At 42.5% G+C, this 576,716-nt stretch overlaps 6 protein-coding genes and 1 pseudogene across 12 annotated transcripts; 4 read left to right on the top strand and 3 right to left on the bottom strand.

Annotated features, from left to right (window-relative positions):
- The window catches only part of LOC144692702 (large ribosomal subunit protein eL22 pseudogene), a 6,576-nt pseudogene extending 313 nt beyond the window's left edge, over positions 1-6,263 (bottom strand).
- Positions 6,264-32,815: 26,552 nt separating this feature from the next.
- On the bottom strand, positions 32,816-73,569 carry itpa (inosine triphosphatase (nucleoside triphosphate pyrophosphatase)). The gene is made up of 8 exons (XM_078561582.1): positions 73,467-73,569; positions 69,853-69,910; positions 69,696-69,760; positions 68,252-68,325; positions 46,638-46,669; positions 39,537-39,652; positions 33,144-33,220; positions 32,816-33,013 (listed from the first exon to the last, which is right to left on the bottom strand). The coding sequence occupies exons 1-8, from the start codon at positions 73,527-73,529 to the stop codon at positions 32,881-32,883; spliced, it is 618 nt and encodes a 205-aa protein (XP_078417708.1). The 5' UTR covers positions 73,530-73,569; the 3' UTR covers positions 32,816-32,880.
- Positions 73,570-73,712: 143 nt separating this feature from the next.
- On the top strand, positions 73,713-100,680 carry mettl13 (methyltransferase 13, eEF1A lysine and N-terminal methyltransferase). Of its 3 annotated transcripts, none has more exons than XM_078561580.1 (9): positions 73,713-74,062; positions 76,120-76,280; positions 77,642-78,392; positions 83,602-83,801; positions 90,056-90,251; positions 91,628-91,807; positions 93,980-94,192; positions 97,445-97,576; positions 99,091-100,680. In XM_078561580.1, the coding sequence occupies exons 2-9, from the start codon at positions 76,128-76,130 to the stop codon at positions 99,363-99,365; spliced, it is 2,100 nt and encodes a 699-aa protein (XP_078417706.1). In that variant the 5' UTR covers positions 73,713-74,062; positions 76,120-76,127; the 3' UTR covers positions 99,366-100,680. The 3 variants fall into 3 exon arrangements, with proteins under 3 accessions (XP_078417706.1, XP_078417705.1, XP_078417707.1); XM_078561579.1 differs by having other exon boundaries at positions 73,737-73,905; XM_078561581.1 differs by lacking the exon at positions 93,980-94,192 and having other exon boundaries at positions 73,737-73,905.
- A 10,478-nt stretch (positions 100,681-111,158) lies between these two features.
- Positions 111,159-381,584, top strand: dnm3a (dynamin 3a). 3 transcript variants are annotated; one of them, XM_078561576.1, is made up of 21 exons: positions 111,159-111,406; positions 160,839-160,912; positions 162,491-162,640; positions 193,695-193,898; positions 196,858-196,956; positions 199,539-199,699; positions 203,292-203,434; positions 208,323-208,458; positions 209,572-209,639; positions 224,648-224,786; positions 238,131-238,217; positions 243,198-243,268; positions 257,770-257,821; positions 258,685-258,714; positions 280,483-280,596; positions 318,819-318,928; positions 337,356-337,467; positions 341,166-341,330; positions 350,833-351,059; positions 353,622-353,849; positions 381,422-381,584. In XM_078561576.1, exons 1-21 carry the CDS (start codon positions 111,246-111,248, stop codon positions 381,459-381,461), a joined length of 2,571 nt encoding a protein of 856 aa, XP_078417702.1. In that variant the 5' UTR covers positions 111,159-111,245; the 3' UTR covers positions 381,462-381,584. The 3 variants fall into 3 exon arrangements, with proteins under 3 accessions (XP_078417702.1, XP_078417704.1, XP_078417703.1); XM_078561578.1 differs by lacking the exon at positions 162,491-162,640; XM_078561577.1 differs by lacking the exon at positions 258,685-258,714.
- A 17,222-nt stretch (positions 381,585-398,806) lies between these two features.
- LOC144692781 (uncharacterized) lies at positions 398,807-422,978 on the top strand. 2 transcript variants are annotated; one of them, XM_078561861.1, is made up of 6 exons: positions 398,807-399,032; positions 401,555-401,700; positions 410,902-411,052; positions 415,239-415,369; positions 416,901-416,968; positions 421,832-422,978. In XM_078561861.1, exons 1-6 carry the CDS (start codon positions 398,955-398,957, stop codon positions 421,987-421,989), a joined length of 732 nt encoding a protein of 243 aa, XP_078417987.1. In that variant the 5' UTR covers positions 398,807-398,954; the 3' UTR covers positions 421,990-422,978. The 2 variants fall into 2 exon arrangements, with proteins under 2 accessions (XP_078417987.1, XP_078417988.1); XM_078561862.1 differs by lacking the exon at positions 421,832-422,978 and adding an exon at positions 418,513-418,602.
- Positions 422,979-442,227: 19,249 nt separating this feature from the next.
- On the bottom strand, positions 442,228-466,495 carry tmed5 (transmembrane p24 trafficking protein 5). The gene is made up of 4 exons (XM_078561574.1): positions 466,254-466,495; positions 454,869-454,966; positions 452,861-453,041; positions 442,228-445,612 (listed from the first exon to the last, which is right to left on the bottom strand). Exons 1-4 carry the CDS (start codon positions 466,422-466,424, stop codon positions 445,394-445,396), a joined length of 669 nt encoding a protein of 222 aa, XP_078417700.1. The 5' UTR covers positions 466,425-466,495; the 3' UTR covers positions 442,228-445,393.
- A 665-nt stretch (positions 466,496-467,160) lies between these two features.
- On the top strand, positions 467,161-540,858 carry suco (SUN domain containing ossification factor). Of its 2 annotated transcripts, XM_078561572.1 has the most exons (24): positions 467,161-467,316; positions 493,337-493,427; positions 493,768-493,869; positions 502,584-502,729; positions 503,392-503,523; positions 503,710-503,887; positions 505,468-505,594; positions 506,148-506,269; positions 507,954-508,021; positions 508,245-508,352; positions 508,659-508,764; positions 510,679-510,699; positions 512,716-512,771; positions 514,091-514,182; positions 518,545-518,610; positions 523,784-523,864; positions 524,312-524,402; positions 525,944-527,212; positions 532,978-533,065; positions 534,622-534,726; positions 535,129-535,283; positions 536,880-536,971; positions 538,915-538,973; positions 539,142-540,858. In XM_078561572.1, exons 1-24 carry the CDS (start codon positions 467,264-467,266, stop codon positions 539,583-539,585), a joined length of 3,852 nt encoding a protein of 1,283 aa, XP_078417698.1. In that variant the 5' UTR covers positions 467,161-467,263; the 3' UTR covers positions 539,586-540,858. The 2 variants fall into 2 exon arrangements, with proteins under 2 accessions (XP_078417698.1, XP_078417699.1); XM_078561573.1 differs by lacking the exon at positions 510,679-510,699.
- Positions 540,859-576,716: the final 35,858 nt, after the last annotated feature.

The raw sequence follows: 576,716 nt of genomic DNA, 5'->3' as shown, positions 1-576,716 counted from the left end.
GTGTTAGTCCCATTGTGGTGCAAAAGAAAACCCCCTCAAGAAATTGGTGATGTGTTGATCGGGAACAGAATGTTATGTTAATCAATTTTCAGGGTGCTACCATCCCATTCCCTCTAAATGCGAGCCGTGGCATTAATAATCAGGGAAACCACTGATGTAAAGGTGGTAGGAATGGGTGCAAGAGACACCTGCATATGCTTCTGGAGTAAGAAGGTAATGGGATGTGAGGCTAAAAATGACTAAAAAGGAGACCCTTTTTTTTTTGCTCCTGAAAGGTATTTTATCTGTAAAGAGAACAGCGATGTTTCTGGAAAGGGTCAGTAAAATCAAGGCCATCAAAATGACACATTGCTGTTTGATTCATGACTGGAATTAATTAACTTTCCAAGTTAATCATTCTTCACTTTCCAATATGATTGTCTAAGCACACAGGCAAAATATCAGGCTAAGTATTGCAAATGGAAACATGTCAAGAATGGTTCTCATCTACATAAATCACGGCAGAAACCGCAGCACCCTGCCCAAGAACCCTTGTACTGACCAATGTCCAAAAGGCTTTGCTCCAGTTACCTTACAAATCTTGTAGCTACTTTGTTGTTTGTTTCAGTTATGATGGGTTCTCCAGTGAGTGCAGGGAGTACAAAATATCTTGTGATGTTTTACACAGAATGCAAGTATATAAAACAGACAGCTTGGCAACTAAGTTGCTTAATTTTGATAAATGCATTTGGACAGAAGAGCAGGAAAAATATCATTACGCTGCAGTCTTTTCCAAACCTCCTTTTCCAATGTTTCACTGCTCCAGCTGCTTAAGCTTATGTAACAGTCTTTTGTAGTTTCATTCTAGAAGTTTACTTTGTTGACATATTGAAGGATATTTTTCTTCCTTTCTTTTGTTTTTCTCTGTTCTTCACACATTTACTTTCCTACCCTCCTTCTGTCCTGAATGGGGTTGACTTGCCTGGTTCCATTCCTACCTATCCAATCTAGCCATTAAATCATCTACAATGGCTTCTCTTCCCCCTCCCACACCATTATCTCTGGTGTCCCCCCAAGAATCTGTGACCACCTCCTATTTCTCATTTACATGCTGCCGTTGGGCAACACCATTCAAATTCACGTCAGTTTCCACATGTACACTGATGACACCCAGCTCTACTTCACCACCATGTTTCCCAACTCCTCCACTGTTTCCAAATTATCAGACTGCTTGTCCGACGTCCAGTATCAGATGAGTAGAAATTTTCTCCAACCAAATATTGGGAAGATTGAAGCCATTGGGCAGAGTTTTAACTGCCAACGATTTGATGGAGGAAGATGTGGGTTTGGGTACGGGCTGGGGCGAGGTTAAAGCCCCAAAAAGCGGGTTTGGGTTGAAAACGTCACTTCAAGTTTTCACCCAGGTGGGTTTGGAGGTGAGCAGGGAGCCCCTCCTCCCCACCAGCCACACCACCCCCCCAAACCCCCCACCACCACCCTTCCCCACCACAACCACCGTGCAGCTGTCAGGAAACTAATTAAAATATTTGAGAACATTAAGTCTTACTTTATCCCTGCATTCTGGCTTTAACAGCCAGTGCATGGATTCCCTAAGCTCTCTGCATGTCACTAGGGTCCATAAAGTGAGAGCACAGCATGAGTGATTAGCAACTTAAATTGACAGGCTGGGAAAATTTTAAAAACTGAAATTGGCAAGCTTATGTTTAACCACGGTAATAGCCTTGTGCTTGCAAGATTACTTCTGTCAGCCTCAAATCACTACTTTCAGTGATATTTGCAATTGTTTGGAGTTACTTCCAGGTGCCTTGGAGTATATTCTCCTGCATCTCAACTTGCATTTTATATCACCACAAGGGGGAAAGGTAGGACAAAAAAAAAGCCAGGGCTCCCTGGATGACGGAAGTGATAGAGAGTAAGATGAAGCAGAAAAAGTGTGCATACAACAAATGTCAGGTTGATAATACAAGCGAAAATCAGGTTGAATATAGAAAGTTCAGAGGGGAAGTGAAAAAAGAAATAGCAGAAGCAAAAAGAGAGTATGAGAAGAGACTGCAGATAATATAAAAGGCAATTTGAAAGTCTTCTATGGGCGTGTTAGCAGTAAAAGGATGGTAATAGGAGGACGGGGGCCAATTAGGGACCAAATAGGGGATCTATACATGAAGGCAGAGGACATTGCTGAGATATAAAATGAGTACTTTGCATCTTTCTTTATCAAGGAAGTAAATGCTGCCAAAGTCATAGTGAATGAGGAGGTACAGTAGTTGAAACACTAGTTGGGCTAAAAATTGATAAAGTGGAGGTATTAGAAAGTATGAGAAGTGGGCTGAGGATGGAATGAAAACATTTGAGGAAGGTAACAATGAGGGATGGGTGCGAGAGGACAATAAGATGAAGGTAAGTATGAGCGTTGTCTTTTCAGATGGAAATTGATGAGGTGGCTGAAAAGAAAAAAATGTTTAATAGAGCATAGTGTGTCAGTCAGAGGAATGCTGTGCAGGAGAATGTTAGGGAGGTCAGAGAGCAATGGATGCCACCTAGTGGTATGACAATCTGCTGGAGTTAATGAGGCCATTAAACCTTTTGCAGCACTGTCCTGAGCACCATACTTTGTATAGCCAGGACAAACAATACATCACAAAGAGGTTTTTAATATTTTTGAATTTGTATCATCACATTGTACAGAACTCATTCAATTATAGACAGCTCTAAAAATATACTTCTTGGGACCATAATTATAGAAAGGCTGTTTCATGGAGGAGCAGCTAGTTACACATAACAGGTTTACTGGATCCCTCCCATAAATGACTTTTTAGTGGTCAAACACCAATAGATAATCACGCTTTCTGTGTTTAACTTTGTTGACAGTGTTGGTAGGTGGTATAATTAATTTATTTTATAATGTGTTAAAATAGGAAGCACAAATGAATCAAATCAATGCCCCAGGTTCCCTCCAAGGTCTGACCACAGACATGGCCTTCAGTGTGGTTAATGGTGCTGAGGCGGGCTGGTTAGAAGGCCTACCTCAGAGCTCTGGGACTTTTTCCCAGTTGTAAAATAGGTAATAGACCCCAAGACAGTCCTCAATCCCTAACCACTCGCATCCCCTCACCCCCCCACACACTGCCCATGCCCCTCACTCACCATAGCCTCTCATGTCCCCCATGCCATCTCATGTCCCCCACCACCCCCATGGCTCTTCATATCCTCCATGATACCTCATACCTTCCACCCACTGCCATGTCCTCCCCCCACCTCCCTGGCCCCTAATAGCCTTCATGCCACCTCATGTCCCCCCACCCACCCCCATGACCCTTTATAGCTCCTGTGAAAACTTAGTACCAACTCATACCAACCCAAGTCCCCCACCATACTTACAAACTCCATGCTAACTCACCCAGTATCTACCATGGGCAGACCTCAGGAACCATGGCGAGATGAAATAAAATAAAGTTCTTTACTATTTAAAAAAGAACACTCTCATTCATAAGACACCATTCAATACATTTAAATTCATTTAAACACTCAATCCTTTATTTTAAAAAAAACCATTTCCTTCAAGTACTTAATCTCATATGAAAACAAATATTCATAGCCCAGATCTAAGACAGCTAATCTCTTTATAAGCACTTGGAGCTGTCAATCAAACTGAATTTACAGCAGCCCCTGCCTCCTCTCCCCCCTCAACATACAATAATAACGGGCTGTGGAAGCAGAGAAACAGCATTAATCCTATAATGATAACTCAGAATTTTGTCAACAAACATCTAATGAAATTGCAAGCAGAGTCACAACAGGCTGTTATTTTTTCAATATTTTAAAGGACTTGGGGATTTAAATAACTTAGCTTGACAGTTCCCTGAGCTTATCCACTTTTTATGCAGATTCATGTCTGCTCTTAACAATCCCAAAGGGGCACCTTACCTCTCCTGTTCTAAAGGGTACCTGAACCTCTCCAAAAGGGTACCTTACCTCCCCGAATAACTCTGGTAGCTGTAGAGCTTTTTTTCAAATGCCTAATGCCCACAAGTCATTTGGAAATCCCAGTAACAAAAATTGCAACTGTTTGAAGGCAGCTACACTTTTACATGTGCAACTGCCTCCATGAACCATGGATATGCAAACTACAACATGACCCAGTTCCCTCCCAAGGCAAAAATTGTGGGTGTTAGGTTCAGAGACTTCAGGAATTGGGACTTTGGCACCATTTTGGTTCTGGTGCTGCCCTTATGGCTTTGTAAAAATTTAGGCCCATCTCACCAGACAGATTTTCTTTCCTCTTTAAAGGTTGATGCCAGTACAAGAGTGACTAGATTGGATGAATTACTCAGCCCAGTGGCAAGAAAGAAATGAATTGCTACATATAGATGAAATTACATGACTATAGAATCATAATTTTAATGACTGTAGCCTGGAACTTGGCAATCAGTATGAATAGCTGAGCACTCAATTTCTGTCCCTGTGATTTTAAGGAAGGTATTTAACTGTTATGACCGGGATGGGAGGAATGTGCGTACTACCTAGCCCCACTACTCCTCAGGCTATACCGTTAATTTAAAAGTTTAATTTTCTCACCAAAATGGCCGATCATTCATTCTCAATCAAAATGGCTTCACTACTGATACCCAGAATAAAAGAGATTTTAACCAGGCTTCTTTCAGTAAACTCAGAATGATTGTTTATTATAAAACAAAACTTCTTTTAACAAGTTGCAAGAACCGGTTAACACACAATTGTACTCTGGAACTATAACTATCTAACTCTTCTTTAAAAAAATCCCCCAGTGCGCACACACTCACACACACAAACAAACAAAGGACAAACTGATCGAGTCTCTCTCTACAGAGACGGGCTTAGGTCACACTCCAAGTGCACCCAATACAAAGATACAGGTATATACTCCTCGCCAATATCATTTATTAAAACTTTGGCTTTTATTGCGCTTTCTGGTGGAAAAATTATGCCTTTCCTCAGCAAAAGTGTTTAGAGTGTCTCTTGACATAATTATAGGTTTAGCTGTCTCATTTAAGGGATAAGGAGTTATTTTTTTCCCCTTGTTAAAAATTCTTTATAACTCTCTTGTATCTCATTCACCTCTCCTGAAATCACAGCAATGTTCACAGCTGCGGTTAACACTACAATTCATCTGTTGTATTTAAATTTAGGGATCCTTTTCCTGAATCACCCTCACGTAACCCAATAAGTCCTACGCAACATCCAGCAATCTGCACAAACATGTCCCACCTTGTTACAATGGAAACACTTAGGCCTTTGAATAACACTTCCACCCTCAGCACCTTCCTTTCTGGTCTGAGGAGGAGTTCCCGGGCATTCCCAGCTGTTACTTCTCTTCCCTGGCTACCTGCCTTCCTTTCACCCTCCCACCTTCTATCCGTCTCAGGTTTGTGAGTGTGACAGAGAAAGGGTTTGGGTTTATGAACCAGCTCATAATTGTCAGCCATCTCTGTTGTCTATCTAGCGGTTTTTACCCTCTTCAACATGGGTTCTAACTACTGGAGGAAATGAATTTTTAAATTATTCCAAAATTATTTCCCTAAAAGCTTCATACGTTGTCTCTACCTTTAATGTTCATATCCAACAGTCAAAATAACTTCGCGATCCCCTCTCAAATTCAATATAGGTCTGCCCAGGCTGTTTCCTCATGTTTCAAAATTTCTGCCTGTACACCTTCAGGACCAACTCATATGCACTAAGAATAGCCCTTTTTACTGCATCATATTCCACAGACACCTCTTCTGGAAGTGATGCAGAAACATCTTAAGCTCTACTTACCAACCTACTCTGCAAGAGCAATGTCCAGTTTTCCTTTGGCCACTTCATTTGCTTAGTTACCTTTTCAAATGAAATAAAGAATGCTTCTACATCCCTTTCCTCAAACTTTGGGAGGGTTTGTACAAATTTAAACATTCCCCACTGGGCTTTGGGTTGGAGGTGGTTTTTATACCATCAGAGCCTTTCTCAGCACCTGAGGCCTCTCTTTTAAATTCCAGCCTTCTAAACTGGTATTCCCCTTCTCGTTCCTTCTCTCTTGCCTGAAATTCCAGTTCCAGCTTCTTAAATGCTCTTTCTCTTTCTTTTTCATCTAATTCAAGCTTTTTCATTTACAACTGAATTTTAGCCAATTCTATTAACTCACCCTCTGGAGAACATGGTCTCTCTGGTAACCCTTCCACTTTCAAATGCTGTGCTATTACCTCAACTATGTACACTTTCCTCGCCCCTTTGGTTAATTCTAACTCCATATTATTTGCCAATTCCAGTAGCTTAGTCTTGGTTACTTTTTGTAAACCAATCAGGGATAAATCTTCCATCTTTAGAAAAGTCTTAGCAACTTCCAATGCCATTTTGGTTTGTACAAGAAACCTGGTATCCATGTTGTTATTCTTTACCAATTATTATAATTCAGTGTCCAATCACCCATTGTCCGCATTTCGGATCCCACACGAGCCCCAAATTTATGTTACAATCGGGATGAGAGGAGTGCATGTATTATCTAGCTCCACTACTCCGCAGGCCATACCATTAATGTAAAACTTTAATTTTCTCACCAAAATGGCCAATTATTTACCTTCATTACTGGTACCCAGAATAAAAGAGACTTTAACCAGGCTTCTTTCAATAAACTCAGAACGATTGTTTATTATAAAACAAAAACTTTTTTAACAAGTGGCAAGAACTGGTTAACACACAGTTGTACTCTGGAAGTATAACTATCTATCTCTTCTTAAAATAAGTTCTATTGGTGAGGACCTCCGCGTATGCATACACACAAACAAACAAAGGACGAACAGATAAAGTCTCTCTCTGCAGATTTGGGCTTTAAAGGACAGGCGTTATAAAATAAAGGATAAAGTTCACAGGGTCTCGAAGTTGTTAATCTGGGATTCCCTCACGTGAAGACGTCCCAGTGGACACCTGGAGGTTCTCACCAACAGAACTTCAGCATGGAGAAGAATGAAGATGGCTGGATCAACTCTTCCTGTCTCAGTTTTGCAGGTCCAGAAATGCAAATACGGGACATTCAGATGAGGATTATCTGGCTACATAACCACACACACTTTCAAGTAAGGCAGAGAGAGAGAGAACCAGTTAGAGTAACCTTCCTTTCTCAGCTTATTCCCCAACAAGACTGAGTTCAAACCCACAGGTTCAAATCTTAAAGCTTGCTTCTGCCATGTGATTTCCAGTAAAAATCTCCAAGCTTTGTCATCCAGTTCCCCCTCTACCCCCAACCATCCCAAATATTTAAAGTGATTGCAGCTCAAAACAACCAGTCCTTCCTCAAGTACCATGCTGGTCAGGTGATTTCTTGGAAGAGGCCTGTTTGTTGACAGTTCCAAGGTGAACTTAGGATCCTTTTAAAAAACCTCCAGGTCAGCATCCAAACGTCCAGATAATACTTCCGTATTTTAAAATAAAAATTTAGTCTTGAAAGATATGATTCTAACATAACCCAGTCGAAATAGATGTTAAAAAAACAGAAATATGCTAATTTTTCATGTGCTAATATCACCACGACTAATTTCTCAGTTTATAAATATGCTTGTATTAATTCTGCTATTTCACATTGTTCATCTCAATAACTATTAAAGCCAGTTCTCCTGACATATTTTTCAAAACTCAAAAATTCCTCAAAATCAACAGGAAGGCAAGAACCAAGAAAGTCATTTGAGGGAATTAATCATTTTAGAATTAGAAAAAGTCAGCAGGAAACCAAGATGGAAATGTTCAATGCTACAGACAAAGGAGGCTTTCCTTGGTGAAATTGTAATAATCACTGTAAATCTGCTTTAATTCCAAATCTAACGTACTGGTTTTCTTTGGGAGTGTGACAAAGGAGCTTGATAGGGGTAATGTAATGGATGTGGCAAGGGAATTGATGTGGTACAAGTAAGGCCTTTTACAGCTTCCCTGGAACAACTGATACTGAAAATAAAGAAAGCAGAAATCAGTGAAAATATTTCAAGGGATACATAATTGGTTGACCGAAAGAGAGGGTGGGGGTACAGGGATTGTCATCAACCTGGGAGAATGCTTCCAATGCGGTTCCACAAAGGGATCTGCTTCATTTAATATCTATAAATGATCTGGCGCAAGGAGTCACAAGCGACATTTGCAACTGATACAAAGCTAATAAAAGTGGTAGATTCCAAAGCTGAACATGATAAGCTACAAGATAATTTGACTATACTCGGAAATTGGACAGCCAAGCGATCAAATTCAATGTATTGAAATACAAAACGCTTGACGTGGGGGTCACAAAATCCAGGCAGGCACTTAAATGAAAAGAAAATAAAGTACATGGAAAATGAAGGTGATCTGGGGATTTTGACTGACAAGTAGAAGCTATCGCAACAATGTTTGCTGATATGGAGTAAAGCAAGTCAGATTTTGATATGTTACAAAAGTTCAATGTAGAGCCAAGACAGTGAGGTAATCCTGCCACCGATGGTCTCATCGCACATAAAATACTGGGTTCTGTTCTGATAGCCATTGTACAAAAAGGATATTAGAGCTCTTGAAAGAATACAGAAGAGAATAACCAGAATGATTGAGGGAATGGAGGGTTTGGAATATGAGGAGCGATTATATATGTTCCCATTGGAGAAGAGATGGCTGAGAGGTAATATAATTGCTATTTTTAGGGCTCTAAAGGGACGGATTGATATGGACTATGCTGTTCCACCTTGATCAGAACTGTTGAACCAGAGGACATAGCCTGCACTTAGAGGAGAATAATTTCAACACTAATCTGTGCAAACAATATTTCAGTGAATAATTGGTCAATCTATGAATCATACTGCCTAGCTAGAATCAGGGGAATCTATTAGCATTCCACCCTAGGGTGAAAGAATTGAGTATATAAAATTGTCAACAAAAAGGGCTTCAACTCGATGAATGTCCAGATAGCTTGTGACCACAATACGCAGATTCTGCAAGTTTGTGCAAGGTACCCTGGCAGCTCCCATGACACTTACATCCTCAGACACTCACAGGTGCCAAGGCTGTTCACTGCTCCAGCTCGACTGGATGGATGGCTGCTGGGTGACAAGGGCTATCCGTTGAAAAGTTGGCTTATAACGACTGCCACCCAAGAACAGAGGCAGAGCAGCATTATAATACGTCATGCCTCCACAAGGGCAGTGATAGAGAAGACCATAGGTCTTCTGAAGATGCGTTTCTGATGCCTGGAACGTTCAGGGGGTGCACTACAATACCCCCTAGCACGGGTGTCATCGATAGTGGTTTCATGCTGCCCTCTCCACAATCTGGCTCTGGCAAAGGGGGACCCACTGGAGGAAGAGGATCTTGAGGCAGCTCCACAGGCCACAGAGGATGAATCCAGTGGTGAGTCAGAAGAGGAGAACAGTGAGGATGTGGAGGCAGGCCTCTGGATCCTTCAGGGAGGCAGGGACACCAGGGACGCCTTGTTCCAACTCTCCTTCAGCTAGGCTGCCAAAGATCTGCTTCCACCTCATGCCAGGGGTGCTGACTCCATCCCGGACGTTTGAAATGACCCTTCCCTTTGAACCCAAAGTCCACTCAGTGCCTGTGCAATAAAGTTTAGAGCCACTCACATCCAGCATTAGATACTGGCGTGCCCTGCACCTACAAAACAAGTGAAACATACTCAGGTCATGAAGACGAAAGCAAAATTTATATCATGTTGGCACTCACATCAAATAAACATAACTATATATGGTGTTAATGGTCACACCAGTAAACATATTAAAAAAACCTAGCAGAACAGAAGGTCACATGTGCTCATGGTGCCTTAAACCTACGATTGTGAGTGCTGCGTTTTGGTGCCCCCCCCACCCTGCACCAACACCTCCTCCGGAACTGCAGCCGTCATCCAGAGGGCCCTGAGAGGAGCCCGCAGAGATGACAATCAGCTCATGCACCAGCGTGAGGTCTCTCTGCACCTCTCTGCTTGACATTGATGGACAGGCATCTAGCTGGGGTACTGGGTGCCTCATCCATCTCCCACACTGGTACTGACCTCCTGAGGTCATTGCCTGTGTGAGGGCTTGCAGGTCCGAGCACAACCCTAGAGAGCAGACAGAATGGACAACAAAATAATAGATGTCTGCAGGAAATATTCCGAGTAGGGAGATCATGATATCAATGAGTGTGTAATGCAAATTTCACACTCAAACATTCCAACTAACACTCTCACAAGGTTAGCAATGGCTAGGTGCTATGGTAATGAGCAGATAGCAAAAAGATGGTGTGCAGCGTACATCACATTGAACGCACACGGGATAATTGTGCATCATGAGCCCTATATCGATTTTCGAGGCTGTCCAACATAGCCCCTGAGAGTCAAGCCTTGAAATGGATTTAAATAGTAGCTTCAACGCTCATTGTGACTGTTAGAAATTTTATGTCTACACGTGATATTCTTTTGATTTTGGTGTCACTGGTCTCTTCTATAATCACATGTCCCTTACATTCGGGGACTTTATTGCTCAAAGGCTACTCACACAGTAAATTGATCTAGGAATTAGAGCAATAAAGCCCCTTGTTAAATGTACTGAATATTATAATTCATACAGGCACTTCTCCTGTCTTGGGAACAGCAGAACAGATGAAATACTCTAAATGCGATGGGACCAAGAAGCTGGTTTCATTTACAGGTTACACATCTTCTCCCTGCTAGCTCCAGGGGACAGCTTCTCACTGTTCTTTTAAATTCTTCCACTGCATAGGAAGCCAGCAGTCTCTGTTCCGGTCAGAATTGGTCAGTAGTGCATCCAGTTAAATTGACTACATGTTGGAGGGCTGTGAAAAACCATCTTCTGCTGTTAATAAATAAATCGGATATTCCAATCCTTAAGGTATGAATGTTTTTCTGAATGTTAATGAGCTTTCCATGTCTCAAGTTATCTGAATCACAGAGTGCAGAAGAGGCCCTTCGGCTCATCGAGTCTGCACCAACACGAGAGAGACACCTGACCTACCTACCTAATCCCATTTACCAGCACTTGGTCCATAACCTTGAATGTTATGACGTGCCGAGTGCTCATCCAGGTACTTTTTAAAGGATGTGAGGCAACCCGCCTCCACCACCCTCCCAGGCAGTGCATTCCAGACCGTCACCACCCTCTGGGTAAAAAAGTTTTTCCTCACACCCCCCCTAAACCTCCTGCCCCTCACCTTGAACTTATGTCCCCTTGTGACTGACCCTTCAACTAAGGGGAACAGTTGCTCCCTATCCACCCTGTCCATGCCCCTCATAATCTTGTACACCCCAATCAGGTCGCCTCTCAGTCTTCTCTGCTCCAACAAAAACAACCCAAGTCTATCCAACCTCTCTTCATAACTTAAATGTTTCATCCCAGACAACATCCTGGTAAATCTCTGCACCCCCTCCAGTGCAATCACATCCTTCCTATAATGTGGCGACCAGAACTGCACACAGTACTCCAGCTGTGGCCTCACCAAGGTTCTATACAACTCCAACATGACCTCCCTACTTTTATAATCTATGCCTTGATTGATAAAGGCAAGTGTCCCATATGCCTTTTTCATCACCCTACTAACATGCCCCTCTGCCTTCAGAGATCTATTGTCACACACGCCAAGGTCCCTTTGTTCCTCAGAACTTCTTAGTGTCATGCCGTTCATTGAATATTTCCTTGTCAAATTACTCCTTCTAAAGTGTATCACCTCACACTTTTCAGGGTTTAATTCCATCTGCCACTTATCTGCCCATTTGACCATCCCGTCTATATCTTTCTGTAGCCCAAGACGTTCAACCTCACTGTTAACCACCCAGCCAATCTTTATGTCATCCGCAAACTTACTAATCCTAACCCCCACATAGTCATCCATGTCATTTATATAAATGATGAATAATAGGAGACCCAGCACAGATCCCTGTGGTACACCACTGGACACTGGCTTCCAGTCACTAAAGCATCCTTCACTAAAGGCATATGGGACATTAAATCATCAAACCTTAATTCCCCACCGTCACATTTTATTATTTCACGGGATGTAGGTATCATTGACTAGTCCAGCATTTGTTGCCCATCCTTAATTGCCCTTGAGAAGGCGGTGGTGAGCTGCCTTCTTGAACCGCTGCATTCCATTATAGGTACATGCACAATGCTGTTAGGAAGGGAAACATAGTCTGCTTTGGGGGATTTTATGGGTATGGTAGTGTAGTGGATGTCTTGAATTAATAATCCAGAAGACACAGATTCACATCCCACTATGGCAGTCTGAGAATTTGAATTCAGTCTTAAAAGAAAATCTGGTTAAAAAAAAGTTGATATCAGCAAAATTGTCTTTAAAGTTACTGGGTTTTTACAATAAACACAGCTGACTCACTAATGTCCTGTACCCAATCCTTACTTGGTCATGCTGGTATGTGACCCCAATCTCACACCAAGGTGGTTGACTCTTAACTGTCCTCTGAAATGGCCAAGCAAGCTACTCATTTGTATCACGGCCTAATCAGGGCATCGTGATTTGGCAAAAAAAATGCCAGCCTCACACTGAACAATCCAAAAAAAAAATTCTGTGTGAGCCTAATCTAACTTAATAGTGACTTGTTAAATCACACCTGGATCCTAGATTGGTAAAATAGTCAGAAACTCTGAAACTTGACAATGGCATTGTGAACTCGTGATGCATATTGGATTATAAGAAAGTAAGAAATAGGAGCAGGCCATTTGGCCCCTCGAACTTGCTCTGCCATTCAATAAGCTCATGACTGATCTGATTGTGGCTTTAAAGTCCACTTTCCTGCCTGCTCTCATAACCCTTGACTCCCTTGTAGATCAAAGATTTGGCCCCAGGCAATATATTTCATACTCACCAAAGGTTACCTTGCTGGAGTTGGTAAATTCAGAGAAATAATGGATTTAGTGTTGCATTTAAACCACAAAATTAAATATGTCATTAAGGGCAGCGATGAAAGATCCTGTGGCAATTTTCAAAAAAGAGCAATAATTTTCTCTTCATGTCCTCGCTAACATTTACTTCTTAACCAATAACATTAAAGCAGGTTATCTGATCATAATCTCATTACGGTTGGTGGGAGCTTGCTGTGCACGGATTGGTTGCTGTCTTTCCCACTTTGCAACAGTGACTATGCTTCAAAAGCACCTAATTGGCTGGAAATCACTTTGGGGCATCCTTAGGTCATGAAAGGCGTTATATAAATGCAAGCTCTCATTCATGTAAAACAAAAACATAAGACCCTGTTGTGGTGAAAAAATTATCACTCTTGAGTCTTCTGAGATTCAGGCAAGCAAGGACCTTATTCCAAGCATATGCTGGGAGGACACAGCCTGATTCTACAGGGTGTCTCTCCCTGATACAAAGGCTGTGTAACATATTTATATCTTTTAGCTATCACATTTCACTATACTGCCTAGTACAACCTGCAGTTACATACCTAATTATTCAGGCTGCCAATGTCCTCTGTTGTCTCACTGGGAGGCTGGGAATGCCTCGGATCTAATGCCTCCCTGTCTGTGCTCTTATCACCCTAACATTTGTTTACCCATCCTGTGAAGGTATTAAGTTTTATGGCTTGTGATTGTTAGTTGGGTTCCCACAATACTGGCTATGTACCCATCATGCCTATATTTCCCGTCAAGTCTAGAAAGAGGTTTCATAACTACATTTGTCTATGCTAAAGCTATTAATACACGTCTGTCTTAATCAGTTACCCTACTTGTACATTTCTGTTTGTTGTACTTTTATTTTTGCTCAGATGTTGTTTGAATAATGCGAGCTGGTGAATTCAGCAGTGGAATTGGTTGAAAGGCAGTATCAAACCTGAAAGCATGAATATGGCAAATTAATATCAGCAGCAATACCATTATCAATCTGGCGTGCTTCAGTTATTCTACAATTTCACTCTCTTGCTTTAGCAATAACTTCAATATGTGCTGTAAAGACACTTGCCTCTGTCTGCACAACCTGTTACCAAATTTTGCCCAGTATATTTGAGAAATCCTATTGTTTTTTAAGTAAAATGCAGACCTTGCTACATGGTTCACTGTTATATCAGTACAGATGGAATTTCTGAACTAAATATTAAATAAGCAGGAAAGAATGAAAGCAAGAAATAGGCAGTAGCACAAACAGGAGGAACATACGTGGCCAATTTTATTCTCAGCCTGTAGTTATCTTGATTTCAGAGCAAACCATTTATTTTTTGATCGGAGCTGAGTCAGCTTTGGCAGCCGCTGAATTTGCATACTTTGGAGAATTTTCTGTTGTAGATGTTAGTCATCAACTGAACACTTGAAATGTGACCAGTCCTGCAAACAACTGTAGAAACATTTTTGATTGTTTTTTATTGTTGGTGGATGCTGGAGGGAATGACAGAAATTCAGACAAAGCTGGGGGGTCCACTGTTGTGTTTGCACATTTGAAAAAGAAAGGCTTTGCAAGTCACATCACACTCACAAGTGTACAACTTTTATATATTGATGTGTAAGCGAGAAAAAAGGTTTCAATGCTAAATGTGTTGACCTTAAAGAAAATATAGGGTGGAGGTGGGAATTTAAAACTGTCTTCAATCGCTGCAAGGGAGCCCCCATCAATCAAGCAGCACTGTAGCTTGAACCAGTACGACTGAAGGAGAAAACATGGTGTTTTTTACAGGGCAAATTAAATAATGATTAGTCCTTTAACACTGTAGGAATTTTAAAAGATTAGGGGTAGAATTGGGTATTTATTCTGCATATTTTCTGGGTCCAAGATGGGAACCATAATGTTGAATTCCTGCACGGGGCATTCTGCACCAGAACAGGGCTAGAAGTGCCCCTGATGTCTTGTTGGCTTGCGCACTCGATAGGCAGCAAGGAAGGCAGCAAAGATCTGCATAGACTGCAGGAAGAGGATGCAGGAGGCATTACAGCATGCAGGCATTCAGGAATGGAACATCTTACCTGAATCACGCTGTGTGAGAGGTAACTACATTTCAACTGGGAAACAGTCTGGGTAAACTGTTGAAGAATGACGATCCAGTTATGCAGAAATTACTGGCCAACACCATGGCTGCACGGTCCATATGGCAGTGAGTGTCACTGGTTCCTTCCAAACTCCTTCTGGGTTCAACAGCACCATCCGTCATTGTGCTGTGAGTCCGAGATCACTGATGCTCTCTTGGAGAGGTGACCATAGTTCATTAGCTTCCCCCCCTACTTTCCTCATGGAGGCTGAAAAGCAGGAAGAAAGAATTTCAAGATTTGCCCACAATTCTGGATTCTTGCAGGTGCAGGCCACTACTGACTGCATACACGAAGCTCTACGTGCTCCTCATCATGAATCTGTTTCTCAACAGGAAGTGCTTCCATACGCTTGTTCAACTTTTTTGTGACCATAGGCCACCACAGCAAATCACGCAGGCCTGGGCCCTGTTTCTGCAGTACTCATGATGCTTTAAGATTGAACCAGTCCTCAATACCCACTCCGTTCTATGCAGATCATCAGATGGTGCTAGGAAGTGCTCTCCCCTCCACAACTGGCTCCTGACTCCTCTCGTCGACCTGGGCACAGGTATGGATAGTGAAAAACATGCAGCATCAAGGGTTCTGAGTGAGCAAACCATTGGTGTCCTGAAACAACAGTTCTGCTGTCTGAACAGCTTGGGAGGGATCCTTCACTGCAGCCCAGAGTGAGTGTCAAGACTCACTGTTGTTTGTTGTTTGTTGCTTCTTCCACCATCTTGCAACACAAAGAGGAGTTGCTTTGGAGGAGGAAGCAGGAAGTTGAAGGAAAGCATGAGGACCTGGAAGCTGTGAAGGAAAAGCATGGCCCCACAGTTCTGTGAACTGTCAGAGCTGTAAGACAGCAAATAATTGAGGACAGATTCACTTAAACCATCCCTCCACCACCCAGAATACCAACCTTCCACCCTTCCATCAGATTTAGTCCTGACAGCCATCATCTCAATGCCTCAAACTCATGGGTGTTCCGGTCACAGCACTAAGGTTATGAAGCCCAACAGCTATTCCAAAACAAAACTTTCACGTTGTTACTCAAATCTTGATTTGACTAATGGTTACATGACTGATGCCTATCTACAAATTACCTCTGTGCAAAATCCCTAGTTCTTGTCTTGTGTCCTCAGTTGCTTATTCTAGTGCTCCTACAAGGTGCTTTCCTAATGGCTACAGCCCTGGAGGTGGGAGGCTGCTGAACCTCAGCTGAGGGCATGTGTTGGCCACAGTGGGTGAGCTCGGGGCACACTGTTCATTGTGAAGCCAGCTGCAGACAAGGCTTCAGCTGGGGCAGCGTTGCCTAGCTGGCTGGTGGCACCAACAAGGGCAGTGATTGAGAGGCTGGCTGGAGAGCAAGCATGCTGTTATCCTGACAACAGTTGCTTCTCCCATGGAGCCAATGCCACTCTGAGGGGGCTGAATGTCAGCACTCCCACAGAGGGTGGGAAACTGGTAGTTAGGATTGGGAGTGAGGGTAGTAGCAATCACCAGGAAGGGTGGTGGCAGTGGTCAAGGGAAGGTGTTGAGGGCACAATGAAGGTTGGTGGCTGCCAGCAGCCCGTATGATTTTAATATGAGGTGGGGAAGAGTAAGATTTGGGTAAACAGATTTCACAATGATGTCTTTTTGGTAGAGAACTGAAGCGGTCCCATTGAGGCCCCCTTTTCCTGAGTGTAGCCAGCATCCAACTTTCTCATAAACTTGACTAAAGTTTCGTCTTACATTTCTCAGCTACAACCCATTCCAAGTATTAATCACTGCTTGGATAAAGAACTTCCTGACAACAGCCCAAAATGTGCCTTTCACCAGTTTTAACCTGTGTTGTCCTGTTCTTCATTCATGGCATATCATGAAGTATTGAAGCGAATGAACCTTCTCTATGTAGTTTAATACCATGTACAAATCTATAAAGCACCATCTAAGTTGCTTCCTTTTAAGGCTGACAAGACCAAAGTTCTACATTCTTTCCTCTTACCTCAATCACCTGATTGTAAGAGCAGCCCTATGTGGTGTCTGCAGCGCTGGAATGTTTTCTTTGTGCATGTATTGGTGAGGATAACCTTCTATAACTAAATTCTATAATTATGATTATAAATGAGAAACTGAATGCTGAAAATCTGAGATTAGGGTAGGATATGTCCAGCAGGTCAGTCAGCAACAAAAAGAGTAAAGACAGGTTAACATTTTCAGGTGAGACACTTCAACTTAGACATCAACAATTCCCTGTTGTTTTCCCTTCACAATTAGGTTATTTTCATTTGAAGGCCATTCAGCCCTTCGAACCTGCTCTCTCATTCAATATCATGGCTGATCTTCCAACTCAAATCCACCTGCCTGCACTATCCCCTTAATTCCCTTAGCATCCAAGAACCTATCGATCTTTGTCTTGAATACAGTAAATCCTTAACTTAAAATTGTGTTTGTGTTCTTGAAATTCACAACCTTAAGTGAAACAACTTTAAATGACACATGGGTCCCCATAGGAATCAATGTTAAAGCCAGAGTTAGGCTCCTTCAGCCATTTCTTGCTCGGAAAAGACAATGTACAAGTTGGAATACTGTATAGAACATGTGCAACACTGTGCATTCCTAGCTGGAAAAACTTGCAAACTAAAATAAATCATTGAATATAACAGAAATACTAAATACATTGAAATTAGATAACATTAAATCTCCCAAACAAGTTCTGAGTTGCATAGTCTCTGTGTCTCACCCACAGCACTCCTGAAATTCAGCTCAACTTTTTGCTTGCTTTCCTTTTCCTCTTTCTCTCTGTACCTCTCCTCTCCAGCTCTGTCTCTCTCTCTCTCTTTTCCAATTCTGCCTTTGTCACACTCTCTCACTTGCCTTTCCCGCTCTGTTTCTCTCTCTTTCTCTCTCCTTTCCCACTTTGTCTCTGTCTGTCTCTCTTCTTTCCTACTCTGTCTCTGTCTGTCTCTCTCTCCTTTCTCCCCTTCTCTCTCTCTATCTCTCTTCTTTCCCACTCTCTCTCTCCTTTTCCACACCATCTCCCTCTTTTTCTCCTTTCGCACTTTGTCTCTGTCTGTCTGTCTGTCTCTCCTTTCCCACTCTGTCTCCCTCTCCTTTCCCACTTTGTCTGTTTGTCTCTCCCACTCTCTCCTTTCCCACGCTGTCTCTCTCCTATTCCCACGCTACCTTTTTCACTCTCTCCTTTCCCAGGGGCCGAGTACCCATCCCAGGCCATTGAACCTGGAAGTGGGTGGGGGCGGGGTGAGGGGAACTGTGGATGACGCTGGGGGGCCAAGGAAGGAGCTGGGCTGGTGGGGACGGGGGTGTGTGGGGGGTGGGTGTGGAGGCGGTGGGGTGGGCTGAGGAAGGAGCTCGGGGAGGGGAGGGGGGGCATGGATGGAGTTGTTTGGGGCCGTGGAAGAAAGGGGTTGCAGAAGGAGCCAGGGGGCTCTGTGGAAGGAGACAGAGGGGCCGTGGATGGAGCCGGAGCAGGGTGGGGGTGCTGCGGATGGAGCTGGGAGGCCTTAGATAGAGCTAGGGGCCCGCTCCATCCCCTCTCCTGCCCTGGGTTTTTCCTACTTCACACCCAATCAGCAGCCAACAGCTTCCCATCCCTGACCTGCACACCTGTTCCTGGGTCTCGAATTTCACTCTCTCCCTGCAGCTTCAGCCTCTGGTCAGTTGCAGCATCAAAGCATGGCAGTGGCTGGCCCAGAGTGCAGCGCATGGGGGTGGTGGAGCCAGAGTGCAGACGATGTAAAACCAAAAATGGTGGCATAAATTGGAAAAACAGACCCAAAAGAATAAATGACATTAAACCAAAACAACGTTAATTGGGATGACTTAAAATGAGGACTTACAGTATGCTCAACAAATGAGCACCCACATCCCTCTGGGTTAGAGAATTCCAAAGACTCACAACCCTTTGAGTGATAAAATATATCCTCACCTCAGTCCTAAATGGGCAACCCCTTATTCCGAGGCTATGATCCTTAGTTATAGACTCCTGAGAAAGGGGAAACATCCTCCTAGCATCCACCCTGTCAAGCCCCTTAAGGATTATATATAGAATTTAGAAGAATGCGATCACCTCTCATTCTTCTAAATTTTAGGGAATATGGGATTCGTCTGCTCAAACCTCTCCTCAATTCCTCTCAACCCAGGAAGCAGTCTTGTTAACCATTGATGCCCCTGTAAGGCAAGTGTATTATTCCTTAAGTAAGGAGACCCAAGCTGTACACAGTGCTCCAGGAGTGGTCTCACCAAATCCACATATAACTGCAGTGAGACATTGGCCCAGATCTTCTGGTGTATGGATGGTCAGAGACCTGGAGTATAAGGGGGTGAGCAAAAATTCAGTTCTAAGGTTGGACTAGCCTTTAAAAGTCTTCAGGCTATTTATCAGTCAGAGCAGCCTGCATCATTAATCTCCGTGGCCAGTCCGGGTTCAGAGTTGGTGCCGAGCTCCGTTGAAAAAATACAAAGTTTTAAAAAGTCAAAGATGAAAATTGCCTTTTAATTGCCCGAACGTACTCCAAAAATGCCATAGATGGCCCAAATCTTTGATTAGAAAATTTGCCGCAACCTCAATCCCTTTGAGGTTGGGTCTGTGATCATTACCTGCCAAAACCTAACAAGCACGGGAAGAAGCATTGAGAAAACAGTGACTGTGGTGCCATCTTTAAAAGTGAAGCAGCATTTAACGCTGAAGTGAAACAAATGAAGACTTCACTGGAGACAGACCTGACCAACAGTGAAACCAAAATGAAGGACAAGGACAAGGCTTTGCTCCAGGCAAAGAAAGAAAAGTCAGAAATAAGATCAGAAAATGTAAATCTGAAGCTGAAAATCAAGGAATTAGAAAAAGAAAAAGCACTGGATGCCTCAAACTTTACTGAGAACCATTGAGTTGTAAGATGAAATGGCTGAAATGAAAATCAATAACCTAGAATGTCAAGAAAAATTTGAACAGTTGCACGAGAAAGTAGAAGTTCTCAAAAAGGAGCACAAAGAGTCTCAGAAGCAATTAGCAAAAGTAAAATTACAGAATGTGAGCTTGAATGAATTGCTGATGGATCAGGACAGTTGGTTGAATGTGGAATTAACAGCCAAAACTGATGAAATTCTTGAACTTCAATCCAATCTGAAGAACATGGATGATAAAGTATGAAAGAGCACATCCAAATTTTACAATTAGATATGGAAAATTCTAAGAAACACATTGAGGATCTAATGAGTGAATTGAAAGAGTCTAAGGAGCAGTCAGTGACTATGGAAGGAAGACTCCAAAAGGAACTGAATGCCCAGGTGAAGTTGTTAAGCTTGTGTAAGGATCCCACAGATAACCCTGAAACAAAGACAACTGAACTTCTCAGAATAGTGGCTGAGCTGAATGAAAAGATTAATCGGCTTGAAAAAGAACTGGCAAATAAGAGAGTAAACAAATATTTGGCTAAAATTATGAAACAAGTGGAAATGAAGGTTCCATTTTTGAAACATCAACTTCTAGGAAGAACATGGCTGACCTCATGGAAAAAGAAAATCTGAATCCACTCTATGAATGAACAGAGCGAACATTCCCTCCAGAAAGAATGGGGCAAGCCTATGGTGTCGGAACAAAGCAGATGGTTTGTTGATAAGAAAAATTTCAACTCTAAGGAGCACAAAAAGTGAATCAGATGGAGACAACAAAGTGCCAGAAACACAGAATACTACGATTTCAATTCCAAGCCAACAAAGCCTGTCCAAATCAACTGAGCCTACCACTCCTCAATATGTGACCAAAATGAGATCTGGAAGAATTATCAAAGCCTCCTGACCATCTGAATTTATAAAGTTAAAAACTTGGGATGGGGGATTGAGAGGGGAGCCATGGGAGGGGCGGGGCAGAGAAGGGGTAACACGGAAAGAAAGATTGTGCTCTAAATATGTTGTGCAAAGACTTGAGGGGAGGTGTAGTATAACAGTATTCAGCGTTGCAAGGGTTAATGTGGGACTGAAAACCAGTACTGCCCACAGTATGATAAAGGGAGATACGTGACAGTAAACAGGAGACAGAGCTGCATGGACAAACTCGAATAGAAGTCAGCATGAAGTTAGCTCCTAGTATGGGCTATGTGTTACCAATAAACACTACTGTTCAACCTTACAAGCCTCTAAACCTCTTTGTGAGAAGTACTGAACAAACCCTTACAAAAACTTGGAAGATGCACTACAGGATCCATCGGATGTCCCAACACAACTTTCAGCTTCTGACGGGCAATTCCCCTGTTCCCCCAGACCCTCTGAAAAAGTCTCCAATTCTGAGTTAGAGTTGGAAACTTCGGTGGGTTCTGACCCACTTACCTGGATAATTACCTTGGAGATGTTAGACTGAAAAAAGTCATGTCTAAACCCTGGCTAACTGTACAACTGACCCACTGACTACCCTCCGACTCCCCTAACCCTCTGACTCCCTTCCCAAACCCTCAGACCCATCTTCAGCCCTCCGACACCCCTGACTCTCCGACTCGCCCGGACCTTCGACTCCCCTCTGAACCTCCAATGCCCACCCCTTCTGAATGCCCAATCCTCAGGTTCCCCCCACCCCTTTGACTCTGTCAGACCCCAGACACCCCCCAACTCCTCCCCCCCTCGACCCCTCCACTGACCTAACATGACCCAACCTCATGCCCTTACCCAATTGGCACCCTAAACACTCTGCCACCTACCATACTGCCAGCCTATCCACCCTGCTACCTATCACCTACCAGCCTACCACCCTACCCAGCTGACACCCCACCCACTTACCTCACTCACACTCATTAATTAACACACTGAAAACCTATTTATATGCCCAAAGCTTTTCAGTGTGTCACTGAATGAAGACTTAACAGAATATGGAAGCTAGTGCCGTAAAAAGGGGCTGTGGCTTGCTTTCCCTTGATGATCCTGAACTATAAGGAAGGACTCCAAGAACAGATACACTCTGCATTTCTGAAGAGGCCCAGTTCAGAAGTCGGGCCAGAAATATAGAGCTCTGGTTACGGGTAAGAAAATAGGTGGGGAGTGGCAATCTGACTAGTGATTGCCACTCCTCAGATGATTTGGCCCATCTTTACTCTTATACTCCAATTCCTTTGTAACAAAGGCTAACATACCATTTGCTTTTTTAATTGCTTGCTGTCCCTGCATGTTAACTTTCTGTTATTCATGTACAAGGACAATGAGGTTCCTCTGAATACTAGCATTTCCCACTCTTTCACCATTTCAAAAATATTCTTCCCCACATTATGCTCTACCTGCCATGTTCTTAACCATTCACATAACATTTCTATATCTCTTTGCAGTTTCTATGAAGTCCCTCAGAGCTTCCTTTCCCACCTTGCTTTGTATCATCAGCAAACATGGATACATTACATTCGGTCATCTCATCTAAGTCATTGATATAGATTGTAAATAGCTGAGGCCCAAGGACTGATCCTTGCAGTACTCCATTAGTTACAGCTTGCCAACACAAAAATGTTTTTACTTTTATTCCTGCCCTGTGAACCATATTATTTTTTATGACAATCCAGCAGTTTCATGGTCGCCATGACTGATAACTGTTCTATAAAAAATCCCAGATTTATTAATTAACTGAATTTAAAATCTTCAGCTGCCATGGTGGGATTTGAACACATACCTCTAGACCATTAGTAAAAGTTTCTGTACTAATAAATAATCAGTACACTGCCATTCCATGTATCAAAAGTTATGCGTGTTTACAATTCAAATCAGCTCAATAATTTTTTTTGAAAAATCCAGTGAGACTTTTTAGAGAATCATTTTAACCTAACCTACCCATTAGGAAGCTAATGGGATTGGGTGCAATGCTGATTTTATGCCTTGTCCAATATTACTCTACATTAAATTTAAGTGAGGGTAAAATTATCTGGGTAACACCAGTGTTATCACTGATCCCGAAGGTCCAGTTAGTTTTAAATTGCCCTGATTTAACAAGCAAGTTGTCACTGTGATCTATATGCCTTGCAGCAGTTTTACGCAATGGAATGTTGGAGACGGCAGTCAGAGGATGTGAGTGAGGTTGGGGAGGAGGGGAGATACGGGAAATAGGCGGATGGATGAAAACACTTGAGGCATTTTTTGGCCAATTGGAGAGCGAATTACCTGGCATGTTACACTGAGAATTTACAGTCAGTCGCTCAAATATTGGTAATCATGCCAAGAACTGCACAATGACATTGCGTAAATCACTGAAACTTTACTCCAACCTTCTTTGGATCAGATCCAGAGGATTCTTAATGGCAGCAGAGAAGAAGATAAAAGCAGAAAAACGATAGGTTGTGCATAAGTATTGAGAAAGCGCTCTCAGAATATTTTGATAAAGAAGGAAATTCCTTACAAGTTTCCCAAAAAATATTATGTAAAACAAAACAGCTGCACCTCGTCTTAAGATTCTCTTTAAAGTTTTACGGCCTGGCAGCAGAGGGAATAACAGAGGGCTACGGACTGCCTGACTCACACTTCCCACACAGCCCTGCCAACAAATGTCAGGTAATTGTTTACATGAACAGTATGCCTCGTGATGAATTTTATTGTGTTCTGGACCAAGGAAATATTTGGCCCTACGAATGTAGCAAAGTAATTTGCATGATGGTGCAAATAATGGGCATTTGTGCAACAGGTATGTACCTCAAATACATAGTGCCTGCGTGAAAGGAAGAAAGAGAGACTTACATTTCCATAGCACCCTCCATGATTTCAGAACGTCCCAAGACACTTTATGGACAATTAGGTACTTTTTGAAGTGTGGGCATGATAATAGAGGAAACACTATCAGGTGGACAACAGAACACAATGGGACCTACCGCCAGATTCTTCCCCAAAATGCTAATGGTGCCATTTTCTTCTGTCCTACTGATGACAACTAGCAATACCCACTCCATTCTTGGGCTATCACTTACAAATGATGATTGTTGGTCAGGGTTTGCTGTAGGACTCCATTCCTTGCTCCTCAAACCTAGCGGTAAAGGGTGTCTGCAAAACAATCTGCTTGTTTGTGTTGGGCCACAGAAGAGAGATTGAAGGCTGAAAGGTGCTCCAGAATTGACCTCCACTTGACCCTTCATAAAGATGCAACTGTTGGATACCTTTAACTGAGGTTTCATATCTGGAGGGAAGTAAAACATGCAGTTCCATGGTTCAAACTTCTCAAGATTCAACCAAGGAGGAAGAGGAGGAGGAATAGGAGTGGTGACCACTGTAAAAAGGCCAGGATATTGTAACACTAGGCAGTTACTGATCCCTACCTGCTGATGCCCATATATCCCTGCCTGAAGACCCATCTGCAGCCACTTTATCATCACCACTTGGTAATGCCCACACTTCCCTCAGGAGGCAAGAACTGAATTGTGCCAGCTACCAGACAGCTGCAGGCACAGCTCATAAGGGAGACCTTCAGCTGAACTGAAATGCGAACCCATTGCAAAGTACATCCTGCCATATCGAGGTGCCCTTTTGCTTTTCCAGATATATAGTTCTCCTCCTCATCGACCAAGTATTTCCAACTAAAACCGTTAACTTGGTTTAATGGTAACACTCTCGCTTCAGAGCCAGCAGGCTGGGGGTTGAGCTGAACATCAAGTTGATCATACAATCCAGACTGACCCTTTAGTGCAGTACTGAGAAGTAGAGGAGTTGTGAAGAGTGTTGTGGAAATTCCTGCAGAGCAACTGGTAAATTTCAGATGATGTGCCATGCAGTGAGGGAAACATGGCTGAATTAAGCATTCATCACAATATATTACTGCAGGGTATGATTGCTTCCTGTTATTTTGCTTCTATGGAGATGTCTTTGAACTTCATCCAGCACTGAGTAACTAACTGCAAGGCAGTTGCTGAAGGTGACCTCCTTCCACTTGGCCTGGAATATGTCCTTTGTGTGGTTCATGTTCCTTTGGGCCAAAAAAGATGGATCCTCCTTTAATGGGTTACAGGCACTCACATTTCAACTGAAAAATCTTCAAATTTGTGAGGTTAATGCTTTGGGGAACCATCAGCCTCAGATTTAATATTTGGCAAAAGTGTTAAAGACAGAAAATGATTTTAATTGTCTTTCCGACAGCTGTAGCAGCTCCAGATTTTGCTGTCTCCCAGAGGTGTACTTGCTGTAGAGGTTGCCAATAGTACCGGATGCCCAGCGTAAAAATTTAGTGAAGGTGGGTAAACTAGGTAGGGAGGAAAATGAAACCCCACGTATAATTATATAAATACTCCATAACTGATTTTCTTCTGGTTAGTAGTTGTGAAATGAATGCCAGCATCAATGTCAAATGTGTTTCCCAGGTTTTACATTTTCACTCATCTACCACCATAAACATTCAGTATCTCCACCATTGATGCACAGTGGCAGCAATGTGTACCATCTACAAAATGCACTGCATCAAACCACCAAAGCTACTTCGACAGCACCTTCCAAGCCCACGACTTCTACCACTAGGAAGGACAAGGGTAACAGATGCACGGAAACACCACTATTTGCAAGTCCCCCTCCAAGCCACATACCATCCTGACTTGGAAATATATTGCCGTTCCTTCACTGTCACTGGGTCAAAACCCTGGAACTCCCTTCCTAACAGCACATTGTATGTACCTACACACATGCACTGCTGCGGTTTAAGAAGGTGGCTCACCACCACTTTGTCAATTAGGGATGACCAATAAATGCTGGCCTAGGCAGCGATGCCCACATCCCCTGAAAGAATAAATAAAAGAAAACTCATAGGAAGGGACTTCAGTCTGGTTTCTGCCCTGGCCAACGTTATGACATTCTCTGTCATTCTGACTGTGGTGTATTGTCTCTCCTCAGCCTCCTCAACCTCTCTGTACTGTTTGCTAAGGTCAACCATATCATCCTCTAGCACTTCCTTTTGCTCTTTGGCTCTGTGGGACTGGTCAAGTGCACCTTCACTCCTACCTGTCCAATCACAATAAATGCATCTCCAGTAATGGCTTCTCTACCCAATTTCACACACTCTGGAGGCTCTCCAAGGATTTATCCTTAACCCCACCCACTCCTTCATTATCTACATGCTATCTGTCAGCAACTTCATTGGTAGGCAGCATGGCCAATTTCTGTATGGATGCTAATGATAACCTGCTCAGCCTCTTCACCACTTACTGTTTGTGTGTTCTCAGACTGCCTATCTATTGTGTTTATGGTGAGGACTGAAACAACAACATCAAGCTTCCTGATGTTCAGTTGGAAAAATTTCCATTCACAGGCTTCTCCATCCATATTGCTTCAGCTGCCTGTTACCCACTTCTTGCAATTTTACATGCACTTCAGTGGAAGGGATGTACAATGGGCGGTGGTCAGAATTATACCCAGGCAGTCTCATAACACAGAGGCAGGAGGAAGAGGTGAGCAGGAAGAGCGTAAAAAAAAAGTAAGGTTACATTTACAAAAAGAAAATTATCAGCCAAATCTAGCTAGAAAGATAATGGCATTTTAATTGCTAAACTAGCTAGCCAGCAAATTCAGGGAATTAAATATGCTGAGAGTTGTGAATCTCCAAAACTTCCTGTTGATTTACACTGCTGCACCACTTTGTATGCATAAACAACATGTCACACTTAGCCTTGTTATTTTCCAGAACTTGCTGGATTTATGTGATAATTGTACATTAAACTTGTTGCAGAACGTTAAATCTGGCAACTAACAGTGTCCATTTAACAACATGATGAATGCCAATTAACCTCTCTGGCTCAGAAAGTCAACATTTTAAACTGTGGTGTTTCATTCCTGCATGTCGTCAATCTGCATTTTTTTTCTATAGTCAATCTCTCTTTCCCTCTTAATTTTTCTTAATGTACCTGATTTGATTCTAATTCATCTTCCTTCTTCATTGTTCTCCTGTCTTTCTCAATCCCCAAGTCTAATTGATTAAGCAGATAGACTGCTGGTCCCACCATTCACTGAGGTCTCAGATGCTCCATCGCCCTCATCATGTTGTCATCACCTTAAACTATCAGCGAGTTAACATTTTTCAAGTTGAAGGGCACAGGAAAATATCAAACTGTGGGATGCCCCAATCCAGCAAGATTTGGCTCATTGGTTACTGTTAGAGAACTATTAGAGTACTGCGTACAGCTGCAGGTTTCCCATTATATAAAGGAGGTTAATGCAATGGGGAGTGTACAGCATAGATTCTCCAGTTGTGAGAGTATAATATAATTTTGGGACTATTTCTACTGGAGCAGAGAAGGCTAAGAGGAGATTTAGTAGAGACTCTAAAAATCATGAAAGTTTTTGTTAAGAGTGAATGTGGAAAGACTATTTCCACTTAGTAGTAACAAGAGGTTATAAATATTATGGGAATGAGAAGAGCTAGGAGAAATTTCTTTACACAGAAGAATGTTGAAGCATGGAATGCTTTACCACAGAGTGAATCAGGCAGACAGCATAGTGTCTTTTAAGGGAAAGTTGGATAAATATTTGAATCAGATGATGATACAGGCATAAAGTATGGAGGACTGTGTTGTTAACGATTGCCCTAGCATTGAGCAGGCACAGATGTAGTGGCCCGGTAGCCGCCTTCTGAGCTGCAAACATTCATCTTTCTCAGAAATAATTGCTAAATTACACATTTAATAAATTAAAAACACATCTATTGCAATGAACCCAGTTTTTAAATGGAATGTGGAAATACAAAATAGAAGGTTCTCAAAATAATGAAGGGTTTTGACAGAGTAAATAGGGAGAAATGGTTCCATTAGCAGGCAGATCAGTAACCAAAGGACACAGATTTAAGGTAATTATCGAAAGAACCCAGGAGGTGATGAGTTATTTTTCAATGTAAACGCAGCAAGTTGCTATGATCTGGAATGCATTGTCTGGAAGAGTGGTGGAAGCACATTCAATAGTAACTTTCAAAAGGGAATTGGATAAATATTTGAAAAGTAGAGAATTGTAGGTCTATAGTGAAAGAGGAGGGGAGTGGACTAATTGGATTGCTCTTTCAAAGAGCTGACACAGGTACAATGTACAATAGGCCTTCTGTTATGTTGTAAGATTTTATGTTAAGAGAAAAAAAAACTTTAATGGTAGTCTTCATCTGACAGGAAATGAAAGGGAGGAGAGTCCCTTAGGGAAAGATCATAACCCAAAATATTTTCAAAGAAAAGTGAATTATCATGCATTTCCAGCATCTTCCGTTTTTTTCCTGCACCTGTAATTTTTGTTTATTCTATCTAATTTGTAAAAGAAAATCATGAAGGTCAGAAACTCACTTAAAAAAAGGATAGCTTGTAGAAGTAGTAGGGGAATTTAAACCAGTGCAGCAGGGATGATTAAGGGGGGAGGATCTGGCATATTGTGGGGCAGAATACAGAGCTTGATTCTAGATTTGGTTATGCTGCATTTGACCTGGGGACACAATGCTGGCAAAGGATGTAAAACATGGTAATGTGGGAGATAGTGTACCATTCACAGCATGATTACCTCGACACATTAAGAAATAAAATCAAAAATGTAAATCAAGGGAAGTACCTCCCTCTTCAACAGATTACAATTGTGACAATACTTCAAAAATACTTAATTGGCTATAAAGCTGTGAAAGACCATATCATTTTGTTTCTTGATACTTTTCAAAGTGTACCTCTTCCATCCCTGATTTTCCACAGAACTATTTTTTAATTACTATTTTATGGGCAGGCTCCTCCATTTATTTGCCTCAATGGATATGTGGAATGGTTACAGGCAGGGTAACATATTGCCTCTATGGACTGAAGAGTTAGTAGCAACATAAAGATTGATTAGGTTGCGTCTACTGGGTTTTTCTCTACAATACTCTACTCATTAGAAAATTCCCAGTGATTCAAAAGCAAAACATAGGCGATAACGTTGCTATAAATCCTCATGGTTAACAACTTTCTGGCAGCCTGAACAAGCAATTATGAGGATGTATATTAATGGTGTAAGGAAGAACCTGACTTTTAGTATGTATGTATCTAACAAGCAACCTATAGCTCTTTATCACAAAGCTGAATCTTTACTGAGGAAAATGGACAAGTTATTCCATTACATTTAAATGCGTGAAAGCAATTATAAATTTATAATTCCTAATTAGATGAATTTAAGAGCCAGCAATGTTTCCAATATAAGAAAACCTCTGCCTTCAATACATGGAATATATATTTATTTAGTCCCCAAAGAGCAACCTTGGTCCGAAAGCTAACAATTAGCAAGACTAGTGGCATATAAAATTGTGCATCATTGGACTACTTTGGCTTTCTAACAGAGTTAACAGAAGTGGTAACTGCCAGTTCCCCATTAGAGCACAACCAGGGCAACACTGCTAAATTACCCCTTCCCTCCCATCCATTGGTGTTTGCAACATTAGTGAAATATAATTTATTTTAAAGTCAGTATGGTGGATGAAAACAGGGATAGTCAAAACTAAGGCTTTCCATTCGCTATTAAATATGTTGGTAATTTTCACAGGGTGCATCCAAATTGATACATTTGGAATAAATGTATGTTTTGTTCAATTTACACATTTTCAAATACTTCTGAAACAAATTTATCCAAGAACGTAGAGTGCCGCCACTTTAGTGTAAGGTTGGCTATTTTAAAAATCAGGCAGCGGATGTTTAGCTATTGCTTGAACACACTAATGCATCCCAAGAGAGCCTCTCTGCTAATCTCTTTTGGTGTTTGAACGCATTACCCAGACCTGGGATGTCAGGGCATGAAGGGCAGCAAGTCAAAGCCACAGAGGCACCTGCAATTCTGCTAAATCCTTACAGGAAAAGCAATGGGATCATCAAGTAAAACAGGTGCTCAGACTCAATCACTTTTATATAATATGAAACTTTCCCATTGTTATACCAGGTATAGTTGCTGTAAATTTGGGATGCAGGACTAATTTAAAATGTCGAGGTTTTGTTAAACACCTTATCAACTATTTAGATAATCTATTGATGGCACCATGGAAGCTTTCCACAAAAATTGTGTCATTAGATTTTATTTTGAAAACATTCTGACCAAGGTACAACATGGTTAGATTAACCATCACCTCTCCTGTTTGGGTAAGAAAGTACAGACATCATTTCTGCACCCAAAAAAATCTACACAATCAAAATCTGTAAAATGCATTGTAGCATCTAAACTTATGCATCATTTCAAGGCGTTGAAGTGTTTCAATTCTTCCAACAATCAAATAGCCCCAGTAGTTTTGTTTTTTCACCTTCTGTTAAGCTTTGTTTCAAATCAAGTCTTTTGGTCTGACAAAAGTTTCAGATCAATGACACTAGTTTCCAAGGTGTTCTTATGAAAGCTTTGATCATTTATGTTAGCATCAATATTCCATGATCTGCAACCAGTGATTTCTGGTAAAGTTTAACCAAAGAAAATGGAAAATGATTAAGACAAAATAATCAAATGGGATGAGTAGCTCTTTCATTCAGTGGCTCTGTGGAAAGTTTACTGCATGGGAGTGTGTGGAGCTACCTGAATCAGGAATGTTCTAGTTTGATTCCTGAGGCAGGATTTTTTGGATGGCAGGGTTTCCTGCCATGCCACCTGAAGAGTCAGCAGGTATGCCAGCTGCTTCACAGCCAGGCTGGAGGAGGGACTTCCACCCCTCACTCAGTGGAAGTCCCACCTCAGAGAGCTGCCAGCCATCTGATTGGCCGACAGCTCTGTAGTGCTTTTGAGAGCAGTGGCCACCCCTGGGACTACAAGCAGTCCCACCACTAAGTGCTGGATCCCACAGGACCAGGTAGGCGCAGGGTGTCGTGACATGGGTGGGAGGGGATGGCCAGAGGATAAGGGAAGGGGTGGGAATTGTGATGAAAAAGCCAGGTGGGGTGGGAGCACCCAACATCAGCGGCAGACCTTTAGGGAGGGGAGGGGGGTGCAGGAGGTGGGCACTCCATCTGGAAAGGGGGCCAGTGATGGAGATGCCCCCCACCTTTGTCCTGACCAATAACTGGCCACTTAAGGGCCTCAATTGGGCGAGGGCATGCCTCAACTGCACCCCCCCATTGGGAGCGGAAGGAGAGGGTGACAGGAAGGCCGTCTGGGAAAATTTTACAGCCCCCCCACTGCCTGCAAACCCGCCAGCAGGGAATCGTAAAATTCTGCCCTTGATCTGAGCACTGAGCTGGTCATAACTAGGGTAGTGTTGGCAATTACACAACGGTCTTTGGTATTCCTGACATTTGGTACAGAGGAGGAGAAAGTCTAACTCAGTGAAGATTCCCAAGCCTCATGGAAACATGACTGTAATCCATTGGCTGTGAAGCACTGTGGTACAACCAGAGGACATGAAAGGTGCCATAGAAATGCAAGTTCTTCCCTTTGAAATAGAACAGAAACAGATGAGGCTTGGCTATGACGACTTTCAACAGTAAAATACTCTATTGGCGTTCAGATGAATGGCCACTGGGGAAAGGCACTGGGAGGACTCAGTGAGTAGCCTCCTTCATTGGAGATTTTAAAGGGATAAACAAAAAGTGAAACAAGTTCCAAAGTTCTTTTTCCAGAAAATGCTTAAAGGATTGCAAAATATGTTTTGAATTCAGCCTTATTTATAAGAACTTAAAGATTTTACAAGCATAGCTGGTGGGGTGGTTGGAAGAAAATGTTGAAAAAAATGCCATGCTTTAGGTGCCAGTAATAGTTCTTCAGTCTAGGTATCAACTCATATCACAATAAGGCAATGTCCACAACCCCAAACAGGAACAAGCATTCTTTCATAATGAGTGCAATATTATACATTTCAAAAGTTTTTCAATTTAAGAGGTCCCATCTGTCTTATAAAAGTGTTTTTCCAGCATACAGAATTTCATTACCATGTGGTAGGTAAGAATTTAGGGCAAACAAACTATAAAATTTATTGTTCAAAAAGAAAAGGGCTCTTTTGTAAAGTGGATTAAAAAATTGGTTGCATGTTACGCAGGAATTTTGTGCCTTTGTTAATTATTTGAATGCTTGTTTATATTACTGAACTCTAACTGCAGCTGCATTTCTCTTACCACAACAAAAAATGGGATAGAAATTTGATGGTGCCATGGCTGTTTTTAGGCACTAAACAGGCACTTAAATTCAATATGAAGGGCAAGAATTGACCGCTCATTATGAGCTGGAAATGCACCCCCCCGCCCACCTCAATTCTTTATAAGCAAGAAAATAGGTGGCCAGGGTTGATCCTGAACACCGAGAACAGGTTTGGGGCCTGAGACCTACTTGAGGCCCTGTGTAAGATTGCATTGCTCTGAATGAGGTTGACATGAAAGGAACCCCACTGCAGGTGTCCACCAGGAAACAACAGATTTAAAATACAAAGATTTCTACCTGATTATGTTTTCTCATAAGCAAAGACCCATAAGCAGATTGGGTTCTGTATTGCTAATTCATAACCAAAAAGGGACATTTTTCCCCCACTCTAAATTGTGAAATATAGTATGTTTACTTATTCCAAAAATACACTCATAACAAAATGGAAGACCAACTGGAATCCGGATTTTGAATGACAAATGCTTGAGTGTTACCCAGAGGGCAAACTTGACCTGCATTAACTGGGGCATCTAGGAGAAAGTGATGTAAACCATTCAGGGGCATCTCCTGTGAAAATACTAAAGAATGGTTTTAGCGAGCTGACCAAGTGATGTAGCAGAAGAAAATACCTGGATTTCTCTGTGAGGATGTGCACATGGGTGATCCAACTTGATTTGTCCTCAGAACTTCCCATCCTATCAGGCTTAGCCAAGACTTGTTTAACATAGATGAGGGTACAAAGATGGAACTGCTTTGCTAATCCATCAAAACCCAGTAAGTTTTGCAAAATAGTACCACATTTTAAAATATTTGTCACCTGATACAAATTACATGAGCACATTTTTATTTTTATAAAAGATTAAACATGCAGACATTAATGGCTTTCCTCTTCTAGCCTGGCCTTTTTTGAGGAATCATTCTTCTCAATGAAATAATCTGCCAATTCGCGAAGTGCTTTGTAACGGTGGGAGATTGAATTCTTTGTGGCTTTGGGCATTTCTGCATATCTGGAGAGATTCAATGAAAGACACAGATCATCATGATGTTATCGGCAAAACAAATCAGGTAAAATATCCATCCTCAAAATTGAAAAAAATGCTGGCGTTCCAGCAACTTGAAAAATGTTTCAGCACTTACGTCTGATCGAAGCCATCTGGCTGGAAACAAGGATCCCAACCAAAGTTTCTGGGTCCCCGAGGATCGACTATTTTGCCCTACGTGATGGAAAAGATGGAGTCATACAAGTTAAAAAAAAAATCACTCATTTCAATCCATGTACTCCCCTCCCATTGACAAATCTCCAGTGCACTTCATTGCCACCCGCAAACTTGCGTCCATCACCATGGTTATGACTTTTCTTTATTCTTTCATGGGCGTCACTGGCTAGGCCAGCATTTATTGCCCATCCCTAGTTGCCCTTGAGAAGGTGGTGGTGAGCTGCCTTCTTGAACCACTGCAGCCCATGTGGTGTAGGTACACCCACAGTGCTGTTGGGGGGGAAATTCCAGGATTTTGACCCAATGACAATGAAAGAACGGTGATATAGCTCCAAGCCAGCACTGTATGTGACTTGGAGGAGAACTAGTAGGTGGTGGTGTTCACACGCATCTGCTGTCCTTGTCCTTCTAAGTGGTAGAGGTTGGAGGTTTGGAAGGTGCAGTTGAAGGAGCCTTGGTGAGTTGCTGCAGTGCATCTCGTAGATGGTACACACTGCTGCCACTGTGCGTCGGTGGTGCAGGGAGTGAATGTTGAAGGTGGTAGATGGGGTGCCCATCAAGAGGGCTGCTTTGTTCTGTATGGTGTTGAGCTTCTTGAGTGTAGTTGGAGCTGCACCCATCCAGGCACCAAGAGCATTGCCACTATCTCATCAATTTATTCCTTTCTTCTCTGTAGAGATGACACCTTCTAAACTTGGATTTGTAAATCTGCTCCCAAGCTGGGCTGGGCAGTCCTGCCATCAGAATCCATATTTTGTTAAGTGAAAGGTCAAAAACAATAAATTACTCTGCAATTTTAAAATCCCCACCCGCTCCCTCCCTCTCGCCTGAAGCCAGTAATTCAAGATAGGATTTAGGTCTGTATGTGGCAGTAGCACCTCACCTATTAATTAGTTGTAAATATAGTTGGACCCATCTGCAGCCATGACCCACAAATGTACACTTCCAGCTGGTATCATTTGATAGTGATCAGAAGCGAGAAAACTTTCCACTGTCACCCCGCCCCTCCCTAGACAAGGAATGCCAAGGCTATTTATTGTATATCCTGATTCCCAACCACAGCTTAGAATAGTCATCAGTCAACTCAGCCTGTGGGTGTTTTTGAATACCACTCCACAAATTGCATTTACCTATAAAGATCCCGACTGCTTTCACTCTTTCCTTTTCAGACAGTTTCACAAACAGAGGGATTAGCACAAGAAATTGACCAGGTAGGCAGAGCAGGCAGGGCCTCAAATTATTCAACAAAAACTGGCTGCCACATTGGAGACACTGTCAGGTCTTTTATGAATGGGTGAACTAAAGCACTGAATGGTTGTCATCCAGACTTACCTTGAGATACCCACAAAAGCTAATGTGGCCTATCATTCTCAAGTTCAATAAGCTGCAGCTCTTGAGCAGTGCAAGATGTGACCACAGACCTTCATTATAACTCAGCAACAGGAATAGGCCATTCAGCCCCTTGAGCCTTCAATTAATTCATGGCAGATTTGTACCCCTAATCCATTTACCAACATCGGTTCCATTGCTTAATGTCCTTGCTTAACAAACATCTAACAATCTCAGTTTTGAAATTTTCAATTTATAAAGACTCAACAGCTTTTTGGGGGAGAGAGAGAGTTCCAGATGACAGATAGAATGCTGACCATGGCACCTTGGAACTGGAGGCTGTTCAGAGGAGGGGGAAAGAGGAGAGGGGGAAGAAAGCACAGTCTATTAGTTGCAGGAGATTCAATTATTAGATGGATGGATAGCATCATTTGTAGGCAGGATTGACAATCCCAAATGGTATACAGACTACCTGGTGCCAGGGTGAGGAACATCTTGAACCAGCTTCAAAAGGTATTGCGAAGGCACGGAGGGTGGCACTGGGTGGTGAGGATCCAGTCAGTCATTGTGATTCACTTTGGGACCAGCAACATAGGGAGGACAAGGCAAGAGATTTTGTTCAATGAGTGCCAGGTGCAAGGAGCTAAATTAAAGAACAGGATCTCAAGGGTTATAGTCTCTGAATTTGGAAGGGGATAAGTCGGTTAGGGAGGTGAACATGTGGCTGAAGAAGCAGTATGGGGAAAGAGGGGTTCCATTTCACGTAACACCAACACCCGTACTGGGACATGAAGAACCTGCACTGTTGGGACAAGCTTCACCTGAATGGGGCTGGAACCAGGGTTTTGGTGGAAAGGATAGCTGGGCAGTTGCAAGGACTTTAAGCTAGTAAATGGTGGGTGGTGGTGTTGGGGAGGGCTCAAGTGGAGCAGGTAGCATAAATAACAATTCTAAAACAAACGAAACAAAGAGTCAGGAACCAACAGTCAGGAATTGTGCTTTATACACGACAAAGGGAAAAATGAGAAGACGTGAAGTAATTTTTTAAAAATTATTTTTTCATGGGATGTGGGTGTCACAAGCAAGGCCAGCATTTGTTGCCCATCCCTAATTGCCCTTGAACTGAGTGACTTGCTGGCTTGCTTGCTGTTACGAGTCACATGTAGGCCAGACCAGGTAAGGATGGCATATTTCCTTATTAATGAACTATATGCGTTTTTCCAATCATGGCCACCATCACTGACACTAGCTTTCAATTCCAGATTTATTAATTATGTGAATTTTAATTCCACCAGCTGCCATTTTGGGATTTGAACCATGTCACCAAAACATTAGTCTGGGCCTCTGGATTACTAGTCCAGTGAATTATCATCACGCCACCTCCAAATTAAATCAGGAGAGAGAAATAAGAAATGTGTGAGCAAGACGTTAGAACAGAAGGACAAGTTAGTGTGTGTGGCCCAAGTAAAATCTTTTTATACAAATTCACATAGTACAAGGAACAAATTGAATAAATTGCAGGTGCAACTTTAACTTGGAGGGTAATTACATGGTGGCCATTACTAAGACATGTCTGCAGGAAGGTCAGGACTGGGAACTAAATAAACAAGGTTATAAGGTCTTCGGGAAATATAGGGGAAATTATAGAGGAAGAGAAGTTACCTTAGTGATTAACAATTAAATCACTTCAATGAAAGGAGAGGACATAATGAGTGGCAGTGGAGACTTTAGGGGTAGAATAAAGAAGTAGAAAAGGATTTAAGACTGTAGTCGGAATTGTACATTGGCACCCCTGCTAGCAGCTACGAAGTGCCGGATTGCATAAATGCAGAGATTAGACATGCAAGTTGCATAGGCAGAATGGTTTTAACGTGGGATTTTAAATTGCATATAGATTGAGATAAGAGAACAAGCTTATGTTAGAAAGGTAGTGAATTTCTTGTGTATGTTCAGGATAGTTTTTCTGCAACAATATATCCTCAAACCAACAGACATGCCACATTAGATTTAGCAATAAGTAATGAGCCAGATTTAATTAACAGGCTAATGGTGCATGAACATTTATCATAACATGCTCGAGTTCAAAATTGTGTTTGGAAGGGAGAAATGCAAAATAGCTCCCTGAGATTTTAGACTTAAACAAGGCTGACTTCAATGTGGTGAGACAGAGAAAGACACCCGCAAGCTGGGCAAATCTGTCAATGGGTAAAATGGCAGATCATTTGTAGGTGTTAAGAAAAGAATGTGAGATACACAACCAGTTTATACCCTAAGGGGCAAGAACTCAAATTACCAAAAAGAAAAACTGCCATTGACGACTAAAGAGGTCAAGGGACAACACTAAACAAAGAAAAAGCACATAAAAATGCAAAAACGAGCACAGATCCTGGTGACTGCTAGAGATATGAAGAACAAAGGTGATAAATCACATCGTTAAAAATAGGGAGCATGAAAATAAACCTGATCGGAAGATCAGAAATTGATCCTTATTAAAATATTAGGAAAAAAAGGGTTGTCAGGAGAAATGTGGGCCCCCTTGAAAACTGATAAAAGTGATATTGTAAATGAAAATACAGAAATGGGAGACATGTTGAATAATTACTTTGCGTCAGTACAGTGGAGCACACCACAAGGAAACTAATATTGAATCAATGATGGGAATCCACCAAAAATAATATTAGTAAAATCAGAATTGAAGAAAATAATGTCACTAAAGAGTGACAACTCCCCAGGATCAGATGGCTTTCATCTCAGAGGTTAAAGGAAGCAGGTGAGAACACTGCAGATGCCCTAACTTTGATCTTTCAAAATTCTCTCAATTTGGGAACTGTTTCTCTAGCCTGGAAAACTGTGCATATGACATCACTGTTTAAGAAAAGTGAGGTGGGGAAACCAGGGTATTATAGACCAGTTAGCTTGACATCTGTTGTCAGGAAATTACTAGAGTCTACATTTAAGGATAGAGTGGCTGAAAAGATCCAAGCTTTCAGTTGACCAGAGAGAGCCAGCGTGGATTTGTAAAGGGTGCGTCATGTCTGACGAGCCTGAAGAGGTGACCAAAATCATGGGTTGGGAAACATTCATGGACATTATTTATATTAAATATCTTCCAGAAGGTATTTGTTAAAGTTCCTCATAAGAGACTGCTAGCCAAAGTTGAAGCTCATGGAATTAAAAACAAATGATTGATCAGGTTAGCAAATTGGCTGAGCATTAGCAGATAGAATAGATATAATGGGCACGCACTCTAACTGGCAAGGTGTGATAAGCGGTGTCCCGCAATGATCTGTGCTGGGGCCTCAACTGTTCACCATATTTATTAACAACTTAGATAATGGGATAGAAAGTCACAGATCCAAATTTGGCAGCGATACAAAGATAGGTGACATTGCTAGCTGTGTAGAGGAAGCATAACACGATAAAGAGATATTAAATGATTAAGTTAAGGGGCAAAACTGTGGCAAATGGATTTTAATGTAGGCAACTGAGAGGTAATCCACTTTGGGCCGAAAAGGATAGAACAGAGTACTCCATAAAAGCTGAAAAGCTAGAAAAAGTGGAGCTTCAAAAAGACTTGTAGGTCCATTGATGATTAAAGTGTCCTGGACAGGTATAAAAAAAATCAAAAAGTCATGCCAGCAGATTAGAATACAAAGGGGTAGAAATTATGCTATAGCTATACAAAGCCTTAGTTAGATCATATTTGAAGTACTTGGAGCAGTTTTAGGCATCATACCATAGGAAGGATAAATTGGCCTTGGAGGGAGTGCAGTGTAGATTTACCAAAATTATGCCTGGACTCCAAAGATTAAATTATGAGAGGTTACAAACTGGGGTTGTATTCCTTGGAATTTAGAAGGCAAAGGCACAATTTAATTGAAATTTTTAAGATGTTAAGTAGAACTGATGAGGGTAGGTAGATAGAAACTATTTCTGGTTTAGGGAGTATATGACTGAGGGCCATAGTCTAAATATTAGAGCCAGACCTTTCATGAGCAAAATTAGGAAACACTTCTATGGCAATTGGTGCTAGATCAATTATTAATTTTAAATCTGAGACCAAGATTTTTGTTACCCAAAGGTATTAAGAGAGATGTGCAATGGAGTTAGGTCACAAATCAGCCTTGATCAGATTGAATGGTGGAACAGGCTCGGGGCCTAAACTCATGTTCCTATGTTCCTCTGATGCCTAGCTGCCAAGAAGCAAGGTTTACATTTATATTAGCACCTTTCATGGCCTTAGGATGTCCCAAAGCAATTTACAGCTAATGAAATACTTTTGAAGTGTATTCAACGTTGTTGGAAATGCAGTCAATTTGCGCAGCTAATAAGAAAATTTGCCCAAATGTCATCCAACTGCAGGTACTTACGACATGGACAAAAATCCACAGGTTTATGAACAGTTGCTGGCAGCCAAGGTTCAGCTGGTAGTCCTTGTTTCTGAGTCACACGGTTCTGAGTTCAAGTCCCACTCCAAGACTTGAGCACAAAAATCAAAGCTGATACATAGCACAGTACTGAGGGAGTCCTGCACTGTCAGAGGGCTCCTCAAAGGCTTTGGCTGAGACATTAAACTGAGGCCCCACCTGCCTCCTTGGGTGAATGGAAACGATCCCATGGCACTATTTCAAAGAAGAGCAAGGGAGTTATCTCCAGTGTCCTGGTCAATAGTTAACCTTCAATCGACATCACAAAAACATATTACCTGGTCATTATCACATTGCTTTTGGCAGGAGCTTTCTGTGCACAAATAGGTTGCCATACTTGCTACATTACAACAACTATGACACTTCACAAGTACTTTATTGGCTACAAAGTGCTTTGGAAAGTCCTGTGGTCATGTCACATTCTATAAAAATTCAAGTTCCTTGTTATTCACTCAATACTGACCAATAAGCATCCCAATTTTGCAAGTAGCTGTTGTTGTGGGAAGAGGAATGGGGGCACTCAGACATGTGAGCATGGCTTCTTTATAAATACATACCGGAGTTTTCCCTCGAAATAGCTTCACTGGGTCTTTTGGGTTTCCTGTGCTGTACGCAAAGGTACAGAGTGCATACGCTGATTTGTCTTCAAAGCCTGCTAACATCTTATACAAACCTGGAAAGAGAAACACAAGAGTGGTGCAAATTAACAACAGGTGTATTTTTGTGTTACCTCAGTAAAACCTGGATGTCCTGATGCGTCAATACTAATGACCTGCATTCTTCCTACAGCTGGAGGGTAGAATATCCTCTGCTACAAGATTTATTTATGATTTGGATTAATGTTGCTGTTTGACTGAATGAAAGGTGGTGTCTTTCCGTCTTTCTATTTTTAATATTTAATAGGCATTTTCAACATTATGAGGGGTTTTGATAGAGGAGATACGGAGAAACTGCACTCGTAGAAGAATCAGTAACCAGAAAACACGCATTAAACATAATGGGCAAAAAATCCAAGGGAAAGTAAGAAGTTTTAGTTACGCAGTCAGTTATGATGATCTTGAATGCACTGCCTAAAAGGGTTGCAGAAGCAGATTCTTTAACAACTTTCAAAAGGGAAATGGATATATTCATATATGTGAATGAATGGGGAGATGTGGGATTTGAACCCATGTCCCCAAAGCATTAGCCATTAGCCAAAGCTAATGCTTTGGGACATGGATTTAAATCCCACACAGCAGCTGCTGGAATTCGAATTCAATTAGTAAATGGAATATAAAGTTAGACTCTGTAATGGTGACCATAAAACTATCATTGATTGTCACAGTAACCCATCTGGTTCACTAACATCCTTTAGGGAAGGAGATTTACCATCCTCACCTGGTCTGGCCTACATTTGACTCCAGACCCACAGCAATGTGATTGACGTTTAACTGCCTTCTGAACTGACCTAGCAAGCCACTCAGTTCAAGGGCAACTAGGGATGGGCAACAAATACTGGCCTCGCCAGTGACAACCATATCCCATGAAAGAATAAATAAAAACATTTTATAGACATTAATCATGCACACACACACATCTTGCAGATCTAAGGGGAAAGAGTGTGGGAGTAGAATTAATTTGTAGCTCTTTCGGTGTGCTGGCACAGGCACAGTGGCCTGAATAGCTCCTCCTGTGCTGTATGATTCTATTTTTTTGTCTTCTCTAGCTCTCATGCACAGTACTCACTCCAGAGGGTGGGCTGGCAACCTGTACCCAAGTTCTTATATGTCCATCAGTAGTCTCCCTTCCCCATCTCTTTGCACTATTACAGTCAGTTAAAATGAGAGAATCATTGAAATCCACAGCACAGAGGGAGGACATTTGGTTGCCTGTGCCAACCGAGAAAGAACGATCCAGAATAATCCCACTTCCCAGCTTTCAGTCCGTAACCTGTAGGTTGTGGCACTTAAATGCAGATCCAAGTACTTTTTTCTAAAATGTAATGAGAGTTTCTATCTGTACCACCCTTTCAGGTAGCGAGTTCCAACCCCCAACCACCCTCTGGTGAAACAATTAATCCTCAATTTCCCTGCTACCAATCACTTTAAACCTGGTTATTGAACTTGCTCCTAATGGAAATAGGTCCTTCCTAGGCCCCTCATAATCCGATACACCTGAATTAAATCTCCCCTCAGCCTCCTATATTCTAAAAGAAAACAACCCCAGCGTATCCAATCCTTCCCCTCATAGCTACAATTCTCGACTCCTGGTAAATTCCTTGTAAATCTCCTCTGTACCCTCTCCAGTGCAATCATATTCTTCCAGTAATGCAGGGACCAGAAATGTACACAGTACTCTAGCTGTGGTCCAGCTAGTGTTTTACACAGTTCTAGCATAACCTGCCTCCTATTTTCCTTTATCAGCTGAGACATAGAATTCATCACATATGCTCTTTTGACCACCTTATCCACCTGTCCTGCTACCTTCAAGAATCTACAGACATGCACGCCAAGGCTTCTTGATTCCTTGAATTCCGAGGTTCCTACCAGTTATTGTATGTTCCCTTGCCATTCCTGAGCCTGTTCCACTGTTCAATGAGGTCAAGGCTGATCTGTGACCTAACTCCACATCCCCACCTTTGCACCATGTCCCTTAATAAGTTTGGATAACAAAAATCTCAGTCTTAGATTTAAAATTGATAACTGATCTAGCACCAATTGCCATTTGCAGAAGAGAGTTCCAAACTGCCACCAGTCTTAGCATGTAGAAATGTTTCCTAATTTTGTTCCTGAAAGGTCTGGCTCTAATACTTAGACTATGTCCCTCAATTATGTTTGACCTATTTAAATGCATTACTTCACATTTCTATGGATTGAATTCCATTTGTCACTTTTCTGCCCACCTGACCAGTCCATTGATATCTTCCTGCAATCTACAGCTTTCTCACTGTAACTGATTTTGGTGCTCACTGCAAGCCTTTTAATCGTGCCCCACACAGTTTAGGCTAAATCACAAGCGATAACATGAAAAGCAATTTGGCATATCCCTCAACATCACAGCACAGAAACCACCTCCTTTCTATTCCATAAAGCAGCACTCTGGATCAGCACTGTGTCACCACATTGTGGTCACAGTGGAATCACTGCTCCGAGACACAACTTGCTTTGCATCCCCCCCATCACCACCCCCTCTATTTTCTCACTGCACACCGCCCGCCAACCTCCCACTATGGGGGGAATTGTTTCATTTAGTAGTAGCTTGGGGAAAAACTCTCACAATGAAGACAAGCTGACAACCAATACTGGGAATCAAACTCACCATCTTGACAACAAGAGTAGAGTTATATTACTAAACCTATTGGCCTGCAGGTAACATTTCTGAATAAATTAATAAAACCTGAAAGTCAAAGGAAAGTTTAATGCAAATTTAATTTACTGATTTATTTTTATGCCACACCAACACATCATGCGACAATTTTTCTTTCCCTAGTTTTCTCCCAAATGGCAGTGGCTGATTCTGGCAGTTCCCCTTGTACCTTGCCACCCTTCATTAACAATCCTGGACAATGAACATCAGCAGTCCATTCAACTGTGAGAGCATTGTTGTAAAGTTTGGCTCTGCCCACATTAACACATTAGAGAGCATTCAAGATCGTGAATCTCAGCTGATTTTATTTTTCCTGGTGCTTTCTAACCCAGGGATCTGGAGGCCAGCTAACTCAGTCAGCATTAGCTCAGCGAAACCAGCTGTTATCAGGGATTGAATCAGGTGGCTTTCTTAGTCTGTGCTGCTGATTATCACAATGCAATTGGTGGGGGGTACGGGGGGCAGGGAGGTGGGGGGGTGGCGCACAGGAGTTATTATTCAGCTAAGCTGTAGGGCATACACTTTTTGATGCATGAGTTTGACAGCAACGAACTGTTGAGTCTTCATCAATTGAACAAGTCAAAACTGAGTTTGATAGATATTTGTTTGATAAGGCTATTGAGGGATATGGAACCAAGTTGGGTAAATGGACTCAAGCTACAGGCCAGCCATGACCCACTTAATTGGTGGAACAGGCTTGAGGGCTGAGTAGCTTACTCCTGCTTCTCACAAAGCTCAATCAAGCTTATGATCCACTGCATTAAAACAGAACCATGAAGCACAAGAGTTTAACCATTGTATTCTTTATAAGCTTGAGACCAGAAGGTCATGGCTTCTCATACCAACAGTCAGTCATCCAAATCCACTTCAATTACTCCTCCATCAGTACGTGGGAATTATGCCAATCTATTGAGGAATTATTCAGAGTAGCTGGCATACTTGACTTGAATCACACCTCTTGTAAGCTGTTACGGAGTGACATGGCTGGCCATTATGGAACAGACCATCTCGCATCTGGTAGGAGGAGGAAGTGTGCTGGCAATTTGTCTGGAAAAATATACAGGGGAGAGAGAAAGGAGAAACTCAAAAACAAACCACTATTCCTCAATATATTTTAGCCATATACTGCCCAGTACAGGAGTACACAGACTCTCTTTAGTCCAAAATCCCATTGCAGACAACATACAATGTAAACTTTTAAGCTACAGCTCTCAAACGATTGGTTATTTTATATATAAATCCCTCAATGAGATCTCAACCTGCTTGTCACTCCCAGATGTCAATTATCTACCATACAAGTGGCCAAAGGTTTTTCATTTATATCTTCTACTCACCATTTTTATGGTACTTTGCCATTTTTATGACTGTTAACTTCCTACTGCCCTATGCCACAGTGCTCATCCTAAATGCAGCACTGCCCACAGAATACCTCTAGCAATCGACAAAAAACTTGACATTCAATGTGACACACACACACGATTACAAATTGAAATGGAATTGGGGTAGTATATTGGCATGGATTAAGGGCTGGATAACAGACAGAAAACAATAGTGATAAATGGGCCATTTTTGGATCAACAGGATGGAATTAGTGGAGCGCTGCAAGCATCAGCTATTTACAGTCTATATGAATGAACCAGATGAGGGGATTGAGCATGTGTATCCAATTTTGCTGACAATACAGAGCTGGGTGGGAAAGTGAGCTTTGAGGAGGACACAAAAAGGCTCCAAAGGGATATAGACTGTTTAAGGTGATTGGGCAAGAAGATGGAAGATGGAGCATGATGTGGGGAGGAGTGAAATTATACACTTTGGTGGCGAAAATGGAAAAGTAGATCTTTTTAAAAAAAAGGGTTAGACTAGTAAATGTTGGTACTCAATGATTAGTGTACAAGCACTCCCAAATCTAAGTTAATATGCAGATATAGCAAGCAAATGGTATGTTAGCCTTTATTGCAAAGGGGTTGAAGTTTAAGAATAAAGAGGTATTGCTGCAATTGTTTGGTGAGACCACATCTGTAGTAGTGTGTACAGATTGAGACTCCATGCTCAAGGAGGGATGGGATGTGACAAAGGTTTGCTGGATTGATTCCAGGGATGATAGCATTGACTTTTGAGGACAGACTAGAGTAGAATTGGCTCATATTCTCTGGAGTTTAGAACGATAAGTTCCTTTTTGAGGAGATTTCACAGTGTAGACGCCGAGGAGCTTTTTTGCCTGGTTCGATTGTCTAGAACTAGAGGTCATAGTCACTGGATAAGGGGTCAGCCATTTAGGACTGTTATTGAAGAAATTTCTTCACTCAGTGGGTTGTGGATCGTTGGAATTCTCTACCTCAGAGGGCTGAGGGTACTCAGTTGTTCAGTATATTCAAGACTCCGATCAATTGATTTTTGGGTATTAAGGTAATCAAGAAATTTGGAGATAAGGCAGCAAAGTGGAATTATGTAGAAGCTCATTCATAATCTCACTGTATGGTGGAGCAGGAGAGAATGCCCACTCCTCCTATCTATGTTCCTATTTTTCGTCATACCTATAAAGGTTCTCTAGCTTCGAATCTATTGTGCTTGAATTAGTATCACTTTTCAGCATGTAACACTTGCTTGCACTTGGAATTTTCATACAGAAGGTTGAAAAACTGTTTGCAAAGAATTAAACAACCCTTCATTATGAGGAAGATCATCACCCCTCCACACCCTCAAAGTATTGAATCCTGCAGGGTTTACTGGATAAAGAACAGAGCAGGAATGCTGGCTAGTCCTGTTCTCTCTAGACCAAGGGGCCAAGGACAATTAACCATGAAATTCTGTGGGCTTAAAATTGCTGAAAAAAATAAATGGTGTGAACAAGACATAGCATTATTGTGAAAAATCAGTCAGCAGTGAGTGACAAGGAAGAGATACTCCATGAATTGCCACAGGCTCCTGGACCATTTGCGCTGCTCTGCCATTAGCTCTACAAAAACAGTATCTTGCCCTCACCCGTTCTGTGAATTTCCTGTAGTTGCTGCATTTGCATATTAATTGCCCATCAATCTCGCCTGAGAAAATGAAGGCTAGTAGTTAACAGTGTAAATACCTTTCAACAATGATAATTGTTAATGACTGCCAACCAACCACTTCTCCAGAAAGTGAACAATTAGATGTGAGGTTTCATTCTTTCATGTTGCCATTTTGAATTTTACGTCAACTTACGTCACTGATGTGCCTCTGATCCCTGAGGCACTCCCGACATACGCACATCTGTGATACTTACATGGGAAGTTTAAAAGTTTAGATTGCCGGTTTTACCCTGCCAGGACTGCTCTGTTATTCCAATGAGAGTGGGATCAAATGGCCAGAACCAGAGACTTGAGTTGTTTGCGTTATACTTACCCTAGTTTTAAACAACTTTACGGAAGAGATTTTCATAACAGGTATAAAACCAGCGTAACTCTAAGCCAAACAGCTGGAGTGCCAAAAGTACTCTAGAATCCACAGCAATATTCAACATTCCCTCCCTTTCACCCCCGACAATGTTAACACCCCCAACCCCTTCTCACCCGGCAACGGTCACCAGCCCCCACCTGGACAGTGCTCACCCCCTCCCGCATCCCTTCTCCTGACACACTTCCCGGAATCCCTGGCTCTTATCCGGCCAATGTTGGGAGAGTTGGGGGGGCGGGGGGTGATGGGCAGTAAGCATTTTCATGTTTCCTTGGGGCAAGGGAGATTGGAGAACACCGTGAGGGGTGAGAAAGGTGGGGGTGAACACTGTCGGTGGGTGGGGTGAGGAGGGGGTTAGCACTGTCAGCGGGGTGAGGCTATGCAGTTTGAGGTTGACAGCTCCACTCAAAACACTACGTCAATAAACTGCAGACAGACCTTAAGGGGTAGGTCTTCAGGTCATGATGAGAAAAGGGGGTGTGGCTGCACCACAATTACATCTGACAATTTGCCTCCTGACTTCGCTGAACCGCCATTGGAAGGCGCAAAGGCTCCAGTGTAAAATGGTAAGTGGACAGATTAAAATCGGAGTCCACATTGGACGCATCCTCTGCAACACCGACCGAAAGATCTGGGCCTACAGTTTTCCTCTCTTGTTTCTCTCTCAATCTAATTTTTCTTTCCCTCTCTATTTTCCTTTCTGTACCTGATTGACATTGAGTACACTTACCCTAATTCACCTTAGTCCTTCCTCAAATCTCTCATCTCATTGGTTAAGGGGAGAGACGATTGAACCCATCCTAATCGCCATGGGTAATAATTTCAATGTGTCATCATCTCATATTGCCACCCCAACCTTGCACTTTTAAAGTGTTAAAATCACTAACCTTCAGGATGCAACTTTTCCAGGAACCATTTTCTAGAAGGGAATAGAAAAATAAAATTTAGAAACTATATGTCACAGGCACCTGCACTGACATAACCTGCGTGAAGTCAGGGGCCCCAAGCCATCAAATATCAGAACCGTTTCAAGCTTTCCCCATTCTAAACCCCACAGCTTTCACAAAGAAAATGGAATCTGTTCTCCTTTTGGAGGACCGCTTCCCCATTTTGCATGCATTAGTGTGTAGTCATCTCCTTGTTCCCACTCACGGGCAATCTGGGTCTGTTCCCTTAAAGAACTTGAGCCTTTGAGATCAATAGATTTCTGTTTGCAAAGGGAGACATGATGCTAATGTGGTAAACAGAGCAGAGGTACAGGTCAGCAATGATCAAAATGATTAAAAAAAACCTGCACACACTCAAATCTGTAGAGACACAGGAATCAGTAGATGCATCAGGCCCATTTTTCCATCACTGCTGCCTTATGTATCCAGTATTTCCAGCTTTCTTTTTGTTTTTTCTTCCAACCCTCTTGTGAGTTAACAGGTCTCAGTCAGGTAGTACAATTGGTCACAGTGGTCTGAGGTTAGAGATTGAAACCTTCCCCCATTCACCACCACACCCCCACCCCTTCATAAAAAGTGTTCTTGCTCTCGATCATTACACAGTGACCTATGCTAGAAAGGGCACACACATGGACAAACCAGGCTCAGAGTTCATCACGATATCACCTACAAAGCAAATTGGCATAGAGCAAATAAGATTAGGGAGTTGAATGCATGACTTAAAAGATTGTGTGGGAAGAATGGGTTTTGACTCATGGGGCACTGGCACCAGTACTGGGGAAAATGGTAGCTATACCGTTAGGATGGTCTTCACCTGAACCATACTGGGCCCAATGTTCTGGCATGGTTCTAGGATGGTAGAGAGGGCTTTAATCTAAATAGTGGTGGTGGGGTGGGCAAAAGGATTATTTGAAGGAGGTTTGGTAAATTAAAGGGAAAGGAGAAGGCAATGGAGCAAGGTAGCATTATGGGCAATGATAATTAGAATGTGGCAGGAAGGAACAGGCGTACGGTGCACCAGCAGATAAGGCCAGTGTTTGCAAAAATAATAAAAAGACAGAATTAAAGGCTCTATATCTGAACACAAGTGGCATTCATAACAAATCTGTTGAATTATCAACACAAATAGAAATAAATATCTATGACTTAAAAGCCATTACAGAGATGTGGCTGTAAGATGATCAGGCTGGGACCTGAATATTTGAGGATACTTGACATTTCGGAAGGATAGGAAGCTAGGAAAAGGTGGTGGGGTAGCTCTGTTAATTAAGGATGACATTAGTACAATAGTGCAAGATGACTTCAGTTTTAAACATCAAGATGTAGAATCAGTTTGGGTAGAGATCAGAATATCAAAGGAACAAAGTCACTGGTGGGAGTAGTTTATAGCTCCCCTAATAATTGCTATACTGTAGGACAGAGTATAAGGGAAGAAACAATGGGAGCTTGTAAGAAAGGTACCACAATAATCATGGGTGATTTGAATCTACATGTAGACTGGACAAACCAGATTGGCAAAGGTAGCCTGGAAGATGAATTCATAGAGTGAGTTTTGGACAATTTCTTAGAGCAGCACATTCTAGAGCCAACCAGAGAGCAGACTTTTCTAGACCTGGTAATGTGCAATCAGACAGGATTAATAAATGACCTCATAGTAAAGGAATCTCTAGGTAGCAGTGATCATAACACGATGGAATTTTGCATTCATGTGAGGTTGAGTAGTCCAGGGCTAAGACTAGTGTTTATGAAATTAAATAAAGGCAATTACAAGGGTATGAAGACAGAGCTGGCTAAAGTGAACTGTGAAATTAGGTTAAAGGGTGGCAGTCATTTAAGGAGATATTTCATAACTCTCAGCAAAGATACATACCAGTGAGTAAGCAAGAGTCTAGGAGAAGGATGCACCATCGTGGCTAACTAAGGTAGTTAAAGATAGTAACAAATTGAAAGAAAAAGCATATAATTCTGAGAAGATTAGTGGTACGGTCAGAAGATTGGACAGAATTTAAAAAACAGCAAAGAATGACTGAAAAGAAAAGAGGGAGAACTTAGAGTATGAGAGAAAGGTAGCTAGAAATATGAAAACAGATAGTAAGAGTTTCTACAAGTATTTAAAAAGGAAAAGATTAACTAAAGTGAGCACTGATCCTCTAGAAAGTCTGGGGAATTAATAATGGGAAATAAGGAAATGGCAGAAGTGTTGATCAGATATTTTGTGTCTGTCTTCACTGTGGAAGACAACTAACATCCTAGAAATACTTGTAAATCAAGAGATGAAAGGAAGGGAAAAACTTAAAACAATTGCAATCACCAGGGTAAGGGTACTGAGAAAGCTATTAGAACTAAAGGCTGACAAGTCCCCAGGACCAGGTGGCCTGCATCCTGAGGTTTTAAAAGAAGTGACAGCTGAGATAGTAGATGCACTAGTTGTAATTTTCCAAATTTCTCTAGATTCTGTAAAGATTGCATTAGATTGAAAAATAGCAAAGAGGACTCCTCTATTCAGGAAAGGAGGGAAACAGGAAGTGGGACGCTACAGATCAGTTAGCCTTACATCTGTCATAGGATAATGCTAGAATCTTATTAAAGAGGTTGTAGCAGGGCACTTAGATAATCTTCATGTGATCCGGCAAAGTCAACATGGTTTTGTGAAAGGGAAACCGTGTTGACTAATTTAATAGAGTTCTTTGAGGAAATAACAAGCAACATGGATAAAAGAGGACCTATAGATGTGGTGTACTTGGATTTCAAAAAGGCATTTGATGAGGTGTCACATCTACTACATTACTACTACATTAAATAAAAGCTCATGGTGTAGAGGGTAGGATATTAGCATTGAGAGGAGTTGGTTAGCTAACAGGAAGCAGAGAGTAGGAATAAATGGGTCATTTTTGATTTGGCAAGCTGTAAGCAGTCGAGTGCCACAGGGATCAGTGCTGGGGTCTCAACTATTTACAATCTACATCAATGACAGATGGAGGGACAAAATGCATGGTTATTACATTTATGATACAAAGATAAGCAGAAAAGTAAGTTGTCAATGGAACATAAGGAGTCTGTAAAGGGACATAGATAGTTTAAATGAGTGGCCAAAATTTGACAGATGGAGCATGATGTGGGAAATTGTGAACTTGTCCACTTTGGCAGGAAGAATAGAAAAGCAGCATATTATTTAAATGGAGAGAGACTGCAAAACTCTTGAGGTACAAAGGGGTCTGGGTGTTCTGGTACATGAATCACAAAAAGTTGGTATGCTGGTACAGCTAGTGATTAGGAAGGCAAATAAAATGTTGGTGTCTATTGCAAGGGGGATGGAATATAAAAGTAGGGAAGTTCTGCTACAGTTGTACAGAGTATTGGTGAGACCACATCTGCAACACTGTATACAGTTTCAGTCTCCTTACTTAAGAAAAGATATAATTGCGTTAGAAGCGGTTCAGAGAAGGTTACTTGACTGATTCCTGGGATGGGCGGGTTAACTTATGAGAAAAGGTGGGACAGATTGGGTCCGTATCCATTGAAGTTTAGAAGAATGAGAGTGATCTTATTGAAATATAAGATCCCGAGGGGGCTTGTCAGGTTGGATGCTGAGAGGATGTCTCCCCTTGTGGGGGAAATCTAGAACTAGGGGACACAGTTTAAAAATACGGGGTCTCCTATTTAAGATGGAGATGAGGAGAATTTTTTTCTCTCAGTGGGTTGTTAGTCTTTGGAATTTTCTTCCCCACAGAGCAATGGAGTCAGGGTCATTGAATACTCTTAAGGCTGAGTTAGGTAAATTCTTGATTAACAGGAAAGTCAAAGGTCATAGGGGGTAGACAGGACAGTAGAGTTGAGGCCACAATCAAATCAGCTATGATATCATTAAATGGCAGAGCAGGCTTGATGGGCCAAATGGCCTACTCTGCTCCTAGTTCATATTCATGTACGTACGTCTGCCAACACTTATCAAGGTTTGTGTGTGAAGATTTATTGTTTGGGTGAGATACTGAAAGACAATCATGGAATCATATCACACTGAGAATCAACATCTCCAGGATCGAACTCAGGAAAACTGGCACATGTAAACTGTGGATCATAGTCCTTTGCATCAGAAACCTGGATCTACTTAAAAGAGGATTACAAGGGTTTTGAGTGTCGACAATGTTTTATCATTAAGTGATATCACCTCAAGCAATCTTAAATTCGTTCTTCTGTAACTAGCATCAGTAAAAGTGACCATGGAGCTGTTTGATTGTCATAAAACCCAAATTGTTCACCAGTTCATCAATGCCCATTCTCTTAGGGAAGGAAGGTCTGGGTTCAACTCCACTCCCCCTCCCCCTGCTTTCGGGACTTGGGTACATAATCCAGGCTAATGCTCCAGTGCAGTACTGATGTGCACTGCCATGATGTGGTCTTTCAGGTGAGATGGTAAACCAAGGTCTCACCCAATACTTCAGGTGGGCATGAAAGATCCTAAGACATTATTCAGAGTAGAGAAATTCCCCAATGCACTGGCCAAGATTAAGTCTCCCAAATCACCTCCAAAACACATCATAACTGGCATTTACTTCATTTTTGTTTGTGATTGCTGTGCTTTTCTACAGAACAGAGACTGCACTTTGAGGGCTACGCAGCGATTCAAGACCTCTTGAAGCATCTATAACAGTACTTTATAAATACAATTGGCCTCCATTCTAAACTATTCTTGGCCCTGAGATTTCTCAACCTATACCTGTGTTCCTAAAGTTGACTATAGATTGCTGTACATGAGGATTCAGTGGCCATTTAATTTAAATCTTGAGTGGCAGGTTCAGGAAATTTACTTCCAAACAATTGGGAATTAGGTTTTGCGATATAAAGGAAAAGCATAATGAGATTAATACAATAACACCACTGATCTTATTTAAAAAACAATCAACGTTTTAAGCAAAATGTTCAAAATAACAGACTACAATTGACTTTATAGGGAAACCAGCAGATCTCAAAATAAAATCAGAAAATCTAGAAAATACACAGTAGGTATGTCAGTGTGCGAAGACAGAAGACAAGTTCTGATATTGTGGATGCTTACTACAGCTTTGAGCTGAAGTCCACACATGTTACCTGACATGCTGGTTTGTTTACAGTTTATCCTCTAGGAAGAACACAATCCTTTCACCTGGGATTAAATTCTACCAACCAGACAGCAGGAACTGCTCTTGCTTTTAGACTGTCAGCAACAGTTTCAAGTGACATGTGTTTGACGATCTTAAATTCTTATCCAAAGGTTGAACCAAAGAAGTTTAGAGTGCAGAAGGAAGCCATTTGGCCCACTGGGTCAGACAGCAATCGAAAGCTGGCCCTACTGCCCTGCTCTCTCCATGTGGCTTTGTATCCGCTTCCAATTTTTATCCATTTTTTCCCTTAAAAGATGGAACAATCTCAGCCCTCAACTATTTTGTGACAAAGCTTTCCATGCTCCACAATCTGGACAAAAAAAGGAATCTCAATTTCTCTCCTCATTGAGAATCATTTTAATTTGGTGACCTTCCTCATCACTGACCCTCCAAAACACAGGAAATTGTCCTTGTCGTTTGACCATTTCCAAACCCTTCATGATTTTAAATCTCTTTAATCTTCAGTGCTCAGGCTGAATAGTCCCTGTATCTCATGTTTCTGCTCATAAGTCACAACACTCAGTTTTCCATCTGTGATCTTATCCTGGAGAATTTGTATGCTGACTGTGACTTCAATGTCCTTTGTGCAACAGGGCAACTGAAACTGCATTCTGAACACCAACTGCAACATTGCCCTGCACAAGTTTACCATTATCCTCAATTATATAATCTAAACTCTGTGGCTCCTTTTATGGCTTTATGCCCTACACTGGTTACCGTCAAGGGTTCTTTATATTCATATGCAACCTTCAAAATTTAAGTTGCATACTTCCATTCCATTTTTTCCTATCAAATTACATTACCTCACATGCCTTGTATTAAATTGCCAATGGCACTTTTGAGTCTATTCTACTAACTCAAAGCCAGGGCAACATTTCCTGCTCAGTTCAGATTAGATTTAAACCCACAACTTTTGTGCTGTCAGTAAATGCGCACCCAGCAGCATGCTCTGGGTATACCACTCCCAACCGAATCAGAGTAATATCCACCAGTCAGAACTCTGCCCACTACTCAACTTTCTATCCACAACCACATCTCATTATACTTGAGATTTTGTAACAAATTTCATAAAAATTCATTGAAAAACTTTTGAAAATCCATATACACGCCCATTGCATTGACTATCTAGCCAATCACCTCAAAAAAAATTCAAAAATTCTCTCGAGTGTGACTTTAACTTAACATTCCTATTGGCTGTCCTTGATGAGCCCTGGCATCTCTTCATGCTTAATTTTGAATTATGGATTCCAAGAGTTTGCCCACAATTGATGTTAGACTAATTGGTCTGGAGTTGCACGATTATCCTTCTTGAACAGAGCATTGGCTGCTCTCCCACTTCACAGCATAATTTGCCTGTTCATAGAGGGTTAAAAAATTTCAGCCAAAGCCTCTGCTATGCCCCTTTCTCACTGCTTTTTTCAGCCTCGGTTGGGTACCATCACGACTGAGTGATTACTTACTTTGAATTCAGCCCTGTTCCAGAGCCACTTCCTTGTCTATAGTCACCTCCAACAATTGCACCACATTGCCCGGTAGTACGCTTAGTGTCAATTCAACCATTTTTAAAACTGATGCAAATATTTAATATCTCTGTTGTAACTTCATCCTCTATAACTACATTTTCCCCCCATGTCCTCAAGGTAGTCCCACCCTCTCCAATTGTTTTGATAAAAACTCTGACCTATATTAGTGACTTAAGCAAAGAGATAAAGAGTAAAGTATCTAAGTTTGCTGACAATACAAAGCCAGCTGGGAGTGGAAGCTGTGAGGAGGACACAAAGAGGCTGCAAAGGAATATAGACAGGTTAAGTGAGTGGGCAACAAGGTGGCAGATGGAGGATAATGTGGGGAATTGTGAGGTTATTCACTTTGGTCAAAAGAATAGAAAAGCAGAATATTTTTCAAAAGGTATGAAACTTGCAAATGTTATGTTCAGACGTGCTTGGGAGTGCTCATACAAGGAACACTGAAAGTTCTGTTGCAGGTATAACACGCAATTAGGAAGGCAAATGGCATCCTGGCCTTTTTTGCAAGGGGATTGGAGTACAAGAATAAAAGTTTGTTTTACAATTGTACAGGGCTTTGATGAAACCACACCAGGAATACACTGTGCCGTTTTGGTCTCCTTTTTGTATACTTGCATTGAAGGCAGTACACCGAAGATTCATTAGAGATTGGACCTGGGACAGGAGAGTTGTCCTATGGTAAGAGGCTGAGTAGATTGGGTCTATATTCCCTGGAGTTTAGAAGAGTGAGAGGTGATCTCATCGAAACATACAAGATTCTGAAGGGGCTTGATAGGGTAGACACAGAGGTTGTTTTCCCTGGTTGGGGAATTTGGAACATGGGGGCACAGTCGTAGGATATGGGAACTGAGATGAAGAGAAATTTCCTTAAAGGGTTGAGAGTTTTTGGAAGTCTCTAACCCAGAGGGTCGCTGAATATATTTAAGGCAGAGTTAGACAGATTTTGGTCTCTTAGGGAATCAAGGGATATGGGAAGTGGGAGGAAAGTGACGTTGAATCCTGAAGATCAGTCACAATTGCATTGAATGACAAATCAGGATCGACAGACTGACTGAGTTCCTGCTCCTCTCTCTTTTGTTCTTATGACCATTTTCTTCTTAGTTTACCTAATCTCCTCTTTCACTACTCAGTACATTCCTCATGATTTTCTTTTGCTAGCCTTGGATTATCCCTTTCTTTTAGCTCAAAACAAATTGTGCTAAACGATTACTTCCACTTTAAAACAAAAACCAACCTCAGGTGATGAGGATAATGGAAAAGTCACATTGGTGGTGATTGTTAAGTGAGGTAGAGCAGAAGGTGCTTTACTCAGTAAATAATACCTGACTCAATGATGCTGAATGCAAGAAATGAAAGAGTGTTACAATCAATAACTGGCTCTCAAGCATATAAAATACACCAAAAGGTTTTATTGAAAAGAAAAGAACAAACTCTTAAAATATTCATTTGTGGGATGTGGGCTACAGATTGCTCATCACTAATTATAAAACTGCTATTGCTGTTTTATGGCTTTATCCACCTGCACACATTACTTTCAAGGGTTTTCTTATATTTATCCACAGTCTCAAAATTTTCGAATGACTGTATACTTCTATTCCTTGTTTTTTTCCCTACCAAACTATATTACCTCTCAGTTTTCTGCATTAAATTGCCTACGCCACTTTTGAGTCTATTTTGCTACATCTATAGCCAGAAGAGCTTTTCCTGTCAGTTCAAATTGGAGTTTATATTCTTTCATGTTATAGCCAGCCCAGCATTTGTTGCACATCCCCAACTGCACTCAAGGTGGTAGTGGTGGTGAGACGTCTTCTTGATATGCTGCAGTCCTTCTGGGACAGGTACACCCAAGTGCTGTTAGGGAGTTCCAGGATTTTGATCCAGTGACAGTGAAAAAACTGCGATATCGTTCCAAGTCAGGATGGTGAGTGGCTTGGAGGGGAACTTGCAGGAGGCTTGGCGAGTTACTGCAGTGCATCTTGTACATGGTACACACTGCTGTCACTGTGCAGTGGTGGTGGAGGAAGTGAATGTTTAAGGTAGCGGATGGGGCACTGATCAAGCAGGCTTCTTTGTTTGGGATGATGTTGAGCTTCTCAAGTGTTGTTCGCACTGTACTAAACCAGGCAAGTGGACAGTATTCCATCACACTTCTGTCTTGTGCTTTGCAGATGGTGGACAGGCTTGGGGAGACAGCAGGTGAGTTACTTGCCACAAAATTCTTGGCCTCTGACACGCTCTAATAGCAACAGTACTTTATATGGCTACTCCAGTTCAGTTTCTGGTCAATGGTAACTCCGGGATGTTGATAGTGGGGATTCAGCGATAGTAATGCAATTGAATGCCAAGGGGAATGGTTAGATTCAGTCTTGTTGGAGGTGGTCACTGATGCCACACAAGTACAGGCAATGTAATTTGCCAAACATCAGCCCAAGCCTGAATGTTGTCCAGGTCTTGCTGAATATGGACATGGACTCTTCAGTATTTAAGGAGTCTCGAATGGTACTGAACATTGAGCAATCATCAGCGAACATCCCCACTTCTGAACATGTGTTGACGAGAAGGCCGTTATGAAGCAGCTGAAGATGGTTGGGTCCAGATACTACCCTGAGGAACTCCTGCAGCGACGTCCTAGGACTGAGATGATTGAGCTCCAACAATCACAATCATCTTCCTTTGAGCTAGGTATGACTCCAACCAGTGGAGGGTTTCTCCCCTAACAATTCTCACTGACTTAAATTTTGCTGGGGCCCCTTGATGCCACACTCGGTCAAATGCTGCATTGTTGTCAATGGCAGTCACTCTCATCTTCCCTTGAGTTTAGCTCTTCTGCCCATGTTTGGACCAAGGTTGAATGAGGTCAGGAGCAGAGTGACCCTGGCAGAACAAAAGCTGAGCATTAGTGATATTGCTGTGTAAGTGCCACTGTTGATGATACCTTTCAACACTTTGCTGGTGATCAAGAATTGACTGAGCACTAATTGGCCAGATTGGATTTATCCACTTCTGCTGTTTGGCATACAAGTAGTCCTGTGTTCTAGCTTCACCAGATTGATAACCCATTTTTAGGTTTGCCTGGTGCTGCTCCTGACATGTCCTCCTGCACTCTTCATTGAACTAGGATTGATCGCCCCTTGACATTCAACGGCATTACCATCACTGAATTCCCCACTATCAATATCCTGGGGGTTACTATTGCTAGAACCTGAACTGGACTAGCCATATAAATACTGTGGCTACATGAGCAGGTCAGAGGCTAGGAATCCTGAATAACTCACTTCCTGACTCCCCAAAACCTGTACAGGGCACAAGTCAGGAGTGTGATGGAGTACTCTCCACTTGCCTGGATGAGTGCAGCTCCCACAACACTCAAGAAGTTCAACACCATTCAGACAAAGCAGCCCGCTTGATTGGCACCCCATCCACAAACATTCACTCCCTCCACCACCGACGCACAGCAGTGTGTACCATCTACAAGAGCACTGCAGGAACTCAGCAAGACTCCTCAGACAGCACCTTCCACTACCACCTAGGGCAGTAGATAGTTGGGAACACCACCACCTGGAAGTTCCCCTCCAAGCTTCACTGTCGCTAGGTCAAAATCCTGGACTCCCCCCACCCCCCCCCACAACAGCACTGTGGGTGTACCTACACCACATGGACTGCAACGTTCAAAAAGGCAGCTCACCACCACCTTCTCAAAGGCAATTAGGGATGAGCAATAAATGCTGGCCTAGCCAGCAATGCCCACATCCCATGAATGAAATTGAAATTAAATTAAAAAACGAATTAAAATGAAATTTTAAAAATCCCTTGGTTTGATGGTAATGGTAGAGTGGGGGATAAGCTGGGCCATGAGGTTACAGATCGTAATGAATAAAATTCTGCTGCTGATGGCCTCATGGAAACTCAGTTTTGATTTGTGTCATGACCTGTACAGGTATGAAGAAATTACAAATTCTACAGCGGTATCTTGTTTTAACAATGGACACCAAAAGCTTTTTAAAGATGGTTGTAGCATATCATGTGACTTCGGCAGTATTAACTTGGGCAAATATCTAATTACAGATGGGAAATCACAGCCACTTGTGAACTTCACACATCGCATTGTTAAGAATAAACCGTCTACAAACAGGACTATGATACATCAGCCGATTTGTCTTTCGGCTTCACCAAGGACAATAGCGACTTTGAAACTCAGTGGGTGTTAGCCAATATTAAATGGATCTCATCGACATTTCATTGTATTGTGGTGGCTCCTCATCCCAAACCCAAAGATCTTGGCTGTCTGAAATTCTCAGGTTATGAAAAACCACAACACAGGATTTAGTGTTTAGAATGTTTAGTGGCCTAACATCCCAACTTATTTGGGAAAGCACTTTGGACTCATATCAGGTCACATGGATAAGAAAGCTATGTTTGTTACCTGCTTTTAAAAATAACAGCAGAAGCTGTTCAGTCAGAATCATGACATATACCATCAGAACACCATCTAAGACAACAAGCCAGCTGCAGTCAACTGAGGAGCCAGGATGATAAACAGCAATACCTCAAAATTGGGAGATGGACTCTCTCCAACCTGTTCCACCTTCAGGCTCACCTGACAGCAGACCTCCTGGCAATTCAACTACAAGAACCCTCACAGCTGACTGAAAATCCACTCCAGCTAAAGCATCAATTCATCCAAGAAACTACAGGCCTGCTACGAAAGAGACTGAAATAATTCCAGATTGTAATCATATTGTTTCTTTTCTTCATCTGTATCTACTTCCTGTGTGCATGTGATGGTGTACAAGACCTTGCATTTAAACCTCCGGGGCAAGTGTGTGCGAATAAATAATTTTCATTTTTAAATTCACAGCTGCTGGAATAATTTAAACCGAGACAAAGGGAACACACTAACCCCACACATTATTACACTACGATCACGGGCAACAATAAAACAAACTCTGTCTGTGACAGTCGCTAGATCTGTTCTGAATCTATCCCATTTAGCATGGTGGTGGTGCCACACAATGTGATGGATGATATCCCCATTGAGATGGGGCTTCATCTTCACAAGGACTTGTGCGGTGGTTCCGCCTACCAATTATGTCACGGACAGGTGCATCTGTAACAGGTAGATTGGTGAGGGGGCAAAATCAAGTAGGTTTTTTCCCTCTTGTTGGTTCTCTCACCGCCAGGTGCAGGTCCAATCTGGAAGATATGTTCTTCAGGGTTCACCCAGCTCGGTCAGCAATGGTGCTACTGGGGCACTCTTGGTGGTGGACATTGAAGTCCGCCACCAGAGTACATTCTGTCCCCTTTCTGCCCTCAGTGCTTCTTCCAAGTGGTTTTCAACTTGGGAGGAGTACGGTTATCATTTCTGGTGCCTAGGACGGTGCCAGGTGGTCAGTCCCGTTTTACTCCTTTTGACTTTTCTGTAGCGGTTTGGTACAACTGAATGGCTTGCTGGGCCAGTTCAGAGGACAGTTAAGAGTCGACCACATTGCTGTGGGTCTGGAGTAACATGTAGGCCAGAGCGGGTAAGGGGCAGTTTCCTTCCCTAAATGACATTGGTGTACAAGGTAGGTTTTTACAACAATCGATGGTAATTTCGCAGCACCATTTTTGAGACTAGCCTTCAATTCCAGTTCTTTATTACTTAATTGAATTTAAATTACACCAGTTGCCATGGTGGAACCCACATCCCAGTTTGCTAACCTGGGCCCACTCGTCCAGTGACATTATCACTGTGTTACTGTCTTCCCACCAAGTGCCCTTTAAGATGTTGGTGGGTCACCTCCTTGAATCATTGCAGTCCGTGTTGTGAAGGCACTTGCATGGTGCTACCTGGTAGGGAGTTCAAGGAAATCCCAAACATACCAGAATGAAAAAAACTTAGAGAACCTACATTTGTATAGCACCTTTCATAATCTCAGTATGTCGCAAACTGTTGTAATGTGGCAAATGCAGCAGCCCATTTGCACACAGCAAGCTCCCACAAACAGCAACGTGTCAATGCCCAGATAATCTGCTTTTCCACGATGCTGATTACGGGACAGATACTGGCCAGGACTCCGAGGAGAACCCTCTTGTTCAGATAGCATTATAGGAGAGTTTATGTCTGTGAGGGGAGACGAGGCCTTGGTTTAACTCCTGATGTGAAAGATGGCACCTCCGACAGTGCAACACCCCTACAGTCAGCCTGGATTGTGCTGACATGTCTGGAGTGGGACTTGAACCCACAACCTTCTAACTCAGAGGTGAGTGTGCTACCATTGGACCATGGCTGACACACCTCAGCCTTCAAACTACACGACGTGTGTGTGAAAGTTAGCTTAGAAATTGCTGTCAAACTGAAGTAAACTTAAAACATTTAAGAATTTCATTAAATATTTTTTAAAAGTCCTCAATTCCTATACAATAAACATGGGATGGAAACTGTGATCTTGGTGATTTAGTCAGCCCAGACAGATGCCCATCTAGCCTAACAGTAGATCACAGTCTCGGTCAGTGCCACCTGATAGATTGACAGGCTTAGAACAGAGGTGGGGATGGAGTTGGTTTCCTGATCATCATAAACTACAAGTTTCTGACCCACATTCTGTGTGTGTGAACACCCTATTTATTTTGGAAACACGGTGATAAGATAATTCCGGGATGGATGAACATATTTCCATCATTGCACAGCTGCAAGTCAGAGCAGCAATACAACTAAAATCCTGATTTTAAAAATGCGAACGACAGATGCCACTTTATAGACTTTTTTTTTTACACAAGCACAAACAAAAGTATAAACCCAAGTAGTACTCCCCAGGTGCTCAGCCTGTACAGTGATCCAGATACTTTACAGAATGTTTGGAATGGTTCACTGTTGCTAGCCGTAAATTTGAACAATGGAAAATGGTCTTTGAATGAAATCAGCCTTAATACTTCCAACGCCACAGGAGATTCCAAATGGCTGCGAGAGCAGGAAATTCAAGGCACCAGCACAGAAAATGTGAAGATCATTCATTTTAAAGGGCCTGGGTATCATTTATTTTACTTCTGGGATGTACATGTGAATCCAGAGCGGTTTCAAAGGATGGAGTTTTCCTCTCTCAGAAGCTAAAGTTCCTATTGGGCACTGATCTACATTATAAAATGGTCAACAACCCAACATTAATTTGGGAAATTCAGATGTTGCAAACGGATGGGCAACACTAATACAGTGGGATAGGGGATGCCCTTTTGAAATTGGAAAGAGAACGCAGATGCACCCTACATTATATTTGATTGGGAGGTAGATATAGCAGACACTTGATGGAAACAGATGTGATACAAGATAACAAAGCATTCTTAAGGCTTTCCTTATTCCGTGAAAGTTTAACTCTCACATACAATTAGAATTGATGATATATAAGATTGGAGAGGAAGTGTGATTAATTATAGGACATTCTCTGTGTTTTGCCATATTAGTCAGGTGACCCTCCTCATTGAAGGCTCCAGTGTCAACTCCACTAAGACCCCCATCAGGTGCACGCACATCAAAAGTAAACTACTTTAAAAACAATTTCATTAAAAAAAAGCAAGCACAGAAATTGTTCCAAGAAGAATTCTTAAACGTAGCTGCCACTGGAATGATCTGCATTGGCTTACGAGAGATGAGCTGAATAGATTGTGACCTTTTCTGCTCAGTCTGCTACTCTGTTCAAGAACAGGTGGGAGATGCGCTCCGCTGTCCAATTCACTGCTTAAGGATGGGCTTATCCACAGAATGCCTGGTTCAGTTTCATTGCTGATGGACACAGGCACGATGCAGTTACACTGGGTGAGGAAACCTCTTCCATTTGGTGTTGAAAGCTTTTGCAGTAGAGGTCCTCTCATTGTTTTAAACATTGAGATTCATGCACCCTATTGAAAGCTCTGTGGGTGACTATAATGTGTCTGTCCCTCGCTGGATGTAAATAAATCCATCAGACACTGCTGTCTGAGAATTGCTGAAATTATTGGAAGGAAATTGGTGGAACTTCAAGACCTCTGGACAGGGAGACTAAAATTGAGTTTATCAGGTCTAATGACACTCGATCTGTACTGTTCACCAGTGCCCTCTACAGTTCAGTAGCCACCAGCTTGTGCGTTGTACATATTATCGCCAGAAAACCACTGAATTTTGGAGGGTTCAGTTTTCCCCAAACAGATTCTCTTAACCATGTGCCATGAAACGATACCCTCAGTGACTTGGATATTTTCAAATCAATTCCCTAAGTGAATTTTGAACCAATAAAAAAGGCTCTAGAGTCACTGCTGAGTGTTGAAGCGAGCACACACAGCAGTGTTCTTCTTAGCTCTGGCCTCTTACGATACTTGGACTGGACTGTCTGAATCATTTCCATACCAAAAGGACACATGTTGGCCATAAAAGCAGCCAAGGAAGTACGCTTGACTTGGAAGAGTAGCAGCCATGACCAGCATAGCTGTCAGGATGCTTTTCAAAATCTTCCAAAGTGACTCGACGCCAAGGCAAGTTCCCAGAATCTTGTCTCAGAAGACAGATTGGAACCTGGAGACGTTCAGCCATGGATAACCGGACAATTGCATAGCAGGATGGCTTGGGGCAGAGTCCCATTGGCTTGGGGCAGAGTCCCATGCTAGTCGTCCCATTGACTTGTTTGTATTTTACAGCAGTGATTACACCAAGACGCTCTTCAGAATTTTTCCACCTCAATTTTGCTCAACCGACTCTGCCCGTGGCACTGCTTCATACTGAGTTTCTAAAAATACTAGTCACTCTTCAGCGCCTTGCCAAGGAGACATTCTTTATGTGCTTCTGGTCCAAATGTTCCAATAAGCTGTTAAGCCCCAGGAGAAGAATAGGAAGGTGAGTTGGTTATTCTGCCCCTCAAGCCTGCTACCCCATTCAATTACATTATGATTGGTCTGTACCTTAATTCTATTTATCCACCTTAGCACCATATTCCTCAATACCCTTATCTAGCAACCTCCAGTCCTGAAGCTCCAGCTGACCCAGCATCTGCATCCTTTTGGAGGAGAGAGTTCCATATTCCTTCTATCCTGTATGAGAAGTGTTTCCTGATTTCTCTCCCTTGAACGGCCCGACACTAATTTTAAGCTTATGTTCCCTCATTCTCTCACCAGAGGAAATACTTTGCACCTAACCTATCCAACCCTTTTAATATCTTAAATATCTCTGTCAGATCACCTCTCAATCTTCTACTCACCAGGGGTAAGCCTGATCTTATGCTGGCTAGGGGTGCACACAAATTCTGGCTGGCACCCCTGGATTATGATCCCAGGAGCATACTCCTCTTCCAAAGTTCAGGGATGGTAAGGCTACGATGGAGACCAGTAAACTCAGCATAACTATAAATCCAGCCCAGAGCCTCTCCATCTACAGAAGCCAGTTCCTTGACAAGCATGCACTTTACTGACCGAGTTTTTGAGATACTTTCTCTAAGGTATATTTAAACACAACAGAGACAAATCCTTACCTAACATTGTTATTTTAACCCTCTTAAGTCAACTCATCTTTGTTACTGAAGATACTCCAGTATGGGACACAACTCTGTTCTTTATTGCCATTTATGATGCAACAGTGTCTTCCGGACTTTGCCAACAGAACTTAACTATTTTTAGTGTCCTTATGATTGAAAGTCACATTTTTACCTGTGTATAAAATATAAAGAGAGCTCTGTTTCTCCTCTCCCCAACCTGGTATTAGCAGAATATGCAGTTCAGGACAGATAAAATAATTTATTTCACTCAAAACTCACCTGCAACCTACAAGGCATTCCTTATGTGTGCATTACTATGTAATATTTTTGGCTTATTAGTAGGGTTGGCAAATTCTTTCAAAGTTCCTGTCAAATGAAGTTGCAGCAGGGACATGTGGTATGGCATGAGTTTTCTGCCATCTGGTGGTGATGTGCAGTACTGTGCACATTTAGTGAGGAGCTCCACCAATAGCAAGCATCTGATGCCCTGTTCAGATTCGACCTTGTCCAGCACAACTCAAGGGTTATGAATGTTAACAAGCTACACTCACATACACTGCACTTAAATCTTATTTAGGTGCTACTTTCCAGTGACTCCAAATGTCAGCTAGATGCAGTGCAGTTCTGATTTTACTGAATGCAAAATGCATTCGGTACTGCATCGTACCTAATGGTTAAAGCAGAAGTCAATTGATTGATTAATAAAGCGGAGAGGGTGGGGTAAAGAACGTAATTTTTTTTTCATACTTCTCTCAAAAATAACTTGATATTCCTAGTTGTACAAATATCCTCACAGAAAGCCCCAGAAAAAAATAATAGCTTATAATTCATGTTTCTAGCAAGTCTCCAGCCTGCTACCACCAAGTGAACAGGGATGGGATTCCCCCCTCCACCCCCACTTCTGGGTGTTAATTTCAGTATTTGTCGGCGTGATTCCCCTATTTATTTTCCTGACGCACAAGACTTCCCTGGTCTTCCAATTCAGTTCACACGGCTCCACCACAGATACAGGTTATCCCTGAGGTGTGAAAGGTTCAGCATAATAATATGTGCTTAAAGGTGTCTGCAGTGGCTCATCTCCCCCAAGTCAGAGGTTTGTGGTTTCAAGTCCCACTCCAGAGACTTGAGCACAAAATCTAGGTTGACACTGAGGGAGTGCTGCTCTGTCGGCGGTGCTGTCTTTCAGACAAGATATCAAATTGAGGCTGTTATCTCAGGTGGGCTGTAAAGGTCCCATAGCAGTATTGTAAGAGCAAAGGAGTTCTTTGCGTATCCTGCCCAATATTTAACATTCAACCAAACTCACTGAAAGTGCCTGGTCATAATCACATTGCTGTGTTTGTTGACACTACAACAGTGGCTACACTTCAAAAGTACTTCATTGGCTGTATAGCACTTTGGGGTGCCTGAAGGTCATGAAAGGTACTATGTAAAAACCAGTCTCTCTCTTTCTTCGAGTGCTTTAAGTTGTTGCTTTTTTTAATCTGCTGAGTTATTCTCACTTCTGTATACCTTTCAACCGATGATTTGATAGTTTTTAGCCTGAGTTGTGTGGATTGTCAAGAGTGGTGCTTTATCACCATCTTGGACAGATCCCCAGGATGGGTAGTATTTCTGGTGTACATCTCAATAGTAAAAGGCTTCACTCTTGAGGCAATGCTATTCCAGATGTTGTGTTTGCTGGGCAAGTCCTGGTTCATAGGAAGCTTGGGCTTGCTTATGGCGGCTAACTTGAGCTGCACAGCAGTAAATGCACTGGTGCAAAGCTCAAATTATAACACACAGTACAACCTATGAAGAATAAGAGGTAATCTCAATGAAACAGACAAGATTCTGAAGGGGGTTGACAGGGTAAACATTGAGAGGTTGTTTCCCCTGGTTGGGGAAATCTAGAACATGGCTGCATAGTTTCAGGGTAAGGGGTCCATCATTTAGGATAGAGATGCAGAGAAATTCCTTCAGAGGGTTGAGAGGCTTTGGAACTCTCTACCCCAGAGAATTATGGATGCTCCATTGTTGAGCCCATTTAGGACTGGGAAAGGCAATTTTTTTTTCTCTGAGGGAATCAAAGGGAGTGGGTGGGAACATGGAGTTGAGGCAGAAGATCAGCCATGATTGTATTGAGTTGCAGAGGTCACAAGGTGCCATATGGTCTATTCTGCTCTTATTTTTTATGTTCTTATATGATCTGCAATTCTGTTTATGCAAGCTGAACTGGTCAATAAACAAGAAAAATGACAAGTAATACTATGTGCCTTCAAACTCCAGCAGCTTCTTAATTTTTCACATGAGTCAGAAGTCAAACTCTTAAAAATGATGCATTACATTAGCCAAGGCCACAGTGGTCTCATGGACTGGATTTGATCACCTAAATGGGGTCGGAGAGGAAAGTTTCCCCACCCACCCTCCACCATTTGGCCTTGGTTTTTAATCTAGTTCCTTACCTCTCCCAGGAGATTCTATGGCTTCCAGGTGGGATGGGGAGCTGTGTGGGATAGGCTAGGGATCGCTCTCTGTCAGTCATTGCTGTACATGTTTGTGTGGCAATACATTGTCCGTTTGATCAATTAAGTTTGCAGAACTTGCAGAAACAGTGAGTACTGTTTGGGTGGGAGAGTGGGGAGATCAACTGTTTTCCGTCAGAAGCTTTACTCAAGAGATGGTTGTCGCAGAGAGTTTGCCTTTCATCATCCATCATTTTTTAAAATCAGCATATCCTCCAACTCACCTCAGCAATCTCACAGGAGTTTCACTACTACATGAAAACACCAGTACAAAGAATCCAGCATCATCTCATCAGGCTTCCACAGAGGAACAGTGTGGGCCTTTCAGCCCCTTAAGTCATTCAATTAGATCATGCCAGATTTGTACCTTAATTCCATCTATCCACCTTGGTCCCATACTCCTTAATATCTTTGCCCATCAAAATCTATCCATCGAAGTTTGGAAATTTTCAATTGACCTAGAATCAAAAACTTTTTGGGGTAGGGATGACCAGATTTCCACCTCCCTCTGTATAATGAAGTACTTCCTGACATCATCCCTGAAAGGCCTAGTTTTAATTTTAAGGTCTATGCCCTCATATTCTGGACTCCTCCACCAGGGGAAGTCGCTTCTCATTCTATCTATCCTGTCAAATTTTTAAAATCATCTTAAACAAACATTTTAATTATGCACCCCCTAATCTTCTATTGATAGGGGCATATAAGTCTAGTCTCTACAACCTGTTCTCATAATTTAAACCCTTTTTTGCCTCAGTATCATTCTAATTAACCTGTGCTGCACTCCCACCAAGGCCAATATATCCTTCCTGAGGTCTGGTGCCAGAACTGAATGTGGTACTCCAGTTGGGGTTTAACCAGAGCTGTAACATAACTTCCAATACTTTGTATTTCATCCCATGAGATAAAGGCCAACATTCCATTAGCCTTTAACTACTTTTTGTACCTGACCACTAGCTTTCAGTGATTTCCATACTCACAGCAAGTCTCATTTCCCCTATGACCTGTGTGCTCACTGACCTACACTTGCTCCCAGTCAAGCAAGGTCTTGATTTAAAAAAAAACTCATCCTTGTTTTCAAATCCCCCCATTGCCTTGCCCCTCCCTATCGCTATAAAATCAGCCAATGTCACAGTCCCTCCCTATCGCTATAAAATCAGCCAATGTCACAGTCCCTCCCTATCGCTATAAAATCAGCCAATGTCACAGTCCCTCCCTATCGTTATAAAATCAGCCAATGTCACAGCCCCTCCCTATCGCTATAAAATCAGCCAATGTCACTGCCCCTCCCTATCGCTATAAAATCAGCCAATGTCACAGCCCCTCCCTATCGCTATAAAATCAGCCAATGTCACAGCCCCTCCCTATCGCTATAAAATCAGCCAATGTCACAGTCCTCTGAGGTATCTGCACTCCTCTAATTCTCTTCTCTGATACATTCCCAATCATAACTGCCCCACCATTGGTGGCCCTACCTTCAGTTGCCTAGGCCCCAAGCTTTGGAATTCCCTCCCTACACCTCTCTACCTCACTTTCCTACTTTAACAGGCTTCTTAAAACATACGTCTTTGGCCAAACTTTTGGTCATTTGACCTAAAATCTCTAATATGGTTCAATGTCACACTTTGTTTCATAATGCTCCTGTGAAGCACCTTGGGACACGTCATTACCTTCAAGATGCCATATAAGTTGTTGTTGTTCTAGATTCTCAAATCTCTCTGCTCCTCCACAGTTCCTAGCTTCTCACACTTTAGAAAATATCTGAACTATCTTTAAGTCCAAAAGTGGATGACCTCACATTTCCCCGTATTGAGCACCATCTGCCACAGTTTTATTCACTCAATGAATTCATCAGTGTCGTCTTGCAACTTTCAGCTATCATCATTTACACTATTTACTGAGCCATCTAATGTGGTGTCATCAGCAAACCTGAATATACAGCTCTCTATTATTCATCTGAGTCATTTATAAATATATAGTGAAAAGCTGTGGCCCCAGTAAAAGATCTCTGGGGGACACCACTAGTCTCATCCTGCCAATTAGAGTACACATCCATTAGCCAAGGGGAGATGGTGGCCTAGTGGTAACTACTAATCCAGAGACCCAGGCTAATGCTCCGGGGACATGGGTTCAAAGCTCACCAAGGCAGCAGGGGGAATTTGAATTCAATTAATAAATTCGGGATATAAAACCAGCCTCAGTAATGGTGACCGTGAAACTATCACTGATCGTCAGGAACAACCCAATTGATTGACTAATGCCTTTCAGGGAAGGAAATCTGCTGTACTTACCTGGTCTGGCCGACATGTGACTCCAGACCCACAGCAATGTGGTTGACTCTTAATTGCCCTCTGAAATGGCCAGCAAGCCATTCAGTTCAAGGGCAATTAGGGATGGGCTACAAATGCTGGCCTTGTTAGTGATGCTAAAGAGTAAAAACCTTATTCTGTCTCCCACCTCGTAATCAATTTGCTAAGGAGGTTTAAGTTAAATGTGGTAATTTAGTACAGGGGCCCTTTCTCCTTGATTCATATTGTGACATTGGTCCAGTTGTCCAGTGTCCATCCTTCATATGCAACTGTTGTCAAGCTAATCAGCTATGGAGGTCATCACAGTAGAGCTCAATCCTGTCCTCACCCAATACCCACTTTTTTTTTTTTATGAACACACCTCCCAGGAATAGACATTGTATATTGGGCTGGAACACTGGGTGATTCGGCGCAGGGGGTACTGAAACCCAACTGCAACAACTGCCCTGTCACTACTCCAGTTGAGGTCAAATGCCTTAGCACAGACTAGACATTAAATCTGGAATCTGTGATATGCATGGCTCAGTGCAAAGTAATAAATGTTATTCCAAAAAAAGTAAATAGGGAAGAGCAGTGACTGAAAATACAGCAATATTCTACTTACATATATGGACCAGGGAGTCCGCCAAGGGCACTAAAACATAAGCACGTGTCTTCCACTATAACAGGACCCTGAATCTAAAGAAATAAAGTTGAATCTGTTAAATTCCCCAAGGAAGAAACTATACTCCAACACAAGTTAAGTTTAATTTAGAATCCACAGCTGAATGTTCGTTGTTGGCTGTTCAGTTTAGAGACCAACAGCAGTTTGGCCCACATCATACATGCTAAATACCAGAAAATAACGTATCATGATCTGTCCCCAAAGACTTAGTGAACAAAGGCAATGCTCAGGGTAGCACAGAGCCACACTGATCAGAAAGCCAGTTAGTTAAATGATTGGCAGCCAAGCCATCAACTTGCTCGTGAGAAGAAAATCTGTTCCTGCTGCTAATGGCTACACCTGTTGGAAAATAATTGCAGGGATTTGCAGTGCGGCCGGGATTGGGTTTGGCTACGATACAGCCTGTGGTTGAATAGCCCACTGATGTTCACCGTTTAGGAAGTGGAGCTGGAGGGCTGCACATGCCCCCCGGAAAGTGCATCTCAGAAACACTAAGTGACTTTGAGAAGGAAGGCAAAAAACAACATTTCACACACACATAACTATTAGTTAATTAAATGCATCTAAAGAAAATGCAATTTCAGAAGAATTCTCAAATTATCTATAAATAGATCACTGATCATTTGCCAAAGCTGCATCAGAAATTACAATGGGTGCAGTAACATGACAGGGTGAGGGGGCAGAGATGGCTGGCATGATTTGGTTGTGACAAAAGTGAAGCATTTTGTGTCCCTATCATGGTTTTGGTTTCTTTCTTCCTATCACGGTATATGTGGGGTTTAAAAAAAACTAGGCTCACTCACAGAAAAACACCTACAGCTTGTTTTGATATGCAAATTCCCAGAATATATACAGCATGTTTGGCTAGGTATACAAGGAAAGACGTTCGATTCAAATACAAATATCCTGTAGGTTTTGTCTGAATACACATTTGACTTACATATTTATGAGTCACCAGTGAATGTTCACTTGGATGCAGTGTCACTAGTCACTTCCGTAAGTGGACCTATTATCTCAGAGGGCCCCTTCTCTATCCAGTATCCAATTAAATGATAGCATGACTCACAGATCATGAAACCTCTTATTGTGTGCACTAGATACTATGAATTTGCACATGCCGCCACATATATGCCTACGTTATAAGTGATTACAATTGAAAAGTACTGATTGGCTGTAAAACACTTTGGGATGTCCTGAGGTTGCGAAAGGTGCAATATAATTGCAGCCTTTCTTATCTAAAAGCATTAGATAAGCATCATTCAAAGAACATGAACTGATAAATAGAACTGAAGGCTGTAGTACAGTTTCTTTGTACAATTACATGACAATTTACTAGCAAACATATTAAGACCAAATGAGAAGAGTGCTGATAACTGACACTTACTTGTAAGGCTGCTTCCTGACATTTCTTTATTGAGATTTCATCAGGCTCACCCTGGTACTCTGGTACTGGAAAAGAATTAATAATCAACTTACAGAAAGTTTCATCATCTAATTTGTAAATATTATGACCAGAGCAAATTAGAATGAATTGTACTTACAGTCAATCTTTTTGGAAATGAGTGTCAAAGGAAACTTGTCACCCAGAATTTGAACAACCTGTTTTGCAAAGAGAGAGAGCAAGATTTATTCCAAGTGATAACTAAAGGCTTTTTATGGTTCTCAATTAATTTGCTTGATTAAGGTTAAAGGAGAACACCTTATTTAGCCACCCCAATTGGTATTTTGTTCTATTAGCTATTAAACAATGCCCTGCAGCGACACACCAAGTCTTCAACAGCACCTCTCAGACCCATGCCAACTACCACCTGGAAGGTCAAGGACAGCACATGGGAACACCAGCAGGTCTTAAGTTCCCCTCCATGTCACACACCAATCTTGGCTAGAACATAGATCACTGTTCCTTCTTTCAGAGTCAAATTTCTGGAACTCTGAACCAAACAGCACTGTGTGAGTACTGATACAGACTGCAAGAGTGCAGTTTTGGTCTCCTTATCTGAGGAAGGATGTACTTGCTATAGAGGGAGTGCGGCGAAGGTTTACCCGACTGATTCCTGGGATGGCAGGACTGACATATGAGGATTGATTGAGTCGATTAGGATTATATTCGCTGGAGTTCAGAAGAATGACGGGGGATCTCATAGAAACCTATAAAATTCTAACAGGACTAGACAGGGTAGATGCAGTAAGGATGTTCCCAATGGTGGGGGAGTCCAGAACCAGGGGTCACACTCTGAGGATATGGGGTAGACCATTTAGTACTGAGTTGAGAAGAAATTTCTTCACCCAGAGAGTGGTGAGCCTGTGGAATTCGTTACCACAGAAAGTAGTTGAGACCAAAACATTGTATGTTTTCAAGAAGGAGTTAGATATAGCTCTTGGGGCGAAAGGGATCAAAGGGTATGAGGAGAAAGCGGGAGCAGGCTATTAAGTTGGATGATCAGCCATGATCATAATGAATGGCGGAGCAGGCTCGAAGGGCTGAATGGCCTACTCCTGCTCCTATTTTCTATGTTTCTATTAAGGCAGCCTAGCACCATCTTCTCAAGGACAACTAGGGAAGAACAACAACAAATGTTCCTAACAATGCCCATTTTGCCAAGAACAACTTTTAAAAAATTAAAAATGCCACTAAACCAAATGGTCCTTCGCAAACTCAGTAATGGCAGCCTCCTATTTCATGGTGTACCCACATTACTGTTCTCAGCGATTATGTTGGTAGAGGTTATGAGGCTGGACATGTTGTTGAAAGCGACTCACCAAGATTATCCCAACAGTATTTCACTTCCACCCTTCCCCCAACCCTGACATAGGCTAGTGAGGGAAAAGGGACAAAGACAGACAAAACAGCCATACATCGATTCATAGTAAAGTAAAATATGAACATGAATTGCATAAATGGCCCAGAAATTGCTGGTGCATGTCCTGTTCATTAAACCTTTTTCTGCATCCGTCAGCTTAAAACATATTCCCCAGAAAGCTGCTGAGTGTGCAGCACAGCAAGAGAAAACGTGCCTTTGGGAACTTGATGAATGTCGGGACTTTCAGTCTATCTCTTTAACCAATAGGATTTTAAGGACTCAGAGTGAAGGTGAAGGAGAAGTGGCTGCATCATGTCAGATACAGAAAGAGAGAAAGTGGGAAAGAAACATTGGATTGAGAAAAAAAATGAAAAGGAATGAAAGAGGAGGTAATTAATACCCTTGAAGGGTTTAAAATTGAACAGGAATGGTATTGGATAGGCTGTCTATACTTAAAGTTAATAAGGCACCCCCAGGGCCAGATGAGATGAATCCAAATAATACTGAAGGAAGTGAGAGTGGAAATTGCAGTGGCACCGGCCATAATTTTTCAGTCTTCCTTGGACTCAGGGGTGCTGCCTGAGGACTGGAGAATTGCAAATGGTACACCCTGTTCAAAAAGGGTAAACTATAAGCCAATCAATTTAACTTTGGTGGTGGGGAAACTTCTAGAAACAATATTTCGGGACAAAATTAATTGTCACGTGGACAAATGCTGGTTAATTAAAGAAAGCCAGCATGGATTTATTAAGAGAAAATCATCCTTACCTAATTTGCTGGAGTTTTTAAAGAGGTAATAGAGAGGGTTGACGAGGGCAATGTTGTTGATATGGTGTATGCGGACTTCCAAAAGGCATTTGACACAGTGCTTGTGAGCAAGTTATAGCTCATGGAATAAAAGGGACAGTAGCAACATGGATATCAAATTGACTGAGTGACAGGAAACAAAGTATTGTTAACGGATGTTTTTCGGGCTGGAGGAAGATTTGTAGTGGAGTTCCCTAGAGGTGAGTTTTGGGACCCCTGTTCTTCCCGATATATATTACTTATCTCAACCATGGCAGACAGGGCACAATTTCAACATTTTTGGATGATACAAAACTTGGGAACATTATGAACTATGAGGATAACATAGAACCTCAAAAGGGTATAGACAAGTTGGTGGAACGGGCAGACAAATGGCAAGGTCAATGTGAAAAATGTGAAGTGATTCAATTTGGTATGAAGAACATGAGAGACAATATAAAATACAGGGCCAACTCTACAGGGGGTGCAGGAGCAGAGGTGCCTGGGTGTATATGTGCATAAGTCATTGAAGGTGGCAGGTTGATAGAGCAGTTAGAAATGTGTACAATATCCCAGGCTTTATTAATAAGGGCATAAAGTACAAGAACAAGGAGGTTAAGTTGAACTTATATAAGACAATAGTTCAGCCTCAGCTGGAGTATTGCATCCAGTCTGGGTGCCGTATTTTAGGAAAGATGCAAAGGAATTGGAGAGGGAGCAGAAGATTCATGATAATAGTTCCAGGGATGAGGAACTTCAGTTATGAAGACAGATTGGAGAAGTTAATACCGTTTTCCTGGGCAAAGAGAAGATTGAGAGGAGTTTTGATAGAAATATTCAAAATCATGAGGGATGTGGACAGAGTAGATAGGGAGAAATCATTCCTATTTGTGAAAGGATTGAGAATGAGGGGGGCACCGATTTAAAGTAATTGGCAAAAGAAGCAAAAGCGACATGAGGAAAAACGTTTTCATGCAGCCAGTGGTTAAGGTTTGGAATGCACTACCTGAGTGTGGTGGAAGCAGGCTCAATCAAGGCATTTAAAAAAGGAAGAATGTGCAGGATTACAGGGAGAAGGCAGAAAAATTACACTAGGTGAATTGCTCATTTGGAGATCCAGTGCAGAGACGATGGAGGGGATGGCCACCTGCGCTGTAACAATCTGTTACACAATGCACCAACAGCAATTTGAAGTTAAACAAATCTTTAATTACTGCTACTCAGATATATGTTGTTACCTGAAAGTAATGGTACCATCCTGCTCAGGATACAGCCTATTTAGATGAATAGCAGTTCACTGAGAAGATTAAACACTTAAATAGATTGCAACTCGTAAAACCTCAAAGCGAACATTCCCTGAATTACAGAATTTTAACGGCACAGGAGGCCATTCGACTGCACCGGCTCTCCAAATGAGCATTATGACCCAGTGCCATTGCCCTGCCTTTTCCCCATACCCCTTGCATGTTGGCAGCCCAGGATGATAATATAGTGCAGCTGGAAACCCATCAGTAAAGGGAGAGTGGGAGGAAGCAGTGACAATATCACCGCCGTATACCCTGACCTACCTCCTCTAGTTTCCTCGCATTGCCGGTAACGAAGACTACATTACGAGCCGGATTCACCGCCATCGCAGACACCCTGGAGCGTGGAATAGAGAAAGAGGCCAAAGCTTCCGGGTAAGGATCCGGGAGGCGCCTGTGATTGGCCCAAACCTTGCAACTCCAGGATACGTCACTCCAATGGAGCGGTGGTACAAGAGATCAGCCAATGGTTGCATTCGGGGAGCAGCGGGCGGTCCAATCAGCTCCTTCACCCGGAAACTGATGGGAGTTATTGTCATTGCACATGTTATGGGCTGAGAAGGGAGCAGGTCGTGCAGTTCAAAACGCAATAGAGCTGCTTTTCTTGTTTCACTCTCCAAAAAAAAATCAATTTGTGCACTCTCACATTGAAAAGCATTTCGCGAGAAAATCAGGAAAATGCTGAAAAATTCACAGCAGGCCGGTCAGTATCTGCAGATCAGAAGTTAACGTATCCAGTTTGTGCTCTTCATTAGAATGAAATGACTGTCACGGTTTGCTAGACCCGGGGTTAGTCGTGGGACAGAATCTACCTGCAGTGTGGTTGTACACTTTATACCAAGGAAGGTGCTACGAATAAGGTGCGCTTCGTAACATTTCAATTGTGTATAGCTTTCACCGTGGACTTATTTAAAGCGTAAACAAAAACAGAATTACCTGGAAAAACTCAGCAGGTCTGGCAGCATCGGTGGAGAAGAAAAGAGCTGACGTTTCGGGTCCACATGACCCTTCAACAGAACTGAAGTATAGTTAGGAGAGAGGTGAAATATAAGCTGGTTTAAGGTGGGGGGTGGGGGGGGGGAGAGAGAAGTTGAGGGTGGGGTGGTTGTGGGGACAAGCAAGCAGTGATAGGAGCAGATAATCAAAAGATGTCACAGACAAAAGGAACAAAGAGGTGTTGAAGGTGGTGATATTATCTAAGAAAAGTGCTAATTAAGAATGGATGGCAGGACACTCAAGGTACAGCTCTAGTGGGGGTGGGGTGGAAAGACTAACAAGGTATTAGTTGTAGATTTAAAAATAATGGAAATAGGTGGGAACAGAAGAATCTATATAAATTATTTAAAAAAAAACAAAAGGGAGGGGGAAGAAACGGGGTGGGGATGGGGGGAGGGGGAGTTTAAGATCTAAAGTTGTTGAATTCAATATGCAGCCCGGAAGGCTGTAAAGTGCCTAGTCGGAAGATGAGGTGCTGTTCCTCCAGATTGCGTTGGGCTTCACTGGAACAATGCAGCAAGCCGAGGACAGACATGTGGGCAAGAGAGCAGGGTGGAGTGTTAAAATGGCAAGCGACAGGGAGGTTTGGGTTTTTCTTGCAGACAGACCGCAGGTGTTCTGCAAAGCGGTCGCCCAGTTTGTGTTTGGTCTCTCCAATGTAGAGAAGACTGCATTGGGAGCAACGAATACAGTAGACTAAGTTAGGGGAAATGCAAGTGAAATGCTGCTTCACTTGAAAGGAGTGTTTGGGCCCTTGGACGGTGAAGAGAGAGGAAGTGAAGGGGCAGGTGTTGCATCTTCTGCGTGGGCATGGGGAGGTGCCATAGGTGGGGGTTAAGGAGTAGGGGGTGATGGAGGAGTGGACCAGGGTGTCCCGAAGGGAATGATCCCTACGGAATGCTGCCGGGGGTGGTGAAGGGAAGATGTGTTTGGTGGTGGCATCATGCTGGAGTTTAAAGCGTATTGGGAGTTGCTTATTTTTTAAGATATTTACCTAGAAATCACATTTTGGATCCAATGAGTGAGTGTTAGTCCAAATAAATGAGACTTGATAGGTGTGGTTATGGTGGGAGGACTATTGCTTGTGGAATTGCAGCCTTGGGAAATTAGAGCTACTGATGTACATGCATTGGAATAGCCACATGGTGAAAGAGTGGGATGTTGTGATTAAAAAGATAGAAATGAAAGACCAACCAACCAGCACAGCTATCATATTCCTGCTTTTTATGTTCCAAATGTGCTAGCTTCTCTTTCAAAAGTCAAAGCTTTTGAAAAATAAGGTTCTAATCAATTCTTTGCCTCACTCTGGCAAAAGAACACCTATTAATCTCAGTGAGGTGAATCAGGACCATTTTATATCTGGGACTAATATTGATCACCTAAGGAAGTTGTAGAGGAATTTTCCAGTTATTTATAATTACGAGTGAAAACCTGTTCTCATGTCTCTTAAAACAATTCATTTGTAGTGTTTCATGTGGTATTATCCCTTTCATGTGAATTTTTAGGTGGAGATGGGCTGAATTTGTCATTCAGAGCTGGCAAGTCTTAGTGGTATGTTTTTTGGGAAGCAGAAAAAGTAAACCGAGTGGCAAAACTCTAGTTGCTTTAGATGTTCTTCGCACAGGGTGGCAGTTAGTTTCACCAACCCAACTCAAGGTATCCAAAATCTCACTTCTCCAGACCCCCAAAAATAAATCTTATGCTTATCTGAAATTTCTACGCTACACTTTTAAATAGCTCTGCATTTTACTGCAAAAATCAGCGCACTCTTATTTATAACATTGATCTTGGCAGCCTTGAAAATTTAATTTATTTTGACTTGTTCTACTGTTTTACTGAAATGTGAATGCCTGAACCCTTTTAAAGTTCTGAATATAATAATTTATAAAATTTTAACAAGCCATTTTCAATCTTTACCAAGGTTTGAAAATGAATTTACTGCCAAAGAGCTCAAAAGAGTTCAGTTCTGCTGAATATTGGGAGACATTCTTCAAAAAACGAGGTGCAAGTGCCTTTGAGTGGTATGGGTCCTACGTGGATCACTGTGCCGTGCTGCACAAATACATCAAACTTAAAGATAAGGTACAGTCATAATCTTTTTTTAATTGTGCCTGGTAAAAGCCCATTTCTTAAAGCAAAATTGGTCCTTTTAGTTGTATTTTAGCAGTAAATTAACTGCATGTTGAATTACATTTTCAGCCTTGTTTTGGCCACCAATATGCGCGTTTAAAAAAAATCTTAATTGTTGAACGAGATGCAAAGCTTTTGCACCACAGCTTTGTCCTATTATGAATAAAGCAGTTTGATTACTTCTTTAGTTCCTAAGTAAGAAACCTCGGATTTTTGTTTCTAAAGAAGAAACTGGTTATAGTTTCCAAGTGGATGCTTTGTACAATAACGTAGCACTGTTTGCTTGTGTATATGTCCTATTTTGGTTTAAATTACTCCATTAAAACAGCCATGTTTGTTTGAGCTACAGACATTGTAAAAGTTGTTATTTTTCTTGGTGTTTTCTGTTAGTACGGTGCTGTGATCAACTAACCTGATTTAATAAGATCATGGGTTCAAGTCACACTCCAGAAACTTGAGCACAAGACCTAGAGTGCTACCCAGTTGGTGGCATCTTTTGGACAAGACGAAGACCCGGTCTGCCCCTTTGGATGGACATGTAGATCCCATGGCATTGTTTCAAAGCATGTCCTGGCCAATATTTATCCCTTAAAGTGACATCAGTAAAATAGGCGATTTGATTAGTTATCTCATTGCAGTTTGTGAGACCTTGCTGTGTGCAAATTGGCTGCCACATTTCTTGCGTTACAACAGTGACCGCATTTCAGGAGTACTTCCTTGCCTGTAACGTACTTTGGGACATCGTCGGGTCATGAGAGGCGCTCATTAATTGCGAGCTCTTTCTTTTGCTCTTTAACCTCTTTCAGGGAAGGGAGCTGCCGTTTGAATTTGAAGGTGAAATGCATGGGAGATGTAGTGAGTGGCTTTATTTTTATATGTCTTATAATTCGGTGACCCAAACGTTGATTCTGTAAGGAGGTCAGAAATCTTTACGCAGCTGCAGTAGGGTTTGAGCTCACAGAACAAAACTGCTTATAATTGGACAGTTAAGATTGGGGGTTTTAGACTACAGGGACAGTTGGGAGGGGGGGTGGGGAGGAGAGGGGGCGGGTGGGTGGGATTGAAAGAATTTGTGCCTGTGCTGTAGAAGGTGTTTAGCTGAAATAATAAAGGGCACGTTTTTGGGTGGAGCCTAAGCATGTCTTTCTTGGGCCTGAGGCATGCTCGATGCTAGTGGTGACCATATTACGTTCCATTCCCCACTCTGTCATTCCTTCTTCTTTTTAATAAATAATCACACACATAACAAAATATATTGAAGAAATTTCAACAAAGTAATTCAGGTTCCCCCTCTTTCCAACTTTGATCTTTAGGTTCTCGTTGTTGGCTGTGGTAACTCCGAACTAAGCGAGCAAATGTATGACGTGGGTTACCAGGGGATCACGAACATTGACATAAGTGAAGTGGTGATAGACCAGATGAAGGAACGCAACGCCACTTGCCGACCGACAATGGCCTTCATGAAAATGGACATGGTGCAGATGGAGTTTGGTGACTCCCAATTTCAGGTGGTACTGGACAAGGGGACCTTGGATGCCGTAATGACAGATGAGAGTGACGAGACGCTACTCAACGTTGACAAGATGTTTGCGGAGATCGGGCGGGTCCTGCAGGTCGGCGGGCGCTTTGTATGCATCTCGCTGGCTCAGGAGCACATTGCAAAGAAAGCCGTGAGCTACTTCTCGCAGCAGGGCTGGCCAGTAAGAATACACACAGTCGAGGAACAGAGCACGGCCAACAGGCAGTTCATGATGCCAGTGTTCATCTTCATCTTCACCAAGTTCAAGAAGATTCCTGGAGCTGGCCACAAGATCCTGGAGATGTGCTCAGAGGAGCAGGACAAGCCCCTGCGACTGGACAGCGTGGGACAGCTGCTGGAGGCGGTGAAGGGAAGGCAGCAGTATGCACTACTCCGAAACCACTTGAGCAAGAACTCCACCAGCGGAGAAAATGTGTCCCTCACTCTTTGCAACAGCGTGTCTGGGAAACCTCGCTACACCTTTTACATTGTTGATCTGCTCTCTATGAAAGCTTCTCGCACCAACCACTTCGCAATTTTCATAGGTGAGTGTCCTCCTGATGTGCAGCTGGAGGGGGTATGTGATGCGTATCTGTTCTAATTTTGTATTGGCATTAAATCGCTATGGTCTTGCTTAAAAAGGTTGTTGGGTGAGGAAATATTGGGGTAGATTTTGTGGTGGTAACGATGGCAAAATTGTCAGCTTTCACAAGCATTGTTCTAGTGAAACTGACAATAACTTTGGGAGCTTAGACAGCCGCAGAATAAGATGGCAAGCAGTGATCCTACACTTCTCTATAAGATGGCTATAGCAGTTCCCACAGACTCCCACAATCTCCCTTGCACTATTGGTCTCGCTCTAAAAGCCCTTGAAAAAGTTATAGGTTGTTGAATGAGGTATAACTTTTTTTACAGTATACTCCTCCAGGCACCATGCCCTAAGAGCACACTGCCACCATGGACTTCTATTGGATTGGTCCATGATTATGCTGGGCAAAGTACTGCAGTGGTTTGCCATTGCCTTCTGCAGTTAGGCTAACAAGGAAACTCTTGCGCTCTTACTGCCATCAGGCGCATTGGAAGGATTTACAGGCTGATAATCAGCCTGTTTGGCCACACTATGAAGGCACCTTCCATGGCCATCAAGTCCCGAGCTTGAACTCTGAACTTCTGGCCCAGAGGCAGGGACACTGCTCCATGCGCCACAAGACATCCACAGGATACTAACTTCACAATTACTGCTAAACACCCTTACTGGTCCTAATTTTATATTTTTGGAATGTCACATTTCTCCACAATGATAATCAATACACAAAAATTTAAAAAAGCTATTTATTTTCTTAAAAGTCTGTTTAACCGTGTTAAGATAGAGGCTAAAACATTTATTTATATCGCTAGCTGAAATTTTAAAAGTGAAGGATTTTAAGTACTTTTAACTTCCTGGTTTGCTGTGTATAAGACAAAAAGATTTCCACATGATTGGCTGCTTACCTGCTTGCCGAAATCACTGCTGTTGCACACCAGGACATCACCCTGACTTGGTGCTGGATGTAAACTGCCACCAGGAAAGGGAAAATTCACACCGCAGAGATGCTTGTGGACAGTTTTCTTTGTCTGTGGACAGATTAGCTTCGCCACCGACTATAAAATCTAGGCTCAGAATTTGCTGGGAAAGTAACAGTAAGTTCGTGGCCTTCACTGCTTTAGAATATTCAAAAAGAAATTGCAGCAATTTGTGGCGAGGGAGAGAGACGCCATGACTTCTGAATCACCACAAATTGCTGGAGGATTTGTGCCGTTCTGCCTCGCAAAAATGGAATCTTGTCAGGAAAGTCCCAGAGCGCATGTCACTCAAGAACAGTTTTTCTGTGTTGGGAAACGGTGAGAGTGATGATTCCTCTGGAGAGTGCAGCCAGAGCCCAGCCGCACAAGGGAGGAGGAGAGAGAGAAGAAGAGCAAAAGTGGTAGGAGACTCAATAGCGAGGGGTACAGTCAGGCGTTTCTGTGGCCGCTGATGTGACTCCAGGATGGTGTGTTGCCTTCCTGGGGCCAGGATCAAGGATGTCACTAAACAGCTGCAGGGCATTCTGAAGGGGGAGGGTGAACAGTCCGAGATCGTTGTTCACATTGGTACCAACGAATTAGGTAGAAAGAGGGATGAGGTCTTGCAACAAGAATTTAGGGAGCTAGGTAGCAGATCGAAAAGCAAGACCTCAAAGGTTGTACCGGTGCCATGTGCTAGTGAATATAGGAATAAGCGAATAGAGCAGATGAATGCGTGGCTGAAGAGTTGGTGCAGGAGGGAGGGCTTTAGATTCCTGGATCACTGACTCCATTCCTGGGGAAGGTGGAACAAGTCCGACAGTTTGCACCTGAACCGGGACGGGATCAACATCCTTGCGGAGGGGTTTGCTAGTGCTGTCGCTGGGGCTTAAACTAATTTGGCAGGGGGATGAGTTATGGCGTGAAGGTATAGTAGGGGGTGATGCACAGACAAGTATAGAAGAAAAAGCAAGTCAGTCTGGAAGGCAGAGCATCTATAGTCAAGTTAAGGCACAAGGGAGCATGGTAAGACTGGATGGCAGTCCTGGATGGGAGTGGGGGGTGTAAAAGAAAAGGTAGGGTCACAATATTGATCAAGGAGTCAATTACTGCAATAAGGAGGGATGAACCTCTTAGAAGGTTCCTCAAATGAGCTATATGGGTAGAATTTAAAAACAAAAAGGGGGCAATCACATTGCTGGGAGTGTCCTATAGACCCCCAAACAGTCAGGGAGAGATAGAAGGGCAGATATGTAGGCAATTCTCAGAGAAGTGTAAAAATAATAGGGTAATAATAGTAGGGGTTTTCAACTTCCAATATTAACTGGAATAGACAAAGTGTGAAAGGCTTAGAGGGAGCGGAATTCGTAAAATATATCCAGGAGAGCTTTTTAAGCCAGCACATAGAAAGTCCTACAAGAGAGGGGGCGATGCTGGACCTAATCTTAGGGAACAAAGCCGGGTAAGTGGTAGAAGTGTCAGTGGGGGAGCATTTCCGTGATAGTGACCATAACTCAGTAAGATTTAAGGTAGTTATGGAAAAGGACAAAGTTGGACTGGAAATAAAGGTTCTGAATTAGGGGAAGGCCAATTTTAGCATGATAAGACAGGATATGGCCAAAGTGGACTGGGAGCAGCTACTTGTAGGAAAATCTACATCAGAGCAATGTGAGTCATTCAAAAAGGAAATATTGAGAGTGCTGGGCCAACATGTTCCCGTAAAGGTGAAGAGTGGGACCAACAAGTCCAGAGAACCCTGGATGCCGAGGAATGTACATGATTGGATTAGGAAAAAAAGGGAAGCTTATGATAGATACCAAGGGCTCAAAACAGCGGAAGCTCTAGAGGAGTATAGAAAATGCAGGGGATTACTTAAAAAAGAAATTAGGAGAGTGAAGAGGGGGCATGAGAAAACACTGGTGGGTAAAATAAAGGAAAATTTTATAAGTATGTTAGAGGCAAGAGGATAACCAGGGAAAGAGTAGGGCCCATTAAGGGCCAAAGTGGCAATTTGTGAGAGGAGCCGGAAGACGTAGATGAGGTTTTAAATGAGAACTTTGCATCTGTATTCATTATAGAGAAAGATGTAGGTATAGAAATCAGGGAGGTGGACTGTGATATACTTGAACAAATTAGCATTGAGAGAGAGGCCTAGATGAGATGTATCCCAGTCTGTTGTGGGAGGTAAGAGAGGAGATTGCATGGGGCCTGACATTAATTTTCAAATCTTCTCTGGCCACAGGAGAGGTGCCAGAGGAGTGGAGGACAGCTAATGTGGTAGCATTATTCAAGAAGGGTGATAGGAATAAACCAGGAAGCTATAGGCCAATGAGTCTAACTTCAGTGGAAAAAGTTCTGAGGGACAGAATTAATTTTCACTTGGAGAGGCAAGGATTCATCAAGGAGAGTCAGCATGGCTTTGTCAAGGGGAGATCATGTCCAACAAATTTGATTGAGTTTTTAAGGAGGTAACTAGGCCTGTAGATGAGGGTAGTGTAGTTGATGTAGTCTACATGGACTTCAGTAAGGCTTTTGCCAAGGTCTTGCATGGGAGAATGGTCAAGAAGGTAAGAGCCCATGGGATCCAGGGCAATTTGGCAAATTGGATCCAAAATTGGCTGAGTGGCAGGAGGCAGAGGTTGATGGTCAAAGGTTGTTTTTGTAGTCTGGAAGCTTGTGTTCAGTGGTGTATCACAGGGTTCAGTGCTGGGTCCCCTGCTGTTTGTAGTGTACATTAATGATCTAGGCATGAATGTAGGAGGCATGATCAGTAAATTCGCAGATGACACGAAAATTGGTGGCGTAGTAAATATCGAGGAGGAAAGCCTTAGACCACAGGATGAAATAGACGGGCTGGTCAGATGGGCAGAACCGTGGCAAATGGAATTCGGTCCTGAAAAGTGTGAGGTGATGCATTTTGGGAGGACTAACAAAGCAAGGGGGTGCACGATGAATGGTAGGACCCTAGAAAGTACAGAGGATCAGAGGGACTTTGGTGTGCATGTCCATAGATCCTTGAAGGCTGTAGGACAGGTGGATAAGGTGGTTAAGAAGGCATATGGGATACTTGCCTTTATTAGTCAAGGCATTGAATACAAGAGCAGGGAGGTTATGATGGGGCTGTATAAACATTAGTTGGCCACATCTGGAGTACTGTGTGCAGTTCTGGTCACCACACTAGGAGGGATGTGATTGCACTAGAGAGGGTGCAGAGGAGATTCACTAGGATGTTGCCTGGGCTTGAGCGTTTCAGCTGTGAAGAGAGACTAGATAGGCTGGGGTTGTTTTCCTTAGAGCAGAGAAGGATCAGGGGGGACCTGATTGAGGTGTATAAAATTGAGGGGCTTAGATAGGGTAGATAGGAAGAAACTTTTCCCCTTAGTAGAGGGGTCAGTAACCAGGGGGCATAGAGTTAAGGTAAGAGGCAGGAGGTTTAGAGGGGATTTGAGGAAAAATATTTTCACCCAGAGGGTGGGTGGTATCTCGAACTCACTGCTTGAAAGGGTGGTAGAGGCAGGAACCCTCACAACATTTAAGAAGTACTTAGATGAACACTTGAAACACCATAACATACAAGGCTATGGGCCAAGTGCTGGAAAATGGGATTAGAGTAGATAGGAGCTTGATGACCAGCATGGACATGATGGGCCGAAGGGCCTCTTTCCATGCTGTAAAACTTTATGGCTCAATGACTGTTGTCCTTGGCCTCTGAGTCTCAAGAAATTGCTAGATTTACACCATAAATATGAATTAAACTTGCATTGAAAGTAAGGGCTGGCATTTCACAGGTTAAGAGCCCTTTTAATGAAAAGACTTATGTTCCTGCAAAGCCACTCAATCTCTCAACCCAGGAAGGGAACAATTAAGAACACAAGAAACACTGGAAGCTCAATCACGCAGTTAGAAAATTGGTCACAAATTTGAGTTCTGAGGTTGCAAACCTCAACACTGACAGCAGTGGTCAACTAAGCCTGTGACATGGTCAGAAGGGGCATGGCACCTCATGAAACACTGACTGTGCCTACTTAAAGATCATCTTCAGGCAGCAATTCAATGGTGGCTCTGACGGATCTTGTAGATAAGTCAGTCACTTGTGGGGTGTTTCCCATTTGCACTGGAGAAGGTTTTGTGCTGGAAGGCGAGAGATCAACACAAGCATGGGAAAGTAGCTCAGAGCACCTTCTACAGTAATTTGATGCAGTTTGATGGCAGTTCCACAGGGCAGGGAGACGGAATGGCTGTTTGGAACTGATGAAGGCCGGAGGCAGCTTGGCAAAAGTGCAGAATTCAAGCGCTTGCTGGTGGTGGTGTTACACCGAGACCAACTCTACGAGAGTATGGAAGCCATTCAGTCAGAGCTGTCGGGGAAGGTGATGGAGTTAGCTCCTCCTGGACTTCCACCAAACCAACAGGTAAGTTTTTGCTTACATTATATAATACACAAATATAAGATATATTTTATGTGTGTGTGCGTGTGTGTGCGTGCTATTATACTCCAACTATCTCTTCTTCAAAAAAAGGATTCTCTTTGTCCTCTTGACTGCCAAACCTGTCTTTGGTCTCTAGCATCAGGGGCAAAGGAGCAGGTTGAACTTTTTTGTTTCAAATGTGGTCAGCTATTTGTATGTTCACCTTTACTCTATTGGTTTTCCTGAGTGCGGGCTGGCTTAATTCATCCTGTCGTGAAAAACTAATTGTGGTATATGTAATTTCTGACTTTGGAGCCCAAACATCACCAGTTTGTTCCCCTTGTACAGCTTGGGGACAGCAAAGATTTAAGAAGTTGTAATGCCCCACAATTTTTCACTTTGAATCGTTTTCTCCCCGACTGCCCCCTCCACCCTGACAAAAATACTCAGGATGAGGGTGTCACTGGCTATGTCGATTATGTATTGCCCCATCCTTAGTTGGCGTTGACAAGATGGTTGTGGGCCTTCTTCCTGAATCACTGTAGTCCATCTGATGAAGGGGCTTCCACAGTGCTGTCAGCTAGGGAGTTCTAGATTTTGACTCCGTGATATATGTTTCAGGATATTGTGTGACTTGGTGTATGTATTTGCCAAGTCTTTGGGAATTTTGTTTGGGTTAAAATGACTTTGAAGATGCACATGACTATAAAATATTTTCTTCATGCACCAGGCAAGTGATAAATGAATAGAAAATTTAAGTCAAACTTTTCTTCGGCTTTCCTTTTGCCTCTTGGGGATTATGCTCATTCATGGACATGTTTACAGTTATGAGGGTGGGACAGTCTGTGCTGGGGACTTCTTTGGCTGCCGTAAATTGTGGTTTATGTCATTAACATGGCTCTGTCCAACTGAAAACTAAATTTGTTGCTTGTAGTTAATGAGGACTAGGACACAAACTTAACCTTCTGATTGTGAGTTAGTTCACCAAAGCAGGATAAAAACAGTGCTTCATAATGTTGGAATTAGGGGCCACAACTATGGCCTGAAATTTTCTGACCACATGCACTAGTTTGCTTGCCTTTGCCAGGAATGCGGCCACAGGATAGAGTGTTAATCCTTTTGTCCCACTTTAATTGCAAGGATCTGAAAATTGAGTAACCTTGTAGGGCAGTGTCAGCGAAATGTAGTTATTACTCGAGGGAAATCCTTCACTGGGATCGCACGTGGTAAAGAAGGATTGTGTTGTGGCATTTGTAACTCTTCTTTATAATGTCCAGGTGGAATGTTATCTGCTCCCTTGGCTGGATATTAAGTTAAGCATGGTTGTGACAGCGGTATCTTGAGTGTTTGCTTTATATCTGTGCCATAAATATCTCCTTTACTGTCTATGCATGAAGAATGTTTTGATGCAACATAAATAAGCTCATGCACTTGAGGACAGGTAGAAATAATGTGTTATATTTTCTACTGTTTTCTGATTAATTCAGTCTGTTTGCAACCTTGGTGTCACATTTGATCCCAAGACAAGCTCCCGAAATCATATCCCTGCCATCACTGTGACCACCTATTTCCACCTCTGTAACATCACCTGATGTCACCCCTGTGTCAGCTCATCTGCTGCAGAAGCTCTCAATCATATCTTTGTTACCTCTAGATTTGAGTATCCTAATGCCCTCCTGGATAGTATCCCACATTCTACCCCACTATAAGCTTTAAGTCATCCAAAATTCCACAACTCATGGCAAGTCCTGTTCCACTATCATTCGTGTGCTTGCTGACTTACATTGGCTCCTGTGCAAGCAACATCTTGATTTTTAAAATTCTCATTCTTGTTTTCTAACCTCCCTGTGGCCTCGCCCCTCCCTATCTCCGTTATGTCCTTCTGCCCACAACCCTCCCAGATATCTGCACTCTTATAATTCTGGCCTCTTGTGCATCCACAATTTTAATCATTCTATCCTACACCTCTCTGTCTCTCTCAAAGAAAAGAAAGACTTGCATTTATATAGCACTTTTCACAACCACTAGATGTCCCAAAGCACTTTACAGCTATTGAAGCACTTTTTGAAGTGTAGTCATTGTTGTAATGCAGGAAATGTGGTGGTTAATCTGTGCTCAGCAAACTCCCACACACAGCAATGTATTTTTGTGATATTGATCGAGGGATGCCATCTATGCTTGTGTAAAAGTCGAATTTTTGAGACCAATTTTTTAGGCCAGATGTCAGGGAGTTGACTTTTACACGGGTAATCTTTTTGAGGGATTGACATATTTGCTTGATTTGGGACCAAAATGACCGTCGCAATGGGACAAAGTTAAAAACCAACAACACTAAAGAATTCATATTAATTTTCTAACATTTAGTTCTGTATGTAATTTGTAATGTTACAAAATTTCATCTTACTCAACATAAATATATACCATAACGAATTAACTAGAATATTTCACATTGAAATCCTTCGAAATCACTGATCACCGTCTGAATCACCAAACAATTTGTCCCAATAACTCTGTTGTGCAACATCATCATAAGGATCTTCCTTGTCTTCGTCATCATCATTATCATCATTGGTAGTACCAGTAACTTCAGCGGCATCATTCCACAAGTAATTGTCCTCGGTACCACCCAGCGCATTGGATATTCCACCGTCCCAGACGAGCAAACCTTTTTCTTTCCATAGTCTTACTGGTCTCAATTTCCACACTTATTTTACCCATTTCTTGCAACCACCTTCGTCCAGCCTTTCTCGTGAACGTGGATGGCAAAGCCTTTCAGAATTTTCTTTGGCGAGTGGTTTGCACTTGATTATCGCTGTTGGCTTTAATTTTGTGCAATTCACCATACGGGTTGGAGCCACTGTGAGCTGGATTTTCTGGTGGCCAGTCATCCTTATAAGGAGGAGTTTTGCACCAATCTTGGCAATGGCTTTGTTTGCTGGCATGTCGAATTTCAACGGTGTTTCATCCATAATTCCATGGCAAGCCAGTCAATTCGCATTGTTCTCTTGATGTCGGATGGCAAATTGACGGAATTTGATGATTTTATCATCAAGTTTAGGTGGCAGACACTGTGAAATTTCAGTTTCCTGATGGAATACTGAATTGCGTCTTTTTATGAATCTTGTGTACCACCTGGCGCTGGCCTTGAATTCTGGAATACCATCTTTTTTTTTGCTTCTCTGAGGGCATTTAGTCAGAAGGCTCTGCAGGTGATTATGACCATTTTGCTGATGCTTGTTAATTCATTCTACCATTTTTTCCTTCAAAGGGAGGGCACTTGCTCCGTTTTCCTCTGCCGATGCATTTATGTTTTGGCATCTGATCTAGTTTTTTTGGATATCCTTTTCCAGTTTCCAACTATTTTCTCAGAAACGTTAAACTCTCTTCCTGCTGCACAATTATTAGCGTTCTTGGTGAGTGCTACAACTTTCATTTTAAATTGATCTGCCTACATGTTATTCTTTCATGAAGAAGTTGTGATGAATCATGTGGTACACATTAGTCTTGTCGATTGGCTGGGAAATTGCCACTAGGATTGGCAGAAGGAAAATCTAAAGGTTCCTGCGTGTACCTTCGAATTAATGAACCTCAGTAATTACCTGTAAGTAATAATGCAGTTTGATTCCTGAAAAACTAGGATAGAATTTTACACAGGGTATATGAAAAATTCTGTTTTATTTGATCAAAAGTCTTGGGGTCAACTTTTACATGAAGTTGACATTTACGTGAGTAAATATGGTAAATATTGGTCAGAACACCGGGGATTTTTCCTATACTTTTCTTTGGAAGGTGCCTTTGGATCTTTTACATCCATCCAAGGAGGCAGATGGGGCCTTGGGTTAACATCGCATCTGAAAGACAGCACCTCTGACAGTACAGTGCTCAGGATTGCATTAGAGTGTCAGCCTTGCTTTTAGTGTTCAAGAGCTGGAGTGGGACTTGAACCCAGATCCCTGTGACTCAAGAGGTGAGTATGGTGTCAACTGAACCAAGGCTGACATCTCATTTTCCTTCTTTAAGTCACCCCTCAAAACATACCTTTGACCTAGCTTTTGGTCAACTGACCTAATATCTCCTTATGTGTCTCGGTGTCATGTCTTGTTTTATGATGCTCCTGTGAAGCGCCTTGGGACATTTCATTACATTAAAGGCACTATATAAATATAAGTTGTTATTGTTCAAAGCGCTAGAGCCCTAAATTGTGTAATCAGAATTACAGAATTGTTACAGCATAGAAGGAGGCCATTTGGTCCGTTGTGTATGCACCGGATCTCTGAAGGAGAAAGTTACCTAGTGCCACTGCCCCGCCTTCTCCCTGTGGCCCAGGATGTTCTTCCTTTTCAGATCATAATCCAATTCCCTCTTGAATGCCTTGATTGAACCTCTCTCCCCGACACTCTGAGGCAGCACATTAGAGCAATAGTAGGGAAAATGCTAGAGCCTTTTATAAGGGATGTGATAACAAGGCACTTAGAAAATATCAGTGGGATTAGACAAAGTCAGTATGGATTTATGAAAGGGAGATCATGTTTGACAAACCTGCTGGAATTTTTTGAGGACATAACTTGTAAAATAGATAAGGGAGAACCAGTGGATGTGGTGTATTTGGATTTTCAAAAAACTTTCGATAAAGTCCCACATAAGAGCTTGTGTGCAAAATTAAAGTACATGGAGTTGGGGGTAATATATTGGCATGGATTGAGAATTGGTTAGCAGACAGGAAACAGAATAGGAATAAATGGGTCTTTTTTGGAGTGGCAGGCAGTAACTAGTGGGGTACCACAGGGATCAGTGCTTGGGCCCCAGCTATTCACAATATATATCAATGATTTAGATGAGGGAACCAAATATAATATTTCCAAGTTTGCTGACGACACAAAGCTAGGTGGGAATGTGAGTGATGAGGAGGATGTAATGAGGCTTCAAGACGATTTAGACAGTTTGAGTGAGTGGGCAAATATATGGCAGATGCAGTATAATGTAGATAAGTGTGAATTTATCCATTTTGGTAGGAAAAACAGAATGGCAGAGTATTATTTAAATGGCGATAGATTGGGAAATGTACTTGTACAAAGGGACTTGGGTGTCCTTGCACACCAGTCACTGAAAGCAAGCATGCAGGTGCAGTAAGCAGTTAGGAAGGCAAATGGTATGTTAGCCTTTATTGCAAGAGGACCTGAGTACGCGAGCAAGGATGTCTTACTGCAGCTGTACAGGGCCTTGGTGAGACCATGCCTGGAGCATTGTGTGCAGTTTTGGTTTCCTTACCTCAAAAAGGATATACTTGCCATAGAGGGAGTGCAGCGAAGGTTCACCAGACTGATTCCTGGGATGGCAGGATTGTCGTATGAGGAGAGTATAAAATTCTGACAGGGCTGGACAAACTGGATGCAGGGATGATGTTTCCTCTGGCTGAGGGCTCTAGAACAAGGGGTCACAGTCTCAGGATATGGGGCAGGCCATTTAGGACTGAGATGAGGGGAAATTTCTTCACTCAGAGTGTGATGAACCTGTGGAATTCTCTACCACAGAGGGCTGTGGAGGCCAAATCACTGAATATATGTAAGAAGGAAATAGATGGTTTTCTAGACACTAAAGGCATCAAGGGATATGGGGCGAGACTGGGAATATGAGATAGAGGATCAGCCATGAGCATATTGAATGACAGAGCAGGCCCGAAGGGCCGAATGACCCACTCCTGCTCCTATTTTCTATGTTTGTAAGTTTCTATTCCAGATCCCAACCACTCGCTGTGTGAAAAAGTCTCCTTTGCTTCTTTTGCCAATTACCATAAATCTGTGCCCTCTTTTCCTTGATCCTTCCACCAACGGGAAGGATTTTTCTCTATCTACTCTGCCCAGATTACTCATGATTTTGATTACCTCGATTGAACTCCTCCCAGCCTTCACTTCTCCAAGGAAAACTGTCCCACCTCCTCCAATCTATCTACGTAACTGAAGTTCCTCATCCTCGGAACTGCCTTTCCTTTCACAGTGCACTGTTGTTTGGAGGCTTGGAAGATTTCTAGATGTTTTGTCTTTAATTGCCCTTTTGACATGTCAGAAATGATTACTGAGTGCAATTTAACAAATTGATGGATCGCAGTCTCTTTTGCTTTGCCCTTTATATTTGACATAAAAAAATGTTCCCCGATTTATAATAACGAGGTTGGTTTTTTTTGCATTTCTCCTTTTGGAAATGAGCAGCTCGAACAGTCAATGTTTCTCTTAAACGGTAATGATTCTGTTATTGTGCAGGTTCCATTTCTATCAGTTGGAGGAGACATAGGGGTTCGCACAGTTCAGTATCGTGGTGCGAGTGATATGAGTGGGGAATATGTCATTGAAGACGTCAAGGGAGAAGATGGCAACTATTTTCGGCACCTCATATTCCTCAGCAACGTCAATGTGGTGCAGTCGGAGGCTAAGCTATTGCACACCGTCTCAAAGTCAGGTATTATTTGAAAGTTTAGCTGTGGCTTGAGAAAAGACTAGTGCAATGCTTCTGAGCAATTGAAAAACTGATACTTGTACTAGAACGGAACAACGGCGAGCAGATAGTGACCAATGAGATGTAACCTAACTGTTTTGGATAATCCCTCGCTGAAAGAATTCTTATGTTTAGTGTTTCAATTTCTGGAGCGTCTGCTAAGCCCAGCTGTATGCCAACAGCCAAAGTCCATTCTTGGAGTTATTTGGGTTACAAAAAATTGCCTATATTGTACTTGCAGATATATGGTATGCTACACCCGCAAACTGAACGCATGATGGATATTGCGTTTGTGATGCTGCTGTACGTTCAGTGCTCTGTAATCTCAACTTGTCTTAAAGTTTACATGTACTTTCTGCATGCTGATGTAGTGAATGGAAAGGGCATTAAGTTTACGGTAAATTTTCACCCAAACCCACTTAAAGCCATGATTTGCAGGAAGGAAGAAAATAATATTTTTTAGATCAATATTGATACCTGCTTAATGGAAGCTGGACTGGCTTAATGGCCAGCTCTCCTGCCTCAGAGCCAGAAGGCCCCGGGTTTAAGTCCTACTCCAGAACTTGTGTTGGTGCTGGTCCCAAGCCTGGATAAATGGGGAGGGTTCGTGGCAGAGGGGTGTATCTGACTGTAAAACCACCTGCCGAATCCAAAGATGATGCTTGATCAGGAGGTGATCAGCCAGCATTGTGGTGACCCCATGTAACATGGGCAAAGCCAGAAGAGAAACCATTAATACCTGCGTAATATGCATCCCAACTCCCCAAACCACCTTTCGAGCTTTTTGGGTAAAAATTACCTGCATTGCATTACAGATATATGGTATGATATGAAGTTAATTCACTTCCCTCTTTTTACTGGATTTTTAATTTATATGTTGCGTGGAAATGCAATGCAATTGACTGCTGATAATCACATGACTGTTCTGAACATGTAATGACGGATCGAGAATTTTATAAATTATACCTAAAATACCTAAAATTCCTAAAGTGGTTATCGGGTTGGAGCGGGTTTTGCAGGAGTTGCTTCATTTTGAACTCTGTTTTCTCCTCCCAGTTTGTGGAGGAATGCTAGAATTTTTCTCTGATTGAAAAGAGGAATCTTGCCCTGCTGGGGTTGGAGGTGAGTGGGATGGAGGTGGGTACTCTCTGATGCCGGCATACATCATTTTTCTCAGCAGCATAGCAGGTTGAAGTACCAACGCACCCCCTGCCCAGCACCACACGTTGCCCCAGCATTGGTGTCTCATGGTAAGTAATAACCTACAAGCAGAACCTTGTGTTCAGTTTAACTTTCAGAGCACAGATGTTTTTCCTTTTTTTTTCCTTCCCCCAAAATAGTTCCATCACAAAGAAAGAAAAAGAAAGACAAGAGGAGAGGGCGGCCATGCTCAGAAGCTGAGAAGACTTCAAATCTCAAACCTGGTCAGGCTGTCGACAAAAGCTACCTGTGCTGTGACCATCATCGAGCCATGATAGCTGGCTTGGCTCTCCTCAGTAAAAAAGATGGTTTATTTGCAGGTAAGGAGCAGAGAAAAAAAGAACAAGGTTAAAGTAAAATGTACAAAAACTTTCATTGATCAATTACATTTTAAGGTAGCAATACATCCCAAGGTGCTTCATGACCAGACAGAAATTGACATTGAGCCAAAGAAGGAAACATTAAGACAGATGATAAGGATAGTTTGAAGGAGGAAGACCTACATGGTTGAACTAGTGGCTGCTAATAGCCGGGTGAAGGAAGTGGGAGCGTGGTGGAGCTGATGGCTGGGCTGCAGGGCAAGGCAAGAGGTCAGAGTTCAAGGAGTGCAAAGTTCTCAGATGGTTGTAGGGCTGGAGGAGTTTAGAGATAGGAAGGGATGAGGGCCTAGAGAGTTTTGAACTCAAGAATGAGAATTTTAAAATTGAGGCGTTGGTCAGCTGGGAGCCAATGTAGGTCAGTGAGCACAGGGGTGATGGCTAACTGCAATCCTACTGATTTGCAGTTGTACTCCTGTTTTTAGATAAACATGTTTAGTGTTTGCTTTTAGACTACGAATGCCACAATTCAGAATCCCCTGGACGCCATTTTCTCAAAGAGGAAGAAGGAGCTTGTTTGAGAGGCCATTATCATCATGTGAGTGAATTCGAGGCTGACATTTTATCTTGCCCATTTACAGCTAAAATTTTAAATCTGAAACCTGGTTACTTAAGACATTTTTCACCGAGGGAAGTAGGTGGGAAAACAAAAATTAGTCAAGGAAATGAACTTGCTTGTTTCCCATTTTGTTGAGGCTGGGTGCTGAGTATTACTTTAATATTTCAATATTGTATTGAGTACAAGTATAAGTTGTTAGTTTTACAAGATGGCCTCTTTATTGGAGAATTATCTTTTATGCACATGAAGAGGTGATGTTCAGAAACATCTATACTTAGGTTGTGCTTTAACTTGCAGAGAAGCAAAGAGAGAGTGTGTGAGTATTTTGCTTTAATATTAAAGGAGGGAAGCAAAATTCATGAGTGGAATTGCTGAACATTTACTGTTTAATTGTTGCAGTGATGTGGATTATAGCTAGGATGAAACATTTTCACCATTATCTGAAAGAAACTTCCCTTTTCCCCCTCGTGTTCAGTGGCATGGTAATTATGTGACTGGACTAGTAACCCAGAGGCCTGGATTAATAACCAATAATGGCTGGAAGCCTTAATAGCATAGAGAGTTGAGATAATGTGACATTAATATGGGAAGAGCTATATTCCCAGAATGTGGGTGATGTTGCTAAGGCTATAATTAGTTACCCTGAGAAGGTGGTAGTGGTGTGAAGTTACGTTGAACCTTTGCAGTCTTGATGATGAGGTGCCTGCAATGACGCTCGGTAGGGAATTCTCAAATTCTGCCCACATCAGAATGAACAATATCGCATTCAAATTTAATGCAAAATTCTATCATATTATGGTCATATTATGCAGTATATTCTGTAGATTATATGATGTGTATCTACAGTGCACCCAGTGGCAATGGAGATGGATATTGAGTTTAGTGGCATGGGCCACCAGTCAAGCAAATTGCTATGACTTGGACACTGCTGAATTTCTTGAGAGTTGTTATGGGTGCATACTGCCACTAACCTTCTATCCTTAATTCTTCATAAGCCCCACCTTGTCTAAGGCTATACTGGATGCATCCTGTACTGCAATAAGTTGTGCTTGGCAAACATGCCTGACCTTGCTGAGATTTAAAATCTAAAATGCTTCAAATCCCTCCATGGCCTTGTCCCATTCTTACTTGATAACTTCATCCAGTTCTAAATCACCCTCCCGCAAAATTGCATTTCTCTGACCTTTTCTGCATTTCGCCTGATCACTTGGCAGCAAAGCTACCCCCGCCCTGGAATTTCCTTGGTAAGCTCTCAATTTCTCTCTCCCCCTTCAAAAAAAAATCAATTTATATCTTTTCTAAGATTTTGGTTGTCCTTCCATCCTAACTTGGGCTCATTATTTTCCTTGTGTAATGTCTGTGAAGTGCCTTTTAGGTCATCTGAGTGCAAGCTGTTTTGGTTGTGCCTAGGATATATATATATATTGAAGACTGAAATGCAAAAGTGCAATTTCCATTTTGAGTGAAATGTTACAGATCTTGACCCAAATGTTTTAGCTGATCGCATAAAGCTGAATGGGGGTGACCAAGCTTTGCTTTTCTTGTATTGCCCATAGACACTCCCTTTTCTCTGCTGGTAGTTGGCCTCGGTGGCGGCAGCCTTCCATCGTTTATTCATGATTATTTCTCCCAATCGACTGTTGATGCAATTGAAATTGACCCTGTGGTGTTGGAGGTGGCAACCACGTGGTTTGAGTTTTCCCAAGACGATCGAATGAAGGTGATTCTGGCAGATGGATTGAACTATATCCGTACAGTCGCAGACAGTGGTAAGAAACCCAGAAGATCAATGCTTGTAAGAGCATTGTGCACTCCCTTCCTCAAGCTCCTTGCTCTGCTCCTTGCTAATGACCAGATTTGGCCAGTAGTCATTCTTAGAAAAAAAACCACACACACACACACATTCTTCTGACTAGCAAAGAATTTGGATTTTATTAATTGACACAGTTCAGCACCATCTGATCATCTCAGGTTAGCATGGCGTGGCACCCTTTATCATGTGGCTAAGTGTTGGTAGAAAAGATAAGGGTACCACCAACACTAATCAGCAATGGAAACAGATTAAGAGACTCTGTTAAGGAAGGAGGGGTAAACAACATAGGGATTTTAAGAGCAGAAAAAAATCAAGAAAACAGGGGTTATAACTGCAGTGTTGTAAAGGATGGAAGAAAGGAGAAAATGTAAGAATATCAATACCGAAGAAGGCTGATTTACTGACACTTGAATAACGAGTTAAGAAGAAAAACAAAAAAAGGCACGAGAGCAATGGTTAAAAGAGCAGTGTGATATATTCGAAGAATTTGATCGACTAGGAAGGGTAGGCCTTATATGCAAAAGCAAAGAAGGTCCATGCTACTTAAAGAACTGAAAACAACAGTAACAGAGAGTAAGGAAAGTGTTTTATTAACAAATACTGATGAATAAGAAATAAGGATCATATTGAAGAACTATATGCAAAAAATGAAAAATCTGAAATGATTGAGCTAGAAGAAGGCAGTAATGTTGACATCCATTTCATTGAGCCAAAAGTACTAGAGAGTGAGCTAAGAGCAGCAATAAATGAGATTAAAAGCTGGAAAAGCAGTTGGACTAGACGAAATACCTATCGAGTTGATTAAAAACATGGGAAAAAATTTAACATCGATGTTTACTAAGCTGTGCAAAGATATTTACTTATTGAGTGAATGGTGAGAGGACATCATGCAGCCAATAATGATCACCCTAAGAAGAAGCCAAAGACACGTTCTGATTTACATACAATAAGTCTGATTACCCATATATTGAAAGTTGTGTTGAGAATTATAACAGAGAGAGTGGGTGTGAAGATGTGGAACTACATTGGAGATGACCAGTTTGGATTTCAGGGAGAAAGAGGGACAAGAGAAGCAATTGGCATTATAAGATTAATGAGTGAACGCAGTTTAGAGTTTGGACAGGAATTATGGCCGGGATTTTCAGGCCGGACTGGAAATTCCTACCAAAAGTCAATGGACTTTTGACTGCCTCTCCACATTTTCCACCCTGTTCCTGCCATGGGCAGGACTGGAAAATCCTGGCCCATATGTTTGTTTTGTAAATTTTGAAAAATCGTTCGATCGGGTTGACTAGATTAAACTCTTGACAGTGCTGAAAGACATTGGAGTAGACTGGAGAGATAGACGACACATAAGAAATCTGTACATGGGACAAACAGCAACAGTGAGAGTAGCCAACGGGGAGTTGGAACAATGTGTACTTGGAAGAGGAGTTCAACAAGGGTGTTACTTATCACCAGTCCTCTTCAGTGTCTATGCAGAAGTAATGATCAAAGAAGCATTTGAAGACACAGAAACTTGTGATTGGGAGGAGGGGCGAATTATAACATCAGTTAGATTTGCAGATGACAAAACACTTGTAATCCTTCTACTGTGCTTGTTACAAGAAAAAGTAACAAATGACGAAGTGATGTGGAGAGTAAATGAACAAAGAAATTTGTTGAACGCAATTGGGAAAAGGCGGAGAGACTGTGTGGGGCACATTTTAAGAGGAAACGGACTTGTTAGAGACATTATGGATGGAAGATTTCAAGGAAGAACAGGGAGAGGAAGAGAATATCAATGCTGGATGGCTTGAAAATTGAAGGCAGTTATAGGCAAATGGAAAGAATGGCACAGGATAGAGAAATATGAAAAGATTACTATGTGCCTTTGGGCAGAGCATACATGATGAAATTGAGTTGTCTTGTTTATCTTATTGTAGGAAATTTTTTATTCCTGGGATTATATCGATGACTCAGTTGCTGGAGAGATCAGCTGAATCCCTTGTGTGGTTTCTAGGGTTTCTACAATGCCTAATTTGTTCGTCCATGGGGACATTTGCTTTAGCATTCATCATTTGCCTCTAGCTCTCTTTCTTTCCCTGACTCCTCCCCCACCGAATTAAAGACTAACTCTGAACTTTTGCTTAATTCCTGTTTCAACTTTTCTGGCTGAACACTTGCTTATTTTGTTTTATGTGATAGCCTGAAGAGCTCAGGGGGTTTTAGAATCTTGGACTTGAATCAGCATTTGACATCTGCTTAATTTTTTCATTAACAGCACAATCCTTGTCAAAAGCATCTGCATTTGCTGTCATCCTTGTAAACTTGCATGGGAGAGTATCCGAGGTTAGAGTTGTTTTTCTACCGGCTCAGTTCCATTTTATTTCGTTCAGTGTTGCTCTACTTGCAGTGTGATCCATTTTGCATATTTTAAAATTCCGTGATGTTTTTCTTTTGTTTGAAGATCCTTATGGAGGAGGGTGGGCATATAGTGCACTGAATGCTCCTGCTTTTTGCTGACTTCCTTTTCAGACATGCACAGATTGTGACCACTTTTATCCAAGTCAGAGACATATTTAAAAGTAACGAAATCTACTGATTAACTAAATGTTCTTCTGTTCTAACTAATCCCTTTATATCTGTCATATTTTCCTAAGTGAAAAACATTGCTCGTTTCTGTCCTGCAAAGCTCATCCTTCTCTTTGTCTTCTTCAGCTGGCATGCTGTGCCAAGCATAAATTTCTCATGTCTATTGCATCAGCAAATCTAGGACATAAATAGGACATTCCTGGGCTTATTTTTATCATATGTTTTCACTGGCAGAAAACGTGTGTGCCTATTGTAGTTTCCCTTTTCTCTACTTCAAAGTTCAGTACTAAATACGTACTTAAAAAACCAAACTGCAAATGGATAAACCTGCTAAGTGCATTAAAATTTTAACATCTGCTGTTTTGCCTGTTGGTGCACTTTCTAAATTCACATGCAAAATAATCTGCAGCAACACTTTATCTCTTTGGTTTAATTGTTACTGCCCTGGCCTCAAACCTAGAAGTTCTATTTTAAACATCTGGAACTTTGAGCAATAAAGCCAAAAGTTCTTATTTTTTCTGATGGGTGACTGTACTTACTATTTTCCATTAATCCAAAGCCTGTAGCCACCGTCAATGAGTTCATAGAGAAAAAAGCTGATTAAAATCAAAATGTGTTTCTTTCATTGCTGCAGGGAATGCCTCCTATGATGTCATTATGTTCGATGTGGATAGCAAAGACACAACCCTGGGAATGAGCTGTCCTCCTCTAGCTTTTGTAGATGACGTATTCCTACTAAAAGTACGAAATCTTCTGGCACCCCAAGGTGATTGATCTATACCTTCGAATACTTAATAAATCTGTGTTGCGATCAACTATACCTATGTATGACAGGTACATTGTGTACCTTTTCGCCAGAAAACAGGTCATGTAGTACACATGAAAACTCAGGGCCTGCACCTTTTTCTATGAAGTTTTTATTTGTGAACCCCTTTTATGATTGCGAGGTTCTGTTGCTTGGTTTTAAAGGAGCAGTACAACCTGTGCGCTGTTTACATTGTTTTGCTCATGTGGATGAACATCCCAACAGATCAGGTTTTTACAGGTTGGAGTTAAAATGTTGTGCTTGCTTGAACCAGCTTTTGCCTCAGTGGGAGCACGTTCGTCTCTGAGCCAGATTTTCGTGTGTTCAAACCCATACCAGGATATGATCACTGAATCTTGACTGACATTTCAGTGTAGTGCCAAGGGAGCGCCGCAGTGACTGAGGTGCGATCTTTCAGTTGAAACGTTAAATATAGATTGATGTATAAGATCTGGTGGCACTATTCAAAGAAGAGCAAGGATGTCCTGGCTAACACATCTCCATTAAACAATATGAGTGAAGCATTATCCATCCATATTTAATGTCTCAACTGAAAGACCGCACCTCAGTCAGTGCAGTGCTCCCTCAGTACTTTCCCTGCCTCCCTGCCCCACCCACTCTCTAACCTACATAGTATCCCTTGATGACATCATCTGCAGACATGGGGTCAGCTTCCACATGTACGCTGATACTTCTCTGGTCTACCTCTCCACCACCTCTGCACAGCTTGTCCAGTGCCTAGTCCTGGATGAGCTGCAGTTTCCTTCAAATAAACGATGATCAACCTGAAGCCATCGTCTTTGGCCCCTGCCACAAAATCTTGCCACTAATTCTGTTTTCCATCCTGGAAGTAGCTCCCAGTCACCCAAAGGTTCATATTTAAAATTCTCGTTCTAATCTTTAAATCCCTTCATGGACTCTTCCGTCCCAATCTCCAACCACCCCCAGCTCTCCACCTTATCACTCTAGTTGCTTTAACTATCTGACCCCTTGTATATTGCCATCATTGGCAGCAATACCTTCAGAAACCTGGATCTTGCACTCTAGAATTCCATATTTAAATCCCCCTGCCTCTTCATGCTCCTTTCCACATTCAAAATCCTTCTCAAAACTAATTTATTTGCCCGAGGGAGAATGCTTTCCACATTGAAATTTGAATGACAGAGAGGAACTATATTTGATTTTGAGGAGGGGTGGATAGGGGTGGTGGTGGGGTGGAAGTGTTGTAAGGCTCAGGTTGAGGAACTTTTTCAAAGAGAATTTTATTCTGCATCTGGCTTATGCTATACTTACTTTCAGGGAAGTTATGTATGAAGTTATGTGCTGTGTCAGACTTGGAATAGTGTCCTCCTCTCAATGTGAACCTAGTTTGTCACCATGATGAATTTGAGAAGTGAAATAAAACCTCAGGAAGTGTCTGTTAGAGAGAGAATCCATGTATGCATTTTAATGTACATTCATTTTCAACGTTTCAGGACTCTTCATTCTGAATCTGGTCTGCAGAGACCATATACTGAAAGAGAAGGTTATGGTAACGCTCAAAGGGGTATTCCCTCTTATTTATCTCCAGAAGATTGAGGGTGAGGTAAATGAAATTTTGTACTGCCAGTTGACCATGGAACTTAAAGCTAGATCGAAAGACCTTCTTGAAGCAGGTCAGAATCTGGAAAATACTCTGAAGAAACATGGCAAACATTGGGACCAAACCTACAATCTTGCAGAAATGTTGAAGACAGTTACAATTGTGTGAAGGTTCCTACACTTTTAGACTAGATGTATGTAGGGTACCATTTCTGTTAACTATTTGCAGTGACTTTTGATGCCATTCACTGAGAATGTGGACCTATTTCTTAAAATGTTCATCACGATATTCTCAACCAAACTAAATGGGTGTGCCTTAATATATTGCTCCAGGTATCTATGAAGTGCTGTGAAAGTTTCCAGTTCTCTTTAAGAACAAAACATTTACTCCAAAATTCCTTTTAATATAGTACATATAAGTGATTGGTTGGAAAAATTATACACTCATTTTGAAATGGTGTACATTTTGGTTCTTTGTGTCTAACACATTACTCCAATTTCCCAGTATCACCAGGAATCTGGTGGCAGTGAGGGTATTATATACTCTTGATGATTTATTGGCTCTAAGTGGTGCTATATACATACAGAGTCACTCAGACCACAAAGTCCAAATCAGTAACAGAAATACCTGGAAAAACTCAGCGGGTCTGGCAGCATCGGCGGAGAAGAGCACTTTTGACATTTCGAGTCCTCATGAGCCTTCAACAGAAGTTCTGTTGAAGGGTCATGAGGTCTCGAAACGTCAACTGTGCTCTTCTCCGCCGATGCTGCCAGACCTGTTGAGTTTTTCTAGGTATTTCTGTTTCTGTTTTTGTTTTGGATTTCCAGCATCCGCAGTTTTTTGTTTTTAAGTCCAAATCAGTGCCCAGTTTGCTGATTTTTGCTTTAGTGATGGTTGCAGCATTACAAGTGATCTCAAATGGTTATGATAAAATCATATTTTAAGACCTATGTACTGTAAATATTTTTTATATTTAAAGTACAAACCTGAAATTAGTACTGTAGCTCCTAATGTTTTACAAGCTTTTATTTAAAGGTATTGTAGATTTACATGACAGAACAGTGTATCTCTAACGATTATATCCCCGTTACAATGGTGATGGACTTGGTGATCATTTTAAGGCTCCACAGTGGAATTTACAATGTGTAAATTTGCTTTTGCTTTAAGTCAATCCTGTAAGTTAGTTTCAGTATTCTTTAGGGAAATTTCAATTAAATGTTCTTTCTTCGGTAATAGGACAGACATGTCTTTAGGTTTTTCCAATTGCATCACAAGTGACAGCTTTTGTTTCAGGAGGAACTGATTTTGGGTTTATTTTGTTTGCTCTATTCTGAATAAATTATATCGTGAAAATATGTAATTTGAGCATTTTTTTTTCCTCTCTCATGTTTGGTTTACATTGTCTTGCAAGTAAACATTTTGACGCTAACAAGATTGTTTAAAGTGGTGAGTTTTTGTTAATAAAATGTAATTTTCCTGTGATGATGGAGGTGATGAAGTGTTGAATAAATGCACATCATTAAGGTGGGCAGGGAGATGAGGAGTTGGCTGAGAGTGACAGAAGGTCCCGATGTAACTAAAAGTACACCAATAGAAGATTTTATTTCCAAGGTAATGTATCTCACTGGTGCACTCCATTGGCTGATTGCAGATCAATTCTTTTGCACCACTCATGAGTGAGTATAAAATGCTATGTTTAGCAGTTGATAACGCAGCAGGAACACCAATAGTTAATGCAAACACATGATACTTGAATGGTAGCAATGGGAAAAAATGTAGTGTTTTGTCTGACTTTTTTTGTGTTCTGCCTCTTTATTAGGGTGCATGTTCGGACTAAAGTCAGGTTTACATACAAGAAGGAATAATTGTCAAGGAAGCACTGGCCCAGGCTTTACAATTTTGTTTGCGGTGACTCCGGTGGAATGTGATGACTGTTTAACCTAGAGGCATTTCACAGAATCTCTCAGTGCAGAAGAGGCCCTTCGGCCCATCAAGTCTGCACTGACACATGATAAACACCTGACCTACCTATCTAATCCCATTTACCAGCACTTGGCCCATAGCCTTGAATGTTATGACGTGCCAAGTGCTCACCCAGGTACTTTTTTAAAGGATGTGAGGCAACCCGCCTCCACCACCCTCCCAGGCAGCGCCTTCCAGACCGTCACCACCCTCTGGGTAAAAAAGTTTTTCCTCACATCCCCCCCCTAAACCTCCTGCCCCTCACCTTGAATTTGTGTCCCCTCGTGACTGAACCTTCAACTAAGGCGTACAGCTGCTCTCTATCCACCCTGTCCATGCCCCTCATAATCTTGTACACCGTGATCAGGTTGTCCCTCAGTCTTCTCTGCTCCAGCGAAAACAACCCAAGTCTATCCAACCTCTCTTCATAACTTAAATGTTTCATCCCAGGCAACATCCTGGTGAATCTCCTCCACACCCTCTCCAGTGCAATCACATCCTTCCTATAATGTGGCGACCAGAACTGCACACAGTACTCCAGCTGTGGCCTCACCAAGGTTCTGTACAACTCCAACATGACCTCCCTACTTTTGTAATCTATGCCTTGATTGATAAAGGCAAGTGTCCCATATGCCTTTTTCACCACCCCACTAACATGCCCCTCTACCTTCTGAGATCTATGGACACACATGCCAAGGTCCCTTTGTTCCTCAGAACTTCCTAGTGTCATGCCGTTCATTGAATACTTCCTTGTCAAATTACTCCTTCCAAAGTGTATCACCTCACACTTTTCAGGGTTAAATTCCATCTGCCACTTATCTGCCCATTTGACCATCCTGTCTATATCTTCCTGAAGCCCAAGACACTCAACCTCACTGTTAACCACCCGGCCAATCTTTGTGTCATCTGCAAACTTACTAATCCTACCCCCCGCATAGTCATCCATGTCGTTTATATAAATGACGAATAATAGGGGACCCAGCACAGATCCCTGTGGTACGCCACTGGACACTGGCTTCCAATCACTAAAACAGTCTTCTGTCATCACCCTCTGTCTCTTAGAACAAAGCCAATTTTGAATCCACCTTATCAAATTACCCTGTATCCCATGTGCATTTGCATTCTTTATAAGTCTCCCATGTGGGACCTTGTCAAAGGCTTTGCTGAAATCCATATAAACTCCATCAACTGCACTACCCTCATCTACATACCTGGTCACCTCCTCAAAAAATTCAACCAAATTTGTTCGGCATGACCTCCCTCTGACAAAGCCATGCTGACTATCCCTGATCAAACCTTGCCTCTCCAAGTGGAGATAGATTCTCTCCTTCAGAATTTTCTCCAATAGTTTCCCTACCACTGACGTGAAACTCACTAGTCTATAGTTCCCTCACTTATCTCTACAACCCTTCTTAAATAACGGAATCACCTTAGCTGTTCTCCAGTCCTCTGGCACCTCCCCCGTGGCCAGAGAGGAATTAAAAATTTGGGTCAGAGTCCCTGCGATCTCTTCCCTTGCCTCCCTCAGCACTCTGGAACACAAATCATGCAGAACTGGAGATTTGTCCACTTTTAAGCCTGCCAACTCCTCCAATACCTTGTCAGTCCCTATATCAATTTGCTCAAGAACCTCGCAGTCTCTCTCCCTGAGTTCCATACCTTCATCCTCATTCTCTTGGGTGAAGACGGATGTGAAGTATTTGTTCAACACTCTACCGATGTCCTCTGGCTCCACCCATAGATTGCCCCCTTGGTCGCTCATGGGCTCTACTCTTTCCCTGGTTATCCTCTTCCCATTGATATACTTATAGCATATCTTGGGATTTTCCCTACTTTTACCAGCCAGAGCTTTGTCATATCCCCTCTTTGCTCTCCGAATTGCTTTCTTAAGCTCTGCCCTGCACTCTCTGTACTCCACTAATGCCTCCGCTGATTTGCTTCCCTTGTACTTGCTAATAGCCTCTCTTTTCCTTCTCATCGTATCCTGAATATCTCTGGTCATCCATGGTTCTCTGGGCTTGATACTCCTTCCTATCACTCGAGAGGGAACATAGGGAGCCTGTACCCTCCCCATTTCCTTTCTGAACACCCCCCACTGCTCTTCTGTAGATTTCCCCACAAGTAGCTGTTTCCAGTCTACCTTGGCCAGATCCTGCCTTATTTTCCTATAATCCGCTCTCCCCCAATCCAAAACATTTTCTTGCAACTTGTTTATTTCTTTGTTCATACAAGCTTAAATTGTACCATGTTGTGGTTGCTATCACTAAAATGCTCCCCCACCACCACCTCAGCCACCTGTCTGGCTTCATTCCCCAGAATTAGGTCCAGCACTGCGCCGTCCCTTGTTGGACCCTCTACATATTGACCTAAAAAGCTCTCCTGTACACATTTCAAGAAATCCACTCCACCCAAGCCCTTAACACTATGTCTATCCCAATTAATGTTGGGAAAGTTGAAATCACCTAATATAATTATCCTATTGTTATTGTTTTTACACACCTTCGTGAATTGTGCACATATTTGCTCCTCAATTTCCTGCTGACTATCTGGGGGCATGGAATAAACACCTAACAATGTGGCTGCCCCTTTTTTATTCCTAAGCTCTACCCACAAAGCTTCATTCGAAGCCCCCTCCAAGATATCATTTCTCCTTACTGCAGTAACTGACTTCTTAACTAAAAATGCAATGCCTCCTCCTCTTTTACCCCCTCCCCTGAAGATTCTATATCCCGGAATGTTGAGCTGCCAATCCTGCCCCTCCCTCAACCACGTCTCTGTGTGGCTACTATATCACAATTCCACGTGTCAATCCTCACCCTTAACTCATCCGTTTTACCTGTAATACTCCTGGCATTAAAATAGAGGCCATCCAGCCTTCCCTTACTCCCTTGAAACTTAATGCAGCTGTACACCCTCTGACTTGATTGTTTTACTGTATTATGGTGTGTCCTTATTCTGCTAACATTCTGTGTCCCCTCCCCCTGCTGAATTAGTTTAAACTCTTCTCAACAGCACTAGCAAACCTGCCCGCAAGGATGTTAGTCCTGCTCTGGTTCAGACGTAGACCGTCCCGCTTGTACAGGTCCCACCTTCCCCAGAAATGGTCCCAGTGATCCAGGAATCTAAAACCCTCCATCCTGCACCAACTCTTAAGCCACGTATTCGTCTGCGCTATTCTCCTATTTCTGTGCTCGGTAGCACATGGCACTGGGAGTAATCCAGAGATTACAACCTGAGAGGTCCTGCTTTTCAGTCTACTGCCTAACTCCCTGAATTCTTGATGCAAGACCTCATCCCTCTTTCTACCTATGTCATTGGTACCAACATGTACCATGACCTCTGCCTTATCACCCTCCCCTTCAGGATGCCCTGCAGCCATTCAGTGACATCCCGGACCCTGGCACCAGGGAGGCAACACACCATCCTGGAGTCACACTGACGGCCACAGTAGCGCCTATTTGTTCCCCTGACTATAGAATCCTCTATTACAATTGCTGCTCCTCTCTTCCTCCCCTCCTGTACAGACAGGCTGCTTGTGGTGCCAGAAGCTTGGCTCTGTCTGCACTCCCTGGAGGAACCAGCCTCCAAAATGGAATACCGATTTGCGAGCGAGACCCCAGAAGACTCCTGAACTACCTGCCTGTTTCTCTTGGACTGCCTGGTGGTCACCCATTCCCTTCCTTCCTGAAATCCCTTCAGCTGCGGTGTGACCACCTCTCTAAACATGCTATCTACGATGCTCTCAGATTCGCGGATGCTCCACAGTGTCCCCAGCCGCCGTTCCGGCTCTGAAACCCGAGCTTCCAGGAGCTGCAGTTGGACACATTTCCTGCACACATGCTGGTCCCGGGCACTGGAAATGTTCCCGGCTTCCCACATGGAGCACAAGGAGCACACCACAGCTTTGAGCTCTCCTGCCATGACTTATCCCTTTAAATTAAACCTTTTAAATCAATTACTCTAGGGCCCTTCTTTCCTGATCCTAGTTACTGCAGAATATCCAAACTATAAACCACAAAAAAGACCTTAAACTATAAGCGATAAAAGTAGTAAATACTTACCCGACCTTACCCACTACTTACCAGTCATCTCTCTCCCTAGTAGCCTCTACTGCTGCAGCAGGGCAAGACGACTCTCTGAAGATTTAAGAAGTTGGATAGCAAAGAAAAATGCAAAGAGCACCTCTTCCCCTCTGCACTGAATTCCTATTGTGCATCAAATTGCCAATACCCACATTCAGTCTGGCTGTGTCTCACTCAGGATGAGGTCTCTCCCCTGCTCGTGTACAAGCTCACTGATCTTGAATCTGCCTGTATTTTGAGATTTTTACCCATTTGTCACATTTTATGATGCCAGGATTGGGGACATGGCAGAGACAGGGACATAGCGAAGCATGGCCCTGCACATATTCCTGGCCTGCCTGGCCTAGATTAGCTAGAAAACTGGTGGAATGGGGCCAGAAGGCCTAAGCCAATGTGTCTTGTTGAAAATATCTTGGAGATATTTGTGTGAAAATAGCCTAAATTGCCTTCTGGTTTACCTTGATCTGTTGGGTCAAAGTGGAACTGTTACTATAAATTGAAGATTAGACTGTTCCAGTAACCGTTTCGTGGCCAGTGGTTAATCCTGGCTTTTTGATTGGTCGCTGTTATAAATTTTGGATCTGCTTTTAGATGTTGACTTGGGTCAGTTTTACTGGTATCTCATGATTCTGCATTTACTTTCACTACCTGATATCCGGATAGCTTAACTTGAAGGTTATTACGATTAAACCTTTTTGTTAAATTATGTGGAGGTTGTAATCCTTGTATGGCTTCGCCAGTCTTTTGAAAGACAGATTAATTAACAGTTTAATGGGACAATGCTGGGTACAATACATTACTCATTGTAAAATAAAGCAGCTTAATGAATCAAGTAACAATTTTAGCAATTCGCATCTAATCATAAACAACAAAAAAATTGTCACACTAACCCTTTTATTAGGGAGGAAAAATTATTTGGATTGCCCTGTTCCACGAAACCTAATCAGTTATTTAAGCCTAGTGTTACAATCCCTGCAGAGACCAATGACTTTTAAAAAGAGATGTGAATTTCCTGATGCAAATAATCACATAAGAGTTCATGTTTTAAGAATTTTACTGTAATAAACAAACTAAAATCAATATTATCTAAACATTACTTAGTAGGCAACCAATACACTAAACTACAGAGAAGGTGCTCCTCGTTGACTTCTTAACTCAACCAAAAACTCAACGCCGCATTGAAACATTGAAATCCCAAACTCCTCCCAGCTTCAACAGGATCTCTTCTTCCTGACCCACCAGGATGAATCTTGCAGTGCCCCTTTTTAAAAACTGCCATCACTCAGTTTTCTGAGCATAATCAAGTGGACTTCCAGTAGCAAGGCATCCTCTGATGACTCCTTCGTCTTTAATTTTGCACAAGCCTCGTCTCTTCAAACAGGGAGTCCACGGTGATTAACACAAAAACAATCCTTTTCTTCTGCTTGGCAAAGCCACACCTGTTTTCAAACTTCTTCCAAATCTCTCTGTCTGACTGACTGAGAATCTGAGAGTCTGCGTGCAACTAGACCAGCTGTCTCCTCCTTTTGTGTTCATGTGTTAAAACTTGCACTTTACTTTAAATAAGTTTTGAACTGAGCCTCTCCCAACTGCTCCATTTTACCTTATTGAAGGAGACAGTTTAAAACATCACCATCTGATGTACAGCGGTCGTAACACTAGGTTGACTTGCCCTGCCTTGATGGCAGCCTTTGTTGATGATGACCCTGAATATGTTTCATCTATTTGTTCCTGTTTCTCAGCAATAGGAGTAGGCCATACAGCTCTTTGAACCTGTTAAATCATTGGCTGATCTGTGCCTCAACTCCATTTATCCGTCATGTCCCTCGATACCCTTACCTGATAATTAAAAAAATCAAATTTGGTTGTTAGAGAGTTAGCCTTGACTCCGGGCTGGTCAATGGTGCTGCAAATTAAATTGGTTACAACCCACTTCTCCAGATATTGTGTAGATAAAGGTATGCTGTGGCTTATGGGTAAACATACCAGAAGTAATTGTTAGCTAGTTTAGATGTGTAAAAATGGGCCCTTTACAAATGATGGGGCTGATTATTGGGATACTGGAGATGTAGTTGTTTGCAATGACAGGAGTTTGGGGTAGTTTTGAAAGTGGAGGGGATAGTACGTGAGGAGGGGGAATTATTTAGTCAGGTGGCAGTTAAGATAGACTACCAGGGTTGCCTACTGTCGTGCATAGAATGCTTAGTTTGTGGTTTGGACTTTGGAGTACTAAAATCCCATTAACTTTGTTGAAGATCTGCTATTGAAATGAATTGAAACACAAAACTGGGAAATATTAGTCAACTGAAGTGCCTTTTCTTGGAAGGAAAACAAATGGATGCTTTATAGGAATACTTCGTCTAAATTCAAGCATTGCGTGTGAGCAAGAGAGCTGAGTATAAATTTAATGTTCTGAAATTGGTGGTTGAAAGTTTCTTTTCAATGATTTGAACATACAAAGTCATACTGTGCCCTGTGTTAGTCATCAAATTAGTATCTCTCATGACTAGTTTCACATGATCCTCCTCAAAAACACTTAATCTTTGATCTTAAAATTGTTTGCCCTCCAAAGTCTTCATGGAATCTCCAATCCAGGGTCATAATCGAATCATGAAAAAAAAATTGTATCCTCGTTCCTAAAGGGACTGGGTCAGCCTCCTCCTACTCGGGATCCAGATGCAGGCCAGTGGGGAATGTAAAACTTGCCTTGTACGAGGGGCATCTCTGGCCAAGACAATGAGCGGCCGGGAATGTTACCAGTAAATAAGAGCTGGCTATTGCATGTCACTTCCAGCCAGGAATACCAATATGGTAGACCTCCTGGTGCTTTCTTAAGAGAAAACATTGGAAGAGAAGTGCTCCCTACATTGATTTTGGATTAAAAGTCCGCTTTTAGAAACAAATTTATGTTGTAAGCCTAAAGGATTCTTCGAAGCACTTTACTGTCATGTACTAACGCCGTTTGAAGATAAACTGCGGTGTTGCACTATTCTTTCGAAATAGTTTCTCCTGTATCAGGGAAAAGTGTGGAAAGCTTACAGAATGTGCCGCACCACTTTAGAGTAATTAGAAGGCATTCGGTTCATTGAAGGGCTTTTGGGGCGGGGGGGGGGGGGGGGGGGGGATCGTAAACTGCTGCAATTTCATAACCGTCTCCGCATTTTTTGGGCAATTTCTTTATATACAGAATAGATGTTATTTCAGATTAATGCAACACATCGTCAGTTTCAAAGCTAACAATGAGTGTATGCAGTTAACTTCATGGCGACCAATGCATTTGCTATAACCCTAACACTCCAATACTTTAACACGGGGCACAATTGAAATGTTCCAAACAACCATCCTCCTGGGCCTGTAATAACAGATAAGGTGGCATTTCTTACAGGTGAGGCATGCGTTTACTCTTAATCCGACAACTTCGTTTTAAGTGTATATGCCACGAGGAAAGCATCTGATCTTTCTGGGGGAACAAGGGGGCATTTTAAAATAACGGAGAAAAAGTCTGCTGAGACCCTGGAAACGAAATGATATCTCAGGCAAGCATTTTTTTAAAAATTAAAATAATCTTTACCTTGACTATGAAATGAATGGGATGATCTTGTGCACTTTGGGAGATAGGTATGCGCCACTCTTGATCATCGTTGCACTGATGGGTTGACCACTTTCAATCAGACACTGGAACTTTGTCGAGGAGTTAAGTCTCAGAATATTGAAATCTGTATCAGTCGTGTCACTGTCGCATTGTGCAAATGAAATATTCATAACCCACAAAATTGCTGACTTCTACGATAGATGGGAATGCAATTACTACACTTTTTAAAGAACTGGTCAATTGTTTAATATTTTGTTTATATATCATATAAGATAATCATTGTGGTTATAGTGTGCAAAGTAATTGCGGTCACATTATGCAAAATAACTGCTTTACAGTGTGTAGAATAAGTTGGATTGTACAAAATAACTTTGCCTTACAGTGTGCAGAATAAATTAGATTGTAAAGCACAGTTCTTTTGCACAATCTAACTTATTCTGCACGCTGTAAAGCACAGTTCTTTTGCACAATCTAATTTATTCTGCACGCTGTAAAGCAGTTCTTTTGCACAATCTAATTTATTCTGCACGCTGTAAAGTACAATTATTTTGCACAATCTAACTTATTCTGCACGCTGTAAAGCACAATTATTTTGCACAATCTAACTTATTCTGCACGCTGTAAAGTACAATTATTTTGCACAATCTAACTTATTCTGCACGCTGTAAAGCACAATTATTTTGCACAATCTAACTTATTCTGCACTGTAAAGTACAATTATTTTGCACAATCTAACTTATTCTGCACGCTGTAAAGCACAATTATTTTGCACAATCTAACTTATTCTGCACTGTAAAGCACAATTATTTTGCACAATCTAACTTATTCTGCACGCTGTAAAGCACAATTATTTTGCACAATCTAACTTATTCTGCACGCTGTAAAGCAATTATTTTGCACAATCTAACTTATTCTGCACTGTAAAGTACAATTATTTTGCACAATCTAACTTATTCTGCACGCTGTAAAGCACAATTATTTTGCACAATCTAACTTATTCTGCACGCTGTAAAGCACAATTATTTTGCACAATCTAACTTATTCTGCACTGTAAAGTACAATTATTTTGCACAATCTAACTTATTCTGCACGCTGTAAAGCACAATTATTTTGCACAATCTAACTTATTCTGCACGCTGTAAAGCACAATTATTTTGCACAATAAGTTAGTGTGCAAAATAGTGTCCATTGTGATTTTTGGTGTGTGAAATAGCTGCCCACGTCTTCCCATTGCTCCTGCCTGCAGAGGGGAGGCTGCAGTATGGGCGCACTGCGGCTGCGCGGAGTCGGACCGTTAGGGGTTGCCCAAAGAAGGGAGAGAAAACAAACTGGAAAGAGGAAAGTGTGAGAAAGAGAAGGGGAGAGAGGGAGGGCGTGGGAGAAAAAGCAAAGAGGGAGAGGGATAGTGTGGGAAGGAGGAGAGAGTGTGGGAGGGGGAGTGTGTGGGAGGGAGAGTGTGGGAGGGAGAGGGAGAGTGTGGGAGGGAGAGGGAGAGTGTGGGAGGGAGAGGGAGAGTGTGGGAGGGAGAGGGAGAGTGTGGGAGGGAAAGGAGAGAGGGAGAGTGTGGGAGGGAGAGGGAGAGTGTGGGAGGGAAAGGAGAGAGGGAGAGTGTGGGAGGGGGAGAGGGAGAGTGTGGGAGGGAAAGGAGAGAGTGTGGGAGGGGGAGAGAGTGTGGGAGGGAGAAAGAGTGTGGGAGGGAGAGGAAAGAGGGAGAGGGAGAGAGTGTGGGAGGGGGAGGGAGAGTGTGGGAGGGGGAGAGAGTGTGGGAGGGAGAGGAAAGAGGGAGAGGGAGAGAGTGTGGGAGGGGGAGAGAGTGTGGGAGGGGGAGAGAGTGTGGGAGGGAGAGGAAAGAGGGAGAGGGAGAGAGTGTGGGAGGGGGAGAGAGTGTGGGAGGGAGAGGGGAGAGGGAGAGAGTGTGGGAGGGGGAGAGAGTGTGGGAGGGGGAGAGAGTGTGGGAGGGGGAGGGAGGGGGAGAGAGTGTGGGAGGGGGAGGGAGGGGGAGAGAGTGTGGGAGGGGGAGGGAGGGGGAGAGAGTGTGGGAGGGGGAGGGAGAGGGAGAGTGTGGGAGGGGGATAGTGTGGGAGGGGGAGAGTGTGGGAGGGGGAGGGAGAGGGAGAGTGTGGGAGGGGGAGAGTGTGGGAGGGGGAGAGTGTGGGAGGGGGAGGGAGAGGGAGAGTGTGGGAGGGGGAGAGTGTGGGAGGGGGAGGGAGAGTGTGGGAGGGGGATAGTGGGGGAGGGAGAGGGAGAGTGTGGGAGGGGGATAGTGTGGGAGGGGGAGGGAGAGTGTGGGAGGGGGATAGTGTGGGAGGAGGCGGGTAAGGGAGGGTGTGGGAGGAGGCGGGCCCGGTGGACAGGCACCGCCTGCTCTCTCGCTCCGGCTCTAAGTGTCGGGTTGAGCGGATCCCGGTCGCCATGGGTAACCGCGGGATGGAGGATCTGATCCCGCTGGTTAACCGCCTTCAGGACGCCTTCTCCGCCATCGGCCAGAGCTGCAACCTGGACCTGCCGCAGATCGCAGTGGTGGGCGGCCAGAGCGCCGGCAAGAGCTCTGTCCTGGAGAACTTCGTGGGCAGGTAAAAGTGGCAGAGGGCTAGGGGCTGATGGTGAGCATCCATTACCGACATTGGGATCTTGCTGTGCGCATTTTGTCTGGCCCTCAGTTTCACACCTGACTACACTTTTTAGTAACACTTATTTGGCTGAACGTCACTTTGGGACGTCCTGAAAGATGCTAGAGAAGTGCATTTGGGGGAAAAATGGATTGTCCAGTACCTTTAACTGACTTCAAATTGACTCTGTATGTTTGTGCCCTGTTTATTTTCTCGAGATGTATTAACCCTCCAATTTGTGTTGTGAGCAGCTGCCAGCCCTCTAGACATGTCTTGTTGCCGTTGAAACTTTTCTAATTGAAGGTTGATGTTTCTTCCATTCCAACTATAACCCATGTTGACTGTGGTGCTATTTCGAATGTTTAATTTGTAAATTGTTGTCCTTGGTCAGTGTGTAACTGTTCAAAAAACAAAGCTTGCAATTTGTCTGGTTATGCTGATCTCAAAATTGGCCTGATAATGAGCCAGTTTAGTAAAGCAGATTGTGTATGTTAACCTTTCAGCATAAACTGCTATGGAGCTACAGGGAGGAACAGTAAATGATATCGCTAAGATTGTTATCCCTGGAGTTTGGGCTTTACTGAGAGTGCTAAAGAGATTCTCCAGGGTAATACCAGCCAAGTGGGATTTTAGTTCTGAGGAGAGTGATTCTTTTCATTCGAGCAGAGAAGTTTGAGACCTCCTGGGAAAATGTCGAAGGCTATTATAAATGATGTAAAAGCAGAGCATTTGGAAATATATAATCTAATCAAGCAAAGTCAGCATGGCTTCATGAAGGGGAAATCATGCCTAACAAATTTATTAGAATCCTTTGAGGAGGTAACAAGCAGGATAGATAAAGGGGAACCAGTAGACGTAATATTTCCAAAAGGCGTTCAATAAGTTACCGCACATAAGGCTACTTAATTAGATAAGAGCCCATGGTGTTGGGAGTAGTATATTAGCATGGATAGAGGATTGGCTAACTAATAGGAGACAGAGAGTTGGGATAATGGGGGCATTTTTGGGATGGCAACCTGTAACTAGTGGAATGCCACAGAGATCAGTGCTGGGGCCCTCAATTATTTACAATATATCTTAATGACTTAGATGAGGGAAGTGAATGTACTATCGCCAAGTTTGCGGGTGACACAAAAATAGATGAGAGGGCCAGTGGTGAGGATGACACAAAGAGTCTACAGAGGGATATAGACAGGTTAAGTGAGTGGGTAAAAACTTGGCGGATGGAATATAATGTGGGAAAATGTGAGGTTATGCATTTTGGCAGGAAGAATAGAGGAGCTGAATATTATTTAAATGGAGAAATACTGAAGAAGGCTACAGCACAGAGGCATTTGGAAGTCCTAGTGCATGAATCCCAAAAAGCTAACATACAAGTTCAACAAGTAATAGGGAAGGCAAATGGAATGTTGGCCTTTATTTCAAAGGGAATGGAGTATAAAAATAAGGAAGTCTTGCTAAAACTATACAAGGCACAAGTTAGACCACACCTAGAATACTGTGAACAATTTTGGTCCTCTTATCTAAGGAAAGATATACTGGCATTAGAGGCAGTCCAGAGAAAGTTCACCAGGTTGATCCTGAGTATGAAGTGATTTTTTTATGAGAAGATGTTGAGTAGGTTGGGCCTGTACTCATTGGAGTTTAGAAGAATGAGAAGAGACCTTATTGAAACATATAAGATTCTTAGGTGACTTGACAGGGTAGATGCTGAGAGGTTGTTTCCCCTTGTGGAGAGTCTAGGACCAGAGGGCATAATCTCAAAGGGGGTGCCCATTTAAGACAGAAATGAGGAGGAATTTCTTCTCTCAGAGGGTAGTCAATCTGTGGAGTTGTTTACCACAGAGGGCTGTAGAGGCTGAGTCCTTAAGTATATTCAAGACTGAAATTGACAGGTTTTTAACCAGTAAGGGAATCAAGGGTTATGGGGAAAAGGCAGGAAAGCGGAGTTGAGGATTATAATATCAGCCATAATCTCATTGAATGGTGGAGCAGACTTGATGGTCCAAATGGCCTACTTCTGCTCCTACGTCTTATGGCCTGGCTAAGTTCACAATCATATAGGGTTTTCTTAAGGTAAATAGAGAGAGACTATTTCCACTAGTCAGTGACGTAGCAATGAGATGGTATGAGATTATCAAAAAAACGAAGGGGGAGGTTAGGATTTTTTTTAATGCAGAGAGTTGTTATGGAATGCCTAACCAGAAAGAGTGGTGGAAGCAGAATCTGCTATACATTTTGAAAGGGAAATTGAAAAGTATTTGGAGAAGAAAAGGTAAGTTTCAGGGAAAGGGAAGAGGACTGCATGGTTGGTTAGCTCTTGTAGAGCCAGCAGGATGGATCAAATGACCATGATTTATGAGCGCTACATCAAATGTTATGATTCAAAATTTAACTGTTTTAGACTTTCTTGTGCGTGCTTCCTGCCAAAAGGTGCAAAAATGTTTTTAGTTTTCATTCTCATCCTTGTAGCTATTTGCACTGCAAATTCTCATTAGAAGAATAAAAACATAGGTGAAGCCCAAGCTTAAGGTAATCCTGTAGATCTGTTCCATTCTGTGCTCTGACCTTTCCAGAAACTGGTGATGCAGCAGCGAGATATCAAAGTGCTAGTTGGAAGAGGATTAAATTGTTGAGTATGAAATTATTGCTCCTGAAGCCGCATTTCTAATTGTGTCGGTTGCAGTTGGTGGAATGCCATTGTTGTGCAAAGTGAAACAGGTTTGGAATTATTTCAGTGATATTGTGCATAAGATACCTCAAAACTGACAGGTTAGCATTATATTTTGTAATTATTTTGCTTGGAACACATTAGTTGTGCAGGGAATTAGCAACAGAAATACAGTTCTCTAGCCTACATTAGCATATAAAATACCTGATGCTTATTTGCACATTTAGTGCCCAGCTTTCTGCTGTCGGAGGATTATTGTTAAAGTTTAATAACTGAGCTCATGATGTCTGCAAAGTGCCAATGAATTTTGCCACATTGCATAGGATTTGCTGATGTCATTTCACACACAAAAGGAATTACATTGCAGGCAGATAAATAAAAGCAATTTAGAGAATGTGTTTTACTTTTTATGTGCACTCCGTGGCTGACAGAGTATGAATTAATAGTGGTCTTGTTTATGGGCTCCACTTAGCACTTTCCCACACCATCGTAGCAGAGATTGGGAACTGTCCTCCATGCGATTGTAAAATAGTGCCTTGTGACTTACTGGTAAAGTATTTTGGAACTCAGATATGCTCAATCATTGTCTATTTTTGATTTTGATCAGTTACAAGATTTTTACATTGTGCCTAAAATGCTACCCTTCTTATATCAAAGCTGTGAACCAGCATAATTGTTTTCAAAAATTCAGCAGTGCTTTTCACTGCCAGTTTCCTATTCCAACAAAATGTACTTGGGAACCATTTTACCTTTACATTTTATTTGCTAACCACAGCTGTAATGCCACACTTGTGGCTATAGCATGCTGATAGAATGCACTTTTTAAAAGTAGTCATCCATTATTTATGCACAATGAAGAGCCAAGTTAAGAACGCCTGCAGTTTTCAGATGTCTGGATCTGAAGACAATCAAAGATGTTGACTGAAGCTGAATATGTTTTTCATTTCGGCTTTGGCAAAAATGAGTGAAGTTGAGCAAGTTGGGTACAGTTCAGTTTATTGTTATGGTAAACAGTCCCCATCTGTTAATCAGATATTGCAGGAGCAATATATTTAAATAGTTGGAAGTAAAATCTGTATGGGCACATTTCATATACAAATCCATACACTTGAAAGTTAGAACAATTCTTTTAACCTACCAGGGCAATTAAAAGAAACACTAGTTTGATTTATGCTCCTTTATGCAGTCTGATGTTTGCTTGCTAGCACCATGGATAGGCACAAACTTCTTATTGGTGCATTTATTAATATCATTGGCCAGACAGATGCAAGGCTATGTTGGTTAGGAACAATAATAGGCCATTCAACCCCTCAGACCTGTTCCACCATTCAGTTATATCATGCCTTGTCTGCATCTCAATTCCACGTTCCTGCAGTTGCTGTATATCCCTAACAATCTATATTTCTCTGTCTTGAAAGCCCCAATTGTCTTACCATCCACAGCCTTTTGGCAGAGATAATTCTAGATTTCTGTTACCTTTTGTGTGGCAAAAACTGCTTCCTGATATCGCTCCTGAATGGTCTAGCTCCAATTTAATGTTGTCTTGAGTCCTCTGTTTTTCAAACATTATAGGTCGCCCTGAATTCCATGTGAAATTATTTAAACAGCTCCATAGAGCCTTAATCCTCTGGAACGTTTGCTTTTTATAAAGACATCTTGCAGCGTCGAACATTTATACATGATCTTGCACATGCTACTGTGCAGCGTCATAGTGTCCCTTACACGGTTACAGATCCATCTGACCAGACATCATCCTCTTTGCCCTTATGCTCAATTATTTAATTGTGATGGCCTGGAATTTGCAGGGTTTTGATGTTGCACTGTCTGTGTTTGCTGTCATTAACCCTCTTCAGGATTTAGTGCAGCATATGATAAAATCTACTGGTGAGTTTGAGAGATGTGGTAACAGGGTGTGTCCTAGACTCTGCCAATGTATCAATCATTGCCACTAGCATTTTCTTACCACTCTTAGTTTGGATTAATTTTGGACACAATGTCATTAGTTGATATCATGCCACATAATAAGATTAATGTTTTATTGTGCAACCTTTGACCTCTGCAGAAAATATTTGGGCTTGCTCCCAGTGGTTGCTCTCAATGCAATTAGTAAGAGGGTTGTATTAGAGAAATTAATGGGACTGAAGGCTGATAAGTTCCCGGGTCCTGATATTCTACATCCCAGAGTGTTGAAAGAGATAGTGGATGCATTGATGATCATCTTCCAAAATTCTATAGATTCTGGAGCGGTTCCTGCAGATTGGGAGGTAGCAAATGTCACCCCACTATTTGAGAGAGAACAGGGAACTACAGACCTGTTAATCGTACATCAGTAGCAGGGAAAATGCTAGAATCCATTATGAAGGATCCGATAAATGGACATTTGAATAATAATGATTTGATTGGGCATAGTCAAAATGATTTATGAATAAAAAATCATGTTTGACGAACCTGTTGGAGATTTTTGAGGATGTTACTAACAGAATTGATAAAGAGGAGTAGGTGGACGTAATGTGCTTGGATTTTCAGAAGGCTTTTTGATAAAGATACAGGAGGATGGTTAGCAAAATTAAAACATATGGCCCAGAATTTTGCCGTGGGCGGGCCCAACACGCTGACGCACAAAATGATTTGAGATGATGTCGTGCGTCCAGACGTCATCAGGCGTCATTTAGATCTTTCATTCGGCGGGCACGTGCTGGCCAAACTGTCAACAGCCTATTAAGGCCATTAAAAAAGAAATCAAGCTCATTAATGACGCTGCCTGTCCAACCTTAAGGTTGGCGGCAGGTGAAGAGTCCAAGCCTTGTGTTTTTCAGGAAACATCATCCATGGGCGCATGAGGGGACATGTTTAGATAACTTTTTAAATGCTTTATTTAATTATTTTAATATCAACTTAATCTCCCTGAGGCACAGAGCTGCCTCAGGGAGATTGCTGCACTCTTTTGTGTGCGAGTCCCGACTCTCCCTCCTTACCTCTCCCCCCCCCTGCATAGGAAGCGCTGAGCACTACTGGCTGTGCGTCATGCTCGGCGGGCATTAACTGGCCCGCCCATGTAAAATGGCGGTGCGCAGCCGATGCAGATGCGCTGGGGAATCCCCCTGAGAAGTTCCCAGGTAAGGGTTTACACAGAGTGTAAGCACACACTTCCTCTGGACAATTGCACTGCGTTGGGAACCATCTGAAAATGAAGATAAATTGCAAACTTCAGATAGTTCCGCTAGGGTTATACCAGTAGTTACCTGGAAAAAGTTAGAAGAATTATAACCTCTTCTAACTCCTGGGTAACTATTGTAAAGACCCAGACTGAACCCAAAGGACTCACCCCACCCCTCTGACCTCTGACACATCCACAGCCCTCCTGGACCTCCGGCTGACCTCTACCCTTGACAACAACCCCCACCTGCTCACCTGGGACCCCCCCCACCCCACGACTGCCCGACCCCTCTGACGAACCTCTGCCTCTTGCCCCCTGGACCTCCACCAACATCTGCCCTTGCCCCTCTCCGGCTGCCTGGACTTCGTACCAACCCCCCACCCAACCCCCCCACCACACCGGACCTGCAGCCCATCCCCCTAGTCCACCCCCGGATACCCCCACCTCCCCCAAAACTATCTACTTACCTTAGACGCATACCTTCTCATTAGCCTGTCACTGTCCCTGGCCCTTTAAACTTACCTGCTTTACGGCAGCAAGTGCTGTAAAAAAAAAAGGGAGCGTGGCCTCCTTGAATATGCTGGAGGTACACTTTGCTGGGTCTGTGAGGAGTCTTTCGGTGCAGGCGCAAGCAGCTCTGGTGAATGGATTCATTTTCAAGACCAGGTAAGCAGGTATTTATTTCTTCTAACTCCTTCCACTAGTTGGAAGTTACAGCCCAATATTTCCAAGTTCACGGATAACACAAAGCTAGGTGGGAATGTGTATTGTGAGGAAGATGCAAAGTGGCCTAAAGGGGACTTAGTGACGTGGGCAAGAATATGGCAGATGGAATATAACGTGGAAAAATGTGAGGTTATCCACTTTGGTAGGAGGAATAGTTGTGCAGGATATTTCTTAAATGGTAAGAGATTAGAAAATTGGATGTACAAAGGGACCTGGGTGTCCTCGTCCATAAGTCACTGAAAGCTAAGATGTGAGTGCAGCAGGCAATCAGGTGGGCTAATGGTGTGTTAGCCTTTTTTGCAAGAGGATCTGAGTGCAGGAGTAGCAAAGTCTTGCTTCAATTGTGTAGAACCTTGGTTAGACCGCACCTGAAGTAATGGTCTCCTTACCTTAGGAAAGATATAATTGCCATAGAGGGAGTGCAGCAAAGGTTCACCAGACTTGTTCCTGGGATGGCGGGGCTATCCTATGAAGAGAGATTGGGGAAACTGAGCCTGTATTCTCTAGAGTTTTGAAGAATGAGAGGTGATCTCATTGAAACCTACAAAATACTCAAAGGGATAGACAGTAAATGCAGGTAAGATGTTTCCCCCTGTTTGCGGAGTCTAGAACCAGGGGACACTATTTCAAAATAAGAGGAAGCCACTTAGAACTGAGATGAGGAGAAATATTTTTACTCAGAGGGTTGTGAATCTTTGGAACTCTCTATGCCAGAGGACAGTGGAAGCTCAGTCATTGAGTAAGTTTAAAGTAGAGATTGACTAGATTTAGATTTAGATTTCTAAATACCAATGACATAAAGGGATATAGGGATAGAGTGGGAAAAAGGCATTGAAGTGGATGATCAGCCATGATCGTATTGAATGGGTTAGCAGGCTTGATGGGCTGAATGGCTTACTCCTCCTATCTCCGAAGAAGCCTTTTCTATCAATAAGCCCACATTCCCTACAATTTGTAACTTGACCATATGTATAACATGCTGCAGAGCAAACATTTCTCTTTCAGAAAGAACATAAATCAGAGCAGGAGGAGGCCATACGGCACATTGAGTCTGCTCTGCCTTTCCATAAGGTTATGGCTACAACTCTACTTTTCTGCCATATTTCTTAGTGCCCAAATAAATCTAACAATTTCCACCTTGAATACGTTTATCAATCCACAGCACTCTGGAGTAGAGAATTTCAAAGATTCCTTATCCTGAGTGGAGAAATTTCTCATCTCCCATTGGCTTCGGATAATGAGCCCCAGTACTAGACTGTCCAACCTTGAGAAGCAAAATTTCAGCACCTACCCAGTCAAACCCTCTCAGAACCTTATGCGTTTCAATGCGATCACCTCTCATTATTCTAAACTGCATAGAATATAGGCCCATTCTACTCAATCTCTCCTCGTAAGATACCCCTTTCATCACAGGAATCAATCTAGTGAACATTTGTTGCACCTCGTCTAAGACAAGTTTGTCCTTCCTATGGTAAGCATGTCCCACATCACTTCAGGAGATAGATAATATCACTCATGCAGGTCAGTACATAACAGGCTAAATTATCAAACAAATTCAGGTGTAGAAGGAATCAGTTACAGAAGCAAGCAGTATAGTCAAGGTATTGAACAGTAAGATACAGGAGCAGGAGTTTCTGTTTCAGCTCTTGGATCAGTTTCCAATCAAATGATGCTGACAATAAGAACCACTTGTTCCCTTAATGTAATGAATGACCCAAAGCTTCACTAATAAGTTTAAGGAAGATGAATACTGCCAGAACAGTAGCAATGAGCAAAAGCTTGGACAAAGAGAAGGATTCTGACGGAAGAAAGGGTTAGAGAGGGGGTTTTAAAGAGCAGGATAAAGCTACTAAAGGTTTTGTCGCTGGTTGAAGGGAGGAGGGGGTATTTAGAAGGCCAGAATCAAAGATTTGCAATGTTTGGCATGTATGCAGATATTAAGTCAGGCAAGGCCAAGAAAAGATTTAAAGATAAGGACAAGGATTTTTAATTTATTACATTATGACTGCAGTATTATGTAGATTAGTGAGGATGGAGCTGATGAACAAACATGAGTGCATTGCAGAACAGGATACATGCAGCAGAGGTTTGGACACATTGGGGAGAATTTTCTCCCCATCGTGCGGGCTGGGCAGGAGCGGGTGTGGGTGGGTGCGCAGCCGATTGTCGCCTGTGATTGGCTGCGCGCCGCCATTTTAAGTGGGTGGGCCAATTAAGGCCAGCCCAGCGTGACACGTTCCCGGAAGCACTCAGCGTTACCTGCGCGGGAGGAGGGAGCATCGGGGCCTGCGCTCTTTCACGCGCATGCGCACGAAAGACCACAGGAATCTCCCTGAGGCACGGAGCTGCCTCAGGGAGTTTAATTTCTTTGTGAAAAACTGAAAAGATTTTTTAAAATTATTCAGACATGTCCCCTCATGTGACAGTGTCACATGAGCTGGGACATGTCTATGAATTTTATTAAAAATTTTTATTAACGTTATAAAACCTTCATGAAACCTCATCCCGTCCATGTATGAGGTTCCATGAAAGATGCAAAGGCTGCCTGGGTTCTTCGCCTGCCCGCTAACCTTAAGGTTGGATGGGCAGCCCTGTTAAAAAGTTCAATTGGTATTTAAATGGCCTTAATAGGCCTTTGACAGTTCGGCGGGCACACAGCTGACTCTGGTGCGTGCCGGCCAAACTGAAGATCGGAATGACGCGTGGTGATGTTGGGACACACGCCCGACGTCACCGTGCATCATTTAACGCGTTGGTGAGCAGGGCCCACCTCCGCACACCGACGAGAAGATTCAGGCCATTGGAATTTATGGAAGGTTGAGGATGGAAGACTGAAAGTGATAAATGCATTTGTAAAGGTTTAATCAATAGAGGGACTGAGATAGGCAGCAGGTGTTTATAACTTTGGACTGAGGCTTTATTGAAGCTGTATATTGTTGTGCTTTATGTGAATACCATTGAAGTGACTGTTTCATTCATGGAGGATGAGTGTTCAATGTAACAGTGAAAATATGTTAGACTTGGAATTATACAATCATGGATTTATGGGGACTGAAAATCGGTTACTCAAAGAGTCTACGTCAGGTTGAGCTGTTCTGACTAAAAGAATATTAATTGGCAAAAATAAAGAAGGCTTGTAATAGTTTGTCATGACAGGGTAAAAAAAATCAGATCTGACTTGCTCCCTTTATGGAACAGTTCCTTTTTCTTGTGCACCCTGTTTTTTTTCATTTCCTTGACTTACATTACATTGTTTGTGAACCTGCAGGTAACCTGCTTGTAATTGTTTGCAAAATTACTCCAGAAAATGTAATTGGGCAATGCAGGAATGGCTTGGAGAAACTCTCATGAGCTGAGCTTTTCCCCCATGGAAGGAATTGTAACCTTTACTAAGTAGAAGCTCCTGATATCAAGGCTGAGATCACAAGCTTTTAATATGAGAATGTAAATATAAACAAACTTTTTAAACTTGAGTTGTAATCATAATCTGATATGTGGGAGTACAGGAGCAAACCTCAAAAGAGACCAGAGTTCAGAAGAAATATTTTTTTCTGAAGTAATGGATGTCTTCAGAGTAATTGATATGTACGATTACATATAATTACATAACTGGTGGGCAACTGGTCAAAGTTTTAAAAAGTGGCTTCTAAGGTTGGAATATTCTAAAGCACTTTTCACTTGCTTTTAAGAGTCCTGGAGAAATTTGATAGATTTTTTTTTAATTTTAGAGGTTTATGTGTGCTTGGTTACCTCCTTTGAGATTCAGGGGTTGAAATGGAGCAGATTGGATAAGTAGAAAAAGTTATTTCTTTTCCATACATGAAGTGTATAGCTTACCTTTTGGGGATAGCACCATATAAAGACAGGTCCTTTATTTTCAACTTTCATTAGGTGGACATCAATTTTAATTTATATAACCTGTATAATATAGCAAAATGCCCCATGATACTTTATAGTGGGGGTGGGGCGGGTGGGGGTGGGGTGGGGGTGGTTGGGGTGGGAACTGAGAAGCATTGGAAATTTTGGAAACCTCAGAGGAGGCCGTTACAATCTTGTTAGAAGCCATTAATGTTTAAAAAGAAATTCAAACATCCTGTGAATAACTGACAGAACTATGCCACAAGATGTCATGTTCTTTATACAAAAAACTGGACTGTACGAAAAAAGAATTAAGCAAAGCTAACACTATATAACTACTTATCCTATGAACTCAGTTTTACTTTTTACTTCTCCATCCCCCGCTCAAGAGCTCCCTTATACATTACAAGAATCTTGAAGGTTCATTCAATTCTTTTGGGACCAACCCAAAGGTGTGCCACACCCCTCTGGAATTCACTTTAATTCTTCTCAGTATTCCAGCTTTCTCCAAGGTACAAGATTTATGGGGATCCTTCCATTAGCTTTTGGCTAAACGACCCTTCAAAAGACCTCATGACTGTAGACTCCTCAGCCCCTTGCCCTGGCTGTGAGCAGATATACAACGGCCTCTCACCGCCATCCAAACTGATTCTGCTGACTGCTTTCTGCCACAAGGCTCTGTGAGGATCACTGTAGATTTCTTCCCCCAATTGCAAGCTAAGCAAATCTTCCACCTGCTTTTCCCCTTGTGAAATCCAAACTGAGCTTGAATCCCTGTATTCTGCATGGTGAACGATAAAGTTATTATTTCCTCTGCTTTAACTGCAGACTGGACTAACATTTATTTCTTTTGGCTCTCCCAACTCAGTGAGATGCAGCCTACACAAGACCAAATCTGCAACTGCCTTCTGTAAGAAAAGCCCAGATAAATTAAACAAAGGAGCCTTCTAACCTCCACAGCCTATCTCGATGACAACATGGCATACTTTGGAATATTCAATTAGAAATGCAAACTAATTTTACTGTCAACACAAATTTGATTCTAGCAACCCATATGAAGAATGTCTATCTCTATTGGAGTCTTCTGACCCTCTTTTCCAGAATTTCGAGCTTTTAGCATCTTTTATGGAGATAACAATAGATATCCTAGCTTTACTAAGAGGTCTAGAAATGGGTCATCCATTGACCCAACTATCCATTTGCTTCCAACTGTGACCTTGTAAAATGAACACAGGCTAGTTTTCCATTTATCTTACATTTAACACTTTAATTCCTAAAACTAAAAGTTATACTCTAAAGCACATGAATTATGAACTAGAGTTTCCTAACATGATTGAAGGAAGGTAGGTTTTCAGGAGGCTTTTGACGGTGAAAATCGTTGAGCAAGAGGGAAAGCTTTAAGACAGAATTCCAAAGTGCAGAGTGTGATGACTGAAGTCTGTTCTACCATTGAAAGCGGGGATGCACATGAAATCATTCTAGAATGCATGCTGGAATAAAAGACTGGAAGAAGTGCAGAAGTATGATGAAATGAAGATATTGTGGTGTTCAAAGCCAAAGATTTTGAAATTGATGCATTCAAGCGTGAGGAATGGATGGAGGATAGCAGTAATAGGTAAGCCTAATAAGTAATATGGGACAGGATGCAAGTGTCAGAATTCTGGATGAGTTGCTGTTTATTCAAGAAGGAATTTGGAAGTTGGTGGGCAGCAAGTTCGAGAAATAAGTCTTGAGACAGTGAAGGTGATGAGGGGGAGTCAGCAACAGAAGTGAGCAATGTTGTGAAGGTGGATGTAGGCAGTTGGATCGACTGGTTGTGGGGTTTTAGCTTAGCTCAGGGTTGAGCAGGACAGAAACATGGTCAGGTTTAGGTTGAGTGAATAGGCAGGCAGAAGTATGGAATCAGTGAGCAGTTTCTGGGGAGATTTGAACAGAATGTTTTGGCTTTGTCAGTGTTTAGTCAGAGGAAGTTCCTTCTCCTCCAGGACTCTCAGGTGTGCGTTCAGGTAGAATTACACAAACCGTGGAGTTGAGGACGGTGCTGGGAGAGTTAAGTTGTGTGTTGAAATATATGTGGAAATTAACATCATGGTTATGAGATGACCCACGTTTCAAGGAACTAATGTTCAGAATGATAGTTTAGTTTCAATTGAGAGCACTATAATGTTGGAGAAATTTAAAGGGTTACCCCTTGTTAAAAGGGGAAGTGGAATATAAATCTTTATGTAAGCTTCCTCACCATTGTCTAAGAGTGTCAACAGTTTTAAAATTATGAGTATAGTGCAAAAGGAAAATGACTTTATAATCATGTTCTGGAATTCAGACCAATATGGATGCATCTGAAATTTGATACCTAAATTAATTGAAGCAATGCTGTGTCTTTCTAGACTGCAAGTGAACAAATAAATATTCAACAAGAGTAATATTAAATTTAGGCCTAAATAAATTGTGAATGCTTTTTTTTAAAAAGAAGAGTGTAGTGTGGTAATGGTAGCTTTTACTGTAGCCTAAGTGTGTAATTAAGCTAGAGTAATTCTATGGAAGTTCTCTTATATTAGATCAAAAGATTTTTGAAAAAGACGGATATATTTTTAAATGGAATACATCAAAGAAAATATAAATAATAGTGTTGTGCGGTAATCAAAGTCTACATTAACAATGCAGTCTCAATATGTTGTTAGAGTACAAGACAAAGATGTAACTGTCGGCATTAATTGAGACCATTCATCTCAACGAATTTCATTCACCCTGCTTTGGATGCTTTTTATGGTAATTTCTGTTAGATGACTGTTGCCTGTGATGTGATATTTGATTATAGTTGCAGAATATTGGAGAGAATATCTGCATTCAAAATGTGCAGAACCATACAGTTTGCCAGTCATGAAGTTTTCCGAGGATAGACAGAAATAGCAGCAGAAGATAATCAGAGAGGGAAATGAAGGGAAAATTATTGTAATAATGTATATTGAGAGTGGAGGAGGAATTCAGGAAGCTGGTGAGCAGCAAGTTCGAGAAATAAGTCTTGAGGCAGTTAAGGTGATGAGGGGGAGGCAGAGACAGGTGAATAACGTTGTGAAGGTGGATGTAGGCAATTGGAGCGACTGGTTGTGGGGTTTTAGCTCAGCTCATTGTTGAGCAGGACAGAAACATGATCAGGTTTAAGTTGAGCGAATAGTTGGGTAGAAGTATGGAATCAGAGTGAGCTTTTTCTGGCAAGATTTGAACAGAGTATTTTGGCCTTGTCAGTGTTCAGTCAGTGGAAGTTCCTTCTTTTCCAGGACTGTTGTCAGGTGTGCAGTCAGGTAGAGTTGCACAAACCCTGGAGTCAAACATCACATCACAGACAACAGTTATCTAACAGAAAGTACCGTAAAAAGGGGAGAACGAAGAAGGGGAAGAACAGACTGATGTGTGCCCTTATTTTTGACGGACAGAGTTCATTTGCCATGTTAAACCTTTGTTTAGCACAAGCTTTGATTCTGTTCAAGGTAATACTTGTACAGATGGGACAAATAAACAGTGCATAGAAAAGATTAAGAAGTATATTGTAAAACTAACAGCAGTTATGAAGCCGTGTGTAGGATACATACTATAATATGCAGCTGTGGTGTAATTCAAATTATCCTAGAAAGACTCTAAAATATAAAGAAATGCACTTCTTCAAAAGCAGCACACTACAGAAGTTAAATTTACCATTTCTTAAAGGAGCCTTTTAATTGAGTGAGGATTACTAAACTGTGCAAGTAATCTAGATGATTAAAAGTTTTTTTTTAAAAATCAGCAAGTCATCTCCCTGATCCTTAATGCCAAGGGTGTAAGACATACGCATCCTTAGCTTGTACCTTTCTTCCCTGCAGACCCACCATAGCAAAGTGAGGTGTGAGGAGGTGCATGACGATGCATAGGAGGAACAGCAGGGCATAACCTTGTTCCTTGTTGACTATGACGATCATGATGAGGATTAGTCAGCACAGGAGTTCACAGAGTCAGAGTCATTATTGCGCCAAAGGAGGCCTTTCAGCCCTTTGAGTTCATGCCAGCTCTCTGTAGAACCCTGCCCTATGTCCCACTGTTCCAACCCATGATGCATCGCCTACTTTCTAACTCTCTCACACCATAGAAAACCATAGAACCATAGAAAAATTACAGCACAGAAGGAGGCCATTCGGCCCATCTTGTCCATGCCAGCCCGAGGACACCCAGGCGCCCTTTCTAATCCCACCTTCCTGCACCCGGTCCATAGCCCTGCAGCTTATACAGCACTTTAGGTACGGATCCAGGTTCTTTTTAAAAGAGTTTAAAGTTTCTGCCTCTACCACCAACTTGGGCAGCGAATTCCAGACACCCATTACCCTCTGCGTAAAAAAGGTCTTCCTCATGTCCCCCCTACACCTCCTGCCACTTATCTTGAATCTATGTCCCCTGGTTCTAGAATTCTCTGTCAAGGGAAACAATTTTATCCTGTCCACTCTATCCATTCCCCTCATAATTTTATACACCTCAATCAAGTCACCTCTCAGCCTTCTTTGCTCTAAGGAAAATAACCCCAACCTATCCACTCTCTCTTCGTAGCTACTCTTTTCTAACCCTCGCAACATTCTTGTAAACCTCCTCTGCACTCTCTCCAGAGCTATTAAGTCCTCCCTGTAATGTGACCAGAACTGCGCACAGTACTCCAGTTGTGGCCTCACCAGTGTTTTATACCTGGTAGATTTAAATAGAAATAGAATACAAGAGGGGGCAGACACTTGGTAAATTTAAAGAGTGTTAGTGAGGCTGTGAGCATAAGAGCACCAGAGGAGTGTGCAGTATGCGAGGATGCTCCACCTTCCCAGAAGAGGCTGAGGGCAAGGCAGTCTATGGCTTTATAATTGTGGGACCAAGAACTCAAGCTAAGGATGGGTACTTGTCTGAAAAGAACATGATGGCCCTGAAGTCAGTCTCCAAGGATGTGTGGCAATTGACAGGAGTAACTCTTGAAACTACAGCTCTCATTTGTGGCAACAACTGGAAAGCTTTTTCTTAATTACAGACATTAATGAAGTGTGTAGTAGCTTGGTTGCAATCTGCAACAGATGCCCACCTCAAAAGTGGCTAAGGATCAGTCGATGCCTTCACCTGTATGGAAGCACAGACTCTGGTATTAGTGAGAACAGATGATATCTGGCATATTGGCTTCCTGACCATAACAGCCATGAAGTAAGCTGCTGCCTATTGGGGGCTTTCAGAATCTGTCAGCTGCCATTAAACCAATTATCCCATTGATCAACAACAACCTTTATCCAGAGCCCAATAGAATAGTAACATCTGGACCCAGGTAGGTGTTGGCTACTACTGTTTCTTAGCAGCAGCATGTACATGGCCTCTGGTCTTTGCCCTCAGAGCTCAGCACCATAGGAAAACGGAACAGAAGTAATTGTTCTTCAAGCCTGTACTGCCATTCAGTGAGGTTGTGATCTAACTTTTCCTCATGTCCCTTAGTACCTTTAGTTAACAAAAATCTATCTATCTCAGATTTAAAATTAACAGTTGATATATCATAAATTGCCGTTTGTGGAAGAGTTCCAAACCTCTACCACCCTTTGTGTGTAGAAGTGTTTGTTAATTTCACTCCTGAAAGGTTCAGCTCTAATGGACTCCCTAACCATCAGATATAGTTTCTCTTTCTGTAATCTTTCTGCTCCCACTAATATCTTGAAAACTTTGATCAAATCACCCATTAATCTGCTAAATTCCAGGGAATACAGCCTAGTAATCTTGCCTCGTAATTTAACCCTTAAATCCAGCTGCCAAGGCCAGTATATGCTTCCTGTTGTGTGGTGACCAGACCGCTCTCGGTACTCCAGGCGTAGTCTGACCAGGGCTTTGATTACCTAAAGCATGACTTTTTCCCCCTTTGTACTCTATTGCATTCTATTAGCCATTTTGATAATTTTCTGTACCCATTCATGACATTTTAATGAATATACCTAGGCCCAAGTCTCTTCATACCTCCACTCTTTCTAGCTTTTCAACATTTCAGCATTCTAGCTGTTCTGTACTTCATAGGTCAAAATCAATCTAGTTTAAATATTGCAATAAAATGTGGAACAATGTCATAATTGCCTCCATTGAAATCCGTTTGCTGCAATTTTGCTCTTTCACTTAAAATTACTAAGTGATATTAATAGATTATGCCCCCACTTCAAGAGCAATTAGAGATGGGGAACAAATCCTGGCCTTGCCAGGCCCCCCTCATCCCATGAAAGAATAAAAAAAATCTACACTGCTTACAATACCACCTAACTTTATCTCATTGGCAACCTTGAATATTGGCTTTCTATCCCTTCATCTAAATTGTTAATAATTATGGTGAATAGTTGAGGCCCCAACACAGATCCTCACGGGATAGTACCAGTCACCCACTCTGCCAGTTAGAGTACCTGTCCATTATCCCTACTCCCTGTCTCCTGCTGCTCAGCCAATTTCCTAACCAGGTCAATAATTTGCCTTCATTTCCTTTAGCTTCAACTTTAGCGAGCAGTATCTTGAGGGATTTTATCAAATGTGTTCTGGAGTTCTGTAAATACCATCTGTAGACATTCCCTTGTCCATCACCTCAGTCATTTCTTCAAAAAATTCAATCAAATTCAACAGGCATGACCTACCCTTTACAAGTCAATGCTCTCTCTGATCAGCTGAAAGTTTTCAAGATATTCATTCATCCTATTCTTAATGACAGACTCTATAAATTTCCTGACAATAGATGGTAAGCCAACTGGTCAATAAATTCCTCCTTTATCCCCCTCTTGCCTTTTTAAATGATGGAGTGACATGCATAGTTTCCCAGCCTAAATGAATGGTTCCCGAATCAAGAGAACTTTGGAAGATTATGGTTTGGACGTCGGCAATGTCTCACCTTCTTCCGTTAAAACTTAGGATGGAAACCATCTGGTCCACGAAGCTTGTCACTCTTTCATACCAATATTTTCTTCATTACTGTTACTTTGCTTACATTATTGCCCCGGATCTTCCGAGCAACGGCAATGATCGTTGAATTTTCGTTGCGATCGAAAAGTCCCCTGATTCAATGCTACTACACATTTCTTTTGAGGACCATCTGAGCCCAGGTTTCCCAGAAACACGCAGCGCAGCGTCCCTCACGGAACTGCATTGAAGTGGAGTCAAGGAAGACAGGACAGTGCCCCCTTTTTACAGTACTAGCTGCTGTATGGTAAGTTTAAAGGTATGGTTTGAATGTTCATGAGTGAGTAAAAGGGTAGGTATGTGACATGGGTAGGTGGTTAAGGGATGTAAGTGGGTGAGGAGGTAAGTAGGTAAGGGTTATTGGGTGAGGTGGGTAGGGGCTAGACAATTGGGTGAGGAAAATATGGGGGTGAGTGGGTAAGGGGTGAGGTGGATTGGTTGGTGAGGTGGGTGAGATGGGTAAGGGTTGAGGTGGGTAGGTTGGTGTGTGTAGTGTAAGGTGGATGAGATAGGTTGTTGAAGTGGGTAGGTGGCTAAGTGGGTGAGGAGGGTAAGTGGGTAGGTTGGTGAGATGCGTAAGCGGATGGGGGTAGGTTAATGAGGTGATTAGGAGAGTAAGTTGGGTAGTTGGGTTGAGTTGGTAGCTGGGTCTAGGGGATAGTCAGGTCGGGCTGGATGGTTGGGTCTGGTTGGAGCTGTGGTCAGGTAAGGGGGTGGGGGTTAGTCGGGTGGTCAGGGGGTGTCGTTGGGTGATCAGGGTTATGATGGGTGGGTCGTTGGGAGGTGATTAAGTTGTGTACTTACCCAGATATTAGACTAGATTTTAATCTGTCTAACATTTTCTGGGTAACTATCCAGGTAAGTACCATGGGACTGTTGAAGAGGCGGAGACATTCGCAGAGGGTCACAGGATACGGGTTGGACCGTTTAGGACTGAGATGAGGAGAAACCTCTTCACTCAGAGGGTGGTGAACTTATGGAATTCTCTACAACACAAGGCTGTGCAGGCCAAGTCACAATATATTTAAGAAGGAAATAGATAGATTTCTGGACTCTAAAGGCATCGAGTGGTATGGAAAGAGCGCGGGAGTACGATGTTGAGATAGAGGATCAGCCATGATCATATTGAATGGCAGAGCAGGCTCAAAGGGCTGAATGACCTACTCCTGCTCCTATTTTCTATGTTTCTATGTTAAGGGTTTTTCAACTGTCTGCCATTTCCTTATTCTCATTGTTAATATCAGTTTTGTTAATAGCAGCTTTCAAGAGGCCCACATTGCTCCTGACCTCCCTCTTTCCTAATATAACTCCCTTGCAATTTCCTCTCTCACTTCTTTTTTGTAGCTATTACTGTGTTCTGTCACCCTTTGCTATTCTTTATATCTTTTCCAGTTGCCAGGATCTGTGCAATTTTTTTTGCATTTTTTAATGCTTTTTCTTTTAGTTTCATTTTGTCTCTTACATCTTTAGTTATCGATGAATGTCTTCTTTTTGCAAACTAGGCTCCTGCCCCTTTGTGGCATAAACTAGCACATTAAATTCTTTCTTGAACACCTTCCACTGATCTTTTCGTTTTACCTGATAACAGATTTGCCCAGCTTGCTGTTGTCAGTCTCTGTCTTATTGCATTTAAGTCAGCTTTACCTGAATCTAGAATCCCAGTAGCTGTTTTGCATTTATCCCTTTCAAACACTGCATTGAATCATATGATTGTTATGAGATAAATGTTCTCATGCCATTAGGCTGTTAATTAAATTTGGCTCATTACTCATTACTAAATCACAAAATCTGTTATGGCATGCCCCCTTGCTGGGGGGCGGTGGGGTGGGGGGGGGGGGGGCGGGGGTGGGGGGGCTGCTATACACAATTCTCACCCCAGTCTTAAATTCTTTTCTTTTTCTTAATTCTACCTGTAAAATCTCCATTGCCAGCTTACCTCTTGCTATATCTTTTGTTATCATTATAGTGATTTCATCCTTAATTACGAAGGCTACTCCTGCCTCTCTACCATTTTCCCTATCTTTCCTGAATACCTTATAACCTGGCATATTTAGTTCCCAGTACTGACTGTCTTATAGCCATGGGCGGAATCATCCTAGATTTACACTAAGTGCAGAAGCGGGCGGGTGAAACAGCGTTTTACCTGCCGGCCGCAGTGGTGGCTTTTCACAACATATCGCCCCAAACCCGCCGCATTAATTAAGCATTCCTGAGAAACACACCATTTCCATGGCAAGCGGGCTCTCATTCGCCTACCATGCCATCACCTTGCCGCTTCACACGGTGTGCCATATTTAAAGTCCAGCCACATGCGCACATCTCACTGCTTCCAGCCCAAGACTACTGCAAAGAAGATATGGCCCTGTAAGGTAAAAAGACTGCAGCCCCCAGGTTCAATGACGCCTCCCTCGAGCACCTTTTAGACGCAGTGGAGTTCCGCCATGATGTCCTCTACCCCCGCTCTGGCTGCAGGATGATCAGCAACATCATTAATCTGGCTTGGTAGGCAGTGGCAGTGGTGGTCAATGCCAATGCCCTTCAAAAGAGGACAGCCATCCAGTGCTGCAAGAGGATGAATGATCTCCTCCGTTCTGCCAGGGTAAGTCACTCTTCTCATCACTCTCAATTCACACACTCTCAAACCCATCACTCATCCACTCACTCACTGCCGGCATGGAACATAACCATTCACTTTCTCTCACACACTTTCATTGTCCTCATCCCATCCATGGGACCACTCAACACCCACACATGTCAGTCATACTTATCACCTGGCTTGGCAGACATCCTGCTTACACTCTCTCCATCTCTGTTCATGCAGGACAAGCTGGCACACAAGAGGGAGAAGTCGCAGACTGGTGGAGGAATGCCTGAAATCATGGTCCTCGCAGTGTTTGAAAACAGAGCCATCCAGCTGGCCGTTGAGGATCTGGACCATTCCTGTGCTGACGGTGAGGTCAGCGGTGCTGTACCAAGTGAGGGCTCAGCAGCGCAACATCCATCAGGCAACCATGCTGTGAGTGATGTGTCCTGTTTCACAGGCCACTGCCATGCACTAATTATCTCCCTCTGCTTTTGCAGGCACATCTGGGAAACAGCTGACGGAATCTAAGACCCAGGGCCTCCAATCAAGCCCTGAAGAAACCTCTGAAGAGGAATCTGGAGGCAGCCTTGAATTCCCATCACATCGCTCACCCACACCCTCCACCAGTGCAGAGGCACACACCTCGCTGGGACCTAGCTTTACAATAGCCTTGGGATCACAATATGGTGCGCAGGTTGCACTGTCTGATCCACAGCAGGCGACGGCAGGTACTCCCCAGGCGTCTGGCACTGGGAGGACTGCTGGAGGCCAGAAACTTTGAGTCCGAGTCAGATGACGAGCCTCTGGATTTGGTCATGTCACAGTTGCTGGAGCTTCAAAGGCAAGCTCATGTACATCAAGAAGGGATGTCCGCTGCACCCCTCAGATTGCGGAGGAGCCCCTCCGCCTTCGGGCTGAGGCGATAGCTCTGGCATGCCAACCCACTGAGGTCGACACTGGTAGGATGGTGGCTGCAATGGAGACTTGGTCCAGGACGTCGTTCCTGCACTGCTGCGTGGGCTCAACTCTATTGCTGACGCCATAGTTGGCTTCCAACAGTGTGTACGTGAGAGGGATGTGGGGCAGCTCGATCTCACTGCAACTACCCCTTTTCCTCAAGGAGTCAGCCAGGGGCCCTTGGCCACCCATAGCGAGGAAGATCAGCAGGTGTACCCCCTGGGGCTATCCAAGCAGGTGACTCCAGGAGTGTCCTGCCCATCCAAATCCCCTCTTCCTGTGACCTCAGCAGCTCCAGCTCCACAGGCTAAGGAGAGTGTCACTGCCACACAGCAGGACCCTGAAAGCAGGCCAGTGCCCTCTAGGTCTTGCTCCTCCAGAGGTCGCCGCCAAGGCCATCACAAACGGGGCGTAGCAGCCAACAGGCTGCCTCCACCTCCACTGTGGATGTCCGGGGAGCATCAAGACATAACGGTAGGGTTAGGAAAGTTAAGATGTAACTCTTTTGAGTTATCAACAGTCACAGATTGCAACTCTTTTGAGTACAATCACAGTTCTTGGTTTCTGGGAGTGGGACATGAACCCACAACCCTCTGATTCAAAGGCGAGGGTGCTATGGACTGAGCCACAGCTGACACCTCTTTTAAAACTGAGCTGGAAAATCGGAAGCGATGACTTTCATCATGGTTTTGAAATTCATCATTTCGACAGAATCCAGACACAATGAACTTTGTGCTCGGACCAAAGCCTCAGGTACAGCGAAGAGCCATGAGCCTGACGTTGCACAGCCTGGGTATGGGTATTAATCACTTGTACATACTGTTCACTATTGTCAATTAACTCCCAAGAATGTCTCCCTGCCTATGGCTCCTTGTTCTGATGAGCAGTGTTCGTGTCACTCAGCTATGCACAAGGTAAAAGCAGGTGTCTCAGCCCAGGGCCTCTTTCCTGTGCTTTGAGGGCCTCCTTCAGACACAGTGATGGTCCGGCCTCACACTCCCTGGACGCATTACTGATGCGGACAGATTACTGATGCCTGCACCTCAACAGTGCTTGTCATTGCTGCCAGAATGTTGTGGGCAGGCGTCACAGAGTACCGTCATTCTCTCTGTGTGCTCTCAGCACCTTTAAAGTGGGGCTGGCTCCCATCTCTTCAGCATCTGTGATCACTGACGCTGTGCTCCTGAAGGGGTCAGGTGCTGAAGGTAGTCAAAGGATCAAATGCTTTTAAAGTTTCATGGCTGCGTCTCTATGATATGACCCTGATCACAGAGTGCAAGTGAGCTGCCCTCGGCCAGATAGGAGTCAGACATTCTCAGAGGCTATGTGAAATCTATGGAGTGTCCTCACTGCATGTCGTCATTATCCTCCTGCAACTATTAGGGCCTCCACTGTGTCTCCATGGCAGGAGCATTATCACAGAGGGTATTTGTGCTGCCATAAGCCAGACTGGAGTCAAACGTTCACAATGTGAGGATCTATGGTGTCTCCTCGCTGCATGCCATCATCATCCTCTACAAATCTAGTAGCTTTGAGGGCCTCCCGAGCATGCCTGCCTCACCTGGCCAGGTCAAGGGTCTCATCCCCATCATCGTTGCCTTGGAGCATCTCATCACCCTCTTTCCTGCAGCATGGTCCTTATTGGAGGAGACCTCAGGCTCCTCCATCTTGTCTTCAGCCAGTTATTCTCCCTGCAGCAGACGACGACGATGTGTGACACCCCCTGTGGACTATATTGCAGGGCTCCACCAGACCGGTCCAGGCACTGGAACCTTATTTTCAGCATCCCAATGGTCTGCCTCACGTTGCAACATGAGCCTCATTATTGCTTTTTCTCTGCTGCAGTCTGAGGCTGCTGCACGGGTGTCATCAGCCATGTCCTCTGCGGGTAGCCCTTGTCCCAGAGGAGCCATCCCTGTAGCTCTGTGGACCTGGGACGACTCCAGGAATCTGTGACCGACTGAGAATGTAGGATTCATTTGTGGTGCACCAGCTGCACATTCAGCAAATGGAAGCCCTTGCGGTTGACGTTGTTGACCATGGGTTGTGACGGAGATCTGAGCACCACGTGACTGCAGTCAATTGCACCCTGCACCTGTGGGAAACCCGAGATCTGGGCAAATCCAATCACTCTTGCAACCTGGCTCTCCTGGTCCCAGGTGAAATGCACTAAGTTGTGTGCCCTCACAAAGATAGCATCCATGACCTCATTCATGCATTTGTGGGTGGAGGCTTGTGATATCCCAAATAGGTCACCTTGTGGGGCCCTGAAAGGAGCCACTGGCGTAGAAATTGAGCACCACAGTCACTTTCATAAGTGACAGTTACATCCACTGGCAGTGGATGCCCTCCATGTCCCCAAATCCTGCAGGAGCTGGCAGATGTGACTGATGAGTTCCCGAGACATGCGCAGTCTTTGGCAACAGTGGTTCTTGGTCATCTGCAGGAATGAAAGGCGGCGCCTATAGACCCTGGGCCTAGCTAGGTGCCGACCAGCGACAGCTCACTGTGGCTTTTCAGTGGCATGTGCGGGAGCCCCAGCCGCCCCTTCTTCCAGAGAGTGCTGCTCCACCCTCTACGCAGCCAGGCACCTCAGTCGCTCTCTTAGTCGTGTCCGCTCTCTGTATGGCACGAGGCATGCAGCTAGGTCACAGCCTCCATGACCCTGATGTTGTACTCCTGCAGGATGAAAGAGAGAGACGCTTGGGTTAGCATGAGTGTACTAAGAACCTGATTTGGTTAAACCTGAAGGCCTCTTAATGCATCCCGGAGAGTGCCGGCCACCACTTGGATGGCCAGAGATTAGTGCGCTGCATGGCTGCCCAAAACCCTACCCACCTCCGCCCTACTCCACCCGAGCGATTGGCGGCAGTTTTGCCTATTGGACTGCATGCTGTGCTCTCAGCTCAGGCACGGGCATTCTCCTAACCTGCGCTGCAAGGCTGCACTGTTAGCTTGAACCATGGGGGAGACTGGTCCAAACCAGGATGATGACAATGCAAAGGGCTGTGAGCGCCTCCACCAGTGACTGCGCCATGGCCAGCTTTAGTAAGGAGATTGTACAACATGCCCAGTCGCCTAACTGTTCTGCAGTCCACTAAAACACTCATTACTTTGCAGTCTGTGCCGGAGGGGTGAAAAGCTCTGGAGCACTTGGTGGTACTTTGATGCCTCTGCGGTGCTTGAGTGGGTAGAGAAGCTTGAGGCCCAACTCCAAGTATATCAATGTGGCTGCACCTGAACTGTCTCAGCTGCAGAAGAATTGTCACTTTATCCAATGTTTCCTTAATGTGTGGCCGCTTCCCTCGCCCAACTCCCCGCCCCCCCAACCCATCCCACACCACCCATCCCACACCCTGCACGTGCTTGTGTGCTACCTTCAACCGCAGGGCAGCCCTTGCCCCCTTCCCTCCTCCCCCACGTTGCTTCAGCTGCAGGGCAGCCCTTGCCTCCCCCTACAACACGCCTCAACCTTGAAGTCCAACAAGCGACCAGGGCGAGTGCTCCACATGTTACTATGTACTCACCTCCGAGTTCCCCTCAAAATGCAGCCTGCCAAATGCTCCCCTTTTATATGTAGTTATGAAACACATCGGCATGATTGTATGTTGATATGGGCAGACAATCCAGCTGGGGCGGGAGGGTGGGGAGGGCACAATTCCGGCGGGCTGGGTTTATAATGATATACAGATGTATTACAATGAGGTTGCTATTGTCCAATAGTGGGAAATGTGGCCCACCATTGGCAGGTGGAGCAGACAATCGTAAACTGATTTCACGACATTGTGAAACTGGCTTTTGGTCTTCTTGCCATATTGTCCGCTCACGCCAACGAACATGCCCGACGTCAGCAGGCACGGACAATTCTGCCACATGTTTCAGTAATGACTACCATATCATACCCTCCAAATTGAATTTGTACCTGCAATTCATTCAGTTTGTTCCATATGCTCCCTGCATTTGTAGAAATCTTACTTATTTAGGCTGCATACCCTGTCCTGTCCTTCTCTCCTAATGCTTTACTCACAAGTTTCTTATTTCTCTCTCCTGGTTTAATTGCAGTTTTTAGTTTTCCTTTTACCTGCAGTACATAAAGCAGAATTTCTGATGGTTACTCTACTCTCTTCCATTTTACTTGTTTTCAAACTATTATTTATAATTCATTTTTTTTAACCTATGAACCCATCTCCATTTTTCCCCCACCCCCCAAAACCCCATATTCAAGTTTAAAATCCTGATGACTGCTCTGTTTATCCTGCCTACTAGGCCCACATTTCCAGCCTGATTCAGATGGAGCCCGTGACAACAGTACAGTTCCTTCCTGTCCCAGTTCTGGCACTAGTATCCCATGAAGTAGAGCACTGGAACTCCTCTTTCCCACACTGCTCCTTCAACAATGTGTTTATCTCCACAGTATGTTTACCCTAGTTTACCTGTGGCTTGGATAATAATCCAGAGATTATAACCCTTGAGGCCCTGCGCTTCAATTTAGTTTAATTATTATAGTTTAATTTACTACTATGAAGACGATGAGGTATTGGTCTCTGGAACACACAGCTCCATTTTGATGTCAACATGTTAGATGCCTTTAACACCCAAGTGAGGTTGAGTTCTAAATAATCAATACCTTGAACAGAAGAACTGTTTTCAACTGTTTGCTGCACTTGCTCTTCTGTTGGAAATAAAATATAGACAATTTTTAAATTAATGCAGTAGCACATGAAAGAGTTAGACAAAAAATTTAATTTGTAGAATCATAGAATTTAAGGCACTGCTCCTGGAAAGAGCTTAAAAGAAAGAAAGAAAGACTTGTATTTATATAGCGCTTTTCATGATCACCAGATATCCCAAAGCACTTTACAGCTATTAAGGTATTTTTGCAGTGTAGTCATTGTTGTAATTTAGGTAACGTGACAGCAAGGTCTCACCAATAGAAATGTGATAATCACCAGATGATCTGTTTTTGTGAGGTTGATTAATGAATAAATATTGGCCAGGACATCAGGGATAACTTCCTTGCTCGTCTTTGAAATAATGTCATGGGCTGTATTACATCCAACTCAAAGGGCAAAAAGGGGCCTTGATATATCGTCTCACCTGAAAGATGGCACCTCTGACAGTGCAACATGCTCTCAGTACTGCACGGGAGTGCCTTGGTTTTTGTGCTCAAGTCCTGAAGTGGGACTTGAACCCACAACCTTATGGCTCAGAAGCGAGTGCTACCAACAGAGCCATGCCCTGATGAAACTCTGCATTTATTAAAAAAAACATCCTTATAACCTCTCACGTCTTCCTTTTGGGGTGACACTCTTAAATTTATGTTTCTAGTTATCAGTGCACTGACCAGAGTAAGTTGTTTGTGACATTTACCTGACCAAAACTTTTCATAACTTTGATCACCTCTATCAGTAGTAGCATAGATACAAAATTGGCTAAGTCACAGGAAACAGAGTAATGGTGGATGATTGTTTTCCAGACTGAAGGAAGGCATACCGTGGCGTACCCCAGGGCATCAATCATTAAAAGTGGTAGGGCAGGTTGAGAAAGTGGTTAAAAAGGCATATGGGATCCTGGACTTTATAAATAGAGACATAATGTACAGAAGCAAGGAAGCTATGATGAACTTATGATAAAACGCTAGTTCAGCCTCAATTGGAGTATTCTGTCCAGTCTGAGCACCCCAATTTAGGAAGGATGTGGAGGCTTTGGAGAGGGTCCAGAAAAGATTTGCAAATGGTTCCAGGGATGCGGAGCTTCAGTGAAATGGATAGATTGGAGAAGCTGGGTTTGTTTTCCAATGAAAGGAGATTTGAAAGAGGTGCTCATAATCATGAAGTGTCTAGACAGAGTACATAGATAGAAACTGTGAGCCTAGCACTATGGAGCACCTTGTTGTTTGTGATTTTGACCTGTCAAATTCTCATGATGGACCTCAGGTGTCTTTAGTGGAAATGTTCCAGAGCTTTGATATGGCACTTAAAGCAGACCCAGGATTCTGGGCCTGACAGCAGGTTGGTAAGGACAATGGCCTGGTAGAGTTTGATTTTAGTCTTCAGATTAATGGCATGCTGCTTCCAGACACAATCATGGAATCAGCCTTAGGCAGAATTTGCTTTCTGGATTATTATTAGATAAATAGAGACATAATGTACAAAAGTGAGGAAGTTATGATGAACTTATGATAAAACACTGGTTTAGCCTCAATTGGAGTATTCTGTCCAGCCTGAGCACCCCAATTTAGGAAGGATGTGGAGGCTTTGGAGAGGGTCCAGAAAAGATTTGCAAATGGTTCCTGGGATGATAATATGTATTATTTTCATCAATAGTGGTATCCCTAGAAAGCATCGTACCAAGGTATGAGAACAATAGCATGGAGATCACCCTCCAGAAAATTTAACTGAGATGGGCAGTCCATTTCTCTGTGATGGATGGTTACAGAATCCTCATTGGATCTTCAATGGGGATCTCACAGCAAATGACATCAAGGTGCTCAGTAAAAATGATATAAGGGCACAGTAAAAAAGAGCCTCAGAAACTTCTGTATTGCAGACCAACTCTCTTGGGAAAACACTGCAGCCAGCCAGCACATGTGGAGGGAAGCACTGAAATTTTGTATAGTATGTTTTGAGGACCAAATCATTAGGGCAAGTTGCCAAACCTGTAACCTCTGATGTGCCCAGAGGTGGCGTAACTGCAGAAGTTCCCCCAAGCACCAACAATGACAACATGAACTGCCACTTTTGTGGACGTCCATGCCAATCCCATTTTGGACCCTTCAGTCATGAGGGAACCCACAGAAGACGATGAAATTATTTACAGCATGACCATACGGGAACAACAAGGAGTCTACTGCGAAATTGAAACTGTACTCATTGGTTGAAGGGTCAAGAACCAGAGGGCATAGATCTAAAGTGATGGACAAGAGAACCAAAGGTGACCTGAGGGAAAACTGTTCTAGGCAGTGAATGGTTATGAACTGGAGTGCACTGCCTGAAAGAGTAGGGGAGGAGGATGCAATTGAGGCTTTCAAAAGGGATTTAGATAAGTACCCTAAGTGGAAAAATTTGCAAGGCTATAGGGCAAGAGGAGGGAGTGTCCTCCTGTGCTGTAACCATTTTATGATGTTATCAGATCATTTTTTAACCATAATTCATCGTGAAAAGAGACTAATTTTCTCATAACTAAATCCTCTTACCTTGAGTCAACTTTGCAGATTTCTTTGTAGCCTTAATACTGTTGCTAAAGTAGTGATCTAACCATTGTTTGTATAGTTTTAGTGTTATATCTTTACTTTTGTATCGATACCCTCTTTATAAAGCCAAGGACCCCTTATGCTTTACTAAAACATCGTTATCACTTATCCTTGCACTGTTTAAAGATATGTAAATGTGCGCCCTAATTTGGTTTGATTGCATCAACGCCATGACAGAAACATGCCTGAAGGGTGCTGACACCTTCCCCCTTAATGAAGTTTCCCTACTTGGCTATACCTTTTACCATTTTTGCCCCTCCCAAACAGCCACAGTAGCCATGTAGTTCTTATCACCAAATAATAACTTTTAGTCCCCCTACTCCCTGGCACAGTCTCCTCCTTTGAGCTTCTCACCTTGTTCCAACCTTCTTGCCTGTCACTTAAAATCCTCATTCTCCACAGCCCACCAAAGAAGCAAACCAAGTTTCACATCAAGAAATCTTCTCTGGTTTCCTCCTTCAGCCACTGCAAGGAGCAACTTCTCACCCTTGGTGAATTCAACCTCCATCTTAACTTATCACGTTCTCTCTCCTGAATTCACTGCTCTCCTATGCTACCTAAATTAACCCCCTCCATATTAACTCCTTAGACACATTTCATGGTCGTCCGCTCGACCTCATGTGGACTTGATACTTTCATTGTGTCAATCATGGATAAGGCCACATCTGATCAATTTCTTATATCCCTTTTCTCCTACATATTCCTTTCTCCTCCCAACCCCACTTCATTCTGTCTTTGTCCCTGGAAAAAAATGACTCCAAGTCATTTACAACTGCACTTTCAAATTCCCAAACCTCTAGCTTTTGACCCTGCATTTACCACAAAATTTCTGCAGCTACCAATCTGTTCAGTCACACCATTGACTCCACCTTTGGTATCCTTGTTCCCATTAAAAACGCTACTTTCTTATACCATAGTCATTTCCCCTGGTATGGCCATCATCTCCATTATCTCAAGTTCAAGGGATGCAGACTTGAATGTCTATGCTATTCATCACCTAATCTGGCTGGACCACACAAAGCGGAAAAACTGCTTACTATTCCAGAATCATTCTGGAACACAAAAGATAAATGTCAGCTTCTCTACCATCTTCTTAAATCCCTCTCCCCTGCCTCCTCCATCCATATCTACAAAAAGAAGTGTGGGGCGCTCATGGACCTCTTTGTCATTAAAATTGAGACCATCCGTTCATTGGCCTCTGTCCCTAACACCCGCTCCCCTGTCCAGCTTCGAACTCGCATCTTCCTCTAGTTTCTCTCCCATCTCACCTCGTGCCCTCTCTGAGCCCACCTTGTCCTTTAGACCTACCTCCAGCTCCCTTGACCCTAATCCTACCAAACTGCTGACCACCCAACTTCCTTCCCTGTCCCACAAGTTAGATGATATTGCTAATGATTCCCTTTCCTTAGTACTGTCTTTACCCTCTTCAAATATGCCTTTGTCACCCCTCCTCAAAAAAAACCACCCTTGACCCCTGCTATTCTTACACACTACCATCCCATCTCAGTTTCTGAACATGTGGTCTCCTAAATCCATGCTTATCCTTCCCATGCCCTCTAACTTACATTGGCTCCCAGCCCAGCAAAGCTTCAATTTTAAAGTTCTCCATCCTTGTTTCAAATCCCTCCATGGCCTTACTTCTCTCTGTCTCTGTGCTCCAATTCTGGCCTCTTGTGCATCCCCAATTTTAATCACTCCACCATTGGCGGCCGAGCCAGCTGCTAACTGGGCCTTAAACTCAGAATTCCCTCCCTAAACCTCTCTCCTCCCTTAAGATGCTCATTAAAGCCCACCTCTTCGTCCAAACTTTTGGCCATCTACCCTAATATCTCCCCCTGCGGCTCACATATTTGTCCCTGTGAAGCTCCTTGGGACTTTTCATTAGGCTGTAAAAACGCTATATAAATGCAAATTGTTGTTATTTTCAAGTTTATATCACTTTTTCTTTTGTTACGAAATAGAGACAGTTTAAGTAGGTTATATTGGTATTTGTAGGTGTTAGGAATAAGTTTTAGCTTTAAAGTTTAAGTTTGATTTGTATTTCTGTATCTGTGTGTTAAGAAAGGTCAAATTGAGTTTTAGTTTCACTTTAAAAAGGTGCTTGCACTTCTAATGAGAGTTTATGACTTAAGCAAACAAGTTTAGAAGAATTGGGCTGTTGCCTAGCAACAGGGGCCCAGAGAGGCAGGTCCATCCCACAGACACACACAAAAGCTAGAAACAGTAGTTTGTTTTGTAAGCTGTTGGCGTTCAGTTGGTTTTGAAGATAGCTGCCAGGCAGGAGCAGCCTAAAAGATAGCCAGTCCCAAGCTAAGGAAAATACCCAAAAATCCAGGGGAGTGGAACTAGAGAAAGCCCCAAGCAGACCTTCTAGTCAAAGAAAGGACAGGAACCTGGAAAAGGTCCTGTTCACTGAAGTTAAGAGTGAGGGGCTGGGAGAAAGGCTCCAAGCTTCAGTTTAAAATTGCAAAAGCAGATTTAAAGTGAGAACAGCTTGCAAGAGGCAAGAAGGTCCAAAGAGACAATTGAAGATCTGTAACTCTTCGCTATGGGCATGTGAAGCAGTAATGTACTATTGACGGCTGAGTAGGTGAGAGAGAGTGCGTGGAAGACAGCTTGACTCAGTGACTCAGGGAAGAGGAACATGGGAAGGGGAGTTTGAAACCCTGGAGGTGAACTTTTCCAGAAGGAGTCTGGGAGAAAGCATCAGTTTGGGAGAAGATTCCAAAGTGAGTTCTTGGAGAGCGGAGATTGGAAACCCTCGAGTGAAAGACGGAGTTCAGTGAGACTGGTTGGCTCACGGTGTGACAAGCGTCTGGGGGGAGTTGAAGAGAGATCCATAGCATCTGGTTGAGGTGGCATCTGTCACTTGGTTTCAGAGTGTGGTGTGTCTGACCACAGGGTGTCTGTTGGTACATGGACTGTGTGTTTACTGTGGACATTAAAGTATAAGATAGCTTTTGTAACTTGTGTTATCCTTACAAATCTGTATATATCTGTAAAGGTATATTTGTGGGTGAAGGAGTATTGTAGTATAATTCATCTTTTCTTGTTGAATAAATGTTTTATTCTTTTGTTAAAAGTTCATCAGCTGACTCCTGCAACTCTGTTCAGTGGCTACTCTCCACGTATTTAAACAAACAAATCAAAGTTAGGATCCATATCAAGCTGGATTCCACCTTGGGATCAGACTTGTCCAGGGGTAATCTCAGCTAGGATCATAACACTTTCAAAATGTATTGCTTCACATTTTTGTGTATTAACTTTCGTGTGATTTCAATCTGCTTAATTTGTTAACATGCCATTGTACTCCTGCTCCTCTTAGTTCTTTTTATAATTAACCATGCTCATGATGAGCCAGTTTCCTTTAAACACTGAAAGGATCAAAGCCATCATCTTGCGCAGCCAAGAACCCCTGCATACTTGCCACATATTCCAGCGCACTCCCCAAAAATTGTCTCAGGTTTGCAACATACCTCTGTTCTCCACTTTCATTCCTATTACATATCCATCACTGGGATTGCCAGCTTCTAATGCTGTCATTTTGCCAGCCTCGTCCCCTAGCTCAGCCAATCTGGAGTTGTATAGAACCTTGATGAGGCCACAGCTGGAGTACTGTGTGCAGTTTTGGTCGCCACATAGGAAGGATGTGATTGCACTGGAGGGGGTGCAGAGGAGATTCACCAGGATGTTGCCTGGGATGAAACATTTAAGTTATGAAGAGAGGTTGGATAGACTTGGGTTGTTTTTGTTGGAGCAGAGAAGACTGAGGAGCGACCTGATCGATGTGTACAAGATTTTGAGGGGCATGGACAGGGTGGATAGGGAGCAGCTGTTCCCTTTAGTTGAAGGGTCAGTCACAAGGGGGCACAAGTTCAAGGTGAGGGGCAGGAGGTTTAAGGGGGAAAAACTTTTTTACCCAGAGGGTGGTGACGGTCTGGAATGCACTGCCTGGGAGGGTGGTGGAGGCGGGTTGCCTCACATCCTTTAAAAAGTACCTGGATGAGCACTTGGCATGTCATAACATTCAAGGCTATGGGCCAAGTGCTGGTAAATGGGATTAGGTAGGTAGGTCAGGTGTTTCTCACGTGTCGGTGCAGACTCGATGGTCCAAAGGGCCTCTTCTGCACTGTGATTCTGTGATCTGCTGCTCTAACCCTCCTCCATGCCTCTGTTCCCTTTAGACTCCATTATTCTAATGCTCTGCTGGACTCCTAACACTCACCATCTATAAACCAGTTCATTCAAAACAATGTTGCCAGAATCTTGTCCCACACAAAGTCTTGTTCACCTTTCATCCCTATCCTTGCTGACCAAAATTGGCTCCTTGTATCTGAACATATCAAATTTAAAACCTCCTGAGCAGACAGGCTGTCAATAAGCACCTTGGGAGAAGGTGTAAACCTTGGGGTTTAAATTATTAATGTAATCTCCCTAGATCAAAGAAACGTTTTGAAGGCACCTGGTAAACAAAGGAAGGTTTAAAAGTATGCATGTAATTTTCAGATCAAAGGGCAGACTTAGAGGTAAAGATAATTAATTTGTGTTTCTATCTGAGAACAGGCCATGCGTGTCGCATTGCCATGGAGATGGGGTGGGGGGGTTAAGAAGTTTTTTTCTTGTTTTGGTTTATCAGGCTATATTGGTCTGCGCCCAGAACAGCTTGAAGAAGGCAGAGAGAGAATCTGCCAGCAGCCAGAACAAGAAACAGAGGGCTATCAGGAACCAGGAGTGTTTCTGATTTTGAGTCACTATGCAAGGATGTGAGCTATGCCCTTGCTCAGGCTGGGTGGAATCCAAATTCGTGAGGTGTTGAAGTAGGGCTGGAGGATTCGCCTAGCTGGATGCTAGTGGGAGAATCATCAAGAAGCTCCTCACTTCAGAAGGTAACTGTAACAGTAAATCCTTGGGAGCTAAGATACGCATCGGTTTGATTCCAGGAGATTTGAATGGGCAGTCAAGAAACTAATGTAAAAAGGAGTTCTCCGTTGAAATTTGAAGTAGAATGGGAAGAGTTCAGTTTGGAATTTTGGTTTAAAGTATAAGCGCTTATGAGATCTAGTGCTAAGTTAATAGTGCTTGTTCATTTACTTTTGTTAGTAAAAGTTCTTACCTTTTAAAATGTGAAATCTTGTTGCACGGTCTTTTCAGATAATAGCTAGGAATTTTAATGTTTTTTAAAGTTACTAGTCTGTACCGAGATCATAACACTTGCCAATGTAAATGTTGTAAGAACCACCAAGAGAAAAACAGTAAAGAAAAGAGAAAGAAAATGTGGAGAGACTAAAAGGCATCTCAGAGGCGCTCACCACACCTTGTGGAGAGTACATTGATCTTTATCCTCTCTCTATCTCTCATTCCCAGAGCTGGGATTTAGTAACCTCATGGCACACTTTAAAAGAGATGCTACCAAGTGCATTTATAATCTGTTCCATACCTGTTAGGGAACACGATCCTAATTTTCAACTTTCTCAAAACACAAAACCCTAATCTAAAATCTCACACCCTTTACTTTCTATTATATTTATCATCCTTCTTCAAGTTTATATCACTTATTCTTTCCTTCAAAATTTGATAGTGGGGACTTCAGCGATGGTAAAGCCATTGATTGTCAAGGGCAGATGATTAGATTCTCTGTTATTGGAGTTGAGCATTACCTGGCACTTGTGTGGTACAAATATTATCTGCCACTTATCAGCCCAAGCCTGAATGTTGTGCAGATCTTGCTGCGTGTGGGCACGAACTGCTTCAGTATCCGAGGAGTTGTGAACCTGGTCCTGAATATTGTGCAATCATCAGCGGTCATCCCCACTTCCGACCTTATAATGGAGGGGAGGTCATTGATGAAGCAGCTGAAGATGGTTGGCCCAGGACACTACCCTGATGTTCTTGGGCTGAGATGATTGGTTGCCAACAACGACAACCATCTTCTTTGTGTTAGGATATTCACTTCTGTCTAAGCTGATAGATCTGTTCTGAATTCATCCCTTTTAGCATGGTGTTGGTGTCATACAACATGATGGATTGTATCCTCATTGTGAAAACAGGACTTCGTCTTTACAAGGACTATGTGGTGGTCACTCTTAGCAATACTGTTATGGATGGATGCATCTGTGACCGGTAATTGGTGAGGTCAAGTAGATTTTCCCACTTGTTGGTTTCCTCACCACCTACTGCCAGTGCAGTCTGGCAGATATATCCTTCATGACTTGGCCAGCTTGGTCAGTAGTGGTGCTACCAAGCCACTATTGGTGATGGACATTGAAGTTTCCAACCCAGAGTACATTCTGTATCCTTACTACACTTCTTCCAAGTGGTATTCAACCGTCCAACATGGTAGAATACTGATCCATCAGCGGGGCTGGGCAGGTGCGGTGGGTGGGGGGGTGTGGAGTGGTAAGTGGTAATCAGCAGGAGGTTTCCTAGCCTATGCTTGACCTGATACCATGGGACTTCATGGGGTTGAGAGTCCATGTAGACTCCCAGGGCTACGGCCTCCTGACTGTTTACAATGTGTCGCCACCTCTGTTGGGTCTGTCCTGTTGGTGGGATAGGACATACCCAGGGATGGAGATGAAGGTGTTTGGATTCTGTGAGATAAAATGAGAATAGCTGTATGAAATGGCTGACCAACTAAATACATACTTTGGTTCTGTCTTCACAAAGGAGGACACTAATAACATACCAGAAATGTTGAGGAACACAGGGTTTAGTGAGAGGGAGGGACTGAAAGAAATCAGTATTAGTAGGGAAATGTTGTTGGGGAAATTGATGAGATTGAAGGCTGATAAATCCCCAGGGCCTGATAATCTGCATCCCAGAGTACTTAAGGTAGTGGCCCTACAAATAGTGGATGCATTGGTGGTCATCTTCCGAGATTCTATAGACTCTGTGACAGTTCCTACAGATTGGAGGGTAGCTAATGTAACCCCACTATTTAAAAAGGGAGGCAGAGAGAAAACAGGGAATTATAGACCAGTCAGCCTGACATTGGTAGTGGGAAAATTCTAGAGTCCATTATAAAAGATTTAATAGCTGAGCACATAGAGAACAGTGGCAGAATCGGACAGAGTCAGCATGGATTTATGAAAGAGAAATCATGCTTGTCAAATCTACTGGAATTTTTTGAGGATGTAACTAGTAGAGTTGATGAGGGGGAGCCAGTGGATGTGGTTTATTTGGACTTTCAGAAGGCTTTCAACAAACTCCCGCATGAGAGATTGGCGTGTAAAATTAAAGTGCATGGGATTGGGGGTAGTGTATTGAGATGGATAGAAAACTGGTTGGCAGACAGGGAACAAAGAGTAGGAATAAATGGGTCTTTTTCCGAATGGCAGGCAGTGACTAGTCGGATACCGCAGGGATCGGTGCTTGGACCCCAGCTATTCACAATATATATTAATGATTTAGATGAGGGAATTAAATGTAATATCTCCAAATTTGCAGATGACACAAAGCTGGGTGGGAGGGTGAGCTGTGAGGAGGATGCAGAGATGCTTCAGTATGATTTGGACAAGCTGAGTGAGTGGGCAAATGCATGGCAGATGCAGTATAATGTGGATAAATGTCAGGTTATCCATTTTCGTAGCAAAAACAGGAAGGCAGATTATTATCTGAATGGCTATAAATTGAGAGAGAGGAATGTGCATCGAGACCTTGTAGACCAGTGGCTGAAGATAAGCATGCACATGCAGCAGGTGGTAAAGAAGGCAAATGGTATGTTGGCCTTCATAGCCAGAGGATTCAAGTACAGGAACAGGGATGCCTTGCTGCAATTGTACAGGGCCTTGGTGAGATCACACCTGGAATATTGTGTGCAGTTTTGGTCTCCTTATCTGAGGAAGGATGTACTTGCTATAGAGGGAGTGCAGCGAAGGTTTACCCGACTGATTCCTGGGATGGCGGGGCTGATATATGAGGAAAGATTGAGTCGATTAGGATTATATTCGCTGGAGTTCAGAAGAATGAGGAGGGATCTCATAGAAACCTATAAAATTCTAACAGGACTTGACAGGATAGATGCCGGAAGGATGTTCCCAATGGTGGGGGAGTCCAGAACCGGGGTCACAGTTTGAGGATATGGGGTAGACCATTTAGGACTGAGATGAGGAGAAATTTCTTCACCCAGAGAGTGGTGAGCCTGTGGAATTCGTTACCACAGAAAGTAATTGAGACCAAAACATTGTATGTTTTCAAGAAGGAGTTAAATATAGCTCTTGGGGCGAAAGGGATCAAAGGGTATGAGGAGAAAGCGGGAGCAGGCTATTGAGTTGGATGATCAGCCATGATCACAATGAATGGTGGAGCAGGCTCGAAGGGCCGAATGGCCTACTCCTGCTCCTTGTTTCTATGTTATTGTCCATCTCTAGTTGTATCCAGAAGCTGGTGGTGGTGGACCTTTTCCCTTGAACTGTTGTAATCCTTTTTGGGTTAGAAAATTCCAGGATTCTGATTGAGTGATGATGAAGGTATGGTGACGTGTGCCCTAATCAGTATGATGCGTGACCTGGAATGGAAGTTGGAGGTGATGGTTCTCCCACAACGTTGCTGCTCTTGGTGGAAGAAGTTGTAGAAGAGGCAGGTGCTGTTGATATTTGGTGAGCTATTGCTGTATATTCTGTAGATCATATATAACTGCAATCAAGGTGCACTCTCAGTGGTAGGAGTTCAGTGGCAGCCAAACTAACTGCTTTGAGATTGTTGAATAGTTTGAGGATTGTGGATAAATCTGTCTAGGCATATGGTGAATATTGCATCATCCCCCTTACTTAAGTGACTTTAGTTGGGAGAGCTGCTTTGAGGGGTCAGGAGGTAAATTACTGATCAGAATACCAAGTCTCGCTCCTACTTTTGTAGCCATTGTGTTGATCAGGTCGATCCAGTTCAGTTTCTGTTTAAGGTGATGATCCCCTTAAGCTATTGATGGTAAGAACGTAGCAGTGGTAATCCATTCAAGGTCAAGGGAGGTAGCTGGGCTTTTTCTTGTTTGAGATGGTCGTTAGCTATGACTGTTACCTGCCCCTTGCAGCCCAAGCCTAGATATAATCCAGGTTCTGTTGTAGGTTAGTGTGGATTGTAACATTATCAGAGGAGTTGTGAATGGATTTGGGCACTATGGATTAGTCAGGAAACAGCATCACTGCTAATCTTATACTGTTGGAAACATCATTAATGAAGCAGCTGAAAATGGTTACACCAAGGATGCTTCCCTAAGGAACTGCTGCTGTGATGTCCTGGGCTATGATGACTGACCTCCAACAACTTCGCCCATCTTGCTTTACATCAGGTATGACTTCAGGCTTTGGTGCATTTTCTTTTAAACCTCTGTTGACTTCAGTTTGCTAAGGCTCTTGTTTGAATGCGGCATTGATGTTGAGGGCAGCTACTTTCACCTTTTCACTGGCATTCAGGTCCAGTATCTGGACCAACACTGTGATGACACTGGGAGGTGAATGATTCTCATGGAACTTAGCTTTGGAGTTTTCCTTGAATCTCTGTTGCAGCCATTTTCGTTGTTTCTAAGAGTACACGCCATATATAAAGAAAATGCCACAAAGTTTTCCGACCAATTTAATAATCTCTGGAAATAATGTCAACAGATAGGTATAATCATGTTTTTTTTCTTGTTTTAATATTCAGTTTCTTGAGGTGTTTTGATGGCGGACTTCTGTCTTATAAGAAAATAGTTTGCATCATGGGGTCAACTTTGTGTTAAGCATCGCCTGGTATAGCTCAGGAGCCCCACTCTGGCATGGCAGTTTTCTGACACATTTTCCACAGAGGGAGACAGTGAGCTGAGAAGGTGCAGGGTTTGCTGGCCTCTGTTTTCTCTGGGTCCTCTTCTCGGCCAGCTGAGCTTCACCATTTCTACTTGCCGCTTCCAATGCCCTTCCAGTCAGCCTCCAGAAGTCATGGCCGTCAGCAACTGTCTCCCAGTTGTCAGTGTCAATGTCCGCCATCTTCATATCTCGCTTGCAGGTCGGTGGTGTGTTGGTGTACACGGGTAGTCACGACTGCACAGTGTTTTCAGATCTAACTGATGGGGGAATAATTGGTAGCGAGAAGAGACAATGGTGAAGATGAAGAAGGGGAAAAGGTGTAGTAGAGCAGAGCAAGTGGAGGAAGGGAGAGAAGGAGGGGTTGGAGGATGTGGATAAAATATCTGGTGGAAGAAGGAGGGGATAAAAATGCCTCAGTGGGAGTGAAAGGGTAGGTAAAGTACCTCCATGTGGAGAAACTACCTCAAAAAGGATGGGGCGGTTGAAACGGTACTTCAGCAGCTGAGGAGGCCCTGATTTTTTTTTCTCAACAATGCAGAGGTACTTACACTCTAGAAGCTACACAGATCTTATTACTTTTTATTAGCCTTAGTTGTATTTTTTTCAACCAGTGCAGAGGTTCTGAATTTTAAAGTTTAAAGAGATCTCTCATTTTTTTGAAAGAACAAACAGAATGATGGCTACCTGTAGTGTCAAAATTTCATTTCTCAACGAACATTAATTTATCCAAGATCTTATGGTGCAAAATGTTATGCGCTTTACATTGAAATGCTCCACCATAGCACCACCTAAAGGTGGAACAGATAATGCAGAGAAATATGGACACTGTTGTAAGCCACTGCAAAAGACTCACCATCCTGACTTGGAAATATATCGCCATTCCTTCACTGTTACTGGGGCAAAATCCTGGAACTCCCTCCCTAACAGCACTGCGGATATACCTACACCACATGGACTCAGCAGTTCAAGAAGGCAGCTCACCACCACCTTTTCAAGGGCAACTAAGGATGGGCAATAAATGCTGGCCTAGCCAGCAAAGCCCAATCCCGTATTTATTGCCCATCCCTAGAATGAATTTAAAAAAAAACACTTTTCATAGTAACACAGTGAAGTGTGATTTGAAATATGATTGAAAAATCTGGGAGCCTCCAAAGGAAGAATATAATCCAAATGTTTTCCACTTAGTTGTCATTAGCCAGGATAGTTTCTGTTAAGATAATGAGTCATTTCCTGATTCAGAGTTTGTGTGTAAGTACGTTGTATAGCAGTACCTCTATTTTAAAATTCACATCCTTGTTTTCAAATCCCTCCAAAGCCTCACCTATTTCTGTATTTTTCTCTCATCAACAGCCCGCCAAGACCTTTGCGCTCTTCCAGTTCTGGCCTCTTGCGAATGCCCGATTTATTTTGTACCTTTGGCAGCCTCTGCTTTCACTGCCTTAACTCTAAGCTCTGGAATCCCTTCCTAAACCTCTTGCTTTGCTTTAAGATGCTCTTTAAAACTTCCCTCTTTGGCCAAGCTTTTGATTACCTGCCCTAATACCTCTCTGTGGCTTGGTGCCAGATCTTGTTTAATAATTGCTTCTGTGAAGCTTCATGGATTAAAGCATTAAAGGCACTAAATCAGTGAAAGGTTGGTTGTTGTAGGGCTGCATTGGATATAACAATGGCACTTGAAAGGCAAACATTAACTGTACCTGAAAAAGTGTAATGTCCTTGGGAGGACTTGAACTCCAGAAATAAAGTGAACAGATTTAAAAACAAAAAACTACTGCGGATGCTGGAAATCTGTTGAAGGGTCATGTGGACCCGAAACGTCGACTCTTTTCTTCTCCACCGATGCTGCCAGACCTGCTGAATTTTTCCAGGTAATTCTGTTTTTGAACAGATTTAGGTTTGGACTGCTGGGACTTTTGACTCTGGAAATGTATAGACTTTGAGTTGATTTAATTGAGCCTTTAAAGTAATGGAAGGGTTGGACTTGGTCCATATGGATATTCTGTTTGAGCTAGATGATTGTTGGAGTAATAGGGGACTTAAATACAAGTTATTTAAGGAGAGCTGGGTTAAATGTGGTACTTGGTGCAGAGTTATAACATCTGGAATAACTTGTTGGCACGTGCCATAAGCATGGATTCACTAAGCATCCAAAAGAGAGCTGGACAAGTTCCTGAGTAGTCAGCATAACTGCATGCAATAGTAAGTCGGTATTGAGGAATATCTCTCTTGGTCTCCTGCAACTTGTTTGATTGCTTTTGAGAGTCGGAGAGGCATCCTCTGGAGTTTGGACCTAAAATTAGGCTAAAGATTTCTTTCTCTAATTTTTGCTTCCATGAGGAAATTGTGTGGCTGGTGAGTAGGTGGCGGGCAGGGATGGTGGCGATGGTGTAGAAGTTGCACCATGACACGATAGCACAGGCTTAATTTGTAGGTCTGGGATAACGGCGAAAGAAGTGTAACCGTAATAAGCGATTAATTTGCTTCTTAAGACAGGCTAAATATCAGACAGCCACAAGTAATACAAAAACAAAAATACCTGGAAAAACTCAGCAGGTCTGGCAGCATCTGCGGAGAGGAACACAGTTAACGTTTCGAGTCCGAATGACCCTTCAACAGAACTAAGTCAAAATAGAAGAGAGGTGAAATATAAGCTGGTTTAAGGGGGTTAGGACAAGTAGAGCTGGATTAGAGGGCCAGTGATAGGTTGAGATAACCAACAGATGTCACAGACAAAAGGACAAAGAGGTGTTGGAGGTGGTGATATTATCTAAGGAATGTGCTAATTAAGGGTAGAAAGCAGGACAAGCAAGGTACAGATAGCCCTAGTGGGGGTGGGGTGGGGTGAAGGGAAGGGTTCGAAATAGGCTAAAAGGTAGAGATAAAACAATGGATGGAAATACATTTAAAAATAATGGAAATAGGTGGGAAAAGAAAAATCTATATAAATTATTGGAAAAATAAGGGAGGGGGTCGGAAAGGGACTGGGGATGGAGGAGAGAGTTCATGATCTAAAATTGTTGAACTCAATATTCAGTCCGGAAGGCTGTAAAGTGCCTAGTTGGAAGATGAGGTGCTGTTCCTCCAGTTTGCGTTGAGCTTCACTGGAACAATGCAGCGGGCCAAAGACGGGCATGTAGGCATGAGAGCAGGTGGAGTGTTGAAATGGCAAGTGACAGGGAGGTCTGGGTAATGCTTGCGGACAGACTGAAGGTGTTCTGCAAAGTGGTCACCCAGTCTGCGTTTGGTCTCTCCAATGTAGAGGAAACTACATTGGGAGCAACGAATGCAGTAGACTAAATTGAGGGAAGTGCAAGTGAAATGCTGCTTTACTTGAAAGGAGTGTTTGGGCCCTTGGACAATGAGGAGAGGGGATGTAAAGGGGCAGGTGTTGCACCTTCTGCGGTTGCATGGGAAGGTGCCGTGGGAGGGGGTTGAGGTGTAGGGGGTGATGGAGGAGTGCACCAGGGTGTCCCGGAGGGAACGATCCCTGCGGAATGCCGCCGGGGGGGGGTGAAGGGAAGATGTGTTTGGTGGTGGCATCATGCTGGAGTTGGGGGAAATGATGGAGGATGATCCATTGAATGCGGAGGCTGGTGGGGTGATAAGTGAGGACAAGGGGGACCCTATCATGTTTCTGGGAGGGAGAGGAAGGTGTGAGGGCGGATGCGCGGGAGATGGGCCGGACACGTTTGAGGGCCCTGTCAACCACCGTGGGTGGAAAACCTCGGTTAAGGAAGAAGGAAGACATGTCAGAGGAACTGTTTTTGAAAGTGGCATCATCAGAACAGATGCGACGGAGGCGAAGGAACTGAGAGAATGGGATGGAGTCCTTACAGGAAGCGGGGTGTGAGGAGCTGTAGTCGAGGTAGCTGTGGGAGTCGGTAGGCTTGTAATGGATATTGGTGGACAGTCTATCGCCAGAAATTGAGACAGAGGTCAAGGAAGGGAAGGGAAGTGTCAGAGATGGACCATGTGAAAATGATGGAGGGGTGGAAATTGGAAGCAAAATTGATAAATTTTTCCAGGTCCAGACGAGAGCATGAAGCAGCACCGAAGTAATCATCGATGTACCGGAGAAAGAGTTGTGGGAGGGGGCCGGATTAGGACTGGAACACGGAATGTTCCACATACCCCATAAAGAGACGGGCAAAGCTGGGGCCCACGCGGGTACCCATAGCCACACCTTTTATTTGGAGAAAGTGAGAGGAGTTAAAGGAGAAGTTGTTCAGTGTGAGAACAAGTTCAGCCAGACGGAGGAGAGTAGTGGTGGATGGGTATTGTTCGGGCCTCTGTTCAAGGAAGAAGCGGAGAGCCAACAGACCGTCCCTGTGGGAGATGGAGGTGTAGAGGGATTGGATGTCCATGGTGAAGAGGAGGCGGTTGGGGCCAGGGAACTGGAAATTGTTGATATGATATAGGGTGTCAGAAGAATCATGGATGTAGGTGGGAAGGGACTGGACAAGGGGAGAGAGAATGGAGTCAAGATAGCAAGAAATGAGTTCCGTGGGGCAGAAACAGGCTGACACGATCGGTCTGCCGGGACAGTCCCGTTTGTGGATTTTGGGTAGGAGGTAGAAGCGGGCCGTCTAAGGTTGCGAGACTATCAGGTTGGAAGCTGTGGAAGGAAGACCTCCAGAGGAGATGAGGTCAGTAACAGTCCTGGAAACAATGGCTTGATGTTCAGTGGTGGGGTCATGGTCCAGGGGGAGGTAGGAACTGGAAGTGCTTTAGCAGTCCTTAAACTGCTAATTTGATATAATTCTAACTAAAGTCAAAAAGAACAATATAAATTTGCAAAAGTTTAGAAAGGCTTTGGATTATATAGAATATGTTAATAAGGATAGGTGGAAGCAAACACTGGAAAATTACAATTTTAATTTTCTGAGAACTGAAAATTGGAGGAAAAAGTTATATAGAATGATTAGGTTTGTTTGGCTTAAAGGAAGGGAGATTGTGGTACCTATTTTTGGAATGCTTGTAACTTTATTGTTAAATTGTCACTGCGGAAAATGCCAATTTTTGAAACGTTTGTTTTGGAGGTTTTAAAACATAACACTTTGTGATGTAAATTTAACAGCTGTAAATACTTACAACTGGACTGAAAATCCAAATAATTCAATAGAGTGGATCTATTTAACTCGTGTAAGTCTGCTACCTCCTACAACAATAAAAACATTATGACTGTTACAATACCAGTCTCAGTGGGACTTAATTTTAATATTGCCATCAGGCTGTCAGCTTGCTGGGCAGAAGAGAAATGACTTTGATCTTATTAGCAGCTCCTTTTGCACTATTATGATATGATGGAGAGGAGGAAGGGAGCCAGGAGAAAATCTGACCCTGGAAAGGATGTGGTGTCTGACTAAATATCAATTTTACATATATTTCATAAGAACGGTGTATTTAGATGTTAATGCTCACTAAGGTCATTTTGTAACTGGAGGTGTTCTCAGACTCCATTGTTCTTTACATGCTCTAAGTCTAAAGTCACATCAGTTGTTTCTAACCACAGGTTTGTTTCGGGTAGCCAGCTTTCTTCTAGTACTGGAGCATGACATTTGTCTGTATTCAGGAGAAGCACTATCATAAAAGTTGGCAGAGACCTGAAACGTTAATTGTTTCTGTCTCTGCAGATGCTGCCAGTTGCTGAGTATTTCCATCCATTTTGGTTTTTATTTATGTACATATTGTATTCTGGGTGGAGAACTTGAACGCCCATCACCAAGAGTAGCTCAGTAGCACCACTGCTAATGGAGTCCTGAGGAACATATCTGCCAGATTGGGTCTATGGCAGGGCATTAGAGAACCAAAAAGAGGGACAAACTTACTTCACTCATCCTCATCATTCTGCCTGTTGCTGATGCAACTGTCTGTCCACTGTCCTTGTAGGCAAAGTCCCATCTTCTCACTGTGCACTACCACCGTGCTAAATGGGATTGATTCAGAACAGATCTAGCAGCTCAAAAATGGGCACCCAGGAGGCACTGTAGACCATCAGCAGCGGCAGAATTGTATTCAACCACAATCTGTAACCTCATGACCCGGCAAATCTTTCACTCTAGCATTATCATCAAGTTAGGGGACTAACCTTGGTTCAGAGAGGAGTGTAGAAGAACACGACAGGGCAAATGTCCATTAATAATTAAATAAACTTTAGCTATTGTAACATGAAGATTCTTCTGATGAGGAACCTGGTGGCGAGTGTGTTTATTGAATTGTAACTGCCTCCTTTTTGTGTTCGTACCTGCTGTCCACAGTTTCAAGGTAAAGCTCTGTACAGAATGATTAACCTCATACACTGGAGCATCTCAAAACTTGAGTGCAGCTTTGGCTTGAAGATGAGCAGCCATGCAATGCCTTCTTCTCCAGTTGCATATTTTTCTCAAAAGTGCAGAGTTTGTAAATTTAAAAAACTGCTTGTTTATTACAAGTCAAAGTATGATCTTAGCCTAGGTTGGGGAGGGAAAATAACAAACTAATAAAATCCTGGAACTCCCTCCTGAACAGTACTGTGAGAGCTCCTTTATCACATGGACTTCAGAGATCCAATGGTTTAAGAAGGGGGCTCACCACTACCTTCCCAAGGTCAATTAGGGCTGGACGATAAATGCCAGCAACTCCCCTGAATGAATTTTTAAAAAAAATTCCATTGATCCATCACTGCTGCGCTCGCTGATCTACTTTAGCTCCTGGTTGAGCAATGTCTTGATTTTAAAATTTTCACCCATGTTCACAACCTCCTTCATGGTCTCACCGCTCTATTGCTGTAACCTCTTCCAGCTCTACAACTGTCTGGGATATCTGTGTGCCTCCATTTCTGGACCTTTTGTGCATCCCAGATTTTAATCACTTCACCATTGGTGGCCATGCCTTCAGCTGCCTCAGCTCTACTTTCCGGAATCCCCCCTCCCACCCCCAAAACCTCTCTACCTCTCTTTTATCCTTTAACATTTCCTAAAAACTTACCTCTTTAACTAAACATTTGGTCATCTGCCCTTATTTTGTTTGGTAATGCTCCTGTGAAGTACGTTTTTTTTGTCAGTTTTACTACGCCAAAGGTGCTATATAAATGCAAGTTGTTGTAATAGAAATGTAACCGTTGAATATGTGTGGAAGGCTGAAATTAAAAGTGAATGAAGACAATGTACAGTATACTATTAATTGTAGTTTTAAAGTTAATACATCAACCGCTTTCATAAGAAAAAAGCATTAAATCCCCTTTTTGCGCTTTCCGTGCTAATTTATGCCATCCAGCATTCTTTGTTTTAAAAGAAATAAAGATTGCCACATGAGGGCAGCATACATGCAAGGTAAATGGTTGTGAGCAAAACATATCTTCGATTGACTGATGCTTTCTAATATTTATTTTGCTGAACTTACCTGTTTGCTTATTGAGGATGAACTTGTTTGAAGAATGATAATGACTCCATTTAAAGAAAAGTCTTTTTCTGGAATATATTTATTCAAAAGACAGAAGCACCATACTGTAATCTAGCATGAATATGCAATATTTTATTTACGAAGTGTGTCTCATTACTTTGACCAGCTTGTTATGAATCCTGTCTCTTGTTTATAGAAGCTGCAAGTTATATGTTAGATGTAGGAGTTTCCAGCATTGTGATTTGTTTCATTCTTTTTCTTCGCTGTATGTGTTGAACCTATTAAAGTCACTGATTTGTTCTGATTGTGGTGTATTCTAAATTATCAACTTAAATTATCAAATCAATTACTTGCAAACTTTTTAAAGTCAATTTTGCAATGTGCTGGTAATCAAACACTATTGATATTGTTATGTAACCTTAAAGCAGCTGTTTTGGTAATGTTCAAAGCTGTGCTAGGAGTCGGACAAGATCATTTGTGTCAGGTGTTCTGTTTCCTTGCCAGATTACCCAGATGCCCAATGTTACATTTCAGCAGTTGGATCATAGACACAAGCTCACGAAATAAATACAGATGAGGAAGGCAATTTGATCCATTCAGACCCCACAAGCTCCCCCATTCCATATGAGATATCCAGTTATTTCTTAAATAATTCCAGGGTATCGCCTCAGCTTCTCTATTCAGAAGTCTATCCCATTTGTTGATCACTTCTTTGTGAGAAAGAACTTACTAGTATTAGTCCTAAATTTGACTTTTACTAATTTAAACTCGTGTCTTTTTTGTCCTATTCTCAAAATTTAGTTTGAGGTCACTTTCTAGGATTACCTTGGCTGTATTGTTCTTATCATTGTGGCTGCTTTCTGAATTGCGTACATCACACTACAGTGTTCCAGTGACCTGAACTAGACACATTGCTTGTGGTAAGGCCTGGCCAGGACGGCATACAATTTGAGCATGCCATAGGGCAGCACTCTGTTTACTTTGTTGATTGCTGCTCTGCAGTGTTGGATATGTTAAATGTTGAGTTTACTAAGACTCTGAGGTCTCTTCTTTCTTAGCAGTTTTGATAATATTCAGTGACCTGCATTAAATTACATCTGCCATTGTGCTGCCCAGTTGACATTTTTCCCAACTCTTTTTGTGGTTTTTTGAGCTGCCTCATCAGAATTAACCACACTCATTTATTTGCTTGCCTGCATGAGGCCTGTTTGCATTGAGTTTCTGAATCCGAGTCATTGATGTAAAATAGAAACAGCTAGTGATCCTAATACTGATAGAAATGTTTACTGGGGAGCCTAGTTACATTAGTTCTCTTTCTCGTTACTCCATTCTTCTACACCTCCCCCCCCCCACCACCATCCCACCACAGACTTAACTCTTTTACCTAGTACTTCCCTAAAATTTAATAAAAATTCGACTAAAACTGCTTTAGCTTTTTATGCTCTGGAAGAAATAATCCACTTATCTCGTGCCTTTCTTCATGACTGTGGTTTTCAGTCCCTGGTGTTATCCTGATGTATCTGCACTGTATTTTCTCAATGGGTTTAATGTCCCTCCTATAATGATGTGCTCAAAATTGCACACACTACTCTAAACTGGGTCACTTGGTGTTTTCATCATAATGATGAATAACTTCATTATTATTTCTTTTCTCGTCTACTCGCTGTTCCTATTTATAAAAATACAAAATTATATTGGCTTTTCTTATTACTTTATTTACTTGCATTTGCACTTTCAGGGAATTATGTATTTGAACCCCGTCAAGTTGTTTGCCCACGCCATTTAATGTCTTTCCATTAAGTGTACAGTTCAATTCCTTACTTTTTCTTCCAAAATATTACTTTTATGCTTTTAGAATCAGAGAATAGTACACCACAGAATGTGGGCATTCAGCCCATTAAGTCTGTGCCAGCTCTTTCAAAGAGCGATTCATTGTCCCACACCCTTGCTCCTTCCCCATATCTCTGTAACTTAGTCTCCTTCAAATATTTACCAGATTCCCTTTTCAAAACTACTTTTGGATCTCTTTCCACCACCCTATTGGCAGTGCATTCCAAATCCTAAGTACTAGTTGTGTAAAAAAAAAAGTTTTCCTCATGTCACTCTGGTCCTTTTGCCAATAATCCCACATCTCTACTCATTGGTTAGTGATCTACAGCTATTATTATTATTGAGCTTACCTGCTTTTAAATGCAACTGCCATGAGTTTTCTCTGTCTATGAATCTATGCCTTCCAGAAGTATTTTGCTTTGCTGTTTACCAAACCACCACCTCTTGTATTGTAAGCAAAGGTTCAGATTGTGTTCCCTGTACTCTGGCACAAAATTCTCTCTTTCATATTACATAGATATTATGTACTATACATATCTATACACAGAACAAAAATAGGCCCATCACTGATATTTGGGGTACATCATTGCCATACCTTTTCTAGACCAAGCAACATTTACCCTAAATATTCGTTTCCTTTAGTACCGTATGCTTGAATATTTTCTTCAGGCCTCTTGTGAGACACCATACCCAATGGCTTTTGAAAATGTCAGCCACGATGCCATGATGGCGTTCTCACCTCTGAATCAGAAGATTTGTTAGTTGGGGGTACTGCATTGTTGAAATCTTTTGGATGAGGTATTAAACCAAGGCACCATCTGCCTGTTTAGACAAATGCAACAGACCCCAAGACATTCTTCAAAGAGAAGCAGGAGAATTCTCCCATTGTTTTGCCAATATTCATTCCTTAACCGTTATCACCAAAACATAGATTATCTAGGCGTTGATCTTATTTATTGTTCATAAGTTGCTGCTGTGCACAAATTGGCTGCTGCATTTGCAAATAAAGCAGCACAGTTCAAAAGTAATTCATTGTCTGGAGAGTTGAATGTCCTGAGTTCCCTATTTTCTTTCATCTTGCTGACCTGCTTTCCCTTCCTCCTTTCCTATCCCTTTACATCTATTGCATTTCCTTTACCTTATAACTGTTTTCATCAAAATCTCAATTAACTCTGGCAAATTCATGTAAATGTTCAAACATTGCAGTTCGAATTACAGATTCTAAGAATTTGTCATCAATTGACATTGGACAACACAGAAGTCACAGATTTAAAGTGATTGGCAAAAGAACCAAAGGCGACATGAAGAAAAAGTGTCTTTACCCATTGAGTGGTTAGGATCTGCCTGATGTGGTAGAGGCAGATTCAATCGTGGTTCTCAAAAGGTAGTTGGATAGACGCTTGAAGGGAAAAAAATTGCACGGCAAAGGAGAAAGGGCTGGGGAGTGGGCCTAACTAAATTAAATTTGAAGATTGCTAGCACAGGATCAATGGGCTGAACAGCTTCCTGTGTTGTACCAATATTATGATTCTATGTACATAGCATCAGAAAATTTGCATACTACAGCTATAGCTGCCCCAGTTGTGAATTTAAGAGATTAGGTTTCAGAAATTTTAGACAAACTTTTGAAAATAAATATCTGGACTCTTGAGGAAGCTAGGAAGAAAACCTAGCTGCCAAGCGCAGCCTGTCATTATTGGCATTTCTAACAGTCTCCGAGGAAAATGAAAATGAGGTTGTAGGGAGGCGAAATAGATTATCATTTCTTTATCTGAACAGTCCTGTCATGTAAACTTATTGACTAATGCTGCTAACGGATTGATTTTCTCAGCTATTTTGATAGTTTTTTTTTGAAACACTTCATGTTCTGCCACACTGGAGTTTTTCCTGATGATTAATTGTTTCACATTACATTTCAAAGAATATTATATTTCCTTATCTTAAGCTGCCTGCTTTTAATTTGGCAAAAATTGCAAGAGCACTTTAAATGTTGTGGCATGGAAATTTTATTTTACCAGATCTTGTATTGCAACTTCTGTGACTATTGTTGGCATTGACCTGTACCTCTCAACCTTGCAGTTCTGAATTCTGAAAAATGAAGTCAGTGTGCCCCAAATGCAAAGCAAATCTTATTGTTGATATTAAAGTTGTCACAAACCTCTACTTGAGCCAAGATATCGATGCTTTAATAAAAACACATCCTTAATTTGGTTTTATTTTCCTCTTCCTACAATAGAGATTTCCTTCCTCGAGGATCAGGCGTTGTTACCAGACGACCTCTGGTTTTGCAGCTGGTTAATTCCAACACTGGTACTATATTCTACTGATTATTTATTTTATATGTTGTGGAGTTCTTAATTATCCTGGTGTGTGTGACTTGAATTTAAGAATAGGATTTTGACACTCATTACATTCATCAAGGTGAGAAATGTTAGCTGCAGATGATTTGAGTCTTTAAATTATTCACTTGGGTAAGTCTTAGCTTGTTGTGTTCTGGAATATCTTTACTGGCCCTGATAGCTAGACATGTTTCTGGAAATGAGCACAGGGAGCAAATAGAAAACCTTGCTATAAATTGTTTCAACTGTTATGCACTGCCACTAGAAATTCCTTCCATTTTCAAAGAACAGAAGTGCATCACAACATTAGACCTTGTTTTACACTTAAGTCAGTAAGTGAATTCAAAAATGATAAACATACGACTATATAACAGATATATATTACATTTTACAGTAGATGTTAAACCAACCAACAATAATCACTAAGCTATTACCCTGTAGTTAACTTTTACCTTTGTAATATTCAGTTATTATTGTCTTTCCAATTGTGGGAGCTAACTGGCCTTATCTATATCTAATGAAGATTGCAACCAGTTTGTTTCAACTCAATTTCGCTTGAATGCTTCAGTTGCTCAAATACCACTGACACAGTTGCTTCCTACTTGTGAATAACTGCCAGCTACAGCTCTACACATAGCTGAACAAATTATACACTACCTGTCTTTGTACCTGGCTAAGTTCCTCAATGCCCAAATTTGGGAACAGATGATTTGTATTGATTAAGGCTGGGGATATAATTTTGACTGAAGGCTGGTTTTATGTCTTGCGACTGAGTTAAAGGAGCAGCTCGAAATCTAAAGTAGACAAATGTGCTTCGTTATTGCCATAGTCTCTTTTTGATCTTTTGGTGATTGTTAAAGGTCTTGAACCACAAGTTGTAGAGGAGCAGGGAGGCCTTCAAAGCATAGATTATTCTTCGTGTATAAAGTAGCCACACAGACAAGTAAATCTTTGGAATGCCTATCCTTTTGACAGATTTTGCATTGAACCATGCCACTTCTTCTTCCTAAACCATTATTAAGAATATCCTTTTGTGACCTGATTTTCACTTCTTTGCTCCCCAAACCTGGCAGCAGACTATTCAACTCAACTCAGTCAAGTCTGATCCAATCCAGCCCATCTCCAAATCTTCATTTGTCAACCCTATCCGGTTGCATTCCTCAGATGTAATTCCTTGATTATAGCAGCAGAGGAACCATCATGTTCCTTGGAAATATTGACCATATCCTGAGACTTTACAGTTGACAGTGCCATTCCTAAATTGTCTTTCTGTTTTTGAAGGAGCTAATTGACATAACGTTAACTGCTTTTGCTTGGAGTTAAAGAGGGAAAAATTATCTTAACTCTCTCTTAAGACTTGGTAATTTCATGTATGTTGTCCAATTCTATGGCCACTAACAGGTCATTGTGCCAAAAAATGTTTTTCTAATCAAAATATTTGGATTATTCTGTTATTTACTTGAGAAGCAATTCAAACAGTATATAAAATTTAAGTGCTCCCAAAATTATTCTTAATTTTGTTTAGTTACCCTATTTTCCTTTGTTCTAGAATATGCTGAATTCCTACATTGTAAAGGAAAGAAGTTTACTGATTTTGAAGAAATGCGTCATGAGATTGAAGTAGAAACAGACAGGGTAACAGGAACAAACAAAGGGATTTCATCAATACCCATCAACCTGAGAATTTATTCGCCAAATGGTGTGTAAAAACAAGATGAAACAGGACTTTGCTTCCATGTATTGTCTGAAAGATGTATCCTGAATCCATATGACACTTGATGCCAGTCAGGAAAGAGATCTTGCCATTTGCAAGGGAAGCAGTACATGCAAGTAGCTAAACTGGTGTAATTAGTTTGTCCTAGTTTTAAAAAAGGTTGTTTTAGAACTGGAAACAAATGCTGTATCTGAGATTGTCCATTATATGATTCAAGGAGGGTTAGTGCTACTTGTCTCACCTGAAGGAGTGTTGGTTACAAAGCTGCTGGACTATTAACTGATGAAAATTGTTCAGCTTTAAAGAACCACAGAGTTGGTGGGTATTGAAGAACTGCAGAAAGAAATGGAAATTTGGGGTAGGCAAACCTTGACAAAATTGTTCAACGTAGTGAAACTAATAGTACTCAGTAGACATGCAGTTCATTGGCAATACCTTTCTAAATGCATGTTAAATGTGTACCTAAGGTAAAGGATGTAGGCCACTGCTGCAGAGCTGTAACCAAACAAATGATAGGCTCCATAGTGCCTATAAGGAGGTCTGACAGCACAGCCTTGGAGTTGCATAGGCAAAATGTTTATCATCGGTAATTGGATGTTGAATGTTTTTTGGAATGCAGTGGTGCAAATAACGGTGCGTTGCCACAATTGTTCTTCTCAAAATTCAATTTAGGTTTGGGTCTGGGTAGTAGAATATTTAAATTTGCAGTCAACTCAAAAATAGGGATCATGTCTAACACAGACTTTGAGTACATAGATATCAGACAATTATAAAATGCAGCAAAGTTTAAAGTGTTAAATGTTGGGAAGTATTGAGTGGAAATGTACATTTAATGGTAAAACTTTAAAGGGAGTGGAGGAGCAGAGCAACTGGGAGCTCAGCTACACCAATCTTTTAAAGTTGTAAAAGAGCAAATTGAATCTAAGGTTTTATAAACTAGGAGCACAGTACAAACACGTAGATAATGTGAAGCCAATACCAATTATTGATTAAGTTACAGTTAGAACGGTCTGTCTAGCTTTTCTCACCCTACTTTAATAAGTATGTCAAGGCCATGGATTTGGCGCTGATGACATTCATTATGATACCAGGAATGAGAGACTTTAGTTATGAGTTAAACTACAGTACTTTTCATCAGAGCAAGGAAATTTTAAGAGATTTAATAGAGGTGTTCAGAATTATGAAAGGTTTTAATAAGGTAAATAGGGGACAAACTGTTTCCACTGGTTGGTGTGCCATCAGTTCAAGACATCAATTTAAAAGCATCAAAAAAAAAACAAGAAAGGTTAGGACACTCACTTTTATACAAAGGGCTGCTAGGACAATCCACATCCCATCTGAAACACTGGTGGAAGCAGAATCCAAAACAGCTTTATAAAGAGAATTACATAAATATTTTAGAATAGCAAAATTTAAAGATGATTAGAGAGGGCAAGGATATAGAATTAAGAGGTTGTTTGCAGTTAAACAGCTATTTCCATAAATAGACTAGGGTGTTTACTTTACTCACAACCAAGTGCGAGATAACGTACCTAGATATAACAATTAACTCCCAATCCCAGTGAAATATTTAGTGGAAAATATGTAGGATGCCCACTACGGTTTCCTGTCCCTTTTTTGAAGGTGAAAAATAATACCTCACTATGCAAATGTACAAAGACTGAAATTAATGGATCACAGTTATTGGGGAAATAATACGTCATGACAGCGGGTCATAGATCCAAGTTACTTACGGGCATATTGAACTTTTACGTAAGACGTATATTTTTTTTTTAAAAAGGACATATAAGCAAAAGCTGGTTGAGACTGTAAAGTAACCACTTGCTGGAAAATTCCTATGTGGATTACACCAGACCAACTAGTCCAGGGAATGGAATGCGGCACCAAAAAAGGTGTCAAGGCCACAGTTACTGAACTGTAATCTCTTGTGGTTGTGGAGATAATGAAGGCTGATTACCAACTCAGCTGAAACCATATCCTGTGAGTTATGTCCCAGACTGTGGACATGATGTGAGTTGAAAAGGAAGAGGAGTTCTGGGCGAAAGAAATGTTTGTTTTTCCCTTCCAGGAATACACAAGAAAAGGGGCTAAAACCCAACTGTAACCCTGGTCTCCGTGTGCTAGATTTGGTGTTCAGGCCTGGGGCATGACGCTGTGCTGTGAAGGTCACAATTGAAGAAAATCAACTAGGCATCCCTGCACTTGCAGGTAAAAAAGTCCCCTCTCTTTGATTGCTAGAGGTGAGTCACGTCAGCAAAGCCACAGTTAAAAAGGAAGCAGGACAACTCCTTTCAGCTAACCTGCAGAACCAAGAATGTCCAAACTCACTGCTGAACCACCCGAAGTCAGCTCTATAGGAATCACCCAACTTAACGGCCACAACATTTCATCATCTACTCCTCATGGACCAGCCAAAGACTGATTCGTATATCTTTTTAACTTTTATTTCTGGACTCACTTCTCATTTCTAATCTGTGTGTATGTGTGTTGTGTTTTTTTTCTTGCGTTTTAGTAACTAATAAACTCTTTCTTTAACTCAAGAAAGCCCGGTTAAATTGGTTCCTTTTAAAACATAAGTACATTTGGACTGGGAAAAGGTATCCATGAGGGAAGGGATCCTTTTTAAATTAACCTTGTTGCGATCAACTGAGGGGTTGAATAAAGAAAGGGAGCCCTTCCATTCCTCCTCACCCAGGAGCATAACAAATTGGGGGAACCTCGCCCGGGGACCAGTCGTAACAAATTGGGGACTTGGTGCTGGAATTGTTTCCCCAGATGAAACAAAAGCATTGGAGTAGGGAAAGTAAATGTTCCTTTGAAACCAATTTTAATAACTGCAAAAGGCTCTCTTGCCTACATTTGATGCCAGTGCTTTTCTAGGAGAATTAGGGGAAGTTACCTTTATGAATTTAAAAGCTCTGTCCCTTGAACAGTTAAAAGATTTAATGAGGCACTTAGGATTAAAATTTTACCCGAAAACCAGAAAACCCAAAATTTTTAAAGAGGTGGAAATTGAGGATGTTGAAACATATAGAGTAGTAGTAGAGAGATCAAAACTGAAGCAGTGGAAATTAGAATTTCGGGAAAGAGATAAAGAGGAAAGGGCGCAGAGAAAAGAGAGAGAATTTCAGGACAGAGAGAAGTAAATGGAATTTAAACTAAAACAGCTCGAGCTGAGGGGCAGAAGCCCTACTGTGTCCCTTGAAGACACCACTAACTCAGACTTAAGGACTGAGGCAATCCGGTTTGCTAATTTAATAGCTAAATTTGATGAAGCAGAACTGGAACCCTTTTTTATCTCTTTTGAGCAGTTAGCACATTAGTTAAAGTGACCAGTCCAACATTGGCCCTTGTTACTGCAAAGTTAACTTTCGGGGAGAGCTCATGAGGTTTACTTCCTCTTGCCTGAGGAAAGTGCCACTGACTATGAGACAGCAAAAAAGGCTAGTTTAAATGCGTACCAGTTACTGCTGGAGGCGTACCGTCAGAAATTCTGTACCCTCATGAAACGGCCTGACCAGACATACCTAGAATTTGAAAGGCTTAAGCAACTTGCTTTTGATGAATGGGTGCAGGCACTTAAAACAGAAGCCACTTACGAAAACCTCCGTGAAATAAATCTCCTTGAGTTTAAAAACGCCATACCCTTCCCAATAAGAACACCTAGAGGAACAGAGGGTAACAGGGGCCAGGCAGGCAGCCAACTGGCTGATGATTATGAGCTAATCCACAAACCCTTGTCCTAGAAGACACCCGTAGTCACCCCCAACCAACTGGAAAAGATAGAGGTGGAGAGAGTGATGGGAAACTGAGCATCTATGGGAGAGAGGGAAATGTTGGAGGCTCTCCCCAGCACAGAAAGAGCGGTGCTGAGATGAAAAGTGAGGCCAAGAAGCCCATGTGTTTTAACTGCCGAAAGGTATGGCACATCCGGGCCAGCTGCTGGAGGTTACGGGAAAACCAGTGGGATTTATCAGGGCATGTACTCCCTGTGCAGAGAATGGGAGTCAGTCAGAGAATATAGCAGACCAGGCTGTGACTCTAACTGCGGCTGCAAGTCCTGGTAGAAGCACTCCTTAGAGTGTGGATGAGGTTAAACAAATCCATGAGAGTTATAAGAATTTTGTATTCGAAGGGAGGGTGGCCATATTTCCCCAGAGTGAGGCAAGTAAGTCTAGTTATACTGAGGGATACAGGGGCCAGCCAAACTCTACTGCTGGGAAAAGGCAGTAAGTGCCAATGTGTTGGAAAAGGGAATTGAAGGAGGGTACATGTCCATTCCCTTATACTGGGTGCCCTTGGATTGCAACCTTGTGTCAGAACAAATGACAGTGGGAGTCGTCCCCAGTTTGCCTGTGGACGGGGTTGACTTGGTCCTCGGCAATGACCTGGCAGGATCAAAGTAGTAGTATCCCCAGTGGTCTCAGAGAAGCCCACTGAGGCCAGGGAGACAGAACAGCTGCAGAAGAAAGTGCCTGGCATTTTCCCTGACTGTGTGTTAATGCGGTCTATGGCCAGGCAAGCTCAGTCAGTGGAGGCTGAAGTGGCACTGCAGACAGAAGACCCTGTGGTCTGGTTATCTGAAACCTTTTTCGTGTGTCTAGAAAACCCTAAGGAGGTAATAAATGGATCTTCCTTGATAGCGGCCCAGCAAGCTGACTCACTGTTAAAAACATTAGCTCAGATTGTGCACACAGGCTGAGGCAGAAGCAGTCCCTGAACGTTACTACATTAAAAATGAGGTGCTGATGAGGAAATGGAGGCTCCCTCACAGACCTGCAAATGAGGAGCGGACAGTGATTCACCAGGTAGCGGTGCCATCGAGGTACCACAGGGAAATATTGCGGCTATCTCACACAATTCCGATGGCTGGGCATGTTGGTATATGCAAAACCCAAGCCGCATCAGCCAACATTTTTACTGGCCACACCACCACAGGGGTGTAGTAAGGTTTTGCACAACCTACCAGGTTGTGGAAAAATCCCAGCCTGCAATAAAACCTGTACCTATGATTCCCATGCTGGCTTTTGGGGAACCATTCAGCAAATTGTTAGCGGACTGTGTGGGGCCCTTTCCCAAAACAAAAGGGGGCTATCTGTATATTCTTACCATCATGGACGTGGCTTCCCACTTCCCAGAGGCTGTTCCACTGAGAACTATATTTGCCAAAACAGTGGTGAGGGAATTGACCCAATTCTTTACCAGGTATGGTCTGCCTACCGAGATCCAGTCCGATCAGGGCTCAAATTTCATGTTCAGAATATTCCAGGAAGTTATGGGAAACCTGGGTTTGACCTAGCTGAAGTCTTCAGCGTATCACCTGCAGTGTAGGGGGTGCTAGAATGGTACCACCAGGCCTCAAAAACAATGTTCAGGGCATACTGCCACAAGTACCCCCATGACTGGCATAAAGGGCTAGGTTTTCTTCTGTTTGCAACCAGGGACTTGCCCAATGAGTCCACCGGCTTTACTCCATTTGGTTTTGTTTACGGGCACCAAGTGTGAGGGCCTCTGAAACTAATCAAGGAGAGTTTTTAGAACAGAAGGAGGAAGTCGCCATGTTAGACTACGTAACAGTGTTTTGTGAGCAACTCATGAGAGCCTGTGATGTGGCCTGAGAACACTTGAAAAATCTCCCAGACAGCTATGAATAAACAGGCAAACGTGCCAGGGCCCGAACCTTTCAGCCAGGAGACTGTTAGTGCTCCTCATAATACTGGGTGAACCCTTAAAAGCCCGGTTCAGTGACCCTTACAGAGTAGCAAAGAAACTCGGGGAAGTAAACTGTCTAATTGAGACCCCAGATCAGGGGAAAAAGCAAAGGCTGTGTCATGTCAACACGATAACGCAATATCACAGCTGAGAAGGGGACAGGCAGGTTACAGTCTGTCCCATTTCCACTGACCTAGAGGATGAGGGTAACAGTGGGGATGAATTGGAGGGAGACGTGGGTGAGGCCCACATTGAACCCCCTACTACCCAGCGAACCAACACCGAGATATTAGCGAACTTAGACTCCTTATTCACCCACCTATGTGCAGAACAGCGATCAGACTTGAAGAGGCTGCTCACTGCACTTAAAGGCTTATGGACAAGCCAGGCTGTACCACACTACATGATGTAGATGTGGGAGAGGGCTCCCCATTAGACAACATCCCTGTTGTCAAGGCCCAAAGCTGGCCCAGGTTCAGGAGGAGATTAATTACATGCTGGAGCACCGGCTAATAGAGCCTAGCAACAGTAGCTTGAGCTTCCCAGTTATGTGCATGCCCAAGCTGGATGGCTCCACTAGGTTCTGCATTGACTACCGAAAAGTTAATGCAGTGACCCGGCTGACTCCTACCCGATATCCTGGCTGGAAGACTGCATAGATAGGGAAGGTAGAGCAGTGTACATTACAAAGATAGATTTACTCAAACACTGGCAGGTTCCCTTGACTGCCCGTGTGAAGGAAATCTCGGCCTGTGTAACTCTGGATGGGCTATGCCAGTGTCAAGTCATGCCATTTGGACTCCAAAATGCCCCAGCTACCTGTCAAAGGCTGATGAACCAGGTAGTGACAGGCATATCCAATTGCGTAGTGTACTTAGATGACCGTCTAGTGTACAGCAACACCTGGGAAAGTCACTTAGAGCAACTGGAAGCCCTCGTACAGTCTGCTGACCTAGTGGCCAATCTCGCAAAGAGCGAGTTCGCCAAGGCTCAAATGACCTATCTAGGACACGTAGTGGATCAAGGACAAGCAATGCCCAGGGCTGCAAAGATACAAGCAGCAGCACAGTCCTCCATTCCCACAACGAAATGGGAAATTAAGGTTCTTGGGTATGTGTGGGTTCTGTCGCAAGTTCGTCACAAACTACAGCACAGTAGCCACCCCGCTGACAGACCTACTACAGAAAAAAGCAAAGGTAGCATGGACTGAGAAATGCCAGACAGCTTTCGAAAGGCTGAAAGCTATTTTAATAGGTGAGCCTGTGCTTGTAGCTCCGAACTTTAGCCAAGTGCCTGTTTAGAAAAGTAGCCATCAATGCAAGTGATATCCGGGTAAGGACTGTCCTTCTCCAGGAAGATGAATCAGGAATAGAGAGACCAATCGTGTACTTCTCCAAAAAACTAAACAAGTATCAGAAACGGTACTGCACAGTAGAGAAGGAAAACCTTGGTTTATTACCGGCTCTCAAACGCTTTGCGGTATATGTTCGAAATGGATGCAGAGAGACCACAGTCTATACTGACCACAACCCATTAAACTTTGTGGAAAAGTTTAAGACACAGAATACCTGGTTATTTTGTTGGAATTTGTTTCTCCAACCATATTACCTACAAATCACCCAGATTGCCGGGAAATCAAATGTGATTGCAGACACCATGTCCAAAGCTTAGAGACCCAGTTAGAACTGAAGAGATAATATTGACCAAGGCTAGGAGAATGTGTGTGTATGTGTTTATTTTTTTATATTTAATTTTTTTTTCACTCTCCTTTTGTAATGAAATGAGACTTAATCTCATTTTATTCGTCATGTGGGAGAAGTATCATGATAGTGGGTCATAGCTCCGAGTTATTTCCGAACATATTAAACTTCTAAGTAAAAATTTTGTTTTTAAAAGAAGGACAAAAAGCAAAAGCTGTCTGAGACTGTAAAGTAACCACTTACTGGAAAATTCCTACGTGGATTACACTTGACCGACTAGCCCAGAGAACGGAATGTCGCATCTAAAAAGGTGTCAAGGCTTACTTCAGACAGAGACACTTCCAAGGAAGAGATACAATCCAAAAGCTGAACTGTAATCTTCTGTGGTTGTGGAGATAAGGAAGGCTGATTACCATCTTAGCAGAAATCTTCTCCCGGGAGTTATATCCCAGACTGTGGACATGATGTGAGTTGAAAAGAAAGCAGTTCTGGGCGAAAGACATGTTTGATTTTCCCTTCCAGGAATGCATATGGAAAGGGGTTAAAAGTCAACTGCAACACTGGTCTCTGTGTGCTGGTTTTGGTGTTCCAGACCTGGTGTGCGACGGGGTGTTGTGAAGGTTACAGCTGAAAAACATCAACTAGGTATCCCTGCACTTGCAGGTAAAAAAGTCCTCTCTTTTTGATTCCGGGAGGCAAGTCGCAAAGCAAAGCTAACCCACAGAATCAAGAATCTCCAAACCCACTGCTCAACTGCCCAAAGTCAGCTCTACTGGAATCACACAACTTAATGGCCGCAACATTTTATCATCTACTCCTCATGGACCAGCCAAAGACTGATTCGTATATCTTTTTAATTTATACTTCAGAACTCACTTCTCATTTCTAATCTTTGTGTATGTGTGTTGCGTTTTTATTATTTTTTAATTATGTTTTAGTAACTAATAAATTCACTCTTCCTTTAACTCAAGAAAGCCTGGTTAAATTGGCTCCTTTTAAAACATAAATATATTTGGACTGTGAAAAGGTATGCACGAGGAATGGGATCTGTTATAAATTAAAGAACTAAAGGACTAAAGAAGAGGAGCCAGTTCATTCCTCCTCACCAGGGAGCATAACAAATTGGGGGAACCTTACTTGGGGATCGGTCGAAACAAATACAAGGAAGAAAAAATGACACAAGAAAATACTAAATAGCACAATGTTTAAAAACTACATGCTTAAAATCAATAGGACTGGATCCGTGTACAAGGAGTTAATATAGTAAGTCTCCTTGAATGTTGCTTCGTCAAAAATTGTTTTGCCTAAACTTCAGGGCCTGTATCCTCGTTTAGCATTGCGAGATTTGTTTTAAAGTCGTTTTTTGCCAATCTGATGTAGAGCCAAGTGACCCGATTGGTACCACTTTGGAGTAGCCTCCCTGCTCCCTGACCCACCCTCCACAGCCGATCCGCAGATTGTGGTCTCTGGCACTGCCCGACTCACCATCTCACTTCCCACCCTCCAGCTCATGGCTTCTGCTGCTTCCTGACCCACCCTCTCACTGCTGACCCATTGGCTTGTGGCATCTGCCGCTCCCTGACCCACTCTCTCACTTTTTTGAATGTTCCCACTCACCACTTCCCTCTCCTGAACCCTCGATGTGAGTGAGGGGTTCTGGTGATGAGATGTGAGAGGCAGGAGGAGCAGCTTCAGGAGAAGGAACCGGTGAGTGGGAGAATCGTGGAGTAGGAGGTTTGGCGCCAGGAAGGATCAGTGTGAGAGTGAGTTGGAGCGGATGGGCCCGAGTAGGAAGGTTGACAGCAAGGGGGTGGGTGAGGCAGCAGGAGAGACCCCAAACCAGAGGGTCGATGGGAGGAAAGGCCAGAGAGCGGGATGTGTGGTGTGTAGAATGTTCAGGAAGCAGGATCGGCAGCAAGGTAGAAAGTTACCATGTTTATTTTATATATTTAAATTTATTTTAGTTAAAAAAATATTATCAAAATAGGAATTTAACAGTGTAAAGTATTTCAACTTATAGGGTATAATGTTTTAATGTTTTTTTTCTGATGAAGAATGTCTTACAGAACCATACAGCTTTTACATTGAATTTAATGGGAAAACACAACTTTAAATGAGGATTTACTGTATACCCTTTTCAGCATTTTTTCAACATTCTCTGGCAAGCAAGACCGTTTAGACAAATTGAGATACTAAGTGTTATACTGGGGGTAAGGTGTTATTGCTTGAATTTGCAGCAGCTTCAATATGTTTCTTCCCAGCGTTGGTATTACACCTTACTGAACAAAAATGGATTTTCACAGTGGCTAAGTAATCAGAGTATACAATCATGTATGTCACTGCCTTAATTCTCATATGCCCATATTTGAAATAAGCCTTTCTTTCCACTCATCAAAATAACTTAACTGTAATTCACTTATGATCACAGGCATTTGCCATTTTCCTATAGACAATCTGTGGCCCACTATTTTGAAATGTAGTGAGGGAGGACAGCTTCCCATTTTAATTCAAGCAATTTAAAAATAAATAAAAACATCAAAACCAATCCTTGGCACATCTAGCCATAGTAGATAGAATATTTACTTTTACAAAAAGTTAAAATTCGGGTTAAGTAAATGTTGGAAGAAGGATTGGAAAACTTGTTTCACTAACTCAAAGTCTGGGACACCAGATACCAGTGTTTGTGCAGCGGCAACATCAGTGTGCAACATGAGTCACTCATAGCTATGAGTCGGACTAAATATCCATGTTAGTTATGATGTCAAATAGTTATTTTAATCTGTTCAGGAAATGCATGTGCACAGAAGGTAACATTACTCAGAGAAAATGCCGCCTTTTGCTGACAAATCATCTGAAATTTTCAAATGAAATATTCTGTACAGAATCTTCAACTGTGATCCTTGCTAAAGAAAATTGCCAGGAACCCCCCTTTTAGGCAAACAGTATTACTGGCAATTTCCTGTTTAAATACAGAACAATTCTCCTTTGGATAAGCAACAGTTCCAGTCCACTGATGCCATGGATAAATAAAAAGGTGAGAACAGAATTGAATCTAAAGAAAAAGTCAACTACAAAGTACATGAACAGTAAAGGAGATAAGGTCAAAAAGGGAGAGGATTATGGCGAGGAATACTGTATAATGATTTCAGGAATGAGATTAAAAAGACAATTTGGAATACAAAGTGGAAATCTTCAATTAAAATAGCAAATATATAAAAGAAATTGATGACAAAAGAACAAGGCTCATTTAGTTTGCCATCAACCATTATGATATAATGTTGCTAATGAAATATAGCAATCAGTTTAGATCAAATTCGTCTCCAAGACACCTAGAAATGACATAGAAAAATCCCAGTGGTGGAAAACTTTGGAACCAAAGGCTCAAAGTCACCTTTTGCTTCCAAGAGTGCTATACTTGCCATTTTTCAAGCTGCTTATATACTATTCCCCAAAATGTTCTTGTCCAAAAGAAATGGATCTAACTTGCATTTGAATGAATCAATATTAATAGCTTCCTGCATCTTCCTAGGCACCCTGTTCCATATGTTGACCGATTGCTTGCTGAAATATTGGGCAGAATTTTAATGCAATCAACCCACTCACAGTCTGGGGGCTGGCAACGTGTTGGGAAACCGATTATTAGTGGGGCAGGTTTTTCCATGGCTGTTTAACTCAGCTAGGGAATTCGCATCGGCTTCCGGATTTCCTGACCAATCACGAGTGGGGGTGTGATAACAGCTTGCACCTGTCAATGAAAGGATCTCTATCTAAAGGGATTTCAGCATGGCTCAGAATGGCTCCATTGTAGGTCTCTCACGAAGAATGCAACAACCAGAAGAATGACAGCGCAATGTGGAAAGGCAGTTCTTCTATGCATCCCTGGAGGTCATGCTGTGGGCTGTGAGCGCAGGATGGGAGGAAGTGAGCAGTCTCGCAACCAAACAGGCATGGATGGAATTAGCTGAGGAAGTAAGCAGCAGGAGCATAGTTCCTCGCAGTTGGATTCAGTGGTGCAAAAGGTTCATTTACTTAATTAGGATAGGAAAAGTGAGTGGCATCCCTCATTGAAATGCCAAGTTCCACATTCCGACATCTCCAGTATTCTCCTTCACAGACTCCTTGGACCAACAGACCTTGTAGCCCCACTCTTTCCTCTCAAAGCATCTTCTCATTCCCTTTTGAACAGCCAACACTGATACTCACCCTTGTCTTGTTGCTATCTCATACACATCCCTCACAATGACCCTCCACAAATGTTGGCATTCCAACCTCTCCACACAATCCATTACTCACATTGGAACTCTCTGCTTTCTGTGCTTGCGGAAGGAAAGGGTGCAGAACTCCAGGGAGAGGCAGAGAACTGGGGTGGCCTTCTAGTGATGATCGCCTTGATCACTGAAGGAGGAGAACATGTAGATTAGGAGGGTGGCGAAGTGCATGGAAAGATCAGAGTCTCCCAGATATCTGGTGACAGAATTGGATATCACACTGCCACATGGCATGTAACATTCACTCATGTTGAATTGCTGTCACCACTAACTGAAGTATGAATAATTGTACAATGCTGACTTTGAACCTTTCCCCATGTCAGTTCTAATTCACATCTTTCATGTTCCACAGGTCCAAGCGTGACACCGAAGATGATGTAGAGTAAGGCCATGGAGTTCTCAGAGCAGGTTTCTCTCCTTGAAGAAGCACTGTCACATGACTCATGCACACCTTCCATCAGTGCAGATACACACTCCTCAGTGGTTTGTTGGACAGTGAGATGCGCATCATAAGTGTGCAGGAGCAGGTATTGGAGACAGGTACAGCAGCAGAAGGTCCCCATTAGAGGGTGTAAGACACTCCAAGCGCTGCTCAAGCAGATGCAGATGGTGAGCCTCTGGGCTTAAGCACAAAAAGAACAATTTTGGAATAGCAAAATAAAATGTGTGTGGTTCTGCCAGAATTCCCAGAGATATTGTGCACCCTTGCAGAGAGATTTTAGGGTTGTCTCTACCATGGGTGCCATGATGTCTCAAGTCTTTGTGCTGATGTCCATCTCCTTGAAGGAGTGGCCACCTGCATGGAGCATCAGACATGGCTGGCAACCAAGTACATGCTTGCTATGAATAATGGCCTGCACACTCAGTTTGTCACTTTAAATAGGATGGAGGAAAGCCTTGGGGGGAGTGGGGGTCAGTGAGTTTAGCATTGTTGTGTCATAAGGCTTCAAACGCTCAGGTTACCTAAACCATGCTTGTCGCGGGCATTTCTGGCAGCTTGTGAATGACTGGAGGCATCCTGGTTACATCTGACTTCTCCTCATCCTGATGCTGCTGTTGTTTTTTTATTTGTTCATGGGTTGTGAGAGCTGGCAAGGCCAGCATTTATTGGCCCTGCCTAATTGTCCTTGAGAACCTTCTTGAACTGTTGCAGTCCATGTGGTGTAAGTACCCCACAGTTCTGTTGAGTGGGGTGAGGGGGTGGGGCCAGGAAGGAGCCCTTGTGCAGAAAGTGCCAGAACCCCTGATTCGACTGCTGCTTCTCCAATCTGTAGCTCAATGCCCTAACTGGGAGTCATTTTGATATTTGCCAGCAACTGATTTTTAATGCCATGTGAGCAAATTTTTATGCAGAACTTCTATTTCCAGCAGTGAGAATTCTGACTCAATTGCAAATGAAAAACAAAAAGGTAAAAAATGTATTTGTGAATACAATGAGGCTTTCCTTGAACATGGGTTCATGAGCATTTTTGCCAAATCCAACGGAAAGCTAAAATTCTTCATTTGTCTCTGCCAAATCCAACGGAAAGCTAAAATTCTTCATTTGTCTCTAAGTGCTGTCAAGCGAAAGCATGAAGCTAAATAAGCTTAAGCAACACTTGGCGACCTTTCACAAGGAATAAGTCAGGAAACCACAATCAACTTTCCAATGTCCAAAAGAGGAGCTTTCATAGCAACAAGTTCAGTTTAAGAGGGCCTTAACCATCTCCGAACAAGCTCAAACAGCAACTTTTGAGGTGAACTATCAGATTGCACAAGCAAAGAAACCTTACATGATTGCAGAAACTTGGATTTTATTACCGGCTCCAGTCATTATGGTTAAAATAACATTTGTGGAGGCAGAGGCAAATAGACTTGCAGCTGTGACCCTCTCAAACAACACCACAAAGTCAAGCAAGAATTGAGTCAATTACAGCTGATCAAGAATCCATGCTGGTGAATCCATGCCTGAAATGCAGCCCTGCTTTTGCTCTTCAAATTGATGCACACACATTGGTCTTGTGCACCATGTGTGGGAGAATTGTATTCTTAAAGACATTCTGTTCTGCTTGCAGCTTCCTGACCACAGGAGGGCATAGGGAATATTTACAGGGGTACATGGAGGACAAAAGTATTCCCTGGGATTCCTTTGGATTTTGTATTGATAGTGCTCCATTTATGGCATGCCACAAGTTAGGTCGGTGTGCCTTGGTGAAGACATTCTGCTATTTGGACTCACTGCGTGATTCACAGAGAACAACTAGCAACTAAAGAACTGCACAGATTAGGTGAAGTATTGCAGGAAGGTCACACCAATCGTGAACTGCTTTAAGCCTCATCCACTTTGTACGCATCTGTTTCCATCCCTGTGTGAAGACATGTGGTCTGAACATGATGGGTGGAATTGTCCCAGATTTGCACCAAATGTGGTAGTGGGCAGGAAAAAGGACATTTTATGCGCTGGCCGCAATGGCAGCTTTTCACGCCGTATCGTCCCAAACCCACCTCATTAATCATGCATTCCCAGGAAACACAGCTTCAATTGTGGGCAGCCTCCGTTTCACCCGCCATGCCATCAATTTGCTGCTTCCTCATGCCAGGCACCATATTTAAAGTGCAGCCAAGTGCTGCAAAGAACACATGGCCCCAAAAGGCAAAAAGACTGCAGGCCCCCAGTTGAATGACGCTGCCCTCGAGTGCCTTTTGGATGCAGTGGAGGCCCGCTATAATGCCCTTTACCCCAGTTCTGGCTGCAAGAGGGGCAGCAACATCACTAATGCAGCATGGGAGGTGGTGACAGCAGTGGTTAGTGCCAATGCCCTGCAAAAGAGGACAGCCACCCAATGCTGCAACTGGATGAATGATCTCATCCATTCTGCCAGGGTAAATCACTCTTCTAATCACTCTCAACTCACACACTCTCAAACTCATCACACATCCACAGGGATCTCACACCTCAAGGAACAACACCACAAACTTACACACACTCTCACATCTCCATCATATCCTCTCAAGCTCGCGTCCTCATCCCGTCCATGTCTCCACTCACCACACAAACATTCCATGCAGTGCCATGTATCCTGCTCACACACACTCCATCTGTTTTCATGCAGGATGCTCAAAGTAGCAGGGAGAGGTCCCAGACCGGGGGTGGAATGGCTCACATTAGGCCCCTCATTCACTTTGAGGAGTGTGCCATCGCACTGACTGGTGAGGATGTGGACCCTGCCTGCAGCGACGGTGAGGTCAGCAGTGAACACTCTCGTAAGGATTCTGCACCACTTCACCCCTCTCTCAACGCAAATCTGAGTGCTCCCAATCCTGCTTTTGACTGTGCTGCCATGCACTAATTATCTTTACTTTGGTTCACAGGGAGCTCTGCCAAGTGACCGACACCCTCAGCCAGCCAATCCCTCAGCTCCATCCATGTCCTCACTTCCAGCCAAGAGGACACCTCCATTGATGAGTTGGAAATAAACAGCCTGGAAGACCCGTCACAGCGATTACCCACACCCTCCACCAGCACAGAGACATACACCTTAGTGGGACCTAGATCTAGAGCAGCCTTGGGTTCACAGTCTGGTAGTCACCGTATGGACACATGTCCACAGCAGGAGGAGGCAGGTTCAGCCGAGCTCCCTGGCAGTCAGAGGACTGCTGGGGAGAGACACCTGTTGAGGTCCGAGTCAGATGACGAGCCTCTGGATTCGGCCTTCCAACTCATCCTGGAGAGTCAGCAGAAGATGGGAACGTCATGCAGAGCTGTTGGAAACCCTCAACAGAGTGGCACGCGAGTCGTAAGAGTGCGTCCACTTGCTCTCTGATGAAGTGGTGCCCACATGTGCGTGTATGGAGGTCTCCATGGGGAGGATGGCAGACGTCATGGAGACCCTAATCCAGCAGAATATGGAGATGTATGCAGACCTGCACTCCATCACAGTAGCCATGGGTGGGTTCCTGCAGTGATGATGTGAGAGAGAAACGGTGCACCTTGACGTTCTTCTAGGTGCTCCTTGTCCTCAAGGAATCAGATCGGGGCCTTCGGACACCCGAAGGGAGGAGGAGCGACAGCTGGACACCCTGGGTCATCCACTCAGGAATATCAGAGGATGTCTGCTCCCCCTGAGTCCCCTTTGCCTGTGACCCCCCCCCCCTTAACCTTTCCTCTGTCGCCACAGAGGGAACAGCTGGACCACAGCCAAAGCAATCCGGGGCCCCCCAAGGCCTCGGCTCTCCAGAGGAGCCACACCAAAGTCATCAGAGGCAACAGGGTCAACCATTGCACAGGTTTCCTCCACCCTTGCTGCAGATGTCAGCACAGCCACTAGAAGTCTAAGGCGTTCAAAAGTTAAGAAATTCTGATTACAGTTGGTTGCATGGGTAAGCAATCTGGAAATATATTGACTTTCATTGAATAATGTGTAATGGTGCCTTTCAGCTTCATTGACAGGCTTCACGAGTCCTCCCACTGTATCACCCGCTCTCACTAGCAATTCAGCTGCACGTAGCCAGCCCACAAGTGATTCTAGAGGGAGAAGTGTGTGTGGCTGGGCCTTTCAGAGCCTCGTGCAAGCTCTTTCCCACACACGCGGATTCTTCCTGCATCACACTCATCTCATTGTCCTGCACATTTTCAATGCTGCCTGCTGGGGTTCACTTTCAGTTGACCACTTGAGCTCACCTGCCTCTCCGCCCACCCGCTTATCACAACCCCATGCAGCACCTGATCTCGCCCACCACAACTCTCATTTCACTTTCAATTTAGCCAGCATGGTAGTGTTACAGTTTTTCTTACGCTCCCCCGTCCTTTCCCCTTCTCGCAGTCACCATTTCCTTTTCCCATCCCTGTCAACCCCTGGCATCACCTTCTACCTCCCCTCCGTGACCTACCAGCCACAACCCTTTCCTTTCGGGGTGTCCAGGTGAGCGTACATGTTCCCTTACTTCCTGAAAATCCCACCCTTAGCCATATTAACCTCTCCGACCTCCAGCTTCCCACCCCAAGAGTCAGTGTCTGCTTTCGAGTCGCCACCAACCTCCCTCACCATGTGCCGTCACCATCCTTTCTACTGATACCGTCACATCTCCACTCTCCCACCATGCCGACTCACTATACCTTCAGTCACTCTCACCATTCCCTTGTACCATGCCTCAGTTCGCTCCCCAGGAGGCAGTCATGAGCTCTTCAGAGCCCTCCCTTGCACGTTCACCTGGCCATCCCGCCTCCAGGCTTCTTCCCCACTTGGAACTCCTTCCCCCCTTGGAACTCCGCCTCCCCATCCCTGAACTCCATCCCCACCCCCACCCCCAACCATCCTTCCCCCATGCCGGACCCCCACCAGCCCCCACTCCCCAACCCCTTTAGCCCTTCCCCTTCCTGACTCCTTCAGACACCTTTACTTCTCCTGCAGCCCTTACTCCTTCCCCTCTCCAGACTCCTTCAGACACTCTTACATCTTCCTCCACCCTTACTCCTCCCCCCTTCCTGATTACTTCAGACATCCTTACTTCTTCCTCCATCCTTACTCCTTCCTCCACCTTTACTCCGTCCTCCCCTCGGACTCCTTCCCCTCTCTGCACCTCTTCCACCTCCCAGACTCCTTCCTCCTGTCTTAATTCTTCCTCCTCCCGGACTCCTTCCTCCCCCTGGATTCCTTTCCCTCTCCTCACTCCTTCCTTCCCCTGGACTCCTTCCTCCCCCCGGACTCCGTCCCCTCTCTGGACACCTTCCCCCCTCTGATCTCCTTCCCTTACACCTTCCATCCCTCCTTACCCCTACTTCCCCAGTTGCCATCTTCTCCCCCATTAACTCTTCCTCCCCCCTTAGTCCCTCCCCCCTTCAACCTCCCCCACCGATATCTTCGTTCCCCCACTCCCAACCTCACCCTTTGACACCATCATTCCCCCCCCGCAAACCTCACCCCCCACAACACCTTTGTTCCCCCCCTCTCAACCTCAATCCCGCCGACACCTTCAATCCTTTCCCCTTCCCAACCTCACCCGCCCCCCCCGCCGACACCTTTGTTCCCCCCACTCCATAACTTACCCACCCCTGACAGCTCTTCCACTCCCAGTCGATCGTGAACCTTCCTCTCCCACCTCCCGGTGCATCTTCCTCTCCCAGACAAAACTGGACTCTCCTTTCCACCCCCTCGACGATCATCAGAGACCCTCAATGGTGACTTTCTACCTTCTGTGAGCTGCTTCACGGTGGAGCTATGTCCATGACAATCCACCCAGCATGCCATGTACGTTCCTCTAGGTCCCTTGCTGTTGGGCTCCTGCAACTTCTCTTCTATGTCCGCGATGTGAGCAAGGCCCTGGCAGTAAGTCCCGACCTCTGCACGTCACACTAGCCAAGACGTGTTCTGCACTGACACGTTTTCTCACTGACATGGGCCAAAGATCCAGCATGGGAAGATGATTCCGGCGGGCTGGGTTTATAATGATGTACAGATGTATTACACTGAGATTCCCGATGTCCGACGGTGGGAAACGCGGCCCGCCATCGATGGGCAGAGTGGACGATTGGAAACTGGTGTCACGACGTTGTGAAACCAACTTTTGACCTTCTCACTATATTGTCCGCTCACGCCACCAAACACGCCCGACGCCAGCAGGCACAGAAAATTCCGCCCAATGTGTTGTTTCACACAGGTCCACTGGCTGTTAAGAAGAAGGGGACAGCAAAGGTTTTTTGAACTGAGGGATCAGATACTTGCATTTGCAATGGACTGCAAAAAAACAGAATCCATTGATTTTCTCTATTATCAAAACTAGATTTGCCTCCCAGCTTATGTCATAGACATACTTGGGGAACTAAATGAATTGAATGCAAATATGCAAGGAAAAAACAGAAACATTCTTTAGTTGGGTGATCGAATCTTTGAGGAAGAAAATTGCATTTTGGAAGAGCACTGTGCTGAAGTTAAGCTGTGACTCTTTCTCCAAGTTTCTAACTGACAATGGAATCAAACAGTGCCCTATTCGTAACAAAAATAAAAATACCTGGAAAAACTCAGCAGGTCTGACAGCATCTGCGGAGAGGTGCCCTATTCATGATGACTGACCATGTCAGCTGTCTGGAGGTGCACAATCTGACAAAGTTCAGTTGGGTCAAAAATCCTTTTCAGTGTCAGCTGAAGAATTGGATTTGCCTGCTGCTGAAATTGAGCAGTTTTTTGAGATTTCATGCGATTGATTTTTGCAAAAGACAGAATTCTGGTTTAGTGTGAAGGCTAACTATCCTGACATGGCACTATATGAATTGAAAGTGATGGTTCCTTTTACCAGCACGTTTTTGTGAGAAGTTGGATTTAAAGCACTTGTCTGCATCAAATCTCTATATCAGTCAATCCTGGATGTCACATCAGAGATTAGATGTGCAGTGTCAACCACACTGCCAGCTTTTGAGAGACTATGGGCAGAATCATCCCAGATTTGCACTAAGTGCGGTAGCGGACGGGAAAAAGAACGTTTTACCCGCTGACCACAATGGCAGCTTTTCAATCCCACCTCATTAATCACGCATTCCCAGGAAACACGCCATTTCAATGGTGGATGGGCTCCCATTTGCCCGCCACACTGTCATCTCGCCCCATCCTCATGCCGAGTGCCATATTTAAAGTGCAGCCGTGCGCACACCTCTCAGTTCTTCTAGCCCAGGACTGCTGCACAGAAGGCATGGCCCCGAAAGGCAAGAAGACTGCAGCGCCTGATTCAGTGAAATGTCCTATGCCTTTTGGACGCCGTGATGTCCTTTAACCCCCGCTCTGGCCACAGGAGGGGCAGCAATCTCAGCACTCTGGCTTGGTAGGCAATGGCAGTGGTGATGAGTGCCAATGCTGCACAAAAGAGGTTGGCCATCTGTGGTAATCTGAGGTGCAATACACCTTTAAGAGAATGTGAGCAGATTGACCACGTGACTGTATGTTAGTGCTCTGTTATTTGTGTAAATAAACAGCATGTGCTTCATCTAATAATGGTCTCTGCGTCTGCAGTATATTGTTGCCAACTCACCAGCTGTTAGATAGGTATGCAACCGCGTTCACAAGCAAAGCAACCCAACAGTAGAACATAACAACTGGCGATGAGGCAAAACACGACCAGTCGACGGCACCAAGGAAAGCTGCGAAAACTCAATTGAAGTTAATCAGCCGTGCCTTGCAGGCCGATTGCAAATACAGCCCTCACCATAGTCGCTGAAGTTATCTCCCTCCAGTATGCACAATCTGGCCGCATCAAACCATTTGATCAGACCACCAATGGCTGTAACATTATATTGAACGCCTCATGTTTTTCTTTTGGCCGACGACATATCGGGGGAGGAGAAGAGGCGGGTGATCCTCTTATCAACATGTGGCAGTAAAACATACGGCCTAATTCGTAGTCTAATGGCACCCAACGCCCCAGATTCCAAGAGCTTTGATGAGTCGGTGAATCTTGCGAAAAGCCACTTTCATCCAAAACCCCCAGTAACAACACCACGTTTTAAATTCAATTCGAGGTGTCACACCCCTGGAGAGACAGACACTTACTATGTAACAGCCTTAAAACAACTGACAGAGCACTGAGAGTTCGGGACGTCGATTAATGACATGTTAAGAGATCGATTAGTATGTGGGATTAACGAAGACGTCATTCAAAAAAGGTTGTTGTCAGAAAAGAGTTTAGACTTGAGCAAGGCACTGAGTTGGAGGTCGCAATGGAAAGCGCAGTCAGGGATTCAGAAGCAATCAAGGGAGCACAAAATGGCGCTGTCCTTCGCATTGAATGGGAGGCACCAGTTAGAAATTGCGCGGAAGCACAGGGCTCTGCGGAAAGGCGGGAAACAGCCACTGTAACAGACCAACAAAAAGCAATGGTTTAACAGATAAAACCCACATTAATAATGGCAGAATTGGAACCAGACAGCCTGCAAACGAACGACAATTTAAAAGAACCGAGTGTTTCCATCGCAATGGACATATTTTGCGATATTGTAAGGACAGAATGAGACAAAATTTCAAACAAAAAGGCAGAAATCGTGAAATCCGTATAATAGAGGAACCAGAAGAAACAGAGTCAGATATTTACTCGCTATACAACTTAAAAATGGGTAAAACGGAGCCAATCTACGTGACAATCAACGGAAAACCCATCCGAATGAAGATGGATACAGGGGCATCCACGACAGCTATAGGGGAACATATGTTTAACTATCTGAATGGAGGAGACCACTCACTAAAGCTGGAAAATTCAGATGCTAAATTAATGACATACACTGGCGAAGACATGCGAGTAAGAGATATATGCAAGGTTTCAGTACAGTATGGAAGCCGGACTGTTAATCCACCCCTGATAGTGATAGCAGGGGAGGGTCCAATTCTACTTGGTCGGAACTGGCTTAAGGAAATAAAATTGGAGCGGACTGAGATTTTTCAACTCAGAATGAAAAATCTGTAAGAATTATTACAAAAATATGCCTCTGTGTTCAGGGAAAAGCTCAGGAAGATTCAGGGACTGCGAGCTAAAACCCATGTGGATCCTGGAGCAACCCCCGGATACTTGAAGGTGAGGCCAGTCACCTATGCATTACAAAGAAAAGCGGATATTGAATTAGACAACCTGGAAAGGTCGGGAGTCTTACAACTTGTACAATTTTCTGAATGGGCAGCGCCCAAAGTTCCACTACTAAAATCTGACCAGAGTGTGCAAATGTGCAGGGACTACAAGTTGACCATTAACAAAGTGGCCAGACTTCACAGGCACCCTATATCAAAAATTGATGAATTGATGAACCGCATATACGAAACTCAACATGGGCTCCGCCTACCATCAAGTCAAGCTAGAAAAGGCCTCTCGGGACTTTGTGACTATCAACACACATCGGGGGTTATAGCAGTGTCCCAGGTTACCCTTCGGAGTCTCATTGGCTTGTGCCATTTTCCAACAGACTATGGAAAATTTACTCCAAGGTCTGCTCCATGTGGTGGTTTATCTTGATGATGTCCGGGTAACAGGACTAACTGATGAAGAACACCTGGCTAACTTGGAAGAGGTATTGAAGTGTTTCTCACAAGTCAGAGTACACTTGAAAAGGAAAAAAAATTATCTTTCAAGCAAAAGAAATGATTTACCTGGGTCATAAGGATGACTTGCAGAGCCTTTGCCCAGTAGAAGACAAGGTGAGAGCCATTCATGAGGCACCAGCACTGAAAAATGCCACAGAACTCAAGTCCTTCTTGGGAATGGTTAACTACTATGGTCGTTTTCTCCCAAATTTGTCAACAGTATTGGCTCCACTATACGGGTTACTCAAGAAAAACCACAGGTGGACTTGGCAAAATCCACAACAGCAGGCTTTTACGACAGTAAAGCAGTTGCTACATTCATCGGCCCTGTTGATACATTTCGACCCAAAGAATTAATTTTAACCTGCGATGCATCCTCTTACGGAGAAGGGGCAGTACTCTCCCACCAGATGGCGGATTGCTCCAATGGCCCGTTGGTTGCATCTCAAGAACAATTAGTGTGGTAGGACAAAGATACTCACAAATAGAGAAGCTTATCCATTGTATTTGGTGTCAAGAAGTTCCACCAATACATCCATGGTCGCCACTTCACCATCATATCTAATCACAAGCCACTACTAGGCTTGTTTGGAGATGACGAGGCAATACCCCTAATTGCCCCGGCATGCATTCAAAGGTGAGCACTGATCCTAGCTGCTTACGAATATACTTTTATCCACCGGCCAGGAAGCCAGCTTGCCAATGCCGACGCACTGAGCCAGTTACCTCTTAAAGACAGCAATGTGAACGTCCCCATTCCTCAAGAACTTGTCTTGTTATTAAACTTTCTGGATTCGTCACCAGTAAATGTCAAACAAATCAGAGAATGGACAGACCGCAATCCAGTTTTGTCTCACATCAGGAAGCAAGCCTTTGCAGGGATGGTCTAGCGAGCCAAAGTCAGACAAAATGAAGCCCTATTTTAATAGGAGATACAAGCTCCTGCCAGGATGGCATCTTGCTGTGGGAAGCGAGAGTCATTGTGCCTCCGAGAGGAAGACAACCATTATTAACCGAATTGCATAATGCTCACCCAGGCATCTCTAGAATGAAAATGTTGGTGTGCAGCTATTTTTGGTGGCCAGAGATGAACAGTGAAATCAAAAACATGGTCAAGAGCTGCATATAGCTGCCAATAGGTGCAGAAATTGCCGTCTTCTGCTCCACTGCATCCCTGGGAATGGCTAGGAAGGCCATGGTCCACCTCCATGTTGACTATTTGGGGCCTTTTATGAGCACAATGTTCCTCTTGCTTATAGATGCTTACTCCAAGTGGATGGATGTATATGAGGTGAGCTCACCCACATCTGCCACCACCATTGTTAGATTGCGTCAGAGTTTTGCGATGCACGGTTTACCAGAGATAATAGTGCCTGATAATGGAATGTCATTCACCAGTGGGGAATTCCAGAACTTTACAAGTCTCAGTGGCACTACATAAGTTAAGACCTCGCCATACCACCCTGCATCCAATGGGTTGGCTGAGAGGGCAGTCCAGACCTTCAAATCCAGAATAAAAAAACTGGATGGAAGCTCTATTGCAACTAGGTTATCACGTTTCCTGCTCAGCTATAGGACTACGCCACACATGACCACCAGTATTGCCCCTGCAGAATTATTAATGAAGAGACATCTCGGGACACATTTGAGTCTCATAAGGCCGAATTTAGTGGGGGAGAGTAGAGAAAATTCAGGAGGCCCAGAAAAATGGACACGATTATCACAGTCGTGAAAGAAACTTCACGTAGGAGAAGCAGTTTTTGCAAAGAATTTTGGAGATGGGCCCAAATGGATGAAGTTGGTGCAGTGACAGAGCCCCTGTCCTACCACATATCGATCGAAGGTCGGATAATTACGAGTCATATAGATCACCACAGGAAAAGGGTAACAGATCTACAAGAAAAGACGTGCCAAACATTCTCGTTGGAGTCTACACCACAGGTAGAAAGAACTTCCCTTGCTTTAGAAGTATCTGTAGGATCGGTTGAGCCTGAGAGAGTCGAAGAGACAAACTTACAGGTTCCTACTGGAGAGCCTAGTGGACAGATAACTCCTGAGAGGGAGGCCTCAGATAAACCATCCAAAGTCATAGAACTACGACGGTCAACACATTTGAAGAAGCCTCCAGAGAGACTGAATTTGTGAATAGTTTATTTTTGTAAGTAGTTAAAATATTGTAAATTGTACTTTCAAGTAAAGGTGGAGGGATGTGGTAATGAGGTGCAATACACCTTTAAGAGAATATGAGCAGATTGGCTACATGACTGACCCAATTGCTGTGTAGCACGGGCTACACTGTTAAGTAGCAGTTTAGAGTAGAGTCTGGTTGGAGAAGCACACATCATGTTAGTGCTCTGTTATCTGTGTAAATAAACAGCATGTGCTCCATCTTATATTGGTCTCTGTGTCTGCAGTGTATTGTGGCCAACTCACCAGCCATTAGGTAGGCGTGCAACTGCGTTCGCGAGCAAAGCGACCCAACAGTACAACATAACACCATCCAATGCAGAAAGAGGATGAATGATCTCATCCGTGCTGCCAGGGTAAAGCAACCATCTCATCACTATAAACTCACACACACACAGTGGATGATTCTGGCGAGCTGGGCTTATAATGATATGCAGATGTATTACAGTGAAGTTCCTGACGTCCGATGGTGGGAAACGCGGTCCACCTTTGACAGGAAGAGTGGACAATTGCAAACTGATTTCACGACATCATAAAACCTATTTTCGGCCTTCTTGCCATATTGCCCGCTCTCACCGCCAAACATGTCTGCCGCCAACAGGCACGGAGAATTAGGCCCTAGGTCGCAACATGCAAGCCCGTGTGTCTTCTTAGGTTCAGTGAGTTCACAAATTAGTTTAAAAACATAGATTTTCTTATGTAATGGTGCATTGTATGTTTATCTTTAATGTACAAACTTTTATAATTAATTACTGAATGTTACTATGCTGCTGTTTTGTTTTTATGGCGTCTGGGGTCACACCAATTTTCAAGCATTAAAATGGGGTTATGTTTGAAAAATAGTGTGGAAGCATTGTTCTAGTCCCTCATCAGAGGTCCAAAGTAGAGTTATGTGAGCTGCTGTCATGCTGCCATGAAAGTTGACAGCAAGGACTTGCATATATCAAGGTGAATAAAGTCCAAGATACCAAAATGGCCTTCAGAATGTTGGAAACCATCTCTAAAGCAGTGAAATCACACTCTCAGAAGAATTCCTAAGAGCAAAAGCCTTTTACCTAGGCAAGGAGGCGTCTGTGCTCTTTCAGTACATAAAGAATTAGAATTTCTAGCCTGTCAGTTTCACAGATCTATGAATCATTGCTGTGTTCTTGCTGTGTTGACCCAGGGCGAATTTCACACAGCGCAGGAAACCTTGTTAAAGGCAGAAAGCTGGGTTAAATTTCAATTTAATTGCTTCTTAATATATTCAAATAGCAGCTCGCCATTTCCCTCCGAACGTGGGCCGATTAAAGATGGCAGTAAGCAGAATCATGTTGACCTCCTGACATGCCAGCAGTTTTTTGCTGATTTAATCTCTTGTCTGCACCAGTAGCTGCCCCTAAACCGTTGCAGGTTAGAATTCTTCTCATTGTTTCCACAGATTTGTTTAGTATTTATTTTGTATTATGCACCCCCTGAGCGCCCCCCCACCAAATCCCCAGCTCAAGTGCAGGCTATGTCATTTGGTTCTACAATTTAAGACAAGATGAATTGGCCTGTCATGGACTACATTATCTAGCCCATTTAGGGTCCCAAGAACAGCAATCATATCACCTCAGCCTTCCCTTTTCCAGTGAGAACATGCACAATTAACATTAATACAAAAGCAAAATACTGCAGATGCTGAAAATAAAAACTGGAAATGCTCAGCAGGCCTGGCAGCATCTGTAGAGGGAGAACAATTTTAACGGTTCAGATTGATGACGTTCCAACAGAACTCAAACCTGCTGACAAGATTTATGTTGTTGTTGTTGGTGTACTGATCTCTACCTAGCAGATGCTGAACGCCAACCCACTGACACTTGCTCCTATCTCCCATTGGACCGTGACCCCATCAACAAACATCAAGCTGTCATTTCCCAGGCTGTCATTGACTTCCTTCCCTCTGGAGATTTTTCCTGCATGGCCTCCAACCTTATAGTCCCCCGACCCTGGATAATCCACTTTTACCTTCTTCCCAAGATCCATTTACAGGATTGTCCTAGTAGACCTATTGTTTCAGCCTGTTCTTGCTCCAATGAACTGATTTCTTCCTATCTCAAATCTGTTTGTAATCCCCTTGTCCAGTCTTTACCAGCCTACATCCGTGGCTATTCTGATGCCCTCCATCACTTTAACAGTTTCCAGTTCCCTGGCCCTAACTGTTTCGTTTTCACCATGGATGTCTAATCTCTCTACACCTCCATTCCCCACCAGAGTGGTCTTGGGCTCTCCACTTGTTCCTTGAACAGCAGCCTAGCCAGTCCCAGTACCACCCTACTCTGCCTAGCTGAATTTGTACTCACATTGAGCAGCATCTCTTTTAACTCCATTCACTTCTTACAAATAAATCATTGCTATTGGAACCCACATGGGTCCAAGGTTTGCTTGCCTTTTTATGGGCTGTGTGGAACATTTTTTGTTCCTGTCGTACTCAGGCCCTCCCTCACCTCTTTTTCTGGTACAATCATGACTGTATCAGTGCCGTTTCCTGCTGTTGACCTGAATGGATAACTCCATCAACTTTGCTTCCAAATTCCGCTCCTCTCTATTGTTCAGATGAAAGAACATCCACTTGAAACGCTAGCTGTTTTTTTCTTCACAGATGGTGCCAGACATGCCGAGTGCTTCCAGCATTTTCTTTTTTGATGCACAATTTACATCATTGCTCTAATTATTTCAGCTTAAATTTTATAGACACATAAATAACAAAAGGAGATTTAAGATAGGTATAGGGCTGCTAAGAAACAAATGAAATTAACTCACAGGAAGCTATTCTGAAATGGCAAGAATACTAAATAGATCTTTCGGGCCAGATTTTGCCATCCAACACTGGGAAAACCTGCATTGGGACTGAAAATGGAGGTGGGGTGGTAAATTTAAACATTCCAGCTAATTCCCACTGGCTGCCATTTTGACTGGAATGGGAATGTGGTGGGTTGCGATCCCATGTGCCCTTGAAATGATGTTGAGCTCAGCCTTTTAAATGCCTGCCTTCATTTTGAATTTCCGTAAGTTTGAGATCCTCAGCAAGGTGGTAGGTTAGGAATCCTGTTTGAAAGATGTCAGGTCAGTCAGTTCATGGACCTTGCGGAAAGCTTGTCGTGGGGTTGGGAATCTTTTAAAAGGTATTGCCAGCTTCAAATGTCATAACTAGATGCTATATGATAAGGTAAGTGTGTTTTCAATACAGTGATTAGTCATAGGACTCTATCCTTAAGAGGTTAATGACCATTGGATAAAGGACGCTTATGCATTCAACAGTGTTGAGAATCAGATATTAATATGTCATCTGGATTCTGTGCTTTGATTTTTACATTGATTTAGAATCCAGTCATTTGTCGAGCCTTTCAAAAAAACTAAACAGATGGCTAGCCATTTGTTCAGTCAACTTCAAAGGATCAATTGTATTCAGCTCTGGAGATTTTGTTTACACAGCTGGGCAATGGAATTTCATTATGAATGCTTGACTGAGTTCCAAACCGACTATGGTTTCAGTTCAGCAGAGGTCGTTTGCACAGCTGTCAAGGGGAGTATGAATTTTGTTTGATTGAGTTTTATGACCATTTAATATAGGATTGTATTTCTTTGAAGTGGTTTTTGAACGGTTGTTTGTTTATCTTGACAGATTTATGAGCACTTAAAAGGTTTTTTTTTTCAAGTGGAGTTTGAATGGATAATTGTTTATTTTGATGATTTCACAGACGTCCCAGTGTTATTATAGGTCTCATGAGTTCTGTCCATAAAGGCTACTGGGTGAGTCGGTATTGAGAAGGCATGGAAGGGGCATGCAAAATATGAGGAGTCATGGAGAAGATGGGGGCATGGAGGGGGCATGGCAGATATAAGGGGGCATGGCAATGGCTGAGTGAGGGGTGAGGGTGCCTAACACTCATGTTCAGAGCTGCACCAATGTCCCAGTGTACAGAGATAGGCCTTCTAATCAGTCTACCCTCAGCGCCTGTGTTCCCATCTTGGGCCTGCTTTGGGAGGAGACAGCCCTGACTCTTTGGGCTTAAAATAACATGTGTGTGCAGGCTTATAAAGGAGGTGGGAACACAACGTTGGGAAATGGCCCGACTTGTGATTCCCAACTCAAAGTGGAAAATCCAGACCATTGCCTCAGTTTTCACTGAAAAGTAAAAGAGGAAATGGCAACTGCAGAAGAAGTCAAGAGTGATTATGCAATAGTTAGATAGACTGGAAGACGATATGGAAAAGCTTGCCAAATTTAAGGAGGACAAAATTCCGGGTCCACATGGATTGCACCTGCAGATACTAAAACAAACTAAGAAGCTAATGCAGAGACAGAAGTGTGTAAAATGGATCGCATTTTAATGGAAGGCTTGATGAATAAGTGAGGAAGAGGGAATAGAGTTATATGGGTTAGGTAGGAAGAGGTAATCAGATTAAGAGGAGGCTTGTGTGAAGTACACCAGCTTAGACCAGTTGGGCATCATGACCTGCTGTTGATTCTATGTAGTTCCGATCCTTCTTGAGTCTCGTTTGATCTTAAAAAAGAAACGTAAAACATATTTAGGAGTTTACTCATTCCTGAGATGAAGGGCTTATCTTATGAAGAAAGGTTGACCAGGCTGGGTCTTTTTTACTTGTTGGAGTTTAGAAGAATGAGAGGTGATCTTATTGAAACACATAAGATCCTGAGGGGGCTTGATAGGATGGATATTGGGATGATGTCTCCGCTTGTGGCGGAGACTAGAATTAGGGTACGCTGTTTAAAATGAAAGGTTTCCCTTTTGGGATAGAGATGGGGAGATTTTTTTTCTCTCAGAGGGTCAATTGTATGTCAATTCTCATCCACAGAAAACAGTGAAGGCTGGGTCATTGAATTTATTCAAGGCTGAGTTAGATTTTTGATAAACAAGCGAGTTAAGAGTTGGGGGAGCGGACTGGAAAGTGGAGTTGAGACCACAACACAGGCATGATTTTATCACATGACAGAGCAGGCTTGAAGGGTGGAATGGCCTACTTCTCCTAAGCCCTACGTTCCTACATTAAGAGTGGTATCCTTGCATAATCTAGAATCAAAATTCAAAATGACTCTGCCTATTATGGAAAGTCTTAGAAATGTAAATAAAGCGTTTGGATTTTTCAAACATCAAATTAATGGTATACCTTAAGTTTATGTTACCTTGCAGCTTCTTCATCATTGCACTTCAACCAACAGTTTCCTAAATTAGGTTTGAAACGTAAGCTTTTGTGTTTTTCCTCGCTTTAGGTCGAGGCGATGGTGTAGTGGTTTTATCACTGGACTAGTAATCCAGAGACCCAGGGTAATGCTCTGTGGGACCCGGGTTCAAATCCCACCATAGCAGGTGGTGGAATTTGAATTCAATTAAAAATATAATTAAAAGTTTAATGATAACCACAAAGCCATTGTTATAAAAACCCATCTGGTTCACTAATGCCCTTAGGAGAGGAAATCTGCTTACCTGATCTGGCCTACAGGTGACTCTAGACCCATAGCAATACCCTCTGAACTAGGGGGGCAACTAGGGACGGGTAATAAATGTTGGCCTGGCCAGCAATGCCCACATCCCATGAACGAATGAGAAAAAAAACTTTAGTTACGTACCTGTTTTACAGGTTATTATAGTGCTTCGGTTTAAAAATGGATATAAATAAAGTGTCCCTGCTCTCCTACTATTTTGAGTTTAGTTGAGATATGAACTTTGCATTCCCAAGCACCTATATGCATAAGAGTGATTTAAACCCAGTATGACAAAGCTAACCTGTGCTGCAACAGTATAGTATTTTCACCATTTGTATGGTATCCTCTAAGGTTGCTAAATTTGGGTAGTCTTGCACTTGTAGTTTTTTCACTTTAAGCTGTTTTGCAAAATTTGTATTGACCAAAGTGGGGGATGCTGCTGCTTGTAAAACCTATCTCCTTTAGGTGCCCAGAGTCAGGCACAGCACAGATAGATGCAAAATTGAGTTATTTTTACTCTGCCCTAATGGATGTGCCTAAATCTCAGCTTAGAACCCCTTCCACTGCCCCTCCACTATTGCACTAATATGATTCTTCTCCATTTACCACACTGACCATCTTCTGGGGTAGAATGCCAATTGATGCTACATTAGTGAAATGGGATCAGCCAACCTAAGATCTGAGCTGGATTTGAATCCATGCCCCAGAGGCAAAAGACCAACATCTAAGCCACTGAACCATCTAATTCCCTTATTTATAACCAGCTGAAGTGGGAAAATCTTGCTCCCTGATTCTGAGCTGAATTCAAGCCCACTACAAGAGATGAAAGATTCTGCTATAGTTAGAAATGCTGTCTTGTTCATTGTTAAACATATATCATGTCAGCTTGAGCTGGTGGATAGTGATAATTTCACTGCATTAATCAACGTAAGTATGGGATCCTTAATGTCCTGTGGATGACCCCACATTATAAAAGCAATAATGGAATATGCTGTTAACTTAATCTGTGATTAATGTTAGTTAAAGCATATTAATAGCTCTCCTAAAACCTTGGTGGATAAATATACTATATAATGTGGCATTCCAAATTTAAATCATTGTGCAGAGAGAGCTAACCTTACAAGGTAGCAGTGGGAGTTGCTAGAACTGTTAACAACCCTGGCCTAAAAAGGGGAAAGAAAATAAGCTAAGCTTTCAGCACCTTTCTGAAAGTGCTTTACCTGGACAATGGCTGAAGACTGGATTGGTCACTTAGCCTGTGATAGTTTTGTGGAAATAGGAACAAATATAATGTTGAAATACTTTTGGGGACATTTTTGGGTTGCTGAGCAACTACTTAAGCCACTTAACATCAGAACCCTTGCACGGACTGTGTGCAGCATATGTTCCACCCATTTGTCCCTTGAAATTGCAAGCATGGTCCTAACTGTGTCATAGGACCCGATTTGCTTAATGAAGGGGCCTGCTGGGTGAAATAGGCTTAAGTCTACCAACCCCATTTTGAGGCCATTGCCTCAACTTCAGTATTGTCTGTTGTTTAATTTTTCTGTTTTTAATATCTTCAATCACAAAGATTGTATAGAAATGCAGATAAGGAATATTTGTTCTTGCACTGCATAGGTGAAAACAATAATAGTCATTTATCTTGTTGTTTTCCTTCTACTTTTACAGTGTTAAACCTGACTCTGATTGACTTGCCTGGCATCACTAAAGTGCCCGTAGGAGATCAACCGGCAGACATTGAATACCAGATCAGGGACACAATAATGCAATTCATCATTCGAGAAAATTGCCTAATTTTGGCAGTGACCCCAGCTAATACTGACTTGGCTAATTCAGATGCACTTAAGCTGGCAAAAGATGTTGATCCTCAAGGTAAGATTTTTTCTACAGGCTGCCAGAAGTTCCAGGGAATCTTTGGCTTTGTGGGCAGGATACTTGAATTTTTTCCAAAGAAAAAAATAATGTGCATTTTGTGGTGCTGACCAAGGGAACTTGTGTTTGTAAACATAAAACATGAGGACTGCAGCAGGACCTGTTATCTATGCCAGTGGCTGCACATCTTTTGTCTCAGCTACATATACTTTACATTTTCTGAGGTCATCGGTCATCTTGTGCATTTTGTTCAGCAATGTAGATTCAAGGAATTGGGGAGGGAGGAACAGAGTTTTCCAAAAGTATTCACTTACAGAACTCTTTCGACTAAAATGAGCATCAAATGATTTGGCTGCCACTGGAAGTAACTCCAAGCTCTGGGATCCCCATGCTTCTAAGTTAACACATCAATCAGGGGTCAGCAATCTTTCAGAAGTGGCATGCCGAGTCCTCATTTATTCACTCTAATTTAAGGGTTTGCGTGCCTGTAATACCAACCCCCCGTTTTAACCTTCCCCCCCAATGCCCCCTCCCCCCACTCCATCCCCCCAACCTCCCTTACCACCCCCGCACTACACACACACACACACACACACACCATCCAATTGGGTCTAAAGTTGCAGGGATTTCACCTACTATTTTTCAACTGAGAACTCTTTCCTGACAGTTGCTGTGCTGCTGCTGACCTTCGGTCAGCTTCAGCTTTCTGGTGGGCTTTTCAAAAAAAAACGAGCCATGCTGCTATCCAAAGGCAGAGGCAGCAGTGCAGCAACTCAGTGAAATTGACACTGACAGATCGGAACTCTCCAGTTCCGATATTTTTTAAGCTGGTCTCTCAGGTCTGCGGCTCTGGCTGCTCAGACTGGACAATCATCTCCCATGCCGCTGAAAATCACCTCACGTGCCACTTTGGCACACACGCCATAGGTTGCTGATCCCTGGTTTAGGTGATTGATGTAGGAACTCAGGGCGGAATTTTGGCGGCAGGCATGGTTGGTGGTGTGAGTGGGCAATATGGCAAGAAGGCCAAAAATCGGTTTTACATCATCATGAAACCAGTTTGCGGTCATCCGCTCCACCCGTCAGTGGTGGGCTGCGTTTCCCACTGCCGCACATCAGGACTCTAATTTCAATACTTTAGCATCTCATTATAAGCTCTGCTTGCCAGAATCATCCCCCCCTCCATGCTGGATTATCTGGGATCACACTGACGTGTTTCACATCTGTACATAAACGATGTGCACCTGGCAAGCTGTACTTTGCTTGGGACCTCGAGGTTTGTTTGCCTACCTTGCTTCAGGCAGCACTCGTGGTCATCAGCACCAGGCTTCTCATGCAGCACCACATAACTCTTAGGGGGGCTCACAGGCAGGTCTCTACCTATTAGACAGGTGGGGGTGGCTTTTCAATGGCTGCAAGACTAGGGCTTGCTTGGGGAAGGAGGAAAAGTGGCCTCTGGCAAGGGAAGAGGCTGCAGGGCGAGGGCTGTGCTGGGGAAGAGTCTTATCCCAGGGTGTATGTGGGGGCACATGTTGATGCAAGTGGCCTCAAAATGATGAGGGCTGAGGAGGCAGTCTCCAGAGGAGATGAGGCCAGATGGAGATGTGAGGGTGTGTGTGAGAGAGTGAGTGGTGATGCCCCTTGAGCTGGCAGTGAGTGAGATGCCAGTGAATGTGTGATAGCCTTGTGAATGTGAGTTTATAGCCATGAGATGGTTACCTTACCCTGGCGGCACGGATAAGATCATTCATCTTCTTTCTGCACTGGATAGCCAGCCTCTTCTGTGCAGTGTTGGACTGGCCACCACTGCCACCGCCTCCCAAGCTAGAGTAGTGAGATTACTGGACCACCTGAGGTCGGAGTGGGGGTGGAGAACATCACGGCAGGCCTCCAAAAGGCCTGACAGGTCACTGAAGTCTTCTTGGCTTTCAGGAGCATGCCTTCACTGGAGCAGTCCTGGGCTGCAAGCATTGAGAACTGTGTGTGCGGCTACAGTTTAGATATGGCACCTGGAGTGAGGAAACGGCGAGGTAATGGGGTGGCGGGTGATTCATCGGCCGCCTGCCAGTGTGATGGTGTGTTTCCTGTGGCTGCATAATTAATGAGGCGGGAAGTGGACAATATGGTGCAAAAACCCCCATTGTGGCGGGTGGGTGCCCGCTACCGCACTTAGTGCAATTCTGGGATGATTCCGCCCCCAGACAGAGTGCAAACTTGAAACAAAAGATTTTGTATGTTTCCCAGTATAAACTAAGCTAGTTATTTGCGGTCTTCTTGAAGATGCAATGCTATTGGAAAGAAAACAATATTTGCGGAAATTCTGTGATTTGCAATGCTATTCTTGCTCTCATTATTGGGACCATGTAGTTTATACAGTCAGCTTGTTGCCTGGCATCTGTCAAATGACTCTTGAGGCAGGCACTAATAGGCATGCAAGAATAGCATTGAGGCAACGTTTGGTCCAATTTTCCCACTTTTGCGGGAGGTAAGATAATCTGCTCTGCTTGGCACCGGAGGAAATGGCCAAGAGCAAAAACTTGGGGGGAAAAGTTAACCTGTGGCCCACTGCTCTGTAGTACCATGTGCTGGTGTGGCAATGTGTTGTGCCCACACCATGTCCCCCTGATGATCTGGAACTTGTGTGCCAAAGGTATGAGAATATACATAGGTATTTTTAGAAGTTTAATAAGCATAAGTAATTGTTTGTTAAATATTATCGAATTCTGTTTTAAAGTCTTATTTTTATTTTTGTATCTGAAGCTGTAACATTCAAAACTCCAATCTCTTTGCAGCCCTGAAAGAGTCATAGCTGTTTTCCGGGAATTGTTTAATGTAACTACTTAATTTAACATAACACCATCAACTGGCTTAAATGAAACAAACAGTTTAAACTACTGGCTGAAAAACATACTTTAATTCATTTCCCATTTAACAATTAAGTTTCTTCTCATTTGACTAGGTTTGCGAACAATCGGTGTGATAACCAAGCTTGATCTAATGGATGATGGTACGGATGCTAGGAATGTATTGGAGAACAAGCTGCTGCCTCTTCGCAGAGGTATCACATATAAATGGGCCATTGTAGTTGGTGTTTAAAACACTTGTTAGAAAATCAATTTTCAGAACATTGGAAGGCTAAAACAACAGCAGGCTCATTAATTGGCACTGAATGTTTTGCTTTCAAAAGCAGGGCTAGAATTTTTCCCTCGTCGGGCGGGCTTGGCGGGAGCAGGCAGGGGCAGTTGGGAAGCCAGCCGCCTTCTGCGATTGGCTCCGCTCCGCAATTTCACACAGGCGGGCCAATTAAGACCTGCCCTGCGTGGATCGCAAGCGGCAGAGCTCAGCACTACCTGTGTTGGCGGGGGGAGGAGGGACAGTGGGCCTGGCGCGCAGTTTGCCCATGTGTGTGAAAGAGTGCTTCAATCTCCCTGAGGCACAGATTCACAGAATCACAGTGCAGAAGAGGCCCTTTGGACCATCAAGTCTGCACCGACATGTGAGAAACACTTGACCTACCTACCTAATCCCATTTACCAGCACTTGGCCCATATCCTTGAATGTTATGACGTGCCAAGTGCTCATCCAGGTACTTTTTAAAGGATGTGAGGCAACCCGCCTCCACCACCCTCCCAGGCAGCGCATTCCAGACCGTCACCACCCTCTGGGTAAAAAAGTTTTTCCTCACACCCCCTCTAAACCTCCTGCCCCTCACCTTGAACTTATGCCCCCTTGTGACTGACCCTTCAACTAAGGGGAACAGTTGCTCCCTATCCACCCTGTCCATGCCCCTCATAATCTTGTACACCTCGATCAGGTCGCCCCTCAGTCTTCTCTGCTCCAAAGAAAACAACCCAAGTCTATCCAACCTCTCTTCATAACTTAAATGTTTCATCCCAGGCAACATCCTGGTGAATCTCCTCTGCACCCCCTCCAGTGCAATCACATCCTTCCTATAATGTGGCGACCAGAACTGCACACAGTACTCCAGCTGTGGCCTCACCAAGGTTCTATACAACTCCAACATGACCTCCCTACTTTTGAAGAGCTTTTTAAAAAAATTAATAAACACAATAAAAATTTTATAAAACATATTCCCTCATGTGGCTGTGTCATTTGAGGGGACATGTTTTTAATTTCAAAATAAAGTTTTTATTTAATGTGTATTAGCTTTAGGAAACCTCATCCCGCTCTTGGAAGAGGTTTCCTAAAAAATGTAAAGGCCGCTTTGCCTTTTCGCCTGCCTGCCAACCATTAGGTTGGACATAAATTTTAAGTTAATTACCTTGTTAATGGCCTTAATAGGCCTTTCAATTACCGCTGTGCGTGCAGCCGACTCTTGCGTGTGCCCACCGAACGAAACATCACGCGAGTGCACGATGATATCAGGATGCACGCACGTCATATTACGCTTGGGCGTGTCGGGCACATGCCCACACGCCGAACGTAAAATTCTGGCCCAGTTTTCTTGATTGAAATTATTAGTAAGATTTATCATATTGTTTAATTAAAGGAATTATGCTTTGCCTGTCTCTGCCAATACTTGAAGATTTAAATCCAGAACAGATTGGGATATAGTAAAGATGTCTTTTTCGTTAACATGGTAGTGCATTGTACACTTGCAGTCACTTGCACTGCACCGCGAATTAGTGTGGCATGGATTCATGCCTCTATCTCTCAGTTATTGACTTGGCAGTCTTTGCTGTTCAATAGATGTGAAGCAACAAATTAACACGAGACAATAATCTATGATTCTACAACTCCTTAAACGAGGTGGTTTCTCTTCAGGCTGTCCTTATATGCCTCCTAATAACTGGAAACAGAAGAGCAATAGCAAAGACCATCCACTTCGAAATAATGCAGAATCTGTAGAGTTTGTTGAGTGGAATGTGGTGAGAATAATAAATGACGTGCCAAATAAAAGTTAGAAGGGTCATTATTAGGAATTAAAACTTACAAATATGTGGATGTTGATATTAGTAAGTTGCCCATCTGAATTAAATTTGGCTTTCTGCTAGGTAAAGGCAGTGAAGTGATTACATTACTGAATTAATAATTCAGAGACACAAGTTCAAAACCCACCAAGGCAGTTTCTGAATTTTAATTCAGTTTATTAAAAAAAAAGCTTGTATTGTAAAAGTGACCACCATTCTCATGAAAAACCCAACTGGTTCACTAAAGGAAACCTTCTGTCCTTAGATGTCTGCTCTATGTGACTGCAGTGCCATACCAATGTGATTGACTCTTAATTGCCCTCTGAAGTGTCCTAAAAAGCCACTTAGTTGTGTTCACCACCATCTTCTCAAGGGCAACTAGGGACACATGCAGGACTTGCCAACAATGCTCATAACCCGGGAACAAATCTTTTAAAAATATGGAATTTATATTACTAAAAGCAAAATACTGCAGATGCTGGAGATCCAAAATAAAAACAAAAAATGCTGGAAAAACTCAGCAGGCCCGGCAGCATCTGTAGAGAGAGAAACAGAGTTAACATTTCAAGTCCAAAATGAGAAGTCATATTGGACTCGAAACGTTAACTCTGTTTCTCTTTCCACAGACGCTGCCAGGCGTCCTGAATTTTCCAGCATTTTCTGTTTTTACTTCATGTGAAACTTGTATTTCTGTTTTCTTGGCTGCTAGGATACATTGGCATCGTCAACCGTAGCCAGAAGGATATTGAAGGGAAAAAGGACATTAAAACAGCACTTGCAGCAGAAAGAAAATTTTTCCTTTCTCATCCAGCATACAGACATATGGCAGAACGTATGGGAACACCACACCTCCAAAAGCTTCTTAATGAGGTGAGAGGAAAATATAGCTTTTAGTCTGATTATGCTTTTGTTTCACTTGCATAGGTAACATTTGTAGATGCAATTTACTTGGCATATCTGCCATAATACTTTCATACTGAAGACAAATTTGCCAAACATGAACTAACGCAGAGTTGCTAGCTGCTTTGCAGAACACCTCCATTCAGCCCGCAAGCGTGACCCCAAGTATGGAGTCGCCTGTCATTTCAATTGTCCACCTTGCTCCCACTCTGCCTCCTGCAGTGCTCCACAAGCTCGATGAACAGGACATTATCTTTCGACTGGCTCCAACATTAAGTTCAACAATTTTAGATTGTAATCTTTGCCCCATTTTGTTTCTTATTTTTGTCTCTTTTTCTCTTGTTTCTCTCTCATTTCCATTATTTGCTTTTAGGTGGCAGCTATGCAGGAAACTACCATTCACACCTCTTCTAACACATCCTGTGTTTCTTTACTCATCCCATTATCACTCTTTTGGGCCTTGCGCCATGAAACCTTTTGTCGTTTAATTTCTCCTGCCTCCCCTATCACAGACATTTCCATTTATTCTTCTTCCCATCCTTTCCCAATCACTTGTTAAAAACCTATTACCGTGCACACTTCTAACTTTTCCCAGTTCTGAAGAAAGGTAACAGACCTGAAACATTTAACTCTTTTACTCTCTTCACTGATGCTGCCTGACCTGTTGAGTATTTCCAGCATTTTCTATCTTTATTGCAGGTTTACATTATCCACATTTTTTTACTTTTGAGTTAAGGTTCTTTTATTTTGAAGATTATGTGAATCAGGGAATCCTCTATGACTCCCTAATACCACAATACATTCAGAAGCTTCAACCGCTTTAGAATGTACATTATAAATTGACAACTCCAAGATACATATCACCAATTAACTTCACCATACATAACTTTCGAAAGGAAGATCATTCTTGACAAACCTGTTCTTTGAGGTGACAATAGATATGGTGAAATGCATTGGATGTAGCATGTATGGATTTTCAGAAAGCCTCTGACAAAGTATCATACAGGAGACTATAATAGAAGGGTAAGGGGTACGGAATTTGGGAAGGTTAGCACATTGAAATTAAAACTGGTTTGGGCAGTGGAAGCAAAATAGGATTTAAGGACAATTCCTTGGAGTGGATGAAAGTAGGTAGTGCTGCTCCAAAGGGTTCTGTTACAGTTTTGCTTCTGTTCATTGTATGCCAATGTGATTTGGACTTAGTGATTTGGATGTAGAGTTAGAGGGATTGGTATCTAAATTTGCAGACAAAATTGAAGGCACAGAATAAATTCTGAGGACAAAGGATGCTGCGAGGAGAATAATGATAAGATAGTTTTTTCTTCAGGTTGAAGAATAATGTCAATGCTGAGGAATGGCACACAGAAACTAGACTGAAGAGAATATGGCCTGATAGAGTGTTTAGCACAACCTGTTTCAACAATCTGTTCTAACCCCAAGCTCAGAAAATCCTTGGAGGGGCTCTGGCCTGATATTTTGGTCATGCCCCATATTCAACAATTCTGGGTAGCATCTCCAGCAGCTATTTTGTGTGGAGTTTGTGGAGCATGTGCAGGATGCATAATGTTCAATACAATTTGAGGAGTTGCAAGTATTGATGTTTAGGACCATTCATGTTTGCTTAATGGTTGACCTATGTCATGTTCTTAGGTTTCCTTCAGACTTTCTGTTCCATTCTTGGTCTTGAGAATAGAATGGTTCACTACTGTGTTGCATGTACAAGAGGCTGTAAGAGAATTGAGGAAAATTTCCAAGGGGATTTGTCTCTGGAGGTAGTGTTTCATCATTAACATGGTGTTTTTGGTCAACTTGGGTGAGGTGAAATTTGTCAGCTTGCTAGTAGATGGGCAAAGTCTGACACTCATCGAAGAGTTGGCCTCATCTGGTAACTGCTTTCTCACAACAGACTCCATCCAGCTAAGGTGAGTCCTCCAGGAAGTTCCCCGTTCTGCTATTTTTGAGGAATGAGTTGATAAACCTGTGATTTTTAGGGAAGTATAGACCTGATTCCATACTGAGAAGTGTCATGGTAATAGGGTGCTTCTGTCTCTGCTGGGTTCTTCTGCAGGAGTATGAATGGTAGGGGAGCTGGAAGAGAGAAATCAGTATTCATTCTTAGCCATCGGTTGGTTACATTCAATGGGGAGCAGGTGTACCGGGCTAGAATGTAGTCACTTGAGTTGAGCTATTCAGTATTGGTGTTTGAAGTTTGAGAGATTTGCTCTTTTTGTGGGAATTGATGTGTTTGATAGTGTTAGTAGTTATTTTCTAGCCAGAGAGAACATAAAAGTTTGACTGTTTGGTTGAGGAATTCTTGAGCCTCTACCTTGTTGGGCAGCGTCAGAAGTTGGCAAGGAAGCTGGGTGAGGGTGGGTGCTGAAGTTGGGGAGATTGTTCATCTTTATTGTATTTACTTTACCAGGAACTTAACATGAACAGATTCCTGGATCTGGTTTGGTTGGCTCATTTGCTGAAAAGTAGGGATGAAATTCCTTTCGTGCAGGGTGGTAGCACATGGCAGTTATGAGTGGGATTGCCAATTTGAGTTGAATTGTGTTTTGATCTGTGGACCTGCACCAAATGGAATTCTTGTTGTTAGTGTCCAATCTGTGTTTAATGCTCTGTGCAAGTTTCAAGAACAATAGCTAATCTAAAGATAGCATGGGAAGAGACTTTTCAGGCACAGCACTGGTGAGAGGTTGTACCCTCCTGGTTGGCATGTTGTTTTCTCTTCAGAGATGTTGCTCCCATTTTTATAACCTGTTATGTTTTAACCTCAAACCTGATCCCTCATATTTTCTTGGTTTTCCATTTTCCCCAATTCTATTGCCTCTTCTTTGGAGCTCACACCACCATAGTTATCCACACACTCTTCATTTCTATTAATGCTTCACTTTCAGTTACTTTACTGAGATGATACATTATGTCATCCAACAATCATTTTCACTGTTACTTACTCTTCTTTTTAATCACTGCTCCTCCCCTTTGTGTATCAGTTATTAAACTTTTCATCTTATTTTTCAGCCCTGTAGAAAGGCATTAATCCAAAATATCAGCTGCCTGTTCATTCCACAGGTGTCGTCTGACCTGTTGTGCACTTGCAGCTTTTATTCCAGTTTTGTCTCAGATTTCCAGCATTTGCAATGTTTTGCTTTTTTCATTTTCATATCGGTTTCTTACACCTGCTTCAGGCTTTCATCCCAGCAGTTTGGCAAATTCATTCCTGGTTGAGAGATGAAAAGAATGTAATGCTCTGGATCATGCAGTTCCCCAGTATTTACTACTGTAGCCATAAAAAGTCAAATATATCCTCACTTTACATTGCTCAACCTGAATTTACAAAAATGCTGTTGTAAAATTCCAATTGAAAAACAAGAAGCTTAATTGCACTTTCACTTTCAGTTACTTATCAAATATAAGATAAATAAAAAATGTTTTGTGAATCTATTATAAACTTGGCAACTCATTTAAAATTGTCTATTTTGAATGGGTTGGCGTATCTACTTTTTTGCTGAAAATAGATTGTACGTTCAGTTCAATGTTAGTTTTAATCTTTTTGCAGCAACTAACTAACCACATTCGGGAAACACTTCCAGCATTACGCAACAAGCTTCAGAGGCAGATGTTATCTTTAGAAAAAGAAGTAGAAGAATATAAGGACTGCCGACTTGATGACCCTGCCATAACAACTAAAGCTCTCTTGCTGTATGTCAAGTATTCTTGATTTATTATGAAACTTCTTTGTATGAAATGGATTCTGAAACTCTGTGTGGCAGTTGTTTGTGCTTTCAGTCCTAAATAGCCTAGGTCTCATTTTAGGATACTGGATCGCCCCATCAGAAGAATTTTTTAAAAATTCATTCATGGGATGTGGCTAGGCCAGCATTCATTGCCCATCCCTAATTGCCTTTGAGAAGGTGGTGGTGAGCTGTCTTCTCGAACCGCTGCAGTCTTTGTGATGTAGGTACACCCACAGTGCTGTTAGGGAGAGAGTTCCAGGATTTTGACCCAGCAACAATGAAGGAACGGCGATATATTTCCAAGTCAGGATGGTGAGTGGCTTGGAGAGGAACTTCCAGGTGGCTCCCATGTGTCTGCTGTCCTTGTTCTGGATGGTGGAGGTCGTGGGTTTGGAAGGTGCCGTCTAAGGAGCATTGGTGAGTTCCTGCAGTGCATCTTGTAGATGGCACATACTGCTGCCACTGTGCTTCGATGGTGGAGGGAGCGAATGTTTGTTGATGAGCTGCTTTGTCTTGGATGGTGTCAAGCTTCTTGAGTGTTGTTGGAGCTACACTCATCCAGGCAAGTAGAGAGTATTCCATCACACTCCTGACTTGTGCCTTGTTAATGGTGGAAAGGCTTTGGGGAGTCAGGAGGTGAGTTACTCGCCGCAGGATTCCTAGCCTCTGACTGTTCTTGTAGCCACAGTATTTATATCGCTAGTCCAGTTCAGTTTCTGGTCAATGGTAACCCCAGGATGTTGATAGTTTGTATCTCTACTATATTGAATGTCCTTATCATTTTAAAGTCTTTGATTGGAGCACTCCAGAACCTTCTAAATTTGTTAATAAAAAACAAGTTTATGCTAGCTGTTAGTGTTATGTTAATATGTTAACCCTTTAAGCCCTAATATTATTGTGAATCTGCACCATACCCACTCCAAAGCCAATGAATCTTTCCTGAGGTTTAGTGCCTAAAACTTAATACAATAGTCCAGACAGGGTGTGAACAAAGATAAAAACAAAAAGCTAAAAGCTACTGCGGATGCTGGAAATCCAAAACAAAATAAAAACAGAATTACCTGGAAAAACTCAGCAAGTCTGGCAGCATCGGCGGAGAAGAAATCAGTCAACGTTTCGAGCCCTCATGGCCCTTCAGCAGAACTGAAGCATAGTTTCAACAAGGGAGAAATATAAATTGGTTTAAGGTGGGTGGGGGGGAAGAGACACATTGAGGGTGTGGTGTGAGCAGATAATCAAAAGATGTCAGAGACAAAAGGGTCAAAGAGGTGTTGAAGGTGGTGGTCTTTGTCTGAGAAAAGTGCTAATTAAGAATGCAAGACAGGATATTCAAAGTACAGCTCTAGTGGGGGTGGGGTGGAAAGACTAAAGGTTTTAGTTTTAGATTTAAAAATAATGGAAATAGGTGGGGAAAGAAGAATCTATATAGATTATTGAAAAAAAAGGCGGGTGGGGGGGGGAAAGAAACGGGGTGGGGATGGGGGGAGGGGGAGTTTAAGATCTAAAGTTGTTGAATTCAATATTCAGCCCAGAAGGCTGTAAAGTGCCTAGTCGGAAGATGAGGTGCTGTTCCTCCAGTTTGCGTTGGGCTTCACTGGAACAATGCAGCAAGCCAAGGACAGACATGTGGGCAAGAGAACAGGGTGGAGTGTTAAAATGGCAAGCGACAGGGAGGTTTGGGTCTTTCTTGCGGACAGACCGCAGGTGTTCCGCAAAACGGTCGCCCAGTTTGCGTTTGGTCTCTCCAATGTAGAGGAGAGCGCATTGGGAGCAACGAATGCAGTAGACTAAGTTAGGGGAAATGCAAGTGAAATGCTGCTTCACTTGAAAGGAGTGTTTGGGCCCTTGGACGGTGAGGAGAGAGGAAGTGAAGGGGCAGGTGTTGCATCTTCTGCGTGGGCATGGGGAGGTGCCATAAGTGGGGGTTGAGGAGTAGGGGGTGATGGAGGAGTGGACCAGGGTGTCCCGGAGGGAACGATCCCTACGGAATGCTGTCAAGGGGGGTGAAGGGAAGATGTGTTTGGTGGTGGCATCATGCTGGAGTTGTGTGAACAAGGTTGTTACAACTGAAGCATCACTTCCTAAATTTTGTATTTCAGTTCCACACATGGAATTCCATCTACCATAGTTTTGCCCATTTAAATCTATATGAATTCTGCTCTAAATTCCTTTGCCCTCATTTATAATGGAAAACACAATTTATAGAATGTTTTACTGATGAAGTAACATTTTACCAATTCTGGCCTCTTGTACATCCCCAGTTTTAATCACTTTACCACTGGAGATGTGAGCTGCTGAGGCCCTATGCTCTGGAATGCCATCCCTAAAGCTTATCTGCCTTGCTCCCCTTTCTCCTCATTCAAGACACTCCTTAAAACTTGCCTCTTTGATCAAGCTTTAGATCACCTGTCTTGATATTTCCTAATGTGGCTAGGTGTCAGATTTTGCCTGTTATAGCTCCTGTGAAGGATTTTGGAACATTTTACGACATCAAAGCATTATATAAATGTAAGTCGTTCTCAACTAGACCTTCCACCTTCAAAGATATGTGTATATAGACTCCAGCTTTCTATCTTCCTGCCTTAGGGTGCTTCTTCCTACCAAACAGCATCTACCAAACCGCATCACTGAACACATTTGTATGTTAACTTGCGTCTGCCATGAGTTTGCTCATTTCACCTGTATGCTATGTCCTTCTAAAGTCTATTACTAACCTCCTCACTGTTAACCACCTTTCTGAGTTTCCTGTCATCTCCATACTTAAAAATGATGTCCAGGTCATTTGCTAAGTAGCTTTGCCTTGATCACTAAGTTTTAACAGTCTCATATTTTGATCTTGCAAACTTTAATCATATTTCTGAAGTACAGCACTCAGATAAATATTCCACTTCACTTTCAAATCTAATATATATCAAAAAGAGCAGTGCTTCTAATACTGACCCTTGAGGGATAACATCCAGTCTGAAAAAGAACCATTCAATAGTACTTTCTGCTTTCTTTCTCTTAGCCAATTTCATAACCACTTCCTTTTTATTCCATTAGTCCCATATAATGACACATTTTGTAGGAAAGTCAGCAAGTCATGGTAATTCATATATATCATGGTAGTATATAGACAAGCAGCTGTAATTGTGGAGTTTATTGCCTCTTTTGCTCTCTTGCTATGGAGTAGAATTTACATTTCCTATCTTTTCATCAGGTATGCTCATAAACACCAGGAAGTTGCTCTCCCTCTAGATGAGAGGCATACTCTGCTAGTTCCAGTGGTTAATGGCAGCATCCAGAGTTGTTATTCCTCCTGAAGAATTGGTAGTTGGGTTTTTAGTGAGCTGCATGTTAGGTTAGAATTGCTTTTCACTGATGTTTTTCAGTTTGTCTTAAACATTTAATCATGCAGTGTAATAGGTTTTTATGAAACCATTGAATCCAGCTGCAGAAGAATGAGAAATTTTAGTATCTTGGCATAGCTTGGAAAATGAAATGGAATCATGTTTTTTGAATATTGTATTTCATGTTTAAACTTAGTATTTTGCAAAAGTAACACATGAGACTGTTAAAACTTAGTAGTCAAATCAAACCCAGAAGGAAAAAACAGTAAAAACTGGGAAATAAGAATACTGGTCCGAACTGTTTTTTCCTTCTGGGAAGTTTCTTTAGAAAATGAACCCAAAAAACCATTGAATTATTCTTATATTATTGCCTGTGAAAAATGAAGGAACTACTGAAATTTGTATGGTTGGCTTGATTTTATAATGGAATGACACAGTTCATGATATTCTGATCATTATCATGGCAGCTGGATAAATGCCATTTGTAGAGGGCTGACCTCCCAAGCTGTCAATTACCAAGGGTAATTAGACCCACCCTCCTAACACTGTGTCATTGTTCAATGAGCCAAAATAACTGGCTATCAAGATTAAATGAAAATCGTTTTTTTGCTGATAACCCAGGATATTTGTCAATGACTGTCTCCCTCCTTACTGTCTCCCTCCTCACAGTTTTGTTTATTGTGTCAAAACTATGGAAATGTGCCTTAATAAGCTGTCTCAAAAATAGCATGTCTCACTCCATGTTAGCTAAGAGAAACTTTAAAATATCATGGCATCAACCCAGTTTCAAGTTGGCTGGTTTACTGTTAAGACAAAAAATTTAAATTTAACATTTCAAAAATTGTGTAACTAAAACATTATTCGGTTTAAGCAATACATGGCACTGAACAAAATGTTATATCTGCATGAGTCAATGGGTTCGATATTGGATGGCCCACCAACCCAGTGCACTGGCCGGTCACCTGATCCAGTAGCGAAGAGGTAGCTATGATATTTAGGTCCTGGCCTCAGTTGAATTTGCCATGTAAGCTGCGGGGCTCCTAACAGATGTCAAGAGGCAGCCCACTGCTCTTCAGTCCAGGAATCTTGTCTGGCTGGGATGCTGACAGAAGTCCACTTGGGGAGCACGCTGCTGAAGCAGCAGTTTAAATATTCCCTGATTCTTTCTTAACTGGAATGCCAGTGCATGTGGACGGATTGTGTGCACTGCAAGCTCAGCCCATGTGTCTCTTAAAATTGTGATCAGAGTCCTAACTATATCATTAGGATGCTGATCTGCATGGTGTTTCAGGCAAGCGCCCAGAAATAGGGCTCAGTCTACTGATCATTGAGGATAATGGGGCTGTATGGCTGTCAACCCCATTTTTATGCATTAATGCACAAGTGAAAGTTGGCACCCATGTGTTGAGGAGGGGCAAAATTGAAGGGGAAAATGGAATCAAGTCATTGGCTCATCCTTAATTATTGTGAACCTAAAAGAAATGATTACTAAAGATGATTTTCCCCTTACTTTCTTACAATTAGGATGATAAAGCAGTTTTCTGTGGATTTTGACAAAAGAATTGAAGGATCGGGTGATCACGTGGATACATTAGAATTATCAGGTGGAGCAAGAATCAACAAAGTTTTCCATGAGCGATTTCCTTTTGAGTTAGTTAAGGTATTACTGTTGCCAATCGCATTTTATCTATGCTATATTGAAACTACTAAAAAGTTAAATAAGGGAAGTAATCAGAAGATTGTTCAGCCTTTAGTCCCATTATATATTAAAATAAATTCTAAGCTCCATAGAACTGTAGAGGTTTTCAGCAAGGAAGGAGATGATCCAGTCCATCATTTCTGAGCTGGCTTTTTGTTAGAACAAGACAAAATTAATCCCAGTGCCCTGAATTCTCTCATAGCCTTGCATCTTTCACTCTTCAGTATTTGTTTATTTTTCCTTTATGAGAAGCAATGGTCTCTGCCTCAACCATGGTCTTTGGCCAAGCATTCCATGCCCCGACAAATCCCACTGTGTAAAGAAACATTTTTGACATTGTAGGATGCTTATTAAATAAGTTGTAATAATCTTGTGAACAGAAGAAAATTAACTATTATGATCATAAGAAATGTATTTGAATACCAAACCTTATGTTTCTAGCAACAATTTTATGTATAAATATTAATTTGAAAGTCATATCAGTACGATAGCAAGATGAATTAAAAAATAGAAAATGGCAACATTGGTGGATGACAATGAATAGAGTTGTATTACATGTCTCTAACAATTTTAACATATTTATATTAAAATTATAGACAGAATACTGTTCGTAGAGCATTTTAGTCATTTCCCACTCAAAGGTTTTTAGGTAGTTTATTGGCATCCCCTCCCAGCAACTTAATTCTGAAGTTAAGAAATAGTTGCAATATTCTAATAAATTAAACAAAATAGATGGCACATGTAAAATAAAACACTTACAATATAAAGAATTCTTAAAGCAGTGGTTATTTTTGCTGTTTTTGTTGTATTAGGCTGTAACATTCCTAATGAATAATGCAGCAGTGTTCTAAGGCTTAATTTCACTTCAATATTTTTCATTATAGCTTTAAAGAACACAATTAGCAACCATCTTGCTTGATTATGTGTTAGCAAAGCTTGGAAGGTCAAAATGAATGGAATGCATTAATTTTTGTGTGCAACTTTACTTCCTTTACATGCCCATAAGATGTCCCTCTATCAGTTTCACACTTTCTAGTGTGAGGACTAAAAAGTATATTTTTTTAAATTTTGTAGATGGAGTTTGATGAAAAGGAACTACGGAGAGAAATTAGCTATGCTATTAAGAACATCCATGGTATCAGGCAAGTTATTTTTAGAGGGTAACTCTGACCATGTACCACAAAAGTTATGCATTTTAACCAGTAATGTAGAAGAAAATTAAAATGATATAATACCCTTTGTACATTTCCTGTTGTTTTTAATCCAATATTTTACATAATATCCTACAAAATTAACATTTTAGCAATATCGGGTGTGATAAAGAAAATAAATCAGTGCTATCATGGTTTGTTTTCTTTACAATTTTTAGAAAAATGTTGTGGAACACAAGAGCTCGATAAGTATTGTACGAGAAACGTTATTTTGGAAACTTCTCAGATTGTATGTTATAACATGGTATTGTATAGTATTTACAGGACAAAAACAGGGCATTCATCCCAGTTGGTCTCTGCTGATGTTTATGCTTCACATGAGCCTCCTCCTCTTCTTCACGTAACCCTATCAACATATCCTTTTATTCCCTCATGCTTATCCAGCTTCCCCTTAAATGCATCTATGCGATTTACCTCAACTACTCCTTATGGTAGTGAGTACCATATTCTAACCACTCTCTGGGTAAAGAGGTTTCTGCTGAATTCCCCATTAGATTTATAAATGGCTATCTTACATTTATGGCCTCTAGTTCAGGTCTTCCCTGCTTACTCTACTCTTACCTTGTCAAACTGTTTCATGACCTTTAAAACCTCTATCATGCCCTCCCCCGGCCTTCTCTTTCCAGCTCATTCAATCTTTCCAGATGGACCTCTCAGTTCTGGTATCATCCCAGTATATCTTTCTAGCACCTCAATATCCTTTTTCTGTATGGAGATCAGAATTATTCACAGTATTCCATGTGTGACCTAATTAAGGTTCTGTACATGTTTACTTTTTGACTTTTTGATTCCTATCCTTCTAGAAATTAATTATTTAATAACCGTGTCACTACTTGCAGTGATTCGTGTATCTATAGTCCAGACCTCAACCTCTGAACGTTTATGCCAAGAAATTCAGTGAGGCCTGAAAATGAGCATGGGGATTGGGATGAACTATTAACCCGTGCCCATTCCTTCCAATGTAGACGGCACCCAAATGTCATGCTGCCTATACAAATTGCCATGGTTGTGACATGCAGTCAACATTAATTGCGCTGCTGACTGTCTGCATGTCTGAGCAGGGGCTGCAAAAGTTATGAAAGAATCACTTAAATCTAGTCTGGTCTACTTAAAGCAGCCTGCTCTTCTTAAAAGGGAGCAACAGGTGCTGGAAGTGGCTGGTGAAGAGTGTCTACACAGCAACAGGGCAGAGAACATGCTCCAAGGTTCTCCCATGCAGCACTGAAGACTTCAATTCCGAAGATTGGCAGGAACAGAGAGGTGCTCTGTTTACAGGGAACCGGGGGCCCTCAAGACAGACATTGCAAAAGCAGTGGGAGCAGATAACCGTCACAATCAATACCAGCAGTGTAACCTGAAGATCTCAGCGCAGTGCCACAGGAAATTCAGTGACCTCACATGAGCGATCAAGAGCAGTGAATGCATCTTCAAATGCCATATCCTTACAAATGAACCACTAGGTTCACACACTGCTCAATTCACAAACCCCTTTCACTCAGCTATCAAAAAAATCTATCAACACAACTCATTCCTCACATTCATAGCTTCACCTCATCATCACACACATTGCTGCAAGTCTCATACAATATCTCATCGCTTGGACATGCTGTCAACTATTCAACCATGACAGGCAGACTTCACTGACACACTTCCCTCTCTCTCTTATAGCACATGGAGGCAGCAGGAACTAACCGGCGGTAACGGGCATGGCTGCATGTCCTCACCCTGTTGGAGGAGAGGGTGCTTACCATCATTGGGAGTGGCCATAGTGGTCATCATTGAGGCCATAGCTTTGGCAGGGCTGAAAGGATCGAAGGTGAAGGTATGCTCATACCTAATCCACGAGCTCACATCCACTTCCCTCATCCCACAATCTCCTCTGATGTGCAAGCTGCTAATAGCCTAAACAGGTACTTCTTGCTTAACCCTACACCTCTCCTCACTGCAACCCTACCCATGTGCCTTTCTCCTGTGCCGTGTCATTCTATGATACTATATCCAGGAACTATATCTGGCCAAACAATGCTGCAGGATCAAGAAGTGAAAGAGGAAGAAGGGACTGATGATTAAGAAACAGCATCATTTGCTCTCCCACTTGCATTTACCAGTCCAGATACTGACACCGTGTGTACTTTACAGGGCAGCTCAGAGGCAGGATCTGCACATGGTGAGACATGGGCACGAGTGACCTGCAGCCAGGGCAGTGGGATAGGGTAGTGCGTATGCACACAGGAACTCTCAGTGCATTGGCAAGCCTGCCAGAAAGCCTGTGTTCGTTATCCAGAGGCATTAAAGAGTCTGACACCAAGCTTTCACATGGCTTTCCATGGAGCTAGGATCCCAACTTTTCCAACGTGGAAGTGGCGGCCAACTCCTTGAGAACACTTGCGGACCTAACAAGGAAGCAAAGTTTAATGGCTGATGGTTCAGCTTCTATTGCAGAACAAGCAGAAGCCAGCCAACGTTTGGGTGATGCAGTGGAAGCTCAGACTAATGTTATGAAACTCTGCTTGTTATTATGCAAACACAGTTTGCAGTCAGCACGACTGTAGATAACAATGTTCAAAGGGCTTTCAGGGTCTCACAGCAGTCCAGTAATCTGTCCTCCAATAAATTACAAGGATTGCTGAGGTGCCAGCCTGGGGGAATGGCAGTGGTGCTGTGGAGCACAAACCTGCTTTTCCCTCTCAGGATGACAACATTCTCCCATTACAGCCACTGAGCCAGTTCCCTTGCTGTAACCTGTCATTCAGCCAGACTGTTGCAGTCCACAGGCGGACCTCGGGCCAGAGCTGTTCAAGGTTGTCCTGCAAGGCCATCTGCAGCCAGCAGCCTTTCATCATCTATGCTGTAGCCACTGGGCTAGCTCAGTGTAGGAGCTCTAGGACAGACAAAGGCACAGGGAAGACAGGCACTAAGAGATTGGGCAGGGCTGGTTAGTTACATTTTGTATGAAATGTTGGATGGTTTGATTGATAAAGGTGGTTGGAATGTTTGTTCGTGTTGGTTTTTATTTCAGCATTGTAGCCAAGAGGATTCCATGATGCTCAATGACAGAGGAGGAAGGAAAAGCGTAAGATTGTTGAATGGGGAATTGGGATTGTGTTCACCGGTATGACAGTCAGATGAACTGATGACGGACAGCCCAGCTGTAAAGGAGTTGTGATATTTCCTCCTATTCTTCCTTCTCCTCCTCAACTGCTTGCCAAATATCTGATGGAAAGCTCTGCGCCCTCATGATGATGAGTTGTACAGCATGCAGCAGCCGTGATGAATCATAGCACTTGCCCTGGAGAGGGTTAAAAGGCTCCTCAGGGGTGGCCCAGGCAGCGGATGTGTTGCTTGAACACCCCATTCATATGCCCAATGACATTTCATGTGCTAGCCTGATTCCCATTATTTGCATGCTGCCTACATGTACTTGGGTTGCACACTGGAGCCATAAGCTAGGTGGTCAACAGATTGTGCCTGTTACCCAGGAGGTGCCCTCTTGTTTCTCCTGGTGGCTGAAATGCAATCGTACAGCAGACTGGTGCAGAATAAAGGCACCAAGACTGCTGCCAGGATGGGTCATGTTCAGTTTGACAAACTGTTACTAGTGGAGTGCCATGGGGATCAGTACTGGGGCCTCAACTATTTACAGTCTAATTCAATGACTTGGAAAGAAGGGATTAAATGTATGATTACTAAATTTGCTGATGACACAAAGATAGGTAGGAAAGTAAGTTATGAAGAAGACATAAGGAGTCTGCAAAGGGATTTAGATAGGTTAAGTGAATGGGCAAAAATTTGGCAGATGGAGTATAATGTGGGAAAATGTGAACTTGTCCACTTTAAGGAAGAATAGAAAAGCAGTGTATTATTTGAATGGAGAGAGACTGCAGAACTGTATGGTACAGAAGGATCTGGGTGTCCTGGTACATGAATCACAAAAAGTTGGTATTCAGGTACAGCAAGTGGTTAGGAAAGCAAATGGAATGTTGTTCTTCATTGCAAGGCGAATCGAGTATAAAGGTAGGGAAGGGTTGCTACAGCCATCTAGTCCTGAGTTAGACTGCATCTGGAAGACTGTGTACAGTTTTGGTCTTCTTACTTAAGAAAGGATATAATTGCATTAGAAGTAGTTCAGAGAAGGTTCACTCAACTGATTCTTGGGATGAAGGAGTTATCTTATGAGGAGAGATTGAGAAAGTTGGGCCTATACCAATTTAGGAATTTAGAAGAATGAGCCATGATCTTATTGAAACATATAAGATCCTGAGGGGATGGCCGGGTGGATGCTGAAAGGATGTCCCCACTGTGGGGGAGTCTAGAACTAGGGAACACAGTTTAAAAATTAGGGGTTTCCCACTTGAGACTAAGATGAGGAGAAACTTTTTCTCTCAGAGGCTCATTAGCCTGTGGATTTCTCTCCCCCAGGGAATGGTGGAGGCTGGGTCATTGAATATATTCAAGGCTGAGCTACATAGATTTTTGATCGACAAGGGAGTCGAAGATTATGAGGGGCAGATGGGAAAGTGAACTTGAGGTCACAGTCAGATCAGCCGTGATTTTTTTCGGATGATGGAGCAGGTTCAAGCGGCTGAATGGCCTACTCCAGCTCCTAGTTCTTGTGGATACTGGGCATTAACCTGCATGATGTGCTGAGTATGGCCACACACCAGCTGGACATTGAGGGAATGGAACCCTTCGAGGTTGTGCTTCACCTGCTCACTGTCGCCCAGTTTGGGTTCCACCAGGGCCACTCAGCTGCTGACATTATAGCCTTGGTTCAAACATGGGCCAAAAAGCTGAACCCCCAAGGCGAGGTGAAAGTGACTGCCCTTGACATCAAGGCTGCATTTGACTGAGTGTGGCAACAAGGACCCCTAGCAAAACTGGAGGCAATGGGAATCAAGGGGAAAACTCTCCACTGGTTGGAGTCGCACCTAGCACAAAGGAAGATGGTTGTGGTTGTTGGAGGTCAGTCATCTCAACTCCAGGACACCACTGCAGGAGTTCCTCAGTGTAGTGTCCTCGGCCTGACCATCTTCTGCTGCTTCATCAATCATAAGGTCAGAAGTGGGGATGTTCGCTGATGATTGCACAATGTTCAGCACCATTCGCGACTCCTTAGATACTGAAGAAGTCCATGTCCAAATGCAGCAAGACCTGGACAATGTCCAGACTTGGGCTGACAAGTGGCAAGTAACATTCGCGCCACACAAGTGCCAGGCAATGACCATCTCCAACAAGAGAGAATCTAACCATCGCCCCTTCACGTTCAAGGGCATTACCTCACTGAATCCCCCACAATCAACATCCTGGGAGTTACCATTGACCAGAAACTGAACTGGACTAGCCATATAAATACTGTGGCTACAAGAGCAGGTCAGAGGCTAGGAAACCTGCGACAAGTAACTCACCTTCTAATGCCTCAAAGCCTGTCCACCATCTACAAGGCACAAGTCAGGAGTGTGATGGAATACTCCCCACTTGCCTGAATGAGCGCAGCTCCCACAACACTCAAGAAGCTTGACACCGTCTAGGACAAAGCAACCCCCTTGATTGGCACCCCATCCACAAACATTCACTCCTTCCACCACCGAAGCACAGTAGCAGCAGTGTATACTATCTACAAGATGCACTGCAGGAATTCACCAAGGCTCCTTAGACAGCACCTTCCAAACCCACGACCATTGCCATCTAGAAGGACAAGAGCAGCAAATAGATGGGAACACCACCACCTGGAAGTTCCCCTTCAAGTCACTCACCATCCTGACTTGGAAATGTATCGCTGTTCCTTCAGCGTTGCTGGGTCAAAATCCTGGAACTCCTTTCCTAACAGCACTGTGGGTGTACTTAACCCACCCAGCAAATTGCACATCCTGTGAATGAATAAAAAAATCTCTGAAGTTACATACAGTGCCTGCATAGCTACATGTAGTTAGCCAATGCACCATGGAGAAGCCTGCTGGCCTGACGAAGCCATATGCTTACACTGCCTGTTTCTCTCTGAAAAGGAAGAATACAATCGGCAGAATTTTAAATCCCACAGACAGGTGCATGCCTGATCCGATCGGGCATAAAATTGCGTGCGATATTTTGGTTGGCAGGTGCGCGCGAGTGCCGGAGCCCTCCATTCATTTAGGGGCCATTTAATGTCCTTAACAGTCCAATTGACAGTGATTTTTCCTTGCCCGTGCAACAAACGCAAAATCGCACTGGCAAAACAGGCAGGCAACCAGCCGATATTTTCAAACACCTCATCCACGGGCGAGATAAAAAGGGTCAGCAGCATTGCCAGTGTGAGTAGTGAAGAGTTTTGGAGATAGTTTGCTGCTGGTTGCTTATTGGTATTTGGCAGCTTCATCTCTGTTCGGGGCTTCGTTCTTAGCATTTCCAGGCCTCATTTCGGGACTGATTGCTGTCTGCCAGGCCCCTGGAGGATTCAGACCGTGTGGACCCTTCTAGTTATCAGACAGCCTTCCGTTACCCTGGTAATGGGGATTGTGGTCTCCGCTGGATGCACCTCCTCTGAGAAGAAAGAGAGAGGCAGGAGGCCAGATGCCCCAATGCATTGTCCAGGGCAGGGACCTTTGGGAGGAAAGGCGCAGGCACAAGAGGCGCAGGGCCAGCAGGAAGTCCAAGGTAGAAGGGGCTGGAGAAGACTCCCTTAAACCTGCTGCCAGGGTTTACAGGCAACAATGCAGTTACCTCAATATGTCCGAGGTGCAATGCTGAATGAGGCTCCGGCTCTCAAGGGTGACAGTGACCTCCATTTGCCAGATGTTTGGGCCTAAAATCAGCTCCGACTGTAGGTGAACACTCCATGCCAGTGGCTCTGAAGGCCATAGTGGCCCTGTACTTCTATGCCTCCGGCTCTTTCCAGGGATTAGTGGGGGATCTGTGTGGAGTCTTCCAATCAGTTGTTCACAGTTGTGTCAAACTGGCGACAGAAGCTCTGTTCAGGCGGGTCCTGACCTTCATTCTTTACCATACGGACGAGGCCAGCCAGGCTGAGCGAGCCAAAGGCTTTGCAGCGGTTCCCCTGCGTCCAGGGTGTCATTGACGCACACATGTGGCCATCAAGGTGCTAGCTGGTCAGCCGGGCACCTTCGTCAACAGGAAGGGATTCCTCTCCATGAACGTTCAGATAGTGTGTGATCACAAGATGCAGATTCTGGAAGTCTATGCAAGGTACCCTGGCAGCTCTCATGATGCTTACATCCTGAGACACTCCCGGGTGCCAATGCTCTTCAGTGCTCCAGCCCATTTGGATGGAGGGCTGCTGGGTGACAAGGGCTATTCATTCAAGAGGTTGCTCAGAACGCCTCTCCGCCACCCAAGAACAGAGCCAGAGAAGCATTGCAATACGAGTCATGTCTCCACAAGGGTGGTGGTAGAGAGGACCAGAGGTATTCTCAAGATGCGCTTCCGATGCCTGGACCGTTCAGGGGTAGCACCACAATACCCCCCAGAGCGGCTGTCACTGATAGTGGTTGCATGCTGCGCTTTCCACAATCTGGCACTCGCAAGGGGGGACCTACTGGAGGAAGAGGATCTTGACACAGCTACACAGGCCAGAGATGCTGAGTCCAGTAGTGACTCCGAAGATGAGCATGGTTGTTATGGCACAGCCGACGTTAAGCGCTAAGTTGTTCAAATTTCAGAGGGAAACTTGAGACAACTGCCACCACTATTTTTGCAATTTGTATGTTTCGAGATGCAGGCTTTGAATTCAGTAGTGATAAGACCACCGAGCCTTATAGGTTTTTACAAAACTAGATTAAACATTTATTAATAAGAGAAATGATTTTAAGCACATACATATGTCTGCAAATTACTACTTTAATAACTTCTAAATCCCCTAATTAATCTAACTCCCAGTTACACTTTTGTTAAGGCAACAGTAAGGCACATAGATTTTAAAAGACCCAGGCAAAGAAACATGATACCCTGAACCATCTAATTCAAAGTGAGTTTCCTTAACTTCAGTTTGTTGTAGACAGCAGTTTGAGGCGTAGATGCTAAAGGCTTTTCACACTTGTTAGATCTTAAAAATGCCTGCCATTACACATAGCCTTCTCTCCTGCTTTTGAATTCAAGCTTGTCTAGTTTATTTAAAAATGCAAATGTCTTTTTACACCTTACATTCTAAACTTACCCCATGTTTACCAACTTAACATTTCAAACCTAGCTCATCTTCTAATACATCAAAGCCTTCAGACCAGCTGCCTTTAATCCAACTAAGTCTTACATATAGACACAGATACCACTATTTTACAATAAATTCCAATAACATTATTGCATCTTCCTGACAACGGCGAGGAGAACGCTGAGGGCATGGAGCCAGGGAGGCAGGGAGGTAGGGACACCAAGGACGCCTTGATCCAATGCTTCTTCAGCTAGGCTAATAAGAAATCAGCTTCAACAGCATGCCAGGGCTGCCGCCTCCATCCAGATGTCTGAAAGGACGCTTTCATTTGAACACAAAGAACACTCAATGCCTGTGCAATAAAGTTCAGAGCCACCTATGTCCAGCATTACATACTGGCATTCCCCACACCAATGAAATAAAAAGGTGAAGCATACTCAGGCCATGATGACAAAAACACAATTTATCTCATTCTGACAGTTCAATAATATTTACATTAACGTTTCTTGTCCACAACCCCGGACCAGTATACATAAAGTAAACATAAATGAACATAAAATCACCCGTGACCTGTCCGTCTTGTGCTCATGGTGCCTTTAACTTACGTTTGCAAGTGCTGGTACCGGTATTGGAGACAGCCTGCTGACTGTGCAGTCTTGTTGGCCTTGATGACCAATGTACACCGAGATACTAGTAATGCCCACTGAGGTGCTAGTATCTGCACTGGTGCCATCTCTAGAGAGTAGGTGTGATGCAGGTGCAACAGAAGCTCAGTGGTCCACCGGTGTGAGGGGTGGCCCTTCTGGGTCCACAGAGTGCACGCCGACTGGCAAACCTAAAAGGAAGAACAAAGACATATCATTAGTTAAAGTCACCACACTGTCACTGTGCATGCTAGGCACCCTGGTGAGACCATGGAGATTTGTATCATGGTGCCCTCGCCTCCCAATGATCAATGGGGACTCCAGGTTTGAGGCCTACATCAATGAAGAGACTACACTAGAATGGTTGCACAAACCAAAAGTCTCACCTCTGTGCACTGCACTCTTACCTTCGTCTGGCACCCCCGCCTCTCCACACCTGGTTGCACGGGACATGTGTCGGCTCTTGAGCTCCGGGGCATCTTGCTCGAACCTGGAAAGGATTAGGGGGTTTGCCCTTCAATATTGTTGTTGGCCGTCTTCTCCTGAAACAACAGAGGAACTTCGATTAGTCCACTCTGTACCTGCAGCGCCATTGCACTCTGGCCAACCCCATCCGAGGAGCACCTGGCAGGGCACATCCAAGTTGTGGGCCTGGAGCTGCACGGCGCTCAGTCCAAACAGCCAGGGCTCACCCCTTTGGCCAGTTCCGGCATCATTGACAGTTGGCACTCAGATTCTAGCACCCCTGAGGTCCACGGTGGGACGGCCACACCTTAACACTTCTGCACACTGACCCATGCCAACATGGTACTCACCCTTCCTGAGCGCAGTAGGTCATTGAAGAGCTGCCGGCACTGGACCCAGGTGCGCCACACCACGTCATGGCTGCTCATCATTGCTGCCACCTCCTCCCATGCCCTCTTGTGAGGTGCCGTGGCCGCCTCCTCCCATCGCTGGGGACAAGAGTGACCCTCCTGGCAGCCACCTCCTGCAGGAGGACTGTGATGCACTCATCAGAAAAGCGGGTGGCTGAGTGCCCGCCTGACCTGCACTCCCGTCTGCTGTGTCCAGCCGCACTCGACTCCATTGCGAAAGTACAGGAGATGTCCTTCTGTGTCTGGGCTGCTTTTAAACTGGCTGCTGGGTCGCCATTGGATCCTGTAGCCAATAGGCCCCCTGCCCCACTTGGCCCTTCCTAGCCAGTGCGGAACCGTGTTTCACGCTGGGTGGGCCTTAATTGGCTCGCTAGCATGAAATCACAGTCTGAGCCCGATCGCGGGCGGCGGACTGTTTTGTGGCCACTCCCGGGTGGAAGGCAAACTGCAAGGTGTTGGACATGCTCCTGCTCTAACCCAGAAGGAGCTTGATGTGAAGGCTTTCATGACCACACCCACTTTACAGCCACTGGCAATGACATTCTTGTTCTGCTTTGAGGTGGCAGTTTTCAGTGAGCACCTTGCAGGCCATGGGGGTTAGAAACTACAACACCCATTACTGGGAGCAAGCGGTTTGAGTAGAACCCTTCAAGTGAGAACCAAGGCCTTCATCATATGCCATACCACTCAGGGTAGACTGTACCTATTTTAAGTAGCAGTACAAACTTCCAAATTTCTAACTCAGCAACAGGCAGCAGAAATCAATTAGCAATTAACCTGAAAATTGTTGACGATCCCTTTAAACAGCACCGGGGCAGTCCTTCTTGCTGCTGAACTTGACATGCTGACTGATGCCAAGGTCTGCCTACTCTGCATATTTCCGGAACGCAGTCTCAGTCCTTGCAAAGATGACCTACCTAACATAGTGCCCAGCTTGGCCCACACCGGAGGCGGAATCTTTCATTCTGAAGCCTAAGTTCAGTGGCGAGGATGGAAGTCAGAGTGATTTCTGCTGAAGGATGGGACGGCTGACCACGCACGATCTGGTGCTGTTCAACTCATTACGCATGCATCCATGTAGAACACGGTAAATCTCGTGGCTGGGGCGGGCTGAAAGTTGCTGTCCCCGCTGTTACCTCATGGGGTAGAAGGTCCGAGCCCCTTTTAAAAGGGCACCCGGAGAGCGTGCACTATCCCTTCCACCTATGGCCTCTTTATTTTTACCTTTTTTTAGACTTACCTGTATTGCATTTTGTTAGCCAATTACACACAACATATTTATGTGGCACAAGTTTGACATGATAAAGGGTGATTCTAACTTTCTGAATTACTTGAAATCTTTCAGTTTTTGTAATTTCTTCCAGGGTTGGATTCCGGGATTAAGACATCTAATTTAATATTAGAATATAATTTCACAATACAGAACCTAGCTGGACCAGTAATCTTTCTGTAATGGAAATCTGTTATTAAAAAAATTTCATACATAGTTCCTTTGAGTGCATGATTGAAACTGTCATGAGGTATCCCAAACCAACTGTCATGAAGTATCCAACATGGGAAAATAGCTATTAAAAATTAAATTATTCCTGTGCTGGTATGTTCACTGCTACCTTGATTTTTATGGCCAAAGCAGTTTGTTTAACAAGAAATGTCTCAGAGAAATGTTTCTTGTGATTACCCCTTTTGATTTGCTGTCCTTGCCATATGTGATGGATGACGTCATTTGAAAAACAAGACACATTACAACCGATTGATTGATGTAGCTCCATCAGTAATAAGAATTTACCTGAAGACTTGTTTGCTGTGATGAGTTTATTTATATTTTATGGTTTTTACTTTTAAACGTGCTACACAGACTTCTTTTGTAGGTAGACGGAATTTATTGCAATGTATCATTTTAATTTTGTAACTATGGAATAGAAAAAATACCATTTCCTGATTTATTAGGTATCATGTTCATATTTGAATTAATTTTTGGCAGGTTAGATTATGTAATTAGGAAATTGTTGCTTCACTGTCATTATTGAAAAGTTATATAAACTAACATATACAGATTCAGTGTTAACAGTAATCAGCCTCCAATTTTCTTCAAATATTTTAAATGCACGGGTAATTATTTACCTATCTCATTACATCAAAAAACAGCTCAGTAAAGTGTTCACAAGACGTTTGCTAAGGACATAAATGTGTTGCAAAAATGTCTAATTTCATTATTCATATGTTTTAGGACTATAACTTTTAATTTGGGGATTGAAATTTTCTATGTAAGATATATGAAAACCCCTGATGAGAAGTTGGTGAACAGCTCAGTGATTGCAATTCAAAGGGTGGTTTGCGTTTATTTAATGAAGCCAGAGTTGGAAGTGTGAAAATGGTAAACAATGGGTGGCCCCTTTCTTAGTTTCTTGGTGGAGACGAGATGTCTACAGTTGTCTTCATTAGAGATATAAATTATTCATGTGGCTCCCAGAATTAGAGGGATGTTTTGAAGATAAAGTAGTATTTGGTATTTTGGTAGTACAGAACTTTAGCATTGCTGAAAAAAGAGACATGTTGAAGCTTTTTGCCTTGCACTCATCAGGATACTTTGCAAGAAAACCAATATAAGGGGAAAACAACAATTTATACTGTATGAGAAGAGTGTGCTGATTGGTTGCCAATTGGTAGAGGTGTTGCCATGGAGAATGCAGCAGTGATGGTGACCGACATATTTCTGATATGTGGATGCTATCTATGTTTGCTCTATTTAAATATGCAACTGCATGTAATAATTTCCTTACGTGCTCAAAGGTTCAAAGGTGCTCAAATTCACCTTTGAAATGGAGCAGTCAAATGAACTCCCCTTCCTTGAGAAATCTGCCGGGGGGGTTCTCTACCACAGTCTACTGCAAGCCTACCTCCACTGGTCAATGTACATTTGGGGATTCTTACAGTTCCACACACTATAAGATTGGTCTTATCGGCAACGTTGTAAATAGGGCCCGAGCCATTTGGTTGCCATGCAAGCTTGATGCTGAAATAGGGTGCATCAAAGGCATCCTACGGGATAATGGCTCCCTGATCGGATCATTTCATGCTGTATATCATACAAACACATGAACAGGCCTAAGGCTGTCACTTTTGGCCCTGAAAAGTACCCAGTCTACCTCAGATTACTCTGGAAGGACAAGGTATCTCAAAAGTTTGCAACAGGTGAAGCTAGCTGTTTCATGCTCCTACTATGTAGTAGCAACATGAGTGGTATTCGCCACTAACAGGATGCTGCCGTCAAGCCAAAATGATGTTCTGCCTATCACACAAATGAGTAGTGTGGTGTATAAATTTCAGTGCCAGTGTGATGCTAGGTATGTAGGCTGTACATCCCAAAGACTGGTGGATTGTATCAAACAGCATGTCCCAAATAGCCCGTGCTTGCAAAACGCACCAGTTAATGTCAAGCATCGTTTGAAATTTTAAACCAGGCAGCTTGACTTTGATTGGTCAAGGCATTGCCCTGAGAAATGAACCAGTGAATGACTATCACTTATTTTGTTTAGTTGAAACAGGCGCAATGTGTGCACATGTTCTTTCTGTCAGCATGTCCTTTCCGCTGTTCGCAACGGGCAAGGTACAGACCATACCTAACCAGCTTGCAAAAACTGGTGCTTGCAAAACTCAAAACACAGTGTCCAACATTAGATGTGATTCTACAATTGGTCAACATTTGCTAAATAATCCTCAGTGTGCTAAAAATTATGCTGATAACCAATTTAACATTGTCAGTGTGGCACATTTACGTGTTTTGGAACTACATATATTAATGCACAGGGTCCTGTTCTTTGCAGGCAGTTCTGTACTAACAAACGACTAACAGTATAAATTGTTATTTTCCCCTTATATTGGTATTCTTGAGAAGTGTTCTGATGAGTGCAAGACGAAAAGCACTTTTTCAGCAATACTCAAGATAAAGTTACTTACTTTAGACCTCTATCTGGGATATTCCAGGTGTCCCAGGATGGTGTGGGGACAGATTAGAGGGAGGTTTTTGTTCTTCTTTGTGGGTTTTATCTGCGTTTTCTCACAGAAACAGGCAGCTGGAGCTTAGGAACAGCTTTGAGAAGCAAAGAGAGAATGTGCCAGAAGCTGTAAACCAGTAGCAAGGGGCTATCAGAGATCAAGAGTATATTCTGAGTTTTTCTGGTCATTGAGCAAGAAAGCAGTGATGCCCTTGCTTGGGCTGGGATGTCCACAATAGTGAGGTGCTCAAGGAGAGTTGGAGGGTCATCTACCCGGATGCTACTGGAAGGATCCCAAGAAATCTTATACCTCGGAGAATAGTGAGATTACTGAGGGGAATCAAAGTGAATTCCTGGGATCTGTGGCACACTTTGTTTTGGCCCCAGGAGAAGTGAAGGAACACTTAAGCTCCTGTAAAGTAAAGGATACTCTTAGATGAATTAAAAGTAGAATGGGGAGTGCCCTGTTGAAATTTTCAGGCTTAAAGAATAAATGTTTACAGGGGAGGCAGTGGCATAGTGGTATTGTCACTGGACTAGTACTCCAGAGACCCAGGAAATGCTTTGGGAACCCAGGTTCGAATCCCACACAGCAGATGGTGAAATTTGAATCCAATAAAAATCTGGAGTTAAAAGTCTGATGATGACAATAAAACCATTGCCAATTATTGTAAAAACACATCTGGTTCACTAATGCCCTTCAGGGAAGGAAATCTGCTGTCCTTACCTGGTCTGGCCTACATGTGACTCCAGACATTCTGCTGTCTGAACAAGGGTAGTTAGGGATGGGCAATAAATACTGGCCTAGCCAGTGATGCTCACATCCCATGAACAAATAAAAGAAAATATGGTGTTAAGTTAGTAGCACTTGCTTTGTTTAATTCTTGTACAGTAAAATGTTTTGTTCAAAATGGGAAATGTAATTCTTTCAGTTAATAACTGGGAATTTGAATTTCTTTTTAAAGTTACTGGACTCCTTCAAGATCATAACAAATACTCTAAAGTATATTAAGATTTCTGTGATATAATATGTACTTGATATTTGTGAATTTTTTGCTTAAGCCTGTCTTTATTTAGGTTGAGTTACCTGTTTCAGGGTTCAACTTTCTCTCTGTTGCAGCTATTCTACCTTTTCTGAGTGATGTAAAAATTGTACTCTGGATGCAAAAATAATTTCAAGGATTTCTTTGGAAGATGTGACAATTTTAGTAAGTGCTGCAAGTGCAATGTCTTTCTCAGTGCCATCTATATCAAGATTGATATTGCTCCTTGTCTTTCATGCCTACAGACCAGGCTTGTTTACCCCTGACATGGCCTTTGAAACTATTGTGAAGAAACAAATTGTGAAACTCAAGGAACCTTGCCTGAAGTGTGTGGATTTGGTTATCCAAGAATTAATACATACAGTTAGACAGTGTAGTTATAAGGTAAGAAAAAAAATTTGGAACTTTCATTTTGTACAAGTTTGTTGACAATACAATGATAGAACAAGTATTTTAACAATCAATAAAATAAAGATCCTCATGTGCAGTAACATAGGCTGGGATTTTCCGGTCCCCCCTGTGGCGGGAATTGTCAGGCGGGGTGGAAAATTTGATGGAACAGCCAAAGGTCCATTGACTTCGGGCGGGAATTTCCAGTCCTGTAATGGCCGGAATCAGAAAATCCCAGCCTTCGTATGGGAGTTATATCTGCTGCCAGGGAGCTTGTCTCTGAATTCCCTTACTGCCTTTTCTCAGGCTATATTGCTTCTCCTAATATTCTATGAAGTAATCCATAACTTGCGGTCCAAGTAGAAACACACCTTTGGTTTCAGACAGTTTTGAAAAACTGTACAAGGTTTGCCTTTGCATCTTGCATTGTCATCTGAACTACCGGTTGTACAAAGGAACACATGAATTAGGAGCAGGAGTAGGCCATTCGGCCCCTCAAACCTGCTGCACCATTTGATAAGATCATGGCTGATATGATTGTGGCCTCAACCCTACCTTCCTGTCTAACCCCTATACCGTTTGACTCCCTTGTCAATCAAAAATCTAACATGAACATACGAATTAGGAGCAGGAGCAGGCCATTTGGGCACAACTGGTTATGTTTTTGTCATTTTTTATATATTCATATATATGTGCAGGTAAAAATTTAATATGCCATCTAAGGAAACATTATCTTTTAACTATATTTTTTACAGAAGTCCTGAGGGTTTTCTGAGAAATTTGTAACATATTTCTATATCAAGATAAATCAGTTTTCATAGGTTTAAATCACAATGACCATTCAACAGCAAGGAAAGACCCATTCTCTTTCATATTAGGGAGCATGACACATTTAAAATGTGATTAAAATAATTATACATTGTGAATAAAAAAAAAATAGTTGAGTTTATGTGATGAACAAGGATAAGAGAGGCAAACTTATTGTTGGCCATCTACCATGCATGTGTTGGGCTCCTGCACAGTATGTTATGCAAAGCATTTGTATAAAAAATAGAAATGAGTCACAACAACTTGTACATCATCATTAACATATAAAAATGGCCCAAACTCTTCACAAAAGTGTTATCAGTCAAAATGGGCAGTTGAGCCAAAGAAGGAGCTATGAGGAAGAGCAACTAAAAGCTTGGACAAAAGAGATGAGTTTTAAAGAGAGTCTTAAAGAAAGAGAAGTAGTTGGAGACATTTAAGGGGGAATTCCAGAGCTATGATTAGAATAAAGCTCTGTAGCCTGTCACACCCAGTCAAGAAATATGGTGGGCAACCAGGCAAATAACAGGTGGAGGAGGCTCTATAAATATCCTCATCCTTAACTATGATGGAGCTCAGCACTAGTGGAAATGTCAAGGTTAAAGGTTTGGAAGCATCTTCTGCCAAAAGAACAATACTACTACACCTCCTCCCAAGATCCCCATCATCATTGATTCCAAAGCCCAGCCAGTTCAGCTCACACAATGTGACATTAGATAGCGGCTGAGTGCACTCGACACTGTAAAGGCTGTGGACTCTGGCTGTAGTGCTGAAGACTTATTTACCAAAGTTAACTGTTATCCCAGCCAAACTCCTATAGTGCAGGTATGCCCTATCCACAAACTACAGGATAAATCCAAACCAGCTAATTGCCACTTTATTGGCCTCCCTATCATGGATAAAACTGATGACACGTTATTAATAGCACCATGAAACAGCAATTCACTCACCAGTTACCTGCTCATATATACTCAGTTCAGGTACCATTAGAACCACTTGTCTCCAGAACTCATCACAGTCTTGATCCAGACATGGACTTGTGATAGACTACAATCTCACACTGTAATTTTTTATAAAATACATATACACACTCATTGCTATTTCTAAATTTTAAAACTGGACCTTGGCTGAACTCGAGCCTTTAACTGGCTGAACCTGTCTGTCTGTGACCCCAGAACAAAAGAAGCCACTTTACAGTTTTGGGAAAACTCATTCCTCGTTATCTCTGTGGAGCCACTAATGATTACCTGGGGACTGCACAACCCAGCTTCAAAGAGAGCTTTACAAAGACCAGTTGCATTTGATAACCCAGGCTTGTCATCAGAAGACAGAGGGTCTGCTAAGACAAAAGGCCCCTCAAACATTCCTTTCAAATCATAATGACTTGAACATTTAGCAGTCTTTGAGACTCAGCCAAATTCCAGATGCTGGATACACATCCTTTGATGAAGATCTGGTACAGAGGTGGGAGTCATGTGACCTAGGCTTCTGGCTTGTGGAACAAGTAATATTGTCTTGCTGAGCTGAATAGTTCAATCTGCTCTTTAACATATGAGTAGTAGCCACACAGAAAAGAACTCTGCCAAAGTTAAACACCTGGCCCCGTCTACACTGCTTCTGCTGGAAGTTATGTGTCATTGCTTAGAAGACTGATTCATCTCTGCATGCCAATCTCATCTTGTGAAGTCAACACCACTGGAAAAGTAAATTTTACTACATCGGTTTTTAGCCTGCCAACCTCCTTGAAGGAATACCTCATAGAACTTTGATTCTGGACTCTCGAACTCACATGAACCAAAATTTATTTCCTCTGTGGTCTCTCTCCTGTAAAACCTTCTTTTCTCTATCCCTCTCTTTACTGTCTGAGTGTGGAGGTAAAGATGCGAACCCGCCTTTTCACATTTTGAATGTGTGCAATAAACTAACCTTTTGAGTTCAGTCTACCTCGAGTTTGCTGTGCAGTTATCATTAGGAATTGGATCACACAAGAACCGAGGGGCTAGGAAATACGCCACTGCTTATGAGAAAAGAAACAATCCAGAACACCTTTCCATTTACAGACCAGTGGTGAGAGGAAAGAAATGTTGTTTGAATGGATCCCACCCCCTGTCTGTAACAGACTCAAAAGAAACTGAGCTGGGCACTCTTTTTGCATGGAGTCCGCACTGTGTGTCCTCAATGTAACCATCATAACCAGTATCACTTTCACAATTCTGAACTCTGGCAAATCCACAGCAACTAGAAGCTCAAGTGGGGAAAAAAATCCAAGTTTTGTGGACGTTTAAGAGACTTTGCAAACAGCTCCTGCATCATTTCAATGTCTTCGTTTACTCTCGTTTTACTTCACATGGAGTTCAGAGGAGTTGCTTTACGCTTACAGGATTGAAATGAATGGAAGCAAGAGTTTGCAGTGCTTGGTAACTTTTACATCAGAACAGGCTAAAAAGGCTATGTACTGGCCAGTGGAAATTGGTGAATCATTTATCCTCACTATAGAATTTGGCACTGTCCATTTCATGAAATACTGATCAGTCAGCTTTGATTGACGGCACTTAGCCAAACTAGTAAATGGAAGCTGTTACATAATATTTGAAAGTCTATTATCATTTAGAGTAACATATTCTCAGTGCTGGCAAATACTATTGGACCATATGTGGAATGATACAAGTTCCATTTCAAAATACTGTATAACATACTTGACAGATGTGCAAGGCAGTAAGATTTTTGAGGTTTATGATGACATTATAACATGAGTGAAGCCCGAGAGAGCTATTGATGTTACCTGAAGCAGCGGGCAAAAAAATCCCAGTTTCAAAGAAGGATGATCACCCAACCTGCAGGCAGTGCATTCTCATGGAATTGAACCAAACAAGTAACAAGTGCCTTCAGGAGAGATGGGGCAAAGTTGGCAAAGAAGCCCCCCCTCCCCCGCAGTATGCTCATTTGTTATTCTTTGTAGCATGAAATCAAAGTAATTGGTAGATAGAGCTGTTGGGATCGAGGAATGAGATTAAGCAGGGTGTGGAATTGAAATTAAATGACCGTTTGCAACCTCACTCAAGGACCAGATACAGGTTTAGATCGTTATCTGATATACATGTAATCAGATGTCATACAGTGCATTCTGTCATTACATATTATCAAGTAAACTCTAGTACTTTCGACGCTGCTTGTTAGTAACCTCAAAAACCCCAGTATTTCATCTCTTAGGGAAACTTTTGAATAATTTGGAAAAATTGTATTTGGACCTGTGGTATAAGCAGCAAGGCTCTATGGGACAAATAACCTCTTGAATAATATGCTGCCAGACCTGCTGAGTTTTTCCAGGTAATTCTGTTTTTGTTATGAATTCCACATGCATCACTCATCCAACAATATTTGTAATAACATGCCATCGACTTTAAGCTTCATGGTTGCCACCATGGTTTTCTCCTGTTATTTTGGTTCAAACTGTATTTAACAAAATAATGACAGCCTTAACGCAGCAGACTTTTCGCTTGAGTATCTAGTACAGTTCACTTCAGTTCAAGACTTAACCATACTAAAATTAACATTTTTCCTTTGAGTGCTGCTCAGCCAGAAAGGCAAAACATGCAGACATTTTCAGAGGAAGACAAAGTTCAATTTCAATAATGGCGATGATATGAATGGAGGCTAGTTAAACATGTTGTTGCAAAATGTGGTCACTTGGCAACCGCAGGGGCAGGTTTTTTTTTGTTGATGTGTTATGCACTCAAAACTTTTCTACCATCCTAGATATATTTCTCAATTGAGGAACAGGAACCTCAATGCTTTTGAGACCTGTACTGCCCAACTAGCGCACCCCTACGATGTTATTCCCTGTAGATCCTTCACTTACTGACATTTAAAATTGGCTGATTAGCAGTGGCATCCAGAATAGGTTGAGTTCATGCAGCGCACCCTTCTTAATGCTACACTGACCTCAGAAAGATATTGTTTCATCACTGATCAACCATTTACAATGAAAATGGTTGACTTGGAGATACAGTTTTATAAGAAGAATGTCTCAGTTGCGGCCCAAGAGTTTCAAATCAGGCATCATCCCTCTGGTTTTCTTGTTTGCAGAGATTACTTTTCACATACATTGTAGAGTATAGTTACACATTTTTATCTATTCCTTCACAGGATGTGGACATTGCTAGATAGGCCAGCATTTATTTCCCATCCCTTATTGCCCATGAGAAGGTGGTGTTGAGCTGCCTTCTTGAACTTCAGCAATCCATGTGTTGTAGGAACATTCACAGTGTTGTTAGGAAGGAAGTGCCAAGATTTTGACCCAGCGACAGTGAAGGAATGGCGATATAGTTCCAAGTCAGGATGGTGTGTGGCTTGGAGGGGAATTTACAGATGGTGGTGTTCCCATACACCTGCTGCCCTTGCCCCTCTAGGTGGTAGAGGTTGTGGGTTTGGAAGGTGCTGTCGAAGGAGCCTTGTGAGTTACTGCATTACATCTTGTGAATGGTACACATTGCTGCCTCTATATGCCAGTGGTGAAGGGAGTGAATGTTTAAGGTGGTGGATGGGGTGCTAACCAAACAGGCTGCTTTGTCCTGGATGGTGTCAAGCTTCTTGAGTATTGTTGCAAGACTTATGCCTTGTAAATGTGAACAGGCTTTGAGGAGTCAGGAAGTGAGTCACTTGCTACAGACTTCCCAGCCTCTGACCTGCTCTTGTAGCCACGGTATTTATATGGCTGATCCAGTTCAGTTTCTGGTCAATGGTAACCCCCAGGATGTTGATAGTGGAGGATTCAGCAGTGGTAATGCCATTGAATGTCATGGGGTGATGGTTAGATTCTCTCTTGTTGGATATGGTCATTGCCTGGAACTTCTGTGGTGCAAATATTACTTGCCACTTATTCCCAAGCCTGAATATTGTCCAGGTCTTGGTGCATATGCACATGGACTGCTTCAGTATCAGCGAATGGTGCTGAACATTGTGTAATCATCTGTCAACATATCGGCCTCAATTCTGGGTGTGAAGTTGGTGGGCTGGGGAGTGGATGTAGAATCCGCTTCTGGGCGAGATTGCATTGTCCACGTGATTTCATGCTGGCTGGCCAATTAAGGCCCACCCAGTGTGCAACGTGTCCTTAGGTAGGCCAGAAGAAGCAGGCGGGGTGGGAGCGAGTCGGGCGCCAGATCCAGTGGGGGCTTTGAAAACTCTATGGGCAGCACCCTGAAGGCTGCCAGGAGTTGTGGGAAGGCTGTGTGGGAGCGTTCTTCACAGGATCAAAGAAATATCTGCAGCTGTTAGGACCTCAACACCTGGTGTGCACGGAAGGCATTCTGCCCCCCGCCCCCCTCCCAATTTCATAGATGAGTTCCTGGGCATCACCATAAAGGAGATCAGTGCCAGGCCCAGGGATGGGAAGAGGAAGCCGCTGCATGTCACAAAGAAGGCATGGGCAGAGGTGGCCATCCAGATCAGTGTGCAACACGTGGTGCAGCGAACGTGGATACAGTGCCGCAACAGGTTCAACAATCTTCTGCATTTGGCAAGGGTAAGTACAGAGATAGCATGGAAATGCGTGGAGATGTGTATTTGGGTTGGCATCCCTCATCACCCTCAGAGGCGTAAGAATGTGTGTGCCAAATTTCACTGAAGTCTGTGCCAGCCAAGCCTGGGAGCTCTGACTGCTTGGCCTGAGTGCATTGAAGGTTGAGGTGTGCCACTCTGCCACGTCCTGCAACCTGGTTCTCAGGAGGTGGGTGCAGTCCAGGCTGCAATGGTTCTGCAGGGAGAGGGAGCAGTAATGTTGAAATCTGTTCTTCCCTTTCAGGAGAAGAGAAGCCCTAATGCGGCGGATGCTGAAGAATGGGCGGTGGGGAGCCCAATCTCCTGGTACTCAGCTGCTACGAGATGGACATCCTAGAGCTAGAATGCCACTGCAGATGTGAGGCAGGTAAGAATGCAGTACACAGATACGAGAGTAGCGGAGAGCGCAAAAATCACAAATCAAAAAGTCTTCTCAGCTGAAATGGAGATGTCAAGGCACGAGTGCCCATTGATCCTCCGATCAAGATGGCATCATGCTGCAGTTCTCCATTGCCTCATCAGCCTGCCTAGCATGCACATCGACTATGTGATGATTGAATGTACTGACATGTTCTTTTCTGCCCACAGATGCTTCATCCGCAAGGGGTTCCGGGACCCCGAGGATCCCCCTTTAACCCCAGAGGAGGACACACTCACACCTGCACCCACATCACACACTCTCTCTGAACCAGGCACCAGCGTAGAGACTAGCACATCAGTGAGCTTAAGTTCGTCAGCTCCAGTGGCAGTGCACAGTGGGGAGGGCATGGCACACTAGCATGGGGAGCTGGCAGAGGCAGAGAGTGCTCCGAGTTAGAGGACTGCTGGAGACTAGGAACATGCTGAGTCCGAGGAATGGGATGTGCAGGGAGATCTGGTGGAGACCCCTGAGGGTCTGCATGACATGGTGTCTGTCATGGAGGAGTCCATGCAGAGCGTGAGCACTGCGTTGACCCTGAGCACCGAGTGCACAGCCTCCTCCATTGAGAGAGTGGCGACTGTCATGGAGTAGCAGCTCCACGAACAGAATCAGGGGTTTCTGGGGTTGAGCTTGGACCTGCAAGCCCACACACTGGCAGCGACCTCAGCAGGTCACTGCCAATGTGAGAGATGGATGAGGCACTTAGTCTCCGCTGCTAGGTGCCCATCCATCAGTGGTGAGCAGGGAGGTTCAAACAAATCTCATGCTGGCGGACAAGCTGCTTCTCGTCTCTGAGGGCTTCTCTCAGGGCACTCTGGAGGAGGGCATCACTCCTCCGCCACTCAGCCAGTGACTGTCGTATCTGATGAGGCCACGACGACTGAGGAATTACCAGCCATAGTGCTGGATGCGCCCTCCAAGGTGGAGCCCCCTCAGGTTTTGCCGGCCTGTTCGGACGACCGCCAAGGTCATGAGGGCCAACACGACAGCAGAGTCAGCAATCTGCCTCGACTGCCACTGCCAACGAGGTGTGAGGGACACCAAGATGCAGCACCCGCAAACCTAAGTTTAAGGCACCTTGAGCACAAAGGGGCTTCTTGTGGGTGACATTATTTCCATTCATATTTCAAAACTCTCTTGATGGTGTGATCATTAACACCAGAAAATGTTATGTTTATTTCTTTGAATATTATACAAACACTGATTTTGTTGTAATGGCCTGAGTATGCATGATGGCTATGAAAGGTGCAGGGGACGGCAGGGACTTTGGACTTTATTGCGTAGGCTGTGGTTGGAATTTGGGGTTTTGGGTTTGCGCATCACAGATGTCTTGTACGGAGGCCTTTGACATGAGCTGGAATCGATGCCATGCCAGCCTAGCTGAAGGTGTGCATTATCAAGGCTCCCTGATGTCCCTGCCTCCCTGAAGGCTCCTGATGTCTGCCTCCACATCTTCACCCCGTGCCTCCCTGGGCTCCTCATCAGACCCATCAGTAGATTCATCGCAGCATCTGGAGCTGCCTCGCGATCCTCAGCCTTCAGTGGGCCCCCCCCCTTGCCAGAACCAGATTGAGCAGAGCACAGCAGGCAACGACTATAAGCACGACGCACTCTGGAGGATTCTTCATTGCTCCCCTTGATCGGTCCAGGCAGCAGAACCTCATCTCCAGCAACCCAATGGTCCTCTCTATTACCACCCTTATGGAGGCATGACTCTGATTGTATCTCTCCGTCGCATCTGTTCTTGGGTGCTGGAGTGGGGTCATGAGCCACCTTTTCAAGGGATAGCCTTTGTCACCCAGGAGCCAGCCATCCGAACGAACTGGAGTCATGAACAGCCTTGGCATCTGTGAGTGTCACAGGATGTAAGCACCATGTGAGCTGCCAGGGTAACAGGCACAGACTTGCAAGATTTGTGCCTTGTGGTCGCAGACGATCTGAACGTTCATTGAGTGGGACCCCTTATGGTTCAAGAAGGCTCCCAGCTCATCTACAGGCACTTTGATGGCCACGTGAGTGCAGTTGATGGCACCCTTGGCATTCCATACGTGGCTAGCTTTCTTTTGGAATACTTTTTCTTGCCATCTTTGTTTGAAGATTTCAGCAGAGTGCACCCTTAAGTGCATTAGACAGTTCCTTGTGCACTTCTGATTATGGGAATTGTATACTCAGCTGCTGGGACCTCCTTTGAGAAGGAAGGGCCAGGAGAGAAAGGAGGCCAGGTGACTGCAGGCAGCACCCCAGGAAGCGACCTGTGGGAAGAGAGGCATAGATGCAGGGGTTCAGGGCCAGCAGTGAATGCAAGGCAGAAGGGTCTGCAGGAGATGCCACTACCCTACAGCCAGGGTGTATAGGCAGCGCTCCAACTACCTCAACATATCCGAGGTCCAGTGCCGAAGGAGGCTCTGCCTCTCAAGGGACACTGTCACCTCCATATGCCAGATAATTGGGCCGGAGATCGCCTCCAGCTATGTAGGTGGCCACCCTATGCCATTGGCTCTGAAGGTCACAGTGGCCCTCAACTTCCAGAATCAGTGGGGGATCTGTGTGGTGTGTCGGAATCAGCTGTCCACAGTTGCATCAAGCTTATTACTGGCATTTTCTTCAGATGGGTGATGACATTTATCCATTACCGGATGGACGAGATCAGCCAGGGGCTTCACGATGACTGTAGGCTTGAGAAACCTCTCAAGTCGCATAAATTTCACAGCAAAAAACTCTAACCTGAAGAGACACAGCTTTTGCTCTGGGGGCCTTTTATCCCGCCCATGGATGAGAACTCGAGGAAAATGTGTTGGCCACCTATCCATGTTGCCCGTGCGATAACCGCAAAATCGCATGGACAATGTAAAATTCCTTTCAGTTAGTAAATTAATGGCCTTAATTGGCCCTTTAAGTGATGGTGGGCACATTTCCAACTCCCATGCATGCCTGCCAACCATAATATCATTGCGTGCGCATGATGTCGGGACACTTGGCTGACGTCTTCTTGTGCAATATCACATGAGTTCAGGTCGGGCGTGTGCCCGTTTTGTTCACGTAAAATTCTGGCCATCCACTTTTGACCTCATGATGGAGGAAATGCCATTGATGAAGCAGCTGAAGATGGTTGGGCCTAGGACACTACCCTGAGAAACTTCTGCAACGATGTTCTGGGATTGAGATGATTGGCCTCCAACAGTCACAACCTTCTTCCTTTGTGCTAGGTATGACTCCAACCAGTGGATTGTTTTCCCATGATTCCCATTGACTTCCGTTTTGCTAGGGCTACTTGATGCCACATTCGGTCAAATGCTTCCTTGATGTCAAGGGCAGTCACTCTCACCTCACCTCTTGAGTTCAATTCTTTTGCCTATTTTTGGATCAAGGCTGTAATGAGTTCAGGAGATGAGTGGCCCTGACGGTACCCAAACTGACCGTCAGTGAGCAGGTCATTGCTGAGTAAGTGCTGCTTGATTGCACTGTAGACAACACCTTCCATCACTTTGCTGCTGATTGAGAATAGTCTGATGGGGCAGTAGTTGGCCGGGTTGGAATTGTGCTGATTTTTGTGTACAGAACATACCTGGACAATTTGCACATTGCCAGGTAGATGCCAGTGTTGTAGCTGTACTGGAACAGCTTGACCAGGGATGCAGCAAGTTCTGGAGCACAAGTCTTCAGTACTATTGTCAGGGCACATAGCTTTTGCATTACCCAGTGCTTTCAGCCGGTTCTTGATATCATGTGGCGTGAATCGAATTAGCTGAAGACTGGCATATGTGTTATGCTGGGGACCGAGATGGACCATCCACCTGTCCCTTCTGGCTGAAGGTGGCTGCAATTGCTTCAGCCTTTTGTACTGATGTGCTGGGCTCCCTCATCATTGAGGATGGGATATTTGTGTAGCCTCCTCCTCCAGTGAGTTGTTTAAGTGTCCAATACCATTCAGGACTGGATGTGGCAAGACTGCAGAGCTTAGACCTGAACCCTTGGTTGTGGGATCATTTAGCTCTGTCTATCACATGCTGCTTCTGCTGTTTGGCATGTAAGTAGTCCTGTGTTGTAGTTTCACCAGGTTGACACCTAATTTTTAGGTACGCCTGAGGGTGCTCCTGCACTCTTCAGTAAACCAGGGTTGCTCCCCTGGCTTGGTGGTAATGGTAGAATGGGGATATGCCAGGCCATGAGGTTACCGATTGTGGTTGTATACAATTCCGCGACTGCTGATGGCCCACAACACTTCATGGGTGCCCAGTTTTGAGTCGCTATATCTCTTTGAAATCTATCCCATTTAGCACAATGGTAGTGCCAGACAATATGATGGAGGGTATCCTTAATGTGAAGGCAGGACTTTGCCTCACAAGGACTGTGTGGTGATCACTCCTACCAATGCTATCATGGACAGATGCATCTGCGACTGGTAGATTGGTGAGGACAAGGTCAAGTAGATTTTTTCCCTCTTGTTGGTTCCTTCACCACCTGCTGCAGACCCAGCCTAGCAGCTATGTCCTTTGGGACTCGGCCAATTCGGTCAGTAGTGGTGCTACCGAGCTCCTCTTGGTGATGGACATTGATGTCCCACATCCATTCTGTGCGCTTGCCACCCTCCATGCTTCCTCCACTTGGTGTTCAACATGGAGGAGTACTGATTCATCAGCTGAGTGGGTGCAGAGGGTGTTAATCAGAAGGAGGTTTCCTTGCCTATGTTTGGCCTGATGCCATGAGACTTCATGGGGTCCAAAATCAGTGGTGAGGACTCCCAGGGCAACCCCCTTCAAACTGTATACCGCTGTTCTGCGACCTCTGGTGGGTCTTTCTTGCCGGTGGGACAGGATGTATCCAGAGATGGTGATGTTGGTGTCTGGGACATTGTCTGTAAGGTATGATTCAGTCAGTATGACTGTATCCGGCTGTTGCTTGACTAGACAGTTCTCCCAATTTTAGCACAAGCTCCCACATGTTAGTAAGGAGGACTTTGCCAGGTCGACAGGGCTGGGGTTGACATTATCATTTCTGGTGACTAGGTTGATGCTTGGCAACCCATCCAATTTCATTCCTTTTCAACTTTGTAGTGGTTTGATACAACTGAGTTACTTACTAAAACAAAAACAGAATTACCTGGAAAAACTCAGCAGGTTTGGCAGCATTGGCGGAGAAGAAAAGAGTTGACGTTTCGAGTCCTCATGACCCTTCAGCAGAACTGAGTATAGTTAGGAGAGGGGTGAAATATAAACTGGTTTAAGGTGGTGGGGGGGAGAGAAGTTGGAGGGGGGTGGTGGGGGTGGTTGTAGGGACAAGCAAGCAGTGATAGGAGCAGATAATCAAAAGATGTCACAGACAAAAGGAACAAAGAGGTGTTAAAGGTGGTGATATTATCTAAGAAAATGTGCTAATTAAGAATGGATGGCAGGACACTCAAGGTACAGCTCTAGTGAAAGTTACTTACTAGGCCATTTCAGAGGGCAGTAAAGAGTCAACCACATTGCTGTGAGTTATCTAGGCCAGACCTGCTAGGATGACAGACTTCCTTCCCTAGACCAGGTAGGTTTTTATGCCAATCAGCAATGCTTTCATGGTCACTATAACTGAGACTAGCTTTTAATTACAGATTTTATTAATTGAATTTAAATTTCATGGTGGGATTTGAACCCTTGCCCCCAGAGTGTTAACCTGGGCCTCTGGATTATTAATCCAGTGACATTACCACTATGCCACCACTTCCCCCCATTCAGAGAATAGCTATTGTTTTATTACTCAAATATATTTATGGCACATACAGAAATTATTTATTATAATTCCTACCATCAGTTGTCTAATAAGCATCAGCCACAAGAAGGTATCATACCAGGGCAAGTGCAAGTAAACATTTAGTAATTCAAGTGTCAGCATACGATAAGCCCTACTTAAAATTTTGTGCATATTTCTTTTATTTTAACTGTCAGCTCATGGTATCCTCCGAATAATCTCGTCTTCGAAGATTTCACTGCCTTTAATAATTGTGACAACATTTGTTGCTTAGGCTAACATTGTAAGACCTAATCAAATAAAGTTAACAGAATGTTTGATGTATGGTATAATGATCACCATAAACTTCTGGTAACATTTGGTACCAGCAGTATTTAAAGAGAAAATTTTGTTTCCATATTGTGCATGAAAATAGGAAGTCAAATTTAATATGAAATTTTTCACTTTGGAAGTTTGAAGAAAGATTTTGTCAGCTGAAGTCTCGTTAGTTCTTAACTGACAACTGAATCATTTCCATGTGTAGACAATATTTTTTTACAAAGTAAACTTTTTTGAAAATGAGTTTGTGAGCAAGATTCCTTTATTAAGCATGTTATGGTATGCTTTCTCTTAGTAATAACAACGTAGCTCACACATCAGGATGTAATCACGTTTAACTTTCCTGCTGTGAATAATTGGCTTTCTGTGTGGAATTACATGAACAACCATGGAATCAATGAGGACTATGAACCTACTGTTAGACCCTTAAGATGGCTGACACCAACAGATGGGTAAACATTCACTTTGGGAATTTAAATAAAAGAAAGCTTTGCTGTTCTTTACAGCTGGGTAGGTACCCAAAACTGCGAGAAGAGACGGAGAGGATTGTTTCCAGCTACATACGAGAAAGAGAGGAAAAAACAAAGAACCAGGTTAACAAATATCATTGCTTATTTTTACAAAATATTGTTGTTCAGAAAAGGAGGGGATAGTCCAAGTAATTACAGGCCAGTCAGTCTAGCATTAATGATGGGCAAATTACAGGAAAAAATTTTGAGAGACAGTATAAATTGTCATTTAGAAAGGCACAGATTAATCAAGGATAGTTAGTGTGGATTATTTGAGGGAAGGCCTTGTCTGACTAACTTGACTGAAATTTTGAGGCAGTAGCAAGTACATGGTGGCAGTGCATTCGATGTAGTCTAACATGGATTTTGGCAACATCTGACATCACTGGATCACAGAATTGCTACAGCGCAGAAGGAGGTCACTCGGCCCATCATGTCTGCACCAGCTCCCTGAATGAGCAGTTCACCTAGTACCACTCCCCTGCCTTCTCCCCATAACCCTGCACATGCTTCCTTTTCAGATAACAGCCTAATTCGCTTTTGAATGGTTTAATTGAACCTGCCTCCACCACACTCTCAGGCAGAGCATTCCAAACCTTTACAACTCTGTAAAAAAAGTTTCTCCTCATATCACTTTTGCTTCTTTTGCTAATTACTTTGAATCTGTGCCCCCTCATTTTCAATCCTTTCACGAGTAGAAACAGCTTCTCCCTATCTACTCTGTCTAGATCCCTCATGATTTTGAATACCTCTATCAAATCTCCTCTCAGCCTTCTCTAAGGGAAGCAGTCCTAATTTCTCCAATCTATCTTCATAACTGAAGTTTCTCATCACTGGAATCATACTCGTGAACCTCTTCTGCACCTTCTCTAATGCCTTCAAATCCTTCCTAAAGTGTGGCGCCCAGAACTCCAGCTGATGCCAAACTAGTACCACCTCCTTTTCAATTTCAAACCCATCTAGGGTAGACTGGTCAGAAAATTAAAAACTCGTGGGATCCAAGGGAATGTGGCAAGTTGGATCCAAAATTGGCTCAGTAACAGGCAGTAATGTTCAACGGGTGTTTTTGTGGCTGGAATGCTGTTTCCTGTGGAAGTAGAAATAAATGGGCATAAAATGATAACCATTATGGATACGTGGTTGCAAAGTGACCAAGGCTGGGAACTGAATTTTCAAGAGTATTTGACATATAGGAACGATAGGAAGAAAGAAAAAGGAGATGGTGTAGCTCTGTTAATAAACAATGAGATCAGTACAGTAATGAGAAATTACCTCAGCTCAGAAGATCAAGATATAGAATCAGTTTGGGTGAAGATAAGAAATAGCAAGTTAAAGAAGTCACAGTTGGGAGTTGTTTATAGATGCCCTAACAGTAGCTACATTGTAGGACAGAGTAGAAATCAAGAAATAATGGGGCTTATAAGAAATGTACTGCAATAATCATGGGCAATTTAGATCTTTGTATAGATTGGACAAATCAAATTGTTAAAGGTAGCCTTGAGGCAGTATCTTAGAACTATACATTCTGGAAGCAAGCAGGGAGCAGGCATTTTTAGACTTGATAATGGCTAATGAGAAAAGGTTAATTAACGATCTCATAACAAAAGACCTTCTGTGCAAGAGTGATCATAAAATAATAGAATTTCACATTCATTTTGAGGGTGAGAAATGTGGGTCTAAAACTAGTTTCTTAAACTTAAATAAAATCAACTGTGAAGCTATGAAGACAGTTAGCTAAAGTAGACTGGGAAAGTAAATTAAAAGGTAAAATGGTGGCTAAGCAGTGGCAGACATTTATGGATATATTTTATAACTCCCAACAAAGATATATTTCATTGAGAAAAAAGATGCTTCAAGAAGGATGTGCCATCCATAGCTAACTAAGGAAGTTAAATATATTATATCAAGGCGGAAGAAAAGGTATACAATGTAGCAAAGGTTAGCAGTAGACAGAAAATTAAGAACTAGCAGAGGATGGCTAAAAATAATAACGGAGAAATTAAAATATGAGAATAACTTAGCAAGGAATATAAAAAATCACAGTAAGAGCTTCTACAAGTATATGAAAATGAAGAGAATAGCTAGACTAGACATTGGTCCCTTAGAGGTTGAGATTAGGGAATTGATAATGGAAGCAAGGAAATGGCAGAGACTGGAACAAGTGTTTTGTATCTGTCTTCACAGTAGAGAAACAAAAAGCATCCCAAGAATAGTAGAAAATTAAGGGGTAAAAGGGAGGGAGAAACTTCAAACAATCACTATTGCTATAGAAAAAATACTAAGAAAACTAATGGGATTAAAGGACCACTGGACCTGATTGGCTGCATCCTAGGTCCTCAAGTAAGTGACTGCAGTTGATGCATTGGTTGTAATTTTCCAAAATTCACTAGATTGCAAGAAGATCCCAGCAGATTGGAAAACTGAAAATGTAACACCACGATTCAATAAAGGAGGGAGACAGAACCCAGGAAACAAAGGCCAGTTCACCTAACATCTGTCATTGGAAAAATGCTGGATCCATTATTAAGAAAGTAGTAGCGAGACATTTAAAAAATCATAATACAATCAAGCAGAATCAACATGGTTTTATGAAAGGGAAATTATTTTTTACAAATTTATTAGAGTTCTTTGAGGATGTAACATGGAGGGTGGATGAAGGGGAATCAGTAGATGTAGTATTTGATTTCCAAAAGACATTCAATAATGTTCCACATAAAAGGTTACTGCACAAGATAAGAACCAGTAGTGTTATTTTTGAAGTAATATATTAGTGTGGATAGAGGATTGGCTAACTAACAGGAAACAAAAAGTCAGGATAAATGGAGCAATTTTAGATTGGCAAACTGTAACTAATGAGGTGCCACAGAGATCAGTACTGGAGTCTCAGCTATATACAATCTATATTAACGACTTGGATGAAGGGACCGAGTATATTTAGCCAAATTTGCTGACGATACAACAATAAATAGGAAAGTAAATGGTGAGGAGGACATCAAGAGTCTGCAAAGGATATAGTTAGATTATGCAAGTGGGTACATACTTGGTGGATGGATATTTGGCACAATGTGGGAAAATATGAGGTTGTCTATTTTGGTAGAAAGAATAGAAAAACAGAAACTTATTTAAAAGAAGAAAGACTACAGAATGCTGCAGTGCAGAGGGATCTGGGTGTCCGTTTAAATGAAGCATAATAAGTTATTACACAGGTACATCAAGCAATTAGGAAGGAAAATGGAATATTGGCCTTTATTGCAAGGGGGACAGAGTGTAAAAGTAGGAAAGTCTTGCTACAATTGTATGAGGCATCAGTGAGACCACAGCTACACTACAGACAGTTTTGATCTCCTTACTTAAGAAGGCATATACTAGCATTGAAAGCAGTTCAGAGAAGGTTCACTAGGTTGATTCTTGAGATCAAAGGGTTATCTTATGAGGAAAGGTTGGGTCTATGCCCTTTGGAGTTTAGAAGAATGAGGTGATGTTATAGAAACATATAAGATTCTGAGGAAAGTTTCCCCTCATGAGGGAATCTAGAATTAGGGGGCAAAGTCTCAGAATAAGGAGTCTCCCATTTAAGATGCAGCTAAGGAGGAATTTCTTCTCTCAAAGGGCTGTTAATCATTGGTATTCTGTACTCCAAAGAGCAGTGGAGGCTGTGTTAGACAGATTTTTTGATCTACAAGGGAGTCTAGGGGTTTGGGACAGGCAGAAAATTGGAGTTAAGGTCATGGTCAGATCAGTCATGATATTGTTGAATGGTGTGGCAGGCTGGAGGGGTTGAATGGCTTCCTGCAGCTTCTATTTCTTATGTTGCTATGCAGGGCTCAGTACTGGGTCCCTAGCTGTTTGTGGTGTATATTGATCATTTAGATTTACATGCAGGGGACATGATTAAGAACTGTGCAGATGATATGAAAATTGGCCTTGTGGTTGATAGTGAGGACAAAAGCTGTAGAGTGCAGGGAGACATCAATGGATGGGTTGTTGGGTAGAAAAACGGCAAACGGAATTCAATCAGGAGAAGTGGGAGGGGATACTAGCCAAGGGATACACAATTATTGATAAGATTCTGAGAAATTTCAGGGAACAGAGGGACCTTGGAGTGCATGTCTACAGATCCTTGTCTATAACAGTACAGGTAGATAAGATGTCTAAGAAGGCATATGGAATACTTGCCTTTGGTGGATGTGGCATAGAGCATAATAGCAGAGAAGTTATGCTGGAATTGTATAAAATACTAGTTAGTCTACAGCTTGAGTACTGTGCAATTCTGGTCACCACATTACAGGATGTGGTACAGAGGATATTGCCATGAATGAAGAACTTTAGCTATGAGGAAAGATTTGATAGGCTAGGATCGTTTTCTTTGGAACAGAGGAGGCTTGGGAAAGATTTAATTGAGGTATATAAAATTATGAGGGGACGAGTTAGAGTGTATAGCAGGGACCAATTTCTGCTGGCAGAGAGGTCATTAACCAGGGGGTGTACATTTAAACTAATTGGTAGAAGGATTGGTAGGGGTTGAGGAATAATTCTTTCACCCGGAAGGTGGTAGGGTTCTGGAACTCACTGACTGAAAAGAGAGAGGCATGAACCCTCATCACATTTAAAGAACATCTGGATGTGTGCTTGAGATGCCGTAATCTACAGGGCTGTGGACCAAAAGCTAGAGGGCGGGATTAGAAAGCATAGCTCTTTCTCAGCTGACACAGCCAGAACATGCCAAATGGCTTCCTTTAATTCTGTAAATCTTCCTACATTTCTAGATTTCTATATTTAGGGAGTGTCAGTAAAATATTTACTTCACATTATCATGTCCCAGCAATATCTATGATTTCCAACCTTCTTACTAGTTTCCTCTATAGTTGGGTGTCTCAAAATAGATCAAATTGAAACCATAACACTGATATTTAATTTAGCTTTGATTCCCACCAGAAAGGTGAAACATACCTGGCAGAAGCTTAGGCAGAGTTTTCACTGTTCACCTATATAGTTAGCTAAAGAACTGAAGGTAGAATGTATCATTCAAAGTTACAGCTTCCAAATGTTTGTCCTCTCTTTTAGGTGTTGTTACTGATTGATATCCAGTTGTCTTATATCAACACCAACCATGAAGATTTCATCGGTTTTGCAAAGTAGGTATCTCGTTAAAGTCTTTTAATGCTGATTATTAATTTGCAAATTAAGTAAAAATATGAAATCTCAATCTCATGTCTCAATCAGACATTGCATGCTCACACCGTGTAAACATCAGTAGTAGATGTAACATAGGCCGGGATTTTCTGCTCCTGTTCGCGCCGGGTGTCATGGCAGACAGAAGCGGAAAATATCGCGAGAAGGTCAAAAATCCGTTTTACAGCATCAGTTCGCGATTGTGCACTGCAGCCTTCAATGGCAGGCCGCATTTCCTGCTGCGGCACAATGGGAAGGCCATTTCAATGTGTTTGCATCGCATTGTAAGGACTCCCCACCAGAATTATCTCCCCAGGCTGTGTTGTCAGGGCATGTTGGCGTGCAATTAGAACAACGTATTTTACAATGGTATATAAGTGACATGCACCTGGTGATCTGCAGTTCACTTGTGACTTCGCAGTTCATTCGCCTACCTTGCATCATGCAGTGCTCGTGATAATCAGCGCCAGGCTTCGCAGGAGCATCACATCGCTTTCAGGGGGTTGTCACAGGCAAGTCTCTACTTACCAGACCAGTGGTAAGATGGGGATGACTGTTAATGAGCTTCAGGGTTAGGGCTGCACTGGGGGAAACAGGCCTGAGGCATGGGAAGGGGCTGCAGGGCAAGGTCTCCACTGGGGAAGGAGGGAAACTGGCCTGATGCATGGGAAGGGGCTGCAGAACAAGGGCTCCACTGGGCACGGGGGGAAACTGGCCTGAGGCGGGGGAAACTGGCCTGAGGCATGGGAATGGAAAGGGCTCCACTGTAGGGTAAGAGTGGCGAAGGTTGCTCTCCAATCTGCCCTCAGACACATGACTGGGGTGGGGGTAGTGGGTGCAGGGAGTTAGTGTCCTCAGTGCCAGGATGGGGAAAGAGTATGATACAAAATGACATAAGCCAACTGGGGCCAGAATAGGAGGAGTGCTGAGTGAAGAAGCACCTCAGTTTACATTGTTGAGCTTGCAAAGACTATACTTGTCCCAGTCCAGGGAGGGGGAGGGCATGTCTGTTCAGCCTTAGCCATGTCCAGCATGTTGTGCATTGTTGTAACAGCATGCACCTCGGTCTGTGGGATTTCTGGCATCCTACTGGGCCGCAGATGGCACACTCAGTCAGGGGAGGCACCTGCAGTTACAGATGGTGAGAAGGTATTGCTTGGGTGTCCAAAGGTGCTTGGGAGGCAGCGGGGGGGTATATATTTAACTGTGTAAGTGGCCTCAAGATAGGGAGGGGTGAGGTCTACGTGAGGCATAGTCACATCCACCTCAAAATGTTCAGGGGCTAACAAACAGACATCCACCACAATCACGATGGGATGAAGGAATACAGGGGGAGGATTGAGAAGTCTTGAAGGGAAGGAAACCTGAACGTTAAGCTCCTCTGGGACGATGGGAGGGGTTTCCACACTCACACAGGGAGGATCCAATATGGTCTAGCAGTCAGAGTTCAGCACCATCATCTTCCAACCTGCAGCGATGTCACACTACAAAATTAAATTGAGGAGAAACTCTGCTGGTGAGAGCTCTGAGGGTGGATTGAAGGGCAGGTGCATGGTTAAAGGGGCACCCAATGGAGCTGTTCATTCCCAAATGAAAACAGCTGAGACATGTTAGGAGCCTTTCAGTGACAATGCAAGGAATCAAGAAAGTGAAACTATGGTGCGCATTCATGCGAGACTAAGGGAGGTGTCAGCTGTGGCTCAGTCCATAGCACCCTCGCCTTTGACTCAGAGGGTTGTGGGTTCATGTCTCACTCCCGGAAACCAAGAACTGTGATTGTACTCGAAAGAGTTGCAATCTATGACTGTTGATAACTCGAAAGAGTTTCATGCGAGACTAATCCAGAATGGTGGCTCAAATCAATCTCCTTGTATTAACCCCTTGCTCGCAGCATGGAAAATCTCCAGAGCGATAACGAACTCCAAAGAAATTGGGTGACTGGACAAGCTTCAGATGCGTGTTAGAATCGTGGCGTTGGCAGATTCACAGAAAGGAAGCCTCAGGCCCCCTCTCAAATAATCTCATGTCATTACCAAACATATTCCCTCATGTTTATTCCAAATAGTATAGTATTGGGGTGCAGTGAATGAGGATCCCAGTGCCTGGGCGTAAAGCAACACATCCAAGTGCCTGGCCAAAGCAATCTCATCAAAGCCGGTCAGGTAAAGGGGGGAGGGGTGTGGGAGTGGAAGGAGCACTTTGAAATGCACCCTGCACTGGCCAGGATTTCAGAGGCAAATAGTTGCTGGGACAAAGCCCTCGAACCCACGTTCACTGATGAATCATTTACAGAAATAGGACCTTTGGAGGCTGATGGTGACTCATGTCTGTTTCTCATTGATGCTGCAGAGAGGAGACCATCAGCAAGATGGAGCCTGGATTTATTGCCGCCTGCATAATCACATACAGGCAGGAGAGAAGAAGGAGAAGATTGCGATGGAGGCGCCTGGCTCGCCAATGGGAGGAGCAAAACCCTCAAGACCAAAAGGCAGCAGGGCCTCCTCTGGACACAGAGGATGAGGCTCTCAAAAACGTCATGCGTAGGCGCCTCGCAAGACCAAGGGCGTACAGCAGATGAAAGAGCTGATGCCTTCGCATGTCCAGGGATCTGGTGCCTCACGTTTGCCACATTCTCCAGGAATTGGCACCACTGGGACTGGGAAAGTCACCACCGCTCTTAACTTCTACGTCAGTAGCTCCTTCCAGGGCTCCACTGAGGATATCTGCAGGATCTCTCAAGCACCCACGCACAAATGCAAACATCAGATCATAGATGCCCTTTTTGCCAAGGCCCTCAATTACATCAACTTCGACAGAGATCAAGCAAGCCAGGACGCCAGAGCAGTGGTCTTTGCAGTGATTTCCAGATCTCACAGGTGCAGGGTGTCATTGATAGCACTTGTGGCTATAAAAGCTCCCTGGCAACAGGCATTGCAATACACAAACAGGAAAGGCTACCACTCGCTCAATGTACAGCTGATCTGCGATCATAAGAAACTTATGCAGATTTGCACCAGATACCCAGGAAGCATCTACGACTCATACATCTTGAGTAGATCACAGATCACGGACATCTTCGAGGGACCACACAGGATCCAGGGCTGGCTGCTCAGTGAGAAAGGGTACCTGTAAAGGACATGGCTTATGATGCCCGTGCGGCGGCCATAGAACGCTGCAGAGAGAAGGTATCACGAAGCTCATGCTACTACCTGAACATTGATGGAGCGCACCATAGGCACCTCAAAGATGCAATTCCAATGTCTGGACAGATCAGGCGGAGCACTCCAGTACAGCCCCCAGAGGGTCTCATGGATGTTCGTGGCTTGCTGCGCGCTGTACAACCTGGCACTGCAAAGTGGGGAGGACTTGCCAGATGTCAACATGGAAGAGCTGCACATCTCCTCTGATGAGGAGGACATCAAAAGGGATGAGGGTGACATCGAAGGGGATGAGGGTGTTAAGTTCGAAAAAGCCGAAGTTTCAGGGGAAGAGGCCATAGCACGGGCCAGACAAGGCATGCGTGCGCGTAAGGCTCTCATAGCCACAGATTCCACGAGGGTGGCGAGTTGTAGTGAGTACTCTCTGGGACAAGTGCCCTCCGTCATGGGCCAACATGAACACCAATGTTGCTATTCCTCTCATTTCAACCATGCGCTTTAATATGAGAGTGAATGGTTACACATCAGGCTCACATTGTCCTGATCCTTTGAAGGATGATGAAGCCTCGGGAGCATGTGTCCTTGTTGAGATGAGGTACGAACTGGTGGAGCAAGTCCCGGCATCAGATGTCAGAAAGTTCTGCCTCTTCAAGTGTCTCTCCAGCATCCCAGTCACAACGGCAGCTTCTAAAGCCAGGAGCTGTTCCACTGTTCCTCAGTGGGCTTGAAGCTGTGTGCCTTCAATCTGACAAAGCCCCTCAAGAGAAGCTGAGAGATGATCTGGCGAAAGTGGACTGGTTACAGCTACTTGAAGGGAAATCAGTGACAGACCAATGGAAAACATTCAAAAGTGAGCTTCTACAGGCACAGTGTATACATGTCCCCACAAAGAAAAAGGGCGGTACTGCCAAACCTAGAGCCCATTGGTTATCTAGAAATATACAAGATAAAATAAGGCAGAAAAAGAAAGCTATGACAGTCACAAAAAACTTAATACTGCAGAAAGCCTAGAGAAGTATAGAAAGTACAGGGATGAAGTAAAAAAGGTAATTAGGAAAGCAAAGAGAGGATATGAAAAAATATTGGCAGGTAAAATCAAAGAAAACCCAAAGTTGTTTTAGCAGTACATTAAGAACAAGAGAACAACTAAGGAAAGGGTAGGGCTGATCAGAGATGTATATGGTAACTTGTGCTCTGATGCTGAAGATGTGGGCAGGGTTCTCAATGAGTACTTTGTCTCTGTCTTCAGTAACGAGAGAGGTAAAGCAGATATTCTAGTTAAAGAGGAATGTGAAATATTAGATACAATAAGCGAGGATGTGCTGGAGGAACTGATATCCTTGAAGGTGGATAAGTCACCAGGGCTGGATGGATTGTATCCCAGGCTGTTAAAGGAAGCCCAGGGTGGCAATAGTGGATGCTCTGAGAATCATTTTCCAATCCTCAATAGATACAGGTGAGGTACCAAAGGACCTTGTATCATTATTTAAAAAGGGTGCGAGGGATAGACCAGATAATTATTGGCTGGTCAATCTGACTTCTGTGTTGGGCAAATTATTAGAATCAATTCTGAGAGATAAGGTAAAACAGTCACTTGGAAAGGAACGGAATAATCAGGGATAGTCGGCATGGTTTTGTTAGGGGAAGGTCATGTCTTACTAATTTAATCAAATGTTTTGAGGAAGTAACAAGAAGGATTGAAGAGGGTAATGCAGGGGATGATTCCTAGATCGATTTTAGTTAGGCATTTAACAAGGTCCCAAATGGCAAACTGGTCAGAAAAATCAAAGCCCATGGGATACAGGGGAATACGGCAAGTTGGATTCAGAATTGGTTCAGCAACAGGAAACAAAGGGTGATGGTTGATGGATGTTTTTTGCGAATGGAAAACACATTCCATTGACATTCCACAGGGCTCAGTGTTGAGTCCATGCTGTTTGTTGTATATATTAATGCTTTGGACTTAAATGTAGGTGGCATGATTGGGAAATTTTCAGATGACACAAAAATTGGTTGTGTAGTTGATACTGAAAAGGATGGCTGTTGTTTCCAGGATGATATCAATGGTTTGCTTGAGTGGGCAGAAAAGTGGCAGATGGAATTCAATCAGTGAAGGGTGAGGTAATGCATTTGGGCAGGGCAAACAAAGCTAGGGAATACACAGTAAGTGGGAGGATATTGAGAAGGGTAGAGAAACACAACAACATAAGAAATAGGAGCAGGAGTAGGCCACTCGGCCCCTCAAACCTGCCCCACCATTCAATAAGATCATGGCTGACCTGACCCAGGCCTCAACTCCTCTTTCGTGCCAGCTCCTCATAGCCTTCAACTCCCTAATATTTATCTATCTACCTACTCTTTAAAAACTTTCAGTAATCTAGCCTCCATAATTCTCTGGGGTAGAGAATTCCAGATATTCACTACCCTCTGAGAGAAGAAATCCCTTTGCATCTCAGTTTTAAATGAGTGATCCCTTATTCTCTAACTATGTGCCCTAGTTTGAGATTCCCCCACTAGTAGAAACATCTTCTCAATATCTGCCCTGTCAAGCCCCCTCAGAACCTTGTACATTTCAATAAGATCACTCCTCATTCTTCTAAACTCTAATGAATAAAGGCCTAACCTGTTTAGCCGTTCTTGATAAGTCAACCCCTTCATCCCAGGAATCAGCCCAGTGAATCTCTTTTGACCTGCCTCCAATGCCTCCAGTATATCCTTTCTTAAATATGGGGACCAAAACTGTAGACAGTACTCCAGGTGTGGCCTCACCAACACCCTGGCAATACAGGCCAAAATTCCATTTGCCTTCTTAATTACTTGCTGCACCTGCATGCTAACTTTTTGTGTTTCATGCACAAGAACACCCAGATCCCTCTGTGCTGTACTTTTTTGGAATCTCACTTCATTTAAATAATAGTCTGCCTTTTGACCCTTCCTACCAAAGTGCATGACCTCACACTTTCCTACATTAAACTGTCAACTTTTTGCCCACTCACTCAACCAATCTATACCCCCTTGCAGATTCCTTATGTCCTCATCACAACATGCCCTCCCACCTATTTTTGTATCGTCAGCAAATTTGGATACATTACACTTTGCCCACTCCTCCAAGTCATTAATATAGATAGTAAATAAATGAGGCCCTAGGACTGATCCTTGTGGCACTCCACTAGTTACATTTTTCCAACCTGAATAAGATCCATTAATCCCGACTCTCTGTCTTCTGTGTGTTAACCAATCCTCAATCCATGCTAATACATTACCCCCAATACCGTGGGCTTCTATCTTGTGCAATAACCATTTATGTGGCACCTTATCAAATGCCTTCTGGAAATCCAAATGCACTACATCTACCCTGTATCAACTCTTGTTTGTTATATCCTCAAAGAACTCTAGCAAATTTGTCAAACACGATTTCCCTTTCACAAAACCATGTTGACTCTGTTTGATTGCATTAAGCTTTTCTAAGTGTCCTGCTATTTCTTCCTTAATAATGGACTCTAACATTTTCCCAATGACAGATGTTAGGCTGACTGGCCTATAGTTTCCATTTTGTCTCCCTCCCTTCTTGAACAGGGATGTCACATTAGTGGTTTTCCAATCCACTGGGACCCTCCCGGAATCGAGTGAGTTCTGGAATATTTTGACCAATGTCTCCACTATCTCTGCAGCCACTACCTTTAAAACCCTTGGATGCAGGCCATCAGGCCCTGGCAACTTGTCTAACTTTAGTCCCATTAGTTTGTCAGATACTTTGTCCCTCGTGATACAGACTGTTACAAGATCTTTCCTCCCATTAGCTCCTTGCTTATCTGATATCTTTGGGATGTTATTAGTGTCCTCCACCATGAAGACCGATGCAAAATATTGGTTTAAATCACCTACCATTTCCCTGTTCCCTGTTCTCTAGTCGCATCCTCCAAGGGTCCCGTACTCACTTTAGCCACTCTTATATACCCGTAGAAGCTCTTGCTGTTTGTTTTTATATTTCTTGCCAATTTACTTTCATAATCAGTTTTCTCCCTCTTTATTAGCTTTTTAGCCATCTGCTGTTGGTTCCTAAAAAATTCCCAATCCTCTGGCCTACCACTAGTTTTCACTGCTTTGTATACCTTAGGTTTTGATTGGATACTCTCCTTGACCACCTTTGTTAACCACGGGTGGTTCATCCTTCTCATTGAGTCCTTCTTTTTGACTGGGATAAATTTTTGCTGAGCGTTATGAAATATTTGCTTGAACGTCTGCCACTGCTCATCCACTGACCTTCCCCTTAATCCATTTCCCCAGCCCACTTTAGACAGCTCTTTCTTCATACCTCTGTAATTACCCTTATTTAAGTTGAGGACACAGGTTTGAGTCTCTCAAACTGAATTTGAAATTCTACCATGTTGTGATCGCTACCCCCTAGAGAATCCTTAACTACGATATCTCTTACTAATCCTACCTCATTACACATTACTAGATCTAAAACTGCCTGTTCCCGGGTAGTTTCTAAGAACCAATCCCTGATGCACTCAACAAACTTGTCTTCCATGTTACCCCTGCCAATCTGATTTGTCCAGTCAGTATGCAGATTAAAATTACCCATGACAATTGTAGCACCCTTCTTACTCATCTCCATTATTTCCCGATTTATGCTTTGTCCTAAGGTGAGGCAACTTTTCAGAGGCCTATAGATCACTCCCACCCGTGACTTCTTCCCTTTGCTATTCCTTATTTCCACCCAAACTGATTCCACATCACGATCTATTGCGCCTATATCACTACTCACCACTGCACTGATACCTTCCTTTATTAACAAAGCTACCCCACCTTCTTTTCCTTTTTGCCTATTTTTCTGGAATGTCGAATACCCTTGAATATTGAGTTCCCAGCCTTGGTCACCCTGCAACCACCTCTCCCTATTTGCTATCAAGTCATATTCATTTATTTCTATTTGTGCCTTCAACTCATCTGTCTTGTTACAAATGCTACGTGCATTCAGACAAAGACTTTTTACCATTATTACTCATTATGGCTCTAATTTCTGCTGCATTCTTCTGCTTATATTTTCTGCCCCTTCCTGTCACACTTTGATTATCGGTCACCTCTTCACTACCCTGCACCTCTGCTTTCTCATTTCTTTTTGATTTTTTAAGCTTTTCTTCAATTGAGCCCTCCCCCCCCCACTAATTAGTTTAAAGTCCTATCTACAATCCTAGTTATATGATTCGTCAGGACACTGGTGCCAGCATGGTTCAAATGAAGCCCAGCCCAACAGAACAGCTCTCTCCTTCCCCAGTACTGTTGTCAGTGCCCCATGAATCAGAACCCATTTCTCCCACACCAACCTTTGAGCCAATAGCATTATGAGAATTATTATATCTTCTTGACAAGTATGACCGACCAAGAAACATTCTTGCTCCTACCACCTGCCATCAGGATTTACAGGCTGATAATCAACCTGTTTGGCACATTATGAACACACCTTCCATGGCCATCAGGTCCTGAAGTGGGACTTGAACCTGGAGCTTCTGGCCCAGAGACTGGGACACTACCACCGCGCCACAAGACCTGCGGGGGACCTTGGTGTTCACGTCAACAGGTCTCTGAAGGTGGCAGGACAGGTGGGTAGGGTAGTAAAGAAAGCATATGGAACTCTTTCCTTTATTGGATGAGGTCTAAAATACAAAAGCAGGGATGTAATGATGGAACAAAAACAGAAAATGCTGGAAAATCTCAGCAGGTCTAACAGCATCTGTGGAGAGAAAAAAAGTTAATGTTTTGAGTCCGTATGACTTCTTCAGAGCTAAAGAGAAGTAAAATGTGATGAAATTTATACTGTTTAAGGGGTGTGGGGAAGGTGAAGCTGGACAGAGGGCCAGTGATAGGTGGAGGCAAAGGACAGATTGCCAGAGATGTCATGGACAAAAGGACAAAGGGATGTTAATGATAGTAGTACTGGTTAAAGGAGGTGCTGATGGTGGCATTAAGGTCAGAAAGCAGAATGTGATAATAGCAGGACAAGAGTAAGCACTCTGGAAAGAACAACATGAACAAGTGACAGATAGCCCTTGTGGGGGGAGGGGACAGTGGTGGGAACAAAGATTGAAAATAGGATAATAGATGGGGATAAAACAACACATAAGAATGAAAATAAATAAAAATAAGTGGATAAAAAATAAGAATTAGAAAATTAAAATTAAAAAATTACATAAATATTGAAAAAAGGGGATAAAAAAGAGGGTGAGGATGGAGGAGAGAGTTTATGGTCTGAATTTGTTGAACTCAATGTTAAGTCTGGAAGACTGTAAAGTGCCTAATCGGAAGATGAGGTGCTGTTCCTCCAGTTTGTGTTAGGCTTCACTGGAACGTCGTAGCAGGCCAAGAATGGATATGTGAGCATGAGAGCACGATGGGGTGTTGAAATGGAAAGCGACAGGAAGGTCTGGGTCATGCTTGTGGACAGACTGAAGGTGTTCCGCAAAGCGGTCACCCAGTCTGCGTTTGGTCTCTCCAATATAGAGGAGACCACACTGGGAGCAGCGAATGCGTAGGCCAAATTGAAGGAGGTGCAAGTGAAGCGCTGCTTCACCTGAAAGGAGTGTTTGGGCCCTTGGACAGTGAGGAGGGAGGAGGTAAAGGGGCAGGTGTTGTACCTTCTGCGATTGGGTGGGAAGGTGCCGTGGGAGGGGCTTGAGGTGTTGGGGGTGATGGAGGAGTGGACCAGGGTGTCCCGGAGGGAATGCTCCCCACAGAATGCCGACGGGGGACGGGGTGAAGGGAAGATGTGTTTGGTGGTACATCGTGCTGTCGGCATTCCTCTCTCCTCACCCTCTCTCCTTGTACACTACACCTTCACCTTTCAAGAATGCAAACGAGATAGGAGAACACCTCTACCTCAATCTTACACAGCCAAGAATAAACATGGGGTGACCCTGCAAAGAATGTAAACAAGGTTCCTTCCAGAATCACACTTAGCATTAAGGTCGAGGCATCACTGATGTCAAGAATGATCTGAGAAAGGGGCACGCACTGTGGTGATATGGAAGCATATGCCATGGATAGCGACATCTGCGATAAGCGGGGGGAGGGACCATGGTATCACATATGATCGACAACAATACAGCTCATCATAAAAAGGAGGCATACACAAGAGGAGATGTGAAATGGGTACAATTCTATGTACATTTGTGAACATTAAATATATGTTGTGAACACCCATGCCACCATTGTGCTCCTAAATTTTCTGATCTTCCTAACCCTACCGCTATGTCTAGGCGTTTCCCTGACACCCACAACAGAAGTGGAGACAGCCTGCTGACTGCTACACCCTGTTGTCTGTGATGACTTTGGTGGGTGTCCTTTGGAGGGCTGAGACCTGGAGGGCCCCGGCCTGCTTTGAGAGTCCTGATGTGGGGCAGGTGCACCCTCTTCGGCCTGTGGAGCTGCAGGTGATAGCGTCACAAGAAGAAGGGATTGAGATCGGCCAGACAGTCCCGGAATCACATGGATGGATGACCCCAGGGTATCCAGCTGTTGGTTCTTCTCCCTATGGGTGCCCAAGGGCCCCTGGCTAACACTTTGAGGAGAAGAGGCAGCCTGAGTGATTTCCCCCCTCTGATGGATGTCACCAATGGCTACGGCGATGGAGTACTGCTTTTGTATTAGTGCAGGACCATGTCCTGCACCAAGGTCTCCATGGCAACCACCATCCTATCAGTGTTCACCTCAGTGCATTGGCATGCCAGCGCTGTCACCTGACACTGAATGCGGATGGACTCCTCCATCATCTGTCGCAATCTGAGGAATGCAGCTGACATCCCTTCCTGATGTTCCCATGATTGTTGCTGTCCCTCCACCAACTGATTCAGGGCCAAGTCCAGAAGCTCGTCATCTGACTCAGACTCAGCAGAATCCTGGCCTCCAGCAGTCCTCCGAGTGCCAGCGACCTCAGATACCCCTGCCTCTCCCTGCTGTGAGCCAGATTATGTGCCGTGCTCACCAAATTGTGACGCCAAGGCTGCTCTAGAACTAGGTCCCACATGGTGTGTGTCTGCCCTGCTGGAGAGTGTGGGTGAGCGCTGTGACGGGTCTTCAATGGTGCTGTCCTCAGGTTACTCATCTGAGGTGTCGTCAGGGCTCAAGCTAAAGGCCTGGCTGGCTGAGGGTCTCGGGTGCTTCGCAGAGGTGCCTATGAAAGATGGTATAGATAATAGTGCATGGCAAGCAGCTGTAAACGGGACAACGCACTCACAGCTTGGTTGTTTGAGGGGTGAACTGATTCAGGATCCTCATGTGGGTGTTTGCTGCCCACCTCACTGTTGCCACAGGCACAGTCCAAGTCCTCTCCTGCTCTGTTCTCAAAGTCAGTGAGGACTTTGCTGTCCTGGCCCTTGCTTTCCAACCCCGGTCTGGGACCTCTCCCTGCGATTGTGTGCAAGCTTGTCCTGCGTAAGGACAGATGGAGAGTGTGAACAGGATGCCAGGGCAGATGATAAGGATAAAAGCAAAATGCTGCGGATGCTGGAAATCTGAAACAAAAACAAAAATTGCTGGAAAAACTCAGCAGGTCTGACAGCATCTGTGGGGAGAAAGACAGAGTTAACATTTCGAAACCGTATCACTCTCTGATGAAGAGTCATACAGACTCGAGTCGTTAACTCTGTCTTTCTCTCCACAGATGCTGTTAGACCTGCAGATGATAAGGATGCCTGGCATGTGTGGGTGGTGAGTGGAGCCATGGACGGGATAAGGACACAAGCTCCAGAGGAGCTGATCCCAGATGGAGATGTGAAGGTCTGTGTGAGAGTGAGTGGGGATGTCCCTTAAGCTGGCAGTATGTGATATCCCTGTGAATGTGCGATGGGCTTGTGAATGCGTGAGTAGAGAGTGATGAGATGGCTGAATTCCTCTGGCGGAAGGGATGAGATCATTCATCCTCTTTCTGCACTTGATGACTGACCCCCTGTGTGATGCATTGGCACTGACCACCGCTGTCACTGCCTCCCAAGCCTGAGTGGTGGGGTTTGTGAACCTCCTCCAGCATTCACAGGGATAGAGGACATAATTTCGGGCCTCCATAGTGTTCAGCAGGCATTCCAGTGAGGCATCACTGAACTTGGAGGCTGCAGCCTTCTTTCCTTTTGGGGCCATCACTCTCATCTGTGGCAGTCTTGGGCAACAACCATTGAAAAAGCCGTGCATGGGCACTGTTTGAATATGGCGCCCGGAGTGAGAAAGCAGCGAGCTCATGGCGGGGCGGGCAAATCAGAGGCCGCCCTCCCATGATCCGGCGTGTTTCTCGTGCATGCATGATTAATGAGGCGGGAAGTGAATGATATGGTGCGAAAACCCACCATTGTAACCAGTGGGTAAAACTCCGTTTTTCACACCCGCTGCTGCACTTGGCGTAATGAGGGGAAAACCCTGCCCATACTCTTAAAATTCATGTATTAATCAAAAGCCACAGAACATTTACAGTTAGTTTATAATGTTACACAAATCCTTTTATTGTGTTGCAACCAGTTAACCTACACCAATACACCATCCATATAATTTTTTGAAAAGTTGAATGTACAAAACACTTTACACACTGCTCAATTTTCCATGTTGTTTTGCCCCTTGAGTATCTAGTTATGAGAAACAATTAAGCTAGAAAAGTGATGCAGATGTGGGCCATGAGGTTGAGTTAAATAGAGGAACTTTGGGTTCTTTACCCTTGAAAGGAGACAAGAGAGAGGAGATCTTATTGAAATATGCAAGCTACTAAATTGCACAGAGGAAGTTAATCTAGATCAGTACTTCATGGTGTGCCAGAATACTAAAATAGAGGATACAGTAAGTCCTCACGTTAAGTCGCCCCGCTTAATGTTGTTTCATTTTAAGGTTGTATATTCGTTTGGTCCTGTTTTCTGATTTATGTCACCATTTTCTTTTCTACATTGACTGCACTCTGACCAGACACCCCCACGCTGCACTCTGGGCCCATCACTGCCATGTTTTGATGCTATCTCCCTGCTGTGTCACCAGAGGTTGAGGCTGCGGGGGAAGAGCGAGGCCCTAGATCCAGGAACTGGAGCACAGGGCAGGGAGCCTTATCCAGAGGCTTGGGCTGGACAGTCACCGCCACTCGGAGTGATGCAATCGCGGCTCAGGACGGCAAGCTGCTGACTGCTGGTTGGGTGGTGAAGTGTGAAAAACCGGAGGATGTGGTTCGGGGAGTAGAGGACGTGGGAGTGGGGGCCCCTGGCTGAATCTACGGACTCCCTGGTTCAACCTCTGCCAGATGGCCCCATCTGCTCCACCCCCACCCCAGCACAATTCACAGCCAGGAACAGGGGCTAGGCCCCCTACAGAATGTAAGGAAGAGGTCCAGGCTCTGGGCCCAGATGTAGCCTCAGACTCAGAGTTGGCCACTACCTCGAGTTGTTGAGTCACTGCTCTGGGCTGAGGTGGGGATGAGGATAAGTGGGGTGGGGAATGGGTGTGAGACTGAGTGGGAAGGAGAGAGAGAGAGGCACACACAGAGTGGGAAAAGAAATCAAGCAAAAAGTTGAACTGAGTTTCAGGAGTCTCTGGGTGAGAAGCTGTGCTACTCAAGGCTTCTTTGGGTGATTTAGTGTTATCTAATTTGAATATATATAATATTTCTGTTATATTCAGTGGTTTATTTTAATTTGCAAGTCATCCCAGCTAGGAATGCCCAGAGCTGCACACATATGGTACAGTATTTCAAATTGTACATTGCTTTTTCTGGGTGGGAAATGCCCAAAGGAATCTAACTCCAGCTTTAACATTGATTCCTAAGGGAATCCATAATTCACTTAAAGTCGTTTCACTTAAAGTCGCTATTTTTTGGGAACACAACCACAACTTTAAATGAGGGCTTACTGTATGGTTAAAGCATTGAAAGGAAAGCTGAGGATGGATAACAGGAAGATCTTTTTCAAAGAAATTGATGCTGTTTGGTTGTCAAGCGGACTCTGATTGGTAGAGGCATTGCTGTGGAGAATGCACCAGGGAACAGGTAACTGCCAAGCTTTGTTTAAACTCAAACCAGGCATGTTGACCCTGATTGGTCAAAGCACCAATTGGCACCCTCTTCTAGTGCAAAATAAATTGTTGCTACCTTTGGGATTTGGTATTCTTGCAACTCTGTCCTGATGAGTGCAAGACAAAAAACTTTGATAGCATGTCTTCTTTTTCAGCAATACAGAAACAAAATCATGAACTAGTTGATGCTTCTTTTCCATGGGTAGCTAAAGGATTTAGATATCTTGCTAGATATTCATCCTGTGGAACTTCTTATATTTATTTTTCTGTAGTGCCCAACAAAGGACAAGTCAGCTTTGCAAGAAGCACACTGTTGGGAATCAGGTATGAGTTTCTTTACTTGGAAATTTGTGTGAAGGTCCAAATAGATGTATGCATCACGCTTCTGTGATTTTAATTTAATTTACATTCTTTACAATAGTTTTTGCAGATACAAGTTTTTTTTCTAACATTACTATGAATATTTACTGTAGTACATTTTTGGATTTTGTTGGAGAATTGTTTTTGAAATTCACCTTTTGAGTGCAGCCTGATTGGCTTTGGGACAAACATTGCATAGCCTTTTTTCTGTTTTAATCACTGCCACCATCTGCGCCACATTGACTTCATTTTTACTTTTCCTTTGTTGCTTTTTTCCCTTCCGATGATCCTCCATCACAACTAATTGCAGTTCATTTACAATTTTTTTTGTTAATGCTTGGAAGAAGAATTATTGGTGAGTAATCAATGTGTGCCTTCATGTAGTGTAGTTTACTAGTTCAGACATGTGCATACTTTTATAAAATGCTGAAGAGAAGGCCTTCTAGGTGAGGGCAGGGTGTCTGTTTCACTGAAGTTTTGATATAATGTCAAGTGGTTGCCTCTACTTTGTGGACTGTCTAATTTTTGCTTGTGTCTGTTGCAATAGATTTGATTAGAATTAATTATAAAACCTTTTGCAGAGTAAAATTTAGTAATTTAATGTGGTTTGGAAACCCCAAAATCTGCTTCACTATTTTTTTAAAGAGAGTTAAATTTTCAGGGAATTGTTATAGTTCGGTATTGGTATATGGCAACCTATTATTGTGAAACTGTGCAACAGGCACTTAGAGACATTTTCAACTTAATGTTTTAAAATATGAATCTTAAATCCCATATTTTTACCAATGTATTTCTTTGTTGCATTCTTTTTGTTTTTGCTGTTTCAGGACTCTCATCTTCCACTCTTGAGGCAAATTGTACGGGCTAAGATTTTGTAAGATGCACTATTGGTTTACTACTGAGGATTGTAACTTTTATGTCAGCTTGCCGATAACCAAATAACACATTAATCTTCAGTTTGTTATTAACCTTTTTGGACATTTGCATATTTTTCACCTTTAATGCACAGAAGAAAGAATATATTTTACCCATTTATTGCTTAGACTTACTAACTACGTTGATGCACATGTATGAACTAGTATGTTGTTGAGCTGAAATAGATATGCCAATGCAAAGATATAAAACAGTGCATGGATTCTAGTCTCCATGTTTAAAATATCACATTACAAATTGACAATTTCATTATCCAGGTCTTTCTCATGGGGTTTTCAAGCTTGCTTTAACTTTTGTAAATATGTGGATATATACAAACTTTGAATCTATAACAGTAGCTTTGTTGCTATGCAATATAAATAGTCTATCGATCATTTGTGATAATTCTCACTTCATATTTATATCTTTGACTTTTACGTTACCATCTAATTGTGTTTGATATTTTGCCTAATTCTGCCTGGCTTTCATGTCATAATTTTATGCCTGGACAGTCTATTGGTTGTTTCCTTGCTTTGAATTGACCATTTTAATTTTTAAAAACTGCTTACTGAGCAGAATTGATGAGACATGGATAATGAAACCTGCTCCTCTAATTTTGTGCATGTTTGGTGAGATATATGTTAATATGTTAATATTAGGCTACTAACGATTTCAGCCTTTTAGAAATTAGAGAGCACCTTGCTGCACTTTAGGTCTGTTCTGATTTGATCTGTCACTTTAATTGGTGATCACAGACTTTTTTTTAACGAGACTTGAAATATTTAGTCTTCTAGCCTGTTTTGTCTCACAACTCCAATGGAATATCTGACTTGTGTTAAGTGTTTCAAGCACAAGTGTTTCATGTTGTAATAGGATCCTTAGTATTTTTGGTACCCATATGTGTATAGTATATGCTGAAAAGTATATCTAAAGTTTTTTTGTAAATACAATTGTGTTTTGTGATTTCAAGCATATTAGCTTTGTGATTTTAATATGTGGTATTTGTGAAAATTTAGGTTGCAGAGCATTTATTCTGTGGCCTTATCAAATAACTTTGATGCTAGAGACAAAAACTGAGCTTAGTTAAATTAACTCATGAGGCAGATATCATATTAATTAGAATTTTCAAATTTAGATAATAGATGATTACAATAGCTTCTCTAAAGTATAAATTAAAAAGAGCGCAACGTTTTGTTTTAAGCATGCTAAATAAATCTGAATGTGAATATGTTATATTAGTGTATCTTTATGGATTAAAATATGGATTTGTAGATCTGTTGATTTTGTACTTGACTAATCTCACATTAAAAATCAGACTACAAAATCCTATTTTTAATGGCTTGGATTTTGCGGTCAGCTGCGAGGTGACAGCGCTTGCCGCTGACCTCAAAGAAAGGTGCCACAAAGACCTAACGATCTCTGTGGCATGGGTTTCCCTTTTTGTGATGTCAGTTTGAGTCTGCTACCGAGTCAAGGGGTCTCCGGCTGTCCAGCAATAGTGATGTCATCAAGCAGGGTAAGCGACCAATCCCATTGAAGTATTTTCATGAACAGCAAACCAGGGAGTAAAATGAACTGAACTTTTCACTTTTAATTAAAAGTTTATGAAGAGCAGAATAAGTGATTGGGGCATACACAAGGTAGGAGCAGAAATATCATAAACAAACATTTAAAGAAAAAATATTTTTAAAAAGTGATTTTTTTATCAGAATGGAGAAATTTGACATTTCACTAAATGTACTATTAGATTTTCAGGGTCAGTGAGCCTGTTCAGCAGTAATTATAGTATGGCATCAAAAGTCGAACATTCAGTGAGTTGTAACATTTTCAGGGGTTTTGTTTCTGGAAGATTAATAATGTAAAAGAGCAAGCTTTTATCAATTCGGTGATTTCTACTTGATTGTAGTCTGTGGGGACTTCAACAGCACACCCTATGGGGAAGAATCACTTACATAAACTTCTGGATTTGCAACTGCACATGTGTGGACTCCAGAAGTGACTGTCAGTTTCATAATAGTAATGACGTGAACAGTGACAATTTCATCATCTTTAACACCTGAAAATCTGAGCCAGATTATTGTCTAGCTACAGATAGTGTATTGTCAGTGTGCTCCACTAATACCTCCTTATGCTTTGTGTTTATAAAATTAATGCAATAGTCTTCAGGTTGTCAAACTATTGTCTAAATGTAATAGAAGTGCATGTTTCACATTCATTTGGTCAACAAGTTATTGTGCCTGTTGTGGCTGCTGTGTATTTTAGTAAAGTTTGTGTTTGTGTTTACAAGACTATCAATGCTTACCCTTCTATTGATGTAAAAGTCGATTCTGCACACATCCGCACTATAATTTTTAATCACATATTAAGTAATACTTTAAAGCTGTATGAACATCTCACTGTTTTATTACTTTTCCAATTTTCTCAACATTTTATTATTTTCCTTTATTAGCTACATTTGTTTATCGTTCTTTCACTGTAGCTTTTTTTTCTGGGGTAGGGAAGAAACTTTGAATTTTTGTGTTGGTGTTACTTCTGCAGTAATAAGGTGCTGCTAGTTTGAGAGTGACTTGTGTCCTGGGAAAGGATTTTCCCCTCATCGGGTAGGCGTGGCGGAGGGGCCCGGGAGCGGCTGTGCAACGGTCTGCCACCTGCGATTGGGCCTTGACCGCGATTTCATGCTGGCTAGCCAATTAATGGCTGGCCAGCGTAAATTGCACGCTGAAACGCTCAGTGCTGGTTGGGTTGGGGGGGTGGGGGTGGGGGGGGTGGGGGGTGATGGTGGAGGAGGGTGAGCGCAGAAGCCAGCACATGCGCGTGGTTGCACTCAGCTCAGAACTGCATCAGGGAGCTGAAAATTTTATCGCATGAAAAGTGAAGTTTTAAAAGAAAAGGAAAATGGCGTCTCATGTGACTCTTGTCACATGAGCAGGGACACATTGAAGATGAGTTCTAAAAACTTTTAATTTATTTTAAATTAACATTGGAAACCTCATCCAGCCCGTGGATGAGGTTTCCTCAAAAATCCAAAGGTCGCTTGGCCTATTCGCCCGCCCGCCAACTGTAAGTTTGGACAGGCAGGGAAGAATTCTATTTAATTAATTTATTTAACAACTCCCTTATTTGTTGACGGACATGCTGCCAACTCCTGTGCGTGCCCACCGACTGAAATATTGTGTTTGTCCGACATCATTGCGTGCTGTTTCACGCTCATGCGTGTCGGGCGCTTGCCCGCGCGCTGAGCTGAAAGATCCAGACCCTGGTCTCTGCGAGCTGAAACAGGGAAGGTGGCGAAATTGTAGTCTGTTGCTGTATTTTTCTACTTTGTACACTGCAGAAGAGGTCAATTGCAGTGTGGCCAGCAGTAGACTCAGTCCCATTAGCACATTAGAGATGCAGCAAAAAAGAGCCATTAGTAGCTGTGACCTCTGCAGTAATTCTTACTTTATTTTGCACAGTTATGTTGGGCTGATTTTCTGGTTTCTGGTGGGGTAAGAGAAGTGCATCGTCCGCTCGCTTCCACTCCTGCGCTTTAGCATGTCGAGTCAAGCATTGGCCAGCCAAGGCAGCCGGCAGGCGGGAAAAATGGCCAATTAGCGTGTGAAGGGGGATTCCATGCCCAGTTGAGTGTCTAAGGCGGGATGCCTGGCGGGAGAGTGGGGGTTAGGCCATGAACCGGAAGTTGGTTCTGTCCACCGATTTAAAGGCCCCCCTTCCCTCTCACCCTCTCCTTAATTGTTATCTCATCTTATAAAAACAGAACAAATAAAGCCAAATTCTGCCACCTTCATCAGCAGACTCTGCTGCTACATGCAGCCGTGGTCCCTTTGCAGGCCTTGTGACGTCTCTTCGTACCTGGTGTAACTCACTTCCAACATTTTTCACATGTAACTAGTGAAAAATGGAATGATCAACAAAAAATTGCAGTCGATTGGCCTTTTAACAAGCTCAGTAGCTTGTTAATTGAATTTCTCAAAACGGCGGGCAGGCTTCTGATTTCGGCACCTGTTATGATACCATATTTTAGATAAGCATGCGGTGACAGCCTGCCCAATTTGCAGCTGTAAAATCCAGCCCATTGGTACAGAAAGTACTGTTAAAGTACTAATTTGTACTGGTTTATAACTTACAATGCAATATCTATTTAATATTGATCCATGAAAGCTAATATTCAAAATTATCACAGCTGCCTGGAACTTTATATTTCAGTAGGATGTCCAAAGGGAGGAGGAAAGGAGCATAATGTATTTGTAGGGGAGCAGGATCGAGAGTCCCACGTGGCATGTTGCCAACCTGGTGCCAGAGTGAGGGAAATCTCCAATCGGCTTGAAAATATATTAAAGAGGGAGGGGATGGAGTTTGTCGCTGTGATCCATGCTGGGATCAACAACTTTTAGGAAAGAAAAAGCAAGAAGTCCTGTTTAAGACACCCAGCAGCTAAATTTAAAAGAAAAGGTCTCTGGATAATAAACCTGAGTCACATGCAAATTGGAGTAGGGATAAACAGATTAGGGACATGAACATGTTGCTAAAGGAGGGGTCCATTTCATGGAACAGTAGCGCCTGTACTGGGACAGGAAGGAACTGTGCCAATGAGGCAGGCTGCACCTGAACTGGACTGGGACCAGGATCTTAGCGAAAAGGGTAAATAGAGAGGTCATAAGCACTTTAAACTAGCAAATTGAAGGGCAAGGAGAGCTCAGGAGGGAAAGGAAGTGTAAATAATAAATGTAAAATAAACAAAAGGGCAGAGTGTAGAATAATAGTCAGAGGTCATGCTTTAAGCATCATAGGTAAACGAAAAACTGAAAGATGTAAAAATGCCTGAGAAAAACATTAGACCAGAAGGACAAGGGTATGAGGTCCAAATAAGTGTTTTTATAGAAATTCATGGAGCATAAGGAACAAATTGAAGGAATTGCACAAATTCAACTTAGAGAGTTCAACATGGTAACCATCACTAAGACATGACTGCAAAACAGTCAGGATCGGGAACTAAAGATAGCAGGTTATCTGATCTATAGGAAGGATAAGGAAACTTGCACAAGGCAGAAGTAGTCTTAGCGATTAAGGATGAAATTACTTCAATGATAAGCAGATATACAAGAGGTAATAAGGCTGTGGAGACTGTGGGCAGAAGTTAATGCCCTCTCAAGTGGCGAGTACAATGGCGGGTGGCATTTAATCAGGTAGGGGCTGGCTGCTGGGGAGCCTGCCTCCTTCTTGCCACTGCCCAGGTTAAGTCCTTGGTGGGAAGGCCCATGGACGTCCTTTCTGCCCTGCCTCCAATTGAGGCCCTTACGTGGGCAATTAATACTCTGATGCAGGAGTCTGAAAATCCAACCCTGTCCGGGTTGCTTGGGGGCTTGCATGGGGTGGTCCCTTGTTCAAAGGCAGATCCTGTTCAAGGGATCCGGCATCAGGAAGGGGAGCCTGCTGAAAGCCTCCCACTGCCCTTGCTGCTGAGCTCCTTCCCCTTCCTTCCTGTGACTCCCACATCACGACACCCCTCCCACCATCACATACTTGGCCAGCAGCTCTTGACGGGTGGGATTTCTGCCCCCGGAATCCTTGATCCTGGGGACAGCCTGCTGCTGCCCAGTTACATGCCTAATTGGTGCTTAATTCAGCGGGCCTCCCTGAAAAGAGGCTACACAGGGTTTTCGTTGGCTCTCCAGTCAGTGGGCAAGACTCTTGTCGCCTCCATTACATACCACCCTGTATGTGGGTTAAATTGGATGGCTGTGAACACGGGAGTGGAGATTGCAATGCTTGATTAATCTGCGCTAACTTCATGCTGCTTGCCTATTTGAATGATTGCTGTGTGCAGCCAGTGCTAAATGTGCTGTCCATTGGCTGCTGCATCAGCAGGGGCCTGAATATTGTAACTTTCTAACACTCAGTTAAAGCTATTCTGTACCTCTTAAAAAGAGCGGTTTGTGGCTGGAGTTATTGCTGACAGACATCTTGGATGTGAATCTGAGCTGGTAGACAGTGAAGATTGGCACAGTATTGGAGAGATTGGTCTCCAAGGTTTTTGGACACTGCACTGTAAGCCTTGGCAGAAGAGATAGCAAGAAGGAGATATGTCCTATTTTCGCAGGGGACTGGAAGGATCTCATAACATGCTCAAAATGAATTAAGAGCAGATAGCCATGGAGGTCAATGCCAGTAGTCAAACCCTGAGGACCTGCAGTGACATAAAAAGTTCAATGACTTCACACGAATGGTCAAGGCCAGTGAACACATCTTCAAAAGACATAACCTGCCAGCTTCACCACTAATGGCTGATATTGCTCAAATCACCACACACCATGACTCACCTAGCAACAATCTATCAATCAGGACTCATAACTAACATTTATAAATGTCACCCCACCCTTACACACCTAGCATTGTCACAAGCTTCATACCCACATCTCACAGCTTGCACACACCACCACCATTCAACCATGACAACCAAACAGATTGTGCCACACAGTTGTCTCTCTCTTGCATGACAATGTGATGTACAACTGGAGACAGCAGGAGCTACCTGCGTGGGGGAGGGGGTGGGGAAACAGGCACACCTAGAATGCTCTAACCCTATGGAGGAGATTATGCTCACCATTCTTGGGACATTCATTGCTGAGGCCATGGCCAGAGGCAGAACTGAACCAATAGAAGATGACAGTTTCCTCATCCCTAATCCTCGTTATCGCATCCTACTTTCTCCTCATCCCATATTCTTTTCTGATTTGCAATCGACAGATGATGTAAGCGTGCACCATTTACCCCACACCACAACCTTATCCTTGAGCCTTTTTCCTTTCAAATACCCAAGAGCTGCAACACAGCAAAGAAACACCAACAACAAATAATGACAAAAACCATCACTTGATTTCACACACACAGCCATTGATGCTGACAGACATCCTGGATGTGATTCTGAGCTGGTAGACAGTGAAGACTGGCACAGTATTGGAGAGATTGGTCTCCAAGGTCGGCTCAGACACTGACGCTGCACATATCCTAAGAGTATAGCATAGAACCAGGATCTGCAGTGTGGTGAGACACCAGGCATGAGTGGGCTGCAGCCAGAGTGGGTTCAAGGATAGCGCAGGGTCCATTTCGCCGGAGGGTGAGGTCACATGTGGGTTCCACTGCAGAGGATCCAGATGGGCACTCTGATGGTGCAGCTAAAAAATAATTCAGATAGGTGAGAAGAACTAAATGCTTGGTGCATTGGGATGCCTGCCAGAAAGCTTGTTGTCAATGTCAAGGAGCGTAGAGGAGATTGGCATCAGCTAGGTATCGGGCTTTGTGCAGATGTTGGAACACATCCTTTCCAGCATGGAAGTGATGTCCAACTCTGTTAACACATTTGTGGACTGAATCATGATGCAGTGCCTGGTGTTGCAGCTTTCATTGCAGCACGTGCAGCATATTATGACGCAGCAGATGGTAAATGCTGAGCTGTTCAAATCCCAGAGGGAAACCTGAAACAACTGTCGTGACCGATTTTTGCAATTTGTATGTTTCGAGATGCAGGCTTTGAATTCAGTTATAATAAGACCACCAAGTCTCATGAGCTTTTTTATAAAATTAAATTAAACATTTATTAATTAAAAGATTGTAAGCACATACATATGTTTACAAATTACTACTATAATAACTTCTAAAAATCCCCTAATTAATCTAACTCCCAGTTATACCTCCGTTAAGGCAACAGTAAAACACATAGATTTAAACAGACCCCTGACAAAGCACACTCTGGACAGTCACATTGAAAATGAGTTTCTTTCAGCTCTGGGCCCTTGCAGACAGCAGCTTGAGACTTACAGGCTGGAGGCTTTAGATCTTAGAATCCCTCTCCTTTTACTAACAGCTTTCTCTTCCTTGATACATATTTTCCTCTTTGAATGCAAATTATCATTGTATCACTAGATTTTTTGAACTTTCCCTCTTCCTACAATAAAACCCTTTCATAGCACCAATTTTATTAGTAAGCTTTGGAAAAAATAAACATTGTTTGACTTCTTCTGGCTAGGTGTAATATTTCACCCATTCTTTTGAATGGTTTATTTAAAAATTCAAATTACCCCCTTTACACTTCACCTTCTAACTTCCCTATGTTTACCTAATTAACATTACAAACCTACTTTTCTTCTGTACATCAAAGCCTCTAGACCAGTTGCCTTTAATCCAATTAAGACACACACACATAGACACGGACACGACCAGAACTCTATTTTAAAATAATTTCCAATAACATTATAGACATTAGTATATCTTCTTGACAAGCAACCACCCAAAGTCTGAGTGCTACCGTGCAAGCTGAGACTGTTGTCAACAGGCGTGTGGATAACTCTTTGTAGAGGCGCTTGTAGGATGGCACAGCAGTCCTGCAATCTCACAGAATCACAGAATGTTATGGCACAGAAGGAGGCCATTCGGCTCATCGTGTCTGCACCGGCTCTCCGGATGAGCATTATGACTTAGTGCCATTCTTCTCCCTTTCCCCTGTACCCTTGCACATTGTTTCTATTCAAATAATCATCTAATGCCCTCTTGAACGCCTTGATTGAACCTGCCTCCAGCTCACTTCCAGGTAGTGCATTACAGACTCAAACCAGTCAGTGTGTGAAAAAGTTTTTTTCTCACATCACATTTGCTTCTTTTGCAAATCACTTTAAATCTGTGCCCTTTCGTTTGCAATTCTTTTATGAGCAGGAACGCTTTCTCCCTATCTACTTTATCCAGCCCCCTCATGATGTTGAACACCTCTATCAATTCTCCTCTTAGCCTTCACCTCTCCAAGGAAAACAGTCCCATCCTCTTCAATCTATTTTCACAATGTTTGCAATCCTTCAGTCCTCTGGCACCTCCCCTGAGCCTAGGGAAGACTGAAAGATAATGGCCAGTGCCCCTAAAATTTCCTCTCTTACTTCCTTCAATACCCTTGGATGCATCTTATCTGGCTTCAGTGCCTTGTCAACTTTAAGTATCGACAGTTTATCCAACACGTCCCTCTTACCAATTTTGAACCCTTCTAGTGACTCAGATTGCCATGTAGAATTATGATGTTGTGGCGATAATAGAGACCTGGCTCAAGGTCCTGACCCCTCTGTTACTGTGGCTTCAGTAGCATCTGCTTCCTTGGTAAAGACAGATGCAAAGTATTCATTTAACACCTCAGCCATGCCCACTGCCTCCATGTGTAAATCTCCTTTTTGGTCCCTAATCAGCCCTATTCCTTTTACCACCCTCTTAGTATTTTTGTGCCAATAGAAGACTGTAGGATTCCCCTTTATGTTGGCTGCCAGTCTTTTCTCATAATCCCTTTTTGCTTCTCATATTTTCTTTCTCACCTCCCCTCTGAACCTTCTGTATTCCACTTGGTTCTCAATTGCATTTTCTGCCTGACACCTGTCATAAGCGCGCTTATTCTTCTTTATCTTAATTACTATCTTCTTTTTGATCCAGGAAGCTCTGGATTTTTTTGCCCTACCTTTCGCTTTTGAGGGAATATACCTTGACTGTACCCAAACTATTTCTTCTTTGAAGGTAGCTAATTGTTCAGCTACAGTTTTTCCTGCCAACCTTTGGTTCCAGTCTATCCGTCCCAGCTCTGTTCTTGCCCCATTGAAGTCAGCTGCCCTCCAGTTAATTATTCTTGTTCTGGATTGCACATTGTCCTTTTCTACTGTCATTCTAAACCTTATGATACAATGATCACTGTCTCCTAAATGTTCCCCCACTGACACTTGATCTACTCAGCCCGCTTCATTTCCAAGAACCAGGTCCAACAATGCATCCTTTCTTGTTGGACTGGACACATACTACTGTAGAAAATTCTCCTGAACACAATCTAGGAACTCTTTCCCCTGTCCACCCTTTACACTACCACTGTCCCAGTTTACATTCGGATACTCAAAGCCCCCAATTATAACTACTCTATAATGTCTGCATCTCTGTAATTTCCCTGCCAATCTCTGTAGTTTCACTACATCCATCCCACTAGTTGACAGTCTGTGGACTACACTGAGCAATGTAATTGCACCCTTTTTATTCCTTAGCTCTAGCCGAATTGATTCTGTCCTTGAAACCGCTGGGACATCCTCTTTCTCCAGCACTGCAATACTCTCCTTAGCCAATACTGCCACCCCTCCTCCTTTCTTCCTTTCCTTCCTTTTCTGAATACTTTGCACCCAGGAATGTTTAACACCCAGTCCTGCCCTTCCTTGAGCCAGGTCTCTATTATCACCACAACATCATAATTCTACATGGCAATCTGCGTTTGTAACTCCCCAATCTTATTTACTATGCTCTGTGCATTCACACACATGCACAGTAACCCTGATTTAGACTTCATGACTTTCTCCCTTACTCCGACTCCTCCTATTAACTTACTATTCTCTATTCTAGTGCTATCTGTCTCTCCCAGTATTTTGTGCACCTTAGTATTCCTCTCTAATATTCTCTCTTGGTTCCCACACCGCTGTCGAATTGGTTTAAAGCCCTACCAACAGCACTAACAAAATGCCCCGCAAGGAACTCAGTCCTGGCTTTGTTCAGGTGCAACCCGTCGGGCTTGTACAGGTGCCATCTTCCCCAGAGCCGGTCCCAGTGTTCTAGTAATCTGAAGCCCTCCTTCCTGCACCACGTTTCCAGCCATGCATTCATCTGCCTTATCCTCCTATTTCTGTACTCACTTGCACGTGGCACTGGGAGTAACCTGAAGATTACTACATTTGAGGTCCATCTTACTAAATTTCGACCTAGCTCCATAAATTCTGATCAAAGGACTACACCCCCCTACCTACCTAAGTCAGTGGTACCAATGTGGCTGATCATCCTCCGCCAGAAGAATGTCCTGCAGCAGGTGACATCCTTGACCCTGGCACCAGGGAGGCAACATACCATCCTAGAGTAACATCTACGGCTGCAGAAACACCTGCCTGTTCCCCTAACTAATGAATCCCCTATCACTATTGCTCTTCCTTTCTTCTTCCCCCACTCCTGTACAGCCGAGCCACTCGTGGTGCTACAAACTTGGCTCTGACTGCACTTCTCTGAGGAACCAGCCCTCACCAGCTTCAAAAATGAAAAACCGATTTGTGAGCGGGACTCCAGGGGACTCCTGCATTACCTGACTAGTTCTCTTGTACTGCCTGGCAGTCACCCCTTCCCTTTCTCTCCAGGCTCCTATGCTGCAATGTGACCACCTCTCCAAACGTGTTATCCATGTAGCTCTCAGCCTTGCGGTTGTGCCACAGTGACTCCAGCCGCCGCTTGAGCTCTGAAGCCCGGAGCTCAAATTTCTGCAGTTGGCAGCACTTCATGCATAGGTGGTCGTCTAGGACACCGGTAGCGACCATGACTTCCAACATATTACAGGACACGCATTCCACTCGACTGAACTGCCCTGCCATTTCTTAACTTTATTTTACTTTGGTTTATTTATATTTCTTTACTATACTGGCCCTGACTTTCCCTTATTTTGCTTCTCACTAAAATCTAAGAATAGCTACTTCTAAAAAAAATAATGCACTTTTCTAATTTACAGCAATTTAAAGACAGTCCCTAACAGCAATTTCTAACCAACCAATGAATTTACAGTTTTCCTGTGAGGTTGCTATTTTTATTTTCTCATTCTCCTTTCGAACTCAGCACGGGCCGGTTCCGAGCAGCTGACTGGTCCTGCCACTTCTCCGACTCCTGGGTAAGTGGTGTAGGCCTCAAGCTTTGGTCCTGATTTATATTCTCCCGCTCTGGTTCCTTGCAGGTCCGCTGCCTCTCCAACCCCCAAGTAAGTAGATATTAGGATTGCTGAGGCTCTGCCACAGGGGAATAGCAGTTATTGGGGACAAAATTAATAGTCACTTGGGCAAATGCGGGTTAAGTAAGGAAATTCAGCATTGATTTGTTAAGGACAAACTGTGTTTAACTTGCTGGAGTTTTTTATGAAGTAACAGAGAGGGGTGATGAGGGTAATGCTGTTGAAGTGGTGTACATGGACTTCCAAAAGACATTTGATAAAGTACTGCACAACAGACTTGTGAGCAAAGTTGGATCTCATGGAACAAAAGGACAGTAGCAACATGGATAGAAATTGGCTGAGTGACAGGAAACAAAGAGTAATGATGAATGGTTGTTTTTCGGCCTGGAGGATGGTTTATAGTTGAATTCCTCAGGAATCGGCGTTAGGACCCCTGCTGTTCCTGATGCATAATGATTGTCTAGACTTTGGTGTACAGGGCACATTTTCAAAGTTTGCGGATGGTACAAACTTGGAAGTATTGTGAACCATGAGGAGGATAGTGTAGAACTTCAAAAGGGCATAAAGAAGCTGGTGGTTGGGTGAACAAGTGACAGATAAAATTTAATGCAGTGAAGTGTGAAGTGTTTCATTTTAGTTGGAAGCACGCAGAGAGACAATGTAAAGTAAAGGGTGCAATTTTAGAGCAAAGGGACCTGCGTGTATATCTGCATAAATCATTGAAGGTGGCAGGACAGGTTGTGAGAATTGGTAATATCCTGGGTTTTATCAATAGGGGCATAGAGTACAAAAGCAAGGAAGTTTTGTTAAACTTGCGTAAACACTGTTTTGGCCTCAACTGGAGTATTGCATCCAGTTCTGGGCACCACACTTTAAGAAGAATGTGAAGGCATTAGAGAGGGTGCAGAAAAGATTAATGTGAAGAGTTTCAGGCATGAGGCACTTCAGTTACATGGAAAGATTGGAGAGGTTGGAATTGTTCTGCTTGGAGAAGAGAAGGTTGAGAGGAGACTTGATATATGTATTCAAAAACATGAGATGTCTGAACAGAGTAGATGGGGAGAAACTGTTCCCATTGATGGAAGGATTGAGAACCAGCAGGCAGAGATTTAAGATAATTGACAAAAGAAGCAGTAGTGACATGAGGAAAAGCTTCTTTATGCAGCGAGTGGTTAGAATCTGGAATGTACTGCCTGAGAGTTAGATGGAAGCAGGGTCAATTGAGGCTTTCAAAAGAGGATTGGATCATTATCTGAAAGGGAAAAATTTGCTGGGCCACACGAAAAATGCAGGGGAGTGGAACTAGGTGAATTGCTCCAGAGGGCTAGCACAGACATGATGGGCCAAAAGGCCTCCTTCTGTGTCGTAACCATCCTATGATTCTATGATGCTGTGGAGCACGAATCTGCTCTCTGCTTTTAAGAAGACAGCATTCTTCCTCTCACCTCTGTCATGCTGCTAGTACCCTTGATGTTGCCTTTCATCCAGCCATCCCAGACTTGCCACCCATGCTACAGTCATGCTTTCTAGACCCAGAGCTGCTCTTGGTCATTCCTCAACAGCACATGCAGCTTCCTTCATTGAAAGTCAGGAGCCTTCCACCAGCCATGCTGCAGTCACTGGGGTAGCACTGCTTAGGAGCACTAGGACAGGCAAAACCTATAGAAGACAGGCACTCAGTGAATGCACAAAAATGGTTAGTTGACTTTTTTTATAGAAGATGGAATGATTTTATTTTTATATTAGGTTTAGAATGTTTATTTTGTGGTGGCTTTCATTTTTGCATTGTGGCTAAGCAGACACTATGATGGTCAGTGACAGAGGGACGGACTGTTGTTGTATGGGTTGTGGTTACTGGTATCACGCTCTGATAAATACTTCATGGACAGCTTTGGCAGAAAGTGGCTGGATTGGTTGCCTATTCCTCCTTGTCCTTTTCTGCTTCCTGCTCCTGCTCCTCCTTCTCCTGAGTGCTTGCTGTACAGCTGGCCGAATGGGTTCTCCCTTCATGATTGCAAGATTATGCAGCACGGAGCAGAGCACCACAATATCCACTCTGTCGAGTACTGCAGGCCTCCACTGGAATGGTCCAGGCAGCTGAAGAGTTGTTTCGGTATACCAGTGGTCTGCTCTATCACATTTTGTGTGGCGGCATGGCTTTCATTGTATGTTTGCATGCTGAGCATGTGTGCATGGATTGCACAACAAAGGCATCAGCCATGTTGTCAGGAGAAACCCCTTTCTGCCCAGTAACAACCCTTTGGTTTGCTGTGGTGCTCAAATTCAGTAAGCATAGCAAACTTGCAGAGTAAGGCATCATGACAGATTTCTGGGCATTGTTCTGCTTCGCTATCTATGGTCACAATGCAGCTGTGTGTTGAGAATGTAGAATCTCTTTTAGTTCAGGTTTTGGGTAGAGTTAACATGTGGCGCCAGCAAATTGATGTGCATGCAGTCAATGGCACCCTGCACCATGGAGAAACTTGCGATCTTAGCAAAGCCGTGTGCTCACTCTATCTGCTTTTCTCTGGCAAAGAGAATGAAATATAGCTAGATCTCAATGAATAGAGAGTGTCAGTGACCTCTCTTATTCAGCATTGAACGGAAAAATGTGGATTTTGCAAATAGCTTCAGCTCCAGACCTAAAGCATCTACATGCATAAAAGTTCATCACCTTGGTCACCTTCAGAGCCACTGGCAATGCTGTCCTCACCCTACTCTGAAGTTGCACCTGGGGCTGGAGCAGGTGGCAGATTTCAATGAAGCACAGACAAGTCACACATTTTCTTCACCAAGGTTCAAGCAGGAGAATTACTTCCTGAGCACACCGAGTGGATAAGGCTTTCTGCTGAGTACCCTGAACACCTTCCTGCTCCTCCTCACTCTTCAAGCAGCTTATCCCGCTCTGTGTGGCTTCTCTTTATTCTGCAAGTAATGCTTTATTCCAAGGGAATACCTACTAGTGTACCCGTGTGTGGTTTATGCAAAATCTTGAACTCCGCAAAATGCCCTTCAGCACCCACCATACCACATGCTGATGACTCTTGCAACTTGAAACTATAGAAAACACAAACACTTGTAGAATCATAGCAACACTAACCAGTAAGTAGTTGATGATCTCTTTTTAAGTAGCACTGGTGTGGGCCCTTCCTGCTGCTGAAAGCGTATTCAGCAGCAGAGGTTAAGGAAGAGAACTAAATGATGCACTGAGCAGCAAGATGGCATTGCATTGCTTTCTGATTAACACCATGATCGGTCCATTCTGCGTACTTCCAGTGGATGTTCTCTGCTCACCTGCTGAGACTAATAGATTTTTGTTAACCAAAGGCGTTAAGGGATATGGGACAAAGATGGGAATGTGGAGTTAGGCCACACATTGGCCATGATCTCATTGAATGGCGCAAAGGGCTGAATGGCCTACTCCTGTTCCTACGTTCCTAATCGTTGATTTATAAATGTCAAACTTTCCTTCATAGATTTTGTTTCACCTTTTGGTAAAACTTCAGTGAAATTACTTGCAATTGCCTCTCTGCCCCAGTCACCACTCTCTGACAGAGCAGGTTGTCAGTTGACCTGCATCCAGATGACTGAAAAGATGTGTACAAGAGCGACGCAAGCTAACTTACAACCCTTTGCTGCTCACAGCCGCACACCTTATAGAAAGAATGTGCTGTTTGGAATTATAGGGAGTAGCCAATGTTGAAGCTTTCTATAGAATAGTGCACAGCATACCAAAGTATGCCACTAAGGCATAAAAATATTAATTTATTGCTTTTTTCTCACCAACACGTTGATATTTATAAATAATTCTTCCAATTTCCTGCCTCCTTGAGGAGCTGACTCTTGCTGGATATTGGTTCCAGTACATTGCCTGAGGCTATTCTTCACTAAGCTGGATAATGAATGTTGGCAAGCTATTTCACCATGGAACTTACCATAGCTGAATCTGGCCATGTGCTCGCGTGTACTCCACATGCATTTTCCAGCAGGGTCACTGGGTAAGAATCAAAACACTTTTTCCTTAGTTAGCTGAGGTTTGTTGAAGCTGACATTACGACTTTTAGCCTGAGGTGAGAAGTTAACTCAGATCAGAATTCAGATGGAACTTAATAATTTGTATGGCTCAGTATACAACAGGTGGTGCCCATATCCAGGAAGCCATTGGGGAACTCAAATTCTCTATCATAAAAAGCAGTTAGAAAGATTCTGTTACACAAAGCTATTATTTATGAGTAGAGAGAAAAGCATGCTTTTGTTCATAGCTTTTATTATATTGGTTTTATTTCATTAAATTCCATTACTCTTCTTTGTAATTCTGTATTGTACTGGGTAATAAACTTGTGTGATCATCTAGAGCAGAGGAAATTCTGCTCCATCCCCTGCCCCCACCCGATTCTTGTCCAGTAAAATGTGAACAAAATGCCCTGCCCATAGCTCACTTCTCCCCACTCATAATGTTACTGAACAGAGGTTCTACACAGAATTTATATCCCCAGGCACCATTCGCCAGAAATTCTAAAACATGGCGAGTGTAGAGTTTGTGAGACATCAGAAAATTCACAGTAGGTTTTAAGTAGGTAATTCAAGAAGATTTTAGTGGAAACTCAGACGAATATGTTTTCTTGAAATTCAAAAGTCATTGAACGTAAAGAAACAAAAATTAAATCGTGATTAAAGTTTTGACTGGAAAATTATTTCACTTCCCTAGTCACCAGAGTTCTTGGGCTTTGATAAAACTTTATTCAGTGCAGGCACAAAAGGCAGGTTATATTCAGGAAGATCTGTTAGTAACAATTATAATCACTATTCTGGAAATAATTTGCTATTTTTGAGCAGCATCAGTTAGCCACGTCATCATATCCAGACACGCAGGCCTGAATTTTCGCTCCTGCAGAGTTGGGACAATCCCGGCTCTGCAAACCTGATCCAGGAGAAAATGCCCCGGAAGGTCAGTGGGGATGAGAGAAAGTGAGAATTCTGGTATCCCCTGAAAGAGATCAGAGGCTGCCACGTGTGGAAGAGGGCTGGGCGGAAGGGCTGCGTCTGTGCACAGGCGCTGTGTTAAAGTTTAAATAAATAAAGAGCGCTCCAGCTCTCACCCTCACACCCCCTCTCCCCCCATACACACTCCCTATGCCCCATCCATGCCATTTCATGCCCCCACACCTAGCCCCATGGCCCCTCATAACCTCCATACTAACTTATATCCTCTACCCCTATCAACAGACAGAGTAAAATAACAAGCACTGTGTTTTTAAAACACTGCAGACAGTTTTTTTCAAATCTTCAAAGGGCAGGAATTTTAAATACCTTGACAGCTTGCTAATTCCTTTTGACAGTTCCAACGAACATGACAATTTCAGTGAGTTTAAGCACTTTTTACACACATTCATGTCTAATTTTTACAATCCCATACCTCTAAAGGACTCCAGCAGCTTTAGACCCTCTCTTGCCAGGTCTAAAGTGCACAAATCATGTTTTGGACATGCCACCAGTGAAAATCAGATCATCCTGAGGCAGCTGCACTTTAACATGTATAGCTGCCTCTGTAAATCACAGATGTGCACACTAGTACCTGCCCCCATATCCCCATCCCGTGAAAATGGTAGGTGTGGTGTTTGGGTGCAGGACTTCCGGATTCAGGCCTCGAGCCATTTCCGTTGCGATGGAGAGCCACTCTGCCTTCACATGAACTCAGGCCACAGTGTTGTAAGCTTTTCTTTCATTTAAAATCATGAATGATTTACAAAGCATATTCTGCTAGCACTCTGGAGGTTCAGGCCTCAATCGACGCCTGTAAGACGGGAGGTGCAGAGTCTTCATCTGGGTGCTAATTCTAATGTGATTAGTTATGGCCCAGATTTTTGTCCGCAAGTTGGGTGCGCAGAGTTGGGAGAATTCCCGGCTCTGTGAACATGACTTTTACAAGTGGCAAGAGGCCGAACTTTTGGTCCTGGGGGGCAGGTGTGGCTTGGATTAGAAGTCAGGGCGGGCAACCCCAGAATAGCTGAAGAGTTTGCCGGTTGTAGAGGCAGGCTGGGCAGAAGGTATGCCTTGGGGATCTGGCACTGTGTCCACGCCAACACACTCCCCATTCCTCAACATGCCAACCCATGCCCCTCCACCCACCCCCCCATGCGCCCCCATACCTTACATGCCAACCTGTGCCCCTTTACCCAACCCCCCATGGCCCCTCATGCCCTTCATGCCAATTTATGTCCCTCCACCTACCCCATGGCCCTTTATATCCCCTATGCCAACCCATGCCAACCACCCTTTTCCTTTACATGTACCATATCAAGCCACCCAGTATCAACCATAGGCAGATCTTAGGACCCATGCAGAGATGAGATAAAATAAAGTTCTATAAAATAAAGTTCTGTGTCTATTGCAGACTCTACTATATTGAAAAACACTCCCATTTGTAAAAACCCATGACATTTACATTCCTTTAGCTGCATAAAACCTTATAACAACAAGTGTTTCATTCAAGTGCACAATACCTTATAACAACAAGCATTGGAATTCATAGTTCCAGTTCAAAAAGTCTTCAAAAACTTGTAGCTGTCAATCAAACTGTGAAAGGGCAGGCATCCTACTGTGATAATGGATTAATGGATGGTTGTGAAAGCAGTCATGCAACAGTAATCCAGTAATGGAAGCCTAATCCAGTAATGGAAGCCCTCAGATTTATGTCAACAAACAGTGTGAAATAGCAAGTAATGATTTTTTAAAACATTCCAGATCTTTTGTTCAGCCATTTAAAAGGCAGGACTTTTAAATGCTGACAGTTTAACAGCTCCCTATGGCAAGTCCTCTTGACACTTTTTAACAGTTGATTTTGACAGGTCTATTGACAGTTCCAATGAGCTTGACAGTTAAAGGGTGTATGCACTTTTTACATACATTCATGCCTAATTTTAAAAATTCCAAAGTGTACATTACCTCCCCCAAAGGGCACCTGACCTCCACCAAAGGGCACTTTACCTGCAACAAAGGGTACCTGACCTCCCTCAAAGGTGTCCTAGGCCCAGATCCAGGCCCAGATCCAAAGGGGCACCTTACCTCTCCAGAGGGATACCCTGGCTATCCAAATGAAGCAACAAAATTTAGACCTGCTCTTACCAGGTCTAATCTACGCATTTCGAGTTTCATACTCCTGGCCTACCAAAATCCCACTTGAGTGGAGGCAGCTGATGATTTAAGTGGCCGGCTGCCCCCATAAAATGCGTATGCATGAAATGTGCCCCATCCCCAATCCCACTCCATGCAAAAATGGGAATTGCCATGTTCGAGGGCGGGACTTATCCATTTCACCAGTTTAGCCACGTTGAGAGGCTCTCCGTCGTGGCGAAAACCTGGGCCTATGTGTTGAAGCAATATTGCCTTTTCAGCCTCCTAGACATCTATCAGTCCCAAGGTAGAAAGGTAGTCTGGTCCTGACAATCGTTTTTGCATGTAATCCATGAGTGATTATGCTTTATTGTTCTTGATGGGGAAGTGCCTCTACAGATAAATACTTTTGAATTGGAAGTACTTAATTATGGAAGTTTCTCAGGCATTTAATTTTTATATGGTCTGTTTTAAACTAAAGCTTTACAGAAAGTCCAGTATTCCTCCATAGAAGCCAGTTTGTAGCATATATCAATCAGAGGATAATGGATGTGATCCGGTGACAAAAGCCAAACAACCTCCTTGGAAAGTGTCCTCTTTCTGGTGTCAGTGGTTCCATTTCAATTTTTTGGACTAATAATACGTCAGTTCATACATTTTTAACTGGATTAAAGGCCACTGATCTGCATTGCTTGCTTCAGAAACTGAATTCTTATTGCTGTTTTGTTGTGATGTTTTTGTTGATGAACATAGGGGTAAATACTTCATCTACAGTTATTATATGTAGGTGGAGAGTATTAACTGGGGTTTCAATTGAGCACACATGAAGAGACATTTACTGGAAATTGGGGTCTGGTTGAGTTTGAAGCTATTTGCTTGTAATGTTTCACTCTAAATAAATACAAGGCTGAGTATAGATTGGCTGTAGTATCATCCTTCTCCAGCAGGCTTTCCGGAAGTTAGATGTGTGTTGTAAAGAATGTGGTTCTTGGTTGATATATTTACATGCCACAGTAAGTTAGATTTCAATGACTCAAACATTTTCGAAGGACAGTGCCACATATGCCCAACGCCAGGCTTATGGTTTTCTTAGTTGGTTCAGGTTATTCACCAGCCTCCAATGCTGTTGTCTGCATTAGTGGAAAACTAGGGAAAAGAGGTAGATCAGCAAAAAAGGATATTTTTCACTTAAATGGAAACCTTATTTTTGAAGGGGGAAAGAGAATGGGGAGGCAGTGGCATTTCCTCTCTTTCTGCAAAACGTTGAACTTCCAGTCTTGCAAATTTAGGGCGCTCAAATACTCAGGAAAACTGGTTATTTTGGGTATTTGAGGCACTTAAAATTCATTAGATACTTAAATCTATAATTCCACATAGGTTCTTGGCTACTCTGTTTTATAATTTTTTCATTCCTCCTACATATTTAGAAAATAGTAGGGTGGTGGGTGGAGTAAATTCAAAAATTAATTTTTTTGTGTCCACAAATGGAGTAGTTTTCATCTTCTTTAGTGAGACCGGAAATTGTTTGAGAGCATGCTTTTATGCGGTGTAGAATAGGCTAAAAACAGGTCCATATCTATTACAATTAGAACTTGGGTAAGGAAGGCTATATGAAAGACTATTCCACTGAAATTGGAGCTAATGTCAAATATAATATCCATCAATTCCTTTTTCTTGTTCAGGCAGTTTTCAAAGGCATTTATTCTAAAGATGTTAGCAGAAATGCCATTTTAAGAGTGATTCCATGATCCCAGTATAGAAGCCATGCTTGGAGGGAACTGGAGAAAGGTGATAGGGCTACAGCATTACAGCCCAGATTATCCCGTCTGTGCTTCTGTCGAGTAAGGCTACTTGATGGGAGTGTAGGATTACGGAATCAACTTTTTCCTTCCTTGTTCTGTTATACTTGTTCTGACCAGTATGACTTTATTACCACCTTACACTGAAGACAGAAAATATGACTAGAGATTTAGTTACTGCCTCAAATTTGGTGATGTAGTCTGCTGTTTATATTTTTGTAACATCAGTGTCATTGCCAAGCGTCAGGAACACACATACTGCACACTTGGGGCAATGGGTCTCTTTTTTTTAAACTTCAGATAGAGCTAAGAATTTAAATCATTCAGAAAACTCAGTTTAAGAAACAAAGTTATCCCATTTCAGCTTTTAATGAAGAAAAGCAGATTCATAATCTAACAAAGGAATTGATTTTTATTTTATAGAAGATAAATGAAGTGGCTTCTTTATTCTACAGAAGTGCTAAATATTGCTGAAATCACAAGAAAATTGTTAAGCCTATATTTTTCATTTTGTTGACTTTTGGCTGCTCATTGACACTAATACTACAGTATACTGAGACAATGTGTTTATACTCTCAAGTCATTTTCATTGTAGTTCAGGCAAAGTGTGCAAAGTCATAATGATAATTATGCTTCTGCATGAACAATGTGATCTTGGGCTCTGTGTATGTGTTGGGAGTGCGCACACCTTGTGTTGTCACATCAGCAATCATGCCCACAATCACATCAGCAGCACAGTGTATTGTGAAATAAAAATCAGCATAGCTGTGGCGTAATTCCAATTGCATTGGACTCACTATGCAGCACCTGTGGAGTGAAACCACTATTTTCAGGGGAGTTTTACTGCCAGTCCCAGTTCGAAAATCAGAAGTACAGACAGTATAATGCTGTGGTGCTAACACTGCAAAAAAAAATACAAAGCACGGGTGTTAACTTGCTAGTATGGAGACAGCATAGTGACCACTTATTCAGGTAGACTAATAAGTAGAAGATATGCTTTAACCAAGGTGTTATGTCTGTTTTCCCATCCATTATTCCTGTAGGTGGTAAGAAAAGGCTGGCTCACCGTCAGCAACATTAGCATCATAAAAGGAGGCTCCAAGGAATACTGGTTTGTACTGACTGCAGAGAGTCTCTGTTGGTTCAAGGATGAAGAGGTAAGAAGGCATTCAGATTCCCTTGTAACTGTATAATTTACAATCATTACTCTATCCAAAAGATGTTGCTGCATATGGCTGTTAAATTCTTAAATCACCAAGTGGTGTAGTGTGTTGATTCACCAAAGTTTTCTATGCCGAGTGTAGGATCTGGACCAATGTCCACAATCCCCAAAAGTCGTTTTCAGAATCTTGGCTGGACCACAGGGTAAATGCAGAAATAATGCCAGATACCCCTTCATTAGAAGTGAGAGAAAACTGGAGGGTGAGCCTTTCAGTGTTAATGTTGAATACCTTCCGCACTAATTTGGGGCACTCTTGCACCTCTTTCATCAGCTGGGGAAGTAGCATGTGGCGAGAGTGAAAATCATTTTTAAAGCATGTGAGGAAACACAGTGATACATTTTAAAATACCTTTACTGCAAATCTGGTCAGGCAGTTGGAATGCGTGGCTCTTTTCTGTTACCTTTCAGGATCCCCTGTGAAAAGTTTCAAGACAACCTTAACTTGGTTCCTAATGGGCGCAATACCACAGTGTAAAAACAATTCATAAATTCAACATGGGTGGTAAATTTGTAATCTCACTCAAAGCCACAAGATGTGGTTGGCATGGAAAATGGAAGAGTGATGTTGGCACGGCAGTGGTTTCAGTTCTGAGCTCGGATTTAAAAACAATGTTGAGATCAACTAGTAAGTTCTTTCACTCTGTATTTAGTTGAAATAACCCTGCCCTAGGAGTGCTCAGTGCCATCATTATAGCAACAATGGCAATTTGCAGTCTATTATGGGCAAACAATTAAGCTCAGCAGGTGGGCGCGCTCCCGACTTGGCCGAGCGTAAAATGATGTGTGATGATGTCAGGCGAGTGTCCCGACGACATCGCGCAGTCTCATGCTGTTTCGTTCGGAGTTCTGCCGACTCCGGTGCGCACCTGCCGACAATTAAAAGGCTTAGTAAGGCCACTAAAAAGGTAATTAAATTCAAATTTACACTGCCTGTCTGACCTAACGGTTGGCGGGCAGGCAAAAAGGCCAAGCGGTCCTTGCACGTTTTAGGAAACCTCATCCATGGGCAGAATGAGGTTTCCTAAAGCAAATAAAAATTCAATAAAAATTTTACACTTAAATTAAAAACATGTCCCTGCTCATGTGACAGAGCCATGTGAGGAGACATGTTTTATGACATTTTTATTTTTTTTATTTTTTGTAAATCAGCGCTTCATCTCCCTGAGGCACAGATTATGAAACGCTCACCCTGCTCCTTCCCCCGCACAGGTAGCTCTGAGCGCTGCTGTTCGCGTTCCACACTGGGCGGGCCTTAATTGGCCTGCCAGTGTGAAATTGTGGTGCGGTGCCAACTGCGGGCAGCGGTCAGCTTCCTGACCTCCCCTACCGATCCCGCACGCCAAGGGCAAAATTCTGCCCTATGTCTCTAATGTAGAAAATTGCCCGAAGGTGCTTCCCAGACATGTAGCTAAATAAAAATGGAGGGTGAGCAAAAGACTGAGATAGTAGGAGGATGTCCAAAAAATTGGTTAAAAAACAGTATGGTGAGAAACAAAAGTAAAAAGCATAATGGAGAAAATAAACTTAATATATCAGAATGATTTTATACCACAGGTGTGCCACAGTTGTATTTCACCTGAAGATAATGTAGCTATAGTCAAGTATTTTTTGGCAATTGCCAATTATAAAAGTGGATGCATAGCTGGGAAAGACAGTAAGATTTTCTCATGGAAACAGTTAACTATAGTTTAAACTTAAAATATAAATAGCTTTTTGTTCGCTCTGTTGGGGAGAGTTTCACAGCCCAGGAATGTGATAATTAACTGCTGTGAGAGTTTGAACAATAAACTTGAGTTAATTCCTTCCAGGCAACAGGTTCTAAATTACATTTAAAATTGGCTAAACCATTCCCCCACCACTCTCACCCCCCTACCAACTAATATAATGGTCATATGATTGATGGTGTGATGCAGACGTTTAGACGTTTCTTCACTTTTGAGAAAGGCTATTGGAAATTACCCACACCTAAGGTGTTATTAAGTTAAGAGGCATGTGATATCCAAAAATACATTTACTGTACTGATTTGAGAGCCATAGTAATATAACATATCACATACATTATATTTGATGTGACACAGGTCTGCCAATTAGTTAACTGTTACTGACTGATCAGTTATGACTGTAGTCAGTAAAAAAATGTGTAATATATTTTTTGTGAACCCAGTAGGTATGGGTATGGTATAGAATTATGGCCCAGAATTTGCTGGGAAAGTAACAGCGAATATGATGCATGTGCTGTTATTAGTATGTAAATTGTTCTGCAACTTGCGGTAAGGAAGAAGCACCCTGTGACTTGTGAATCACCACAAGTTGCTGCACAGTTTGCGCCGCTCTGCCATTTTATACCCAATTTGACTTTAATTCACCTTGTTGCTGTTTCTGTCATTTGTATGTTATTTTCCCTATCCTTAAATCTCATTGGTTAAGGAGATAGACTGTTGGTCACATTGTTCACCAATATCCCTTATGCCCCATTACACTTGCCATGCTGTTAGCAGATCGCATTGCACTTTCAGCAATTTGTGGAGCAAAGTTCTTTCGAGCTGAAGGGCAAGGATAAGCAGCTAACTAACAGACCATGCTGTGAGATGCTGTGCTCCAGCAAATTTTGGAGTTTGGTGGATATATATTTGGGATAATTTTCATGTTCCCATGCAACAAAATGTATTAATGCTGAATATTTTATTATATTAAAATGGCCCTGCTGAAGTTCATTTTAGTTAAGGGAGCAGCTTCAATAGAACTATGCATTACTGAATGCTAATAGATAGAAGAGTACCTTGAGGAAGAGAAATACTAGCAACTCTGTTGACTCAGTCTAGAACTGTAGAATTTGCTCCATAATCAGGTTATTAAGATACCTGTAAGGGGCTTTTCCCTCCAGGCATTTTAGGAGAGTAATATCCACATACTACTATTCTACTTCTACATTTGGATTAAGGATCAAGTCTCTATAGGTAGGCTGGGCTCATTTTAGTTTCAGCTTGCTTCCTTAATCAGAAGGCATCTTTGACCCAAAGTTTAATGGGACTACCATATTGTTGAATAAGGCAACAGGGCTTTTTACATTATAGAATGCAGGCCTTCAACGCTATAATAAATGGTTCCAACAAGGAATGCCAGCACTATTGCAGTAACAAAGTAAGTGTTGAACTGTACTGTCTATTTTTTCTAAAAGTATTCTTAACTTGGGAAATTGATATTTGTATTTAACTGTGTTAGCTTCTTGTTTTTTCCTTCAAAGAACCAGCACAGACACGACTGGCTAAATGGCCTCCTTTTGAGTTGCAATCGTTCTGTGATTCCGTGTGTTATTTGTGTGGAACAAACGTTACCTCTAATTTAAGCTATGGGTCTCTGTCAGTGTTTCACAGTTCAGGAATCTAATAAGATGGAGTAGTGGTAACACTGTTTAGTTATTTGTTGATCCTAGCAATATATTCATTCTATGTGAATGATTTCCATCTCAAAATACAAGTTAAACATTTCGGTAATTGAAAGAAAAATAACTGCTCAGTACAGTATTATCAAGTAGCGATTAAATTTCAGATTTTTTTTATAAGAAAGAAGGTTGGTTGGTGATGAAGCATTTTAAAATGTGTAATATATTGTATCAAACTACATGACAGAGACTTTGCACATTGATACTTGTAAAATTGAAACCATTGAAAAGTATTTAATTATCCTCATTAGGTTCCTTTTAATTTCAAGCAATGGCAAGCAGCTGCTAAAACATAAATGCCAGGAAATTTAATTATTAAAAGCATTTTTTAATGACTGAACATTTTAACAGCGAAAACAGTGCAGAAATAGACATGCCGCCCTTATGTAACTGCTGGTAAAGTGTCAAAATGTAGTTCTTTCAGATAGTTTCAAAGGTGTCTACTTCTGTTAAAAACTTAGACAGTTCTTTGTCCTAATCAAACCAATCCAATTAACATTTGGATTACCCATAAACTCTTTATTTTTCATATCTGCATTAGTGAAAAAACTAAATGTACATAATCAAAACATGTAGTCATCACAGTTGATGAGAAAGAAAAGCGAACTTACAAAGCAGCTGTATTGCATTGCTGAAGATGATATTTTAATAAATCTCATGAAGCCTTTTGTACTGAGAATGGTTCTTCCGATTTCCGGTTGAATGGCTGTCAGTCAGGCTGGGTTGTCATGTGACTGCCTGTCTGTGCCTGCTGTACAGGTGAGAGGATTTTCTGCACAGCAAGTGTAGACAGGCAGACACATGACAACTCCTACCAGCCATTGCTAGGTTTCTTTAGCATTTGTGTTCTTCTGAGCAATAAGTGCTTCCAAAACAATTGACAGGAGAAAATTCATTCTGCACTCTTTTAGCAATACATATTGAAATAGGCTTTTTGTTTATGTAACAATCACAAATATACAATAGAACACAGAAGGAATCACATTTATTCGTAGATGTACCAGATTTAGACTAAGGATTATTAAGTAGTTTTGTTTCTTATTACAAAAGTAAGTTATTTCTGATATCCAAATGTATGCATTTTGGTGTTTTTGTATTCCATCCTTCTTTCCACTTTTCCACCTAACTCCCACACACCCTTCGTCGAATGGTAGATCTAAGCAGCTGGTTGCTTGGCTGGAAATATGTTAAAATAAAACATATTTCAGTTGCAGACTAGCTCAAAAGCATGAAAATGGTATGGAAAATGTTTTCACATATCTGAAAACAGGAAAATGTAATGAATTGTGATACTTAACTAATAAAAGACAATTCCTGTGTTTGGCGAGAGAATACCATATATTATATATATATTTATATATAAAATAAATATATATATATATACACATATATATACTTATTAACTTCTTTAATTCAGTCATAAATATAATTAATGTGCATTATACAGTAAGAAAAATTGCTTTGTACTAGTTTATAGTGATATGTGAAAGCTTGAGTAATCAGTAGCACTATTGTATATTATTGCTTTTATTACTATTGAGTGATGTTAATACAGTATAGCAATCTGTTTACACAAGGCAAATAATGCCAATGTTTACTGTTGCTGACCTAATGTTACATAAGTTTCATTATGAAATGTGTGGCAACTGAAAGAAAAATTTGCATTTATTTAGTGTCAGAAACGACTCAAAGCACATCGCATCCATAAGTTGAAGTGCACTGATTGCTAGACAGGCAGGCTGTCAAATTGATGACATTCTGGTGGAGCCAATTATTATTACTGCACAATGTGACAAAACATTTGAAAGTTTTATTTTAACTGTTGTGAAATCAGCATTATCTGATTTGGTTCAATATTGGATCCATTAATTGAACATTGGGAAATGCTAATGTTCATGAGATGCTATAACTGCTGTAAAGTTATTACAGTTGTGGCTAAAAACAAAAAGATACAGGTAATTTATTACTGAGTGTTTGAAGTGATTTAAACTTTTGATATTAACAAGTAATTCTTGCTATACAATGGTTACAATTGGAGTTGTCCAAGATTGTTCTCTTAGGATCAACAAATTGTACTGAATCATGCAAGTTTGTTTATTCTGACAAATTAGACTGGCTTCAGGCAACTTTACTGCTTCACAGGATAGATAAGATCATACAATAGGGAAATAAACTCAGTATTACTGGTGTCCCAAGTCCACAACCTTTAAAACTACAAAAATGGTATGCATTATACACTGTATGTACTGGCAGACGTGCAGGAAATGGATATTTTTAAATGTTTATTTTGAACTGAATACCATCTAGTAATGAAACCTTTGCCTACTGGCCAATATCCTGGTTTTTATACAAAGTTTTGACATACAGTGCAGTTGTTTATTCGTGGAAATTGCATGTTTATTTTCGAACAGTTACATTTCCGCTTAATCTTCATTTAAAAAAACAGCCGCTTTATGTTTTGAACACATTTCTCTTCCTTTTGCATTATTGAAAGCAATTAGCAAATGTAATTTTAAATGTGTACCTTTGTATGCTAATTAATTTTAAAAAATAAATAGAGGGGTATGCAGTTTCCCTGAGGGTGCACATCTTTCTCAAGTGTATAACTGAACTGAAAATGTAAATTAATTCTTATTGCAAAAGTGGAACTAATTGTTACTGCCAGGTAATTCAAGCCCTATCAGATGTTAGCGCTTTGAAGTTTATAAGAGGTTTTTAAAAAATATAATGCAGCCCTTGTAAAAAAAAATGAAAATTGAATAAGACCATTATTAAGAGTTTGACCCTGTTTCAGAAGTTTCTCCTACTAACATTTTTCTTCGATGTGAAGGAGTTGAAAAAATTATCAATGCACAATTTTCTGCCTCTTGTCACTTTCCATGGAGATTTGAGACTTGGGTGGTCCATTGCTGGTGCCTAGCTAATATAAACAATTTAGTAGACCAGCAAGAACGACAAGATTAAGAATAAACACTAAGAAACTAAGACTTGTGAATTGTGTTAAATTTGCAGTTATTTAACTAAATAAAAAGCCTTATTTTCCCATTTTTTTTCTGCTCCTACACGGCAAATTCAACCACCCCCTACCGACGAAGGCAGTGGCATTAAGGCTGCAAATTTACCTATGGTGATTGCCATTTTCATTCTGTGGCCAACTGACGGGAAATTTTCACTGTTTAAGTAATTTGGTGCAACTTTGATAAAGATCTGAATGGGAAATTGTACCTCTCTGAATGCAGTAATCCAGCATACTTTTCTTTGTTAATCTACCTGTTTTTAATCAGCAAAAATGTGTTTCAAATCAGAAAAAAATTACCTATCAAAAAAATTACTTGAATGAAATAATCTTTTATTATGCCTGAATACTGTTATGTGTATGTAGCTACTGCTTTCAGCAAAGTGTTTGTCCTTAGTTAAGAATCATAATAGCCATTATCAACTCTAAGACCTGATGTAAAGTCAGACGCAGTCTATTTCCCATCGCTTAGCATATTGATTACCTCTTCACAGGGTGCCTCCTAAAAACAGTGTTCAGTGACTAGAATGAACAGGAGAGGGTAATTTCAGAATAAATTTGATTTGTGTTTAAGAAGTTAATCCACTGTTCATAATTTACTACGTAAGCCTATAAAGTACAGCTTTTAAAACTTTTCCAATGAGAATATTGAACAACTTTCACACTAAAGATGTGGAAATTGATTCTTCCCATCAAATAAGAAATCAAGCTGGTCAGTGGAATGATGCAGTAGATCTGTGAACAGACATGTGAAATTAGTGATACATTATTCAGCCTCACAGAAAATAAGATTTCAGAGTACAGTAACTCCTACAAGGATGCCCAGAAGACCTTACTGGTATTTTGAATTCCTTAAGCACTCCTTTTTCCGAAACATGTGCCAAGCAGCTGTAGAAGTTTTATCTCTGCAATGAGATTGGATTTGATCTAAACTGAAGCTGCTAAAAACAGAAGGGTTACTACTTCAGACAAAGATTAATTTTTTTTAATGCTGTACCACGTCATTGCCTAATTGTAAGCATTTGCTTTTAAAATGATATTGTTGTGCAGGAATTTATATATTTTGTCTCTAATAGGGTACATTTCAAATCTATGATATTTGATTTGAACTATTTTGTATTTCATTTTTTAAAAGTTAACAAGTCTCGCCTCCCTTCTGAACCATTATTTACCATAGCTATTTGTAATTAACAAAGCAAAGTAGAAATGTCTTCTTTCATTATTAACTTAATCACATTATGCAAAAGGTTTTATCAACTAAGAGGCCACGGTGCAGACATTTTTATTTTTACTTTCCCTCGTGACTAACTAAATTTGATTTATTATTTTGTTTTGTATGTGCAGCTGGAATCTTACAAAGTGTAATTTCTGGAGAAACATGCAAAAATTAAGAAAATTAACATTCAGAATTTAAATCCATAAGTTTACAGACAGTTTAAAATATCACAAAGAATTTCTGAACTGTTGCCCAGCATCCTAAAATTTTAGTACTCACCTCTGTTATCTGTGAAGCCCCTCCGAAGAAAACAAAATCATTAAGCCATTGAAGACTGGTTCAGAAATTGCATAACTAAATCAGTGTGTGAAAAGTTGTAGTAAATTTGTTAGTCACATTAAATTTAGCTATTGAATGCCTTAAAGCAAAATCTTTTTTTAACTATTAGCTTCTGTAATACCACTATAAAATAAACATTAAATTTGATCTTTGAACAGACAAAGCTGTCTTTATGGTTGTGAGATAAATGCTTACAAGAAGTACAATAAGCTGTTTTCATTTCACAGAGGACCTTTGTGTTATTTACAGTAGAGTACCTAGTGTTGACTCTCTTCCTTTGATATGGTGCATATCTCCATTTGTGGTGGTAAGATCAGGTCAGTGAAGTTCGGCAGGTCATGGACCAGGTGTTGTCCAACATTAGGCCTAGGCATGTCTCCTGCTGCTAAACTATGCGGTGATAGCCTCCTGTTAGAAGAGTTCCTCATCTGCTGGATTTTTTTTCCAAAAACAAAAGGTGAAGGAAAGAAAAATACTTGCTCTTACTGTAGCACTGTTCATCTGTCTTCCTTGAAAAGTGTGGAAACTTAACTGCTGCTGCTTTCCCATGCCCAGTCTAACCAATGTGCAGACTACTGTACAACAATATTGTCCTGAACAGGTAGTCTGAACACTGGGGCGACGGAGCAGGACCTTTTGACTTTTTCTTGTCTTCTGCCATCAAAGAAATTATACCTGCACACCAAGTTCACCATCCACTGTTGTCTGCGTACACTGAAGACTCTAAAAGGTCTGTGATTTCCAGCCTTGACGTGGCACATTTGCAGGAGACAGGGATCTGGCAATGAATTTAGGACAAGAAAAAAAAGGGTGGGTTGGGCCTAGCAACCCATATATGGGATGATGTCACCCCAGGGAGATTGGGTATGCACTGTGCCGCTGGAGAGACCGCTAGAATTGCCTGCTCTCAGACATGGGTCTGTATATAAAATGGTACCAGATGTTTTAGTGTAATGCTAAACAGTCATTTCATCTTTCGGCCAGCTTTCTTAGCGAGGCAGGAAGTGGGCCCCTTGTATGGAAAAGCTGTAAAATCAAGATGAACCATTTTAGTGCAATAGTTTTGAACAGTTAGCTAAAATATATATAACTGGCAAGAAAATTGATCCATGTTTATGTTAGTAAATACTTAAGACTTATTGTGAAGGGAGCATTTGTTTTTAATTTGTAACAGTTTTATCCTAGTTCCTGTTCAGTACAGAAAAGAGTATAGGCTCCTCTCAAATGCTAGAACTGTCAGTACTAAGAATCATGCCCTAGACTTGAACAGTAATTATAGCTACTTCCTGAAAGTGAAGCTCATGAAAAGTCTGGAGAAATGTTCTTTGTCATGGCCTACACATGAGTAATTAGTTCCACATGTGGCCTTCCTATTTCCTGTTAGCTATTTTGGCTGGTAAGCTGGCTGAATTGTTAGCTGATCTCTAAAGAACCTAGATCTTTCAAGTACAACTATCTTCTGAAAAATTATTTGAATAATTTGTATGCTTAAATGCATCTTGTACAAAAGCATGATAGTAAGCTATGTTACATTCATTTAGACAGCACAGCTTTGAAACATCTTAAAGATAGTATGCAATTGAACACTGTTTAGACTAGGATGAATATGGAGTTATGGAATAAGCCTGTGTATATTTCCCTGCTGCTTCAAGTAAGACATTCTTGCTCTGTAAGTTCTGTCTGCCAAAGTCAGCACTGGATTTTTATTGATATGCTTCAGTAACAAAATACACTATTGTGAAGGGAGAGTGAAAACACTGCTTTAAATCAAAAGCCAATGTATTCAGAGAACCATATCTTAGAACCAGTATATGTGAATTTGTTCAGTTTGAAATTTTGTTCAACAGTAAAATGCTTTCAACAACTCACTAGCTCTTGTGCGTAGAACTAGAAATGAGTTACATGTAACAGATGTTGAATTGAAATGAAGTCACACATTACACATTCTCGCTGAGCTTTAGTTTTGAATTTAATACTTCATCTCTTCTTTCAGAAGAGCAAGCAAGAAATATAAATTATTGAATCCTCACCGTTTTAACACAAAAGCTCTACTTTAATATTGTTCTGACTATCCTTTAAAAATATGATAAGGATGTAACAGTTACAAGAAACCATTAATGGGTACTAGTTGATGTTACTTAGTTTGCACATTAAATGTCTATGCAGTTTTTTTGCTGAATTTATACTGATGATACAAATTGAAGGAGGAGAATATAGAGCAGTCTAATCTCATGATTTCTTTTTGCTTCTCTTTCAAAAGGACAGAATTTTTTGTTCTTCCATTCTATCTATCCCTCAGACTTGGTGAAGATGCACATTTATGTAGCCTTGTACTATAAGCTTACGTAGCTCATTCAGTGCTGGACTGAGTGTGCCTAATCTCCTTGGAGTACCTAATGACAAAGACTTAAAGGAGACTTTCATCCTTCACTCTGAGTTTGATTTAAATATAGGTCCCTAAAGTGAAAGGAGAGTATGATACTCTGTACTACCTAGTTGGCAATCATAAGTATATTAACTTTTATATGGTAGGAAATTTGATTTAATTTTTGTATTTTTGAAAGTGGCAGATGGGACATATCCCCACTTTAAATTACCAGTGTTGGCATTGATGTGCACTCAGTGCTGGCATCAAACATTAATGTTAACAGGTCGGGTATTGAATGGCTAGAAAAAAGATAAGGCAAAGAAAACCCACTCTCCTCTTACAGATTAATGTACCTTATCCTCAAATTAGGAAGAGTATTTTCTGCTGAACCAAAGTAATTCTTCCATTTCCTTGCCCACCATCCTTATGAGTCCTCTGAAACACTTGTTGCAATATACAGTTTGTATTGACATAAAGCAGTTTTGCCAGCATGAAAGATCTGCCAAATCTGCATTTCTGTATACATCGACCAATCTAAGGTAGTTTAATGATGCCGAACATGTTCAAATTGGTTTGTGCTGAATTTTATGTGCCTTGTGAATGCTCATATTCAATAAAAATTCAGTTTAAATTCCCAAACTAAAATCTTGGGGCATTGTTACAGCTAGCAGAGAGAAAACATTTTAAATTTATCGGTCATAGTTCCTGGAAAATACAGTGAACTGATGTTGACTTACTGCTGAATCTAGTTTTCCCAAACTATAAGAAATGATTGTGCTGTTGTATATACCATAGTCTGAGGTAAATTCTGCATTCCTTAAATGTTTGTAGAGAAATCAATTATGGTATTGAAACATACCTTTACCTTGGTCCTTATGGCAACATTCCCAAAAACTGCTTTTAATAGGTTTTTATTGTATTGGGGCATGGTCAGGAATTGGTCAAGATAGGTTTAATGGATTTGAAAGGTTGGCCATGAGAGTAGAGCCAGAAATTGAACCTGAGACCTTTTCTGACCTGCATAATTTGGTAAGGCACTACATTTACTATTGAGGAGTTTATTATTAATTAGAAAATGATACTGGGAGAAAATCTACTTTCTAGTCAACTTCTTAACTACTTGGATTGTTTGAATTTATTTGCCTATATCATGGATCCATGCTGACTTACATTCACCATATTAATGTTGATGACCCTAGAGTCTTAGTAGAGGTAAAGGATGGATTTTAACTGAAAAATGACATCCCTTGATGTGAATTTACCATGGGGTAGAGTTTATGATTCAGATGCAATCAACAAATTGGGTGCAAATTTTGCTCAAATTTGAGCTAGTTTTCAGAGTTGATTGGTGCCCTCACACTGGAAAAGAAAGCTTAATTTTAAGAGCCTACTCGAAGGCCCACAAATGGGTGGACTTAGTGAAAACTCACAACGGTGGTTAATTCGATCTGGAGTCATGACCAGTTTTGATGAGGTGGTCTGCCAGTAGGAAGTTTTTTGAACTGGTGCAAAAAATTTAGCTGATTTTGAGTGAATTACGCTACCTCGCAAAAACTCCCAGCCTATATCTTAAATTTGCACTTATTATTAATCAGTGAACGCGCATTGTCATGAACAAAGTGACACAATAATAGCAATGTAAATGAGGCCACAATACTCTCTATAGGTAATATATGATACTTTTAATTCATCTCGTAAATGTAAATTGCTAATAATGTCTTACTTTTCATCAGATGTTTTTTTATTTTTGTGACATAAGATGATTTGACTGGGAGCTGGAATGATTTGACCTTAAAATATCAAGCACAATCATTCAGTTGTAACATGCTAGTCCATCTTTTGTTTATTTTGGTTGATTGCCTAAAATCCATTTTGGGATTTTGTAGCTGTTACTAATGCACTAGGTTATTTTTAAAGCCCCTTTTTTTAAACTGGTAAATGCTGTAACCCATTATTTTTGAGGCTAGTTAAGCTTATTCACAATTTTAACATTTACGAGCTTGCATATGAACACATGAATTAGGAGCAAGAGTTGGCCCCTCGAGGCTGTTTTTCAGATTACATCCTATAGACCAATTCAGCTAATGTTTAATGTTCAAAATTAGCTCTTTATTTTCTTTCCATATCAAATAAACTTGGACTGTGAAGTCAAATGGAAGTATGAATTATATCAAATTCACTTCAAGGCTGAATTGAACTTGATTAATCTATACAAGTATCAAAATAAATTGTCATAGTAAATAGTAAAGCAAATTGATTGTATTTAATAAAGTGAACTCAAGAATCATTCACTTTATATTGAAGCAGACAACTCCTAAAATCTTGCCTCAGACCAAACAAAATCAGTTATTCTGCTGAAAACAGAAAGCTGTCACATAAATTTATCATATCAAATAGGGAAACTGATTCCAATGGCTAAAGGGTTGATAACCAGAGGACATGGATTTAAGTTGACTGGCAAAAGTACCAGAGGTGATGTGAGAAAAAATGTGAATGGTATTTTCACTAATACAATGTTGCCGTCAGTCCAAAAAGATGTTCTGCCTACCCCACAATTGAGCAATGTCGTGTATGAATTTCAATGCCATTGCAATGCCAGATATGTAGGCTGTACATCCCAATGATTGACTGGTCAAATCCACCAGCATGTTCCTCCATCTGTTCGTAAAAGACAGAATAAAGTCCCCATTCAACCAGCCCATGCTTGCAAAACCTAAAACAAATTGTCTACTGTGAGATGTGATTCCTTAATTGGGCAGCACTTTCTGAACAATCTTGAGTACGCATATAGCTCCACTAACAACCCATTTAAGATAGATAGTTAGGCTAATAACGTGGATCATTTATGCTTGCTAGGAGCAACATACATTCATACGCAGAGACCTGTTCTCCGCAAACAAAAAGAATATGTTCGAACCTTGTGCCTTTTTTTTGAATTACCCAGAAGAATGGGAGCCTGTAGATCCTCGTTTCTTTTCTCCATAGCAATACCTCAGCTAATCAGAGTCGACTTGCAAGCCAATCAGCACTTTTTTCTCCTATAATATAAATTGTTGTGATATTTTGAAATTTGGCTTTCTTGCATTTCTCCTGATGAGTGCAAGATTAAAAGCTTCTCTTTTCAGCAATAAAAAAACTTTTTATGCAACAAATAGTTAGAATTTGGAATGCACTGCCTGATATGGGCGGATGAAGATTCATTCATAGCTTTGAAAAGGGAATTGGATAAATACTTGAAGGAAAAAAAGCTTCAGGGATATGGGGAAAGAATGAGGGAGTGGGACTAACTGGATTGCTCCATGAAAGGGTCAGTGTAGACCCAATGGGTTGAATGGCCTCCTGTGCCAGTACTGTCCTATGATTCTACCACAAAATTTAACATCATGCCACCCAAATCCATGCAAATGTTAAAACTGTTCATTTCTATTCATTTCTATAGTAATTCCCCAATGAAGAACATGCCAAGGCACTTTACAAAAAGCAAAAAGTGATGAGCTGGAGTGGAGATTTAATAGTGGTGCCTAAATGATTGGTGGAAAAGAAATTTTTTAAAGATAGAGAGGAAAGGTGTTGGCATTTACGGAGGTGTTACAATAAGTGATGATTGTTCCACTAATGTTGGGGTGAAGGAAAAAGCAGGTGCTCATAAAGTCATATTCAGTAGACCAAAGGGCTTAGGAGGGTATTCAAGAGTTGGAGGATGTTGCAAAAGTAAGACTGTGGAGGAGTTTGAAAAAAATAGCAAGGATTTTAAATTCAATGCATTGCAGGACAGAGAACCATTAAGCATGGGGGTGATAGATGAGCAGGAAGAACACATGCTCCTACATTTTTGATGAGTTAGAATTTATAGAGGGAGGAGGGTGGAGAACTGAAGTTCAGAGGTAAGAAAAGTGCAGAAGAGTTTTGGTGACAGTGGGGGGGCGAATTTTAGTGATAAGTCAGGTGATGTTACAGAGATGGAAACAAGCATTCTTGGTGGAGGCTGGAATGTGAGATTCAAAATATATATCAAACAGGATGCCAAGGGTTCATGTGGTCTGATTCAGCTTGAGCACTTTCCTGGAAAGGGGAAACATGGTGTGGACGAAAACAATGGCTTGAGTCTCCTGTCTTCATTTGGAGAAAATCTTCATTCATCTAATGTCAGTCAGGTAACCGTAGATCATAGGAAGTGTAGCGATACAGCTGGGTATCATAGATAAGGAAGATGATTCACGCCTATGAATGATGTATCCAAAGGGTAGTTTGTAGATGAGGATGAGCAGGAGGCCATGAATATCCCATTGTGGATCTCCAAAGGTGACTGTGTAGGGACAAGGAGAGAAGCAGTTGTTGGAGGCGTAGAGATGTGCTGGATACATAAGCCAATGACACTGTCCTCCATTTGTGATTGGCCCAGACAGTCTTGCTGGTGTGTGCAGTATGGAAGCCAGACTGAAAAGATTTGTTTGAGAATTTTGGATGGGATAGGTCTGAGCTAGAAGGTGTCCACATCTTCACAAACCTTACAGAGGAAAGCAATGTTAGAAATAGGGGTTATCTGAAGGGGGTGGGGAGGGGGGGAATCATGGATGAATCCTTGAGTCTGGGGTGATTTTGAAAGGGGAAAGGATTGTGTCTAAGCAAACAAAGCTCTTGTGCATCAGGCTCACTTAAGTTTTCAGTCATCAGATTTAAGGGGACAAAGATGAGGACCGTACCAGGTGTACATAAATGAGTCAGTGATGGTGAATGATTTAGTTGGAGCAAGGGTATCAAAAGTAGAATTAAGGATACAGTTGAGCAGGCCAACAGGGCAGAGACAGGCGGAGAGCAGCTCTAGGCAGCTGGAAGTTTGAGTGAATTTGTAAGGGGACTGGGGGAGGAGCAAACAATATTAGTGGGATTGGAAAAAGTCGGGAGATATTAATAATAAAGGAGATGAGGTGGAGGTTTACAAGAAATTTACACAGTTGTAGTCCAATTTTATTTATATCAGTTATTTTTGAAGATACACTTTATAATCACAGAATTGTTATGGTGCAAAAGGAGGCCATTCTTCCTATCATGTCCGCACCAGCTCTCCAAATGAGCATTATGACTTAGTGCCATTCTCCTGATATTTCCCCTGTACCCTTGCACATTGTTTCTATTCAGATAACTGTCTATTGCCCTCTTGAATGCACAGTTAGATTGTCAGCTGTCTTTGGGGGCCCATATTAAGTGCATTGCTCAATTATAAGCAATAAACTGCATTTGCTGTTTTCAATTATGGGGCAGAATTTAGCCCTTGTTGGGCAGGCTCGGTGGGGGTGGGAAATGTTCTAAAACATGTCTCCTCATGTGACTCTGTCACATGAGCAGGGACATGTTATTAATTAAATTTTAAAATTTTGATTTTATTTTTATTCGCTTTAGGAAATCTCATCCTGCCTGTGGATGAGGTTTCCTAAAAAGTGCAACGGCCGCTTGGCCTTTTCGCCTGCCTGCCAACCGTAAGGTTGGACGGGCAGCAAAAATTTTTTTTTTGTTAATGGCCTTACTAGGCCTTTTAATTGCCGGTGGGCGTGCTGCCGACTCCGACGTGCACCCACCGACCACATTATCGTGTGGCCGTGCGTTGACATCAGAACGCTCGCCCGACATCAACGCACGTCATTTTACACTCGAGCAGGTTGGGCACGCGCCCACCCACTCAGGTAAAAATTTTGCCCATGGTGTAGATTTAAAAAGAAGTAGATGATAGTGTTCTTATTTAACATATATCTCACAGCAACATTGAACAATCAACTTGCAAGTAATAAACTATGTGCGATTACACTCATTTCAGATCCTTCTATATAGAGCAACATATTGGCTAAAACTTTGTTCACACCCATTCTCAGGTATAGAGGTCGCCGCTGGCTGGCTGCACATTCAGTAGCGGCCTAACTTTTATGTGAGGCTAGCATGTGTTCCAGCTAGCCCACCAGCTCTCAAAGGCATTGAGTCCTTCTGGAAGGGACACTGCCCTGGCTGAAAGAAGGTTGCTGCTGACTGCCAGTTCTGCTATTGGAGACAAGGCAGAAGGAACACCAGGACAGAGAGGTTTTTCCCTGATGCAGCGCTGGAGATCTTATTCATGGAGGTTGACAGGAGGAGAGAGGTTATGTTTTGTCAGGGTTGAGGCAGGTGCCCCATCAAGGAATGCCCTCCAAAGGGAATTGGAACAGGTGGCCAGGGATATCAATCCAAGGAATCTGTTCCCAAGGAACTGGCAGCAATGCTGGAGGAAGTTTAATAATCCCACACATGTAGTCAAGGTTCGTGACTGCATCTCCTACCCACCAGAGCACCAACCTCGCACACTGCTCAATGCACAACATCTCCGTCACTCGCCCAGCAGCAGTGCTGAGAACTCAGGAGCTATGCCTAAAATTCAGATACTCCACCTCAGCCTCACATACCTGCCATTAAAGCCAGTTTCATAACCTCCACTCGTCGGCTCCTCACATCTCAACTTTCCAGTTACAGCAGACACTGTGCAACACAACGACTGGCATTCATCACTCTCTTTTACAGGATATGGTTGTACACAATGGAAGGAAACAGACCAGAATCAGCAAAGGATAGACACAGATTCATCCCTGAGCCCGAAGGAGGAGATGGTATTCTTCTGCATCATGGGACGGCTGTGACAGAGATTGTAGCGTTTCGCGTTGCCGAGAACATGCAGGTTGATGGTATGTTACTGCCTTATGTCCCTTCTCAACTCCTACCTTACCCTCATCCTATGTGGCTTGATATTCAAGCTATGTGTGATGTAACCGTGGGCTTTTTGATTTGCACTCCCTTCCTGCCTCCTCACCCCACCCTCCCCATTCTGATTTACTGCTTTCAGATATCTAAGAATTGCCACCTGCCCAGCCACAGCAGCCCCTGGAGGAAGAATGAGCGCATCCCCACAGCAGTGATGAAGGAGTCCTGACATTTGATGTGACACTCACAGCCACCAGCTCAGATATTGGCACTGCACATACTTTAGAGGCTAATATAGAGTTGGAATCAGCATGTGATGGGTCACTGGGTACGTGGACTGCAACCAGACTAGGAAGGAAAGGGTAGCCATTTGGCAGGTCACTGGAGGATGAGGTCCCAGACAGTTTCTGTGGCAGAGGACTCAAATGCCGACTTTGATGGGGCAGGACACAAGAGAACACTGATGAACACGCACACTGGGATGCTTGCTGCTTTAGCTGGAAGGAGGATGGGAGAATCTGATTCCAATGTGCCACAGGGCATAGTACAGAACTTAGAGCCCATTCTTTCCCCTGTGGGAGTGGTGGTCAATGCCCTGACAGCATTAGCACACCTAGCCTTGATGCAGCATCGAGCAGCTGCTGTCTCTGCTTCCACTGCAACACAGCGAAAAGCCACTCAGTGTTGCAATGGAAGTTCATACAACAGTCATGAGACCCATGCTTGCTGCCATGCAGATTGCCACCATGGCTATAATCTTAATGTTCAAAGGGTCTTGCAGCACTCTAGCAATCTGTACTCAAACAGGTTACTAGGACTGCTGAACCACCCTGGGGGAGTGACAGTGGCTTCATGGAGCACAAACCTGCTGTCCTCTGTCAGGATGCCAGCATTCACACTCCCAGCACTGCCACTCTGCCAGTGCCGTTATTGTTGCCTCTCAGCCAGATGGCTGCTACCCTTCTCAAGGTGTTGCAGTATAAAGTCTAGCCCTGTAAGCGCAGAGCAGTTCGAGGGCACCTTGCAAGGTCATCTGTAGACTCCTCCAGTGAGAGTCAGCAGCCTTCTACCAGCCATCCTGCAGTCACTCAGGCTGTACTGTGTAGGTACTAGGGCAGGCACTCACAAGACAGGCACTAAGGAAATTCACAGGGGTGAGTTTTCCTTTCTATTTGTATAGTGGATGTGTTTTTGGACAAAGGCGTTATAGAAAGATTGTTGTTGGTTTTATTGCTGGACATTGGCCAAGGGAACTCTGATGGGGCTTCATAGATGGATGGCATGGAGGTAGTGGTGATTGCTTGGTGGAAAGGAAATAGTCCTATAGGAAGTTGGCCTCATCTGCGTTCAGCTCTGGGCACCATACTTGAGGAAGGATGTGAAGGCATTGGAGAGAGTATGGAGGAGATTCACAAGAATGATTCCAGGGATGAAGAACTGTAGTTATGAGAATAGATTGGAGAGGTTGGGACTGTTTTCCTCGGAGAAAAGAAGGCAGAGAGGAGACTTGATAGAGGTATTCAAGCTCCTGAGGGATATGGACAGGGTAAATAGTGAGAAGCTGTTCCCACTCATAAGAACATTAAGAACTAGAGGGCACAGGTTCAGAATAATTGGCACAAGGAGTAAAAGTGACTTAAGGAAAACAATTTTCACCCAGAGGGTGGTTGGAGTCCAGAGTGAACTTTCTGAGAGGGTGATGGAGGCAGATTCAATTGAGGTATTCAAAAGGGAATTAGATTGCTGTCTGAAAAGAAAGAATGTGCAAGGTTACGAGAGTAAGGCAGGGGAGTGGGACTAGATAGAATGCTCTTTCAGAGAACCAGTGCAGACTCAATGGGCCGAATGGCCTCCTTCTATAACTGTAAAGATTCTGTGAGGAAGTCTGAGCAGGTGCTCTCAGACAGCTTGTTTGGAGGTAAAAGGCCCAAGAACGTATCCTACCCCCTTTTTCCTCCTCCTCTTCCTGCCCTCCTCCTTCCTGTTGTTCCTAAGGTGGCTTGTAGATGTTTGCTGTCAATGACTAGGCCCTCATAATGACAAAATTATAGAAGGTGCCGTAGGCCGCCACAAACTTGGACACCTGTTCCGGTGTGTACTGGAGGGCTCCCTCCAAAGAGTGCAGGCATTGGAAACTGCTTCAGCATGTTAAATGTCTGCTCCACGATGTTCCTGGTGGCTCCATAGCTCTCGTTACATGTGCATTATGTACAGAGGCTAACCCTTGTTTGTGAGGAGCCACCCTCTTGTTCTATATGGAGATCCGAAGATGGTGGAAATGGCAGATTCCTCAGAATGAAAGTTTTGTGGGTACTAACTAGATAGTGGGCATTCACATAAGAACATAAGAATTGGGGTCAGGAGCAGACTATTTGGCCAGTTGAGCCTGCTCCACCAATCGGTATGATCATGGCTGATCTTCTACCTCAACTCCACTTTCCTGACCACTCCCCATATCGCTTGATTCTCTGAGAGATCAAAAATCTATTGATCTCAGCCTTGATTATCCTCAATGATGCAGCAAAAACAACACTCTTGGGTAGAGAATTCCAAAGATATACAAACTTTTGAGAGAAAAAGATTTCTCTTCACTCAGTCCTAAATGATCAGCCCTTTATCCTGATGCTGTGCCCCAATGTTCTAGATTCCCCAACCAGGGGATAGAACCTCTCAGTTCCTACCTGTCAAGCCCCTTCAAAACCTTGTATGTTTCAATGAGAGTATGGGCCCAATTTACTCGGCCTCTCACCCCAGAGACCAACCTAGTGAACCTTGGCTAAACTGCCTCCTTCCTTAGATATGGAGATTAAAACTGCACATAGTACTCCAGGTGTGGTCTCACCAAAGCCCTATACAGCTGTAGCAAGACTTCTTCATTCTTATACCCCAATCTCCTTGCAATAAAGGCCAACATGCCATTCACCTTCCTAATTGCTTGCTGTACTTGCACATTAAATTCCTGTGCTTCTTGTAGAGTATACCCAAGCCTGTTTGAAAATCAATATCTAAACGTTTCACATCTTTTTTTAAAAAGCTGCTTTTCTGTCCTTACGACCTCACGCTTCCCCACATTGTATGCCATCTTGTTGCCCACTCACTTAACCTGTGTATATCTCTTTGCAGTCTTCTTTGCGCCCTCCTCACAGCTGTGAGATGTTGGATACCTTAAACTGTGAGACATTGGATATGTCACCCGCTGCCATCTGGAAAGAACATAAAAGTTGGTGCCACTGTGACCTTTATGGCCACTGGCATCCTCACCTTGATGTGAGGCTCCAGGATGTGTTGAAGGAGGTGGTATAGTTCAGTGACCACCTCCTTGCTGAAACATAGGCACCTCAGGCGCTGCTCCTTGGTGAGGTGCAGGTATGAGAAGTGCTCTTGACAAGCCCATAGGTGAGTAAGGACTTCTGGGGAGAGCCCTCCTCTCTCTTTGCAGAGCTTCCACTCTCTGTAGCCCCTGCTCCATTTGTTGGCCATGTTGCAAATCCAGAGGCACTTTAACCACAGCCCCAAACCTGTTGCAGAGTTGAGTTACCAAATCCTCCTGCCTCCCTGAATGGATACACAAAGCTCACTAGCAGACTTTCAAAAAAGAAGTCACTGCCCTTCCACTAATTTTGCTACAGCAAAAGCAAGTCAAAAGTACTTCACCTGTAAGTTGGATACCTGATCCTTTAAATAACGTTAGTGTGGGGTCCCTCATGCTGTTGGACACATGTGCGACAGTGAGTGTCCAGCAGTGGCATGCAGTGCACATGAGTGGTTCAAGTCTTCAAAACATTCCCGCTAATTTGTTGTTGGGCTAGGATCTCTCCTGATGCCCTAGGTGTACTAGTGCTCTTCACTGATGCCCTTCTCAGTATGAGACGCAACGTGGGCCACACTAGAAGAATCTATGTGGTTCATGCCATTTCGACCTTCAAGGCTTCCATGTACAGGCACCAGTAGTGCACGACACTCAATTTAGTGGCCTTTATGTATGAGCATTGCATAAGAGCCAGAGCCTTCCAATCATTGCTCTCTGTCAAATTGAAGAAGAACTATGCTTCTGAAATTCCCCATGTTCCTTTACAAACAGGTGCTTCTCATTTTCTCATGGTACAGCAAATTACAACTGCCAGTCATCATTACATCATAAGTAAGGAGCATTGTAAACTCCTTTGAAGGAACACCAAGCTAATCACATCAGCTAAGAGCACAGAAACAAGCCAGTCTCTGCTTTGAAAGTGGAAGTGCTCTTTTCATGCAATATGATTCAAATGCTGATGTCAAAATCATAAACTAGCTTGTGTAGCCATAAGCGAGATCAGTGAACATCCACAGGCTCATTACTTCTGTGTAAAAATGCACATTTGTGTTCCTCAGGCTCTGTTCAAAACCTTTAAAGCTTTTTGCCTTCAAAGTCAGCCCTGCCAGTTTGGATTTTTTTTTCTTTATTCTTTCATGGGATGAGGGCATCACTGGCAAGACCAGATTTGTTACCCATTCCTAATTGCCCTTCAACAGCATGGCTGGTAGGCTATTTCAGAGGGCAATTAAGAGTCAGCCACATTGCTGTGGATCTGGTGTCACATGTAGGCCAGACCAGGTAAGGACGGCAGATTTCTTTCCCTAAAGGGCATTAGTGAACCAAATGGGTTTTTATGACAATTGATGATAGTTTCATGGTCACCATTACCAAGACTAGCTTTATATTCCAGATTTTATTAATTGAATTTAAATTAAAACAGCTGCCGTGGTGGGATTTGAACCTGTGTCCTCTGGGCATTAGCCTGGACCTCTGGATGACTAGTCCAGTGACATTACCACTACATCACAGTCTCCCCCAATTATGCATGATTACATCTGTTAGCCTTTGCATAACCCTTAGGAATCTGCAAAAAGTTTTATAATTGCTGGCAATACAATAAGCCAGTGATATCCACATTGGTGGATTGCTCAATACTTCATCCAGGATTTTAAAATCAAGTTTGCCAGAAACGTGTGAACCGAAAAAATAATGCCACATTTTGGATTTCTGTTATAAGTATATGAAAGGTGAATTAAAACGCCTATTTCTAAATAAATCATGCAATTTATGTTTCAGAAAACACTGTTTGGTTTGCCCTCCATTTAATTCATCTGGTAATTTTATAAAAGAAAAAAGTTGTCTACTGACTGACTCCATATTTGGAAAAGGTCAGCTTATACTCACAGCTTACACTCGAGCTCTCCCATCATATCGGTATTATCACTCTTTTGATATTCCTAGTCTTTTGGAATTTTAACCTGCATAACAAAGGACTGCTCTGTCTTTCACTGCGATGGCTGGTGATGCCACAAAGGATCATGCAATAGGATTGATGATTTGTTGCTGCAAACCTTGTAGGCTATTCAACCTGAACAGGTTTCATGTGTTCACTGCTGTAGTAGAAGCTCTAGCCCATGATGGATCTTTGCAGATGTGTATGCAGGAGGACATCTAGATGATCAATAGATTTGCCAGTGTTCTGTGCAGTCAGCTTCATGCCAATGAGGAGCAATTAAGGATAATTAATTTCCTAATTTTATCACATATATACTGGGACAGGGAAACTTCATTCTACGTGCCTAGCCCACATTCGTATGATGTTGACTATTATGGCTCAGTTCACACATCAGAGGAGAGTCTCTACCAACAATGTCAAAAAATACTTTCATTACATGGGCATCTGCATGAGCATATATGAATTTCATACACCAACCTGAGTTTTTTTCTGATGGAAGGGCATCAACCTGAAGTGGTAACACCTTTTCTCCACCGATGCTGCTTGCTATGGTGAGTTATTCTTTTGTCACGACCAGGCCCCTGGTAAGGTCCCCCAGTTTGTTAACTTCCCAAACAGGGCCCTAATTTTGCTATGTTCCCAGATGAGGAGGAAAGAGCTAGCTCCCCTTTCGTATTCAACCCCCTTGGTTGGTCGCAACAAGATTAATTTAAAAGGGATCCCTGCCCCTATGGATACCTTCTCCCCGTCCAAATGCATTTATGTTTTAGAAGGAGCCAACTTAACGAGGCTTTCTTGAGTCAAAGAAAGAATAAGTTTATTAGTTACTAAAAACCCGAGAAAAATAATAAAAACACAATATACGTACGCACAGATCAGAAATAAGAAGTTAAGAGTCGAAATAAAAGTTTAAAGGAACATACAAATCAGTCATTGGCTTGTCCATGAGGCGTAGATGGTGTTACGTTGCAGCCGTTAAGTTGGATGATTCCAGTAGAGCTGACTTTGGTAGTTTCACAGTTGGTTTGGAGACACTTGGTTCTGCAGGGTGGCTGAAGAAGCTGTCCTATTTCCTTTTTGATTGTGGCTTTGCTGAGCCTTGCCTCCAGCAATAGAGAGAGAGAGACTTCGCCTGCAACAGCACTTTCACAGCACATTAGCACAAACAGCACAGCTTTGCAGATAGCTTTTTAATCCATTTTTCCCTGTGTATTCCTGTAAGGGAAAAAAACCATGCCTTGTGCCCAGAGTCTGATTTCTTTGACCTCCGACTATTTTACACATTCTGAGTTTTAAATCAACAGGAGATGGATTTTAGATGACGGCTGAGATGCAACCAGTTGTCCCTGCAACCACATGAGATTAAAGTTCAGTCTTTTGCATCTTTCTATCTCCCTTGTAAGTGTCTCTGCGTGAAGAAGGCCATGACACCTTTACAGATGCGACATTCTATGTTTTCTCAGGACAGGTCTGTCAGTATAACCATAGAGGAATTTTCCAGAAATTGGTCACTTCACATTATCAGCCATCTTTTGCTCATTGCCCTTGCTTGTATTTCTTTAAAAACACACATCTCCCTTAAAAAGTTCATAATGCCCTTAAGTAAATCAGTTTTTCATGACACTTTATAGAGAAGTGCCCTCAACTCCTTTATCTGGTTCTAAAGCACAGATCTGCTACAGACACCATGTGAAGGAATTCAACAGATTTCTCATTTCATGTCCCATCAGTTATATGGCCCAGAAATTAATTGCAAGGCAGGGTTTGTTGGGAGGATTTGCAATCAGAAAACCAGGAGATAGACTCTTTTCCCAGAGGCCCTAGCAAATGTGACAACAGTTACAATTTTCTAGCAAATTTACTCGCCAGTCAGCCATATTGACAGTTTAGCTGGCTGTCGGGCAGGAAGACAACTGGAGAGTGGAGCAGAGTTAAATCCAACATGGGAAGGATGGAGTTAAACGTTGAGGCTTGGGGGTATTAAGATACCTCAAAAAGCAACTTTGGGGTACTGACGATGGGAAGGAGTGACTAGATAATAGTCAAGTGACGGTATGCTGGTATGGATATCCTTACTTCATTAAACTGTGTTTACTGGATGACAAAATTGCAAGACATTATGTCTTCATTAACTGACTTTCTTAACCAGACCATCCTACTCTGTAACTGGTGAAAGCCCTGGAAAATCTGAAAAAAAAGCTTCTGATAGCCAGTCAGCCTTACCAGGAGGGGCCATCATATATATCCACACGCCTAACCACATAAATATATAATCAGATTGTTTGTGTGTGAACTACTATTTCATACTTAAATACAAGAGACAAACCAATTTCTTTAAACTTGAGGATCATGACATAAATAGTATGTGCCTCCCTGATTGTGTCACTTCCTAAAGCACATCTTATTTTCTTGTCCAGTGTGTTGGGTTTCTAGTTGTCAGAACTCGATTTGTGGCAGCTGTTTTGATATGATAGTTTGATATTCATGTAGCTTGCCCAAAAAATGCCACATTTCTGTCTCATACCTGTCAGAAGGGTGATAGCATTACTGACTGACCCCAGCTTGGAACACAAACTTAATACAAACAAATGCTACAATTCTAAGAATGTGAGCAGAAATCTATGTGCAAGTTCAAGAAGAATTTTTTAAAAGGATTATATTAATGACCACCATAACATTGTTGAAATTAGAAAAAATCTTTTTAAGTGATTCCTTTTGGCCTTCCTGCAGATCATATGGCATTCTTTGCCTGAGAAAGTGAAAACAGCCTTTTGCCATTGCCTTTCATGAATCAGTTGTTATAAATTGTGCAGGAGTGATGGGCAATGAATTATTTATAGATTTTTCTGCCACTTCGCTTGTGACAGGAAAGCTGACTTTTACATGGCACCTTTCTTTATGTCACTATAAGGATTTGGAGCATGTGATCTCACACCTGTTTCACAATATGTTGGAGAAGAGGGAGGGAGGGAGTTGCATGCAATAAACAGAAGCTATAGTGCCATAGTTTTATTAAAAACTGTTTATAGTTTCATAGAATACCCAATAGATCACAACAGAATTGATTTGAACTTTCACCAGTGGTGGAACTGTTTGGATTGTCCAAAGCAGCTTTCTTTGAATATAACATGATCCAATACAGTGAACTCCTACACATCATACAGAACATTAGTAAGTACTGTCACTACTACAAATACTAGATTTCCACCCATCAGCTTGGCAGTGATGATGGGGCTGACTGAGTTCACTCCGTTGTCCTTGTTTCTGAACTAGCCTGGTCACTTCAGTCATCCATATCCTTTTCTGTGACAAGTCAATTTAGCCACTATCTTTGGTCTTTCTTGACTGGTTTTGTTATTCATCCTTGGGATATGGGCTTGCAAGGCCAGCATTTCCTGCTCATCTCTAGGTGGCACTTAGAAGGTGTTAGTTAATCTTCTGGAATTGTTGCAGTTCCCCTGACAAAGATACCCCCACAGTGTTTTACCATAAGGAGTTCCAGGATTTTGACCCAGCAATAATAAAGGAACGCGGATCTATATCCAAATCAGGATGGTATGTGCCTTGGAAGGGAACTTAGAGATGATGGTACTCCCATGCATTTGCAGCCCTTGTCCATGCATCATGATCTTGTTCCATGTACTTAAGTTTGCAGGATCATGAAAGGTATTCTAGCTCTTTCCATTCTTAGGGGGAGGCGTGGTGTAGCGGTTTGGTCGCTGGACTAGTAATCCAGAGACCCAGGGTAATGCTCTGGAGACCCAGGCTCAAATCGCACTATGGCAGCTAGTGGAATTTGAATTCAATTTTAAAAATCTGGAATTAAAAGTTTAATGATGACCATGAAACCATTGTCAATTGTTGTAAAAACTCTTCTGATTCAGTAATGTCCTTTAGGGAAGGAAAACTGCCATCCTTACCTGGTCTGACCTACATGTGATTCCAGACCCAAAGCAATGTGGTTGATTCTTAAATGCCCTCTGAACAAGGGTAATTGGGGATGGGCAATAAATGCTGGCCTAGCTAGTGATGCTCACATCCCATGAATGAATTTTTAAAAAATGTGCCCAACCATTGCAGTCATCTTTCTTGGATCTTATGTATAAGCACTGTTTCTTGTCAAAGTTGTGCTCGTATGTCATTCATGATTTTTTTGCAAGCTGGACAGTCTCAGGATTCCTTTCAACCAGTTGATCTCTGTCACATGTCACATTTGTAATTACATTGTAGCTTCTCAAATATTAGTTTTTGGTCAAAGATACTGACTCATCTATCATTAATTATGTTATTGCCATCGGCAAATACATTTTCTTGCAACTTCTCCCTTTGCCTTTGTAAAATTTCGTCTGTTCATTTGCTAATGTGAGGAATAGCCATGGGTCAGTTGATGCGTACCTGGGTGTTGAATTTTTCGCTCCCACCAGCATTGAGAATGGTGGCGGGTGGGGGCACTTAATTTGGCTTAAATGAAAAAAATCAGCTTGTGCCGGCGGAAAAATAGTTTCAAATTTTGTTCTCCCAACCTTCAGGGTAAAAGGCAAGTCGAGTTTCCCGATGAGCAATGTCGGAAACGGTAGTAAGAGTTGAAAGACTGTCTGTGGATAAAAGTTAAAAGACTGTCCGGAGAAGGTTCAGAGATTGTCCTAGGGCTAAGGCCACGCTGTTGGGCACATATTTAGGAGGCTGTCCTACTGCCGAGGCCATGTTGTCTGGGATATATTTAAGATGCTGTCCTGAGGCTGTACTGGCCAGGTTAGAGGGCTCTGCATGGCACACATGCCTTGGTTCCGGTCTTGGGTGGGGGAAAGCCTCTTTGGACAGTGACGGCCATGCACAGAATGGTCAACTAAGGCATTTTGTCCTGCACAATGAACAATGGTGAGGTCAAGGGTAACCGGAAGGCCGGATAGTTACAGGAGGAGTGGGAATTAGGAGGCGGTGATTATGGTGGAGGATGGGAGGAACTTGGTGGGTGATGGGGAGGTTGGAAGTTGGTCACATTCTCAAATCTAATGAGCACCATGTTCACCTTCAGTGATCAATTACACAGTTGGAAAAACAAGCTTGACAAAAGAGTATGAGAGGGGTCTCAAGGAATGTGGAGGAGTTCAGCACATCAACTTCTGGCTGATTGAAGGAGCACCCTATAACTGTCCTGCTCAAACCATGGAGAACATGGCTCAGCTGAGTGCTGGATTCAAGGGTCCAATGCACAATGAATGAGCTTTGCTCCTTTACTAGTGGTGCACATTCAGGCGACGATCCATTAAGTCGTGGTTCTGCAGTGAAGTTGATCCTCACAGAAGAATGTGAAAAGAGAAGGAGGATCAAACAATCAAGGCCCAAGGTTGCTGCACAGAAGCTAAGTGGACACTACAAGCCTCAATATACCCATTGTACCTGTCATGGCTTACAAGGCACCATGCTTAGAATCATGACATGGTGCAAGGCTAGGGTATTGATAGTTATTATTTAGGCTACTGGAGGTGAGCTTACAATAGCCTGACTGAGGGTTATAGCACATGGGTCTATTGAGCCTAATCAAGACCCCCGTTGTGAATGCTCAGTCTTGTCTGGGGGGATGCTCAGGCACCTGTGGACCTCCAGGATTTTATTAGCCTGCCTGGGGTTGCCATGTCTAGACTGAGGGCAGGCCAAGGGCTTGAGATTAGATTCCTGGCATGGAGATGGAGGGAGGCCAAAAAGGGAAAATAGCAATGATTGCTCAATTGTATCTGATCACAGATACAAGGAGGAGTGGAAAATGCAGGCCATAGGCAACGCTGCTTTGTTGATAGCTATGATTAGAATAGGAGAAGAAGGGACTGTTACCAATTGGCACAGCTCTGGGAAGACCATTGGCCTGAGGAATAAGAGCCAGCGAGGCCCTAGGAAGTTCCAGATGCTGCCGAGGAGGGGCAAAATCCACAAAGACGTTTGGCACGACCAAGGGCCTATAGAACACGCAGCTCATACATGGAGATGAGCAATAGACAGTGCCACAGGTGCCTTCGTTCGTCTAGGGATGTGGTAGCTCATATTTACCACATTCTCCGTGAGGAAGTCATGCCATAAGGACTTGGAGAGCATCCCATGCCGATTGCTTTGAAGGTGACCGACACACAACCTTTAACCAGCAGGTCCTTCCAGGGCTCCACTGGGGACCTTGTGGAATCTCACAATCGGTGACACAAAAATGCATAAGGAGGTGACAGGTGCCTTTTTCAAGAAAGCTCAATATTACATCCAGTTTTGCATGAGTGATGCAAGCCAGGCTGCCAGAGCTGTGGGATTCGCTGCAATCACAGGTTTCCCGCAAGTCCAGAGTGCCATCAACTGCAGACATATGGCCTTGAGAGCTCCCTGGCAGCAGCCAGTGAGATTCATAAATAGAAAAGGATTTCACTCTCTGAACATGCAGCTAATTTATGATCACAGAAAGCAGATCCTGCATGTTTGTGCTAGGTACCCAGGGAGTTCACACAACTCGTACATCTTGACTCACTTGCAGGTCCCACAGACCTTTGAGGGATCTCGGCACTTAGAGGTTCGGCTTCTCGGACAAAGGGTACCCCCAGAAGACATGGCTAATGACGCCTGTTTGTTGTCCATAAGAATACATCTGAGGAGAGATACAACGCAGCACATTCCACCAAAAGGTCCTTAATAGAGCAAAAGAATGGCCTTCTTAGAGATGCGTTTCGATGTTTGGACTAGTCAGGCGGGACACTCCAATACTCACCACAGAGAGTGTCGCGCATCATCGTTTGCTGTGCCCTGCACAACCTTGCGCTGCAAAGGGGGAATGTGTTGCCTGTAGGAGACATTGAGGAGCAGACATCTCCTCAGAGGAGAAAGACATTGAAGGGGATGGCTCTGAAGAGGGAAGGGATTCAGATGAGCCACATGAGGATTCCATTGCAAGTACACGACATGACAGAGGTGCCCGTGACAACCTATAGCCACAAGATTCCAGGAGGATTAAGGTGAATACAAGTTGTCGCAATCAAAGTTGCCTTCAGCCTTCAATGCATGGGATGCACCAACACCTTCATTCTCAGCTTGAACATCTCATGAAAGGTCAGAATTCTCACAGTGATCACAAAAAAAAGCATGATTCACATTTTGCCCTAACGATGGGCTCATTCTTGGAAGGAAAAGTAGCCTTGGCAACATGTGGCCACTGTGGAATGTGATTTGCATTCCCTTAGTACACGTCCTTAAACAACTCCACATAGTACAGTCCTTTCACCCATGGCCTCACCAAGTCAGTGTGCATGCCAGCTTTTAAGCAGCTGAAAAGCCAAATCGCACAGGGATGCGCTCATGTTAGTATGATACCAGCTTAGTAAGGCAGCCCAAACTTACATACCATTCTTCAATGCTTTGTGCTTGGACGTCTCAAGAGGGAGCAGCATCCGGAGAGCTACATTTCTCGCATCGCCAGCTGTCATCACTGCATAATACAGAAGCATCATCTTGCTACTGACCCCCAATCGCCCTTTGCACATTAGGATGCAGTGACCTTCAACTCTATATCATGCAGCAAAGCTGCAGAGTTTGTTTGTATTGTCCTCACAGAGTGCCTCACCAGGACAATGGTTTGATGATTGTAAGCCTGCAATCATTGTAAGCCTGACAAGTTTCTGTCCTGGATGACCTTTGCGTTAGGTAGAAACCTGGCCCAGTCATTATTGACACAGCAGTCAATGACAATATCTTCCCTTCACATACCCTGCTGAGGACTTAGGAGATGTGCAAATGCATGGCTTTCAGAACATGACAGTCCTTGACATGGTCCAGCTCACAAAGGCCAATCCTTTCTATATATCCTAAGAAAATGAGAGTGCTGTAATGCAGTGAATTCCAGATCAAGTTGTGTGCTGTGCCTTTACACAAGGATCACATAGAGCACCACTAGGCAGCAATGTCAGACTGCTACAGGTGAGGAGACGGCTTCATCAGAATGAGCACACACCTCTGACATCACACACTCATACTCCTCTTACAGACATTTGTAATTTTCTAGATTGATCCTTACTTCCCTAGTTCAGCGTCATGCATGGGGAGAGTGGGAACTAAGCATAACCTTAAACACGAAGGCAAGGTCTACCTGCAGAGAGGCATGGAAGCCTATGTGGCTCGCAGTTTGATGCTACTTTTTTCATGAATTCACCCATAAAGTAAATGCCATTGCAAACTACACATTAGAGAAACGATTATAATGTTAGTCGCAACTACTACTTGTGCCATCCACAAGCAACAGACATCAGTGCGACAGCAGCAGGATAATCACTAACCTTGAGCACTTCTCCTGAGCCTAAAGCATGTCTGCCTGAGATTGAAGGTTGACTGGTGTATTGGCCAGACATCAGAGGTAAAAAAGCCAAAACAATGAGTGAAAACCTGTGACACCAGTGTGGATTCAGAACGTCTTAATTTTTCTTACGCTACCAATACCTCTAGGTGCAGCCCCAACATCCACAGCAGAGGTGGAGGCAGCCTGCTATGCCCTGTTCGAGATGATTTCGGTAGGCATCCTCTGGTAGCCAGAGGCCTTGAGGGCCACCACTTGCTGAGGGTCTCCTGCTCCGTTGCAGGTGCACCCTCCTTGGTCTGACCTGCTGGAGTTGATGGGGTCACTGGCAGTGGGGAGTTAGAGTGGCAGGGCACCCTTTGAGTGTCTTAGGTTGGTGCCCATGGGGTGCCTGTCTGGTGCTTCTCCTCCCTTTGCATGCCCGATGGCCCATCCCTGACTCCTTGAGGAGCAGGGGCACCTGGGCGGAGGTCAAGGTGCCCCCACCCCCCTCTCACCTAGCCACATGGCTAAAGCGCTGGTGTGCAGGTCCGAGCGCAAATCCGGCAGAAACTGTTGGGCCTGGGTCTCCAAGGCAGCCACCACCCTTCTCATGGAGACTTTGATTCGCTCACATGTCAGAGCCACAACAGAACGTGGACGGGCTCTTCCATCCTTTGTTCCAGTCTGGTGATGGCCTCTGACAGCTCTGCCTGATGTTCCTCTGTCTGTCTCTGCATCTCCAACATGTCTTTAAGAGCCAATTCCAGAGGCTCATCATCGGACTTGGACTCTGCAGGGGTTTGGTCTCCAGCAGTCCTCTGAGTGTCAGACACCTAGGCTGCCACTGCCTCCGCCTGCTGTAGACCCGTGTCTACAGAGGTGGTCACCAGATTGTGAACCCGACCCTACTCTAGAACTAGGTCCCACTGAGGCGTGTGTATCTGCACCGGTGGAAGGTACAGGTGAACGTGGTGAGGGTTCTTCCTCTGAGGATACATCTGCTTCCTCCTGCAGAGGTGGTCTTGAGGTTGGGGCTCAGTCTTCCTCTCGAGGAGTTCCTCCCCCTTTTCTTACTGATGCCTGGAATAGTGAGAAGAGAGAATTAGTGATTGACTAAGCCAGCTAATACATCAAAGATCACTCACAATCATTGCCCGCATGTTGTCGATATATACTGGATGCACCCTCACTGGTTTATTGTGGGAAGCCGATCTCACCTTCTGTGCAGGAAAGATCCCTCGCCTCACCAGCCAGCTCAGTGGCCAGCTCTTCGAACCTTGACAGGGTCTGCAACTCCAGGGTTCCCCCGCCGGCCATGGTTGTCTCTCTTTTGTTATGTGAAATCTTACCTTGCATAAAGACAGATGGATTGACTTGTGAGCACAATGGATTAAAGTGCAGTTCAGAAGCATGTATGCCTGTTGTCTCTGCTGAGCCCTCCCCAGTAAGGGATTAAGACGCCATTTGTACAAGAACTTATATGAGATGATGAGCTTAGAGTGCTGATGTCCCATCTGCTGGTCATGTGTGACATTCCAGTGGATTCTAATCCTTAGACTGCCTGATGCCCTTATGAGAGTGTGAGGTTTGCAGTGAGTAGACGTTTTACTTACCTTGGTGGAGCAGAGCAGATCACTCATCTGTTTGTGGCACTGCAGGACGATCCTCCTCTGTGTGCCACGGGCGCTAACCTCCTTGATGACCTCCTCCCAGGCCTGCGTGGTCAGGTGGAGGGGCCTCCTGCCCCCATCCCTCGGAAAGAGGACCTCCCACCTTTCCTGGACAGCCTGGAGGAGAACCCCCAGGGAGGCTTTGCTGAACTATGATGCAGAAGGGTTGTTTCCCTCTCCAATTGGCCTGCAATGAGTGAATATCTGTCCAGCTGCTGTTTAAATATGGCGCCAGGGCCTTCAAGCTCATGAGGTAACGGTGGGGTGGGCGAGTTGCTGGTTTGCCAAGCTCCTCGCTGATGCATTATTAATGAGCTGAAAAGCGGAAGATCGCGCATGTCCCGCTGTCCCGCCACTCAGTGGGAATCACACCAACTTTCTAGGACTTAGTCTATAGAATGGAAAAAATCTGCCCTGAGTTGGAAGATTATGGGTTCAAGTTCCACACAAATGGCTTGAGAACAATTTCCAGACTGATGCTCCAGTGCAGTATGGAGGAAATGCTCTATCTTTTGAGTGAGATGTTAAATCGAAGCCTCACCTGCCCACTCCCATGCACATATTATGAAGAAGAGCAGGGAGTTATCCCCAGTGTCCTGGCCAGCATTTACCCCTCAATCTACTAACAAATTATCTGGTCATTATCACATTGCTACTTGTGCTACCTTTAGCTGTGCCAAAATTGACTGCTGCATTTCCTACATTACAGCAGCGACCACATTTCAAAAAGTACTTCATAAAGTGCTTTGGGATGTCCTGAGGTTGTGAAAGGTGCTATGTAAATGTGAATTGTTTTAATATACTGTAATATTAAATGTTAAAATGGGCAAACTTAAAGGAAATTGGATCATTTGATAAATGAGATTTTTTTAATTAATTTTGCTTCAGGTAATAACGAACTAAAAATTGTACCGAATAGATTTATTTCATATTAACGGTATTTACAAAATTGAAATCTGTGAATGTATATATGTAATGCAATGGAAATATCGTTGCGCATTTCAAAAGCCAGTGATGAAAACCCAGTTGCCTTACAACCTAAGCAGCACTTACAGGATTTGAGGTACTGATTAAAGGGTTTTAACAAAGAATCATTTCAGAAGGATTTAAAATGTATTAAGGTCTACTATATAAACAGTAAAGCACTGAATGAAGCTTGTGGGCAATTCTGTAGGATAACAAGTAAACACAGCTTAATGACAACATGAAACAACAGGATATTACTTTAACATTTAGTAATGATCAATATATAGGATCAAAACTACCATGCTGTGAAAAGCCATTTGTGAACATGTCCCTTTTTGTATACGCAATAATGTAGTATTGCAATAAAAGGTTTTGGGAGACTTAAATGTTGAATTTGACTGTCGTGTGTAAGAGTACACGTGACTGTGACAAGGTTCAAGTTTTGGTTCCAAATTTATCAGGACAGAATTTAAGCCAATTGGATTTGTTTCTGTAATCATATTTTAATAAGTAAAAGACACAAAAGATGTAGGACTAAAGATTCATTCATGTAGCGCCACCTCAAAATGGACACTATTACCCAGACTACATCAATTCTCTGGGAACAGACAACACTGCGGGAATCTACCTGTGCAACCCACATGTGTTTCTTCAATATTATCAATAAGGAATGCTGCACAGGTTGCGGTGCATGGTGATGTCTCCTCTCTGGGCAGTCAACGTAGTCTATGTAGCATCGCTTTGAATTCATTTTTACCTTTTTTAGTACTTTCTTAATGGTCTGTTACAAATCGTGTTATAACAGTTTCTTGGATTATTATTGTATGATGAGCCATCCAGTGTGCGTGCAAATGAGGAGCATTTCTTCATACCTTTAATATACCAATTCTGCCACTGTGGTGTCATCCCATTGATCATAGGTAGTCCTCCAATCACAAAGATCAGAAGTTTCTTAATTTCTATAAATTCAGTTGTGCCTATCATGCCCGGTCTGTGAAATTGAGGGCTTCCCACAATGTGTGCATGTAGGAATTTAGGAACAGGAGCAGACCATTTAGACCCTCAAACTGTTGCACTGTCTATGAGATCATGGCTGATCTGTGACCAATCTTTCCCCTATGTCTCTTTGTTCACAAAAATCCATCAATCTCAGATATAAAATTAACATCTAATATAACATCCATTTTCAGAAGAGAATTCTAAACTTCTACCACCCTTTGCATGTAGAAAGTGTTTTCTAACTTCATTCCTGACAGGCCTCTCTCTCTTAGGCTATGTTCCCTGTCCTAGACACCCCAATCAATGGAAATAGTTTCTCTATATCTACCATTTCAGTTCCCCTAATATCTTGAACTCAATTAAATCACCTCTTCACCTTCAAAATCCCAAGGAATACAACCCAAATTTGTATAATTGCTCCTTGTAATCTAATCCTGGGAGTCTAAGTTTGATTCTGGTAAATCCACGCTGCATTGTTTCTAAGACCACTTTCTATTCTTCCTAAGATGCAAAGCCCAAAATTACATTACTCCAGGTGCGGTCTATACAGGGCTTTGTATAGCTGTAGCATAACTTCTACCCCCTTGTATTCTAGTCTTCTAGATATAAAAGCCAGCATTTCTTTTTTGATTATTTGGACTTAATCTGCTAATATCTCAGTATGAGGCCCTTTCTGCCCACTTATGTGGACATTAATGGTTCCACAGCACTATTTGAAGAAGTGGGAGTTCTGCCAATGCCCTGTCAAAGTTTTCTCCCTCAGCTAACATCACCAAAGAAGATTTTCTGGCTATTTATTTGTTTACTGTTTATGGGATCTTCCTGTGCACAAATTGGCTATTGTATTTGCCTCCATAACACTGACTACACTGCTGCTAATTCGTATGTTCATATTCATATGTCTACACCTCATCTGCACCATGGTTCCTCTTGCCCATCAGTCCTTTCCTCGTTGACTTAAATTGGATCGCAGCCTTTCAACGTTTTAAATTTAAAATGATCATCCTTCTGTTTAAATCAGTCCCGATACCTATAGCCTCCTCCATCTTGACAGCTATCTCCTTTGGACTTTCCATTCCCTTTGTCACATGCATGTCCTCCCCCTCCCACACCTTTCACTCTGCTATTGTTGTTGTGCTTTCAGTCATATAGGATCAGGAATAGACCATTCAGCCCCGCAAAACTGTTATGCCATTCAATTAGATCATGACTGAACTGTAACTTAACTCCACCACAGCTTCTACAAAGAAATGCTTTCTGACATCAACCCCTGAACTCTAATTCTAAACTGATGGCCCCTTGGTCTGGACTTGCCCACAAGAAGAAATAATTCCTTGCTACCCTGTCAACTCCCTTAATCATCTTAAATGCCTCAGTTAGATATTTTATGCTTAAGAAAATATCAGCATAGTTTGTGCAACTTGCTTTCGTAAGTTAATAGCATTTGCCCAGGTATCATTCTACCTACATGATCACTGATATATCATTACAGAGGTGAAGTGCCCAGAAATTTAAATGGCGTCTAACCAGAACTTTATAGAACCGTAAAGTAACTTCTGCTTCACTGTATTCCAACCCCCTTGAGATCAAGGCCAACATCCTTTTAATTAGTTTTGTTCCTGTCCACTAGCCTATAGTGATTTCAGTACATGAACCCCTAAATTGCAGTGCTTCTCCATGCTTCCTAGCTGATCACCATTCAGAAAATTCTCTGATCTATCCTTCTTGGGTCAAAAATGGATGACCTCACACATCCTCACATTAAGCTCAATCTGCCACAGATTTTCCCTATCAATTAATCCCGTTACTACTTTCTGCTCCCACTTACACTATTTACTGTGCCACCTTACTTGGTGTCATCATAAAACTTGGATAGATTGTTCTTTATTCCTTCATCCAAACTGTTCATAAATATAGTGAAAATCTGAGGGTGTAGTACATATCCATTGGAGCGTCACCAGTCACATCCTTCCAATTTGAGTACATACTCATTATCCCCACTTTCTGTTTTCTACCTCCTAAATAATTCCCTCCCAAACCAATTTATAGCTTTGCGGTCTAGATTGTACAATTTGAAAATCCCTCCCTGCACGCTTTCCTCACCAAGCTTGTGATCTTCCCTCCTAATATTTCCTTACCAAGCTTGTGATCTTCCCTCCTAATATTTCCTTACCAAGCTTGTGATCTTCCCTCCTAATATTTCCTTACCAAGCTTGTGATCTTCCCTCCTAATATTTCCTTACCAAGCTTGGAGTCAGTTTTTCCCTTCACCTATATGAAGTGCTTTGAGACATTTTTCCATATTAATGGCGGTACACCAATTCTTCCTCCTCCTCCCCCTTCTCTTTCTCCTCTTCAAAAAATAATTTGTTTGTTGTAAAGTAATTTGGCATGTCTTGAGGCTGTGATAAGCCACTACATAAATGCAAGTTTAAAAAAATTAATTTTTGAAGTAGCTTTTAGGAAGGGAATTCTAGGATTTTGATCCAGCAACAGTGAAGGAACAGCGAAATATTTCCAAGTCCAGGTGGTGTGTGACTTGGAGGGGCTCTTTGCAGGTTTCCATGTGCCTGCTTCCCTTGTCCTCCTAGGTGGTAGAGGTCATCTGGAAAATGCAGTCGAAAGAGCATTAGTGAGATGCTGCAGCGCGTCCTCTCCATTCATGACTAACAACTATTGGATATTCAAAAGACTTGTGCTTCAAATCCTAAATTTTAATTTTTGCCCTAAAGTTAAATATCACTAATTGTACACTGTCACATCATTGCCTGAGAGTGATCTTTAAAAAGTTGCCTTTTACTTGTTGAATTTCCTTTCTTGCACCCTCTCTTCCCTCCCCAGGTTATGTTAACATCTGATGGGTATGACTCATGGCCTTATTTCATGATAACTACACACAGTAATGGAAAGGTTCAACCCAATGGAGGCATGTAGTCTGTGGATGCAGACTTGGAATAAATTGAGAAAGATATTAACATTGGGCACACTCGCAAATGCCAATAATGACAGACATAAAATTATACATTGGTGCACTAAACTGTTGCTAAGTATATAACGCTGAATTCTCCACAGCTTTTATTTTCTGGTGCAGACACGCTGGGCTGAATGGCATCTTTCTGTAACTTTTCTATGGGTCTTTTAAAATATACTGATTTTGGGTATGGGATAGTAAATATGAAATAATAAAGTTTTAAATGCTGCATTACATTTTCAATTTCGAGTCTACTTTGAGCAATTTAAAGACTTGAATTGGTTAAACACAGGCAGTGATGAATAAGGTGCTCACAAGAGCAAACAATTTAAATAAATGGTCTGCTGAAATGTATACTGTATTTTTATGAGTACAGACCACATGCCTTCACTAATTTCAGATTGGTAATAAAAGGCAAAACAGGCTGCACATTATCTACAAGGAACAATGACGATAAGTTACCTTATAGTGATTTCCTTATGAGAAAACCGAAAGCATTTACTCAGCAGAAGGATGGCGAGAATAAGCAAAGTCAGCAGGTAGTTGAATTTATAGCTGGAATGCTGGGCTGTGGGTAATGAGTGGGCACGGAGGAGGCCAGGACCAATTTCCCTGGGACAAGATGAAAACAAATAAACTCCAACAAGCTAAGTGAAAGCTGCACTTGAGCATCGAGTGCACCGCAAAAGAAAAGAGGTCTGGTCCATAATATAAAAATTGGCACAGTTGCGAAACTATTCATGAAGAAAAGATTATCCTCATTTTCATAAGTTTCCACAGGAATTAAGTGGGAAATGTTGATTTTTAAACTGTGTACATTTAGAGGTATACATTTTAACAGTTTCTTTAATTTATCAGCCCTTAATACAAAATGGTTATATTTTTTGATTTTTTTTCTCTAGGAAAAAGAGAAAAAGTATATGCTGCCGTTAGATAATCTGAAAATTCGAGATGTGGAGAAAAGCTTCATGTCCAGCAAATACATATTTGCACTTTTTAATACAGAGCAGAGGTAAGAATGCTAGGAAAGAAAATGTACATTTTTTGTGGTTAGAACCAGGCCTTTACATTTTCAGTAATAGATCACACTTCTGAAGTTTTGACCATATCTAGAATTGTTTTCTCTTACAAAAGTTATTTTTGCATCTTGTACATTGTACAAAGTTACTTAGCTTCTCCTATGTCAGGTAACTTGGCTGATCTGATATCACACTTGGAGGAAGATTACTTTTTATTCATAGAATTATTTACAAAGAAGGAAATTATAAACATATAGACATTTATTTGACATTTCTTTTTGAAAAGGTTGATTTTCATTGGGCGGAATCGTCCCAGATTTGCACTAAGTGCAGTAGTGGGTGGGAAAAACGTTTTACCCGCTGGCCTCAATGGTGGCTTCTCACACTATATTGTCCCACTCCTGCCGCTTTAATTGTGCATTCCCGGGAAACACGCCATTTCGATGGTAGGTGGGCTCCCATTCGCCCACCATGCCATCACTTCGCCACTTCATCACACCGGGCGCCATATTTAAAGTGCAGCTGCGTGCACACCTCTCAGTGCTTCCAGCCCATGACTGCTGAACAGAAGACATGGTCCCGAAAGGCAAAAAGACTGCAGCCCCCAGATCTAATGACGCATCCTTCGAGTGCCTTTTGGACGCAGTGGAGGCCCGCTGTGATGTCCTCTACCGCCCACTCTGGTTGCAGGATGGGCAGCAACATCACCAATCTGGCTTGGTAGGCAGTAGCAGTGGCGGTCAGTGCAAACGCCCTGCAAAAGAGGACAGCCACTCAGAGCCGCAAGAGGGTGAATGATTCCCTCTGTTCCACCAGGATAAGTCACTCTTCTCATCACTCTCAACTCACACAGTCACAAATCCATCACACATCCAAAGGTACCTCACTCATTGCCAGTTCAAGGGACATCACCATTCACTCTTTCACACACACCTTCATTGTCCTCATCCCATCCATGGGACCACTCACCACCCACACAGGCCAGGCATCTTTATCATCTGCCCTGGCAAGGGTCCTGCTTATACTCTCTCCATATCTATTCATGCAGGACAAGCTGGCACACAACAGGAGTGTGAGGTTGCAGACCGATGGTGGAATGCCCAAAATCAGGGTCCTCGTGGACTTTGAAAACTTTGAAAAAATTCGGCTGGCCAGTGAGGATCTGGACCATTCCTGTGCTCATGGTGAGGTCGGTGGTGTTCAACCAAGTGAGGATCCAGCAGTGCAACATCCATCAGACAATTATGCTGTGAGTGATGTGTTCTGTTTCACAGACCACTGCAATGCACAAATTATCTCTCTTTGCTTTCACAGGCAAATCTGGGAGCCAGCCAACAGAGTCCATAACCCAGGGCCTCCAATCAAACCCTCAAGAAACCTCTAAAGAGGAATTTGAAGGCACCATCCTTGAAGACCCGTCACAGCGCTCACCCACATCCTTCACCAGTGCAGAGACACACACTTCGGTGGGACCCAGCTTTAGAGTAGCCTCGGGATCACAATCTGGTGAGCACATCGCACTTTCTGATCCACAGCAGGCAGTGGCAGGGACTTCCCAGATTTCTGGCACTTGGAAGACTGCTGGAGGCCAGAAATTTGCTGAGTCCAAGTCAGGTGTCAGGTAACAAGCCTCTGTTGCTGGACTTGCAAAGGAAAGCTTGGGAAAACCAGGAAGGGATGTCTGCTGCACTCCTCAGATTGCAAGGCATGATGGAAGAGTCCGTCTACCTTCAGGCTGAAGTGATAGCGCCGACATGCCAACACAATGAGGCGAACACTGGTAGGATAGCGGCCACCATGGAGACCTTGGTCCAGGACGGCACTGCTGCACGGGCTGAACTTCATCACTGATGGCATAGTTGGCCTCCAACAGTGTCTACATGAGAGGGGTGTGGGTTAGCTCGATCTCACTGTAGCTTCCCCTTCTCCTCAAAGAGTCAGCCAAGAGCCCTTGGGCACCCATAGGGAGGAGGATCAGTAGGTGCAGACCCTGGGGCCATCCATCCAGATGACTCCGGGAGTGTCTGGCCCATCTAAATCGCCTCTTCCTGTGACCCCAACAGCTCCAACTCCACAGGTTGAGGAGGGTACCACTGCGACACAGCAGGACCCCAAAAGCAGGCCAGGGCCCTCCAGGTCTTAGCCCTTCGGAGGACCCCCACCAAGGTCATCATAGACAGGATGTAGCTGTCAGCCGGCTGCCTCCAGCTCTGCTGTGGATGTCCAGGGAGGACCAAGACATAGCGGCAGGGTTAGGAAGGTTAAGAAGATGTAGTTGCACAGCCTCGGCACAGATGTTAATCACTTGTACATAATGTTCACTATTGTCAATAAACTCTCAACAATGTCTCCCTGCCTGTGGCTCCTTGTTCTGATGAGCAGTGTTCATGTCACTCAGATGTGAAACCTTTATGCACAAGATAAAGACAGCTGTCTCAGTCCAGGGCATCACCGAGTTCCATCATTCTCTCTGTGTGCTCTCAGCACCTTTAAGGTGGGACTGGCCCCCATCTTGTCAGCATCTGTGACCAGTAAGGCTGTGCTCCTGAAGGGGTCAGGTGCTGAAGCCGGACAAAGGATCAGGAGCTTTTAAAGTTTCAGGGCTGCGTCACCATGACCCTGATCATAGAGCACAAGCAAGCTGCCTTCAGCCAAACAGGAGTCAGACTTTCTCAGAGGCTGTGTGAAGATCTATGGAGTGTCCTCACTGCATGTCATCATCATCCTCTGGCAATCGAACAACTATTAGGGCTCCACCACGTCTCCATGATAGGAGCATTATCACAGAGGGTATGTGCGCTGCCATAAGCCAGAATGGAATCAAACGTTCACAGATGCAAAGTGAGGATCTATGGTGTCTCCTCACTGCATGTTGTCATCATCCTCAACAAATCTGGCAGCTATGAGGGCCTCCTGAGTGTGCCTGCCTCGTTTGGCCAGTGAGAGGGCCTCATCGCCGCCATCATCGTCTTATAGGACCTCCTCACCCTCATCTCCATGACGTCCTCCTCATTGGAGGTAACCTCCAGCTCCTCCATCTCTTCCTTAGCCAGCTTCTCTCCCCATTGCAATGCCAGGCTGTGACAGGTGCAGCAGGCGACAACAATGCGTGACACCCTCTGTGGACTATATTGCAGGGCTTCACTAGACGGGTCCAGGCACCAGAACCTCATTTTCAGCATCCCGATGCTCTGCTCCACCAAGTTGTGAATTGCAGCATGAGCCTTGTTATACCTTCACTTTGCTGCAGTGTGAGGCTGCCGCACAGGTGTCATCAGCCACATCCTCTGTGGGTAACCCTTGTTCCCGAGGAGCCATCGCTGCAGTCTCTGTGGACCCTGGAAGACATTAGAGATCTGTGACCGACAGAGAATGTAGGAGTCACGGACATTCTCTGGAAACTATGCGCAAACCTGCAGGATGCGTTTGTGGTGGTTGCACACCAGCCGCATATTTAGCGAATGGAAGCCCTCGCGGTTGACATAGTTGACCACTTGTTGCAACGGAGATCTGAGTGCCACGTGAGTGCTGTTGATGGCACCCTGCATCTGTGGGAGACCCAAGATCTGGGCAAATCCCAGTGCTCTTGCATCCTGGCTTTCCTGGTCCCAAGCAAAATGCACAAAGTTGTGTCCCCTGGCGAAGATGGCATCCACGATTTCATGGTTACATTTGTGGGTGGAGGCTTGTGATATCCCAAAGAGGCCACCTGTGGAGCCCTGAAAGGAGCCACTGGTGTAAAAATTGAGCGCCGCAGTCACTATCACAGCCACTGACAGTGGATGCCCTCCATGTCCCCGTAACGCCAAATCCTGCAGCAGACTGACCAGTTCCCTAGACATGCGCAGTCTTTGGCAACACTGATTCTCGGTCATCTGCAGGAGCGACAGGCGGTGTCTATAGACCCTGGGCCTAGCTAGGTGCCAACCAGCGACGGCTCACCGTGGCTCTTCGATGGCACGTTGCTCCTCCCTCTGCGCAGCCAGGCACCTCCATCGCTCTCTTCTCCGTCATCTTCGCTCTCTGTACACCGCGAGGCACACAGCTAGTTCACCAGGCTCCATGCTCCTGATGTACTCCTCCTGCAGGATGAAAGAGAGGTGTGTGTTAGCTTGGGTGTTTAAAGAACCTCTCTTGGTTAAGTCTGAATGCTTCCCAGAGAGTGCTGGCCACCACTTGGATGGCCAGATTTTAGAGCGCTGCATGGCTGCCCGAAACCCCACCACCTCCACCCCACTCCGCCTGACCGATTGGCAGCAGCTTTGCCCAGTGGACTGCATGCTGTGCTCTCAGCTCAGGCGCAGGCATTCTCCTAACCTGCGCTGCAAGGCTGCACTGATAGCTTGAACCATGGGGGAGGCTGGTCCAAACCGGGATGATGACTTTGCAAGGGGCTGTGAGCACCTCCAGCAGTGACTGCTCCACAGCCAGTTTTAGCAAGGAGATTTTATAACATGCCCAGTTGTCCAACTGTTCTTCAGTCCACTAAAATGCTCATTGGTTGGCAGCCTGTGCTCGAGGGTGAAAGCGCTGGAGCACTTGGTGGCACTTTCATGCCTCTGTGTTGCTAGAGTGGAAAGATAAGCTAGAGGCCCGACTCCAATCATACCAATGTGGCTGTGCCTGTCTCAGCTGCAGAGGAATGGTCGCTTTATACAAGGTTTCCCTGATGCGTGGCCGCTTCCCTCTTCCCCGTCCCACACATGCTTGTGCACAGCCACAGGGCAGCCCTTGCCTCCCCTCACCCCCCTAAATCGCCTTAACTGCTGGGCAGCCCTTGCCCCCGCACTGCCCCCCCCCCACCAAGTTTGCCTCAACCTTGAAACCCAAGAGGCCACCCTTGCAAGCGCTGTGCAAGGTTAATGTGCACTCATCTCCGAGTTCCCCTCAAAGTGCAGCCTGCCTTATATATGCTGTTGTGAAACGTGTCGCCGCGTGCAATCAGGCTGACGTGGGCGGACGATGCAGCGTGGGGGGACAATTCCGGCGGGCTGGCCTCATAATGATATGCAGTATTACAATGAGGCTGCCGATGTCTGACGGTGGGAAACATGGACCGCCATTGATGGGTTGAGCGGATGATCGCAAACTGCTTTCATGACGTTGTGAAACTGATTTTTGGCCTTCTCACCATATTGCCCGCTTACGCTACCGAACATGCCCGATACCAGCGGGCGGAAACTTCCACCCATTATGTCACAGAGACCCATGAATGGGTTCCCCCTCCCACCTAGACCAACTTGGTATTATAAATTTAAAGGTATTTGCAGCCCAGCCTGTAGTTGAGCAGCTCCAAAGCTGGCCAGTCCAAAGTTATACCCAGGCTCTTTGCAATGTAGATGCTCTATATTGTTCCATGTAACTGACGTAGCAGAAAATCCTAACAGAGCAGGATACTTGTTTAAAAAAGTTCAAGTTAGTTTCAGGAAATGTAAATGTTCTTCTATGAGAAAAGGGATAATATTTGCAAACTCCTAATTGATCCTCCAACATCAAAAGCCTTGCACCTGATCCCCTTGAATAATAAAATTAACCTTTTCTCAAACTGATGTAATATTAACATTAATTAGATATTGTTATCTTAAAGAAACACCTGTATCTTAGAGTAGCAGAATAATACATTCTACATTACATGTCCTTATAAAATGATATATTCTTTGACTAACATTGAGCAGCACTCTGGGAGTTTTGTTAGTACAGTCCCCACTGCTTATGTGCTGGTGTTAACACAATTTGGCCGGTATACATAATGGATGATAAAACCAAACATTTAATGTAACCAGCATATTTTTTAAAAACAGGCTTGATACAGAATGACTGAAGTTTCCATTTAGCAACTGCCTCCTGTAACATGGGTAAATACATGGAATTAAAGAAGCACGAACAGCTGATTGAAGTTGCTTGAAAACCTAACTTTGTCAAAAATACTCAGCATGCTTAATACGCTATAAGCGGGTGTCTTTGTAATTGACTTCTATAGTACTGCTTAACTATTTTCCTGATATAGGTGACTGCCTGTGATAAGCATGGATGTTACAAGTGGTGGGGATTGTAATCATTTTTAAGAAATGGTAAGATAGTGTACATTTCCTTTTATACTTACTTTGTCAGGTTTTTGACATGATGCTTGAGAGTCAGACTTTCTAATAATCAGATTTCTTCCAATAGGCTGCCCTAAACGTTGAAATTCATAAAAGAGTAACAGATCAAAAGTATGAGAAATGAAAAAAAACTAAACCAATCAAATCAAAAGTAAATGTTTTCAGATGCTTTCAACAAATCAGAATTAAGTTACTCTTAGGAATATTAAATCTAACAAAAAAAACAAAAACCTGAACCAATGAAGTTGCTCAATTCTTTTCAAAAAAGCATTTCTTCCCCTATTTTTCTTTCTAACAAATTCAAAATCCAAGGCTCAAAATAAAGTTGCTAACATAAAGTTCTAATAAAATATATTTTGCAATAATGTGATTAAATGTGTCTATAAATTTGTATTTGAAGACCTTCATTAAAGTTTTTACCCAGAGCCCTTGGCTTCTCTCAAAAGCCTGGGATTGGAATAGACTTGTTCTCTCAACAGAAGAGCCAATGATACCAGTGCCTACAGTTCCCTGGATGTGAGGGGTAGATGGATTCTTAAACTTTTTTATAAGGTAAAAGTTTCATAGGGAAATGATTAACAAGGGATTATAATACAGTTTAATTATTTTGTTTAGGAAAATGAAAGAGTTAAACGAGAGAAGGCTGATCAAAGCATTTTTGCTTTATTTTGTTAATATCAAGAATTCGAAAAGAATGATTGTTTATATAAAAATGTTTTTTTCTCTGAAAAAGTGCATTTCCCTCAGGCAATAACAACATTTATAAGTTTGTTTTTCTAAATGATTTGAAAACAGCTGATAACATTTCAATTAATGATCAAGACCTTTTAGCATTGTGGCCAAGGTGCTGTGATGGTCACTAACAGAGGGGAAGGCAAGTTGTGGGTCTGTTGGTAAATGGAGAATTAGGGCTATGTTCGCTGATACTGCAGTCAGATGTGGATCAAAGACTTCCTGGCCAGCAAGAGCATGTATTGGTTGCCTCCATCCTTCTCTTCTTCAGCCGCTCATCATATACCTGGTGACAAGAACTGTGCCCTCATGGTGGTGAGATTGTTCAGCATGCAGCAGATCATGACAAATCTTGACAAGTCTTCTGCTGTGTACTGCAGAGCTCATCTAAAGTTGTCCAGACTAAAGAAGTATTTTAAAGCACCCCAGTGATCTGCTCAATTATATTTTGTGTGGCAGCATGGCTTTCATTCAATGCATACTCCCCACAAGTGCATGGTTTGCAAATCAGAGTCGTGAGTCATGTGGTCAGTGGAAGCCCTTGTCGCTGAGTTGCCAGCCTCTGAATTCTCATTATTCAAATGTTGACAGTACTGGGCGTTGTCCTGCATGATATGCTGCATATGACTGCACTCCAGCTGCATGATGAGGGAATGGAATCCCTTCCAGTGGTGGTAAACCTCTGAGTTGCTATAAGACTTGCACATGGGGTAAAATGCAATCTTCACTTTTCTCTGTTCTTCTCTGGCAAGAGAGAATGAAGTGTATTCTGCTCTTGTGGAATTTACAACTCACGCAGTAGTGAATGACGAACTGAGAAATGTTGCAAATATCACCTGCTCAGCCTAGAAGGAACCATACACATAAAAGATCATGACCACAGTTGCTTTTACAGTCACTGGCAATGCTGACCTCGACCTGTACTGAGGCTGCGGACCTCCTTAGTGAAGCAGTGATGTCTGATGCACTGTTCTTCACAGAATTTCAGGTAGGAGAATTGCTTGCTGAACACTGGGAGGATATGGCCTCCTGCTGGGAGCCCTTCTCCCTTTCTTCCTCCTCCCTTTTCAATCAGCTTGTCCTGCTCTGTGTCAACTTTGCTCATTCTCCCTGTCATGCTGTAGGCCAAGAGCGATGCAAACTTACTGAACCCATGTCTGGAAGCAAGTGATTTATACAAAACCCTTGAAGCCAGGACAAAGTCCTTCAGCATGTGTCACACCTCTCTTTGTAGAACTCAGCACCTTTAAAAGACTGTGGGAACCACCAAACACTTATACACCTGCAACAAGAGTCAGTAAAAACCAATCAGCAATTAATCTAAATGTGGTTGATGATCCCTTTAGATAGTGCTGCAGAAGTTGTGGGAGTTCCTTCCTGCTGCTGATAGCATATTCAGCATTGTGAGGTTAAGAGAAGGTGTTAGGTAGAGTTTTGTTAGCAAGAGATTTAAAATAGCATCGCTGGCATTATATCACTGTTACACACTGTTCCATGTCATGATCTGCCTACTCTGCATACTTCTAATGGATGCTCCCTGTACACTCTAACAGTCTCAACAAAGTGGAGTCCAGCGTAACCTGCACCAAAGTTTGCATGCACACTGCAGACACCCATCTGGAGGCAAAATGGCTCCATAGCACTGAAAAAGCAGGCACTGCACGTGCAAATTTTGTGGCTGCAGTCTGAGAGTACACAACAGTGGAGGTAGAGTTTGGCGATTTAGGCGTATATGTGGAAGCTGATCCAGCGACTGTGGATGATGTCACCAATGGACAGCCGTTAGATGAGAAAGAGAAGCAGGCCGAAAATCATTTACTGGGGAACTCTGAAGGAGCCATTGCAGGAGTGAAAAACAGAAACTGTTGCTAAAACAAATCTTTGGCTACCATCAGATAGGTCTAAGTGGAACATGACAAGGGCAGTCCCAGAGCTCTTAGTAGCAGTGGCAAGGCTTTGGAGAGAATGGTATGGCCGGTCAGTCGCTGAAGGGTACAGAGTGTTAGTGGAGGACAGGAGGGAGCATGCACCATGATGAAAGAACACAGGATGTTACAAAGTTATAAAATATTTACAGCACAGAAACAGCCCATTTGGCTCAATAGGCCCATGCCAGTGTTTATGTTTAACATGAGCCTCCTCCCAACCTTCTTCGTCTTAATCCATCAGGGTCGAAACAGGGAGCTCTGGGAGAGATGAGTGTTAGGAAATAGAGATAGTTTAAGTAAGTTATATTTGTATTTGTGGGTGTTAGGAATGAGTTTTAGCTTTAAAGTTTAAGCTTGATTTGTATTTCTGTACTTGTGTGCTAAGAAAGGTCAAATAGAATGTTAGTTTCACTTTAAAAGGCTGCTTGCATTTCTAATGAGAAGTTTATGACCCTCAAAAAGTAAAAGTAAACACACAAGAGCAGAAAGAATAATGCTGTTGCCTAGCAACAGTGGAGCCAGACAGGCAGGTCCATCCTACAGCCATACACACAGAACTAAAGAAACAGCAGTTTTAAATTCAGTTGAAGCCAGAACCCCAGAGAGACTGGACAGTGGGAAAGGGAACTGCAGATTTCCCAAAAGAATAAAAAGGTCCCAAGCGAAGAAAAACCCTATAAATCCAGGCGAGCAGAAGAGGGGCAAGTCCAAAGGAGACATTGTAGTCAAAGGAAGGACAGAAACCTGGGAAAAGGTCCATTTAAGTGAAGTTAAGAGGGAGGGGCAGAGAGAAAGGCTCCAAGCTTCAGATTTAAAGTGAAAACAGCTTGCAAGAAGCAAAAAGGTTCAAAGAGACAACTGAAGGTCTGTAACTCTTTGCTATGGGCATGTGAAGCAGTGGTGCACTGTTAAGGCTGAGTTGGTGAGAGAAAGTGCATGGAAGACAGCTTGAATGCATGTGGTGACCCAGGGAAGAGGAACATCAGAAGGAGAGTTTGAAACCCTGGAGGTGAACCCTTGAGGAAGGTGTCTGAGAGAAAACGTCAGATTGGGAGAAGATTCCAAGGTGGACTTAGAAATTGGAAACCCTCGTGTGAAGGACGGAATTCAGTGAGACTGGTTGGCTCACAGTGTGACAAGTGTCTGGGGGGAGTTGAGGAGAGATCCATAGCACCTGGTTGAAGTGGCATCTGTCACTTGATTTCAGAGTGTGGTGTGCCTGACCACAGGGTGCCATAGATTTGCATGGACTGTGTACTTACTGTGTACATCAGAGTATAAGATAGCTTTTGTAACTTGTGTTATCCTTACAAATCTGTATATATCTGTAAGGGTATAGTTGTGGGTAGAAGAGTATTGTAAGATAATTCATCTTTTCTTGTTGAATAAATGTTTTATTCTTTTGTAAAAGTTCATCAGCTGACTCCTGTGACTGTTCAGTAGCTACTCTCCACGTATTTAAACAAACAAATAAAAGTTAGGATCTATCAGGCTGGGTTCCACCCTGGGATCAGGCTTGTGCATGGGGTAATCTCAGCTGGGGATCATAACAATGGGAATGAATCCAAATTAGAGATGGAGCAAGAGTGAGGAAAGAAGGGAAGGAACGACAGCATTTTTGAAAAGGAGGAAGTCATGCCTGAGGAGAGGGAACCATTTACAATATCAGAGGTAAAGATGTCTTGCTGCACCACGACCGATAGCACAGAGAGAACTGCTAACAATTAATATATATCTTGCATCGAGTGCACATTCATAACACTTCAGATACCACCTTTGTATAAAGCACCAACAAATCACAGCAATCTGAAACAGAAGTGTGTAAGTGCAAAAAAAAAGCCATCCATATCCTGCTGATTTTTCTGACCTTTAGATAACCTGGCCTCTACCCAAGGAGGGGAGCCAAGCAGCTGGCAATCTGCACAGTCTTTCAGATGCAACAGTAATTATAGGCTGTAATTGACTTCAGGATGTGCCCATTTACACTAGTTACCCACAGGGAATACCTGAAAAGTAGCTTCAAAGGGATAGAAAAGGTTTACAGCTAAATATCTTAACTGTGCTCCAGACCCCAGATTACCCATGAGCAATGTCATAGGAGTTCAAACTTGCAATACAAAAAGAGGTTCCAGTGACTGTGTTGGGAACTTGCATCTCAGTGCGTTTAATCTTAACACTGAAACTAATGAAAGCAATATGTATGCTTTTTTAGTATTAAAGAATTCTTTGTTCTCTTTCCAGATATGCAAAATGTCTTGTTTTCATTTCTTAAATGGTTTTCATTTGGTTAATTTTTCCTTCAAGTTCTTGCCCTGTGAGTTTTTTTTAATGTCGTAAACACTAGTTTGGATAATTCATTGTTGGACAGACCTGGAATTGCAACAGTTTCTTGATTTTATTTTTTAAGACTAACTTTTTTCAGTAATTTTTCTTGCACCAATGTTTATTTCAAAAAGTAAACACTTTTTTTTTCAGCTCTGCTAATCTGCTTTCACTAAAATTAAGTAGATTGAAAGAAACAATGCCAAATCGGTTTTAAATTAAGGTGGCTAGCATAGGAAATGAAAATCTTTTGCACATCCTTACTCTTGATTATTGTTCATTTGTGTACCGAACATTTTATAACTAGGTGAATACTTGAAAGATTATTTGTCAAAATACTGGGATGGCAATTTGTCCATGTCATTATGTTCTGTTGCTTTTTTTTTAAACCATTATCAGATTTTACAAAAGTTTTCTCCCAAAAGAGAGAGGAAAAATTCTTGGCACATCACAGAATTCAACTGGTTTTAATTTTTGGGCTTCCTCTTCAAACAGTCTAATTACTGACAGATTTCTGCCCTCCTCATATAATAAAGAGGACAATACACGTAGTTGCCACAGTCACATTGTGTTCTCACAAAGGATCTTGCATCAATTTGATGGGGATTTCTTGTGGCCCTTGGAATTTAAGCCATTAACTAAGCAGTAGTTGTGTGGGGATGGAGCAGCAGGTTGGAACATTATTGAGGAAACATAACTTCTATTGATTTGACATGTAATTCAGCAAGACTTAAGAGAAAATCTCAATATTTTGCTTGTGTGAAACATGAACACTGACATGGACCTGTTGAAATGAGTGCGCATGTGGACTGAATGGCCTTTTCTGTTATGTAAATATTTAGGACAGCTATCCCTCGTTTCGCATTCTAAATGCGTTCCTAAAAAATGGCACGCTAAACAAAAATAGAAATGGCAGAGCAGTTGAATAAATATTTTGCTTCAGTCTTCACGGTGGAAGGCACTAACAGCATTCCAATATGAAATAATCAAGGGGAAAAAGATGGGGAGTAAATAAATACAATAACTACCACTAGAGGAAAAGTACTAGGGAAACTAATGGGGCTAAAGGCTGATAAGTCTCCTGGACCTGATGGGTTGCACCCTAGGATATTAAAAGAAGTAGCTACAGAGATAGTGTTGCACTGGTAGGAATCTTCCAAGAATCCTTAGATCCTGGAAAAGCCCCAGAGGATTGGAAAACTGGCAATGTAACACCCTTATTCAAAAAGGGAGGGAGACAAAAAATAGGTAACTATACGCCAAATAGCTTAACATCCGTCATTGGGAAAATGTTAGAGTATTATAAAGGATGTAATAGCAGAGCAGTTAGAATTACATAAACTAATCAAGCAGAGTTAGCATGACTTCATGAAGGGGGAATCATGCCTGACAAATTTATTAGAATTCTTCGAGGAGGTAACAAGCAGAATAGATAAAGGGGAACCAGTAGATGTAATATTTTTGGATTTCCAGACAAGGTACCGCACATCAGGCTACTTAATAAGTTAAGAGCCCATGGTGTTGGGGATAGTATATTAGCATGGATAGAGAATTGGCTAACTAATAGAAGACAGAGAGTTGGAATAAGGGGGGCATTTTCAGAATGGCAATGAATAACTAGTGGAGTGCCACAGGGATCAGTGTTGGGGCCTCAATTATTTACAATTTATATTAATGACTTAGATGAGGGAAGTGAATGTACTATCGCCAAATTTGCGGATGTTACAAACATACGTGGGTAGGCAAATGGTGAGGATGATACAAGGACTCTACAGAGGGATATAGACAGGTTAAGTGAGCGGACAAAGAAACAGCAGATGGAATATAATGTAGGAAAATGTGAGGTTATGCACTTTGACAGGAAGAATAGAGGAGCGGAATAGTACTTAAATGGAGAAAGACTGCAGAAAACTGCAGTTCAGAGGGATTTAGGTGTCCTCATGCATGAATCACAAAAAGCTAGCATATAAATTCAGTATGTAGTAAGGTAGGCAAATGGAATGTTGGCCTTTATTTCAAAGGGAATGGAGTATAAAAATAGGGAAGCCCCGCTAAAACTATTCAAGGCACACCCAGAATACTGTGAACAGTTTTGGTCCCCTTATTTAATGAAAGATATACTGACATTGGAGGCAGTCCAGAGAAGGTTCATTAGGTTGCTTCCTGGAATAGAGGGATTTTTTTATGAGGAGAGGCTGAATAGGTTGGGCCTGTACTCATTGGAGTTTAGAAGAATGAGAGGCAACCTTATTGAAACATATAAGATTCTCAGGGGGCTTGACGGGGTGGATGCTGAGAGGTTGTTTCCCCTTGTGGGAGAGTCTAGGACCAAGTGGGAAGGTTGGCAAAACCATAAGACGTAGGCTGGGTCATTACGTATATTCAGGGCGGAGATGGACAGATTTTTAATCAATAAGGGAATCAAGGGTTATGGGGGAAAGGCAGGAAAGTGGAGTTGAGGATTATCAGATCAGCCATATCTCATTAAATGGCAGAGCAGACTCTATGGGCTGAATGGTCTTCTTCTGCTTCTACGTCTTATGGTTTTGCCGCTTCCCTACCCCAATCCTCCCACTTGCTTCGTGCCCACAGACCTCTTGCTCGCCATTTCCCTTGCTGTACCCTCTCCCACCCCTTGGCTCATCACTACCCTCCCCAACCGTTCCACTCGCCGCTTTCCTCGTCCAGCCCTTCTGCTTGTGGCTTCCCACCACCCACCCCTCTCCCTTCCTCCCACTTGCACCCCTCTTCGGAGCTCTTGCTCATAGGGAGGAATTCACAAAATTCCCAAGTGAAATCAGCTGGCCACTCGGTGGCATGAATGATCCCAGATTGCTACTGAGGTCAAAGTCAGATAAACTTCCACTAATTTAGTAATCCTGCAGTAAGCTGATTGAGATGAGAGTTGCGAAGAACAAGCCTTTTACTCGCTCAGAGTGAAGGTTCAGGGGAGGGGAGCGGTGAGCGGAGAAGTCGGGAGTGGGAAGCAGCGAGCAGGAGGATGAGGGGAGTGAGGCAGCAGTTTGTTTATAAAAAAGACCGAGCATACTCAGTAACCGTGCTAAAATGAAAATGAAGACAGCGCTATTCGGGGAATTTCCTGATTTACAACTGCCGCGAAAACCAAAATGCACTATTAGAACCTGCTTTAAATGGGAGATACCTACGATAGTTGTAACTTTTTAAAAGTTAAGAATTTGAAGGAGGTTTTTTTCCCACTCCAACATAAAGCATTTAGATTTTGAATGTTTTAAAATTGGTCACTTTAGTAAGGTAATCTGTATTTGTCCTGCCTAGGTACAACAACTTGTATTTATATATGCCTTTAATGTAGTAAAACATCTTATTACACTTCACAAGGGCACACACACTAAGACAGAGAAAGAAATATTACAGTAAGCCAAAGAGTTACGTTTTAAGGAGCATCTTAAAAAAGGAGAGATAGGTGAAGAGGTTTCAGGAGGGAACTCCAGAGTTTAGGGCTTAGGCAGTTGAAGGCACAGTTGCCAAAGGTGGAGCACTTTAAATTGGGGAAACACAAGAGGTCAGAATTAGAGGAGTGTAGAGATCTCAGAGAGTTGTAGGGCTGGGGAAGGCTCTAGAAGAAGCTCAGAGGAGATGATGGCACCATGCTAATATCACTGCTTTAGGTTAATGCCATGGGGGCCATAGGTTCAAATCCCACCATGGCAGCTAGTGGAATTTAAATTCAGTTAATTAATAAAAATGTGAAATTGAAAACTACCATCAATGTGCCTGGTGAACACTGTGGGGTCTGGAGTTCTTTATTGGCCCCTTTAATCACATTTTATTTTAATGTTTGTAAGTTTCCTTTAAGATTAATTTTTTTAATTGCAGCACCTTTTAAGGAGCTGCTTTTTGATTTGCCCCTCATTATGTCAATTTATTTTAATTGGTTTAATCAAAGGAGTAAAACCCCTCCTGGTTCACTAATATCCCTTTCCTAGCCTGGCCTACATGTGACTCCAGAAATTGTTGGCTTCTGCCATGGGTGAAATTGTTGGCTTCTGCTAGGACTCAAACCAATGAAAAGAGATATGGGTTAAACATACTTTTTCACTTGCATGTGGGGAGGTACATCATGAAATAAAAATGTTATTTCAAAAAATAATGCTTTAATGGGCTCAGATCTTCCGATCTCTCTTCGGTCATCCTGAAGATGCGCTGGGGGACCCCTCGGAGGTACTAACACAAGGACTCAATTGGAATTGTGTGGGAAGTTTCAAGTGAGTTCCTCTGCATCCGGAACCCTCTGGAAAACTCTCCAACTCCGAGTTAAAGTCAGAGATTCAGATGGTTCTGGCTCACTTTACCCATAATACCCTCGATAGTTACCCAGGAAATGTTAGACGGGAGAAAACTATGTCTAATTCCTGGATATCTATGCAACTGACCCTCCCACCCAGCTCCCCTCTGACCCTCCGGCTCTTCCAACCCTCTGGCTCCCCTGACCTTCCGATTCCCCTCCAACCCTCATGACTCTCTCATCCCCATGACACTCCCAACACCCCCGACCCTCTGACCCTCCGACTCTTCCTACCCTCCCACCAAACCTGACCCTTCGACTCCACCCCTCAACCCTTTGACTCCCCACCGATCCACCAACTACACCCCGACTCTCCACGAGCCTCCAACACCCCTCGACTCCCCAATTCCCCCAAGTCTCCGACTCCCCCAGATCCTGTGAACGCCCCCGATCCTCAGACTCCCGCCGTGACCCTCCGACTCCTACCCTGACCCTCCGACTCCCCCCCTGACCCTCCGACTCCCCCCAAACCCGACCTGACCCGACCTCATCACCCTACCAACCCTGCCAACGTACCCAGCTAACACTCTACCCACTCTGCCACTACCACCCTGTCACCCGACACATCCTAACACCTACCACCCTACCCAGCTGGCACCATACTATCCCATCCACTCTAACCACTTACCTCAGTCACTCATTCAGTAACACAGTGAAAAGCTATTTAAATGTCCAAAAGCTTTCCAGCTTGTCAGTGAATGAAGACTTACCAAAATGCGGTAGCTATGCGTGGCTTGGCTTCCCCTGACGACCCTGCCCTACGAAGTTGGATTCCCAGAACAGGTACACTCCCCATTTCTGAAAAGGCCTGGTTTGGAGGTCCGGGCCAGAAATGCAGAGCTCCGGCGCTGTGTAAAAAAAAAAATGGGAGCAGAGTGGGAATCCGATGTTCAGCCCATGATGCGACAGTCACTATGTCAGGACATAATAAATACATTTCATTATCGTTCTTATTGAACTGCCTTAGTACAATTATACTAGATTCTGTGTAGCTTTTTACCCTTGGTATAAATGGAATGTACAGTGGAGAGCGGTGGAATGCTAAAGCTTAATTTTAATTATAGTGCCCCTTTTTAAAGCTGTTCTGAACATTTACAATTCTATCATCTTGTGCAGAGTAACACTATTTACAGGGTAACGTTATCACCTAGGGGAAGAAACAGTGCTTAGAGAATTGGCTGTCTCCAACATTGAGCCCTCCATCTCTTCCCCATAGTTGTTGCTTCCATACTTTTTAAATTCCTATTCCAGGAACCTGGCATATGGAAGTGATTTCTTAAAGTTTATAACGTTGCAATATTTTCTTAAGTCCTGCAGCAGACTTGGGGCCAAATTAAACTGGGTCTATGAGTCTGCTGCAGATATTATACAGTAGTATAGTGGTCCTGTTACTGGACTAGTAGTCCAGAGGCCTGGACTCATGATCCAAAGATTTGAGTTCAAATCCCATAATGTTAGCTGAGGGAATGTAGATTTTATGAATTAATCAAATAAACCTGGAATAAAAAGCTAGCATCAGTTATGGTGACTGTGGAGCTACCAGATTGCCTTAAAAACCCAACTGTGGTTCACTAATGTCCTTCAGGGGAGGAAGTATGCCATCCTCACCTGGTCTGGCTTATATATGACTCCAGGCCCGCAGCAATGTGGTTGATTCTTAACTCCCCTCTGAAATGGCCTAGCAATCCATTCAGTTTTTAGTAATGATTAGAGAACTTTCAAAAGAAAAACACCATTTTAGCTGCCTGGCATTGAACTAGTCATTATATTCGGAGACGACAAACACACATCCAGTCCAGCCACCCTGCAAATTCCTCTTCACTAATATCTGGGGACTTTTGTCAAAATTGGGAGAGCTGTCTCACAGACTAGTCCAACAACAGATTAACATAGTCATACTCACAGAATCATGCCTTTTGGCTAATGTCTCAGACTCCTGCATCACAATCCTTGGGGGAATAAGAAGGAGTGACCCTGGAAACCTCAACGTTGATACATTACCCCGTGAAGTCTCATGGCATTGGGTCAAATATAGAAAAGTAAACCCGATTTCCACTTACTGTCCTCCTTCAGCCAATGAATCAGTACTCCACCATGTTGAATGCCTACTCCTGCTTCGGTTTCTTATGTGGCTCGATAGCATCACTACTGACCAAGCTGGCTGAGTCATGAAGGACATAGTTGCCAGTCAGGGCTTGTGGCAGGCGGTGAGAAAATCAACATGAAGGAGAAACATACTTGACCTCATCCTTACCAGTCTACCTATTGCAGAGGCATTTGTCCATAACAGTATTGCTATGAGTGGCTAGCACACAGTCCTTCGGGAGATGAAAGCCCATGTTCACACTGAGGGACACCCTCCATTGTATTGTGTGGCACTACCACTGTTCTAAATGGGATAGATTCAGAACAGATCCAGCAGCTCAACATCCATGAGGCAATGTGGGCCATCAGCAGGAGCAGGATTGTGTTTCACCGCAATTTGTAATCTCATGACCTAGCGTTCCTCATTCTCCATTAGCATCAAGCTGGGTGGCCAATCCTGGTTCAATGAGGAGTGTGGAAGAGCATGCCAGGAGCAGCTCCAGGCATACCTAAAGATGGATGCCAGCATGGTGAAGCTGCATCACAGAACTACATTTACGCTAAACTGCTGAAAGCAACTCATGCTATTGACAGAGTTAAATGATCCCACAACCAATGGATTAGATCATAGCTCTGCAGTCTTGCCACATCCAGTCGTCAAAGGCAGTAAACAATTAAACAACTAACTGGAGGAGGAGGCTCCATGAACATCCCCATCCTCTATAATGGGGGAGCCCAGCACAGGAATGTAAAAGATAAGGCTGAAACATTTGCAACCATGTTTCAGTCAGAAGGGCTGATCCGTATCTATAGCTGGTGTAACGCACACAAAAAATGACCATATGCCTGTATAATTTTATTTTAGGCGAAATCATGTCAGTATACAGATTTAATGGTATTTTCTGATTGTTCTTTCTTTGACCAGGAATGTTTACAAGGATTATCGTTTTCTGGAGCTTGCTTGTGACTCTCAGGAGGAGGTAGATAGTTGGAAGGCATCATTTCTTCGAGCTGGTGTTTATCCGGAGAAATCCACTGTAAGTTGTGTATTTTTTTAAAAACTGATATGGTTTAGAGCTTAATTCTAAAGATATGGAAATAGAGTGGAATAGTGAAACAGTAGAAGTGTGGCTAATAAAATTTGTGCCACTGTTGTAACGTTTTTGTATTTCATTTATGAACGTGCACACTACATAGTGGGAAACCAAGATAGTGAGTTGTTTTGATTGACATTATCACCATTTACTTTAATTTAGTTGTTTGATTGTCATAAAGAAGTAGAAAATACTACAGGCAAAAATGCTCTCTTTACATTCTCAGTATTTATTTAGGTGTGCGTGAGGAATGTCTGAATGTATCTCACTTACAAACTATTATCATTATTTTGTTAACGTTTTCTTATATGAAGCATTTTTTCAATACTGTAAAGCACCCCACCTGTGTTTTACATATGTTTGCAGTTATTGAAGTAGTTTTTTAACAGGAATCTTTAGAGAATAGCGAGTTCTGTTGGAATACATGTGTTTGAAACAAACCAATTAATGATGGCATTTAAAAAAATAACGTTTGTAGTCCGATCCCAATTAGATTATATCCTAGGTTTATAAGTATTGTAAAATTATTATGAGTGGGTAGACATATGCATTCAAGTTTTTATTTTAAAATAATAGGCTGCTTACTTATGATTAGCCATTGCATATTAGTGTTTACCCGATTGACCTCTGTAAAGAAAATGGTGGTGGTGGTGGGGTGGGTCTTAGGTCTGCTTGAGTTTTGCATAAGCAAAATAAATTAGCAGGGAAGGTTTTATATAATCTTGCAGTATTCCTACCTAGTAAAACCAGTGATAAATCTGCAACTGCTGTGGATAGTCAAAAGAAAAAAGCTGTCAATGAGTTGGGAAGAACCATTCAAGTCAAACTTCAGGAATATTGTGTATAGTTATAATTTGCAAATGTCATGAGCTACTGTAGAGTTATTTTACTGACTTATGTGTTATTTTAAGAAAAGGGTAAATCTGTAAAAATAATTGTTTGATTATAGTTCACCTTATGGAGTGAATTACACTGTAACTCCACAAATATTTTTTTTTAAATGGATTGACGTCCATATTCTGATGATAATGCTGAATAATTGACCACTTATGTTGCTTGATATTTTCACCCTTTCATGGGTTCAATTTAAATATTTCTGTTGGAATGATTTTGATGTAATTTCTGGAATTTCATTTTGAGCTGCTTTCCCTTTGGTGCTTGTTCTGAAATGTGTATATTTTATTATATTTTTATATTGTTAAATGCCCTTGACCAGTTCTTAAAACACAGCCTAGTTTTCACTTTTTAAATAATCTAATGTGCCGTGCTTACCAATGGCTTGTAGAAGGAATCAATGACGTAATGTAAAATAAAAATGCTGCCAACTTTTTGTTTTAGCATTGGGAACTTATAGCACTTCTCTCATTTATCAAACTAGGAAATATGTTTCTGTGAAATAAATTTGTCTTAACATTTTCAAAAGTTTAACTGCAGCACACATTCTCAATTTTGCTTATAAGCTGCATTGATTATCCGTCTGAATTTTAGCTTCTGAACTTGGAGTCATGCGCTCTTTTATCTGTTTTCATTTAAAATGTATAAATTATAACATACATTGTGCAATTTCTGTAAACTATTATTGGTTCTGTTCTACAAAGAAAATATGTCATTGTTTAAAAGTAATCTTTTACTACCAGTAAATTGGAAAAATAAAGGCATTTTTAATTTATTATATTGAGGTAAGAATGTCTCTGGTTGCTGTGTGACATCACCATAAATGCATCTATAAAGGTTTCCTCTGGTCAGTACTTCTAGCAAAATCATAAATATTTCTGCTTCACTTGTAAATTCACTAGTAACATTGATTAAAGGAAATCTTCTCAAATGCATATTGTAGCCAAGTAGTTCATTTCCCCCATAGGGCAGGATTTTTTGGATGGCGGGATTTCCGGCCCCGACACCCAAAGAGCAACGGGGACGCATTCCTGTTGATACCAACTGTCTCGCAACCATTTAATGCTCCAAGGGACATTAATTGGCTGGAGATGGGACTTCAGGATGAAGTCAAGCCTCGGAGATCTGCCAGCCAGCCAGATCGGCCGGCAGCCCCTTAACCCCGGAGCCCAGGACCAGGCAAGTTGTGGGTGGTCTCACGGCAATATGGAGTAATGAGGCCCGGGGAGATGAGGAGAGAGGGATGAGGAGAGGGCACCTGCAGGGGACAGACCTTTTGAGGGGGGTGCTCGATGTGGAAAAGAGGCCCTTGAATGAGGCAACCCCCACCCCTCCCACCACCCCACCACCACCTCCCACCACCTGAGGCCTGAGCTCGCCAGGCTTCCCCTCCTGGTTCTGAACTCCTCTCGTCAGTCTCAAAATTGAGGCCAGGCGGGACACGGCCCTTTAGTGGTCATTAAGCACCCACTTAATGACTCTTGAGCTTTCATTTGTTTGACGCTTTAATCCTCTGTCCCACTCCCATTCTGACCTCTATGCCCTTGACCTCTACACTGTCCCAATGAAGCTCAGTGCAAGCTTAAGGAAGAGCAACTAATTTTTCTATTCAGCACTTTACAGTATTTCTGGCCTTAACTTTGAGGTTAACATCTTAGTATCTTAACTACTATTCGCATTTTCCCATGGATAGCAGGTACTAGTAACGGAGGCTGGCTGCCCAAGAGCCATTGAAAATGGAGGAAGTATGGGCTGATACTTTGGTTGGGGATCCCCTATTGATACATAGCTGGTGGGGTGGTCCACATCCCAGGGTCAGCTCACCTTTCTGCTGCCACATTCCTGGGTCACATGAGCCTTTTCCTTTTTGCCAAATTTTTCATGCTACCCTCCCTTCTGCTATTCGTCTGTACACGATCTGGATTATCTTTCTTCTGTTTCTCTATTTGTCCCATTGCCAGCCACCTTTGCCTTTGCACTATCATTCTTTTTGTCATTTAATCATTCCAGCATCCCCCCGCTAAACCTATCGCAGAACTTGTCCTTTTCCTGCCCTCAGTTCCTGAGTTCTGATGAAGTGTCACCAACCTGGAACATTAACTCTGTTTCTTTCTCCCTAGGTACTTCCTGACCATCTTGAAAGTTTTGATTTTTGCTTTTATTTGAGACTCGTTCTTTGGTGCCAAGAGAAACTAAAATTCATAGAATCTATGTTAAGAGCTGTGCAGATAGAATTTCTTTGTTAACAATTAAAAATTGTTAAAAATTACAATTAACCACTTCCTTTTTCTGATAGTTCTTGTGTTGAACTCTGATACAGAATAGACCAATTCCATCCACCTTGCTCATCTAATATTATTGTATGTTAAATCTGAAGAAATGAAATGGCAATACAGTGCTATTTCGTTCATACCTGCCATGCAAACTTTGGCCAGCTTCAGATGCCTTGCAAACTAAATGCCCTTAATGGAGGTTAGGAACTATTGGTTTTGGTAGCACTGTGCATGTTTATTGTAATACACTACACAGTGAAATTTCTCAAACTCTAATTTCGTCACGCCCAGACAAGGCGTTGACGCACCTCAGACATCCAGCACTTCAGTTGAAAGCCATGTTGAATAAACTTGGCAGTTGATTTCAATGGAGAAAATATTGATATTGCACCAGCACTAACAGAGAAAAACACTGTGAAAGATGTTACTGTAGTGCCTGACTTCAGTTCATATGTGTTTCTGCTTTCTGCACAGCCTGAGAATGAGGAGGCAGTAGGTACAGATAACTTTTCCATGGACCCTCAGCTGGAGAGACAAGTGGAAACCATTCGCAACTTAGTGGAGTCATACATGTGTATCATTAACAAGACTATCCGGGACCTTATGCCAAAGATAATTATGCACCTCATGATAAATAATGTGAGTTTTACTCTGCTTATACAATTCAAGCAAACAAGGAGAATATGAAACCTGCCTTATACTACATTTTAGAATGAAGTTAACCTATTTTTAAAGTTTACGCATATATAGTAACTGTTACCTATGCTATGTAAGCAAAAAAAAGTTCTCCTTCTAAATTGCTACAGAAATGACTAACACATGTATTGTAACTTACTGAGTTATTTAGCTTGGGAGAAAGCCAAATCATTAACAATTCCTAAAACATGCTTCTTGTCAGGTTTCTATGACCTCTGTTGTTTTTATGAGCCCAGTAATGAATAGAGTTGCCTCCCAATCATTGAGGACAAAGATAGATGGCTAGTAGCTTCTACAAACTGGCAAGTGTCAGCCAATCATAGCTCAGGGCTAACATTGAATTATCTGATAGTTTGTGATAAATTGAAACATAGTTCAGGACCAGAAAATACTTTGCAGTTCATCTGGCTGATCCGAAATTGTCCAAAGATTGTTAATTTAAATATCATCTTAATGCATTTTCAACTTAAAAAATTTGTACTTGTTCCAATTTCCTCTTCACTAAAATCTTTTTATGCAATAAGTTGTTTTGAACTAAAATGGATTTTGTGAGAGGGCAGTAGAAGCAGATTCAATAGCAACTTTTAGGCAGGGAATTGGAGTGTCAGCTGTGGCCCACGGCTGATCTGCTGATCCTCACAACCAAGTGATTTAGGCTGGGTGTCATTCCTCTGCTGCTTCTCTAGAGCTTTGAAATCTTCGCCATGTGCAGGGGTCAAAACACACATTCCAAGTGTAGATGTAGCAAAGCTTTACAAAAGCTGAGTATAACTTTGTTTTCTAAGAAGAAAAAGACTTGCATTTACTTGCGTCCTTACTGAAATTAAATTATTCTATGTCCTTTTTTAAATGTACAGTGTAACCCATTGATTCAGTTTGATCTTCTGTATGGTTCAAGCACATTATCTGCTACAATGGCATATGAAAATATCGAATTGATCTGAGTAACTGTTGTTGCACAAAGCTGAACATAAAATCGTTGAATAATTTTGTATACTGGATGGCTATTATTGAAATCGAGATTGCATTGAATGGAATGACCTAGAAATTGCTATAATTTTGGAATCTAGGCTTGGAAAGTTCTCGGAAGCGACCCTAACATGGTTGAATGAACATCAAGCACCAGCTCCCAATTTCCTACCAAACATATTAAAACTTTGGTTGGAATTTTCCGGCCCCGTTGGCATCGGGCGTCATGGCGGGGTGGGGGCAGCGACAATATGGCGAGGTCAAAAATCAGTTTCATACCAGCTTGAAAGCAAAGCGGGATCATCCGATGGTGTCCGACGCCAATCCCACTGGGCGTCAGCATGAACCCGCTTTGCATCCCACTAATGCGTTGCAAAGTAAGGCCTGACTGGAATTGTGCCCCCACGCCAGATTTACTGTAAGCTAGTAGGAAAACACGCCAACCCAGAACACATCTGGACAAGTATGACATGCACAAGTCGGGACTTAGCGTTTGGGCCTTGCTCAGGTCATGGACGTCCGAGGTGAATAAGATGCTGGAGCCCCACAGCTACCGGACCCTGGAGGAACACGTGCATCGCATGCTGGGTGGATTCTCATGGATGTAGCCCCGCCCCAAAGCAGCTCACAGAAGGTAGGAGATCTCCGTTGACATCTTAGGTCTGCTTCAGAACATCACGTGATCGGTGGGTGGGCGGAGGTGCCGGTCATCTCAGATGGACAACTGAAAGTGAATCCCAGCAGGCAGCATTCAGATTGCTCAGTACATTGAGATGAGTGTGAAACGTGAAGGGTCCGCGTGCGTGGGAGAGTGCTTGCATGAGGCTCCGACAGGCCCTGCCATGCACACACTTTTCCCCCCAGAATCACTCTTGGTCCCAGCTGTTCCCTCTGCAGGGACAGAGGATGAGGTTGAGGGGGTCACAGGCAAGGGGGACTCAGAGGGAGAGAACAGCATCTGAGATTTCTGAGTGGATGATTCAGGGGTGTCCAGCTGCTGCTCCTCCTCTCCTCTGGTGCCTGAGGGCCCCGGCCTGACTCCTTGAGGGGAAGGAGCACCTGGAGGGACGTCAAGGTGTCCCGTTTCCCTCACGCGTTGCCACTGCAGGAACTCACCCATGGCCCCTACAATGGATTGCAGGTCTGCATGCATCTCTGCATTCTGCTGGACCAGGGTCTCCCATGGAAATCTCCAATACGTGCACATGTGGGCACCGCTGCATCAGATAGCAGGCAAACACTCTCCTCCAACTCGCATTCCACTCTGTTGAGGGCTTTCAACAGCTCTATGTGATGTTCCCCTGTCTTCTGCTGACTCTGTAGGATGAGTTGGAAGGCCAAATTCAAAGTTTCATCATCTGACTTGGACCTCACAGATTCCTCCTTTCCAACAGTCCTCCAAGTGCCCGGGTGCTCGACTGAACCTGCCTCCTCCTGCTACGGACACAGGTCTGTGTAGTGACCACCAGATTGTGAACCCAAGCCTGCTCTAGATCTAGGTCCCACCGAGGTGTTTGTCTCTGCACTGGTGGAGGGTGTGGCTAAGCGCTGTGACGGATCTTCTGGGCTGCTTATTTTCACCTCTTCACTGGAGGAGGTGCCCTCTTTGCTGCAGATGTGGATGGAACTGAGGGACTGTCTGGCTGAGGGTGTTGGTCCCTGGGCAGAGCTCCCTATGAACCAATGTAAAGATAGTTAGTGCACAGCAGCAGAGTCAAAAGCAGGAGAGAGAGCACTCAGAGTTGCCTTGAGGGGGAGTTGATGTGGTGCAGGATCCTCAGATGGGTGTTCACTGCCAACCTCACTGTCACTGCAGGCAGGGTCCACGTCCTCACCAGTCAGCACGATAGCACACCCCTCAAAGTGAGTGAGGGGCCTAATGTGGGACACTCCACAACCAGTCAGGGACCTCTTCCTGCTGATGTGAGCCAGCTTCTCCTGCATGGGAATAGATGGAGAGAGTGTGAGCAGGACACATGGTACTGTGTGGAATGTTTGTGTGGTGAGCGGCGCCATTGGACAGGAATGAGGATGAGAGTTTGAGAGGATATGAGTCTGATGGAGGTGTGAGGGTGTGTGTGAGTTAGTGGTATTGTCCTTGAGTTGTGAGATCCCTGTGGATGTGTGATGGGTTTGTGATTGTGTGAGTTGAGAGTGATGAGAAGTGAGAATTGCCCTGGCAGAACGGATGAGACCATTCACCTTGTAGCTGCACTGGGTGGCTGTCCTCTTTTGCAGGGCATTGGCAATGACCATCGCTCCTTCTACCTCCCATACTGGATTGGTGATGCCACTGCCTGTCCTGTGGCCAGAGTAAGGTAGAGGACATCACGGCAGGCCTCTACGGTGTCCAAATGGCGTTCCAGTGATGCGACATTAAACCTGGGGTCTGCAGTCTTTTTGCCTTTCGTGGACATCTTCCCTGCAGTAGTCGTGGGCTGGAAGCACTAAGATATGTGCACACAGCTGGACTTTAAATATGGTGCCTGGCGTGATGAAGCAGCGAGGTGATGGCGTGGCGGGCGAATGAGAGCCCTCCTGCCATGGAAACGGCATGTTTCCCGAGAATGCATAAGTAATACGGTGGGTTTGGGACGATACAGCGTGAAAAGCTGCCATTGCGGCCGGCAGGTAAAACGCCGGCTACCGCTCTTAGTGCAAATCTGGAACGATTCCACCCATGGACTGCAGCAGTTCAAGATATCTTCTATCTTCTCAAAGGCAGTTAGGGATGGGCAATAAATGCTGGCCTAGTCAGTGATGCCCACACCCTGTGAATAAATTTTAAAAATCTTTATCTTTCATACATCTGCTAGGAAAGTACTGTCAAGAAAAGATAAACCTCCAAGTACATTAGATCCACCATAGAGTTTAAATTCCAATAAATGTCAACTATTTTTAGTATATAAAACATATCCATTTATTCTGTTGCATGATATCATGGCAAAGATCACTTCAGGTCTCATTTACCAAAAAAAAATTATAGTTGTATTTTGAACCATAGGCATTTACAATCAAATTTCTTGGCTTGCTTCCTGTACTGTAAGAACTTTAATATAAACTGCAATGTGAATGCAGCGCTCAGTGCCACAAACTGAATCTATGAATTTCTACTCTGAAAATGTTAATAGACACACATAAAGTAGCCATTGCTTGATTAATTATTCAGGTGCCAGTATTGAAATTTAACGTTTGTTTATCAGTGTCTTTATCGCACAACAAATTAATTTTTAAAAACTGGTTTCTTTCCCATGAATCTGTCCTCTGACTGTGCTCACACTAATAATTACTTTTCAAATAACTGAAGGAAATAAGAATCTGAGCAATAGGGAGAGGTTATCTGAACCATTAACTTAATTGTCTACTTTTTAAAATTAACAACTGAGTAGGTTAGACTGCAGTTATCCTCTATCTTTCTGTTTTTGTCAAACTCACAGTCCCATCTATGATTAGCCTTGGAATTAAATGTATACTTCTTTCTGCCCATTTCAGCAGATATTTGGTTGGTTCCTTTCCTGAGTAACTTGTAAATCATAGACCATAATTTTACATGGAGGTGGTGGCCCTGCCCCCAGCTGAATATCAGGGGCAAGTCTGCCTCCGCGTGGTAGAAAACCCTTGAGCTGATTTTACGACCTTTGGTCCATTAATTTACTTTTGGCGAGACTTCTGCCCCCATCTGGGTTCCAAGAGCCGTTAACCAATCAAATAGCCGGCAGCTCTCCAGTCCCAACAGCGCCATCGGGAATAGCCACTGCTCGGACTGCAGCAAGTCCCCAGCAAAGAGGAGCCATGTTGCCTGAGACCCCGGTAAGTCTGGGGTTTTGCCGGACCTGGCAGAGCCCAGAGAGGGGTTGGGGTGCCGCCATCAGAGGAGCAGGGGAGAGGAACATGTAAGGAGCATGGGCGGGTGGCTTCCATTGGGCACAAAGTGCCCGAACATAAGGGACCCCATGAACCACACTAGAACTAGGCTATGCCTGGTTAATCCAATGCCACTGGTAAAATACCAGCAGCGGCAGAAAGAGGCCCTTAAGTGGCCATTAATAGGCGACAGGAATGGTGCCACCGCAATCCCATCCAATTTTATGGCCCAAAGGAGTGGGGGCGGGCGGAGGTTAAAATTCCACCCATAATATCAGATCATATTATAAGATGATAAATCATATTTCAACTCAATTCAATAACAACAGCAATTCAAACTACAGAGTTCCCCATTAACTCTCATTTAGCAAATGGTTACATATTTTTGAAAGTATGTCATGTTACCTGACTCAGTTCGGAGAATTCTACTATTTTATACTGCAATTAATATTTTAAAAACTGAAATAATATTTGTTATCATTCAAACCAGAGCTACATAGAAAATTTCCAGCACAAAAGGAAGCCATTCAGCCCATCTCGCTTGTGTCAGCTGACAAAGAGCTATCCAGCCTAATCCCACTTTCCAGTTTAAAATAGCCTTATAGGTTACCAGGCTGACCCTGAAGCTGTTGGTTTATAAGGCCTGTGTTCTCAGCATCTTGCTGTATGACTGTGAAACATGGGAGACTTACAGGAAAAGAAACTCAATAATTTCCATTTTTGCTGTCTACAGTGGGTTATGGTTACAGTCTGACAGGACAAAATCACGAATTTACCAGTCCTGCCAAAGACAGAGCTCCCAAGCATGTTGGCACTAATCAAACAGAGGCGTCTTTGGTGGAATTGGCACGTCTTCAGGATGGAAGATGGTCACATACCCAAGGACCTTCTGTATAATGAGGTAGTGGGAGCTGGATAACCAGTGAGGCACCCAAGGCTTCACTTTACGGAGGCTTGCAAGCATGACATGAAGGCCCTAAACATTGACCTGGGAGTCACTAGTTGGCAAAAGAGGGAAATGGCGACACCTGTAGGCTGGCATGCACCATCATGACTACCTGTAGCTACAGCAGCTTGGCAACAGGCGCTAACGCCAGAAACAACAACCCACAATGTCACTTTGCAGCTTCATGTGCAGCGCTTGTGGCAGAACCTGCCTCTCAAGGATTGCCCTTCATGACCATCAAAGTGCACAAAGGTGCACACAACGAAGACACCCCACCTAAATGGATTGTTTGCTGCGTGTCCATCATCTCATGTAGATGGAAGGATGCCATCACGTAGGTTATGACACTTCAAGTGCATATCCAAGTATGGTCTTTACCCCTACCATCCTTTGAAGCAGCGAGTTCTAGACTTTCACCACTCTCTGGGTGAACAGATTTCTGCTCAACTCCCCTCTAATCCTTTTGGGAATCTATGCCTCCTTGTTATTGACCTCCTTCTGCTAGGGAAATAGGTCTTTCCTACCTTCTCTATCCAGGACCTCTCATAATTTTATACAACTCAATTAAATCTCCCCTCAGCCTCCTCAATCCAAAGAAAACCATCCCAGTTCATCCAATCTTTTCTCATAGCCAAAACTCTCTATTCCTAGCACCATCCTCTTAAAGCTCCTTTGTACCCCCTCTAGTGTGATCTCATCCTTTCTGTAATTCAGTGACCAGAACTACATATGGTACTCTAGCTGTGGCCTGACTAGTGTTTTGTATAGCTTTAGCATAATCTCTCTGCTCTTGTACTCCATGCCTCAACTAACAAAGGAAATTATCCCGTATGCCTTTTTAATGATCTTATCAACCTATCTTGCAACCTTTGGAAATCTGTGGACTTGCACTGCAAAGTTCCTTTGTTCCTACCATTTATTGTATATTCCCTTGCCTTGTTTACCCTCTCCAAATGAATTACCTCACACTTCACCAGACTGAATTCCATTTGCCACTTTACTGCCCACCTGACCAGTTTGTTCATATTTTCCTGCAGCGTGCAGCTATCTTCCTTATTATCAACCACATGACCACTTTTTGTATCATTTGTAAATCTCTTAATCATACTCCATACAATTAGGTCTAAGTCAGTGATATATCTCATGAAAAGCAAGGGGCTTTGTGTTTCCCAGAGTTTTTTCCCCCAAATTGACCTGAGCTTTTATCCAATTTTTTTTTTTGCCTCCCAGAAGATCTCATAGTTTTTGTGGGGGGGGTGAGGAATGTATAAATTGTGATACAAAAGCTTACGCAATTGTGTGGGACAGACTGGTGGATCAGAGGGTCTTTATCTTGCCACCCTTCTTTGTTTGTATAACCTACCCCTTTCTCCCTCATGTACTTATCAATCTAGGACAAGAAGGGTCGATTAGAGTAATGAATTTGATATAATCTACATAGATTTTAACAAGACTTTTAACAAGGCTCCACATGGCAGACTGGTCAGGAAAATTAAACCTCATGGGGTCCGAGAGAAAGTGGCAAGTTGGATCCAAAATTGGCTCAGTGGAAGAAGGCAAAGTGTTATGGTTGACAGGTGATTTTGAGATTGGGTCCCTTGCTGTTCGTGATATATATCAATGATTTGGACTTAAATGTAAGGGGCATGATTCAGGAGTTTGCCGCAGCTAGAGTACTGCATACAGCTCTAGCCAATGCATTACAGGAAAGATGTGATCGTGCTAGGGATGATATAGAGGAAATCTATGAGCATGTTGCCAGAAAGAGAGAATTTTAGCTAGCGAGGAAAGATTGGATAGGCTGGGGTTGTTTCCTTTGGAACAGAGCAATCTTCAGGGAGAATTAATTGAGGCATGAAGCTATGAGCTGATGGGAAGGACCTATTTCCATTAGCAGGTCAATAACCAGAGGGGATAGATTTAAAGCAATTGATGAAAGGATTGGAGGTGAATTAAAGAGTAATATTTTGATCCAGAGGGTGGTGGGCGTCCAGAACTCTCTGCCTGAAAGAGTGATAGAGCCAGAAACCCTCACCGTATTTAAAAAAAATACTTGGATGCACACTTGAGGTACTGTAACCTACAGGACTATGGACCAAGAGCTGGAAGGTGGGATTATGCTGGATACAAATGGCCTCCTTCTGCCCCGTAAATCTGTTTACTCTGTTTGTTTCTGGTATTTGAAAAGTGTTGACTATCCTGCTGCTGCTTTTAGGTCATTGGCAATTTCTTCAGCAGCTAAACGATGATAATCAACCCTGCACACAAACTCAAGCCATTCAACAGTGATCTGAGCAGGTTGGCTGCCTCCTTTACTCATATTACTGGGTTCTCACGCTGAATCAGCAATCTATTCAGTGAATAACTGAGCTGTGCTGACCACAAGGACCCTAACTCTGTCTAATTTATCTTGGGTAGGAGCAGAGTAATTGGCTTGAATATTGGCAGCTGGAAGCCCTTCCTGTTGTTAAAGGGTACCGGGCTGTCCGGCAGGAACCTTTAAAACGGGCTGAGTTTTCCTTCCAGGGTGAGAAACAGAGGTCAGGATTACTTTCTGAGTAAAGGGCAAGTAGGGATGGGCAACAAATGCTGGCCTAGTCAGCAATGCACACGTTCCATGAAAGAATTTTTAAAATCCACAGCCTTGTCTACAGAACACGATTAATTTGAATCCTGCACTTCCAGGCTCCCCCTTTAGAGTAATGTTTTTTATGGGAGGTGGGCATTGCTGGCTAAGCCAGCATTTATTTCCCATCCTTAATTGCCCTTGTTTAGAGGGCATTTAAGAGTCAAGCACATTGCTGTAGGCCAGACCAGGTAAGGATGGCAGATTTCCTTCCCTAAAGGACATTAGTGAACCAGATGGGTTTTTACAACATCCGGCAATGGTTTCAAGGTCATAATCAGTCCTTTAATTCCAGATTCTTATTGAATTCACTTACTGCCATGGTGGGAATTGCACCTGGGTCCCTAGAGCATTACTGTAGAATACTAGTCCAGTGACAATACAGATAAATTCCTGCCACTGCCTCCCCTACTGTAATTGTTACTTCTTTAATATTCCAATTGTTAACTGACCACTATTTTATTGTTTAAAGCAGAGTGAAAACCTTTTAAGTCAAGCAAATATAGCATTTGAATCTAACTCTGAATCTAACTCTCTCGTATATGGGCGGGTAATAAAATGCTGCTGCATGTAATATTTTTTACAAGTACTAAAACCTGCATGATAAAATGATTAAATATGATTGAAACTTATCTTTTTAAATATGTACCAACAGAATACAAAATATTCTTCCATGGGATTGTAGGCAAGGCTAACATTTGTTTCCCACCCCTATTTGCCCTTGAGAAGGTGGTGGTGAGCCATTTTCTTGAATCACTGTAATAGAATATTAATGAAAATAGAAACTTAAAAGCACAGATGGCAAGGACATTGTGCAACAAATGATGTATTGTTTTTAACTCATTGAATTTCAATGCTGATTCCTTTCCAGCAGCAGTCTTGACAAAATAGCAACATGCTGATATTTGATTCAGTTTCAGCTAAATTAATTGGATTTTCCTGTTTTCTTCGAAACTGAGGGGAGCTTTACACATTGCAGATAGACTTTATCATGAATTTAGCAACATATTTATGCAATTTTTTTGAATAATGTTCCATAGACTAAGGACTTTATCAACGCAGAGCTTTTAGCAAAACTGTACTCCTCAGAGGACCAAAACGCTTTGATGGAAGAGTCACCTGAGCAGGCCCAATGGCGTAATGAAACACTACGAACGTACAATGCCATCAGTGAAGCACTGAATATTATTGGTGATATCAACACTAATACGATAACTGTCCCCTTGCCTCCTCCCGTGGATGATTCCTGGCTACGTTCAGGGTGCAGGTATGAATGCAGAAATGACTGTTTAAGTGACAACTTCATATTAATTTATCATCTATTCTATCTTTTAATCCTGAGGGAATTGTATTTATATATTTAATTTAAAATAACTGTGTGTTTGTTTCACAGAGATTTAATGGTTTTACATAAATTCCCAGTTGGAACTAAGGTGGTTCTACTCAGCCCCATCACTATGCCTTCACCTCATTCTCAGAAGGAAGCCCTATTGCACTTATTAGATTTGTTCTTGCCAGGTTTTAAAATAAAACTTTTTGTGTTGGGGACTTGAATTTGTGCTTATAACTCACGTTTTATTTCTTATGCCACATAACCCTTATTTGGGTAACTGTCTCCACTCTGCTCTTATGTCCTGCACAACCTTATCTCACACTTTTTTGGCTTTTTTGGATTTTCCCCTCCTACCCCACAACTCGTTTGAATCTTTCCTCAATGTGTCATGTGCTCTCTCCACAGCAAAATGGCTACCTCTCTGGTTTAGGTGTACATGAAAGTCACCCTATTTGTGGAACCTTTCCTGCTTCTAAAAGTAGTCCCAGTTTCCCATGAAACAGAAGCCCTCCCTTAACCACCATCCTTCCAGCTATGGATTGACAATCTTAGTATTTCTCTTCCTGTCTGGAAGAAACTCAAGATCACCCTATTTACAGAGCTGCGAACCACAAATATGTATACCCCAGCTGAGCAGCCTGGTGCTCTCAGTCAGAGCAGTTAGCAATTTGAAGTGAGCACAACTATAAATTTCTGTAAAGAAATACTGCAACTATAACCATTTTAATAGAAGACAGATTTCTGATTCATCACAATAAATGCACTGAATTGCTTCAGAAATGATTCTCAAAAATTCTGCCTTCCCACTTAAGATAAGTCAAACAAGTCTCTAGAATATTGTCTAATTTTACATATATGTCCTTGATCAGTTTCCCTCCTTATTGTAATATTTCATTGATCCTAGAAGCTCAGTAACTATTGTATTCCATACAGTATTTCAGTAGTTATTCTTTTGGGTTTTCAGATTAATAACAACAGCAAGGGATTCAATCCCTGTTCTGGCTGAGGTAGACTCAGGGCCTCATCCTTACCCTACCCATAGTAAATCCCTACCCAGAGTAGACCACGTTGCATGGTTCAGTGAATATTCACCAGGGACTTGCCTTCAGGCGGAGAACTGAAGAAGAAGCAATTATTCTTATAACCCCCAATCCTGTCCTAATGATATATGTAGTTAGTGCTTTTTAAATGTGTCAATTGATACATTTGTTTTAGTTGCGATCAACTCTTAATGCCCACTGCTCTTTGGGGAAGGGATATTCCTTCTAATCACTTGCATTCCCTGAGGCTTAATTTGTAAATTCACATTCCAGTTCTATGATCACATTAGATGTCAAGTAATCACCATTTTAAAAACATGGATAATATCACTCCTCAAACTACTTTTGTCAAATTGGAGCAATTTTGGTTCCATAATATAACTTGGAAATCCTTGGTTTCAGAATCAAGCATGTTATTCTTTTCTTAATCCTGCACATATCAACGTTCTTTTGGAAGGTTCCCTGAAAATTTTATGGGAACAAACATTTTGGTTCTTCTGGCTGTTCAGCAGAGATCAGTGAAAAATATTCTGTATCTCAAGCATTGCTGTTCATTTTTCTTTTCGTGGAAATTCTGGCTCAGTACCATGATACTTCCCTCCCGAAGTGGAATTTTGCAACTCTTATACTATCCAAACTGCTTTATTGACCTTAAATAATCTCTAAATATTTTAGTCACCATCTGTTTTCCTCTACAAGCACTTTCTGCAGTTCCTTTTAAACTAAATAAAGAGACTACAATATATAAGGAAACACTGAATAAAGGAAGTATTTTGTTAAAAAAATCTAGATCATATAAATCACTCGCCTTTTTTTTTACAAAGTTTCTATTTTTATTTTTAAAAGGCTTTATTCCACTGATGTACGTATTTGATACCATATTTAGAGGCTAAAAAATACTCTTGAAGGTGGCTTTTAAAGCAGTTAATACTTAAAATCTTAGTGGTGATTTTTTTTTTACCCTCAATTTTTTTGCAATCTTTTTCAGTCACATGTCCATTACCTATCACGCTTCAGTGAGCTAAAGCCTAGGGTTAAAGTTGGCTGTAATATTCCTCAGCACAGGGCTTTGTCCTCAAGAGGAGAATTCCCAATTGCACTTGTACCAGTGTTCTGATTTCCATCCTTATGGTGTGTATGAATGGGACTGTCGATTTAGTTTAGTTTTGTGTTGTGGACCAATAGCTATAAGAATTGTTTTGAGAATGCCAAAACCCTTCACTCAGGACTGTTGCTACCACCAGGAGGAAGGCTTTTCTTGTATCAGTTTGGACTCAAATATGGAATCCCAGAGATGAATACTTACCTGCTTGCCTTTCCAATCCGTCCAGATTTGTTATCATTTTCAAGTGTAATACAATCTAGTGTAAAGAAACAAGAGTTAATTATATTTATATAACAGTTATCTTTGACATATCTTTGAGGAACAACTCTAAATAAACTTAATGTATTGCAGAACTCCACCTCCAAGTCCTGCAACTCAACACTGGCAACCTATATCTGGTCATCCACCAGGCAGACCATCTGGACGAGGCCCTCCCTCATCCATTCCACCAATAGGGGCCCCTCCCATTCCCTCTCGCCCAGGCACTCACCCTGTCCTCTGTATTTCCAGCAATGCCGACTTACTTGGATGTCCCCCGCAGATCCCTTCAAGGCCTGCACGTGGCCGCAATGTCCCAAGGTAAGTAGTTACATTGATCTCCAACCTCTTGATTAACAGTTATGCACCTGGCTTTAAGATAAAAGCAAAATACTGCGGATGCTGGAAATCTGAAACAAAAACAAAATGCTGGAAAAACTCAGGAGGTCTAGCAGCATCTATGGAGAGATAAACAGAGTTAACGTTTCCAGTCCGTATGACCCTGTTCAAATTTTATGTGCTGGTCCACTCCTCCGCCACCCCCAACTCCTCATCCTCTTCCAACAGCACCTGTCCATGCATCGCAGAAAGTGCAACATCCGCCCCTTTACCTCCTCCCTCCTCACCGTCGAAGGCCCCAAACTCTCCTTTCAGGTGAAGCAGCGCTCACTTGCTCCTGCTTAAATTTGGCTAACTGCATTCGCTGCTCCCAATGTGGTCTCCTCTACACTGGGGAGACTAAACACAGACTGGGTAACTGCTTTGCGGAACACCTTCTCTCAGTCCGCAAGCATGACCCCGACCTTCCTGTCGTTTGCCATTTCAACCCTCCACCCTGCTCTCATGCCCACATGTCCGTTCTTGGCCTGCTACAATGTGCCAGTGAAGCCCAAAGCAAACTGGAGGAACATCACTTCATCTTCCGATTAGGCACTTCACAGCCTTCCAGACTTAACATTGAGTTCAACAACTTCAGACCATGAACTCTCTCCTCCCTCTTGACTCCTTTTATAATCCAAGTTTTATTTAGTTATTTATTTTTTAACATTATTTTATTCATTTAATGATTTGTTCATTTTTTTATCCTTTTTCCCCAAACCCCCTCCCTCCCCCCACAAGGTAATCTGTTACTTGTTTTTATGTTTTGCTTTATGACCCTCGTTCTGCTATTAACACCTCCTGCTATCTGACCTTTATGCCACTCTCAGCACCTTCTTTAGTCTTTAGTCTTCACCACTACCATTAACACTCCTTTGTTTTGTGTCCATGACATCTTTGTCAATCTCTCCTTAGCTATCACCTATCCCTGATCTTCTATCTCGTTCAACCTGTTCTACTCCCTCTTAAATAGTATAAAATCCATCATATCCAACTTTTCTTTAGTTCTAAAGAAAAGTCATACGGACTCGAAACGTTAACTCTGTTTCTCCCTCCACAGATGCTGCTAGACCTGCTGAGTTTTTCCAGCATTTTCTGTTTTTATTTCTGCTGTTGTTGTGTGTACTTGGCTTTCTTTGCCTTAAATCAATTCTGTAGTCCAGTGCTCTGATTCATCAGTTTGACCATAATATGTCATTGTTTCAGTTTATTTAATTAATTACAGCAGAGCTAGAAAATTACATGAGAAATAAAACAGTAGATTCCTTTACCCTTGCAGTTGCTTGATTTAAGTGTCCTGGGTAGGAGAAATACATACATTATTTCATTTATTCCTGAAGTGTTTAGGGGATAACCTCCAAAACGGGTGTGGGGATTAACACACGCTCTTTCATTGCGATGCAGGCAACGTGTTAAATTTATACTTCTTGCTGTTTTAAATGATTCCTGCATACAGCCATTGCTATCTGCATTGTTGTTTGGCTACACATATCGTCAGGGAGCCAGATACCACGAGTGGCTAGTGCTACTTAAAGACAGCCTGAAGGAGAGGTGTTATTTTGGCTGGGAGAAGTGGTGGGAGTCCTTTGAAAAGTGAACTGTGCTATTGATACTTGAGGAATGGCTGAACATGTGACACAACGTACATCAAGGTTTTCCGACAGCGCACTGAAGGTCTTAGTGTGAGACGTGGAGAAAAGTATGCACAGGTGGCCAGGAAATCCTTCAGACACTGTGGGAAGATGTAGCGTAGCACAAATCAACATGTAACCCCACACACACCCTGGGATACCCCCCTTCCCCAGTAATGTCCTAACCCTGCAACCTCTTCCCTTGCCTGAGGCCACACCCCCCCCCCCCCCACACCCCCCACTCTTATGGCTGGTCTAATAAGTAGAGACCTGCCTGTGAACCCCCCTAAAAGTGATGTGGTGCTGCCTGCGAAGTCTGGCACTGATGACTGCAAGTACTGCCCGAAGCAAACAAGCCCCAAAGTCCCGAGTGAAGTGCAGCTCACCAAGTGCATGCTACTTATGTTCTGTTGTGAAACACGTCAGTGTGTTGTACTCGGATGATCTAGTGTGTGGGGGGATGATTCCGGCGAGCTGAGCTTATAATGATATGCAGATGTATTACGATGAAGTTCCCGACGTGCAGTGGCGGGATATGCAGCCCGCCATTGATGAGCAGAATGGACGATTGCAAACTGGCTTCATGACAGCATGAAACTGATTTTTGGCCTTCCCACCATATTGTCCGCTCATGCCCGCCATGATGCCTGGCACCAGTGGGCACGGAAAATTCCACCCTAGTTGTCATGGTGAGAGACTTCAATGTTCAAATGGTATATCCTTCCAACTGCACACTAGCCTCGTTCCCTGCTCAGTTCACTACCCCAGGACTCTACTAACAACATTCCCTATCAACCAATACAAAACTTTCAATTCATATGCTTTAACCCACCATCACACACTTTGTAATTTGAAAGTCCATAACTCTCAGATCGCATGCATTGGCAGCTATTCAAGCAAGACAGCCACATCAGCCAAACGTACCTAACGTCACTCACTACTCCCCTTTCTTGCAGGAGAAGGTGGCGCATGGCAGGAGGCAGTAGGAAAGAACAGGAGGGGGACAACTGCATTTTTTTATTCAGTCATGAAATGTGGGTGGAGCTAGGGAGGTCAGCATTTATCGGCCATCTCTAATTGCCTTTGAGGTAGTGATGGTGAACTCCCTTCTTGAATGCTGCAGCCCAGGTGATGAACATAAGCCCACTGAGCTGTTTAGCAGGGAGTTCCAGGACATTGACCAAGTGACAATGAAAGAACAATGATGTGTTTCAAAGTGTGCATGTTGTAAGTCTTGGAGGGGAACTTGCAGGTGGTGGTGATGTTCTCATTCTTTTAGGTGGTAAAGGTCACTGGTTTGGGAGGTGCTCCCAGAGACCCCTGTGGAGGAGACAGTGTTGGCCATCCTGAAAGGGATATTGCTGACACCATGACCAAAGGAGGGCTAAAAGTATTGGTGATTAGGGTGTCTGCATACTAAATGCTCCTTCTCTCTTTCTATTTCTTGTTCTTCCCACAATCTCTTCTGAACTGCAACCTGCATGTATGCATACTCATCTCACCTTCTCCTCTCCCATCACCACAATGCAACCATATACTGTTTTAATTTCAGATACCCAAGACCTGGAACCTTCCCAGTGAAATAAAGAGAAAAGAGACTGATACTCCACGTAGCTTAGAAGCTAGAACAGAGCAGGGATCTGCTATGGTGAGACACCAAACACAAGCATGCAGGAGTAGGACAGGGGGAAAGAATAACCCAGGTGCCAGCTTGCTGGAGGGAGAGGTAGCACTCTAGTTCTGCGGAGGAGTCAGATGAGAACTTTGCTAGACTGACTAGGCTACAGAAGAAAGCAGATGAGTGTACATAAACAAATGCTTGACACTGGAAAGCTTGAACAAAATGTCAAGGAGCATGAAGAAATCCAGCACCAACTTGGCACTGGGCATTGTGCAGCATTTGGAGCCCATCCTTTCCAGCTCACCGCCACCTTCCCAAGGGCAGTTAGGGATGGGCAATAAATGCTGACTTAGCCAGCGATGTCAACAATCCATAAATAAATTTTAAAAAATGAATGGGAGGTCAGCTCCATTATTATATCTATGGAACCTTCTGTGATGCAGCATCTGATGGCCAATATCACAGCTTTCTTTGCTGCACAAAAGGCTTTCATCAAAGGTTTGAGTGGCGCAGTGGATGATCAGACTGCTGTTATCATGGCTCTAGATACCATTGTTCAAAGGGCTTACAGGATGTTACAGCAGTCCATCCATCTGTTCTTCAACAGACGCTTAGGATTGCTAAACTGTCACCCTGGGAGAGTGGCAGTGATTCCATGGAACACAAACCCGCTGTTCTCTTTCACGATGACAGCATTCCTACTCCCACTCTCCCCATGCACTTGTTGTGTCAGCCAGTTGGTTCAGATTGCTGCAGCTCAGGCTGAGATAGTGCAGTCTAAAACTGAGCTCTCTAAGCCCAAAGCTACTCGTCCTCCAAGCCGTTAGCAGTCTCAGTTTAAGGTTAGCAGCCTTCCAGCACCTTCTGCATCCAATGGGGAGGCACTGCTTTGGAGCACTAGAATAGGCAAAGGCAAAGGCACGAAGGGAGTGCATGAAGAAAATTAGCTTAATTTTGTATGCATTATGTAATGAGTGAATTTATGAAATTGGATTGGAATGTGTAATTCAGGTAGTTTTTAATTGTTTCTTGTCGAAGAAAGCACAATGAGATGGTCAGTGATAGAGGAAAGATAAGGAATGTGGGACTATCGGTGAATCGTGGAGTGTGGTTGCGGTTACTGGATGAATAATCTGATCATGTAGAAACTGAGCAGAAAGGGGCTATGTACCTTACTGCCTCTCTTCCTCTTCCTGCTCCTCCACTTCCTGTTGCACTTCCTCTACCTTCTCCTCCTCCTCCTCCTGCTTCTTAACTACTTACCATAATAGGTGATAACAAGGACTGTTCCCTCATCATTGCCAGGCTGTGCAACATATTACCACTCAGCTGAGTACTGTAGGATTCTTCCAGAGCGGAAAAGACAGCGGAAGCATTGCTTGAAGAGGTTGATGTTGTGTCCTGTAATGTTCCTGCTGTGCACATATGTGGGTTTTGGATCAGACTCCTGAGCCATGTCATTAGTGGATAACCCTAGTTGTCCAGTAGCCAGCCTTTGGCTTATATGGTAGTTCAAATACAGGTGGCACAGAGGACTAGTGCAGAATGAAGGAATCGTGACTGGTGCCAGGTTAATGGGCATTGGCCTGCATGAAGCACTGACTGTGGCCACACATCAGCTGCAATGTAAGGGAGTGAAATCCCCTTCAGTTTATGAAAATAGCAGAGTTCACATGAAGCACACTTACAGTAATGTACATGCAGAAATTGGTACCCTGCACATGGAAAAGACTGCAATCCGTGCAAAGCCTAGCCGTCGCTCTGCACATTTTTCTCTGGAAAGAGGGAATGAGATAAACGTATTTCTGTGGGCATAGGAAGCCTCAGTGACCTTCCTTGAACAGCAGTGCACTGCAAACTGCATGATGTTGCTTATATCGCCAGCCTGGAAGAAGCCAGATGAATAATAGTTAAGAGCCACAGTCACCTTGGCAGTTACAGCTATCCTTGCCCTGCTTTCAGATTGCAGTTCTGGCTGCAGCAATTGGCAAATTTCAGTCATGACCTCTTTGGTGAAGTGAAGTGAAGACATCCGAAGTATTGGTCCTCACTGAAGTTCAGGTAAGATAGTTGTTTCCTGAAGACCTTAGGTGGATATGGCCTCGTGCTGAGAGCCCTTCTACCCATTCCTCCTCCACCCTCATCTATCAGCTTGTCCTGCTTTGCATAGCCTCTCTTCATTCTTTCAGTCATGCTTAGTTCCTAGAGGAAGCCCCACAGCTTATTTCAGCACAAGGTTTTAAATTATCAAAAAACTACTTCAGCCCCAGTCAGACCACTCTCTGTAAACAATGCAAACTTGAGCCAAATACAGGAAATCTCCAAAAATATGCACAATTGCACCAGTAGCCGGAAGAAATAATCTGGTAACCAACCTGTAATAGTTCATAATCCATTTAAATAGCACTGGTGGTGAGGGCTCCTGTCCACAAAAGCAGAACAAATCTAATCCGACCAATTATTGCCCATCATTCTACTTTAAATCATCAGCAAAGTGCTAGAAGGTGTTATCAACACTGCTATCAAGCAGTACTTACTCAGCAACAACTTGCTCACCAGTGCTTGGTTTGAGTTCTGCCAGGGCCACTTGGCTCCAGACCTCATTACAGCCTTGGTCCAGACATGGACAAAAGAGCTGAATGCAAGAGATGAGGTAAGAGCGGCTACCCTTAACATCAAAGCAGCATTTGACTGAATGTGGCATCCAGGAGTCTTAGCAAAATTGAAGTTAATGGGAATCAAGGGCAAACTCTGCACTGGCTTGCACCATACCTAACTCAAAGGAAGATGTTCGTGGCTGTTGGAGGTCAATCGTTGCAGTCCCGGGATATCGCTGCAAGAGTTCTTCAGGATAGTGCCCTGGGCTCAACTATTTTCAGCTGCTTCAGCAATAACTATCATAAGGTCAGAAGTGGGGATGTTTGTTGATGATTGCACTGTATTCAGTCCCATTCAATGTAGACCATTTGATTGGCACGCCATCCACCACCTTGAACATTCACTCCTTCCAACACCGGTGCATAGTGGCAGTAATGTGTACCATCTACAAGATGCACTGCAGGAATTCGCCAAGACTCCTTCCAGAGTGCCTTGAAAATCCATGACCTCTAACACCTAGAAGCAGTACAGCGGGTACATGGGAACACCACCACCTGCAACTTTCCCTCCTAGTCACACACCATCCTGACTTGGAGACTTATTGCTGTTCCTTCACTGTTGCTGGGTCAAAATACTCCCTATAACAGCACCGTGGATGAACCTGCAACACAGGGACTCTAATGGTTCAAGAAAATGGCTTATCACCACTTTCTCATGGGCAATAAATGACAACATCCAATGAATGAATTAGAAAAATCCATTTAACGTCATGTTCAGCTGAGGTTCAGGCACAGCATTAGCTGGAGTTTAAAGTTTGAAAATGGCAGTATAGGCAGCAAACCAGCATTGTATATTGATTTATGTTATCAGCTAGCTGCATTACTTGTTGCTAGCGGTGATTATCCACCTACATACAAACCCCTTTACTAAGAGTTCATCATGTCAGAAGTGTGCACACACATCTTGAACCCCATTTTCAATCCTTAAGTGACTGTATAGAGCCTAAAAGAACAGCACAATTTTGCCTCCTTAAAATAATTCATGCAAACATTCTTTATGATCAGGCTGAAACGAAACATATGCAAATATTGGAAGAAACTGTTGATCTGATTATAGGTCTTCTGATCTTTCTTTCCTGAATTTGGGGCAAAAAATTAGCTGAGGGAAAATTCTTTCAAGATGTTTGTTTCTGAAAATTTAAGGGTTTTAATCAGATAAAAGGGGTTGACTTATGAGGAAAGGTTGAGCAAGTTGGACCTATACCCATTTAAGTTTAAAAGAATGAAAGGTGATCTTATTGAAACGTAAGATTCTGAGGAGGCTTGACAGGGTAGAGGCTGAGAGGATGTTTCCCCTCGTGAGGGAATCTAGAAATAAGAGGCACAGTTTCAAAATAAGGAGTCTCCCATTTAAGACAGAGATGAGGAGGAATTTCTCCTCTCAAAGGGTCATTAATCTTTAGAATTCTCTTTCACAGAGACCAGGAGGCTGGGCCATTGAATATCTTCAAGGCTGAGTTAGATAGATTTTTGATCTACAAGGGAGTTAAGGGTTATGGGGAAGGAGTTGAGGCCTAATCACATCAGCCATCATCTTAAGTGATTGGCAGAGCAGGCTCAAGGGGCCGAATGGCCTGCTCCTATTTCTTATGTTCTTATGTTGTGTTCTTATGTTCAAAACCGTTTTAGGAGGAACAAGCAAAATACTTCAAATAATAGGTATGAGCAGTAAATGCTTGCCTTGCCAACAACATCCACATCCTGAGAATGAATAAATGCTTACAAATATTCTCAAACAGTATCATGTCAAAAGATAGTAATGTGCATCATTAGCTGAGTCCTCAGCTCCTTGTACCCTCAGAATCTGCTTCAGTATGTGATGCAGAGAAAACAATGGTGCACTCTGTTATTGCTGCTGCTTGGTAAACAGAGAAATGTGCCAAATAGGGAAAGTGATACAACACTCTGCAGTATATCAAATAGGGGGTTATATGTTTAACTACTTTTGGAATTTGTATTTCAAAGGGTAATTATTTGGATTAAACTTAAATTCAGAATGCTTATTTGAAATTCTGTGCATTATCTTTTTATTAATTGCAATCACACAACTAACAGTTGCAGATTTGTAAACTGAAAATGTGAGTGTTAAATTCTTTTAATATTTACACATACACACAGAGGAACTCAAGTAATGTAATACTTTATGTTCAGAGTTCCACACTGATTTTCTTAATTTGATCATTTTTAGAGCAATTTCTTTTAATTCAGTTGCCCAAACATTTCATTCACATGGTTGGAAAGTATGAATCATGGAAATATGGTCAATGCAACTTTATAATGTTTTAAAACTGAAGGAAATCACATTTCAAAGTGATTAGTCTACAACTAATTTGAGGACTTCGTGATTGAAACTTGATATTAGAATTTCATTTTCAAGAGCCACAAAACTCTTCAAAATTTTGTTTTTGCAGTGCTGCCCAATGATTGATTATGTCCTTAGATACTTATCTGAGGGTACATGTGAAAGAGGCCCTGAAATGATAAACCAACTTTTTATTCTCTCTTTTCTTTGAGCTACAGGGATCTCCTAGCTGATGATTTTAGAACTTAATACTCACCCACACCAACCAAATCAGAGATATAATTCGATTCAGTGCCTATAGGCAGCTGCTTTGAGTGTCACTTCCTGGTCACTATTGTAGCCACTAAAAGGGAAACCATATTTCATTATTCCTTTTTTGTATCACCTATTTGCAGCTTTTGCCCGTTTCCTTTATATCCTTTTGTCTCCCAGCCTGTGGAATGGTTACAGCTCTTTGCTTTTGTATAAGCCCTTTCTTCACCAACACTCAAGAAGCCATTGAGGACAAAGCAAATTACTTGATTGACATCTGATCCACTAGCCTAAATATTCAGTTTTGCCACCATCAGCTTACCCTTGTTACAGCATGTACTATCTACAGGGTGTGCTGGAACAAGTCACAAAGCTTTTGTGGTTGCACCTCACAAACCTGCAACCTTCATCACCTAGAAGGCCAAGGGCAGCAGGTGCATGGGGACATCACCACCTGCAAGTTCTGCCCTAAGTCATTCACAATCTGACTTGGAAATATATTGACATTCCATCATTGACACTCTGAAACCCTCTACCTAACAGCATTCTGGAAGCACCTTCATTACATGGACTGCAGTGATTCAAGAAGGTGGTGCATCACCATTTTAGGGGGAGATGGTGGCATAGTGGTAATGTCATTGGACTCGTAATCCAGAGGCCTGGGCTAGCGCGCTGGGAATATGGGTTCAAATCCCACCACAGCAGCTGGTGGAATTTGATTCAATTAATACAATCTGGAATTGAAAAGCTAGCCTTAGTAATGGTGACCATGAAACTATCATCGATTGTAGTAAAAACACATCTGGCTCACTAATATCCTTTAGGGAAGGCAATCAGCTGACCTTACCTGGTCTGGCCTACATGGGACTACAGACCCACAGCAATGTTGTTGACTCTTAACTGCCCTCTGAAATGGCCTAGCAAGCCACTCAGTTCAAGGGCAATTAGGGATGGACAACAAATGCTGGCCTTGCCAATTACATTCACATCCCATGAAGGAATATATTAAAAATTTCTCAGCGCAACTAGTAATGGATGATAAATATCAAAATGAATGAAGAAATAGGTCTTCTACTTAGGTAAAAAACAAAAAACTGCGGATGCTGGAAATCCAAAACAAAAACAGAATTACCTGGAAAAACTCAGCAGGTCTGGCAGCATCGGCGGAGAAGAATAAAGTTGACGTTTCGAGTCCTCATGACCCTTCAACAGAATTGAGTAAAATTAGGAGAGGGGTGAAATATAAGCTGGTTTAAGCTTTTTCACCTTAAACCAACTTATATTTCACCCCTCTCCTAATTTTACTCAATTCTGTTGAAGGGTCATGAGGACTCGAAACGTCAACTTTATTCTTCTCCGCCGATGCTGCCAGACCTGCTGAGTTTTTCCAGGTAATTCTGTTTTTGTTTTCTACTTAGGTGTCTTGTTATTTTTTAATTAGGAAAAACTAGTGAGTAAATGTGCCATCCTTCAAAATAAAAGTTTTATAAAGCCATATGACCATGGGCAGAATTTTCCGCTTGTCAGGCAGGCCCGACCTGAACAAGCATGACATCATGTGTGATGACATCACAGGCCCATTAAGGCCATTAAAGTGCCAACTGAATTAAATTTTTCGCAGCCCGTCCAACCTTACGGGTTGGTGGGCAGGCAGAAAGGCCAAGCGGCCTTTGGATTTTTTGTGAAACCTCATCCATAGGTGGGATGAGGTTTCGTTCAGCGATTTTAAAAAAATTAAAAATTTTCAAACTAATTTCTAACGTGTCCCTGCTCATGTGACAGAGTCTCAGGGAGTCTTTCCTGCGCTACCTCGCGCGCATGTGCAAGCCTGTGCACTTGTCCTCCTCCCCACCACCCCCCCCCCAACACAGGCAGCACTGCAGCACGTGTTTGACACTGGGCAGGCCTTGATTGGCCTGTCAGCGTGAAATTGCGGTCTGGCCCTAATTGCTGGCGATGGTCGGCTTCCCGACCGTCCCTGCTCACCCCCGCCAAGCCCGCCTGACAAGGGCAAAATTCGGCTCCATGATTCATACTTTCTAAGCAAATGAATGAAATGTTGGGGCAACTGAATTAAAGGGAACCCCTTGCTCAACTAGAGATCAGAGATTATGAAAGTCAGTGTGGAAACTTGCACATATTACATCGCACATACACACAGGAGTAACTCAAGTAACTGCTATAAGAATTTATCACCGCCATTTTACGTTTGCATATCTGCCATTGATAGTTGTGTGATTGCAACTAACTGAAAAAAACATAACGCTTAGAATTTCAAAACATTCTGATTTTAAATTTAACCCAATATTTCCTTTCTTAAATATGAATTCCAAAATTAGGGTTAAATCCAATAAACCAATAAACTTTTGGATCATGTGGCAGTGCTGATTTCAGAATATCAGTCATTTCTAATAGACAAAAGTTTATGCAGAGCCCTGATATAATTTGAATATTTTTCCTTAGCTTTTACATGATTTATGCTTTGCTTCTGCTTTTGCTTTATGTGGGTGTATCCCTCCCAGCCATGCTTCAGTTGAGATTGTGTGCCATTTTAGAGATTTTGCTCCTGCCAAGTTATTAACTCAGATTTGCTTTCCTCTTCACATAAACAAGGGAATAGAACACTAGACTTATTCAGTAGTGCCTTTGTTGGGTATAAATCAGACAAGTAAGTTAAACATTCAAGTTTCATAATTAGCTGTATTCTGGAAGTACAGTTTTACTTTGCACAAAATAAAAGGACATAAATTCAGATCATTTTTAAGTCCTTGCACATTTTTATGGAGCATTTAATGTAGAAAGCAGTGCTTTCTGTACTTCTGTCATTGTGCTATCCATATGTTTTTCATAGACATTCCAGCCTGGGCTGTCTTTAGTGATTATCTTTTTAGTGATTGGTGCCCAAGTCCCTTTTTCATTTAGTGGCTGTAAGAAATTTATATAATAAATAAAGCTACACTGCAGAATAGAGGAGTACCATCTTAGCAATGAAAAGATTAATAGATCTTTATTAATATCCTTGCAGGTTACTTCTAATTATAAAACCTCTAGTTTGTGAAAAAAAATGAAAGACATAAATCCTATATGTTAAACGTTTGTTTTTTTAAATGTTTTACTGATATATTGTTATTAACATAATTGTGTTTGTTAAAATATTAGAATGTGCTTTCTAACAGATGCCCTTGATTAAGCTATAAACTGGCACCAATGTAATCATTCAGATACTTATAACTAGACTAGCATTAGACACCACAAAATTTCACTATCATGCTGTCTTCTCTTCCATTTCCCACAGATGTCTCCACGTTGTCATTCCGCCATGTAAATATTTCCATACATAATTTTGCACACATTTAATTTTCAGACAGTACCAAACATGGAGGGCTGGTTGAATCTGAAGAAGCAATGCGAGAATATCAAAATAATTCAAAGGAAAATATATAGGTGGGCAGATCAATGGTAGATTTAATATAGGCAAGTACAGGGGAAAAACTACTGGGTGACATAATGAATTTTATCAAATAACTAAGGCTGATGATGTTCAAAGATATTAGTAGACTCAATGCTTAATATGCCCAATCATTATGAATTGGCAACCAACAAGGCAAATAGAACGTTTAACTATATAATCAGAACAGTAGGGTATAAGTTGGGGAAAGTTATATCTGCCTTGTCTACATTGCCCAGTTCTGATCACTGAGACAAGAGCAGCAACTTGCATGTATATAGCACCTTTAACATACACACAAGGGAGGCAACACCTGGAGGCAGTTGAGACAAGAATCACGAGATTCATTGTCAGGTTTTGGGACTTTTTTGACCAATTTCCACTGATAAATTTGGATTTGTTTTGGGTTTTGATATTATGTTCATACAAGTTTTTCAAAAACGGACTGAGTAACAAGGTGATTAAAATACAAATGAACTAGGCCCTGAAATTGTTTCCCCAAAGACTGTAAACAATAAGCTATTTGTTACCATAATTCAGCAATCAATACCTCACACCCCCATTGTGTTGGGAAGTTCCCTGCTTGGTTATTCAACAGGAACTGTTTGGAGTAGGCACTCTTCGTAGATTGTGAACACGGCAACAAAAAAGACATCGACGGTCAGCCTTTTAATTTGAATGCCATGAGGGCAAGCTTTTACCCTGTTCAAAAGGTTAGGATATAGGATGGTAGTTAGAAGTAATTCTGTTTGCCAAGCAGGGTGATCCACTGAGGTGGAGATGTGGAAGATGTTCATTATTTTATTATTACATAAAGACAAATTCTACTGATTGAATTAAGTAGGTCCAATCAGAACCATTACTTTGTGTACTCATTTGCTGTCAAATAAAGCTACTCAGTGATTCATATCTTGCCTTGCCTTACCAGGTTTTTTCTCTGTTGCCTTTGAAAAGTTGGTGGGGCGCATGATATTCCGTTCAGATCAGAAGGGGACTCTGTTGTTACACTCCTAGGCAATGCTGTTGTGTAAGTGGATATTGTGTAAGTCGACGCGTAAGTCAGCTCCAGCATATAACGGGAATGAGATCTATTAACGAGACCACCCGCGCCACCAAAACCGACATTTACAGCAGACTCGAATTAGTAGCAATTGGTGGCAGCTACCTGAGATTCTGAGATGTTCCTGTGGTGAAGGTGATTCAGAACTTTCTACAGGGAGCTGATAAAAAACATGAAATTTAAAAGACGCCCAAATTAAAAGGAGTTTTGATTGAATTAGCAAGATTCTCAGTTAAAGAGAAAGCCAAAGACAGGAAGTTTCAGTCAGAGCTTGAAGAACACAAGCAAGAAACATTATACTAAGAAGAATGCAGACAGCAAGGGGAGGGGGGAGCAATGAGAATTTGGGGCCCAGGAGAGGGGGCATCACCGTGCCCTCAAGCTAACAGACAGATGGATAGCCGTTTGGTAGTACAGAACTTGAGTATTGCTGAAAAAAGAGACATGCTGTCGAATGTTTTTGGCTTGAACTCATCAGAACAGATTTGCAAGAATACCAGTTGTAAAGGGAACAACAATTTATACTGCATGAGAAGAGAGTGCTGATTGGTTGGAAAGTGTACTCTGATTGATAGAGGTGTTACCAAGGGAAATGCACCAGGGTACAGTTATCTGCCGAGCTTCCATTTAAATTCAAACCAGGTAGGCCGACTCTGATTGACCAAGGCATTGCCATGGAGAATGAACCAGGGAATGGCTGTTCCCCTAATGTTTATTTAGTTGAAAAGGCACAATGTTCCTTCTGTCTGCAAAGAACAGGGCCCTGTGTGTGAATATATGTAGCTTTTAGTACAAGTAAGTGAGCCACGCCACGAGCCTGACTGATAATCTTAAATTGGTTGTCAGTGTAATGCTTAGCACAATCAGGATTATTTAGCAAGTGCAGTCCAATCGTGGAATCACATCTAATGTTGGACACTATGTTTTGAGTTTTGCAAGTGCAGACTGGTTGGGTACGGTGAGTACTTTGCCAGTTGTGAACAGCCGAAGGGGCATGCTGTTTATACGATCTGCCAGTTGTTGGGGGGCCTAGGATCACATCAGCACTGAAATTCATTATTCTTTTGTGTGATGGGAAGAACATATTTTTGGCTTGACAACAGCACCCTACTAGTGGAGAATACCACTTGAGTCACTACTGCAAAGTAATAGTATGAAACAGCTGGCTTCACCTGATGCTCAAATTTTTGAGACACCTTACCCTTCCAGGGTAATCTGAGGTAGACTGGGCAATTTTCAGGACTGAAAGCAGCGGCCTTAGGCCTATCCATGAGTTTGTACGATATACAACGAGCAATGGTCTGATCAGGGTAGCCATTATCCTGCAGGATGGCTTTGATGCTCCTTATTTCGGCATCAAGCTTGCACAGTGAGCAAATAGCTCAGGCCCTATTTACAAGGTTGCCGATAAGGCCAATCGTATAGTGTGTGGAGCTGTAGGAATCCTAATGCTTACATTGACCAGTGAAGGTAGGCTTGCAATAGACAGCAGTGGACAACCCGCTGGCAGATTTCTCAACTAGCACGTCGAGGAAAAGGAGCTCATTTGACTGCTCCATTTCAAAGGTGAATTTGAGCGTAGGGCGGAGCCCATTAAGGTGTGTAAGCTGCAGATTCAAGTATAGCAAACGTATAATCTACGCATCAGAAATATCCAAGGGGTAGGAGGTTAGGTGTCATTTCATCGGAGATGCGTTTCTCATGGAAACAGGCAAAGATGTTTGTGAGAACTGGGCCTAGAGGGGATTCCATGGCGACACTATCTATTTGGGCATACATGGCACTGTGAAAACTGACTCAACTGCACAAGTTTGCTGAGTTCATAAGTTCAATGAATACATTCAGACAATGGCGGCACATCTAGATAGCCATGATATAGTGATGCAGTGCAAATATCTATGGCTTCTCTGAGTGGCACATCAGTGAATGGGCTAGCAATGTCAAACGAGTACCTGGACACGGCATTGCTATTGATATGCTAGTCCTATGTGGTCTCCGCAAAGGTGAAGGAATCCTTCACTGTGTATGTGGAAAATTTGCTCAGAACTGGTTGTAACAATTCACCCGGCCATTTGGCCAATTCATGTTGTGCAGAACCAGCCATAGATAAGATAGGGTGTAAAGGGGCATCACTTTTATGCATCTTGGGCAGCCCATACAGACACAAGTGCAGTGAACCATGAGGACGAATCCTGTCAGATATACCACCCAGCAGTCATTACTTTTACACAAGTCCAACCAGCCTTTTTGTAACTTGCTTTCAAGCAGGGCTGTCCAGTCATGCTTAGCGGCAGCTCCAATGGATATGAATTTGGACCCGTCATTAAGAATGATGTGCATTTTGTTGATGTAGTCACGCTTGTTAAGGATGACAATTACCATCCCTTTGTCAGATTTACTGATGTGTATGTCCGGGTTGATCTAGAGGCCTCACAACGCTACCAGACATTTGTGCTGCATGTGTAAATCAGCAAGTCATTTGGTATCCCGCAATATGCGTGTGCTAGATCAGTTAGACGTGCTTTCAAGGATTCAGTGTCTTCAGTGGTCACTGGTTTGTGGTGGGATAGCTGGGTGTAGAGGAGTTTGAAGTCAGCCAATTTTGTCCTCTAAAGACACTGAATCCTTGAAAGCTGGCATAGCTGATCTGGTGCATGCATATTGCGTGATACCGAATGACTTGGCCAATTGTCACATGCAATGTGAATATCTGGTAGCGCCGCAAGGCCTCAAGGCCAACCCAGACATACCCTGATTGTACCCAACCAACCCTTGCTTATAAAACTCAAAACATAGGGCAGAATTTTGCCCACGTCGGGCGGACTCAACAGGGATGGGTGGGAACAGTCAGGAAGCTGACCGCCACCCGCAATCGGGGCCAGACCGCGATTTCACACTAGTGGACCAATTAAGGCTCACCCAGCATGAAACGCACGCGGCATTGCTCCATACTGCCTGTGTGTGGGGTGGGGGGGGTGGCGGCGGGAGGAGGGTGCACGCTGGAAAAGTTCCCAGAGGCACAGAGCTGCCTCAGGGAGATGAACAGTTTCGAAAATGAAAAATTAAGCTTTGTAAGATGTAAGAAAACATGTCCCCTCATGTGACTCTGTCACATGAACAGGGATATGTTAGAAATTATTATGAAATTTTTTTTTAATGACGGATCGAAGCCTCATCCCGTCCGTGGATGAGGTTTCACAAAAAATGCCACTTGGCCTTTTCGCCTGTCCGCCAACCAATTGTTAATGGCTTTAATAGGTCTTTTAATTGTCGGCAGGCTGCTACCAACTCCCGCACTCGCCCGCCGAATGAAATATCAGCCAGTGCGCGATAATGTCGGGACGCTCACCCAACGCGTCATTTTACGCTTGTTCAGGTCGGGCACGCATCTGCCCAATGAGCGGAAAATTCTGCCCATAGTGTCCAACATTAGCTGTGATTCTGCCATTGGACTGCACTTACTAAACAATCCTGATTGGTGCTAAGAATTACATTGACAACCAATTTAAGATTATCAGTTGGGCTCGCAGTGTGGCTCACTTACCCATGCTAGAAGCTACATATATTCACACACAGGGCCCTGTCCTTTACAGACAGAAGGAGCATGGCACCGTGTTCAACTAAACAAAAGCTTGGGGGCAGCCATTTCCTGGTAATGCCTTGACCAATCAAAGTCGATCTGCCTGGCTTTGATTTAAACAAAATCTTAGTAGTTAACTGTTCCTTAGTGCATTCTCCATGGCAGCGCCTATACTAATCAGAGTCCACTTGACAACCAATCAATACTCTCTTCTCATGCAGTATAAATTGTTGTTCACTTTTCAGTTGGCATTCTTTCAAATCTATCCTGATGAGTGCAAGATGAAAAATCTTCGACAGCATGTCTCTATTTTCAGGGAGGTGGATGTGCAGCGAGTCTGCTGAGTGGAAGTGGCGGGGGTGGGGAGGCACCGTGGTGATGGTGGCTGTGACATTTTAGGCCTGCTACTTTATTAAGTCAAGCCTTATTCCAAATTTTAAAGAGGAAGATGAAATGACCTGTTTTATCTGGGCATTTAAATTGTTAGTTGGTCATTATGTGGCGAAAATGAATGGCCACATGCCTCACAATGTCACTAAGTGGAAAAGCACTTGTAGCATTTTCTCTTGGCAAACTTGTCTATAGCATAGGCAATGATAGTGTATCATGTGTTATTCTCTAACATTGTGAAGTATACAGGCAGAAATATAAGAAACAAAGGAAGAATCTTTCAATACTTACAGGGAAATGGTTATCCAGCTCAAAGGCAAAAGATGTGGCTGGAAAATCAAGGTCTAACAGACCACAATGGTCTTAGCGTTTAATACGAAGTGACAGATTTCTGAAATTACTTTTGAATGATTTCAGAACCTGGCTATTTCATCAGGCATAAAATCTATTGAGTAGCAAGGCACAGATGCTGATCATTTTATGGCCTCACAATCATAGGTGAGAGACCAGGTGCCTCATGCCATCTTACTTGATTTGGGAATTGATGAACATTTCACACTATTGTATTGGCCCTGGTCCCTTAGCCTGGCATTGGCCCTCCTCTCAGTTGTAAATGCAAGAAGGTAAAAATAAAGACACTGGCAATAAGTCAGGTTTTGAAGCAGAGAGTTGTGAAGACAAGATTTCAGCACAAAATATTAGAAGCTGTTTTGTTTAAATAAGGCAAGATGACATTTTGATGTGGTAGAGCATTCGTTCTTTTCTACTATACAAAGACCATATATACTGATAGCATTAAATTAGTCTGATCATAAGTGCAGCAGAGGCAAAAAAAAACATGGAATTATTCAAAAACATTTGTATGTTCTGATAAGAGTTTGTGATGATCTTTCCGGATGAATGAGATCAGATGAGCTGAATAGAAGTAATCATCAGTATGGAGCTTGTGATCATGTAATACTAAACAAAGCGGAAAGCTTGAATCCCAGGAGGCACAATGGAAACTGCCAAATGAGTTAGACAAAATATGTAAATAGCTACAAGAATAGTATTGAAATTTCATATGAACATGTCAACTACTTGACACTTGTCCATATGAAATTTCATCTGCCATTGCTGTTGATGTGCCAATCATTTCAGAGCAGCAATTAACAAGCAAATAAAAAATTGAGCTATATAGACAAAACAATGGAGCATTAATAGAAGGAGTCTTTCTTAATCCGTATCATATAGTTGCTTGGACAAAAGATGGGTTGAGTACTCTGTCAGTGCTTGTTACTGATTCAGAAGGGATATATTCCAGCCCTGGGAAACTTTGGAGAAGAGCCATTAGCTCCAGAGGCCTAAGTCATGATCAAAGACTTGGGCTTTTTAGGCTTAAGTAAGAGGACTTTTAAAGGATGTCATAGAGGTATTTAAGAAATAACTACAGAAAAGGTAAATCTAAAACACTATTTCGTACTAAACTGTGACATTAGGATAAGGAGTACAATGGGCTTAATATGGTGAAATGCAAGGTTAATATTATACACAGTGATTAATATATGGAACTGACTTTTAGCCTGGATAGTAGGGGCAAATCATGACATTATTTAAAGAAGTTAGAGGCTGTTACTGGGAGACTGTATGGTTCTGGCGGGTCAGATGAGGTAAAAGGTGTTTGTCAGTAGTGTGTGTCTTGGAATCTTTTACTGAATCACCATGAGGGCATGGAGTCTTCACAATTCCCTAGCTGTCTAGTTTCCAAATTCAGCTAGATTATTAAGAAAGGTGTTGAGCAGAAAATAGATGCTTCTTAACAGACAAAGAATCATAGAAGCAAAGATGGGAAATCAGTAGATAAATTTCCTTTCTAACTGTTCTTGTTTTATTGGAAATGACCTGGAATGAGTTGCACATTCACCTTCTTAGCCAGGGAATGCTGTGTGTTAAAGGTGTAATATAAATATTTTACATTGCTTTTAAGTTATTACCCCCTGAATTTCAGTGCAGCATTTGTCACCCTAAGCATAAAGGCTATTTATCTGAACAAATATAAAACCATTAAATAAAATAAGTTAAGACACTAATTAAGCTAAATTACATAAAGAAGTTGAAATATAGTCGATAAGGCAACCAGGAAAATATTTTTAGACAAACAAGGTGAACTTATTCATACATAAATGATTGAATTAACAAAGTCAAGAGTTGCCTAAAACTTTACTATTCCAAATGCAAAGCATTAAACAGGTTAGATATACAGTCTCATAGAATGCACCTATGATTCATTGCAGTTTGAGAATGTGTTAACTTGAGGCAATAGCACACAGCCATTTCATTAAAAACAACTGAATTCTCCACATAGAAAAGAGCTCCCCCTGGAGAAATTTCATAATTTTCCTCACATATACCAGTTGCAAATTACGATCACTTGAGTAATGTTTTAGTTGCTTCTATTGCCTGCAAGTATCCAGAGCACGCTGTTGGTCGGCTTGTGACCTTACTCTGCCATCATTTTGCAGTGCTGTGGTTCATGTTCATTTTGGTAGGGACTGTTTTTTTAAGCAGCCTCTATCAGTAAGAGGCTGTCTTGTTTTATTGCTGTTGAGAATTTTTTGGTTCTACCCAACAAAAGTAACATAATGAAAAGATACAGGCTGAAGAGCGCAGTAAGCTCAGAGATACATGAAGTGATAATAAAAATAGTTAATTGAAAACATTTGATAGACATTGTATGTCCATTTTCTCCAAAACGGAACCCCTGGAAGAGCCATCATTGCATGTTGAAGTTAGTTTGAGGAATTTTGTGCCCCATTACAGTGAGCAAGAAATGACCCTTGGTGAGTTAAAGTCCACGAGGAGAAGAACATATGCAGCTCAGTCAAATAAATTCCAGGCACCAAGGATCACTGAGGAAATCATCAGGATGATTGTGTTTATATTCGTGTATTTAACATTATGTTTTTGTCAAATGGACTGACACCTAAAACTTGTCTGCTGAAATTTACAGCAATGATTTGTACAGGAACATTTAGGATAAATAAATTGAAAAGTGTTGTTTCTGAATTATACATTGCTCAAATTTGGAAAGTGGGCATTTTGGCATTGCTTTTTGTGCTGTAGAAAAGCATAAAGTGTTTAAGCGTAAAACATGAAAGCGCCTTACTTTGCAGAGCTCGGTTTGGAAAACATGCAGATGCCTTGTGGCAGGAGGCCCCTACATTCCATTCAAGCTTGCAAGAGGGGGAAGGGATAAGGAGGGGCGTAAACTCATACATTTAATATCGTTCTTCATTCTTGCTCTTATGTCCGAAGGCCTCCCCCTTCACTCACTCGGCCCGCTATAATCTGGCAGTCAGACTCATCCTGACTAAATTAATAAGGCAAAGCTGTGACTTGCAACTAATGCTGTTTTCTGACTTTTAATAAATGAAAAGCAACTGAGTACTGCTTGTTGTTACAGTAAAATAACAAAAGGCAGAAAAGATGCACAAATAGCTTGTCTTAAAATGACTTCCTCTACTCAGATTCATTTGCAGCAGTTGCTTTCAGTAACTTTTAACATAATTTGTCACGTCAGTTATTTGCTGTAATTAAATTGCAGAGAATTTTAAACCACAAAAAATTCAAGGGCTAACCTGAGTTTGTTATTTTAGATGATCTAAATTTGCTTGATAATCACCTGATTTTATTGCAGTTAATGTCTACAGTTAAAGGGGGAATTCTAATCTCTCTATAGAACCTGTTGAAGAATATCTACATTTAAATAAAGGGAATCTTTCAAATATTGTTTTACTAATTTTCAGCATGGTGCTATTTGTTTCTCGAGCTGCTTTCCTTATCTTTTATTTTAGTACCTTTGCTCATCTCCGTTCAGTTGCAAGGACAGGCTTTGCCATTGCATGAGGCCATTGCACATTGCTGTGGTGGACAATGGAGCCAAACATTTGTTTTTGCAAAGCTGGGCAGCAACAGTAACATATTTGTGAATTAGTGAGCAATACCAGAAGATTTTAGTATCTGACACAGCTTAAATTGCAGCCCTCACCAACCCTAATGTGAAGCCAGTGGCCTAACCCTTTATTAAAGTAGTAAGCGAAATTAGAAGGCAGAGGAAGCAAAGGTAAGCATCAAATAGGAACCGAATGCAGAATAATGTTGAAAAGACAAAGTTAAGGGCATTCTATCTGAATGCATGCAGTATTCGCTATAAGGTAGATGATTTGAAGGCACAAATAGAGGTAAATGGGTATGATTTAATTGCCATTATGGAGATGTGGTTACAGGTGACCAAGACTGGGAACTGGATATTCATCATTTAGGAAGGATAGGCAAAAAGAAAAATGAGGTGGGGTAGCGCTGTTAGTAAGGGATGAGATCAGTACATTAGTGAGAGATGATCTTAGATCAAGATGTAGAATTAGTTTGGGTGGAGCTAAGAAACAGCAAGGGGCAGAATGGGTGACTTCAATTTACATATAGGCTGGGTAAACCTAATTAGCACTAATGCTGTGGAGGACAAATTCCTCGAATGGTTACGAGATGGATTTCTGGAGCAGTACATTGAAGAACCAAGTAGGGATCAGGCTATTTTAGATTTAGTATTATGTAATGAGAAGGGCTAATTAATAACCTTGCTGTAAAGGAGCCTTTAGGAAATAGTGGCCATAATAGGGTAGAATTTTACATTAAGTTTGAAAGTGACATAGTTCGTTCTGTAACTAGGGTCTTAAATCTGAACAAAGGTAACTGGTATGAGGGGTGAGTTGGCTATGGGGAAGTGGGAAAATACAATAAAAAAATTGACAGTAGACAGGCAATGGCTAGTAATTAAAGAAGTATTACATGGTCTACAGTGAATATACATTTCTCTAAGACACAAAAACCCAACAGGAAATGTAAAACAATCGTGGCTAACAAAAGAAGTTTAAAACTACATTAGATCAAAGGAAGTGGCTTATAAGGTTTCCAGAAAAAGTGGTAAGACCGAGGATTGGGGGCAATTTAGAATCCAGCAAAGGAGGACCAAGAAACTGATTTAAAAAAAGGGTAAAGAGAATATGAATGCAAGCTAGTGAGAAACATGAAGGCAGACTGTAAAACCTTTAGGAATGAGAAAACGAAAAGGTTAGCAAGGACAAATGTGAATTCATTACGGGTGGAGACAGGAGAATTCATGATGGAGAATAGGAAAATGGCGGAGAAACTAAACGATTACTTTGTGCCTGTCTTCAGAGGAAGATACAGGAAATCTCCCAGAAACAATAGGGAACCAGTGGGTTTGTGAAAATAAGGAACTGAAAGAAACTAGTATTCATAAAGAGATAGTATTTGAAAAATTAATTGGATTGAAGGTTGCTAAATCTCCTGGACCAGATGAGCTACGTCCCAGAGCGTTGAATGAGGTGGCTCTTGAGATACTGGATGAATTGGGTGTTGTCTTTCAAAATTCTGTAGAGTCTGGAATGGTTCCTGCAGACTGGAAAACATGTAACCCCACTATTTAAGAAGGGAGGGAGAGAGAAAATGAAGAAATACATTCCTGTTAGTTTGACATAAGTAGGAGGGAAAATGTTAGAATCTATTATAAAGGATGTAATAACTAGACACTTGGAAAATAATTATATGATTGGGCAGAGTCAACATGGATTTATGAAAGGAAAATCATGTTTGACAAACCTGTTGGAGTTTTTTGAGGATGTTACCTGTAGCCTAGATAAAGGAGAGCCAGTGGATGTGGTGTATCTGGATTTTCAGAAGGCTTTTGATAAGGTTCCACACAGGGAGGTTAGTAAACAAAATTAGAGCACATGTGATTGGGGATAATATACTGGTATGGATGGAGAATTGGTTAATAGACAGAAAAGAGAGAGTAGGAATAAATGGGTCATTCTCAGGGTGGCAGGCTGTGACCATTGGGGTCCAGAAGGATCAATGCTGGGTCCATAGCTGTTCACAATCTATATAAATGATTTGGAATGGAGACCAACTGTAATATTTCCAAATTTGCAGATGACACAAATCTAAGTGTGAATGTAAGTTGTTCATGAGTCACTCGAAGCTAGCATGCAGGTGCATCAAGCAATTAGGAAGGCAAATGGTATGTTGGCTTTCATCGCAAGGGGATTGAAGTACAGGAGTAAAGATGTCTTGCTGCAATTGTATAGAGCCTTGTGAGACTGTACCTGGAGTATTGCGTACAGTTTTTGTCTCCTTATCTAAGGAAGGATATGTTTGCCATGGAGGGAGTGCAACAGAGGTTCACCAAACTAATCCCTGGGGTGAGAGGGTTGTCTCATGCTGGAAGATTGAGGAAACTGGACCTGTATTCTCTAGAGTTTCGAATAATGAGTGGTGATCGCATTAAAACTTACAAAGTTCCTACAGGGCGTGACACTGTAGATGTAGATAGGGTGTTTGCCTTGGCTGGTGAGTCTAGAACTAGGGGACGCAGTCTCAGAATAAGGGGTAGGCCATTTAGGATTGAGATGAGGAGGAATTTCTTCACTCAGAGGGTGATGAATCTTTGTAATTCTCTAGATTCAGCTGTATGACTGCTTTTCCTAAATCTGACTGTTTTACCTCAATTATAGGGTTTCGAGACTTTTGTTAGGCAGGATGAAGATCTTAGTAAATTATATTGAACCGCTGAGTTATGGCTATATCTGTTACCCAAACCTTGAGGTCGTTATGCACCAGGCAGTTTTCTGAAGTCCTAGACCCCATTGCAGTGTGGAGTGCATGGATACTCCCCTGTCACTAACAGAAATACTTTGGGTGGAAAACAAATAAGGAATGCTTGCAAAATCAAACATTTTTTGTAAGTTTATACGGACAACAGGAGATGTCAGGCATTCCTAAATCCAACACAACATTCCCAAGACTGTAATGGTAAGAATGGTTATCATGTCATGAGATTGAAAATTGTGTGCTTAATTTGAAATTTGTACTTCATTGACAATTATCTATTTCCTTGATACTGTGTATATTTTTCTTGTACTTGTGCACTAACAGCATGATATAACTGATTTTGATACTATCATCTACCTTACTGTTTGCAAAATATTAACATATATGTTGATGTGGGTATTAAAATCCACTTTGACAGTGAGCATTGTTCACTTGATATTTGTTTTGAAACTGGCAAGTACGAGACTGTATTTCGCCACATTGCATAATTGTGTAACAAACAAAGCAAAACTTTATGGGCAGGATTTTCCCGGTGGGGGACAGGGCCCACTCGCCGACGCATAAAATGACGCACGGTGACGTTGGATGGAACTCCCGATGTCACCGCGCCCCATTTAAATTTTCCGGTAGGCGGGGGCTCAGCAAAATCAGCTGTGCGCCCGCCAACCTATCAATGGCCAATTGAGGCCAATGACAGAGTCATTAAACTGATTAGTGGATGGGATGAGGTTTCATGTAGGTTTTTAAAAATTTTAATGAAGTTTTTGTAAAAATTATGGACATGTCCCAACTCATGTGACAATGTCACATGAGGGGACATGTTAGGGAAATTTTATTTTTCTATTTTTAGCTTTTTTACATTTAGAGCTGATCTCCCTAAGGCTGCACTTAGCCTCAGGGAGATGAGTGCGCTCTGTCGTGTGCATGCGCAAAAGAGCACACTCTCGATTTTGGGATTCCCCCTGCCCGCACAGGAAGCGCATAGAGCTTCCGTGCGGACGTCATGCTGGGCGGGCCTTAATTGGCCCACCCACGTAAAATGGCACCGTGCCCCCGATCGGGGGTGCTGATCGGAAGCATGCCTGTGCTTGCCTGCCCTTCAACTTCGCCCCCGACAGGGGGGAAAATCCTGGCCTATGCGTTTTCTTAGGTGTATTTCTCAATATGTAGTGAGATGCTGATGCTAATACACTGCTACAATCTCTCTGCTGATTTGTTTACACAAATATCACTTAACCAATTTATTATATACTAGTCAAATTCTTTGTACTATTTTTTAGCAAAAGCAAGAAAACAAAAATCTGCTCAAAATATTCATCAGGTCAGACAGCATCCATGGAGAGACAAACAGAATTAATGCAACAAAAACAGAAAACGCTGGAAAAACTCAGCAGGTCTGACAGCATCTGTGGAGAGAGAAACAGAGTTGACGTTTCGAGTCCGTATGACCCTTTGGGTCAACACGGACTCAAAACATCAACTCGGTTTCTCTCTCCACAGTTGTTGTCAGACCTGCTGAATTTTTCCAACATTTTCTGTTTTTATTTCAGATTTCCAGTGTCCGCAGTATTTTGCTTTATTTTCATCAGAACTGCAAGAAGTTAGAGATGTAACAGTTTATAAGCTGGTACAGAACCAGGAGGTGGGAATACATGACTGTGTTGGTGCTGGATTCTGCTCTTGCCCTGAATTGGAAAATTTCATCAAGTTGCTTCCAGTTTCTACTCCTCTGTTGTTTTCACATGATTTATGTCTGACTCTTCCATTCCTCAACTTTTCTATCTCTATTTCTAGGGATAGGGTGCCCACCAATCTCTGCTGTAAACTCATTGACTCCCACAGCTACCTTAACTATACTTTCTCCCACCCACTTCTTGTAATGACTCTATTCCATTCTTGCAGTTTTTCTATCTTTGTTGTATCTGTTCTGATGCTGCAACCTTCCATATCAGTGTTTCCAATATATCTTCCTCTTTCCTCAACTGAGGAGTCTTCACCACTATGGTTGACAGGGCCCTTGAGCGTGTCCATCATTCCCACACTTCTACTCTCACCGCCTACACTCCCTCCCAGAATCATGGTAGGGCTCCTCTTAACTTCACCAGCCCACCCCCACCAGCCTCCACGTTCAACTGACCACCCTCCACCATTTGTACCACCTTCGGTTCACTGCCACCACTAAACGTCTTCCTCTTCCGGCATTTCGAAGGGACCGTTCCGTCTGTGACAGCCTGGTCCATTCTTCGATCATCCCAACAACCACTCCCCTTACCCCAGCACGTTCCTGTTGAATCACAGGTGTTGCAATTCCAGCCCTTTTATCTCTTTCCTTTCCACCATCCAGAGCCCCAAACACTCCTTCCAGATAAAACAGCAATTTCCTCATACTTCATTCAACTTAGTATTGTGTATTTGTTGCTCACAATGCATTGGAGAGACCAAATGGAGATTGGGAGATTATTCAGCTGAACACCTCAATTCAGTCTGCAAGAATGACCCCGAGCTCCTGGTCGCTTGTCAATTTAATTCTCCAAACCTCCCAACTCTGACCGTCTCTCCCTCAGCCTCCTAGCTCCACTGATGCTCAACACAAGCTCATGGAACCACACCACATCTTTTGATTGGGCACATTACAACCTTCCGAACTCAATGCTGAGTTAATCAACTTCAGATCATAACCATTGTTCCCATTTTCTCGTACATTCAGTAATGGAGGATGGCTGCACCAGAACTGCTGGTAGTGGCGGAGGTTTGGGCTGGGGATCCTCTAACCATACATAGGCAGTAGCATGGTCCACATTGCTGGAGTCTACCCACTTCTCTTCCACCACATTCCCAGGCAGAGAAGCCTTCTCCTCTTCACCAGTTTCTCCTCCTTTATTATTCTGCTGTAACCATTTACACATCTTCTGGACCATTGTTCCCTCTAACTTCTGTTTGCTGTGTATGACCAGCTTGGTCCACTGTGCAGTCTCTTTAAGATTGACACTTAGCCGTGCATGCACGCAGCTTAAAGTGAACGTTGCTTTTGTGTGATCTCTTTGGTCCTTGTGCGGCACAATCCCATTTGCTGCATGGTCGCGTAGCTTAGAGGGATCATTGCTGTGGATCCAGCTTTTGTTTCTTTACTTGTCCCATCAAAACCCTTTTTTTGCCTTTGCACCATCATCCTGTTTGTGAGGTGTCAGCTGTGGCTCAGTTCATAGCACCCTCGCCTTTGAATCAGAGGGTTGTGGGTTCATGTCCCACTCCTGGAAACCAAGAACTGTGATTGTACTCAAAAGAGTTGCAATCTGTGACTGTTGATAACTCGAAAGAGTATCATCCTGTTTGTCATTTAATTGCTACTGTTTTCCACCCTATCACTTTTACCTTTCCTACTCCCACCACACTCCACATATTCCCTGACTCTGTCCTTTCTTATAAAGTGTGAAATCTCCAACTTCTTCCAGTTCTGATAATGTTTCAACTTGGTGACCTTTTAGCTCTGTCTCTCCACAGATGTCTAACCGTATTGTATTTTAGTCTCTCAAACTCTGCAAACTAGTAATTTGGCAAGATATTTACATCTGGACCTCCATTAACTTTAGTTCTACCTGCAGATGATTTTTTTCTTTGGAATAATTATAATTTCAAAGATATTAAAGAATAAGTGAAGAGTCATCGGTTTTATTAACCATAGTGATGTAATATCCTTTCTTTGACTTGTGGATTTGTTGATAGAGGTGGTTCCTTGGTTAGTTTCTGTAAAATACAAATCAGAACATCCTCATTTCATTTACAACTGTCCCATTATTCATGCTGGTATCTAGCTAATCACATCAGTCCAGACTTTTTGCTCTAGGTTTAGAATGCTCATTTCATTTGCAACTCATCTCCATTTTTTTCTCCTTTTTTATGTTTAGGCGTCCCCCTCCGGCAGTTCCTGGAAGACCTACTTCATAAAGACACTGATTTAACTTATATCCATGTTTATAATGTATTTGTATTTTTTATTTGTTTTATGTCATGCGATTGCACTATTTTCCATGTATATAACTGTTAATTTTATGCTGATAATAAACTCAATTCTATTCTAAATTGTGATGTGCTTTTTGGTTTTAACGTTTTGATTTTTGATGTTGTAAAAAGAGACTTGTATTTATTTTGCACCTTTCATGACCTGGGGACATCCTAAAATGCTTTACAGCCAATGATGTACTTTTGAAGTGTTATCACTGCTGTATTATAGGAAGGAACAGGAATCTCCCACAAACAGGAATGTGATAATTACCAGATAATCAGTTTCTGTGATGTTGATTGAGGGATAAATATTGACTAGGATACCAGGTATAACTCCCCTAATCTTCATTGAGTGAGTGCCATGAAATCATTTTTGTCCACCTGAGAGGGCAGACAGAGCCTCAGTTTAACATCTCACCCAACAGACAGCACCCCTGACAGTGCAGCATTCCCTCAGTACTGAAATTAAATTTCAGTTTAGGTTTTTATGCTAAAGTCCTAGGGTGGGATTTTATAGGCCCCACCCACCACCAGGATCGTCCAGTCCCACCGAATGTCAATGGACTTTTGGCTGGGCTGTCGAATCTCCCATGGCGGGTCCCGCCACGATGGGGCTGGAAAATCCCAGCCCTGGGTTGGAACTTGTACCTACAAATTTCTGGCTCAGAAGCAAAAGTTCTGCCAACTGAGCCACAGCTGATATGGCTATCAAATGCCACACATTAAAGTTTATAACATGACTTCGCACAGCTTGGCTTTTCCAAATGCACACTGACACCTTCTTTCAATGCATGTCAGAAAGTTGTGGCACATTGATCATGATATACTGAAAAGCTGAGGTGAGATAAATAGCATAGGAGGAGATTTGGGTGCAGTGTAACCAGTGCACACTAGGTGAGATGAATGACCTGTTTTTGTACTCAAGTATTCAGTGTAATTTTCTGACGTGCACTGACAGTGGAGGATGTTCCTGACCACTGGCTCACAGCTGGAATATTACCTCTGTACACTGTTTACCAAGGTTGGTGAGAACATCTGCCACAGTTTAAAAAGGAATCTGTCAAATGCACTGTGCTTAGCAAAGCAAATTGTTCAAGTGTTCATGTGAAGTAGATAATGTCTTAATGCCATTAAAATGGTATTTTATTTAGATAATTTTAGATGTTTTTAGATTGAGATTAATGAGTAACATTTTTTCCCCTGAATTTTATGAAAATCAGATCTTCATAAACTGCATATTTATACATTAGAACAAGGAGGTTTAAAATTAAACCTGCATATGTATCATGCCAAAATGTTAAAGTTTGGTGAGCTTGGTGAGGTGGAGTGACTTTTAAATGGGCAAATGTGACATTCATTTTGCACCAGCTATATCCCACTTCCTATAAATAACAGTAAAATAATATTTGCTGAAATGGTTTGAGAAGAGGAAGGGTGACCAAAACACCACTTCTGTTTTTCTTCATATAGCACTATAGGATCTTCAACATTCACTTGAACCCCGGATAGGAATCCCAGTGTTTCATCTGAAGGATGACACGTCCAACAATACTCAGCAATACTCAGTACTGAATCTGTAGTTGCACATCAGGTTTTACACTGTTGCACCAGTGTTCCTAGTTGCCTATTGTGATTCATTACAACAGACTCTCCATTGTCAAAACAGGATAACATCAGACATGTACCATAAAATGATTGTGTAATAGCATAATCTGTGTCCTCTGAGCACAATGGAAACTTTTGTAACAGAGCCTGTGCAATTTTAAAGTATATCTATTTATACATAGCTTGGCAACTACTATGAAATAAATTGCAGAGCACCCATCAATGTCTAGGGTTATTCCACTAACCAATTAGTCTATGCTTTTTTTAGTTCAAGGTGAATATTATGTCTGTATACTCATTTTGAAAATCTGTATGGGGGTAGCAGAGGGCACAGAAGGAGACTGTGAGGAAGACACTTGTATCGGTTCCACAATCCTAGTAAACGTGATTAAATTGATTACTTTTCATGAGAGATGAACATTGGAGAATAATCATTAAAATAGTATCAGGGATGCTGCTATAGAGATATTCTTATTATCTTTTCATGTTAGATGGAGTGGGTGATAATCATTGATTTAATTTGGAATGTGGAAACATAACATTTTAAACAACTGTTATTTTCTGGTAATATATAATTGCCTATTATTTGTTACTATTTAAATGTGAGAAATAGAGGTTGAGTACACTTATTCCTTTCACTGGTAATGTTTCCTTGGAAACTGTATGTATGAGGACAGTTCTTAGCTCAATATTTAAAATATAAAGCTATGCCCTTTAGGAAATTTATAAATGCCAAGGCAATGTTGTGTAGACTCGTAAGAAGATAAATTATAAAGAGAAAATGGCAAGTATCCAACAATTCTTTGCTTTGATTAGTTTTAAGGGGTATATTAATCACCACAGCAATTTTTTATATGTAAGGATAACAAAAAGTTTGTGAATGTACAATAAAAAGTCTTTTGTATTTGAACAGCAAGTATTTTTTTCCCTTCAAAGGTTTACTTGCTGCCTTCAAATTGTACTTGAATTTATATTGTGAAGGCATTCCTCTGTTTCAGAATTAGCCCCAAAAGCGTATCTCATTTTAAAAAACAGTGGGCTTACATTGCAATCCTGCAGAGATTGGCGCCTCACAATACAAGTTTGGAATTCCGTGCAGTATGTTGACATTTAGTGCTATGCTACCATGTCATACAAGTTTATGCACAGTTCGCCGTACAATATAAACTTGGTGAATTTTCCATTATTTGCTTTTCAAGCTTATACTACGTTATGTTGTTTCATGAAGTTCCACCTCATCTCTCAGGATTTCTCTATACATCAGGTAAAAGTGGTTTTGCATTCCATTGTCCAAATATTTGAGGCCTCTTGTTCGTTACGGGAGAATCTGCACTTTCATCTCTCCCTCTCTGCCTTCTCTTTTTTTATTTTCCACTTTTGGAGCTCCATTTTCCCCTATAAGCCAGCCATCACTTGGAAAAGTACAGGAAGGAAAAGGATTCCTCTCTATTTTCACAATATTGAAACTATTCAAGCTCAGCCAACAAAACTCACATTTTAACACTATGCCAAAAAAGGAGGCCCGTGTTAAATTTTCTTTCTTCAATGGTAAGGCTTTCAATTACTTTAGATGTGTATCTATCTCAATTTAAGTCCAAGCAATAGCACTGAATCTGTATATATATTTCAAGAGACTAACTTTAGTACTTACATTCCAAAGAGCATAGTCCACTAAGCAATGGCTGTAAGAACATAAGAAATAGGAGCATGAATAGACCATATGACCCCTCAAGCCTGCTCCACAATTCAATCCAATCATGACGGTTCATCTGCCTCAACTTCACTTTCCCGTCCGCTCCCCATGTCCTTTGATTCCCTGAGAGACCAAAAATCTGTCTGGCTCAGCCTTGAATATATTCAATAATGGAGCATCCACAACCCTCTGGGGTAGAGAATTTCAAAGATTCACAACCCTTTGTGTGAAGAAATTTTTCCTCACCTCAGTCCTAAATGATGGACTCCTTATCCTGAGACCGTGCCTCATGTTCTAAATTCACGTCAGGGTAAAAAGCTTCTCAGTGTCTACTCTGTTGAGCCGCTTCAGAATCTCTCTCCTTCTAAACTCCATAAAGCATACAACAACAACTTTTTATCTGGTGCCTTTAACGTCATGAAATGCCCGTTCATGCTTCATAGAGGCATTATAAAACAATGTATGACAATGAGCCACATAAGGAGATATTAGGCCAGATAACCAAAAGCTTGGTCAAAGAGTTAGGTTTTAAGAAGTGTCTTAAAGGAAGAAAGTGAGGCAGAGAGGTGTAGGGAGGGAATTCCAGAGTTGGAGGCCTAGGCAACTGAATAGGTTCAATTTGCTGAACCTCACATCCCAGGTACCAATCTAGTGAACCTTTGCTGCAACACCTCCAAGGCACCTTCCATGGATATGGAGCTCAAAACTGCTCACAGTACTCCAGGGTACAATCTTTGTAGTAAGACTTCCTTATTCGTATACTCTAATCCCCTTGTAATAAAGACCAATATGCAATTTGCCTTCCTAATTGCTTGCTGTACCTGCATGCTAACCTTGTGCTCCACATGTGAGTAAACCCAAGTCTCTCTGAACATCAAAGTATCACACTTTTTGAAAAAATTCAGTTTTTTTTATTTTTACTCCCAAAGTGAATAACCTCAAACTTCCCCACATTATATTCATTCTGCCACCTTGTTGCCTTTAACCTGTCTATATCTCTTTGCACACTCTTCAGGTCCTCATGGCTTTCATTCCCATCTAGCCTTGTATTGTCAGTAAACTTAAATACATTACTCTTGGTCTCTTCGTCCAAGTCATGGGGTAGAATTTTCCCTACATCGGGGGTGTTGTGCAGGGGTTAATAAAGTGGAGAAATAATTTTTATGACATGTCCCCTCATGTGAAACTGCCAAATGAGCTGGGACATGTGCATTCATTTTAATAAAAATTTGTGTGAAAATTTAAAATCGTTCATGAAACCCTATCCCGCCCGCGGATGAGGTTCCATGAAAAATGCGAAGGCCGCCTGGGCTCTTCACCTGCCCGCCAACCTTAAGGTTGGACGGGCAGCTCAGGTAATTGCTTAGTTGCCTTTTCAAATGGCCTTAATAGGCCTTTGACAGTTCGGCGGGGCGCGCAGTCGACTAAGCTGTGTGCCCGCCGAACTGAAAATCTAAATGATGCGCGGTGAAGTCGGGACGCACGCCCAACATCACCCAGCGTCATTTTACACCTCGGCGAGTGGGCGCCACCCCCGCTCGCTGAGCCAAAGATTCAGGCCATGAATGCAGATTGTAAATAGCTCTGGCCTCAGCATTGATCCTTGCGGCACTCCACTAGTCACAGCCTGCCAACTTAAAATGCCCCATTTATCCCTACTCCCTGCTTCCTATCTGTTAACCAATCCTCCATCCATGCTAAAATATCAACATATGACTCAGATATCAATGGCTAACGGAAGGTTAAAGGTGTTGTGTCACACTGAAGACATATGAGATGGTTGGATCAGAGCCAATTTTAGCTCCAATTTCAATTTGGTTTTTGGAAACGAGCCAAGAATTGCTTAATGGTCCCAAGCCAATAAATATTCATGAAGAAATATTAGCTTTGACTCGGAAAGAGTTCAGGCTCATACAAATGTCCCCAGCCTTATTTATTGAGTTGATCAAGCATTAAATTTTGTGACTGGTAGTGTGTAAACTGGTTATGTACTGTGCTGAAATGTGAATGAATCCTTGCTGTGCTTCTTCTGGTAACAGGATAGGCTGCCATTACAATAGTATATTTTTCAGATAAATAAATGCAATTTAGCTCCAAAGTTGCTGTGTCATCCATTTTGGACCTAAAGATTAAAAATTGATTTAGCTCTGAACATTGTTCTGGCATGTTCAATACAGATGATGGAAATAAATAGTTCAAACTGATTTTACCAGACTCAAGGAAGGCACCAGGCATCGGAGCCAAAGGTGTTCGTAGAATTGTTTCTTTTTTAAAAATCAGTCTTGGGGTTTGGGTGTCACTAGCAAGGACGGCACTTTCCTAACCCTAATTGCCCTTGAGAAGGTGGTGGTGGGCCACCTTCTAGAACTGGTGCAGTGTGTTATGTTAGGAGTTTCAGGTTTTTGACCAAGCAATAATCTCACAGCATCTTTCCAAATTCTTTTCATAGGGTTAAATGCAGTGGATTCCTGTTGATTTGTTTTTGGCAATGAAAGGGATTTGACAATTGGAGATTTTTAAGTCCAATGTTATGTAGCACTTCCTATGAAGAACCAGCTGGATGGATTAGTTTGCAACAAAAACATGTTTTAACTTTAACAATAGCTACAACTTTGTGGAAATTTTGAATGCATTGAATTCACAGGCACTTAAGAATCTAATAAAATATGTTGGTGTGAAAATCATATGAAAATTACTAGAACAAAATATGAATTGCTGCAGCTTGCTTCCAATAAAATTTAAATGGTTCCAAGTATCATGAATAAGTCTACCCTTAGAAGGCAAAAAAATACAGTCTCCTGGGCTGTGAGGCTTGGTAAGGTTTTAGCTTGTGCAGTGACATTGAAATAACAGTAATAAATTTACTCTAACATCACAGCTGGCTCTATTACTGTAACATGACCCTTTACAACTAAAATAAACAGTCATTTTAAAAATCATCACTAATTCTGCTCGCCCTGCTGTCACCCTTTTCTTATCTCTTCCCTCTGCTCTCTGGCCCATTTTTCCTTTAACTCAAATTTTACTATTTTCGAAGTAGTAACCTAACATTTTTTTGCCACTGAGTTTGTGGGGTTTAAAATTTTTCATCTTTCTGTTTCTTCTACAGTCTTGCTCACACCAGCCATTTTGGAACGCTGGTAAAAATACCATGTGGTTGGCTAAAAATTGGCTCAAAGGTTGAATGGCAATGATTGTGCGATTGACCTCGCTGTGTTAGAGATGTGGTCATCCCAATCGCTGGATACATTACTCATTGTTAACCAAGAAGTTAACCAATGGGAATACTCACTTGAACATCTAAGACTAAATGCATAAGTGGCAAGCTAAGGGTTTCTTTTTGCAATATGGAATGTCAAAAGAATGTCAATCCCTTCTGACACTTTTTGGTTAGAACCCACGTAACCTCTTGTTCTCGAATAACCTACCTTCAAGATCCATAGTTGCCTTGTCAATGCCTTCAGTACAGAAAAACAAATATCACCATCAAAGAACCAAATTTGAAGGCTCATGGCCTTGTTAGCAAACAGAGTAGGAATAAATGGGTCATTCTCAGGATGGCAGGCTGTTATTAGTGGGAGTATCACGAGGATTAATGCTCGGGCCACAGCTGTTCACAATCTATATGAATGATTTGGATGCGGGGACTAAATGTAATATTTCCAAATTTGCTGATGACACAAAACTAGATGGGAATGTGAGATGTGAGAATGATGTAAGGAGGCTTCAGGGGGATTTGGGCAGGCTAAGTGAATGGACAAGAATGTGGCAGATGGAACATGATGTGAATAAGTGTGAAGTTTGGTAGAAAAAACAGAAAGACAAAGTATTTCTTAAATGGTGAGAAGTTGGAAAGTGTTGATGTCCAAAGGGACCTGGGTGTCTTTGTTCATGAGTCACTAAATGTTAGCATGCAGGTGCAGCAAGCAATTAGGAAGGCAATTAACATGTTGGCCCTCATTGCAAAGGGATTTGAGTACAGGAGTAAAGATGCCTTGCTGCAATTATAGAGCCTTAGTGAGACCGCACCTGGAGTATTGTGTGCAGTTTTAGTCTCCTTATCTAAGGAGGGATATATTTCCTCAGAGGGAGTGCAACGGAGATTCCCCAGACTAACCCCTGGGATGGCGGCATTGCCCTATGTGGAGAGATTGAGGAAACTAAGCCTATATTCCCTAGAGTTTCAAAGAATGAGAGGTGATCTCATTGAAACTTACAAATTTTTACAGGATGTGACAGGGTAGATGTAGATAGGATGTTTCCCCTGCCTGGTGAGTCCAGAACTAGGGGACACAGTCTCAGAATAAGGGGAAGGCTATTTAAGATTGAGATGAGGAGGAATTTCTTCACTCACAGGGTGGTGAATCTTTGGAATTTTCTACCCCAGAGGGCTGTGGAAGCTCAGACATGTTCAAGACAAATCAAAATATTTCTGGATGTTAACAACATCAAGTGATATGCGGATGGTAGGAAGAATGGTGTATAAGGTAGATGATCAACCATGATCTGTCTGAATGGCGGAGCAGGCTCGATGGGCCAAATGGCCTACTCCTGCTTCTATGTTCCTATGTTTAGGTTTACTGAATCTTCTTCGAGCATTTTGATCTCCCTCCTGCCTTGGGGTTTAGCTGAAGTATATCTACTGCTGCTAAGAAATGACTTGGCCATTACCGAACTGATCTGTTAGTTGGACTCTTGTTATCTTGTAGCCCCATTTTGGAAACAGGGAAATGTGATGCCACAAAGCAAGCTGAGGAAGGGTATCTCATATCTAGTCCAATCTCAGTACAGAATCATTAGATAATTTCTGATCTACCCAGCGTTGTCCACTACATTAGTCACATGTGCCCCCTTACAAATTCAGATGTGGCTAATTGCCTTTCCGATTGATGGATTCCCCAGTCACTTCAATGGAAGAGTGTTCAGCAAAGAAAAAAAGACTGATTTACAGCCTAGGCTGATGTTGTCTCGTGTGTGACGTTAGGCCGAGTGTGAGGCTTTGCGCCGTGCACACTTATCCTGAAGACACATGACTCTATCCTCCTCAAATGTCGGAATCGCTTGATGACAGAAACGTCTCCATTTGGGTCTGTCCAAGGTTGCTTTTCTCCATGTATTGGGATGCCACTCGCAAGCTCTGGGGTTGGCTCTCAGGTTGTTTTATATCCAGATTTGGGACGTCCTGTGGTGTGGGTTCCCCTGCGCAGCTGGCAGTAGAATACTGCCTTTGGTATGCAGGAATCCTCCATGTGAATCACGAGTGACCCAGCGAAGCTGAGCTCTGATGAGCTTACTCTCCGTGCCAGGTCTGCAAGAACCTCGGCAATGGGGATTTTGTCCTGCCACCTGATGTTGCAAATAGATCGCAGACAGTGAAGGTGAAATGCTTCTAATTGCTTTATGTGATGCCGATAGGTTGTCCAAGTCTCGCGCTCATAGGGCAGAATTGTACGCCCCGCAGGCGGGCACGCACCCGACCCGATCGGGCGAGCGTCCTGACGTCATCCCGCACGCGCACAATCTTCAGGTCGAAGGCTGTGTGTGGGTGTCTGGGCCGCACCTGGCATCAATTAAAAGGCCATTAAAAACCCAATTGAGCCCTATTTTACGGTGCCAGTGCGATTTTGTACTTGTCGCACGGGCAAAACGGGCAGGCGGGCAGCCCACATTTTGCAAAACTTCATCCAAGGGAGGGATAAACAGGGTCAGCAGCATTGCCAGTGTGAGTAGTGAAGAGTTTGGGAGATAGTTCGCTGCTGGTGGCTTATTTCAACTTGACAGCTTCACCTCAGTTCTGAGCTTCATCCTTAGCATTTCCAGGCTTCACTTCAGGACTTATTGGTGTCTCAAGGCCCCCGGAGGATTTTAACCATGTGGACCCTTCCATGTATCAGGCAGCCTTCCGTTACCCTGGTAATGAGGATTGTGGTCTCAGCTGGTGGCTCCTCCTCCTCTGAGGAAAAAGAGAGGGGCAGAAGGGAGAGGAGGCCAGGTGTCCCAATGCAGCTTCCAGGAGAGGGGCCTGTGAGAGGAGAGGCGCAGGCACAAGGGGCACAGGGTCAGCAGGTAGCCCAAGGTGGAAGGGGCCGCAGAAGACGCCACTATCCTGCTGCCAGGGTTTACAGGCAGCGCTATCTCAATATGTCCGAGGTGCAATGCTGAAGGAGGCTCCGCCTCCCCAGGGAGACCGTGACCTCCATTTGTCAGATGATTGGAGCTGAGATCAGCTCCGACTGTGTGGATGGACACCCCATACCAGTGGCTCGGAAGATCACAGTGGTCCTCAACTTCTATGCCTCTGGCTCCTTCCAGGGGTCAGTGGGGGATCTTTCTGGAGTGTCCCAATCAGCTGTCAACAGTTGAGTCAAGCTGGTGACAGATGCTCTGTTCAGACAGGTAATGATATTTATGAATTTCCGTACGGATGAGGCCAGCCAGGCTGAGCGAGCCAGAGGCTTTGCAGCAATTGCCGGGTTCCCCCACATCCAGGGTGCCATCAACTGCATCCATGTGGCCATCAAGGTGGCAGTGGGTCAGCCGGGTGCCTTCGTCAACAGGAGGGGCTTCCACTCGATGAACGTGCAGATAGTGTGTGACCAGAGGGTGTAGTTTCTACAAGTCTGTGTAAGGTACCCTGGCAGCTCCCATGACGCTTACATCCTCAGACACTCCCAGGTGCCGAGGCTCTTCAGTGCTCCAGCCTGACTGGATGGATGGCTGCTGGATGACAAGGGCTATCCGTTGAAAAGGTGGCTCATGACGTCTCTCCACCACCCAAGAACAGAGGCAGAGCAGCATTATAATAGGAGTCATGCCTCCACAAGGGCAATGATAGAGAGGACCATTGGTCTTCTGAAGATGCGCTTCCGATGCCTGGGCCGTTCAGGGGGAGCACTACATACCCCCCAGAGCGGGTGTCACTGATAGTGGTTGCACGCTGCGCTCTCCACAATCTGGCACTGGCAAGGGGGTGCGCCACTGGAGGAAGAGGATCTTGAGGCAGCTCCACAGGCCACAAAGGATGAATCCAGCAGTGAGTCAGAAGAGGAACATGGTGAGGAGAATGCTGAGGGTGTGGAGGCAGGCCTCTGGATCCTTCAAAGAGGCAGGGACACCAGGGACGCCTTGATGCAACGCTCCTTCAGCTAGGCTGCCAAAGATCTGCTTCCACCTCATGTCAGGGCTGCCACCTCCATCTTGAATGTCTGAAATTACCCTTTCATTTGAATCCAATTCCACTCAGTGCCTGTACAATAAAGTTTAGAGCCACTCATGTCCAGCATTACATACTGGCGTACCTGAGACCTGAGCGCATCCCCAGAAACCCCTGACCCTGTTCCTGCATCTGCCTCTCCATGAGAGTTGCCACTCTCTCAATGGAGGAGACAGTGCATTCGGCCATGAGGGTCAGCGCAATGCTCATGCTCCGCATGGACTCCTCCACAACAGACACCATGGCACGCAGACCCTCATGGATCTCCGCCAGATTCTCCTGCACATCCCGCTGGACATCCAGCATCTGCCGCTTAATGGACGACTCCAGAAGCTCATCATCTGCCTTCAACTCAGCATCGTCCTGTTTTCCAGCAGACCTCCCACTACCAGCACCCTGGGCATTCTGCCTCCGCCTGCTCCTCAAGCGATTGTGAATACCCTCGTCGCTGTGCTCTGACATTCTAGCCAAGGATCTAATGCCCACCGAGGTGCTGGTATCTGCTCTGATGCCTGGTTCAGAGAGCGGGTGTGAGGCAGGTGCATGTGAAGCCTGGTGGTCCTCTAGCATCAGGGTATCTTTGGGGTCCTGCGATTGAGTGTGTGCTGGTGAATCTAAGGGAGAACAACAACATGTCATTAGTTTAAGTCATCACACTGTCACTGTGCATGCTAGGCACCCTGGTGAGGCAATGGAGATCTGCATCATGGTGCCATCGTCTTTCAATGATCCATGGGGGATCCAGTTTTGAGGCCCCCATCAATGATAGGACTACACAAGAATGTTTGCACCATCCGAAACTCTCACATCTATGCACCGCACTCTTACCTTCGTCTGACACACCAGCCTTTCCACAGCTGTTTGACTGAGGTGTGTGGTGCCTCTCCAGCTCCAAGGCATCCTGCTCAAATCTGGTTAGGATTAGGTGGTTTGTGGGGCCTCCACCGGTCCGCGGCCTTTCAATGTTGTTATGGGTCATCTTCTCCTGAAAGGACAGAGGAGCATTGATTAGCCCACTCTCTACCTGCAGCGCCATTGCAGCCTGGCCAACCCCACCCGAGGATCACCTTGCAGGGCACATCTGAGTCATGACCCTCGTGCTACAAGGCACTCAGTCCAAGCAGCCAGGGCTCACCCCCTTGGCCAGCTCCGGTGTCATTGACAATTGGCACTCAGACTCTAACATCTCTGAGGGGGGATGGCCATATCTTAACACTTCAACACACTGATCCTTGCCAACACGGTACTTGCCCTTCCCGAGCGCAGCAGGTCATTAAACCTTTTGGGGCACTGCACCCTTGTGTGCCGTACAACATCGTCGCTGCTGACCTGGGCTGCCACCTCCTCCCAAGCTATTTTTGTCAGGTGTAGAGGCCTCCTCCTTCCATGTCTGGGGACAAGGGCCTCCCCCCTGGCATCCACCTCCTCCAGGAGGACCGTGAGGCATTCGTCCAAAAACCAGGGGGCTGAGTACCCACCTGACCTGCCCTTTCGCCTGGCGTCTCCAGCTGCACTTGAGGCCATAACCTCGGTGTTCACAACACTGCAAATATGTTCTTCCCTGGAAGCCTTCAAGGAGCTGCCTGCGCCATTTTTAAACCGGCTGCCAGGTCACCATTGGACCCGGCAGCCGACAGGCCCCTGCCCCCGCCCGGCCCTTCCCAACCAATGGGAAGATGCATTACACTAAGCAGGCCTTAATTGGCCGGCCAGCATGAAATCACATGGGGGGGCCCATTTCCTGACCTGTTGGGGGCCCGCCGATCATGCCCGCCTGCCAAGGGTAAAATTCAGGCCATAAAGAAGTGACATAAGAACCACTGCCTGGCAGACTTTGATCTTTGTTCTGAGACAAACTCCGTGCTCTCTCCAAAGTCTGTGATTGAGCCTGACAAACAGTGAGCTCTCTTGTTCCAGGCATTGGTTGATTTGTCACCCAGTGTAGTGTTATCGGAGAGAGTACTCCCCAGATAGCAACAGTTCTGCACTGAAAGAAGGGGTGTGTAGTTGAAAGTGACTGTGGGGTCTTGGAGTACATGGCTAGGGGTGGGGTTGATACAAGGTCTCTGTCTTTTTCAGACTTATTGTCAGGCCAAAGTGTTCTGAGGCTAGGGCAAAGCCATCAACAAGCAGCTGAATGTCTACTGGAGTATATGCTATGAAAGCGCAGTCGTTCACAAACAAGAATTCGCTCAGTAGCTGTTCTGACACATTTGTGTAAGTCTTGAGCCTTTGCAAGTTGAAGAGGTTGCCATTTATCCTGAATTGAATGTGTAATCCTGCGTCAAGATCTTTGAGTGTGTGTTGGAGCATGGCCGAGAAGTATATGGAAAACAGAGCTGGAGCCAATACACAGCCTTGCTTGGTGCCGTTGGTGACAGGAAAGGCATCCGAAGACATACCACTTTGCATCATGCCATGGTGAAATAAGTGAATGACACTGATCATCTTTCAGGGCAGCCATATTTGTACAGAACCAACCACAGACCTTCCCAGCTTACTGTGTCAAAAGCCTTGGTCAGTTCAAGAAACACCATATAGAGGTCCTTATTCTGTTTGCAGGACTTTACTTGAATTTGACGTGCTGCAAAAATCACATCTTCCTGCACAGAAGCCACACAGTGAATCTAAGTACACAGGGACAATGAGGTGAGTGACAATCTGATTAAGAATAACCCTTGCAAGAATTTTCCTGCTGTTGAAGGAAGTGATATTCCACAATGATTGCCACAGATGGACTTGCACCCTTTCCGTTTGTAGAGGTGAATTATGGAGGCATCCTTGTTGTCTTGGGGCACAGCACCCTGATTCCAGACAAGGCACAAGAGACAAGTGAGTTTCCTAACCATGTGAGGCCCTCTGTACTTAAATACTTCAGGTGGGATGCCATCAGCTCCCAGAGACTTGCCCATTGAAAGCTGCTTTGTGGCCTTTTGACTTCCACTGAAGAAGGATTGAGAACAAGCTCTCCCAGAGTGCGGTGCTGTGAAAGCGACTCAATGATGATATTGTACACCATGGATTACTGGTTTAGGAGATAACTGAAGTACTGTGCCCAACAAGAGAGAATCTCATGTCAATTTGTTAGGAGGTGATTGCCATCTCCTGAGAGGATGGGTGTCACACTGTTGGTTTTGGAGTGATAGACTGATCGCAGACCTTCATGTAGAACCTTCAGGTTATTGTTATCAGCAGCTGCTCGAAGTTCATCAGCCTTGTTTTCCCACCTTCAGTTCTTCACCTGACTTAGTTTGACCTGTAGCATGTGTTCTGTGTGATGATATCCGGCGTTTCTTGCTGGTGATTTCTTGTCAGATGTGTAAGATCTGCGAGTGTTGTGCAAAGGTTGCCTTTGTCTTGGGCACTGTCAAACCAGTCTTGGTGCTTCCATTTAACGAATCCTAGGACCTCAGCCGCTGTGCTGTAAGAAACATCCTTTAACTTTTTCCCAAAAAATGTCAACATTGCCCACCCTGATAGCAACAATTCTTGTGGTTAGTTTGTGCTCTAGTCCTTGTCACTTGGCCATGTCTTTAAGAACAGTTACACTAATCTTCCTTTGTGGCTTGACTCTGTGCCAAAGCACCTTAGATTTTATCTTCAAAGACACAACTCCTGACAAGCCAATGGTCAGACCAGCATTCTGCACTCCTAAGGGAGCAGGTAGGGTGCACGCCCTTACGATCTCTCTGTTGTACAATAATGTAGCCCAACATGTGCCAGTGTTTGGATCTGGGATGCATACATGTTGTTTTCAGTTTGTCTGCTTGTTGGAAGACTAAGTTTGTGTGATTGGGTCAAACTCGCTGCACTTAGAGAGAAGGAGCTGGCTATTGGAGTTTGTTCTGCCAATATCATGGTGTCCTCATACTCATCTCCATATATTACAGTCTGTGCCCACTCAGGAATTGAAATCACCACGAATAATGAGTGTTTCCTGCTGGGGTATTCCTCTAATTATCTTACTGAGGTCACCATAGAATGCTTCTTTGACCTCATCTGTATGTGTCATTGTTGGAGCATAGGTATTAATGAGTGTTGCATGCAGGCTTAAACAGAGAATCTTCAGTTGTTTGCTGATCCCTGTAGGAACTGCCAGTTCAGATCGAATGGCAAAGCCTTTCTGTTGAGGCTGGTCCTTGGACTTGCCAATCCAGTAGTATTGCACCAACCTCCTCAAGTTAGGACTCCTCAGTGAGCCTTGTTTCGCTTAGGGCAGCGATGTTAATGTTGTACCTGCTCAGCATTCTGGCTACAAGGTCCGTTTTGCATTCTGGTCTTGTATTGTTGTCAAGAAGTGTTCTGACATTCCAAGAACCAAGCTCCATACAATAACTAGTATCTTTTTCAGTAGATTTCGACTGTGGTGAATGGATGACCAGCTAGGAGCAGTAATCTGGCAGGTGTATGGTGAGCCGGCTGTGTTTAGGGTTCTCTTTCTTCCTCTTCCTAATTGGGGAGAGCAGCACTGTACCTGAAAAGGTCTGCTCTGTCACCTCAGGAGGATACGAACTCCACATCTGCCCCGGTCTGTGGAGAGTGACCATCATCCTGAGGCTGTCTGTGTAAAGACTGCCAGTGGCATCCTCTACCTGTCGTCACTTCCCCCATCACCACAGGGCTTAGAATGTCTGATGTTTTGTTTGATGACTTGCTAACTTGCATGTTGAGTATATTTAAGTGGCTGTGGTTTGTGCCGAACCTCTCCCATGCCCTCGTCCAAGGTAGCTAATCCTGCACTGGTGCAATGTGTGCCACAAACGCAGCAGCTGAAAGGATGCAGGTTTGAGTTGGAAGTTGTCCTTCTCCTAAATGAGCTTCTGAGCCAGCTGAAGAGCCTCATCCTTCCTTGACATGGCCATCCAGTCAATTGGCACTATTTGTGACCTTCTCCATTGTCAGCCGACGTATATCTTACTAGTTACCCCTTAGCTACCAACCAAAGACCATGAAACCTTACTTCCCCTCTCCTAGGCAGGCTGCCAAATAAGGCTGATGAGCCCTACCCACCAACGCAGAGATGTCTGGTTTAAAAGAGCCAAACACCCAGCTTCACACCTCTGCCCACAATTCTGAATGGGGGTTGGCACATGAAGCCAGGCAGCAGTAGTTTGATTAGGAGCGGCTATTTGAGATGCTGATCATATGGGGCTTTTTGTGGATGAAGAGGATCTCGACTCTCTTCACCATCTGGTCCTTCCTAATCCTATGATCACTCAATTTTGGGTTAGTGAATTAAAAATGAATAGTTGATGCAGCATGTTATCATAATACTCATATTTATGTGGCGTATGCATGTGAACTTTAAGCTTTTTATGCATTTGTTGGAAAATGGTAGAGCAAAAAGTGTGCAGCATTTTGTGATTGCGAGGAGTGATTTATTTTCTTGCTCACTGAATGGTGATAGGTGTTTTTTCAGTAAATATACCCATGTGAAATACCTTCGCCTGCACTTTGTGTGTGTGTGTGAGGTATTTTCTACTTTGGGTGCAGAAGTTCCAATAATGATGAGCTATTCTCATACAGTTCGTACCTTGCTTGACCTCTTGTATCTGCAGCTCCCTGTTGTACTGCTTGAATGGCGACCCATCAGGAGGGGGAACTCAATCATGTTGCCGCAAGATGTTTCTCTCTCTGTGTCTCTCTCACACACAGGGAGCTTACAGTGTCTCTCAAGCCCCCAGAGCAAAGGTTGCTTACTGAGATATCCCTTACCCTACGCCACCACACTCAAAGAACTCCCAAGTACATTCAAAAAGCAATTACATCAAGGAGCAGCACACAGCAGGGGAGCCTGACAAGGACTCTTGCCCGTTGCTGGAGTAACACACACACACGCAATTGTTTCTCTCTCTCCCGCAGATGCTGCCAGACCTGGGGAATAGACTGGGGAAGTCAATATTTTATTTGGAATCCATTTGTTCATCCTTATGTTGAGAGGTAATCACACACGAATGTGAGAACAGGAGTTGGCCATTCAGCCCATGGAAAGCATGTTCATCTGGATCATGGCTGATCTGTACCTCCACATCAGTTACTCACCCTTGTCCCATTTCCTTTGATGTGGGGATGCAAAAATCTATCAGTCTCAGTCTTGAAAACTTAAATTGGCCCAGTATCCATGTGCATTTTGAGGGGGTGGGGGTGGGGGGAAGAGTTCCAGATTTCTAGTACTATTTGCATGAAAAAGTGCTTCTTGTTTTCACACCTAAATAGCCTAATCTAATTTTAAGATTTTGTTCTCTTCTGAACTCCCCTAAGAAATTGGTATGTACCAACTTATGGAATTCTTAAATCATTCTAGGCACTTGAATCAGATCACCTCTCAACCCAACTCAGTTGGCAGTATGAGTTAAGTTTTATTGCACAGTGCCTATTAAATCCAGATCAGAATTCGTCAGATTTTTAAAAAAAACAAAATCAATGCATAAAACACCAAAAATTTCTCCATTAAAATGCTGCCAAAAAATAAAAAATCTCCTCTGTCCTAACATGCGCTTTTCTAATTGCAAACTTCCATTTCTCCCCTGTTAAACAGTTTGATTCAAATAAGACATCGGTGTTTGAAAGCAGCAGGGTGATAGACCGGGTAGCGTTGCTGTGGAATTAAAATAGAAAAAAAACCCAGAAAATGCTGCAAATACCCAACAGGTCTGGCAGCATCTGCAGGAGAGAGAGAGAAACAATAGGAGTGTTGGTGTGTGTGTTACTCCAGCAACAGGCGAGAGTCCTTGTCAGGCTCCCCTGCTGTGTGCTGCTCCTTGATGTAATTGCTTTTTGAATGTACTTGGGAGTTCTTTGAGTGTGGTGGCGTGGGTTAAGGGATATCTCAGTAAGCAACCTTTGCTCTGGGGGCTTGAGAGACACTGTAAGCTCCCTGTGTGTGTGAGAGAGAGACACAGAGAGAGAAACATCTTGCGGCAACATGACTGAGTTCCCCCTCCTGATGGGTCGCCATTCAAGCAGTACAACAGGGAGCTGCAGATACAAGAGGTCAAGCAAGGTACGAATGGGAGGCAGCGGCTAGTCAAACCTTGCAGATTTACAAGGAGGGACCTCTCCCTCGCCTCCAGTCCCTTCTCTCAGTCGCTGTGGTCGAAGCCAACCAAGATATTAGCTCCCTCTGTCTGTCATTGCACCGTAAGCCTTGTATCGTCACACCTAACGCTCAGGAAGTGTGTTTCTGTGTAAGGGAAAAGCACAGCAAATCTCTCAGTAACCCAGGGTGTGGGAGTGTGTGTCCCAGCCGGTTGAGGGGGTGGCAGAAGATGATAGTTTTATTTCTAGCGCATAGCGGCATGGAAAAAAAATAGGAACTAACCAGTTACAAAACATTGGCAAAATATGCCCACCTCCCACCTCCAGCAATGTTAACCCTTCACTTTAATTGACATTAATTTTTAACATCATGTTTGCAGAAATATTGACAGATTATTACCCCCGAGTTTTGATAAACAATGCAAGATGTGTTCTCTTGCCGACAAACTCGGGGATGGAAAGATCCTAAATGCATTTAAAATCAGCCAAAATGTAACAACCACAAACGTAAATGCCACTAGAAAGAACTTTGAGACCTGTTTACAGTGGAGGCAGGGATTAGAGATGCAATTTTCCTCAGTGCGAAACAGGAAACAATCCACCCCCTGCCCCTCTCTATTGAATCAAACTATGTGCTTTTAAAACAGAAACAGAAATACCTGGAAAAACTCAGCAGGTCTGGCAGCATCGGTGGAGAAGAAATCAGTTAACGTTTCGAGTCTTTACGACCCTTTGGCAGAACTGAAGCATAGTTAGGAGAAAGGTGAAATATAAGCTGGTTTAAGGTGGGGGGGGCAGGGGGAGAGAGAAGTTGAGGGTGGGGTGATTGTGGAGATAAGCAAGCAGTGATAGGAGCAGATAATCAAAAGATGTCACAGACAAAAGGTTCAAAGAGGTGTTGAAGGTGGTGATATTTGTCTAAGAAAAGTGCTTTTAACCTTAGTTTAAAAGTTGCCAGTGATGACGGTGAGGGAACCGCTCCCCTCTTTGTAAATGGTGCAGATTATTTGATGAAGGAGAAGGGATTGAAGAGTTTTGGTCTGGGGATGGATAAAGCTATTCCAACTATTTCCTTCACAGGTCAGGCTGCACCTATGGAGAAAATCAGAATTGACATTTCAGGCCCATGACCTTCCCATTGCCACCCCATCTTCCAGGAAGGCCCATCTCTCCGGGATTTCTAATCAGTTGTCTCGTTCGCTTTCAATGCTTTCTATTTCCCTTCTCATGTTTGATCAGGTATCTCGCTTTCACATCTCCTGAAAGTTCATCGACCTGAAACGTTAACTCTTTGTTTCCCTCTCCACAGATGCTGCCTGACCTGCTGGGTTATTCCTGTTTTTCTCTCAGATTTCCAGCATCTGCAGTATTTTGCTTTTCTACAACCATTTTCTTGCATCGAGGGTGAAAGTCAGTGCTGGCTGGTTGGCTCCAGTGGCCAGTTGCCTGTTGTCACCTCTATGTATTCTGTGGTGGTTCCCACAAAATACTGTCACCAGCGCAGACATCGCAACTTTATTTAGAGATCGCGGAAATCCCAGTGTTATTTTCCAAAACAGGCCAAATTTAGATAGGATTCCAGGAGGAATATCGAAAACAGTCACTGCGGGGAACCAACATGAAGTAATATAAAAGCAAAATACTGCGGATGCTGGAAATCTAGAACAAAAACTAAAATACCTGGCAAAACTCAGCAGGTCTGACAGCATCTGCGGAGAGGGATACAGTTAACGTTTCGAGTCCGTATGACTCTTCATCAGAACTAAGGAAAAATAAAAGAGGTGAAATATAAGCTGCTTTAAAGGGGGTGGGACAGGTAGAGCTGGATAGACGGCCAGTGATAGGTGGAGATTGCCAAAAGATGTCATAGACTAAAGGACAAAGAGGTGTTGGAGGTGGTGATTTAACTAAGGAATGTGCTAATGGGGACATTGGTAGAAAGCAGGATGAGCAAGGAACAGATAGTCCTAGTGGGGGTGGGGTGAGGGGAAGGAATCGAAATAGGCTAAGAGGTAGAGATAAAACAATGGATGGAAATACATTTAAAAATAATGGAAATAGGTGGGAAAAGAAAAATCTATATAAATTATTGGAAAAGCGGGGATCGGAAAATGGGTGGGGATAGAGGAGAGAGTTCATGATCTAAAGTTGTTGAACTCAATATTCAGTCCGGAAGGCTGTAAAGTGCCTAGTCGGAAGATGAGGTGCTGTTCCTCCAGTTTGCGTTGAGCTTCACTGGAACAATGCAGCAGGCCAAGGACGGACATGTGGGCATGAGAGCAGGGTGGAGTGTTGAAATGGCAAGCGACAGGGAGGTAATACATCGGCTTCTGAGAGGAAATATTGTTTTGGTTATATGCTAAATGTTTTGTGCTTTTACAGACACATGTGCAAAATGTGCCAATGCTTGGACATTTTATCCCTGCAATTGTATGAGCGAGTTTCAACTGCATTTTCTGCTTCTAAACCTGTACCTTTGCTCACTAGCCTCTGCAGGTAGCTGTGATAAATATCGATAGGATCCCAGTCCCGACTGCAAATCTTATCAGAAAGGAATCCGGTTATTCTGTGGCACAAACTACTAATACCCATTATGACCTTGTCAAGGAACAGAGATTTCCTACATCCAGAAGGTAAGTGTAAACTCACGAGATAGTTCTAAAGGTCTTTCCAGAACTAACAAAAATCAAAAGGAACCTTTCACAAGTTACAGGAGTAACCAGTGCTGAAAGTTAATAATGGGCTGCGAAGATGGTTCCGAAAGAAGGAAAACGTTTTGAGTTTAACAATCTAGAAAGGGAAATCTTTGGGAGACGGTACACAAAACTATCCCATTATCCACTTACAAACATGGGCTCAACTCTTGCGGGCACGATATTGGGGAACGCTGGGGTACTCGCCACGATTGAGGGTCACAAAGGCTTTGGAAGTTCCGGGCAGCAGAGTTACATTCGGTTTGCCAGAAGTACAGGTCGTGTGGCGTTTACCAGAAACCCTCAGGGCCGACTGCATTTTAGATTTCAGATCATTTCAGTTTTTGGATACGGCATATAGGCCCAGACCTGCTTACATTACAATAGCCTAAGCCGAGGCTAGCTCGAGTCTAAAGCCAATAAACTGGCTGGAAAAGTACAATGTAAAGGTTGGGTGTGATTGGTGAGGTTCACATCAGCTCAGGTCACAGGTTTCTGGAGCATGAGGTTCAAAAACATGCGGTGTTTAGATGCGCTTGGTTTTCAGATTGATAAAGGATACTTAACCTGTAGCTGATAGTCCCCCCACCTGTACCCCCACTGACCTGAGGACCTGTCAACACATGAACTTGGGCTGTTTGTACTTTTTCTTTTTAACACTGATTTATTTAGTGCTGCTTCAGATAGGTGTAGAGTCTGCTCAGCCCTTAAAATCAGTCTCTCAACAATTCAACACACTCATCATCCCCAGCGCTGCTCAACCCTCCCCCTCCCCACAACACTGCCTACCCCATCACCCCCAGCACTGCTCACCCCCTCCCCCCATCACCCCCAGCACTGCTCCTCCCCTCCCCCCATCACCCCCAACACTGCTCACCCTTTCCCCCCATCACCCCCAGCACTGCTCACCCCCTCCCCCCATCACCCCCAGCACTGCTCCTCCCCTCCCCCCATCACCCCCAACACTGCTCACCCTTTCCCCCCATCACCCCCAGCACTGCTCACCCCCTCCCACCATCACCCCCAGCACTGCTCATCCCCTCCCCCAGCACTGCTCATCCCCTCCCGATCGCCCTTCCCAGCGCTGCTCATCCCCTCCCCCTCCCCAGCGCTGCTCATCCCCTCCCCCCAGCGCTGCTCATCCCCTCCCCCCAGCGCTGCTCACCCCCTCCCCAGCACTGCTCATCCCCCTCCCCCTCCCCAGCGCTGCTCATCCCCTCCCCCTCCCCAGCGCTGCTCATCCCCTCCCCTCCCCCTCCCCAGCGCTGCTCATCCCCTCCCCTCCCCCTCCCCAGCGCTGCTCACCCCCTCCCCCCAGCGCTGCTCACCCCCTCCCCCTCCCCAGCGCTGCTCATCCCCTCCCCCTTCACCTCCCCAGCGCTGCTCACCCCCTCCCCCCATCACCCCCAGCACTGCTCACCCCCTCCCCCATCACCCCAGCACTGCTCACCCCCTCCCCCCATCACCCCCAGCACTGTTCATCCCCTCCCCCCAGCACTGTTCATCCCCTCCCCCCAACACTGCTCATCCCCTCCCCCTCCCCAGCGCTGCTCATCCCCTCCCCCTCCCCAGCGCTGCTCATCCCCCTCCCCCTCCCCAGCGCTGCTCATCCCCTCCCCCCAGCGATGCTCATCCCCCTCCCCTCCCCCTCCCCTCCCCCTCCCCAGTGCTGCTCAGCCCCTCCCCCCAGCGCTGCTCATCCCCTCCCCCTCCCCAGCGCTGCTCACCCCCTCCCCAGCACTGCTCACCCTTTCCCCCCCATCACCCCCAACACTGCTCACCCTTTCCCCCTAACACCCCCAGCACTGCTCACCCTTTCCCCCATCACCCCCAGCACTGCTCACCCTTTCCCCCATCCCCTAGCACTGCTCACCCCCTCCCCCCATCACCCCCAACACTGCTCACCCCCTCCCCCCATCACCCCCAGCACTGCTCACCCTTTCCCCCATCACCCCCAGCACTGCTCACCCTTTCCCCCATCCCCTAGCACTGCTCACCCCCTCCCCCCATCACCCCCAACACTGCTCACCCCCTCCCCCCATCACCCCCAACACTGCTCACCCCCTCTCCCCATCACCCCCAGCACAGCTCATCCCCTCCCCCCATCACGCCCAGCACCGCTCATCCCCTCCCCCCATCACCCCCAGCACTGCTCACCCCCTCCCCCCATCACCCCCAGCACTGCTCACCCTTTCCCCCCATCACCCCCAGCACTGCTCACCCCCTCCCCCCATCACCCCCAGCACTGCTCATCCCATCCCCCCATCACCCCCAGCACAGCTCATCCCATCCCCCCATCACCCCCAGCACAGCTCATCCCCTCCCCCCATCACCCCCAGCACAGCTCATCCTCTCCCCCCATCAACCCCAGCGCTGCTCATCCCCTCCCCTCCCCCTCCCCAGCGCTGCTCACCCCCTCCCCCCATCACCCCCAGCACAGCTCATCCCCTCCCCCCATCACCTCCAACACTTGTTCACCACTCCCCCTCATACCCCAGCATTGCACATCCCTCCCCCACACCCCAGGACAGTTCACCTCCTCCCCCCGCATCCCCAGCACTGTTTACACTCTTACACTAGACGAAGGAGGTGTGTAGAACTGGGAAGGGAGTGGTCAGCCGAGCCAGAGGCACGGGGCGAAGGGGAATGTGAGGAATGCTGGGTGACAGGCCGAGAGACCCATCGGGGATTGTGGGCGAACAGAGTGAGGGAAGGGTGCGGGTGAGCGGAGCTGGGGAGGGGATGCGGATGAGCAGAGTGGGGTAGGGGATGCGGGTGAGCGGAGCTGGGGAGGGGATGCGGATGAGCAGAGTGGGGAAGGGGATGCGGGTGAGCTGAGCAGGGTGGGGTGTGTGGGTGAGCAGAGTGGGGGAGGGCATGCGGATGAGCAGAGTGGGGGAGGGGATGCGGGTGAGCTGAGCAGGGTGGGGGGTGTGGGTGAGCAGAGTGGGGGAGGGGATGCGGGTGAGCTGAGCAGGGTGGGGGGTGTGGGTGAGCAGAGCGGGGGAGGGGATGCGGGTGAGCAGAGTGGGGGAGGGGATGCGGGTGAGCAGAGTGGGGGAGGGGATGCGGGTGAGCAGTGTGGGGGAGGGGATGCGGGTGAGCAGAGCGGGGGAGGGGATGCGGATGAGCAGAGTTGGGGAAGGGGATGCGGGTGAGCTGAGCAGGGTGGGGTGTGTGGGTGAGCAGAGTGGGGGAGGGCATGCGGATGAGCAGAGTGGGGGAGGGGATGCGGGTGAGCTGAGCAGGGTGGGGGGTGTGGGTGAGCAGAGTGGGGGAGGGGATGCGGGTGAGCTGAGCAGGGTGGGGGGTGTGGGTGAGCAGAGCGGGGGAGGGGATGCGGGTGAGCAGAGTGGGGGAGGGGATGCGGGTGAGCAGAGTGGGGGAGGGGATGCGGGTGAGCAGTGTGGGGGAGGGGATGCGGGTGAGCAGAGCGGGGGAGGGGATGCGGATGAGCAGAGTTGGGGAGGGGATGCGGGTGAGCAGAGCGGGGGAGGGGATGTGGATGAGCAGAGTTGGGGAGGGGATGCGGGGGAGGGGATGCGGGGGAGCAGAGTGGGGGAGGGGATGCGGGTGAGCAGAGTGGGGGAGGGGATGCGGGGGAGCAGAGCGAGGGAGGGGATGCGGGGGAGGGGATGCGGGGGAGCAGAGTGGGGGAGGGGATGCGGGTGAGCAGAGTGGGTGAGCAGAGCGGGGGAGGGGATGTGGGTGAGCAGAGTGGGGGAGGGGATGCGGGGGAGGGGATGCGGGTGATCAGAGCGGGGGAGGGGATGCGGGTGAGCAGAGCGGGGGAGGGGATGCGGGTGAGCAGAGCGGGGGAGGGGATGCGGGTGAGCAGAGCGGGGGAGGGGATGCGGGTGAGCAGAGTGGGGGAGGGGATGCGGGGGAGCAGAGCGGGGGCGGGGATGCGGGTGAGCAGAGCGAGGGAGGGGATGCGGGGGAGGGGATGCGGGGGAGCAGAGTGGGGGAGGGGATGCGGGTGAGCAGAGTGGGTGAGCAGAGCGGGGGAGGGGATGTGGGTGAGCAGAGTGGGGGAGGGGATGCGGGGGAGGGGATGCGGGTGATCAGAGCGGGGGAGGGGATGCGGGTGATCAGAGCGGGGGAGGGGATGCGGGTGAGCAGAGCGGGGGAGGGGATGCGGGTGAGCAGAGCGGGGGAGGGGATGCGGGTGAGCAGAGCGGGGGAGGGGATGCGGGTGAGCAGAGCGGGGGAGGGGGTGCGGGTGAGCAGAGCGGGGGAGGGGATGCGGGTGATCAGAGCGGTGGAGGGGATGCGGGTGATCAGAGCGGGGGAGGGGATGCGGGTGAGCAGAGCGGGGGAGGGGATGCGGGTGAGCAGAGTGGGGGAGGGGATGCGGGGGAGGGGGTGCGGGTGAGCAGAGCGGGGGAGGGGATGCGGGTGAGCAGAGCGGGGGAGGGGATGCAGGGGAGCAGAGCGGGGGAGGGGATGCGGGGGAGCAGAGCGGGGGAGGGGATGCGGGTGATCAGAGCGGGGGAGGGGATGCGGGTGATCAGAGCGGGGGAGGGGATGCGGGTGAGCAGAGCGGGGGAGGGGATGCGGGTGAGCAGAGTGGGGGAGGGGATGCGGGGGAGGGGATGCGGGTGATCAGAGCGGGGGAGGGGATGCAGGTGATCAGAGCTGGGGAGGGGATGCGGGTGAGCAGAGTGGGGGAGGGGATGCGGGTGAGCAGAGTTGGGGAGGGGATGCGGGTGAGCAGAGTGGGGGAGGGGATGCGGGTGAGCAGAGTGGGGGAGGGGATGCGGGTGAGCAGAGTGGGGGAGGGGATGCGGGGGAGGGGATGCGGGTGAGCAGAGTGGGGGAGGGGATGCGGGTGAGCAGAGTGGGGGAGGGGATGCGGGGGAGGGGATGCGGGTGAGCAGAGCGGAGTTGTTGGTGGGACGGCTCTTAGAATTAAAAACAGTGAAAATTGAAGGTGGGTCTCAGTGCTGTGCCTTCAGATCATAATTATGCCTCGCCCCGTGGCCTCGCCGGAGGATCCGCTCTCCACACGCGACTGGAAGGTCCAAAGGCTCCAACAGTAAAAAGGTAAGGTCACCGTTTGGAATGCGATCAGTGTGCGCTGTCACTCTGTTGCTCACTGGAGATTCGGGCCATTATTACCACTAGATCTTAAACTGATAAATGTTTGTGTTCATCAAGCTGAGGGATGTTGGTGCTTGGAATGCACTTTGCATTTGAGTCTCAATATCGAGCATTCTGAGGCCAGATATAGGGTTCGCTCTACTCTGCCCGCCAGTGGCCAATGACAGTTTTGGCAGGAAAGGTGCAATCTTCACGAGGCATCTCGTCACCTTGATAACAAGCCCTTTGCACAAATGCAGTGTTAATTCCCTGCCCGCACCGCGTAGCGGGGTCAGAACCCCGGACACCAAAAAAAATAAAAACTTGAACCGATAAAAGATAATCCAAAACAGATTTTGCAAACGGTCCATAACGGCCATATTATGCGTGGAATGTTCTAAAACAGAAATGGTTGTTTTTCTTTTAGTATGTGCCATTCTTGTACGAACATTCTTGGTGAGGCAGTGCCTCACCAGGAGCCTCTGACTCCCTGCTGCAGCAATGTGACATTTTTCCTTTTCCAACACCAGCCATCCTGCCCTCTCTGAATCGGCCCATTCCCATTAAAATGGTATCCAGGATGCGCTCATGACTGCCAGGAAGAGTAAAAATTGATCCCAACAGGCCGGCCAATAGGGAAAAACAGTTTGGACCAGTGCTCTTGTTTCCCAGTTCTTACTGGTGTTCTGTTTTAAGGTATACAAGACTAGTTCGGACCAGTATTCTTATTTCCAGGTTTTTACTGTTTTTTTTCCATTCCGGATGGGCTGGATTTGAACCTAAGTCCTAGTGGTGAAAGGATAGAGTTTAACCCTCTGCACCAACTAGTTCTCCACCATTGTTTTGGCAGTTACATTATTGACTTCGTGTAGTCACCATTGTAGGTTTCCATGATGACAAGTTCTAAGGATAGAATGCAAGTTCCAAGGATACAATCCAATGAGTAGGGAAAATTCCAAGGGATGGACACACCATTCACGGTTGACTAGAAAGGTTAAAGATAGCATCAAACTTAAAGAAAAAGTACATAATTGTGCAAAGATAGGTGGAAGGCCAGTAGTTTGGACAGAATATAAGGAACAGCAAAGGATGACTAAAAGACTAATAAGGAGGGAAAAATTTGTATGAAAGAAAGCTAGCCAGAAATATAATGACAGACGGAGTTTTTATAAATCTTTAAAGAAGATAAGTTAACAAAGTGAGCGTTGGTCCTGTAGAAAGTGAGTCTGGATAATTGATAATGGAAAGCAAGGAGATGGCCGATGAATTGAACAGTTATTTTGCATCAGTTTTCACTATAGAGGATACAAGTAACATCCCAGAAGCAGCTATAAATCAGGAAATGGAAGTGGGGAAGGAAGTCAGGGGAATTACAGTCACCAGAGAAGTGATACTGAGTAAATTGTTGGAGCTGCGGGCTGACAAGAGCCCGGGTCCTGATGGACTTCATCCTAGGGTCTTAAAAGAATTGTCTAGTGAGATTGTTGATGCATTGTTGGTTTTAATTTTCCAAAACTCCCTAGATTCGGGGAAGGTGCTATTAGATTGGAAGATAGCAAATGTAACTCCATTATTCAAAGAGGGAGAGAGACCGAAAGCAGGAAACTACAGGCCAGTTAGCTTCACATCTGTCATAGGGAAAATGTTAGAAGCTATTATTAAAGAAGTTACAGCAGGGGACTTGGATAAGTTCAAGGTCATCAGGCAGAGTCAACATGGTTATGTGAAAGGGAAACCATGTTTAACCAACTTATTGGAGTTCTTTGAGGAAGGAACATGTGGTGTAAATAAAGGGGAACTGGTGGATGTACTGTACTTAGATTTCCAGAAGGTGTTTGATGAAGTGGCACATCAAGGGTTATTGTGGAAAATAAAAGCTCATGGTATAGGCGGCAATATATTGGCAAGGATAGAAGGTTGGCTGGCTAACAGGAAGCAGAGAGTAGGCATAAATGGGTCCTTTTCAAGTTGGCAAGATGTAACGAGTGTTGTGCCACAGGGATCAGTGCTGGGACCTCAACTGTTTTCAATTTATAGAAATAATTTGGATGAAGGGATTGAAAGGATGGTTGCCAAATTTGCTGATGGCACAAAGATAGGTAGGAAAGTAAGTTGTGAAGAGGACATAAGGAGGCTTCAAATAGATATAGATTGGTTAAGTGAGAGAGCAATGATCTGGCAGATGGATTATAATGTGGGGGAATGTGAAATTGCCCATTTTGGCAGGAAGAATAAAAGAGAAGCTTATTATGTAAATGGTGAGAGATTGTAGAGCTCTGAGCTGCAGAGGGATCTGGGTGTCCTAGTGCATGAATCACAAAAGGCTAGTATACAAATACAGCAAGTAATTAGGAAAGCTAATAGAATGTTATCATTTATTGCGAGGGGAATTGAATAGGGAGGTTATGCTTCAGTTGTACAGGGCACTAGTGAATACCACATTTGGAGTGCTGTGTACAGTATTGGTCACCTTATTTAAGCAAGGATGTAAATGCATTGGGAGCAGTTCAAAGAAGGTTTACCAGACTAATACCTGGAATGGGTGGGTTGTCTCATGAGGAAAGGTTGGACAGGCTAGGCTTGTATCAGCTGGAGTTGAGAAAAGTAAGAGGCAAAACATAAGATTCTGAGGGGTCTTGACAGGTTGGATGTGGAGGGGATGTTTCCTCTTGTGGAAGAATCTAGAACTAAGGGTCACTGCTTAAAAATAAGGTGTTGCCCATTTAAAATAGAGATGAGGCAAATTTTTTTCACCAAGGGTCGTGAGCCTTTGGAACTCCCTTTCTGAAAAGTTGGTGGAAGCAGAGCCTTTGAATATTTTTAAGGCAGAGGTGGGTAGATTCTTGGTAAGCAAGGCGGGGGTGATAAGTTATCAGGGGTAGGTGGAATGCAGATTTGAGGTTACTATCAGATCAGCCATGACCTTGTTAAATGGCGGAGCAGGCTCGAGGGGCCGAATGGCCTACTCCTGCTCCTTGTTCGTATTTTCATACGTAAGGATGGTCAATATTTGTGCCCGAGCAGCTTGTCAATTTTGATAGTATTGTGGACCACAGTCATCACAATCCACCCTGATCCATCAGCCTTGCAGCAGGTAGGAGATGTAAGTGTGTGACTCAGCAAGATCACTGAATTCGATGAACACCGCAGAGGGCCTCACTGTCACAGCACCAGGGTCACACCAACATATAACTAGGTATGGGCAGGAAAGGATTACAGAGTCTGAGGGAGACAGATGCCCCAAGAGAATATTCGGGGAGACCTCTAACTCTACTCCGTCACAGAATGTTCTTACCCCCAGAGATAATTTATTACCAAGCAACAATACTTTTGAAATTCAAGGTGACTTTTGAGAGTATGATTCTTTTACCTAGATGATCTAATTTGATTACTTTTGTCAGCAGAGTTCAAGAAATACCTTTAAGAACTTGTTGGCTCCGTTTTGTACCAAAACAAATTCTGTTTCTTTAAAAAAAAATCTTACTCCCACATTTTGAAACTGATCTTGTTAAAAAAACAAACTTGTTAAATAATGGTAAATCTGATCTTTACTGGAAGAACTCTTTGGCAGTTACAGGACAAGTCATGATTTATGAATGTACACCCAATGCATGTTTACACACTGGATTTAGTATGTAGCTCTGAGGGGGCATTTTATGCAACAGAGTTACAGATGCATATGAGTGGGCTTTTTACTTTGCCTTCTCATTTTATAAATTACTTTCTTTCCATTTTTAGATCTCCTCCATTACACACTTCCTCAGCTGAAAGAGCAGAAAAATGTACTGTCCCCATACCTCTTGAAGTGGCTGTGAGCTGGCATTCATTAACCTTCCCTCCCTTCTATTTTTGCAGGAGTTACCTTGCACCCACTTGGCAACTTGCCAACAGCCTGGCTGTGTTTGAAAAATGTCTGGGGAACTCTGTGGTGTGGAGCATTTTTGCACTTTACTGCCAGGCCACCTTGTACCCTGCTTATACTTCTGTTGAATTTGTGATTGCCTTCACTTCTGCCTGGCTCTTTTTGTTAATTTTTCCTTTGTTGCTTATGCCTCATAGTTTGCCTTCTAACCCACCATCAATGAGAGTGAATTCTAAGACCAACTCTGCCAGCATTAGCTCCAACCTACATAAGGCTGTGCAAGTGAAAATAAACCATTTGGTTAGTTCTTCTTTCAAACAGAGCACTGTGTCTCATATGTGTCACGTGGTGAGTCATTTCATTTCTTTTTGGAAAGAGTGAATCATTCAGGTTTTATTAAGACTGGCTAGTTCAACAGTCAAACTCTACATTTATTCTCAAATGCACATTAAGGGCTTTATTGGATGTTGTTGGTGACTATTTTTAAGGGTATTGCAATAGCCCTCTGTTTGCAGCAGTGCAAGCTATTGTTAAGCTCGTCAGCTTTGCTGAACTTCTGTTAACTTGAGTGTTCTTATATAGTTTGCTTTCCTTACTCCTAACTTATATTGTTTTGCCACAGTATTAGGAAGGCAAATGGCACATTGGCCTTTATTGCAAGGGGATTGGAGTACAGCAATAAATAAGTCTTGCTACAATTGTACAAGGTTTTGGTGAGGCCACATCTGGAGTACTGTGTGCAGTTTTGGTCTCCACATTTAAGAAAGGATATACTTGCAGTGGAGGTGGTACAGTGAAGGTTCACTAAACAGGTCCCTGGGATGATGGGGCTGACCTATGATGAGAGGATGAGTAAATTGGGTTTATATTCTCCGGAGTTTAGAAGAATGAGAGGTGATCTCATTGAGACCTACAAAATTCTGAAGGGGCTTGATAGGACTGACGGTCAAGAGATCCCGCTGGTCGGGGAATCTAAAACATGGAGGCACAGTCTTAGGATAAAGGCTGAGATGAGGAGAAATTACTTCACTCAAAGGGTATTGAAACTTTGGAATTCTCTACCCCAGAGGGTTGAGGATGCGCCATTGTTGAAGACATTTAAGGCTGGGATAGACAGATTTTTAGTCTCTCAGAGAATTAAGGGACATGGGGAGCAGGTGGAAGAGGGGAGTTGAAGCCCAAGATCAGTCATGATCATATTGAATGGCGGAGCAGGCTCAATGGGCCATACGGTTTACTTCTGTTTCTTGTATTCTTATGTATTGTGATTTCCAAGACCAGAATATTATTCATTGTTATGGGAGCCTGTTGGTTATATTCCTGTGTTAGAGCGCAGTGTGGCACTGACAGATGAAAGGTATACTGCTGGCTTTACATTGCTCTCTATCTATGGAGCTCTGCACACCAACAGGACAGAGCTATCTTGTCACTATCTTTGCTAGTATTACAAGATTCAAAATGAAATTGGAAATGCTTCAGTTGACCACCTTGCAAGATTTTCTCCAGCTCCTGCTCACTTTTGCATCTTCCTCATTTCTTTCCTTTTTATCGAACGTACTTGTTCCTTTTATTTTCTCCTCCCTCTTCTCTTGATTGCTATTTGTCTTCCCTCCCGCCCTCCCTCTGCTTACAGGCCACTCCTGCCTGTGTATTGCTGTTGGTGGGTGCTGGATTCAGGCTGTTGCAAACTGTTAACGGGAACCCTGGGCCTGGAGTTTGCTGCCTTTGAATAGTCCTAAAGTTAGGCCCAAAAATACATCCAATGTCCCACCCATTTTGCCATTGTCAAAAAAAGCGCTCCAAGATCCTCTGAATTTCATCGGAGTACGCCTGAACTTAAACTGGATGCACATTGACAGAAGCCAACAGAATCCAGGGAAATGTTGAACTTACACCAATGATTTCTTCTTAGAGTCTAGAAAAGCAAGTTTCAACTCATTTAGCCATCATCGGGCTTGAGAACCTGCCAAAGGGGAAGCTTTTCAACAGTAATGTAACTTATTCTGATATCATAAAAACACATCTAAAGAAACAGAAAATACAGAGCAAGTCACAGGATAATTAAAAAGAAAACCTGAAAAACCTGCAATGAAATGCTCGAATTACTTGGGTTCTTGCTGATTACAATCTGGATAGACCCCTGAGCAAGTACAGATGGAGGAGACACACATTTGAGAGTTAGGGTGCGTGGCACTATTGTGGCCAGAGATTCATTTAGGTGGAGAGTTTGATGGATGGAAATAAAAGATCGAGGAGACTTGGGCATGTTGTGATGTTACATCCTCGTTTTTTGAGGAAAGCTCCTGGGAGAGTCCCACGTTCACGAAAACCCTCCCTGAATGAATACCCTAACTATTGACAGCCACATGGGGTTCAATTCAGGAGCCACATGACCCAGAGTTGCCCATTCGTTGGTCAATAAAGTGGGCGGAGCTGTGTGGCAGGGAGGTTTCCGATTGGTGGGAATGATTTCGATCTCCAGTTTTTAACCAGTGGAAGTGTTGACTCACCGAGGGCTTTAATTTATCCAGAGATGACGGCGCTACGAGGCCACAATGTGCATGTTCCATTCCCTCAACCTCCCATGGAGGATGGTGAGGGTGAGTGTCAAGGCTGAGTGCCACCGGATGCGATTCAGGAAATATAGTCACCCTAGGGTTTGTATATTTACATGGTGAACTCGCTTATGCTATAACCCACGCAATCTGTTAAACCACGTAATTTGTTTGCGCCCAGGTGTCTCTGCACAGGAATGTGGAGAACATTCCTGGCTGTATCCTGCGAGAATTCCTGTCAAACAGCCAGTCTGATTTTCATTAGCCGCAGGATTCCCGTAGGAGCTGCCTTGAAGCAAGAGGGGCTCGATTCATTCTGGTGTTTGTCAGCAAATACTGACATGATGACTGCGGCTTCCAAGACGTTGACTTCCAGCATGAAACACTGACGGTTAACATGTGTGGATCAGTCAACAATACGTCACAAGTTACATTTTTTTAAAAAAAATCCCTCCTTTAAATGGAATATTCTACCATAGTGTGGCCTGCCACCTACTGGACAGGAAGATGACTTTTTTTCAAAAAAAATATACTTTATTCATAAAATTTAGAAAATTACATTACGCAACAGTTCAAAGTTGACATTAGACAAAGTGCTAAACAGTTTTGTTTCTTTCAGTACAGTAGGTGCCACTCTGAGGTGCCTCACTACACTTACAATTACAGGTTATATTTACCATACTAATTTCATATCAAACGTAGAGCTTGACGTGGTTCCCCAGCCCCTCGGTGTACTACGACCAGGTGGCCTTAGACCGTGGCCCTTCCCCATCGAGCCTTTGCGACGGCTGCCTCAGGCTTTAGTGTGTCTCTCAGCACATCACCCTGGGCCTTGAAATGTGCCAGTTTGGAACACTCGGTCGCCGACAGCTCTTTGCACTGGAAGGATAGGACATTCGGGGCCGACCAAAGAGAAGTTCTTACTGAGTTGATGGTCCTCCAGCATCAGTTGATATTTATCGCAGTGTGCATCTCTTTCCAGACCTGCTTTGCAAAGGCACATCCCAGAAGGAGGTGGGCGACGGCCTCAGTTCCATCACTTCCAAAATGCGACAAATATATCTCAAGAGTCAGGATCTCAAATCTTTGACCATATTCCAGTGGGAAGATCATGCTACTATTATAACCATAGCCCTGGATAATAACTAACTTTCTTTCTTCCCATTTGTTTTCTGGAATTTTTTTTTTTCATTCATGGGATGTGGGTGTTGCTGGCTGGGCCAGCATTTATTGCCCATCTCTAATTGCCCTTGTGAAGGTGGTGGTGAGCTGCCTTCTTGAACTGCTGCTGTCCATATGGTGTAGGTACACCCACAGTGCTGTTAGGGAGGGAGTTGCAGGATTTTAACCCAGCAACAGTGAAGGAATGGTGATATATTTCCAAGTCAGGATGGTAAGTGACTTGGAGGGGAACTTCCAGATGGTGTATTCCCATGTGCCTGCTGCCCTTGCCCTTCTAGAAGGTAGTCGGCGTGGGTTTGGAAGGTGCTCTCTAAGGAGGCTTGGTGAATTCCTGCCGTGCATCTTGTAGATGGTACACACTGCTGCCTCTGTATGTCAGTGGTGGAGAGAGTGAATATTTATGGATGTGGTGCCAATCAAGCAGGCTGCTTTGTCCTGGATGGTATTGAGCTTCTTGAGTGTTATTGGAGCTGCACTCATCCAGGCAAGCGGAAGTTATTCCATCACACTCCTGACTTGTGCCTTGTAGTTGGTGGACAGGCTTTGGGGAGTCAGGAGGTGAGTTACTTGCCACAGGATTCCTAGCCTCTGACCTGCTCTTGTAGCCACAGTACTTGTATGGCTAGTCCAGTTCAGTTTCTGGTCAATGGTAACCCCCCCAGGATATGGGGGATTCAGCAATGGTAATGCCATTGAATATCAAGGGGTGATGGTTGGATTCTCTCTTGTTGGCGATGGTCATTGTCTGGCACTTGTGTGGCGCTTATTAAGTGACCAATGATTTTTTTTTTTTGAAGCATTGCTTTTCCCCAGGAGAAGAATTGAAATTTGAAATCCTAAATGAAATAGAGCAAATTAAGAAGCTGCAGAGTGACCAGAGGCCTGTTTGTTGCCGCCATGTTGTTAATGGCCAGCTGCTTAAAGCCAGGTACACTAAACCAGTTATTGCTCATTGCTGCTTGTGGGATCTTACTGTGTGCAAATTTGTTGCTGTGTTTCCTGCACCAGAACAGTGACCATACTTCTAAAAGTATTCCATCGGCTATGAAGCACTTTGAGACAACCTGAGATTGTCTGTCTTTAAGTTAGGGTGTGAAATGTAGTACAGGTGTCTCCTGACACATGCCATTCTCAAGCATATATTTTTACATAAATGAGCTGAGATTTTCCATCAATCTTTGATTTTTTTTTTAGGGAATCAGAGCTTGCACAGATAGATGCTTGTTCAGAGATCCACTCTTCCTTCACGATCCTGTTTCTTCCCCCTCTCCTGTGTTTGAAATTTGAGATAATTGTGTCATGTCAAATCCCACAGAGTAATGTTAATTCCTGACAAATGAAAGGGGGATAAATTTGGGTGTGCCCGCTAATGGGTCCCGCTCCCAAATGCGGAGGTCCAAGGACCCCCAGGTTTTGGTCCACGGATGTCATCATAATGTACATAGCGCTGTGGTTGAAGTCCACGCAGATTAATGCTCCAACCTCCAGGTAATTATTAAATTCAAAGGGATCTGGAGGAGGAAAGGGTGGGTCTTGGAGACTGTGATTGATGGGGTTCGGGTCGGAAGATTGCAGCCCAGAAGGATATAACAGTTCGGACCAGGACTCCTATTTCCCAGTTTTTACTGTTTTTTTTTCCATTCTGGGAGACTTCAGGGGTACGAGTTGGGGTTTGGGCCAGAAGCTTGCAGACCTTGGCTGTTCTTTTGGGCGATTCAGAGTGCTGTTGGAGGAGAGGGGCCAATAGGACTGAGGCCAGCAGGAGATTGGGTGGGGGTGCTGGAGGGCAGAGATCTCAGGACTGGGAGTGACGGTGATTAGACTAAGTGCTTATCTGTTTTTACCTGTGGTGCCTAGAGTTGGGTTTCCTGGAGGCAACGAGCAGTAGCTCTGGCTGTCCAGGACAAAGCAAGGCCTCATGCCTGCTTCAGATATGGGTAAAGGACGTCTCTTGCTTGTCCTTTATCAAGATGGTGTCCAACACCCTTCCCATAGGAAGTGTCTATGTGGATCTTAGACCCATTTTTGAGTGTTATTAGGCCATACAGTGCTTAAAAATGGGCACTACAAAGCTCAATTTCTTCCCAAAATGTTTGTTTCATATCTTCACACACAATAATTTCCCTGTGGGATGTAGTGAGGAAATGCTGGAAGGATTAACAGGTTGATTATCAACCTGGTAAAACATGTCATGAAGGCTGATTATCAACCTGGTGAAAAATGTCATGAACACTCTTAGCATGGTCCTGGAGTGGAACTTGAACCTGGAGCTTCTGATAGAGGCAGGGGCGCTAATGAACCACAAGACCTCCATACACAAAACATATATAAAGTGCAGTAATGAGGAAATTCAACGGAAAGTAGTTCGGTTACAGCAGACAATTGCTGCAGAGATTAATGATGCTTTATCTCTCACATTATCGCCTAACAATTTTCTCCTCAATTTTCTTGCCCATCAGACTGAAGCCCCTCTATCCTGTGGTTGTTGAAGGACCAAGTATTATTCAATGCAGAGGTATTTTGCCAGGTTAGTTAAACTTGAGACTTGTAGGGAAGGAAAAATAGAATCAAAATACTTGGTGAACCCACACTTTATGCTCTGTAGTTATTATAAATGATATCCTGTTCAGACATGATGATTGATTGTATAGACACATAAGGCCATTTACTTTTGTATTTGCCCTTGGGATGTTGGTCTGGTTGGAAAGGCTGCACCTATTGCCTGTCCTGAGCTGCCTCAAGGAGGGAAGGGTTGGTCTTCTCTGTGAACTGCTGCAGCCCTGGTGCTGATGGTATTTCCAAGATACTGCCCTCTGGTGGGGGATTACACTGGGGCCCTTTTCTAATTAACGGCTGGGTGGGGGGAGAGGTTGAGGAGCAGTTTCCCTCTCAATAGGCTGATGATGCAGGAATATATTTTTTTCTCCAGCAGTGCTAAGCTGGGGAAGGGAGTGATCACTGGTGAAACGCTTTCACACAGTTAACAGGTGGCTCATGGTGATCGGGCCTCCTCGCTCCCTTCACTGCACACTTTCCCTCTGCATTTCTTCACTGGGTCCGATCATTGGCTGCCACATTTGCTTCCGCCCCATATTTCACGGCCTTGTGAGTGCTCGTCCTTGCAATATTACTTCTGAAGAGGCACTTTTCATTTATTTTTATCTTCTGCAGCTAAGATTGTAATTTCCGGGCTTGGGGAAACTCTTTGCCCCGTTTGTCATTGCCAGTTGGTCACAGTCCTACATTTCTCTGTGTTTCCTTAGCTCCTGCGCTAACTAGTCTGGAGTTAGATTGAGAATCCTCACCATTATGACATTAACATTATGCTGACATTGGGACAATGCCATTGACGTCCTGTGACCCACACAGATTTTAATATATTGTCGCTCTAGTTTATCACTTTTTTTTTTGCCATCTTAGTTTTTAGTAACACAAATTCCTACATATTGGCATGTGCAACAGCTTTGATTAAACAAGAGAAAAGAATGGAAAATGTAGCTGCCTCAAAAGGCAGTATTTGTGCCTCTATACATCCTGACAAGTTGTAGTCGCTTCTTCTCAGGCAGTCCCTCAGGATCGAGGGTGACCTGTTTCCACTTCGGTGCGATGGGTTCTGAGATGGCGGGTAAATCCAATGCGTGACCTGCAGACTCTGCCACATGTGGGGCAGGCGGCGCTCGAAGGGTTGGGTAGATGGGCTGGTCGGAGGTTTGTGCGCTCTCTCTAATGCCTCGACTTCGCCTCTATACGTTCCTGATGAAGTCTCTCGATGTGTTCGGTGCCTCCCGAGATGAACCTTCTCCATTTTGGTTGGTCACAAGTCAGGGACTCCCAAGAGTGAGTGGGGATGGTTGACCTCTTCAGGGATGCTTTGAGGACCCCCTAGAGTGCAGGGCTACTGGTTTGACAGCACTGGTCTTGGTGGAAGAGCATCACCTAATCCTTCATTTTCTCACTGATAGCATCATCCCACAGAGGTAGTAATTGTGTTATTAATCTGCCCAGTTTTAATTTTGAAATAGCCTATTCCTGGTTTCCGTGACATATCAAGCAGTGGCCTCTTCATTTTAGAGAAATACCATCTTGTCCATCAAGCCTGTCTTTCACAAATGATGACCAGAACATTATGACTAATCACATCACCCCCAAGATCTCCTTTCTCTGTCTCCTGTCTCCAAACCCCAAAGAGTGTCCTCGGAGAGGCAACAAACAGTGATAAAACCCAAGGCTAGTAAGGTGTACTTCATGAACCAATGTTACTTTTGACATTTACAAAGCCTGACTACAAATCTCCGGTTCAACCAATGAGCACCCAAGCACCAATTAAACTCTGGAAGATGGATTTATTGATGAAATGTGAGAGTTATATCTCCCAGCTGTGTTCGCACATCATAAAAAGAAAATAAATTCTATTTCTCAGACTGAAATATATTTTAGTGAAATTTTATTTGCCAATACACGATTGGACTGGCCTTGCTCATAACTATAGACTCCCAGAATAATACAGCACAGAAACGGCCTATTTGGCCCATTATGCCTGTGCCAGCCCTCTAATAGAGCTATAAGTCCCAAGGCCACCGCCCCCCGACCTTGCTATTTCTCCATAGTTTGTGATTCATGGACACCCAGATCCCTCTGCATCTCAGAGCTCTACAATCTCTCACCATTTAGATAATATGCTTCTCTTTTATTCTTCCTACCAAAATGACAATTTCACATTTTCCCACAATATATTCCATCTGCCAGATCATTGCTCTCTCACTTAACCTATCTATATCTGTTTGTAGCCTCCTTATGTCCTCTTCACAACTTACTTTCCTACCTATCTTTGTGTCATCAGCAAATTTGGCAACCATCCCTTCAATCCCTTCATCCAAGTCATTTATAGAAATTGAAAACAGTTGAGGTCCCAGCACTGATCCCTGTGGCACACCACTCGTTACATCTTGCCAACCTGAAAAAGACCCATTTATGCCTACTCTCTGCTTCCTGTTAGCCAGCCAACCTTCTAGCCTTGCCAATATAATACCCTCTATACCATGAGCTTTTATTTTCCGCAATAATCTTTGATGTGCCACTTTATCAAATGCCTTCTGGAAATCTAAGTACAGTACATCCACCAGTTCCCCTTTATCCACAGCACATGTACCTTCCTCAAAGAACTCCAATAAGTTGGTTAAACATGATTTCCCTTTCACATAACCATGTTGACTCTGCCTGATGACCTTGAGCTTATCCAAGTCCCCTGCTGTAACTTCTTTAATAATAGCTTCTAACATTTTCCCTATGACAGATGTTAAGCTAACTGGCCTGTAGTTTCCTGCTTTCTGTCTCCCTATTTGAATAATGGAGTTACATTTGCTATCTTCCAATCCAATTGCAACTTCTCCGAATCTAGGGAGTTTTGGAAAATTAAAACCAATGCATCAACAATCTCACTAGACAATTCTTTTAAGGCCCTAGGATGAAGTCCATCAGGACCCGGGCTCTTGTCAGCCCGCAGCTCCAACAATTTACTCAGTATCACTTCTCTGGTGACTGTAATTCCCCTGACTTCCTTCCCCACTTCCATTTCCTGATTTATAGCTGCTTCTGGGATGTTACTTGAATCCTCTACAGTGAAAACTGATGCAAAATACCTGTTCAATTCATCTGCCATCTCCTTGTTTTCCATTATCACTTCTCCAGACTCACTTTCTATAGGATCAATGCTCACTTTGTTAGCTCTTTTCCTTTTTTAAATATTTATAAAAACTCTTGCTATCTGTTTTTATATTTCTGCCTAGCTTTCTCTCATACTCTAATTTTCCCTCCTTATTAGTCTTTTAGTCATTTTTTGCTGTTCCTTATATTCTATCCAATCTTCTGGCCTTCCACCTATAATGCGGATTCCAGAACTGCATGCAATACTCTAGCTGTGGCCTAACCAGTGTTTTATACAGTTCCAGCATAACCTCCCTGTTCTTATATTCTATACCTCGGCTAATAAAGGCAAGTATCCCATATGCCTTCTTAACCACCTTATCTAACTGTCCTGCTACCTATCTTTGCACAATTATATGCTTTTCCTTTAAGTTTGATATTATCTTTAACCTTTCTAGTTAACCACAGATGAGGTGTCCGTCTCATGGACTTTTTCTTACTCATTGGAAAGTATCTATTCTGTGTAGTCAGAAATATTGCCTCAAATGTTAGCCACTGCATCTCTGTTGACTTATCCCTAAATCTAATTTGCCAATTCACTTTAGCCAGCTCAGCTTTCATGCCCTCATAATTGCCATTATTTAAGTTTAAAAACTTAGCCTCTAAGGTCTTCTGGTGCAGTGGTAGCGTTCCCTACCTCTGGGCCAGAAGCTCTGGGTTCAAGTCCCACGTCAGGACTTGGCGCATTCTTAATGTGGCCAAACAAGTTGATTATCAGCCTGTAAAGCCTTCCAATACACCTGAATGCAGGCTGTAAAAGTGAGAGAGTTTCCTGGTCAGCCGTATTGCAAACAGCAACGGTCGCAGGACTGTAAAGTCCCACCTTTCGTGGGGGTTATATTCCCGCAAAATCTCGCAAAGGGCATACTTGCAAACGATGAACATGCTTTTCAACGGGAGTCGATTAGCTAGGTCCCAGCAATGTGAGGGCAGCATTGGTTTGTGCAGTTACTGTACAGCAAGTTGTGGTACCTGGATATGACAGATGGGGGAGCCTCTGAGCGATGCAAGACATGTACCGACAATTTTAGAAAGAGACAATCCTCATTTAAGGAAAAAAAATGAATCACCTCAGAAGTGGCAGACAAAATTGGTGAATATTTCAAAATTGAAGGAAGCTGTTATTGCAGCTCTTGACTGAGAGATTTGGACATTTCCAGGTTAATCTCTCGCGTTCGGGCTGCGCTTTAGCTGCAACCATTCCAGGCACCACTTCTCACCCCTGTCAGAAAGCTGCTTTAAAGAAAAAGAGAATTAAATGCCCACGGCCAGGCTAATGGAAGGAATCCACTTCCAGAGACTTCCACACTATCTCCCCTTTAGATCGTGTTCAGGCCTCTGCTCCATCATGGCTGCTGTCTCCCCGAGGAAAGAGAAAAGAAGGGAAAGAAAACGTGGATAAGCGATCACGATGGGCGATGCGGTGTATAAAGTGTGTAAATGAACGTGAACAAGGAAGTTGTGGGATTTTACTGTACTTTGCATAATCGTGGACCAATCTAATAGAAGTCCATGGTCACCAATGCCCTCTCAGGGCATGTTACCTGAAGGAGGAATCATACACAGAGGAAAGAGACAGCAGTTAAATAGACATAAACTTGATAACTTTTAATTTATTCTTTGACTGTTAAACATTGAACAGGAATTTTAAGCATTTTGTTAAAATTGTTGAATTTTAATGTTATAGAAATCTCAAACTGTAGGTCCCATCCAGGCCGAGGGCTGAGATTCCATGAGCAGCTCGTCAACTACCTGTCCTATGATGATTGTGTGAGAGAGACACCAGATACCCTTCACCACACCTCCATTTGCTCTCTGAAGGATGAAGAAATAAGCGAGACTTGAGATTTGCAGCGACATGTAGTGTTTTACAAAGAGAGCACCAGGGAAGCTTCACAGATTGCTTCCCTTCCCTGGGGGACTCTCTTAGAGCATTGTCGCCAGCTGGAATGATGGCCCTCTTATGAAGAAATGACCACCACTTCATGAACCAGGGTCATGGAAGAGAAATTGGTGCCAATTATGGTGAGACATTTAACTTAGCTCTGGTTGAATTTTGATACTATGCCAAAAATAGGCAAAATAATTTGGTTTGACCATTGAGAGGCAATGGAAGCCTCATGAGAATCCTTTGGAAGACAATAAAAGGATAGATTCTGGAACATAATCAGTTTACTTGCCTACCAATACTTCTGAGCTATTTTTCTCCTCTCCCTTGAAGACGTTGCCTCCTCACTGGAGTATGATTTCACATGTAGCTTTTACCCTCTTGCCCAATAGACTATTATTCATGAGTGAGATTTGACAGTCAGTCTTGACAGACTGTTAACCCACAAAAGGCCTTATAGCAGAGCCTGATCTGGACTGCATCCAATAGCACATACAGGTACATGCTTCCAATAGAAGCTGTTCGCTGACTGACGAGTGGGAACCCTGAGATCCGCCTTTCTAACTGAGGGACCCTCAACCCAATGGTATTACCTTACAGATTCTTGACTTAGATCAGCTAGCTCAATGCAGAGCCGAGGTTGAACCTAAGATCCTTCTGGCCTGTGTGGCTCCATTAGTAACTGGATAAACTTGCTGAGCTGTTAGGAGAGCTGCTTTATTTGATCTATAACGTAAAGAATTTAGATCACACTATAAACGCAAACTCTTAATGAAGACAGGGCTACAATTACTTTGCTTTTTGACCCTCCTGTTAGCTTGTGAAAAATAAGCCATTTCCCAATAATAAACAGGAGTTTAAAGTGTTGTCTTTGTCTCCCTTGACATATCAAACTCCATTATTAAACTAAATCAAATATAATAGCTTTTAGAGTGTCACTCTTCAATTTGTTCTGAGAACTGAGCTACCAAGGTGAACTTTCCCTTCCCTATAAAGAAGTAGCTTCTCTTGCCTTGATACCTTTCCAGAAGGCTGGATGAGATCAAGAGATGCTTATATGGAGAATTACTGTTGGGAACTTGAGCCCTACTACTTTATAAATCATGTTGTAACCTGCATTACAAGGAGCTTTCATTCATTCGAATTTCTGGTATAAATTCAGATACTGGAAACAGCCACCGGTCTTGATGAAGATCATAAAATCAAAACGCTGCGGATGCTGGAGATCTGAAATAAAAACAGAAAATGCTGGAAAAACTCAGCAGGTCTGGCAGCATCTGTGGAGAGAGAAACAGAGTTAACATTTCAAGTCCAATATGACTCTTCTTCAGAACTGAAGAAAGGTAGAAATGTGATGGGTTTTATGCTGTTGAAACAGGGGAGAGGGTCAAGTGGAACAGAAGGGAAGGTCAGGGATAGATTAGAAGGCAAGGAGGTTAAATAGCAAAGATATCTTGGAATAAAAGGCAATGGTAGGCGTAAAGAAATAAAGCATAGGTCCAGAGTAGGTGTTAATAGCAAAATAAAGGTCAGCTCTGAAGGCAAAAACATGAAAATAAGATAAGAACTAGCATTTGGGGGAGAAAAATTCAAAATAGAGGACAGAGTTCATGGTCTGAAGTTGTTGAACTCAATGTTGAGTCCAGAGGGCTGTAATTGGAAGATGAGGTGCTATTCCTCCAGTTTGCATTGGGCTTCACTGGAACATTGCAGCAGGCCAAGGACAGAAATATGAGCATGAGAGCGAGATGGTGAATTGAAATGGCAAGCAACTGGAAGGTCGGCATCAGGCTTATGGACTGAGCGAAGGTGTTGCACAAAGCGGTCACCCAGTCTGCGTTCAGTCTCCCCAATGTAGGGGACACCGCATTGTAAGCAATGAATACAATATGCTAAATTGAAAAAAGTACTGGAAAGAGTGTTTGGAGACTTGGTCTGAGAGGAGCTGAAAGAGCAGGTCGTACACACCCTGCAATTGCTTGGGAAGGTGCCTTAGGGAGTGGATGAGGTGTTGGGGGTGATAAGAGGAGCGGACAGGGTGTCACAGAAGGAATGGTCCCTTTGGAATGCTAACAGGGGAGGGGAGGAGAAGATGTGTTTGGTGGTGGCATCATGCTGGATTGGGTGGAAATGGCGGAGGATGATCCTTTGAATACGGAGGCTGGTAAGGTGGAAAGTGAGGACAAAGGGAACCCCTATTGTTATTCTGGGAGGGGCAGGAGTGCGGGAAATGGACCGGACACGGTTGAGGGCGCTGTCAACTACAATGGGAATCCTCGGTTCAGAATAAAGGAAGACATGTTGGAAGGTAGCATCATCAGAACAATGGAGATGGAGAAACTGGGGGAATAGAATGGAGCCCTTACTGGAGCAGGGTGTGAGGACATGTAGTCGAGGCAGCTGTGGGAGTCAGTGGGCTTGTAGTGAATGTTACAGACAGTCTACCCTCCCAAGAAATGGAAACAGCAAAGTTAAGGAAGGGAAAGGAAGTGTCGGAGATGGACCATGTGAAGGTGAGAAAAGGGTGGAAATTGGGAGAAAAATGGATGAATTTTTCCAGTTCCAAACGAGAGCAGGATGTGGCACTGATACAGCCATCAACGTACCAGAAAACGTTGTGGGAGGGGGCCTGAGTGTGACTGGAACAAGGAATGAAGATCATGCTGGGCTATCAACGGGGCCCACAGTCCATTGTCAATGTTCTATCATCCACTCAAATGGACCAAGGTATCTGCTCCAATTCATTTCCATGGGGGTAGTAGAGCCTTCACTTAACAATGCTACTGGCACAGCTTGAGTGAAGGAACATCAGCCAGTGGCAAAATACAGGTTAAAATCTTCAGACCAAAAGAAAAATATGGAGAAAAAAAAAAATCAGTTTTTCATTATTTGACACAGCTAAAGTCCTGGCCCACTGGGACCAAGACTCCAGTCATTTCAAAAATATTAACATAGTGGCATTATGAACATCCCCTAATGATGCCGATCATTCCACATTGCAAAACCCAAAGTGGCTGGATAAACATAAAATCCCCACATTAACAGTAAGACATACGGGCCTTAAGCCTAGCACAAACCATCAGAAATAGGTCAGCGATCACTCTGCTGTCCTGCAAAATTCCATCCACCACATATGCTGAACCTTTCAGGTGGTTAACCATCATTGATCCATCATTGATATATGTCACTGTGCAGATGTATCCAGCATACAATTCAGTGCTGAACACGCATCCTCAAGTTAATGAAGAGAATAGAGTCAGGGGTTATGTTTGGAAAGGAACATTCCTGCCTTCAAAACACAGCTGAGTTTTCATAAACTGGAAGCCCTATTTCTTGAGCAGAGAATTTAATCCCACAGAAGTCAGCAGATGCATTCTTTACTGCAGAAACAATCTATGTTATAAAAATGGATTAAGCTGACAGGGGCTGAAATGCAGCAATTTGGAAAAGTGCACCTGTTTCTGGGACAGGCATGGGCGGTGAAAATTGTATCAACCCCGGAACTGAAACCAAGCTGAGCCTAGTGGCACTGCATTGAGAGTGATCTGAAATCGAATGATACTGACCGGACATGGGCCAAAGATAGGAACAGGAACACTATCACAGTCTATTTATTCTCTCTCTCAGGCTGAATGGCTATTTCCAACTGCACACATCAACTGATTTTAGCTTAAGCGTATTTGAGTCTCCCCCTGGGAGTCATGGAGCTCTCATGAAATGCCCCACTAAATGTCCTAATTGGAACTTAAAATCTCCTCAAGTCTCTGATTAAGTGAAAATGCTCACTGACACACCTACAGACCTAATATTATACAGTCATTAGTTAGATCAGGCTGTAATGTAACAGGTCTGCACATGTTTGGCATAATGACTGCAGATAAATTCCCTTCAAATTGACGTGTAATTATCGCACTTACAGTAAACACTCTCAGCATGTATCCTCTTATCATTTATCTGGTATTTATGCTAAATGTAGCCTGAGAGTTTCATCACAGATCTGTGGTGCCTGTCTGCTGCCAAACCATTCCAGAATCTTGCTGTAGTTTGAGCTGGGCCTCTCCTAAGATTTGCAGAGTGAATTGAATTCAATGCCGGAACTGGTGAATTTTTTGCCACCTGGCTCTGCCAGTGGGAGGATTAGATATTTCCTTTGAGAACCATCTGATCTCATCGATTTGTATGCATTCCCAATATAAATCCACAGACACAACCACGAAACCTGGAACGATGAACTCCAATTTGAAATTCATTTCAGGTTAGGTTGCAAGGCTAACTTAAGACTAATCACGAAGGGTCACTTTTACCCTGCAGTTGGCATGCAATGTTTGGCAGGTTCTGCACTACCCACTCTTTGGTTCCATGCTGGATTAATGCCAGGTTAGTCAAGCATGTACAAAATAGCAACAACTTTCATTTATATAGCACCTTTAACATGGTGAAACATCTCAAGGTCCTTCACAGGAGCATTATCAAACAAAATGTGACATGGAGCCACATAAGGAAATATTAAAATAGATGATCAATGGCTTGGTCAAAGAGGTAGGTTTTAAGGAGTGTCTAGGAGAGAGAGAGACAGAGAGATTTAGAGAGAGAATTCCAAAGCATAAGGCCTGGTTATCACTGCGGTGGAGCGATTAAAACTGGAGATGCGCAAGAGGCCAGAATTGGAAGGAGTGCAGAGATATTGGAGGTTTATAGGGCTGAAGGTGGGGAGCTGGTTAGCTCAACTGGCTAGACAGCTAGCGTGTGGATCAGATTAATGAAATTGGTAGCTCAGTCAGGGTCAGATGTGACACCATGATTGCAAACAGACTGGCTTAATCTCAAACGGTGGTCAGGGAAAGGGGTGGAGTTGGTAGCTCGGGAACGGAGTCTGGTACAGGGACCGAAGACAATGGCTTTAGCCTTCCCAGTATTTAATTGGAGGAAACTTCTGCTCATCCAGTACAGGATGTCAGATAAGCAATCTGATAATTTAGCAACAGTGGAGGAGTTAAGAGAGGTGGTGGTGAGGTAGAGCTGGGTGTCGTTGGCATACCTGTGAAAACTGACACTCCGATTTTGGATGATGTCACCGAGGGGCGGCATGTAGATGAGAAATAGGAGTGGACCAAAGATAGATCCTTAGAGGAAACCAGAGGTAACAGTGCAGCAGGAGGATGAGAAGCCATTGCAAGCGATTCTCTGGCTACAATTAGATTGATAATAATGAAACCAGCTGAGAGTAGTCCCACCCAGCTGGACAACAGTGGAGAGGCATTGAAGGAGGATAGTGTGGCCGAGGACTGAGGATAGATTGGGAAGGAAGAGTGGGGGGAAGCTTTACCTTTGTCACTGTCACATAGGATGTTATTTGTGCCTTTGATAAGAGCTGTTTCAAAACTGTGAAAGGACCTACAAATTTGCACTACATGAAAAATCTTGAAATTACCGTAAGGAGAGAAACATGATGATCTGATTTTAGCAGCGCTGTATTGGCAGCCACAAGAAAGAAATGATAGTAGTGTCCAATCAGTTAGAACAGTGACAGAATTCACTTACATCCATCCAGCCAACTTCTACACAGCAAGCTCCCGCAAACAGCAACGTGATAATGACCAGATAAATTGTTTATGTGATGTCAAGAGGGTGCACTATATGGAATTAATCTGATATCTCATTGGCTGGTTTCACATATTAAACATTTCAAAAAGGGACATTTCATTTGAACACAAAGACATCGAATTAAAATGGCTGCCAATTTGCATTTGTATAGCCACATTCCATTTCGTGGAGATGCAGGGCCGATTCTATAGAGGCCCCAACAGACAATGACCTCCCTGGGAGTGTGAGAAGCTTCCTTCCTATCTCATCCAAATGGAAGAATGAACCATTCGGGAGTTAATTGCTGGATCATTAAAAATGAATCACGTTGGCTTTCACAATGGATAAAATGAGCTGATCAACTTCTGTTTAGAATATAAAACCAACATGGAGAGAGGTCATGTGATACAATCTTTTGTGTGGATGCTTGAATTTGGGATTTGGCAGAGGTTTTCTATCTCCTGGAGAGAGCGGCTGTCTTTTTCCTTCCCTCCCTCTCCCTCTCTCTACAAGATTCCATCTAAGCTTTGAACCCTGTTTTGCTGAGTTAAAAGTTTATCTATTTTCCTACAGCAGAGACTCTCTGCTGAAAGCCATTGAGTTTCTACAACAGTGTTGCCAGGAGAAAATGGGTAGATCAGGCAGGACTTTAAACCGACGATCTCTGCTGAAGAATCATTGCCTCCGGATAGAATCAGTGGATATTTATCAACTTTCCTTTTTTATAATCTGCACTTTAACTTGGCCAAGTTTAACATATGATTCTCTGTAAAGTTGTATTTTCGCTGCATGCTTGAGGTTTGAGTGCGTGTGTTGCACACGTTAATGGGAAGTAGGATGTATTTGTACATTTTTAATATTTTTACTTGGGAGATCTTTAGCACAATAAAACTAATCCCTTACGTGTTTAACTCAAGAATACCTGTCTGGCTTAATTCTTACAAACTGTACACAGTCAAGAACATACCGAATTGACAATACAGCATCCTTTTAAAATTCAAAACTTCTGCTACAAGCAAATGAGGAGTGGTAAAAGAGAGGGGGCATTGCACCCTTCCGCACCCCCTCACCTCATCGTAACAGTGATACTCATTGAGGCATAAATATTAGCCAGGGCACTGAGACTATTCCACTGCTCTGCTTCAAAATAGTCACATGGGATCTTTTATGTTCAACCAGGTAGGCAGATGGGGCCTCAGTTTAACTTCCCATCCAAAAGACAGCACCTCCAACAGTGCAGCACTCCCTCAGTACTGCACTAGAGCATCAGCCTTGATTTTTGGCTCTCAAGTCCTGGAGTGGGCCTTAAACCTAAAACCTCCCTGTTTTTTAGCTATAAGAGTGCTACTTACTGAGCTACAGCTGATTCTACATCCCCATACGAGTAGATTCGAACTTACAAGACAAAAATTCAGTGTGGGATTACCGATTGTCATCAGTTTTGTGGTTAGAAGTAAAGTGCCTTTGCTTGTTGAAGGATAGCTATCCAAGTCATTGAAAAGTTGGCAGGACATAGCAAGACCTTTTAAATAGAATCAATAACAGAATCACCGAATGGTTACAGCATGGGAGGAGGCCAGTCAGCCCATCATGTCTGTGCTGGCCCCCTTTGGTTGCAATTCACTTGGTGCCACTGCCCTGCTTTTTCCTGGTAGCCCTGCACATTTCCCTTTTCAGATAAGGATCCAATTCCCTCTTGAATCCCTTGATTGGATCTCCCTCCACCACACTCTCAGACGGTACACCGCAGAACCCAACCTCTCACTGTGTAAAAGAAGCTTTTCCTCATGCCGCCATTGCTTATTTTGCCAATGAAACGCCAGGGTTTATTTTTAAACTTCCTGAGGACTTTCATAAAGCATTGTAGTTTTTTAGTAACTAAATTTGCATTGTAGTTGTTTTTGGGGCTAAAGGTTACCTTTTCCATTAGTATCATCTTAGTTTCACTGAATAGTTGTGTATCTTGGGAGATCTTAGTCATTTTTCTGTGCCCCAGCTAACTTTCCAACCATTCAGATTGATGACCAGAAATGTATGGCCTTCAACACATCGGATTTCCTGATAAATATCCATTATGTGTTCAACTCCATGCTGTAAGTGTGCAATTGGAAAATTACCCCTTTATTGTCGAGCCACACCCATAGCAAAGGCATCAATGCCTAGAGCTGGTTGCAGTGTGGGGAGAGGAAGAGAGTTTCAGGTCGATGACCTTCCATCAGAGCTGCGGAAAGTTAAAAGGGTTTTGAGCAATGGGTGGTGGGTGGTGGGGGTGGGTGGTGGGTTGGGGGAAAGTGACAAAAGGCAGATCTGTGATAGGGTGGAAGACATGAGAGATTGAGTGTCAGAAGAGTTAGTCACAATGGGAATGGAGATGGGACAAGCCTGACCTGCTCAGTATTTCCAGCATTTTATGTTTTTATTACAGACTTCCAGCACCCGCAGTATCCTGCTTTTAAATTGTTTAAGAAATCCTGAATTAGACTGCCACTTAGTGCCACAAACAGCAAATTACAGCATTTCACTGGAGATTTAACAGAATCCAAATTTTGTGAGCAGCAAGGAGCATTTGAAGAAAACTATATTGGTGATACAAATTTTTTAAATTGATGAATGAATAATTTGGATAGCAAGAAATGCTTTCTGTGAAAACTGAATAGGAGGCACCAGGAATACCAGTTATATTTAGGAAATAAAAACAGGAAATGCTAGAAATACTCAGCCGGTCAGGCAGCATTGGTTATTAAAAGTGGTTGGTTCAGATTCTGGAACATGTTTTCATTGAAGAGAGATATGCAGAATTTTCTCATTCTCACAACTAGACGGCCTACATTCAATTACTGACCGATGCTGGAAGGAATGTGAATGAGTCTGAGTTGGACTCATTACGGCACAGAAGGAGACCATTCAGTCCATCGAGCCCATGCCAGCTCTCTGTGTAGCAAGCCAGTGAGTTCCGTTCCTCCATTCTGTCCCAGTAGTCCTGCAAGTTTATTTCCCTCAATCTCATCCAATTTCCTTCTGAAATCATTGTCTCCACTTCCACCATCATTGTAGGCAGCGAGTTTCAGGTGATTACAACTTGCTGCATAAATAAAGTTCTTCTTTGCATCCCCCCTGTATCCTTTGCCCAAATATCACATCCGTGTCCCCGAGTCCTGGTGCCACCAACTAATGGGAACAGCTTTTCCTTGTCCATCTTATCTAAACCTGTCATAATCTTGTCCACCTCTATCAAATCTCCCCTCCATCTCCTTTGCTTCAAGGAGAACAAACCCAGCTTCTCCAGCCTAACCTTCTAGCTAAAATCTCTCATCCCTGGAACCATTCTGATCAATCTCCTCTGCACCCTCTTAAGGACCTTCACATCCTTCCTAAGTGTGGGATGGCAGTTAAGATGATGGCTGGTTGGGGTGGGGGTGGGGGGGAGGGGGCAATCACTCTACTTTTCTGATACATTCCCAGCCCAGCTAACTTAATACGCATCAAAACAGGTTCAGGAGGGCTGCCCCACCAGGCAGGAGGGGGTCTACTTTATACTGTGTTATATGTTGGTTTGACTGGCTGAGGAATGATTGCTGAGACGTTGGTATGTCTAAACAATAACTGGTTTATTAGATATAACTGATCTATACACAGATATATATGACTAGGTGTTACGCTGCTGAAGCTTAGGAACACTCTCCCCTGGACCTTTGGTCATGTGTTCTCTTTGATAGGACCAGTCCCTGGGCGAGGCTCCCCCAAATCATTGTGCTCCTGGGTGAGGAGGGATGAACTGGCTCCCCTTATTTATTCAACCCCTCTCAGCAATAAGGTTAATTTTAAATAAGTATCCCTTCTCTCGTGGACTCCTTTTCCCAGTCCAAATGTATTTATGTTTTAAAAAGAGCCAATTTAACCAGGCTTTCTTGAGTCAACGAAAGAGTGAGTTTATTAGTTACTAAAATGCAAGTAAAAATAATAAAAAATACAACACACACACACACACACACACACAGATTAGAAATGAGAAGTGAGCCCAAAAATAAAAGGTAAGAAAGATATATGAATCAGTCTTTGGCTTGTCCATGAAGAGTAGATGGTGAAATATTGGGACCGTTAAGTTTGGTGATCCTGGTAGAGCTGGCTTTGGCAGTCGAGCTGTTGGTTTGGAGATTCTTGGTTCTGCAGGTTAGCTGAAAGGAGTTGTCCTGTTTCCTTTTCGGCTGTGGCTTTGCTGACTTGTGACTGGCTCCCAGCAATTGGAGAGAGACTTTTTACCTGCAAGTGCAGGAATGTCTAGTTGATGCTCTCTGGCTGTGCTCTTCGTAGCACAAACTAGCACCAGAACAGAATACCAAAGCCAGCACACAGAGACCAGTATTGCAGTTGGCTTTTAACCCCTTTTCTTGTGTATTCCTGGAAGGGGAAAACAAGCATGTCTTTCACCTAGAAACTGCTTTCTTTCAACCCAGTTCATGTCCACAGTTTGGGATATAACTAAACAGGAGATGGTTTCAGCTGTGCTTGTGATCAGTTTTTGGAATTGCGTCTCTTCCTTTGAAGTGTATGTGTCTGAACTAGGCCTTGGCACCTTTTCAGGTGAGACATCCTGTTCTCTCTGTACTAGTTGGTGAAGTGTAATCCACATCGGAATTTTCCAGGAAGTGGTTATTTTAGTCTCAGCCAGCTTTTGCTTGTATGTCCTTTTTAAAAAAACACATATCTTACTGAAAAGTTCAATATATCCGTAAGCAATTTGGGGCTATAATCCATGGTCAGGACATCTTATATCATCGTTATGGGAGGTGCTATTTGTACAATCCCACACATTAACCCTTACCACCCTAAAACTACATCTACACTCCACCCCCAGGTCTTTGACCATATATTTTTCACATTCGTATTTTACTACTACCCCATCTCCCCGCAAATCTCTGACTTCACAGATTCAGTCTGTCAGGTGACTTCACAACTTGCTCTGATCGTGCTCTTGTCAGACCTGGAGGATCAGTAGTTTCTCTTTGAACTTCTTTTTCTTGACTTGGCTGGTCTTCTTTTAGAGTTGTGGTATCTGGTTCTTTGTTAATTTCTCACTCAACGTCTGGTTCTTCCAAATGTGTGACTGAGGGTTGTCTTTGAGGAATAGAAATAAGATTCCTACAATTTCTTTGTATAGTACCTTCTGAAGTATGTACTAAATAAGATCTCTGTTGAATGTCATCTCTCTGGATTATTGCTCTTTCTTTGCCTTGTGCCATACCCATACCTTGTCTCCTTCCATCAACCTGGGTAGATTCCTTGCATGGTACCTCTGGTTATAGTTGGAAGCCTGTTATTTTCGATTGGACTGCTCCCGTTCTTGAACTCTTTGGTAATCCTGGACTTCTGGCCCTGGAAGTAATTTTTTGGGTAGGATGGGAAGCTGTGTTCAAAGCTTTCTGCCCCTCAACAGTTTGGATGGTGCCAACCCACACTGCAGTGGAGTAGGCCTGTACGTTAGGGATGCCATTGGAAAATCCTCATTCTTCTTTAACAGGCCGATGATGGTGCGGAGGCCCCTTTCGGCCTAACCATTGGATTTTGGACATATCGGGGAACTTGTGATTTGCAGGAATCCACAGTTATCCACAAAGTGGCTGAAGCAGTCATTGGCAAATTGTGGATCATTATTGGAAACAACCTGGTCCGGAATGCTGTGTGTTGCAAAGACTTCCTTTCAGGCCTGGACAATGTGTCCGCTGTCATTTGCAGCTTGCCCTGGACATATACTGTTTTATAAGCAAAGCGCATTAATCTCAACTGGAATCTCTGGGGTATTCTGGTAAGTTCCTCTTCATCAATTTGAAAACTAGGGGTTTGTGGTCTGTCTCTATGACAACTTTTAATTCGATGATATAATTCGAGAATTTCTCGCAAGCCCATGTGACTGCAAGGACCTCTTTCTGTATGACTGAATACCTCCTCTCAGTGTCAGGCAATGCCTGAGACACACAGTAAATCAGTTACAGCACCCATTTGGTTGCTCTTGGTAAAGGACTGCCCTGGACCCTGTAGATGAGGCATTGGCTGCAATTGTGGCTAGTAGGTACACCACTGCTGGGGTTCCTCAGGGTTGTGTCCTTGGCCCAACCGTCTTCAGCTGCTTCACCAATGACCTTCCTTCCATCATTAGATCAGAAGTGGGGATGTTCGCTGATGATTGCACAATGTTCAGCACCATTCGTGACCCCTCAGATACTGAAGCAGCCCATGTCCAAATGCAGCAAGACCTGGACAATATCCAGGCTTGGGCTGACAAGTGGCAATTAACATTTGAGCCACACAAGTGTCAGGCAATGAGCATCTCCAACAAGTGAGAACCTAAACATTACGCCTTGCCATTCAATGGCATTACCATCGCTGAATCCCCCACTATCAACATCCTGGGGGGTTACCATTAACCAGAAATTGAACTGGACCAGCCATATAAATACTGTAGCTACAAAAGCAGGTCAGAGGCTAGGAATCCTGCGGGGGATAACTCACCTCATGACTCCCCAAGGATGTCCACCATCCACAAGGCACAAGTCAGGATTGTGATGGAATACTCCCCACTTGCCTGGATGAGTGCAGCTCCCACAACACTCAAGAAGTTTGACACCATCCAGGACAAAGCAGCTCGCTTGATTGGCACCACATCCACAAACATTTACTCCCTCCACCATTGGCGCACAATAGCAGCAGTGTGTACCATCTACAAGATGCACTGCAGGAATTCACCAAGGCTCCTTAGACAGCACCTTCCAAACCCACAACCACCACCATCTAGAAGGGCAAGGGCAGCAGATCCATGGAATGTCACCACCTGGAATTTGTCCACCAAGCCCGGCACCGTCCTGACTTGAAAATATATCGCCATTCCTTCACTGTCACTGGGTCAAAACCCTGGAACTCCCTCCCTAACAGCACTGTGGGTGTGCCTACACCACATGGGCTGCAGTGGTTCAAGAAGGCATCTTACCACCACCTTCTCAAGGGCAATTAGGGATGGACAATAAATGCTGGCCCAGCCAGCGAAGCCCACATTCCACAAATTAATTTTATAAAAAGAGACAGGTGGTAATGAGATAAGATATACGGTGAAAATAGCATTTTCTTAATTTGTTGAAATGCCAGCTCCCGATGTGAAACCCAACCCTATGCTTGGGCCTTTTTAGTAGCTGTCTTAAGGATTCAGTAACTTGCACTAGGTTCAGCAGGAATTTTGCCAACTGATTAACCATACCAAGGAATTATTGGAGATCGTGGATGGAAGTAGGGATTGCGGATTGACTAATGGCTCTTGTTTTTTGTGGGTCTGCTGTAATGCCCTTGCTACTAACAATGTACCTTAGGAAACAGATAGACATTTTGGAGAATTCACAGTTTTCATTAAGTGTCAGGCCTTCTTCCTGTAGATGGTTCAAAACTGCTTTAACCCTCAGGTCATGTTCTTCGGCAGATTGACCGTGGACTAGGATGTCATCCATGTCACGTATTACTCCTTTGAGGCCCTCTAGAATGGTAGACATGGTTTGTTAGAAAATCTCCGCTGCTGAGGTTATACCAAAGGGTTAAAACAAAACCTCCCGGATTAATGTATGTCGTTAGTAATTTTGGCTTCTCATCCAATGGCAACTGCCAAAATACGCAGTTGGCATCCAATTTTGTGAACATAGCAATCTTGGGCAGCTTCGCCAAGCTTTCGTCCACGGAAGACATCGGATGAAGTTCCCTTGTTAAGTTGAGTTAAGTCTACACAAATGCAAAGGGATCCATTAGATTTAGGAACCGGAACCATTCCAGAACACCAGTCTGTAGACTTAGTGACCAGAGAGTTGATTTCATCCTGGTCATCTCTTCTAGTTGTAGTTGGACTTGTTTCATTAGTGGGTGTGGTACCCTTCTAGGTGTGGAAAGACACACAGGTTTAGCATCTTTTCGCAAAGTAATGCTACATTCGGTCGTAAGCTTTTCAACTTAGAAGGGAGAATTCCTGATTCCGTAGAACATACAATGTTTCCAATATCAGTTTTCCTTTGTACTGGAGTGTTGCCTGTAACTCTCCCTTGACATTTAGTTCAGTCCCTCCTGGACCATATAGCTGGCTTTCTGTTGGCTACAGGCACTTTGTTGGTAGCCCAGTTCTTTGTCGGATAAAATCATTACCGAAAGTATGGTTGCTAAATTTGCTGATGATACTAAGATAGGTAGGAAAGTAAGTTGTGAGGAGGATGTAAGGAGGCTACAGAGTGATATAGATAGGTTAAGTGAGTGGGTAACAATTTGGCAAATGGAGTATAATGTGGGAAAATGTAAATTTGTCCATTTTGGCAGGAAGAATAAAAGAGAAATATATTATCTAAATGGTGAGAGATTGCAGAGCTCTGAGATTCAGAGGGATCTGGGTGTCCTAGTGCATGAATCACAAAAGGTTAGTATGCAGGTACAGCAAGTAATTAGGAAAGCTAATAGGATGTTATTATTTATTGTGAGGGAAATTGATTACAAAAGTAGGGAGGTTATGCTTCAGTTGTACAGGCTGTTGATGAGGCCACATCCGGAGTACTGTGTATAGTTAAAAACAAAAAACTACTGCCGATGCTGGAAATCCAAAACAAAAACAGAATTACCTGGAAAAACTCAGCAGGTCTGGCAGCATCTGATGACGCTACCTTCAAAAACAGTTCCTCTGACATGTCCTCCTTCTTCCTTAACCTAGGTTTTCCACCCACGGTCGTTGACAGGGCCCTCAACCGTGTCCGGCCCATCTCCCGCGCATCCGCCCTCACGCCTTCTCCTCCCTCCCAGAAACATGATAGGGTCCCCCTTGTCCTCACTTATCACCCCACCAGCCTCCACATTCAAAAGATCATCCTCCGCCATTTCTGCCAACTCCAGCATGATGCCACCACCAAACATATCTTCCCTTCACCCCCCCGGCGGCATTCCGTAGGGATCGTTCCCTCTGGGACACCCTGGTCCACTCCTCCATCACCCCCTACTCCTCAACCCCCACCTATGGCACCTCCCCATGCCCACTCAGAAGATGCAACACCTGCCCCTTCACTTCCTCTCTCCTCACCGTCCAAGGGCCCAAACACTCCTTTCAAGTGAAGCAGCATTTCACTTGCATTTCCCCTAACTTAGTCTACTGCATTCCTTGCTCCCAATGCGGTCTCCTCTACATTGGAGAGACCAAACGCAAACTGGGCGACCGCTTTGCAGAACACCTGCGGTCTGTCCACAAGAAAGACCCAAACCTCCCTGTCCCTTGCCATTTTAAAACTCCACCCTGTTCTCTTGCCCACATGTCTGCCCTTGGCTTGCTGCATTGTTCCAGTGAAGCCCAACGCAAACTGGAGGAACAGCACCTCATTTTCCGACTAGGCACTTTACAGCCTTCTGGGCTGAATATTGAATTCAACAACTTTAGATCTTAAACTCCCTCCCCCCATCCCCACCCCGTTTCTTCCCCCTCCCTTTTGTTTTTTCCAATAATTTATATAGATTTTTCTTTTCCCACCTATTTCCATTATTTTAAAATCTACAACTAATACCTTGTTAGTCTTTCCACCCCACCCCCACTAGAGCTGTACCTTGAGTGTCCTGCCATCCATTCTTAATTAGCACTTTTCTTAGATAATATCACCACCTTCAACACCTCTTTGATCCTTTTGTCTGTGACATCTTTTGATTATCTGCTCCTATCACTGCTTGCTTGTCCCTACAACCACCCCACCCTCAACTTCTCTCCCCCTGCCCCCCCACCTTAAACCAGCTTATATTTCACCCCTCTCCTAACTATACTCAGTTCTGTTGAAGGGTCATGTGGACTCGAAACGTCGACTCTTTTCTTCTCCACCGATGCTGCCAGACCTGCTGAGTTTTTCCAGGTAATTCTGTTTTTGTACTGTGTATAGTATTGGTTTCTTTATTTAAGGAAGGATATAAATACATTAGAAGCAATTCAGAGAAGGTTTACTAGACTTATACCAGGAATAGATGGGTTGTCTTATGAGGAAAGGTTGGACAGGCTAGGCTTGTATCCACTGGAGTTTAGAAAAGTAAGAGATGGCTTGATTGAAACCTTTAAGATCCTGAAGGGGCCTTGACATGTTGGATGTGGAGAGCATGTTTCCTCTTGTAGGAGAATCTAGAACTAGGGGTTATGGTTTAAAAATAAGGGGTTGCTCATTTAAGAAAGATGAGAATTTTTTTGTCTCAGAGGGTAGTGAGTTTTTGGAACTCTCTTCCTCAAAGGGCAGTGGGAGTAGAGTCTTTGAATATTTTTAAGGCGGAGGTGGATAGATTCTTGATTAACAAGGGGGTGAAAGGTTATCGGGTGTAGGCAGGAATGTGGAGTGGAGGTTACAATCAGATAAGCCATGATCTTATTGAATGGTGGAACAGGCTTGAGGGGCCGAGTGGCCTACTCCTGCTTCTAATTTGTATGTTCGTATGGAGTATGCTTGCATGGCAGTCAAAGGAAGTGCTACAAGGACATTCTAAAGGCTTCACTTTGGGAGTTTTGATGTTAACTTCGAGTCTTGGGAGAAGCTCACCCAGGATTACTGCACCTGATGCAACCAATGAAAAAAACGGTGCTGCCTCCTTCAAAGGCAAGGGCATATCAGAGGCAGAGAAAATGCCTGGAGAGAAAATCCCGAGCCAGCAGCTAGTTCAGAATTCCCCACCTATCCTGTCCTATTTGCGACGGGACCTTCTGGGTGCTGATGGGCCTTAGCAGTCGCATACCCACCAGAACGCTACCAAACATCCCAGATGGTGAACAGGGTCATCTTTGCCTCGAAAGACGAGCAAGATTGGATCCAACTCCAAAGTTGTACAGCATTTTGTGTCCCCAAGAAAAGGAAAAACCACAAAGCATAAATTTATAGTTTAAATGCATTCAAAGTACAATGCTAAAAGAAAAAAAATCACATGCACCATTAACTATATCCCTCATGTTTATTCCCCATGGAACTTTATTCAGCCACTTGCATGTGAAACAGATGACCAAAGTTGCCTTTTATATTGATCCTCTCTATTGGTATGAAGAAAACAATGAAGAGCAGACATGGTCAAGCAGTTCGCACTGCAGTATCAACAATTTGTCTTTATATAGCACCTTTAATGTATTAAAATTACCCGCAGGGGCATCAGAAAACAAAGTTTTACACCAAACCAGAGAGAAAGATATTAGGGCAGGTGGCCAAAAACTTGATCACAGTGCTAGATTTTAAAGAACATCTTAAAGGAGGAAAGGTAATGTAGGCTGTAGAGGTTTAGGGGAAGAATTCCAGAGCTGAGCGCACAGCTAACAATGGTGGAGCAACGAAAATTGGGGATGCTCAAGAGGCCAGAATTAGATGAGCGCAGATATCTGAGAGAGTTGTGGGCTGGAGAGGATTACAGATATAAGGAGTGACAAGACCATAGAAGGATTTGAAGACAAGGATGAAAATTTTAAGATCAAGAAATTGCTTAAGTAGAAGACAGGTAGAAATGTGATCTTAGTGATGGTGCAGATATGTGGCTGGAAGCTCATCTTAGGGTCAGACATCAGACCAAGTTTATGAACCGTCTGGTACAGCCTCAGAGAAACTTGTCCCTGGATTGCTACACCAGAACCTCGGGAGTAGGGATGGAATGGGTGGCAATGGAGTAGGGAACAAAGACAATGGCCAGGTCTTCCCAGTTCTTAATTGAAAGAAATTTCTATCCATCCAGTACTGGATGCAGAATAAAGAGTTTGATCATTTAGAGAAAGTGGAGGAGTTGAGAGAGGGAGTAGAGAGGTAGAGTTGGGCATTCTCAGTGTACACTTGAACACTGATGCTGTTATTGGATGATCTCATCGAAGGGCAGCAAGTAAATGAGAAATAGGAGGGGGCTTTGGCAGACTAGAAGAAACAGTGCAGGAGTGGGAAGAAAGGACATTGCAGGCGATATAATTAGTTAGGTGAGAGTGGAAGCGAGTGCAGACCCAACCAACTGGATGGTGGAGGAGAGTTGTTGGAACAGGATGGTATGGTCAACTGTATCAAAGACTCCTGATCGGTCAAGAAGGACGAAAAGGGATAGTTTATCTTTGTCACAATCACATAGGGATGTCATTTGGTAGTTTGATAAGAACCATTTTGGTACTTTGGCAGGGGTAGAATGACGATTGGAGCGACTCAAACATTCCCCCCCGTTGGGGGGGAAGTTGAAGTGCAGGCGTGCCTCCGATCGGCATCCGCAATCAGGGGCGCACTGCCATTTTACGTGGGTGGGCCAATTAAGGCCTGCCCAGCGTGACATCTGCAGGGAAGCATAACGCGCTCTCTGTGCGGGCGGAGGGGGGGGGGGGGGGCGGAATCCCTAAACCCAAGAGTGTGCTCTTTCACGCATGCGTAAGAAAGAGCACACTCATCTCCCTGAGGCTACGTGCTGCCTTAGGGATATGGCTCTACTGTCAAAAATATTAAAATCAGAAAACAAAACATTCCCTGACATGTCCCCTCATGTGACACTGTCACATCAGTTGGGACATGTCCATAACTTTTTAAAAAACTTTAATTAAATTTTTAAAACCTACATGAAACCTCATCTCGCCCATGGATGAGGTTTTATGCCTTTTCTAATTCCCGCCAGGGCTCCCGGCCTGCTCGCCAACCTTAAGGTTGGACGGACAGGTCCACTAATTACTTAAATAACTCTGTCAATGGCCTCAATTGGCCATTGACAGGTCAGCGGGCACACAGCTGATTTTGCTGAGCCCCCGCCTACCTGAAAGTATAAATGACATGTGGTGACGTCGGGAGTTCTGCCCAACATCACCGCGCCTCATTTTACGTGTCGGCGAGCGGGCCCCGCCCACCCCCACTGGGAAAATCCTGCCCTTGGAGTTCTGGAAAAGATGGAAACAGAGTTGGCAAGCGACAACACATTCACGGGCTTTGGAGAGGAAAGGGAAATTGGAGATGGGGCAGTAGTTTGCAAGGACAGCGAGGAGTCAAGGGTTGGTTTCTTTGAGCAGAGGGATGAGGGCAGATTTGAAATGAAGTGAGAGGGAGGATGCTAACAATATCAGCTAAGATGGGAGCCAAGAAAGGAAAACGAGTGGTCAGCAGTTCAGTGGGAATAGGATTCAGGGAGTAGGAAGTGGGTCTCATGAGCTCAGGGAGAACATTAGGGGAGTCAGGAAAGAAACTAGAGAAAGATCCAAATTCACAGCTAGGACAAGGGGGAAATCATTAGATTAAATTTGGCACAGTGATCTAGGGGAATGGATGGAGGTGGTTGAGGCAGCTGATTGGATGGTCTCAGTCTTAGTGACAAAGAAGTCACCGAGTTCCTCACACATCATTGGGCCATAACTTCCGATGGACTGGCAATTGAGTCGGATTGCCTTACCTTGAAATCCAGGCAATCCTATCATGCCCGACCTTTTGGCTCAGGCCGGGTGAGATCTGGGCAGTGAAGTGTGTCCCTGGGGCCGAGCTGAGAGAGCTGTAGTGTCGTAGGCAAGTAAGCCAGTCCCCCTATTTTACAGCACTAGCTGCCGTAAATCAGGTAAGTTTAAAGTTCCAACAAGGTCTTTGGCAAACTAGGGAGAAGGTAAATACATAAGGTAAGTGGGTAGGATTGGGGGTCAGGTTTGGACAAGCCTGGGGGGGCGGTATGTTGGCTTGGGCCTGGGGGTGGTATCAGGACAGGTCTTGGGGAGGGTAGGGTTGTCGGGTCAAGTTGTGCCTTGTGGGGTGTGGGAGGGGACAGTGTCAGGTCTGGTCTTTGGTGTGGGGGAGGGGTGTCAGGTCAGGTCCGAGGAGTGATGGGGGTGAGAGTTGGGCCTGTTGTGGCAGGGGAGGCGGGGTGGAGAGTCAGGTCTGACAGCAGTGGTGGGGGGAAACCTTTGAGATGGGGAGTTCCCGTCAGGGAGCGGAGTCCCTTGGGATTGGGGGGAGTCCCTTAGGGAGGTCTGAGAATCCCCAGGGCAGGGATGGGGGAAGAGTCAGGGAGTCCCATAGGGAAAGGGGTGGTCGGGGGGTGCCGGAAGTTCCCTGGGGTTGGGGGGAGTTGGCGTGGGTCTGTACAATAGTTACCCAGAAGCTACAATTGGTTTTAATTCTTTTTCTGGATAATTATTGATGTAACACAGTCTAAACCATCCGAAGTTTGCAACTTAAATCACATTTTCGGGTGGTTCCCAGTGCAGGACAATTGCCCATGGTGGGGGTGTGGGTCCCCAACGGCTCTTTGGGGTACCCCCAAATACGAAACCCTGGAGCTCAGAAATTATGACTCATTGAAGCGAGGGTGGAGGAGAGAGGTTTAAGAAGATGACTTTCAGTATTGGAAAGAAGCTGGGATGGTCCTGGAACAGTGAGCCGTTTTGGCAGATGAGAAGCAGGACCTTATAGTGCTTTAAGTGGTCCAGCCAGCTCTGGAAATGGATAACTAAACCAATTGTAAGGCAACAAAGTTTCTCAGGTTTAATTGGCTTTATCCCTAGCTTTGGAATTCTTCTTTGAGAATTAATCTGATCCAACCCAAAATTGGAACGATCTTATTTCCAGCTCTAAAAGTTTATTCTTCAAGTAAGACAACAAATTAAAAGAATGAAATAGAACATCAGTAAATTTGTTTTATTTCCAATGCTTGAATCAAACATTTTGGACAGTATGGTTTGTCATATGGAAGATTTACTGTTTGTAATATTTGTACAAGACAGTGGAACAATACAGTTGATCATGTTGACTCAGTCTAATTTACAATGTTTCAGCCAACTAGAGTATTTGCAACTTATCTGAAAGCATGTCCACATTGGAAGAACAAACATTCTGCCTTACAGAGATAGGCTTCATACACTCTCAGGTATGATTATGGCTTATTTGCCCCTCTAAGTTACACGGTTACATATTTTATTTGGGAAAAACTGTACAATGTTCATCCATTTAGGCTCTATTTTCAGTTTCCAAAATGTTATTGGTGCAAAATGTGCATGAGATGCAGGAAATTTAAAGCATCTCTTGTTCAGCTGATATTTCTAGAAGTGTGAACTGATAGAAATCTACAACATCAACAACAGACTTACCAATGAATTTGCAAACTACAAGTCACAGTCCTTGGCAACCAAGATTCAGACAAGAGAAATGACTGTCTGAAGTACCTCATGAGCATTTTGAACTAATTTACTGCATGTATATGTACAGATTTTAATGATCAATTCCTTACTATATGTCTGGTTGATTATATCTAAGCTTTTGCCCTTGATCTGTTGTGCATAACATGATTCCTCTGCAATTATATCCAGTTGTCAGCTGTGCCTTTAGTATCAATTTGTTCTCTGCTTGCTGGTCACGTCAAGAAGAGGTTGTATAAAAAACATGGAGGCACTTATTAAAATTTTCAGTCACTGGAATAAATCCACTACGGTCTAATAGATTTGGTTATATGTAAAGCCCTTTTTTCTGTATAATCAATGAAAGATGTTTTCCATATATAAAGAACAGAGGATGATACCTTGTTTTAAAAAGATAGCAACAGAATTATTTGAAAAGCTTAGTTCAAATAATAAAACAAAGCTTAACGATCACTTAGAATTTACTACCAAACTGATTTAACTTTCACTGTAGGCTAATGGGCCTTCAAGTCTACAGTGGCCACAAGGAAGGTGGACAGTCAGAATTCAGGCAGGGTAAAGGTACAGGACTTAGCACAATATAAAACTGAGTGCTAGACCAAGATTATATGCACCTTTTGAAACTATTACTGCAGTTTCGTTTTTATAAACATGATCATCTTACCCAAAGTTGAACCTTGCCTTTTTGTAGACACTAGGAGAGGCAGATTTCCAAGACACTGACAAAAAACCTTTCCTCATAAAGTACCAGTATACACACATCATGTTCCTTCCTTTAGTCTCATTTCTAAACAATATTACCAGATGGTCTGACAAAGCATATTTCTTTCTGGCTCTTGGTTGTGATTCAGCCTTCTGGCAGCTCTAAAGTAGAATAATTCAATGCAAGATGAAAGCTCAACAGCTATTGTCGGATTTTTAAAAGCTTTTAGTCAATTTAAATTGGGTATCCCCACACATATTACAGCAGATTCACAGTGCTTGTATATTAAAGCTTGTGTCTTCCTTTATCTGCTGTACTCTACGGCATGAATACCTCTGTGCTCATAACACTGACAGTGTTGTAGATCTACAAACATTTGTGTTTACAATATGATGTTGGATTAACAGAGCCTGATTCATGAAAATAATGGATGGGGAGGAAGCCAACTTCAATGCTGATTCAGCTGCTGAGTCTTGGCATTCCACAATGAAGCCTAATGTAACCAACACCTGGCCAGAAGTATAAGAGTAAGTGTGTTGCATGTAGCTTGCTCTCCTGGGCAAGAGAAACAACTGGTCAATAGAAAAATGCCTTTAAAAGGCATTTCAAAGTCAGTATCCTTAACAGCTACACAGACCTTTCCAAGTTCAGTTTGGTTTTAAAACAATGGGGACAACTGAAAATAGTCATTAATTCTGATGTGATTAAAACATGTTTTGAAGAATTCAAACAAGTTGTTTTCTAGGTAATATGGTTTCAAGAAAACAACAGTGAAGGCATTTACAAATAATACTGCTTCCAAGTATACACACACACACACACACAGCACACACACACACTAGATTTGCTGTGAAATTACGCACATTTTGTCTCAGTGACATTGTTCCTGAAGCCAAAGCCACAATTAAGTGTTTCTGATGGGTAAGGCTATCCTATCAACCATCTTTGCTCTCTCATAAATGTATACAAGAACGAGAGATTAAAAAATGATCTCCAAACCAAATGAGGTCAGATCACTACAGGGGCCTCAGTGAAGTACTCTGGACCAGAGTGTATTTGCAGTCTCACTGATTCTTTGCAAGCATTAAAGTCCATCAGCTGTTTGCTGCCTTATTTTTTGGCTTCAAGTTTTTTCATCTATGTTACATGGATTGATAGAATAAGTGGGCTAGATTTAAGATCTAAGTAGTTACAGACTGCACTGTCACAGTTTCTATTAAGAACGTGTTGTCCTTTTTGCAGTGCCTAAACATTCGCAAAAACAATTTACATTTCTACAGTGTGTAAACTTCTCTGGTAAAAGTAAATCAGATTATTAAAAGAGCTAGTGGTCTGAATGTGTTATACTTTGGCCCCAGTCATTACTTACTACTACTTTGACAGTGATGCTGTGTGGAGTGAAAAATGCTTAGATACAATTCACAGTGCATTGTTCTCCATATGCAACAGATCTTGGTATTTTAAAGTCTCCATTACACTTGAACAGAGAAACTCAAGCGTTCAAGTCAAAGTATGTTCCCAACATGTACTTAACCATTCCAGAGATGACAACACAACTTGGAAAATTAGTTACACAAACTACCTCTGACCAAAGAGGCTTTCAGAATATAGCAGATTGCCAATGCTGAGGATCCTAGCATTACTCCTCTCGTCAGTGTGCCAGCATAGATCACCAGTTTATTTGGCAATGATATTAAGGCTTTTAGTTCTTAGTTTGGACCACTGACAGGATTGAAAGTTCAGACATGTTCTTTCCTTCTCCCAAATGATTACAATTACGCTCCTCCATTATGACCATAATGTTGCTTAGTTAATAGCCCTATTGAACATGATAGTTTTTTTGAAAAATTACAATAAGGAATTTTCTGCATACACCAATGAAAATAAATGCTGTGGCCTTCCAGGCACCATCTTGTGCTGTGGTGTAACATTCACTTTCCAGGCGCTACGTTCGGCTCCTTCTCTTGTCGTTGAATAAATTTTTCAACATGTATACCTGGAGACATGACACTATAAGCATCACAGACAGGTTCACCATTGACCAGAAATTTACCCGATCATAATTTCCTTCTTGCAGGTTCCGATCCCGTGCCTCGAAAGCTCGAAGCAGCCCCTGAATCTGGTTGCTTTTACTAAGTCTGCCTTTCACGTTGTTTATAGATTCCTAAATAAAAACAGAAACACGTCACACATTTTAGAACATAAGACATTGGGTTACAACAGAAAAGCTGCACAGTGAGTTAAATAGTGGTAGCAGTTTGACACGGCAATTCTACTCTGAAAATTTATTTATTTCTGAAAATAAAATTCTAGACGAAAAGCTAAATATTCTTTAATTTTTTCACAAGGTCAAGGTTTAATTTAATTCCACTGAATCATAGCTCTTCACTCCCAAAAAAGCAGGATGACCTAATTCTCCAGATGATACTTCCACTTGGCTGATTATTGCCCTCAATATTGGAGACAGCCTCAGTTGCATCAGTAGTGGCGTACTCATTTTTCCCAATTGAAGTGCGTGAAATAAAACAAGAGACTCTGGATATGATCACAATTTCACCCACTATCTAAAAGAAATAATTAGAAATGTAAATAAGGTTCACACAAATTTTACCTCCCCCAATTTTGCAAATGCTATTCTTTTTATTAGTTTTAAGCATAACATACACTGATGCAATATTTGCCCGTCAATGCACTTTCAAAGTGGTTTTTCTCTCAGATTCCCTCCACCATTACAATGGAAAACAGAAGTTTAATCTCTATCTACTATATTACTGATCTCAGTCACACATCAACAGAGGGAATGTTGTTTACAAGCACATGACATGCATCTCTGAGCAGCTGAGAGAGCAATAGGGACAGGAGGCTGGGTGAATTTGCCCAGCTAAAATGACAGGGGATCTAAAAAAGGATCCATACTAATCTTCCACTCTGCCTTAGAGGTTTTCTCCTTCCATACATTATTCCCAGAACAGGACTTGAAAGTAGGACCGTCAGGCATGGTCTGTGGAGCTGAATCCCACATCAGTGTATTTAGCAAAAGAGCGATTTCAACAAGTAACTGATAACATATTCAAATACAGAATTTTTGGAGGTGAACACAGAAATAGCACTTTCTGACTTAAATGTGTGCACCTTACTGGGGCATAATGGGTTCTACATACAATTACAATTATACAGGTTCAATTTGTTTTTTCTAACAACTTACAGCTTTAGAATATCTGAGATTTAGGCTTGTTTTGAGTTATTCTGCTACTATATTGGAAGATTTAGCACTTAGGGATTTTGCATTGTAGATTCTGTACCACACCTTCTCATCCATTAGGTGTCGAAATAATCTATCTTTTTTAAGTTAAGATGCTGTCTTTCCCGGTTTTAATTTTGCCCTAAGGTTTATAAATTTTTATGTATATTTGTTGAGCTTGACCACAGATATCCTGTATGATTACAGACCTGCAATTAATACCAAAATAAAGCTTCAATACTTGCCATAAAAATTATAGTTCTTTTGCTGAAAGCACATGTTGCTTTACTATTTAACATGACTGGAAAATAAGGGAAGGTTATTTGCAAACTGGGGAGGGAGTGCTGGGGAAAGAGTTATAGGAAAAGCAAAGCTGACAAACGTCTCTGTACACCATGAGTGCTGGGGTAGAAATCCACCACAGAATTATTATGGTGCAGGAGGAGGCCATTTGGCCCATCGTGTCTGCACTGACTCTCTGAGTGAGCATTATGGCTCAGTGCCATTCTCCTGCCTTTTCCCCGCAACCCTGCACATTGTTTCTATTTAAATGATCATCTAATGCCCTCTTGAATGCCTGGATTTTCCCAAAGTTTTTTCTCACATCGCATTTGCTTCTTTTGCAAATCACTAGATCTATGCCCTTTCATTCTCGATCCTTTTACGAGCAGGAATAGTTTCTCCCTATCTACTCTGTCTAGCCCCTTCATGATTTTGAACACCTCTATCAAATCTCCTCCTAGCCTTCTCCTCACCAAGAAGGACAGTCCCACCTCTCCAATCTACCTTCATAACTGAAGTTTCTCATCCCTGGAACCATTTTTGTAAACCTCTTCTGCACTCTCCCCAATGCGTTCACATCCTTCCTAAAGTGTGGCGCCCAGGACTTTACACAATACTCCAGCTGAGGTCTACCTGTGTCCTGTACATAACTTACTTGTTCTTGTACTCTATTGCCTTCCATACCCTATTAATAAAGCCTAGCATACCATACACTTTATTAACTGGGGAGGAAGTGGTGGGGAAAGAGCTATAAGAAAAGCAAAGCTGCACAAACATCTTTGTGTATTAACTCCACTATCCTGCCTTTAATGACCTATGCACATATACACACAGGTCTCTCTAATCCTTTTTAAAAATTTGTTCATGGGATGCAGGCATCGCTGGATAAGCCAGCATTTCTTGCCCATCCCTAATTGCCCTTGTTCAGAAGGCATTTTGTTTTAAAAGAGTCAACCAGATTGCTGTGGGTCATGTGTAGGCCAGACCCCCAGGTAAGGACATTAGAACAATCCACAATGGTTTCATGGTCATCATCAGATTTTTAATTCCAGATTTTTATTGAATTCAAATTCCATCTGCCATGGTGGAATTCGAAGCTGGGTCCCCAGAGCATTCCCCTCGGTCTCTGGATTACCAGTCCAGTGACAATACCTCTACACCACCACCTCCCCTCCTGCACACCCTTAAGAATTGCACCCTTTATTTAATATTGTCTCTTCATGTTCTTTCTACAAAGATGAATCATCTCACACTTCTCTGCATTGAACTTCACCTGCCACCTGTCTGCCCACTCCACCAACTTTTGAAGTTCTACACTGTCCTCCTCAGAGTTTACAATGCTTCCAAGTTTTGTATCATTCACAAACTTCGAAATTGTCCCCTGCACATCAAGATCTAGATCATTAATATGTAACAGGAAAAGCAAGGTTCCCAGTACCGAGCCCTGGGGAACTCGACTACAAACCTTCCTCCAGCCCAAAAAATGTCCATTAACCATTACTCGCTGCTTCCTATTATTCAGTCAATTTTGTATCCCTTTTCTTCCATGAGCTATAGCTTTTCTCACAAGCCTGTTGTGCGGTACTGTATCGAATGCCTTTTGGAAGTCCATGTCACCACATCAACAGCATTACCCTCATCAACCCTCTCTGTTACCTCTTCAAAAAACTCCAGCAAGCTGGTTAAACACAATTTTCCCTTAAGAAATCCATGCTGGCTCTTCCTAATCAACCCACAGTTTTCCATGTGACTATTAATTCTATCCCAAATAATTGTTTTTAGAAGTGTCCCCAACACCAGAGTTAAACTGATTGGTCTGTAACTGTTGGGCTTATCCGTACAACATTTTTTGAACAAGGGCATGTTTGCAATTCTCTAGTCCTCCACCTCCTGAGTCTAGGGAAGACTGAAAGATTATGGCCCTGCAATTTCCACTCTCACTTCCTTCAATATCCTTGGATGCATCTCATCTGGTCCGAGTGCCTTTTCAACTTTAAATACCGACAGTTTATCCAATAGCTCCTCATTAATTTTGAACCCTTCTAGTGACAGAGTTTCCTCCTCTGTCACCATGGCCTGGGTAGCATCAGCTTCCTTGGTAAAGACAGATGCAAAGTATTCTTTAACACCTCAGCCATGCCCCTGCCTTTAAAATAAATCCCTTTTTTGGTCCCTAATCGGCCCACTCTTTTTACCACCCTTTTACTATTTGTGTGCCTATAGAAGACTTTGGGATTCCCCTTTATGTTGGATGCCAGTCTTTTCTCATAATCCCTCTTCGCTTCTCTTATTTGCTTCTTCACCTCTCCTTTGAACCTTCTGTATTCAACTTAGTTCTCAATTCTATTTTCTACCTGATACCTGTCATAAGCACGCTTTTTCTTCTTTATCTTAATTTCTATCTCCTTTTTCATCCAGGGAGCTCTGGATTTGTTTGCCCTGCCTTTCCCTTTTGAGGGAACATACCTTGACTATGCCCAAACTATTTCTTCTTTGAAGATAGCCCATTGTTCAGCTACAGCTTTTCCCATCAACCTTTGGTTCTAGTCTATCCGGCCCAACCCTGTTCTTGCCCCATTGAAGTCGGGTCTCCCCAAGCTAATTATTCTTATTCTGGATTGCCCACTGTCCTTTCCCACCACTATCCTAAACCTTACGATACAATGGTTACTGTCTCCTAAATGTTCCCCCATTGACATTTGATCTACTTGGCCTATGTCATTTCAAAGAACCAGGTCTAGCAGTGCCTCCTTTCTTGTTGGACTGGACACATACTGCTGTAGAAAATTCTCCTGAACACACCCTAGGAACTCTTGCTCTCTCCACCCTCTTTCCTACCACAATCGCAGCCTATATTCTAGTAATTAAAGTCCCCCATTATAACTAGCCTATAATGTTTGCTTTGCTCTGTAATTTCCCTGCAGATTTGTTCCACTATATGCTTCCCACTAGTTGGTGGCCTTTGGCTACACCGAGCAATGTAACTGCACCCTGTGTGTTCCTTAGCTCTAGCCAAATTGATTCTGTCCTTGAACCCTCTGGTACATCCTCTTTCTCCAACACTGCAATGCTCTCCCTAACCAATGCAAAGGAATGCTCTTCTAAGCCTACCAGAAAACATGGTAGGTTTAGAAGAGTTCCTTTAATTGAAAGCGAAGACAACTTTTCACTTACAATTCTAGAAGCACATGTCTCCTTTATCAAGTTCTCTCTATGCTCTGTTTCAAGTGGGGAAGGTCAAGTGAGGAATTGGCCAAAAGTGGACAACCCAGTAGCTTTGGATAATTACACTCATTTTGAGTATATCTTCTTTTAAAAATGAAGACCATAAAACATTTACATTCATTCACTTTAAAATGCTTGTTCTAAACCTTTAACCCCTCTCCAGTCACAATCCCTCTAGTTTGTTTTGGTGCGCACACATGTAGGACCTAAAGTCTAAGGCTGCAGGACAGGAAGGGCAGCAAAGGGAAAGAGAACAAGAGTATCTGTACCATTTTTTCCATGATTTGTAACAGTACTATTCCAAGATCAGAAAGTGCCCTACAACTTTATCAAGCTGGGCCAGGGCTGGATACACCTGAGCTTAAACTTACAGCTTAATTTTTTCAAAATCCAAGTTAGTGATAGGAAAGGCACCTCACTACTAATGAAAACCAAGAAAATTTACCCCTTTACCTTCACACATTACTGCATTCACCAAAAAAAACTAACAGCTAAACCTATGGTTTGAGATTGCGGCCTTCCATTATGGGAATCAAGCGATCCTACCACTTCTGTCACAGGGATACTTGTTAAATACTGTAGGGTTAGCACATTAACCTACATCACAGCAACACAGGGGTAAGAGTAGTCAAAGACAAAAAGGTCTGAAAATTAGTGGCCAAATATAAAACGGTCTGAATTTTTTTTGTGACATCGTGCGGTGAAATGCAAAAGCTTCTAGGCCACTTCAAATGGGTGGAGTCGTTAGACCTCAAGTGGGTTATTTTCCATTACTTTTCACTTTGTTTACCTTCTATTACCATCAAGACCATGGGCAAATGTATTTGTATAAAATCACTAAAGTGACCTGAGCATTCAATGCAGTTAGTGCATGTAATACAGGACAAACTTCACATTAACAACAGAATGTGACCATACCAGATTATGTACATGTGAAGCAAAGCAAAGGGCTGCAGCAGTGCCTCACAAACTATTTTCCAATCTGACCCCATTTTAACTCTCCGCCATCTTCTCAAGCAAAATAGGATAGGCAATAAAAGCTGGCTTTGCCAGCGCTGCCCACATTCCATGAACGAATACATATAAGAAAAACTTGAAAACTAACATGAACCCAGACGCCAGTAAAAACAAAACAGCAATAAAGCTGGTATATTATTAAAGTTTGTGCATTATAGATAACATATAATAATACATTATATAAATATGAAAATCTGTGTTTTAAAAGTACTTAGTAAAAATTGTATTATCTTACTTGCACATGTTTTAGCCAAGCTTGCCACATCCCATGGTGACAGAATACTCAATGAAGCCCCTCTTTCCATCACCACACACACACACACCCATTTCTTCCCAACCCACCTCCCCTCCCCACACTCATTCATTAAGCAGGTGCTCTTTCCAACACCCCCTCCCCCACACACTCACTCACTAGCTCCTCTTCCCAAACCCCTCCCTCCCCACAACCCCCTACTCACGCCCACCCTCCCTATTCAGTCCTCACTCTCACCTTCCCTCCCCACAGCCTCTCACTCACACCCTCCCTACCCACAGCCCCTCACTCACGCCCAGCCTCCCCATAGCCCCTCACTCATGCCCTCCCTCCCCACCCATCCCCTACTCACACCCTTCCTCCCCATTCAGCCCCCTATTCACACCCTCCCTTGCCACCCACCACCCCCACTCAGCTCCCTACTCACGCCCTCCCTCCCTCCAAACCCATCCCTCTACTCACGCCCTCCCTCCCCACTCAGCCCTTTACCCACGCCTTCCCTCCACACCCACCCCCCCTGCTCAAGCCTCCCCTCCCCACCCACCCCTCTGCTCACACCCCCCCCCTCCCCACTCAGCCCCCTACTCACACCCTCCCTCCCCACTCAGCCCCCTACTCATTCCCTCCCTCTCCCTACTCACGCACCCCCTTACTTATGCCACCCCTCCACCCCCCCACCTCCGGGTGATAGGAGCTTGGGCCTCGGGGGCTCAGAACCTGTTGGACTGGGGAGCATCACCTCTTCTGTCCCTGGGTGCTTGGATAAAGCAAGGGTCCCAAATAGGCCGAGCCATATGCAGAAAGTGGCCTGCTGCTGAGGGCGGGATGTGGCTAAGACCGTGGCTGGCTGGAATCTCCCTCCTGCACCTCGGGACCGGAGCAAGAACCTGGAGCCAAGCAGCTGGCTGCAATTGGGTGAGCGCCAAGTCACTCCGTCCGTAACGGGGCTTCGGACTGGGCGAGGCGATCCAGCTGCCCTGTGCCAGTGGCAGAGATTCCTGCAGTGGAGGTGACACCAGGAAAACGGCCCAGCACAGGAAGGCTGTACACGGGAGCAGCAGCTACTGGGGGCAAGACTTCTACATCACCCAATTACAGACGCAAGTCAAAGCCAGGTCAGAGTTGCCGACAGATTAAAGAGAAGTGGGCTGAGTGATGGCTCCCCTGGGCCAGGTGGAGGCCAGGAAGAGCATTAAAAGGGTGGCATTCCATGATCCAAAAGTCAGAATTCCACCAAATAGCGGAAGCCTCAGATCCCCGTGTAGATGGGGAGCTTACAGGCCATTGCAATCTTATCTAAATTTCTGTTTGCTTTTGCTCAATCTGTTCATTGCTCTCTACATTTCAAACAAAAGCTGTAGCAGAATAAAATGACAAGCTAAACTGCCACCTACTAGAATATCTTCCAATTTCATATCAAGAAATTCCCCTCCTTGTAGAAAATCCTTCCAGCTGTTTGAGTCGCCCTCGGGTTCCATGTTGTCCAGAATAAGCTCAAAGAAGACTATCTTCTCTGAGATAGAACTAAATGAGTTGTCAAAGCAAAACATGTAGTCTCCATTCTCAGTTTCGACGCTAAAAATGCAAGAGAAGTTTTTATTTTAAGGGTGAGGAAATATTCAAATGTTTAAAGGTTGCTCGTCAAAAATGAAAGCGATGCAGATGGCGAATGAGGTAGAAGTTTCTGTCATATCCAACATCCCCAAAATATATGATTTTCTGCGGCTTTGCACTCATACCCTACTTTATAAATTGATAGTATAAGTGACCGGGGGGTGGGGGGCAGATGCCCTCTGTTGAAAAGCAGTGTGAAACTTAAATCAGAATTTGACAATTAAAAGACTGGACAATTCTTATTAAGTTCATCAGTAAATACAGGTTACAGATTGCACTATTTTTGTATTCTAAAGTGAGTGAAAGCTATTTGTCCTTAATCCTTTGATCGTTCAGTGTGCACAGTGTCACCAGCCGCAATCGTTTCCTGTGATGTGTGCCATCAAACATTAAAAGTATTGCAAAACATCGGGGGTTGACTAGCTTTGTGATCAAATGTTAGGTTCAATTTATGTTGCCTGAAATTTCAAATTCTCCAGCAGACAGTGAGTTGAAAGTTGATTGGATTTGTTTTATAGATCTCATCTTGCATTCCCCATGGCTCCACTCAAGCCTACCTCTGGAATCTTTTTTTTTTCTTTTCCAGCCCTGTGTCTCAACTCTGGCCTTCTGTTTCCTTCCACCCCACCCACACCCTACAGCCCTTAGCAGAGGCTTCAGCTGCCTCAGCTAAAATGACACAGGGTTAATTCCTTCACCTTCCCCAGTCATCAAAATGCTGAAATGAACAGAAAATGCTGGAAGTGCTCAAGCAGACCTGAAATGTTGACTCTTGTTTTTATCTCCACAGGTGCTGCCAGGCGGGCAGAGTTATTTCCAGAATTTTCTGATTTTATTTCAGATTTCCAGCATCTGCAGTATTTTGCATCTAAATGTCGATTTGCACTTGTTCAGAACTATAGGAAACCTTTTTCCCTTCAAATGTGCGATATTTCTCTTCAAAAGAAGTTTGAATTCAAATGTTTGAATTATATTTAACAATTTACACGCATATAAACTAACAAACAGAACCAATCCACTGTGACCATTTGGTGACAGTGCCAGTCATATATTAATAGACCTGAACGCATTTAGACAGTCTAGAACAAACACTTGAAAGTCCTTCTTCCTGCTGCCAAGGTATTAGCTGAAGACGGCATTACAGTAGTGACACATGGTTTTATATTCAATAATTTACACTTGTAAACTAAAGAGACAGAGAACCGATCCACAGTGACCATTTGATGTCAGTTGCATTGTAGACCTCAATGTGCTTTAGACAGTCTAGAGGAACACCTGAAGGTCCTTCTTCCTGCTGCCAGGGTATTAGCTGAAGACTGCATTATCCGTGGTAAAAAGAGGGGAGGGAAATACATGCAACTCACACTGCAGATCATGTGAACTGCACATGATTTAGTGCATTGGAGTCACAGTCCACCACATTATTCATTTCATCTAAATGACCTTGGCTCACTAATTGGCAATACCTCACCTCTTCCCTGAAGTTAGCAGTAAAAATCAAGATTTATCAGTATTATAAATAGACTAATAATTCTTAAATAGAAAATACAAATATAAAAGAACACAGATCTGTATTAAGATCCTGTTAAATCTACATAGTTAAACATTTATAGCTGACTGTACACATCTATTACGTCATAGAGGGCAAAGGTCCTGAGAGATGTAACAGGTGAAGTTAATGGGCTGATCATTTTAAAGTCTAACCTGGTGTGACCAACAAAACACGTCTGAAGCTAGACTCATTTGGTAAAAATAACTCCAAGCAGAACCTCTGTTGCTATCACTTACCTGTGTACGCCATCAGATTTCCTCTGATCAAAATACAGAATATTTCCATTTGGTGATGCAATATAGAAATCCACATCTAATCCTGCCCCATCAATCACCTAAAGGGCAGATGAAAAAAATTAATGGACTTTTTCCTCAGGATGCTGTGTATACATTGGATTTATATTTCATCAAAAAATATGCACATGTTTAAAAATGTTTTTATTTGCTCAACCTTTTCAAAACAGGCAGTTACAAAATTCCCCTTCAGTCCATTGATCACATTAAAAGCAAGGGGAGCGATTTGCTGTATATTCACCAATCTACCATTTCATTCTTTTCAATCTGCAGACAAATCGCTCAAATCAAATGGATCAACAGCAACAGTTTCAAGTAAAAAAAAAGTTGCAAATTTGACAGCAGATTACTGAGCAACCGAATTTTGTAGGTTTTGACATTTTCTGTTACGCCTGTTAAAGTGGTCAGGTAAATGCTGTATATTACTGTTGGAGGTTTTAGAGCTTTAAATTATATGTTCCAAAGCAGTTTTTGCATAAACCTAGATAAAGGCAAATTTGTTCTATTGCACTCAAGTGCTCTCGCTTCACAGCCGATTTGAAAGCTAAACTAAAGATGTTCTATGTAAAGTTCTTACAGTGCACAACTGATTCCTTTTGCATACATCAACAAAAGTTAACTAAATTTTAGTTGAAAATCTGCTCACCAACAGTGTTCTACACCAAACTATCATGATTTAGATTAGAGACACTCCACTGTACTAAACCTCCATTTAATAATATCAGCACCCTCCTTGATTCTTCGTTCTTACTCAGAGCAGCCAGCCTTTAGATAGTTTGCCGTGGGGCAGGTTTTTGTATCATTTTGTTTTGTAAAAGCATTCATAGATTGTCCTATTTAAGTGACTGGAAACAAATAGAGAAAAAAATCACATCTTCTGAACCATATCATGCACAAGGATTGTTCCAATATGTTTTTGATATGTTTAATTTACACTGGCAGAGAAAAGTCCCAATCAGCAATTTACTATGCTTTGGATAAAATTATTGAGTTTTCAATAAAGTTGTTCTGGTTTTTTCAATTAATTAAAGTGCCAAAGGCTAACCATTATATTAAATGCGGCAGAATTTCGTATTGCGACATATTACAGATAATTTCATTAATAGCTATGATATCTCTACTCAATTAAATATATATATACTCAAAACTAAATCTTGAAGAGTGCAGATAAACAAGTGGAAAGGACATTGCACTAAAGAAGGACTTTGTACGAACAGGTACAACTCATAATACCTTGAGATTGTCAATGGATGTAAGATGATGTTAAATTACTGCCACATGGTAAGTTTGCCCAATCAATGTGACATTAATCAGTTTAAAACAATTCCAACTGCCCCCCAACCCCTCCCTAAAGTCCAGTAGTCAAAGCATTACCTTAAAAAAAGGTCATTAAAAAAGGGATTATAAAAGTTAAGTTTTGGAATTGTAATGCAGTGATCAGGTTTGGATATAAAATAGCAAAAAGTAAGATGTTTTTGTTTTGCTTCAAATTCTGGCAGGAGAAATGGTAGCCACCATTCTCAAAAAGTTAACTACAAAATTTGATAAACTTGACCAGAGGCAAATGAACACTTCGACAATAATCAAGTTAAATCTGCAAAGTAAATGAGCACGGAAAATTTGCAGTCCAATTAAAGCAGACAGAACAAAAGCTGGTTTGGCGAGTTAATTTGCAATTCATCCAGGTTTGAAGCCTCTTACATTTACATTCTAAAATAATGCAAACTGGTTGCAGTGTATCAGAAATAGAAAGACCCTTGCCCTGGGGAAATGAGGGGAAGGAAAGAGAGAAGCAGCTGGCTAGTAACAGTGTTGTTAAATAGTCTCAATTGCATTTGAGAGGGTGAACAGGAATATAATTTAGAGCTTCAGTTCAAATTGATGAGGCTACATTTAATAAATTAATCTTTGAAAAGCTCCGGGGTATTGCATTGTAATATATCTAAATTAAACTTTGATGCATGTGTCACAGGGCAGTGCATTTTTAAAATCCACCTGCCACATACGCAGGTTTTGTGGTCTGTGAGTCATTATAAGCTAAATTACAAAGTTCAGTGCTGGAAAACCTTTGCGCTATTGGGTCACCCCAGTTTACATTGTATTTGTGGTGTTGGGTCAGTGAACCAATAAATTCTGAGCATGACATCCTGAAGCAAAGGTATACTGCCAACAGACCAGTTTAGATAGGGCCCGGAGGGGTGGTTGCACTGACCTCTTTTCTGTGGCTTTGTGGTAGTTGCACTGACCTCTTTTCTGTGGCTTTGTGGTGGTTGCACTGACCTCTTTTCTGTGGCTTTGTGGTCACTCAGGTGACCCTGTACACATGAGGTCTTCTACAATCGATGGGCGTCACAGGGACTGGTGCACTAGCGACAACGTTATCCTTAATTTGTTAAGTTTCTTTTCTTTTGTATGATTTAGGTGTTTTTTAGTTGCGCCTTTCTAAAAAGAGGGTTTTTTTTGTTGGTTTTTTTTACTTGGGACAACAGGGTGCATGGGTTTACCGAGAAAGGAAATATTGCCAATACTATTCAGAAGAATACACTTTGGTCACATAATTACAGATCCTGATTTCCTGTAAAGTTAATTTTGTAAATTTTCTGTAGAAGCACATTTTTCCCTCCACAGATGAATTTTCCAGACTCTAGGATTCCTAGATTCGTCGGTTAGTTTTGTAATGCCACATGCCAAATATGGCTTCGTGCACAGTAGTGGCAGATCAGAAAAGTGAACATCCAACCTCAGATGTCTAATTTCACAAGAGGTCTCATGATAATTAATAATTAGGCTATCCTCTGTTAATTGTATATCAACTGCGGTTAACTATATTCAGGTGGAGGGTATTGATTGGGTTGTTACTTGAGCACATATAAAAAGACACTTATTGACACTGTGGGTGGTTGAGTTAGGAGGTTTATACTTGTAAAGTTTCACTCTGTTAATAAATCTAAACTGAGTAAAGATTAGCTCCAGTTTCATCCTTCACTAGCTGGCGATCAGGTGTATAAAGTTCTGTCAGCAGGAGTGGCTGCACTTAAGAATTAAAATTCCTTCTTAAAGATGAGCCACTGAGCTTTAATCTTCGGGCAAGCATGACTCTTGACTATGAAAACTGAGCGCAATGGTGCCTGAGGACCTGGTCTACTGAAGTACTCTCCTTAAAGGTGGCAGATAGGTTCTTGAAAGGCTTTTTTTGCATACGCTTTTACTCTTTGCAATATTTTTATCTATTATTTAATAACCCTTCATTTGGGAAACTTTGTTTTCCCCCCCTCTCTCTCATCAGTACTTTACATTCTTCTTACAGTTTGTTTGATGTTACACCTTACATTGAGGTCCACAAAATGACAGGCTCCTGTTTTTCAGACAATTGACGAGCTAAGGTATAAAGGTTGACACGATTATCTCATAGCCAAGTCACACTTTGACAACAACTTGAATTTACACAGCACCTTTAATGCAAGAAATATTCCAAGGCGCTTCACAAATAAGTGCAAGTGAAATGGGTGGAAGGGGAAATTAGACGGTTTAGGTAAAGCTTGATCAGAGTTTATTATTTAAAAGAAAAGGCAGTGAGTTCTCTGCTGCAAATGGTGAATAGAGGTGAGGATGCACAGAGGGCCACAAATAAAAGTTTGAGGGGGAATTTGGGACTACAGGAGATTGCAGTAGTATATGGCAGTGTTAATCTTCACAGGGGCTTATAGATATGGATGAGGATTTTAAATGTCATGTGATGGTGGGGTTGGGGGCAGGTGATAAGGAATGAGCAAGATACTCGGAGCAGTTTTGGACAAGTAACTGTTAATGAAGAGTGGAGGCTGGGAGGCCAGCATGGTGAGCATTTGAGTAGAGTTTGGGGATGATAAAGGCATGGATGCTTTTAACTCGCAAATCAAAATAAGGTAACTGGCCAATCAATAGTATTCTAAAGACGAAAGCAACTTTTTAATATATGAATCAACTAATCAAACTGTCAGGTTAACAAGAACCCACGACTGACACTACACTTTAAAGCTTTGTTATTTTTTGGTCCTCTAGCAACATGCATTATTAATCAGATGTGAATGTGACAGCATCTCTGCCAGTTCCACTCACCAATCAGCTGCTGGGAACTACGTAAAAGCAATTCTTGTTGATTTGAACTGTTAGCTGAGCTCAAGAAAGCAAAGCAGAAATCACAAACTCACGGGGATATATTTCCACCAGAGAGAAATGCTCTGCTGCTTTTGGCCTCCGACTTTGCAATCTGAGTCTGTACACCTCGTGGATCTTCATTCCTATCAGTGTGTCCTCTGATACTCTACCCTCAAGCAGCTCCTGGACTTCACTCATTTCACCTGTCTCCGAGCTCAGACAAGAACCTGTTGATGCTTCATGCTGATTCCACCTTGCTAATTTGTTATTATTCCACCACAGGACCTCTGACTTTAATTCTGGACTCCTTCCTATTCATCCTCATCTATTTTCCTATTGCTGGTTTACAATCATGTTTTAATGTATTCTAATTTCTATGTAATTAGGCCTAAGTAACTTGCGCTCTCCCTACACTCATTCGCATTTTGGCTGCTGCACCAGACCCACACCCATCACTCTATTTCCATCTTTGCTCTCTCTCTTAACTTCTTTTCTCTTCACCTGTCCTAGACTTTCTTCCATTGTCATGCCTCCTTTCACTTTTCTTCTCTCAGGTACTCTGCCCTCCCAATTCCCTACTCCAACCCTTCAGCACTCCTCAACCTTCCTGCTTTCCTGCCACTGTCTCAGGCTTAACTCCACGTGAGATAAACCTTCAGCTTCCTGCTGTGTCTTTCTTGGCATCTTCCAACAGGCTTAGAGGCACTCGACACTGGCTCATTACAAGCAACAACCTCGATTGCCCCAGCCCACTTTCTCGTCGACCTTCCTGTCCAGTGCGCTCACTGGGGGCTAACCTTGCTCATTTTCTTCCTATCCACTTCATCCTTCCCACTGATGACCCTGTGGACTCTGCCAGTGGATCAGCTCTCACCAGCCCTCTATGCATCTCCCTCCAGAATGTCAATTCACTTGTAAACAAAGCCTTTGCCATCCAGGAACTTACTGCTGATGATTGCATCAACATCATGGCCTTAACAGAAACCTGGTGAGGGATGATGACACTTTCCCCCTGAATGAAACCTCCCTGACCGGCTATATCTTCACCACTTGCCCCTCAAGACCATCGTGGTGGTGGTGTGGGACTTATCACAAGGTCACCCTGTGGCCTGACCCCTACTCCTCTGACACTTTCTCCTGTTTTGTGTATCTCACATTTTTCCACCCTCTCACCTCTCATTCGAAATCATGATTCTGTACCTCCCTCCCAGGTATGATAAAAAGTTTTATCACTGAAATTTCTCCACTGGTTTCCTCCCTCAGCCTTTTCACCAAACGACTTCTCATCCTAGTTATTTCAACCTCCATCTCAACTCATGTTCTCTCCCCTCTGAGTTCACTGCCCTCTTATCATCCCTAAATCTCTCCCTCCATGTAAGCTTCCCAATCCATGTTCATAGGTTGACCTTACCATCTCACGTGGTCTTGCTCCTCCTACAATTTTTAATCACAAATAAGGCCATCTCTGATCACTTCCTTGTATTGCTGACTGCACACTTCCCTATTTCATGGCTCAACCCTACCTCCTTTTGCCTTTGACCCTGGAAAAACCTATCCCCCAATTTATTTACAACTGCACTTTCAAAATCTCAATTAGCTAGCCTTTGGCCCTCCATTTGCACAACATTTCTGCAGCTACTGATTTACTAAACCAAGGCCTTACTGTTGCCTTCGATGTCCTAATCCCCAGTAAAACCATTATTCTCTCTCACCCTGGCTACTCCCCTAGCACAACCCTCATCTCCGCTCCCTCAAGTCCAAGGGATGTAGTCTTGAAAGGATATGGCGGGTAACTGGTTTAGCTATCCACTGCCTGATCTGGCTGGATCACTTCAAACACAATCGGGTCCTACTTCCGAGTTTGTGGATTTCTTTGGCACTAATATTGAGACAATCCAATCAGCTACCTCTGCCGAGTCCCTCCTTTCCACTCTCCCACCTGACCAAACCTCCATAAATGCTCTCCCCTGCCCTAGCCCTGAACTGGCATCTTTGTCTAGTTTCTCTCCTATTGTCCTCCCTGAGCTCATCTTGTCCATGAGATTCTCTTCTTGTTTTCTCCATCCTGTTCCCATTAAACTACTGATCACCCAACTTCCCTCTTGGACCCATTGCTACCAATATTGGAAATGGTTCTCTTTACGTGTTATCCCTCTCCTTCAAATCTGTCGTCATCACCCCTCAAAAAAAAACGCTTGAATCCCTTCGTCCTTGCAAACCATTGTTCCATCTCCAACCTCCCTTTCCTCTCCAAAGTCCCTGAACATGTTGTCTGTGGCAGGTGATGAGGGAACCAACAATAGAGAAAGACATACTTGCCCTCATCCTCACCAGCCTGCCTGCCACAGATGCATCTGTACATGACAGTATCAGTAGGAGTGACCACCGCACAGTCCTTGTGGAGACTAAGTCCCATCTCCACACTGAGGTCCCAACTTCACACATCGTGTTGTGTGGCACTATCACAGTGCTAAATGGGATAGGTTTTGAACAGATCTAGCAATTCAAGACTGAACATCCATAAGGTGCTGTGGGCCATCAGCAGCAGCAGAATCGTACTCGAACTGTAACCTCGTGGTCTGGCATATCCCCCGCTCTACCTTTACTACCAAGCCAGGGGATCAACCCTGGTTCAATGAAGAGTGCAGGAGGGCATGCCAGGAGCAGCACCAGGCATACCTAAAAATGAGGTGTCAATCTGGTACAACAACAATCAAGCTACAGCACAGGACTACTTGCATGCCAAACTACATAAGCAGCAAATGATAGACAGAGCTAAGCGATTCCACAACCAACGGATCAGATCTAAGCTCTGCAGTCCTGCCACATCCAGTCGTGAATGATGTGGACAATTAAACAATTCACTGGAGGAGGAGGCTCCACAAATAGCCCTATCCTCAATAATGGAGGAGTCCAGCACATCAGTGTAAAGGATAAGGCTGAAGCATTTGCTACAATCTTCAGCCGGAAGTGCCGAGTGGATGATCCATCTTGGCCTCCTCCTCCGGAGGTCCCCAGCATCACAGATATCAGTCTTCAGCCAATTCAACTCACTCCACATGATATCGAGAAATGGCTGAAGGCACTGTACTTTGAAAAGGCTATGAGCCCTGACAACATTCTGGCAATAATACTGAAGACTTGTGTTCCAGAACTTGCCACGCCCCTAGCCAAGCTGTTCCAGTACAGCTACAACACTGGCATCGACCCAGCAATGTGGAAAATTGCCCAGGTATGTCCTGTACACAAAAATCAGGACAAATCCAACCCGGCCAATTACCGCCCCATCAGTCTACTCTCGATCATCAGTAACATGATGGAAGGGGTAATCAACAGTGCTGTAAGGTGGCACTTGCTTAGAAATAACCTGCTTAGTGATGCTCAGTTTGGGTTCCGCCAGGGCCACTCAGCTTCTGACTTCATTACAGTGTGGGTTCAAACATGGACAAAAGAGCTGAACTCCAGAAGTGAGGTGAGAGTGACTGCCCTTGAAATCAAGGCAGCATTTGACTGAGTGTGGCATCAAGGAGCCCTAGCAAAACTAGAGTCAATGGGAATCAGGGGGAAAACTCTCTGCTGTTTGAAGTCATACCTAGCACAAAGGAAGATGGTTGTGGTTGTTGGAGGTCAATCATCTCAGTTCCAGGACATCACAGCAGGAATTCCTCAGCGGAGTGTCCTCGGTCCAACCACCTTCAGCTGCTTCATCAAACGTCAGAAGTGGGGATGTTTGTTGATGATTGCACAATGTTGAACACCATTAGCGATTCCTCAGTTACTGAAGCAGTCCATGTCCAAATGCAGCAAGACCTGGACAATATCCAGGCTTGGGCTGACAAATGGCAAGTAACATTTGTGCCACAAAAGTGCCAGGCAATGACCATCTCCAACAAGATAGAATCTAACCATTGCCCCTTGACATTCAATGGCATTATCATCACTGAATTCTCCACTATCAACATCCTGGGGGTTATCATTGACCAGATACTGAACTGGTCTAGCCATATAAATACTGTGGTCCAAGAGCAGGTCAGAGGCCAGGAATCCCGTGGCGAGTAACTCACCTCCTGACTCCCCAAAGCCTGTCCACCATCAACAGAGCACAAGTCAGGAGTGTGATGGAATACTCTCCACTTGCTTTAATGAGTGAAGCTCCAACAACACTCAAGAAGCTTGACACCATCCAGGGCAAAGTAGACCACTTGGCTGACACCCTATCCACAAACATTCATTCCCTCCACCACCGACATACAGTGGCACCAGTATGTACCATCTACAAGATGCACTGCAGAAACTCACCAAGGCTCCTTAGGCAGCACCTTTCAAACCCACGACCACTACTATCTAGAAGGACATGGGCAGCAAACACATGGGAACACCACCACCTGGTAGATCCCCTCCAAGTCACTCGTCATCCTGACTTGGAAATATATTGCCGTTACTTCACTGTGACTGGGTCAAAATCCTAAACCTCCCTCCCTAACAGCACTGTGGGTGTACCTACACCACATGGACTGCAGCAGTTCAAGGAGGCAGCTCACCACCACCTTCTCAAGGGCAGTTAGGGATGGGCAATAAATGCTGACCTAGCCAGTGATGCCCACATCCCATTAATGAATTTTTGAAAATCCAGAACTGGATGAGCGGAAATTTCCTCCAATTAAACAGCAGGAGGACTGAAGCCATTGTTTTCAATTCCTGCTCCCAACTCCGTTCCCTGGCTACTGACTCCACCCCTCTCGCTGGCAACAATCTGAGATTAAGCCAGACTGTTCGCAATCTTGGTGGCGTATTTGATCCTGAGGTGAGCTTCTGATCCCATATTTGTGTCTTCATTAAGACTGTATTTGCCCTTCTGTAATAGTGCTCAACCTCATTCCTGGTTCAGCCCATCTGCTCCAGAAACGCTCGTGCATACCTTCGATACCTTTAGACTTGACTATTCCAATACAGTCCTGGTTGGTCTCCCACATTCTACCCTCCGTAAACTTGAGGTCATTCCCAATTAGTGGACACCATTCAGTGTCCATGCCCTCAATTGCCGAGGCCCCAAGCTCTGGAATTCTCTCTGTACGCACCTCTTTCCTCCTTTAAGACATTTCTGAAAGCTTCCTCGTTGACCAAGCTTCTGGTCATCCGACCTAATATCTGACCTTAAATGGTTCAGTGTTATATTTGTTCATATCATACTCCTGTGAAGCACCTTAGGATATTTCATGATGTTAAAGGTGTCATATAAGTTGCTGTTGTTGACTATAGTATGAGCAGAGCAGAATGCATCCCACAGTGCAGGGACAGAAACCATGTCAATGCAAGATTTTCAGTCAGTCCAAAATATTGGATGACTGCTTCCTGGAGATTCACACTTTCTATACTGTTAAGAAAAGTATAACAAGTTATTTGGAAGCCTGTGTACAACATGATTTGAATTATTGTTTTTCCATTAATACAAAAGGACTCCATTCCAGGTTGAATGTTTAAATTTTTACTCTACACGTTATTGCTGGGAAAAAAGAACAATCTGAACAGTCGCAAATTACACCAGCAAAATTATATTTCATAAAGTTAATTGTCTACCATTCCAAAACAAGAACACTCCAGGGATCTGAAACAGAATTATTTTCATGACGAGCAATCAGTTATGACAAATGTCTACACCAGGAACAGTCAGTCTCAATCAGTTGCAACAATGGAACAGATTTCTCAAACTGGGTTTTGAGCAGTGGCTTCTTGCAGTAATTTAGATTATGTTCTCTAACAATTAATTTATGGAATTGGTTGATCCAACAGCATATCTGACAAATACATTTTCTGATTGACTGATCAAAAGAGATAACTAAAAATGAAGCAGTACCCTTGCAGATGCAATCCCAGATACTTTACATTTGCAATTCTAAATGCCCTGTAATTGCAAGCTCAGATACTCAACATTTGCAATTCCACAAGTCCAGCAATTGGAACATCAGCCACCCAACCTTGCAATTTCAGGTACCTTATATTTACAATGCCAGGTACAGGACCCAAATTTGCAATTCCAAATGTCCTGCAATTGCAATCTCAGGTACTCAGATTTGCAATTCCGATTGTGCTACAATTGTATTCAACTTTGCAATCATGCGTACTCCATGTTACCCTAAAACATGACCATTTTATTTATTCTTTCATGGGAAGTGGGTGTCACTGGCAAGGCCAGCTATTGTTGCCCATCACTATTTGCCCTTGAAAAGGTGGTGTTGAGCCCCAGGGTGACCAACTATCCTGTATTTAACAGGATCGTCCTGTAATTTATCTTTTGTCCTGCCTCCAGTTTGGTTGCTCCCCAGGATGCCATTTGTCCTGTATTTCTCAGGAAGTGACTGCGAAACTGCTGGCAAGTCTCATCTGGCCACTGCCCTTGTATCATTGGTTTCTGTATTTGCACATTGTGCTCCTGCACATGGGCTGCATTCTCGGTCAGACCACTCAGCCACAACTCGGAGTTCTGGAGCTGATGCTCATTAAGGTAAGTTGCCAAAGTTTGTGGGTGGGTGCAGGGGTTAGGTAAGGGAAAATGGGGGAAGGGGAAGATCAGACAGGCCCCAAGGATGGAGACTGAGTCCCTCCCAGGGAGGGCCCTGAGACTGGGCTTGGTGCCAGGGGAGTAGCAATACAGTCTGAGTCTTTGGGGGGTGGGGGGAGGGAAAGAGAAGAGACAAGCAAGAGGGGCTAATGAGGGGTGTGGTGAGAGGGGCTCTTGAGGGAGACTGTAGGGCAAGGAGAGTTGGGAAGTGGTGTGCTTGTGTGGTAGAGAGCAGCATGGAGCATCTGGGAAACAGTACGCAGAGAGTTGAGGGGTGCAGACTTTAAGTATAATATATGTGGAATGATGTGAGGGGCCTAGTTTTATAGTTGGGCAATTTCCAATTTCCCAAGACAGGAGCTTAATACTCTTATTAAAGTGGATAATTATCAAGCCCCCTGCTCCCACCCCCACCAGCAACCCCCAAGTGTCCCTTACTTTATTTCCTCAGAGTTGGTCACCCTGGAGTGAGCCACCTTCTTGAACCACTGCAGTCCAGCTGGTGCAGGTACACCCAAGGTAATATTAGGGAGGAAATTTATTGCGAAACAAATCAAAAGCCCGTCGATTTCCATTTTAAGTATTTTAAAAAAAAAGCAACAAAAAAAAGAGGAAGTTTGCCCATGGCCGACCTGATACTCAATTTCCAAGGTAGCATCTTTCTTCATGGTTTGATAGAAACACTCCTTGTGCCCGGCCGGCAGAGTGAAAGTGAAATCGCTGTCAAAGGACTGGGGGAAACTGAGTGAAACTTGCGCCAAGTCAAAGAGGCAGAATAGCAGCGGGAAAGAGAGCAGGCCCATGGCTGAGCCCTTGCTGAGGGAAGCAGAGAACGGAACGGAGGGTCAAAGGCGAGCGCCAGCCACAAGCCAACCTTTGGCCCCCGGAACGGAGGCTACACGAGCACCCGCGCAGCCAATCACATCGCAAAACCCAGCCGCGTCAGACGCCAACCGCCAGCCAGCCTCGCCATTCGCAAGAAAAACTGCCTCTTTGATTCACTGAAAGCATTAATTATTACTCAATTAAATGCGAATTGTATATATACATATGTAACTGTTGTTGTCGGTCTTTAAGCTTTCTGGTATTGGTGTCCCAACCCCCCCCTGACGAATAGCTTCTTGGTCCTTGTAGTCCCGATCATCCCTTCAGACGCTCGAACTTGGCGCAGACTAAAAACAAAACTACAACTCCCGTGGTGCATTGCGGCGAGTGTTTTTTTTTGTGAGATGGGTTTGAGTTGACGTAACGACGGGTAAGAGGAGCTGAACGGGCGTTTCTGTTTGTTGCGTTGCGTCGCGTCGCGTCACGTCACGCAGGGGGTGGGGGCGGGGGGGGCGTTTGGCTTTCTTCCCGCCCCCAAACCCCCCGCCTCGCTTGCCTTTGTCCGTCGCCTTGCGTACGTCACTGGAGGGAGGGGGCGTGGCTTAATGAGGTTCCAACTCGACAGCGCGAGCGGACGGGATTCTCATGTGTGCGGACGCGGCCTGGTGCGTGTGTGTCTGTGAGGGGCAGGGGGAAAGGCTCCGGGGGGGACACTCCATGGGGAGCTGAGTGAGCGGCTGGAAGCGAGGGTGTTAAACCAACCACCCGGCAGCCGGTTGGAGGGAAGAACCACGACGATGTCAATCACTGTGAAAAGATGAACCAGCGGCACGTTTTATTTGTATGTTTGATTCTCTCGGTGTTGTATTGGTGAGTGTCCGTCCCGCCGCTCTTTCTACCGTCTTCCTATTAACTTTCCCCCCCCACCAGCCGCGAAGGGCTAGTCTTTGAGTTCCAGCAGGGCTAGGCCCGGCCTTGCAGCAGGGCGGTATTTCCCTTTTTTTTAAAGCAGCTTCACCTTATTTGAAATGAGGAATGTTTTTTTTTTCTCTGATTGAAGTTTCAGAATATGGAAAGGGCAGTGTCGACTTTTTTTAAAAAGAAAAAAAGATCTTGGCTTCTTGTCCTCTGCGTGGAAGTCGGTTCAAATCCTTGAATTTAGGTCACAGTTGTGTGCATTGTTGGTTTCTTGAAGCTGTTTTGGCCAGTCTACAGCTTTTTCCACTCACTGCTGTCCACTGAATGGTGTCAAAGGTTTAATGTTTTTTCTGGTGGTTCTTGCATCCCCCAATATCATAAATTCTATATACTTTCTATTCTGAATATACAGTTGGTGTTTTTTTACTATATTTAAAGACTGATGTGCTAATTGTAATATCTTGTCACCTGTCTCCTGACACGATGAAAGCCTTCCATTTTCACAATTTCCAAATCAACAGTCATTGTCAGCTGGCCATTAAAAGCTAGTGAGTGAGCTCCTCACCTGCCGTACAGGGGTTCCCTTTACTTTAATTCACTTGAATTCTATTGTGTGGTGTGAAAGTTGCTTTCAAATAGTCAGGTTTTCATGCAAGAGAGTGAAGATGATCAGAGAACTAACGTTTTAGAGGAATGGCAACAGAGATGGACTGCCTATATCTGCCTTTATGCCAACAACCGTACTTGCAGGTACTGATGGTGACTGAGGAGAACTTAAGCATGAAAGCAGTTAGAGACCTGGTAGGAATCTCTGCCACAGGGTTCAACACTACCAATTATAGTTAAGGCCACCGTCTTCCTTCTCTCAACTTTTTGGCCTCTAATTCCTTCAGGCTGGCATAGAGATCACCTGCAGTGTCAGCCAATTTGTTGTCCAGATCAAACAAGTGACTAACTGTCGAGCCAGGTCAGGGCTCTTTTTTTCCTTCTCGATAATTGTTTAATTTCATGGTTCTGCTGAATTTCCCAAAACATGGTGGCCCTTGGACCTATAACAGAAGTGGAGTATATAGAGATTGCGAATTGGCTGAAAGAGTCACCTCCAAATTGAGTTTTTGTGGTTGCCTGTTCTGTGTGAATGAAAGTCATGAGTGAGGTGGTACTAGTCCTAAATTTGGATTTCTTCTTGCCCCCAGTGTGGTTATAACATTAGCATATCTAGCATGGCCTCAAAGATAATCGAGTGTTTGTAGTTTCTTAGCTGTCCAAGTTCAGTTGGTATCACTTGTGTCATCTTGACTTTGAGATTTTTTTCATTAATCACCCATCTTAATGTTCCAATCTTAATAGCAGCTTGAGTCTGACTTGTGCATTAATCTCTCTTCTAAGACACTTCATATTGAATAATTTTTTTCATGCAAAAGGAGGTCATTAAATTAGAAGTGCCTCTTGTGAGCTTTCAGAATTTTCCCACATAGTGACTTCCATATAACTGTTCAGGAACACAAAATATCACAAAACAATACTAAGTGGGATGTAAAGTAATGTTTTCATGTATACTTCCAATTTTCGCTAAAAGAGACTATTTCCTGATTGAATTAATGGCCAAGACAATCAGGGATATTTATTCCTCAGCCAGCATTTCTAAATAGATTGGCACAGATTTTTCTGCCAAATTAACAGTGAGGCTAATGGCAAAGGGCAGATGCACAGTTAAGCGGGGATAACCAACAGTTGCTGTCCCAGTTGCTCTGCTCCACTGTTATTGAGATGCTGCTTTTGGAAAGCTGTGTGGTTCCCTTTAAATCCATGGAATGGTTGAAGTTGCTGTATTTGCCTGAAAGATATGAACTAAACACACCTCAAAGTCACTTCAAGTCTAACTACTCTTTTACTGACATCATTAAGTGTTAATTACTACCAAACAACCTCTCTGGTTTTGAATATTAACTATTGAAAGTGTGGAGTCCTGTTTCTCAGGTTTTAATTTTTGGAGGTTTTTAAAAATGATTTTCTCTCTCCAATCTTTTCTTTCCTTCCCAATTTCTCATTCTGCACCTGATTTGACATTGAATTCAGCCCCTCACAGTGTTTTGCTTTAATTTTGCAATCCTTCAGTTTGATTGGTAAGGAGATACCCTGTTACTTGCCTGGTTCACTCAAATCCCAGACACCCTGTTTCCCTTGCGCCATTATCATCTCTCACTTTCAGCAGCTTCCCAAACAAAAAATTTAAATGAGAAAATCTAACTAAAGGAAGACACTGGCCATTGCCCTGCTACTGCAAATTATGGCCTGATATCTGGTTGATAACCCATTGCTGTTTGTGGAACCTTGCTGTGGCTGCCACATTTCCTGTGTTACAATAGTGCCTAGAGTTCAAAGTACACCGTTGGCTGCAGCATCCTTTGGGATTACCTGAGGTGGCCAGAGGCACTATACAAGTTTCTTTCTCTGACAAGTGCTAAGCATTGAAGGCACAAGGAAAGTGCTTGTTTATGAATACTGGGAGTATTCATGCATATTCTAACTGCAGACTGTTTTGGAACTTGGGACTGCAATGCAGTCGATATAACTGAAAGATGGTTTAGGTCAATAGGTGATTATTGAATATTCCAGATGGACAGAGTAAAAGGGAAAGAAGATGTATTTTTATATGTTGGGCACTAGGTTGGAAGTAGGAAGGGAAAATTATCCAGTAAAATAATCAGATAGGGGATTTCTAACACATGGAGCTAAAACATCTACAGACCACCAGCTTGGACTAAGGGGAGGAAAATTTATCCACGTACACAGGTCACAAAAAGCTAGTGCACCGGTACAACAAGTAATTACAAAGGCTAATGTAATGTTCACCTTTGTCGCAAGGAAGCAGAGGGGGAAATTGTCTAATTTGTAAGCAACCTTGGTCAGACCCCACCTGGAGTACAGCATTTGGTTTTGGGATCCAAATCTTAGGAAAATTAAATATTTACGTTTTATAAAGCAATTTTCATGATTCCAGGACTTCCCAAGGTGCTTTACAGCCAATAAGGTACTTCCGAGTCTAGTCACGGTTTTAACATCGAGAAATGGAGCAACCACTTTGCATATACAAGGTCCCACAACCAGCACTAAGATGATGACCATTTAATTTGTTTTAGTGAACAGCGGTTAAGGGATGCATATTGAGTAGGCCACTGGGAGAATCTTTCTTGCTGCCCTTCAGATAGTATTTTTATCATTTGTGTCCAGCTGAGAGGGTAGATGGGGCCTGGGTTTAATGTCTGAAAGACTGCACCTCTGACAGTGTAGTATTTTCTCAGTAACGTAGTAGCAGCCTGGATTGTGTGCTCGAGTCTCAGGACTGACTTGAATCTGACTTTCTCAATTGGGTAAGAATACTACCACTGAGTTTGTTGGGCCTTAGAGGGGTTGCAGTGCAAATTCACCAGAATGATACTGGGATTTAAAGGGTTAAATTACAAAGACCGGTTTCATAGACCTGGTTTGTATTCCCTTGAGTTTGTGGTTGAGGAATAGTTTGATCAAGATATTTGAAGGGATTTAGTAGGGTATTTACCAAACTATTTCCTCTGGTGGGGGAGTCCAGAACAACAGCACACAAACTTAAAATTAGTAGGCTATTTACAAGTAAAATTAAGAAGCACTGAAGTGGAAATCTCGAACTCTCTTCACACATATGGAACTGGATGCTGGGCCAATTGAAATTTTCAAGATAGATATTTTCATTAGGTAAGCATATCAAGGAGGTACAGAACTGGCATGATCTGATTGGCTGAACTGGCTTGCAGTGCTGAATGACTACTCCTGTTCCAGAGACACCATTTGAAAAGTCTCAAAGTGTTAAAACAGGTTGATTTCCAAGCAAGTACAAGGTAATATGAAATTGGAAATAAAAGTAAGCTTTGTTCATCTTTTCAAGTAGCAGAGGAGGATGACCATGAGTAAGATTACACACCATTTCAGAAATATGTCAGAGTAACCAGAGGGGCAAAACGTAAGAGGAGCTGAGGACTGCAGCTTTTCAACTTTTCCAGCTTTTAAGATGTGAAATGTTAAACTGAAGAAATGCTTTTTAGTATCTTGGTTTATAGCAGGAGAATAGAGCCTGAAAGGTTGTTAATAGGATAATCAGAGACTAGTATGACAATGAATATTTCTTGAAGTGTTCTCAAAACAGCGACATGTCCCAAAGACAGATAATCTGCAGATTTCAGTACTTTGCTGAAGGCTCAAAATAACAAATCACTGGGGGTGAATAATATTTGTCCCAGAGTGTAATGAAGCTGGAAATTAAAATTGCGAAGATATACCATGAGTTGATGAATTCTGAACCACCTTGATGTTTTTGTGAAGGTGACTTGGATGGACAGTGGAAAACCATCAAGTATATTCAAGTTTTGAAAACTCCTTCAATAAAAGCTGCTGCTGAGGGTAAACGACTGCAGTTATGAGGATGGTGTTTAAAAACATTGTAGATGTCAGAAGCATGCAGATAGTTGGTAAGTTAGGCTTACTTCAAGATGTCAAAGTTTAAAACGAGTGAAAGAAGTTGAGGGTAGGTGTGAAGAAGAATTTGTAATTGCATGATCAATGCTCAACATGGTCTGGCAGGTAGGGCAGAAGAGTTAAAACCTCTTGAAATCATTCAGCATTCCATTTGATGATATTTTCAGGGGAATTTTAGGTTTTTTGTCTAGATGGATGAGCAGAGATGTGCAGAATTCACTCCCTGACTTGTCTGTCTCGTGATTATGCTGCAGGTAGTCCTTGTATAACTGATTAATTGTGTGCTTATTATTTAAGTTTATGGTATTTGACATCCTTATATCATAAATGGTTTTACTGTCAAGATGAAGTTGAATTCTCTTTTATATGTACCTATGAATGGTTTCTAGTTGAGTCCCTCGTGATTGACTTTAATTTTCAGCTTGTTAGGTGGCCTTAAACTGTCCCTGAATTATTGGTCATAATACTGCTCAACTTTACTCCTAAAATGCGAGTGTTTCTTGGCTTCTTTTCCTTTCAGTCGATGGTATGAATCCATCTTTACTCTGCCTCTAGGCACAAGTTGTCCTTTTTGTTTTCGTTCTGTAATTAAGCCAGTCTGTCTGAGATGAACAGAAAATGCAGGTCAGATTGCTTTGATGGAGAGAATGGAATAGTTACCCTTTTTAGGTGAAACATTAACTTTCTTTGCAGATGCTGATTAACCTGTTGAGTGTTTCAGCATTTTGTGTTGTTCTGATTTCCAGAAGTTATTTTTGTGTCTAGCCTCTTTGAACTTTCTTCTAACCCAGATTATCTATTTAGTCATATTTAGTTGTATTTTTAACTGGCAAAATGTGATAAATGCATGTCCATTTGTATCCGAATATCAAAACTATCCAGAGAATTCTGTTTTTCACATTTTCGTCTAAATTTGGCCCAGCTTTTTAATCTTGTAAATACACCGATCAGGCCTTCAATGCCCCTCTTCTGATGTGTTGGAGTTCCTGTGGATGTCCATGGCATAGCTTATTGCTTAAATGTTTTCTTGAGCGGCCTGCCAGCTTTGATGATTGAGAGCTCTAAAATAATCATAAATACAGAAAAGAGAAGAAATTTGGCCTTGATGACTGGCTCCAGGCTTGTGGTTTTCAAACCACAGAAATTCCTGCCTTAAGAATTCTATGCATCAAACATTTCCAGAATCCATTTATGTGGGCATTTAAGTGATAAATTGCAGTTAATTGCCCTAATGTGTACAGTATAAATATCACCTTTAGATCAATAAAGTTTTCATGCCATGCTTGTGCAATAAAGGTTTCAAAATGATGTTTTTATTGAGTGCCATTTCTAGGTCTTGTAAAACCATAGCATTTGCTAGTAAATTTGGTATAACTTATATTATGGAAAAAAGTAAATATCTTTGAAATTTCTAAATTGAGTTGCAATTAAGATTATGGCATGCCAAAAGTCAGTACTTGTTTGCATTATGCATTTTGCATTAGATTTTTCTTGTAGCAAAATGTAATTGAATTCTCAACTAATGGGCCCATTTTTAAATGTTTAAACACTGCTGTGCTGGAATGTTTAGTCTCACAAGCAAATTGACTGCATTACAGCCTAAGTCGTCTATTTATGGTTTGTACTAAATGTAGTTTTGTATGAAAGGTGAATAAATGGTTTTAGTAAATATCAACACAATGCCATCTTGCACTCAGACAATGTTCAAAACAACAGATTATTTTAACTCTAGCCATTCAAAACCTATTATTTCCCACTCTGCACATTTAGTTCTGTGGTGGTTCTTACTAATGGAAACGTGATGAAGCAAATATAAATCTGCCTGCTTGAACAGATTATGTTTACTAAATATCTCAAATGGTTTCTCAGCTATTCTTGCTTTCCAAAATTGCACAAGTTCACTTAATAGACCAGATTTTGCTGAGTTCGATTTCCTCCCCCTGCTCTCAAAATTGTGGTGCAAATTGCTGGAAGTCTGAGATGATAGTGGGATTCTGCAATCTTGGTTGAATGATGGCACCAATAGTCTGTCGTCTCAAACAGTGAGATTTCACGATTTGAGAAAGAAGCAGAGCTAATGACTGAGAAAAAGAAAGGGTGAATTAAAGTCAAATTGGATAGATAGAGAAAGAACGATTGGAATGAGAATGAGAAAAAAAATAGAGAACAGAAAAGTAAGAAAAATTAAAACATCTCTCAGAACAATTTACCACCTGCAGGAGTGAGTCTTCAGAGTCTTAATTACAATCATAAGAATTAGGAGCAGGAGTAGGCTACTCGGCCCCTCAAGCCTGCTCTGCCATTCATTTAAATTGTAGCTGACCTGGTTTTGACCTCGTGTCCCTGCCTACCCTCAATAACCTTTCACCCCCTTGCTTATCAAGAATCTACCTATCCCTGCCTTAAAGATATCCAAGTACTGCTGTCACAACCACCTTTTGAGGAAGAGAATTCCAAAGTGTCTCAATCCTCTTGAGAGAAAAAATATTTCCTCATCTCTGTTCTAAATGGGTGACCCCTTATTTTGCAACAGTGACCTCGAGTTTTAAATTCTCACGAGGGTACAACCTTTCCACATTCACCCTGTCAAATCCCCTCAAGGTCTTATATTTTTCAATCAAGTCGTTTCTTACGCTTTGAAACTCCAACAGACACGAGCCTCGCCTGTCCAACCTTTCCTCATGACGATCCGTTCGTTCTAGGTATTAATCTAGTAAACCTTCTCTGAACTACTTCCAATGCAATTATATCTTTCTTTAAATAAGGCGACCAATACTGTACACAGTACTCCAGATGTGGCCGCATCAGTGCTGTGTATAACTGAAGCATAACTTCCCTACTCTTGTATTCATTTCTCCTTGCAATAACTGACGACATCCTATTAGCTTTGCTAATTACTTGCTGCACCTGCATATCAACCTTTTGCAATTCATGCACTAGGACACCCAGATCCCTATGCATCTCAGAGCTCTGCAATCTCTCACTGTTTAGATGATATGCCTCTTCCTTTTTATTCATCCTACTAAAATGGGCAACCTCACTTTTTCCTACATTATAGTCCATTTGCCAGATCTTTGCCCACTCACCTAACCTATCTATCCTTTTGTAGCCTCCTTATGTCCTCCTCACAGCTTACTTTCCTACCTATCTTTGTGTCATCAGCAAATTTAACAACCATACCATCAGTCCCTTAATCCAAATCATTTATATAAATTGTAAAGAGTTGAGGCCCCAGCACTGATCCCTATGCCACGCCACTTGTCACATCCTGCCAACCAGAAAATGACCCATTTATGTGTACTCCCCATTTCCTGTTAGTTAGCCAATCTTCTATCCATGCCAATGTTACCTCCTACACCATGAGCTTATATTTTTGGCTATAACCTTTTGAGGTACCTTATCAAATGCCTTCTGAAAATCTAAGTATAGTACATTCACCAGCTCCCCTTTATCCACAGGACCTGTTACTACTTCAAAGAGCTCCACTAAATTGGTTAAACATGATTTCCCTTTCATGAAACCAAGTTGAATCTGCCTGATTGCCTTGAATTTATTTAAGTGCCCTGTTATGATGTCTAATAGTAGCCTCTATCTTTTTCCCTATGACAGATGTTAGACTAATTGGCCTATACTTTCCTGCTTTCTGTCTCCCTCCCTTTTTGAATAAAGCTACATGAGCTATTTTCCAATCTAATGGAACCTTCCCCGGATCTAATGAATTTTGAAAAATTAAAACCAACGCATCAATATCTCACTAGCCATTTCTTTTAAGACCCTAGAATGAAATCCAGTAGGACCTGGGGACTTGTCAACCTGCAGTTCCAACAATTTGCTAGGTACCACATTCCTGATGATTGTAATTTTCCTAGGTTCCTCCCTCTAATTTTCCTAGGTTCCTCCCTCCCTTTAATTCCTGATTTACAGAATTGTTCCCTTTTTGGGTCTCCAAAGCAGAACCTAAATCTCACCATTTAGAAGAGTCCTTGAGTTGTGAAATATCAGCCCTAACTTTCTAAGGTGAGTTTAATTCATATTTGAGGTGCATATCCAGCAATTTCTTGAATATCTCAGGAATGTTTTACAGCAGAGTAGCACAAATTCCTCTGCAATTTGTGGCATATAAATGGCATATCTGTTTCTCACCGCAAATTGTAAGAAAGAAGGACAACCACCAGATGTCTCGAAGTGCTTTACAGCCATTGTGCTTTTTTTTTAAACACTAATAATCGCAAGCAATTTGAACTCACCTTTACTTTCCAAGTGATTTTTGGGTTTTAAATCACTTCACTGTGGCTGATAAATAATGTAAGAATTAGTACAGACTTTCAAATGGCAATCTTTTCAGAGTCTGTTTCTGAGCTGTAAATTCTATTTGGCCCTACTGGTCTATGTTTATGCTCCAGCTGAGCCGCCTCCTTGCCTTATTCCATCTAACCCAGTCAGCAATTCCTTCTATTCCTTCCTACTTCGCCTATTTCCCTGACCTTTCCGTTAAGACATCTGTGCTATTCATCAATCTTGTATTAGCCCTTTACTTTTTGCTTTGATCTTTAGTAGTTGGAAAATTTTAGGCTCTTTATCTTGGACAGTTTAAATGCAGGCAGGTTATGTCCAAGCATTTTCTGAAGAGACAGGGAAATCAGGTTAATATGAACTGTCACTGTGGGACATGAAAGCTTAATGGAGCATGGTTGCATCTTTTTAATCTTTTTATATAGGGTTTATCAGTAAGCCTGAACACTGTACAAGCCCTCTCATTATGCCCTTAATACTTGATAAATATAACACTGCTATGTTTAGCAACCATCCACCCAGGTTTTCATGCACAAGCTCAACTTGGACACAAAAGAAACTGGGTAAAAGGGGTAAGTGGTCTGGTTGCTCTGTCGGCTAGCTTTCACTTGTGGATAATAGTGGCCTTGAATAAGTCTTATTGTCAACCCTTCCGAAAATTAAGTATAAGAAATGACTAAATGGCACACATGTAAAATGAATAAATGTACCACAAAGTCTTGTTGTAGGTTTCATGTCTTTTGTGCATCGCTGCTGAAATCTACCTGCATCTTCCTTGGTGGGCATGATGGGAAATGGGATGACATTTTCTTTCATTGTGAGTGCTTGTGTTCATATATTAGAATGTTGAGCTTGGACACTCCCTGCTTCAATATTGTACGGAGCTATCTTCTATTTGGAATCAGATGTGTATGGATTAAAGATAAACTTTTATTCTAGTTGTTGAGAGTGTCACGCAGGTAAGTGGAAGACCGATTATTCTATTCCCAAATATGCAGTTTCTCTAAATTTGGATGCTCAACAGGTTAAAGGAAGCAATCATGAAGTGAGTTTTAGATAATTAGCTAATGAGTTATCCAGCAGCGTGCACTCATCTCACTAGTTTATACCAACTAGCAATGGTTCTAAACATGTCCAGTGTTTGGAACAGCAAATAACCTTTTAAATGAAACTGATTTTTAATACCTGTAAGTGCTTCCATGCATGTTGTTGTACTGTGGCTCTTGGGGCTTTGCATAACAAGAACAAAAGAAGGCATTCTCAATTTCTTAAACTGGGACAGCTTTCAATCACTTTACATACATACATCCTGCAGAAAACCTTACATGCTGGTGGTAACTGGAATGTGACAAATGGCACACTGGTTATTTGCACTTGGATAATAACTATACAAACTTCCTGCATTTTTTTTCAGTCATTGTTCAGCATATGTGCATATTTTAATTCCTTTATATAATTTTCCTGCGATGTCTGCCACTCCCTGACTGGAGTCAGGAAGGAGCCCCACTCCCAAGTCTCTGTCTCTGATGTGAGAGAGGGAGAGAGACCATCCACATGCTCCATACACATTATGGCAGTGTCGGCCATGGCTTAGCTGGTAGCGTTCTCATCTGAGTCACAAGGGTCTGGGTTCAAGTCTCACTCTAGCATAAAAGTCAAAGGTTAACTTTCCAGCGCAGTACTGAGGGAATGTTACACTATTGAAAGAGCCATCGTCAGTTGGATTTAAAAGATCCCATGACACTCTTGTGGGAGGGGAGTTATCCCGATGTCCTAACCAATATTTGTCCCTGAATCAGTGTCACAACAGGTTATCTGATCATTATTGATGCTGTTTGTGAGAACTTGTTGTGCTCAAATTGGCTGTTACTCTTTTCTATATTACAACACTGACTACACTTCAGAAGTATTTCATTGGCTATAAAGTGCTTTGGGACATCTGGTGGTTGTGAAAAGCTATATAAACTATAAAAGTGCAAGTAATTCTTTTGCTATCTTGTGCTGTCTTGTTTTATGGGCAAACCTCATTATTTTAATATTGCATAAGCCTTTTTCATTTGTGTTTGTGTGAGTAACTCTAGTGAAGTGCCATTGGATCATGTGTCATGTGATTTAGTTGTCACTGTTGGCTGCCTCCATAATGTCCTTCACCATGGAAGTACGTAATGAATTCATGGTTGCAATACCGTGCAGTATGCAAACCCTGTGTTGCTGAGAACAACTGCTGTACGCTAACAGTTCCTTTGTGGAAATTTCTCCTTATAGAGTCTCATGCTAGTTCAATAAAATACTCATTTGGTCTGTTGTTAAGCAGAACAAGAGGCAGGAGCATAAAGAACACCTTGTACAGCTCATGATTCTCCCCCCCTTATAAACATAGCAACTTGTGACTGGGCTTAGTTCCCAGTTTCTTATGGAACTAGCATTTGTCTAGTAAATGTCAAGTCAGCAATTATTTATGTAGGAGGAGAACAGCTGAGTATTCATGGGATATTTTGTGCATGCGAGTATGGCAGTTAAGTTTACTACTATCCTGATCAGGTATCCGCACATGTCTTCAGAGGTTACTGTGTAGGAATTAAGAGGTGGGGGCTGGTCCAATTTCTACCGCCGTGCAACTAGGGATCGAACCCTGGATCCTGGTGTGTGGTGCAGTTACTAAATCCCCAGATGTTCTACTTTTCTTGTATCCTGTCTCTGCTGCAGTACTTAAGTTTTGCTCTCTTAAAAATTATTCTTGACTGAACAAATCACAATTTAAATAGGTACTGTGGAACCATTGAGTTTGATTTTTCCTTTTCTGACACCACTATCACATGTCAAAAGGGGTGTTGAATACACATTTGGCACCAAGGCAGCAAATAAATAATCATCTAGCTCCTAAATATGATTTGAATGCTGTTAGCTGGGCTGGGTTGTCTTGTTTTTGAACTACTTTAATATTTCTTGTGGTAGCATGCCTTTTAATTATGGATTTGGTTTGGTAACCTCTTGAATTAACCATCCAAACTGCTTGGAGCAATTCTGGTCACCCTGAGCAATGAGTGGGTAGTTAGTCTTGATGAATGAGCAAAGCACAGCAGGTACCATTCAGAAAGCTTGTGTTAGCTAACTACTTTTTTGTTTTGTCTTGTTCTGCTCCATGTTAACAAAATCCATTCTGTAAAACTGTCTGAAATGGATACCACAGGCATGGGCAATGAGCAGCAATGTTAGATATCAGTAACTATTTGCCAGAATGCTAACGAGTAATATTAAGACACCACTATCTCAGTCTCACTAAAGATTTGCTATTTCTTGAGGAAAACTCCCTTTGAATGATTGAATTTATTGCTACTTAGCTTTGAATTTTGATGGAGATGCTGATGGATTTTTTTTTAAGTTTAGCTTTTCCTTTGGCAAATTCTCAAACAAAACCATATTTTTCTCAATATTTTAGTTTAATACAATTAGTTTATATCAACTAATAATTTAAAAGTGAATTTGCAGAGCAGAATTTTTGTAAATTGCAGCTTTGTCTTGATGCCTCCTAACTTATGTCGGATTTGAAATGTGCCACCTAATAACCAGTAACCAAAATGATTAGTAACTGAGAACAAATATAGCACAGTATCAAAAACCAAAATTGCCAAGTGTAATGTGATTACATTTAGTGGAATGGCTCTCTGACTTTACAACTACACACTCTTTGATAGCAAAAAAATGTTGGCTACCTCAATTTGGTGGTGGTTTCAACTATGAAAGTGTTGTGCAGCAAAAAAGCACAAGGCCAACTTACCTCATGCTTTGCTTTCCCTTCCCTCCTGAAAAACTTTGAACCTTTCAAATTGTTCATTTGGTGACGACTTCGCCTGTGGGGAATAATTTCTTCTTTGAGCCCTAAAGATAATGGAGCTGCAATGAACAGTACAGTGGTGTGTCTCAGGGGCAGCATTTGTTTTTCATTACTTATTAGTAGATCTCCGGTGACACTGCTTGCAGTAAGCCAGGCAATTTGATGTTTTATAATAACAGGAGCATTGTGCTGTGTAATTCACAAATATATTCTTGCAGCTTTGTTTAGGATTTCCTGAAGCTTATTGCTGTCTGAGGGAAATATGCAGATTGGCATGTGCTTTTAAAATGGTCACTTCTGGTCAGTAGAAAGTAGTGCTTTGCATGTGTGTTACTTTTATATAATGCATTTGCCGGCAAACGACTTTTGTGCCTCGAGTGGTGCTTCTTTTGAACTGGCTGCTGAAAGACGTGGCTTAGTAAGTGTACAGAGAAAATGCTGGAAATACTCGGTGTACTAGCTACCTGGCTTCATCTTTGCTTCCCTATGGCAGTGCAAGTGAGATTAGTATTCAGGAGGTTGTAGAGTCCATGTTTTTAAACAGTTTGTAGCCATAATACTGCTTTATTTTATTCCTATGGTAGATGGCACTGTTTTTAAAGGACGACAGTGATGTTTTTTGATGGGAAAGAATCCAAAAAAGTATCTCACTGCTGGAAAGGGTGCACAATCAATTAGGGAATATTAATCCAAAATGGAGGGGTCATGTAGTTTTTGAGGTAGAAATTTGTGAGCAAAGCAAACAACATCAAGAACTGGAATTTTAAAAATGAAGTTTGTGTCGTGACATTTTAAATAGCTAATTAATCTTTTTGGCATTTTGTGCATCTGGCAGTATTCTACAAAGGCTTCAAAATAGTTTGAGTCCATATTGCTGCTTACCATTGCACTCTTGCATTAGTTTGTTCGATGATTTCCTATTGATACTCTAGGCTATATGAAAATTGTACACAGCCTTCATTTGCTCAAACTTTGTTTCCTAACATGGAATATGCAATTTTAAATTTTTTTTGTATGTTTCTTTATTAACTTTAACTTCGGCCCACAAGTCAATGAATTTCCTGCTATTCTGTGGTGGACTTTCTTTTATTTGACATTTTTTGGTAGCATTTAATATGTCTTAAGTCCTCCTATCAATTTTGTGTTGGTTAGTTTTTGAGTATATATAGCGTGCATTATGTAGGTGCTCTAAGCCATGATGCTAAACGTAGAACAGATTTGACAGTCCCAACCAACAGCTGCTTGAAATCTATAATGCAAAGAACCATGGTAAGCCCATGGTGAAACAGAAGTAATCTTTATAGTTGGTCGAATACATTTTATGTTAACTAACTTGCTCATAGGAATGCCGAAGGGCAGCTTAACTTACTCTTCCTGTTCTGCAGGAGCCTCATGGGCCTAATAGCTGTACAGGATATTATCTTTGACAGTTGCCCTTTGGGCTACTGTTAAAAATCCATTTGTGCTGCCGTGGTATGCTTTGACAGCATGTAGAAAGCACTAATTAGAGACCAAAGGCAAATTATCCACTTTTCTAGGGTCTATTCAAAAAAATGAAGAGGACCCTAGAAATGCCTTTATTCAAAAAAATGAAGGCATTGGTATGGAATCTCTGCACACTAGAGTACCATTGATTCATCCCCTAGAGACCCTGCTGGATGCTAAATAATACACGGTTAGCAGAATGTCAATTAGTTAGCTGTTGTAGCCGGTTAAATGAATGTGTGAAGTTTGCTTTATGTGGCAGCCCTGTGAATGCAATCAATCTGGACTTAATTTTGGAGATTTCCTAGAACTGGCTACATGCCAAAAGTAACTGACATTCAAGAGAAAAAGAAATGGCATTAAAATGTAGTTGGTACTAATACAGATGGCATTGACGTAGTGTGCTAAGTTTCCCAGAACCCCTTGAGATGTACCAATTTGCCTAACTTATGGCTTATTTTAATATATCTGCTTAACACCTTTCCTGGAAATAAAATACATTGAGTTTAGTCAGTCTAGAAACGCAAACTGTGTTCAACATGCATGTGATCTGAACTCACCAAAAATCAACATTAGCTCATGCCTTCGCAACACTTAATGTAAAATATTTTTGTGCATTCGTTTTTAAGAATTTTTGCATATCGTACAAGCTTGACTAATGAAATGCGGTTGTTCATAACTAGGGTGACTTAATCCACTAAGTTTATCATTTGCTCATTGATGCAACAAATACAGTCGTTTGTATGTGGGATACTTAGGCCTGTCTTTGCTGGAATTATCCAAATAAAAATGTCTTTTCAATATGGACAATTTTCCAAGGAAATAAAGTCTGCACTATTAATTTCTACATGTAATTGTAAGCAGAAACTTATGCAACTTATGTAGGGTTTTCTGCTGATTTTACTCCCAGGTTACAGCAAGGGATCAGGAAGCCCCTTTGGGAACCTACTCTAGGATGAAGAAAATACCTTGTGGCAACTTCCCAACTTTTTTTGTTTTTTAAATTAGATTTGATGCACCTTTTTAAAAAAAAGAGTATAAGTTATATGCTATATAAGCTTATTTGGGGCACATAATTGACCCAAGCACATGTTACTCATTATACAAATTTCAATCTTCGGATGGAGTGGGTTTTATCCGATAAATGCCTGGATAAAAGCTATTCTATGAACACTCTGCCATACTTAGTGTTTAGCAAAGCACTACATAATTGGAAATTTGAAAAGCTTTTGCAATGCAACTAAACTACAAAGGCTTGAGAATGATTTGTAAGAGGACTATCAAATATGTTTAGGTGGCTATTCAGTGTATTAATATTTTACTTTATAATAGCAAAGAGTATAGGTGTTTAGGAGCAATATTTGGCCATTTAGCCTATGATCTATTGTGGCATCCTCTGTTCTTTAAGGAGTACCAAATTTATTTCCTGTACTGCCCTGAAGAAATTAATCAGTTCTATTATTACCTGGAAGAATTTTGGCTGCCACTCTAATCATGTTTTTATATATCAATTATGCATAGAAAGCTGAAGTCAGTTTTAAATGTTACAGTTAGTATTTAGTTGGAAATGGCTGCAGTCAAGATTTTTTTTTATTCTCTTAGGCATAATATTCTTCCTTTTCAAATTCATTGGCCCAGATTTTGCAGTCAGTGGAGAATGAACAGTACTTGCTGTTCATTGCACTTAGAGCTGCCCACAGACTTTTTGTGGTCTTGTGCATGGCAACCTACAATATTATCAGGAGTCTGGAGCATGCTGTACTCTACAGGACATCTGGGAACTGTGTGAATAGGGCAAGCAGCAACATGTCTCTTCAAGCTTGAAGAATCCTTACCTAGGTGCAGAGTCTCAGCTAGGAAGTATGATTTTAAATTTAAAAATCTATGTTAAATCATGTGTAAAAAGCAAAATAGAGGGGAAGGAAAATGAGTTTGAGATGAGACAAAAAAAACTATTTTAATTGGGGAACAAATGAAGTCTCCAAAAATAATTAAACTCTGAAGGAATGAGAACTGCACCAATCACTCTTAATACTTGATATATTTTTAAAGCAAAATTATTTTAAAATAATTTTTTCTAAAATGTTGCCCAGTTGTACTGGTTCAAGGCGGATTTTACATTTGCTAATATGCAAATGAGTTTGAGTGGAAACTTGGCAGGTGGGAAGGATTCTCTGAACTAGCGCAGTGTTGAAGTGGCGACTCTGCCCTCTCATGTCCAAAGTTGAAATACAGCTGAGTTGTGCTCCATCATCTAATCGTTTGCAGAACAAAGTTCAATTCAACAAACAACTAATACCTTGATGGTTGAGGTTATAGAAGCTGCTTGTCATGTTACACTTTCAAATTGTTATTTCATTACATTGCATATTGACCTGTGTTCTCGAAGCAATAATGCTAAATACCAAAATAATGATAATGACTGGTGGGTTGGTGGGTGGGGGCAAGGTGTGGGGGGAAAAAGGAAAGGCTTGGAGGATTTCATGATATTGCTGCTCTTGTCCTAGGCAGCAGAAGTTATGGGTTTGCAAGGCGCTGTTGAATTAAACATGATGTATTGGTGCAGTACATGCTATAAATAGTAATACTGTAGCCACAGTGCTCCTGGTGGTGGAGGGTGTTAATATTGAACCCAACATCAGGGTCCCTTTAGATAATGTCAAACCACTTGCATTGTGGCTGTGGTCCCTGTCCTGGAAAACATTATTTCATCGCCTTTCTGATTTGTCTTGCAGAATGTGGAATGGTTTTGAGGGGTCCAGAATTGAGCTGTTCTTCTGCGAACCCAGCTTCAATTCTAATCATGTAGTTGCTGTGTTGATATGGCTGGCCTGCCTAAGCTTCTGGTCATAGGTAATGGGGGAACTCGGATATTGGTAATGTTGAAGGACAGCACTTTGCCCCTCTTGCCAGCCTAAGCCCGAATGTTGTCAAGACACTGCCATAGGTTGGCATAGACTGCTTTCTCATTGGAGATATGAATGAGCATTGAACACTTTGGAATGATTAGCAAATAACTCCACGCCTGATGAAGAGAAGGTATTTCATTTTAAGTAGCTTGATGAGGATTGTGCTTTCCAAAACTTCTGCAGGAATGCCCTGGGCTTATCGCTGGCCACTGATTAACATAAACATTCATCAATGATGAAAGTATGACTTCAGCCACCTGAGGGCTTTCTCCTTTACCTCCATTGGCACGTTTCTCTAAGGCTCCTTCTTCTAACATTTGTTCAGTTTTATGACACAGCAGTTGGTAAAGGCTGAGTTGTTTAAATCCCAGAGGGAAACTTGCACAACTGACATAACCTATATTTTCAATTGGTATGTTTGAGATGCAGCTTTGAATTCAGGAGTAACCACCGAGCCTCCAAAGGTTTTTTATATAAAACTAAATTAAACATTTATTAACTTAACAAGTTAAACGCATACACGTCTACAAATTACTACCATAATAACTTTTAAACAAACCCCCAAATTAATCACTCCCAGGTAAATCTTCACCAAGGCAACAATAACCCATAGACTTTAAACAGACACCAGGCAAAGCACATTTGACCTTACAAATTCTAAATGAGGTTCCTTTCAATTTGGTTCCTTTGCAGACACATTTGTAGGCTGACAGGCTGGCTAGATCTTAAATGCCTCTGCCTTACACACAAACTCCTTTTTGTTTATACCTAGCTTCTCCTTTGAATATAAATTTTCCATTGTATCCTAGGCTTTTAATGTCACATCTAACAATAACATTTTCATCCCACTGATTTTATTAGTAATGTAAACACATTGCTTGGTGTCTCCCAGCTAGGTGCAAGATTTCACCTATTCTTTTGAATGGTTTATTTAAAAATGCAAATTGCACTTTACCTTTCAACTTCCTTACGTCTATCTAATTAACATCTCAGAACTATTATACATCAAAGCACCCAGACTAGATGGCTTTAATCCAATTAAGACACACACACACACCACTAAACTGTATTTTAAAAATAATTTCCAATAACATTATAGACATTAACATTTTTTCATGAGTCAGTTGTTGCCTTGAAGTCTTTTTGGGTGACAGGAGCATGCATATGAATTGAATTGAATCTAATGTATTTATGCAAGGAGAGGTCCTATATGTTTTCATAGGACTTCAATAAAATTTTAACTGTCAACTAAGAAGTATGCCCATGCTATTCTGAAGCTTGGGCTTAAAGCAAAAGATGTCCTACAAGATAAGTTTAAAACTTTCCCTTTAGGGACCAGCAGAGTACTCCTGCTCCTTGGGGCTGCTGCCCCAGGCTTCCTTTCCTGTGGGAGGCTGAGGGGCAGCAAAGAGGGTTTTATATTGGCTTTGTAAAAAGACCTGTGAGACCTGCATTGTCTATTTAACTAGGTTTCTCCCTTTTGAATAAGAAGATTTGACAAAGCTCTAAAAATTTACATATTTAAGTTGAACAAAAATTTGACCAAAAAAACAACTGTGCAAACGGGAAATGTGCACTAACATTATTTGTAATAAGGTATTTAGATGCTACGCAACAAAGTGCACTCCGTCACAATGAAAACGATAAAATTTATAACTTTCGTACCTTTCACAAGTATGGATATTACTTTTTACATGCACCCTCCCCAAACTGAAAATCTCAATTTTCTTTATATTCTACATGCATCGGCATCTGCCTTACTATCACAACTAGCAGCAATAATTACATCTAGCAATCCTGACCAGTTTTTCTAATGCATCAAGTTTCATTCAAATTTCTAAATTTACAGTATTGGATAATTTTAGCCTGTTCCTCTAGTCTGCTGCTAACAGAATTTCACCCACTCAAACAGAATACTGTATTATTCAAGGCAAGTTCAGGATATCTAACATTGCAAATTCCAGACTAATGATGTCCACATTCTTCAAGATGACTTTCACACAATTATACTTCTGTCAGACATTGGTCCCAGTACAAGATCCCAACTTTCTCGAAGCTTCTCATCAAAGTTTGCCAATGTTTTGACTACACTGTAGCAGCAGCTATCAGTGCTACCATTCATCCTACTAGGGCAATATTTCCATTTATTTATTCATGATTTAAGTGTTGCTGGCACTTATTGCCCATCCCTAATTGCTCTTGAAGGTGGTGGTGGCCTTCCTGAATACAACTGTGTGGCTTATTAAGCCATTTAGGAGGACCCTTAGAGTCAACCATGTGGCTATGGGCCTAGTGTCGCATATGGGCCACACCTGGTAAGGATGGCAGACTTCCTTCTCTAAAGGACTTTAGTGAATCAATCAAATGGGTCTTTGATGACAATCTGGTGATTTCATATCCATTATTACTGAGACGAGCTTTTTATTCCCAGGTTTATTTAAGTAACTGAATTTAAATCCGCAGTGAGATTTGAATTTGTGTTTCCAGATCATTGTGAAATCTGATGGAAACAATTCTTATGTTATCTAACCTGTTCCTATTTCTTCCAGTCTGCCCCTCATCACTTTTCCCAAATAAAAGGAAGGACACATTTGAAGATGACAACCTTAAATGGTGTTTGAGCATACAACTAATGCTGTAAACCCTGTTCACACCAATATTTACACAACTTTAGTGTTTATGCAATAGAAAAGATCCATTTGTACAAGGTATTCACACTGATAAAATTATTTTAACAGATAATCTGAATGCTATATCCTGACTTTATAATGAAAATATGAGAATTAGTTTAAAAACTGTTCTTCCACCTATATAATGTTAGTGGAATAGGAAATTGAAGATAAAAACAAAAAACTACTGCGGATGCTGGAAATCCAAAACAAAAACAGAATTACCTGGAAAAACTCAGCAGGTCTGGCAACATCGGCGGAGAAGAAAAGAGTTGACGTTTCAAGTCCTCATGACCCTTCAACAAATAAAAGGTGTGGCTATGGGTACCCGCATGGGCCCCCAGCTATGCCTGTCTCTTTATGGGGTATGTGGAACATTCCTTGTTCCAGTCCTACTCCGGGCCCCTCCCACAACTCTTTCTCCAGTACATCGATGATTACTTCGGTGCTGCTTCATGCTCTCGTCAGGACCTGGAAAAATTTATTAATTTTGCTTCCAATCTCCACCCCTCCATCATTTTCACATGGTCCATCTCTGACACTTCCCTTCCCTTCCTTGACCTCTCTGTCTCAATTTCTGATGATAGACTGTCCACCAATATCCATTACAAGCCTACCGATTCCCACAGCTACCTCGACTACAGCTCCTCACACACCCCGCTTCCTGTAAGGACTCCATCCCATTCTCTTAGTTCCTTCGCCTCCGTCGCATCTGTTCTGATGATGCTACCTTCAAAAACAGTTCCTCTGACATGTCCTCCTTCCTTAACCGAGGTTTTTCTACCCACAGTGGTTGACAGGGCCCTCAACCGTGTCTGGCCCATCTCCCACGCATCCGCCCTCACGCCTTCTCCTCCCTCCCAGAAACATGATAGGGTCCCCCTTGTCCTCACTTATCACCCCTCCAGCCTCCACATTCAAAGGATCATCCTCCGCCATTTCCGCCAACTCCAGCATGATGTCACCACCAAACACATCTTCCTTTCACCCCGCCCTGGCGGCATTCCGTAGGGATCGTTCCCTCTGGGACACCCTGGTCCACTCCTCCATCACCCCCTACTCCTCAACCCCCACCTATGGCACGCAGAAGATGCAACACCTGCCCCTTCACTTCCTCTCTCCTCACCGACCAAGGGCCCAAACACTCCTTTCAAGTGATGCAGCATTTCACTTGCATTTCCCCTAACTTAGTCTACTGCATTCGTTGCTCCCAATGTGGTCGTCTCTACATTGGAGAGACCAAACGTAAACTGGGCGACCGCTTTGCAGAACACCTGTGGTCTGTCCGCAAGAAAGACCCAAACCTCCCTGTCACTTGCCATTTTAACACTCCACCCTGCTCTCTTGCCCACATGTCTGTCCTTGGCTTGTTGCATTGTTCCAGTGAAGCCCAACGCAAACTGGAGGAACAGCACCTCATCTTCCGACTAGGCACTTTACAGCCTTCCGGACTGAATATTGAATTCAACAACTTTAGATCTTGAACTCCGTCCCCCATCCCCACCCCTTTTCCGTTTCTTCCCCCTCCCTTTTGTTTTTTCCAATAATTTATATAGATTTTTCTTTTCCCACCTATTTCCATTATTTTTAAATCTATACCTGTAATGCCCTTTCAGTCTTTCCACCCCACCCCCACTAGAGCTGTACCTTGAGTGTCCTGCCATCCATTCTTAATTAGCACATTCTCTTAGATAATATCACCACCTTTAACACGTCTTTGTTCCTTTGTTTGTGACATCTTTTGATTATCTGCTCCTATCACTGCTTGCTTGTCCCTACAACCACCCCCCCCACCCCCTAAATTTCGTTTCCCTCCCCCCCCCACCTTAAACCAGCTTATATTTCACCCCTCTCCTAATTTTACTCAGTTCTGTTGAAGGGTCATGAGGACTCGAAACGTCAACTCTTTTCTTCTCCGCCGATGCTGCCAGACCTGCTGAGTTTTTCCAGGTATTTCTGTTTTTGTTTAGGAAATTGAAGTTTTATTTATTTTCTAGGAAAGGATATACAAGCTAATAATCACACTGCAATTTTGTGACAACTTCTTGAGTTTGCAACTTTGAAATGAAAATTGCGCAAAAACATTGAATTTGTTAGAAACCATATAAACTGTTAACATTTTAATGGTAACCAGAAGCTGCATGCAGGTCAATGGAGTTGAGACATACAGATCAATTTGGATCTGATTGAAAGAAGGAGCAGGCTCGAGGGACTGATTTGGCTGACTATTTCTATGTTTTTACTGTTTCTGTACACTGCTGCCTCTATCTTACTTTGAATTCCAGCAAGTTGTATTGTGATTTTTAAAAAGAATTTAAGATGTCAATGATATTTGCTACTTGGGTCATTAAAATACAAAGCCACTTTGTACAATTGCATGCTGCTTCTGAAATGATATTGGCACATTTCTTTGTTTCATTGAGAAAGCAAGATGTCAGCTAAGGTCCATATTGCATACACTGCTAAAGTTGAAAAATAGGAGAGAACTTTTATCCTCCCCAGTCAGATTTGCCCACCTACTAACCAGTGATGGCATATAGCAACCATTCATTAGAATTCTGATGAACTATTTCTCCCCTCTGGTTTGTGAAAATGAGAGAATGCCATCTTGGTAGGAATAAAGCAGGTACCATGCATCAAACCAAGAACTCCTCTGTTCCTGTGTGGTTTAGTGCTGTGTAATGCAATGCATTTGCTCACTGAACCAATGAGAGAGGGATACATAAATCTACCTTTCATATTGGTGGAATCTTGCTGTTTGTTGCCTATTTTTTTCTTTAAGCAGGGAAGGAATTTGTTTCCCTCCGTATGGTTGGGGGTATTTGTATGAGTTAAATCCTGAATACATAAGACAAAGCGTATGAAATAGTGCTTTTTAATCCATAGGACTTAAAGGGGGCTTTATTTGAGTTTCTCAGGGGAGATGTGTGCCCCTTTGTAAAATAATGCTAAAGCTATGTTAATGAAGGCATCAGAGCTACCTGACACATGGATTTGTTTTTGTTTCTTTTCATTGAAGAGTAAACTTGGTTACTTTTCTTATGAATATTGTTTCAATATGTACAAAGTAAATATATTAACTCCAGAAAGAAGCATTTTGTGCCTTAAATATTCAGTTTGCATTTGCCAATGGAAGGCTTTTGTGGCAGTTTTTTCTTTGCTTTAGTATATATTTAGCCTCAAATTTTGCTAACCTTTCAATAGTAACAATGAGCCTAATACGTCTGACTAGGCATTTGGGGAACGGTCCTGCTTTCAGGAGTTGGAATATATTTACAGCAGGGTCTTTGTACTGTACTATGACTGCAAACTTGCTTTAAATACTGAAAGATTGTGTTTTTTAATATGTGAAGTTTAATTACTCTTTGCCAAATTATATTCCTAATTTAAATTACTGAACAAACTAAAGCATTTTTATGAAGAGAGCTTGCTGTTGTGTTTGTTGTTCATACATTTCGTGGCTTTCAAAGTGCTTGACTATGTTGGATTGTGCAACTGGCACAATCGAACATGTATTGAATGAATGCAGAAATTGCTGTTCTGATATGCAGTTCTGTTAAATATGTATTCATGTCTGATACCACAATCATTTAACTACAGTTTGTAGAATTTTCAGCTTCAGAATTGTGTATTTGTCAGTTGCTGTTAATAAGCCAAAGTAGCATAATCTTGAAAGTGTTTATATAAGAATTATTTTTCTGTGGTCTGGCTTCTCTTGTTAATGCACAAGTAATAATGTTGATATTGTATAATCTATTAATGTACTAAAACATGTGAAAGCTTGTGACTATTCCAACAAACTAAAATATATAATTGGGGAATACTAAAATAAAGTCTGTGCTTTACTGTAATAATTCAATCTTGGCATTTGCAGACAACTTGATCTTATGTTTATGGGTTACTTGACATAATCTGACTCACTTGGTTTTAGATCGTAACTTTGTCAATAGGAGAGGTAGTGCAGGCAATCAGTTCAACTTTGTGCATGCAAGTGAGTTTTTTTTTTAAAAAGGCAACTGAATTGACAACTTGTAAATTTTTGAAGTCTTAAATGCTTATGCATTTTTACTTTACCAGTTATAACTCTAGTCACATTTTTTGTAAGTGCAAAAATAGTGGCTGCTTTCATCCCTTCATTCATGTTTATCGTAAATAATTGTACATCCTTAAATAGTTTCAATGGGGAATATGCTGCTTGAAATTTGTGTATTTAAGTTTCACATTATGCAATAATATGCAAAATTATATCTCACATGGTCTGCATTTTTCCCCTCTTATTCACCTCCTCCTGCAAGACTCCATTATGCAGATTATGGGCAAGCGCAGTGGCTAATGCAATCATGCTTCTTGTCATTCCAGCTAACATGCCAGAGTGAAGGAACTCTAAATTAGAAAATAGATTCTGAGGATATAAAATGCATTTCAAGTAAATAATAACCTCTTGGAGATGCATGAAAGCTTAAATTGAAACTTAAACAATTTTAAAATTACAAATTGTTTCCCTTGTCAAATCCGAGGTGGCCTGAAACAATTGAAGCTTGATTGAGATTGATGTATTGAATCAGCTTCGAATCATGGTAAAGCAGTTAAGACTGGCAATTCTTCTAATTATTGCATAAAATAGTCCATCTCCATTTCTCTGGGCAGCGGGAAACTGTATAACAATTTCCTTATTTATGAATATTAACATAGGAGTTTCATTTAAGAATGGCTAGGGTCATTTCTGCTGTTAATCTTTTTTTGCATCGTGCTTTTCTCTCTCCGGCATTCCAAATGTCATGCTTTCTATATCTGTTATGTCCGATGACTGCATTTGAACAAGATGGTCCTCTGCTTGGAAAGAAACCCATCTGTATTAGGATCTGCTGATTTAAACGTCCTAAAATAAACTTTGTGATACTTAGGAATTTGGAAAGCATTCCAGTCAGCTTCAAAACTGCCATGGGCTTTGTGTGTTAATCCTTATTTAACCTACCATGTCTCTGCTGACAGTCTGGAAACTTTCATCCCATTGTTGCTGTATAATTAAAGCATTATTCAGAATTGCAGGATAGCTTATTCCTCGATTTGCTTTTCTGAAAATTCTATCATTGTCCATGTTTGTACGCATGCAGCCCAGATAATCGTAATTCTAGGCGGAACAGCTTTCAGTAAATTGCAATGTGTTGAACATTTGTAGGTATGCTAGGTTTTAAAGAAATTGGTCTATGGACCATTTTGTCATCCTCTGACTCTGCATAGCTTCTTGTACAAATGCCACTAGCTCAAACCCTTTGTTATATTATTTTAAGAATAACATTTTGCTGTGTGGTAATCCATTAATTAGTAGGCTTCAGTCAACAAAGTGCTGATAAAGCAAAGACGGGCATTTCTATTTCAAAATCTTAATACTTTGGTAGGAAGAATGCAAAGCAAAATAATGCTTAACTAGCAATAAACTTTTAAACTTTTGAAACTCAAGGATCCTCATACAAGAAACAAAAAGCAGACAGGTACAGCAAGTAATTAGGAAGGAGAATGGCTTGCAAAGGGGCTGGAGTACTGTGCATAGTTTTGGTCTCCTAAGGGAGGATGTAATTGGTACTCTCTACTCCAGAGGGATGTGGAAGCTCTATCGTTGACGATGCTCAAGGCTGAGATTTTTGGGCTCCAGGGGATCGAGGGAAATGGGGGTCGGGCAGGAAAGTGAAATTGAGTTCAAAAATCAGCCATGATCACTTTGAATGTTAGGCTGGCATGAGTGACTTTACAGCCTGCTCCTATTTCTTATACTCAAACCAAAGAGCGATTGTTGCTTTCAAATAGCAATGGTTAGCAAGGCCTTAGGATGTCATCTGTGATTAAGGACCATTTTAGACCTTTTGTGGGAATGCATATCTGTGCTTGTAGGTCTGCTTTTACTACATGAACAATTTCTCAAAGGGGAAAAGATATATTTCAAAAGTTTCCTAATACTGCACAAGTTTGAAGTACAGTAAGACATAAAATCTGCACTTTGCTACTCTGCAGCGTGCTATGTTGCTGCTTTTAATATGCTACAATATGATCAGTCAGGACTAGAGTGTCTACTTGTGTAAAATATGAATATCTTTATCCAGGAGCAGTCAGTTCCAAGGTCTAACCATATTGAATATGAGAAGTTGATTTGTTCAGCAAACCTCCAAATTGTATTTTTTTTGTCTGCTAGTCATCTTAAACCCTGCTGCTTCTCTATAAATGTTTGTTTGGTAGTCTTACCCTTGGGGGTAAAAATTTCTTTCCTTTTACAGGTGCCCTCATCGGCACGTAGGTTGTACCGGGCAGCAGGAAAGTTCCTCAACACTAACAAATTTTGCACAAGATGAGCACTTTGAAGAAAAGGTTAGAAACTGTATTTAAAATTACATTTTTAATAGGTTTGTGATTGCATAGTAGGTTGTAATAACAGTAGAATACTTACAAACTCAAATGCTTGCTTGCTTTAAAGAAAAGAAGCCCAAGAGCTGCTCTTTTCCTATTTATAAATCCATGGCTGCCAAACATAGTTTTAAAAATCATGGTAATTGGGAGGGGGGAATCATATTGCAGACTCCTAATTTTTCACAGCTGTAAATTATTTGCATGTGTAGTGCAGCTATATAATGCAAACCACAATTTGTTTAGCTTTATCTAACTGCATTCTCCTCTGAGCCACAGAGATATTTATTATATGTTAATCTAGCCCAAGCAGGATGTGACTGGTGAATCTGCAGATGTGAAGCCTTCGGATGTCAACGGTCATGTAGATTCATTACTAGAAGACTGCACAAAAGCAAGCCATCAGGTATGTTACGACCAGGTGAGACAAGGGTGGTGGGGGATTGAAGGGCTTCCTTCTTTTCCTTCTCCTTGTTTGACCGCAACAGGGTTTTTGTTTAAAAGAGGGTTATACTTGCCAGCGGTTATACTTGCCAGTTCAGTGTGTACTTAACTGATTACATGCTGTGATCTATAAAGAACCAGTCTGACAGATTTTCTTGAGCTGAACAAAGTAAGGGGCTAGTTTAATACAGTAAACACTGACCTGAGTAAAATATAAAAATACTTCTGACTTCTGCAACACACATACTCAAACCACACACACAAATATAGATTACAGAGTAGGGAAGGATAAATTTGGCCAAATTACAGTTCATAAAAAAAGATAAACAAAGGTCATAATTTGTAGCTTGCCGCCTTGTCCGGCTACAGAGAGGATTCAAGGGCCTTATTCTCGGCGCTGAGGGAGTTTAAAGTTGTAGCTGGTATTTTCTTCTTCTGGAGATGCTGTGTAAAATTGAAGTCTCTCTTTAAATTCTGTGTCTTTATTGCTGCAGTAGACAATGAAATTTAGTAGAAACAGCTCAGTCTATAGATGGGAGAGCGAGAGCTTTCCTTCACTCGTCTGCTGCTGATGTTCTACCTCAAACATGTGCTTCAAACAATCTTGGTCATGTGATTTCTCTCTAACTGCCAGTATTTTTAAAAAAATTGTATTTTCTACTGATAACTCTCCAGACGAGCTAATAAAGTTATTTTAGTTAAAAAAAAAATCAAGATTTTTTTGCCAAGCAATTAACCTTTTGAAGATTCATTTTCCATTGTTGAACATTGAGGATGCCTCCATAGATACCCTTGATAAGGCGGGAAGAGGGTTGTTTATAAATCCCCAGGGAAGCTAATGTCTGTAATGGAATTCATAGACGTGTTGTCTTTGTGGGGATTTAATTAGATTAGATTCAGCTATCTTTCTGTAGTTTTGAAATAATTTTTGTCTGTCTCAAAGAAAATCTCTTTTTAAAAGTCCCAATATTTAGCAAAAGCACATCTTAGCAGGGAAGATTTAGCCAATTGTGATTTTCTATCCTAACCTTAATAATAACCTGGAATTGTTAGCTCTGTACATTCATTGTAAATTACTCAGTATTTTTAAGGTTGAAATTCAGTTGCTTTCAAAGCAAAGAATTGACTTCTTAGCCAGACATTTGTACCACCTAGTTCCTAGCTTCTTGTCTGTCTGACAGGTGTAGTTATGCCACCAGCCATGTGAAATACCTGCAGAAGCCAATTTTGTCCTGCTGCGTGAAGGAGATCATGAGAAATAGGGGAGGGAATAAAAATGACTAGTGATGTTGATACAGTTCTAGAGTGGAATGTGCTGTAACAAGCAGATGCATTGTATTCTGAACATTCTGACCAGAAGGAAGTAAATGATATCCTATTAAATTCCTTCTGTAAAATTTATATTGGGAGCAGATACAAATTGTTTTCATAATGTTATGAGAATATTTTGTTAGTAAAATATTAAACACTAAGCATGATGATCACTACTTTCAGATTGCAAAAGGTATGCTCATTAACCACATTCCTTTGACAATGAACAACCTGTGATGAGCTACTGTCTCCATCTCGTAGGATCATACAGTTGAGTCCAGCAGACTGTCGGCTTGAGTTCCTTGGTAACAGTCTCTTAGGTTTAAAAACAATTTTACTGTGTTGTTTTTTTTAATTTCATACCAATTATTTTATTAAGCTCTTTGGTATCATGACAAATTTCACACTCCTCCTCCTGTGGGCACTCTTGTTTTGTGTTCCATAGCCATCCTTGGACTCTTTTGTAGCTTGTACAAAAGCCCATTATTCGCACACAAGCCATCAGCAGCTAATGGGAGGCAGTTTGGCGACTGCAGGGAACCTCGGTTGGTAACAATCTGGTCATCACCCAGCAACAGCTCATCTGAGAAGTTTGAGGATTCACTGTGCCATTGGGGAGCCAGTATAAATAAATTAATTTTGAAAAATGTAGGACACACTAATTATACAACTACAGATATTAATGAACTGAAGGTTACTGGATGGCATGATAAATTTGTATTCAGTCCTTTAACTTCTGTGACCCAAGTTGAAACCAGCCTGCACTTGAGGTAGTGTCCTGTGGTTAACACAGTCCTGTGTGAAATTAGATTGGACAATTTCCATTCTGTTTCTCAGTAGAAGTAAGGTACAAAACTGACCATAATTTGGTGCGCAGTGGCATTTTCACTAAGATCACAAGGATGGTCGGTGTGTGAAATGAAAAAAAACTTGCACAAATGCATTAAAGAGAGGGGTCTTCTAAGGTGAGGGATAATTAGAGGGAGTTTTTAGTCTGGATCTGGGAACTGCTATACTTGAGCAGGGAGTGAGAGATGGTAGGGGCTGCAAACAAAAGCCTATATTTCACTAGAGTTGAGGATTGAGATGAGAATTTCAAATTGAAGTTTTGTAACACAGCCAGCATAGTGGGTGGGAGATAATGGTCTGATGGTTCTTCACATGGGACAGGGCACAGGCAACCTTTACCTATTTCTATAATCTTGTTTGCTAATAGTTGAGGCAGGTCATTCCATTTGAGGCTGCTGCCCATATACTAACTTGCACCAAGTACTATTCACCCATTTTCCCCTGTGCTTACTAACCTACATTGGCTCTCAGTTCAGTCCAGTCTCTTTTTAAAAAAAATACCCATCCTTGTTTTCAAACCTTTCCAAAGCCTTAATTTTTGATTGATTAAGCTCTTGTGAAACACCTTGGGATGTTTTACTATGTTAACAGTTGTCGTGGCCCATGTAGGTACCAATGACATAGGAACTAGGAAAGAGGTTGTGCAAAGTCAGTATGAGAGGCTAGGTACCAGATTAAGAAGCAGAACCTCAAAGGTAATAATCTCTGGATTATTACCTGAGCCATGTGCAAATTGGCAAAGGGCAAATAAGATTAGAGAGACAAATGTGTGGCTCAAAGACTGGTGTGGGAGAAGTGGGTTCTGGTTTGTGGGGCACTGGCATCAGTATTGGGGAAAATGGGGGCTGTACCATTGGGATGGTTTATACCTGAATTGTGTTGGGACGAGTATCCTCGCAAATTGTGTAACTAGGGAAGTAGAGAGGCTTTTAAGCTAATCAAGCTTGGGTAGAGGTAGCAATTCAAGGTGTAGAGTGAAGACAGGAGAGCAAAATAGTAATATGAGAAATGAGGGTCAGAGAATGGCAGGAAGGGACAGAGAAAAAACCTAAGAATACATCAACAGTCAAGACTAGATGTTACAAAGGTAACAAAAAGACAAAGCTGAAGGCACTCTATCTGAATGCATGTAGTATTCATAACAGTAAATGAATTGATGGCCCACATTGAAGTAAATAAATATGACCTGATAGCAATTACGGGGACTTGGCTGCAGGACGACGAAGAGCGGGTCCTTAATATTGAGGGGTACATGACATTCAAGAATAGGAAGCTAGGTAAAGGTGGACGAGTAGCACTGTTAATCCAAGAGGGCATTGATGCAATCGTTAAAGATGACCTTGGTTCAGGAGATCAGGATGTAGATTCGGTTTGGGTGGAGTTGAGGAATAGTAGGGGGAAAAAGTCATTAGTGGGAGTGGTCTACACCCCCCCCCCCCACACACACACACACACACACACACACACACACAAACAACAGTAGCCACAGTGTATGTGAAAAACTTATGTGCTTGTGATAAAGGGATGGCAATAATCATGGGTGATTTTAATCTACACACAAACTGGAAAAATCAGATTGGTAGTCGTAGCCTGGATGAGGAGTTCTTAGAATGCTTTCAGAATCACACACAATCTCAGAATCACAGTGCAGAAGAGACCCTTCGGCCCATCAAGTCTGCACCGACACGAGAGAAACACCTGACCTACCTACCTAATCCCATTTACCAGCACTTGGCCCATAGCCTTGAATGTTATGATGTGCCAAGTGCTCATCCAGGTACTTCTTAAAGGATGTGAGGCAACCCGCCTCCACCACCCTCCCAGGCAGTGCATTCCAGACCGTCACCACCCTCTGGGTAAAAAAGTTTTCCCTCACATCCCCCCCTCCCCCCCGAAACCTCCTGCCCCCCACCTTGAACTTATGCCCCCTTGTGGCTGACCCTTCAACTAAGGGGAACAGCTGTTCCCTATCCATCCTGTCCATGCCCCTCATAATCTTGTACACCTCGATCAGGTCGCCCTTCAGTCTTCTCTGCTCCAACGAAAACAACCCAAGTCTATCCAATCTCTCTTCATAACTTAAATGTTTCATCCCAGGCAACATCCTGGTGAATCTCCCCTACACCCCCTCCAGTGCAGTTTCAAGAGAGTTTCTTAGAGCAGCATGTTCTGGAACCAACCAGAGAGAGCAGGTTATATTAGATTTGGTATTGTATAACATGACAGGATTAATTAACGACCTCGGAGTAAAGGCATTCCTAGGTAGCAGCAACCACAATATGATTGAATTTTGCATCTAGTTTGAAAGGGAGAAGAGTGGGTTTAAGACTAGTATCTTAAACTTGAATAAGGGCAACTATATGGGGATGTAAGCTGAGCTAGCTGAAGTGAACTGGGAAACTAGGCTAGAGGACAGCTCAATAGGAAAGCAGTGGCAGTCATTTAAGGGGAAATTTCAGAGTATTCAGGATAAGTACATTCCTACTATTAAGACAAATTCTAAGGGGAGGACTCACCATCTGTGGTTAACTAGAGATGTTAAGGAAAACATCAAATTTAAGGAAAAGGCATACAATTCTGCAAAGATAAGTGGCAGGGCAGGTGATTGGACAGAATATAAAGAATGACAGAATGAGTAAAAGGTTATGCAGGAAAAAGAAGTTAGAGTATGAGAGGAAGCTAGCTAGAAATGTAAAAATGGATAGTAAGAGTTTCTGCAAGTACTTAAAAAGGAAAAGAGTAAGTAAAGTGAGTGTTGGCCCTCTAGAGAGTGACAGTGGAGAGTTAATTGTAGATAATAAGGAAATGACAGAAGAAATGAACAAATGTTTTGCTCTGTGTTCACTGTAGAGGATACAAAGACGTTGCAGTAATAGCTGCAAATCAGAAGGTGAACGGGAGAAAGGAACTTGGTGAAATTGAAATCACTAGGGAAATGGTACTGAGCAAATTGATGGAGCTGCAGGATGACAAGTCTCCGGGTCCCGATGGACTACACCCTAGGGTCTTAAGAGGTGGCTAATGAGGTAGTTGATGCGCTGGTGTGAATTTTCCTCTATTTAAGAAGGGAGGGAGGCAGCAAACAGGAAACTATCGGCCAGTTAGCTTGACGTCTGTCATTAAAGAGGTTATAGCTGGGCACTTAAGAGCTCAAGGCAATGGGGATGAATCAGCATAGTTTTGTGAAAGGAAAATCATGTTTAACCAATTTGTTGGAGAGTAGATAAAGGGGAGCCTGTAGGCATACTGTACTTGGATTTCCAGAAGGCATTTGATAAGGTGCCACATCAAAGATTATTTTGGAAAATAAAAGCGTATGGTGTAGTGGGTAACATATTAGAATGGATAGAAGATTGGCTGGCAGAAAACAGAGTATGCATAAATGGGTCTTTTTCTGATTGGCAGGATGTGACGTGTGACGTCCCACAGGGGCCTTTACTGGGTCCTCAACTTTTTATGATTTACATCAATGACTTAGATGAGGGGAGTGAAGACATGGTAGCTAAATTTGCAGATGACACAAAGATAAGTAGGAAAGTATGCTGTGAAGAGGACATGAGGTTGCAGATGAATATAAATAAATTAAGTGGGCAAAGATCTGGCAAATGGAGTTTAATGTGGGAAAATGTGAAATTGTTCACTTTGGCAGGAAGAACAAAAAAAGCAGAGTATTACTTAAATGGAGAATAGCTGCATAATTCTGAGGTGCAGAGGGACCTAGGTGTTCTAGTACATGAATCACAAAAAGTTAGTAGGCAGGTACAACAAGTAATGAAGACTAATGGAATGCTATCCTTTGTTATGAGAGGGATTGGACATAAAAGTAAGGATGTTATTCTTCAGCTATACAGGGCCTTGGTAAGAACACTTCGAATACTGTGTGCAGTTTTGGTCTCCTTATTTAAGGAAGGATGTAAATGCATTGGAGGTGGTTCAAAGGAGGTTTACTGGATTGATACCTGGAATGAGTGGGTTGTCTTACAAGGAAGGGTTGGACAGACAGGGCTTGTTTCCATTTACAAGGTGGATGTTGAAAGGATGTTTGCTCTTGTGGGCGAGTCCAGAACTGGGGGCACTGTTTTAAAATTAGGGGTCACTCTTAGGACAGAGATGAGAAATTTTTTCTGAGTGTTGTGCAACTTTGGAATTCTCTGCCTCAGAAGGTGGTGGAGGCGGGGTCATTGAATATTTTGAAGGCAGAGTTAGATAGATTCTTGCAGCATCGGTGGAGAAGAAATCAGTTAACGTTTCGAGTCTTCATGACCCTTCGGCAGAACTGAGCGTAGTTAGGAGAAAGGTGAAATATAAGCTGGTCTAAGGTGGGGGGGAGAGAGAAGTTGAGGGTGTGGTGATTGTGGAGATAAGCAAGCAGTGATAGGAGCAGATAATCAAAAGATGTCACAGACAAAAGGATCAAAGAGGTGTTGAAGGTGGTGATATTGTCTAAGAAAAGTGCTAATTAAGAATGGAAGACAGGATACTCAAGGTACAGCTCTAGTGGGGGTGGGGTGGAAAGACTAACAAAGTTTTAGTTTTAGATTTAAAAATAATGGAAATAGGTGGGAAAAGAAGAATCTATATAAATTATTGAAAAAAAAGGGAGGGGGGAGAAACAGGGTGGGGATGGGGGGGAGGGGAGTTTAAGATCTAAAGTTGTTGAATTCAATATTCAGCCCGGAAGGCTGTAAAGTGCCTAGTTGGAAGGTGAGGTGCTGTTCCTCCAATTTGCGTTGGGCTTCACTGGAACAATGCAGCAAGCCAAGGACAGACATGTGGGCAAGAGAACAGGGTGGACTGTTAAAATGGCAAGCGACAGGGAGGTTTGGTTATATTTCACCTTTCTCCCAACTACACTCAGCTCTGCCGAAGGGCCATGAAGACCCGAAACGCCAACCAATCTCCTCCCCACCGATGCCGCCAGACCCGCCGAGCCCCCCCAGGCAACCCTGCCCCTGTTTTGGATTTGCAGCATCCGCAGTAGCTTTTAGCTTTCTGTTTTTATCTCTGTAGATAGATTCTTGTTAGGCAAGGGAATCGGAGGTTATCGGGGTTAGATGGGAATGTGGAAATCGAAACACAAGATGATCGTCCATGATCTATTGAATGGCAACAGGCTCAAGGGACCAAATAGTCTACTCCTGTTCCTATTTCTTATGTTCTTAACATTGCTATAAAAATACAAGTTGCAGAAAGAACGTTTTAAGTTGTTTTGCTATTCTGAGAAGAGAAAATCTTTCAAAATGGAAAGCTTCAGATCGCCAATCTTCAAATGGTGGTTCATCTTTACAAATATTATCTTTAAAATGCCAGATGAACTGCCTTATTTTGCAAACTTCACAGTGTAATTGCCATAGCAGCTGAAATGCATTTCCATGGCGGGAGAAGTTTGTTATAAGCTTGGATTTCACAATTGGCAGTAAAGGAACACCACTCGCATTTCACCTTGCTGAAGTTGCACATGCAGTTGCATGCATTTCTCAATGTGGGTTTCCTCCATTCTGCCATCTTTTCAGCATGGCGCCCTCTTAGAACTACCTTAGAGGTTAGAGAAAGAAACAACCAGCCTGATTGAAGCATTTTCATCGAGACACAGAGCCCATAACAGGAAGTGTAAAGCGTGAAATATAGGGCTGAAACTTCTGAGCTCTAGGGCAGTGGAACTGGGGTTCCCTAGGACCCCCGCCCCACCAGAAGTTTCCAGGTCAGGATTGGACGTCTTTGCTCCAGGCCCCTGACTGGCCAACCGTCCCGTCCCCACCCCCCCCCAGCAACTGAAAGCCTCAGGAGCGCACTGCCCTGCATAGTGTTCTCCTAGCCTGAGTTGGAAGATCCAGCGAGGCAGGTTCGAAAAAGTTTAAAGGTAAGTAGGAATGGAGTGGCAATCTGATTTCCATTCCGTGGAAGTTCAGGCCTCTAAATGTAACCGATGTACAGAACGTGAAACACAGACTAAGAAATAAAGATTGAATTGAAGGAGAGAGCGATAGAGATTGTTGGAGATTTACATTTTCATCACTAATTTTCATTTGAGGAATGAGATTCCACACGCAATTAATTTGTCAAAGCCAGGAGGATTGTTCAGTAGGTATCACTTAATATGCAGTTTTAAAAGCTCTTTTTCTGCTGTTTTTAATGGAGAACTGGGCACATATAGCAAGTTCGTGCTGTTGCAGTTATTTCAACGGGAGGACTGCAACAGCCTACCCTGTGGAGAAGCAGGGTATCTTTGACAGCTGCTTTCAGATTTCCGCAGTTAACTGCCTGATGGACAGAAACTTCTGTATGATTTATCCCTCCAATAAAAGTGAGGACTAATGGCCTGACTGTTGTTAATGTAAAATTTGAGACATTGTATTGTTAATCAGAATTATAAGTGAAATCTGGTACCGCATGACAGTTATGCAACAAATGCACTGAAGAAAGTGTCATGCATGCATTGTATCCACATCGGGCTCCTAATTAAACACGCATATTAAAATAATGTTTTACCTTTAACATGAACCTTTCTTTATGCAGCATGTGAATTCTGAACAGTCTGATTTTCCTGAACCTGGACTGGAGCCTTCTATAGGACTGGAGGAACCTGCTTCTAGTATAGCTGCTAGTACTGATAACATTTCCAGTTCGACTACCTCAGAGAACTCCTCATTCTTGCAGAATAGGCAAGTGTTGCGCTCTAAATTATCATGTGTTTACTCAGAATGCAGGACTAGCTGCACTGGAACCACCTTGTTTACAACTGCTATCCATAAATATAACATTTGACACTACAATAGATATGACATAGTAAGAGCTGTTTAAATGTGATGTAGATCACAAATCAAGTAGCTATTTGGGAGTGTAAATTTTAAAATAAAAGCATTTTTCATAAAGCTGTTTTTTTTCCAGGTTTTCATGTAGTTATTTATTATTTGATGCCACATTTCAATCAATGATCTAGTCTGACTTCCATTTGATCACTTCCCTTTAAAATTTTGAATAACCAACATAATGTGAAGTTTCCTCTCAATGTCTTAAAGGATTGCCATGTTATCAGTGAATTAAAGCTGTTGATGTTTCTTCGCAAAATACAAACATGCCAGTATGATCTAATGATCAAGGCTATGAGAAGCAATCAGAATGAAAGCAAAAATCTGTACCTCAATTTTTAAAAACTGAGTTTGGTTTACTTAGCTGATACTATTTTTAACGGCTTTGATTTAGCTCAGTATATAATGTTTTTTTTTGTTTTAGTTTTCCTATTTAGAATAGTCCATTGGTTGGAGGAAAGTTCCTTTTTGAGTGAAGCAATATGTTAAACAGTATCATTATTTCTTTCCCTTAGTGCAATAGAAAATTCCAGTGATGATATTCCCGTATTAAGCTATGAGCAGTCAAAAGCTGACTGTGATGCTGGAGGGAAAAGTGAGGCTATTCCTCAAAGCAAGCCCCCCTCCTATGTTAGCCTACCTGAAGGGTGAGTATTGAATGAGCATCTATTTTCTCTGTTGTGCTGGATCTACAGTATCTAATTGCTTTCATGCTCTGCTTGCTTCTCATTATTCTAAGCACAAGTTCAGTGTTGTAAAAGAAAATATTTATTTGGCTAGGATATTTTTGGCATTCAATATGGTGCATTTAGAGAACTATTTTTCACTTCTAGTCCTCCGGAGAAACCTAGTGATGGTGGGAAAACCTCTTCAAATGGCAAAGAGGAAACACCTGAATCTGAGCTTTCCGAAATTCCAAAGACAATCTTGCCTGAAGCTGATGAACAGAAGCCAGCAATAGAGAGAACTTCTAACGCCTCACAGGACTTGCTGACTGAAGAGCCAGCAGAAGTAAGTACTATTGCTGCCCGACAAAATGACTTGATACTGTTTTCTTTTGTAATGTTTCTCCATTTCCCAGTCTTTGGAGCCGTTCAAATGCTTCAAGTGCTCCTTGCTGTTGTACTTGAAAATATTGTTGTCTAATGTAGAACATCTACAAAGCACTCGAGATATTTAATGGCAGCTGGAAATGTACCCAGAGCTCCCAGAAATTGCTTCAGGACAGTGCGCTTATACTTTTAACAGCTGCATTGGGAAGATGAGCAAAACAGCCAATGCCGGCAATTATGTTCCAGCTTCAACAGTAAAAATTTACCAATATTAAATAAATGAAGGCTGAGTGAAATTAGGTTATAAATTAAAATATTTGATTGAAGAAAAGAATTGTGTTTTTAATGCTTTGCCTTGGAGAGAGTCTGTAATATAGTCAGACTTAGGTAATTAATCTGTGAGCAAACAATAATGAAAAAAATGATTCAAGTTTTCAACTTCTAAGAAACAAAGAGTAGAGGGTAGAGTTTCTGCTTGAGTGCAATCAGTGATTCCAGTGCAAATACAGTCTAAAATTTCAACCTTTTTTGAGAAGTGTTCACCTCTGATCCAAAGTTTCTACTCAAACTTCTTTGCATGTCACCAAAAGCAAAATCTGCTGGGAGCCAGTGGAACCAGGCATCGTTTTAAAACGCCTATCTTAAAAGAAACAAAATTGCTTTAAAAAATATTCTCTGATCGTTTTGGGAGTGGTAACCGGGTGAAGATTGGTTATACAACTGAAAATGGGTGTATCTCTCAAAATAAGCATTTAAATCCATGTCCATTTGACAGCTTCAAGTAACCCTGTTTTAAATTACTGAAAATAACTTAAAAATCTACTAAACCTATTTTCTAGTCGGGTTGAGATACAGTGGTGAGTTTCTTAATACATTAAAATAATAATTTGAATCCTTCCTGTTGAGTGTTTGGGCCCAAGAGCACCACAGTTTCTGGAGCTTTCTTGAATGTCTGCAAACAAGTGCAATGAGTGGGAACTCCCAATGGTAGTGATTCACTTTGGAGGAGTGGCAGGTTTTGTTGGTGAGGCCTACTTCTGTCCAGTGTTTTCAAAACTATTGCATAATTTTGCAAAAACATATATTGCTGTAAATTGAATTTATACTTAAAATTCCTCCATCTTTGGCACTAGTTGAACCAATGTCAAGGGCTTGAGGGGCTGTATGGCCTACTCCTAGTTGGTGCGTACCCCCACCACCTTCACTGTTTGTTGGGGAGGCAGGGTAAGGTTGCAACTTGTGGGAGAGTATTTTGTTCTCTTCAATTAATGGAATTTTTGACTAAACATTACTCCAACCTCAGTATCTTAGTTTCATGAGCCACAGCAGCATTTTGTAAAGAATTGACCATCTAGTGTATGTAGGCTTAGGGGAAGGTGCACTAAAGTACTAAATGCTATTTAATTATCCTACATGGCCAACTACATTTAGCATTCTTGTCTTTGCAACAGTAAATCATATTTACTATCAATATCAAGTATTAACAGCATTTTAAATTCAGGCCTGTATTAACTGAACTATTTTCTTTGGGCTATGTAGGATACTGAAGTTTCAAAAACAGTAGATGCTGGAGACTCCTCTTCTGTGATTCCACCCAAGGATTCAGGAGACATTCCATCATTTGATGAATGGAAAAAGAAAGTTATGGAAGAGGAGAAAGAGAAAAGTAAGCATTGGAAATCTGCTGGTCGTTAAGAAATCTGTTTGAGACTGCCTGAGGAATTAGAAACCTATAAAAGCGCAAGACCAAAAGAGACTGCAGTCCCATCTGTCTAGCCCCACTGCTCAATCACTCACTCAAATATCTATCTGATTCTGTTTTTTTTTTCCACAATATGCACTTCAGTACCCCCAATGCAATTGATTCTACACTTACACCACTTTAAAGTAGTTTCTGCACCTCCCCTTTTCTAACACTTCTCTGGCTTGTTTAACATATAACATCCCACATGGTATAAGTCTTGATTTGTTTGCAGATCCTAGAAAGTGGGAATTACATTGATATTTAAAGATAGGAAACATTGGATTATTTTTGTATTTGTACAATTCTGTACCTTGGTATTTTAATGGTGGGTTTAAATTTTTGAGTCACTGATTTCCTGGCAAATATAGAAATTAAAGAGTCACTGAACTGGACCAAGGGAATGGAAAAGTGACAGTAACTTGGGTTTAGGACTAATACAAGAACAATTTTGGTAATGTAAATTACTTTTTTTCAGGCCAATCATTGCATACCTCTACTGGTGCCCTCCATTCTGCTAAAAAGCTTCAGAAAAACTTCAATAACTATGCCTCCGTAGAGTGTGGAGCCAAAATTCTGTCTGCTAATCCTGAAGCAAAGGTATTCTATTTTCCTTCAAGAGCATTTTTAATTAAAATGAGCATGCTTTCTGCAGGTTGTATGTTATATCCTATTATGCTTCATTTGTTGTGTCACTTTGGCGTGTTTCTGATTCTAAGGGCAGGATCTTCCGGTCCCGTTGAAGTCACTGGACTTTTGGCTGGCTTGTCACGTTTTCCGGCCCCATCCCAGTCACAGCAGGGCCGGAAAATTGTGGACTAAGACTAAAAACATAGACCTCTCTGCATGGTACTGTTCTTGACAGGGGTAGCTATTAACAACTTAAATTTATATAGCTGTTTTTAAGTTTTAAAAAAAAATTCCCAAAGTACTTCCCTGATAAGAATAACGCGCCGAGCAAGAAAAGAAACTTAAAAGGGTGACCAAAACCTGGCTGAACACAAAGCTTGAGACCTCTAAAGGAGAGAGAGGTTGGGAGCTTTTGGGAGAAAATTTGATAGTAGAATCTCTGTTGCTATAAGTGCTGTCGCCAGTGGTGGAATGAAGAGTTGGGGGGGGCCTGTGATCAGGTTACTGGAAACAAAATTTGGGCGGGCAATTTAGGTCTGGAGGAAACTGCAGAGATAGGGTGGGATGAAGAAGAGGTACAGATTAAATACTAGGTTTTTACATTCAATGAGAGTGAACAGTGAGCCAATGTAGATCAATGAGGACCTGGGTGATGGCCAAGCAGGACTTGGCCAGGTTTCGGCTGAGTTGGAATTTATGGAGGAAAGTAGGTCGGCAAGTAGAACTTGCTATCAAAATAAGGGTGGGGCGAATTGCACTGGCAATTATTTCTGGGTAAATGACATAGCAATGTTAGGTGAGGGGCAGATGCATGTGTTAGATGTAAATATCCAGGTGTTTTCTGGTCTGTACCATTAACTTAGCCCCCCCCCCACTGTTGTTTAAGTTTCAATCTGATGCAAGTTGCATTCAAGTCTGATGGTCCACTTGATCCAAATTTAGCGCTAAGTATTGCATTTTCAAGTTACTAAATGGTGGTTCTCAATTTTGACTGTGTGGCATCCACGTCAAATTGATGGTATTCAGTAACATTACTGTTTTGTGTCCTGACATAACTGGATGGCACAGTGGGTTAGCACACTACCTTGACCTTTTTTGGACACTTGGCTTCTAAGGAGTCTAGACTGAAATGTTGGGTGAATGGGTAATAGGTGAAATGGGTTTGTGTAAGTGTTGATCCAGTTTATCACCAATGTTAAGTCTCAGTACTTTCACTGGCAAGGCAATGAAGATGTAGGAAATTAAAAAAGAACGTTACATTGATGGAGAGAAAGATTCCCATTCGAGGTTGGTGGTTAAGATGTGGATTGAGTTGTGTAATTTGCTCTACAATATCGCAAGAACTTTGGGATGTTTTATTACATTAAAGGTGCTATATAAATGCAAGTTGTTATGTTGTAGCTGTTCTGGAAATGTTTATTGATGCCAAAATTGTTCAGCTCCCTAATGCTGCCTCCTGATCATAAACATTCACTAGTTATAAAGAATGGATGATGTGCAAAACTTCAAACCTCTGCCTCCTCTTAGTGCTTTTTGTCATTTTTGTTATTAAAATATCGCTTTAGCAATATGTCAATGGTGAGCATCTGCACTCTGTTATCTACCAGTATAAAAAGTTAGGTACTTACGGTGCTGTTAAAATTTTACCTTGCAGAGCAATTCCGCAATTTTGATGGAAAATATGGACTTGTACATGTTAAACCCATGCAGCGCCAAAATTTGGTAAGTTCAAATTCATGACATATGAAAGGAAGCAACGTGAAGACTCATTAATTTGTAAAAATGCTATGTACTTCGAAATTAAACAGTGCAGGTGTTGACGATGCATTGTTCTGACTTTTTGACACGGGTTATCCACTATTACAGTTGAGCAAAAAAACAACAAAAGAATGGCTCTTGGTTTTTTTAAGTTTTTATTACAGCTGAATTGCATTCTTCTCCACAGGTTTGTAATAGAATTATGTGAACCAATCCAAGTCCGACAGCTTGACATTGCAAACTTTGAGTTATTTTCCTCTACACCAAAGGACTTCCTAGTTTCTATCAGTGACAGGTATGTTTTATTTTAAGTTGGAAATATTATGCAAAAGATATGTAAACTTTGTAATAATCAGCGCTTCGCAGCTGTTGGCCACCAAGATAATGTACATCAGCCTTACTTCTGGATTAATAAAATTCAACTAGAGCCCATTATCTACTGGCACACAATATGTGGCCGATCTGCTACTGTTCATTTTGCCCCTCTACAGAAGTTCAATTTTACCGTTGCCATTTTTTAAGCTGTGGTTAATACTTACTTTTAAATGGTTTTCTAAATGACCCACTCCCATTTTTTTTTTTTGTCCATGTTTATGTGCAGGTATCCCACCAATAAATGGGTTAAGCTTGGAACATTCCATGCTCTGGATGAGAGAACTGTGCAAAGCTTTCCTTTAGATGAGCAAATGTATGCCAAGTATGTCAAGGTGAGAAATACATTTGTCAAAATGGGAGTGGAAAATGTGAATTGCATTTTACTAGTCCTTCAACGTCTACTCTGGCTTAAATTGTTAATTTTTTTTGGTAGTTAATATTTTCTTTTCATGAATTTCTGGCAGTATTGTGACCTGCATTATCTGCTAGATGTGCAAATGGTGTCCATGTTAAGTTTTGCTGTAATGTACTCAAACTGGAAGGCACTGCCTATAGTCCTGAATGTTGCACATAAATATTTGGCTTAAATGGTTGTGTTCACTGCTGTATCATGTGCTACCAGTTCCTGTCATACAAGCACAGTGCACCCAGAAGGAACCCCAGTATAATCATACTTGTGACTGGTTTTGACTAAATATAGGAATACTTGGTTTAAAAAGAACCTTAGCTGATCTTGGGGAATCTGGCAAGTTTGCGTTGCTGTTGAAGCCTCTGGGAACTTTCAACATGAACCATTCCTCTTGAAAGGCACTGTAAAAGCAGCTTAGATTTTATTCAATTTTGTAGGACTGCTCAGTCCATATTCTTAGTCATTTACATTAGTGCTTAGAGACTAAAATTTTGAAGTAACTTTATGCCAAAATTACCTAGGATTTACAGCCCTAAACTCCAGACTATGTTGGAGAGACTTGCACACATCAGGCAAGTCAGAGACCTTTAAATGGTCAGTGAAGAATGATTGAGATTAGAGATTAAATGTAACCAGCACAATGCATGCAAATTTATAAATTGAACATTTTCAATGGAAGCTATTGTCTGGAGGCTATTGAAGCTAAAATTTCAAATGCTGATTGACCTATTTAAAAGCGCATTTTAAACTACAGACATACCACCAGAGGGAGCTGTACAGCAAACTAATCGCCTTAGTTTGTTCATTAAAAGCATTACATTTCTCGGACAGCATTTGTATATCAATCAAAGCAATAGCAATTTTCCTCAAGATGGAAAATTATCATTGGATTGTTTTCAAAACTACCAACAAAACTTAAAATTTTACTTGGGGAAGTCAGTAGGCTATAATTCATGGTTTGATTGAAGATTCTTGTATCATGACTGGCTTAATTTGTTTCATTAAAATATGGAATATCATAAATATATTTTGTAAAACCAAGCTCTCTTATGATTGCATTTTGATGGCAGCAATCATGAATCGATTTATTTATAATTTTTTATTGCCTTCCCTGAAGTGCAGACTTCTGAGCATTTATGATAGTCTTTGCTTAACCAAAAGATGTACTTTTTGTACAACTAGACTAGTACTTTGCTTGTTCCCCTCCCCCCCCACCCCCTCCATGAAATGGGGCACTCCAATATCATACACTGATTTCCTTGTCAACTCAGCAAGACTGCCTTGGTGAACAGACAGGAGGCTTGAGTGTTAATTGATTTGGATTTGCGATCTGCTGGGTTGGAGCCTCTATTGCGGTTGTATTGGCTCAAAAATGATCTCGCAGCACAAAGACTTCTTTTATAGGTGAAAGCAAATACTTTCAGGTACTGTGCTGTCACTTCGTAAATGGCTGGAGATCTTTTGAAATTACTGAAACATTGCTGATTTAAGATCAATTGGAAATTAGTATGATGTAGTATATGCAAGGCTTGAGACATTCTGTAATCCTTAAAATGAGCAGAATTGCGGTTTCACAAATCTTCAAAATATTCCACAGAACTGCTTTTAAATGTTTCAGTAATTTCACTGTTCCAGTTTTCTAAATATCCGGATAAAGATTTTGTCGCTTATTTTGACATTTCTTTCGGGCCATTCTTTAGAGCACAATATTTGGAGGTAGCCTTTACCTTGGAAAAATTTGAGAATAATCGTACTGTGTGAGCTTGTAGCATGTAGTGATCTATCTTGACTGTTACTACTCTTACTGACATCTTTTTCTCCCTTTCTCTTGCTTCAGATGTTCATCAAATACATAAAGGTTAGCATTATTAGAAGTTAAACACTGGATTGGGAAGTTCTTTTTCGGAGGCACTGCAAACATGCATGAAGCCCAACATTGCATGCCTTTTATTAATAAGTAATGCGCATTGGCAAAACCAACTTGTTCGAATAAATGTCTTTTTAATCCCAACACTGCTGCAAGTGGGGACTTTTATATTATTGCACTGTTCCTGTCACTGAATATTAATTTATTGTCATCATACCCTACAAGCACTTCATGAAGTTTGGTGAAAATCTAATAAATCTAAATTTTCAATGAATTAGTTAAGCTCCCAGTCAGAGTGAAACCTGCAAGTTACCACTAATATTCCCCATACAGTAACTGAAGCTTTAGCACAGAGCCTTGTGTGCTTGGCGTGTGAAGTACTGATTTGTGTTTAAACGACTAATAAATTTTAGTGATACTTGATGTTTCCACCACTGTTATGAGGTGGAAGTTAATACATTTTATTTCTATGGATTCTACCAAAACTTGTTTCCAATTAAAATAAATGATAATTGGCTTCACTTTAATGTACAATTCAAGACTATCCATTTTTAAAAAAAACGAAGTGAAGTGAAAATAGTCAGTAGCTTCATTGTGTCAGGCAGCTGCTGCCTGACTCAGTGACTGTCCTGACTTGCTGATTTTTGCATTAAAAATGAGTGAAAGTGAGTACTGTAGCCCCTGGCAATTTATCATTGAGTGTATCAATAAAAAGCTAAATTGTCACAGCTGGTTCAATTTTAAGCCTTTAAAAAAGTGAAGTTTATTCTTTTGTCCGTTGTTTTCTGTTAAAAATGTATAAACAATCCTATTAACTGTTTTAAGTACCATGTGTATCTAAATATGGAGCATTGTTTCAGTACCTACTGGATTTTCATCAAACTTGAGCCCCTTATGGTCATCAGCTTTTAAGTTCCTTTTAAAAACCATCCTGAGAACCAGTAAGGTACCTGGTTATAATTTGCTAATATTCAGGAACATTATTTGCAACCATATAACTTCAACAATGTTTCTGTGCTCCTCTTGACAATTTTTGTTTTGGGAAGCTTGTTTTTGAAAGGAACCATGTGAACATATTTCTCAAACTCTTAATTTAAACATGTTCAAGTTAAGAATTCAATGAGCCATTTGATAAATGACTTGAACTCATCAGGCTGCAATCTCTCAAATCAGTGCATGTGGAATCTTGCTATTTCTGAAATACCATGCAAAATAAAACCTAAATCATGCTAAGCGCCTAAGAATTGTTTGCAATTGTGCCCTGATTTCCAAAGTATAGAAAATTTTCACTTTTAATTGGTTGAGTTATTTTAGTACTGTAAATAAATCGTATAGTTCTAATCGCAATTGAATAAATCCTTGCCATGGCTCATAAACCCAAGTCTTACAGCTTCCAATGTGTTGGCTTTGATTTTTTTTCTTTTGAGGGTTTCTTGCTTTTGTTGCATTTGTGTGTAGTGAATATTTGAGATCGGTAGCAAAGTCCTTTGTGCCCCATAGACGGATATGCATTTTCTAAACTTCCCTCCATTTCTAAGCAGTTGTGGATCTCCTTGTTTGACTTCATAGGTAAATATGCAAAAAAAAATCTCACTGTCCTTTTCTGAGTAAGAGCATGTAGCATAATAAAGTTACACTTGCCAGGAGATGCTTTTTCATCTATTAAATAAGCTTGTTTTTGAAAGGAACCATGTGAACACATTTCTCAAACTCTTATTTTAAACATGTTCAAGTTATAAATTCATTACATTGCAAGTTGTAAGACTGGTTTATTGCAAATGTTTACCTCCTGCAGTTGTTTCCTACATTTTGTTTTTTACAAATTGCACTTGAAAGTGTAACATGCTAACATTTTCCTATTTTTCCAATATCATTCCATATACTTCGCTCTTAGTTCTGAATTGTTTTCTTTGTGAATGATTTCCAAAAATTTTACCACCCACATTTTTCTCCTAACTCATAGTTGATTGTTGTCTTATGTTAATTCAGTATGTGCTTTTTTTGTAGGTGGAATTAGTATCGCACTTTGGGTCAGAACATTTTTGTCCCCTTAGCCTCATAAGGTAAGACTATAGTTGCAATTCACTGACTGCATGAACCAGTGTTAACATTTTTAAAAAAAAAGCCACTTTTCCAACCTGTGTCTTTCCCAAAGATCAATCCCTGGAATGTTATAACTGTATGAAAGAGAGGTTAGCATCTGGTTTCATCTTCATTGTTGGCAGCTGCCAAATAGAAGACACTTCAATCGCTTAGAAAGAACATTAAAGCTTGACCAAAATGCAGTATTTTTGTTTGCTTAGAATTAGTTTGGTAACTTCTTGCTTGAAAAATACCTAGTTAACAATGCATAAAGAGTTTAGCTAGCAGCAAAATCAAAGAAACAAAGCACGTCCAAGCCAAGTATGCTAGATATGTTGAGAGTTATTCAAACTGTAGGCTTGAAGGGTGATTCTAAGTCGCTTTTCAACTAGCAGATTGTTTCATGTATAACTGTCAATTCTTTTGACTCAAAATTCAAAGTGTCAGCTATGAAAACCCAAGGAAGCCAAGCAGATTTGATTTGGGATAGGGTTTGCTGCTTTTTATCCAAGGCATATTATTGAAAGCTTACCTAGATCTCAAGGTTCGGATAGAAGCACTTGAAGGATGTAAACTTGACATTTATCCTTGATGATTCTCAAGGGTACAAAAGCCAAAAGAGTTGGAGGAGAAAAAAGCTAAAACTGTAGCAATACACAATTTTAAAAAATTCATGTTTTACTTCGGTTCGTTCACTTGCTTTATGGAAATTGGGTTAACCCTGCTTCCTTGCTTCCTTCCCTTGCAAGTAATTTTATTTTCTTTATTCTTTCATGTGATGTGGGCATCGCTGGCAAGGCCAGCATTTGTTGCCCATCCCTAATTGCCCTTGAACTGAGTGACTTGCTAGGCCATTTCAGGGGGCAGTTAAGAGTCAACCACTTTGCAGTGGGTCTGGAGCCACATTGGCCAGACCTGGTAAAGATGGCAGATTTCCTTCTTTAAAGGACATTCGTGAACCAGATGAGATTTTACAACAATCAGTAGTTTCATGGACACCATTAGCGAGACTAGCTTTATATTCCAGATTTATAAACTGAATTCCAATTCTGCCAGCTGCCGTGGTGGGATTTGAACCCATGTCCCCAGAGCATGAGCCTGGGTCTCTGGATCACTAGTCTAGTGACATTACCACTACACCATCAAGAGAGAGCGAGAAAGAATACACATACCACCTGGCAGGCCAATAATAGAATCTGCATGACTAATCAGTGAATTTTAAAAGAGGGTAAGGGTGGCTTATTGTTAGATGTTCTCTAATATTTTTGCAATAGAAATAATGACAGACAATTTTGTGCAGGGTGTTTGGTACCAGCATGGTGGAGGAATATGAAGAAATTGCTGAATCGCAGTACAATACAGAACGCGTAGAATACCTTGATGAAGATTATGGTATGGATTTTTTAATGGTATTTTTTATCTCCATGGTGACTTGCTGTTGGTTATTTTCAGTTGGGAGGCGTCAAGGGAAAGCAGTTCTTTATTCCATGATAACTACCAATATAATGTCTTAATTGTATGATGGTCACTAGTTTTCATGGGCTGAAATTGCACTGCTTGGCTTTTTCCTCTGTTTCTCCATAATCTGAAACAGTCCCATTGCTGTGAGTTGCTTTACCCACAGGTCTGGTTAAGGACCTCTTCAACCTTTATCATTTCAATTTGCCTGCATGTCTGCTAAGTGTTACATAAGCTTGAGTAGACTGGCCACTGTAGTATTGGACTGAGAATTTGTAAGCTAGATATGCATGAAATAATTAGGGCTTCACAATCAAATAAAACAGATGGCTAAAATTGCCAGTGTTTAATCATGTTTTATGTACTTTGAACTGGCAAATAGCTGCAGGCGCTTGTTCAATTCCATGTGGAGACATTTCATAACATTAAGAAATAATTCTTCAATGTGGAAAATCTTCAGGTTGAGCAAGGATTACATAGAAATACATAGAACACAGCACAGAAATGGTCCAGATGGTCCAACAGCCTATGCTGGTATACATATTCCACACAAGTCTCTCTTCATTCTATCTAACTTGTCTCAGCTTTTCAGTGTGTCTTTATATTTCGCAACTACATTTCTGCTTTTCTTTTGAAAGCATCTAAGCTATTTCTAGCATCCAAGGATGGGTGAACTCTCTGCAACTATCATGTGTTGCTTTCCATAACTCAGTAAAATTACTTTCAATTTTGTCATCTTTTTCCAACTAGATGTATTCATTAAATGTTCGACGTGAGAATAGATGATTCAGGTATTTTGTGACTGATTTTGAGAACTTGCTGTGCGTATTACATCCTATCTAACAGCTTATTTTCAAGTTTTGCTACTTCGTTGAAATCTTTAAGCATAGCAAAAGAGATCGTCACCTGAAGGAAGCATGCTAAAATTATTGAAAGTTGAACATATTTTGGGAATGGAATGAGAAGTGCGAGGAAAAAGTACTTGATGAAAAGCAATGTTAGGCAGCAACAGGACATTGTAATTAAAATAAGAATGTCTGACTTTCATTCCTACCTTGCTATTTTCATTTAGATTTTGTTCACCTATTTCCCTCTGTCCCCTCCCTTAACCAAGATTTGCAACTTTTGGTTAATGGGATACAGCAGTAAGTGAAGGCACGGGGTATCTATTGGTTGGAGAGGGTGAATTTGTCTTTTTTTTTCTCTTGATCAGACTTTGGCCACAAAGGCAAAGATACAAACCTCTGACTGCTTTTCCATATTCTCAGCTACAGGCCATGTGCAATTAGGCAGTTAAAGTGGGCAGCAAAATCTTGGTTTGGGGTATGCTGGAGTATCAACATGTCAGATGAATTGATGTGGTGCAGTTTGTTCTCAAACCAGAGTTTCGATTTCAGCAGTATAGGGAAGTGCCAGAAGATGCCTGCCTGCTTGCCGTACCTCCCATAAGATAAGACACAACTGAAAGGAGGTTCATTTTTGCTGCATTTACTCTTCATCTACTGGCGGGTTTGAATTGACTGAGATCCTATAATTTCTTGGTTGCATTTGGCTTCTGCTCTGGGAGAAAAATGAAGGCAATTTACCATATATTTAATAAAACAAATAGAAACAAGAAAAAAATCAAATCTCATTATCCACTTATATTTGAAAAACCCATTTGATGTGCAATGCAGCTAAAATATTTTGGTAGTTTTTTTCCCCCCACTGATGGTTCTTGGCATCAGGTTTTATCCAACTGCTTCCATTGGCCTTTCCCTCATGCCTTCTCCATCCACATTTTTTAACTTAAGTTCTATTGTCCACTTCATAGTTTGTGTCACCCTCTTTCATCATAAATCTAAATTTGAATTAAAATAGATGGTTTCTTGCTGCTAATAGATATCAATAAGCAATTGGAGATTTACTTATAATAGGCAAGGATATGTTAAACCTTAAAAGAAAACTTGAAACTTAATGCCCTCTTAAATGAATATTCACTGAACACAAGTCGTCTGACAGAGTAGGCCAGTCCTACAATTAAAGATTATAGACATTAAGCCGCTTGATTCATGTTCGATTTCAGCCAACAGTTAGACATTATTTCATTTCAAGAAAGAATAGACTTTCATTTATATATGCTTTTTGTAACTCCAAAGCACTTAGGCAGTTAAGTCACTGTTGTAATGAGGTGAAACATGGCAATTGATTTGCACACAACTATGACCCACTAACAGTAATGAGATAATGGTTATATGTTGGTTCAGGGATAAATATTGTCCAGAGCAGAGGGGTCTCCCCTGTTTTGGTTTCTCATGGGACCTTTTGCATCCTACTGAAAGTAACTCAGCCATTAGTTTAAGGTCTTATTTGAAAGACAAGACCTGCAGCAGTACAGCACTGATGGAGTGCTGCATTGAAGTGAGCTACCAAAGAGCCAAGAATGACACAATTTAGTTAAGACGTAAACTAGCAATAACTGAAGAAATGTGGCATTGAATTTTATTCTACAGCTAAGCCCTAAGAATCCATGTATGTTGAGAGAAGCCCCAAATGCCTTAAATTGTAAAGTCTTGGGTCACCATAACCAGAAACAAAATCAGTGATTATTCATTTGTAATAGAAAAGGAAAGAAATGTATGTTCGAGGAAAGTATTGTGTGCCAGAGTTACAGCACTGATTTTTTTATAAGCAGGTGATGAGCTTGCTAAAGAGGGCATATGGGTATAGAAAGTGAGTTCCTTCTTCTTTGCTTTTTTGTTACAATTGCAATGTGATAATATATTGTACCACCTTCTTTCAAATAAACGCCTGTATGTAAAGTTATAGTGATGCAAAACTTAAACACAGGATTTTAATCTGGACTGTTGACTTGCTTGAATGCATTGTTTTTGTGTTCTATAAAGCACCACACATCCAAGTTACTTTTTATTATGACTTGTGGAAGCTAAAAATAAATATTTCTAGAAATATAGTAATTTTCTTCCCTTGCATTCACTCCTGCATCATTTTCGAAACAACACTTTTTGTATGGTGAGGCTCAGTTGCCTAATGGCTGTCTTGCTCAGTTAAGACTCTTTAATTTAGGTAAAGATCCAAGGATGGTGCAGGTGGAAAATTGGGCTAAGGGCTTTGGTGGTGAGTGGGAATAAAGATACTAGCTCGACAAGCAGTCTTTCAAAAATAAAATGTTATATATCTGTGCACAACAATTGCCTGCTTGAGCTCTTAGTCACTATAGACATCTTGTGTTGACAATTGGTTCTCATTTAGGTACTGAGCTAACTACCAATTATGATTTGAACAGTGGGCTCAAAGTACCTCTCAGAAATTGTTGACATTGTATGAATGCTGTTTTTTGGGCAGCTAAAATGCTATGCAAGTACTACTTTATTCTTCAAGTGAGGTCTTCCATGCAGACTACAAGATGTAGGATGATAGATTAAAGCTGAATTTAAGAGGAATGCTAACATTGAGAAAGATATGGACAATTATGTTTTGTAATTGGATCTAGTCTAGCACACTTAAGTTTTAGCCCTTACAAGGGGTATAGTGACAATCCATTACCTTGAATACCTATTTAACTATAATACTAGGGATATAGTGATTAAAACAAAACTAGAATTTAATAAATTAACAATGTCACCAAATGCAAATGTGACAGAATTCTATGAAAGGCCATCGACCTAGAATGTTAACAGTTTCTCTCTCCACAGGTGCTACCTAACCTGGGTATTTCCAACATTTTCTGTTTATTTCACATTTCCGCCTTCAGCAGTATTTTGCTTTTGTCTGACAGAGTAGCCTTTGGGCTGCTTTGTCCACTTAGACCACAACAACTACCCATGCAGAGCTCATTACTTTGAGGTGAATGATCCACTGCCTGGGAAATTGTAGAAGGCAGTGGGATTAAGTAACGTGCTTTGCAAGTCACTACTTACTAATGGGGCTTTGATAAGATGGGGAAATTAGCTTATTCAAACAGTAGCTTGATCTTGATTCAAAAAAGCTGCAGTTTTATTTTTGTTTCCTGTTTGTGCTTGGATTTTGGCAGTGTGCGATTGCACTTCTTCCAGAGATTCAGAATTGAGTCTGGGCTCATGAAAAGCAAAACTGCCTAAACATTTGCTTCTAAAAGTGCAGAATGGCTTTATATGTGTATTGCATTATTTCTACTGTGTGGAGATCTTAATCAAAAATCCTGGAGCAATTTTGACAGCTGCTTTCTTCAACTTTAGCAGCTTATGCACTCAATGCTATCTAATGTTTGCATGTAGCTGTTGTGAAAATGTTTGTATTGTCATTGCTATCAAACAGATTACCCACTGGATTATGGTACTCGAGAAGAAAAATCCTCAAAAAATCTACTGGGTTCAGCCACAAGTGAGTTTTTAATCAAATTTTACTTCCCCATTTTGAGCTGTCACACAGTAAAGGGTGAATTTCAAAAACTTTGACTGCAAATCTGTAACTTTGTGTTCCAGCCTTTAAAATACTCCCTTCCCACACCCTCCACCCAGTACCCTGAAATTAAAAGTTCCTTCCTTCTCCCGTCTTCTCACCTCTTCCTAGATTATCACTTTGCTCAGCCTTCCACTTTGTATGTTTACTAAGTTATAGGGTTGGAAGCTGATTGGTGAATATAATGTTATCTGACCAGTGTAACATTTGGTCCCCATTTCTCATTCCAGGTCTGAGTAATTTTCCAGGTGTGGGGGGAAAAATTAGCATTTTGAGAGAATGAAAAGGGGGAGAAAATGGTCAGTTTCATATGGTTAATCTGTTCTATCCAGCTGGGCTTGCAAGTTGGTTCAAAATGTGTTATATGGTCAGGTTTGTATAATGGATCGAATTGGGAAATGCCCAAGTTCTCTCAGGAGTAATGTTGGATCAAGAACACTGGGGGGGGTGGGGGGGGAGGGAAATGCTCTGCCTTGGGGTCAAAGTAATTTTTGAGATCACCCTTGAGTAGACATCGTCATATAGTGCCATACTGTTCCTTCTTCTGGGATCAGTTATCAAATTATTAGCATTAAAACACAAGTCATTGTTTTCAAACACATATTAAATCCATTGCCTTTCTAGAAGGAGAGATTTATTTTGCAAAGCTATTAATATGTATGTATTTGTCACATCACACTTAACCACTAACTAGTTATTGGATGACTTTGTAAATAGGCTGCCAAGTTATCATAAACTGGATTCATTTTGAAAGTGAATGTTTTGGAGCTATTTAGATGTCTGATTATTGACAGACATCTGCAGGAGCTGAAGTATTGCGTCAATAGTGCAATACTACCTTTTGGGTTTTAACCAAATTTGACAGATAATTCCCGTTCTTGGTTTTAAAAATTTATAGCCCAAAACATGTTTAAAGAATTTTTATTTGAACGCAATGGTGGATGTGTATATCAATACTTTATGTAGCAATATGGGCTTTGTTTTAATTTTAACCAACTTATGAAGCCAGAGCAAAAAATCATTCCTTTTGTGGTTTGTATATGTTACCACAAGATTGGTCAAAGGTGCGTCAAAGTTCTACTCAGCATCATTGTATTGCCTTGTACTTTAAATGAGCGAAACTGGAGTCCTGCTTTGTACACTTATCTTAGTTTCTTCTTTTTAAATTCGCATAATCATATTATTGACTTCTACTTGTTTTTGTACTTCAAATTTCTACTAACCTTGTTAAGAGCAATTTTATCAGACATTGATTTCTTAAATGCCAGACAAACTGGATACTACCTAAATGTATTTATGGTTCCGTAATCCGTAAGAGTATTTGCTACTTGTGTCCAATAAGTTGAACTTCATATATATCATAGTTTGGAAATATCAATGAAATCACATCTACACTTTTGCTGGGAGTAATTTTTTTTGGCTCAACAAGCTTATCCAGCAAGTGGCTGAACAACACATACCACAAAAACCCCAATTTTGACCCCAGGTTCTGCAGAGTTAGCTGATGCTGGCTTGGGACTGGTGAGGATGTTGGAATTGGCCATAGCACCCCTGATTTAGAAATGGAAATTAACCATAGCTCTTGCACCTGATCGCTGCCCTTATCAAAAGTGTGGATCAGATGAATACAGTATCCGATTTGCCTTTGATGCACCCTGTGGTCACAGCACATTGGTGCTTTTTGGTTCTAAACTTAGGTAGCAGCATGACCCATGCCCGTGGAACTGGAGCCCAACAGATATTCAACATCTTTGGCAGAGCAGAGAGCAAATAAGTAAGGGAATTGGGGGGGAGTTGAACTGTGATGCCAGCAATGCTGTGAAACAGCAGATAACAAAGACTAAGGGTTGGCTCTCACCACTGCCCCCCCGCCACACACACACACACACATACACACACACAACAAAAGTAAATAACTCATCCCACCAGCTCAGGAAAAAAATATTTGTAACATAATCAATTTGTCCTTGTTAACAACTGTTTCATAGCATTGCTGGCATCACAGTTTAACTTAATTGTCTAATATGCGCTACAAATGTCTCAAATCCCATTTCCTTGGAGTCAGTAGGTTAGCTTTCTCCTGTCAATGAAATCTCCTGTTGGTTTTTGTCATGTTGCATGATTTGCAGCTAAAACATTAGCATTTTACTTGATCAGTCATGAAAACTAATGACTAATGACAGCAGCACTGATGTGACAATGATGAGACCTGATAGAGTTAATCAGTTGAAATGCTGCACCATGTGCGAATGCCCTATGGAATGGTGATCAGGGCATATGCAACAACATTATAAATATGAAAATGGTCATTGTGTGACTCATTCCTGAGAGAAATAAAGGCTATTATTGTGTGTTGAACTTATGCATTCAGCAGACTGGTGCACATTTCACAATTTACATGGTTTCTGTGAAATTAAGAATTGTACAGTGAACCCTCCTTTTAGCATCAACACTCGCAGGCTTTAACCAAACCCAAGTAGTTTGGCTTTGCTTTTGGATATCAAATTTATTTCTAAAGGTAGCTGTCTGTTTTTGGATTCTGCATATAATTGCAAACTTGGCCTCTAAAATATTTTGCCAAAAACTGATGTCAAAAATTCTTTCACTGCTATTGAGGAAGAGTTTGCATGTTTTTTAAAAAAAAAAGCCCCAAAGAAAAATTATATTAAAGCATGCTTGTATTTGCACAGAAGTTGCATCTGTTAATGCTGTCACACTTACACATTTTCTCTCTGCCCCATGCATTTTGATTTGATGGGCATTTTGATTTGAATGCTTTCCTCACTTGCTAAGAACGCATTTTATGGCAAGAACTTGTGCAAAAATGGGTACATCGATAAAATAGTATTGTTTCTCATTTAATGCTGATAGGTTGTTGTATTTATTTTTACAGTGCAGAAGGAGGCCATTTGGCCCATCAAGCCTGCATTGGCTCTCTGAAAGAGCTTTTCACCGAGTCCCACTCCCCTGCCTTATCCCTGTAACCTTGCACATTCTTTTTTTTCAGGTAGCAATCCAATTCCCTTTTGAATACCTTGATCGAACCTGCCACCACTACCCTTTCAAGAGATTTGTTCCAGACTCCAACCACCCCCTGGGTGAAAAAAATTTTCCTCACACTACATTACTCCTTTTGCCAATTAGTTGGAGTCTGTGCCCTCTAGTCCTTGATGTTCTCTTGAGTGGGAACAGTTTCTCACTATTTACCCTGTTCATACCCCTCAGAATCTTGAATACCTCTATCAGGCCTCTCAGCCATTTCTCCAAGGAAAACAGCCCCAACCTCTTCAATCTATCCTCATACCTACAGATCTTCATCCTGAGAATCATTCTTGTGAATACCCTCTGTACTCTCCAGTGCCTTCACATCCTCAAGTATGGCATCCAGAACTGGATGCAGTACTCCAGATGAGGCCTAACTAGTGTCTTATAGAAGTTCAACATGACCTCCTTACTCTTGTACTCAACCTATTAATAAAGCCTAAGATACTATACGCTTTATTAACTGCTCTCTCAACATGCCCTGCCATCTTCACTGACCTATGTATGTATACACCAAGGTCCCTCTGTTCCTGCACCTCCTTTAGAGGCTCTCCCTTTATTTTATGCTGTCTCACCATATCGTTCCTGCTAAAACGAGTCACCTCACACTTCTCAGCATTGAACTTCATCTGCCACTTGGTCTGCCCAATCCACCAACATGTCTGTCTTTTTGAAGTTCAAGACTACCCCCATCACAGTTGACAACATTTCCAATCTTTGTATCATCTGCAAATTTTTAAATCGTGCCCAGCACACCACAGTCTAGATCATTAACATATGTCAGGAAGAGCAAGGGTCCCAACACTGATCCCTGAGGAACTCCACTACAAACCTCCCTCCAATCTGAAACAACCATTTATCACTATTGTTTCCTGTCACTCAGCTAATTTCCTATCCAAGTGCCTACTTTCCCTATTATTGCATAACCTAGAATTTTGCTCGTAAGTCTGTTATGTGGCACTATCCAGATATACCACATCAACAGCATTTCCCTTATCAACCTTCTCTGTTACCTTCTCAAAAAACTCAAGTTAATTAAACATGAATATCCCTTGATGAACCCATGTTGGCTTTCCTTAATTATCTTGCACTTGTCTAATTGATTATTGATTTTATCCTGTAGTATAGTTCCCAGAAGTTTCCTTAGCATTGAGGTCAAACTGACTGGCCTGTAGTTGCCAGCTTTTTCCTTGTGCCCCTTTTTGAATAAGGGTGTAACATTTGCAGTTCTCCAGTCCTCTGGCACCCACCCTGTGTTTAAGGGAGACTGGAAGATTATCACTGGTGCCTCTGCAATTTCCACTCTCACTTCCTTCAGTACCCTTGGATACATCTCATTCGGTTCTGGTACCTTATCTATTTTAAGTAAAGATAGCCTTTCCAACACCACCTTCCTCTCGATTGTAAGATCTTCGAGTGTACCAGTTACTTCCTCTCTCACCTTGGCCTGAGTAGCAGGCTCTTCCTTTATAAACACAAATGCCGAGTACATGTTCAACGCCTGCACTATTTCTCCAGACCTGATGGTGAATTTATTCCAGTGATTAATGGCCTTGGCTTTAGTCTTGTTTTATGATATTGATTGTAGTCATTACCTATTGTTCATTTATTTGGTGTGTTAGATGCTATGTTTGGAGCACTCTAAAACTAGTTGAAAGCTTCTTTGTGATGCATTGAAATTACCATTTGCTTTAAAGTGAGTTGTGAAATACTAGTTTGAACTAATTTCAAGGTTAAATCTAAGCTGGAATGCTCTTTTTGGATGTTGCATTTCCAGTTCACTTTGCTTACAAGATCAAACTAAAATCTTTAATTATGTACATCCAGATATTTTTCATTAAGTAGAAACATATTCCAAAGGTATATTGCTTTTAAGTTACAAAAGACCCATTCTTTTATGCCCTTTGGTCATCCAGTTGTACATTCCATATAAAAATTTATTTTCTCAATCTACTATATTTGAAGTCTGATCCACAAGTCTCAAATGTTGGCAATCTGCTGAGTGAACTTTTCTCAAACAGTCCTCCTTTCAAATATTATTTTTTCCTTACAGATGCTATTCTGAATATGGTGAACATAGCTGCCAATATGCTTGGGGCCAAGAACGAAGCTGAGGAAATGTCTCAAACAGAAGGTAACCTGACTTTTCAATTACATATATTCTCAGGACCTTTTCGACTGGTGCTTACTAAAGTCCTACTAACAATAAAGGAGGCAAACCACAAAATTATTGTGGTGTTGCTGGAAAGATGAATCTTGGCTAAGGCACTTTTTTCCTCTTCATCTTGTAACTTTAATTTTTTTTTTTTAAGTTCACCTGAATGGGCAGACAGAGCCCCAGTTTAATTACTCACCTAAAACACAACACCTTGTATGCTGTAGATTTCCCTCAGTACCGTGTTAAAACATGTTAGGTTCTGGAGTGGGATTTGAATGCATAATCTCTTCACTTGAATTTGCTGCCAATGAACCAAACTGATTTTTCTTGTCCGAGTCTGTCCTAACATCAAACTTTGAAGCTGAATGCATTGCAAAATAACTCTGTATTTAAAAAAAATATTGGAATGCTTATATTTTTCAGTCAATGGAAGTACTAGATCTGAGAATGAAACTGCGAAATTGGACATTCCTATTCCTGTGCTGGGCCCTAGTCCCACCCCTTCACTACCAGAGTGAGTAGTTACGAGCATTTTAAACACTAAAATAATTGCTCCAAATTAAACTTGGTTAAATTTGATTCTCATGGGGCTTGTTCTTTATTGCTTCAGGTATTTAGTTGACACTGCACGCAGCTGTTCTATCAGAGATTGGATGTGGCCGAGTAGTTTCTAAGGTCTGAAATGGATGGAAATTAAACACAAACCAGCTTAAATTATAGCACTAATAATACTCAATTTGACAACTAGTCATACCATTCAAACCTCCATGCTCATTAATCATAAGCGAAGGTAGTAGCCACTTTTTCAAATAAAAATTTAATCTGCACAGTTTATCAAGCAGACTAGAAACATTGAACAGTGGGGATTTTGAGAGCATATGCGAAGAGTAATTTTGGAAAGTTTTACCTGTGGCACAAATTCCAACTGCAGGGAGAGATGGTTGTAAATGAGAGAAATAAAAACCAAGATTGTTTAAAGAAAGATTGAATGATCATGTGTATTGTATAAACTTTTTCAAATTTACTCAGATCAAACTTGGCAAGTACAATGCATCCTTGTTGTATGAATTGGGTCAGATTTGTCAAAAGGGAAAGCACGTGAAGAATGAAATTAGGACATTATAGCAATATCCATGTATTATAACATTTCTATGAACTTGATTAAATTATTATTATAGAATCATAGAATGATACATCATAGTAGGAGGCCCTTAGGCCCATTGTTTCTATCCTGCATCTTTGAAAGAGCTAACCAATTAATCCCACTCTCCTCTTTTCCCCCCATATCTCTGCACATTTTGTTTCAAGTGTTTATCCACACCTGGAAGTTATTGAATTTGCTTCCATCGCCCATTCAGGCCGTGCATTCCAGATCGACATGGCCTTTTTTTTATATTCCTCATGTTGATGCCGGTTCTTTAGCTAATTAATTTAAATCTCTGACTACTGACCCTTCCACTGGAAACAGTTTCTCCTTATTTATTCCCATTGTAAATGTGCAGAACACATTTTAAAGCTATTGCTGAGGATGACACACCTGTGAAGTGAAATATTAATTTTCTGTTTTAAATTAATACAGATTTTACCTTGTTTTCAAAAAAAGCTGAGTCAATCATTTGTTCTTCCTCTGCACTATTAATATGGCAGCAAATATTCTTGTCTTAAGTCAGCAAAACTCTTCTTTCAACAGTAGACTTTATTAGAAGATTGCATAGCATGGTGGGTTAGAGTATTGTTCTTTCATCTTAGACTGGTGAGACAAAAATTACAGCTCTGCTCACCATAAAGATTGTATATTAGACGCATAAGTTGACTGTCTTAAAGGCCCAGGGATGGACAGCATGGCAAATGTAAATTTTTGCACTGTAGGGTGGGATATCATACTGAGGCTGGGGTTTAAGCCATTTTCTTGGTACCATGTCGAGATAGTTTTACTCTGCACATGGACCACATAACACTGATGGTCCTTAATTGTTACCAGGTGCCAAAAAACTGTTCTTTGTAACTGTTAATGAATTATGTGAAGTTTAATTGATACTCTGTCTTCACCCTTAGGCCAGACTTGGTTGTTGATCATTCCGAAACTGGGGAAGATAGTGAACTGGAGCAAGAACCTTCTGATTCAAGTACTGTCAAAGAGAACCTAATTGTGCAGCTGGTACACGATGAAGACGAGGATTTAGTGAATCGGCAGTCCACTGTCACTCTTCTAAAACCTGAAGATGATGACGATGATTATAATAGAGGCAGTTGGTATGAAACTGAAACACAGATGTACTGCAGTGAACTGCCTACTATTTCTTGTATTCCTAATTTCCCTGAGTATATTTATAAATGCTGCTTCCTTATTGTGGCACTCCAACGGCAACGCAGCGTAACACTCCTAGGTAATGAGAAAATTCAACCGGTTCCTGACGTCCACCAGCCTCTCACTGGGCAGGAGGAAACTGTTTTGGTAAATGAGACTGAAGAAGTGATAGAGGATGAATTGGCCAGCCTACCTGCTGAAAAGGTGTCTAAAGTTAGCAGTGAAAGTCAGTCCAGTACTGATTTGTCTGAGAATTTAATTAATCAGACAGACTCTATCGAGTTGGAACCCAGCCATCCTCCACCTGCTTCTCATTCTCCTGAAGTCAGTACATCTGATACAAAATATGACGTGAAATGTACTGCCATTCTTCAAAGTTCTGATGTTGTCACTGACACACTGGCTGACCAGGTCCATGTTCAACCAGAGCTTACTGTGCCCATTCTGGAACAAGGTACAGAAGCTAAACTGGAGACTACACAAAAGGAAGCCGCTGAAGGTCCAGAGGAAACTTTGCTAATATTAGAAACTGAAGCTGCTAATGAGACGAGCTTGGGTGTTTTATTAAATGGGTCTGTGAACGAAAACCAAGAAACTGCTCAAATACCAATAACGCCTACAGTGCCCATACAGACATCTGATAGTCTTGCTGAGCATCCAGCAACTGAGATTCAGAATGAAACTACTGGCGGAAAAAGGAGCTTGGCAGAAACGGAAGTGCCTTTACTGCCTTCAGGTTCAGATATGTCTGTCTCATCATCAGCAGAGACAAAAGATGAAGAGCAAGCTGCAGAAGATATCCTCCTACCTGTTCCATCCTCAAATGGGCTAAATAGAACAGTTACTGATTTCTACGCAGAATTGCACAATGTTACTGACCTGGGATATACTAATGGGAATCAAGTACATGGATCCAACCAGAAGGAATCTGTATTTATGCGACTCAACAACCGTATCAAGGCGTTAGAAATGAACATGTCCCTGAGTAGCCGGTATCTAGAAGAACTGAGTCAACGGTGTGTACAATAGCCCGGAGTGGTTTTTGCACCCTTTAAGCATTGAATTATGTAGATTTCTTTTGTTTGCAAAATAATGAGACACGGAGTTTGTTTTATTCATTAATCTGTATATTTTGATATTTTGTAGAGAAAAACAAAATTACTTCATAATGAAATCTGTACTTTTGTAATGCTGCTGGCCAGTTAGCAAAGCGCATGAGAGGCTGAGTCTGTTACCATGGGTAAATGCTGTGGCTTTCGTACAGCCAGAAAGTTATGTAGCCTTTGGCGTGATCAGAAATGGCATGATAAGCAATACAAGAAGGCCCACTTGGGGACTGCCCTGAAGGCCAACCCATTTGGTGGTGCCTCCCATACCAAAGGAATAGTCGGGAAAAAGAAGAGTTTTCTTAAGGATTTCTTGTGCAATTCCCCACTCGCTTAGTGTGATGAAGCAGATGCAGCTGTGCTGTTTGGGTTCTGCTATCCTTCGTGAGCCCTTACAGCTGTTATTGTAAAGATCATAATAGGATCCATTTCTTATGAAGTTGCACACACTATGTTGAGATTTACAAGGCAAACAAGTGAAAGGTAGGGTAACTGAACTCAAAGGGTCCGGGAGGTGGTGAAGCAGAGACGGAGAGGGTAAGAGATCAAGTGGGAGGAAGGCAGGAAGAGGGTGGAGGAGAGAGCAACAAAATTTTGATTTCCCATTTCTTTTGATTTTTTTGTGCTTCCACTTTTTGTTTATGATAATTCATCATTTTAATGTTCACTTGTCTGTCACATTTTTCATTTCTCACTTGTCATAGGTTCATCTTTGCAGTGGGAGCAGTTGTGGCCATGAACCCTTTTAAGATGGAGGGGCGGAAAGGCTGTGTGGGATTGCTCATTGCTGTGATGTTAACTCAATGATGGGGTGAATTTGCAGCCATACCTGTTTTGGGGGTGATTTGAGAAGGGAAATGCAGAGGTTTCTGCATACTGGAAGAAAAGACGGTGTCTATGGCAGTCTATGTTCTGTGGATGTCCTTGATATCTGAGTAGTGGGGCTTGGGTCAATCTCTGATCCAAGATGGTTGCCCTTTTGTGTCAGTTTTCTCTTTTACAGGAGTAAAGTGTCTGCTTCATGGTGGGGATTCCCACATTCCTTTATTCCCTTTCAGGCATGCAATGCTGCTTCATTTCTGGTTTGGTGAGGGTAAGGTTGGGGAGAGTAGATCAGGCTTTCTCTCATTTGGGCAGGTGGGGAATGTGTGCAGAATGATGATTGACACCTAGGGTGATGTTTGCTTGGTGACACATCGGGAAGTCTTGTCTGATTTTCTTTCTAATTTTTCTAAAGGAGGAGTGGGAAGGGAACATTTCCACTGAGACCAGGAAAGAACAGCCAATCTCTGCTCACTTGAGGGTGAGGTTGTTTAAATATGTCCAACAATGTTATGGTGCACAAAACTTAATTTCTGCTCTGGGTGGGAAAGGAGAGGAATACTTGACCAATGTCTGCTCTGGGTGGGTGGGAGTTTGTGGGTAGCCAGCCGTCCCTGGTCAATTGACAGGCACATTGCATTATTAAATTTTTGGTATCGCCCACTTCACCAATATATGCTCAATTAGGCAGGAATAGCATTGTGCCCCATCTAAACGTCTGCTGTTGATTTTTTTCGAGTGGTGCTTGGTTTGTGTGCAATGAATGATTTAGATACTTCGCAGAGATCTTAGCTTCCCCAAATTTGACCATTTTAACATGTTGTCAAATTTTTTCATGTTATGACTGAATAGATCAGAGGCCACAGACATAACTCAAGAAAAATGAGCTTCTGGCCACTTGATGGGAATGTACTTTCTGCGAATCAGTAACAAAAGGATTCATCTTGTGACTTGTCTTTCAGTTGGACGTCACAGCATGTAGGGAAGGGAAAGTAGATTGATATAGCTTTGTGTCCAGGATCGCATCTTTCCGTCTCTAAGTTGTGGGTTTCTAGATTGACAAACGTTTAAGTTTGCTTTTTGAACTTTGGGGACTGTCGACAGCAGTTGAGGGCTTGGTGTGTTTTCTATTACTCATCTCCTTAGTATGAGAGACAATTTTCAATCAATGGTGGTTTATTTTTGTTAACAAAACTATGCAAAATAACGTAAGTAGAAGCAGGAATAGGCCATTTAGCCCTTCAAGCCTACCCTGCCATTCAGTAAGATCATGACTGACCTGATTGTGACCTTACTCGACTTTCCTGTCTGCTGCTGCATAACCCTTGACTCGCTTGTAGATCAAAAATCTGTTTTGTGCTGAACAAGCTATAGTTTATGCGCACTGAGTAGGTTGCAGAGGGGCGGGAGGCCTTGAGTTAAGTGGTGGACAAATAATTTGAGACTGTTTTTAATTACCTGTGTCTTCTCAGGAGCTTTTAAAGGCATTGATAGTCCTGTTCAATTACAATTCAACTTCAGTTCCTTTTTGTTAAATTTCCATCGATGGTGTTTAGATTTATAAAGCTCTGTTTTATTACAATGCAATGTTTAATAGTTGCTTTTACTCGCATGGAATTGGTACCGTTTTATTCAGGAAAGGACTGCTCTTGCACTAAGGCTTCAGTAGGCCCCATTAGATGTGGATCCAGTGTATAATAAAAACAAAGTGCTGGAAAAAACACAGCAGGCCTGGCAGCATCTTGGAGAGAGAGTTTTGAGTCCAATGTGACTCTTCAGAACTGAAGAGAGGTAGAAATGTGATGGGTTCCATTGTGATCAACTGGTCGTGGAATGTTAGATTGCATTCACCTTCGAGTGCAGTACCTTTGGATTCCTGAGACCACATGCCATTTTTAATGCATAACAAATATGATTGCCAGTCAACTATTTCAGTGGATTACATCTTCTCCAGTGGAACATATAGAAATTTTGCAAGTATGTAAAGGATAGAATGTATTTAAAAGAAAATCAGTGGTAACTTGATTCTTCTTCCTTTCCACTTTTTTTTAGTTATACCCCCACCATCCCAGTTTCATATTTGCTATTTCCTGTTGCAATAAGCTCTGTATTTCATCCATCCACGTTAATACTTTTTATATATTCAAGGGACAGGGTGAGGCTAGATGGGGCTCTACTTGCTGCTCATCCCTAGTTGCTGTGAGAGAGTGATGTGCCATCTTGGAGATTCTTCTCCCACAGTGTTGCTCAGAGGGATCTCTAGGATTCTGACCCAACAACAGTAAATAATTGGCAATACATACCAAATTTTGATGAATCATTTGGTGGGGAAACTTGGAGGGGTGGTGCCACCATTATCTTGCTGCTGTGATCCTTGTAGAGGTTACAGGGCTGGGAGATGATGTTGAAGCAAGCTTTGAGTTGCTGCAGTGCATCCTGTAGATATTAAATACTGTGACCACAATATGTCAGTAGTGATGTGGGTGCTGATTGTATGAACTGTCTTGAATGTGTTGAGCTCGGCTGTTGCAGCACCTGCACTCATCCAGGTGAGTATTCCATGAGGCTTTTAACTTGAGAATTTTAGGTTATGAAGAAGCTTAAAGGAATCAGGAGGTGAGCCACATTGCAGTGTGCCCAGCCTCTTGAAGCCATAGTGTTGATACGACTAGTCAAGTTAAATTTTTGGTCAGTGGTGACCAAAGATGCTTGTGGGGATTTAGCAATGGTGGCATTGAAAGTCAAAGGGGTGGTGGTGGGATTAATTCTTGTTGGAGATGGCCATCACCTGGCAATTGTGTACCAAGTATGTTACCATTTGTTAGCCCAAGCCTATATATTCTTGGAAGTTCTTATGTAGGCAGGAATGGTCTACTTCATTGTTGGAGGAGTTGTGAATGGACCTGAAAGCTCTAGAATTGTCAGCAGATGCCTAATTCCTGACCTTAGTTGCAGAATAACAAGGCAACTCTCCACTTTGTCAGGTGGATGGCAATGCCATAGCTGTGCTGACTGGTTGAGTAGTAGCTTGTTCTGGTGTGCAGGTCTTCAGCACTACAGCTAAGATATTTCCAGGGCCAATAGCCTTTCTGTTCAGTGATGTTAGCCATTCAGTGCCATGTGGGGTGAGCCAAATTGGCTGAATGTTGGATTTTTCAGTTTCAAACACTTGCAGGCAGACTTGTACCTTGTGCTCATTTGAAGTTGGCAAAGATAGACTAAAATTTCATTTGTATTTCATAATATTAGTACATTCCAAAGTGCATTGCAATCGATGAAAATTCTTTTTTAATGTTGTCACTGTTGAAAAGTAAGGAAAAGCTTGTTGTGCACCAAGGTCCCAGAAGCACCAATGAAGCAAACAGATCATTTGTTTTGGGTGTTGGCTGAGGGGTGAATATTGGCCAGGACACTTGGAGAACTACAATGGTTTTCCTTGAATAGTAACATGTGATCTTTGGTATATAGTAAGAGAGCAGATTGTGGTTTAATGTCTCATCCAACAGACAGCTCCTCCAAAAGTGCAACATTTTCTCAGTACTGCACTGAAGGGCTGCCTTAAATTGTGCTCAAATCATTGGAGTGGAGCTTGAACCAACAACCTTCTGACTTGGAACTAAATGCGACCTACAACTGAGCTGAAGTTGACATAGGGTTGTTAACTTTCCTTCCAGTCATTGCATGAGTGACCATCATTCTTGACTGGATTTTCATGGGCTACAGAACTTTGATTTATTTTGCTTTGGTTGGTCTCAAGTGTTACTTATACATTGTATTTATAGTTTTATCGGGCAGCATGGTAATATTAGTAATTTTTGTATAAAAATCTGCTTTCCTAAGTTTTCATTAAAGGTATTGCTCATGTGCTGCCGTCAAGGACATTGAATCATTGGGGTATTTTCACAGTTGACTTTTAGTACCTTGTCCAGTTGGCCATTATTCATGTGAACCTGGGCAGTGTGTATTGGCAAAGCGTTTAACTGCAGGACATCTTTCAGCCAAGTCCAATTCTAGAATCCGGTGCCTAATGCAAACACTTCAAGTACCTGCATGATGGCCAGCGAATCTGCATGATGGCCAGCAAATCTGGATGATGGGCTGTTATCCCAGCCCCTTTTTGATGTGCAGTGAGGTTAATTACAGCACTTGTGCCGTCACCACCATGGCTGAGGGCAGCTGACTTCAAGTTTACGACCAAACCTGGGGCCATTCTGGTTTGCCAGATGCTACTTGCTGGGTAAACCTGCTGACCACTGAGGAAACGCCCTCAATTTTTTTACAGTTAGTGGGAATGTTTTGAAGACTGGGGAGAGGAAAAAGAAATCCCCCTGGCACTTTGCTAGTCATGCCAATCAAACCTTTTTAATTCAGGCCCATTTCAATCGTGCTTCACTTTCTGTCTTTTCAGTGTCTAACTCCAAGCTCCTCACCCTTCTGCTGAACTGAAGAATGTTTACTGGTGGCAGTATTTGATTTTGGATTTGGACCCAGAACTTTTCTTAAAAAAGCTTCAGTATCTATTTCTCAGGCTTAGTCTTTCTTGCACTAAAGTGACACTGAAACTATTAATCACTAATAATTTAGTTATTTGTGAACTGTAGTAGGTATTACCTATTCAAATTAAGTGTCTTTTAATCAATGTATAACATTTTTTGGATATTTGCATGTCTGGCTTCATGATTCCATTAGCTTCGTTAATTCAACAATAGTACTGATTTATGTCTATTTTCAGGTAAGTCACTGAAGGCCATTATGACACTGAGCGTGCATACAATTCAGCAACCTTCACTAGTCTTCATTCAGACTATCAAATTGTGCCATTGTATTCTGAGAAATAATGTTTTGCTTTCTAGGTATCGCAAACAAATGGAAGAAATGCAAAAGGCATTTAACAAGACCATTATAAAACTACAGAATACTTCAAGAATAGCAGAGGAGAAGGTATTTTATAATAATACTTCCCAACGGTCGTCTAGAAATCTGCTGATTTAGTACGTTAAGTACATTGTGATGTACTCAGCCCTATAGATCAGGAAGGTTCTGAGTTGGCTGATAGCAGCAGTTTAACTGTGTTGGCCTTACTCTGTGTGTATTCCCTGGTTAATTTTTTTTCCTCTTGTGCTGTCTACTAATTCTCTGCCTCTTCATATCTATCCTTTCCCTCATGCTCGGTCTGTTAGGTTTTCTTGCTCGTGTACTGTGAATCTGACTTTTTACTTCTACCACTCTTTATCTAGTTCTTTGTTTCTCCCCAGCTCACCCTGCCCCTTTGCGTTTTGGACTGGATTTTGTGGCCGCAATTGTACTCGCTGCTCACCTTAGAAATTGGCATGCAGCAATAGTGATGCCACACTCTGATGAGCAACTAGTTAGATTGAATTATTCTCATAGACAGCAAATGAGGAAGTTAAAAGCACTAAATTCCTTTGCTTTTAAATTTTCAGATAACGTAATAAATGATCGACTGAATTTAGAAGGCAAAAAAATCAATATAAACCAACTTTGAAAAAAATAATTTAAGAATGTGAAATTCTCAGTCAAACTGGAGAAATTTGACATTCCGCAAATATAAAATTAGCTTCCCAGGGCCAGTAGGGGTGTTTAACAGTAATAATGAACTTAGAATGCCATTAAAAAACCTAATTACATCCCATTCAGCAAAATATAACTTTTTCAAGGATTTTCACAGCAAGATTAACGGCGTAGAAGTGGGCATTCTTATCAGTTCATGAGTTTTCCCTATTGATTGCAGTCTGGGGGTGGGGGTGTTTCAACAAAGTGTATCTTCTGGAGGAGCAGAGAATCACTAACAGCAGCTCCTGGATTTCCATGTTTCGTGCATGTGCAGACTTAAGTTGCTATCAGTTTCGGTTGCGTAATGGTGAATAAGAGTTTCACTGTCAATACCACTGCAAAATCTGGGTTTTAATTTGCCCTCTGATAAAGGATTGCAGTAAACCACCACAATCCTTTTAGCAATTAAAGGTTTAATACTGGCTTTCATTGAAGCAATATGCATTTCTTGTGGTGTTCAATGTGTTCGGTGATTCATTATTTATTGATCAAATGTTACCTCTAGAAATTGCTGTTCAGTCAATTTCAAAATAAAAGGAAACCTTTCCACTGCCCAGTTGACTTGTACCCAGATCCATCAAATAACATTGAATGGAGGAAGCTGTATTTTCAGAGTTTGAGTATCATCTGCACTTTTAAAGAAATTATGGGTTGAAGTAAGCAGGCCTCTCTTCCTCATTCCCAGGGGAGAAACTGTTCCAAGTGATAACCCAGTTTAAAACATACAAAATTAAATTCGTAGAGTTCTGTAGCTTTGAAATGAACTAATTGAATACAGGTTGGCTTGGGGTTTTTTTGACAAACAAGTATTGTATTTACAAAGCTTTATGTATCAATGTCAAAATGTTATCGACTCCTATTTCAGAAATGTTTTGGTGGGCAGCAATTTGTTGGCTGATTGTTCAGGTTTTTTTTAAATACAGGATCAGCGGCAAACTGAAGCAATTGGTTTACTTCAGGGACAGCTTGCAAACATGACAGAACTGGTGAGAAATCTATCTGAAACAGTGAAAAAACTGGACCATGAGGTGAATAATTTTTAAATTACTTGGTAATTGGTGTTGTGAAATTGTATGGAAACTTTCGCATGATTCGAATATGACAGTTTTGATTAAATTGCATTACTTGTGAACTAAGGGAGGAATCCAGTTAAGTGACTAGGATGGCATTTGTGTGTAATACCCCTCATTCCTTATACTAAATTATGAATCCTGCTTAATGTTTTGTGCTGGAAGAAGCTGCCCCTCGTGGTGTCAGCAAATTGAAAATGTATACTTAAGATCTAAAATGACCTTTGCTTGGGTATAATAAGCTCGGGATTGCAAGTGTTGTAGTTACTTGAGCTAAATTAAGGAGCATCTTCGTAACACAAATATTCACATACTGGTAGTAATTTGGGCTTTTAACACATCAAATGTATTCCCTCCTAGGTTTCTGATCGCCAGAGCTACCTTGTGGTTTCCTTAGCTGTTTGTATAATTCTGGCTGTGCTACTTTGTGTGCAACGTTGCTGGAACAACCCTTTGTCACAAGATGTTCATTCGTCTACAGTTCCCAAAAGCAATCACTACCCTAGCCCAAAAAGGTAAATGATGTTTTTTTTAATGTTTGTAGCCTGATGTTGCACAAAATAGCAGTTTTAAGTAGAAACTGTTACCAGAAAGGTATCTTTTTACCGTCACTAGAAACCTATAGCAAAACTCTACCTTAATGAGATTCATAGGAAGTGGCAAACTTGGGAAAATATGCTGCATTAATTTTAGGGTGCTGAAGAAATTATTTTAAGTGCTCAGATTGTAAATATTACATTTAGAAATAGAATGCAAGAGGGAAGGCGAATGTACCTTGCTGCAACTAGGCTCATACTTGCATTCACAACTAATCTCTTTTTTTTGCAGTCAGGGAAGGTACTTGTGAAAACTGCTTTTACAATCTTGTGTCTCAACCATACTTCAAAAGGTCTGCCATGTGCAAATGCACAAATTGCATACCTGTGGAGTATATCAACAAGAAATTGTTGTGCTAACATTACTGATCAAAATCAATAGTTATTTAAGCAGATTTTAGATTATCACCCAAGTCCTGAAGCTCTAACATTTTAAAAAACTATTGGTCTGAGAAGTTTTGGATAAAAAGGGATCAAGCCTGACTATCCTTTAGTTATTTTATGCTGGTTTGCTTTAGCAGGTATTCCAGCTTAGTAGCTCAAGTAAACAAGTACTAGAATAAAATTGCAGAGCTGTAACTTAAATCCAAAGCTCATTTTCCTGAGCACCGCACCAGTTTTGACTGAGAGCACAATTACCCTGTTACTGTGCCTGTGAAATGTTACTGTGAATCAGCCTTTCGGAACGTACAAGGGAATGCCTCTTAATGACTTCTGATTTTCCTCCTCACTTCTGGGCAAGTATCTGGCCGCCACGTGCCATATATACAGCATGCTTTAGATCATGAATTCAGCATCGTGAAGGAAATGAATCACGCTACAGTGCATTAATACTTCACCCAATCATGAAATCCAACCCTTTATTAACCTTAGACGTTTGAGATCAGTTGCAGACTTCTTGCTATTATAGTTGGTATGTTTTGTGTTAAGAGGCTTTTGTGAGATTTTTTTGGATGGACTTTAAAGGAACACCATGTTAAATGCTTCCTGTTCAAGGATGACCAATGCTTCTGAATTGTATTCAAAATATCCTCAACAATCCATACTAATTTGAAACTAAATTTTTGTCTGTAGCTAGGCTTTTAATCTAGTATGCTATCTAAAGCCAAACAAACTGATTAACAGTAGCCACAGTTACATTGTAACATGTTTTTTGTAGAATAAAGGGATAAATGGGACACTATTGGTAAAAATTGTATTCCAGATTTTTCCCTTGCACAACATGGTGTGTGAAAATGTTTCTGCTGCACTTCAGTCTTGGTGCAGTATTTTTGAACAAACACTGAGAACTTGGTTTTGCAGTGCAGCTCCCTATGTCATTTACCTAAGGGTGAGTTTGAGAGTTCAGGTGGTCATTAAATTGCTGTTAAGTTTATTGTTGGAATAAAATGATTCTTATTTTAATTAGTTATCTAGTGTACTTGTATAATTTGATCAATATGTTTAAGATAAAATAAGAACAATAATGTTTAATGAAGGCATGCATAATTTAGCAGCTCCTTTTATATTGCATAGGTGTTTTTCTTCCTATGATGACATGAATCTTCGCAGACGAACTTCCTTCCCCCTCGTTCGTTCAAAGTCTTTTCAGTTACCTACAACAGAAGGTGCATATCATTTAAGATCAATTTTAAGTTGCTTATAAAAGTCTACACTGAATTTGAAAACCTGAGCAGTACCAATATGAAATTTTCCATTAAGATATTTACACTTGCTTATTTTAATGTTTTTCTTCCCTCATTATTTGTTAGCGCTTGGTAATCAACAAGAGAAGAGTTTATCATCACCAGAGGGAAGGTTCAGGGGCCAGAGCAATAAATCAGTCAGTGGAGGAGCTATATCATCGGAAGGCAGTACAGTTCGAGGCAACTCAGTGCGAACAGAATCTTTTCTTTAACTATGTATTGCTGAATAAAAGTTGCACTTCAGTGATTTGACAACAGCAATGTGTGAGAGAATTTTAGTACTAAAGACCATCATAAGCATATGTGTGCTGTTTCTTGTTGCAGGTTTGAAGGCAATTTTTAAAGTTCCTTTGCACCTAGCTAAATCACTAAAATAATTTGGAATTCAGCACCCATTTTGGAATGGGTGAATATACAAGAAGCGTCTCTGAACTGCAAGCAAGACATTTGCAGGGTAGTATAGTGACTGTTACTGGAACAGTAACCCAGAGACCTCAACTAATAATCCAAAAAACGAATTCAAATCCCATGATGGCCGAATTTTATTTCCAGCTATTTTAATTCAAAATCATTAGAAACCTAGTTGCTTCACTAAATCCCTTTTAGGGAAGGAAGCTTCCTGCCCATAACTGATCTGACCTCTGCCTCCGATTTGGTTGACTATTAACTACCCTCTGAAGTGGCCTTTCGGGCCACTACAAAGTACATGGCCTGCCGCAGTTCAAGAAGCAGCATGTCATCACCTCAGGAAAATGGCAGCCTTGTTAGTGACTGCCACGTCATTGAGTGTAAATATTTTTTTAACAAATTTATTTATAATTAATTCTGTCTAACTCAAAACAATAATTCCCAGGTGTTCTTGTGATGTTGGATATGCCTTCTTCCTACTTAGCAATTTAAACTGCACATATCTTAAATTCATCTTGCCTTAGGGCCAGTTGATTGCATGCATTAGAACATTTTTGCTTCCCTAATATGTTTCCGTTTCCGCCTCCAGGGGCGAGCACAATTTAAAGTCAGAATGGTTAAAATGATGAGGTGGGAGGCAAGTGTAGCTGACCTTTCCCCTGCATCATACCCCAACCCTCCATTAATGCTATTGAAATAGGAAAAAGACAATTAATGAGCTTATTTTAATGCAATTGTACTCGTATAAAGCAATGTTGAATATCTTGGGAATGTTCCACCTTGTGGACATTGTCGGGTTAGATTTGTTGAGCAGGATGTAGGGTCATTTAACACTAACATTTTTCTCTCCAGAAAGATGGAGAAGAAAATAGGTATTCACTAGAGTAGGCATGAACAGGTGGCTGGCTATGCTAGAATCACTATACATGAGCTCTAAAGAGGAGCTGAATGCTTTTCTTTCTCACTTTGAATTCAGTCATTTGAACTTTTGAGTTTATTTTCACATGAGATCAGTTGCATTATCTTCTTTTCAGGCAAGAGAAAACTAATCAACTTTTAATAGGCAAATTGTAAATTTACATAAATGTGCTATTTTCGTAAGTGTCTCCACCTAATTTATAAGTGAGTTAGAAAATGTGAATCAAAAACAGAATTACCTGGAAAAACTCAGCAGGTCTGGCAGCATCAGCGGAGAAGAAAAGAGTTGACATTTCGAGTCCTCATGACCCTTCAACAGAACTGGAACCTATTTAGTTCTGTTGAAGGGTCATGAGGACTCGAAACTTCAACTCTTTTCTTCTCCACCGATGCTGCCAGACCTGCTGAGTTTTTCCAGGTAATTCTGTTTTTTGTTTTGGATTTCCAGCATCCGCAGTAGTTTTTTGTTTTTAGAAAATGTGAATTCTTGTTTCCCCATTTCACATTGCTAATAACTGTACTAACTTCTCTCTTTTTAGTGGGTCCAGATGACTTGTACATTGTAGAACCACTAAAGTTTTTACAAGACAATAAAAAGGTACTGTGTTATTTACCTTGGAGTATTTTTGGTGACTCAAGTTTTAACTATAGCTTAACCAACCAATGCTTTAGTCTGAATAACGGAAGAGATATGTACTGAATATTTTCATTTCTCTTTGTTAACTAACAAAAGTTGTACGTTTTCATTTTGATTTTTTTTAAATAGAAAAAACGCTGCAGAACAAAAATCGAGAAGGTTCACACTGTAAAACCCACAGAGTCTGTCATCCCAATGGTTAATGGAGGGATAAAACCTTGCAAACCTCTTTCAAATCCAAGTGACTTTTCTAGCACTGGTGTTGTCTACAGTTCTTCTCACAAAGGCCCTCCATCTGAAGGGGGCTCAGAGACCTCATCGCAATCAGAAGAATCCTATTTTTGCGGCATTTCAGCGTGCACAAGCCTCTGCAATGGACAACCGCAAAAGACTAAAACTGAAAAGCGATCTTTGAAAAGGAAGAAGTCAAAGGTCACAGATCAAGGGAAGTTCATTAGTAACTTGATACAGACTAAATCGGGATCAATGCCAAGTTTGCATGATATAATAAAAGGAAACAAGGATATTACAGTGGGAGCATTTGGTGTCACAACAGTTTCGGGCCACGTGTGATTGTGATTTATCGACTTTGGATTGGAACTGCCTCTTCCTGTTCTGCGTTTATGGTTTACAAGGTGCTTTCAACCTTGCAATGCCTGAGTTTCAGGCTACTAGTCTACCGATGCGAGAGTCTGTCTTCAGGGTGGAGAGGGTTGCACTTTTTTATCTGTCTCATGGGAAGCAGCATTCTACAAGTCAGTTTTGAAGGGTACAAGAGACAAGAATCTCCCAGATCTTTTGCAAGGGGATGCCGTGGAATTAACTGGATTAAGAATCAGCATAATTAACTGGTTATGGATGGAACAGGGATTAATGCATAATTTCTGCATCAAGCTGTATTCCTCGTTCTTGCACCTTTCCATATTTGTGCCTTTGTATATTTATAATGTAGCTGAAAGACGGAGATAATCGATCTCTGATTTACCTTGTGTTCAGCTTTCCTTTTAATTATACAGAATTTGACAGTGTAACACTATAGTGCTGTAGAGATGGCCTGCTCATAGTCAGGTGGATTTAAATTCCAAAAATGTCAAATGAAAAAGGTAATGGGGGAGGGTTCCAATGAAAATTATTTTTCTGCAAATCAACTTCAAATTTAGTTTATTGTAGGTGAGCCGACTACTTCTAAATTGGCTACAGATTTGTTTGCATTTCACCTGGTACTTTCACATCTTGGTACAGTGTTTTTATTTCTGAGGCATATATATTAGAAAGGTATGAAAGTTTTTTTGAATGTATATATTTGTGAATGAATGAGTGAGTGTTCGAGGAGAGCATTCTTTAATGGCGTAACATACATGATGTCAAATCGTTAACTTATAGTTCAATGTGCACTTTCATTTTTTTTTATTCCAGTGTCTTTTGCTCAATTGAAGTTTGTCAAATCTTGTAACGTAACTAATTTAATACTGGATTTCATGTGTTCTGTGCCCCGCCCACCTCTAACCCATCGAGTTTGCCTCTGGTGGTGGTAATTTTACCCAACTGATCTGCACGTTAGCCACTCACAGCACTTGAGGACCGTTTGTTATGGACCTTCGCGAGCAGGTCCAAAGTTAAGTAACGTTATTTATATGTTTTTAAAACTTGTTGTTTTGAGTGCTATGCACAACACTGTGGATACATGAGCATAATGTGACTGCACAGCTGTAGTGCCATTAGAAAACTGTGAATTTCTAAATAAAACTGAACACTTTATTGTCTTTGCTCTGTTAAAATAAGTTGAATTTCCTTTTGCCCCTCCTTTTTTATTAGATCCAGGAACTAATAAAAAAAATTAAACATTTGTATCTTTTTGTTATTATGCAATCAAGCTAAAGGGTGGTCTATGTTTCATGGATGGTGCTTTTTTCTTGTCATTATTAATGTTGCATTTGCAATCATTTGCGCTTTTGCCTAAGTGACTGAACCTGTTTCAGTGTACTAGTGTGATATCCCATGGTTTTGCTTGCAGATTTGACCAGTACCCAAAAGATTAGTATTATGGACTGAAAAATCTTCCCCAATGCTTATCTTTTAATGGATAACCCCCCTCATCTGTTCGATGTTGAACTTCCATGCTTAATTTCAGTCCTGAAAATAATTCTGATCCAATCCTCCTCTTAATGACTGACATGACAGTTATGAGACAAAGACCTTTTATAAAAACTATAAATATGCTCTCTTCCCTTTCTTATCTCCTATCCCAAAGTTGAATTTCATTCCTCCTTGCTCTCTGCACATGTCATTCCCCTTCATTCCTTTGTATTCTCACCTTAGCTAATAGGATCTCTCTCTCAAGTCTCCTGTCTGTCCACGTGTGTATCTCTTTTGCCTTTCCTTATTTTTCTAGCCTTACACATTCACAATACTGTTCTCTCTTGCTTCCTTTCTCCACCTGATCTTGCACGCAGTGTGTACATGCACCTCTTCTCTGCTGCTCCCCATCCATTGCTAATTTCTGCTATTTTTGTTATTTGTTAGTAACTTCAGAACAGTGTGTAAATTTAAACACACTATGATGACTAGGCAGAATTTTAATTGAGCATTTGTTGCTGTAGAGCCCTGGCAATGTACTAATGTTCCATATGGTAACTCTACATAAAGACTCTTGTTTAAATAACTTCGCTTTCAGTTGTGCTAATTTTCTAAAAAGATGACACTTGGCAAGCACTAGATTTGACCAACTTAATCAGACTGTCTGATGTTTGTACTCTCATTGCCCATCTTGGACATTGACCTTTATCAGCTGCTTATAGGTGGAGCTAGTGGTAGTTGTTTGAGACTTTATCACACTCGAGGTTGTTCTACTGATACAAGGGACAATCGTGTGAATTCTGCTCCAGCAGACCTGTTTTGCATATTAAATGCCTTTTGACCAAATATCCATGGCATTTCATTCCGGTCCACTGACCAGAGTCTCAAATGATACCAATTTTTCGAGTTGTCTAGCCGCACCACTTTTTTCATTTTCAATTTAGACCACAATGGTGGTAGCCATTTCCCATGCTAATTCATCAGAACATTGCAACCCATTTACATGCACTTCGTTGGTGACCTAGTTTTAATCAGGATTTGGCTCAAAAAGTAAAATAATTACTGAATTACCTTAAAATGCACAGTGATAGTTTTAGTTAATTCTTTAGAACTGTTTGGACTCAGTTGCATTGGATGCCTGACCAGTCTTCAATCATTCTCTCCCCTGCCCACCATCACCACCATAAGTTGACTTGGATCTGACTGGAATATAAAGGAATAAAATTAAATGCATAAAATTGATTGTACAGTTCTGGACTCTTTTATTCATGGTTTGTTTTTTCCTCGTTTTTGGGAAATTGGCACAATCGAGAGAGAGAGGTTATTTAAACAGAAGTACCATAAGGGTGGTTAGTACGTTGCTCAACACCAACAAATGCTCACGTGTAATGACTGAAGTTTGGTTATTTTTCTTTTAAAAGAACGTGTTTTTGGCTTCACTGTTACCAAACTGCATCAGGTGCGGTTTTCCCATCAAGTGGCTAGTTGGTATTGGAGTACGCCAGTTTCCTTTTTAATTTAAATAGTTACTTGTTTGCTTTATCTGGTAACTGAAAATGTGTTGTGGGGTAATGCTGTTCTTTTCCATGGTAGGATGATATGGAACAGCAGATACTTAAACAGTTAAGAATTGACAAGCAGTAGAAAGAGGGGGACTTTTTTGCTGCATCATCGAAGTTTCTAGTTTGTTTTTGAGCTTTCTCCCTCAGTTCAGTTACGTTGAAGCCAAATCCGAAATGTTTCTAAGCTGAGACTCATATTAGTACACAGCATGATACCTTCGCCCTGTGAGCTACTGAGACATTACTAAAATACGTCAATAGATGGTGCCAGTGCAATTGTGAATAACAAATTGGAAGTTAATTTTAATCACTTATCTTCCTGTGGTGTAGCAAAAAATTATCTCCTCATAAACAAAATGAGGTGAAAGACTTGAACAGAGACTAAAAAATATTAAGGCTGCAAAATTTAGCTCCATAGTCCACAATTTATTCACTGAGTGCCACTTTGTCTTCAAGATGGTGTTCACAGTGCCCAAGTGCATTGGTACTAGCCACACCAGGTACCATTTTGGTGAGGGTGTTAGTCCGTGCATAGGGAGTCTGCCAGAAGTGAGCAATATAGGCAGATTTGTGATATAAATCAATAAATAATGATTTGAACCAATGTTCCCAATTAATGCTGTCCCTTAACCATGCAAAGTTGGATGTGCATTCATCCGTCTGATCTGGCTGGTTGGCAACAGCAAGAGCACTGATGGAGAGGCAGTGGTGGGAGAACAAATGCTGTTATCTTGAGAGGGAAAGTCCGTGCTCCATGACACCAATGGGTGTCTCAGCAATCTTACTAATGTGTTGGAGGGCAGATTGCTGGACTTCTGTGTCACTCTAATCTTTTTCGTATGCTGGTATACACAACCTAGGATTGCAGCAGTCTGAGTGCTTGGTGGCAAGTTGTGCTTGCGTGACCTCAGTCTGAGCTTCCACTGCACCAGTCAAGCTGTTGGATGGCTTCTATTTGTGCTGTAATGGAAGCTGACACATGGCTGTGAGACACTGCATCTTAATTTAACCTGCAACTGTCCTCAAGGAGTTGGCTACTTCAGTGCTGGAGAGGATGGGCTTCAAGTTTTTCATCATGTCCTATGCCAAGTTGGTGCTGGACTCCACTGTGCTCCTTGATATTCATTGCAGGCTTCCTGGCAGACCTGCCATTGCATAAGCTTTTCAATGTGCAAATCTATCTATCTCCTGCCCTATCAAGGTTCTCAGTTGATTCCTCTGCAGTAGAACTCATGTGCAACCTCACCGTTTGGCAAGCTGGAGCCTGCATCACCCTTGTACCCTGCCCTGCCTGCTGACCATTCGTGGCCGGTGGCTCACCACATACTGATCCCATCTTTAGCTATTCTCTAAAGCATACGTAGCATCGGCATTGGAGAAGGTGGTTGTGTGAGGTTCAGTGACTATCTTTATCACCATTTTCCTGCTTTTCCTCTTGCTGCTTCTCCACTCCCTGGGCAGATTACAGTTTTTGGGTATCTGAAAGGAGAAAAGCACAATGGTGGGAAAGTGGGAGGCAAGCAAGTGGTGCATACTTAACACTATCTGCAGCTTGTAAATCAGAAAGGGTTGTGGGACGTGTGGAGGAGGATTGAGTTTGAACCTTATGATGTCATTGGCTTTTTTAACTCCGCTGCTGACCACCACCTCATTCATGGCTAGTCCAATGATGGTGGGCACTAACCCCTCTATTGGGGTAAGGACATGCAGCTGTGCCTGTCCCTGGTTTGGGCTGCTGCCTCCAGTTATTCACCACCTTGTCCTGTGAGAGAAAGGGAAGTGAGTGTGTGATGCAATTTATTTGGCTGTCATGTTTGAATTATCTGGCAGTGTGTGCAAGCTGTGAGATAAGGTTATAGGATGCTAAGTGTGTGTGTGAGGGAGGTAAAGCATATGAACATTAGGTATGAGTTGTGATTAATAGGGATTGTTGGTAGGTGAGTGCTGGGCATATGGTGCAGTTGGTGGGATATTGTATTTGAAGATGCATTCACTGACTGACCCCTCGTGTGAGATCATTGAACTTCTTGTGACACTGCATCCAGGCCCTCAGGGCTAGAATCCTGGCTTTGAGCATCATGAATATTTGGCCCCATTGCTTTCACATTATATCTGAAGGGCCTCCTGTGGAGAGATGACTTCTCTCCACCTTTTGCATCAAGGCTTCCAATGCAGTGCAAGAAAATCCTGGAGCTTGTACCATTCCTGTGTCTTTCACGGCGAGCTCACATTTGAATGACTTCCAGCAGCTACTCTAAGCAAACTGCACTTCCCCTTTAAGGCTTCCTTGAACTTGTGCTACCCTCTCAAGATTTTGCATCAGATGTGCAATCACTCAACACAATTAGCACTGGCTGCACAATAATTTAAATGAACAGGCAGCATGTAGTTTGCATGCTGCATGCATTGAAAGCAACGAATGGGGATTAATTGTGCAGGGCCTGAGCTGTAATGTAATACAATCCTAGACAAGAAGATGATATCAGAACATTAAAGAATGAGGAAAGACTTTTTGGCTTATCAAAACTTGACCCTCATACCTGAATTTATAGTAAGTAAATAACAAAAAGTGCTGGAAATACTCAGGCCTGGCAGCATCTATGGAGAGACTGAGTTAAAGTTTCAGGTCAATGAACTTTCACCAGAATTTAGTATCCGGTTGTATTATGAATGACCTATGTATTTTTCCTTTACTACTCGAGCAAACAAATTATTTTGACCATTCATCACAATTTCTGACCAAACTGTCCCCATATTTCTCATCAAAAAATTATTGGAAGAAACTGCTAATAGAATTAATCCTAAAAGCTGCCTATCTTTTTCAAAAGTGATAGATGAGTTTTAATGTATAAAATAGTTACATTGTTAGCCATGTTGCACGAAGAAACCAAGGTTCCTTTTCCACCATAAATTTACAATAGTTTTTTCATTAGACTGACAAAATTCTCATCAAAACAATAGTTGCAGGCCAATGATATCCTTGTGTTAACTTATCCTTATCAAACAGTAATTGTCCACAAACTATAGGGTGTTATTTAGGCAGTGTTAAATTTTAACTTTTAAACCAATGTCTGACAATTAACATTGAGTCAAAAATATGCCACTGTCCCTGGTCTCGAGCAAGATTTGAAGGCAATGAATCGGGAATGGGTTGACCCTATATCTTGCAAAAGGTCTTTTCAAATATATTGCAATTTAAACATTTAGATGCTTTATGGAGCTCTTCAACAGCATTATTAACAAATTAGTTTGATTTTTGACTGTATTGTGCAATTGTCCATACTTTCACTGACTATTTCCTTCTTTGTAAATATATTTGTAATTGAGCAGTCCCCAGTAAGTGGATTCCACCACATCCTTAACCTTTTTGTAAAATTTCCAGTGTAAATAAACTAGTGCAGTGGATCCTTTCTACTGAATCCATTAAACAAATGTTGACTTCCCCATTGCATGAAACTCGGTCAAGTGTTTTATGCACATAAATTTGTTTGTAATCTGCAATGTAAATTTGGATTTGCGTGCTGGGTAAAACCTAAAAGTGCCTAACTTTTGCTTTGTATGACACAGTTGGAGATTTACAAATTTTCTGAGCATTTACATTTCCTGAAAAATAATTTTCATCAAAAATTTGTAAATCCTTTTATCTTGATATTCAAATGCATTATTTTGTTTTGCTGAAAGTTAAATCCTTTTAGCGTTATGTTTTGGTGCATAATTAGACCTGTTATGCCTATCAAATTGAAATGGATTGTCCAAATCACGAGGCAATATCACAGAAACATACAGCACAGAAAGAGGCCATTCATCCCATCATGCCTGTACTGGTTCTTTGAAGGAGCTATCCAATTGGTCTGTGTTATTCTTCTGGACCAATGGGGTTTGTAGGTAGAAGATGAACATTAGTGTTTTTCTCAAGGGACATCTTTCTTGTATGCATGCCTACATTAGTTACTTTTCCTTTTACCGATAGTGAAATTTGAATACCATAAAAACAGGGCAGCTTCAACGTAGCAGTAAGCCAGTCAGCCCTTTGAGCCAGCAACTCGCTCTTTTTTAAAACAATCTGAAGCTAATTTTTGAGCATTTGAAAGCAATACCCAACTCTATTCTTCATTTTCTATATTATTGAGAATGAATTTGAATAGATAAGGATCTGTTAAGAGTCTCATCACGTGTTTGTGACATGACAATTATGACATGATTGAGCTGTCTTTAGCCAAATGTACGAGTCACTACAGTTTCTCCATTTGTCCCCTTAATGACTTTCCTATCTCGGTAGTGAGGAGGGAGGGAAGATAAGCCAGTGTAACCTCTACTCCCACACATACTGGTTACAGAGTGAATGTGAACAGAAGGCAGCCCACCCTTTCAGATTGGAGTGGAGAGATTAGAAATTATTATTTTTCAGGAATCATATATTGGTGCAAAATATTGCTTGTACAGAGCACAAAGGCCTCAATATTTAAGTTTGCACTTTATCAAGATCACTTGTAAACCTATTGAATTAACCTTCACTTGAATTTTAGAGACCGTCATGCTAAGCAGTTGAGCAAACCTTGGTTTGTAGCGATTGACATCTAGGCAACCCAGAAAAAGCTATGTCTATACCAAGTTGGGGCAATTAAAAGTAAAATTTTGACATCGGCGAGTGCACGCACATTTCATTTCAGTGTGTAATTTATGACATGCGAGGTATATGTTAAGGTTAACAACATAGTTGGACATTATAATTTTGGTGAAGCATTATGAAATGGACAGCAGAGCTTTGGATGTTCTGAGGTTTAGGGTAGGTGGAGGATGCAAGACTGACCAGTGTAGTATTGGAATAGTTGAAACGGAATGAGGATTTTGGCGACGTCTAAACTGGGGTAGAGGAGGGAGAGGTTACAAAGGTGAAAATAGGCCACCTGGGGAAATGGCATTGGGGATGTCTGAAACTTAACTTGAGATTGACTAGGACTCCAAGGTTGCAAATAGCCTGGTTCAACCTGGCTGACCTACATTAGCTCCTGGTCCCCAATTACTCCAATTTAAGATTTTCATCATTTTTATTTAAATCTCATCTTAGCCGCCTTCCCTATTTCTCTAATCTTCTTTGGTTCCACAATCCTCCTAAAAATCATTCTTCAACTCTAGCCTCTTTTTTTGTATTTCCCTCCTTTGCCCCATCTTTGGTGGTCATACCTTCAGCTTTCTAGATCCTACACCTAGAATTTTTTTCTCATTTTGCTTCTTGACTTCCCACTAAGTCCACATCTTTGACCAAGCTTTTGATAACCTTGTTAGCTCCTCCTTTGGCTCAATGTCCACTTTTGCTTGATCATACTTCTGTGAAATGTCTTGAGACATTTTCCATGTTGAGTTGCTGTATAGACGCATATTGTTTCTCATGTTGTTGGGTTTGGTGTAACCGGATTTAATTCATGTACTTCACCACATTTCCAACAGTATATTTGCAAAAGCCAATACATTATTAAACAAAGGTTACAGCTGTATATGAACAGAATTTCCCTTAAATTTGGATGGGAAAGTCACTATTCTATTAAGTTATACGAGTGTGGTGGTTATAAAAACACTCCCTTGCATATTCAGGGCTTGATGCATATCACCTCCCACTGATGCAACTGCGATTCCCTAGGCATAATGTGCATGATTAGGAGGATAGCGGCAAAGTACCATTTTATGTTGTGCTGTTAACCATGCTTTTATTCGCTCATGGTATGTGGCCGTCACTGGCTAGGCCAATGTTTATTGTCCCTAATTGCCCTTATTCAAAGAGCATTTAAGAGTCAACCACATTGCTGTGGGTCTGGAATCATATGTAGGCCAGACCAGGCAAGGTAAGGACGGCAGATTTCCTTTCCTGAAGGGTATTAGTGAACCAGATGGGTTTTAATGACAATTAGCAATAGTTTCATGGTCATCATCAGACTTTTAATTCTAGATTTTTATTGAGTTCAAATTTCACCATCTGCAGGTCCCCAGAATATTATCCGGGATCTCTGGAATACTAGTTCAGTGACAGTACCACTATGCCACCACCTCCATGTTGCTACAAAGAACTCAAATTCCTGTTGGGCTGTAAATCTGAGCTCATCATTTGTTCTAGCTGTCCTCCTTGGCGAGAGCTCAAGACTCTGCGGTCAAAAGGCCTGACAGTGAAAGTTTGAAGCCATGTCAATGATCTTTGGTTAACTGAATGCCCTAATACTTGAACCAGGCAAATCTGTAGAACGCTGTTCATTGACCAGCTAATTTACTCCTTAATAGAATCTGGAGAGGTAAGCTTGTCACCTGGAGCTGAGACACTGGATTCCAGATGGCATTGTGAGGCATTGTCCCGACAAGCTGCAGTAAGGATAGTAAGTTTCCTAGTGATTTGTAATAGTAAGCTGTTTCACTTTAGTTTATTAAAGCCCAGTAGTACCTTCACACACACTTGGGAATGTCCTAAGCCTTGGCTCTGCCAATCTGTGTCTGAGCCTTTAGATATTGGGAAGGTGGGAATCTCTTCTATAAGGAGAGTCTGTTTTGGATAAAGACAAATCCTCACGTTTTAGACAAAAATCGTAATCTGATTCTGTATATATATGGGGAGATTGTGGCATAGTGATAATGTAACTGAACTAGTAATTTATAGGTCCAGGTTACCGTACTTTGCACACATTTGATCACTTGCTCTTTCCCCCCAACTCCGCACTAATTTAATTTTTGCATCTTATCATAATTTACCAAATTGATAAGAGTTGCTCTTTGTCATTAACTTATGGAAATATTTAGCAAGATGAAGATCTTGGATGACTCAGGCAGCAGTTCCCATACTAATCTCAAGATCAAGCTATAACCGTCTTTTATGTAGGACTCCAGAGATGAGACCATGACATTCAGCTATGCAACATGGCATGCATTCTTAGTGCATAACTGAAGTTGCAGCATTATCCTGAGGATTTTTGAGGGCTTTTCTTTTAGATTGAGGTGTTTTAGTGCAGATAGAGAAATAAGCACCCTTCAGTTTGCCTTGTTCCACAGGGCATGTTATCTATGCACAAGACCCTGCCACAGCTTTAGCCACAGCATTACTTCCTGTTTACATCTGAGGCAAGAAGAAATGGAACATAGTACTTGTGCTAAAAATATTTCAAAGTTCTTATCAAAAGATGTACAAAATGCAGCATGCAAGTGAAAGATTTCATAGACTTTGGTAAGTGCCTGTGAAAGTCAGTATAGTTTAGCTTGTTTAAAAAATTTTCATAATTTGAATCCACTTTAATAACATTTGAGTTCTTGATGGAATTATTTTTTGAAATAATGCATTTTTTGTAATTGCTTCATTTATATCAATGTCCTAAACAATGCCCTTCTCATTGCACAGCAACATATGGGGGCAGTGAAAAAGTGGCTCCCTCCTCACCATTGCTACTGAAATGTTCCTGAAGTAGGAGTATTTTGATGGTGTTACTGTGGTCTGAATAACTTTTTCCAGCACTTTCATTATAAATCTTACTAATTATATGATCTAATCTGCACCTTTTTTAATGGTTTAAGACTTAGGATAAATTTCTCTTGCGCATCCGTCTCCAGTAACAATTATGGGATTGAATGCAGCTTTTTGTTTAACCTCTCCATGTTGTATCATGGTAATGGCCTCGTATTCCTGACTAGCTTCCTTTGCAAAAAGGGAAGAGACTTGTGAAGCATCGATCAATAACTCACCCAATGATTGCACGCTGGGCAAGTATCAGGAGAGTGGTCCATTTCCAACGTGCTGTCAGTGCGCAATGAGGCTGACCACAAACCTTGACCAAAGCTAATAGAATTTTGAATTACATGGCTAAAATGATAAAATATAGGTATGGGGAAGTAATGATCAAACTATATAGTGACCTATTCAGACTGAATCTAGTTCTGGTAATCAAGACATGAGACATTCGAATGCAAAGAACAGCCCCGAGACTCAGGAAAAGAGGCTTGAATTTTTTGATCTGGATTAGAAGCATCGGAGGGGATCTTGGTGTATTTCAGATTAAGTGTATAGGAAACAATACTACTTTTTACATTAAACAACAGGAATAGAACAAGCGAACATAGATTCAAACTAGATGATTACTATTAGTACAGATATTAGAGAATTCTACACAGTAATCAACATGTGGTTTAACTTTCGTACAAAGTAGGTGGCAAAACCACTTAAATATATAAATTGGGTGCAACATACCTGACACTTTTGCAGTTCCCTTCCATGAATAGCTGGCATAGCTTGTGGCTGGTACTACTATGGCCATGTTGAAAAATAAAAATAGGGAATTATTTTTGGTCACTGTACTTTTGTTCAATTTAAGCAGTTGGTATCAAATATTATGAGCTGCACTATTGCACCGAGATTTACCAGATTTTTATTTTGCTGCATGGTGTGTTACCAACACCCTTTCAGGCAGTGCATACTGCCTGCACATTAATGGAGAAGTGAGTTCCACTGTTTTCATCCTAATAACCTAATTAAAATATTCATATTTAATGTTTGTAAATGGTAAAAGAAATGATAACCTGAAATATATTCACAATAGCTGAGTATTTCCATCCAAAATCAAATGAGAAATCTCTAGCTGACTGCATTAAGGAAAGGCAGAAGTGCCTCTGATATCTAATGCTCTGTTCAAGTTGATAGCTGAACTCACCATTGAAGCAGCATGTATTGGTAGGAGACATTGCTTATTTTCTCCTCAACCAGCCACATCATAGAAATTTTTATAAATATATTTCACGTGGTAACCCACCATCTACTGGAAGTGGCATCGTTTTTTTTGAACGCTGCAGCCTTAATGGAGATGTTAAACTGAAATGCGACCACAGACATCGTAGAATGGTACAGCACAGAAGGAAGCGATTCAGCCCATTCTGCCTGCACTGATTCTTTGAAAGAGCTATGCAATTAGTCCCATTCTCCTGCTAGTTTCCCATACCGCTGCCAGTATTTCCAATTCCCTTCAGAAAACTGCCATTAAATCATCTTCCACCACCCTTTTTTAAGGCAGTGTATTCCAGATCACAATAACCTGCTGGATAAAAGAACCACCTTTTGCTAGTTGCCTTAAACCTGTGTCCTCTGATGACAGGCCCTCTTGTCAGTGGAAACAATTTCTCCTTCCTTACTCTGTCAAATCCTTTCAAAATTCTGAACTTCTATTCATTCTCAAACTCCTATTCACTCTTCCTTAACTTTCTTAGCTCCAAGGAGAACAATCCCACTTCTAAAGTCTCTCCACATCACTGAAGAACCTCATCCGTGGTATCGTTCAATAAATTCTCTTTGTGCTTGCCCTAGGGCCTTGATATCCTTCCTAAAGTGCGGGGTGGAATTTTATGCCAGTGGGATTTTATGGTCCTGCCAAAACCAATGGACTTTTGAACACTTCATCGCGTTTTACAGCCCAGCCCTTGCCATAACGGGGCTGTAAAATTCCGACCGTGGTGTCCGCAGTACCCCAACGGAGGCCGAGCCATTGATTTAGTATAACTTTTTATTCTTTCATGGGATGTAGGTATTATTGGCTGGGCCAGCATTTATTGCCCATCCCTAATTACCCTTGAGAAGGTGGTGGTGAGCTCCATCCTTGAATCGCTACAGTCCATGTGATGTAGGTACACCCACAGTTAGGGAGTTCCAGGATTTTGTTAAGGAGGGAGTTCCAGGATCTTGACTCACTGATGGTGAAGGAATGGCAATATATTTCCAAGTCAGGGATGGTGTGTGACTTGGAGGAGAACTTGCAGGCGGCGGTGTCCCATGCACCTGCTGACCTTGTCCTTCTAAGCAGGTTTGTAAGGTGCTGCCTAAGGAGCCTTGGTGAGTTCCTGCAGTGCATCTTGTAGATGGGTACACACTGCTGCCACTGTGCATGGCTTGAGTGGTAGATTGAGTGTATTTTTGTGGATGGGTATGCTAATCATGCGGGCTGCTTTGTCCTGGATGGTGGTAAGATCCTTGAGTGTTGTTGGAGCTGCACTCATCCAGGAAAGTGGAAAGAGTTCCATCACACTCCTGACTTGTACCTTGTAGATGGGGGCAGGCTTTGGGGAGGTGAGTTACTCTCCGCAGAATTTGCAGCCTCTGACTTGCTCTTGTAGCACAGTATTTATATGGTTGATCCAGTTCAGCTTCTGTTCAATTGCAACCCCCAGGATATTGATGGGGAATTCAGCGATCGTAATGAGATTGAATCTCAAGGGGCAATGGTTAGATTCTCTCTTGTTGGAGATGGTCATTGCCTGGCACTTGTGTGGCGTGACTGTTATTTGCCACTTATCAGCCCAAGCCTGAATGTTGTCCCGGTCTTGCTGCATTTGGACATGGACTTCTTCTGTATCTAAGAAGTTGTGAATGGTGCTGAACATTGTGCAATCATCAGCGAACATCCCTACTTTTTCCCTCACCACAGACCCAGTCTAGCAGCTATGTCCTTTAGGACTTGGCCAGCTCAATCTGTAGTGGTGCTACTGAGCCATTATTGGTGACAGATGTTGAAGTCCCCCACCCAGAGTACATTCTGTGCCCTTTCCACTCTCAGTGCTTCCTCCAAGTGGTGTTCAACATGGCAGAGTACTGATTGATCAGCTGAGGTGGTAATCAGCAGGAGGTTTCCTTGCCCATTTTTGATCTGATGCCATGAGACTTCATGGGGTCTAGAGTCAATGTTGAGGACTCCCAGGGCAATTCCATCCTTGTGGTATACCAGTGTGCTGCTACCTCTGGGTCTGTCTTGCCGGTGGGACAGGACATACCCAGGGATGGTGATGGTGGAGTCTGGACATTGTAAGGGATGATTCTATAGGCTGTTGCTCTGGTCTGTGAGACAGCTCTCCCAATTTTGGCACAAGCTGCCGGGTGTTAGTAAGGAGGACTTTGCAGGGTTGACAGGGCTGAGTTTGCTATTGTCGTTTCCAGTACCGAGGTCGATGCCGGGTGATCCGAACAGTTTTATTCCTTTGATACAACTGAGCGTGCTAGGCCACTTCAAAGTCAACCACATACCTGTGGAGTCACATGTAGGCCAGACCAGATAAGGGCGGCAGGGGCATTAGGGAACCAGATGTTTTTTTTTAAAAACAACAATTAATCAACTGGTTTCATGGTCACTATTACCGAGACTAAGCTTTTTAATTCCAGATTTATTAATTGAATTTAAATTCCATCAGCCACTGTGATGGGATTTGAACCCATGTCCCCAGAGCCTGGGCCTTTGGATTGCTAGTCTAATGACATGACCACTACACCACTGCCTCCCCTTCCTTGCTGTTGTACTCTAAGCCTCTATTTATAAAGCCCAGAATCCAATATGCTTTTTGAAAATACCTTTCTCAACTTGCTCTGCTATGTATGTTTACCCTGTTCAGCCTTCCTTCCAAAATGTATCACTGCACCCTTCTCTGCATTAAATTTCTCCAGTCTGACTAGTCCTTCTGAAGCCTGATACCACTCTCCTCACTGTTTATACATCTGAGTTGTGTTTCATCTACCAAACTTTGAAATAATGCCCTGTATGTGAAAGTCCAGGTGAATAATGTACTTACGAACATACATACGAACAAGGAGTAGGCCATTCGGCACCTTGAGCCTGGTCCGCCATTTAATAAGATCATGGCTGATCTGATAGTAACCTCAAATCTGCCTACCCCCAATAAGCTATCGCCCCTTTGCTGACCAAGAATCTATCCACCTCCGCCTTAAAAATATTCAAAGATTCTGCTTCCACTGTCGTTTTGGGAAGAGAATTCCAAAGAGGCACAACCCTCTGAAAGAAAACATTTCACCTCATCCCCGTTTTAAATGGGTGACCCCTTATTTTTAAACAGTGGCCCCTAGTTCTAGATTCTCCCACAAGAGGAAACATCCTCTCCACATCGACCCTGTCAAGTCCCCTCAGGATCTTATGTTTCAATCAAGTCACCTCTTATTCTTCTAAACTCCAATGGATACAAGCCTAGCCTGTCCAACCTTTCCTCATAAGACAACCTGCCCATTCCAGGTATTAGTCCTGTAAACCTTCTCTGAACTGCTTCCAATGCATTTACATCCTTCCTTAAGTAAGGTGACCAACACTGTACATAGTACTCCAGATGTGATCTCACTAGTGTCTGTATAACTGAAGCATAACCTCCCTACTTTTGTATTCAATTTCCCTCACAATAAATGATAACATTCTATTAGCTTTCCTAATAAGTTGCTGTACCTACATACCAGCCTTTTGTGATTCATATACTAAGACACCCAGATCTCTCCACATCTCAGAGCACTGCAATCTCTCACCATTTAGATAATATGCCTCACTTTTATTCTTCCTGCCAAAATGGGCAATTTCACATTTTCCCACATTATACCCCATTTGCCAGATCTTTGCTCACTCACTTAACCTATCTATCTCTTTTTGTAGCTTCCTTACATCCTCTTCACAAATTACTTTCCTACCTACCTGTGTGTCATCAGCAAATTTGGCAGCATCCCACTCATCTCTTCATCCAAGCCATTTATATCAATTGTCAACAGTTGAGGTCCCAGCACTGATCCCTGTGGCATACCACTCGTTACATCTTGCCAACCTGAAAAATACACATTTATGCCTACTCTCTGCTTCCTGTTAGCCAGCCAGCCTTCTATCCATGCCAATATGCTAGCCACTATATCATGAGCTTTTATTTTCCATAATAACCTTTGATGTGGCATTTTATCAAATGCCTTCTGGAAATCTAAGTACAGTACATCCACCGGTTCCCCTTTATCCACAGCACATGTTGCTTCCTCAAAGAACTCCAACAAGTTGGTTAAACATGATTTCCCTTTCACAAAACCATGTTGACTCGCCTGATGACCTTGAACATATCCAAGTGCCCTGCTATAGCTTCTTTAATAATAGCTTCTAACATTTTCCCTATGACAGATATTAAGCTAACTGGCCTGTAGTTTCCTGCTTTCTGTCTCCCTCCCTTTTTTGAATAATGGAGTTACATTTGCTATCTTCCAATCTAATGGAACCTTTCCTGAATCTAGGGAGTTTTGGAAAATTAAAACCAATGTATCAACTATCTCACTAGCCACTTCTTTTAAGGCCCTAGGATGAAGTCCATCAGGACCTGGGCACATGTCAGCCCACAACTCCAACAATTTACTCAGTATCACTTCTCTGGTGATTGTAATTTTCCTGAGTTCCTCCCTCCCATTTCCTGATTTATAGCTGCTTCTGGGATGTTACTTGTATTCTCTATAGTGAAGTGATGCAAAATACCTGTTCAATTCATCTGCCATTTGCTTGTTTTCCATTATCAATTCTCCAGATTCACTTTCTATAGGACCAACGCTCACTTTGTTAACATGTTTAAGCTTTTAAAATTATTTATGAAAACTCTTACTATCTGTTTTTATTTTTCTGGCTAGCTTTCTCTCATACTCTAACTTCTCCCTTCTTATTAATCTTTTAGTCATCTTTTGCTGTTCCTTATATACTGTCTAATCTTCTGGCCTTCCACCTATCTTTGCGCAATTATATACTTTTTCTTTAAGTTTGATACTATCCTTAACCTTTCCAGTTCACCACAGATGGTGTGTCCATCCCTTGGACTTTTTTCTTACTCATTGGATTGTATTTATTCTGTGTATTCTGAAATATCCCCTTAAATATTTGCCACTGCATCCCTATTGACCTATCCTTTAACCTAATTTGCCAATACACTTTAGCCAGCTCTTCTTTCATGCCCTCATAATTGCCCTAATTCATGTTTAAAAACATAGTCTTGGACCCACTCCTCTCTCCCTCAAACTGAATGTAAAATTCAAGCAGATTATGGTCACTGCTACCTAGGGGTGCCTTCACTAAGGGATCATTAATTAATCCCATCTTGTTGCACAATACCGGGTCTAGTACAGCCTGCTCTCTGGTTGACTCCAGAACATGCTGTTCCAAGAAACTATCCCGGAAACATTCTATGAATTTAGGCTACCTTTGCCCACCTGACTTTCCCATTCTTCATGCAGATTAAAATCGCCATGATTATCACAGTGCCTTTCTGACAAGCTCCCTTTATTTCTTCCTTTATGCTCCATTCTACCGTGTGGTTACTATTAGGGGGCCTGTACATAACTCCCACAAATGATTTCTTGCTTTTACCATTTCTTATCTCTACCCAAACTGTTTCCACATCCTGGTTTCCTGAACTTAGGTCATTGCCCTCTATTGTGCTAACACCATCATGAACTAATAGGGCAATCCTTCCACCCTTTCCTCATTTCCTGTCCTTCCTAAATGTCCTATACCCTTTAGTATTCAGCTCCCAACCCATATAGTATTTAGCCTATTTATCTCCAACCATCACCCCCCTCTTGTCTGTGACATTGGCAGTATCCTCCTCTCTCGATTAAAGACAGATGCATGGTACGCATTTTGTGCCTCAGCTACACTATCTGCCTCCACAAGATTATTTTTTCTGTCCCTAATTGGCTCTACCCTTCCTTGACTCAGCTTTTACTCTTTATATCTTTATGAAAGACTTTCCCTTTTATGTTAGCTCTTAATCTTTTCTCATACACTCTCTTTGCCCCTCATTTCCTGTTTCAGTTCTTTGTATTCTGCTGGATTGTTAGCTGTGCCTCGGTTGGTAGCACTGAGTTAGTTCCAGGTACTTATTGAAACTTTCAGCTGTGTCATCTTAGCATTTTGTTCAATTGTAATATTTTTCCAAGGATATCTGAACATTGTTAACCTACTCAGCCACACCCTCACCTCACCTTTGATGTCCTAATCCCCAGTAAAACCATTACTCTCTCTAACCCTGGCCATTCCTCTAGCACAACCTTCACCTCCACTCCCTTAAGTCCAAGGGACACAGTCTTGAAAGGATATGTTGGATAACTGGTTTAGCCCTCCACTGCCAAATCTGCTAGGATCACTTAAAACACTATTGGGTCCTAGCCTCACCTGCTAAAATTTCTCACTATTTCAGAATAATCCTGGATGCAAAGGTAACCCCCAGTTTCTTTACTTTTTTTTATTCATTCACAGGGATGTGGGCTTCGCTGGCTAAGCCAGCATTTATTGCCCATCCCTAGTTGCCTTGAGAAGGTGGTGGTGAGCTGCCTTCTTGAACTGCTGCAGTTCATGTGGTGTAGGTACACCCACAGTGCTGTTAGGAAGGGAGTTCCAGGATTTTGACCCAACGACAGTGAAGGAACAGTGATATATTTCCAAGTCAGGATGGTGAGTGACTTGGAGGGGAACTTCCAGGTGGTGGTGTTCCCATCTATCTGCTGTCCTTGTCCATCTAGGTGGCAGTGGTCATGGGTTTGGAAGGTGCTGTCTTAGGAGCCTTAGTGAATTCCTGCAGTGCCTCTTGTAGATGGTACACACTGTTGCCACTGTGCGTCGGTGGTGGAGGGAGTGAATGTTTGTGGATGTGGTGTCAGTTGAGTGGGCTGCTTTGTCCTGGATGGTGTCAAGCTTCTTGAGTGTTGTTGGAGCTGCACTCATCCAGGCAAGTGGAGAGTATTCCATCACATTCCTGACTTGTGCTTTGTAGATGGTGGACAGGCTTTGGGGAGTCAGGAGGTGTGTTACTCGTTGCACAATTCCTAGCATCTGCAAACTGTCTTGTTAAACCCCTGTCCCCTCCACCCTCACCAACAACAAGTGCAAGGAGCTCATGGATTTCTTTGTCACTAAAATGAGATAATCTAATCAACTACCTCTACAATGTCCTTCCACCACCCAACCTGGCCAAACCTCTTTTAATGCTTTCCCCCTGCCCTAGCCCTGGACTCGCACCTTTCTCTTGTTCCTTTCCTATCTCCCTTCATGGCCTCACTGAGTTAATATTGTCCATGAGACTCACTACCTAGTCCCTTGATTCTGTTCCCATTAAACTACAGATCACCTAACTTCCCCTATTGGTCTCCATGTTAACAAATTTTGTTAACTGTTGTCTCTTCAGATGCTTTGTCTCTCGCCTTTAAATCTGCCATCATTACCCATCTCCTCAAGAAAAAAACAACACTTCACCCCCTCTGTTCTTGCACGCTACCACCCCAGATCCAACCTTTTCCTCTCCACAGTCCTTGAACATGTTGTCACCTTCCAAATCTGTTCCCACCTTTCCTGGCACTCCAAGTTTAAATCTCTCAAATAGGTTTTTTTCATTCGCTGGCTGGGCCAGCATTTATTGCCCATCCCTAGTTTCCCTTGAGAAGGTGGTGGTGAGCTGCCTTCTTGAACTGCTGCAGTCCATGTGATGTAGGTACACACACAGTGCTGTTAGGGAGGGAGTTCCAGGAATTTGACCCAATGACAGTGAAGGAACGGCGATATATTTCCAAGTCAGGATGGCGAGTGGCTGGGAGGGGAATTTCCAGGTGGTGGTGTTCCCATGTGTCTGCTGCCCTTGTCCTTCCAGATGGTAGTGGTCGTGGGTTTGGAAGATGCTGTCTGAGGAGACTTGGTGAATTCCTGCAGTGCATCTTGTAGATGGTACACACTGTTGCCGCTGCACTGCTGGTGATGGAGGGAGTGAATGTTTGTGGATGGGGTGCCAATCAAGTGGGCTGCTTTATCCTGGACGGTGTCAAGCTTCTTGAGTGTTGTGGGAGCTGCACTTATCCAGGCAAGTGGGGAGTATTCCATCACACTCCTGATTTGTGCCTTGTAGATGGGGGACAGGCTTTGGGGAGTCAGGAGGTAAGTTACTCGTTGCATGATTCCTAGCCTCTGACCTTCTCTTGTAGCCACGGTATTTATATGGCTAGTCCAGTTCAGTTTCTGGTCAATGGTAACCCCCAGGAAGTTGATAGTGGGGGATTCAGTGATGGTAATGCCAATGAACATCAAGGGGCGATGGTTGGAGTCTCTCTTGTTGGAGATGGACATTGCCTGACACTTGTGTGGTGTGAATGTTACTTGCCACTTGTCAGCCCAAGCCTGGATATTGTCCAGATATTGCTGCATTTGGACATGGACTTCTTCAGTATTTGAGGAGTCGCGAATGGTGCTGAACATTGTGCAATCATCAGCAAACATCCCCACTTCTGACCTTATCATGGAAGGAAGCTCATTGATGAAGAAGCTGAAGATGGTTGGGCTGAGGACACTACCCTGAGGAACTCCTGCAGTGATGTCCTGGAGCTGAGATGACTGACCTCCAACAACCACAACCATCTTCTTTTGTGCCAGGTATGACTCCAACCAGTGGAGAGTTTTCCCCCTGATTCCCATTGACTCCAGTTTTGCTAGGGCTCCTTGATGCCACACTCAGTCAAATACTGTCTTGATGTCAAGGGCAGTCACTCTCACCTCACCTCGGGAGTTCAGCTCTTTTGCTTATGTTTGAACCAAGGCTGTAATGAGGTCAGGAGCTGAGTGGCCCTGGCAGAATCCAAACTGGGTGTCAGTGAGCAGGTTATTGCTAAGTAAGTGCTGTTTGATAGCACAGTTGATGACCCCTTCTATTACTTTACTGATGGAGAGTAGACTGATAAGGCGTTAATTGGCCAGGTTGGATTTGTCCTGCTTTTTGTGTACAGGACATACCTGGGCAATATTCCACATTGCTGGGTAGATGCCAGTGTTGTAGCTATACTGAACAGCTTGGCTAGGGGCGCGCCTCGTGCTGAAGCACAAGTCTTCAGTACTATTGCCAGAATGTTGTCAGGGCCCATCACCTTTACAGTATCCAGTGCCTTCAGCTGTTTCTTGATATCACGTGGAATGAATCGAATTGGCTGAAGACTGGCATCTGTGATGCTAGGGATCTCCGGAGGAGGCCGAGATGGATCATCCACTCGGCTGAAGATTGTAGCAAATGCCTTATCTTTTGCACTGATGTGCTGGGCTCCCCCATCATTGAGGATGGGGATATTTGTGGAGCCTCCTCCAGTGAGTTGTTTAATTGTCCACCACCATTCATAACTGGATGTGGCAGGACTGCAGAGCTTAGATCTGATTCATTGGTTGTGGGTTCACTTAGCTCTGTCTTATCTCTTACTGCTTATGCTGTTTGACAAACAATAGTCCTGTGTTATAGCTTCACCAGGTTGGCACCTCATTTTTAGGTATGCCTGGTGTTGCTCCTGGCATGCCCTGCTGCACTCTTCATTGAGCCAGGGTTGATCCCCTGGCTTGGTGGTAATGGTAGAGTGGGGGATATGCTGGGCCATGAGGTTACAGATTGTATACGAGTACAATTTCTGCCCCTGCCTCAGTATTGAAATGGCTCTTACCAAAGTCACAAATTACATCCTTTATGACTGTGACAAATGCAAACCTTCCCTCCTTGTTCTGCTCAACCTGTCCACTTCCTTTGACACTGTTGACCATACCATCCTCATCCAATGCCTCTCCACTGTTGTTCAGCTGGGTGGGACTCTTCTTACCTGGCTCCATTCTTATCTATCTAATCTTAGCCAGAAGAATCACTTGCAATGGTTTCCCTGCTAGTTCCTGCACTGTTACCTCTGGTTGGCTCTCCTTGACGACATCATCTGAAGGCACAGCATTAGTTTTCACATGTACGCTGACGACACCCAGTTCTACCTCAACACCATCTCTTTCGACTCCTCCGCTGTTGCGAAATTACCAGACTGCTTGTCCAATATGGGAAAAAATTTCCTCCAATTAAATAGTGGGAAGACTGAAGCCATTGTTTTCAGTCCCCGCTCCAAACTGCATTCCCTAACTACAAACTCCATCTCACCCCTTGGCAGCAGTCTGAGAAACTGGTTTATTTGCATCCTTGGCTTCACATTTGACCCTGAGATGAGCTTCTGACCTATGTGGGCCATCACTAAGACTGTCCATTTCCACTTCTGGAGCATCATCCGCTTGCACCCCTGTCTCAGCGCTGCTGAAATGCTCATCCATGCCTTTGTTACCTCTAGACTTGACTATTCTAAAGCACTCCTGGCTGGTATCCCACATTCTACCCTTCATAAGCTTGAGGTCATCCAAAACTTGGATACCCGAGCTCAACTTGCAACAAGTCCCATTGCGCCATCATCCCTGGGCTCGCTGACCTAAATTGGCTCCCCTTGATTTTGAGAAGTATTTTCTTCTTCATGTGCTTGCTCAAACTCATTTGCATATCAGCAAACTTAAATTCTGGCATGAACCAGCCCAACTGGGCAGTGTTTTAGAATGCAATATTTAAAGAAAAAAACACTTTTTTTCTTTAAAAATAAAGTTCTGTAATGTATTTTAACAGCAGTAATTTAGTGCAATTTGCTTAACACAGCTGAAAATGGAGGGCTATGACAAAAAAAAAAGCATTTTTAATCGGTATCTAGTCCACCATCTGTGAGTAGCGCTACTTTAAATAACCGAAAATGCTGGAAACATTCAGCAAGCCAGGCAGCATCGGCAGAGCGAGAAAGAGTTAACGTTTCCAGCCAATGACCTTTTGTTAGAACTGGAAAAAGTTACAGATGTAACAGGTTTTAAACAAGTACAGATAGATGGGTCTAAAGGAGATATACTTGGGATTAGCAGAATCATCGCTATCATTTTGTTTGCTTACTTGCCCCTTTACCACTCTCTTTTGCCTTGCATCATAAACCTTTTTGTCATTTAATCTCTCCTGCCGTATCTCTTGTTCTTTCATCCCCTCCCTCCACTAGCTTAAAACCCAATTTCTTTTAGTTCTATCTCGAACTTCTTTCAGTCCTGATGCAAGGTCATCGCCCCAAATTGCTAATGCCATTTCTGTCTCTACAGATGTTGACTGGCCTGCTGAGAATTTTCAGCATTTTCTATGTCTATTTTAAACAAAGGATGGGTCTGGAGGGGGTGTAAATGCGATTAGCAAAATCATTGCCGACAGCTGCTCTCTGGGGAAAAAAAAATAGGGACAGAGGTTATGATCTGACATTGTCGAACTCAGTGTTGAAGCCAGAAGGCTGTAAAGTGCCTAATCGAAAGATGGGTGCTATTCCTTGAGCTTATTTTGAGTTTCATTGGAACAGAACAGGAGGCTGATAGAGAGGTCAGAGTGGGAGCAAGGTGGAGGATTAAAATAGCAGGTGGTCAGAAGCTCAGAGTCATGCTTGTGAACTGAGCTGAAGTGTTCTGCAAAGTGGCTCCCCAACCTGTGTTCAGTCCCCCCAGTGTAGAAGAAACCTCGAGCTGTACCTTGAGTGTCCTGCCATCCATTCTTAATTAGCACTTTTCTTAGATAATATCACCACCTTCAACACCTCTTTGAACCTTTTGTCTGTGACATCTTTTGATTATCTGCTTCTATCACTGCTTGCTTATCCCTACAACCACCCCACCCTCAACTTCTCTCTCCCCCCGCCCCCCATCTTAGACCAGCTTATATTTCACCTCTCTCCTAACTATACTTCAGTTCTGCCGAAGGGTCGTGAGGACTCGAAACGTCAACTGTTTTCTTCTCCACCGATGCTGCCAGACCTGCTGAGTTTTTCCAGGTAATTCTGTTTTTGTTGTAGAAGAAACCTCATTGTGAGCAGCGAATACCATAGACTAAATTGAAGGAAGCACAAGTAAATCATGGTTTCACCTAGGAGTGATTGGGACCCTGGATGGTGGGAACAGAGGGGGTGAATGGACAGATGTCCCATCTCCTGTGGGAAGAGGAGAGGGTGATTGAGGAGTGGATCAGGGTGTTGTGGAGGGACCAGTCACTTTAGAATGCTGACTGTGGAGGAGAGGCTGTGTTTGGTGGTGGAGTTATGCTAGAGCTGGCAGAAATGGTGGCGAATGATCCATTGAATGGGAAGGCTGGTGGGAAGACCGGTGAGGACAAGGGGAACAAAGGTTCAGGAAGGGAAGGACAGAGGTGAGAGCAGAAGGGTGGGAAATGGGTGAGCATGGTTCCGGGCCCTATCAGCCACACTATACTAGTGTGCAGTGCAACAGTCTTTCTTGCTAAATTAAAAGCTTTTAAAATGTACGTATTCTTGTCCCTGTGCCAAAACAAAATAACCTAATTTTAGGAACCTCTTTGAGGTTCTGCAAACAGGCTCCATGAGTAGAATCTCTCGATGATGATTAATTCAATCTGAGGCTGTCACCAGTCTTTGAGGGTAGGGAGGGAGTTTCCATTTCTCGTGCAATGTTTCTTAAACTAAGGCAAAAGATAACGGAAACTCAATTTATGCAGGATGTGTTTTATGCTTGAAAATCCATGAGCTTTTGCACTTGTTTAGCTCGAGGAGCCGAGTGATTTACTCCTTCTCCTAGTTCATATGTTCGGCTGATTTCAGATGAATTACACTGAAAAAGTGCAGCCTAGCGGAAACTCTAGGCCAGGAGTGGGGAACCCTTCTCTTATCAAGGGCCACTCTCAGATAGGCAAAATCAGTCACAGGCCACACACATAAAAACCAACTTAATTTTTTTTTTAGTGAGCATACAGGAACATCCAACTCACCCACTGCTTTCTTGTGATTGGCTGAGTTTGCTTTTCCTTAATGAGTAGCACAGCTTCTGTGCCCCAATCACACTACTCCTGAAATTCAGCTCAACTTTTTGCTTGCTTTCCTTTCCCATTCTCTCTCTCTCTCTCTCTGTCTCTCTCTCCCTTATCTTACTTTGTCTGTCTGTCTCTCGCTCTCCTTTCCCACTCTGTCTCAGCCCCAATCCAGCCCAGGGCAGTGACTTAACAACCCAAGGCACTGGCCAACTCCCAGTCTGAGGCTGCACTCAGGCCTGGAGCCTGGGGTCTTTCTCAGTCTGCAGGGGTTGAGCCCATGTCCTGGGACACCAATGGAACTGGGGGCGGGAGAGGATGAGCTGCTGATGGAGCCGGTGCCCTGCTCCCTTTCTCCCTGCCCTTGGCTACTCACTATCAAGTTTATAGTGTGGAACTTCTAATTTCTGTGCTGTCCCAACAAATTCCTCCAGTCTAGAAAGGATTGTTTCTCTGTTGTCAAATCCATCTCTGAGTTGAGATCTGACTGTCCTATTGAAAAGTAGATAAAATAATAAGTTATTAGAAGTGGATAAAGAATACTAAATACTTGTTTGTCTTCTTTCTGTGTAACGGTACAAAAACAATTTTTCCTGCTCCCCTTTATTCTCTACTTCCCCTACAGCATACCGTCATTCTGACCAGCCAAGTCATGGCTGACCTGGAAATCTGTTTTCAGATCTTTCCTATTAAGCCTCTTGAGTTGGCCACCCACTGTGGCTGCCCGATTACTCACACTTCACCACCCAATTGGCACCTGGCAGCTTCCCGTCCTTGCCCTGTGCTCCTGCTCCTGGGCCTCTGGTAACTGCAGCCATGGCTCAGGCATCAGAACATGGCTGGGGCTGGCCCCCCAGAGTGCAGCACACGGGGTTGGGTCGGGGACGGATTCTGAAATCTCCCCGTGGGCTGGATGAAAAAGTGCAACGGGCCAGATCTGGGCCACGGGTTCCCCACCCCTGTTCTAGGCCTCAGCGTACATATTTTTCCATTTTAATTGGCTGAGTTATAATTGACCTAGTGAATAAATAGTTCTGACAGCTTCTGGGCCTCCCCATTCTTCAATAAAGTGCCCATAATAGATTAACGAATAAGATCAGAGAATGTGGAGTCAGGAGACAAGTTGCAGAATGAATTGCTAACTGGCTTTAAGACAGAAATAGAGAGTGGGCGTAAAGGATAGGCAGAAGGCGGGAAGTGCTGTTCTACAGGGCTCAGTGCTGGGACTACTGCTGCTCACAATTTACATTATATGTTTGGACTTTGGAATCAAAACTACAACTTCTAAATTTGCAGATGACACCAAATCAGGAGAAGGGTGGTGGGGAGGTGCAGTGGTGGGGGGATAGTCAATACTAAGGAGGACTGCAATAAATTACAGGAGAGCATTAAGACATTTGCAGATTGGGCAAATAATTGGCAAATGAATTTCAACACAAATTGTGAGGTAGTACATTTGGTAGGAAGAATAGGGAGGTCATTTATTACTTGCAAGGTGCAAGTCTAGTGGGGGCAGAGGAACAAAGGGATCATTAAAAGTCACGTGACAGGTTAGCAAGGCCATTTTAAAATCAGTGGGTTTTATTTTTAAAGGGATAGAATTGAAAAGTACTGAAGTTGTGCTAAACCTGTATCGAACCTTGGTTTGACCACAGAATTGTGTGCAATTCTGGTTGCCGAATTATAGCAGGGTCATGGAGGAACTGGAAAGGATGCAGAGAAAATTTATCAAGAGGATCCCAGAAATGCGTGAGTATACACATCGGGGAAAATAAATCTTTCTTGAAAATAAGAAGGCTGAGGGGGTAACCTAGTGGAGGTTGTTAAAATTATGAGAGGTTTTGATAAACTGGATACAGAGAAAATGCGGGGAAGAGTATAACTAGAGGTCATCAATAAGTAGTCACCAAGAAATCCAGTAGGGAATTCAGAAGAAACTTCTTCACCCAAAGAGTGGTGAAAGTGTGGAGCTCACTACCACAGGGAATGGTTGAAGTGATAGATGCATAAAAGGGGAAGCCAGACAAAGATACGAGGGAGAAGGGAAAAGATGGTTATTATGGTATATTTCGATGAGGAAAGATGGGAGGAGACTTGGGTGCGCTATAAACACCGCATGGCCTGGTTGGGCTGCCTGTTTCTGTGCCATAAATCCAGTGTATGTAATTCTGTAACATGTTTTTCATACTAATTTGTAGTAACTGGGTAGCTCCTCGTATTAACCTTGTAAGGGGTGATACTCGTCTGCTTGTTTCTTTAAGATGCACTTAGATGTCGGGTTGATAGATATGTTATCTTTATCTTGTGGTTTGTGAAGAGGATGCATGGAGAAGTAGAAAAGACTGAATGATGTGAAGATCTGCTCGCTGACAGACTAGTGCCTGTCACTGACAACCCACCAGCTGGCGTGTTTTGAGAATTATAAGCAGCCTGATTACACGGATGGGTGAAGGTGTGAACTTGACAAATGCAAGAGTTGTTAAGGATAACGCAGTGTAATTGGTAAAAATTTGCAAAAGTAAAGCTGGATGCAATTTTCATTTTGTAATATGCAAATATTGCTCTCTCTGCTTCAGTGGCTGAGAAACATCTAATGGTCGTTTGATACCTTGCCATTTTTTTGGAACATGTCATGCAAATGGGGCTTAATCTGTTCAAGACTGACCTGCCACTATGCTTGTGTGAAATAATAGTTATTTACATAACGCTTTAGTGAAGACTTATGAAAAATAACTTGCAATATAATATATAACAAGTATATATAGATGAATCTTTAACTCTCTCTACACCACGTGAAATTTACCCAGAGAATTGAATTTGGGGATTCGTGTTTGGGGGATGGAAGAATGGGTGAGTAAAGTGGGGGGGTGGAAGAATGGGTGAGTAAGGGGGGGTGGAAGAATGGGTGAGTAAAGGAGGGGACTTGGCCCCAGGTTTTTTGCCAGAGCTGCTCTGTCATCATTCACCACCAGTTGCACCAGCGTAACCCAATTTGATTTTGCAGCTGATTTCCCCCTCCTGTTCTATGGGAAGTCCCTAATTTCCACTTGCTACTTTCTCTTGATGGGTTAGCTGCAAACTGGAACTCTGTGTATGCCCCATCAGAATGCAACACTTTTTATTTTCTTAACATTCTCTCATATAAAAAAAAGCAGGGCAGTCACCACGTTCACTAAAGATACACAAGTTCTTATAGCGATTTGGCAGAAAAGGAGAAAGAAAGACTTGCATATACATAACGCTTTTCATGACCACTGGACGTCCCAATGCACTTTACAGCCAATTAAGCAATTTTTGAAGTGTAGCCACTGTTGTAAAGTTGGCAACATGGCAGCCAGTTTGCACACAGCAAACTCCCACAATAGCATGGGATTGTGACTAGATAATCTGTTCTTTTGTGATGCTGATTGAGGGATAAATATTAACCAGGACACTGGGGATAACTTCTTCTTCTTCAAAATAGTGCCATTGGGTCTTCTACATCCATCCGTGACAGTCAGATGGGGCCTCAGTTTAACACCTCATTCGAAAAGTATGAAACATTGGAAACCCTGAATTGAAGTTTATTGCCTCCTCTCTAAAAGCTAGACTTTGTTAATTTTTTTTTGTCTGTGCTTATTATTATAAGCAATATATAAACACAAGGGTCCAGAGGGAAAAGATACGGAGGTCTGAACATTTGACTATCATATTAGCTAACTTAAAAGAACTTAAAGTCTTAAAATCCATTCTATATTAGATTTTGTTTATGTACGAGACTGTTTGCTCTCCAACCAATGTAAATAATCCTGGAGAGGCTAATGTGATTAGCTGTATTGCTCTTTTCCCATTCAGCCATCTCCTCAGAATGTACATCCTGCATTTCGAAGGGTAATAGGAGGAAAATGCCCCGATGCCTTCCACACAGAATCTGATCCTAGAAGATTCTGTAGAGCAGGCTGTTTTATGCGAAGTGCTTATTCTCTGCTGTATCAATGTGAGAAATATCATTGGGGTTTCAGAACTCCAGAGTGTCCAGTATCACAGGTGCAGACCCACTCCAGTGAAAAAAAAAATTGCACTTTGAAAGCTCTGTTCCTGGTGGACACTTCACTGCTAACAATTGTTTGATAATTTACTTAAAACACAAATTAGGAACAAGGAATGGTTTTTGGGCCAACGTAGCTCCTATTATTAAGGTCAAGGCTTTGGGCCTGCACAGACCATCAATTTGGGCCCACACAGACCATTGATTCCATCTTCCCCTGTACCCCTCTGCATTATTGATTAGGAATCTGTTCCATTTCCTTTCTGAATGTATCAGTGAGTTAGCATTCATTGCGCTGCGTTCCGGTTTCACAACTCCAAATGTGAATTCTTTATTCCTGAATCCGTACACACTTTGTGGTCCATATTTCCTAATTTAACTCAAATCCACTGCCACGTTAACCCCACTAATTTCCCATTATGGTTCTTATGCATAATCTTTGCATTTTTGGAAGCACAATAACCAAAATTGGATATTCTTTTATGTTGACTCCCTTAGAGTTGTACCATACATTTCTTGCACCTTCAAAAATTTTACCATTCTATTTCTCAGTATAGTGTGGGGGATTGACACTGTTCTCAGCAGCAAAGAGTGAGAGTTCAGCGGCCGTGTTGCCTGCCTGGTGCCAGGGTCCGGGACATCTGCTCAGGGCTGGAGGAGAATTTGCAGTGGGAGGGGGAGGATCCAGTTGTCGTGGTCCATGCAGGTACAATGACATAGGTAGAACTAGGAAAGAGGTTCAGCATAGAGAGTATGAGGAACTAAGCACTAAACTAAAAAGCAGAACCTCAAAGGTTATAATCTCTGGATTATTACCTGACCCACATGCAAATTGGCATAGGCTACATAAAATTAGGGAGATGAATATGTGGCTCAAAGACTGGTGCGGGAGAAGTGGGACACTGGCACCAGTACTGGAGAAAGTGGGAGCTGTACCTTTGGGATGGTCTACACCTGAACCATGCTGGGACCAGTCCTTGTGAATTGCATAGCTAGGGAAGTAGAGAGGGTTTTAAACTAAATAGTGGGGGCAAGGGATCAAATGTGGGTTGATGTGGTATATCAAAGAGTAGAGTCAAGGGAAGAGAGGAGGGTATTAATATGGGAACTGATAAACAGATTGTGACAGGAAGGGACAGAGATTACAAATCTAAGAGTATATCAATAGATAAGCCTGGAGGTTACAAAAATAATAAAAGGACAAAACTAAAGGCTCTGTATCTGGATGATTGTGGCATACGAAACAAAACAAATAAACTGATAGTGCAAATAGGGATTAATAAGTACAACCTAATAGCCATTACAGAGACATAGCTGCAGGATGGAATTGATTGGGACCTGAATATTGAAGTGTACGTGACTTTTAGGAAGGATAGGAAGTTAGGAAAAGGTGGAGAGGTGGTTCTGTTAATTAAAGAAGACATTATCACAATGCAGAAGGATGACCTAAATTCAGGAAACCAGGATATAGAAGTGGTTTGGGTAAAGATGAGGAATAATAAAGACAAGAAGTCACTTGTGGGAATGGTGTACAGGCCCCCTAACAGTAAACGCACGATAGAGAGGGGTATCAAAGAAGAAATTGTGGGAGCTTGTCAGAAAGGTACAGCGATTATCACCGAGGATTTTAATCTACATATAGACCTGAATAATCAGATGGCAAAGGTATTGTAGATGATGATTTCATAGAATGTTTTTAGGATAATTTCTTAGATCAGCACATTGTGGAGCCAACCAGGGAGCAGGCTATACTGGACCTGGTATTGTGTATTGAGATTTGGTTACTTAATGACTTCATAGTAAAGGCACCCCTAAGTAACAGTGATCAAAATATGATTGAATTTTCATTCAGTTTCGGGAAGAGAAGAGTGCGTCTAAGACTAGTATTTTAAACTTAAATAAGGGCAATTATGGAGGCATGAAAGCAGCGCTAGTGAAAATGAACTGCCAAATGAGGTTAAGGGATTGTCAATTGAGATGTAGTTGCAGACGTTTTAAGGGAATATGTCTGAATACACAGAATTAGATGCATTCCAACAAGAAAGAAAAATTCCAAGAGGAGGACCCATCATCTGTCGTCAACTAAAAGTGAAAGATTGTATTAAACTTAAAGAAAAAGCATATAATTGTGCAAAGATGGGTGCCAGGTCAAAAGATTGGATAGAATATATAACACAGCAGAGAATGACTAAAAGATTAATGAGGGAAAAATTAGAGTACAAGAGAAAGCTAGCTAGAAATATAAAGATAGAGTAAGATTTTCTATAGATATTTAAAAAAAGAAAAGAGTTAACAATGTGAGCATGGGTCCTATAGAAAGTGAGTCTGGGGAGTTAATAATGGAAAATAAGGAGATGGCAGATTAATTGAACACTTATTTTGCATTGGTCTTCACTCTAGAGGGTACAAGTAACATCCCAGAAATGGCTATAAGCCAGGAATTGGAAGGGAGGAACGCAAGAAAATTACAATCACCAAGGAAGTGGCACTTAGCAAAATGTTGGAACTGCGGGTTGACAACTCCTTGAGCCCTGATGGATTTCATCCTAGGGTCTTAAAAGAAGTGGCTAGTGAGATAGTTGATGCGTTGGTTTTAATTTTCCAAAGTTCACTAGATTAGGGGAAGGTTCAATTCAATTTGAAAATAGCTAACGTAACTCCTTTATTCAAAAAGGGAAGGAGACAGCAGGCAGGGAACTATAGGCCAGTTAGCTTAACATCTGTCATAGGGAAAATGTTAGAAGCTATTATTAAATAAGTTATAGCGGGGCACTTGGATAAGCTCAAGGTCATCAGCCAGAATCAACATAGTTTTGTGAAAGGGAAATCCTGTTTAATAAATTTATTGGAGCTCTTTAAAGAAGTAATAGGTGCTGTGGATAAAGGGGATCCGGTGGATGTATTGTACTTAGATTTTCAGAATGCATTTGATAAGGTGCCTCATCAAAAGTTATTGTGGAAAATAAAAGCTCATGGTGTAGTGGGTAAAATATTGTCATGGATAGAGGATTGGCTAGCTCACAGGAAACAGAGTAGGCATAAATGGCTCTTTTTCTGGTTGGCAGGATGTAACTAGTGATGTGCCACAGGGGTCAGTGCTGGGACCTCAACTTTATACAATTTGGATGATGGGACTGATGGTGTGGTTGCTAAATTTGCTGATGACACAAAGATAGGTAGGAAAGTAATTTGTGAAGAGGACATAAGCAGGCTACAAAAGGATATAAATAGGTTAAGTGAGTGGGCAAAAATCTGGCAACTGGAGTATAATTTAGGAAAATGTCAGGTTGTCCATTTTGGCAGGACAAATAAAAAGGAAGCATATTATCTAAATGGTGAGAGATTGCAGAGCTCTGAGATGCTGAGGGATCGTGGTGTCGTAGTACATGAATTGCTCAAGGTTAGTATGCGGCTGCGGCAAGTAATTAGCAAAGCTAATAGAATGTTATTGTTTATTGTAAAGGGAATCGAATACAAGAGTAGGGAGATTATGTTTCAGTTATACACAGCATTGGTGAGACCACATCTGGAGCACTGTGCACAGTATTGGTCTCCTTATTTAAGGAAAGATGTAAATGCATTGGAAACAGTTCAGAGAAGGTTTGCTAGATTAATACCTGGGATGGGTGAATTTCCTTATGAGGAATGGTTGGACAGGCTAGGCTTGTATCCGCTGGAGTTTAGAAAAGTAAGAGGTGACCTGATTGAAACATATATGATCCTGAGAGGTCTTGACAGGGTAGATGTGGAGAGGATGTTTCCTCTTGTGGGAGAATCTAGAACTAGGGGCCACTGTTTAAAAATAAGGGATTGCTCATTTAAGACAAAGATGAGGAAAATTGTTTTCTCTCAGAAGGTTGTGAGACTTTAGAATTCTCTTCCTCAAAAGGTGGTTGAGGCAGAGTCTTTGAATATCTTTAAGGCAGAGGTGGATAGATTCTTGATAAGCAAGGGTGTGAAAGCTTATTGGGGGTAGGCAGAAATGTGAATTTGGGGTTAAAATTAGAGCAGCCATGATCTTATTGAATGGCAGAGCAGGCTCGAGGGGCCAAGTGGTCTACTCCTGCTCCTAATTCGTATGTTCTCTTACAGCCTGTTCATCTGTGGTGGATTTACAGTTAGTGGGGCCCTGAGCTCAGTTTCATCTTTGGGCCCCGACCTCCCCACCCTGGGACCCTACCTCCGTACCCCCCACCCCAACAACCCCCCTCCGCCCCCCCAAAACTACAGGACTTTGGTTATTTCACCGGCTTCTTCACGGTCATATAACTACTTCTGCAGACTATCATTTAACCTCAATTCTCGTCACTCAATTGAAAAAATTAGTGTCTCTAATGAGATGATACAACTGAAAACCTGTATGCAAATGAGCACTGCTTTACTCTTGTGGTTCAATCAGTTAGTACGTGGTACATTAATGGCAGGATTGAGGCGTGTGCAATGCGAGGCTGTGAGTTGGAGCCAAACCTAGAGGGATTTCTGTTGAGCAGCTCATGTTGTGAAACACATGAATTTTTGACTGGCTGGGGAACGGGACGCGATGCAATCTCGAGCAATAAAATAATTTAATTGGAAGGGACCAATTTCTGTAGATTGAGAACGGATCTGTCCCGGTTAAATATCTCAAGTATCAACACAAATGCTGCAAATACTCAGCAGATGAAGCAGCTTCTGTGGAGAGAGAAACGAAGGCTATGATCTTTTTGATATCGCTGATCCTGCACTGTGTGTTTCATCTCAGTATTGACTCTTTAGCTCGTTTCATGTTGTTCAATTTATTGCCAATTTCTCGGATCGAAAAATGTTGCAGTGATGATTACTATAATTAATGTAATGATTACCATAATCTAAACCATCCGATGTTTATCGGTAGAAGATGTTATGAATAGGTTAAACATTCAGGACAGAGATTAAAGTCTGTGGTTAAGCTCAATCTTATAAAACAGTTAATTTATACCTGAGTTCACCTCACAACTTACTTATTGCCCTTTAAAATGCATCAATATATGAAGTAGGCAATAGAATTTTCGAAATAAGTGAGACAGTGTGGGCGGGAGGGGTGTCATTAAGTAGTTTTCCGACTAGCGGTCTCCAGGTTAATTTAACCTGGGGGTCATCATGTAGTTTCTCGACTAGCGGTCTCCAGGTTAATTTAACCTGTGACTCTCTTTGCTCTCTTTCCCTGTCTTTACACTGGAGTTTTTAAAAGAAAGACTGAAATGTAATAACACTTTGAGACACCTGGTGGTCGTGAATAACGACAATAGAGCCAATAAAGTACTGTTAGTTGCAGTCACTGTTGCACACAGGAAGCTCCCACAAACAACACGTGACCTTTACTGGATAAAAGCAAAATACTGCGGATGCTGGAAATCTGAAACAAAAACAGAAAATGCTGGAAAAACTCAGCAGCTCTAACAGCATCTGTGGAGAGAAAAAAAAAGTTAACATTTCAAGTCCTTACGGCTCTTTTTCAGAGATAAAGAAAAGTAAAAATGTGATGAAATTCATACTGTTTAAGGGGGGTGGAGAAGGTGAAGCTGGACAGAGGGCCAGTGATAGATGGAGGCAACGGAGAGATTGCCAGAGTTGTCATGGACAAAAGGACAAAGGGGTGTTAATGATAGTAGTACTGGTTAAAGGAGGTGCTGATGGTGGCATTAAGGTCAGAAAGCAGAATGTGATAATAGCAGGACAAGAGTAAGCACTCTGGAAAGAACAACATGAGCAAGGGACAGATAGCTCAGGTGGGGTGGGGGAGGGGACAATTGTGGGAAAATATAATATAAAAGGTGGGGATAAAACAATTAATAAAAATGAAAATAAGTGGATAAAAAATAAAAAAAATAAAAATGAATATTGAAAAAAGGGGATAAAAAAAGGGGTGAGGATAGAGGAGAGAGTTTATGGTCTGAAGTTGTTGAACTCAATGTTAAGTCCGGAAGGCTGTAAAGTGCCTAATCGGAAGATGGGGTGCTGTTCCTCCAGTTTGCCTTGGGCTTCACGGGAACCTTTACCGGATAACCTGCTTTGGTGATGCTGGTTGATGGATAGCAGGACTGCAGGGAACATCCCCCTCCTCTTCCAGAAAACAGAGCCAGTCCCAACCCCCCATTAACACACACACAACAAAAAGGGCTGGAGCTTCAAGAAAACATCAAAACCACCCCCTTTCCTACCCGGCTCCCTCTGAATGAATAGCAGCGCAATAGAATGGCATCCCCATTGCCTCTCGCTCCATTCCCCATTGCCTGTCGATCCATTCCCCATTGCCTCTCGCTCCATTCCCCACTCCCCTGGCCTCCCAGTCATTGTTCAGTTCAACTCGGATCTCCAATCGGTTTTTGCAACATTCAGGCTTTTCTTTCCCCTGCCGCTGTACTGCCTGCAAAGAGCAGGGTTATTATGCAGTAAAATGAATGTGCTGTGCATCTGGATCATTCCTCTCTCTCTATTCCCCCACCCCCACCCCAGCCCTCTCGTTTCTCACCTACATTGAAAACTGAGCAATCTGGAGCCTCTGAAAGGTAGAACCGTGTCACCACTCCTCCCCCAGGAACCGGGTTATATTCATTCACTATCACTTTTTAGATCAATAGCTGATCTATCTCACAGTGATCTGGGGGTGTGTTTGAGTTTTTTTTAACACTTCTCAGGTAGTAGGGGTTGTGATAGACGAACATTCAGTGTGTTTAATAGCTGTTTTAATGATGTCTCTCTGCACCGAGCTGCCACTCTTTCGCACATCACAGACTCCCTCAGACTGAAAAGTAATTGGCCGTTTTTTTTTCTATCCTACATAGAAACGGGGATCCAGTGGGAATAAGGCGTTTCTTGCCCTGGGACAATTGCATCAAATGCATTCGGCGCAATAACTTCTGGTGTATTTGTTTCTAATCGTCTCAAGGTCTGAATGTTAAAAAAAAAAATACCATCCTGAAACAGTCACAGTGAAAAGTCAAGATCCGTTCCTGCAGAAAATTCAATGCCGTCTGTTAGGTGCCGGCACCAGGTTTTAAAATAAAAGCAACGAAGGGCTGGAGAGGGGTTTGAATCGAAAGCCATTTCCAGTGATCGCAAGCACATTCGGCAGTGGTTCCGCAACAGCAAGGGTTAATATATAATCTGCTCTCACAGAATAATTCTGCAGAATGTTAGTAACACCTCTGGGACTAGAAACAAGTAACAGTCAAGAAATGATCTTAATGTGAAACATTTCGTTCCAGCTGCAAAAAAAAACACCCCACGAAATACAATGAAATGCCCATGTGTATCAGGCACTCAACTTGCTGTTTAGGGGAGGGCGACAACAACTCATATCGGCTGCAAACATAAACTAAAACAAATAATTGATACATTTGGGAGAACAACCGCAGGCGTGAAGGAAGTTGATGCAAGTTGCTAATGGAATCCAAGTGTCCAGTTGTCTATGAAATCCTCCATAAATCATACTACATTGTCTGATGAAGAGTCACACGGACTCGAAACGTTAGCTGTAACTCTTTCGAGTTATCAACAGATCGCATGTAACTCTTTCGAGTACATTCACAGTTCTTGGTTTCCGGGAGTGGGACATGAACCCACAACCTATTCCTCTCCGCAGATGCTGTCAGACCTGCTGAGTTTTTCCAGCAATTTTTGTTTTTGTTTCAGATTTCCAGCATCCGCAGTATTTTGCTTTTATACCACATTGTCACCTGATTTACAAAAGTCCAAGCTAACGGTAAAACAAAATGTATTTGTTTGGGGGGGGGGCGGGTGCATGTTAAAATTCTGTTGCATTTCAGTGAGGCAGAATACCTCTGTCCCGCCTCATTTAATGGTTTAAGGCTAATACCTGGAAATGCTGAAGAGAAAAGGGGACCCCCATTGTTGACAAGACACCTGTGCTCTGTTTGGTGAAAGTGTGTTTGTTTGTGGCTGGCTGATTTGACGGACTTGTCTGCCTCCAATATACACAACGTGAAAAATAAAAACAAAAAAACTACTGCGGATGCTGGAAATCCAAAACAAAAACAGAATTACCTGGAAAAACTCAGCAGGTCTGGCAACATCGGCGGAGAAAAGAGTCGACGTTCTGTTGAAGGGTCGTGAGGACTCGAAACGTCGACTCTTTTCTTCTCCGCCGATGCTGCCAGACCTGCTGAGTTTTTCCAGGTAATTCTGTTTTTGTGTTGACGTGAAAAATAAAGCCTGGCACCTTTATATACATAAAAAAAACAACGCCAAACAAAATCACGTTATCAGTCCGGCACTCACTCATCAGTTAGGCCCCCACCCGCCCCCTGTCATTCTGGGGGCCCCCATGTCACAGTGTGTTTCATTGCAAATCTGCCCCTGCTGTTCGTAGGCCAAAAACCCAACTGTTTCCTTCTGATGGTAGAATATCTGACCTCTGCCTGTTGTTTTCCTTCCCCTTCATCTTATTGACAAGATTGTAAATTAATTGCTTATTTGGAAGGAGATTCATCTCCTAACTGGGTCATTTATCCAGAAGGAACCTACAGCCCCCCAATTGCATTAATTGGACCAGATCTCGCTGTAAAAGTAATGGCAAGTTCACGATCACAAGCTGCAGATGAC

Source organism: Cetorhinus maximus, chromosome 17, assembly GCF_964194155.1.
Source record: "Cetorhinus maximus chromosome 17, sCetMax3.hap1.1, whole genome shotgun sequence".
In the NCBI taxonomy this organism is placed as follows: Eukaryota; Metazoa; Chordata; class Chondrichthyes; order Lamniformes; family Cetorhinidae; genus Cetorhinus; species Cetorhinus maximus.
Note: the sequence above shows the minus strand (reverse complement) of the source record. Positions and strands in the feature narration are given on the sequence as shown.

What these genes read in the sequence shown, in the direction of transcription:
- itpa (XM_078561582.1), bottom strand. Translation starts at nt 73,529, where the DNA reads ATGGCGGTGAATCCGGCTCGTAATGTAGTCTTCGTTACCGGCAATGCG. An exon ending in CATTTCCAAAAAGATTGACT is followed by an intron (nt 69,761 to 69,852) that starts GTAAGTACAATT and finishes ATTCTTTTCCAG; the next exon opens with TACCAGAGTACCAGGGTGAG. An exon ending in GTCAGGAAGCAGCCTTACAA is followed by an intron (nt 68,326 to 69,695) that starts GTAAGTGTCAGT and finishes TTATTTCTTTAG; the next exon opens with ATTCAGGGTCCTGTTATAGT.
- mettl13 (XM_078561579.1), top strand. Translation starts at nt 73,881, where the DNA reads ATGCTGAAAAATTCACAGCAGGCCG. An exon ending in ACATCAAACTTAAAGATAAG is followed by an intron (nt 76,281 to 77,641) that starts GTACAGTCATAA and finishes TTTGATCTTTAG; the next exon opens with GTTCTCGTTGTTGGCTGTGG. An exon ending in GCACACCGTCTCAAAGTCAG is followed by an intron (nt 90,252 to 91,627) that starts GTATTATTTGAA and finishes CCCCCAAAATAG; the next exon opens with TTCCATCACAAAGAAAGAAA.
- dnm3a (XM_078561576.1), top strand. Translation starts at nt 111,246, where the DNA reads ATGGGTAACCGCGGGATGGAGGATCTGATCCCGCTGGTTAACCGCCTT. An exon ending in CTGGAGAACTTCGTGGGCAG is followed by an intron (nt 111,407 to 160,838) that starts GTAAAAGTGGCA and finishes TTCCTACAATAG; the next exon opens with AGATTTCCTTCCTCGAGGAT. An exon ending in AAAAGATGTTGATCCTCAAG is followed by an intron (nt 193,899 to 196,857) that starts GTAAGATTTTTT and finishes TCATTTGACTAG; the next exon opens with GTTTGCGAACAATCGGTGTG.
- LOC144692781 (XM_078561861.1), top strand. Translation starts at nt 398,955, where the DNA reads ATGACTGAGTTCCCCCTCCTGATGGGTCGCCATTCAAGCAGTACAACA. An exon ending in AGATTTCCTACATCCAGAAG is followed by an intron (nt 401,701 to 410,901) that starts GTAAGTGTAAAC and finishes TATGCCTCATAG; the next exon opens with TTTGCCTTCTAACCCACCAT. An exon ending in ATGCAGAGGTATTTTGCCAG is followed by an intron (nt 416,969 to 421,831) that starts GTTAGTTAAACT and finishes TTAATGTTATAG; the next exon opens with AAATCTCAAACTGTAGGTCC.
- tmed5 (XM_078561574.1), bottom strand. Translation starts at nt 466,424, where the DNA reads ATGGGCCTGCTCTCTTTCCCGCTGCTATTCTGCCTCTTTGACTTGGCG. An exon ending in AAATCTGATGGCGTACACAG is followed by an intron (nt 453,042 to 454,868) that starts GTAAGTGATAGC and finishes TTGCATTTTTAG; the next exon opens with CGTCGAAACTGAGAATGGAG. An exon ending in TGAAATTGGAAGATATTCTA is followed by an intron (nt 445,613 to 452,860) that starts GTAGGTGGCAGT and finishes GTTTTTATTTAG; the next exon opens with GAATCTATAAACAACGTGAA.
- suco (XM_078561572.1), top strand. Translation starts at nt 467,264, where the DNA reads ATGAACCAGCGGCACGTTTTATTTGTATGTTTGATTCTCTCGGTGTTG. An exon ending in GCACAAAAGCAAGCCATCAG is followed by an intron (nt 493,870 to 502,583) that starts GTATGTTACGAC and finishes TTCTTTATGCAG; the next exon opens with CATGTGAATTCTGAACAGTC. An exon ending in TATGTTAGCCTACCTGAAGG is followed by an intron (nt 503,524 to 503,709) that starts GTGAGTATTGAA and finishes TTTCACTTCTAG; the next exon opens with TCCTCCGGAGAAACCTAGTG.